The sequence below is a fragment of the Bufo bufo genome, chromosome 3, assembly GCF_905171765.1.
Source record: "Bufo bufo chromosome 3, aBufBuf1.1, whole genome shotgun sequence".
Taxonomy (NCBI): Eukaryota; Metazoa; Chordata; class Amphibia; order Anura; family Bufonidae; genus Bufo; species Bufo bufo.
In genome coordinates this window covers 657,355,348-657,932,063 of record NC_053391.1, presented here as the reverse complement: position 1 = coordinate 657,932,063, position 576,716 = coordinate 657,355,348, and the positions used below count along the sequence as shown (strand labels likewise).

The window sequence follows — 576,716 nt, the reverse complement described above, 5'->3', positions numbered from 1 at the left end:
GAATGCCATGCAATTTAACAATGTGATCAACAAACGCTTGCCCAGCGTCTTAGCATTGGGTAACCCAGGAAAGGGAATGAAATGCGCCATTTTGCTAAAATGGTCCACTACCACCAGAATCACAGTCTTCCCCGAGGAACGAGGCAGGTCCGTAATGAAGTCCATGGACAGATGCGTCCAAGGACGGGAAGCAATGGGTAACGGGAGGAGAGAGCCCGATGGCCGTGAATAAGGGACCTTGGCACGAGCGTAGGTCTCGCAGGCTGCCATAAAACCCTCAACCATCTTACGAAGAGCCGGCCACCAGAATCTCTGAGCAATGAGATCCACTGTGGCTCTACTCCCCGTGTGCCCAGCAAGGACAGTATCATGGTGCTCCTTAAAAACCTTGTGTCGTAAAGCGAGAGGCACAAACAACCTCCCAGGAGGACAAATATCAGGAGCCTCTGCCTGGGCTGCCTGAACCTCTGCCTCCAAATCAGGATAAAGAGCAGAGACGACCACCCCATCAGCCAAAATGGGACCCGGGTCTTCAAAGTTCCCCCCTCCCGGAAAACAACGTGACTGGGCATCCTCCTTCATATTTTTAACCCCAGGGCGGAACGTAACAACAAAATTAAACCTAGAAAAGAACAAAGATCATCTGGCCTGTCTCGAGTTCAGACGCTTGGCCGATTCCAAGTAGGCCAGATTCTTATGGTCGGTAAACACGGGAATAGGGTGTCTGGCTCCCTCTAACCAATGGCGCCATTCCTCAAAAGCTAATTTGATGGCCAACAACTCCCTATCTCCCACATCGTAATTTCTCTCTGCAGAGGAGAGTTTCCTTGAGAAAAAGGCACACGGTCGCCATTTGGCAGGAGAGGGACCCTGAGATAAGACCGCACCCACACCCACCTCAGAAGCATCCACTTCAACAATAAAAGGTAAGGAGACATCAGGTTGTACCAAAATGGGAGCGGAAGCAAAACACTCTTTAATACTAGAAAAGGCTTTAAGGGCATCTGCAGACCACGAGGAAAAAACCACCCCCTTTTTAGTCATACCAGTGAGTGGCTTAACAACAGATGAATAATTCAAAATGAACTTTCTGTAATAATTGGCAAAACCCAAAAACTGCATCAGCGCCTTCTGATTCTCAGTAAGCTCCCAATCAAGCACAGCTCGGACCTTCTCAGGGTCCATTCGAAAACCAGAAGCGGAGAGCAGAAAACCAAGAAATTGAATCTCCGGAACCGCAAACACACATTTTTCCAGTTCAGCGTACAATTTATTCTCCCGCAGAATCAGCAAGACCTGACATAGGTGGTCCCGATGAGTCTTGAAATCAGGAGAAAAAATCTAAATGTCATCTAGATACACCAGTACAAATTTCCCCATTAAATGATAAAAAATGCTGTTCACAAAATGTTGGAGGACGGCCGAAGCATTCATCAAACCAAAGGGCATAACCAAATTCTCGAAATGACCCTCAGGGGTATTGAAGGCCGTCTTCCATTCGTCCCCTTCCCTGACCCTGACTAGGTTGTATGCCCCTCTTAAATTCAACTTAGAAAAAACTTTAGCCCCAACAATCTGGTTAAACAGGTCCGGGATCAGAGGAAGTGGATATGGGTCACGAATCGTGATACGGTTAAGCTCCCTGAAATCCAGACAAGGTCATCAAGAAGCATTTTTTTTCTTAACAAAAAAAAAAACTGCGGCAACAGGTGACTTCGAGGGTCGGATGTGTCCCTTTTTCAGGCTCTCAGAGATATAAGTACGCATAGCGACTCTTTCAGGTTGGGAGAGATTGTATAGTCGTGATTTTGCCAGCTTGGCGCCTGGGATGAGATTAATAGGGCAGTCTCCCAGTGAGGGAGCAACTCCTGGACACCACTCTCGGAAAACACATCCGAAAATTCAGAGAGAAAAGATGGCACAATCTTGGTAGAAACCTCTGAAAGAGACGCCGTGAGGCAATTCTCTCTGCAAAACTCACTCCAACCATTTATTTGCCTTGCTTGCCAATCAATGGTGGGGTTATGTTTAGTGAGCCAGGGTAGCCCCAACACTAGAGGAGTAGGTAATCCGCTTAAGACAAAACATGATATATCCTCAACATGAGCGTCACCCACAGTCAAACGGATATTGGGAACTATGCCCTTTAACGATCTTTGAGAAAGTGGAGCGGAATCGATAGCAAAAACAGGTATATCCTTTTCCAAAGTGCACACCTGGAAACCATGCGTTGTTGCAAATTGATTATCAATAAGATTGACAGCTGCTCCACTATCTACAAAAATCTCACAAACAATGTTTTTTGCTGTCTAGCGCCACCCTGGCAGGTAGGAGAAAATGGTAACTACAAGCAAACGGCAAACCTTTAATTTCCACATCAACCTTGCCAATAGTAGCAAATGGAAAGTTTTTAGAGGGTTTCTTTTTTTTTTTTTATTACCCTCAGAAAACTCCATGAACCTCCTAGAGGGGCAAACATTAGCCAAATGATTTATACCCCCACAACACAAACAAACCCTCCTCTGAGAGCTGAATCCTCTACTATCAGAGGCAAGCAAACCCAGCTGCATGGCCTCCTCCTCAGAGGGGATTGAGACAGACTGAGACCCCTGCGCACTGAATGAGACAGCCCCACTGTCCTTGGGCTGAATATGACAGGAAAGAGTAGTTTCCTCTCTCTCTCCAAGACGCCTGTCAATACGAACAGCTAGAGACATGGCAGACTCTAAGGACGCTGGTCTCTCATGAAAAGCAAATGCATCTTTCAATCTTTCCGAAAGACCATGGCAAAATTGACTTCGGAGTGCAGCATCATTCCAACCAGTATCAGCTGCCCATCGCCGAAATTCAGAACAACATATCTCTGCGGACTGTTTACCCTGGCATAAAAGACGCAGTTTAGATTCACCCAGAGCAATACGATCCGGGTCATCATATATCTGCCCCAGGGCTACAAAAAATTCATCCACCGATCGGAGGGGCCGTGCCCCCACCGGCAGCAAAAAGGACCAAGACTGAGCGTTAACCCTGAGCAGCGAGATGATGATCCCCACCCTCTGCTCCTCATCACCAGAGGAATGGGGAAGTAGGCGAAAATTGAGTTTGCAAGCCTCTCTAAAGCGAACAAAATTCTCACTACCCCCGGAGAACGTATCCGGAAGTGAGATCTTAGGCTCGGAACAAACTCCATGAACGCCAGCAGAACCGGTCACCTGAAACTGAGACACAGTTTTACGGAGATCTGCTACCTCCAGTGAAAGACCTTGCATGTGGTCAATCAAGGCTGAAACCGGATGCATGCTTAAGACGGTTTTGGCGGTTTATAATGTCACGGGTGAAGTTGCAGATCGCTGGAACTAATAAATAAACGACTGACTGGCTTGATCCCAAACTAAGGAGCATATAGGTGAGCCCTTTAAAACCCTAAGAGCTCTCCCTGACTGCTATGCACATGCAAGGGTCTCAATGGTAGACGATTGCATGCCCAAGTACCTAAGACTGTGTGACACCTGAAAACCCTATAATGGTGAGGGGACACGACCACCAGCTCCCTGCACTTAATACGGATGGAGTCAGGGTCACCTAGAATCAAGCCAGAAAGGAAACACAATAAAGGAAAAGACTTATCTGAGCAAACAGCAGCAGCAGCCTCCAGCAGTGAACACTTCATCCAGGAAGACGATTAGTCTAAATAAGTGACACCTGGCAGAAGGAAAGGAGATGACAAAGTGAAACCAAAACAAATAACGTCATACAAGAGGTAGAGAAGAACGTCTGTCAGACCTTCTCACAGAGCTGGCGGTGACAGGAACCTTGTTAAGATCCAGCCATGCTAAATATGATTTTTTTGCCATTTTTCAAGTGGTCTTAAACTTTTGATCAGGAATGTAGTAGCAAGGAAGATTATTAGCTTCTCAGTGCATTGTAGAAAGTCCCAAATTCTCTCAGTATTAGCTGACTGCGCACTAAACCTTTCCACAGTACAGTGGAATTACAGTACAATAACAGTGCAATTGAACAGAATATATTACAATAAACATATAAATGCAGCTAAGCAATGTAAAACGGTATAAATGCACATAACTGCATAAATCACATTGCAAGAAAACCGTTCAAAGTGCAGTAAACTAGGGAGTTTATGGCTTTGCCTAGTAGCAATGGGGCAAATATCCAGAAACATCCATATTCCAAAGTACCCTTGCTCCAGGGCACTGCATTAGATCATTGGCCGAGTGGGTTTGGTGGAGGGGGATGGGAGCCGAAATGTAGGATTGTGGTGGACTTTTTAGAGTAGTGGGATAGTTTTAATTCTACAAGAAACAAGTGACCAGTGCAATGAGTGACAGAGAGCAGCGGCGGCACTAGAGCCTCTGAACAGAAAGATCATCCTGGCTGCAGTGTTCATGATGGACTAAAGTGGAGCCAGTCTGTTTAAGTTACAGAAGTCAAGAAGTAATGAAGTCAAGGATTTGTGTTTCAGCAGTGTCAGTCGTGAGCTATGAGCAGATTTGAGAATTGGAAGAATGTTTTTGAGCAACAGATATGGTTGTGGATAAAATTTAACCCCTTAATGACCACCGATGACTCGAACTATACAATCATCATGTAATATATCCCACACAGTGAGCACTGTAAAAAAAATGGCAGAATTGCCACGAATTATATACCATGAACAAAATGGAATAATAAGCTATCAAAAATGATACCATTGATACCAATAAACAAGCTACCACAGAGCTCTGTAGAATGGAAAATAAAAAAAGCTATGGGTCTTGGGATGTAGCGATGCAAAAACATGTGTGTTTTAAAAAAAAGGGGGTTTTATTGTGCAAAATTAGTCAAATAAAAAACAAACTATGTATTTAGTATCGCTGTAATTGTACTGTCCCAGAGAGTAAAGTTGTGTTATTTATGCCGCAAAGTGAATGTTGCAGAATTCATAACATAAAAACACAATGATGATATTACTAGTTTTACTCATCTCTCATCAGTGAGTTATGTGTACCCCAAAAATTGTGCCATAAAAAACTATAACTTGTCCTCCAAAAAAAAAAACCCTCATATAGCTACATCGACAGACTAAATAAAAAAAAGTTATACCTCTTAGAACGTGACAATGAAAAAAATTTCTTGTTCACTGAGGCCCCAAATGCATACAGAGGAAGGGATTAAATAAGAAAGGACAGGTTAAGTCAAGAATGTCTAGGGAAAATGTTGATGTTACAAACTAAGATGAAGTCATCAGACTTAGGCCTCATGCACACAACCGTATGAATTTTATGGCCCGCATAAAACAGATCCGCAAAAAATACGGATGACTTCCGTGTGCATTCCGTATTTTGTGGAACGGAGCAGCTGGCCCCTGATAGAACAGTAGTATTCTTTTCCGTAATGTGGACAATAATAGGACATGTTCTATTTTTTTGCGGGAACGTAAATACGGACATACGGAAACAGAATGCACACGGAGTAACTTCCGCTTTTTTTGCGGACCCATTGAAATGAATGGTTCAGTATACGGTCTGCAAAAAAACGTAATGGATACGAAAGAATATACGTTCGTGTGCATGAGCCCTTAGGTGAAGAAGTTTATGGGGGAAACAAGAGCTCAGCCCAAATTTTTGTAAAAATTACCATTAAATATTTGAAGGCAATTTTGGCAAAAAATGCAGGGAAACTTGCATCAAAAACCTCAATACGGTGTGAATTCTGAGCTACATTTTCAGTACTGGAGCTACATCCAAACAGCTGATCAGCAGAGGGGCAGGATGTTGGATCCTCACCTATGAACTAGTGATAGGCTGGCCTATTGTAAGGATAGGCCATCACTTAGTAAAAGCTGGCGCAAGGAGACATCTGGCATCAAATCTAATGAGTCTTGAAAATTTTGTAGTACTTTACACCCCCTTTAAATCACTGAGCAGTTGTGGAATATGGCTACTAGTCTATAGCACTGTAGCATTGCTAATTTTTATTATTGGGTTCACAGAGGTCTCACAGCAAACATCAAAATGGGCCCCTGATTATAATACTGGGTTCACCCAGGACTGTTCCACCTCTACCCCCTTACTGATTCTATAACCTTTAGGCCCATTCCCAATGTAGCTGCACTTTAGCTGGGGGACCTTCACAGGTCATTACTACCCAGTCCCATGGGGCATGGGTGCAACCCAGACCGGAGCCCCTGTCTCCAAGGGCCCACAGAAGCTACAAGGTCTCCTCTTTAGTATGTAACTGTATCTCATTGATGGTTAGATATAACACCTTGATGGAGTGTCTCCAAAATCCCCTGTTGGTGGCACCAATAAATTGACAGCCTTTAAAGGGGTTATCCGGGAATTGGATACTTATGGCGTATCCTCAGGATAGGTCACTAATATTAGATGGCATCCTCACCAATCAGCTGTTCGAAGAGGCCTCAGCTCTATGTGCCTAAGCACTTTTCCTAGGTCAGTGATGTCACTGTACATTGGTCATGTGACCTAGGCACAGTTCAGTCCCATTCAAGCGATACAGGAGCTCCAGTGAGCACAGAAGCCTCTTCAAACAGCTGGATAGGCTATTAATATCAATTTACCAGAGAACCCATTTAATAGTGAAATATACTTTCAGCGGTACTGACTGTGTGGATTAGATTCCAGAAATACAGCCACATAATAAACCACATCATCATGTACACAGCACATCCTTATGTATGCTAATCCCAGAATATGTATAAAAGATGCTCCATCATGCTTCATAAGGTCATCTGACACTACCCAAGACACGGCTATGATTTTATAATACACAAATGTTTAATCCTGGGATTTTCAAGATGGGATGAAGAAAACTCATTGTAAGAAGTTAATTCATATGGCCTCTTAAAACATGTACTGACATAATAAAGAGAAAAGATATCTCTTCTGCCGAGCGTGTAATGAAAACGCTTTATCTTCTTTAGAGCCAATTCATCTCTATGGAATGTTCAAAAAGTTTGAATCCCATTCAAAATTCCTTGTATCTATAAAGGGAGTCTGTCACCTCCAAAATCAGTTTCAGAGTAAGCATACCTTCATGTAGGGCAGGCGCCTTGAAACATAACTATACTTTTTGTCACGTTAGGAAGCAGTGAGCTCTGAACTCCTGCCTAAAACACTGTCCCTACCTATTGCACAATCCACTCTAGCAATGGCCCACAACTGGACGACAATCCCTACCTAGGTACGTGCAGGGGCCAAGCAGTAAAGGATCAAAAATAAGGAAGGAAAGCACGAAGACACAAAGAAATAACAAACAAAACTGGATTTGTTATAAAACCAATATCAAAGTCAGGAGAATCCAACAGTATCAAATTGAGAACCGGAGATCAGAAACCATACCAAGCCAGAAGTCCAATGTAACGAACCAACGGGTGTGTACCCACTGTGCCACTGACTGCCAATACTCTGGAGGGGCGTAACTAAGCAACACCAGGTCTTCACTACCGCCTCTGGTGGTGAGGATACACTTGAGTCATGGTAGTTGCCAGGGGAGACTCCAAAGCGTAAATCGAGTCAGTGGCAGCTGGTCCAGCAGACCAGAATATACCAACAATGGTACCAGCAGACCAGAAGATACCAACAAAGGTACCAGCAGAGAAAGACAGTGATACAGATGCAGGTACAGGTACTACAGACAGCAGTGGCGTTGCTAGGGCTGGTGTCACCCGGTGCGGTAGAAAATGGTGTCACCCCTCCCCCCCCCACCCCCTCCCCGAAGCTAATTTTTTAGCCATATATGGGGGCTATGGTGGTGCTACTGCCATAGGGGGCATCCGTTAGCTCAGCAGACCCCCCCCCCTAGCAGTCAGAGCCTGGTCTCGGGAGGGGCACTTCCAGATTATTTTCTGTCCGCCGCCACAAAACAATAGTGCTTATAGAACAGACTACACAGTGTAGCGGTATACTGTATATTGTGGGGCACAGTGTAGAGGTATACTGTATATTGTGTGGCACAGTGTAGAGGTATACTGTATATTGTGGGGCACAGTGTAGAGGTATACTGTATATTGTGTGGCACAGTGGAGAGGTATACTGTATATCGTGGGGCACAGTGTAACGGTATACTGTATATTGTGGGGCACAGTGTAGAGGTATACTGTATATTGTGTGGCACAGTGTAGCGGTATACTGTACATTGTGGGGCACAGTTTAGCAGTATACTGTACATTGTGAGGCACAGTGTATAGGTATACTGTATATTGTGTGGCACAGTGTAGAGGTATACTGTATATTGTGTGGCACAGTGTAGAGGTATACTGTATATTGTGTGGCACAGTGTAGAGGTATACTGTATATTGTGTGGCACAGTGTAGCGGTATACTGTATATTGTGGGGCACAGTGTAGAGGTATACTGTATATTGTGGAGCACAGTGTAGCGGTATACTGTATATTGTGTGGCACAGTGTAGCGGTATACTGTATATTGTGTGGCACAGTGTAGCGGTATACTGTATATTGTGTGGCACAGTGTAGCGGTATACTGTATATTGTGTGGCACAGTGTAGGCTATATGTGTATAACAAACATATTTCACATAAAAACTTAGTTACTTGGCTTGGCCCTTGGGGATCTCGGACGCCACTTCAACACTTTGGCCGGGGGCTCGGCGGAGCTGATGTGCTTTATCCTAATGAGAAAGATTTCATAATAAGGATTTGGAGAAGGGGCAGAGGGATAGCAGAGCAGAGAGAGGCTGGTGCTGCTACTAGGGGGTCATACCATGTGGGAGTAATAAAGCCCACCATAATGCCCCCTCCCCCCCCCCCCCAGTAGAAATAATTCTCCTTTTAATGTGACAGTGCAAAAAATACCCCCTTGTAATGCCCCAGTTGAGCTAATGTCCCCATAGTGCCCCCATAATGTCCCAGTATAAAATACCCCTATATAGTGCCCCCAGTGAATTCCCCCATAGTGCTCCTTTCCCCCTTCTTCCTGCTAGTGCCCCCCATAATGTACCAGTATAAAATGCCCCATATATAGTGCCCCTGTAGATGCCCCTCAGTGTCCGGCCTCTGATAGGCTGCCGGCCTAGTGTCCCCCATAATGCCCCCCAATAATGTGCCAGTAAGTGTCCCCATAGATGCCCCCCCATCATGTGCCAGTATCAAATGCCTCTCTCCTCCCCCCCACATGTCCCAGTATCATAGTGCCATCTCCCATCCCCCCAGTGTGCCAGTATGAAGTGCCTCTCTCCTCCCCCCCACATGTCCCAGTATCATAGTGCCATCTACCCCCCAATGTGCCAGTATGAAGTGCCTCTCTCCTTCCCCCCACATGTCCCAGTATCATAGTGCCATGCCATCTCCCCCCCCCAAAAGTGCCAGTATCAAGTGCCTCCCCCCCATGTCCCAGTATCATAGTGCCATTCCATCCCCCCCCCCCAAAAGTGCCAGTATAAAGTGCCTCTTTCCCCCCCCCATGTCCCAGTATCATAGTGCCATGCCATCTCCCCCCCCCCCCCATGTGCCAGTATCAAGTGCCTCCTGCTCCCCCCATGGCAGTAACAGTGGGGTATTAAAAAAATAAAAATAAACACTTCTACTTACCTCCATGTCAGCGATGCAATGCAGCCTCTTCCTGTATGTCCATATATGGAGTTAGTGCTTGTGTATTTCAGAAAAGCTTCTGCTGGGATTCGAACCCATGACCTTCTGTATCAGAGGCAAAGCATCTAACCACACGGCCATAAGAACAGCCTTACTACTGACTGAAAATATATGAGACTTCTACTGTTATAGCTGTACATCTATACACATGACAGCTGCCCTAACACACCCAGCACGGCTATATCTCTATATGACAGCTGTCCCAGCACACTCAGCTCTGCTATATCTCTATAAATGATAGCTGCCCCAGCACACCCAGCTCTGCTACATATGATACACATGACAGCTGCACCAGCACACTCAGCTCTACTATATCTCTATATATGACAGCTGCTCCAGCAAACCCAGCCTGCTACATCTATACACATGACAGCTGCCCCAACACACCCAGCACTGCTACATCTAATACACATGACAGCTGCACCAGCACACTCAGCTCTACTATATCTCTATATATGACAGCTGCTTCAGCAAACCCAGCTCTGCTACATCTATACACATAACAGCTGCCCTAACACACCCAGCACTGCTATATCTCTATATGAAAGCTGTCCCAGCACACTCAGCTCTGCTATATCTCTATATATGATAGCTGCCCTAACACACCCAGCTCTGCTACATCTAATACACATGACAGCTGCACCAGCACACTCAGCTCTACTATATCTCTATATATGACAGCTGCTCCAGCAAACCCAGCTCTGCTACATCTATACACATGACAGCTGCCCCAGCACACCCAGCTCTGCTACATATGATACACATGACAGCGGCACCAGCACACTCAGCTCTACTATATCTCTATATATGACAACTGCTCCAGCAAACCCAGCTCTGCTACATCTATACACATGACAGCTGCCCCAACACACCCAGCACTGCTACATCTAATACACATGACAGCTGCACCAGCACACTCAGCTCTACTATATCTCTATATATGACAGCTGCTCCAGCAAACCCAGCTCTGCTACATTTATACACATGACAGCTTCCCTAACACACCCAGCACTGCTATATCTCTATATGACAGCTGTCCCAGCACACTCAGCTCTGCTATATCTCTATATATGATAGCTGCCCTAACACACCCAGCTCTGCTACATCTAATACACATGACAGCTGCACCAGCACACTCAGCTCTACTATATCTCTATATATGACAGCTGCCCCAGCAAACCCAGCTCTGCTACATCTATACACATGACAGCTGCCCAAACACACCCAGCACTGCTACATCTAATACACATGACAGCTGGAGCAGCTGTCATATATAGAGATATAGTAGAGCTGAGTGTGATGGTGCAGCTGTCATGTGTATCATATGTAGCAGAGCTGGGTGTGCTGGGGCAGCTATCATTTATAGAGATATAGCAGAGCTGAGTGTGCTGGGACAGCTGTCATATAGAGATATAGCAGTGCTGGGTGTGTTAGGGCAGCCGTCATGTGTATAGATGTACAACTATAACAGTAGAAGTCTCATATATTTTCAGTCAGTAGCAAGGCTGTTCTTATGGCCGTGTGGTTAGATGCTTTGCCTCTGATACAGAAGGTCGTGGGTCCAAATCCCAGTAGAAGCTTTTCTGAAATACATAAGCACTAACTCCATATATGAACATACAGTTCAGCAAGGCTGTTCTTATGGCCGTGTGGTTAGATGCTTTGCCTCTGATACAGAAGGTCGTGGGTTCAAATCCCAGTAGAAGCTTTTCTGAAATACATAAGCACTAACTCCATATATGAACATACAGTTCAGGAAGAGGCTGCATAGCAGTGCTTTGCCTCTGATACAGAAGGTCGTGGGTTTGAATCCCAGACACATCTTTCACTCTCCTGAGGATGGCAATACAAATGGTTCGTCACCCTGCTGGTGTCACCCGGTGCGGTCCGCACCCCCCTTGCAATGCCACTGACAGTCAAGGCATAACAAAAGGCAGAAGCAGTTACCTGCCCTGCAAGTGATAGACGCTAAGCGGCCTCAGGCAGAGGAGCACACGGATGGTGGTTCCCCCTCCGGGGAAACCAGGGACCCCCTTCCGGAGGCAGACATAAAACAAGAACAGAAGTAGACATGAACGAAATAACAGAAGCAGTAAGGACTGCCAGACAGACAATAACAGGACATGAAACAGACGCAGATAAACTCTGCTAGGCTCTACAGGAATACAGACATGACAAAGGAAGCAGTAAACCCCTTCCTGACCAGCGCCATAATGGTACGGCGCAGCAGGATGTGACTTGCCGTACTGTCCCAGCAGCGGGTGGGATCCGGCAGTGTCTGATAGCCGAATCCCTTCTGTATGCGCCGGCATCGGTGAAAACACACATGCCGGCGCATTAAGCTTTAACCACCTCCGGACCGCCTAATGCAGGATCGCGTTCCGGAGGTGGCAGCGCTGCGCACAGTCACGCATATGCGTCATCTCGCGAGACTTCCTGTGAACGCGTGGAAAACAGGAACGGAAGGTAAGAGAGTTGATCTCCAGTCTGCCAGCAGCGATCGTTCGCTGGCAGGCTGGAGATGTGTTTTTTTTAACCCATAACAGGTATATAACAGCGTCTAATATACCTATATACCTGCTACCTGGTCCTCTGGTGGTCCCCTTTGTTTGGATCGACCACCAGAGGACACAGGTAGCTCAGTAAAGTAGCACCAAGCACCACTACACTACACTACACCCCCCCCGTCACTTATTAGCCCCTGATCACCCCATATAGACTCCCTGATCACCCCCCTGTCATTGATTACCCCCCTGTCATTGATTACCCCCCTGTAAAGCTCCATTCAGATGTCCGCATGATTTTTACGGATGCACTGATAGATGGATCGGATCCGCAAAAAAAGCATCCGGACGTCTGAATGAAGCCTTACAGGGGCATGATCAATGACTGTGGTTATCACCCCATATAGACTCCCTGATCACCCCCCTGTCATTGATTACCCCCCTGTAAAGCTCCATTCAGATGTCCGCATGATTTTTACGGATGCACTGATAGATGGATCGGATCCGCAAAACGCATACGGACGTCTGAATGAAGCCTTACAGGGGCGTGATCAATGACTGTGGTTATCACCCCATATAGACTCCCTGATCACCCCCCTGTCATTGATTACACCCCTGTCATTGATCAACCCCCTGTAAAGCTCCATTCAGATGTCCGCATGATTTTTACGGATGCACTGATAGATGGATCGGATCCGCAAAATGCATCCGGACGTCTGAATGAAGCCTTACAGGGGCATGATCAATGACTGTGGTTATCACCCCATATAGACTCCCTGATCACCCCCCTGTCATTGATTACCCCCCTGTAAAGCTCCATTCAGATGTCCGCATGATTTTTACGGATGCACTGATAGATGGATCGGATCCGCAAAACGCATCCGGACGTCTGAATGAAGCCTTACAGGGGCATGATCAATGACTGTGGTTATCACCCCATATAGACTCCCTGATCACCCCCCTGTCATTGATTACACCCCTGTCATTGATCAACCCCCTGTAAAGCTCCATTCAGATGTCCGCATGATTTTTACGGATGCACTGATAGATGGATCGGATCCGCAAAACGCATACGGACGTCTGAATGAAGCCTTACAGGGGCGTGATCAATGACTGTGGTTATCACCCCATATAGACTCCCTGATCACCCCCCTGTCATTGATTACACCCCTGTCATTGATCAACCCCCTGTAAAGCTCCATTCAGATGTTTGCATGATTTTTACGGATCCACTGATAGATGGATCGGATCCGCAAAACGCATACGGACGTCTGAATGAAGCCTTACAGGGGCGTGATCAATGACTGTGGTTATCACCCCATATAGACTCCCTGATCACCCCCCTGTCATTGATTACACCCCTGTCATTGATCAACCCCCTGTAAAGCTCCATTCAGATGTCCGCATGATTTTTACGGATCCACTGATAGATGGATCGGATCCGCAAAACACATACAGGCGTCTCCCTGGAGCCTTACAGGGGCGTGATCAATGACTGTGGTGATCACCCCATATAGACTCCCTGATCACCCCCCTGTCATTGATCACCCCCCTGTCATTGATCACACCCCTGTCATTGATCACACCCCTGTCATTGATCACCCCCCTGTCATTGATCACCCCCCTGTAAGGCTCCATTCAGACATTTTTTTGGCCCAAGTTAGCGGAATTATTTTTTTTTTTTCTTACAAAGTCTCATATTCCACTAACTTGTGTCAAAAAATAAAATCTCACATGAACTCACCATACCCCTCACGGAATCCAAATGCGTAAATTTTTTTTGACATTTATATTCCAGACTTCTTCTCACGCTTTAGGGCCCCTAGAATGCCAGGGCAGTATAAATACCCCACATGTGACCCCATTTCGGAAAGAAGACACCCCCAGGTATTCCGTGAGGGGCATATTGAGTCCATGAAAGATTGAAATTTTTGTCCCAAGTTAGCGGAACGGGAGACTTTGTGAGAAAAAAATTAAAAATATCAATTTCCGCTAACTTGTGCCAAAAAAAAAAAATTTCGATGAACTCGCCATTCCCCTCATTGAATACCTTGGGGTGTCTTCTTTCCAAAATGGGGTCACATGTGGGGTATTTATACTGCCCTGGCATTCTAGGGGCCCCAAAGCGTGAGAAGAAGTCTGGTATCCAAATGTCTAAAAATGCCCTCCTAAAAGGAATTTTGGCACCTTTGCGCATCTAGGCTGCAAAAAAGTGTCACACATCTGGTATCACCGTACTCAGGAGAAGTTGGGGAATGTGTTTTGGGGTGTCATTTTACATATACCCATGCTGGGTGAGAGAAATATCTTGGTCAAATGCCAACTTTGTATAAAAAAATGGGAAAAGTTGTCTTTTGCCAAGATATTTCTCTCACCCAGCAAGGGTATATGTAAAATGACACCCCAAAACACATTCCCCAACTTCTCCTGAATACGGCGATACCACATGTGTGACACTTTTTTGCAGCCTAGGTGGGCAAAGGGGCCCATATTCCAAAGAGCACCTTTAGGATTTCACAGGTCATTTACCTACTTACCACACATTTGGGCCCCTGGAAAATGCCAGGGCAGTATAACTACCCCACAAGTGACCCCATTTTGGAAAGAAGACACCCCAAGGTATTCCGTGAGGGGCATGGCGAGTTCCTAGAATTTTTTATTTTTTGTCACAAGTTAGTGGAAAATGCTGATTTTTATTTATTTTTTTTCATACAAAGTCTCATATTCCACTAACTTGTGACAAAAAATAAAAACTCCCATGAACTCACTATGCCCATCAGCGAATACCTTGGGGTCTCTTCTTTCCAAAATGGGGTCACTTGTGGGGTAGTTATACTGCCCTGGCATTCTAGGGGCCCAAATGTGTGGTAAGGAGTTTGAAATCAAATTCTGTAAAAAATGACCTGTGAAATCCGGAAGGTGCTCTTTGGAATATGGGCCCCTTTGCCCACCTAGGCTGCAAAAAAGTGTCACACATCTGGTATCTCCGTACTCAGGAGAAGTTGGGGAATGTGTTTTGGGGTGTCATTTTACATATACCCATGCTGGGTGAGAGAAATATCTTGGCAAAAGACAACTTTTCCCATTTTTTTATACAAAGTTGGCATTTGACCAAGATATTTATCTCACCCAGCATGGATATATGTAAAATGACACCCCAAAACACATTCCTCAACTTCTCCTGAATACAGAGATACCAGATGTGTGACACTTTTTTGCAGCCTAGGTGGGCAAATGGGCCCATATTCCAAAGAGCACCTTTCGGATTTCACAGGTCATTTTTTACAGAATTTGATTTCAAACTCCTTACCACACATTTGGGCCCCTAGAATGCCAGGGCAGTATAACTACCCCACAAGTGACCCCATTTTGGAAAGAAGAGACCCCAAGGTATTTCGTGATGGGCATAGTGAGTTCATAGAAGTTTTTATTTTTTGTCACAAGTTAGTGGAATATGAGACTTTGTAAGAAAAAAAAAAGAAAAAAAAAAATCATCATTTTCCGCTAACTTGTGACAAAAAATAAAAAGTTCTATGAACTCACTATGCCCATCAGCGAATACCTTAGGGTGTGTACTTTCCGAAATGGGGTCATTTGTGGGGTGTTTGTACTGTCTGGCCATTGTAGAACCTCAGGAAACATGACAGGTGCTCAGAAAGTCAGAGCTGCTTCAAAAAGCGGAAATTCACATTTTTGTACCATAGTTTTTAAATGCTATAACTTTTACCCAAAGCATTTTTTTTTTACCCAAACATTTTTTTTTATCAAAGACATGTAGAACAATAAATTTAGAGCAAAATTTCTATATGGATCTCGGTTTTTTTGCAAAATTTTACAACTGAAAGTGAAAAATGTCATTTCTTTGCAAAAAAATCGTTAAATTTCGATTAATAACAAAAAAAGTAAAAATGTCAGCAGCAATGAAATACCACCAAATAAAAGCTCTATTAGTGAGAAGAAAAGGAGGTAAAATTCATTTGGGTGGTAAGTTGCATGACCGAGCAATTAACGGTGAAAGTAGTGTAGGTCAGAAGTGTAAAAAGTGGCCAGGTCTTTCAGGGTGTTTAAGCACTGGGGGCTGAGGTGGTTAATGTGCCGCGGTCCACGCCACGTGCGATGTATGGGGAGGGAGCAGCCATCGGGTCCCCGCGCTGCTGTAACGGGAACCCGATGGCAGGGAAGGTAGCCCGATGCCTTACTTAGGCATCGTGGCTGTCTTCCCTCTTAGCCTGTGAGGTCCAGCCCCCTGGATCTCACAGGAAGCAGGCTGTAAGTTTATTACACTGGTAATACACTTACAGGGACAAAAAATAAAGTGAAAAAAAAACGTTTTACAAAAAAAATTTAAAGTTTAAACAAAAAAAAAGGTGTCCTTTTCCCAAAATAAAATATATATATTTTTTTAAATAGGGGAAAAAAAGAACAATAGACATATTAAGTATTGCCGCGTCCGTATCGACCAGCGCTATAAAAATATCACATGACCGAACACCGTCAAATAAATAAAATAAAAACTTTGTCAAAAAAGCCATTTTCTGTCACCTTACATCACTAAAAGTGCAACACCAAGCGATCAAAAAAGTGTATGCCCCCCAAAATAGTTCCAATCTAACCGTCACTTCGTCCCGCACAAAATGAGCCCCTACCTAAGACAATCGCCCAAAAAATAAAAAACGATGGCTCTCAGTCTATAGAGATACTAGAACATTATTGTTTTTGTTTCAAAAATACTTTTATTGTGTTAAATGTAAAAAAAAAAAAAAAAGTAGACATATTAGGTATTGCCACGTCCATAACAACCTGCTCTATAAAAATATCACATGACCCAACCCTTCAGGTTAACACCGTAAAAAAAATTAATAAAAACTGTATCATGAAAGCCATTTTTTGTTACCTTACATCACAAAAAGTGTAATACCAAGCGATAAAAAAGTCATATGCACCCTAAAATAGTACCAATCAAACCGTCATCTCATACCAAATAAAATGAGCCCCTACATAAGATAGTCGCCCAAAAAAAAAAAAAAAAAGGCTTTCAGAATATGGAGACACTAAAAAATAATTTTTTTCAAAAATGCTTTATTAGGTAAAACTGAAACAAACAAACAAAAAAAGTTGTCATATTTGGTATTGTCGCATCCGTAACAACCTGCTATATAAAAATACCACATGATCTAACCGATCTAAACATTGTAAATAACAAAGAAATAAAAACGGTGCCAAAACAGCTATTTTTTGTTACCTTGCCTTACAAAAAGTGTAATATAGAGCAACAAAAAATCATATGTACCCTAAAATAGTACCAACAAAACTGCCAACTTATCCCGCAGTTTCCAAAATGGGGTAATTTTTCTGGAGTTTCTACTCTAGGGGTGCTTTAGGGGGTCTTCAAATGTGACATGGCAGCTTGAAATTATACAAGTGAAATCTGCTTTCCAAAAACCATATGGCATTCCTTTCCTTCTGCGCAATGCTGTGTGCCCGTACATCAGTTTTTCGGTAAACAAAAAAAAACCAATAAATATTGAGGTTTGTTTGGCTGTTGACCCTTTCTTTGTTAGTGGGAATTTTTTTATTAAAATGGAAAATCGGCCAATAAAGTGAAATTCAGAAATTTCATCTCCATTTTCCATGAATTCTTGCGGAACACCTAAAGGGTTAACAAAGTTTGTAAAATCAGTTTTGAATACCTTGAGGGGCGTAGTTTCTAAAATGGGGCTACTTTTTTGGAGTTTCTACTCTAGGAGTGCATCAGGGGGTCTTCAAATGTGACATGGCAGCTTAAAAAAATTCTAGTGAAATCTGCTTTCTAAAAACCATATGGCATTCCTTTCCTTCTGAGCAATGCTGTGTGCCCGTACATCTTTTTACGGCCACATATGGGGTGTTTCTGTAAACTACAAAATCAGGGAAATAAATATTGAGTTTTGTTTGGCTGTTAACCCTTGCTTTGTTAATTTAAAAAAATTGATTTAAATGGAAAATCTGCCAAAAAAGTGAAATTCAGAAATTTCATCTCCATTTTCCATTTATTCTTGTGGAACACCTAAAGGGTTAACAAAGTTTGTAAAATCAGTTTTGAATACCTTAAAGGGATGTCGTTTTTAAAATGGGGTAATTTTTGGGTGGTTATTATTATGTAAGCCTCACAAAGTGACTTCAGACCTGAACTGGTCCTTAAAAAGTGGGTTTTGGAGTTTGGAAATTTTCTGAAAAATTTCAAGATTTGCTTCTAAACTTCTAAGCCTTCTAACGTCTGCAAAAAATAAAATGGCATTCACAAAATGATTCAAACATGTAGTAGACATATGAGGAATGTAAAGTAATAACTATTTTTGGAGTTATTACTATCTATTATAAAAGTAGAGAAATTTAAATTTGGTAATTTGCTAATTTGCTAATTTTTCCCACTTTTTGGTGAATTTGGTATTTTTTTTATAAATAAAAATGAAATATTTTGACTCAATTTTACCACTGTCATGATGTACAATATGTGATAAGAAAACAATCTCAGAATGGCCTGGATAAGTAAAAGCGTTTTAAAGTTATTACCACATAAAGTGACACCTGGGCAGGAAGGTGAAAACTGGCCCGGGGTTGAAAGGGTTAAGCACTGCTAGGGTAGCAAGGAACATAACAGGAACAAATAACAAAATACAGGGCAGATACAGACAGAACAGGACATGGCAAAAAAAGGAACCGCACCGTGACATCCAAAACCAGGAAGTCACGTCAAGTCCAAATGGTCAGGCAAAAGGGGATGAAGATATTACAAAGCCAAGGTCCATTAATCCAGGCAGGGTAAAGCAAGATAGTGTGGTGTACAAAAAACCCAATCACAGGCAACTGTGGCCAGCAGACTGCTCTTCCATTCATATGACCCCACCTGCGTTACGTGACCATGACATCACCCTGCTGGATGTGGCGTAACTAGAATTGACTGGGACCCACAGAAAATTTTTGTACAGGGAACCCCCAGCAATTTCTTCTCAACCCCCTCCGCCCATGCAACACTCAATCCTCTGGCTACTCAAGATCGCTCTCTCAGACGAAGCTGCTCTGTTTCCTATAGCGTCTCTGTATATAATCTCATTTTATAATATTGTTCAGGGGGCCTTGACAATAAAATCTTTCAGTCCTGGGTGGGCCCCTTCTGAGTTTGAGCCCCAAAGAAGCCGCTTCCCCTGCTTTCCCTATAGCTACGCTCCTGCCTCATTGGGCGACACTTCTGTACACCAAAGCCCGGCCTATTCACCCCTGTAACCAGGTGTCGGCAGTGCAGAAGGCGGGACTAATGGCTTGCCAGCCATGCTAGGTAGGTGACACCTTTCTTGTGAATTTGGTCTTCTAATCCTGAGAAATGCTTCTTTTTATTATTATGCAAATAAGGTTTTTGGGACTCCAGGAATGACTTCATTATTTGCATCTGGCTTTTTCTTGTATCATGGCTACCAGCTCTGAAATATCAAACAAAGCTGAGTGGTTTTATTGGCAGAGCACCAAATGGAGTGGCCGTGCTCAATTTCCACCAAAACCCTTATTTGTACAAAAATAAGCTTTTCTCAGGATTAGAAGAATGGGTATAGTTATGTTTCAGGGCACCTACTTTAGATGGTGGTATGCTTACTTTGAAACTGATGTTGGAGATGACAGACTCCATTTAAGAAAATAAATATTAAAGGAAGGGGGCAGCAACATGGCTGTAGCATGTGCAGGGCTACAGTCAGGCTTGATCTCTGGTTCTTGAGGGGGCTCAACGTACCCTCTACCACATAAGAACATATTGTCCTAAACAACACATAGCATGTCGGGTGCTGCAAGCCCAAGGGGAGCAGAGTAAAGGATGAGAGTGGTCATGTTTATGGCTGTAACAGTCAATCACAGTGGCAATTCTCACACTGATCCTCCCTAGGGCCAAGGCAGTGGTAGGAAAGAACACCTGCAGTAACCCAGTAAGGGGTATTTTTTGGTAGCATACTGTGATTGTATGCCATTTAATGTATACTGAGTATGTCCGAGCATAGATTAAGCATGGTCAAGGTTAATTATCTAGGTTCAACCTTCTTAGGAGGTCGGTAGGTGGTGGCTTGCTCCACCCCTAGTTCTAGAGTGTACTAGTTAGTCTGAGGGAGAAATTGAAAGGGGTAGGGGGCAGACTCTATGTGCTCCGCTCCTCAGGCCTCCAACTTCTAGAACCCCGAGACTCTCTGTAGGATCCTCTGCTTTTGCTACAGTAAGAGAGGAAGAAAGACAAAATTAGAGAATCTGCATGCCCAGGTTTGGAGTCAGCCAGCAAAGCACTGGAGAGGTAATATGTTAAGACACCCTACAAACCTTGGGAATTACTTGGCCGGTCATATCACTGAACCTGCAATAATTGCAAGCATTATTGATATAATACAGGTGCCAGCAAGAGTTTCTAGAGAGAGATACTTTAGCAGAGTGTAACCAGAGGTTAATTGCTCCCAATATTACCTAATTCATGCACAGATATTTGTAAAAGGATTTTGCACAGGGCAGACTGTTGTTGGATGTACTGAAACTTGTATTTTGCTTTTGAGTAAAGAAGGACATTTGTTTTGTTGAACCTGGCCTGGTTTACTTACTCCCACTATACGATATGCTGGCCATTGCACCATTTTATGCCCAACAACCCATACAACCACCAACATCAAGAGCACTTTAAACTACCATTATGTAGAAGCCCTAGCTACAGGGAGTGCCCCAATAGAAAAAAAGGTTGTGACCTCCTATTCACTGCACTCACCCTAGAGCGATGGCCTGGAGGAGACCACTGTGACACATACTCCAGCCTGGGCCACTACCACTCGATCCTCTGCTCCAGCTCTTCATAGACTCGCTGCACAACCTTTCTTTTCTTCGGGAACACCCTGATGTTTAGGCTCCTGCCTGATGGTAGTCGGGGTGCCCTTGATATTATAGGTTTGGTGGGGGTGCAAGGCAGGAGTTATAGGGTGCAATGTCTGACGAATTGTGCAGGAGTTAGTAATCAGTGCAGGAGTCTCTCTTCATTAAAGTACAGAATAGGACTTATAGTACATCCATCAGTATCAAAAGACAACTCCAAGGCAAGTCACAGTGCAGTCTCCTCCGAATAGCTGTATATAGGCAAACAGTAACAACAATGATCATAGGAGTAGTAGTACCTGAGCTTCTTCTAAATATTTTGCAATGTCTCCAAAAGGAAGCAAATTAGTATGTCTAACATCAGCTGGCATCAGAAAGAATTACTCTATTTTTTGTGAGGAAAGCTAATATAGCATAGCTTTGGTTTTTTGGGAAAAATATTAAAATTAGATTTTCTGACAAAACGGATAATAAACGTAGCTCTTTCTAATGCCAGCTGATATTAGACATGCTAATTTTCATTTCCCAGAAACCAAGAGTAGCCTTGCCTAGAGTATAATAGTCATCAAATATAGTAAGTGGTCTCCATAATAGAAATATTACCCACCAAGGGGTCCCCCTAAGGCCTCTAAAGTAGAAAAGCTGGTTCTGTCTGCTTTGCTTTGAGAAAATGCTTTTGTCCTGAGAAAGCTATTTGCAGATGTGAGGCTGGCTTAGGTGTTTTGCTATGTAAGTTTTTTTATGAAAGAAAGATAAATTGCAAGTTTTTCATATGTGGATATTTCTGTATTTACATATCAAGATAGAAAATGGCACTCACTGAGAATAGTCCAATTCTTACTTTATTGTTCCACATTGGCTTAAAAACAGATAAGCAGACGGTAGGGGTGCAGGACGCCACATAGGCACCATGAGGCGATGGCCGTTTTGCGTAATTTACGCTTCCTCTGGCCTCCTAATGTGGCGACGTCAGTACGTCACTTTTATGCACCAGCGCCGCCAAAGCAGACATGCGCATCAGCATCGCTACCTGTAACATATCAAATACATAAAAATACTACAACAATGCCTATAAAAAGACACTTAGGTCATTACGGTCATTTAGACCTAAAGGGCCCATGGCATTGGCTTTAATAATCCAACTAGCTTATTTACGCAATAATTGAGTATGTCTATCGCCCCCTGTTGGCAAAAAGGGTACTATTTCCAAACCTGAAAATGTTAAAACCCTGGGGTCGCCTCGATGTAACTCTCTGACATGTGTAATTAACCGTGGACATCCTTTACCAGATGTCACCGAGTTAAAATGTTCTGTTATTCTTTCAAATAACGGTCTAATAGTTTTGCCAATATAGAAGCGACCACAGGGACACATTATCAAGTACACCAAGAACCTTCTTCTGCATGTAATGAGATGGTTGACCCTATGCCGCAAACTTCCAAAACACACTATCCTATGCTGGTGATTATATCTACAGAATGAACAATTCCCACATTTACGGTTGCCCTTAGGTACATATTCCCTAAGCTAAGCCATGTATCTGCACTTTTTTTTTGAATATCTACTCCTAATCTTTCAAGGTGTGGCTACCACTAACGCAACTATAGGGTTGTTCTATGCCAGGCCCTTCAAGGACTCATCCTTAATCAATATATCCAAATTATGATGTATAGTCTTGTGAATGGCATCCGCCATAGGACTATATTTTAATGAGAACATAAATCTGTGTGGTGTCTTATTTCCTTTATCCTTTTTATCTTTTTTAGGAACCTTTTTCCCCAACAGCAAATCATCCTGGGAAAATTGTGAAGCTTTTGCCAATGCTTTATGGAGATCCCTAAGGGGATAACCTCTTCTCACCAGGCGTTTTGTTAGATCAATGGCCTGGGACTTGAAGTCCTCCTCCCGGACATTAATTCTCCTAAGGGTCCATTCACATGTCCGCAAATGGGTCCGCATCTGTTCCGCAATATCGGGAACAGGTGCAGACCCATTCATTCTCTTTGGGGCCGGAAGAGATGCGGAGAGGACACTATGCGTGGCCCGAAGCTTTCGGGCTTCGGCCCCGAATTTCCAGACCGCGACTCCGCAAAAAAATAGAACATGTCCTATTCTTGTCCGCAATTGCAGACAAGAATAGGCAGTTCTATGGGGGTGCCGGCCGGGTGTATTGCGGATCCGCAATTTGAGGATCCGCAATACACTACGGACGTGTGAATGGACCCTAAGCCTTATGTATTGACCATACGGTACAGCTGTTTTCACATATCGGGGGTGAAAACTATCATAATGTAATAAGGGTGGGTGCCGTGGGTTTTCTGTACCCCTTGGTAACCAATTGATTTCCTTCCACTGTCACCAAAGCATTAAGAAACTCCAACTTAAGGCCCCCAAATTTATAGTTGACTCTCATATTCATCTCATTATGTACATTAAGATGGTTAACAAACTCACTGAATTGGGATTCTGTGCCTGACCAAACAATGAATATATTGTCTATGTAATGTAAAAACCCACGGCAACCAATTCCTTATTAGATTATGATAGTTTTCACCCCCGAAATGTGAAAACAGCTGTACCGTATAGTCAATACATAAGGCTTAGGAGAATTTATGGCCGGGAGGAGGACTTCAAGTCCCAGGCCATTGATCTAACAAAACATCTGTTGAGAAGAGGCTATCCCCTTAGGGATCTCCATAAAGCAATGTCAAAAGCTTCACAATTTACCCAGGATGATTTGCTGTTGGGGAAAAAGGTTCCTAAAAAATATAAAAACGATAAAAGAAAATAGGACACCACACAGATTTATGTTCTCATTCAAATATAGTCCTATGGCGGATGCCATTCACAAGACTATACATCATAATTTGTATATATTAATTAAGGATGAGTCCTTGAAGGGCCTGGCACAGAACAAACCTATAGTTGCATTTAGACGTAGCCCCACCTTGAAAGATAGGTTGGTTAGGAGTGGATATTCCAAAAAAAGGCCAGATACATGGCTTACGGAATATGTACCTAAGGGCAACTGTAAATATGGGAATTGTTCATTCTGTAGATATAATCACAAGCATAGGATAGTATGTTTTGGAAGTTTGCAGCATAGGGTCAACCATCTCATTACATGCAGAAGCAGGTTCTTGGTGTACTTGATAATGTGTCCCTGTGGTCGCTTCTATATTGGCAAAACTATTAGACCATTATTTGAAAGAATAACAGAACATTTTAACTCGGTGACATCTGGTAAAGGATACATGTAGAAAAGAAGATAGCTTCGGCAGCATTCCGCAATATCAAAAAAGATCCTTTATTCGTACCTCCAGACACAATTGGCAACGTTTCGACTGTACACCAGTCTTTGTCAAGCCTAATGACATACATTCTGGTAGGCATACTGTATATATACCCCCCACATAAAAAACACACCCCGTTACATCATCAGTACAAATCACTGCACAATAGAATACACATGTTGATGTTACAACTCACAGTTAATGATATATCTACCGCGCTCGTGTTGTTCACCTCGGCGTTCCAATATCTGTGATGCGCAGCCGCGTCTCAATGTATTTGCATACCGGAAGTATCATGTGTTGTCATGGCTCCCGGCGGCGCACGTGTCTCCAGCCAATGTGCTGCAAGAAGCACTCACTGACGTCACAGCCTGTGCGTCCACCCATACCGGAAGTATCATGCGTTGTCATGGCTCCCGGCGGCGCACGTGTCTCCAGCCAATGTGCTGCAAGAAACACTCACTGACGTCACAGCCTGTGCGTCCACCCCATGACCCACACTCAAGTGCGCTCAGCAGTGCGTCAATGGCGTTAGTCACATGGGGTGCGTAGCCAATGAAGACACGGCGCAAACATCGCCGCCATGGCAACGATGACGCCACGGTCACCATTACTTATTATATGTGTGATCCGTATCTACAGTGAACAGGTCTATATACTACAGGACCCCTGCTCACACCGATAATCACATGACTATAGAGGGAAATCAATCTGGACCCAACATATTCACGTACATTACAGTAATTGGAAAAATACATAACATCATAGGTGTGGTACAAAATAACCACACATAACCACCATCTGGATAGTGTATCCCATATATACATCACATCTGGACCAAACTCATGGCCCTTTGACATATATACTGAAGACTGCTCCACCGGAGATGTGTCACATATATATTAAAAACATAATGTCACTATACTGAGAGAACAAAACAGTAACATCCATCAATCGATGGACGCGACATTAAACTCTAAATTCAAGCCAAAAGGTTGAAGGGACCTGAGGGTATGGATCCATTTAAGTTCCTTTTTCCTCAGGATTCCCTTCCTGTCCCCACCCCTTCTCAAGTATCCTACGCTGTCGATAACTCGAAATCTCAATTGATTAATGGAATGTTTACAGTCAATGAAGTGTTTTGCAACCGGTTTGTCGAGTGCACCTGTTCTTATTGTGCTTTTGTGTTTGTTAATTCTTTCCCTCAATTCCATCGTGGTCTCCCCCACATAGATCAAGCTACACGGGCACTGTATCATGTAAACCACGTCTGTGGATTTACATGTATAATGACCTTTAATCTTAAACCGTTTACCACTGTAGGGATGTGTAAAACCATCACCTTTCATGATGCCACCACAGTTGCAACATGAAAGGCAAGGGAAATTACCATTCCTCAGTGGTGCTAATCTTTTCTGTCTTTCGATGTCCTTCCCCCCCTATATCCGCTTTCACCAATCTATCGCGTAGGTTCGGGCTCCGTTTGTATGCCATCATTGGGGGAACTGAAAATTCAGTGACTGCAGGCAATCCTTTCTGCAGGATCTGCCATTCCTGTCATAGGATGTTGGCTATATTGCCGCTATCACCCCCAAAGATGGATACAAATGGAATACGGGGGGTCTCTTGTTTATGGGGTTTCCTTACCAAAGTGGAACTACGTTCCATAGATGTAATCCTATGCTTAGTACGGTTGATCAATTTGGTGGGATATCCTCTCCTGCTGAATTTATTACACATCTCATCTACCCTAATACCAAAGAGGGTGTCATCTGATACGATACGACGTACCCTTAGGAGTTGACTCCACGGAAGGGAGCTAACCATGTTCTGAGGGTGACTGCTGTCATACATTAACAAAGTATTCCTGTCTGTAGGTTTTTGGAAGAGATCAGTACAGATCCTTCCATTGGGCACCTGAATTCGGACGTCAAGGAACTGCAGCTCACGGGCGGAATGCATCACGGTGAACTGCAGGACCCATTAGGCTTGACAAAGACTGGTGTACAGTCGAAACGTTGCCAATTGTGTCTAGAGGTACGAATAAAGGATCTTTTTTGATATTGCGGAATGCTGCCGAAGCTATCTTCTTATAGCCTGATGGATCAAGGGTCTACGGCTAGGCTGCTGCATTGATATCGCATTATCCTGAGACCGCACAGTGCTGCCTCTACACTACTTTTTGCATCTGGTAAAGGATGTCCACGGTTAATTAAACATGTCAGAGAGCTACATCGAGGCGACCCCAGGGTTTTAACATTCTCAGGTTTGGAAATAGTACCCTTTTTGCCAACAGGGGGCGATAGACATTCTCAATTATTGCGTAAAGAAGCTAGTTGTATTATAAAAGCCAATGCCATGGGTCCTTTAGGTCTAAATGACCGTAATGACCTAAGTGTCTTTTTATAGGCATCGTTGTAGTATTGTAGCCTATTATTAGGTTCATGTTTTTATGTATTTGATATGTTACAGGTAGCGCTGCTGATGCGCATGTCTGGTCTGGCGGTGCTGATGCATAAAAGTGACGTACTGACGTCACCACATTAGGAGGCCCGAGAAAGCGTTAATTACACGAAATGGCCATCGCCTCATGGTGCCTATGTGGTGTCCTGCACCCCTACCATATGCTTATCTGTTTTTATGCCGATGTGGAGCAATAAAGGAAGAATTTGACTATTTTCGGTGAGTGCCGTCCTCTATCTTGATATATGTATACTCGTTGGATCTAACTGAGACTGAGCACCGCCGAAGTCTGTTGTAAGCCGCGGTGTCACCACTATAGGGAATGTTCCTTTGATGCCTGTGGAGGAGAGCCGTAGTAGTGCAGTCCTACTTCTTGATCTACCCATGGTGATATTTCTGTATTTGCCTGAAATGATTTGCTAAATATTTGGGTTTGTTAGCAGTAAGGATGAGCAAATTCATTCTACCATTTTGGAATAAATCCAACGTTTCCCCCTAAAAAATTTGATTTGTTTCCGACAAACCACAGAGAAAAGTCTAACATAATATTCAACTGAAAGTGAGACAAGATTACTAGAATAACTTTTAAATAGCTTCCAGCACGACCAGTATCCAGTAAAAGGTTCTCTTTGTTTGGAACTTGGACATTCCAAAGCAGTGCAGTATCTGGTTCACCAATCTCAGCTAAGTACCTTATTAAAAAATAAGAAGATTCAAATAACAATAACCTTTTACTGGATACCGGTAGTGTTGTAAGCTATTTACAAGGGATTTACCTAGCTCCATGAGTCCTGCTGGCTTCTAGGCCACAGTGGGTGGGCTGACAAATTGTTTGTAAGAGAACTAGAATATCCCAACCAGGATTATATTTCTCTCAATGAGACATACAAACTAGTTCTCTTTCCAGAAAAAAATGAGCAGTTGAATGTCTCAAGAGAACATTGCTTTGCTTGCTGACTGGCCTAGGAGGTTTACTCTTCATGGTGCTCTCCATCATTCTAGAGACCAAAAAATATGCATGATGAGCATGGTATGTCAAGCGAAACTAATCTTGGTATTTGCATATCTTTTTTCGTCTGGTCTCAGATAAGGTAGGCGTTCTTTTATTTTTTGGAAAAAAGTTAATTTGAATATCTTTTCCAGAAACCCAACGTATGCAACTTTGCTTTTCTGACAAAATGGAAAAGAGGGGGTATCTTGTCTAATGCTAGCTGAATAAAGTTTTGCATCTATTCTTCCTCAGAAAGACAGAGCAGTGTTGCCTGGCATACATTACTTATTAGTGTTGAGCGCGAATATTGGAATCGTGAATTTTAATCACGAATATCGCCACTTCGAGAATTTGCTAATATTTAGAATATGGTGCTATATATTTGTATTCGCGAATAGTGTTGAATATTCTAATCGCGAATTTATCGCAAATATATTATATTGCCGTTTTTCGCAATCAAGTAAACAATGACTGGAGATCACGAATTCTCGAATTTGCTAATTTATGACGAATATTCGTCCAAAAATTCGGTGTTGCTAATATGGTCATTTAACCTTCCTTATTTATTGTTGCTTCTCCCACAATGCTGTGCGGTTTATAGCTTCAGTCTCAGTTGTGGATAGCTGGTGTGTGGATCTCGGCGGAGTTCCTGGTGCTTCCATTGCTCCTTTGAAGTTAAGTCCTTCCTTTCCCTTTTGTATTTTGTTTGGGTTCTGTGTGTTGCATTTCCCTATTGTTTGTATAAGGCCTGAAGGAGACTCCTGTTCATCCTTCCTTTTAGAGGAACAGATAGTCTCTTCCCTGCCAATAGTACCAGGGTCCTATAGGGCAAGATAGGTATTCCTGTGTATGAATACACCTATCTCTGAGGTCTGTTCATACTGGTAGTCAAGTAAGGATTTTGGTTAGGGTTTTACTAGGAGGTGTCCATATTCCTTCCCTAGTTCTCAGGCCTGATTCCCTGTTCCCCCTTTCCTCTTATGCTCAGTGTGGTGTTTCCCTCCCAAACCAAAACGTGACATTATAAGCCGCCAAAACCGTCATTTTTGCTTGTGTGCAGCCATGGATCCTATTGCTGCACTGACAGGTCAGCTGCAAGGGCTATCTTTGGAGGTAGCTGACCTCCACACGACCGTCTTGCAGATGCAGAGACCACATGCTGCTGTCCTAGTGGTGGTGGTGGTTGTTACCAGGCCTGTCTTGAACCTAAAGTTGCCCTAAAGGACAGATTCTCTGGGGGACGTGATCATTTCATTTTGTATAGGGAGGCGTGCAAACTGTATTTTAGGCTATGTCCACACTCATCTGGGGGATTAGATACAGTGAGTCGGTGTGGTTATTTCCTTGCTTAAGGGGGATGTGCAGTCATGGGCTTTTTCTCTGCCGACCGGATCGCAGTCTCTCCGGTCAGTAGATGAATTTTTCAAAGCTTTGTCTTATCTATGATGGTCCGGATCGGACCTCTCTAGCCAAAACCAAGCTGCGCGGCCTTCGCCAGGGTGAACGTTCCTCTGAGATTTATTGCTCTGAGTTTTGGAGGTGGGCTACGGATACAGAATGGAACGATCCTGCCCTCCGTAGCCAGTTTTGTCAATGGTTATCAGAGAGGCTGAAGGACGCCTTGGCCCTTCATTAAACCCCAGTGTCTCTGGAGGCTGCTATGTCTCTGGCTATAAGCATGTATAGACACCTGAGAGAGAGATCTAGGGCCCTCCACTCTCAGGATGTACTATCACATGATGTATCGTCCTCCTCTGATACTTTGGGTGAAGCTACTCCTGGGTTTATGCCTGGGGACGAGACCATGCAATTGGGGGGAGCTACTCCTGGATCCGCTTTTAAGCATGCTGGTAATAGGAAGGGAGTGTGTTTTTTCTGTGGACAAAATTGACATTTTATCAGAGTATGTCCATGCATTCCACAGCAAAAAGATAAAAGAGGGACATTTAATTCCCATCTGACTCTTGGAGGGGTGAGAGGAGAGTCAGAAAATGTGCATTTGTCTTTTACTGGTAGTACCCGATTTCTCCTGGCTGCCTAGGTGGCGCTAGAGTCAAAAACTGTGGGGATTGAGGTTTTTATCGACAGCGGGGCCGGAGTGAACCTGATTGATGCTCAGTTCGTCCGTATGCACGGGTTGTCACCGAGTGCATTAGTAAAAAACATTTCCGTGTTTGTCATTGATTCTGCACCTCTAGCTCAGAAGTGTTTATCTCAAGTGGTGCATGACATCCGATTAAGAGTGGGTGACTTTCATCAAGAATTTATCTTGTGTTTTGTGTTGGAGGGTCTCCCTGCATCGTTGGTTTTGGGTTTACCGTGGTTAAGCAGGCACAATCCAACCATCGATTGGCAAGCTAGACAGATTCTGGATTGGGTTGATTATTGCATTGACAATTGTCTGAATACATCTTTTTCTGTTTTAACTTCTAAGACATTACCCTCTTTTATATCTGATTTTGTCTATGTGTTTTCTGAGAGTGGATGCCAGGATTTACCTCAGCATCGGGAATATGATTGTTCTATCAATCTTATTCCTGAAGCTAAGTTGCCAAAATCTAGGTTGTATAACCTTTCTGAACCTATTAGTGATGGACGAACATCGGCCAGGGCGATTCGCAAACGCGATCAAATGTTCGCGAACCACAAGTTTGCGGCCGGCCCCATTCACTTTAATGGCAGGTGAGCCTGAAAAACCTTCAGGTCAAATTTGCAGCCACCAAATACTTACTATAAGTGCACAAATCGTCCCACAACATGGACAGTGACATACCAGAGGGGAATCAATGGCAAAATTTCCCACAAAAAATATGTATTTTAATCAGGGGCCATTTTTATGCGTCTTAAAGGGAAACTCTCAAAAATGTGCCCTGCTGGAGCCTAGAAAAGTTTTATTTTAGGCCACGGGAGTACAGGCCCCAAACATTAGGCATTCACCGGACAGAAAACATCAAGTGATTATGAGGCTAGACGTATATTAGACGGTCATTGGATATCAATTTTATTGCAGGCCAGTGGACTAAAGGACCCAAAAATTATTAATTAACTGTACAGAAAAGAACAAGTAATTATGTGGCTGGAGGTATATAAGACGGTCAATGTATATCAATTTTACTGCAGGCCAGTGGACTACAGGCCCCCAAAAATTATTAATTCACCGTAAAGAAAAGATCAATTGCTTATGTGGCTGGCGGTACATCAGGCGGTCACCGAATAACAATTTTACTGTTGGCCAGTTATATTACAGGCTCCAAAAATTATGCATTCAACGTACAGAAAGATCAAGTCATTATGTGGCTGGAGGTATATTACATAGAAAATGTCCTATCTTATAAGGTTGGGATATCTCCCCATCACTGAGCACCAAAGCACATCAATAAGTGGAGTGCCAGCCATTTGATTAAGCTGGAGGTATATTAGACGGGCAATGGATATCAATTTTACTGCAGGCCAGTGGAGTACAGGCCCCAAACATTAGGCATTCCCCGGACAGAAAACATCAAGTGATTATGTGGCTGGAGGTACATTAGGCGGGCACTGTATAACAATTTTACTGTTGGCCAGTTAGATTACAGGCCCCAAAAATTATGCATTTACTGTACAGAAAAGATCAAGTCATTATGTGGCTGGAGGTATATTAGAATAATCCAAAACACCTTCCCATAAATCTAAAATATACCTTTTAATAGTCACTTAAAAATAAGCTCAGATCGGGCTCAGATCCCATGGATCAAGACAACATATATACAATAAGTATGCTATATATCTCAGAACAAAAAGTTCTCCAGGGTTACTCACGGTTTATTATTCAGTGCCCCTCAATCGAGACCCTCTGGGAGACTAGAGCCAGGATGCAGGCTTGGGATGTCAGGTGTCTCAATACTAGTTCAAAACTGGCGCCTTAAATACTGTCCTCCCATATCTCACCCCTCCCACATACACGCCCACACCATCTACTCCTCAAATTGTCTACCTTCTACTACTCCACTTGATAATGCTGTCTACCCACAGTTCATCTTATCAATATTGATACTTAGCAAAGTTCTATGCGTTCCACAGAGCGGAAATGACGCAATGTATTGGCGTCCCAGGGCGGATATGATGTAAATTCCTAGAGCCCTACAGTCCCATGCACAGACTCCGGATGCCGCTCTGGGATGCACATTGCATATCAATTTTACTGCAGGCCAGTGGATTACAGGCCCCAAACATTACGCATTCACCGGACAGAAAAAATCAAGTGATTATGTGGCTGGAGGTATGTTAGATGGTCATTGGATATCAATTTTACTGCAGGCCAGTACAAATACATGTCATATACATATGTTTAAAAGAACTAAAAATGTAAAATTGGAGTAAAACATGGCTAACGAAATCCCCCCTCTTGAAAAAACTCCCATTCAATTAAACGTGGTCGTCACAGGTGTTTAATTCCTCCGAGATCCATGCCTCATTCATTTATAGAAATATGAGGTAGTCCACACTGCGCTGAATGTCCTTTCGGACAGGACACTGGATGAGGGGCAAGCAAAGAGTTCCATGGCAAATTGTGCCAAGTCTGGCTACAGGTCAAGCCTGCACATCCAGTAGTCAAGGGGTTCCTCGGTTCTCAGAGCATCCATATTGGCCGTTAACCCGATGTAGTCGGACACCTGTCGGTCTAGGCGTTCCCTGAAGCTGGATCCGGAGGGCAGCTGTCAATGGGTTGGCTGCAAGAATAATCTCATATCCGAAGTGACCAACACATCTTCAAACTGCCCTCTTCTTGCAGGCGCGGTAGGATTGGTACCCGCAACTGTTTCTCTGTGGATGGAAATTCCTCTGCCAATGCCCGCAACAGTGGAATGCAGCATCTCTCGAAGTAAGGCCTGGAAATGCTGCATTCTGACAGCCCTCTGTGATGCTGGTAACATGTCCGCCATTTTGTATTGCCACCCAGCACTGGTCCTTGCCCTTCATGATTTTTATATGAGGGTCCCTCTTTACAAACTGGAGCATGAAGGCCCCCATTTGCACTTAATTGGAAGCGGTGGAGCAGCCTGGCTCCTGCTCATCGCCCAGGAGAATGTCATCCTCGGTCTCCATCCATGACAACACCAAAGTTTAAAGCCTGCTCTTCTTGCTCCTCCTCCTCCCCCTAGGCACATCCTTCTCTGACTCCTCTTCAGACTCCTGCTGACTTGTCTCAGATGGGGTAGCCCCCCCCCCCCCCCCGGGAATTCATTCAGCATTGCTACTTCCTCATGTTTCTGCTCCTGCTCCTTGACGGCTTGATCAATGACACGATGCAATGCACGCTCCAGAAAGAAGGCGTAAGGAATGATGTCATTGATGGTGCCCTGGCTGCGACTGACCAGTTTGGTGATCTCATCAAATGGTCGCAGAAGTCTGTATGCGTCGCACATGAGCAGCCACTGGCGCGGTGAAAAAAAGTTCCCCAGAACCTGTCCTGCCGCAGATTTCGTACAGGTAGTCGTTAGCGGTACGTTTCTGCTGGCGCAGCCTATCAAACATATACAAGGTGGAGTTCCATTGCGTCGAGCTGTCATAAATCAGACGTCTGACGCAGTGGCGTACCGCCAATATAGGCAGGGTACGCCACTGCTATGGGGCCCGCGGCACAGGGGGGCCCGGAGCGCACGGAAGCTCACTGCAGGCTCAGCTTGAAGGCCCCCCTCCCCGAACTCTCATGGACTCTGCGCGCTCCCTAGGACGCAGCCTGGCTGCGCGCTCCCTCGGCTCGTGTACCTGCACAGCACCACACATTGGGCCAATCACCATTAGGAGTGTGCAAAGATGCTGATGGCCCAGCTGATTGGCGCACCCAGCGTGGAAGAAGTTGAAAGTGACTTGTGCTGCACGCCCGCCTCGCCAGTGTCGCCAGCCAAACCGTCATCCCGCAGCCAGTCCGAACCTGTGCCACTGCCAGCCCGCCCGCACAGTAAGACCGCCCCAGCCCCCAGTCACTATCTTTTCAACCCCAACCCAGATCATTAAACAAAAAATTCCTTTACTAATAACAGTCTCTCTTACTGGCACTGGCGTAATTAGAAATGACTGGGCCCCACAGGAAACTTTTGAACGGGCCCCACAGCAAATTTTTGAATGGGTCCCCCCAGTTGTCCAGCACCTCTGACCGGCAGAGACCCTTGACTTCTTCCCTAATACCGTCCAATTATCGTCCAATAGACAGTGTCAAAATATCATACTACAGTATACATATATTTCCTTCACTTGTCTATTGGACGATAATTGGACTGTATTAGGGAAGAAGTCAAGGGTCTCTGCCGGTCAGAGGTGCTGGACAACTGGGAGGGACCATTCAAAAATTTCCTGTGGGGCCCAGTCATTTCTAATTGCGCCAGTGTCCCTAACATTTTTGGTAGGTCATGTATACATTTCTTTATTTGTAAATGGGGGTGTGACAGGGGAGGAGCCAGGGCAGAAGGTGGGATGGGCCAGGCTAGGGGGCGGGGTTAGGGGGCCCAATTCAGATTCTTGCTATGGGGCCCAATGATTTCTATGTACGCCCCTGGTCTGACGGGCAAGTGGTATCGCCGCTGAACGTCAGCAAGGCGATACATGGTCGTGTAAGATCTTCTAAAATGGCCAGAGATTTTCCTGGCCTGCCGCAAGACGTCCTGGAACCCAGGGTATTTGGCAATGAATCGCTGCACGACTAAGTTAAGGACGTGTGCCATGCACGGCATGTGTGCCATTTTGCCCTGTTTCAGCGCGCTCAACAGATTGTTGTGTCATTGGTGCGTCATTTGACGTAATTGCACGCACCTTCTCCAACTTCCAACTTAGGCTCTGGCCTGGTGCACCTGCCCAACCCCTACTACCCCTGCGGTACGGCCTGCCTCTTCCTCTGCCTGTCATTTTCAAAATGACCCTGTGCCAAAGTCCCTAGAGAAGAGCAGTATTTGTGGAAGCAGGTATATCACAGGCCTCAATCAGTATTTGGTGGAAGCCGGTATATCAAACCCCTTAATCAGTATTTTGTGGAAGCAGGTGTATCACAGCCCTCGGTCAATATTTGGTGGAAGCAGGTTTATCAATCCCCTTAATCAGTATTTTGTGGAAGCAGGTGTATCGCAGGTGTATCGCAGGCCTCAATCAGTATTTGGTGGAAGCTGGTATATCAAACCCCTTAATCAGTATTTTCCGAATGCAGGTGTATCGCAGGCCTCATTCAATATTTGGTAGAAGCAGGTATATAAATCCCTTTAATCAGTATTTTGTGGAAGCAGGTGTATCGCCGGCCTCAATCAATAATTGGTTGAAGCAGGTATATCGCACCCATCAATCAGTATTTTGTGGAAGCAGGTGTATCGCAGGCCTCAGTCAATATTTGGTGGAAGCGGCTATATCAAACCCCTTAATCAGTATTTTGTGGAAGCAGGTGTATTGCATGCCTTAATCAATATTTGTTGGAAGCAGGTATATCAATCCCCTTAATCAGTATTTTGTGGAAGCAGGTATATAGAACCCTTTAATCAATATTTGGTGGAAGCAGGTATATCGCAACCCTCAATCAGTATTTTGTGGAAGCAGGTATATAGAACCCCTTAATCAGTATTTTGTAGAAGCAGGTTTATCACACCCCTCAATTAGTATTTTGCGAAAGCAGCTATATAGAACCCCTTAATCAATATTTTGTGGAAGCAGGTATATCGCACCCCTCAATCTGTATTTTGTGGAAGCAGGTATATAAAACCCCTTAATCAGTATTTTGTGGAAGCAGATATACCGCACCCCTCAATCAGTATTTTGTGGAAGCAGGTATATAAAATACCCTTATTCAGTATTTTCTGAAAGCAGGTATATTGCACCCCTCAATCATTATTTTCTGGAAACAGGTATATAGAACCCCTTAATCTATATTTGGTGGAAGCAGGTATATAACGTACCCCTCAATCAGTAATTTATGGAAGCAGGTATGTCAAACCATTTAATCAGTATTTTGTGGAAGCAGGTATATTGAACCCCTCAATCAGTTTGTTTTGGGGCAACAGGTATATCACACCCGTTGCAAATAGTTGCTCCAATAGCCCTTGTCCCTCTATATACCTGCGGTATCGCAGCAGAGCTGCTCACAATTGTTGCACTATACAAATGCATTATAATATACTTTCTATGTTAGAAAGTATATTATAAGTATATCACACCCCTCAGTATATCACATCTATCGATAGCACACCTATACCAGTCCTTAAAAGGACTTTTGTGGCCCTATCAGCTAGCGTTTGGTGTCCCTAACAGTCTGTCCCCGCTCCACAAAGCAACCTCTCCCTACACTGGCAAAACACAGAATGTAAAATGGCTGCCAGTTCGGGTTATGCTATAAGGTGGGGGTGTGCCCATGTGCTGAAACATCTCAATTGGCTGTCCTGTCCCACCTGATGTGTGTGTCATGGGTCTAAGTTCGGTGCAATGCAAAACAATATGGCGCCGGCGGACATCGCCATATGTTTGCATGTTCAGCAAATTGCGAAACGCGCAAAGTTCGCCACGAAACGACCGCCGGGCGAACCACAGGCCATCTCTAATGGTCACTAGACCCCGATATGTTTGATCAGATATGAAAAAAGTGGGGTACCCCGGTCATAGACCTGTTTGAAAACAAAGAACAACCAAGTAGAAAAATTATGCTCCCTCTCCTTAAAAGATCAGCCGTTGTTTGTGGACGCTCTATCCGCCCCATGGCTAGAGGGCCTCCTTTATGCATTTCCACCCATCAGTTTAAAACCGAGAGTGCTGATGAAGGCGAAAAAGGAGGAAAAGGTGCAGATGATTCTGATAGCACCTTTTGGCCCAAAAGATCCTGGTTTCCCCTCCTTTCCAACCTTGCAGCGGGGGAATTCTGGGTTCTCCCATCATATCCAGGTCTACTGCATCAGGGTCCGGTATCTCATCCACATGTGTCTCAATTGCACCTAACAGCTTGGAGACTGAACAAGTTATGTTGAAACAAAAGGCTCTGTCAGATCCTTAATATTCACCCTTCTGTTGAGTAAAAAGGACACAACTTCCAAGATCTATACAAGAACATGGAAAGCCTTCTTAAAATTTGCAGGAAATAGATGGTGTTACTATCGAGACCCGGATAGTCCCTTAATACACAAATTCCTACAAGCAGGTCTAGTTAAAGGGCTCGGACCAAGCACCCTTAAAATGCAAGTTTCAGCGTTAAGTAACTTTCTAGAAACAAAACTCGCAGATCTACCCCTAATAAAACGGTCCCTAAAAGGGGCAACAAGACTATTTCCATTTGTCCATTCCAACATACCTCCTTGGGATTTGAATCTGGTGCTTGATGTTCTGACGTATATGCGCCCTTTGAACCCTTACAGGAAATTCCGCTAAAACTTTTGACGTTTAAGACCACCTTTTCATTGGCAATTACATCGGCTAGAAGAGTTGGGGAAATCCAAGCCTTTTCCTGCAGACGACTTTACCTCACGGTCTTAGAAGACAGCATTATTCTCAGGCATACTCCGATGTTTCTGCCAAAAGTTGTTTCCAAATTCCATTGACAGCAGGGGGTATCCCTACCTTCCTTCTGTCCAAATCCATCCTCAGAAATAAATAAAAAATATCATAATCTGTATGTAAGAAGATGCATACTAACTTACTTAGATGTCACCAAAGAATTCAGAAACTCGGACCATCTTCTTCTGCAGTATCAGGGTCACCATAAAGTATCTGCAGTAAGCAAGAGTACTATCGCAAGATGGATAAGAAATACCATTGAATTCTTCTACATTCAAAAGGACTCGACTCCCCCTAAAGGGATGAAGGCACTTTCTACTAGGGCAGATTCGGCCTAACGGGCAGAATATGCCTCTGCATCTGTGGATCAAATTTGCAAGGTGGACACTTGGGCAAACCCTAGTACCTTTTTCAGACATTACAAATTGGATGTGCTCCATAACTATGATTTATCTTTTGGCTGAAAAGAATTATCTGCGGTAGTCCCACTCTCTAAAAATTTTTATTTTCTGTTATTCCTCCTGGGAGTGCCGTTGTGGAGGCGCCGTGGCGTGGAAAAGGGCTAATTACTCTTACCTGTAATTGGATTTTTCCAATAGCCTCCACAATGGCACTGGAGTTTCCCAACCCATTTCTTTTGTTCTGTGACATAATTATGTGATAATGTATTTTTTGAATATTTCAATACACTTTCTTTGCATTACTAATGAGTCCTATGTCATTAACTGAAGCAGGTAAAGGAAGGGGGTCTTTTAAACTTGAGCTTCTACGTTGTTTCCTGTCCTGGGGAGGCTGGGACACCCTCCTGGGAGTGCCGTTGTGGAGGCTATTGGAAAATCCAATTACCGGTAAGAGTAATTAACCCTTTTCATCAAAAACAACAAAAATGAGGGAACCCATGAAAACTCCACCAATTAACTTTTACCTTCATCTGCTGATAAATATCTATATTTTCTCTTCCAATCTAATCTCTACAAAAGCTCAATTTCTTTAGTGATTGCTAGAGATGAGCGAATTTCTCCAAAATTCGATTCGGCTGGTTCGCCAAATAAAAAAAAAAAATTCTGTTTGATCCAAATTTATTCGTGGCAAATAGCGTAAAAAAATGGCTATTTCCTGGCTGTAGAGAGCCTTTATAGAGGTGTAGAATACTGTGCCTTGCAGTAACATGCATAGGGAGTCTGCTGGGGTAGTGAAACAATACTGTGAGTCAGTATGACATGCAGATAACAGGCGTCGCTCTTAGATTCACTTATTTGGGCAGTCATGGGGCCAAAACCCACCAAATAACTCAAGTATGAACTCAGCCTTACAGGTAGATGTTAGCGTCAAGAAGAAGCGCAGTCCTTTTACACCATCGGCAGCTGATTCCACATAGATGTCTACAGAACCTGTTCTATTAAACGCTTATACAAGTAGAGCCCCCCCCCCCCGACAGAGTGAAGAGAGTGTCACGCAGTAAGTTTGTGTTGATGTCACTGATTATTTTGCCCTTCTTCTGATCCGTCAGAACAATTACCCCCAAAAAACGGATCCTGTCTGTGGAGCATCCGCCTTCACTCAGTTAGCATTTGGTCAGTAATCCCTCAGTATTGCTAAAGCCCAAAAAAACAGGAGTGTATCCAAAACAGAGATGACACGTGAATGGAATATTTGCATGTCTTCTGTGTTTTGTACCCACTCCTGCTTTTGGCTACCAAATGGTAAGCCAATTTTGATGCAAAATAGGCACCATGTTATGCCGTTGTGCATCTCATTTTTCCTTCCTTCTGACAGATCAGAAGAAGGGTCAAATAAATGATGATGTCAGTCAGGATGAAAGGCAAAATAGTGGCCCAGTCATGAAGTGGGGAGGGTGGGAACAGCATGAGAAGTCCACAGAGTGGCCCTATGACATAGTGGTGAGGTGAAAGCAGCATGTAAAGTCCACAGAGTGGCCCTATGACATAGTGGTGAGGTGAAACTAGCATGAGGAGACCACAGAGTGGCCCAATTACAGAGTCTGGAGGTGAAACACCAAAGAAAAAAGGCCAGCACAGAAATGAATATATAATTAATCTTTATTATGGTCTCAAACCGGGACCGGAGGTAAAAATACAGATAAAATACAATACTATGATGGATGGGAGACACACAGGAAGAAAAAGACCAACACCACTGGTAATGAGCATATAAATAATATATATATATGTCAATTACACCTTGTCCCCTGAAGAAGCTAACGCGAAACGTGCGTTGGGGCTAGGTGCATGGTGGTGAGGTGAAAGCAGCACGTGCGTGGTGAGGTGAAAGCAGCATGAGGAGACCACAGAGTGGCCCAATGACAGAGTCTGGAGGTGGCAGCAGCATCAGGAGGAGGCAACAGAGTGACACAATGACAGTGTGGAGGTGGCAGCAGCATCAGGAGGCCACAGAGTGGCACAATGACAGAGTGTGGAGGTGGCAGCAGCAGCATCAGGAGACCACAGAGTGGCACAATGACAATGTGAAGGTGGCAGCAGATGCATCAGGAGGAGGCCACAGGGTGACACAATGACATTGTGGAGATGGCAGCAACAGCATCAGGATGCCACAAAGTGGCAAGGAAGACATAGTGTTGAGGTAGCAGCAGCATTAGGAGACCACAGAGTGGCAAGGTGACATAGTGTGGAGGTGGCAACAGCATCAGGAGACCACAGAGTGGCAAGGTAACATAGTGTGGGGGTGGCAGCAGAGTGGGGAGATGGGTGGCAATACCAGTACCAGCTAAGGATGGTGGGTGAAAAAAGGAGCACTTGGTATCAGATGTGTGGCATCAGGCGGGTGGCAGCATCAGAATAGTAGCTGAGGCAGGTATCCAGAAGAAACCGGTCTCTTTTGTCAAAGTGTTGGTGTGGCACTATGGATGATCTAGTCTGCTACAACAGGCATTGGTGGGTGGAAATCCTGGCTGATCCACGCCTGATTCATCTTGACAAAGGTCAGTCTCTCCACATTTTGGGTGGACAGGCGAGTTCTTCTTGGGGTAACTAGGACCCCCGCTGCACTAAACACCCGCTCTGATGCCACACTACTAGCCGGGCAGGACAGCTTTTCCATGGCAAACTCTGCCAGCTGTGGCCACAAATCCAGTTTGGCTGTACAGTAATCCAGGGGATCTTCAATGTGGAGTGGCAGGATTCTGTCCAAGTATGCCAACACCCGCTGGTTCAGGTCTTTCTCTAGGTCTACCTGCTGCTGCTGGTGAGTAGTTTCTTCACTAGGCGTGTAAAGAAAGCTGCTCATCAGCAACTCTAGACTCAAGTTGCTGCTGATGAAGCTGGAACTGCTCCTACTCCCCCACCCTGCCACAGCAGCCATGGAAGAGGAACATGAGCGCAGAGGGCCCCCCCGGTGAGACCTGAGAGAGGATGGACGATCGCACAGATAGGCAGCGGCCAAATGACTCCATAGGATGTCTCTATAGTAGTTCAGTTTGTCCTCCCTCTCAGCGGGTGTAAAAAAGGCCCCCATTTTTGACCAGTAGTGAGGGTCCAACAAGGTGGAGAGCCAAAAGTCATCCCTCTGCCTAATGGTAATAATTCGTCTGTCATTACGCAAGCAAGTGAGCATGCATCGGGCTATCTCCACTGCATACTGCCACGGTGTGGCTGGGTCCTCTGCCTCGTCTTCCTTATTGCCCTGTAGCTCCTCTGCCTGCTCCTCCTCTCCTGTCACCTGTGTAGAAAAACCACCCATTTCGCTACACATTGCTTGTGCTCCAATGTCCTCCTCCTCCAGTTCAGTCCCCACAGGGCTCATGTGGCCGTGAGATCTAGGAACCACATCTCCAGTCCCCTTACCAGCCATTGTTACCACCACCTGTTCCAGGACATGAAGCATTGGAATGACATCGTTCAACCTGTAGTCCTGGAGACTGACAAATAATGTGGCCTCCTCAAAGGGCCTGAGCAAACGGCAGGTGTCACTCATGAGCTGCCACTAGTTAACATCGAAGTTACACAGGGGACTACGCCAGTCCGCTTGGATCATCAAGAAATTGTTTATGGCCTTTCTCTGTTCGTATAGTCAGTCCAATATATATAGGGTGGAATTCCAACGGGTAGAATTCCAACGGGTGGAAACGTAGCATATCAGCCTACGTAAGGGGGATGCCGTTCTGCCGCTGCAGCTCAAGGAGGGTGTGCTTTGCAGTGTACGAGTGGCTGAAGTGCATGCAAAGTTTCTTGGCCATTTTTTTTAGTATGTCTTGCAGATGGGTGGAAGACTTCAGGAACGGCTTAACAACCAGATTGCTCATGGCTCAGGCCTCCTTGAAGAAGCTCTGACACCATTTTCTTCCCGTTGTCAGTCATCATGATTCTGATTTTGAGTTGTCGAGGAGAAAGCCAGGATTCGATTTCTTGATGATGGACACGGAGCAGTTCCTCCCTTGTGTGACTCCGTTCGCCTAGGCAAATGAGGTGCAGAACAGCGTGTCACCACCGTGCCCTGCACATGTGATATGCTGGAGGGGTACTGTGAATTATCCCTGCAGTGGAGGCTGAGGACACGGTGCAGGATGAGGAGGAAGAGGCGGACATTGTTGCAGGATCAACAGTGTGAGAACATGGAGGCGGAAGCGGCATCACCTGGCCAAGTTGCTGGTGTGGCTGTGCAGGAACCACATTCACCCAGTGGGCCGTAAAGGACATGTATTTTTCCTGACTGGAGTTACAGCTCCACGCGTCGGCGCTGCCGTGCACTTTGGCAGACACCGACAGGCTCAAGGACTGGCTCACCTTCTGTTCTACATACATGTGCAGGGCTGGTACTGCCTTTTTTCGCAAAGAAATGACGGCTTGGGACTCTCCACCGCGGCTCGGCACAAGCCATCAGTTCTCTCAAAGGTGCAGATGCCACCACTTGGAAAGGGAGGGACTGCAGCACCAGCAACTTGGACAGGAGCACATTCAGTTTCTGCGCCGTTGAATGAGTGCACGCATACTGTTGTCTCTTGGCAATCGCTTCAGTGATCGATTGCTTATAGAATGACTGACGAGGAGTAGGGGGAGGAGCAGGAGCATCAGGACCAGCAGATGATGGGAAGGACAGACAGCTCCCTTCGGCTGAGGTGGTGGAGCATTGACTGCCTGAAATCGGGTGCGTGCCGATGAATGATGCAGCGGTTGCTGCGGCAGGCTGGACCACCACATCGGAGCCACAGTTCTCCCAGGCCACTTTATAATGATGCTGCATATGTTGACGCAGGGCCGTGGTGCCAACATTGGCACCCTGGCCACGCTTTACCTTATGCCCACAGATTCTACAAATGGTCATGTTCACCTACTCCGGCTGCTAAACAAAAAACTGCCACACCGCCGAGTAGGTGATTTTACCCCCAACACTCTGGACTGACTGACTGATGCCGCCGCTGCTTCCGTGAACCCCTGTACCACTACTTTCGGGGAAGGTAGGTTCCTACGAAGCGGGTGGTCTACCCCGGGCACGTTTGTCTCCCGACCTCCCACTGCTGCCACCCTGCTGACTCCCGGCCACGCTAGCGACTTGCTGGCTCCGCCGCTGCCTCACGGGCATGCTGCCACCCTCTTCTCCTGATGATGATGAAGCCCCTAATTCACCCAGCTCCAAAGTGCGATGTGCAAAGCATCATTATCGAGTACTGTCTGCACATCACTGATGTCCTCCTCAACGGTCTCTGGGTTAGGAGCTTGACCGCTCGCAACACCAGCTCCCTTGCCACTCTCCTCATTACTACTTTCCCTCCTACTGGAGGAAGCGGCGGATGTATCCTCCACATCTTGGCTGGCCAGTAGCTGCTGACTGTCCTCTAGTATCTCGTCCTCACTGTATACTGGAGCTGAGCCCACAATACTTCTCTGGCTGAGCGAACAGAAAAGGACAGAGGCAGGTTGAGGACAGGTGAGGGCACAGGGCCTGCTCCCGGGCCATGCCAACTAAGGGTTGTTTCTTACGAACCCACCGACTCTTGGCTGGGGGTGTCTGATGTCACTTGGGACAAAGTGGATGACCGAGTCAAACATTCGAAAACCGCTGGGTTGCTGGTCAAGACACGACCGCTAGATGACACCGGGAGCTCAGGCCTCTCGCTGTGACTCCTGCTGCCATGCCCTCTTACACTGCTGCGACCTGTGCCTGCGGCAGAAACATTTAGGCCTCTTCCACTCCCCTGTGCAGGCCCTGACACTCCTCTGTCTGACATACTGTTAGATCAAATAAATAAAAACTAATTTAAAATACCCCAAAAAAGTCTGTAATTTTCTCACTTCACCACACAACGGCTAATAAGCCTTTTTTTTCCACTAATACACGCCAAAAAGGGTTTTAGAACATATAACTGCACCTCTGAGCGGCAAGTAGTAGGCCCTTATTTTTTTTTCCACTGATACACGCTACAAAAGGTGTGCACCGCTGAACGGTAAATAATATATATTTTTTTGCCACTAATACACGCCAAAAAGGGCTTTAGAACATATAATGTACGTCAAAAAGGGCTGTCATTTTCTCACTTCACCACACAACGGCTAATAAGCCCTTTCTTCCCCACTAATACAAGCCAAAAAAATGCTTTAAAATATATAACTGCAGCGCACAAGGGCAAATAAGACGTAGAAATATTTCCTTGTAATAAACCCTGTTAATGGCTGTATCAAACAGCACTTGTACCCCAATAGCAAGAACGGTTTGCTGGAATTACAGAGCTGTATAATGGTAGATTGGATCCGCAATCAGTGCAGCAAGGTGTAATAGGATTGTTCCTATTACCCAGGCTGTAACCTCCCCTATTGGACCCTGTTCTGCTTCAATACTGTGGAATGATTCCCTATCCTTTCCCTGAACTTCTATACAGCAAAATAAAAGTTTTTAAGTATTTTCTACCATTGTCCCTAGCTGACGTCTCTCCCTGCACTAAGTACACTGGAAAGTGGCTGAATCCAAAATGGCAGAGGCTATTTATAGGGCTGTGACATCAAATCCACTTTGTCAACTTCGATTCGCTCATTTCTAGTGATTGCCATTTGAGAAGGGCATGGAGCACAAATTAAGTGACCTTTCTTGACCCCTTTTTTATAGAACAAAAAAATATATATATCATGTCTCATACAACAACTTTATTTTTCTTGCTTGACATTTTCAGAGCTGATTGAACCTATTTATATCTTTGTGTACATCTGTTCTCTACAATGTATAACACTACATCAGTTGCTAAAAAGGACTGATACAAAATTGTGAAAAAAGACAAACATAAAAGAAATATATAGAAATTATAGGAATTATAAGATAAAGATAGATAAGAAACATATAGATACATAGATAGATAGATAGATAGATAGATAGATACATAGATAGATAGATAGATAGATAATAGATAGATAGATAGATAGATAGATAGATAAACAGATAGATAGATAGATAGATAGATAGATAGATAGATAGATAGATAGATAGATAGATATGAGATAGATAGATAATAGATAGATAGATAGATAGATAGATAGATAGATAGATAGATAGATAGATAGATAGACAAATCAAATACGCTCCATTTGGTTTGAAAATTGGTATATGGCACTTTTATATCTTTTTATTATCTCTCTCCTTTTTTTTTTACAAATTGTTGCTATTTTCCCTCTTTTTAATGAAATGAGAACAATAGCAAATACTGTCACCGTGACACTGACACTCATGGGGTAAATGCATGGTTGACGGTGTTAACAAATAGTGTGTGTAAAAACAAACTGTGCTGTCGCATGTGTTATGCTTTTTTATATTAGAAACCTTCCCAAATTGTCTTTTATTGGGAGCAGATAGTGTTTAACCCCTTTCAGACTTGGCAAATTTCTGTTTATTCATTTTCAGTTTTCACTCCCTGCCTTTCCAATGCTATTACTTTTATATATTTTTCATTCACATAGCTATAAGAGGGCTTGTTTTTGCTTTTTTTTCGGGACAAGCTGTTCTTTCTAATGGCACCATTTTATATTGCATATGAAGTAGTGGGAAGATGGAAAAAAAAATCCAAATGGGGTGAAATTGGAAAAAAAACACAATTACGCCACAGTTTTATGAGTTTTGTTCTTACACCACTCACTATGCAGTAAAACTGATCTGTTTTCATCATTCTCCAAGTAAATAAGATTACAGTGATACCACATTTATGTTCTGTAGTTTTTTCCTGTGTTTTTTTCTGTTACAGCGTTCACCATATGGGATAAAACTGGGGCTTTGCAAATGATCTTTATTTTTTTATTGTTTATTTATTTTTATGATGGGGAAAGGGGAGTGATTTGAATTTTTTATTATATGAAATTTCTATATTTTTAATGCTTTTTTTTTTTTCATTTTTACACTTACTATAAGTCTCTTTAGGGAACTTGAATGTACAATTGTTAGATTGCTTGTCCCATAGACTGCAATGAATTACCATTGCAGCCTATGGGACATTAAATACAATTCTATGGGACACCATAGGAACTATTGCTGTGGTAGCTTCAAATTCTTCATAGGGACCAAGGCTATCACAGCAAATGAACGGCTTCCCGAATCTCTGCATGGGGAAGCCGTTTTGGCTCCAGGAGAGCAGTGTTCTAGGAAAAAGGCTCTCAGATGCTGTGGCGCTCGGTGCCATTTTAGCACAATTTGTCCAAGTTTCAAATTTGTTTGGCAGAAGAATTTCTGAGAAATGCGTATCAAATCTGTTTAATTTACAATAAATTTGTTCATCTATACTCTTCATAGTCCAAGGTTCTGGACCAGAATGCCAACAGTGCATGATGGACTGGCCAGTTCTTAGATACTACTAGTATTGATTTGTGACCTCAGCAACAACTCTGTCTTAAGAATCAATGCAGTGTTGTGGCATACCATTTACTTCTCGCTAAAGAGAATATTTCAAAAACTGCTCTGTGGATGGGAGATAGATAGATAGATAGCATGTAAAAGGGTCAGAAGCTTATGGGTGTAGTATATGATCATTACATTGTACCTAAGAATGGTGCAGTGACTCACACTGACAAAGAGAAGCTTAGATTTAACCGGTCGTTTACTCTTATTGAGGCACAAACTTTATAGTTACACACAGAATTGCAGTACAGAGTGTAACAGTTGCACAAGTTTAAATATGAGGCACAGAGCCTGGTGGTTACACAAACAGATATAAGGCACAGACCTTGGCGGTTAAACACACTTCGATGTGAGGCACAGAGTTTGGTTGCTACACACCTAGATATAAGGCACAGAGCTTGGTGGTTACACACTTGGACGTGAAGCACAGAACCTGGTGGTTACACATCCTTAGATATGAGAAGCAGAGCTTGGAGGTTACAAGCACTTAGATATGAGGAACAGTGCTTGGGGGTTACACACTCTTAGATATAAGGTACAGAGCTAGGGGGTTACAAGCACTTAGATATGAGGAACAGTGCTTGGTGGTTACACACTCTTAGATATAAGGTACAGAGCTAGGGGGTTACAAGCACTTAGATATGAGGAACAGTGCTTGGTGGTTACACACTCTTAGATATGAGGGACAGAGCTTGGCGGTTACACACCCTTAGATATGAGGGACAGAGCTTGGTGGTTACACACTCTTAGATATAAGGTACATAGCTAGGTGGTTACAAACACTTAGATATGAGGAACAGAGCTTGGTGGTTACACACCCTTAGATATGAGGGACAGAGCTTGGTGGTTACACACTCTTAGATATAAGGTACATAGCTAGGTGGTTACAAACACTTAGATATGAGGAACAGAGCTTGGTGGTTACACACCCTTAGATATGAGGGACAGAGCTTGGTGGTTACACACTCTTAGATATGAGGGACAGAGCTTGGTGGTTACACACCCTTAGATATGAGGAACAGAGCTTGGTGGTTACACACCCTTAGATATGAGGGACAGAGCTTGGTGGTTACACACCCTTAGATATGAGGAACAGAGCTTGGTGGTTACACACCCTTAGATATGAGGAACAGAGCTTGGTGGTTACACACCCTTAAATATGAGGAACAGAGCTTGGTGGTTACACACTCTTAGATATAAGGTACATAGCTAGGTGGTTACACACTCTTAAATATAAGGTACATAGCTAGGGGGTTACAAACACTTAGACATGAGGAACAGAACTTGGTGGTTACACACCCTTAGATACATAGCTAGGTGGTTACACACTCTTAAATATAAGGTACATAGCTAGGGGGTTACAAACACTTAGACACGAGGGACATAGCTTGGTGGTTACACATCCTTAGATATGAGGAACAGAGCTTGGCAGTTACCAATAGCAACAGAAACATCTGTATATACAATTTACAAAATGTATTCACAGGTGGTGCCAACAGTAACACAATCTCTATATTCCATCTAGGGTACAACTTCAATTCTCAGTTTTAGCTCTCCAAAAGACAACCAGGGCCGCCGTTCATATTGTAAAGTTTCCATTGAATCTGTACACTAAGTTAACTGTATATGTTAACTGAAAGTTCTTCTTACAACTTCATTTCAGAGACCAGTATCACTGGGACAGAAAGGTGAAATGAAAAGACCCCTGTATTGGTGTAGAGTAGAGGAATCCATACACTGAGGCCACTTTACAGTGTGTATCGTCTCTGACATTTTCCAAATGTGAGATTGAAGGAGAGCTAACATTGTGTTATGTTTATGTCTCCTCTTTCATGTGTTAATTATAATTCCTGCACCACATTTCAGAAATGAGAGAAGGACTTTTTTAATGTTAAGCTAGCTCACCTCTCAAATCATCAGTGCATCAGCGTGCAAGTGAAAACTCATCTGCTTGGCTTAAAGGATTTTACTCAGGAGATGCCATCAATATCTAATCAGCGAAGGTCCAACACCTCGCACATCTGCTGTTTCAGAGTAGCTCTAGTGCCAAAAGTCAGCCCCGGTACTACGCAGCTCCATCCGTTATGTAATGGACAGAGCTGGTAACTGCAGCTACACTGAAGTGAATGGGAACTGAGCTGCAGTTACCAGCTCTGGCCACTGCACGGTGGTTGGCGCTGTGTAGTTTCAGTGCCAACATTTAAGGTACTGCAGTACAGCTGATTGGTAAGGTTGTGGGGTGTCAGACCCCACCAATCATATTTAAAATCCTGGCCTTTTATTTACCAAGAAATTGTACAAATAAGAATGTATTTCTTCACGCGCTCTTTTACTGAGACCTATGGCAGCTGCTTGACATTAACCCCTTCAGGACCTTGACTTTTTTTTAATCACTTTTTGATCAATTTGTTTGGGGAAGTGAAGAGACAATTTTTTTCCCCATTACAGCGTTCACCGCATAAATAGGTTCATATTTTAAATAAGTTCATATTTTTATAGTACAAGAGAGTTGTGATGTAGCAGTAGCAAATGAACTTACATTTTTTTATTTATTATTATTATTATTATTATTATGGGGAAGGGGGGTGATTAGAATTTTTATTTATCTATATATTTATTTTAACTTTTTTGTTTCACTTTTACTTCAATCCCTTTCACTTAAATAGAATTTTAGCAGCAGAAAGGCCATGTGACCAATGGATGTGAAACCACAGGCTAAGGAAGAGGTCACAACACTCATCCGAGCTCTACAGCCCCTTCTAACAGCTTATTGGTGTGGATGTCAGAAGTCAGACCATTAGAGGCATACTGGAAAACTAAAGTGGTCCTGGAAAAAATACTAAAAGTGGCCCCGTTTTGAAGTTGGGTCCAAATTTATAGTATTGCAGGTCCACCAATACTATATTGTGGCACATTATACCACCCCAACAGAGCCAAATACCACAGTCCATCACAAAATACTGCCAGCAGCATAAAATACATCTCCAAACCTCCATTGGCTGGCTATGAGAAGGGCTCAGGTGGCCCCCTGGGCATTGGCCCACCGGGATATTTCCCTGTAAGGTCTATGGCCAATCCACCCCTGCAGACCCCCCACTAATCATACACCAATGACCTATCCTAATGGATGTCATTAATATTTAAGTTCTGGGTACCCTCTTTAATCCCTCACATTGTTATTAATGTTGTCACACATATGTTATTTTTGTAAAAGTCCAGTTATGATCCTGCATAAAATTAGTAGTGACACAGGTACTGTGAACTTCAGACCCACCAAGATTACGGTTATATTCACAATTCACATATGTCTCAGAGGTTCTGTCATATATTCCATCATATTTCCTCCCAAGAAGAATAGAGCAGTGTGAAGTGCTTGGTGCAGTGGAAAGGTTGTATAACAGTCTCTCTTTGCAATATATAACTTGAGGCACACCCAGCAGTTTTAAATACAAAGCGCAGTTTCTGGCCCCAGATGAGGAGGTATGGTGGATGGAATTTTAATGGCGCTAGCCAGCACTTGTGGATATATATGTGTCCACTGTGATAGAGTGGTTATTCTGACCTAGTGATTTTTCTAGGTGATGGGTGTCTGAGCTGTAGACCCTCACCGGCAGCAGTGTCTGTAAAGGTTTAATTTTGCTTATCATTCTGCTGTCTCGGCACACTGATGCTTTCTGGAAGCTGTGTTCTGGATACAGATGATCTCTCTAGAGTGTTGATCGCATAGAAGAATAGGATTCTGTTCATAGGAGTAGGAGCTTTCACATTTGTTTCCTCTCCCTTTGCTGTCTACTCAGAGGAAACTCCCCCTCCTGGCACGAAGCAGGAACAGCTAACTCCTACCAAGAAGGGAGGAACAGGGTGGTTAGCTCTGTTCCTGCCAACCACTGCCAACTATCCCTCCTCTAGCTGGAATGAACGGCCAGTACAACAGGTCTGGGGTACTGCAAATGGACACTAGATGGATCCAAGAAATCACGATTTCCATTTATAATAGAAACCATAATGTAGAAGTAAACAGAGCATTAGACTTCAGCTCCAACTGATGGCCTCAAAGTTACAACATTCTGGCATACAAAAAAAATCCTATGTCCCTAAGAAAATGAACTGATCATCCAGCGTTAGTACGTAATGATAATTGCAAATGCTGAAGTCCTCCATTGTAACTCTGGAACTAATCTATCTATCTATCTATCTATCTATCTATCTATCTATCTATCTATCTCATATCTATCTATCTCATATCTATCTATATATATATTATCTATCCATCTATCTATCTATCTATCTATCTATCTATCTCATATCTATCTATCTATCTATCTATCTCATATCTATCTATCTATTTATCTATCTCATATCTATCTATCTCATATCTATCTATCTATATATCTATATATCTCATATCTATCTATCTCATATCTATCTATCTATCTATATATCTCATATCTATCTATCTATCTCATATCTATCTATCTATCTATCTATCTATCTATCTATCTCCTATCTATCTATCTATCTATCTATCTCATATCTATCTATCTATCTCATATCTATCTATCTATCTATCTATCTATCTATCTATTATCTATCTCATATCTATCTCATATTTATCTATCTATCTCATATCTATCTATCTATCTATCTATCTATCTATCTATTATCTCTATCTATCTATCTATCTATCTATCTATTATCTATCTATCAATCTATCATCTATCTATTCATCCATCTACAACATTCATCATTTTAGAACTATTCACTTTGCAACGAACCATGTTAATAGGCCCTTTTCAGTTTGGGGTGTAATTGCCCTTTGCAAAAGAACCCAGAGAATCTTTCCCTAGAGTCATTGATTTATTTTTCCTGTGCACACACTTTTGTCCATAATTTTGTAGCAAAAAAGTAATTCATACAGGGAGAAGAGGCAAAGTCCATGTAGATATTGTCTAGATGAGATTCGGACCCCGGATGCTACTGTTGTAGAAAGCTATGCCAAGCCCTGCACTCACAATATGTAATACAGTAGATATAATAGATCTTTCTACCAGGTCCCCATTGCCCCTCTTGCCTCTATTCTCTCGGGTGTACAGTAATTGTATTTTCAACCAGTTAAATACATTTTCTTGCTAGGGGAAAATATTTGCAAACCAGTACCAATTCCCTCCTCCCGCTTCCCTTTGCGTGTTGTTATAATGCTTCATATTAATCGCTTGTCCTATTTTCCAGTTTTTTTCTGTCTCTGTCATTTATTATTTTTCCCTGGAGATATATTTGTCAGAGCGTTGCACTTTGAAGATTCCTGTGTATTCTCGCTATTTAGTTTTTGGAGTCTGTTTGAATTTATGCTCTGGCCACATTATACAGTCATAAAGAAATGTACATCTAAATGGTTCCAGCTGATTAATATATAGGGGCCAATTGAGATTCACTTCAGAAATACAAAGCAATTCTGTCCTTAGAGGCAGGATTTACATACTACACACAAGCGACAGCACCGGAACGCAATTTATTATAAAAAATATCGGACGTCCAAGTTCTTTAACTCACAGTGGTAACATATCATCATGCTTAGCGTCAAAATTATATAATGTTTAATTTCTTATTATATTTTCATTACAATTTTCCTGATATAGAGCTCCAAATCCCATGCATAAATATATAATAATAATAATAATAATAATAATAATAATAAAAATAATTATTTAAAAATAATTATTTAAAATAATAATAATAAAATGCAGGTCTCTTAACATGTCCGTCTTAGTAATTTTTTGCCTTCCCTATTTAACAATTTGGAAGTTTTTTTTTCTTAGAGCTAATGTTGTTCCTCTGCTATTCCTCCTGGCACACCTCTAACCTCTCACATTGGTAACGCGTCATGTTTAGCACCAAAATTATATAATTTTTAATTTCTTATTATATTTTGATTACAATTTTCCTGATATAGAGCTCCAAATATAAATAATAATTAATAATAAGGACAATTATTAATAATAATAATAATAATAATAATAATAAAAAAGTAATACAGGTCTCTTAACATGTCTGTCTTACTTTGCATTCCCTATGTAACAACTGATGTTGTTCCTCTGCTATTCCTCCTAGCACACCTCTATTCTCTCTGGCCTTTTCTAAACAGTGCTGACACTGTCAATCTGTAAAAGGACATGTCCTATTGACAAGGTGAATAGTAAAACCAATTTGCCATTGTAGTGAAACATTTCCAAGAGGAATAACAGGGTACAAAGCACAAGGCAGAGTTCTAAGAGAAGGTGCCCTAGAATTGCTGTTTTATGGGGAATACAGGCAGTTACGAAAATGTGCCAGGAGCGAGGACAGGTGCTCTTAAAGTTTAATGTTCCATAAAGGCAAGAATATACAGATGCATCCCATTGTATCCAAATATGCTAATACATTCTATGGGTTATGCTGCACCTAATGAGACCGTCGCTGCAATAAACACTACTTCATCTGTACTAAAAAAAAGATCAGTTACAATTATGCAACCTCATTCTATCACTTTCTGTCACTAACACAACCCAACAGATGAATTATTCTAAAAGAGAAAAAAGGTCCTTAAAAGCAAATAGTAAAAAAAAAGGCAGAAAATACCATCATCTTGGCCTCCAAAACACCATAAAATTGTCTGAAAGATAAATCTAGAAATAAATTTCAAAGCCACTTGGAAAAAACTGATAATACAATATTTTTATTACAACATAAAACTCATGTGAACTTTATAGCGTGTAGTGGAAGCCACATAGCTCATAAGTTTTAAGTTTAGTTTTTGAGTATCTGGAGAATTGGCTGGAAAAGAAACGGCAAAGGGAACTCTTCTGGATACATCACCATTTACATGACGCGTATAGCGTCCGGCATCGCTTTATCGACTTGGCATAGGCAGAATTTTTTTTTTATAAATAGAAGGGTAAAATGTGTGCAGAATAGAATGGGTCAACAATGCCCACCTTGGTCATGAGCAGGAATATTTTCAGCCTTTTATATGTGAGGTGATGATAGAGGAAATAATTACCTGCAGTTTATTATGATGTGCTAGGTCTTTAATGTACTTCTAATGTTGATTGTGGTTTCAGTGATAGATGTTTATGACTCGGAGAGATGCAAAGTAGTTCCTCCACATCTGAAGTACTACGTCCATCATCCTGAAGTACTATGCATAATATTCTAGGTAGAAGTTTGAAGGATCTTTCCATTTTTTTGAACACTTACTTTTCTTTAGCGATGTACTGTTATCCTGTCAAAGTATTTTGAAGTGTGAAGATTCAAAGCAAAGCATAATGGCCAGGTTAACGAGGACATATTGTACATCAGAAGTTTAAACAATATTGTTATAGAACTCACCAAAGAGCAGTGGACCCTCTTAAATCCTCTCATTCTTCTCTCCTAACACCCTCACGGATGTATGGACTTTTCTGAGCATGTCCACAGGTGATTTTATATTTTTTGCTAGCTTTTCATTGTAAAAGTGACCTCCCATTCCATTCAATAATCTAGTCTCCTACCTTTGAACCCCTTTTGGCCCTTCTCTATGTATGGATATGGAGCCCAAAATTGAATTTGAAATGTGGTCTTAGATGTGGGATTTATAGATATTTACAGCAATACATCATTCAGAGTAGGTTCCCACCTCCGTTTAATTCAACATTCCTCAGCTCCAGTCCTCAGGGCCCACCTGCCGATCATGTTGTCAGGACTTCCTTAGTATTGAGCAGGTGATATAATTATCAAGACTGACCCCATTCTGTGAGATATTCTCAAATCCTGCCTGGCAGCTGGGCCCTGAGGAATGGAGTTGGGGAACACTGGTTTAATTGATTCAGAAAGCTCTTCCAGCCTGCTGGAGCTCATTGGATCTGGCCTAGCTGCATACTGCCGTTCACCACCTAGGCCCTGCTAGCAGGGATCCAGCTGGTTTCCAACATGAGTGCCAGGGTTCAGTCGGACTAAAACTGTTGCATGCACCAGTTTGAGTCTGTCCGAAAATCACTACTCATGCCTGAAAGCGGCAGGATCCCTACTGTATCTCATTATAGTCAATGAGGTCCAGCTCTTTACGGCAGTATCTGGCTAGGCCAGACCTGGTAAGCTCCAGTAGGCTGTTCTCTGTCAGAACATCCTGCCGGATGAGTTAAACAGAGGTGTGAACCTACCCTTACCAAGACTGTAGGTCTAAGGGACCTTCATGTTCTTCACCCTTAACACCTTGATGAAGGCATGGACTTTCCTGGCCATAATTCTAGGTCATGGGTCCAGGTGTAGTCACCGATTGGTGATAAGCTGGCTGCTAAAGATGTCAGGTTCAAGATGACTATAGATGCCAAGGGCAGGGTAGCCAAAGTCAAGAAGTCAATATCAGGTTCAGCAAGCCGTGTACTGGTGATAATACAATGGGAGAAGACTAGAGCAAAAGCCAGACCTCCCATGGTGACATGTTGGACCATGCCAGTTGCCATGACAATTGTATAAGCATGGAAATCAAAAAGTAAGTTTGAGAGCAGGGGTAGATTGAAGAGGTAGCCAATGTTTGATAATTATGTTTGGTTTACTTATGTTTCAGCTTGGCAACATAAGAATGAATTATCTCACAATCTCACCCGCAAGACTGGCCACAGTTTTGCTGACTAATGGTTGGGATAAGAAACTGAATATCCAAGATGCTAAGCCCTTGAGGTGCTAACATCTGCATTTCTAAACATATAACACTGAAACCAGAAGAATATCCAGAATTTTAATGAGGAGTAAGCTGTGGGCCTGCTTGCTGATGCCACACTCCTCCAGCCAGCCCTACTGATTAAATCAGGCTCTGCCTGTACTGCAATCCATGCCAGTACTGTATACTAGTGATGTGGTGCTTCCGATAGCAGATTCAGAATTGAAATCAAGGGGGTTGGAAAAAGACAGAGAATGCGGGATAGAGACAGGGGAGTCAACAAACCTCAAACCAGACCCAAAAATGTATTCAGATCCCCAAATTATTTCAGACTTCAAAGCAGAGTGGTGAATACAATTAAACCCCAAATTAATTTAAGAAGTAGACTAAACTCCCAAATAACTCTAGACTAGGAACATTTAGGAATGCAGACCCCAGCCCAGACCTTAAAATTCAATACTGACTTCTTCACTGCAGGGAATCACTCCTAACAGGATTATTACTCGCGATGTGAGGAGGAAACAGCAGTAATTGGATCAATGCATGATGCAAAGTGAGTTTAGAAAGTTCTTCAGGGTGTCTGGGGGTGGAGTGTTGGCTGGTTTCAATGCCTGAAACCTATGTTTTTCTGAATAAGAAATATTTACCGTAGGTGTAAATTGCGTTAGACTAATTTAACATCTGGATCAGAGGCTCCATTGAGGTCTCCGTCACATATTCTGTCAAAAACAGTGACAAAAATTCCTGAATGCAGGACTTTTTTCAGCTAATTGAACGAAATACAAACAAAATACATAATCAATGGAGTCCGTATGGTTTAGTTATATATGTGCTTCCATTATTTTCATTGTTCTGCTTCTATAACAGAGCAGAACAATGTAAATTGATAGTATAATGCCCTAAACCTGTGGGTACTACTATTGTAAACAGTTTGTAATATAATGCTTTTGTTATGTTCATGCAATAAAGTTTGTTCTCCAGCAGATGGGGTACAGTTGGCAGTGTTTGACTATAGGAATGGGTCTTAACATCCCACGTTTCCTCTCTTGGTAGGAGTGGGCTGATCCGTCTTCCTGCCAAGGGAAGGGCAGTGCTACATAGAGTAAGTCAAAAAAAGGGAAGAGAGGAGTGAGGGAGCATGCAAACCATCTCCTGCTCCTCCAGGACATATGGACCACATAGGCAGCTCATCTAGGAGGACAACTGTCCTAGAGAGCCTGCAGGGTCCTAGGCTACAGAGGATTTGTAAACTATGGCATATTTTTGTCAGCAAAATGATCAAGAAATCAAGCTATCAAGACTCCACTGCAAGGTGGTGGAAAATATGTTAAGACTCCATCACTGCAGTTCAGGACAGGCATAGCTTAGAAGCTTGCATTATTCAGTGGACACCTACAGCCACAGGTGACAGAGAACAGCCATAGGGAAAGGAATCACAAGATAGAAAGAAGTTCTTTGTTCTATAATTCATCAAGGCCACTACCACTCCCATCCAGTGGCGTCTCTAGCTTTCAAATTTTGGGGGGGCACACTGGGGGCCAGGACAAAAGTAGGGGGGGCAGCTATAACAATGATACATTTACACATGTATGCTTATAAATGCTGCGATACTTTACCCAATACCTAAAGCCGCAACAGGGAAGAAAAGTCCTGCTGTCTGTGGTTTAAAAAATATTATAAAATCACTCAGATTTCAACATGTCCTAGTTGCCTGTGGATGACACTTTTATAGGGAGGGGGATCTGTGGATGAGACACTGATATGGGGGGGATCTGTGGATGACACTTTTATAGGGAGGGGATCTGTGGATGACACTGCTATGGGGGGATCTGTGGATGACACATACCGTATATAGCATCTTATGCTATATGTGTCATCCACAGATCCACCCCATAGCAGTGTCATCCCCATTTCCCCCTCCATAACAGTGTCATCCACAGATCCCCCTCCCTATAACAGTGTCATCCACAGATCCCCCTCCCTATAACAGTGTAATCCACAGATCTCCCTCCCTATAACAGTGTCATCCACAGATCCCCCTCCCTATAACAGTGTCATCCACAGATCCCCCTCCCTATGACAGTGTCATCCACAGATCCCCCTCCCTATAACCGTTCCACAGATCCCCCTCCCCGCCTCTCACAGGATTGTACATTTGACATTTCTAAACTGTAATCCATATCCTGCAGTAACTAACTTTAAATCAGGATTCAGCGGCCGCTCATCTCTGCTAGTACCTTAAACCTTACACCACTCAGCTAGCTTCGGTAACAGGGCCAGGCTACAGCCTACAGGCACTGCCTGTTAGTTGTTACCGAGCGAGTGCTGATTTCTGCAGGTCAGAGGATACGGATTACAGTTTAGAAGAAATGTACACTCCTGTGAGCGGTCCAGACCAGTGGCGGATCCAGAGCCTGGTCTCGGGAGGGGCACTTCCAGATTATTTTCTGTCCGCCGCCACAGAACAAGGGTGCTTATAGAACAGACTACACAGTGTAGAGGTATACTGTATATTGTGTGGCACAGTGTAGAGGTATACTGTATATTGTGTGGCACAGTGTAGAGGTATACTGTATATTGTGGGGCACAGTGTAGAGGTATACTGTATATTGTGTGGCACAGTGTAGAGGTATACTGTATATTGTGTGGCACAGTGTAGAGGTATACTGTATATTGTGTGGCACAGTGTAGCGGTATACTGTATATTGTGTGGCACAGTGTAGAGGTATACTGTATATTGTGAGGCACAGTGTAGAGGTATACTGTATATTGTGTGGCACAGTGTAGGCTATATGTGTATAACAAACATATTTCACATGAAAACTTACAATTACTTGGCTTGACCCTTGGGGATCTCGGACACACTTCAACACTTGGCCGGGGGCTCGGCGGAGCTGATGTTGTGTTTACCCTAATGAGAAAGATTTCATAATAAGGATTTAGAGAAGGGGCAGAGGGATAGCAGAGCAGGGAGAGGCTGGTGCTGCTACTAGGGGGTCATACCATGGGGGAGTAATAAAGCCCACCATAATGCCCCCCAGTAGAAATAATTCTCCTTATAATGTGACAGTGCAAAAAATACCCCCTTGTAATGCCTCCAGTTGAGCTAATGTCCCCATAATGTGCCAGTATAAAATACCCCTATATAGTGCCCCCAGTAAATGCCCCCCTAGTGCTCCTCTCCCCCCTTCCTCCTAGTGTCCCCCATAATGTACTAGTATAAAATGCCCCATATATCGTGCCCCAGTAGATGCCCTCAGTGTCCCCCATAATTTGCAAGTATAAAATTCCCCTTCTTAGTGCCCCCCGTAGATGACTCCATAGTACTCCTCTCCCCCCTTCCCCATAGTACCCACCATAATGTGTCCCAGTATAAAATGCTACTGTACAGAGCCCCCCATATAAAATACCCCTTCTTTGTGGCCTCAATAGATGCCCCTATAGTGCCCACCAATAACATGCCAGTAATAAGTGCCCCCAATAACGGGCCAGTAATAAGTGCCCCCAATAACGTGCCAGTAATAAGTGCCCCCAATAACGTGCCAGTAATAAGTGCCCCCAATAAGAGCCCAGCACCCCATCATGTTCCAGTAACAAGAGCCCCCACAATGTTCCAGTCACAAGAGCCCCCCATCATGTGCCAGTAACAAGAGCCCCCTATCATGTGCCAGTAACAAGAGCCCCCATCATGTGCCAGTAATAAGCCCCCCATCATGTGCCAGTAATAAGCCCCCCATCATGTGCCAGTAATAAGCCCCCCCATCATGTGCCAGTAATAAGCCCCCCCAATGTGCCAGTAATAAGCCCCCCAATGTGCCAGTAATAAGCCCCCACAATGTGCCAGTAACAAGAGCCCCCTAATGTGCCTGTAATAAGCCCCCCATCATGTGCCAACAATAAGCCCCCCCAATGTGTCAGTAATAAGCCCCCCAATGTGCCAGTAACAAGAGCCCCCCTAATGTGCCTGTAATAAGCCCCCCATTATGTGACAGTAATAAGCCCCCCTAATGTGCCTATAAAACTATTGTAAAAAAAAAAACACTTATACTTACCTCCATGTCAGCGATCCCATGCAGGCCTCTTCCGGCCTGTGCCCCACGCTGTATGGCTCAGGCGGCGCGATGACGTCATTGCGCCGCCTGCACCGGCCTTTGATAGGCTGCTGGCCTAATGCCTGCAGCCTATCAGGGGAAGAGGAAGGGACACGCCTCTCCCTCCCCCGCCGCAGCACAGGCAGATGACTATGGAGATGAGCGCAATGGAAGCGCTCATCTCCCTGTTGTGCCCGGCTGCAGCCGCTCAGTTGGGGGGCACATGGGGGGGCACAGCGTGATGTAGGGGGGCCGTGGCCCCCTATGCCCCCCCCCCCCTCCTGGCGACGCCACTGCTCCCATCCTCTGTACCTGCTCTTCAAGGGCTTGCTGCAATATTGCTGGTGTAAACCTATCATTACTTTTTTTTAAGAAAAGGGTTACTTGGTTAGTTCAGTTGTATTTATTTTTTATATTTTTTTAGTGGTCTAACTTTCTTATAAGGTTGCAGCCATATATCCTGCACTAGTAGACTGCATTATAATTTTTTGCTATGGTGAGTTAGAATTCTCGTGTGATTTCAGAATATAATTATCCGGTTTATTCGCTTATTCCGATTCCATTATAAATAAAATCAGGACACGCTCACCCCGCTTTCTATCAGTCTGTTTTAATCTCTCACATCAACAAGTAGTCGAGGATGAAAATCCCAGTTCTGTCAGACATACCAAGGCTGTTTAATTTGTAAAATGTAAGGTCGCTTCCATCCAGATAGTACGTTAAGCGCATCCCATCTCCTGGTGGTGTTTTCAATATGTTAGAAAACCAAGATCAGAAAGTCTGATAGTTTGTAAAGTCCCACACTGTGTCCATTGTATAGTCTCTGAACAACAACGATAAAGAAAAGAACCTGAACTGTGGTGACATTTTTACAAAACATCTCAGTTTCTAAAGTTGCACTGTGGATATTTTTTATTTGGTACCCTGCTTCTGATGAGCTGACCTTACAAAACGGATCAGGAAGCAATAAAGCCTCCATCAATATTCAGGATTAATGCATTTAATATTGCTTTACTCCTGCTTCCGTGGTGTCCATCAAAGGGATTATGTTTCACTGCCTGCAGCTGAGCTATGTCTGCTTATATCATGGAACCAAGGACACAGTAATAAACTGTTCAAGAAAGAAAACCAAGGGTGTAGGATAAAGGTTGCCCCAGATCATAACTGTCAAGTGGCACCATTTTAAAAATGTTGTCCAGAACTATAATGAAAAGGCCTTTTTTTATATAAACAGTGCCACTCCTGTCCATTCGGTGCCTTTGGCATTACTGCTCAATCGCATTCGCTAGAAATGGGTTGTCCTACAAAGTATTCATAAGTATTCAGACCCTTTAATATGAAACTTCAAATTTAGCTCTGTGGCCTCATGTTTTTCTTGATCATATTTGAGATGTTTCTACGTCTTGATTGGAGTTACCTGTAGTAAATTCAGTTGATTGGGCATGTTTTGGAAAGATGCAGCCCTGTATAAATAAGGTCTCACAGCTGCCGAAGCATATCAGATCAAAAACCAAGTCATAAGAAGAACTGCCTGTAGAGCTCAGAGACAGTATTGTGGGGAGGCATAGATCTGGAGAAGGAGACAAACTTTTTTTTTACTGCACTGACAGTTCCCAAGAGCACAGTGGACTGCATAATTCTTAAATGGAAGAATTTTGGAACAACCAGGGCTTTTCCTAGAGCTTGCCACACCTCCGAACAAAGTACTGGGCCTTAGTAAAAGAGATGACCAAGAACCCAATGGTTAATCCAGCTGAGCTCCAAAGGTCCAGTGTGCAGATGGGAGAAACTTCCAGAAGGTCAACCATCACTGCAGCACTCCACCAATCTGGGCTTTATGGCGGAGTGGCCAGAAAGACTTTTCTTCAGTAAATGACACCTGGAGTTTGCAAAATAAACACCTAAAGGACTTTCAGACGGTGCGAAACAAGATTCTCTGGTTTGATAAAACCAAGATTGAACTTTTTGGCTTCAGTTCTAAGTATCATGTCAAGTGAAAAGAAGGCACTACTTATCACCTGCCCAATACCATCCCTACAGTGAAGCATGATGGTGGCCGCATCATGGTGGGGTGTTTTTCAGCAGCTGGGACAGGGAGACTGGTCATGGTTGAGGGAGAGCTGAAAGGAGCAAAGCACAGAGATATTCTTATTGAAAACCTGATCCAACATGCTCTGGACCTCAGACTGGGCCGAAACCACAAGACAATAACCCTAAACACACAGCCAAGACAAAACAGCAGTGGCTTAGGGACAACTCTGTGAATGTCATTGAGTGGCCCAGCCAGAGCCCTGACTTAAACCCAATAGAACATCTCTGGAGAGACCTAAAAATAACTGTCCACTGACAGCCCCCATCCAACCTAACAGAGCTTGAGAGGCTCTGTAGAGAAGAATGGCTGAAAATCCCCAAATCCAGGTGTGCAAACCTTGTGGCATTATCCTCAAGAAGACTGGAGGCTGTAATCCCTTCTAAAAGGGGTTCAACTAAGTTCTGAGTAAAGGGGTTGAATACTTACAGTCAGGTCCATAAATATTGGGACATTGACACAATTGTAAAATTTTGGGCTCTATACACCACCACAATGGATTTTAAATGAAACGAACAAGATGTGCTTTAACTGCAGACTGTCAGCTTTAATTTAAGGGTATTTACATCCAAATCAGCTGAACGGTGTAGGAATTACAACAGTTTGCATATGTGCCTCCCACTTGTTAATGGGCCAAAAGTAATGGGACAGAATATTAGTCATAAATCAAACTTTCACTTTTTAATACTTGGTTGCAAATCCTTTGCAGTCAATTACAGCCTGAAGTCTGGAACGCATAGACATCACCAGACGCTGGGTTTCATCCCTGGTGATGCTCTGCCAGGCCTCTACTGCAACTGTCTTCAGTTCCTGCTTGTTCTTGGGGTATTTTCCTTTCAGTTTTGTCTTCAGCAAGTGAAATGCATGCTCAATCGGATTCAGGTCTGGTGATTGACTTGGCCATTGCATAACATTCCACTTCTTTCCCTTAAAAAACTCTTTGGTTGCTTTTGCACATTACACACATATATACTGTGACACAGTAAAGGGAATTGTATGTGGAGGCAGGTATTTTCCTCCCAGTGTGTGCTGCCGGACTAATTAGCAGTCAGGTAAGGTCAATCACCGGACTGGATCGCAGGTGCCTTTAAAAGACAGCTGGGTTCATGCAGAGGGGATCTCTGTATTGGGATCTGAGGTTTGTGCCGGGGTGGAAGGCTGCGACCCATGTGAAGGGAAACAGGCCGACTAATGCCTGCTGATGGACTCTTGTTGGCAGAACAGGCCGCATGGTGTGAACTGACACCAATACTGCAAAGTGACTTTTTTGCTTGAAAGTGTTTTTTTGTTCTGTGAACTTTCTATTGTGTGAATAAACACTGAACTTTTGGTTTACAAACTGGTTGGTGCCTCTATACTGCATCCGCTTATCCTGTTTACCAGAGCAAATCCTCACAATTGGTGGAGGATGCGTGCAATCTCAGTGAGGCTGGTGTAAAGCCGAAATATTTTTGTTGCATTTTTTTTCGGACTCTGTTATATGTCCTGGATTAAGCCTGCTAAGTTGCAACCAGCATCATGGGACAAGATGGAGAAGATGAAGAAGCAGCTGGTGCAGGCCAACTTAAGGCAGCAACAGGCCAAGGAGCAGCAGCAGGAGAATAACAGACAACTGCTTGTGGCTAATTAGCGACAGCAAGAAACGGACCGGCGGCTGCTGCAACACGTGTTGGCCTTAGAGAAGACAGGAATATCTCAGGGAGTCCACGATGCCTGGAAAGCGGTCCACACGGCGATCCCCAAGATGGCACGGATGGATGATGTTGAAACCTACTTGGTGGTGTTCGAGAAGGTGACCGTGAGGGAGAGTCTACCCCGAGACCAGTGGGCTGAGGTCATCGCTCCGTTCCTGGCATCAACAGGTTTACTTTGATTCACCAGACGAGCAAGCGGCAGACTACTATAAGGTCAAGGGTTAGATCCTGGAGAGACTGGGGGTGAATGTGTTGGTCCGGGACCAGCGGGTGCATCAGTGGGAGTTTAACCCGGCTGAGCAAGCGAGACCCCAGTATTATAATTTGCTGCATCTCTTGCAAAAATGGCTACCGCCTGACGTACCACTGCTATTCTGGACCGTATTGCATCTGACAAACTCTGGAGGGCATTGCCACCACCCCTCCAGCGCTGGGTTGGCCAGATGTCTCCTACTAGTGCCCTGGAGATGGTGGACCTGGTTGAACAGTATGGGGCTACTGAGGAACTCCACGGGGGAACTCTGGGGAAGGGTGTAACAAAATCCAGAGAGTCCCCATCCCAGACCCGGTGGCCTGAGCTGAAAAAGACCACACGGGATGTGCCCTTTGGGGATCGGAACCCGATAATCTGCTGACAGTGTCATGAGCTCGGCAATGTATGGGCCGACTGCCCCCACCTGGTCGAGCGCATGGACGTAAACTTTGGGTATCGACAGTCATGGTATGTCAGAAGGGTCGGTGCATCAGACACTCCAGAAACTCTCAATAACGAACCTTTGTGTCAGGTGGAGGTGGGAGTTACTCTCTTGGTGGCTCTGCTGGACTCAGGGAGTCGGGTGATCCTTGTGAGGGCTTCCCTGGTGCAACCCACCGAGTTTACTGGCCAGAAAGTCAGGGTGCTCAGTATACATGGAGATTTAAAAGAGTACCCCACTGCTCTGGTGTCCCTAAGCACATGTGCAGGCAGGCAGATCCATGAGATAGCTCAGCCAGCCCAGAGCATCTGGGGTCCGTAACTGTAGCCGGGGAAATCCGGTTTTGGTTTTTTGAGCCTCCTGTTGACAGTAAGTTCCTTGCTAGGTGGCAGGGGCCCTACAAAACATCACAGAAAGTTGGAGACACAAATTACAAGGTACGTCAGCCAGGTCTGCAAAAGCCGAGGCAGGTCTACCATGTCAATTTACTAAATCCTTGGAAAGTTAGGGAGACCTGTACTGAGAACAGCCCGCGGCCGGTTTATCTAGGGGAAGAGATTCTGGTCCGTCTGCTACAGGGGAAGAGGCTGCCACAGAAAAGATTACTGACAGCCTTTTCCGCCAAACAGACTCAGGGGGCCAGGGAGTTCATTAGTCGGAACACGGATGTGTTCTCTGACCTCCCTGAACGCCCTTCTGTAACCCACCAAGATATTGTCACTGAGCCCCAGGCAAAAGTATACTTAAAGCCGTACCAGGTGGCAGTGACACGGCGACAAGCCATCTCTGAAGGAGTGATACGGGGTTGGCTGTGGCCTCTCACCACCTGGACAAAGAGAGAAAGTCACGGGTCACCATATGGCTCTGGTCACTTCCAAACTTTGTGTTCACGGTGGAGCACAGAGCAGGCCGGTTGCAGGGAAACGCGGAGGCACTGTCCCGAATGCACTGTTGATGCATGTGTTCACCCTCTCAAGGTTGAACAAAGGGAGGGGGGGGGGGGGGATGTGACACAGTAAAGGGAATTGTATGTGGAGGCAGGTATTTTCCTTCCAGTGTGTGTTATGGACTAATTAGCAGTCAGGTAAGGTCAAACACTGGACTAAATCGCAAGTGCCGGTCTGGGTTTTTGGTAACACCTAGCTGCCTTTAAAAGACAGCTGGGTTCAGAAGAAGGAATCTCTGTATTGGTGCAGCGTACTCAAGTTGTGTGTAGAAATGTGTTCCTGGGTGTAGTAGTGCAATAAACACTAACCTGAGACGGCTGACTCTCTGCATAGGCAGGTGATGGTAGGAAAATGTTCGTGACGCCAGTGCCAATTAAACGGTGGCACGCCGTTTGCTGATAGCAGGAATAACTGAGGAACCACGTGATGTTAAAACAAAACTCCAACTTTAGTAGTTTCCATATAGAGACATTAACGGAAGCACAGTTCCTTTGCATACAGTTGATTTTTCAATACGGTCGATGCAGGCAATACAGATTAAGCAAGGTGACTTCAGAGTGTGAAACACAGGACTTGCAGTACAGGAGCTTGCACTCTATTCCTGACTGATCCTGGGACATAGAAAATCTTCTCCAAGGCCCAATACCTTAACTCTGGCGTATATCCTTGGTTCTCTCTTTATAAAGTACCTCCTCTGTTATCTTGAGTACCTCTTGCTTTCCTTGACATGCCTCTGTCTCTCCCTCAGCTTCCTCAGCCTCTAGAAACTTCTGACTCAGGTGTTCCTGCTTCTGCATAGATGAACTCAGGAGGGGAACCTTCTCCTTGGATCTGGAACCCGGTTACAGGGACTGCAATACCCTCTCCTGGTCCGCAGGCTTCAGGCCTGGACTTGACTCAGACATAGTCTAAACTCCAACTGCTGTAGACTGACTTTAGACTAGACTGACCTTCCTTTCCCTGACTGGGCCTTATATAAACTAGGGCTCCCTAGCTCCCTCTAGTGACTAAGAGCTGGAATGACACCCCTAGCAGGCCTGTACATGCAAGTTTCACAGTAACAGGGAAATACATAGCATTACATTACATGACAATTTATAAAGAGGACATATACCAACTTCCCCATAATTAAGGAGGGACGACAGCACACCAAGTGACACTTTTGTAGTGACGGGCATTACAGTCCCCGTACACTACATACCCCACTGCTTTAAGCTGAGTACGACCTCGTACTCCATCAGGGCTCGCCCAACTGGAATCTCTACCTGAAACAGAAAAAAGAGACATGCAGGCATACATACATGTAATCCATCTGCATTTACATTCATATCAGGTCCAATTGGCAAAGGTGAAAGGTGGTGACAAGGGGCGTCGTTCTCTTCTCCTCAGGATAGTGAATGGAACTGGGGCGCTGACCTGGCACAGCGTAACATTATAACCAGGATAGTCCATGACAATGAATAAGTCCATAATAGAACAGCAAAATAGATAAAACAGTATAAAAGTTCTTGGAGGCTCAAAGAACAAACATGAGTCCGTACCCAGGTTATTTTCCTATTAAATCACAGAGGCTCTCGTGCGGTGGAGTCCATCTCTGGGCACATTTCCTTTTAAAAGAGCAAAAATCTCAGAGGCTCAGGTTCTTTTGAGTCTGTCTCCGGGCACGGTTCCTTAGTATCAAGTTGCACAATAAAATGACAGCAAAGACAAGTGCTGTAATACCCCTGATCAACCTGAAAAGGGGGTTAAGGGTAAAAGGTGCAACTCAGGAACAGGCACAACTTGGCGTGGGATAGCAAAAGCAGGCAGGAGGTCCTGGAAACAAACTTGGCTTTGTTGACTTTAATACTTCAGTGGTCAACACCCACCACTGAGCCGTGGATAAACTGGCAGCAGCAACAAACGACCAGGGAACATAGGACTCCTGTCCTGGAAGGGTTAACAGCATTTTTCATTGGTGAAATAAATCAAAGGCCTAGCAGGCTGATTCACAAGGGTATGTCATCATTACCCGGCTCTGCTGGCAAGTACAGCCTGTAGTAGTCCTCTACAGGAGGATGTGCCCACATAACAGTGTTAGGGGGAAGCTGCAACGTGAAGGGACCCCTAATAGGTATTGGCCCCATGGGCCTAGGGGTAAACCCTTGGGTGGACCGTACCGGTCCCGGCATGATAATTGTGGGATGAAGTGGAGTGGATACCGCCGCCGCAAGCGGTCCGGTGGGCTCTGTGCAGCAATTCACAACAACAGGGGGTCTTCTTTGGGGCACTGGCGGAGCGGTGGCAGCAGAAGGTACTCTACGGGTGGTGACAGGCACCCTTACCTCGTCCTTCTTCGGCGGCATCTGGATCCTGGCGGTCGCGATCTTGCGCAGCTCCCGCAACTTCTCCTCCAGCCGGACAATCTGCTCACCGATGCTCTCTGTGTCAGAGTCGCGGTCATCTGCTGGCGCCGCCGGCGCAGGTACAGTCACCGATGGCGCGGACTCGGCCTCTGCAGGTTCTGGTGATGCATCGGGTCTCCGACCCCTCCGGATGTTCTCAAAGGTATTTCGAAGTCCCTTTAGATTTTCCATCTCTTGCATGGTCTTCTCCCGACGAGGCAGCTCGGGGGAAGGGTAAGGGCTCACCCATTTTTCCAACACGGTTGGCTGCCAGAAGACGTTAGGCCCAATGAAGGAGCTCCGCTCCTGGAAGGCGTGATGGGCCGGCTCTGGAGAGCGTTCCGGTTCCCGCTCGCAGCCAGAGTAGTCTTCTTCTCCTGCCTCCCAGTCCTCAGGTTCTCGCTTGGGACGGGTCACGGCAGTGGCATAAGGGCCTCTCAGGCTCTCGGCAAGGGTGAACTCCACTTCCTCTCCCTCGCGGAGGCTGTGCTGATAGGAAGGGAGGTAGTCTCTCTTGACAGACCTTCTATTAACATATAAGTCTCTGCCAGTCAGGTAATCTTGTATGAACCCGTAGCCACGGGTTTTGTCAAAGGACACCACCACTCCCTTTCTCCTTTCCAGGCGGGGTTGGGTGTTGGTGTGTCTTTCATGGATTGTCTTGGTCAACTCTTCATAATAGATCTTGGTCTTTGTATTCCGCTTTATAGCGGCCTCCCGGATCTCTGCCATAAGTGACGACCACTTGAAAGAGGGTTGAAAGAAGTCTCTCCAAGAGCCATAGCAGGGCTCTGGTTCTTTCTCCCGTGGGCGGCAGGCGGGTTTCTCCGGTCCCGGAGAGTAGGCCGGTGGAGCCTCCTCTGGCTCTACACCAATAGCACTCATTTTTGAAATCTCAGGTGCGGACGTTGCAGCAACGCTCTGTTCACTTTCCAACATGCTCGATCCTTCTCCGGAGAGCGATAGGGTCGCGTCAATTAAATCAGCCAGCTCCTCCCATTGCACTGGGAGGCCGCCCCCCAGGTATTCCAGTATATGGAAGGCGGTGTCCATGCTAGCAGACATGCAAATGTCCAGATAAACAGTGGCGCCTGACCTTGAACTCCTTCCCGCTATTTCCTCAGAAAGGCGCCAATTTTTCCCGCCTTTTCGGGATGAAGATGACGCAGCAGTTATTTCAGTAGCCTCAGAGGCCATCTTTAGCAAGAAACGCTGTCTATTCACTGACAGCAAGCAGGATGGTAAAAAGTCCACAAAACCACACTCCAATGTGGCGATTTTCTTCCTCTTGGTAGCGCAACACTGCACAGCGCTTTTTAGAGGTTTTAGGAACACTTTTGGTATGTTTTTCAGTCCACAAAGTCCACTTTAAATAAACAGGCAATTTGTCACTTTGGTCACAGGGCAACTGTATAAGGCACAAAGTTCACGCTTCTTGCACTAGAAAGCGTGCGTATCCTGTTTGTGACGCCAAAAGAGAGGTGCAGCGTACTCAAGTTGTGTGTAGAAATGTGTTCCTGGGTGTAGTAGTGCAATAAACACTAACCTGAGACGGCTGACTCTCTGCATAGGCAGGTGATGGTAGGAAAATGTTCGTGACGCCAGTGCCAATTAAACGGTGGCACGCCGTTTGCTGATAGCAGGAATAACTGAGGAACCACGTGATGTTAAAACAAAACTCCAACTTTAGTAGTTTCCATATAGAGACATTAACGGAAGCACAGTTCCTTTGCATACAGTTGATTTTTCAATACGGTCGATGCAGGCAATACAGATTAAGCAAGGTGACTTCAGAGTGTGAAACACAGGACTTGCAGTACAGGAGCTTGCACTCTATTCCTGACTGATCCTGGGACATAGAAAATCTTCTCCAAGGCCCAATACCTTAACTCTGGCGTATATCCTTGGTTCTCTCTTTATAAAGTACCTCCTCTGTTATCTTGAGTACCTCTTGCTTTCCTTGACATGCCTCTGTAGTATACGGGAGTTGTAATACCCGTTACTACCAAAGGTCACTTGGTGTGCTGTCGTCCCTCCTAATTATGGGAAGTTGCTTTATGTCAGTTTTATAAAATGTAATGTAATGTGTGTATTTTCCTGTCACTGAAACTTGCACTTACAGGCCTGCTAGGGGTGTCATTCCTACTTCTAGTCCATAGAGGGAGCTAGGGAGCCCTAGTTTATATAAGGCCAGACCAGGAAGTGCAGGGGAGACGAAGTCTAGTATCTGTAACCTACAGTTGGAGTTTAGACTATGTCTGAGACAAGTCCAGGCCTGAAGCCTGCTGTTCAGGAGAAGATTCCCTCCTGAATACCCATATGCAGAAGCAGGAACATCTTAGCCTAAGGGCCTGAGGAACCATTCAGAAGCTAGGAGAGACTGAGGCAAAGATCAGAGGAGCCAGAGGTACTGAGAGAAACAGAGGAGGTACTTATCTAAGCCATAATCAAGGAGATAAAGCCAGACTTAGGTTGATGGGCCTTGGTGAAGAATTGCTACATTCCAGGATCAGACAGAGTTAGAGTGCAAGCTCCTTTGCTGCAAATCCTGTGTTCAACACTCTGTAATAACCCTGCTGTACTGTATTGCCTGCATCGACCGAATTGCAAAATCGACTGTATGCTGAGGAACTGCGTTTCCAATATTGTCTCTGCCTGCAAACTACTAAAGTTGACGTTCTGTTTAAGACTACGTTTCCTCAATTTATTCCTGCATCCGCAAACGGCGTGCCACCGTTTACTTGGCACTGGCGTCACGAACTATTCCCTACCTATACCTGCCCTTGCAGAGAGTCAGCTGTACCAGGTTAGTGTATATTGCACTACATCACCCAGAAACACCTACTACACACAACTTGAGTACGCTGCACCTCTCTTTTGGCGTCACGAACAGGATACGCACGCTTTGTAGTGCAAGAAGCGTGAACTTTGTGCCTTATACAGTTGCCCTGTGACCAAAGTGACAATTTTCCTGTTTTATTCAAGTGGACTTTGTGGACTGAAAATCGTACCCAAAGTGTACCAAAAACCTCTAAAAAGCGCTGTGCAGTGTTGCGCTGCACAGAGGAATAAAATCGCTGCATTGGAGTGTGGTTTTGTGGACTTTAAACATTCCTGCTTGCCGTCAGTGAATAGACAGCGTTTGTACCTAAAGATGGCCGCTGGGCTTGCTGAATTTACTGCTGCGTCACCTTCATCCCGAAAAGGCGGGAAAAATTGGCGCCTTTCTGAGGAAAAAGCGGGAAGAAGGTCAAGGGCAGGCGCCACGGCTTATCTGGACATTTGCATGTCTGCCAGCATGGACACCGCCCTCCATATACTGGAATACCTGGGGGGCGGCTCCCCAATGCAATGGGAGGAGCTGGCTGCTGTAATTGACGAGACCCTATCGCTCTCCTCAGAAGGATCGAGCATGTTGGATTGTGAACAGAGCGTTGCTGCAGCGTCCACACCTGTAATTGAAAAAATGACCGACACCGGTGTAGAGCCAGAAGAGGCTCCACCGGCCTACGCTCCGGGACCGGAGCAACCCGCCTGCCGCACCAGGGAGAAAGAACCCGAGCCCTACTATGGCTCATGGAGGGACTTTTTTCAGCCATCGTTCAAATGGTCTTCCCTGATGGCGGAGATTCGAGAGGCCGCTATCAAGCGAAATACCAAGACGAAGATCGTGTATGAGGAATTGACCAAGACCATTCACGAGAAACATACACACACCCAACCCCGCCTGGAAAGGAGAAAGGGAGTGGTGCTGTCGTTTGACAAACCCCGTGGCTACGGGTTTATTCAGGACTATCTTACTGGCAGAGACCTCTATGTCAATCGAAGGTCTGTCAAAAGAGACTACCTCCCTTCGTACCAGCACAGTCTCCGCGAGGGAGAGGAAGTGGAGTACACCCCTGCCGAGGGCCTGCGAGGCCCCTATGCGACTGCTGTGACCCGTCCGAAGCGAGGTCCTGAGGATTGGGAGGCAAAAGAAGAAGACCACTCTGGCTGCGAGCGAGAACCGGAACGCTCTCCAGAGCCGGCCCATCACGCCTTTCAGGAGCGGAGCTCCTTCATCGGGCCGAACGTCTTCTGGCAGCCAACCGTGTTGGAGAAATGGGTGAGCCCCTATCCTTCCCCCGAGCTGCCTCGTCGGGAGAAGACAATATCTGAGCTGGAGCAGTTGAAAGGACTTAGTGCTACCTTCCAGAACATCCGGATGGGACGGAGACCAGATGCAAGTCCAGAACCTGAAGAGGCCGAGTCTGCGTCATCGGTGACTGTACCTGCGCCGGCGGCGCCAGCAGAGAACAGCGACTCCGACACCGAGAGTATCGGTGAGCAGATCGTCCGGCTGGAGGAGAAGTTGCGGGAGCTGCGTAAGACCTACACCGCCAGGATCCAGACACCGCCGAGGAAGGATGAGGTAAGGGTGCCTGTCACCACCCGCCGACCGCCTTCTGTTGTCACCGCTCCGTCAGTGCCCCAGACCGGACCCGCGATTGCCGTGAATTGCTGCACCCAGAGCACCGGACCGCTTGCTGCGGCGGTACCAAGTATGTCACACCCTGCAGTGATTATGCCAGGGCCGGCACGGCCCACCAGAGGGTTCACCCCTAGGCCTATGGGGCCGATACCTATTAGGGGCCCCTTTACCCTGCAGCTGCCCCCTGATACAGTCATGTGGGCCCATCCTCCTGTAGAGGAATACTACAGACGATACCTGCCAGCGGAGCCAAGTGGCTATGATAGGCCACTGTGATCAGCCTGCTAGGCCTTTGATTTATTTCTTCATAAGAAGTTGATGTTAACCCTTCCAGGACAGGAGTCCTATGTTGCTGGTCCTTTGTTGCAGCTGCCAGTTTGTCCACGGCTCAGTGGTAGGTGTTGACCACTGAAATCACAAAGTCAGCAAGGCCACGTTTGTTTCCAGGACCTCCTGCCTGCTTTTGTTACCCCACACCAAGTTGTGCCTGTTCCTTTGTTGCACCTTTTACCCTTCACCCCCTTTTCAGGTTGATCAGGGGTATCACAGCACTTGTCTTTGCTGTCCGTTTGTTGTGCAACTTCATACTAAGGAACCGTGCCCGGAGACAGACTCAAAAGTACCTGAGCCTCTGAGATTCTTATTCTTTTAAAAGTATTGTGCCCAGAGATGGACTCCACCGCATGAGAGCCTCTGTGATTAATAAGAAATAACCTGGGTACGGACTCATGTTTGTTATTTGAGCCTCCAAGAACTTTTATACCGTTTTCTACTGTTTTATCATGGACTTATTCATTGTCATGGACTATCCTGGTTATAATGTTACGCTGTGCCAGGTCAGCGCCCCCGTTCCATTCACTATCCTGAGAGAAGAGAACGACGCCCCTTGTCACTACCCTGCACCTTTGCCAATTGGACCTGATGCAAATGTAAATGCAGATGAATTACATGTATGTATGCCTGCATGTCTCTATTTTCTATTTCAGGTAGAGATTCCAGTTGGAATCCATGATGGAGTACGAGGTCGTACTCAGCTTAAAGCAGTGGGGTATGTAGTATACGGGAGTTGTAATACCCGTTACTACCAAAGGTCACTTGGTGTGCTGTCGTCCCTCCTAATTATGGGAAGTTGCTTTATGTCAGTTTTATAAAATGTAATGTAATGTGTGTATTTTCCTGTCACTGAAACTTGCACTTACAGGCCTGCTAGGGGTGTCATTCCTACTTCTAGTCCATAGAGGGAGCTAGGGAGCCCTAGTTTATATAAGGCCAGACCAGGAAGTGCAGGGGAGACGGAGTCTAGTATCTGTAACCTACAGTTGGAGTTTAGACTATGTCTGAGACAAGTCCAGGCCTGAAGCCTGCTGTTCAGGAGAAGATTCCCTCCTGAATACCCATATGCAGAAGCAGGAACATCTTAGCCTAAGGGCCTGAGGAACCATTCAGAAGCTAGGAGAGACTGAGGCAAAGATCAGAGGAGCCAGAGGTACTGAGAGAAACAGAGGAGGTACTTATCTAAGCCATAATCAAGGAGATAAAGCCAGACTTAGGTTGATGGGCCTTGGTGAAGAATTGCTACATTCCAGGATCAGACAGAGTTAGAGTGCAAGCTCCTTTGCTGCAAATCCTGTGTTCAACACTCTGTAATAACCCTGCTGTACTGTATTGCCTGCATCGACCGAATTGCAAAATCGACTGTATGCTGAGGAACTGCGTTTCCAATATTGTCTCTGCCTGCAAACTACTAAAGTTGACGTTCTGTTTAAGACTACGTTTCCTCAATTTATTCCTGCATCCGCAAACGGCGTGCCACCGTTTACTTGGCACTGGCGTCACGAACTATTCCCTACCTATACCTGCCCTTGCAGAGAGTCAGCTGTACCAGGTTAGTGTATATTGCACTACATCACCCAGAAACACCTACTACACACAACTTGAGTACGCTGCACCTCTGTCTCTCCCTCAGCTTCCTCAGCCTCTAGAAACTTCTGACTCAGGTGTTCCTGCTTCTGCATAGATGAACTCAGGAGGGGAACCTTCTCCTTGGATCTGGAACCCGGTTACAGGGACTGCAATACCCTCTCCTGGTCCGCAGGCTTCAGGCCTGGACTTGACTCAGACATAGTCTAAACTCCAACTGCTGTAGACTGACTTTAGACTAGACTGACCTTCCTTTCCCTGACTGGGCCTTATATAAACTAGGGCTCCCTAGCTCCCTCTAGTGACTAAGAGCTGGAATGACACCCCTAGCAGGCCTGTACATGCAAGTTTCACAGTAACAGGGAAATACATAGCATTACATTACATGACAATTTATAAAGAGGACATATACCAACTTCCCCATAAATAAGGGGGGACGACAGCACACCAAGTGACACTTTTGTAGTGACGGGCATTACAGTCCCTGTACACTACATTGGGATCTGAGGCTTGTGCCGGGGAGGAGGGCTGAGACCCTATGTGAGGGGAAACAGGCCGACTAAAGCCTGCTGATGGACTCTTGCTGGCAGAACAGGCCGCATGGTGTGAACTGACACCAATACTTACTGCAAGGTGACTTTTTTGCTTGAAAGTATTTCTTTGTTCTGTGAACTTTCTAACATGTGAATAAACACTGAACTTTTGGTTTACAAACTGGTTGGTGCATCTATACTGCGTCCGCTTTTCCTATTTACCAGAGCGAATCCCCACAATGCATATTATTCATTCTGTAGTAATGTATACGATAAAGTGGTGGAAGGCATGTATATCTCGCCCAGATTCCTCAGTTGGGTGAGATAGATAAAATCCAGAAAGCTGCACTTATTTCATAGTTTGCTGGAGCTGTTTGTTTAGATTTCATTGGTTGGATTTTATTTGGACTGAGGTAGGATTGGCAGAGGGACATCCCAGTCCACACCGTCCCACTACAGGTATTCCCCCTAGCCTCAGGGATCCCAGGTGTAGAGTGCTGGGATCATTAGTGGGGAATAAAAGAAATCTCAGACTGTCAGTCTAAGGAAGTGAAGCCTGGAGAGCTGAAGTGAATCCTGATCTCCCCTGATGTGAACAGGACGCTGTAGGTGAGAGAGGAATCATTGCTGTATTAGTTAGAGCCTAGACAGGCAGGTTTTGTTTTATGTTGTGTTGATGCTATAACTTTACCCCACCAAGGGACTCTATAACTTGAATGCTAATGTTATAGTGAAGTGACCAAATAAAGCACAGTTTGGACTGTCTCCATGAAAATCTCTCATTGCAGACCACATTGCGAGTACAGATCCCGACAATACACATTACCCATCATGCAGGCTGGTTAGGCAGAGCAGGGGAACAATTAAATACCATAACAACATTGGACTGGAGAAGGGAAAGTAGTTCAAGAAGTGAAAGGAAGCCTGGAAGACTAACACAGAGGAGAGGGACCTGAATCTGTTAGCATCACCTTTAACCCCTCCACTGTGCTACCTAAGTCTGTGCCTGGGTAACATGCTGCACCTGCCCCTCCTCCCCGCCTACACCCCTGGAATCAGAAGAACTGTTCTCATTTAAACTTGTAATCTTTCCTGGAGAAAGCCCTAGAAGCATGAAAACAAAGGTGCAGCATAAAGCTGGACAAGATAAGTTATATATGTAGCAAGCATTATCTTGACTCCTGTCACAATTCTTTTGTATTATTATAATGTAATTTTATTGCATTAGCGTGTTAAGCCAGTCAAGCTAATGTTGGCTACATCTGTAATTAAAAAAAATACCTTCTTCAGAGCTATGGAGTATTATTTAGTGAGCACTCAGACATATGTACTGTAGGCACTTTTCTGTATTTGTTATAAGCACAGAAAACCTCTTTATTAGACTTGAAAAAATGGAAACTGGTAATATATCTCATAATGACTAACTTTTATCCATATCAGGGCCCCACCCACACCCAAGTGAGGGGGAATGTGATCTATCTCCTACTCCTCTGAGCCATGAGATCCCCAGAGGCAGCACATCTGTGAGGACCTCTACTCCAGACCCTCTACAGCAGGGTCCGAGGCCACAGAAGATTAGCAAGCTACAGCGTATTAGGCACCAGAGTGATCAAGCATCCGATCTATCAAGACTCCTCTGCAAAAGTGGTGGGAAACATGTTAAGACACCATCATGATAGACAGGACAGGCATAGCGGGAGACCTGCATCATACAGGGGACACCTGCAGTCACAGGGGCTTAGAGTAAAACTGTAGGGAAGGGAATCCAGAGTGATAGAGCGTCAGCTAGCAAGTTTCTGAATGTCATCTTTGTCACATTTTCAGGTACCATACCCCGTCATCTGGGAGGAGAAATTAGACTTTTTACAAACTGCTGCTGGATGTTATTTGTTCAACCATCTCTGCATGGTTCCTTTGATCATCATCACTTTCACTGCATCGAATCCAAGGGAGCGACGGCCTGAGGTAGGACACCGTAACAAAACTACACTATATCAGGGCCACTACCACTCCCATTCTCTACACCGGCTCCCACAGGGGCTCACTGCAGACAGATATATCATGAACAACTCCCAGCAGAGTATCACAAAATCATGTATTATGTGTGTGTATGTATATATATATATACACTCACCTAAAGAATTATTAGGAACACCTGTTCTATTTCTCATTAATGCAATTATCTAGTCAACCAATCACATGGCAGTTGCTTCGATGCATTTAGGGGGGTGGTCCTGGTCAAGACAATCTCCTGAACTCCAAACTGGATGTCAGAATGGGAAAGAAAGGTGATTTAAGCAATTTTGAGCATGGCATGGTTGTTGGTGCCAGACGGGCCGGTCTGAGTATTTCACAATCTTCTCAGTTACTGGGATTTTCACGCACAACCATTTCTAGGGTTTACAAAGAATGGTGTGAAAAGGGAAAAACATCCAGTATGCGGCAGTCCTGTGGGCAAAAATGCCTTGTGCATGCTAGAGGTCAGAGGAGAATGGGCCGACTGATTCAAGCTGATAGAAGAGCAACGTTGACTGAAATAACCACTCGTTAGAACCGAGGTATGCAGCAAAGCATTTGTGAAGCCACAACACGCACAACCTTGAGGTGGATGGGCTACAACAGCAGAAGACCCCACCGGGTACCACTCATCTCCACTACAAATAGGAAAAAGAGGCTACAATTTGCACAAGCTCACCAGAATTGGACTGTTGAAGACTGGAAAAATGTTGCCTGGTCTGATGAGTCTCGATTTCTGTTGAGATATTCAAATGGTAGAGTCCGAATTTGGCGTAAACAGAATGAGAACATGTATCCATCCTCTGATGGCTACTTCCAGCAGGATAATGCACCATGTCACAAAGCTTTAATAATTTCAAATTGGTTTCTTGAACATGACAATGAGTTCACTGTACTAAAATGGCCCCCACAGTCACCAGATCTCAACCCAATAGAGCATCTTTGGGATGTGGTGGAACGGGAGCTTCGTGCCCTGGATGTGCATCCCTCAAATCTCCATCAACTGCAAGATGCTATCCTATCAATATGGGCCAACATATCTAAAGAATGCTATCAGCACCTTGTTGAATCAATGCCACATAGAATTAAGGCAGTTCTAAAGGCAAAAGGGGGTCCAACACCGTATTAGTATGGTGTTCCTAATAATTCTTTAGGTGAGTGTATATATACACAATATTTGTGGTACTGGATGTTGTACTATTGTCATAGATATTTGACTGTCCCAGTTATTGTAGGACATTTGATCTTGTTTTTATGAGTCTGGATTTCAGCCTCTTTCCATTATTGATTTTGCTTTTGGTTTGATCCTGCGTTTTACTCTTCTATGTTCCCCTGTGTGCATTTCCCTTGCTCTAACACTATATCCTTATTTTCAATAAATCTTCTGATTAACCTTTTTCGTGACTCAGGTAGTGTCCTGAAGTTTATATTACTCCTCGGTTCCCCTTATGAACCAGCTGCGTTGTCTGCTGTTTGTCATTATGAATCCCATAACTAGAGTTCTGTCTCTGCATTCCCTTAGTGGAAATGGTTGTAATGTTTCTTATACTATAAAACTTAAACTATATGTGCTGCAATTTTCATTAAATAAAATGCCCTCGTAGTATACAGAGCTCCATGTTACATACATTTCTTTTCACCTTTTAAGCCGCAAGGCCCAGGGTTTTCATGCTGGATTGTGTGGTACTCTTTTTGTTACCCCCATGTTGTGTACCGTTAGAGGGGTATCCCATGATTAATTTACAGCAAGTCGGCTTGCTGTAGCCATGCAAATTCTTTCCCCATATACCAGCAATGCCCAATCTGTGGAATGCAGTTCGAGAATTGATGGTCAATCTCAGAAGTACGGCAGGTGCTGAAAGCAATTAACCTTAACCACATGCAGCAAAGTCCAAAGCTATAAGAGTACCTTTGCTGACTAGTCCACGCACTCACCTGGTTCTCAACCTTCTGCAGTAATTTAATTCTTTCTTCTTCCAGAGGATAATCATTAAAACATTTGCTTTTCTGGCTGCTATTCACTCTTAGGAATGCTGCTTTCCTGGAGAAAAATTCTCTTTTGGCCTACTTGGCTACAGCACACATCAAACAGGTCTTGTTTCTAGCTTGCTCATAAGCAGAATCTCAAACCAGGGGGACAGGACCAGTCTGTCTCCCAGCAACTACACTAAGAACCACCAGTTTAACTATTTCCTCCCGTACATAGTCTTTTGGGATCACCCCTATGTTGTGTACCGTTCACAGAATAAAAGTAGACATTTTAAAGTAGTGAACCTGACTATCAACCCCTTAGCAATGAATCACAACATTAACCCCCAAGTGGTTCACTGCAAATGTTAAAAATGAAAAGCATTGAGTAGTCAAGTGTCAGTGAACAGCGCTATGGCCCAAGGGTCATGCCACCACTTTCTTCTACAAGGGGTTGGAAGTTGGAGAAACCAAGTTTAGCTCCTCCTAGAACCACCACCAGTATGGCGGCATATTAATATATTTTTGGCTGTGAGACTTCTTTACATCAAGTCTCTGGGCAACTGTCTGTAATGCCTTTCCTTTTTCTCTTGGTCTCTGTACTATTTAATAATATCACATATTAAAAAATGGCCACAAAAGTTTCACAAAACCTATTCCAAGTTTTGAGAGACATAGAAAACCAAGAATTGAAAATTACTACTTATGCTTTATGACCATTTCTGTTTCCTAAGTGTTTTTATGACTTCTCAATTCTTGATTTATTTACACTACCAAAAACTAATAAAATCTACAAGGCTGCACTAGAAATTCAGGAACACGAATATAACACTCTGCAGAGTATTTAATGTGGTTTTATGATGTTCGAGCATAAACACTTTTGACGTCTTTCATTTTTTTTTCTGGGAATATAATGAAGGCTCTTGTAAGAATATAGATGGGACGCAAATAGTACATACAGTTGTTAGAATATGCTTTGGAGCCCCACAGAATGATATGTGTACCAGGAGGGCCTTCTATTAGATGGCGGTCTGTGAAGTAGCTTCTGTTATAACCCCAATAATGTACTTTCATACAATGTGCAACAACCAGACCATATGGCGCCTAGTTAAAGGGGTTGTCCTATCTGGACATTCATGCCTTGGGATATGCCATAAATATGCCATTTATGCCATATGTCATAAATGTCCACAGGTGGGACCTGCACCTATCTCAAGAATGCATTCTCACCATGAAAGGAGAGAGTGCCGCTCATGTGCAGCGTCCTCTAAATTCCCTTTTAGGTAGCTCAGCTAGAGTTAGTCTACTTTCGGAAGTCCCATAGCTATGAGATGAGACCCGCAACTATCGATATGTCATAAATATCTAAATGGGAATACCCCTTTGACAGCGGAATACACTGTGGTGTCCCAATTACAGCTCTTCGGTACTGATACCTAAATAACAATGCCCACCACCACACCATGAAAAGATAAAATACTGCCATACCGTACTTGGGTAATACCAACACAAATTAATACATACAGTATTTGCTGTTGATTATTATTGATTGATATTTTTTCCAACATGACCTGTTTTAACGATATTCTGGATTTCAGGATTTCTTTTCCCTTGTCCTTTCTCCTCCTTTCTGTGTCGCTAATGTGAAGATGGCCAGTGTTTATACCATCAGACATGGAGAATGGGGCTGGCAAATGACTTCTTCATCACATCACCAACACAGGTTGGGGGGGTTTGGGGTTGTCTGCTGTCGGAACAACATTGAGGGCTCCACTTCCAGGACCACCTCAAAATGAAACTGTCTTCTTCTAGACGACAGATGTTCTGTCTTATGAGGGGTCCATTATTGTGTCAGCATTTGGGCACAGTGGAGGATCCTTTGGGTATCTGATGGGCCAGTCTGACCCTGTACCTGACTGAAGCCCAGTGGATTCCACTTAAAGGGGTTATACAACATTATATCAGACCTCACAGAGTGGCTGACCTGTGATGGTAATCAACAGGATATGGATATCAGCACACTAAGGAGTTGAGCAGCCAGCCAGGAAGCAATAGAGACTGAACCCTGTGGCCGGGACCAGGTAAGTATGATCACCACCGTAGGTCAGCCGCTCTGTTAGGTCTGATATAATGTTGGATAACCCCTTTAAGTCAACTGAATCCTTTTGAAAATGGATCCGGCATAGCTGTCCTGGGTTCAGGGGCAGTGGTCACAGGTCTTTGTGTTGGGATGTCCTCACTGCAGTAAAAGGAGAATGGCAAGGGACTGGACAGACTCAGCACCAGAGCAGAGGTGGATTTTTGATTGCTAATTATTTATTTCCAACATGTTGACCTGTTTTAACAATATTTTGGAGAACCCCTTTAAGTAGATTATTTTTTTGTTGTTGTGCCACTTCTCCTTTTCTCCACGTCGGTGATGTGAAGTTGAAAGCTTTCAATTTGACTCATTAAACTAAGCTAGCTGTTTTTACCGGCCGAAGACAAAGGATGGGCTGACTAATGAACTGGGCCAGACAATCGGGAAGCTTTCGTCTGTGTCGTAAGAACAGCCAGAGCTCCCCTTCCAGGACCACAGGACCGGCACTGGTATCGGGACATCCACAAAATCTTTACAATTACAGCATATTATTCATTTTAAGGAATTTAGCTTTCCAAACCAACTAAAAACTCTTGTTGTCGTCGGATAACCCCATTAAACGCCGCCCTAGGAACCTGAGGAAACGCCCACTGCGCTAATGTGACTGATGAGACACGTTGGTGATTTGATAACCTGTGATTGGGGTCGTGCTAAACATCGAACACTTCACACAAGTTTTTAATGAGCATAAAAATAAAGAACAATTTTCGAACCGCTTTTTATTTTTGACATTTCAGCAGTAAAATAATCTCTAACAATACGACGTGGATGCACTGCAGTGCTAATTACCAGGTATAATCTAAAGTAAATTGAATACTTGCCAAATATTTTCTCCTCATATTGACTCTACTGACAGCAGACGTGCGGCATGTTTCATTATTTCCTTGAGATGTTGATTTCTGACCCCTGCTTCTTTGTTCTTATTTTGAGATGAATAAATCATAACCTCGGGTGGGTGGAAATGGATCCGCTGCGCTACGTAACACTAATGAAGTCCTCTGGTGTGCTCCGCTTCCTGGCCTAGTTAACCCCGTTTTTGACAGATGACTTGCAACATGTTAGGCTGAATTTCTCTTTGCAAAAATTGATGGCTTTGATGTAACCGTGTCTGAGGAAGGCGTCTTGCAATGCCGATGGTGGACCAGAATTTCCTATTGTGGTTTGACCACTATCAAAATAAAAATGCATCTGATAAAAATACGTTCAAGTGGGCAAAACTAAAAAGGAAGCAAAATGTTAGAAGAAATCAATGGGATTTGTAGCGATGGAAAGAATAGCACCGTCTGCAGCACTATTCCCATAAAAAAAGGGTCACCTGACTAGCTTTGGACTGAAGTTCCTTGGGCACACCAGAGAAAATGACCCTTAGGGCCCATCCTTTGTTCACACCCACTTTTAAGCAATTTTTGTTTCAGTTGTGCCAGAAAACCCAGGAGAAGTGGAGCGGAGGATGGCAGTTGTAGTGGCTCTGGTTGTAACAGTCAATCCTAGTAGCAGTCCTCAGACCGATGCTCCGTAGGGCCAAGGCAGTGATAGGAGGGCAAACCCTTTCTTCCCTCGGAGCACACCCTGATGATGGAGCCCCTGCCTGATAGTGGCTGAGGTATCCTTGTATAGGTTTGGTGCAGAAGCAGTGGCCAGTGTATGGTACAGGAGTCAATAACCAGGCCAGTTGTGGAAAATGAATGTCTTTCCTTACTAAAGTGCAGAATGGGAGTTGTAGTACACCCAATGGTATCAAAACACAGCTTCAAAGAATTGATCAAGGATGGGAATTGTGGTACTCTTTCCACTCTACCTTCCCAGAGTCTCTTCCTGCAGAATCTAAGGCTGGCAATATTATTCTTGCAATGGTGGCTGTAATTCCCAACTGAGGGGTTCTGGATTTAGATATGGTAGGTCAGACCATTTCCAAAGGTGAATTAATAATGTCGCTCTTACTGCAGTAAATTAGCTTTGATCACCAGAATACCTTACTGACTAAATCCAACGCTTGGTCATGCAAATTCCTGTTCTTGGTTCTTTAGGTCTTTTACTCAGTAGATAATCCTCAGAGAAGGTGATTCTCTTGAACATTAGTCCAGTCCTGAGGAGTGGAGCACAAGTCATAGCTCTCACTTCCTAACCCTAACTCTATACTCACTAGACTGAACTAGAGGCGGATCCAGGATCCACACCTAACTTCCTGCAGGGACTGAGTCAGGGAAATTAACCTTGTCTTATCCACTGGGTCCACCAGAGGATCCTCTGGTGCTCTTGTTGGACATCTGACCCTGTACCAGACTGAACACCAGTGGATCCCACTTCAAGTCATTGTAGTTCATTAAAAATAGATCTGGCATAGCTGTCATGAGTGAAGACTGCAATGGTCCCTGTGTTGGGACATCATGAATTCAGCAGGAAATGGAGAATGGCGAGGGACTGGGCAGCCAGAGCAGAGGTGGATTGTTGATGATTTATTTCCAAAATGTTGACCCATTTTTATGATATTCTGGACCCTTTAGCGTGGCTGCACACGGTGGAGATTTGTGTGCAGAAAATGTTCTAGAAATCTGCATCAAAACTACACAAAAACACACAGAAATACACACTATTTATCATGATTTTGCTGTGTTTTTTTGTGCAGATTTGATCTAACAGATGAAAAGTGTGCAATATACCCAGAAACTACAATTGACATGCTGCAGATCTCATCATTAGAGATGTCGCGAACATAAAATTTTATGTTCGCGAACGGCGAACGTGAATTTCCGCAAATGTTCGCGAACGGGCGAACCGCCGTAGACTTTATTAGGCAGGCGAATTTTAAAACCCACAGGGACTCTTTCTGGCCACAATAGTGATGGAAAAGTTGTTTTGAAGGGGACTAACACCTGGACTGTGGCATGCCGGAGGGGGATCCATGGCAAAACTCCCATGGAAAATTACGTTGACGCAGAGTGTGGTAAGTTGAATTCGCAATGCGCTCAATATAACCTGCATTAATCGCATTGCGAATTCAACTTAGATCTGAGTTCCTAATGGTTGTATTGCTAGAATTGACGAATATAACGGATATAGCACTATATTCTCAATCTTCGTTATATTCTAGCAATACAACCATTAGGAACCCAGCTCTAAGATGAATTCACAATGTGGTTAATATAACCTGTATTAATCGCATTGCGATTACAACTTAGTCAAATTTGTGACACTGCAGCTTCAGAATGAATCTAAGATGGATGCTGTCCTTGCTTTTTGATAGGAGGTGGGAGGGTCTGATAGGGAGGGTCTGCTGCTGATTGGCTGGAATGTGTCTGCTGACTGTGAGGTACAGGGTCAAAGTTTGCTCAATGATGATGTATAGTGGGCGGACCAAACATCGCATACGTTCGCCCGCCGCAGCGAACGCGAACAAGCTATGTTCGCCGGGAACTGTTCGCCGGCGAATAGTTCGGGACATCACTACTCATAATATGCACAACAGGTCAAAGAAAAAAACAAAGTGTACATGACATACACTTTGCTGGTACTGTATTATGCAGTGGTTTTTCCACAGAAAGTCCACATGGAAAAAACATGACTAATCGGCACCGTGTGGAAGCCCCCTTAAGGGTTTTTTTTTTGTTTGTTTTTTAATTCTGCAGCTTAGGTTGCTCTGTCGTGATCACTGGTCATCAGGTCCAACCCAACATGCTGTTGGACATAATGCCCAACCTCTCTCTGTCCTTCTGATCTATAGCGGTGGGGTGGTTAATTGACATGTCCTCAATATGGAAGGCATGTCAGCGTGCAAAGTGAAACAACAGTACCAGTGCAGGGAATCAGAGTCGATATGGAAGGAAATGGCAGTTTGTTTGTTTGTTTTGTTTTTTATTTGGGGCTGAAATGCAGAAATGATAGAATCCCAGAAAAAAAAAAAATATACTTTTAATGAGTTCCTGTAAGGCCTCATGCACACGACCGTTGTGTGCATCCGCGGCCGTTGTTCCATTTTTTTTCCGCGGACCCATTGACTTTCAATGGGTCCGTGGAAAAATCGGAAAATGCACCGTTTGGTTTCCGCGTCCGTGATCCGTTTTTCCAGTCCGTGAAAAAAATATGACCTGTCCTATTTTTTTCACGGACAACGGTTCACGGACCCATTCAAGTCAATGGGTCCGTGAAAAATCACGGATGTACACAAGATAGTCATCCGCGTCCGTGATCCGTGTCCGTGATCCGTGTCCGTTTTTCTTATCATTTTCAATGCAAACTTGACGTAGTTTTTTTTTTTCACTTTTCATGTCCATGGATCCTCCAAAAATCAAGGAAGACCCACGGAAGAAAAAACGGTCACAGATCACGGAAAAACGGAAATCCGTTTTGCGGACCGCAATAAAAAACGGTCGTGTGCATGAGGCCTAAAGCTCAGTATTCACAATGGTGAACCTGGTTACTACATCCGAACTCGATTTGCTCATCCCTAGTCATAGACATGAAGATCCAGGGTTTGATTTCCATATCTTTTCCTGGGAAATATTCGAGGTAAATCTGCATCATTGTTGCATATGCTTATAAAGGCTCTGTCAGCATGATCAACCCTATTAAAGGGAACCTGTCATCTCCAAAACACATTTTAAACCGACATCATTACCTTACAGTAGCCCCCAGTGTGTTCCTAATCATGTTTTTCATTCCTCCACTGGTTGTTGTATACTTTATAAAAATGCTGTTTTAATCTGTGTTTTCACTATCCTCAGAGTCAGCTTGAAGTCAAGGGAGCAGCGGCCTCCTTGCTTCAAGTCCAGCTAAGCCCGCCCCTTACCCTTCCTCCCTTCACTGTGATTGACATCCTGCTGTGAGGCTGGGATCGTGCAAGTCTCGCGCATGCGCTGTGCGCTCCTTGTCACTGCGCGATCCCGTCTCCCGCACTCAGCCGGCCGCTTTTCTCTCTCTGCGCATGCGCCAGCCTTCTCCATTATGCGCGAGTGCCTGGCGCATACGCAGATGGAGGACAGCGTCTGGCTGAGTGCGGGAGCTGGAAACGGGATCGCGCAGTGACAAGGAGTGCACTGCGCATGCGCAAGACTTGCACGATCCCATCCTCACAGCCGGATGTCCATCTCAGTGAAGGGAGGACGGGTAAGGGGCGGGCTTAGCTGGACTTGAAGCAAGAAGGCCGCTGCCCCCTTGACTTCAAGCTGACTCTGAGGATAGCGAAAACACCGATTAAAACAGCATTTTTATAAAGTATACAACAACCAGTGGAGGAATGAAAAACATGATTAGGAACACACTGGGGGCTACTGTAAGGTAATGATGTCGGTTTGAAATGTGTTTTGGAGGTGACAGGTTCCCTTTAAACCAGGAATACCGCCTGGTAGGGCTCATTATGCTGATTAAAACTATACCGTTCTTTTGTGTCTATGCTAAACAGCTGCAGAGGTATCTGCGCTTTTGTAACACCCCCTGTGCTCTGCATACACCCCCTAGCTTTGATTAACAGGGCTAAACATCAGCATGCTGAGAGCTGCAGAGCTGTGTCCCAGCATATACATATCATACATTCTACTTACAGTAGCCTTACCACATTGAGAAGAGTGGATTTCTATGCTTACAAAGCTAATGTACATATTACTGCTTTATTCACAGGAACAATATATGATTATAATGAAACCAGTAATATGTGTTAGCTTTCTAAGTATAGAAAAACATTATTTAATGTGATAAGAGATAAGTGGTCAAACTTGTATATAGAGATCCCTGGTTTAAATCTTGGGAGAGACTATCAGATTTTTTTCTTCATATATTTTTTCTCTCCCATTTAACACATAATAAAATAACTGTATTATATTGAAAATAGTGTTTTTTTTATATCTAAAAAGCTTATACATATTGCTGGTTTCTTTATAATCATACGTTGTGCCTATAAATAAACTAGTAATATATTTTAGGTTTCTAAGAATAAAAAAAAACCTATTCTCAATATAGTAATGTTATAGCCTTTTATTATGGGTTAAATGAGAGAGCGAAAAAATAAAAAATATATAAAAGTCTCTCCAGAGACTTGAACTTAGGATCTCCATACACAAGGCTTACTACTTATCACCAAGCTACAGCCTTATCACATAGAAAATAATGTTTTTTCTGTGCTTAGAAAGCTAACCGATATTACTGGTTTCATTATAATCACATAGTTTGCCTGTGAATAAAGCAGTAATATGCATTACAAGCATATAAATCCACTCTTCTCAATGTGGTAAGGCTACAGTAAGTAGTGTATATGATATGTATTTGCTAGGACACAGCTCTAGGACACAGCCCTGCCCTCAGCATGCTGATGTCTAGCCCTGTCAATCAAGGGGAGGGGGAGTGTGCAGAGCACAGGGGGTTTTACAAAGCAGCGCTCCAAGGATTCATCCTTGCTCCCTTGTGCACCATTTGCATATGAATAAAAATGCAGATATCTCTGCAGCTGTTTATTATACAGACAAAAGTAAGGTATGGTTTTAATCAGCACGATGAGCCCTACTAGGCAGTATTCCTCGGTTAATAGGGTTGATCATGCTGGCTCTTTAACTATTGGACGTTTCAACAGCAAAATTCCAGAAATAAAGTAATATGTATCACTATACAGGTTGATGTTTCTTTACGTGGCATACAGATTAAATTGTAGTCGGTACCAATAAACAGCATTATATTTTTCACCATGTGGTTAGTAAACGTTGTCTTTTATCTATGCTACATTGTGATGCAGGTTTTTTGTTACCAAGTCATACTATTCCCGGGAAAGTTTCTTGAAGAAAAGTGTAGGTTTGGTGTGGAAGGAGCACTTTCATCATAAATGGAGTGTGTTGCTGCAGATTGGGATCGCTGTCACGGCTATTTCCCTTCCATTTGTACAGATCGTAAACAACCTGCTCCTCTGTTTCATTGCTGCTAATGGGTTTCAGAAAAATTTGAAGTAGACAGACAGGGATAAGCTTTTTATGTTTTCTTTTCTACTTTCATGCTGTGTGGAAATGATCTGAGTGAGTGCAGTACCATGATACTGTAATCACGCCCATTAAAGCCAGAATAATTGAACTTGTGATGATATGGCAGCATGTAGGAGGCAAAAGCAAAAAGAGAGCCCCATATGGAAAAAAATAAAGGAGATCATTACACAGAGATAGATTAAAGGGGTTTGCCAAGTCTTTTATAGATAAGACATCTGTATCTGATCGGTGGGAGTCCAACACCTGGGACCCCCACCGATCAGCTGTTTGAGAAGGCACCAGTGCTCGCAGTAGCGCTGCAGCTTTTTCTCTGTTCACCAAACACAGCACCGTACAGTGTATAGTGGCTGTACTTGGTATTGCAGCTCCAATCACGTCAATTATTATTATTATTATTATTATTTATTATTAAAGCGCCATTCATTCCATAGCGCTGTACATATGATAAGGGGTGCACATACATAATACAGACAAGTGCACTAAGCAGGAACAAGACGAGTTACAGACTGGTACAGAAGGAGAGAGGGCCCTGCCCGTGAGGGCTTACAATCTACATAGTATGGGAGAAGGACACAGTAGGTGCGGGTTTAGTTGGTCATGGCGGTATAGAGGCAGCCGGGTCACTGGTTGTAGGCTTGTCTGAAGAGGTGGGTTTTCAGGTTTCTTTTGAAGGATTCCACTGTAGGTGAGAGTCTGATATGTTGGGGTAGCGAGTTCCAGAGAATGGGGGATGCACGGGAGACACCTTGGAGTCGATTGTGGGAAGAGGCGATAAGAGGAGAGGAGAGAAGGAGGTCTTGTGAGGATCGGAGAGTGCGTGTGGGGCTGTATCGGGAAAGTAGCTCAGAGATGTAGGGAGGGGACAGGTTATGGACGGCCTTGTCTGTATTTGTTAGTACTTTGAAGTGAATTCGCTGGGCAATGTGGAGCCAGTGAAGGGATTGGCAGAGGGGAGAGGCAGAGGAGTAATAGGGTGAGAGGTGGATTAGTCGTGCAGCAGAGTTGAGGATAGATTGGAGTGATGCGAGAGTGCTAGATGGAAGGCCACAGAGGAGAGTGTTGCAGTAGTCTAGGCGGGAGATAATGAGGGCATGTACAAGCATTTTCGCAGATTCAAAGTTAAGGAAAGCACGGATGCGGGAGATGTTTTTGAGTTAGAGGCGGCAGGTGGTGGAAAGTGCTTGGATGTGCGGTTTGAAGGAGAGGGCAGAATCCAAGGTCACTCCAAGGCAGCGGGCTTTGTTGACCGGGGAGAGTGTGCAGCCATTGATCATGATAGATAGGTCTGTTGGGGGGTTGAACAAGATGGGGGAAAGATTATGAATTCTGTCTTATCCATGTTAAGTTTAAGAAAGCGAGAGAGCATCAATGAGCTGAGCTGCGCCTAGACCATGTGACCGATGAAAGTGACATCACATGGCCTAGGATAAGCTGAGAGAAGGCCGCAGCACTACTGCTAGATACATAGACAGACATAGACAGAACTAAGCAAACATAGACAGACATATAGATAGACAGACAGACATAGATAGATAGAAAGACATAGGCAGACAGATAGATAGACATAGATAGATAGACAGACATAGACAGACATAGACAGACATAGATTAAAAAAAAAAGGTTCTGCAGCTGCTGAGGTGTAAATTATAGGCATTAATATTAAAGGTCACCTCACAGTCCTGTAATCTATAGAGATGGACATAGCCTGTGGCAGATGCCTTTAAATCTAGTGACCCGTAATATTCTCATAACTTGGAGGAATTGTTATATAAGCATTGTTTCGCACTATGAGATTGAGTGGAGCAGAACCCATCGCAGTCAATCAGATGATGGGAATGCTGACAGCAGCAGGAGAAGAGTGTGCTGATCTTGTAGGGAGCAGCGACCTATCCCTTCCTGTGATAGGACATGGGGAAGGGGGGGGGGGGGTATTCTAATTAGATCCTGGGAAGAATGACAGCGGGAGATGAGTGTGCTGATTTTGTGGGAAGCAGAGACCTGAAATCATATATTACAGAAAATAGGACTGTATATAGCTTGGCAGTGGTGTTTTTTTTTTTTGCGGGGGGTGGGGGCAGAGACAGAATAGGCTGTAGTCAATCAGGTCCATGCATTAGCAGCAGAAGATGAACATGTAGATTTTTGGGGAGGCAGTGCCCTTTCAACTTCAACACTAATTATATAAGTGAAGACACCAGGGAGGTAGTAACTAACTACAGTCCTGTTTGATCTCAATTTTTTAGCAATTCCCTTGCACATTTTGATCCATGTCTTCAAACTAATAACATTTTCTCTGTGAATGCAGGAGATAAGTCAGATCTCAGTAGGTCTATGCACCAATATTGCTACTTAGAAAATCGAAGACACACTGACGCATTTTAGGAACGGACCACCAGAACTTCCATTGTAGGGAAATGATTACTACAAGATCTTCAGAGCTCAGAAAATGCAAAGTAAACTTACAACTTGAAAAAATATTTATAAAGGGCAAATGCTTGGAAACACCATGAGATACAAGATGCCCTGGTATAAGAATGTATAATCCATTTAGGTGTCTTTCACCAATTCCTACGCATACAAGAAAAGAAATTACATTTTTCTATCGTCAACTGCCATCTAGTGGAGAAAGCGATAATAGCATCCTCCTAGAAACTTGCTAAATAAGGCCCTTTTTTTTTTTTTTTAAATCATGCATATCTATATCCGAGCAAATCTTTCCCAAGAGGCATCTGGCAAAAATATTCAAATCTTAAACTATATGAGAATTATGTGTTTGTTTTTATTGCTGCAAATTGATGTTAATTATACAAAATGCAATGTGTAGAGATTCCAGTATTTGCGTTAAATATATTTAGCGGGAAAATGATCTTGTCTCCATAACATAATCATTTGTTGCCTGCCTTGCTATATAGTTGGAAGCAGATTGTGGATTTTATACAGAGTGATGTGCGGATAATGTGCACGGCCTTAATTTCATCATTCTCTAAGTTCAGTGGAGTCTGCAATTAGCGTAAAGGCTCTCCCAATTCCCTGAAGAACAAAGGAAATGTTTTAAGCGTGTGTTTATATATATATATATATATAATTTTAGTTTTATTTTTTTGCCGAGAACGCTGTGGGTCTAGTGGATGCTGTGGCTGTCAATTACAAGCAGGGACTCACAGCAGCAGGCATTAGTGCTGATTCTTCTGAGGTGAAGTGGACTACAAATCCCATGAGCACTTGCTTCTCCCTGCAGCCAATAGCAGGGGGGCCAGGGGGAAAGGCGAAGGAAGAGGAAGAGTAGCCATCTTAGAGACAGCAGCATGGCCAGCAGAGATCTCCCCAGACAGAAGTGCACCCTGCCTCTGTGTGGACATTACAGCACAGTCCAGACAACTCCAGTATGAGAAGAGAGAGCTCAGCGGCTGCATTACCCTTACAGCACAGCCCAGACAGCTCCTGTGTTTCCATTGTGGGAAGAGAAAGTTCAGCTGCTGCATTACCACCACAGCCAAGCCTGTATGAATCTTGCTCCTGACTCCACTGGCATCCAAGCTTCTGAATGCTGCAGCCCCAGACAGGACAATTGTAAGTGCACCAACATTAGCGTGCCAACGTTTTCTGCCACGAGGCTCCAATGTTCGGACTGGGGTTTTTCTTAGACAGAATTGCAATTCTTTTTATTGCACTATCTTTATGTTCTTCACCATTGTTCACCTTTCCCAAATAAATCTGTGAATCAGTTAACTCCTTCCTGGGGTGAGTGTGTACTAAGCTGGGCAGGGGTTTCCCAAGTCGGCCCTTGGCAGACCTTCCTGCTATCCTACAGAGCTCCAAGCAGGGTTTGGGTGGAGGCACTGTGTCATAGTGAGGTGAGACCCACCATACACCCTGCCAACCAAGGGCTGCCCAAAGGGGTGTAACACTAAGAGGAAAGGTTTGTATTGCAAGCTCCCTACAGGATGTGCATATGGGCTATCATGTGGCAGCTGTCTTTTCTTTGTATACAAGTAGACAAGCATAGGTCATTGGTTATGTCAGCAATATACATAGGTGCTCATGCACATAAAAGGGGTAGGCAACTTATCATCTACCCATAGGACAGGTAGTGGTCCGACCACTCAGACCCGAATTGATCATGAAAGTGGGGGCCTATCATCCACTGTTTGAGCTGAGAGCCGGTGAGTCCAGCATGCACATTGCTGCTCCACTCGAAGTCTGTGGGACTGTTGAAGGTAAGAGAACGCTATCTTTGGCAGTCCCATAGACATTGAATGCCTGGTCGCCTCTCCATTCAAACGGGGGACATGGGACTCCCATTCTTGTTATGGGGAGTTGCTGTAGATAGATGATAGGTTGTGATTTTGGGACAATCCTTTGAATCTATTTGGGCTCCTTAAATGGTAGAGAGATGTAGACTTCTCTGGGGACCTAGAAAAACCATGCCAAGCTCCATTATTATATAGTGCTCTTAAAGGGTTTTTTCCTGAGATTTAAATACTGATGACCTATTCTCTGGATAGGTCATCAGTATCTGGTTGGTGGCCCTTTCACAGCTTTGCCTAGGTCAAGTGATGACACGTTCATCTGTCATGTGGCCTAGGTGTAGGCAAAGTGAGTGGAGCTGAGCTAGTGATACCACAGTAGGCAGGAACACGCTGACAGTGAGCTCTAACTGGTAATCTGCTCGCTTTCCCTGCCTACAAGCCGTAGGCAGCAAGACCAGAACTAGTTGACAGAACAACACAAAGACAACGTCGTACGGGAATAGGTCAGAACCGGAAGAACAAAACAGTACAAAATCACAAGACAGAGGGTGGTCACAATGCCAAGCCAAAGTCAGAACCAGACGGAGACCAAAACACGTGACAGAGAGCGGTCAAAGGCAAGCTGAGGTCAATAACAATTATATCAATCCGCAGACAGAACCAGAACCAGGAGCACAGCTGGAGAGTCTAAAGCTATCACTGGCCAAGGTGTATGGCCCGGAAGAGGTTTAAATACTGTAGAGCCCTGAGTCCCAGGATCAGAACCTGATAGATCCCTGACTCGGTCAGACACAGCACACAGGAACAGAACAGCTGAATAATCAAGCACTGCTAGTCTCCTCCAGCACACGTCCGCTGTGGAGAGAAACGGAGCATTGCATCCGATTGCATGGTGAAGCTATCGCATCACCAGGGGGCATGGCTTTCCCGTTACGGTCGCACCAAAGCTGGACATCTCACCGCTGGAGCCTGGACAAGTACGTTTGTGACAGCGTGATACCAAGCACATCTGTTATCAAATGTATGGCTCTGTGCTTGGTAAGCTGCAAGAAGGCAACTGCCTTCTCCAACAGCTGATTGGCGGAGTTCCCGGGTGTCATACCCCCACCAATCAGTATTCAAATCTCGGACAAACCTTTTTATGGCTCTGTATTATGGAATTTCTGCAGAGCATCATCCAGTGACACATAATGTGCCTACCTGTCCTGATCAGGCGCACACGCAACCTGACCGTCCATGAGGGGCACTCTGGCATGATCTGCACCTGTGACCTTGGATGTGTCTGCAAGGGGGAACTCCTGCCCAATAAATTAGGCTGCCAAAGAGTGAAGCAACCCACAAACACATTCACACAACACTTTCCCACCATCCATCAGTACAGCCGAAGGAACGCCCCAGTTACAGACGCACAACACTCACAAGGAACGCACTGTGTTCTAGCATACAACCGGCAAATTTCTAGCTCACTGGTCTTCAATAGTAACACAGCAAACCGGCACTTAGTGGGTGTGGGTACATTTAGATCAGCAAGGAATGACTGAAATGTTAGATTTAATATACAAAAAGGTTACAAAAAGATGGGAAAAAAAGGACATACAGACAAGCAAACGGTACAGAAATAAAAGTGATAAAATAATCACCTGTGAGGGATCCATGTTGGGAGAACAGAGTAAAGTTCATCAGCGCTACAACTGGGTGTAATTCCAGGGATGTGAACCATGTGTGGTTTACAGGATGACATTTTTAAAGGGTCTTAGTAGCCCCCTCTTTATACCCCTCTTAGTCATGTGACAGGAGGCCAGCTAACTACATGCAAGAATAAGTTGTATGGCATAATTCTAATCTGAGCCAAAGCTTCTTGTAGGATAATATAATCCTCAAAATTTACAGGACCCAACCAAGACATACAAAACATTCATATGAAATATTTATTTTTAAACTAATATGTAATATGGTAGGTTTCCTAAGGCCGAAAGTTCTGGCACTTGAGATGAAAGAAGCATCAAAGTTCCCTGATGATAAGAACATAAGTATTTATTACAGAACATGAATTATGACAAGGCTGCTTTTGAAGTGCATTTTCTGGTCTATTGATATGTATACACAGCACTATTCACCTGCATTGGGTGAGTTGGAAATGGACCGTCTCTGGCATGCATTTATTCAATTAGCACCTCTATATTACCTGGGAAAGCAGCCCAGTTGGGCCTTTTGTCTGCAAATGACTTTAATTGCCCCCCCCCCCCCTCCCCAAGTCTACAATATCTTGTGGCTAAGGGTACTTTCACACTTGCGGCAGGACGGATCCGACAGGCTGTTCACCATGTCGGATCCGTCGTTCCGCTATTTCGCCGTGCCGCCGGACCGCCGCCCCGTCCCCATTGACTATAATGGGGACGGGGGCGGAGCTCCGGCGCAGCACGGCGGTGCACGGCAAAAGGCCGCCGGACTAAAAGTCCTGCATGTCCGACTTTTCAATCCGGCGGCTCTCGCCGTGATGTACCGGAGCTCCGCCCCCATTATAGTCAATGGGGACGGAGCGGCGGTCCGGCGGCACGGCGAAATAGCGGAAGGACGGATCCGACATGGTGAACAGCCTGTCGGATCCGTCCTGCCGCAAGTGTGAAAGTACCCTAATAGGTTCCCATCTGTCCCAGGAAGATGATGTCAGAACTTATAACACTACCCCTCTACAGTAAAGCGTCAAAATTGCAATTTTCTACAGTAAAGTGGGAAAAACTCTTCTAACATCTCCACCAACTTACAAATCTGCCACCAGAAATGACCTGTTTTTAGCTACTGATCTGTGACCGATTTTTCAGCCGTTGATTTAAGCCATGGGAAAATACCCTAAAAGAGGCGGAAAAACATTCAAAAAAACAGCTCTGAAGCACAAACTGCTGCTCTAACAAGTGAAATAGTCTGCAGAGGAAGGGATGAGCACCATTCACAAGAGTGGGGATACACCAAAAAATTAAGACTAAAAAAGTAAATAAGATTGCTTTAGCTAAATAATTTTTCCCATTATGTCATTTACAGCAAAGACGCTTTCACTATTTGATACCTGAAATAACACTTTGTGTAATTCTTTGAAGGTGCTAATTAACCTTTTTTTATAACAAGGAAGTGATAATTATTAGTACTGTCTGAGATTTACAGACGGATGAGCTTGATTTACACAACCTTGTTACCGACACCTAAAACTTCATACTGGCAGAAGTTACCGAGTAAGTGGTGTGAAGGAGAGAAAAGCCGTGATTCACTCATATTGAAACTTTTCAGGAGGTGGACTGAGGTCTATGGGTTCTCTCTCCCTGCGTCTTTGCAGCGTGACGTAAATAGATACATTAAAAGTAGAGATGAGCGAATCGAAGTTGACGAAGTGGAATTCGATCCGAATTTCAGGAAACATTCAATTCGCACCGAATCCGAATTTCCTCACGCTTCGTGGTGACGAATCAAATTTTTTCCTAAAATGGCTGCTGCATGTGTAAGGACATGGAGCAAAGAACTCTGGGAACGAGGGATCACCCATAATGTTATGCATGCAGCCAATCAGCAGCCAGCCAGCCCTGTGATGTCACAACCCTATAAATAGCCACAGCCATCTTGGGTTCGGCCATTTTCCAGTGAACTTAGTGCAGGGATAGATGTCAGCAGGCGCTAGGGACAGTGCTAGGAAAGACTTTATTGTGCTGAAAAATACGATTTACAAGTGCAGGGAAAGATTATTCAAGGTGTAGGGAAAGGATAGGGAGGAATCATTCCACAGCATTTATGTAGAACAGGGTTCAGTAGGGGAGGTTACAGCCTGGGTAATGGGAACAATCCTATTACACCTTGCTGCACCGACTGCGGATCCAAATTGCCATTATACAGCTCTGTAATTCCAGCAAACCGTTCTTGTTATTAGGGTGCAACTGCTGTTTGATACAGCCATTAACAGGGTTTATTACAAGGAAATATTTTGAAGTCTTATTTGCCCTTGTGCGGTGCAGTTATATGTTCTAAAGCATTTTTAGGGCATTAGCAATACTGATGGATTAATGACTAAATGCTGACGTGAGTGAAGGCGGATGCTCCACAGACAGGATCCGTTTTTTGGGGGGGTTATTGTTCTGACGGATCAGAGGAAGGGCAAAATAATCAGTGACGTCAACACAAACTTGCCCAAATATTCACGAAATATCGCGAATTCGATTATTGCCCCTGCCGCTCATCACTGGTTACTATGTTCCTATTTTACTATGTAATTATAGCGGCCACTGCAGGAAAAAAGTGGTATTACATGCCAGCCATTTCAATGCGTGAGCTCCCACATATTGATGGCCTTACTGTTCAGCGTACTGATATGTAATTTCTTCTCCTCAGTTGATCATAAATGCACACTGGATCCTGCACCCAGAAGATGGAAAGGGGTGGTTTTACGTGACTGAATTCAATCATTTTATAAAGAAAAACTAGCATGGCGGCTCACTGCTTAGTGTCTTACGGTCCTGGGGTCATTGGGGTTTGATTACAACCATGGGCAGTATCTCCACGGAGTTTGCAGGTTCTGTATTTAGTATGGGTGCTTAGAAGTCTCCCACACCCTAAAACAGACTGATAGGTTTAGATTGTGAGCCCCAAAGGGGGCAGGGGCTTATGTGACTCATGACAAATTTCTGCACAGAGCTTCAGAATATGTTGGCCCTATATACACAAACCAAATGAAATGTTACATTGGGGGACATTACTAGAACTATCAGATGACTCTTAATAAATTTGCACAGTAATTTAAATCTTTTCTGTGTCATAAATATGGGATGAAATGCTAAATAGACTCTGCCCTTTGTGTTTGAAGTCCTGAGGTTCAGACCTGGGGGTATCTGCAAATGTTATTATGTATTGTCATTGTGGCAAACCCAGCCACTGTATATTGTCATTCCTGTATGTACAATGTTATTGCATATGTGTATGCCACTTTAAAGAACCAAGCGTATATATGTTTTGTGTAATATGGTTCAGGTGGGCTGTAACGTTCCTATGCTGGCTGCATGAAAACCGCCAGCATTCATGCAATTGTATTGTATGTTATGTGAGGGGACCCAGATAGCTAATTGTATTGTATTTGTGTATTCTGAGCGGCATCCACCTAATGATATGCACTCAGACTTGAGCTGTCTGGGAATGTGTTAAATGTCTATGTGTATTGTAAAGGGTGGGACATTGTATGTTTGAGTCATCAACCCAGTGTGAGGTAATTCTATCACGGACAGAGGGGAGGATTTTGTGTGGGAGTGTCTGAGTGTATTGTACGTGGTTATTGGCTGTTTTTACAAAACCCTGGGGTGGTAACTTTGTTGGAAGATGTGTATAAAATGCTTGTGTGTTAAAATAAAGAGAGTTCCTGTTTTACATTCAACATAGAGCCTCGTCTCATGTGTGGGGGATTGCTATACGCTGTATACTCCCCTGGCTATAACTACTAGCTCTTGTAAGAGCTGTTCCTGGTTCCTGTCTCTGGATTTGGGAGAGGTTCACCCACTGGAGCCTTGTCATAGGTCCAGGGTGGGTAGGAGACGGCGAGACCTCCACCAAGCTTCGGCGGTTCGTGGGGTCTGCAGTGCTGACGGGGTCAAGTGGAGTGCTTGGAGTCCTCTGGAAGCACTTGGAGCAACTATCGACGGAGGTGCCCGGTCGGGGTGCTAGGCGTTCCGTTACAGTTCTTGGGAGGGAAGGATTGTATGCTGTACCGGCCTATTTGGATCATTGCCTGCTTTTCCTGTCTACCAGCGGAGACCTTGTGGATCGTGCTACCCCTCCGCTACAATTGGTGGCAAGCAACGGGATTTCAACTACCCAGCAAAGCAACTTTCGGCAGAATTCTAGCGAATAGAAGAAAGGAAGCAGCAATTCGTGAGTTTACTCATTCGGTTGAAAACGGAACCCGGGAACACGTGGAAACTCACGAAAGGCCGGTGAATGGGCACGAATTATGCACTTTTGAAACGAAGTACTTTGAAAGAGTTACTGGAGGCAAGGGGAACAGTAGCCAGCAACAAGACAAAGGTTATATTAATCGCAGAGCTAATGGCAGGAGACAGAGCCGCGGCTGCTGCAGCACCTCCAAGGGAGGAGGAGCCAACAGAATTTGAGAAGGAATACAGGAGCAGGATGGCTCTACTTCCACCAGCGCTATATGACCAGATGGCTGACCGAGTTTTTGGAGATGTGCAGGAATACATCATGCTTCGGAGGTCGCAGATGAACCAGCAGACTGGAGAAAGAGCTACGACGCCTGTTAACATCCTGCCAGGGAAAGCTAAAATTCCCTACCAAGCTTTTAAGAGCTATTCGGAAGCGGAAGGTGAGGTAGATGACTACCTGCAGGATTTTGAACGGTTATGCCAGTTGCACAATATAAGTGTGGAGGATCGGGTACCCCTACTGGCAGGGAGACTATCTGGTCGCGCCGCAGAGGCATATCGTGCCGTACCTGACGAGGACAGTACAAACTATGCCAAAGTAAAACAGGCCATTTTAGCTAGGTATGCGATTACCTCCGAGGCCTACCGACTAAAGTTCAGAGACATTAAAAAGCTCACAAGAGACACTCACACAGAATGGGCACACCGCCTACAACGAGCGGCAAAGGGGTGGTTGGAGGCCACCCAAGTTAACACCCTGGAAGACCTGTTCCAACTCGTGGTAATGGAGCAGTTCTTTGACGGGATACCCGCGCACCTGCAGAATTGGGTGCGGGATCGGAAGCCACGCACCCTACAAGACGCAGCCAAGCTAGCAGATGAGTTCCAGGATACCAGGAGGGAACAGCGCACTCAATCGAAACCAATCTATGGATCTACCACACCAGTACCAACCGTAAACACAGCCGTTCCAGCACGCCCGGGGGTAAGCAATAACACCTACACCCCCAGGTATCAAGCTCGCCCCCCGATACGATGCCACACCTGTAACCAACAGGGACATATGCAGCGGGACTGTCCCCGCAACCGACCACGGCCCAGCTGGAACCCCCCGGTACCCAACAACCGGGCAGCGGTTCATTGTGCCCAAGCGGAACCCTACAGAGTACCCGAGGTCCTAGCTTCCACCGAGGAACCCCTGGGCACACTACATGAGGTGAACCCTATCCAAGCCGCCTCTGACAACCGCCAAGGGCACCGACAAGAGGTACAGGTGGAGGGGAGAAAGGTACAGGGGTTACGAGACTCTGGGGCTACTATAACGCTGGTCCGCAACCACCTAGTACCCAAAGGCAACCTCACGGGGGAGGGCGTGGCAGTGCGTGTAGCAGGGGGAGCGATCTACAAGATCCCCACGGCCAAAGTCCACCTGAATTGGGGAGCGGGGAATGGGAATGTGGAGGTGGGCCTGATGCAGGACTTACCCGCAGACGTTATTTTGGGCAACGACCTGGGGGAGCTGACTTCAGCTTTTGTTCCCCAGTCCATCAGCCATGAAGCTTATCCGGTTGAGACACGGCAACAGGCTCGCACCACAGCACCACCTAACCACTCTGAGTACTCCTCCGGACATCCCCAAGCCGATCCGTTAGGATCAAACTGGGTATGCCGGCTTGGTTCTGGGGGAGCATTGTGGCAAACCCAGCCACTGTATATTGTCATTCCTGTATGTACAATGTTATTGCATATGTGTATGCCACTTTAAAGAACCAAGCGTATATATGTTTTGTGTAATATGGTTCAGGTGGGCTGTAACGTTCCTATGCTGGCTGCATGAAAACCGCCAGCATTCATGCAATTGTATTGTATGTTATGTGAGGGGACCCAGATAGCTAATTGTATTGTATTTGTGTATTCTGAGCGGCATCCACCTAATGATATGCACTCAGACTTGAGCTGTCTGGGAATGTGTTAAATGTCTATGTGTATTGTAAAGGGTGGGACATTGTATGTTTGAGTCATCAACCCAGTGTGAGGTAATTCTATCACGGACAGAGGGGAGGATTTTGTGTGGGAGTGTCTGAGTGTATTGTATGTGGTTATTGGCTGTTTTTACAAAACCCTGGGGTGGTAACTTTGTTGGAAGATGTGTATAAAATGCTTGTGTGTTAAAATAAAGAGAGTTCCTGTTTTACATTCAACATAGAGCCTCGTCTCATGTGTGTGGGGATTGCTATACGCTGTATACTCCCCTGGCTATAACTACTAGCTCTTGTAAGAGCTGTTCCTGGTTCCTGTCTCTGGATTTGGGAGAGGTTCACCCACTGGAGCCTTGTCATAGGTCCAGGGTGGGTAGGAGACGGCGAGACCTCCACCAAGCTTCGGCGGTTCGTGGGGTCTGCAGTGCTGACGGGGTCAAGTGGAGTGCTTGGAGTCCTCTGGAAGCACTTGGAGCAACTATCGACGGAGGTGCCCGGTCGGGGTGCTAGGCGTTCCGTTACAGTTCTTGGGAGGGAAGGATTGTATGCTGTACCGGCCTATTTGGATCATTGCCTGCTTTTCCTGTCTACCAGCGGAGACCTTGTGGATCGTGCTACCCCTCCGCTACAGTCATGTTATGTATTTTCATGAGTTTATGTCTTTATTCCAGCCAGAGGATGAATGGTTGGCAATGGTGTCCAGGAAGAGGGCTATTCACCCTGTTCCTCCCCTCTTGGCAGGAGTTGGCTAGTCCTACTTCCTGCCAGGAAGGGGAGTTCCAGTTTTGACAGAGAAGGGAGAGGAAGCACACAGAGAATACTGCTTCTAGAAAGGATCAGTTTGACAAGACAGCAGTGTGATGAGCGAAATACAGCTTTACAGACACTGCTGCAGGTGAGGGGCTATGGCTCAGACACCCATCCCCAAGCTAACAACCAGGTCAGACAAACATCAAGCCTGTATCACAGTGTACACCTTTTATCCAAACGTGCCTGCTAGAGCCAGTCATCACACCTTCACAGAAACTGCACTTTGTACTTAATACTGCTGAATGTGCCACAAGGTAAAGTAAAGATAGACTGTTATATGTTGACTTCTGATCTGATTCTTCAAACCACCTTTCCACTGCACCGATCCCCAGGGAGCAATGGTCTGAAGGAGTACACCGTGACACATCTCATTAGGGCCACTACCACTCCTATCCTCTACACTGGCTCCTCAGGGGCTCGCTGCACACAATTTAGAAAATATATCAATATGAAAGAGTAACAGATATTGGGTTAAATGTATGCCTATGTGGTGGCCTAGCAAGAGGCTGGGCCAGATTCACACATGCAGTGTGGTGGGCTATAAAATAGAATTAATGTGGTGTATCTTTCCGTAATTTGTTCCTTTCTTCTGGATCCACTGCTGACTTTGATTAATAAAACTACATCTGAAAACTGCGGCTTCACATGCTTAGCAAGCTGAATAAAATTTAGCATGCTATGTAGGTCGTTTTGAGAAATGTGATGCAGATTTAGACATTTTTGATCATTTCTAAAAACATGCATTTTACAACACTATTAATCTATTTCCCTTGACATGTATTAGAAAGAGGGGGCTTAAAGAGGACCTGTCACCACAAATAGCAGTGCAATCTGCAGGGAACATGCTATAGAGCAGGAGGAGCTGAGCAGATTGATATGTAGTTTTGTGGGAAAAGATTGAGTATAACTTGTACTTTATCCATTTATATCTCTGCATTTTGTAACCTAAGACCACCCCTGTGAACAGCTCTGTGCACGGGGGAGGTGTTACCATTGATTGATAGCATTATCTGTATAAGGCCTCATGCACACGACCGTTGTTTTATTCCGTGTCCGTTGTTCCGTTTTTCGTGATTTTCTGCGGACCCATTGACTTTTAATGGGTCCGTTGAAAACTCGGCTAATGCACCGTTTGTCATCCGCGTCCGTGATCCGTGGTTCCAGTCTGTCAAAAAAATATAACCTGTCCTATTTTTTTCACGGAAAACGGTTCGCGGACTCATTCAAGTCAATGGGACCGCAAAAAAACACGGAGGCACACAAGATTGTCATCCACATCCGCGTCCGTTTTTTTTTTCCTATCATTTGCCTGGCAAACTTGACTTAGACTTTTTTTTACTTTCCTTCATGTCTGGTGGTCCTCCAAAAATAAAGGAAGACACACGGAAACAAAAACGGAAACGGATCACGGAACAACGAAACCCCATTTTGCGGAACGGAACACAACAACGGTCGTGTGCATGAGGCCTAAGTGTGCATACATAGATGGCTGTCAGTCGCTGATAACCCCTCCCCCAAGTACTGAGAGCTCCCAAGTACTGAGAGCTGTTCACAGGGGTGGTCTTAAGTTAGAAAAAGCAGAGATCCACTCTATTAAAGTAGACATACTGCCTGGTAGGGTTGATCATGGTTATTAAAATGATCTTTCTTTTGTCCTTAACTTGCCGCTGTGAAGATATCATTACTTTTATATTTATGCAAATCAGTTAGTTGGAGCACCAAGGGGCTGGCTGTAGCACTAGGTGCCCCGTGCAGCTGGCGCCTCCACCTACGGGTTGAATGATGTTGTCAGCGTCTGTGCACTGTGAATCTACGCTGCTCGCCAAGCCGAGTTTGTGAGCCAGTGCAAAAGCACCAGAAGGCAGTGTGAGATGTGATGTCTTGCTTTCTCAATCAAATGGGAAGAGTGAGAGGTGTTGCTTAAAGGGGTTTTCCGAGATTTTGATACTGAAGACCTAGCCCTGGATAGGTCATCAGTGTCTGATCGCTGGGGGTCTGACACCCAGGACCCCTGCTAATCAGCTGTTTGAGAAGGCAACTGCACTCCTGTGAGCGCCGCAGCCTTCTCCGTGCTTACCAAGCCCAGTGCTGTATATTGTATAGCGGCTGTGCTTGGTATCGCGCACAGCCCCATTGAAGTGAATAGGACTGACTGCGATACCAAGCACAGCTGATATAGAATATACAGCACTGGGCTTGGTAAGCTGGACAAGGCCGGAGCCATCACAGGAGCGCCGTTGCCTTCTCAAACACCTAATCGGCGAAGTTGGACTCCCACCAATGAGATACTGCTGACCTATCCAGAGGATAGGTCATCAGAGTCAAAATCTCAGAAAACCCCTTTAAATAAATAGACAGCTTATAGATGTATGTAAAAAAAATAAAAAAGTTGTTAAAGTACACTGCAGCTGTGTATTTAAAGGGGGTCTATCAACAGTTTTAACCATAGTAAAGTACTGACAGAACTATGTACGGGTTGGGGGACAAAAAACCTATTGTGTAGCTTTTATTATCAGAAATACTGTGAATATGAAGTTTTATTCTGCCAGGTTCTGCTCCTGCTGATGCACAATGCTTCAGTGCTAAGTGCTCTCTGTTCTGAGCTCCTTCATAGCCCCTCCTCTCTGTTCTGAGCTCCTTCATAGCCCCTCCTCTCTGTTCTGAGCTCCTTCATAGCCCCTCCTCTCTGTTCTGAGCTCCTTCATAGCCCCTCCTCTCTGTTCTGAGCTCCTTCATAGCCCCTCCTCTCTGTTCTGAGCTCCTTCATAGCCCCTCCTCTCTGTTCTGAGCTCCTTCATAGCCCCTCCTCTCTGCTCTGAGTGACAGCTGTAGCGGTCTCCTGTTTGGATGCCACACTGTCACTCTGAGCAGAGGGGAGGGACTGTGGCTCCAGTGCACCTGCAGGAGCACAACCCGGCAGAATAAAACATATTCACACCGCTCCCTATAATAAAAGCTCCACAAAAAGGTAAGTTTGTACTGCTCCCCACCCCCTACCCACCGTAGCATTGTCAAACCTGCTGACAGACTCCCTTTAATGCGTTAAGTGTCAAACTAACACTTGTCACATCTGTATGTACTTATGTAGAGTTATAACTCCATACCAGGCCCTCCACCTCCACCTATCATGTGACAGTTATAATCCTGGTGTTTTCTTATGTGGCCGATGGACCTTTAGGCCCATTCAGGCACAAGGCGTCTAAGATGCAGCCTATAGGGCTTGGTACACTTATAAAAATCTATAAAAATATTTCCTGGAAAGAGCGAATATAACGCATTATGTACTGAAAGGAATAAATACAAGGCTCTTGTAACAGATTCCCTCTGAAGGCCTCTATTGACTTCAGTCTGTGCCCATGGCATCTCAGTCTGAGGTCTATTCACTGCTCGGGTAATGCCACCCAATCAGCCCTGCAAGATCAGCACTGAATAATAGAAAGAATGTGCTGACGCGCTCTGAGCTCTGCTATGAACGCTCATGTGTAGAGCTGGAACATGTCCATAGGATCTCACATCTCCTGACGGCAGAGCTGTAAGAACTCAGCACCTCTTCTTTGCCAGTGTCACCTATGAAACTTTAGACCGACTGACAGCCGCCATGTGGCCCTGTAAAAGGGGAGCCCCGAGCTTAGGTTAGAGGAGTCAATCTTATATGCTATGGTCAGTATGGACCTGTACATGGCCAAGAGAAGGAGTACAACCCCCAACAGGTGTGATGGACAGAACATATATTCAGATTATAACCGAATGGGAGGCCCATTTCTATTGTCACTTTTGGGGCCCTTTTCTTCTTTCCACATTCTTTCATTACTGGAAAATCTTATCAATGTGATGCCTCCATGCCACCTTTTTTTTTTTTCGAAGAAAATTCCATGCAGATTTCAGGATGAGCAAAAATAAGAGACGACCATCATGCATCGCACATAGACCCAATCTATCTTCTTACCATTGTTTGTCACAGATGGTCTTCTATACATGGTAGTGCCGTCATAGTCATTTACAAACTATATATATTGTGTGCCACTAATTAAAGGGGTTATCCCATGACTAATGTAAAAAAAATGAATATCAGACATCGTATAGTACATGACAATCTCTTTCTAGCTAGAACCAGCCCTGTACCTCACATGGGTCCAGAGATCTCCCCTTTCATTGCTCTGATAGATTTATATCAAGCTGGAAGCTCAAGGGCGTGTCTTTTCTGCTGCAGCTCAGGGGGCGTGTCTCAGCTCTTCCTATCACAGCTCAGGGGGCGTGTCTCAGCTCTTCCTATCACAGCTCAGGAGGCGTGTCTCAGCTCTCCCTATCACAACTCAGGAGGCAAAGGATGAAGCTGAGCATGTGCGGCCATCTCAGTGTGCAGGACAAAGAAATAAGAAAAAGAACAAACTGCAGGTGGCGCTATACAGATACATTTTATTGAATAACTCAGTGGCTAGAATACATTATTAATGACATGCAAATACAAAAGAATTCAGATCCAGGTGCTGGTTCAAAAACTGTACAATATTTTTCATGGGACATCCCCTTTATGCATCTTCTGCATCTTAATGAATATGGAGTCTGTTTATTAAAGAAAGATTTACCTTCAGCGTCTGAGAATCTCTAACGATTACACTGAATTAAAGGAACACTGGCCGCAATTTATCAAAGCTGTCTAATAGTTAGGCTATCTTTGTTGCCCATAGCAACCAATCACCGTTCAGCTTTCATTTCTCCAGAACAGTTTAGGAAATGAAAGCTGGGCTCTGATTGGTTACTATGAGCAAGATAGACAGTTTTTTTTTAAATAAATTAGGCCCACTGGAGTAGATTTATCAAAACTGTCTTTGTTGCCCATAGCAACTACTTACGATGCAGCTTACATTTTACCAGAGGAATTAAAACAGATGAAAGCTGAGCTCTGATCCATTGCCATGGGCAACAACTTTTTTCTTTAAGACAGTATTGATAAATGATGTTGATTGTGTTATGTCCTACCTAGACCCTAGGGCAAGGTCTGGGTGGTGGAGTATTAAGGAAGTTTTATCTTTTGGGAGTTTTTTGAGTCCTTATGTCACGCCCCCTCTGGTCCTGCATTAGGAAAAACACAGGGGATCAGTTTCATACTTACCAACATATGTACAATGTATAAGCCCCTCCTATTTTAATCCAGTGCAGGGACTGTCTTTGGAAATTCGGGACTGTTGGCAACTATGCAGACTCCCAAAAGAGGAGGCAAATCTCCCGCACAGCTCATGGAGGGTTGGAGGCTCCTGGAAAGCATCTCTCCATGAGTTCTAACTCTATGTGGTGCCAGGATGCTTTGGTATTAGACGCAGTCCCTGTGGTCATACATGCTCTGAAGGGTTGTGACATATCATGAAAAGGGTTGGGCCTTCTGTGAAAGGGGCTAGGCCTCAAAAGGGCTTTGTCCATGCCCTGAAAAGCAGTCTCCCGGAGGCCTACTACTAAAAGTTGACAAGTGAGATTTTGAGTGAAGATTCTCATCTATCTGACACATCCTTGATGGAGAAATAATCTGGTTATTCAGTACCCCAGACCTAGGAGTATCTGCAGTGTTATAGTTTGATATGTTTTGCTTTGTTGATATATGCATGTACAGTACACCAACAGATGGGGTATGGCTGGCATTAGGAATGGGACTAACCATCCCATTCCTCCCCTCTTGGTAGCAGTCGGTTGGTCCAGCTATTTGCCAGAAGGACAAGTCCTAGCTAGACTAGGGAGGAAGAAGGAAGCACATGTGATTGCCCCTGCTCTAAGGGTCTTAGGGACAAGCTTTACCTCTACTCCAGAGAGACTGCAAGAATAGCTACAGCGTTACAGTCAGCAGTATGATCAGCAAGCCACAACTTTACAGACCATGATGAAGGCGAGGGACTATGGCTCAGACACCCATCACCTATTATACATCCAGGCCAGACCAACTCAAAGTCTGCATTAGACAGTGGACATCCATAACTAAAAGTGCCAGTACACAGCTGTTAGCCAGATGTTCAGGAGAGAGACATCAGCAAGATAGCATACCAGAGGTGCCGTTACTTTGCCAGCCATTATACCTGATCATCTAGAGAGAAATTGTACTTTGTCCAAACTACTACGGGATCTAGTACAAGTTATCTTTTGCACTTATTCTACTACTTCTGTCCTGATTCCTCAAACCACCTTTTCACTGCACTGATCCCCAGGAAGTTACGACCCGAAGGGGTACACCGTGACATAACATCTCATCAGAGCGACTACCACTCCTCTCCTTAACCACTTCTTTGGTAAGAGTTGACGACCCCTTGTTTTGAGCAGAAGCCATACAGAAACCAAGCTCTCTCTGCAGTGAGGGAAAACCTTTGAGTTTTAAAAGATCCTCAAGAAAGTGATCTATAGTCATTTATACTGTTCTCGCTCCTTCTAAATATTTCATACTGCTCGACTTTGCTGAATGTGTTTTCTTTAACAAATTAAAGTCAGTAGACAGATGCTGTAGAAGGTGAATCATTCGCTGCCAAGTTTGCCTCTACAAGTCTTTTGTTTGCTTACATGCTGCCAGCTCGTCGGCAGAGCGTTTGATCTAATGTATATTTATGCCTTCTCTAATCCTCACACTTATGGTCACACTGAAGGGCGGACTACGCCGTCACCTCAATATCTGTTCTTCTTACATATCTGTCATTTTTCTATTACCTATCCATACTTTTGAAATCAGGAGCAGTGTGGGACGTATCATATGAAAAACCTATGCAGTTGCACAGGGGCCCATTAGGTCCGGGGGGGGGATCCCGCTTTAAACCCTTGAGTCCCAGAGGATTTTTGTTTTTCTAATCCCTGTCTTCCCAGAGCCATAAGGCCTCTTGCACACGACCGTATGGCTTTTTCAGTGTTTTGCGGGCCGTTTTTAACGGGTCCGTTTTTCCATTTTTTGTTTCTGTAGTGTTTCCGGTTCCATTCCGTTTTTCCATTCCGTTTTTCTGTATGGCATATACAGTATACAGTAATTACATAGAAAAAATTGGTCTGGGCATAACATTTTCAATAGATGGTTTTGTAAAAACGGAACGGATACGGAAGACATACGGAGTACATTCCGTATGTGTTCCGTTTGTATTTTTTGCGGACCTATTGACTTGAATGGAGCCACAGAACGTGATTTTGCGGGCGATAATAGGACATTCTCTATCCTTGAATGGAACGGAAAAACAGAAATACGGAAACGGAATGCATACGGAGTACTTTTTTTTTTTTTTTGCAGAACCATTGAAATGAATGTTTCTGTATACGGACCGTATGCGGAACTCAAAAAACGGCCCATATACGGAACGCAAAAAACGTATGTGTGAACGAGCCCTAACTATGTTTATTTTTCCATTCACATAGCCATATGAGAGCTTGTAGAATGCAGGACAAGTTGTACTTTCTAATGGCACCACTTAATATTATGTACAATGTAGTAGGAGTCTGGAAAAAAAAATTCCAAATGGGGTGGAATTGGAAAAAAACGCATTCCCACCGGTTTTACGGGTTTTATCTCCTTATGCGCTAAAACTGATCTGTTACCTTCATTCTCAGGGTCAATACAACTACAGCGATATCACATAGTTTTTCTTGTGATTTAACACTGCAAAAAAATAAAAACTCTGTAAATAATTTATTTTTTATTTTCATCTCCATAATCTGATCCCCATAACTTTTTTATACGTACATCTACGGAGCTCCGTGGGGGTCTAATTTTTTGTGGGACGATCTGTAGTTTTTAATGGTACTATTTTGGAGTGTGTGTAACTTTTTTATCACATTTAGGCTACATGCACACGACCGTATGTGTTTTGCGGTCCGCAAACTGCAGATCCGCAAAAAAAAGGATGCCGTTCCGTATGGCATCCGGTTTTTTTGCGGATCCGTTTTTTTTTGCGGATCCATTGTAATAATGCCTATCCTTGTCCGCAAACTAGAAAAAAATAGGACATGCTCTATTTTTTTGGCGGGGCAACGGAACGGACATACTGATGCACAGTGTGCTGTCCGCATTTTTTGCGGACCCATTGAAATGAATGGGTCCACATCCTATCCGCAAAAAAAACCGGAATGGACACGGAAACAAACAACGTTCGTGTGCATGTAGCCTTAGGCTACTTTCATACTTGTGGTAGCCTTTTCCGGTGGGGGAACAGTTTGCTCCGGCCCCATGCCCTATAATGGGGGCAGGCCAGAGATCCAGCCACAGCATGGCAAACAAGCCGAGAGGCGGCCGGACAAAAAACGCAGCATGTTTATAGTGAATGGGGCCAGAGCCGACTTCCGGCAGCATGGTGGACTTGCGGTAGCACGGATCTGGTAGGCTGTTCCCCCGCTTGAACAGCCTGCCGGAAAAGGCTACCGCAAGAGTGAAAGTACCCTTTTTCATTTTTTTTATGAAAAATTGTGAATCAGCTATTTTTTTTTTTCGTTATGCCATTCGCTGTATGGGATAAATATTTTTAGATTTCAGACAATGTAAGTCAATGGGGACGGATCCGTTTTCACTGACACAATATGGTGCAATTGAAAACGGATCCGCCTCCCATTGACTTTCAGTGTAAGTCAAAACGGATCGGTTTGCATTATCATGAAGAGAAAAAAATATATATATTTTTTGTTCATGGTAATGCAAACTAATCAGTTCTGAACAGATAGAAGCGTTTGCATTATAGGTGCGGATCCGTCTGTGCAGATACCAGACGGATCCGCACCTAACGCAGGTGTGAAAGTAGCCTTATATAGCGCTGATATATTCTGCAGTACATCATCATCACTTGCTGTCCCCAATCTAAGTTCCTATCAGTATGTCTTCAGAGTGTGGGAGAATAGGAATACCCAGAGGAAACCCACACAAACATGGGGAGAACATACAAACTCCATGCGAATGTCATCCTTGATGACAATTTAGATTTTATTTTTCCCCCATTGCAGCATTTTATGACACTATGATGCCTATTATCTTTATTTTTATACTTTTCTATTTGTATTTGCATTTTGGGGGGAAAACTTTTTTTTTATTTTTTACATTTTTAAGTCCCTTTAGGGGACTGGAAAATGTGATCTTCAGATTGCTTCTCCCTTACACCACAATGAATTAGCATTGCAGTGTATAGCAGATTTGCTATGTTCCTATTCAGCACTGCCAACTGCAGGCTACCATAGGAACTACAGCTGTAACAGATACCAATAGTAATAGAGTGCAGGCCTATTACAGAGAACCAACAGCTTCCCCGATCTCCACGCTGGGAAGCCATCCAGGCCCAGTGAGCGCGGCACTCCTGGGGAAAACCAACTCAGATGTCATGATCACAATTGACCAACAGTGTTATCCCCGGGTCTATGCTGTTTAAAACAACAGAAACCTGGCAGCTATGGTGCCCGCTGCACTTGTGAGCGGGCCCAATCTTTAAAGATCAGGGATGTACATGTACAGCACTAGTCGGGATGGGGCAAGATTACATTTAATGGTGGCATAATAACAATAATAACAATTAAAGGGTTTCTGTCACCAGAAATACCTAAATTAAACTGGCTGACGTTAGCGATGAGCCTATTCCTAGTTTTATCCATCCCCCCGTTACTCCATAAGGCCTCATGCACACGACCGTATTTTTTCACGGTCCGCAAAACGGGGTTCCGTTGGTCCGTGATCCGTGACCGTTTTTTCATCCGTGGGTCTTCCTTGATTTTTGGAGGATCCACGGACATGAAAAAAAAGTCGTTTTGGTGTCCGCCTGGCCGTAACGGATCCATCCTGAATTACAATGCAATTCAATGGGGACGGATCCGTTTGACGTTGACACAATATGGTGCCATTTCAAACTGATCCGTCCCCCATTGACTTTCAATGTAAAGTCAGGAGTTAATATACCATAGGATCAGAGTTTTCTCCTATATTTTAACTTGAAGCGTCCCCATCACCATGGGAATGCCTCTATGTTAGAATATACCATCGGATTTGAGTTAGATCGTGAAACTCAGATCCGACAGTATATTCTAACACAGAGGCGTTCCCATGGTGATGGGGACGCTTCAAGTTAGAATATACTGAGAACTGTGTACATGACTGCCGCCTGCTGCCTGGCAGCACCCGATCTCTTACAGGGGGCTGTGATCCGCACAATTAACCCCTCAGGTGCTGCACCTGAAAGGGTTAATTGTGCATATCATAGCCCCCTATAAGAGATCAGGGGCTGCCAGGCAGCAGGGGGCAGACCCCCCTCCCTCCCCAGTATTAATTTCATTGGTGGCCAGTGCGGCCCCCCCCCTCCCTCTATTGTATTATTTTCATTGGTGGCACAGTGTGCGCCCCCCCGCCCCCCCTCCCTCTATTGTATTATTTTCATTGGTGGCACAGTGTGCGGCCCCCCCCGGCCCCCCCTCCCTCCCTCTATTGTATTATCATTGGTGGCCAGTGTGTGCCCCCCCCCCGCCCCCCCTCTATTGTATTAGTATCATTGGCGGCCAGTGTGCGGCCTGAAAATAATACAATAGAGGGAGGGGGGCGGGGGGGGCCGCACACTGGCCACCATTGAAAATAATACAATAGAGGGGGGGCGGGCGGGGGGGCCACACTGGCCACCAATGAAATATGAAATTAAAACTGGGGAGGAAGGGGGGTCTGCCCCCTGCTGCCTGGCAGCCCCTGATCTCTTATAGGGGGCTATGATATGCACAATTAACCCCTTCAGGTGCAGCACCTGAGGGGTTAATTGTGCGGATCACAGCCCCCTGTAAGAGATCGGGTGCTGCCAGGCAGCAGGGGGCAGTCATGTACACAGTTCTCAGTATATTCTAACTAGAAGCGTCCCCGAAGTGAAAACTCATCTCTGAAAAAGCTTTCATACAGACGGATCTTCAGATCCGTCTGTATGAAAGTAACCTACGGCCACGGATCAAGGACGCGGATGCCAATCTTGTGTGCATCCGTGTTCTTTCACGGACCCATTGACTTGAATGGGTCCGTGAACTGTTGTTCGTCAAAAAAATAGGACAGGTCATATTTTTTTGATGGACAGGAAACACGGATCACGGATGCGGCTGCAAAACGGTGCATTTTCCGATTTTTCCACGGACCCATTGAAAGTCAATGGGTCCGCGAAAAAAAATGGAAAACGGCACAACGGCCACGGATGCACACAACGGTCGTGTGCATGAGGCCTAAATGTGACTTTTATAATATGCAAATTAGCCTCTAGGAGCAGGGGGAGCCTGTGCCGTGCTGTTCAGTATTCAGCGCATGCGCAATAAGGAAGTCGGCAGCCAGTGAGCGTACTTACTTCACTATGCCTGCGCCGAATACTGAACGGCACAGCGCAGGCGTGAGATTTATCATGCACTCAGGGCCGGCAGGAGGATGCGAGCGCTGCCTGGCCCTGTCAATCAAGACTTGGAGGGAGGAGACAGAGGTGGGAGAACGGAGCCTCTAGGAGCAGGAGCAACGCCCCCCCTCCTCCTAGACGCTAATTTGCATATTATAAAAGTTACTTTTCTGGAGTAACGGGGCATGGATAAAACTAGGCTTAGGCTAGTTAGGTTCAGCCGTCATTAGCACATCTCTAATGTCAGCCAGTTTAACTTAGGTTAAGTGTTAAATGTTTTATGTAAACAAGAAAATGGCCACAGAAAACCGACATCTAGCCCTTTAATTCCAATGTATTTGTAATTTACATGTTCTCTGTGTAGAGCTTGTGATGGATTCCCAGATGCATGTATCCAATGTTTAATGTGAATAAAGGGGAGAGCGTCCTTACTGGCGGCTTTGATAATGTTACCATCCTTATACCCGGTGCCAAGTTGTATTCCCTGTTATTTCCACGGATCTGTCTGTTTACCTCTCGTTCTCGAGACAATTGTACATATTAGCTTAAAACAAACAGTATCTGGCATCTCATTAAATGCCCAAACGTACCACGCAGCGCATTTCGCATCCAAGTGCGACTGTTGCTAAAGAATTAATGGATGTAAAAAAGCAACAAAAAAAAAAACGCTTCCAAACCACCCGCGTTCATTTTTATCTTTTCCCATGGTTACAGAGCGGCTGCTGTTACAGGAGAAGGAGCCTGGGCATCGTAGCAGCATCGTGCCAAGGAACGGGTACTGTTTACCAGCTGATGATCAGATCTCCCTCTAGGAATAGCAGAGGTGCTGTTTTTATTATTGCAATCAACCAAATCTGCGGAAAATCAAGAGAAGTCCTCTATGGAGCTCATATGGTGTGTGTGTATATACATATATATATATATATACTGTATATATATAATGTACACAAGGATATGACAGCCACGGTGCCCCCCATAACAGTGACAGCCACGGTGCCCCCCATGACAGTGACAGCCACGGTGCCCCCCCCCATAACAGTGACAGCCACGGTGCCCCTATAACAGTGACAGCCACGGTGCCCCCCCATAACAGTGACAGCCACGGTGCCCCCCCATAACAGTGACAGCCACGGTGCCCCCCATAACAGTGACAGCCACGGTGCCCCCCATAACAGTGACAGCCACGGTGCCCCTATCACACACTCTGATCAGGGGCTTTTTGCCCAAAAAAACCTCTTAAGAGTGTTTTTCAGGATATTTTTTTTTACCAGAGTTCCAGTCCCCATGTGTAAACTTCCTGCATGGTGGGGCATCGTTTTTTTCTTTCTCTTTTTTTTTCTATTTATGATGTAGATGTTTTCTGGAATTTGTTATTCTCTTGACTTGAAATAAAGATAATAAAAAAAAAAGACTTCCTGCATGGACGGGGCCACATACACCGCTCCAATCAATGATTGGCCTCAGCGGTGACGTGTCCCAGGGCAGTACTTGGGGACACCTCAGCGCCGAAGACAGTCATTGGCTGCAGGAATTTTCCATGTGGGGACCAGAAGTCCAGTGAAGACCGGGAGCCTGAAAAGAGCAGCTGGGAGCAGGTAAGTATAGCGCTCTTCACAGATACCACTTGGGGGGATAGGGCTGCACTGCGACCCCTTCTTTTTTGAAGGGATTCCACGGGAAGGATTTAAAATGGTCACCTGTAACCTATCCCAGAATGTGAGCAGGACTGTTGCATCCTATGGGAGTGAGGCCTCTCTACACACTCCACTGCTCTACAATAGATGGTAATGAAGTGATCCTGCCTACGATATGCCATCATGGCTGAGCAGCCTGACAGGAACAATCACCTACTATGTAGTATATGCAAGTGCCAGGTCGTAGTGTGTAGTAAGGCACCGTCCGCTCGTCCCCCTAGTCAGATCTGCAAGTGGAGGCAACAGGTTATAGGACAGATTGCTGACAGCCATTTTAAACACCTTTAATATCAGTGGATGTACTGGAGGTTACGATACGCTAGCATTATGTCATCTCTGTACAATATGGACATAACACCATGCTTGATTTACTGTAACCCATGGCCATTAAGAACTGTTGCAAAATGAGTGTTTACCAGCAACAGCAGACTTACCATCCAGCACCAAAACACATTTTTACATTTTTTAAAGGGTTTATTTTTGAAGTTTCTAATCTACAAAGAAAAGAAAAAAAGACATAAAAAAGAAACCAAAAATTTACATAAGATATATTGGATGCTATCACAGTGACCCACTAGGGCAGCGGTTCTCAACCTAGGGGTCGTGACCGCTTTGGGGGTCGATCGGCCCTTTCCGGGGGTCGCCTGAGGCTTCCTATTGTGGGTCCAGGCCCTTCGCTAACAGACAGGCAAAACAAGCAATTGCTTGGGGCCCTGAGCTGGTTGGGGCCCCGAGCTGGCCCAGGGCCAAGCAGAGCCGGTGCTTGTTTTGCAGCTGAGTAACTCAGAAGATCCGATGGTATATTCTAACCCCCAGGCGTTCCCATGGTGACGGGGACGCTTGCCTGGGGGTTAGAATATACCATCGGATCTGAGTTTTACGAGCTCAGTGAGATCGTAAAAACTCAAATCCGATGGTATATTCTAACCCCCAGGCGTTCCCATGGTGACAGGGACGCTTGCCTGGGGGTTAGAATATACAGGGCCACGCCGCTCACAGCAGTATATTTATAAACTAATCAGTAATAACTTTAATCATTGCTCATTGCTGAGCTCTTTACTTGGATTATAATTTATTTGGATATGGGATATCTTACTTTGTCTTAGCTCCGGTAATAGCAGGCAGTGCGGGGGGCGGCGCTCACTCACTGACGTCACGCGCCTTCTCCTCCCACTAGGCGGCGCAGGCGCGTGACGTCAGTGAGTGAGCGCTGCCCCCCGCACTGCCTGCTATTACCGGAGCTAAGACAAAGTAAGATATCCCATATCCAAATAAATTATAATCCAAGTAAAGAGCTCAGCAATGAGCAATGATTAAAGTTAAAGTAGTTACTGATTAGTTTATAAATATACTGCTGTGAGCGTCGGGGAGGGGGATCTGTGGATGGCACTATTTAGGGGAGGGAGATCTGTGGATGGCACTATTTAGGGGAGGGAGATCTGTGGATGGCACTGTTTAGGGGGGGGGGGATCTGTGGATGTCTGTGATTAATTACTCTGCTTTAATTATGTTCAGTTTGTAGCAATAAAAATACATCCTGCATATCAGATATTTAAATTACAATTCATAACAGTAGCAAAATTAGTTATGACGTAGCAAGGAAAAAAATGTAATGGTTGGGGGTCACCACAACATGAGGAACTGTATTAAGGGGTCACGGCTTTAGAAAGGTTGAGAACCACTGCACTAGGGTGTCATGAAATCATATAATATGCGGCATCTGTATTTGCGCTCCAGCTATGTGAAGGGCCCGTATCTCCACTGCAATATTCTGTGAGGTAATGAGTGGCATCACAGTGACTTGTGGAGATGTCGAAGTGCTGTAGGATCAGAGGCCATGAATGCAGGATTTGCAGTGCGGCTGCCTGGAGGCCCATTTACTCAGCTAGAACCAACCCTGTACCTCACATGGAACCAGAGATCTCCCCATACGCTGCTCCAGTTGCTTTGCTGGCAGCTCAGAGGACATGTTCTTTCTAAGGGGGGAGTCCCTTCTGCTGTAGCTCTCTCTATATCACAGGTCAGGGAGCTTCTACTTTCTGCTACAGATCTTTACCTATAACAGCCCAGCGAGTGTGTCCTTTCTGCTGTAGCTCTCTTCCTATGACAGGTCAGAGAGTGTATACTTTCTGCTGCAGCTCTCTACCTATCACAGCTCAGGGGTGTGTACTTTCTGCTGCAGCTCTCTACCTATCACAGCTCAGGGGGGTGTACTTTCTGTTGCAGCTCTCTACCTATCACAGCTCAGGGGGGTGTACTTTCTGTTGCAGCTCTCTACCTATCACAGCTCAGGGTGTGTGTACTTTCTGCTGCAGCTCTCTACCTATCACAGCTCAGGGGGGTGTACTTTCTGTTGCAGCTCTCTATATATCACAGCTCAGGGGGGGTGTACTTTCTGTTGCAGCTCTTTACCTATCACAGCTCAGGGCGTGTGTCTATTCTGCTGCAGCTCTCTCCCTATCACAGCTCAGTATCCTTTCTGTCTCAGCTCTCTACCTATCACAGCTCAGGGGTGTGTACTTCCTGTTGCAGCTCTCTATATATCACAGCTCAGGGGGGGTGTACTTTCTGTTGCAGCTCTTTACCTATCACAGCTCAGGGCGTGTGTCTATTCTGCTGCAGCTCTCTCCCTATCACAGCTCAGTATCCTTTCTGTCTCAGCTCTCTACCTATCACAGCTCAGGGGTGTGTACTTCCTGTTGCAGCTCTCTATATATCACAGCTCAGGGGGGGTGTACTTTCTGTTGCAGCTCTTTACCTATCACAGCTCAGGGTGTGTGTCTATTCTGCTGCAGCTCTCTCCCTATCACAGCTCAGTATCCTTTCTGTCTCAGCTCTCTACCTATCACAGCTCAGGGGTGTGTACTTCCTGTTGCAGCTCTCTATATATCACAGCTCAGGGGGGGTGTACTTTCTGTTGCAGCTATTTACCTATCACAGCTCAGGGTGTGTGTCTATTCTGCTGCAGCTCTCTCCCTATCACAGCTCAGTATCCTTTCTGTCTCAGCTCTCTACCTATCACAGCTCAGGGGTGTGTACTTCCTGTTGCAGCTCTCTATATATCACAGCTCAGGGGGGGTGTACTTTCTGTTGCAGCTTTTTACCTATCACAGCTCAGGGCGTGTGTCTATTCTGCTGCAGCTCTCTCCCTATCACAGCTCAGTATCCTTTCTGTCTCAGCTCTCTACCTATCACAGCTCAGGGGTGTGTACTTCCTGTTGCAGCTCTCTATATATCACAGCTCGGGGGGGTGTACTTTCTGTTGCAGCTCTTTACCTATCACAGCTCAGGGCGTGTGTCTATTCTGCTGCAGCTCTCTCCCTATCACAGCTCAGTATCCTTTCTGTCTCAGCTCTCTACCTATCACAGCTCAGGGGTGTGTACTTCCTGTTGCAGCTCTCTATATATCACAGCTCAGGGGGGGTGTACTTTCTGTTGCAGCTCTTTACCTATCACAGCTCAGGGCGTGTGTCTATTCTGCTGCAGCTCTCTCCCTATCACAGTCAGTATCCTTTCTGTCTCAGCTCTCTACCTATCACAGCTCAGGGGTGTGTACTTCCTGTTGCAGCTCTCTATATATCACAGCTCAGGGGGGGTGTACTTTCTGTTGCAGCTCTTTACCTATCACAGCTCAGGGCGTGTGTCTATTCTGCTGCAGCTCTCTCCCTATCACAGCTCAGTATCCTTTCTGTCTCAGCTCTCTACCTATCACAGCTCAGGGGTGTGTACTTCCTGTTGCAGCTCTCTATATATCACAGCTCAGGGGGGGTGTACTTTCTGTTGCAGCTATTTACCTATCACAGCTCAGGGTGTGTGTCTATTCTGCTGCAGCTCTCTCCATATCACAGCTCAGTATCCTTTCTGTCTCAGCTCTCTACCTATCGTAGCTCAGGGGTGTGTACTTCCTGTTGCAGCTCTCTATATATCACAGCTCAGGGGGGGTGTACTTTCTGTTGCAGCTCTTTACCTATCACAGCTCAGGGCGTGTGTCTATTCTGCTGCAGCTCTCTCCCTATCACAGCTCAGTATCCTTTCTGTCTCAGCTCTCTACCTATCACAGCTCAGGGGTGTGTACTTTCTGTTGCAGCTCTCTCACTTTAGCAACTCTCTACCTTTCACAGCTCAGGGGGCCTATACTTTCTGTTGCAGCTCTCTCGCTGTAACTGCCACAGGTTCAAAACAGAAACTATGGTTGGTGGCAGTTGAATATTTAAATTAACTGAGTGCGACCACCTCAGTGAGGTGGATGGAGAGATAAGGAACAGAACAAACAGCAGGTGGAGCTATACAGATACATTTTATTGAATAACTCAGAAGCTATACTAAAAATTTTAATAACATGCAATTACAAAAGTATTCATATCCAGGTACTGGTTTTAAAAAATGTGGAAACTTTTTTGGGACACAACCCCCTTTAGTGACAGTTTAAACTTTTCTACAAATGCGACGTTTGAAGGATAGTCTTCTGGCTTTATGACTTGTTGGAGGTTTATGTCTGCTTCTATGTTTCTTACTCCGCTTGTTAGCATCAGCAGGACAAGTGTCAACTGATCAGGACTAGCAATTATTCCTGGAGTCAGAGAAGAAGGCTGCAGTCTCTATTTTTAGGTCAGGACACTGGTAGAACGCAACCACTTTTTATATTTGGTAGGACAATCGAAGGAACAGGACACTTTTTTGTTTATTGCTTGCTTCATCCAGTTGTCTTTTCTTACATATACAGGTGGATTTATTATTCTAAGAACGGAAACTACAAAAAAAAATCCTCGTACAGCTACGTTGATAGAAAAATAAAAATGTTATGACTCTTGGAATGCAGTGATGAAAAAACTAAATGTGTTTTGAAAGCTTGAACTAGCCCATGTCATAAAAGGGGTTGTTTCACTTCAGCAAATGGTATTTATCATGTAGAGAAAGTTAATACCAGTGTTGGGCGCGAATATTCGAATTGCGAATTTTAATCACGAATATCGCCACTTTGAGAATTCGCGAATATTTAGAATATAGTGCTATATAATGATATTCGAGAATAGTGTTGAATATTCTAATCGTAAATATATCGCAAATATATTACATTGCCGATTTTTGCAATCAAGTAAACAATGACTGGAGATCACGAATTCTCGAATTTGCGAATTCATAACGAATATTCGGCCAAAAAATTTGCTAAATATCGCAAATTAAAATATTGCTTATGCCGCTCATCACTAGTTAATACAAAGCACTTACTAATGTATTGTGATTTTCCATATTGTCTCCTTTGCTGGCTGGATTCATTTATCCATCACATTATACACTGCATGTTTCCATGGTTACGAGATGGAAAAAACACTAGCCTAGCCCATGTGCACTCTCATGATCCTGACCGCCAGATGTCCAGGTGCTTTTTCCTATAGTGTGCAAGCATGACCACCACTGATGGAGTGCAGGGTGGTCATAACCATGGAAACGAGCAGTGCATAATGTGATGGAAAAATTAATCAAGCAAGCAAAGGAAGCAATACGGATAATAACAATACATTAGTAAGTGCCTTGTATTAACTTTCTCTTCATGATAAATGCCGCTTGCTGAAGTGAAACAACCCCCTTTAAGAGTTGCTCTTAAACACAGTCTATTCAGTGTTAAAACGGACATGATGCCTTGTAGGGCTAGCTCAGCTGAATGTAATGATACCTTTCACTTAGTGGCCTCATTTTGGAGAAAATGAGCAGTTAAGTGCACTGAGGGTGGTCCCAAGACATTCTATGCACCTTTGATCCTCCTCTTCCAGCAAGATGACTATCCATGAACCTGTCAATCAAGTAGGAGCAGGCAAATGAAGGCTGAAAATTAAGTACAGAGATGAACAAACCTTTCAAGGGAGAGACAGATACATTACAGAGAACCCCCAGTAGACAAGGTACGTGTACACAATATTGTAGGTCAGGCCATGCCCCTCAGGGTTTCTGTGGAAGATATTCAAATTCGCTTTTCTAAGCCTATCTGATGCCAGCAGATGTTAACCATGATAATTTGTATATATTTTACCCAGAAATCAAGAGGAGAATTGTCTAGCCTACAATATTCATCATGTATATCAACTGGTCTCCATAATGGAAATAGTACAACCCCCCCCCCCCCTCACAAGGCCTTGCAACTAGAAAAGCTGCTCCTATTGGCTTTGCTCTCATACAAAAATTCAGGCTATGTGTGAATCTGAACTTTTTGAGAAATTCAGAATGAGAAGGATACCCAAACTGGTAGAATCAATTCTTAATCAAGAGAGTGGCTCAAGCCCACCCTTGGAGCACGTGAATCCCATGTACATATGGATTGTAGGTACTTTTTCTCTAGAATGAAGCAATGAATTACATTACACTCAGGCTGAGCTATCCCTACAAGGCATTGTGCCTGGTTTATCAGTGATTTTCCTGGTGACAGACTCCCTTTAATTGACTGTGACAGAGACGTTCTCTTCCTACCTCTGGGTCAGGGCCATTCCGAGCTTTAATGAACTCTCTTCCATTTTGGCGGCTTGTTTATTTCTTATTTAGCGGCTTTGTTAGATTCTATGTTAATCCATCAAAACATCTTTTCTAATTGCTGCTATTATTTCTCTAAAATCATTCTTTTAACCTTTTCAGAAAACATCATTTGATTTCTTTTAACGCTCCCTGTGAATAATACATTCAGCTGCATTAAAATCTCCACTATTGAAGGGATTAAATGAGAAAGTTAAGTTGCTACGACAAGAGCAGCATCTGCATTTTCTAAATCATACGCGAGATATTCAGCGCTATTCATAGACCGCAAAATCATTTATCCATTATGCGAATGCTGAATGCACGAGACTCTTCTATGTATATTTCATTAGTTTATAGATGTCAGTGTTTGTCAGAGCAAATTAAGGGCTTTCCTTAGTTTGCATTCAGCACTTTGAAAAACAAGCAAAAGGCTTTGTGCTGCAAATGTTACATAGGGAACATAACCCTTTTTCTACCAGAGGGCCATCTTATCTGCACACCTTCTGGTAACTGGACCATTTCTTCAGACCTGCTTCATCTGGAGCACTGGCTTTTATTCAAATGTTTGGGGTAGATAGCTCTTCAAGAGACACTGAGCCTAGAAACAAATAAGAAAGAAGAGCTACTGTATGTCCTAGCCCTTTAGCAATGCAATGATCAAACTGGGTCCCTCATTCTGGAGCTGGGTTTTTCTACATAGGACAGAAGGGGTTTGATTCATCTTCCATGACCCTTGGACCAATTCATCACCACTAAGCTGCTGACAGCAAAGCTCCTCTTGGGAGGGGAATTCTGCATAGGTTCTTTCTATCCAATAGGTTACATAACCGTTTGCCAACCAGATGACGATCTTATCTGCACACCTTCTGGTAACTGGACTATTTCTTCAGGCCTGCTTCATCTACAGCACTGGCTTTTATTCAAATGTTTGGGGGTAGATAGCCTTTAGCAATGATCAAACTGGGTCCCTCATTCTGGAGCTGGGTTTTTCCAGATAGGACAGAAGGGGTTTGATTCATCTTCCATGACCCTTGGACCAATTCATCACCCCTAAGCTGCTGACAGTGCCTTTGCAAACAGCTGATCAGCGGGGGTCCCAGGTGTCAGCCCCCCACCGATCAGATACTGATGACCTATCTTGAGGAAAGGTCATCAGTATCAAAATCCCAGAAAACCCCTTTAAGCTGCTAACAGGTCCTTGGGGGACTGAAATTCTGCATAAGTTCTCACAATACAGAAGCAAAGGGGATTGGGTCTTTCTCTGCAAGGGTGTCATGGCAGCCACATGAGTTGCTTCTCTCTATGACAGCCTAAAGAGTCAAAAAAGGTAGGGCTTGTTAAAAGGTGAGGCTTAGCTTTGCTTGAGTTCCACTGCAAATGCAGGTAGGTTACCCGTCTGAGACAGACACAAAAAAGCCTAAACCGCTTGATTTTTCAAAAAATATATTGCTCACATGATCTAAGTTTTGTAGGGGAGAAGAAAAGGGAGACAAAATAAAAGTATTCAAAAGAAATTCACAGAAGCAAGGTGTCTCTATCACCAGGGTACAAAACAACATCCTCGGAACTCATTGGGAAGGTGGGTACAGCTAAATATTATCTCGTAGATTCTGAATAGCTGCTCAGAGAAGGACATGCTCCAAAGAGCTGGATTATCAATCTTTAAGAGGTTCAGCACAGCCTCATGCAAGCAGATGTTGAGCTTCTCCAGGAACACAAAGTCTCAAGAGGTTTGGCCCACCACACATGGTCCAGACACTTTTGCCATACAGATGAGGAATAAACCTGGACACAAAAGCATGTAGCTGAGACATGGCAAAACGAAAGAAAGCGGGTAAAGAACTTATCAGACAGGGTTCTTATCCAGCCGGAGACAGACATCTTGGCTACAGTGTTAAACTTTGTGATTACCCCAATACCATCCCAGTGATGGATATTATCTCAGCACAGAAGCCTCCATCTATAACAATAAAATTGCAAAATATGAGGCTGGACAACTCTGTGTTAAAGTATCTGCAGCCTTAGCCAGCACTAAACCACCCCATCGAACCAAACAAACATCTTAATATATATACATGTGTTTATTTGCATTGTATGGTATTTTCTATTATCTGTCTGGCAATGTCATTTACACCCACTCGCCCCTAGGTGGTGCTGGCACCACATAATACATATAGCTTAGGTGTGTCTAGACAGGAAGTTAGTTGAAGTTAGGTAGTTGAAGTGAAGGAGTTAGTGAGAGGAGAAGAAGCAAGTTAATGGAGGAGAGAAACAGGCATTGTCCACCTAGTAGTGTGCTATTTCTACCCCTTGGCCATGGCCAGGCTAAGGGAGTACACCTAACATTTATCTACAGCAGCAAAGCATAAGACAGTAAGTCTAAGTCTGGATATGGGGATAGAATAGTGAGAGTAACAGCTAAACTCAGCTTATGGACCTCATTAGCACAAGTGCCTGAGAGCAACTTTCCGAGTGCCAGGACACAAATTGACAGTTAGTGCGCAGAATTGTCCCTATCCATTACACAAGCCTTCCGGGTCATAGTGGAAAAATTAAAACATTTTCAGAAGAGTATCCTGCAAATAATGAAGAAGTGTTTGCCTGCCGCGAGGGGAACGCCCTTATTGGATAACTCAAAATATCAAGTAAGCAAATATCATATCCAGTACCAGAGTGCTAGAGTTGGAACTTAAAGTAAATCTTCAGTTTGCCTGTAGAGTATCAGCAGTAGAAGAATCCCTCCATTGACAACTGCCACCACCAGATAATAGGATTACCAGTGAACTTATTACTTATGCTATGCAAAAAGCTTTCCATTGATGAACTGTACCAACTGTCCAGAGACTATTGATTCTGCAGTAAATGTTCAACTGGTTTACAACAACCGACTCCTAGTTCTTACTACTGCTACTCTCAACATTTGCACCTTACGGTGCTGGCATCACGAACCAGGGGCCAAGCAGCCACAAAAACATCTAACACCAATTACCATCAAGTGCACCTCAACTTCCATCTGGATGGTGTTCCCTGCAACCGAGATTGCCCCGGAGGATTTCGTGCTGTCTTTCCATCCACTGTACGCCGGACCAGGGAGGCATCTGCTAACCGTGAGTACATGAACTATTGCACCCACCAGCCCGCCGTGAGCCTCACGTGTTTTCCCCTGTGGTTTGGTATGCTACACAATGATAGCAAGGTTAAGTGGAACCCATGAAACTTGCGGGTATAACAACTGAGCTTTTGATAAAACTGAGAAAAGAAACAAAAAGAATGTCAAGACTGCCTGTGAAGGTGCGAAGCATGGCAGACAGTGATTTTTTTATAAAAAATTCTTTTGATTTTTTTCAGATACCCCAGCTATGTATGGAAAAACCAAGTTCTTCCTACTTGGTTTTTCCATACATAGCTGGGGTATCTGAAAAAATTCTGAAGAATTTAAAAAAAAAAATTACATCACTGTCTGATTTAAACCTAGAAACACACCGAGGCAGCAACTGGTTCACCCAAAAGACCCTACACCAAAACACAAAAAGAGCAATATTGTGTATGCAATCCACTCCTTTCATCTTCCTCTTCAATACTTTTCTAAACCTTAGCCAATATCTGGCGAGCGCTGCGCAGTGCTGTTGGTCAGTGACCCTAAAATTAATTAACCCTAATCAATGCACTGTAATCAGTCCGACAAGGCATCGATCCCTCCCTCATATGAGCTGCATTTTGAAAAGGTTTCCTATTGACAGATGATAAACGGTTTGACTTTTGCAGCAGCTCCAGTATGCAGCGAGCTTATCTAGGCTTCCTCTCTATCTTGCCTGGTAGGAGACAGCCACACACTCAGAGATGATTTATACATTTAGGATTTTTTTTTTTAGGACCAGCTCTAATTGTCAGGAACCTAAACTAGGTGCTTATGGTACAAGCTGCACAGTGTTTCATGATACCGGTAAATGGGAGGAAATTCATAGTCTATCCTCAGGACAGGACATCGGATCAGTGGGTGTCCAGCTGTTTGAAGGGTCTGCAGCACTTGCATGAACGCTGGGACCTCTTCCTTGTTTATAGTGATGAAGTATTGAAAAAAATTCAATTCGGCTGCTTTGTCGAATTTTACAAAAAAATTTAGCTTTGTGACGAATTACTTCGTCACGTAGCACATTTCTTTGTAAGTAGTGGGTGCAATGACAAGAACCGGCGATTGCGCCGCCCCCCATTATTGCATCCCTCAGATGCCGCGTTCATAGCTGATTGTGGCGTCTGACAGTAATAATAAAGTGTAGAATAAAAAAATATATAAAAATAAAATCATACTTACCTCATCCATTTGATCGCAAAGAACCGGCCGCCGCCATTTTAATTGAATATTTAGCGCAAAATCTCTGCTGGCCCGTGATGACGTTGTCATGTCGGCTGGCGTGGTGGCATCACACGTCACCGCGCACAAGATTTTGTGCCGGATCTGCAATGAAGATGGTGGCGGAAGTATTTTTTTTTTTTAGCGCCATTCTGGGAAAATCGATTCGTTACTACGAGCCACGAGGAAATTCAGCTTCACAGCGAATCGGATTTTCCCTTAAATTTGGATTGATCAGCGCTAATTGTTTACATGGGTCTTTCTACCTCCACCTAGTGATGGTGCAGTGTATTGCAGCCTTATTGCAGGTAGACGGACAGATGTAGAAGTCCCCTTAAAGCACCTGTTTGGACAAGGTGCTCTCTGAGAGTCAGATCCTGACAGTCTGATACTGACTGACCATCAATTTGCTGAAACCAGAAAACCCCTTTAAAATGCAATGGGCTTGCATCAGTTCCTCTTAAAGGGGCATACACGCTAGTGAAGTAAGCATTTCTTCACTCGTTAGGGCTTGTTCACATCACTGTTATGTATTCCGTTATGGCTTTCAGTTATAACGGAAAATAACGGAATCCATAAGACAGAAACCTTTACAGGCAGTCCGTTTTGATCGGTCATAATAGAAGTATGTGGACAAGCATAACGGATCCGTCTGGTTTCCGTTATGCTGGGCGGAAAACAAAGTTCTGTCGACAGGAAACCAGACGGATCCGTTATGCTTGCCCATATGCATCTAAAGGTTTCCGTCTTATGGATTCCGTTATTTTCCGTTATAACCATGTTATAACGGAAAGCCATAACGAAATACATAATGGTGATGTGAACGAGCCCGTATGTGCATAAAATACACTGCGCAATATAGATTTTGCTGCAGATTTCACCCATTGCAGTGCAGTTTTATTGTCTGTAAGTGCATTTTAAATTTAAACCCCATTCACTTGCATTGTACTGTATAATATATGCTGCAGTATGTGTGAACACAGCCTAAAGGATTTTTCCTACCGTTACCCAACATTATCGCTAGTGTATGTCATCACCTCCTAATCGGTGGTGGGCTACTGACCCTCAATATAAAGTGGCTTGAAATACACTGCCCGTCCAAAAAAAAAGTCGCCACCAAAAATATTTAGTTGGACCGCCTTTAGCTTTGATTACGGCACGCATTCGCTGTGGCATTGTTTCGATAAACTTCTGCAATGTCACAAGATTTATTTCCATCCAGGGTTGCATTAATTTTTCACCAAGATCTTGCATCGATGATGGTAGAGTCTGACCGCTGCGCAAAGTCTTCTCCAGCACATCCCAAAGATTCTCAATGGGGTTAAGGTCTGGACTGTGTGGTGGCCAATCCATGTGTGAAAGATAGGTTCAGGGAGCATGAGACATATCTGTCACAATTTGAGCACGATGAATCCTGGCATTGTCATCTTGGAATATGCCCGTGCCATCAGGGAAGAAAAAATCCATTGATGGAATAACCTGGTCATTCAGTATGTTCAGGTAGTCGCTGACCTCATTCCTGGAGCACATACTGTTGATGAACCTAGACCTGACCAACTGCAGCAACCCCAGATCATAGCACTGCCCCCACAGGCTAGTACAGGAGGCACTAGGCATGATGGGTGCATCCCTTCATCTGCCTCTCTTCTTACCCTGATGCGCCCATCACTCTGGAACAGGGTAAATCTGGACTCATCAGACCACATCACCTTCTTCCATTGCTCCAGAGTCCAATCTTTATGCTCCCTAGCAAATTGAAGCCTTGTTTTCTGGTTTGCCTCACTGATTAGTGGTTTTCTTACGGCTACACAGCTGTTCAGTCCCAATCCCTTGAGTTCCCTTCACATTGTGCGTGTGGCAATGCTCTTACTTTCACTATTAAACATAGCCCTGAGTTCTACTGTTGTTTTTCTTCGATTTGATTTCACCAAACGTTTAAGTGATCGCCGATCACGATCATTCAGGATTTTTTTCCCGCCACATTTCTTCCTCGAATACGATGGGTCCTCACTATATCCTTCCAGTTTTTAATAATGCGACAGTTCTTAACCCAATTTTAGTAGTTTCTGCAATCTCCTTAGATGTTTTCTCTGCTTGATGCATGCAAATGATTTGACCCTTCTCAAACAGACTAACATCTTTTCCACGACCGCTAGATGTGTCTTTCGACATGGTTGCTTAAGAAATGAGAAGCAACTCATTGCACCAGTTGGGGTTAAATAACTTATTGCCAGCTGAAAGATAATCGCCCATGCAGTAATTATCCAATAGGAGGCTCATAACTATTTGCTTAGTTAAATCCTGGCAACTTTTTTTTTTGGACAGGCAGTGTACTTTCCACTTTTGTGGCATTAGTGTCTGGGAGACAATAATTTGCTGCCACTGACATTTATTCGGGTCTAGACATGCACCATTTTACAAGCCCCACCCCTTTCCCAATCCCCACCCACTTTATGCTCCCCCCCTTCCCTGTGTGATTAGACGCCAGGACTGTGTCTGATGGCGAAGCCAGGAGCTGATTTCCAGAAGTGCTAGAAAGGCTTTCCCAGCACCCAGTAGATTAGCCAACTCTTCTGGGTGCCCCAAAGGTTTCCCCTTTTTGTGGGCGCCTCGCTGACATTCCGAGAGAGTTGGAAAACATTGACCTGTGACCTCTCCTGGCATGGTTTAGTAAATAATTGCATTCCACATGAATTGACAATTCCAGGGCATCTTTTCATATAATTCTATATTGTGCCATTCCCCTAGAATTTTATGGATAAATGTACAATCGGGTAATACCAGGTGGGGGGGGGGGGGGGGGGGGGGGGGGGGGGTCCCTGCACAGTCGGAAACTGTCCAATGAGTATTGCCAGTGTTATAGCGTGCAGGTGTGGGAATGGTAACACCAAGTTAGCAAATTATAAAAAATAAATGAATTAATGCATAGTAGGAATAATAGAGGAACAGCACAACATGCAGTTATAAGAAAGATGCTGCAGAATTGTTATGACATGGGGAATGCAAGTAGCTACTTAGGGCTAATGCACACGACCGCAAAAAACGTATCCGCAAGAAATACGGATGATGTCTGGGTGCATTCCGTATTTTGCGGAATGGAACAGCTGGCCCCTAATAGAACAGTCCTATCCTTGTCCGTAATGCGGACAATAATAGGACATGTTCTATTTTTTTGCGGGACGGAAATAAAGACATACGGAAACGGAATGCACATAGAGTAACTTCCGTTTTTTTGCGGACCCATTGAAAAAACGGAACAGACACGGAACAGACACGGAAAGAAAATACGTTCATGTGCATGAGCCCTAATACAGACATGTGAGGGGAGGTAATATGGCCTCTTTAAGAGTTCAGAATTTGACCGTTTTTCCCCTTCACTTCCCCTGCACCGTCTGGGGATAGAGCTGAAGGAACCTTGGGGCGAGGTAAATCTACTTAATTATCTAGTGATTCAGGGGCAAGAATACACATAAGGTCCTGTTCACACTTGCCGTTTCCCGTGTTTTTAATGGCAAGAACAGTGCAGTCCACAGTGCTGTTCCTGGGAATACTGGACCCACCACAGCTGTGGAAAGGGGTCACCACTGAGGACACCTCTTAGTTGGTGCTGCTGGACCCCCAAAGCATTGGACAGCATCCATAGTGATGGCAAAGATGCCATATTGGAAATCAGCTAAACGTGCTTTAACTAAGAACAAAGGTCTTCCTCAGGTTTACCACCATGTGCGCAGAGGATGACGGGTGAGCATGTTTATTCCACTGATACCGGGGCAGTTGGGGGACCTTGATAGGGACAGTACACAGTCATGTCTGCTCATATGGCGCGGACATGGCTGCATATGGCATTTTGGACAATTGTCCAACCCCTTAAAATCTTTAGGCAATTAGATTTGTCAGATAAGTACACTTAATACTATGAGTTTATTGGATAAGAAGATTAGCAAGAAAGTGCGATTTCTTTAAAAAATAAAATGACAACATCGCAGCGCGAGTCAGGAGATTAAATCAAGTCAAGAATAAATCTGTATTTATTTTCTTATGAGTAAATGAAGGAGCAGAGAACTCTGGATTAATGGAGACATCCTGCAAAGCCACCACAGATCCAGAGCAGACCGAGCCAGGAATGAAGGCGAGATCTAATTATCTATCACATGTATTTCATGCAAACAAAAGACTATAAACCGAACGTAAAGGCAACTACAAAGCAGACGCGCAAATACAACGCGGAGACAAATTCTGCTTTTGTCATTTGAACAAACAGTTAATAGGATAAATCTCTTCCCATGGGGCTATTTATCGAGCATTAGCTGCGGCTCTTTCTTTCTGGATGATTAATTAAACCAAACGCGACTGGGATTAGATATCAGAGGGAATTTGCCATTAAGCTTTAGTGTCATACCTTGGAGCAGTGTTACGTAGCTTACCTTATTCTGCACCATTGGACCCGTTTTTTTTTAAGTTAGTGGAATTTTCCATTGACTTAGAGGGACGAATAAAGCGGTTTACCAGGACTTAAAGGGGTTGTAAGGATTCAGAGACGAACCCGGACATATCCCCTTCTTCACCCAGGCAGCCCCTCTGAGATGAGCATCGGAGCATGAAATGTATCGCGTAGGACAAGGGAATCTTTGTTTACAAACTTACTCTGCTAGGTGGAGGCTTCTGCCTAGCCGTGTTCCAGGTGACGTCACCGGCACTAATGTTTTACAGTCTAGGGCGGCACTAAAGACCGCCCATTAGTGCTGGTGGTATCACCAGGCAGAAGCCTCCACCTAGCATAGCCCGGTACGTCACCGGATCTGCTGAAAAAGCCCTTGCTCTGCACTGAATCATGCCTTAAATGCTCTGATGCTCATCTCAGAGAGGCTGCCTGGGTGAAGAAGGGGATATGTCCGGGTTTAGCTCTAACACTTGATGACCCATTTTGAGAATATGTTGTAAATATCATATCGGTGCGCATCCGACTCCCAGCACCTATGCTGAGCAGCTGTTTTCATGAGCTGCAGTGATAAAACAAGGCACCTACCGTAAACTACACAATTCTGTACACTGTGTAGCAGCCGTGCCTGGTTACTGCAGTGCTGCTCCTATTTAAAGGGGTATTCTGGCTGTTTCAAGTTATCCCCTATTAGATCGGTGGGATCCCCACCGATCACAAGAATCAAGGACCCGTACCCCCTGCAGCCCCCTTTACCCTGAAATGAATGGAGTGGCCGATTGAGCTCCATTCATTTCTATGGGAATTCTGGAGTCGAAAGCCCGCCTATCCGATATTGATGACCTATAGTAAGGATAGGTCCTCACTAATTAAGTCCTGGAAAACCCCTTTAATCAATCTAGGTACCCATATACGATGCATGCCTTATTTAAAGCATGACTCCAACTTCAAACCTATAGATATTCCACTCAACCCAATGGTCAACCTGAAAAGAAAGGACAGGAATATAGGGTTGTGCTGGTGGGAACATCGCAACCCTGTATTAATGTCCTTCCTTTTCCGGTTGGTCATTGGGTATGTTATAACATTTTAAGACTCATGAACCAGTTTGGACTGCTCCATCAGTGTACCATAGCGTACTCTAGTGAGGCCCATAGGTCCAGTAGAAAACAATACCATTTGGAACTGATTCTGGAGACAATTGTATTAGGGTCTATTAAAATATTGGTTCTGGAGTTAAACCCCTTGCCTGTTGGATATTGATGACCTATCCTAAGGATAGGCCACCAATTGTTAAAACCCATTTAGGCAGTCTAGGTATGCCTACATGATGATACGTGCCTTATTCAAAGCATGACTCCAATTTTAAACCTAAAGAGGTTCCAACATTGGGCCCCATGCTTGTGTATGGTCACACCATCACAATCCTATATTCCTACCCTTCCTTTTCAGGTTGACCAATGCGTGTGTTATAACATTGTGAAACCTATAAACAGGTCTTGACTGGCCACCAGAGTACCATATTGTCCTCAAGTAGTCCCCTAAGGTCCTTCAAAAGAAAACACCATAAAGAGCTGACTCTGGAGGCAATCAATTTTCATTAGAATCTCTTCTCTTTCCCAATAACCAGTGAGCTATTAGATTTTGCCTGAAGACAAAGGGAAACCTGAAACTGTCTAAACTGGCCATGATTCAGGAGGAGGCTAACCTGAGCAGGACCTCTCTTTTATCTTGACCCCATTTCAGATGCCTACAGTATGTGCTACAGTATATACTCCTTGTCACTGATTGGGCAGGTTATATTTAAAATTCTGCTGGTTTCCTATCAGCTCTCATGTGGCTAGATTCCACATTGCCCTGGAGTCCCTTCTGGTTCAGTACACTTTGCTGTGGTCCAATGTAATGGTGTTCACTGCAATGTACAGTACAGACCAAAAGTTTGGTCACAGCTTCTCATTCAAAGAGTTTTCTTTATTTTCATGACTATGAAGGCATCAAAACTATGAATTAACACATGTGGAATTATATACATAACAAACAAGTGTGAAACAACTGAAAATATGTAATATTCTAGGTTCTTCAAAGTAGCCACCTTTTGCTTTAATTACTGCTTTGCACACTCTTGGCATTCTCTTGATGAGCTTCAAGAGGTAGTCCCCTGAAATGGTCTTCCAACAGTCTTGAAGGAGTTCCCAGAGATGCTTAGCACTTGTTGGCCCTTTTGCCTTCACTCTGCGGTCCAGCTCACCCCAAACCATCTCAAATGGGTTCAGGTCCGGTGACTGTGGAGGCCAGGTCATCTGGCGCAGCACCCCATCACTCTCCTTCATGGTCAAATAGCTCTTACTTTCAAAGTTTTCCCAATTTTTCGGCTGACTGACTGACCTTCATTTCTTAAAGTAATGATGGCCACTAGTTTTTTATTACTTAGCTGCTTTTTTCTTGCCATAATGCAAATTCTAACAGTCTATTCAGTAGGACTATCAGCTGTGTATCCACCTGACTTCTCTTCAACGCAACTGATGGTCCCAACCCTATTTATAAGGCAAGAAATCCCACTTATTAAACCTGACAGGGCACACCTGTGAAGTGAAAACCATTTCAGGGGACTACCTCTTGAAGCTCATCAAGAGAATGCCAAGAGTGTGCAAAGCAGTAATCAAAACAAAAGGTGGCTACTTTGAAGAACCTAGAATATGACATATTTTCAGTTGTTTCACACTTGTTTGTTATGTATATAATTCCATGTGTTAATTCATAGTTTTGATGCCTTCAGTGTGAATCTACTATTTTCATAGTCATGAAAATAAAGAAAACTCTTTGAATGAGAAGGTGTGTCCAAACTTTTGGTCTGTACTGTATATTATGATTCTAGCTGAGCTGATGGGTTTAGAGATGAGCGAATTTCATATTTAGAAATTTGTTCACGCTTCGTTTACTGGTAAAAGGAAATTGCGTTATGAATTCCGTTAAAACGGACCATAACGCAATTTTTTGACTGAATGCATAACGGAATGCCTTTAGAGGCATTCCGTTATTCATTCCGTCATAATAGAAGTCTATGGGCTGCAAAACGGATCCGTCCCGTTTCTGTTAGGCTACTTTTACACTAGCGTTTTAGTTTTCCGGTATTGAGATCCGTCATAGGGGCTCAATACCGGAAAAAAATGCTTCAGTTTTGTCCCCATTCATTGTCAATGGGGACAAAACTGAACTGAACAGAACAGAGTGCTCCAAAATGCATTGCGTTCCGTTTAGTTGTGTTTCCATACTGGAGAGCAAACCGCTACATGTTGTAGTTTGCTTTCCGTCCTGGGATGCGGATCAAGATGTCATGTCCCCCAATGCAAGTCAATGGGGACGGATCTGCTTTCTCTGGCAATCTGCCACAATAGAAAACTGATCCGTCCTCCATTAACTTTCAATGGAGTTAATGACGGATCTGTCTTGGCAATGTTAAATATAATACAACCGGATCCGTTCATAACAGATGCAGATGGTTGTATTATCAGTAACGGAAGCTTTTTTGTTGAACCCTGCCGGATCCAGCAAAAATGCTAGTTTGAAAGTAGCCTTATGCAGGGGAGTCCTCTAATAGACTTCTATTATAACTTTATAGGCATTCCGTCATAGAATTGAGTTATGGTCCGTGGTAACGGAATCCATAACGCAATTCACCTTTTACCAGTAAATGAAGCGTGAACGAATTTCATAAACTGATCTCAGAACTCATCTCTAGTTGGGTTAAGACAGTGACGGGATTGAGAACATATTTGGGTAGCAGTATATTTTGTTGCAGGATTATGAAAGTAGACAACATTTTTTTTAGAAATGAGGGATTTGATAGATTGTATGACATTGAAGCTGATCGCAACTCACTATAACACCTACATGGCATAGCCTAGATTATAATCCAAAAAAGTATTAAAGGGGCTTTCCACTGTTAATAAGCCTCTTCCAATGTGCGTCAATTTACAGCTTTCTATGATGTTGTTCGCTGTGCCCTCTGCTACTTCTTCTGGTATTCTACCAGCAGAATAGTGAGTACAGCTCTGAAGTATATTGCAGGTATAATTTAGGATCGGTACAGAATAAGTAATGTAATGTATGTACGCAGTGATTCCACCAGCAGAATAGTGAGTGCAGCTCTGAAGTATAATACAGTATGTAATTCAGGATCAGTATAGGATAAGTAATGTAATATAATGTATGTACACAGTGAGACCACTAGCAGAATAGTGAATGCAGCTCTGGAGTAAAATACAGGATGTAACTCAGGATCAGTACAGGATTAGAGATGTCGCGAACATAAAATTTTCCGTTTGCGAACGGCGAACGCGAATTTCCGCAAATGTTCGCGAACGGGCGAACCGCCATAGACTTCAATAGGTAGGCGAATTTTAAAACCCACAGGGACTCTTTCTGGACACAATAGTGATGGAAAAGTTGTTTCAAGGGGACTAACACCTGGACTGTGGCATGCCGGAGAGGGATTCATGGCAAAACTCCCATGGAAAATTACGTAGTTGACGCAGAGTCGGGTTTTAATCCATAAAGGGCATAAATCACCTAACATTCCTAAATTGTTTGGAATAACGTGCTTTAAAACATCCGGTATGATGTTGTATCGATCAGGTAGTGTAAGGGTTACGCTTCACAGTGACAGACCAAACTCTGACAGACCAAACTCCCCGTTTAACGCACCGCAAACAACCGCAAACAGTCCATTTGCACAACCGCAAACTCCCCATTTGCACAAGGTTGGATACCAAGCTAGCCATGTCCCGTTCCTTGTCCTCACTGACGTCATTGAAGGTCTCTTCCTCCACCCAGCCACGTACAACACCAAGGGTCCCCGAAAAGTGACAACAAGCCCCCTGGGACGCCTGCTATGATTGGTCTTCCACCTCCTCAGAGCCACCTTCCTCCTCTGACTCCTCTTCTTCAGACTCCTCTCTCTGCGTTGCCGCAGGTCCAGCAATCGACGATGACAAGGCTGCTTCTGGTGGTGATGGTGACCACAACTCTTCCTTTTCATGCTCATCTACGGCCTGAACCAGCACTCTTCGCAGGGCACGCTCCAGAAAAAACGCATATGGGATGAGGTCGACGATGTTGCCTTGGGTTTGACTGACCAGGTTTGTCACCTCCGCAAAAGGACGCATGAGCCTACAGCCATTGTGCATGAGCGTTCAGTAACGCGGCAAAAAAATACCCAGCTCCCCAGAGGCTGTCCTCTTTTTTTAAATTAAAAAAATCTGTTCTTACCAGTTTATTCTCTGTTTTGTCCCCTTTCAGGGGCCGGTGTGGTGTATGGAATAGATTTTAGGAATCGGGAGATGGAAAAAGATGCTTGATCGGTCCTCTTACTTCCAATTTAGGGCACTGCGCGTGCGCCGTGCAATGTACTGTGCTACCCTATATGAGTGGTATGTTAAGTAGTACTATTCCTATCAGTTTAATCCCTGTTACGTCTCCTATCAGGGGCCGGTGTATGGAATAGATTTTAGGAACCAGGAGATGGAAAAAGATGCTTGGTTGGTCCTCTTACTTCCAATTTAGGGCACTGCGTGTGCGCCGTGCAATGTACGGTGCCACCCGATATCAGTGGTATGTTAAGTAGTACTATTCCTATCAGTTTAATCCCTGTTACGTCCCCTATCAGGGGACGTGTATGGAATAGAGTTTAGACAACCGCAAAGAGTTGTCAATAGTTGACACACTCATGATAAATTTTATTCCTCTATGTGTCAATCTTGGTGTAGTGATGACTGTGCTCGTGCGCACGTTTGGGAGATTGCAGGCGATAGCGGTTTTTCAAAGCCTATGGTTGTGCTGAGGTAGTTCAGTGACAGTTAAGTGACCCAGAAAACAATGATTCTGCAGTGTGGGCCCATTGTTGGCCTAGAAAATTAATGTTTTTTCTATGCAAAATTATCCAGCCGATCGCTTTTGGTCTGTTCACAATGAAGCAACGACCTTATCATCTGGGGTGTGCCAACATTGCCAACACACTCATAGAGGTGATCGCTTCATTGTGATACGCAAGCCCCTTCACCACAACAAGGTAACGATCACAAAGGGGAATTGACACATGTATGTGCCTTTTTTTTTGTTTTGTTTTTGCAGCCACAGTGCAGCACCAGAGGCCAGAAAAATTAGGCATATACACATGCCTGAAAAAGTAGGTATCGTTGCAGCCGCTGCTGTAGCAGCGGCCGGAAAAATGGATGTTTTCCAGGCAGAAAGTGCACTAAAACATTGCGGCTTCAACCCTAGTTGGTGGCGGAGAAGTCACGCAAGTCATCCGGCATGCAGAGATTAAATACAGCAGCGTGTGGACCATTTTTAGCCCAAGGCACCTCATCAGGCCTTTTTTAGTCAAATGCATCCCCCACTGTCAGTCCCTTCGGGATCCATGCCTCATTCATCTTAATAAAGGTGAGGTAATCTAGACTTTGTTGACCGAGGCGACTTCTCTTCTCAGTGACAATACCTCCTTCTGCGCTGAAGGTCCTTTCTGACAGGACACTTGAAGCGGGGCAGGCCAGAAGTTCTATCGCAAATTGGGATTGCTCAGGCCACAGGTCAAGCCTGCACACCCAGTAGTCAAGGGGTTCATCACTCCTCAGAGTGTCGATATCTGCAGTTAAGGCGAGGTAGTCTGCTACCTGTCGGTCGAGTCGTTCTCTGAGGGTGGACCCCGAAGGGCTGTGGCGATGCGTAGGACTTAAAAAGCTCTGCATGTCCTCCATCAACAACACATCTGTAAAGCGTCCTGTCCTTGCCGGCGTGGTTGTGGTAGGAGGAGGATTACTTTCACCTCTTCCCCTGTTAGATTCCCGTTGTGCTATGACATCACCCTTATACGCTGTGTAAAGCATACTTTTTAACTTGTTTTGGAACTGCTGCATCCTTTCCGACTTCCGGTAATTCGGTAACATTTCAGCCACTTTCTGCTTATACCGGGGGTCTAGTAGTGTGGCCACCCAGTACAGGTCGTTCTCCTTCAGCCTTTTTATACGAGGGTCCCTCAACAGGCATGACCGCATGAAAGACCCCATTTGCACAAGGTTGGATACCGAGCTACTCATGTCCCATTCCTCGTCCTCACTGATCTCATTGAAGGTCTGTTCTTCCCCCCAGCCACGTACAACACCACGGGTACCAGATAGGTGACAATGAGCACCCTGGGATGCCTGCTGTGGTTGGTCTTCCTCCTCCTCAAAGCCACATTCCTCCTCTGACTCCTCAGACTCCTCTTCCAGCGTTGCCGTAGGTCCAGCAAGCGATGCTGATAAGTATGTTTCTGGTGGTGATGGTGACCACAACTCTTCCTCTTCACGCTCATCTAAGGCCTGATCCAGCACTCTTCGCAGGGCACGCTCCAGGAAGAAAAAAAATGGTATGATGTCGCTGATGGTGCCTTCGGTGCGACTGACTAGGTTTGTCACCTCCTCAAAAGGACGCATGAGCCTACAGGCATTGCGCATGAGCGTCCAGTAACGTGGCAAAAAAATACCCAGCTCTGCAGAGGCTGTTCGGTCATACAAATACTCGTTGACGGCTTTTTCTTGTTGGAGCAGGCGGTCGAACATTAGGAGTGTTGAATTCCAACGTGTCAGGCTGTCGCAAATCAAGCGCCTCACTGGCATGTTGTTTCGCAGCTGAATATCTGAAAAGTGTGCCATGTCCATGTAGGAACGCCTAAAAATGGCCACACACCTTCCTGACCTGCTTGAGGACGTCCTGTAAGCCTGGGTACTTATGCACAAAGCGTTGTACAATCAGATTCAACACATGTGCCATGCACGGCACATGTGTCAACTTGCCCAAATTCAATGCCGCCAACAAATTGCTTCCGTTGTCACACACCACTTTGCCGATCTCCAGTTGGTGCGGAGTCAGCCACTGATCCACCTGTGCGTTCAGGGCGGACAGGAGTGCTGGTCCGGTGTGACTCTCTGCTTTCAGGCAAGTCAACCCCAAGACGGCGTGACACTGTCGTATCCGGGATGTGGAATAGCCCCTGGGGAGCTAAGGGGGGTGCAGTTGATGTGGAGCAAGACGCAGCAGCAGAAGAGGACTCAGCCGAGGAGGTTAGCGAAGAGGATGGAGTAGGAGGAGAAGAGGAGGTGGCAGCAGGCCTGCGGTGTCACCAACTCCTCTGCAGTATGCTTTTTTGACTTTTTTGACTTTTTTGACATCTATAGGATTTTTTCAAGGTCTGAGGAAAGATCAGAGATTCCCTATCTTTCAATCTGGCAAACTCAACCCCTTTGGATGTTTTCACTTGATACCTGCATGCCAAAGGGGTTAAATAGAAAACATGACCTCACTCTGCAATACAACTAGGATATGTTCATTATGTGTATGTATGCATCACCTGTAATGCTGGATCTCCTCCCCTGGACCGCTGAATGGTTCCTATTCCAGGTTCCAGGTGCGGACACTTTGCTGATTAGAGAGGGGGTTGGACCTTGTGCTACATAAAATGGAATTGCCTGTTATTGAGGTCCTTCCTGCACGATACTCACCTGGTTTGTTTGTTCCTGCTTGGCTTCCGATTTCTCATCCGTCTCATCCTCTGGTCTTGGCGTGCTCTCCTGGTTTGACTTCGGCTTGTCCTGGCGATTCTCTGCTTGCTCCTCCAGTACCTTTTCTGCTCTCTTGGTTTTGACGCGGCTTGTTTGACCTTTGATCATGATCCGAGACTAGGTCAGAGGGAATGCCATGTAGTTTCACAATGTTATCAACAAACACTTGTGCAAGAGTTTTAGCATTAGGTAGGCCCGGCAATGCTATAAAGTGCGCCATTTTACTAAAACGATCAACTACCACCAGAATCACTTTCTTTCCTGAAGAATTAGGTAGATCAGTGATAAAATCCATGGATAAATGAGTCCATGGTCTGGACGGGATGGGCAACGGAAGTAGAGATCCGGAAGGCCGAGTATGTGTCACCTTAGCTCGTGCACAAGTGCTTCAGGCTAACACATAATCGTCAACACACTTACGCCACCAAAATCTAAGAGAAATTAGGTCAGCGGTGGATCTGCTCCCAGAGTGTCCCGTAAGAACCGTACAGTGATGTTCCTTAAACACCTTGTGACGCAATTCAGATGGAACAATCTCCCAGAGGGACAAGAATCCGAAGCGTCTACCTGAGCCTCTAACACCTTCACCTCTAGGTCGGATATCACCACCCCCTCCGACAGTATTTTCAAAATCACCACCTCCAGGAAAACTACGTGACAAGGCACCTGCCTTGACATTCTTAACCCCAGGATGATAAGTGACAATGAAATTGAATCTGGTGAAAAACAAAAAACATCTGGCCTGCCTCGGGTTCAGTCGTTTAGCCGATTCCAAGTAAGCCAGATTTTTGTGATCTGTGAACACCGTGATCGGATGAATCGCCCCTTCCAACCAATGACGCCACTCCTCAAAAGCCAACTTAATGGCCAGCAACTCTCTTTTATCCAAATTGTAATTTCTCTCTGTGGCAGAGAGTTTTTTTAAGAAAAATGCACATGGATGCCATTTACCAGGTGACGGACCATGCGATAAGACCGCTTCTAACCCTACTTTGGACGCGTCAACCTCCACAATAAAAGGTTGTGATTAGAGATGAGCAAATCGAACCTGATGAAGTGGAATTCAATACGAATTTCCGGAAAAATTTGATTCACAACGAATGCGAATTTTCTTGCGCTTCGTGGTAGCGAATCACAATTTTCCTAAAATGGCGGCTACACATGTGAGGACTGAGGACATGGGGCAAGAAACTCTGGGAAGGCGGGATCACCCAGATTGACATGCCTGCATGCAGCTAATCAGCAGCCAGCCCTGTAATGTCACAGCCCTATAAATATGGCAGCCATTTTAGATTCTGCCATTTTCCAGCGTTCAGAGTGCTGGGACAGACGTGTGAAGGCGCTAGGGACAGCAATTGGAAAAACCTCATTGTGGAAAAAAAAAAGACAGAAAAAATTATTTATAAGTGCAGGGAAAGCATAGGAATCATTTCACAGCATCTAAGTGCAGGGAGAGACGTCAGAAGGCGCTAGGGACATTGATAGGAAAGTGATTTACAAGTGCAGGGAACGATTATTTGGGATCCAAATAGTCATTAAAAAGCTCTGTCATTCCAGCTTTTTGTTATCGGGCTGCAAGTGTTTTGTTATTGGCTTATATCTTAGTATCTTATTCAGTACGACAAGAAAAAAATATTCTCAGTTCACTTCTGCAGTTATTTCTGTTGAAAGTGTATAGGGGCGTATTTCAGTAAAACAAGAAAAATATATACGCACTGCTCTGTTGCAGCTATTTCTGGTGAAAGCGTACAGGGGCGTATTTCAGTAAAACAAGAAAAATATATACGCACTGCACTGTTGCAGTTATTTCTGGTGAAAGTGTATAGGGGCGTATTTCAGAACTACAAGAAAAATATATACTCACTTCACTCTTTGATTGTTTTCTAGTCAAAGCGTATAGTGGCCTATTTCAGTCCAGCAAGAAAAATATATACGCACTGCACTGTTGCAGTTATTTCTGATAAAAGCGTATAGGGGTGTATTTCAGTCCAAGAAAAAAAAAATATATGCACTGCACTGTTGCAGTTATTTCTGGTGAAAGCGTATAGGGGCGTATTACAGTAAAAATAGAAAAATATATACGCACTGCACTGTTGCAGTTATTTCTGATGAAAGCATATAGGGGCGTATTTCTGAACTACAAAAAAATATATATGCACTTTACTTTTTGATTGTTTTCTGGTCAAAGCGTATAGTGGCCTATTTCAGTCCAACAAGAAAAATATATACGTACTGCACTTTTGCAGTTATTTCTGGTGAAAGCATATAGGGGTGCATTACAGTAAAAAAATAAAAATAAATACGCACTGCACTGTTGCAGTTATTTCTGCTGAAAGCGTATAGGGGCGTATTACAGTAAAAAAAGAAATTTATGTATGCACTGCACTGTTGCAGTTATTTCTGTTGAAAGCGTATAGGGGCGTATTTAATAAAAAAAAAAATATATATATATATATATGCACTGCACTGTTGCAGTTATTTCTGGTGAAAGCGTATAGGGGCATATTGCAGTAAAAAAAAAAATATATATATGCAGTTATTTCTGGTGAAAGCATATAGGGGCGTATTTCAGTCCAACAAGAAAAATATATACGCATTTCACTTCTGCAGTTATTTCTGTTGAAAGCGTATAGGGGTGTATTACAGTAAAAAAAAAGAAAAATATATACACACTGCACTGTTGCAGTTATTTTTGGTGAAAGCGTATAGGGCAATATTTCATTAGAAAAATAAAAATATATACACACTGCACTGTTGCAGTTATTTCTGGTAAAAGCGTATAGTGGCGTATTTCATAAAAAAAAGAAAAACATATACGCACTGCACTGTTGCAGTTATTTTTGTTAAAAGAGTATAGGGGCATATTACAGTAAAAAAAGAAAAATATATACGCACTGCACTGTTGCAGTTATTTCTGTTTAAAGCGTATAGGGGCGTATTTCATTAAAAACAGAAATATATATACGCACTTCACTGTTGCAGTTATTTCTGGTGAAACCTTATAGGGGTGTATTACAGTAAAAAAAGAAAAAATATATGCACTGCACTGTTGCAGTTATTTTTGGTGAAAGCGAATAGGGGCATATTTCAGTACTTCAAGAAATATAAATACGCACTTCTCTGTTTGAGTTTTTTCTGGTCAAAGCATATAGGAGCGTATTTCAGTACTACTAGAAAATATATTCTCAGTCCATTTCTGCAATTAATTGTGGTGAAAGCGTTTAGTGGACTATTTAAGTACAAAAAGAAAAATATATTCGTCGCTTTTAGGGGTGTTTTAATTTCCATTTAATTTGTGTAGTTTAGCTACAAGTATGTCAGGCAGAGAAGAGCCAGGCCATGCACAGATGAGTGGCAGAGGCCTGAATGTTTCGGGCGCAAGCAGAGGTCGCAGCAGAGTAAGGGGGCGTGGCAGCAGGAGTCACAGTGAGAGGCCTGAGCTCCCGGTATCATCTAGCGGTCGTGTCTTGACCAGCAACCCAGCGGTTCTTGATTGGTTAACTCAGTCATCCACGTCATCCCAAGTGACATCAGACACCCCCAGCCAACAGTCGGTGGGTTCGTCAGACACAACCCTTTATTGGCATTAGCTGGGAGCAGGCCCTGTGCCCTCACCTGTCCTCAACCTGCCTCTGTCCTTTGCTGTTCCCTCAGCCACAGAAGTATTGTATGCTGTGGGCTCAGTTCCACTATACAGCGAGGACGAGCTGCTAGAGGACAGTCAGCAGCTACTGCCCAGCCAAGATCTGGAGGAGACATCCGCCGCTTCCTCCTCTAGGCAGGCAAGTAGTGATGAGGAGAGAGGCGCAGGAGCTTGTGTTGCGAGCGGTCAGGCTCCTGACCCAGAGACCATTGAGGAGGACATCAGTGACATGCAGCCACTACTTGATGATACAGCTGATCGCACTTGTGAGCCGGATGCAGAAGGAGATAATCAGGAGATAAGGGTGGCAGCTTGCATGTGAGGTAGCGGCTGGGCCAGCTGCGTGGTAGCATGGCTGGGAGTCAGCAGGGTGGCAGCAGTTGCAGGTCGGGAGCCAAACTTGCCCAGGGTAGACCACCTGCTTCGCAGCAGCCTACCTGCCCGGGAAATAGTGGTGCAGGGGTTCGCGGAGGCAGCGGTGGTAGCAGTCAGTCAGTGCGGACTGTTGGGGGGAAAATCGCCTACTCGGCGGTGTGGCAGTTTTTTATTAAGCTGCCAGAGGAGGTTAACGTGGCCACATGTAGAATATGTGGGCAGAAGGTGAAGCGTGGGAGAACTGTGGCTCCGATGTGGTGGTCCAGCCTGCCGCAGCTACTGCTGCATCACCCAGTGGCATGCACCCGGTTTCAGCCAGTCAAGGCTCCACCACCTCAGCCGAAGGGAGCTGTCTGTCATTCCCATCTTCTCCTGGACCAGATGCTCCTGCTCCTACACCTCGTCAGTCATTCCATCAGCAATTGATCACCAAAGAGATTGCCAAGAGACAGCAGTATGCGTGCACGCATCCAACGGCGCAGAAGCTGAACGTGCTCCTAGATGCTGGTGCTGCAGTCCGTCCCTTTTCAACTGGTGGACTCTGCACCTTTCAGAGAACTGATGGCTTGTGCTGAGCCAAGGTGGATAGTCCCAAGCGGTCATTTCTTTGCGAAAAAGGAAGTACTAGCCCTGCACAAATATGTCGAACAGAAGGTGGGCCAGTCCTTGAGCCTGTCGGTGTCTGCCAAAGTGCATGGCAGCGCTAACATGTGGAGCTGTAACTACGGTCAGGGACAGTACATGTCCTTTACAGTCAACTGGGTGAATGTGGTTCCTGCACAGTCACACCAGCAACTTGGCCCGGTCACGTCGCTTCCGCATCCACGTTATAACATCCTTGGTCCTGCGACAATGTCCGCCTCTGCCTCCTCTTCCTCCACCATGTCCTCAGCCTCCACTGCAGGGACAAGATACAGTGCCCCTCCAGCATACCACATGTGCAGGGCTCGGGGGTGACACGCTGTTCTGCACCTGGTTTGCCTTGGCAAACAGAGTCACACAGGGGAGCAACTGCTCTGTGTCCTTTATCAAGAAATCAAATCCTGGCTTTCTCCGTGTCAACTGAAAATCGAAACTATGCTGACCGTCAACAGGAAGAACATGGTGTCAGCGCTACATCAAGGAAGGCTGAGCCATGCGCCCTGCATGGCACACGTGTTCAATCTGGTTGTCAATCGGTTCATGAAGTCTTCCACCCATCTGCAAGACATCCTAAAAATGGGCAGGAAACTTTGCATACCCTTTAGTCACTCGTACACCGCAAAGCACAACCTCCTTGAGCTGCCGTGGCAAAATGGCATCCCCCAACATAAGTTGATATGCGACGTTTCCACCCATTGAAATTCCAACCTCCATATGTTGGACCGACTATACGAACAGAGAAAGGCCATAAACAATTTCTTGATGATGCAAGCGGATAGAAGTACTCCACTGTGTAATTTCGATGTCAGCCAGTGACAGCTCATGCGTGACACCTGCCGTTTGCTCAGGCCCTTTGAGGAGGCCACGTTATTTGTCAGTCGCCAGGACTATGGAATGAACAACGTCATTTCACTGCTTCATGTCCTGGAACAGATGCTGGTAACTATGGCTAGTCAGGGGACTGGAGATGTGGCGCCTCGATCTCAAGGCCACATGAGCCCTGTGGGGGCTGTACTGGAAGAGGGGGAGGAGGACATTGGAGCACAGGAAATGTGTAGCCGGACACACCGTGGCAGTATGCAGTGGAGATGGAGGCAGGGAGTCCCTCCGAGTTACTTGCACAAATGGCACGATGCATGCTCACTTGCTTGTGTAGTGACAGCCGAATTGTCACCATTCGGCAGAGGGATGACTTCTGGCTCTCCACCTTGTTGGACCCTCGCTACCGGTCCAGAACGGGGGCCTTTTTTACATGCAGGGAGGACAAACTAAACTACTACTAAGACATCCTATGTAGTCAGTTGGCCGCTGCCTATCTGTGTCATCGTCCATCCTCTCGCAGGTCTGACCAGGGTGTCCTCTGCGCTCACATTCCACTGCCATGTGGGGTGGGGTAGCAGGAGCAGTACCAGCAGCAGCCTGAGTCTACAGTCGCTGATGAGTAGCTTTCTTCACCCGCATAGTGAATAAACTACTCACCAGCAGCAGCAGGAAAACCTGGAGCAGGACCTGAAGCAGCAGGTGGTGGCATACTTGGACAGCACCCTGCCACCCAACATTGAAGATCCGCTGGACTACTGGGTAGCCAAACTGAATTTGTGGCCGCAACTAGCAGAGTTTGCCCTGGAAAAGCTGTCTTGCCCGGCCAGTATAGTGTGGCATCAGAGCGGGTTTTTAGTGCGGCGGTGGCCATAGTTACCCCAAGGAGAACTTGCCTGTCCACCCAAAATGTGGAGAGACTGACCTTTGCCGAGATGATTCAGGCATGGATCAGCCAGGATTTCCAACCACCAATTTCTGATGCATCAGACAGAATCATCCATGGTGCCACACCAACACTTTGAAAAAAGAGACCGGTTTCTTCTGGCTACCTGCCTCAGCTACTATGATGCTGCAACCTGCCTGATGCCACACATCTGATGCCAAGTGCTCCTTATTTCACCCACCTTCGTCAGCGAGTACTGGTATTGCCACCCACCGCCCTACTCTATTAGAGGGTCACTTTGTGGTCTCCTGATGCAGCTGCTGCTGCCATCTCCAAACTATTTCACCTTGCCACTCTGTGGTATCCTCCTGATGCTGCTGCTGCTACTGCCATCTCCACACTATGTCACTTTGCCACTCTATGGTATCCTCCTGATGCTGTTGCTGCTACTTCCATCTCCACACTATGTCACCTTGCCACTCTGTGGTCTCCTCATGATGCTGCCATATCCACACTCTGTCACCTTGCCACTCTGTGGTCTCCTGATGCTGCAGCTGCTACTGCCATCTCCATATTATGTCACCTTGCCACTCTGTGGTCTCCTCATGCTGCTGTCAGCTCCACACTATGTCACTTTGTGGTATCCTGCTGCTACCATCTCCACACTATGTGTCACCTTGCCACTCTCTGGTATCCTCCTGATGCTGCTACTGCCATCTCCACACTATGTCACCTTGCCACTCTGTGGTAACCTCCTGATGCTGCCAACTCCACACTATGTCACCTTGCCACTCTGTGGTCTCCTCATGCTGCTGCCAACTCCACACTATGTCACCTTGGCACTCTGTGGTATCCTCCTGATGCTGCTGCTACTGCCATCTACACATTATGTCATCTTGCCACTATGTGGTCTTCTGATGCTGCTGCTGCTACTGCCATCTCCACGCTATGTCACCTTGCCAGTTTGTGGTCTCCTGATGCTGCTGCCATATCCACACTATGTCACCTTGCCACTCTGTGGCCACTTGATGCTGCTGCCACCTCCAAACTATGTCACCTTGCCACTCCGTGGTCTCCTCATGCTGCTGCCATCTCCACACTATGTCACTTTGCCACTCTGTAGTCTCCTCATGCTGCTGCCATATCCACACTCTGTCACCTTGCCAATCTGTGGTATCCTCCTGACGCTGCTGCTACTGCCATCTCCACATTATGTCACCTTGACACTCTGTGGTCTCCTCATGCTGCTGCCAACTCCACACTATGTTACTTTGCTACTCTGTGGTATCCTGCTGCTGCCATCTCCACACTATGTCATCTTGCTACTATGTGGTCTCCTGATGCTGCTACTGCCATCTCCACACTATGTGACCTTGCCACTCTGTGGTACCCTCCTGATGCTGCCAACTGCACACTATGTCACCTGGCCACTCTGTGGTCTCCTCATGCTGCTGCCAACTCCACACTATGTCACCTTGGCACTCTGTGGTATCATCCTGATGCTTTTGCTGCTGCTACTGCCATCTACACATGATGTCATCTTGCCACTATGTGGTCTCCTGATGCTGCTGCTGCTACTGCCACCTCCACACTATGTCACCTTGCCACTCTGTGGTCTCCTCGTGCTGCTGCCATATCCACACTATGTCACCTTGCCACTCTGTGGCCACCTGATGCTGCTGCCACCTCCACACTATGTCACCTTGCCACTCTGTTGTATCCTCCTGATGCTGCTGCTGCTGCTACTGCCATCTCCACACTATGTCACCTTGCCACTCTGTGGTCTCCTCATGCTGCTCCCAACTCCACAATATGTCATCTTGCCACTCTGTGGTATCCTCCTGATGCTGCTGCTGCTATTGCCATCTCGACACTATGTCACCTTGCCACTCTGTGGTATCTCCTGATGCTGTTACTGTCACCACCTCCAGACTCGGTCATTGTGCCACTCTGTGAACTCCTGATGCTCCCGCCACCTTGAGACACTGTCATTGTGCCATTCTGTGGCCTCCTCATGCTGCTTCCACCTCACCACTATCTCATAGGGCCACTCTGTGGACTTTTCATGCTGTTCCCACCCTCCCCACTTCATGACTGGACCACTACTTTGCCTTTCGGCCTGGCTGACATAATAATTTGTTTGACCTTTCTTCTGATCTGTCAGATGGAAGGAAAAATGAGACGTACAACGGATCCTGTCTGTGTGGCAGCTGTAAGGCCTGTATGGTCCCATCAGAATTGGCTTATGATTTGGTAGCCAAGCAGGAGTGGGTACAAAACACAGAAGACATGCAAATATTCCATTCACGTGTCATCTGTTTTACATCCATTCCTGTTTTTTTTGGCATTAGCAATACTGATGGATTATTGAGCAAATGCTGATCGAGTGAAGGCGTATGCTCCACAGACAGGTTCCGTTTTTTGTGGGTTATTGTTCTGACGGATCAGAGGAAGGTCAAATAAATCAGTGACGTCAACACAAACTTACTGCTGACACTCTGTCCAGGGGGGCTTTACTTATATAAGCGTGTAACAGAACAGGTTCTGTAGACATCTATGTGGAATCAGCTGGCGACGGAGGAGTGTGCTTCTTCTTGACGCTAACATCGACCTGTAAGGCTGAGTTCATACTTGAGTTATTTGGTTAGTGTTGGCCCCGTGACTGCCCAAATAAGTGAAGTGTGCAGTGATCCTAAGAGCGACGCCTGTCATGTGCTTGTCATACTGACTCACAGTATTGTTTCACTACCACAGCAGACTCCCTATGCGTGTTACTGCAAGGCACAGTGTTGAACACCCCTATAAAGGCTCTCTGCCGAATTGGACCACACTGAGACATCTGTCGCTATTTTAGTCATGTCAGTTAAGGGTCTCACCACTGTCGAATAGTTCTCAATAAATTTTCAACAATAGTTGGTGAACCCCAAAAACCGCATAAGAGCCTTCATATTTTCAGGTCGATCCCAGTCCAACACGGCACAGACTTTCTCTGGATCCATTCGAAAACCCGAAGATGACAACAGGTAGCCCAAGAACTGCACCTCCTGTACAGCAAAAACACACTTCTCCAATTTTGCTTACAATTTATTATCTCTTAGGATCTGTAACACCTGTCTAACATGATCCTGATGAGTCTCCACGTCTGGAGAATAAATTAGTATGTCATCCAAATACACGACAACAAATCTCACCACCAGGTGATGAAAAATGTCATTCATAAAATGCTGGAAAAACGTGGGAGCATTAGTCAAGCCAAAAGGCATGACCAGATTCTGAAAGTGACCCTCTGGGGTATTAAAAGCCGTCTTCTATTCATCCCCTTCCTTGATCCTGACCAGATTATATGCCCCCCTTAGGTCCAACTTGGAGAACACCTTGGCACCAACAATCTGGTTAAACAAATCAGGAATCAAAGGAAGGGGGTAAGGATCACGGACAGTAATCTTATTGAGCTCACGGAAATCCAGACATGGCCTAAGGGTTCCGTCCTTTTTTTTTAACAAAGAAAAACTCTGCTGCCACAGGAGATTTGGAAGTTCTTATGTGTCTGTGAGGAATATGGATTAATATTTACTGTCAGCCATGTCCTCACACCCCCATTTGCTGACAGATAGCGGAGGTAGTGAACTCCACAGGAGGGCCCTGCTTCAAAGCCCCTAGCCCTGATTGTCATTTAATTCACCTCTTGGCATGTTCAGTGTACATGCAAAATAAGTTTCCACCCCCAGCCATCTGAGTGTCAGTTGGCAAGGAAGAAAGCCCCAGGGGGTCCAGGCTTCAAGGAGGCCCCAGGTGGAGGAGGTCACACCTCAGTCCACCAGTTTGGAGCCAAGCTAAATCCTGCAGGAAAAACCCCAGCAGGAGGTGACAGCCCTGTCAGGATCAATGTGACCTCCCAGACATGTTGGCACCTACATTTCATAAGGAATTATGAATCGCCTGGCATTCGCAGGTGCAAACCGGATACATATTTGTGTCCCGGTGGCCATGATGTACGTGCCCATGGTCATTGTTTAATAGGGCGAGGTCAGCGAGGGGAGATATCCATATCTCCCTATAGAAACCACATAACAGTACCAGGTTTGGACTCTACTTGTAGCCGGAACCCAGGCAGGTCTGTTGGTCCCAGAACCATCTCCCTATGACCCTCTGGTCTGGAGCTATGAACCCTAAAGGGTTTTGTGGGTCATTTGCTGCCAGCCCAGGAGAGGGGGAGTGGACCCCTCCCTGAGGCCGGGAGGGGAGGGGCCGGCTACAGGTTAAAAGTCTAGTGCCAGCAAGTAGGTGGGTCTTTCTCTGAAGAAGGGTCACATCTTACAAATGTGTTTAGAGGGACCCAGGAACTCGCTGAGATCACGGCCCAAGCAGAGTGCCGTGAGCTGGCTGCAGAACGTCGCGAACAAGCACAGGCCGAGCGTGAGCACCAGCTACAAATGCTCCAGCTGAAGCTCCAATTCCAGCAGCCCTCCCCAGCCCAATGTGAGTCTCCAGAGGTCCGGATTCCCAAACTGCGGGCGGAGGACTTTCCCCTACTGGACAAAGATGGGGACCTGGACACCTTTTTGTTGGCATTTGAGACAGCCTGCCATCAGTACCAGCTGCCAGAGGACCAGTGGGTCAGCTTCCTCATGCCACGGCTCAGGGGAAAAGCCCTTGAAATCTTCGGGTACCTGCCCAGCGAGACCATCCTGAGCTATGAGGACATCAAATAGGCTCTGGCTACGCAGTTTAACTTAACCCCTGAGTCGTACCAGAAAAATCTCAGGAATTTGCACCGGGGTTCTACCCAGAGCTGGGCCGATCACATGCGGGCCTTGCTGAGAGCGGTCGACCAATGGACCACAGTATTGGAGCTCACCACCGTCCAGCAGCTGAAGGAGCTTATCGCCACAGAACAGTTCTTATGGAACTGCCCGGAGGACCTACAGCAGTACCTCCGAGACCGGAAGCCAAAGGGGGCCTCCGCAACAGCAGCCCTGGCCGATGAATACACCAACAACAGGACTTCAGAGGCCCGGAAACCTGTCGGCTGGAGAGGGGGTAAGACGCACGCTGCACCTACTACCCCTGCCCCTAGGCCCAAGTGGGCACCAGCCCCTGCTACACTTTCCACGTCGGTGGGGGAACACCGACTGTGCCACTGGTGTAAGCAGCCAGGACACTTCAAATCCATGTGTCCCCAGCGTCCATGGGACCCGTCCCAATTGCCGACCCGGAAACCGTCCACTGTGTTGTGTGTGGGTGGGGGTGGTGGGAGGTCCCTGGACAATTTGCAACCGGTCACCATGGGCCAAGCTGTGGCCATGGGACTTAGAGACACCGGCGCTGAGAAGACTCTGGTACGGCCTGAACTGGTTTCACCCCTTATTTTATTGCCCTGGAGATCCCTTACTGTCTCCGGGATTGGAGGAGTAGAACCGGCGCTGCCCGTCGCCAAGGTCTATTTGGACTGGGGCGCCGGTCGAGGAGTAAGAGAGGTGGGGGTATCCGCAAATATCCCTGCCAGTGTTTTGCTGGGGACGGACCTGGGGCGGCTTGTGTCTAAGTACGTGGCCGCTGACACCCCGAGGTCCGATTCCCCAGAATGTGATGTAATGTCCCCCCCTGATGATACTGTGAATGTATCTTTGTTTAATAGGGCGAGGTCAGCGAGGGGAGATATCCATATCTCCCCATAGAAACCACATAATGGTGCCAGGTTTGGACTTGTAGCCGGAACCCAGGCAGGTGCGTTGGTCCCAGAACCATCTTCCTGTGACCCTCTGGTCTGGAGCTATGAACCCTAAAGGGTTTTGTGGGTCATTTGCTGCCAGCCCAGAAGAGGGGGAGTGGACCCCTCCCTGAGGCCGGGAGGGGAGGGGCCGGCTACAGGTTAAAAGTCTGGTGCCAGCAAGCAGGCGGGTCTTTCTCTTAAGAAGGGTCACATCTTACAAATGTGTTTAGAGGGACCCAGGAACTCGCTGAGATCACGGCCTTTCATGTGGACTCTCTCATAGCCGTTCTTTCGGGTCCAGAAAGGTTTTACAACCTAGATTTGGGCAACTGAACTCCGGGAATAAGGTTGATAGGACAATCATATTCCCGATGTGGAGGTAAATACTGGCATCCACTTTCAGAAATTACATTGTAAAAATCAGATATAAAAGAGGGTAATGTTTTAGTGGTTAAAGCAGAAAAACACGTATTTATACAGTTATCAACGCAATAATTACCCCAATCCAGAATCTGGCTAGCTTGCCAATCGATGATTGGATTATGCTTGTGCAGTGACCAGGAACAGGTACGCTGACGCCACTTATGCAGTGGGTGGGGATAGGTGTGGATAATAGTTTGTAGTTTGTTCATGATTCCAATTGCAGCGTGCGCAGGGTACTAACCCAGGGCCCTTCCAAGGTGTTATAACGCACGTCCCAGATTAGGAATGCCAGAGTGGTGTAATGGCCTATAATGTCTCTATAGGGTGGTGATAATTGTGTCAACGGTGTCTCCTACCTGGGTATGGCTGGACTCCTGGCTCCTGGCTCACTTGCAATAAATTTGAGTGTAGTGATAGTACGAGTAATAGAGGAATTTTGCAGCAGAAATGATGTCCAGACCTTTAGATGAAGTTCAAACTTTTCTTTACTGAAGATAACCGGTATCCAAGCCGTATACAGCTTTGGTCTTTGGTCCCAGCAGGTTTTAGCAATCATTGGCAGATATAAACACTTCTGCACTTTAAATGTGAGCTTGCAGGATAATTTGTCTGCTTGGTAGCTCTGTAATTGTGGCAGGAACTAATCTTCTGCACCTTTCTGCACTTCTGCTGTATGGGGACAGACTAGCTGAGGATATTGCTTCTCCTAGGTCTCTGGACTTTACTCACAGGTAGTTTCTCAGGGAATGCTTTCTTCCTGGAACTCTGGAGATCGTCTGCTTTTTTCTCATCCAGCTGAGGCTGCAGGTCTCAGACCGTGAATTTGATCAATGTCTCAGCCGAGACAAGATCCTGGCTTTCTTCCCTATGCAGGGGGACTCCTGAAGTCTATCACACAGCCTTCCCCTAACAGGGGGGAGGCTACACTGACTCTAACTTCCTTCTCCACCCAAGCTGCAGGATGTGGGAACAGTCCACACCTCCACAGAGGGGGAGCTAAGCTGGAATAATCCATTCCAGCCTAGATAAACTAAACTAGGACTTGTACCTGGCCAATGCATTGCAGCCACCTGAAAATTACAAGGAAACAATTGTATTTAACATGGTTTTACATGCACAGTTGTGAAGGACATAAGCAAAATCATATCAGATGACAATATAAAAGCTCTTAGAAGACAGTAGCAGGGTAGAGGCGTGTAGTAACACAACTCTGGGTTGTTACACTTGCTTAACCACAGTAAACCCAGAACCAACGGAGCAGGGAGACCTTCCATCACAAAACACAAGATGAACTCCTGATGAAAGCCACCCACTCTCAATCGGATGTCATGCACCATCTGAGACAAACACTTCTGAGTTAGAGGTGAAGAATCAATGGCAAAAACAGAAATGTTTTTCTCTAATGCACTCGGTGACAACCTGTGCATAAGGACAAACTGACCATCAATCAGATTCACCCCTGCCCCACTGTTGATAAACACCTCAATCCCCACAGTCTTGGACTCTAGCACCACCTCGGCAGTCAGGAGAAATCGGGTACTACCAGTCAAAGACAAATGCACGCACTCTGACTCCCATCTTACCCCTCCAAGAGTCAGATGGGACTTAGACATCCCCTTTTCTTTTTGACGCTGAATGCATTGACATACATTGATAAAATGTCCCTTTTGTCCGCAGAAAAAACACACACCCTTCCTAGGACCAATACTTTTGAAAGCACATCCAGGAGTAGCTCCCCCTAATTGCATGGGTTCATCCCCAGACCTAAACCCAGGAGTATCTTCACCCAAATTGTCAGAGGAAGACGGTACTATATGTGATAGTACTTCCTGAGAGTGGGGTCCCCTAGATCTCTCTCTCAGGTGTCTCTCAATGCGTACAGCCAAAGACTCGGGATACTCATGAAAGGCCAAAGCGTCCTTCAGCCTCTCTGATAATCCCTGACAGAACTGACTACGGAGAGCCAGATCATTCCACTATATCTGTATCTGTAGCCCACCTCCTAAACTCAGAGCTATAGCTCTCAGCTGAACGCTCTCCCTGACGAAGGTCACGTAACTTGGTCTCGGCCAGGGAGGTCCGGTCTGGGTCATCATAAATGAGACCCAGAGCTCTGAAAAATGTATCCACCGACCGGAGAGACTGTGAACCGTTCGGCAGAGAAAAAACCCTGAGCGTTCCCTTTAAGCAACGAAATAACCACGCCAACTCTCTGACTCTCATCCCCAGGAGAGTGTGGACATAGCTTAAAATACAATTTGCATTCCTCTCTGAGCAAAATGAAATTATCACTTCCCCCAGAGAATCTGTCCAGGAGGGCCACTTTTGGTTCAGGACAGGTCTGGTAACCACCACTAGGACCAGCAGCCTGTGGTCTCTGGATCTGCGAGACGGTCGTGCAGAGGTCAGCTACCTCCAAAAACAGCCCCTGCAGCTGTTCGGCCAGTGCAGCGACAGGATCCATGGCTGTACTGACACAAGCAAAAAAATGACTGTTTGGCGGTTTATAGAGTCCCATACAGTGTTTATAGAAACCCACACCGAACGTAGGAGGGAAAGTGGTGAGGGGAAAAAGCCTGTTGACTAGGGAAAGGAGCAGGTCACCTCCTAGAGAAACCCTAATCAAAGTCCTGACTGACTGCAAGTATGAACTGACCTTGGAGGTAGGTGAGTTCATACACAGTAACCTAAAGTCCTAACTCATCCTGAAGGATCCTGGTACGTATGTCAGGACAAGAGAAAACCTGTTCCTCCCAACGGTAGGACAAACAGGAGTCTCCCTCAGGCCTAAACAGAAATGGCAGGGAATAGAACAACACAAGAAAACTCCAACAATAAACAACAGGGGAAGGAGACACTTAACTTCAAATGGCTATGGAAGCACAGGAACTCCGCCAAGATCCAAATACCAGCACTCCAAAGCAAGACTGAAGCTGAAGCTATAAAACGCACAACATGGTGGAAGAAGCCACAATAAATAGGGAAGGTGAATGACCAAATAAGCAACACCTGAGTCAAGGGGTGTGGCCATTACCAGAAACAACACAGACACAAATTGATCCACAAGGAACCTGTCAGATCAAACCACGTGTTGCCAGTCTCACTGATCTCCTGACACTTATCACAGGAACTTCCATGACATTGTCCCTTTAATACAGAGGTCTACAACAGGGTGGGTGCCTCCATAGGCTGGCCTGGGCTGGCCCGTCGAACCTATGTGGAGTGGGCAAATGGCGCATTCAGAGACCTGGGAGGCCGGGACGGCTGCACTTTATTCTTAGTTAGTGTAGTGGTAAGGTTCTACATGTGGAACGCACGCTGTCTAGTATCTGCGCAACAGAAAATTCTCCCAGGGGATTATGGATGAGGAACCTTCTGGGTCACTTGGATGGTGCGCTCTCTAGAATACGACAGACTGGAGGCAGGGAGGGCCTCTCGCCTCTGGAGGGGCTTTTCCTTTCGGGTGCCCTAGTTTTGTCATCCCCTTCCCTGGTGGTGGGCTGATGCTGACACGGTAGATTTTTTGGTTTTGTTTTGGTCAGTATATAGGATGTAGGGCTTGCAGGCATCGAAATTGGGCTTTGTTGGGTATGGGTTTGTGTATTTTGTTCATGTTCATGCCAAAGTTTTCTTGTATATATGGGGTTTGGTGTTAGGTGGGGTGGTAACACAAGGGGGGAGGAGTGTGTTCATGGGACTTTCAGAATTTTGGGATTGTGTGGATTTTGTGAACTTATGTGGATTTGCTGGACTTGGGGACACTGGGTTAAAAAAATTTAAATAAATGCCTACACTAGCCTGACCTGGTCTATGGACATTGGACATGAACTGCGAGCAAGAAAGTTGGGATCAGCTCTCAGGCTAGTTGGGGGAAGGGGGTTGGTGGGCATGTGTGTATATAGTTCAGTTCATATTTTGTATAATTAATTAAAAAAGAAAAATTTTATATATATATATATATATATATATATATATATATATATAAAAAAGAGTGCTGCCCTTTTTCTACGTCTATATATATATATATATATATATATATACAGTACAGACCAAAAGTTTGGACACACCTTCTCATTCAAAGAGTTTTCTTTATTTTCATGACTATGAAGGCATCAAAACTATGAATTAACACATGTGGAATTATATACATAACAAACAAGTGTGAAACAACTGCAAATATGTCATATTCTAGGTTCTTCAAAGTAGCCACCTTTTGCTTTGATTACTGCTTTGCACACTCTTGGCATTCTCTTGATGAGCTTCAAGAGGTAGTCCCCTGAAATGGTCTTCCAACAGTCTTGAAGGAGTTCCCAGAGATGCTTAGCACTTGTTGGCCCTTTTGCCTTCACTCTGCGGTCCAGCTCACACCAAACCATCTCGATTGGGTTCAGGTCCGGTGACTGTGGAGGCCAGGTCATCTGGCGCAGTACCCCATCACTCTCCTTCATAGTCAAATAGCCCTTACTTTCAAAGTTTTCCCAATTTTTCGGCTGACTGACTAACCTTCATTTCTTAAAGTAATGATGGCCACTAGTTTTTCTTTACTTAGCTGCTTTTTTCTTGCCATAATACAAATTCTAACAGTCTATTCAGTAGGACTATCAGCTGTGTATCCACCTGACTTCTCCTCAACGCCACTGATGGTCCCAATCCCATTTATAAGGCAAGAAATCCCACTTATTAAACCTGACAGGGCACACCTGTGAAGTGAAAACCATTTCAGGGGACTACCTCTTGAAGCTCATCAAGAGAATGCCAAGAGTGTGCAAAGCAGTAATCAAAGCAAAAGGTGGCTACTTTGAAGAACCTAGAATATGATATATTTTCAGTTGTTTCACACTTGTTTGTTATGTATATAATTCCACATGTGTTAATTCATAGTTTTGATGCCTTCAGTGTGAATCTACAATTTTCATAGTCATGAAAATAAAGAAAACTCTTTGAATGAGAAGGTGTGTCCAAACTTTTGGTCTGTACTGTATATATATATATATATATATATATATATATATATATATACACAAACCGGATTCCAAAAAAGTTGGGACACTAAACAAATTGTGAATAAAAACTGAATGCAATGATGTGGAGATGGCAAATGTCAATATTTTATTTGTAATAGAACGTAGATGACAGATCAAACGTTTAATCCGAGTAAATGTATCATTTTAAAGGAAAAATACGTTGATTCCAATTTTCATGGTGTCAACAAATCCCCAAAAAGTTGGGACAAGTAGCAATAAGAGGCTGGAAAAAGTAAATTTGAGCATAACGAAGAGCTGTAAGACTAATTAACACTAATTAGGTCAATTGGCAACATGATTGGGTATAAAAAGAGCTTCTCAGAGTGGCAGTGTCTCTCAGAAGCCAAGATGGGTAGAGGATCACCAATTCCCACAATGTTGCGCAGAAAGATAGTGGAGCAATATCAGAAAGGTGTTACCCAGCTAAAAATTGCAAAGACTTTGCATCTATCATCATCAACTGTGCATAACATCATCCGAAGATTCAGAGAATCTGGAACAATCTCTGTGCGTAAGGGTCAAGGCCGTAAAACCATACTGGATGCCCGTGATCTCCGGGCCCTTAAACGACACTGCACCACAAACAGGAATGCTACTGTAAAGGAAATCACAGAATGGGCTCAGGAATACTTCCAGAAACCATTGTCAGTGAACACAATTCACCGTGCCATCCGCCGTTGCCAGCTGAAACTCTACAGTGCAAAGAAGAAGCCATTTCTAAGCAAGATCCACAAGGCGTTTTCACTGGGCCAGGGATCATTTAAAATGGAGTGTGGCAAAATGGAAGACTGTTCTGTGGTCAGACGAGTCGCGATTCAAAGTTCTTTTTGGAAATCTGGGACGCCATGTCATCCGGACCAAAGAGGACAAGGACAACCCAAGTTGTTATCAACGCTCAGTTCAGAAGCCTGCATCTCTTATGGTATGGGGTTGCATGAGTGCGTGTGGCATGGGCAGCTTGCATGTCTGGAAAGGCACCATCAATGCAGAAAAATATATTCAGGTTCTAGAACAACATATGCTCCCATCCAGACGTCATCTCTTTCAGGGAAGACCCTGCATTTTTCAACAAGATAATGCCAGACCACATTCTGCATCAATCACAACATCATGGCTGCGTAGGAGAAGGATCCGGGTACTGAAATGGCCAGTCTGCAGTCCAGATCTTTCACCTATAGAGAACATTTGGCGCATCATAAAGAGGAAGGTGCAACAAAGAAGGCCCAAGACGATTGAACAGTTATAGGCCTGTATTAGACAAGAATGGGAGAGCATTCCTATTTCTAAACTTGAGAAACTGGTCTCCTCGGTCCCCAGACGTCTGTTGAGTGTTGTAAGAAGAAGGGGAGATGCCACACAGTGGTGAAAATGGCCTTGTCCCAACTTTTTGGGGATTTGTTGACACCATGAAATTCTGATTCAACATATTTTTCCCTTAAAATGGTACATTTTCTCAGTTTAAACTTTTGTTCCGTGATTTATGTTCTATTCTGAATAAAATATTAGAAGTTGGCACCTCCACATCATTGCATTCAGTTTTTATTCACGATTTGTATAGTGTCCCAACTTTTTTGGAATCCGGTTTGTATATATATATATATATATATATATATATATATATATATTGTGGTAATGTGAACAGGAAAGTATATGGTAAAGTCCTCAACTGGGTGAGGTAAGTAAGATCCAGAATGGTGCTGGCTTCGGCAAATATAGTTGCTGAAGCTATTTTCTTTAGTAGTTTATGGGCTGGATTTTTTGGGACTGGGGAAGGTAAGCTTGGTAGAGAGACTTCCCCAGTCCACCACATTCCAGGGCATATTTTCCCCTAGCCTGAGGGATCTCCAGATGTAGCCATCTGCGATCGTCAAGGGGAAATAAAAACCTGTCCTAGGCTGTCAGTCTGGGGGAAGTGATGTCTGGAGATAAGTCCAGGAGGCTGGCTGCTGTCCTGACTAAAGAAAAACCTGATGCCCTGTGTGACCTGTGTTTTATAGGTGAGGCAGATACTATTTGTATTAGTTAGTGCTCAGACGAGCAGGATTTGTTTTATGTTTTTGTTGCAGAAAGTGTAAAGGCTATTTATTTCTGCTGTTTGTGCAGTGGAACCTGATTTGAAGTTTATCCTGTTGTCTGCACCATAATCTGTCACCAATTGGTGGAGGATGCGGTTAATAGCAAGTTGCTAAGGGCAACGGCGTGGAAGTTTGGTGCTTTATGTCCTGGGTAAAAGCTGCTGCAGCTGTGCAAAGTCCCTTGAATACAATGGAGGAAGTGATAAAGCAGCTGGTGCAGGCTAACATAAGGCATGAACAGGCCATGGCACAGCAACAGAAGAGGCATGAAGAGGCCTTATATGCCCAACAGCAGGTTCAGGCAGAGGCCCAGGCTTGGCAGCAGGAAACAAATTGTTTGCTGATGGAACATGTTGCTGCAATAAGAGAGACTGCTATAACTCCAGCCCCACAAGAGACAAGAGCCCCTAGAGACTTTTAATGTGAGGATGGCTGTGCAGCGGGCCTTGCAAATACTGATGTCCGATGATGACATCGAGGCCTACCTGACGGTGTTTGAGCGAGTGTCAGAGAGAGAGAGACTGCCAGTAGCCGAGTGGGCAGAGGTCCTGTCTCCCTTTTTGTCCGGCGAACCACAAAAGGCCTACTATGACCTCAGGGAGCAGGATGTCCGGGACTATGCTAAATAAAAAATGGAGGTCCTTGCTCGCCTAGGCTTTACGCCGGCTGTTCGTGTCCGGAGGGTACACACGTGGAGCTACACCATGGTCCAGCCTGCCCGCTCTCAGATGTTTGACCTCCTCTATCTCTTGCGGAAGTGGCTGGAACCTGAGGCTTCTATGCCGGCCCAGATCGTGGAGAAAGTAGTGGTGGACCACTACTTCAGAGCCATCCCTGCGGAGCTACAAAGGTGGGTCAGACATGGAGAACCCAAAACTGCCGATGATCTTGTCAATCTGGTGGAAAGGTTCCTGGCGACTGAGGACTACCTCTGTGATGTCCCTGCCACACCAACGCCTCCCCCGAGTACCAGACCCGTGTCATCTGTGGGTAAGAGAGGTACGGCTGTTGGGGGTGTGTGGAAGGGTGCAAGAGAGAACAAGGCTCTATAGGTTGGGCGTGGGCCTAAAACTGAGTCCCACAGGCAGTATGGTCCCGGAGAGGTCTCCCCACCAAGGAGACCTGGGATGCTCCAGTGCTGGAGGTGCCGTGAGTGGGGACACAGTGCTGTCCATTGCCCTCTCACCTTAGAGCCCATGGAGTATGCAGGTAGCCGGAGACAATCGCTGTATGTGGTGCCAGTGTGTGCGGCCTCACCAGGACTAGAGACTGAGCCGCAGATATGTACCCTGGTGATAAATGACTGCTCCGTCAAGGCTCTGTTGGACTCCGGTAGTCTGGTCACCTTGGTGCATGCCAGCTTCGTGGCTGGGAATTATGTGCCGGACAAAAGCATAAATGTGCTGTGCATCCATGGGGATGCAAAATCATACCTGGTGGCTGGGTTAATCTGGAGACTCCGGCTGGGACTGTAACCTATGAAGTCGGGGTAGTCAAAAGACTAATGCATCATGTAATACTGGGCCGGGACATCCCATTATTTTGGAAGTTGTGGGGGAAGAAAAACTCTTCTGCAGCCAGTGAAGAAACTCCGGAAGAAGCTGTGTCTTCCCCTTTAAATAATCATTGAAGTGAGTTGCCCATTAAACACAATGGTTTAAAGGAAGTGACCATTGAAAACAATGGTGTCAATAAGGTGAAAAATGAACAAATCATGTTAACTGAAATGTCTAATGAAAATGTCGGGCCATGCGATGATGATGGTGACGACACCCCTTTCCCTTGCAGGTGTTAGCGGGGGAAGAGGAACCTTCCCCATCTGAGAAAAATGTATTGGACTTGGACATGTCCCGAGGTAACTTTGGTACAGAGCAATTGAGAGACCCCAATCTCGTGAATGCTCGAGCGAATGTTTCTTTCATAGATGGTGTACACAGGAACCAGAAGCTGACAAGAAATTTCCACATTTTGCCATGAATAAAAACTTAGTGTATCGTGTTATCAAATGCAACAACGAAATTGTGGAGCAGCTCCTGGTATCAAAACCCTATAGACATATGGTATTAGACCTATCACATAGCCACGTACTTGGGGGTCACTTAGGGACTAGCAAAACACAAGAGAGGGTATTACAAAGGTTTTACTGGCCTGGAGTGTATGAGGAAGTAAAATCATACTGCGGTTCGTGCCCCACCTGTTTGAGAGGTGCCCCAGCGTCCCACTTTCGGAGTCCCTTGGTGCCTCTTCCCATCATTGAGGTACCTTTTGAAAGAATTGCCATGGATTTGGTGGGTCCCATTGTTAAGTCAGCTAGGGGACACCAGTATATTTTGGTTGTGTTGGACTATGCCACTCGGTACACGGAAGCGGTGCCCCTGCGAAACATGGTGTCCAAAAATATAGCCCGAGAGTTATTTTACATGTTCTCCCGCACAGGGATCCCTAAGGAAATTCTCACAGACCAGGGTACACCCTTTATGTCAAAGGTCATGAAAGAGTTATGCAAATTGTTTCAAATCACCCAAATACCTATATCGGTATACCACCCCCAAACAGACAGCTTAGTTGAGAGACTCAACAAAACCCTGAAGCAGATGTTAAGGAAAGTGGTAGAAAAAGATGGACGTGACTGGGACTGCCTCCTACCCTACCTTTTGATTTTGATCAGAGAGGTACCTCAGGCTTCTACCGGGTCTCACCCTTTGAGTTGGTATATGGCTGTCACCCAAGGGGTTTATTAGATGTGGCCAAGAAAACCTGGGAGACTGAGGCTATGCCCTATAAAAGCGTCATTGAACATGTCACTCAAATGCAAGACCGGATAGCGACCGTGATTTCCCTGGATTTCAGAAAAGAGTTTCTGGTCCAGTTGGATGCGTCTGACACACGCTTGGGAGCGGTCCTGTCACATGTGATAAATGGGGAGGAGCACCCAGTGATGTACCTAAGCAGAAAACTGACCCCAGAAGGAAAAAATTACGCAATAGTGGAACAAGAGTGTCTGGCCATTAAATGGGAACTGGAGTCACTTAAATATTATCTGCTGGGTAGGAAATTTGTGTTGGTGACAGATCATGCTCCGTTAACCTGGATGAAACAAAACAGGGAGAAAAATGCAAGAGTAACCAGGTGGTTTCTTTCCCTGCAAAATTTTAATTTCAAGGTTGAGCATAGGCCAGGGAAACGCAGATGCGTTGTCCAGGAGACACTGTTTGTTGGCTAAAAATACCCAGACCTCTGGTCTGGAGAAGGGGAGGGGGGGGGATATGTGCTAATGTGAACAGGAAAGTATATGGTAAAGTCCTGGAAGAGGTGTATATCCCACCCAGGTTCCTCAACTGGGTGAGGTAAGTAAGATCCAGAATGGTGCTGGCTTCAGCAAATATAGTTGCTGAAGCTATTTTCTTTAGTAGTTTATGGGCTGGATTTTATTGGACTGGGGAATGTAGGCTTGGTAGAGGGACCTCCCCAGTCCACCCCATTCCAGGGCATGTTTTCCCCTAGCCTGAGGGACCTGTGTTTTATAGGTGAGGCAGATACTATGTGTATTAGAAAGTGCTCAGAGGAGCAGCATTTGTTTTGTTTTTGTTGCCGAAAGTGTAAAGACTATTTATTTCTGCTGTTTGTGCCACAAAAAAAGTGGAACCTGATTTGAACTTTTTCCTGCTGTCTGCACCAGAATCTGTCACCACCACCCTGCTTCAGAGAGCAATCCCTGACAATATATAGATATATATATATTTCAGAAATGTGAGCAGCACAGCATAAATGGTAGTGCAGGGGTGCCAGCAGCAGTGGAAGCGATTAAGCCTCCAAAAATCTAAAATAAAAAATTCCACAGCACTTCCCAAATGTTTATCAAAAAGTATATTTCAAATCACCAGACAGCAACGTTTTGGTCCACTCACTGGGACCTTTCTCAAGCAGTGACAGTATACAAAGCTGCTCTGTGCATTAATTAACATAATTGTGCAAAAAAAAGTGTAAATACATGATTAATTATACTCATATTTGTTTGTATATAGACATACATGATTGTGCATTTTTTAATGATTCTCATCATGATCATATAGTGTAATAATTAATACAGGTGTCTCCAAAATTCATATATATATATATATATATATATATATATATATATATACACTAATCAGCAATTATGCATTAAGAAAGTGCACATGTGCAAGATTAAAAACATTTATTAAAAACATAGAAGTGGACACTTAGCCAGTATGGATCCCGGTGTAACAGATGGTTCCCGGCGTGGTAATCAGTATAATGTGCATGCGCAAAAAAATGTGCACATTTAGAATAGCAATCAACCAACTGCGCATGCGTGAATAGCGCGCACACTTCCGTCTTCCAGACGGAGCACATCGGTGGAGCGCACATGTGACCAAAGGTCCGATCCCATGACTCTCCTCCCTATCGCTGCAATCAAGAAGCACATCCGTGGTGCGCTCATGTGATATAATAAATCACATGATCCATAGTGTTATAGAAGAGGATTAAGGGTCCATTCACACGTCCGTTTTTTCTTTCCTGATCTGTTCCGTTTTTTCTGGAACAGATCTGGACCAGATCTGGACCCATTCATTTTCAATGGGTCCTGGAAAAAAACGGACAGCACAATGTGTGCTGTCCGTTTCCGTTGTTCCGTTCCGCATGTCCGTTTAAATATAAAACATGTCCTATTCTTTTCCTGAAAAATCGGATCCTGGTACAATACAAAGTCAATGGATCCGCAAAAAACGGAAGACATACGGATGTCATTCCGTATGTCATCCGTTTTATACGGAATCCGTTCCTGGAAATTACATTTTAATTTTTATTTATTTTTTTTTTTCAAGAAATCCAAACAACTTTATTTGCTTATTGAAATTTATACGTGTTTCCGTTTTTTGCGGATCCGCAAAAAACGGATGACATACGGATGACATACGGAAACATTTTCAGGAACAACGGATCCGCAAAAAACGGACAGAAAATCGGATTATAGAAAAATACTGACGTGTGAATGTAGCCTTACAGTGATTACAAATAATAGTAGGTTGTGCTGGACATCGGGAATATAAGATTATGTAGGTTAAATTATCAAAAGACTGGGGAGAACTGCAAACAGTTCTTCTACTGTATCGTTAGCATCAAAGAAATAGTATATGGAATAAATCTAAGCAGACACACCATTAGATACTGTCCAATGTGACAAGTTTATTTCAGAGTCATATATGTGCAATACATGGAATTAACCACATACAGTCACAAAGAAAAACAGAAGTAAAAGTAAGGCTACTTTCACACTGGCGTTTTGGCTTTCCGTTTGTGAGATCCGTGCAGGGCTCTCACAAGCGGCCCTAATGCATTCTGAATGGAAAAGGATCCGTTCAGAATGCATCAGTTTGCCTCTGTTCCGTCTCCATTCCGCTCTGGAGGCGGACACCAAAACGCTGCTTGCAGTGCTTTGGTGTCCGTCTGACGAAGCTGAGCCAAACGGATCCGTTCTGACACACAATGTAAGTCAATGGGGATGGATCCGTTTTCAATGACACAATCTGGCACAATAGAAAGCGGATCCCTCCTCCATTGACTTTCAATGGTGTTCAAGATGGATCCATCTTCGCTATGTCAAAGATAATACAAATGGATCCGTTTTGAACGGATGCATGCGGTTGTATTATCCGAACGGATCCGTCTGTGCAGATCCATGATGGATCAGCACCAAACGCGAGTGTGAAAGTAGCCTAAGCCGGTGATAAGTGGAGTCATCCACATCTAGTCACACCATCGGTGTGTGTCCAGTGTTTCAGAGGGTAGCAACAGCCATTCCTCATCTGGCCAGATGTAGAACATAGCTGTGCAAACACCACTTCCACTTAATTTTCACCTATATTATGCATATAAAGTGAATGTTCATGTGACCAGTGTATCACACCATATTCGCACCACAGCAGACTCCACAGGTCCAAGTCATCACTGGATCATGTATCAAAAAGAATATTATTAATAACGTAGATATTGTATAACAGATATAACAGTTTGTTGTGTTCTCACCTCGTCTAAAGTAAAAAAAAAATTTGCCAAATAAATCACGCAGTCCACTAATGTCAAGCACAACATATTGTAAAGACACCTCTATTAGAATTAGTAATTGATGTTGTACAGGGGTCCATGTTGGTTGTACATTCATGTGTCCACGTACATTATTCATTCTGCAAGAGATTGAAAAAATGTTCGTCTATGTGTCCCACCACTTTAAACATGTGTTGAGGTGGTGGAGATACATAGACAACGTTTTTTTCAATTGGACTGACACTGAGTCGGGCCTTTTGGAATTTTTTGCTTTTCTGAACACGATTGACGACGGCATAAAATTTACTATACACTATTCTAAGAAAGAGATTGCGTTTTTAGATACAAACGTTAGTTTGGTGGATAATCAAATTGTGACAAGTGTATACACTAAACCTACTGACAGAAACACTTTACTTCAATTTAACAGCGCTCATCCTCGATCCATGATAAAATCATTGCCATATAGTCAATTCCTCAGGGCTAAACGCATAGTGAGTAACGAAGAAGAATTACAAGATACACTTTTGAATATGAAGGAATCTTTTAAAGAAAGTGAATATCCAAATATGATTTTGGATAAACATCTAGAACAGGTTAATAAATCTGATAGAGAACAGCTATTTGAACCAAAGATATCCTGCAATAAAAAACAAACAAAATAGGATTCCATTAGTGACTATATATACTACGTATATATAAATTTTTATTTAACTTGTGATTCAACTTACATTATCTATGTGTTATTGTGGCGAAACCAACCTCGCCACTGGGTTTTGGAGGGGTCTGGCTGCTAGCCTCTTGCCCCAGGATTATGGGCCCTCTCATCAGCCAGGCCTCATTTGTTCACAAAGGACTTGGACTAACTTGAACTCTCACCCCCACGAATTAGACCAGGGTTCAAGTTAGTCCATTACGTTTGGTAATTGTATTTTGTGGATTGCGTCTCAGACAATGCTCATTGTGTTAGTTAATTGCGTCTCAGACAATGCGTGTGTTAGTTAATTGCGTCTCAGACAAATGCTCATTGTATTTTGTTTATTGCGTTACAGATAGAGGGAAGGGGATTTTGTGTACAATTGCTGGGAAGGTTGAATACTGTAGGTACATGTGATTGGCTGTTTTTACAAAACCCTGTGGGTGGTAACATTGTTGGGAGATGTGTATAAAATGCTTGTGTGTTAAAATAAAGGGAGTTCCTGTTTTAACCCTCAAGGTGAAGTGTCGTCTCATTCTTGGGGGGAGGATTTATGGTATGCTGTTCCAGTTTGACTGCTAGGAGTGAAAACCTATTCGTATGGTTCCTATTCAACTGTCTACAGCATTCAGAGGCTTGAAGAGGATTTATATGCTGCTTCGGTTCGGTGATTGTGGTGTCTGCCAGAGTGCTTGGAAACCTCAGGAAAACGCTAGGAGCATCGTCAACGGAGGTACCCAGTCGGGGTGCCAGGTGATCCGTTACAGTTATGGTGTCCATGCCCATTATTATATATGGGTGAAACCACTTTAGATTTTAAAACACGCTTCAACCAACACAGATACACTATACGTAAAAAACGCATGGATTTGCAGTATCTAAACATTTTTCAGAACATGGTCATACAGAGCGGGACATTAAATTTATGCTAATCGGCCATATCCCTGTTTCTCGCAAAGGGGGAAATAGGACTATGACTTGAAAAAGACGGGAGATTGAAGGGATTGTGAAACTTAACACATTAAAACCAAATGGTTTGAACGTTGATTTCAAACCTTGGAGTTGTACATAATTGCATTTCTCCGCTTTCTCTTTTTTTGTTCTGTCTATTTTTCTATAGTTCTATAGATTGACTTTGTCTTTTTTCTATCTCTTGCAGAATAAATAATGTACGTGGACACATCAATGTACAACCAACATGGACCCCTGTACAACATCAATTACTAATTCTAATAGAGGTGTATTTACAATGTGTTGTGCTTAACATTAGTGGACTGCATGATTTATTGGGCATACTTGCCTTTTTTTTCCCTTTAGACAGGGTGAGAATACAACAAACTGTTTCTATATATTGTAGGAAGGCGCAAGGATCCGTCATTGACGGAAGGTATGTGTCACCGAGGTTCCTGGCCTCGGTGAGGTAAGAGCCGGTAGTTTTTCGAGTGTTAGCGGCAGCTAGTGCTGACTGACACTGTCGTTAGTGTGGCTGTAAAGCCGATCCGGGCCAGCTCTTACTGGTAGTAGCCAAAGTGCTGGGTGGGTGGCTTCTCCCCACGTTCCAGGCCGGGTCTTTACTGGCCTTTATTAAACCCGGCCAGCACTCTCAGCTGAGTGTGGTTTTCTCCTCTCTGACAGTGGAGCTCTGTCAGTCTCTATGTGTTTGGGAACTGAGAACTTTCCTGGGAGTGAAAAGAAGCCACATCTCACTGAGAGACGCTGCCTGCTGTGGACTGCGGGTGGAAAAACTGCTGACCAGGTGAAGGCTTTTGTTCTGTGAACTTTTGGAGTGAACAAACACCAAGACTGCAAACCGTTACTTTTTGTTTTTCCTTATGTGTGAATAAAACACTGAACTATTTAAGTTAAAGACGTTGTGATTGCCTCTGTACTGCGTCCGCTAGCCTGTCCACCAGAGCAAAACCCCACAATATATACACATTCACAGTAGGTAGACTATATCTGCATTATTAATAATATTTTTTTTGATACATGATCCAGTGATGACTTGGACCTGTGGAGTCTGCTGTGGTGCGAATATGGTGTGATACACTGGTCACATGAACATTCACTTTCTATACATAATATAGGTGAAAATTAAGTGGAAGTGGGGTTTGCACAGCTATGTTCTACATCTGGCCAGATGAAGAGTGGCTGTTGCTACCCTCTAAAACATGGACACACACCACTGGTGTGACTAGATGTGGATGACTCCACTTATCACCGGCTTACTTTTACTTCTGTTTTTCTTTGTGACTGTATGTGGTTAATTCCATGTATTGCACATATATGACTCTGAAATAAACTTGTCACATTGGACAGTATCTAATGGTGTGTCTGCTTAGATTTATTCCATATACTATTTATTTGATGCTAACGATACAGTAGAAGAACTGTTTGCAGTTCTCCCCAGTCTTTGGATAATTTAACCTACATAATCTTATATGCCCGATGTCCAACACAACCTACTATTATTTGTAATTGATGTAAATCCTCTGCTATAACACTATGGATCATGTGATTTATTATATGACATGAGCGCACCACGGATGTGCTTCTTGATTGCAGCGATAGGGAGCAGAGTCATGTGATCGGACCTTTGGTCACGTGTGCGCTCTACAGATGCGCTCCATCTGGAAGACGAAGTGTGTGCGATATTCACACATGCGCAGTTGGTTGATTGCTATGCTAAATGTGCGCATTTTTTCACGCGAGCGCACTATACTGATTACCACACCGGGAACCATCTGTTACACCGGGATCCATACTGGCTAAGTGTCCACTTCAACGTTTTTAATTATATGTTTTTAATCTTGCACATGTGCACTTTCCTAATGCATAATTGCTGATTAGTATATATACAGTTGCAAGAAAAAGTATGTGAAACCTTTGGAATGATATGGATTTCTGCACAAATTGGTCATAAAATGTCATCTGATCTTCATCTAAGTCACAACAATAGACAATCACAGTCTGCTTAAACTAATAACACACAAAGAATTAAATGTTACCATGTTTTTATTGAACACACCATGTAAACATTTACAGTGCAGGTGAAAAAAGTATGTGAACCCTTGGATTTAATAACTGGTTGAACCTCCTTTGGCAGCAATAACTTCTACCAAACGTTTCCTGTAGTTGCAGATCAGACGTGCACAACGGTCAGGAGTAATTCTTGACCATTCCTCTTTACAGAACTGTTTCAGTTCAGCAATATTCTTGGGATGTCCGGTGTGAATCGCTTTCTTCAGGTCATGCCACAGCATCTCTATTGGGTTGAGGTCAGGAGTCTGACTGGGCCACTCCAGAAGTCGTATTTTCTTCTGTTCAAGCCATTCTGTTGTTGATTTGCTTCTATGCTTTTGGTCGTTGTCCTGTTGCAACACCCATCTTCTGTTGAGCTTCAGCTGGTGGACAGATGGCCTTAAGTTGTCCTGCAAAATGTCTTGATAAACTTGAGGATTCATTTTTCCTTCGATGATAGCAATCCGTGACGCAGCAAAGCAGCCCCAAACCATGATGCCCCCACCACCATACTTCACAGTTGGGATGAGGTTTTGATGTTGGTGTGCTGTGCCTGTTTTTCTCCACACATAGTGTTGTGTGTTTCTTCCAAACAACTCAACTTTGGTTTCATCTGTCCACAGAATATTTTGCCAGTACTGCTGTGGAACATCCAGGTGCTCTTGTGCAAACTGTAAACGTGCACCAATGTTTTTTTTTGGACAGCAGTGGCTTCCTCTGTGGTATCCATTCTTGTTTAGTGTTTTACATATCGTAGATTCGCTAACAGGGATGTTAGCATATGCCAGAGACTTTTGTAAGTCTTTAGCTGACACTCTAGGATTCTTCTTCACCTCATTGAGTAGTCTGCACTGTGCTCTTGCAGTCATCTTTACAGGACGGCCACTCCTAGGGAGAGTAGCAGCAGTGCTGAACTTTCTCCATTTATAGACAATTTGTCTTACCGTGGACTGATGAACAGCAAGGATTTTGGAGATACTGTTATAACCCTTTCCAGCTTTATGCAAGTCAACAATTCTTAATCGTAGGTCTTCTGAGAGCTCTTTTGTGTGAGGCATCATTCACATCAGGCAATGCTTCTTGTGAAAAGCAAACCTAGAACTGGTGTGTGTTTTTTATAGGGCAGGGCAGCTGTAACCAACACCTCCAATCTCATCTCATTGATTGGACTCCAGTTGGCTGACACCTCACTCCAATTAGCTCTTGGAGATGTCATTAGTCTAGGGGTTCGCATACTTTTTCCACCTGCACTGTGAATGTGTGTTCAATAAAAACATGGTAACATTTAATTCTTTAAGTGTTATTAGTTTAAGCAGACTGTGATTGTCTATTGTTGTGACTTAGATGAAGATCAGATCACATTTTATGACCAATTTGTGCAGAAATCCATATCATTCCAAAGGGTTCACATACTTTTTCTTGCAACTGTATATATGAATTTTGGAGACACCTATATGAATTATTACACTATATGATAATCATGAGAATTAATAAAAAATGCACAATCATGTATGTCTATATACAATCAAATATGAGTATAATTAATCATGTATGTAACACTTTTTTTGCACAATTATGTTAATTCATGAGCTATATTGAGAACCCTATTATATGTACAGAGCACCTTTCTATACTGTCACTGCTTGAGAAAGGTCCCAGTGAGTGGACCGAAACGTTGCTGTCTGGCGATTTTAAATATAATTTTTGTTTGATACACGTTTGGGAAGTGCTGCAGAATTTTTTCATGTATATATTACATAAAGCTGAGTGTATGTGTGTATGTCCACCAAAAGGAATCTGCACCGTCGCATTTACAATCACAAGATTTGGCACACAGGTACATCAGGTGTCCGGAAAGGTTTTAGACCGGGTCTCAGCTCTCTAGCATGTACTGAGATATTCCCAAAAAATGCATTAGCCAATACAAGCCTGGTCAAATGACCCTTATCAGCCAATAGAAGCTCGCAGGCCCTTAGTCTCCACATTTTTCTTCACTGCTGTAGGTCTGTAGCTTTAAAAAATGAAAGTTAAAAATAAACTTCTGTCAGCTCCAGGGGTGGGAGGGTCGGTGACTTTCTCCCTGCAGCTCACGCTCAGACAGCACAGTGCTGCTGTCTGAAAGTGAGCTGTTCAAAAGGACGTCCCTGTGTCCATCCAGGCCCTGCGCCGGATAGAGGACAGGGAGTCTGAAAGCCAGACTGTCTGGCCTAAAACCGGAACTCTGGCCACCCTAGGGGCAGGCTGCTGTGGAGATTAGTTAAGGGGACGGTACGCTATTGTCACGGCCTATGGTGTGCTTACTGACATTTTCCTTTACTTGGTTGCCCGTGACTACGTTTGGTGTTGTATGCATGTGGTGGCAGTGTCTCGGCCTTCTGGCTGATCCCCAGGACATGGTTGCCACGCATGCCGTTGCCCGCGGCAACAGGTGAAGTCTGTGTTTATGTGTGTACTTCCCCTTTAAGTGGCCTTCTTCCCTTGCCTTGTGTTGGAAGGGTTAACTTCCTTCCTAGTATGTGTGCACTGGGTGTGTCTGTGTGTGGGTGTGGCTACATAGGCTATAAAGCCTCAGTTTAGATCAGTAGTCTGAGGGGTACTTCAGCCATGGCTAGCTGGAGTCATCCTCCTGTGATATACCATCTGCCAGTGGGGGCCACCCTTGTGATCATAGCCTATGTTACATGGTGTTATGAAGGTGTGTGTTTGGTCTCTTTATTTATTGCAGCTTATGGTTTCCTGGGTTCCCGTGTGATGTGTGGTGTGTGCTGTGTCCCTTGTGTTGTTGTGGACAGCAGCACTTGCACGTGGGTTCCATGTTGTGTGTCTGTGGCAGGTAGGTGTGGTTCTTGTTTCACTTACCTGCCATTGCCATATGTCTGTTTATGTTTCCCCTTTCTTTATAGCTTGGCCAGTGAGACTCCTGTTCGTCCGTATCCTGGAGGAACAGGTAGTCTTACCCTTCTCCTAGTCCAGGGCCACCCTGAGGGCGAGTAGGAATATTAGGTTCCGGAGTATGAGCCCTCCCACCATCAGGGTCGGCTCATACGGCTAGGAGACAGGGTCAGAATTAGGGATTGATAGGAGGTGACCTGATTCCTGTCCTGGCCTTGCATCGACCATCAATCTTCTGGCATCGCACGGCTGAGGGTTTTCCCCATCCTCAGCCGTGACAGCTATGGAGGTCAGTGTTAAGGGGCAGATTGCTGTAGAGGCCACTGTTAATGGGGTGTTGTGGAAATCACTGGTAAGGAGATGAGGTACTGTGGAGGTCACTAATCAAGGGGCGGCCACTGTGGAGGTCACTGTTAAAGGGGCAGGCTGCTGTGGAGGTCACTGTTAAGGGAGCGGGATGAGAATTGAGGATACATTTTAACGGAGAGAATTATTAACAATTTAATTTGAGGAAGAAAGAAGGTAAGACTTAAAGTAGATTACCTTTATAAGTCAATAGAAGCGGGAGGGCTGAACCTTCCATATTTTAAGGGTTATTTTATAGCTGCACAGTTATGGCTTTTTGTGAATGGAAGAATAGCCCAATATGTAGGACCCTGGTGAATAGATCTCCTCATAATAATATGTTTACTCTATTGGAATCCAGACAGCTATCTAACATAGAGGCTAGTAAATTGTTTAGTAAGCCTTAGTGTACTATCAGAGGCTGGATGGGGGTAAAGGGCTCTTTGGGATGTACTCCATTATGGCACAATTATTATTTACAGGTTTTAGATTAATTGGTAGGGGATCACTATTGGCAAAAAAAATAATATTCTTTATGTTGCACAGGTAGTGAGGAATGGGGAAATACTTTCATTTTTTGACCTAACACAAAGAGAGAATATGAGTAATTTATCTTGGTTTAGGTATTTTCAGTTACGCTCGGCACTGCACAGTATTAAAGATAATTTTTTGTTAGAGGTAGATGTTTCTACACCTTTAAATCAACTAATGGGGAGTGTAGGTCACAAGGTTAAGATTGCTCAACTTTTTAAATTGTTAGTTAAAACACTATTTAATAATATATGTTCTCCTGGACAGAGGGTTTGGGGAGCTGAATGTTCAACTATACAAGTAGATGATTGGGAGAATATATTGTCTAACCTTAGACTAGTGTCTCACAACTTTAATCACGTTTTAATTCAATTTAATACTTTGCATAGAGTTTATGTTACGCCAGTATGGCTTAATAAATGTGGCTTAAGGAATACATCCAATTGCCCATTTTGTGATGTTCCAGGAGCTGACTTTATCCATATGTTTTGGTTTTGTATAGAACTAAAAGAATACTGGTTAGAGATTGATGACTTTATTACCCAAAAACTGATTCCTCTTATGATGGAGTGTTGGATATTGGGTGATATTTCCAGGGTTAATTGTTACAAACATAAAAATATTCTTTTGGTAAAGGTAATGTTTTTGGCAAGACTCCTGATTACACGGGTTTGGTTTTCACAGGATATTCCAAATGTGACTAAATGGCTCAACTTGGTCAACAAGATCAAAAGATATGAAAAAGTACTTTATAAACAAAGGAATATAGAGTGGATTAAGGTATAAGGGGATTGGAAATTCTAAATTTCTTTCCTTAACTTCCCCCTTTCCTAGAGAGACGCACTGCAATGGGAGGGTATTATGAGGTTGGGATAAAAAGAAACAAAGTAATAATGTTTTGGATATGTACTTGTATGGAAATATTGTTTGTTTCATAATAAATAAAAAAATAAAATAAAAAAGGGAGCGGGCTGAGGTGGAGGTCACTGTTAAGGGAGCGGGATGCTGTGGAGGTCACTGTTAAGGGGGAAGGGAACAGTGGAGGTCACAGTTAAGGAGACGGTCCACTATGGAGGTCAGTGTTAAGGGAGCGGGATGCTGTGGAGGTCACTGTTAAAGAGGCGGGCACTGTGGAGGTCTCTGTTAAGGGAGATGGATGCTGTGGAGGTCACTGTTAAGGGGGAAGGGAACAGTGGAGGTCACAGTTAAGGAGACAGTCCACTATGGAGGTCAGTGTTAAGGGGCGGGTGCTGTAGAGGTCACTGTTAAGGGGGCGGGGTGTTGTGAAAGTCACATTTTAAGAGAACGGAGCTCTGTGGAGGTCACTGTTAAGGGGGCGGATTATTGTGAAAATCACTGTTAACCAGATGGGGTATTGTGGAGGTCACTAATAAAGGGGCAGCCGCTGTGGAGGTCACTGTTAAAGGGGCGGGGTACAATAGATGTCACTGTTATAGTGGATACTGTCAATATCTTTTAAAGACACAAACAAACCTTAAATGAAATAGATTAAATATACCCGTGCGAAGCCGGGTCCTTCTGCTAATTATATATATATATATATTGTGGGGGTTTGCTCTGGTAGGCAGATGGTAGCGGTGGCAGTATAGAGGCTCAGGAGACAGGCTTTGTGTTCAAACCGTGCTCTTTTATTCACTCCAGTGCATCACATCAAAACTGTGCAATTCACACAACAGCAATGTCCATAAACCCCACCTCCCACAAAGGATCCCCAAACGCTGCAGGTGTCTTGGTGCCTGTTCACACAGTCTCTCACATCCGTGATCAGTAGTACACCTTGTCATGGGGCGGGTTTGTCCAAGTTCGTGCAAGTTAGACAGGCCAAGTGTAGGCCTGGACAAGGGATTGGCTCCGGCCACAGGATCCCTTTCTTTTGGTCCTTCGCTGAGCCTGCAGCAATTGGGCAGTTCTTGTTAGACGAGCAGACTACAGCGCTCAGCCCGACCGTGCGATCAGCCTCCCATACAGCTTCCTGCAGTGAGACAGGAGACCACACTTCATCAGCCGCCCCACAGTCAGTGAGCCTCAAACCTATATCCACAGCCCTGGGTATAGCAGGCAGACCACACCCAGCAAGCATAGTGAAGGATTAACTCCTTCCCTACCCAACTAAGGCCAGAGATAACCAACCTGCCAGGATCAGTGTAGACTGACACCTACAACTGAAACCCGTCCACCCTGCTCTTACTCCACCAGGGCCACGACCCCTGGTGGTACATATCTTCCATCCACTACCACTCCAGACATTCTCTTACAGTATATATATATATATATATATATATATATATATATACACTGTATAGTGTTATTATTGTTAAGGTTATATAGGTGGTTTATTCAGCAACTGGGCCAGTTAGTTTTCTGTGATTATTTGTATATATTTGGTGTAGGGTGTGTGGGGATCTGCTCTGGTAGACAGGCTTGCGGACACAGTATAGAGGCAACGACCACGTCTTTAACTTAAACAGTTAAGTGTTTATTCACACATAAGGATAAGCAAAACAAAAAGTCAGTTTCAAGAAAAACAATAACCTTGAGTCTGGTGTTTGTTCACACCATGCAGCAATGCAGAAGTCCTTGGACATAGCAGAAACAAGCTGCTCTCACGCCAACAAGGAAGCAGGCCTTTACCCAGGCCCAAACTCCCAGGTCCCAACACAGAGACTGACAGAGCTTCAATGTCAGAGAGGAGTCAATTCCCACCACCTGACAGTGCTGCCTGTGTTTTATAGCCCAAACCAAGACCCGGCCTGGAACGTGGGGAGCAGCCACCCACCCTGCACTTTGGCTGCTCCCAGTAAGAGCCGGCCCGGATCGGCTTTACAGCCATACTAAATAGCAAAACCATGTCAGCCAGCACTAGCTGCCGCTGACACATGAAATTGCCGGCTCTTACCTCACCGAGGCCAGGAATCTCGGTGACACATATCTTCCTTTAATGACGGACCCTTGCGCCTTCCTACAGGTGGTAGTATGTATATAATATGATGGAGTAGGTATTGTGTATGTATAATTGTATATAATTGGTGTACAGTGGGTGTATATATGTATAGTTGGTGTATGTACATAGTACAATATTAATATTGGAATGAGTGGCTGGACCAATGTTAGTTTTATTTACTGTTTGGTTGTGTTTGATATTTTATGTTGTTTATGTTTGTTACATTGTGTTATTGTTATGTTTTATAATTTTATAATAAAAGAAATGCAGGATGTAACTCAGGATCAGTACAGGATAAGTAATGTAATGTATGTACACAGTGACTGCACCAGCAGAATAGTGAGTGCAGCTCTGGAGTATAATACAGGATGTAACGCAGGATCAGTACAGGATAAGTAATGTAATGTATGTACACAGTGACTGCACCAGCAGAATAGTGAGTGCAGCTCTGGAGTATAATACAGGATGTAACTCAGGATCAGTACAGGATAAGTAATGTAATGTATGTACACAGTGACTGCACCAGCAGAATAGTGAGTGCAGCTCTGGAGTATAATACAGGCTGTAACTCAAGATCAGCACAACATAAGTAATGTAAGGTGTTTACAATGACACTCCACTTTTCTATACAATGAAATAGTGGGAGACACAAGCCCAATATGCACTGGAGTGAAATATGCTACATTTACTATGAGGTGCATGTGTCTCAATACATTTAGCATATCTTCTGGCAGTCTATGTACGCTAGAAAATCTAATTAAGGCCACCAGTGAGCTGTGTAGATTTTCAGTATAATTTAAATAAGTTTCTGGTGTAAATTATAGAAACTTTATCAGACAGGGGGTGGACCAATTTTTTATTAAATTTTTTTGAAAAGTCACAAAAATTTTAAAATTTTTAATGCAAATTGTGGCTTGCATGAAAAATGTGTGACTTTTCCAGGCATAAATGGAATATTAAATTATCCCCCGTCTTCGTGCTCGAAATATACAATACATATCTCAAAGAGAGGTAAAAACCAAAGACAAAAAACTATTGTGACAAAAATGCATGTAAAATCACGACACCGTAAAAAAAACAACAGTGCGCAATTCTGGTATATTAAGTGTGCATTACTACAGTATTTCCTTTAGGTGGCACTATTACAGTTACTATCGCTAGGGCATTATGATGTAACATTCATTTTATACCACAAACATTATAATTTATTTCGCTTATATAACAGCAGCATATTCCGCAGTGCTTTACTGAGATTGTTACCACCGCAGTCCATGTATCTAATGGGGTTTTCCTAAAACATAAACTAGGGCCAAATTTACCTACCAGTAAACATGTTGAATTGGGCAACTTTTTTTCTGACTTAAACTGGTGCTAGGTTTCTCCAGAGCACTTACAGTGAGAGGTAGGTAAGTAGCACCATATGTACTTACAGGGTGGCAACATTGTTTGTAGAGAAAGATCAGGAGGCAATCTGTTGGTGCCTACATTATGTAAAGGGAGAGACAGAGACATCATTGATTGGGAGAAACAAGGAGACAGTATTATTAGTACTTAAAGGGGTTATCCAAAACTAAACTTTTTTAACAGACCTCTTCAGAGTGGCAGGACTCGCGGTGGTGTTCATACTTACCTTGTCCCTGCTGCAGCATTCTGGCTGTGTTGCTCCCCGGCCACCAGTGCAGGTCCTAGGTCTCTGCAAATCAACATCCTGTTGATGGGCCTCACGTGACCGCTGCAGCCAATCACTGGCCTCAGCAGACACCTGTCACCCGTGCTGCACGTGACCCAGTGACATACCACATGGTTGAAAGGACACCACTGTGGCCAGTGATTGGCTGCAGCGGTCACATGACCTCAACCAGATGTTGATTTCCAGAAACCCAACACCTGCAGAGGAGGATGTGGAGAGATGTAGCCAGAATCCAGCTGCGGGAGCCAGGTAAGTATGAACCGCAACATGGGTCTAGCTACTCTGAAGAGGTCTGTTACAAAAGTTTAGTCTTGTATAACCCCTTTAATACAATCATGTGCAGATTAGTACTATTTCTGCCTAAATATCTTACATTTATAAGCTTATTAATATAAATTTACATGTCTAAGTATTTGATTGGAGGGGTCTGTCCAATTAGACCCCCACTGTTCATGAGAATGGGGGTCTAATGACTAGTGATGAGCGGCAGGGGCAATATTCGAATTTGCGATATTTCGTGAATATTTTGTAGACTATTTTCTTCATTGCGAAAATCGGCAATGTAATATTCGTGTAATGCGCGCACAATACAGGCGTGGGTCACTTTTGCTACATTTTTCAAGCTGCTAGAAGTTTCCTGAGACTGGAGAAAATGGTTGGCACGGCAGAACATTACAATAGCTTTATATGCAGATAGAGCGCTCCAATATATTCACGATTGCGCAAATCAGCACTAATAATACGAATATTTTAAGGCAATAAGTGAAACTTCACATTTTAGCAGGTCTGACTACATATTACTGATTGGCGCACTATGTATTGTTGTGACATCCCAGCACTATGTCTGTAGCATGTATGTATGGACAGCAGAACCTATCAGCTACACTATATCAGGATCTAACCTACACTGACTATCTCCCACTGACAGGGATGGACTGGGACAATAAAGTGGCCCTGGACTTCAGCCAGACCGGCCCACTTTATTTTTCCCAAACACACTCAAAAAAGGGGTTATGTCTCTTCAGCAAGTGGCATTTATCTTGTAGAGAAAGTTAATACAAGGCACTTACTAATGTATTGTGATTGTCCATATTGCTTCCTTTGCTGGCGGGAGTCATTTTTCCATCACATTATGCACTGCTCGTTTCCATGGTTTTGACCACCCTGTAATCCAGCAGCGGTGGTCATGCTTGCACACTATAGGAGTAGCCGGGATTGTGGGAGTGCACATAGTTTGGTGCTTTTTTCGACCACCAATGCTGGATTACAGGGAGGTCGTAACCATGATGACGAGCCATGTATAATGTGCTGGGAGACATTTTGTCTCTATGGCACTATCTGCCCTAATAGTGATACAGTGCCCACATAGAGCACGATAGTGCCCTCCTATTCACAGAAAAATAGCGCATTTGTACCCATATAGTACCTACCTAGGTGCATAGAAAGTGCCATACTTTGGCTCTATGTCGGCACTGTATGACTGTGGCCAAAGTACTGTAGGTTTTCACTTTAGGTAGGTACTGTATGGCACCATAAGCAAGAAATACACCATTTATCTGTGCATAACATGGCGCTATCTGAGCACTGTATGACCGTGGGAAGACCTGGGCATACTATGCTCAGATAAGTTGTGTATTTAGTGTCTACAGTGCCCACAAAGTGCCATATCATACCTACCTAGAGCTAAAACGTGGGCAGAAAGTGCCATACTTTGCCTATAATTATACTCTGTCTACACAAGTATGGCGCTTTCCGAGTATGGGTTCTATATGGCACTATGTGGGCACGACAGGCACTAAATGCGCCATTTATCTGTGGATAGTATGGCACTATCTGCCCACAATCATACAGTGCCCACATAGAACCAAATATCGCCGTACCCACACTATTATATGGCAGTGCCCAGAGCGCCATATGTTGACTATGTGGGCAGATAGTGCCCTACTATGCCCAGATAAATAGTGCCCTTAGTGACTGCAGTGCCACACTGTACCCACCTAGAGCCAATCTGTGCACAGAAAGTGCCATACTTTGTCCACAGTGACAAAGTGCCCTTTCTGTGCACAGTCTGGCTCCAGGTAGGTATTCTACTACACGTGGGGGCACAGCGCTCATCTCTTTAGTAAAGAGTCTTTACTACCTTACATTCAGCTCCCGCCTCCAGCCTCCAGTAACAAGTGCGGGCGGCAGCGCTCACTCACTGACGTCACGCGCCTGCGCCGCCTAGTGGGAGGAGCAGGCGTGTGACGTCAGTGAGTGAGCGCCGCCCCCACACTGCCTGCTGTTACTGGAGCTTTACCCCCCTGATGGCGGCCCTGGCCGGCCCATAATTCGATCGGCCCACCGGGATTCTCCCGGTACTCCCGATGGCCAGTCCATCGCTGCCCACTGACTATCTGTATTATATATATAAGCTATCTAACTAACTATCTAATGTAATGAGTGGAAAGCACAGAGCGCAGCAATGACACTGCTCTCTCTCTCAGGTCTCCAAAATACTGCACACAAGGGCTACTGGGGAGGTTCTTATATAGTAAGGGGTAGGCAACTTTTCTATTGGTTGCTAGGGATGTTGCTAAGCTCAGACAAAGACATTGCAGCCTTCTCATTGGCCCACAAGCTAGAAGCAGGGAGGGATCATGGGTTCAGATGAAAAAAATCTAGAATATTCAAAAATAAGAATATATATCACTATATTCTAAATATTCGCGAATTCTCGAAGTGCCAATATTCGCGATTCGAATATTCGCACCCAACACTACTAATGACCCATATGAATGGCTGTCTGCTTTCACTCGATTCAACTCTATGGGACAGTTGAAGATACTGTGCACTATACTTGGCTTTGTCCAGCAGTCTCATAGAGAATGAACTGAACACCAGTAGACATGCTCGGCCTGCCTCTCCATCCATATGGAGAGATGGAATCCATGTCCAGCAGTCAGACCACCTCCCCACACCATTCAGATACTTATCTTCTAAAAAGAGAGTACCACCTAAAATTATCACCTAAAAGATAGTAGGGGTCTGTCAGCAGAGTCGCCTCAACAATAAGCCACCTTTAACCAGCTACAGACCAATCATAGACTAAGCAGTCCACATTTATCTCTGCAAGGACTTTTCTGAACGTTGTTACAGAGATGCATGCAGCTGCAGAAGCGGGGAGCCTGTTGACAGTAAGCCAGGCTCCCCTGAACTGCATGAATAATGCTCAATAAGCACTTAGAAAGTGACCATAACCCTTCCTGCACCGATTCAAATGATCATTTTGTGGGTTGTAACGAGGGGCCGGCGACGCGCGCTTCCTTCGCAGCACTGCCGGCACCCTGCGCAAGCAGAGGGACAAGGACGTAGCCTGCGTCCTTGTCTCCATGACAGCAGGCAAGCTGCAGGAGAGTCGAGCGCCGATAATGATGATCGGTGCTCGGCTGAGTTGGGCTGCTGTGAGTCACATGACGCCGGCCACGTCATGTGACTCACCAGCCAGGACTATTTAAACAGGCAGCCTTCTGGCCACAGGTTGCCTGTGAATAAGGTCTTTTTATTTACCAAGTTCTCTGTATTGTTTTGCATTGTACCTTGACCTCGGCTCTGTTTCCTTGACCCCGCTTCTGCTGTTTCCTCTGAATTGACTTGACCTTCTGGCATTCGGACCTCGGCTGTGTTTATTGTGATTTGGTTATTCCTTTGTATTGATGTTACCTCCTGGTACTGACCTCGGCTTGTTTTGACCTTGCTTACTCTTTTATATGTATATTTCGTCCTGTATTTTGACTGCTGCTTATATTTGCATTGTTTCTGTATTTACCCCTTAGTGCCTGCCTGTCACTTTGTTTATTATTTTCTCCAGTTTCATTGTCCCCTTTAAGGCCCAGCACGTACTCAGTTTAGGGAACGTCGTCCAGTTGTACATCGTCGCCTAGGGCCGACAAGTAGGCAGGGACAGAGGTGTAGGTTAAGCTCAGGGCTGTGCTCTCCCCTTCCGTGACATGGGTGTCAGATAGCTGCAGGAGCTGCTGGGTCTTAGCAGACCCAGATCAGCTCCGCAGTGCATGTCAGGAGGCTGTACTCCCCCTGTAACTGGGGCTAATAAGTCATCCCCAGTTGCAGTAGAAATCAGCATACAAAAATGAAATGTTAAAAGGACTTCGAAAAGACTTGTATGACCGCATGTGGAGTGGCACAAAGTGAAAAAAATAAATAGAAAAAAATAAAGACAAAACACAATAAAAAAAAAGTTAAAAAAGAATGCCACCACTAGCCCACACTGCAGATTCAAGCTCTACACCCAGGATCATAAATATAGATGAGCGAGTCGAAGCTGACGAAGTGGAATTCGATCCGAATTTCAGGAATTATTCGATTTGCACCGAATCCGAATTTACTCACGCTTCGTGGTAACGAATCGCATTTTTTCCTAAAATGGCTGCTGCACATGTTAGGACATAGAGCAAGGAATGCTGGGAACGAGGGATCACCCACAATGCCATGCATGCAGCCAATCAGCAGCCAGCTAGCCCTGTGATGTCGCAGCCTTATAAATAGCCTCAGCCATCTTGGATTCAGTCATTTTCTAGTGTACTTAGTGCAGGGAGAGACGTTAGCAGGCGCTAGGGACAGTGGTAGGAAAGGCTTGAAAACTTATATTTTGCTCAACAGAAGTTCAGGGAAAGAGCATTAGAAGTGTAGGGAAAGGATAGGGAGGAATTATTGCACAGTATTGAAGCAGAACAGGGTTCAATAGGGGTGTTTACACAGCCTGGCTAATAGGAACAATCCTATTATACCTTGCTGCACTGACTGGGGATCCAAATTGCCATTATACTGCTGCTCATTTCAGGTTTGCAATACCTCTGTAATTCCAGCTCACCATTCTTGTTATTGGGGTCTTATTAGCCCTCGTGCAGTGCAGTTATATATATGCTCTAAAGCCTTTTTTATCGTGTATTAGTGCAGGGGGAGGGGGTTTATTAGCCCTTGTGTGTTGAAGTGATAAAATGACAGCCCTTTTTGGCATGCATTAGTGGCAAAAAAAAAATTTTATTGCCGTTCACGGCCGCAGTTATATGTTCTAAAGCATTTTTTGGCGTGTATTAGTGGGGAAAATGAAAAAGGTCTTATTAGCCGTTGTGTGGTGAAGTGAGAAAATGACAGCCCTTTTTGGCATGTATTAGTGGCAAAAAAAAGTATTATTTGCCGTTCACGGCCGCAGTTATATGTTCTAAAGCCTTTTTTGTCGTGTTTTAGTGGGGGGGAGGGGCTTATTAGCCGTTGTGCAGTGAAGTGAGAAAATTAAAGACCTTTTTGGTGTGTATTAGTGGCAAAAAAATATATTAATTGGAAATATATTAGTTCCATTGGACGGCAGCCATTTACGGGGTGTATTAATAGGATAGATACGTACGTCCTATTAGCTGTTCTGCGGTGAATTGTGATTGTTATATTTATTTTTGGGGGTGTATTAATAGGAAAAAGAATACGTCTTAGGCGGTCTGCAGTGAACCTTCATTGTTATACAGCCATTGTTGGGGTGTATTAATGGGAAAATAAAGTACGTGTTATTAGCCGTTCTGCGGTGAATTTGCATTGTCATACAGCCATTGTTAGTGTTTATTAATAGGAAAAATAAGTACTTCTTATTAGCCGTTCTGCTGTAAATTTACATTGTCATAAAGTGGTGACTTTTTTTGTGATGCTGCCTTTTTTGGAAAAATTGGTCGGTGAATGTAGACTTTCTTCTGAAGGGACTGAGTAATTGCATCGATTAGCCATTCAGTGGTGACAATTTTTTGTGAAACAGCCTTTTTTGGGAAAATTGATGGGTGATTGTAGAGTATCTTCAGTAGGGACTAACAATTCGTCGATTAGCCATTCAGTGGTTAAATTTGTTTGTGATGCAGCCTTTTTTGGGAAAATTGGTCGGTGAATGTAGAAGTTTTTTCTGTAGGGACTGAGTAATTGCGTCAATTAGCCATTCAGTGTTGAAATTTTTTTGTGATACAGCCTTCTTTTGGGAAAATTGGTCGGTAGCTGTAACTATGGTCAAGGACAATATATGTCCTTTACAGCCCACTGGGTAAATGTGGTTCCTGCCCAGCCACACCAGTAACTTGGCCAGGTGAAGCCGCTTCCGCCTCCCCGTTCTCCAGCATACCACATGTGGAAGTCGGGAAGAACATGGTGTCGGTGCTGCGTCAAGGAGGGCTGAGCCATGCGTCCTGCATGGCGCGCGTGTTCAATATGGTTGTAAAGCGGTTCCTGAAGTCTTCCACCCATCTGCAAGACATCCTAAAAATGGCCAGGAAACTTTGCATGCACTTCAGCCACTCGTACACCGCCAAGCACACCTTCCTTGAGCTGCAGCAGCAGAATGGCATCCCCCAACATAGGCTGATATGCGACGTTTTCACCCGTTGGAATTCCACCCTCCATATGTTGTACCGACTATAAGAACAGAGAAAGGCAATAAACAATTTCTTTATGATCCAAGCGGACAGAGGTACTCCCCTGTGTAACTTCGATGTTAGCCGACATCTGCCGTTTGCTCATGCCCTTTGAGGAGGACACTTTATTTGTCAGTCGCCAGGAATAATGGGAGGAACAACGTCATTCCACTGATTCATATCCTGGAAAAGATGCTGGTAAATCTGGCTGGTCAGGGGACTGGAGACGTGGCGACGATATCTCACGGCCACATAAGCCCGGTGGGGGCTGAACTGGAGGAGGAGGAGGAGGAGGACATTGGAGCACAAGCAATGTGTAGCAAAATGGGTGGTTTTTCTACAAAGGTGACAGAAGAGGAGGAGCAGGAGCAGCCAGAGTAGCAAGAGGGAGATGAGGAAGACGAGGCAGATGACCCAGGCACACCGTGGCAGTATGCAGTGGAGATGGAGACAGGGAGTCCCTCCGAGTCACTTGCGCAAATGGCCCGATACATGCTCACTTGCTTGCATAGTGACAGCCGAATTGTCACCATTTGCCAGAGGGATGACTACTGGCTCTCCACCATGTTAGACCCTCGCTACTGGTCCAAAATGGGGGCCTTTTTTACACCTGCTGAGAAGGAGGACAAACTGAACTACTATAGAGACACCCTATGTAGTCAGTTATCCACTGCCTATCTGCGCAATCGTCCATCCTCTCGCAGGTCTGACCAGGCGGGGGCCTCTGCGCTCATGTTCCACTGCCATGGCCGCTGGAGGGGGGGTGGTAGGAGCAGTACCAGCTCCATCAGCAACAGCCGGAGTCTAGAGTCGCTGATGAGCAGCTTTCTTCACCCGCATAGTGAAGAAACGACTCACCAATAGCTAGACATAGAGCAGAACCTGAGCCAGCAGGTGGTGGCATACTTGTAATGCACCCTGCCATCCGTCATCGAAGGTCCGCTGGACTACTGGGCAGCTAAACTGAATTTGTGGCCGCAACTGGCCGAGTTTGGAAAAGCTGTCCCTGGGCAATAGTGTGGCCAAATTAGAAAAGGACAAAAGAGTTTTTACCACTCAGAGGGCGCCACCTGAGTAAGAAATTAAACTGGTGGTGAACTAAAAATCTGAACTAAAAAGAGCCCTTTCTTCACCATCACCCCATGTTGAATAAAGCACTTTGGAAATTCAAGATCTCCAGACTTTGGATTGCTGTTTTTCCAGGAAAATCTTCCAAGCGAACCAGGCGCAGGAGGTAGCTGAAGAGGGTGTTATTTGCTTATCCCTCTTCTCTCCTCCTGGGTGAAGTAAGTAAAATCTGACTTTCACCAGATTTTTAGTTCACCACCAGTTTAATTTCTTACTCAGGTGGCGCCCTCTGAGTGGTAAAAACTCTTTTGTCCTTTTCTAATTTGTACACTGTCCTTTCCGCCTGGTTTCTCCAGCCGGAAATTTTACCACTGGCAGCCTCTGTGTTCTTATCTTACAGTGTCTTCTTCCTCTTTTCTCCACCACTCCAACCTTTGGCGCCTTGCTATATTAGTCCAGAGCTACCCATCACGGCAGCAGAGTGACTAACCCTCTCTTTTTTCCCTACGTCTCTGACCTACAATAGTGTGGCATCAGAGCGGGTGTTTAGTGCGGAGGGGGCCATAGTTACCCAAAGGTGAACTCGCCTGTCCACCCAAAATGTGGAGAGACTGACCAGATGTCAAGATGAAGTAGGCGTGGATCAGCCAGGATTTCCACCCTCCAATGCCTGATGCATCATATTAGATCATCCATGCTGCATCTTGACAAAAGAGACCGGTTTCTTCTGGATACCTGCCTCAGCTACTAGTCTGATGCTGCCACCCGCCTGATGCCACACATCTTATGCCAAGTGCTCCTTCTTACACCCACCATCGTCAGTGGGTGCTGTTATTGCCACCCACCTCCCCACTCTGTCACGGGGTCACTCTGTGGTCTCGTCATGCTGCTGCCACCTCCACACTATGTCACTTTGACACTGTGTGGTCTCCTGATGCTGCTGCAACCTCCACACTGTCACCTTGCCACTCTGTGGCCTCCTCATGCTCCTGCTGCCACCTGCACACTCTGTCATTGTGCCACTCTGTGGCCTCCTCATGCTGCTGCCGCTGCTACCTCAACAGTTTGTCACCTTGCCACTCTGTGGCCTCCTCAAGCTGCTTCCACCTCAGCACTGTCATAGGGACACTCTATGGACTTCTCAAGCTGTTCTCCCACCCTCACCACTCCATGACTGGGCCACTATTTTGCCTTTTTGGCCTGGATGACATCACCATTTATTTGACCCTTCTTCTGATCTGTCAGAAGGAAGGAAAAATGAGACGCACAACGGATCCTGTTTGTGTAGCAGCTGTAAGGCCTGTATGGTCCCCTCAGAATTGGCTTATGATTTGGTAGCCAAAAGCAGGAGTTGGTACAAAACACAGAAGACATGCAAATATTCCATTCAAGTGTCATCTCTGTTTTGGATCCACTCCTGTTTTTTTTGGCTTTAGCAATACTGATGGATTACTGACCAAATGCTGACCAAGTGAAGGCAGATGCTCAACAGACAGAATCTGTTTTTTGGGGGTTATTGTTCTGATGTATCAGGGGAAGGGCAAAATAATCAGTAAAGTCAACACAAACTTACTGCTGACACCCCCTCCACTCTGTCAGGGGACTCTACTTGTATAAGGATTTAATAGAACAGGTTCCGTAGACATCTATGTAAAATCAGCTGAAGATGGTGTAAAAGAAGTGCGCTTTATCTTGACACTAACATCGACCTGTAAGGCTGAGTTCACACTTGAGTTATTTGGTCAGTTTTGGCCCCGTGACTGCCCAAATAAGTGAAGTGTGCAGTGATTCTAAGAGCAACGCCTGTCATGTGCATGTCATACTGACTCACAGTATTATTTCACTACCACAGCAGACTCCCTATGCGTGTTACTGCAAGGCACAATGTTCTACACCCCTATAAAGGCTCTCTGCAGCCAGGAAATAGCTGTTTTTAACGCGATTCGCCGAGAATAAATTCGGATTGAATCATTTCGGAAAATTTGGCGAACTGGCCGAATCAAATTTTTTAAAAACTCGCTCATCTCTAATCATAAACTATATATCTCTCAAGACAACCATAATACAAAGTAGACATAATTTAAATAAGTATTTTAGTTGCATGTTGTGCTATTAAAAATAAATTTAAAAAATTGCGAAAAGCAGACTATTTTTCCTTTTTTTTCAATTTCGCAGGTATAAAAACTAAAAATTAAATAAAATAAAAATTACATAAAATAAAGCCTCATGTATCACAAATAAAGCAAAATTTTATTAAATAACCAAACCCCAAAAAATCAGAATGCACTAAATAAAATAGGTAATGGGTTGTGAAAGGGGGTAAATGGCCTGGTCTCTAGCTGGTTAAAAGGAATGTGTGATCAGAAAATGACCTATTGTTTAAATCATGCTATGTTAAACATTTTTATGTCTGTCTCTGTGGGGAGAGCCGGCAGTAAGATGGTTGTCTCTGGTAGAATAACCGGCAGTTAGATGGCGGTCTCTGAGGGGATGACCCACAGTAAGGTGCTTGTCTGTGAGCGGATAACCAGCAGTAAGATGTCTGTCTCTCAGTCTCTAGTGAATATAAATCACAGCAAAGGTTTTCTTGATAAATTTAGATTTCTTTTTTTTTCCAGAAACATAAGTCATGCGGCAGTGCGTAAATGTTTTCGTCTCACAGGCCTTCATCAGACACTGTGCCGCAGTTAGAAAGTTTAGAAAATGATGTAGTAGTACACCAAGGGAAAGTGGCACTTCTCTACAGGCATGATACAGTGCCACTTTCCCTTGGTGTACTACGACATCGTTTTTCTAAACTTCCTAACTGCGGCACAGTGTCTGATGAAGGCCAGTGAGCTGAAAACGTTTACACACTGCCACATGACTTATGTGTCTGAAAAATAAAAGAAATCTAAATTTATCAAGAATACTTTTGCTGTGATTTATATTCACTAGTGATTGGGGTGGGAACCCTATACACAGCACAAAAGACGGGTAGCGACAAAGATTGTCATTGTCTCTCAGTCTCTGTCTGTATCAGATCCAAACTACATTCTAAGTTGACTAAAGGAGTCCACATTTAAAATATTGTGCTACAATTACCACAGTGGGTGTCACGGATGATGTTGCAGATAGCTGGAAGTTATGGATAAACATCCGACTGGCTTGATCCCAAACTAAGGAGCATAAAGGTGACCCCTATAAAACCCAAAGAGCTCACCTTGACTGCTAAGCACATACAAGGGTCTCAGATGTAGACGATTGCATGCCCTCGTACCTAGACTGTGTAAACCCTATAATAGTGAAGGGACACGACCACCGGCTCCCTGCACTTAATACGGAGGGAGTCAGGGTCACCTAGAATCAAGCCAGCAAGAAAACACAATACATGAAAGGACTTATCTGAACAAGCAGCAGCAGAAAACTCCAGCAGTGAAAACTTCAATCCAGGAAGTAGTATAAACCGCAAAGTGAGGCAGTATGGGAGGGAATATAAAGGGAGGCAACTAGTGTAAATAGGTGACAGCTGGGAAAAGGAAAGGAGATGACAAAGTGAAACCAAAACAAAGAACATCATGCAAGAGGTACAGAAGAACGTCTGCCAGACCTTCTCAGAGAGCTGGCGGTGACAGTGTGGTATAGATGTGCAGTGTCCAGACCGCAGGGGCGCACATGAGTGTGGTGGGATGGATGGGTGCAGTAGTTGTACTCACAGATCTGAAGCTCCCTTGGCCAGCATACAATGACGGGAAGGATGCACCGGTTCTTGATATCCTCCCGCCTGATGGCCGTCTAGGTGCCCTTGATGTTGACAGTTTTACATTGCAAGGCAGGATCCCTGTTGTCGTGACGCTAGCACTTTGTGGTGCAAATGTAGTGCAGCTGATATTACACAGATATGCAGTATCCTCAGATGTTACAGTTCTCACAACTGCACAAGTAATCATAGGCCAAAAGGTGTCTTTTAAAGTAGATGAAGGAAACTTTCATACTCTTCAGTTTACTGACTTGTACCTTAGAGTCAAATAAGTCCTTTGTACAACTGGTCACCTCTACAGGTATTTCTCTACACCTCTCTAGCATCTGGTCTCCTTTAGAGATGTTATGGCTCTATACTGGGTGGATCCAGGTCCAGGATGATCTAAAATGTCATCTTCACATCTTGGCATGTGTCCTGGTTGTTCTGTCTCTCTCAGACTAGCTTAGACTGGAAAGAACTGGCTTAGACTCTCTCCATACATTTTTGTACTTTGCACTATAATGCGACTCCAACAGGTAGCTAATTCATGGCAAAAAATGGTGGGCGGCTGAGGCAATGTACCCCTTCCACTAGCAGTAAGGCCTGTTGCTGTATAAATGGGATTGCACTTACTGTCTGTGCCTAGCGCCAGTCCTTTAAACTGGCCCTAAAAACTCTCTATATTCTATGCTACTTTCTGTCTCAGAGGATGGTGGTAGTTATTGGGATGTAAGTATGAGGATTCCTTACAGCCGACCTTAGTTCTGCACAGGCACATGCAGATGCTTCCTCTCTCTAAGGGCTCATGCACACGACTGTTGCCTGCTTTGCGGTCCGAAAATTTGCGGAACGGAAGGGCCGGACCCTAATAGAACAGTCCGATCCGTATCCACAATATGGACAATAATAAGATGTTCTATTTTTTTAGGAGAATGGCCATGCAGACATACGTCATTTTCTTTGTTTTGCCCCACTGAAGTGAATGGTTCCTCATACAGGCCGCAATAAAAACATAACGGACATGGAAAAAAAGTTTGTGTGCATGAGCCGTTAGGCTGCTAGAACTTAAAGGGGTTGTCCGAGTAATTTTTTTGTTCTTTGTATGTTTCTAACTAATCAAATGTCAGGGGTTTACAATTAACTTACTTCATCTGCAGTGGCTCCTTTCTCAGATTTCACTGAGGGTCATATGACCTGTGATGTCAGCTTCTCTCTCTGCTCTCATGATGTCACGTACACAAGCCTGAGAGAGCAGTTCTGTGTCTGTGCACGAGTCGTCACTGTGCTGGTCACACACCCTGCACTGCCGTCTGCTGCTGTCTGCCCTGTGTCTTCCTCCCACTGGATTCTTCAGGAAACTTTAACCCCTTCTACCATCAGCAGCACAGACTCAGGACTGGAGGCTTTGCTGAGCAGCTGCAGGCAGTGAAGAGACACAGGATCCTCATCCTGCAGACACAGAGCTGACAGACTGGAGGAGTTCTGCAGAGCATTACACAAGAAAAGGTAGGGGGAAGATCCTGAAGTTTCATTGTACAGCTGGGGCTTGTAGTCCTATACATACAACATGCTGCTGAGTATCCCAGCAGTCAGACATTACACTCAGGGCAGCACTTTTAATCGCTCTCTTTGCAGGGCAGGGGAAGGGGCACAAATATTCATGAGGAAAACCTCAGAGATTGTTGTTATTGCATGTAAACAAAGACCAGAAGAAAACCAGGGAAATTAGGAAATATAATTTTTTTGCCTAAAACTTGCTTAGCTTATGTATATATTGCTGACCATGAGATTTACAGTGCTTTTTTTTTTTTATAATTCGGACAACCCCTTTAACTTCTAAGCTCCTGACCCAGAGGAGAAGAGCCTGCCTCCTCCCACTTAGCAGGGCACAATAACTACACAGTTCTCCCATTTTGGTCACATAGAAAAAGTGCATTAACAATGGACATTAACCCATTATGTAGCAAATTAACTATTTGCAGTGACCCTCGGGGTACTGCACTTCTACCACTAGAGTGGTTGGGCTTGGGCCCTTTGAAAAGTTATGATAAAACTTCAAAAAATTCCAGATTAGTTTTAATATTTTTTCCTCAGCTCTACTGTGATGCTTTAATATTTTTGCAATTGTACTGGAACACATTTATTCCCTTACAGTCATAAATCCCTAAACCATTGGAGAGAAGTAGAGAAGGCTGCACAGAAACATAAAAGGAATATCTGAGAAGAACATTATTAACATGCAAAGTCTATTCATCCCAACCAGAGATCAATCTCAGCATACAGAAATACCACACTGCTGAAATGACATTATAATTTGGGTGCTATGAAATTCTTCTATTGCGGGATTAGTCCTAGATTGCTTTGTGGTGCATCACACTACGAATTTAGAAAGACTATAAAATAGCGCCGTCAATACGTGTTATTCAATTACCAGTAAATAAGACGAGCCAGAAAAGCTGACAAAAACATTCTTGGCAAATAGAGTTATATAATACATTTAACCAATTGCATGTGTGTAAATTAAGCTCCGTGCGCTGCCCAAGATGTACTCCAACTAAACAACCGTCCTGAAGTAATGAATTATTAAAATTATTACATTTCTTTCAGATCTTTTTATAACACATTGAGGTTGATCTTTCGATGGATGGATACATTGCATTTAGAAAGTCTTCAGACACTTTAGACATTTTTGTCACATTTTGTTATATTATTGTCTTGTACTAAAATAAAATTTTAAAACAAAAAATCGAATTTTCAACATCAATCTGCTCTCAATACCCATTCTGACAAAGAATTTTAGTAATTTTTGCAAATGTAATCAAAAATTAAAACTAACATTTTGCATAGACATAAGTATTCAGAGCCTTTTCTATGACACTTGTCATTGAGCTTTTGGGGCTTCCCATTTCTTGTGATAATTTTTTAAATGCTTCTTCACCTTGTCTGGAGTCACCTGTGGTAAATTCAGTTGATTGGACATGATTCGGAAAGACACAGCCCTATTTATATAAGATCTCACAGCTGACAATGCATTTTAGAGCAAAAACCAAGTCATGAAGAGAAAAGAACTGCCTGTAGAGCTCAGATACAGGATTATGTGGAGACACTGATCTGGAGAAAGGGACAAAAAATGTCTGCTCCACTGAAAGTTCTCAAGAGCAAAGTGGTCTCCAGAATTCTTAAATGGAAGATGTTTGAAACAACCAGGACTCCTTCCTAGAGCTGGCCGCACCTCCGAACTAAGTAAGGGCCTTGGTAAGAGACTTGACCAAGATCCTAACGCTCACTGTGGCTGAGCTCTAAAGATTCTGTGTGCAGATGGGAGAAACTTCCAGCAGGTCAACCATCACTGCAGCACTCTATAAATCTGTGCTTTAAGGCAGAATGGCCAGAAAAAAGCCTCCAAACATCTCTGGAGAGACCTGAAAATGGCTGTCCACCTACAGTCCCCATCTCACCTGATAGAGCTCGAGAGGATCTGCAGAGAAAAATGCCTGAAAATCCGCAAATCCAGGTGTGTAAGCCTCGTGACATCATACCCAAGAAGCATCGAAGCTGTAATCACTGCCAAAGGGGCTTCAACTAAGTCCTGAGTAAAGTGTCTGAATTATTATGACAATGCAAGACTTTATTTTCTCTTTTTCAATAAATTAGCAAAAGTTTCTAACATTCTGTTTTCAATTTGTCATTATGGGGCAACAGAGATAGATGGATAGATGGAGGGATAGATGGAGGGATAGATAGATAGATAGATAGATAGATAGATAGATAGATAGATAGATAGATAGATAGATAGATAGATAGATAGATAGTTCTCCAATGCAAAATCTGCCCCCACATCATGTGCAATTTATAATACTGGTGACTTTGGGCTCCCTCAGGGTGAAGGATTGGAAATGACAGTTACATCTGCCCCCGATAATCATGAATGTCTAATCAGTAAGGATCCCATCTCTTGGACCCTGCCCATGAGGATAACAGGGCAGGGGTGTAGCTAGGCTGGTGTTATTGAGAAATGTGTCCTGGCTGTCTAGTCAAAATGCTAGGGCAGCAATGTGAACCTTTTGCCCTGGTTTTAGTAAAGCCTAGCTATGGCTCTAAACATGGGGCACTAACCCCAATTCGGCAAGCCACAACAGTTGATGCCAACATTACATAGGATGAGCCCAAAAAGTGTTTTATTGGTTGTTTCCAGAACTTTTATAAACTTCATTAAAGATAGTTGAGCATATTGACAGCCCCTCTGTTTGGTGCCTTCTTATATGGAGCTGCCACTCGCCCCTTGGCCTGAAGAAAAGGAGTTTGGGGACCCCTGTTCTTCTGATGAAGGTCCCAGGAGCTTGTTACAATTTCCAATTACAGTCAGGTCCATAAATATTGGGACATCGACACAATTCTAACATTTTTGGCTCTATACACCACCACAATGGTTTTGAAATGAAACAAACAAGATGTGCTTTAACTGCAGACTGTCAGCTTTAATTTGAGGGTATTTACATCCCAATCAGGTGAACAGTGTAGGAATTACAACAGTTTGCATATGTGCCTCCCACTTGTTAAGGGACCAAAAGTAATGGGACAATTGGCTTCTCAGCTGTTCTATGGCCAGGTGTGTGTTATTCCCACATTATCCCAATTACAATGAGCAGATAAAAGGTCCAGAGTTTATTTCAAGTGTGCTATTTGCATTTGGAATCTGTTGCTGTCAACTCTCAAACTCTCAAGATGAGATCCAAAGAGCTGTTACTATCAGTGAAGCAAGCCATCATTAGGCTAATAAAACAAAACAAACCCATCAGAGAGATAGCAAAAACATTAGGCGTGGCCAAGACAACTGTTTGGAACATTCTTAAAAAGAAGGAACGCACCAGTGAGCTCAGCAACACCAAAAGACCCGGAAGACCACGGAAAACAACTGTAGTGGATGACCAAAGAATTATTTCCCTGGTGAACAAAACACCCTTCACAACAGTTGGCCAGATCAAGAACACTCTCCAGGAGTTAGGTGTATGTGTGTCAAAGTCAATAATCAAGAGACGACTTCACCAGAGTGAAAACAGAGGGTTCACCACAAGATGTAAACCATTGGTGAGCCTCAAAAATAGGATGGCCAGATTAGAGTTTGCCAAACGACATCTAAAAAAGCCTTCACAGTTCTGGAACAACATCTTATGGACAGATGAGACCAAGATCAACTTGTAACAGAGTGATGGGAAGAGAAGAGTATGGAGAAGGAAAGGAACTGCTCATGATCCTAAGCATACCACCTCATCAGTGAAGCATGGTGGTGGTAGTGTCATGGCGTGGGCATGTATGGCTGCCAATGGAATTGATTCTCCTGTATTTATTGATGATGTGACTGCTGACAAAAGCAGCAGGATGAATTCTGAAGTGTTTCGGGCAATATTATCTGCTCATATTCAGCCAAATGCTTCAGAACTCATTGGACGGTGCTTCACAGTGCAGATGGACAATGACCCAAAGCATACTGCAAAAGCAGCCAAATTGTTTTTTAAGGGAAAGAAGTGGAATGTTATGAAATGGCCAAGTCAATCACCGGACCTGAATCCGATTGAGCATGCATTTCACTTGCTGAAGACAAAACTGAAGGGAAAATGCCCCAAGAACAAGCAGGAACTTAAGGCAGTTGCAGTAGAGGCCTGGCAGAGCATCACCAGGGATGAAACCCAGCGTCTGGTGATGTCTATGCGTTCCAGACTTCAGGCTGTAATTGACTGCAAAGGATTTGCAACCAAGTATTAAAAAGTGAAAGTTTGATTTATAATGATTATTATTATGTCCCATTATTTTTGTTCCCTTAACAAGTGGGAGGCACATATGCAAACTGTTGTAATTCCTGCACCTCGTTCACCTGATTTGGATGTAAATACCCTCAAATTAAAGCCGACAATCTGCAGGTAAAGCACATCTTGTTAGTTTCATTTAAAATGCATTGTGGTGCCAAAAATGTTAGAATTGTGTCGATGTCCCAATATTTATGGACCTGACTGTATTTGTTTGTTAATTGTACATTACCATATTTAGAAATGGAAGAAGACCGACCATGAATGGGCACCCTCTGTTCAGGGCCCAATAGCTGCCTTACGAACCATCTCTATGCCTTTGTTCACAAAATATACGGTAAATGTTTGAAACCAAACTGAGGAAAGGAAACTAAAAATGCTGAACTGTTTATGTAAATATGTGTTCGGCATTAAGCATATCCCATATGTCGCATCACTTCTGTCAGATGAACGGTTCTGGAATAAAATATTTCAGAAATAAATAAACTTTCTAAAACAAAAACAAAACAAGTATTTCCACATCCCCTCAACCTGTTACAGCTTTTACATAGAAAATAACAATTTAGCGCTTGTCCAGGTCTATTCCATAACGTATTCCTATTTAGTATCGTTAGTAGTTTTCAAGTACTTTCATATTGATAGTCCAATCTTCAGGATAGACCATCAACATTAGAGGGGTCCTCCGAGAGAGACAGTAAATCCCTTTTGATATTGCCAAGCAGGGTGCAGGGATTAAAAAAAACAACAAAAAACAGACTAACTTGTCGCTGAACTTCCTTCTTTGCTTCTAGTCCCAGCTGGACTAGAAGCATGACGTGCCGTCTAGATGCATATCACCGCTTCCAGCCAAAAGTCATGTGCAGTCGGGGCCCCTGACCGCTGCTACCGCTGAGGCCATTGATTTGCAGCATTGATGTGTGTGTAGATAGCATGTCCCTTCCAGGAGAGACCGGGAGCGGATCTAAAGGGAGCACAGTGCTGGAACCAGAGCGCAATTGACAGGTCCAACTTATGTCCAAACCAATCCACCAACTCTGATACTGGCTTTCACACTAGCGTTTTTCTTTTCCGGCATAGAGTTCCGTCCTAGGGGCTCTATACCGGAAAAAAACTGATCAGTTTTATCCCCATGCATTCTGAATGGAGAATAATCCGTTCAGGATGCATCAGGATGTCTTCAGTTCAGTCTTTTTGCCTTTTCAGGACGGAGATAATACCGCAGCATGCTACGGTTTTATCTCCGGCCCAAAAAAACGGAACACTTGCCTGAATGCCGCATCCGGCATTTATTTCCATAGGAACGTATTAGTGTCGGATCCAGCATTCAAAATACCGGAATGCCGGATCCGTCCTTCCGTTCTGCACATGCGGAGACCGAAAAAATGTGTAAAAAATAAATGCCGGATCCGTTTTTCCGGATGACACCGGAAAGACGGATCCGGCATTTCAATGTATTTGTAAGATGGATTAGTCTTACAAATGCCATCAGTTGGCATACGTTTTGCCGGATCTGGATCACTCTGCCGCAAGTGTGAAAGTATCCTTAACCAGTAAGAAGCAATCAAAATAGACAATAGGGAGTGGAGTGGGGGGGGGGGGCATCAAAGGCCATCCATTTCAGATTGGTAGCAGTCCACCAGGCGATGCATCTCCTTCCAGGCACAGTGCCATACTTTTTGTAGTGGTGGTTTCTTGTATTGCAGTGGTGGTTTCTTGTATTGCAGTGGTGGTTTCTTGTATTGGACTCTCACTGATCTGATCATGATGGTCTAATGATAGGGTATTAACTGTGTAATCCCCAGAAATAAAACCATTATATTTATGTCTTAAAAATCAGATATCTGTACTTCTTTTTCATATACTTGTGTCCCAGGCTGCCAGCTATGTTATATGGCCAAAAAAATGTGACCTCCCCTCCTAATTATTGAATTCAGGTGTTTTAGCAACGCCCATTGCAAACAGATGCATAAAATCAAGCACATAGCCATGTCATCTCAATAGACAAATATCGTTAGTAATATGGGTCATACTGAAGAGCTCAGTGGCTTTAAATATGCCACCTTTGCCACTAGTCATCTTGCCACATCTAATATATAAATCTGAGTATGTGTGTGTGTGTGTCCGCTAGCAAAATTTGGCACACAGGTACATCAGGTGCTGTAGGTCAGCTTTAAAGGGACAGGGCGCTGTGGATGACACTGTTAAGAGAGCGTAGTAGGGTGACCACTCCGACCACTCTCAAAAGCCAGAATTTTAAACCCCGCCCTGGCTCCGATTAGGCCACGCCTCTGACCCACTCACCCACACACACACACACACACTCCACAGCCGGCAGAGATTTAAAAAATTAAGGTAAAATCAACCTCAGGTCAGGTTCAGAGGTTAGAGAGATGAGTAATTTCTCCCTGCAGCTCACATTCAGACAGCACAGTGCTGCTGTCTGAGAGTGAGCCTGTTCAAAAGGACATCCTTGCGTCCATCCAGGCCTTGCGCCGGACTGAGGACAGAGAGTCTGAAAGCTAGACTGTCCAGCCTAAAACTGGACCTCTGGCCACCCTAGAGCGGTGTGCTGTAGAGGTCACTGTTAAGGAGGCGGGTTATTGTGGCAATTCGGTTAAGGAGATAGGGGACTGTGGAGGTCACTTAAAAATGGGAGGTCGCTATGGAGGTCATTGTTAAAGAGGCGGGCGCTGTGGAGATCACTGCTAAAGGGGTGGGATGCTGTGGAGGTCACTGTTAAAGGGGCGGGCACTGTGGAGGTTACTGTTAAGGGGGCAAGGGACTGTGGAGGTCACTATTAAAGGGGCAGTCGCTGTGGGGGTCACAGTTAAGGGAGCGGGATGCTGTGGCAGTCACTGTTATAGGGGCGGGAGCTGTGGAGGTCTCTGTTAAGGGGGCAGGGAATGGTGGAGGTCACAGTTAAGGGGATGGTCTGCTATGGAGGTCAGTATTAAGGGGTGGGGTGCTGTATAGGTCACTGTTAAGGGGGTGGGGTGTTGTTGAAATCACTGTTAAGAGACAGGGTACTGTGGAGATCACTGTTAAAGGGGTGGGCGCTGTGGAGGTTACTGTCAAGGAGGCAGGGGACTGTGGAGTTCACTATTAAAGGGACAGCTGCTGTGGAGGTCACTGTTAAAGGGGCAGGTGCTGTTGTGGATGTTATTGTTAAAGGAGCAGGCCACTTTGGAGGTCACTGTTAAAATGGCGGGCACTGTGCAGGTCACTGTTAAGGGGGCAGTGGACTGTTGAGGCCACTATAAAAGGGGCAGGATGCTGTAGAGGTTACTGTTAAGGCAGCAGGGTACTGTGAGGTCACTGTTAAGGGAACGGGGTACTGTGGAAGTAACTGTTAAAGGGGCAGGATGCTGAAGAGGTCACTGTGATGAAGAACATTGTGGATATCTTTTAACCTCACACACAAACATTAAATGAAATATACCCGTACGAAGCCGGGTCCTTCTGCTAGTTCAACTATAAATGCTAAAATTGTAAAGGGCTTAGGAGTAACGACGGTTTAACCAAGAAGGGGGTACATCACACAAACTCACAAAGAGGAGTACCAAAATGCTTGGGTGTAAAAATGATCTATCCTTTGTTGCATCCTTCACTGCAGAGCTTCAAAAAATGGCTTTCTGGTTGAGCAGCTGCAAATAAAGCTAAGATCACCATGCACAATGCCAAGTGTCGGCACTGGACTCCGGAGAAGAGGTAATGTGTTCTCTGGACTCAAAAAGCCTTATCTAATATTCAGCTTCCCATCGCATAACTATAGAATTAAATGGTAAAATTCTGTCTCAGGGGAACGTAGACACTTATTGTATAGGATTATAAATTGAATATATTAATATAAGTTGAATACACAGTATGCAGTAGACTATTGAGCCCCACCTAGTGGTGGCTGCACTCAGCCAGAACTTTATTATTTTACTGTCCGTGCATAGGATTTGGAGCTCTGTATCAATAAAATGGCACAGAATTAATCAGCAGAGAATTTTGGACCTAAAAACAATGGGACAAATTTACTAAGACAAGCGTTTCATAAAGAGACCACCGAATTAAGATGCACCAAATCATTTAAGGTGCACATGCTTCTTAAAGGGGTCGTGCCATTAAGACACCTTATCCTCTATCCACAGGATAGGGGATGCATCTGATCAGCGGGGATACGACCACTGGGGCCCCCACCAATAAAAAGAATGGAGGTTCATCATCCACGTTTGAATGGAGCAGCAGACAAGTATACAAGCCCCTCACTCCATTCAACTCTATGAGATTGATGAAGATATCCGAGTACAAGCACTCAGCTATCTCCAGCAGCCCCATAGAGCTGAAAGGAGCGGCATGCGTGACCACTGCTCCATTCAAACCGGGTAGTATGACAGGCAGGGACCTCCGCCAATCAGATACTTATCCCCTATCCTGATTGTGTTAATGGGACAACCCTTAAAAAATTTGGCACATCTTCCATCTGTCCGTGCATCAGAAATTCATATCGACACCAGTTATGAGCTGGCATAGATTTATGCTATAATTTCACGTGGCCCTAACCCTTTGCTAAGCCTCGGCCCCTTTCCTTGACATTTTTAAAAAGTGTTATAGCGAGCCCTTTCGACATCTCCATCTGTAATGTTACATGGAATGTGCAATCACTTACTGTAAAGAAGAATGCATTGAGGCCCCATGTCTGATCTCCAGAAACTGACATAAAATTTATGTTCCATCCCAAATTAACTTTAGAATTAATGAGCCGCAGAGCAATTAAAAATAACAAGTAAGGACAATGGTTCGTAGCAGTTCCTATAACATGAACTTTTGCTAATCATTTGTTTAAAAAAAATACTTTTGTAGAATTATCAGAGCAGGACAGCCATTGGGCTATGCGACCCTGAGGTTCTTCTGCTTCAAATATACAAAGCGGTGATAATGAGATGATTATTTGGAAACCGGGGTTAAAGGGTTATCCCATGAAAAGCCCAGGAATGCATGATCTCTGGGGCCCTACAGATCACTAGAACATGGGTTCCAAGCAGTAGCGATGTTGACCACTCTGCAGACCACACAATTGCATGGCAGCAGCATCTATTTCAACTGCACCCATGTCCTCAGGAGACAGATATAGTTGAATTCAATGGTGAAGCAGGCCGCGGCAGGACAACATGCTAAGGAGAAGCCAGATTGTGTAATGAGGTGCTTTTGCATTGATCCACTGCATGACAGTGGTACACTGCTAAAGGGGGTTCCGAATGTGTTTTGCTATATATTATTACATTGTCATGTAAAAAACAGTAAAGAGTTAAAAGGTCTTTATTGTCAACATAAGGTGGGACCGGCGCGATCCTCCTCATAGGGAGTGATAAGATCTCAGTCTAGACAGAAGTCTGCTGCTAGAGAGTGTAGAGCGCAGTCTAGAAGTCAGTCTAGATAACTGATGCAGGAAGACTGACATTAGACCTAGGGGTACTACAGTTGGTTTATAATGTAATGCTTTGTAATATTCATGTTGGCACCTTTCATGCTATACACCTTGTTCACTAGCAGGTGGGGTATGGTATGTCACTTCAGCAAATAGCATTTATTATTTAGAGAAAGCTAATACAAGGCCCTTACTAATGTATTGTGATTGTCCATATGTAATGTCCCAGAGTGCCATTACCACTCCTTTAGACACCTGGCTACCATTTCCTATGTGCTAACGTATAATATCTAATGTATTTTATGTCATCGCCTAATAATGTGCATATTTATTCCATATTTATTACACTATGTTCAAGTGTAATTACCTGGTCCACCAGCAGATGGCGGCAACATTGGCAGTATTAGTTTACTGGAGAGGAACCTCCTTGCTTCCTTCCAGCCCTCTGTAGCTAGAGCGAGGAGTTTAGTTAGTCAGTGAGAGAGTGTCTATTCTACCCTCTTAAGGGAGAGGTTGTGTGTCGGCTAGCAGACCACTGCCTGCTCTACTAGGCCCAGAGGCCCTGCCTCTGAAGCCTACATGGTTGCTTGTCCCCTCCTGGGCTTGCATTGCCTTCATCCAAGCTGAGCCGAAGCTTGAGGTAATCATTGCCAGGACAAGAAGTTCCTAGGATCCTATAGTAAGAGACAGACTACAGACTACAGCTAACTTGAGTTCCAGCAGATGAGGAAGAGTTTCCTATTTATCCAGCCAAGCATAGCAGAGCTGAGAGAGCTACCGTATAGCAGAGCTGAGGTTGTTGCAGAGAAGTATTTGCCTGCCAAAGTTAAGCCAATACCTGCTGTTGACCAAAATATTGTTTGGAAGCTGTTTGGATTACCAATTTATGTCAAGTAAAAGCAACTGTTCAACGTTACTATAAAGTCTGGACTCCGTTTATTCTACTCATCCACCATCCAAGTTCACCTACCCCTTTTGCACTGCTTCGGACCACTTCACGTCCGGGATCCACGGATATCCAGGTAGGAACACCGTGACACATGTACATAACATCTACAGAGACTGTAGGCCACCCTGCACCACTCTGACAATCCTACCTCTGGGTACCAACATTACCATCTACAAAGGGAGCCTTGAGCTTCCGCTGCTTAACCGCAGCTGGTGCCACGTTTACTTGCTCTATTAGGCCTCTTTCACACGGGCGTTGCGGGAAAAGGTCCGGGTGCATTAAGGGAACACCCGCGATTTTTCCGCGCGAGTGCAAAACATTGTAATGCGTTTTGCTCTCGCGTGAGAAAAATCGCGCATGTTTGGTACCCAAACCCCAAATTCTTCACAGAAGTTCGGGCTTGGGATCGATGTTCTGTAGATTGTATTATTTTCCCTTATAACATGGTTATAAGGGAAAATAATAGCTTTCTGAATACAGAATGCTTAGTAGGTGATCAATTGAGGGTTAAAAATAAATAAAAAAATTAACTCACCTTCTCCTCTTGTTCGCGTAGTTCCCGGTCTCTTCTTTACTTCTTTAATGATGATCTGTGGGCTAAAGGACCTTTGGTGACGTCAGATCACATGCTCCAATCACATGGTCCACCACCGTGGTGATGGACCATGTGATTGGAGCATGTGATCTGACGTCACCACAGGTCCTAGCCGGTAGTTCATCATTAAAGAAGTAAAGAAGAGACCGGGAACTACGCGAACAAGAGGAGAAGGTGAGTTAATTTTTTATATTTTTTTTTAACCCTCAATTGATCACCTACTAAGCATTCTGTATTCAGAATGCTATTATTTTCCCTTATAACCATGTTATAAGGGAAAATAATACGGTGAATAGACTGTCACCTAGCAACCATGCGTGAAAATCGCACCGCATCCGCACTTGCTTGCGGATGCTTGCGATTTTCACGCAACCCCATTCACTTCTATGGGGCCTGCGTTGCGTGAAAAACAATATAGAGCATGCTGCGATTTTCACGCAACGCACAAGTGATGCGTGAAAATCACCGCTCATGTGAACAGCCCCATAGAAGTGAATGGGTCGGTATTCAGTGCGGGTGCAATGCGTTCACCTCACGCATCGCATCCGCGCGGAATACTCGCCCGTGTGAAAGGGGCCTAAGAGGGACATATTTCGTAGAAACCTCCAATGCCATTTGCTGAAGTGAGACAACCCCTTTAAGTACTCCAACTTATTTAAAAAAATCGATACAATCTTTTGGCAACCAGTTTAAAAAATCCATTAAATGTATACTTTTTTTTTCAACATGAATGCCTATAGGCAACGGATGGCCATCCGACAGAAGCGCTCATCTCAGATATAAGTTTTGCGACATGGAATCCCACAGAATGCAATCTTGTGCCACTCATCTCAGGTTAGAGTACGTCGTTTCAAGACAAAATTTAAGGGAGGACACATCTGTAAGTCAACCGCTGCAGTCAAGCAAAAGTTTAAGACCAGACTTCTACTTTCTTCTTGACTTTAACTCCAATCCATAGCTTTTGTGTGTCAATAAGAAAAAAAATCATCGATTGTCTCTAATTTTAACATTAAAGATGAGCGAATTTCCGCTTAGGAAATTTGTTCACGCTTTGTTTGTTGGTAAAAGGTGAATTGCGATATGGATTCCGTTACCACGGACCATAACGCAGTTCTATGACGGAATGTATAACGGAATGCCTTTAGAGGCATTCCGTTATGCATTCCGTCATAATAGAAGTCTATGGGCTGCAAAACAGATCCATCCCGCTTCCGTTATGCAGGGGAGGACTCCACAACGGAAACGGGACAGATGCGTTTTGCAGCCCATAGACTTCTATTATGCCTCTAAAGGCATTCCATTATGTATTCCGTCATAGAATTGCGTTAGGGTCCGTGGTAACGGAATCCATAACGCAATTCACCTTTTACCAGCAAACGAAGTGTGAACGAATTAGAAAATATGAAATTCGCTCATCTCTATTTAACATCAACGGAAGAAAATGTGGATCAGTAAGTAGACAAACTGAATGCCAGTAATAAAATGGCCTGAGCTGTAATCAATGAGATACACAAGGTCTCCCTGAGATGAGGATGAATTGCTTCTTTGAAGAACACCAGTGGAGAACACAGAAGGTCTATCTGAATCAATGACCACGTTTAGGAGACAAAAAAAATCAAATTGACTCATTTTGGACCTTCGGTAATTGACAGCTGAAACCTAAACAACAGTGAAATGGGGAAGGGTGGGCAGGCAGTTTGCAGTGAGGTCTCATTATGGCTTTAATCAGAGCGTGATTGCGCAAATTGCTCATTTACCAGCGCAATCGATACCGTAGATGTGTAATTTGACATTGTGGGAGAAATTCAAATATTGCGGGACGTTAATTTTTTTTTTATTTGGGGCTGCCTGTGCCAAATGAAAGGAGAGTGGAGTCATTATACGTTTGGCAACGGGAGAATGTCAATTTATATTTCTATGTTTTTGCCCTTTTTCGGATGAGACGGTAAATTCTTAGAGGGCGGAACAGAAGGAATTGTTTACGTGAAATCTAAAATTAAATTTTTTTGCTGTTTGAATGGCTTTTACAATCAAAAGGTAGAAAACGATGGGAGAAGTGTTCAAGGCGATGGAATCTGCTAATCGCAAAAATTGTACACAGGAAAGAGTATAAGGCTACCTGCACATTATGCAAGGGTTTTCCATTCGGATTCTCGTGCGGAAAAAAACGCTGCATAATACAGTCCCAGCGAAGTGTATGAGATTTCACAGATCTTATGTGCACTTTGCATTTCTGTTACGTGTGGAAATTGATCTGCCGTGTGGATTCCGAAATCCGCAGCGTGTGAATTCTTTGTCAGGTTCTTTTGTGCAGATTTCACCCTTTTCAATGCAAGGGGGAGATCTGCAGCAAGACTGCAACATATCCGCACCAAAACCCGCAAGTAACATATTAGGTTTTTGGTGCTTATTTGGTGCAAAAGTGCAGAGTAATCTGTACAGGAGTTTGTGTGGATTTTCTGTTTATAAACCTACAGCCGAGGGCGGGTAGCCTAAAGGAGACATATAATACCCTAAGGGCTCATGCCCACAAACATGTGCCGGCCGTTCCATGTATTGGGGAGCGCAATTTGAGGTCCCCAATGCACGGGCAACATCCGTGCTGTTTCTGCAGATGACTGCAGACCGATTAAACTTCAATGGGTTCGTGATCCATCCGTTTTTTGCGGTGCGGAGGCACGGAGAGAAAGCCCACAGAAGCACTCCGTAGTGCTTCCGTGGGGTTCTGTGCCTCCATTCCACACCGCACTTTTTTCGGATTGTGAACCCATTCAAGTGAATGGGTCCAAATCTATGATGCAGCGCACAAATGGCCGGGACCCGTATATTGCAGACCTGCTGTTTACGGGCCACAATACGGGCACGGCGGACACACGTTCATGTGCATGAGCCCTAAAGATGAGTTTGTAGACACTGATTGTGGCATACAAAGGAAGGGACTGGCCGGGGAACCCAATAAAGGGAATGCCTGTGACACATCTTGTGCATACTTTGTGTGGACAGAAAGCCCAGGGTCCAATGAAGAAACCCAACAGTGTCCAGCAATAATCCCTGTTGTTACTACATACTATAATTAGGTATGTAAGTAAAATATAATATAAAGGATAATAGATATAACACACTATATTACAGCAGAAAAAGAAATGTAAAAATTCCTACAGGGAGTGCAGAATTATTAGGCAAGTTGTATTTTTGAGGATTAATTTTATTATTGAACAACAACCATGTTCTCAATGAACCCAAAAAACTCATTAATATCAAAGCTGAATATTTTTGGAAGTAGTTTTTAGTTTGTTTTTAGTTTTAGCTATTTTAGGGGGATATCTGTGTGTGCAGGTGACTATTACTGTGCATAATTATTAGGCAACTTAACAAAAAACAAATATATACCCATTTCAATTATTTATTTTTACCAGTGAAACCAATATAACATCTCAACATTCACAAATATACATTTCTGACATTCAAAAACAAAACAAAAACAAATCAGTGACCAATATAGCCACCTTTCTTTGCAAGGACACTCAAAAGCCTGCCATCCATGGATTCTGTCAGTGTTTTGATCTGTTCACCATCAACATTGCGTGCAGCAGCAACCACAGCCTCCCAGACACTGTTCAGAGAGGTGTACTGTTTTCCCTCCTTGTAAATCTCACATTTGATGATGGACCACAGGTTCTCAATGGGGTTCAGATCAGGTGAACAAGGAGGCCATGTCATTAGATTTTCTTCTTTTATACCCTTTCTTGCCAGCCACGCTGTGGAGTACTTGGACGCGTGTGATGGAGCATTGTCCTGCATGAAAATCATGTTTTTCTTGAAGGATGCAGACTTCTTCCTGTACCACTGCTTGAAGAAGGTGTCTTCCAGAAACTGGCAGTAGGACTGGGAGTTGAGCTTGACTCCATCCTTAACCCGAAAAAGGCCCCACAAGCTCATCTTTGATGATACCAGCCCAAACCAGTACTCCACCTCCACCTTGCTGGCGTCTGAGTCGGACTGGAGCTCTCTGCCCTTTACCAATCCAGCCACGGGCCCATCCATCTGGCCCATCAAGACTCACTCTCATTTCATCAGTCCATAAAACCTTAGAAAAATCAGTCTTGAGATATTTCTTGGCCCAGTCTTGACGTTTCAGCTTGTGTGTCTTGTTCAGTGGTGGTCGTCTTTCAGCCTTTCTTACCTTGGCAATGTCTCTGAGTATTGCACACCTTGTGCTTTTGGGCACTCCAGTGATGTTGCAGCTCTGAAATATGGCCAAACTGGTGGCAAGTGGCATCTTGGCAGCTGCACGCTTGACTTTTCTCAGTTCATGGGCAGTTATTTTGCGCCTTGGTTTTTCCACACGCTTCTTGCGACCCTGTTGACTATTTTGAATGAAACGCTTGATTGTTCGATGATCACGCTTCAGAAGCTTTGCAATTTTAAGAGTGCTGCATCCCTCTGCAAGATATCTCACTATTTTTGACTTTTCTGAGCCTGTCAAGTCCTTCTTTTGACCCATTTTGCCAAAGGGAAGGAAGTTGCCTAATAATTATGCACACCTAATATAGGGTGTTGATGTCATTAGACCACACCCCTTCTCATTACAGAGATGCACATCACCTAATATGCTTAATTGGTAGTAGGCTTTCGAGCCTATACAGCTTGGAGTAAGACAACATGCATAAAGAGGATGATGTGGTCAAAATACTCATTTGCCTAATAATTCTGCACACAGTGTATATGGGATTAAAGAAACACACACACATATCCAATATTTCCAATAAGTAGTTTCCTGTAGCTGCCACGGCTTCTAACAGTAAATATGGCTGGTGGTAGTTGAAGGATAGAACTGAGCATGTGTGACCACCTCAGAGATGATGGACAAAGAAATATGGAAAAGAACAAACAGCAGGTGGCGTTATACAGATGGATGACCACATGACCACTAAGGTATTTACCTCCCTGACTGCTTCCTTAATGATCCGGCAGAGCACTCACATACAGCGCTCTGCTGGATCAGTGAGAGAGGTGTGCCTCTCTCCCTGCCTGACATCAATCTGTATAATCGGTGTAGGCAGGAGGGTGCGCGATCTTACAGAGGAACACAGACATCTATATGCTGAAACGTCCTAAAGTACAGTGAAAGAAGATGAAAGCTCTGATCACTGGAAGCTAAAAGACTGTTGATGATGTCACTAGCAGGAGGGACCAGAACAGGAAAAGAATTGTCACGGAAGCGTGCACAGTCCTGAGCTCAACCCACACCTCTGTCCCTGCCTACTTGTCGGCCCTAGGCGACGGTGTACAACTGGACGACGTACCCTAAACTGAGTACGTGCTGGGCCTTAAAGGGGACAATGAAACTGGAGAAAATAATAAACAAAGTGACAGGCAGGCACGGATGGGTAAATACACAAACTATGCAAATATAAGCAGCAGTCAAAATACAGAAAGAGACATATAAAAGAGTAAGCAAGGTCAAAACAAGCCGAGGTCAGTACCAGGAGGTCACGTCACAAGTGAATAACCAAATCACAACAAACACAAGTCGAGGTCCGAATGCCAGGAGGTCACGTCAATTCAGAGGAAATAGCAGAAGCGAGGTCAAGGAAACAGAGGCGAGGTCAAGGTACAATGCAAACCAATACAGAGGACTTTGTAAATGAAAAGACCTTATTCACAGGCAACCTGTGGCCAGCAGGCTGCCTGTTTAAATAGTCCTGGCTGGTGAGTCACATGATGTGACGTACCCCAAAAATACGTTTCTTTCTAAGCGAAAAATAATAGATTCTCCCTAAGGACTTCCAGCACTTGTCTGATATGGATGACATGGGATTCCCAACTAGGTGAGATCAGGATATCATCCAGGTACACAATCATAAATTTGCCAATAGACTGCCTGAAAAGGTCATTAACGAAATTTTGAAATACCACCGGCGCATTACAGAGACCCAATGGCATGACTAAATATTCAAAGTGACCCTCAGGAGTGTTAAAGGCTGTCGACCACTCGTCTCCTTCACTAATACGAATCAAGTTGTAAGCTCCTCTTAAATCCAGCTTAGAAAACCAACAAGCCCCAAGCACCTGATTGAACAAGTCTGGAATCAACGGTAAGGAATATTGATTCTTAAAGAGGTTGTCCGGTCCCAAAATCAAAATACTTTTTATGTGCTCCTAACACCCCTCACCATCCATACATATGCCCCCAATACCGGTTTTTCATGTCCGAGCTTTCCTTCTCCCCTGGAAGACATCACATTATCCTGGCAGATCTGTTTACTTTCTTCCCTTCTTGTTTTGTTGAAAACATAACTTTATTGATACACAAACCTGGCTGCACTGAACAGTGATAAGTCACAGGCTGGCCACGCCCCCCCCCCCCCCCCCCCACTCTGCTCTGTCTGCAGCAGCTACACCATCTACAACTCCTGTGTCTTTCTACACCCAGACATGAATCTACTTTTCACTCAGTATCTAAATCCCATCACTGACCGTCCACAGGCTCTGCCCTCACATGTGTATCTAATCCTGCCCTGTGTGATACAGCCTGCTGAGCGGTGTATCTAATCCATCACTGACTGTCCACAGGCTCTGCCCTCACATGTGTATCTAATCCTATCCTGTGTGATACAGCCTGCTGAGCGGTGTATCTAATCCCATCACTGACCGTCCACAGGCTCTGCCCTCACATCTGTATCTAATCCTATCCTGTGTGATACAGCCTGCTGAGCGGTGTATCTAAACCCATCACTGACCGTCCACAGGCTCTTCCCTCACCATCTCCAGAGTGTGCACACAACCGTATCCATTTTGCGATCCACATTTTTTGCAGTCCCACTGAGTTCCATGGATTTGAGAATAGGACATGTTCTGTCTTTACTGGAACTGACATATGGATGTAAAAAACACACTGATGAAGTCCCTGTGCTTTCCACATCCGTATGTCAGTTCTGCAAAATATAGAACATGTCCTATTCTGGTCCTCAGAATGCAGATCTAAAACCCATAGAACTCAATGCAAAAAAATGTGAATTGCACATGGACAGTAACCTTATTTAGTGGATCCGCGACTTGCAGACCGCAAAACAGATATGGTTCTGTGCACAAGCCCTATCACTTATACTCAGCGCCCATAACAGTGACATCCACAGTGCCCCCATAACAGTGACGTCCACAGTGCCCCCATAACAGTGACGTCCACAGTGCCCCCATAACAGTGACGTCCACAGTGCCCCCATAACAGTGACGTCAACAGTGCCCCCATAACAGTGATATCCACAGTGCCCCATAACAGTGACATCCACAGTGCGTCCATAACAATGACATCCACATTGCCCCCATAACAGTGACATCCACAGTGCCCCCATAACAGTGACATCCACAGTGCCCCCATAACAGTGACATCCACAGTGCCCCCATAACAGTGACATCTACAGTGCCCCCATAAAAGTGTGACGTCCACAGTTCCCCCATAACAGTGACGTCCACAGCCTAGTGCGCTGTGAAGACTGCCGGCTGCCGCTTTCTCCAGCAGGAGGCGGTGACATCACTAGTGACAATCCGTCTCCTGCTGGAGAAAGGAAGCGAAGACAGGAAGATAAGAAGACTGACTTCGGCCGGAAGCCAAGAAAAGCCATCTGGAGGGAGCACATGACCGGGAGCAGATCTCAGGAATGGCTGCACTGTGGAAGGTAAGTATGTGATCATTAATCTTTCCTCCACAGGTTAGATTTTTAAGGGGAAAAAAAGGTTAAGCCCGAGAGCCCTGAGAGTCAGTAGGCAGGGAAAATGCCCATTCCTGTGGGTCACCTTGTAATAGAGATCTCACGATCCCAAGCTTCTGCTGATCATAACCAGAAGAATAGGGGCATAAGCGGAAATACAGCTTACAGCTCTCCTTAAATGCAAGGAAGCATTTGCGGTCACCAGAAAACCGTCCGGCAACTTAACATGGGGTTCAATGTGCTGTGCAGATATAGTAGGTGCAGGTAGGGTCTGAACTGACTCCTGTTGCTGTAATCTTTCCCCCAATTCCTGTACTATTTGTGCGAGGTGATGGACCTGATCAGTGAGCACTCGTATCAGGTCCATAATGGAGTAAGGCCTGTGAATCGGTCACGGAGAGGGGAGAGCATGCACAGCCCTGAGCTCAACCCACACCTCTGTCCCTGCCTACTTGCACGGTCCGCCCTAGGCAACGGTGTACAACTGGACGACGTTCCCTAAACTGAGTACGTGCTGGGCCTTAAAAGGGAACAATGAAACTGGATAAAATAATAAACAAAGTGACAGGCAGGCACGGATGGGTAAATACACAAACAATGCAAATATAAGCAGCGGTCAAAATACAGGACGAAAGAAACATATAAAAGAGTAAGCAAGGTCAAAACAAGCCAAAGTTTTGACTTTTGGCAAAGTCTACTCTGGCCTTTCTATTTTTGAGGCAGATTAATGGTTTGCACCTTGTGGTGAACCCTCTGTATTTGCTTTCATGAAGTCTTCTCTTTATGGTAGACTTAGATATTGATACACTTACTTCCTGCAAAGTGTTCTTCATTTGGGTGGATGTTATTAAGGGGTTTTTCTTCACCATGGAAAAAATTCAGCGGTCATCCACCAATGTTGTCTTCCATAGACGTCCAGGCCTTTTTGAATCTCAAGCTCACCAGAGCTTTACCAGAATGTACCATTTGGCCACTCCTAACATTTCCGCTATCTTTCTGATGGATTTCTTCTTTTTTTCCACCTGATGGTCTGTTTTACTTCTCTTGAGAGCTCCTTAGACCACATGTTGTGGATTTATAGCAACAGCTTCCAAATGCAAATACCACACCTGGAATCAACTCCAGACCTTTTACCTGCTTAATTGGTGATGGATTAACGAGGGAAAAGCCCATGCAGCCCATTAAATAACTTTTGAGATAATTGTCCAATTACCTTTGGTCCCTTGAAAAACAGGCAGCTACATATTAAAGAGCTGTAATTCCTAAACCTTTCCTCCAATTAGGATATGAATACCCTCAAATAAAAACTGAGAGTATGCACTTTAAAAAGGGACCTTTCATCTGGCAAAAAATTCTGAAATAAGTATCATGATATGTACAGCAGCGCCCAGGGATCTCACTGCACTTACTATTATTCCTGGGCGCCGCTCCGTTCTCCTGCTATGTCCTCCGGTATCTTCGGGGACTTGGTTATACTGGGCGGAGACTTCAGGGACTTGGTTATACTGGGCTGAGACTGCCCTTGTTCTCCTGGGCGTCTCCTTCTCCCAGGCTGTAGTGCTGGCCAATCGGAGCGCAAAGCTCACAGCCTGGGAGGGTTTTTTTTTGGGAGAAGGAGACGCCCAGGAGAACAAGGGCAGTCTCAGCCCAGTATAACCGTCCCCAAAGATACCAGAGGACATAGCGGGAGAACGGAGCGGCGCCTAGGGATAATAGTAAGTGCAGTGAGATCCCTGGGCGCCGCTGTACATATCATGATACTTAGTTCAGAATTTTTTGCCAGATGAAAGGTCCTCTTTAAGCCCATATCGATTATATAACTGTATCTTGAATATGTTTAGGCAAACAGCTAAAATCCCAAAACCTGTGTCACTGTCCCAATATTTCTGGACCTAACTGTAATAATGTGTGTGTGTGTGTGTGTGTGTGTGTGTGTGTGTGTGTGTGTGTGTGATGTATATGTAGAGGAGCTGTTTGTTAGGTGTACATGGCAGTGCTATGTGAATATATGTCAGCTGTGTAGATGTGTTTGTCAGGTGTGTATGCAGCAGTGCTGTGTGTGTCAGTTACTGAACTTGACCCCTCCACTTCATTAAACCACCAGGGAAGGTTTAATAAGTAGAAATTGTTTATTTATTATTTATACTAATTAAGTTGAAAATATTGTTTTTCTAATTTTCTGCAGAAAAGCCTAGGGGGATGAGGGGGAGAGACATAGCTACACACTACACTGCTCTACAATAGATGTGATCCTACCTATAATACGCCATCATGGCTGAGCAGCCTGACAACTCACCAATATGTAGTATATGCAAGAGCCAGAGGGTAATGTGTAGTGAAGCTCTGCCTCCTCAACCCTCTAGACAGCTCTGCAAGTGGCTGCAACTAGTCCTGGTTACATTTTAGGACAAGTTGCCAGTGTGGTCATTTTAAATAATTCCTAGAGACCCCCTTTAAGTTACAACTCTGTTCTTCTGATTCTTTCTGCCATCCTATTGGCCATAAAGACCTCTGTGAGGAGATTGAGAAAATTTCGTTTAGGTGATATTTTTGTTCTTATTTCCCCTCATAGTTGATAAAGTTCCTCTTCGAATGCTGTGCAGTGGCCACATACAGCCATGAACTCAACTGAGATATCAGAAAATATCTTAAAATGCTGTAAAATATCTTATTGGCATCCTTCAGTTCCCACGTACACGCTTATAGACACTCTGAATATGTTCAGAAACCTCCTCAGTCTGCAATATCTAACACAATGGGGAGGGGGGGGTGCTCAGATATGGAAAAGTTGCATTTTGACACCAGTGCTGGTTTCCATCAAAATTTGTGGCTTTTTAGCTTTTTCTGACACTCTTGCCACTTTTCCAAAAATTGCTCCTCTTAAAGGGGTTGTGCCGCTAATATAAATATCCCACCCAACTGATATCACTGTTATATCAATTTACCCAGATACCATCATTTATCAAAACTGCCTCATTCTAAAGTAGCCTACCATTGCACTGTTTTGATAGTCAGTTGCTGTAGGTTACGTCCTGCATTGGAGCCTTGTAATATAGGACATGGATGTGTCATTGGTAAGAACAATGGGCGTGATCAGTGTCACAAGATCTGGACACGTCTCAAAAACCAAACCAAATTTGAGTTTCCTCTTATCCCCCATGCTTAAAGGGGTTGTCTTGGTTCAGAGCTGAACCCGGATATATCCCCGTTTTCACCCAGGCAGTCCCCCTGATATGAGCATCAGAGCATTTCATGCTACAATGCTCTCCTTTGCCCTGCGCTGAATTGCACAGGACAAAGGCTTTTTCTGGAGATCCGGTGATGTACCAGGGCTCTCCATGGGGAAAGCTAGGCAGAGGCTTCCACCTAGCAGTGAGCCCGGTGATGTCACCAGCATTAATGGGCGGACTGTAGCACTGACCTAGCCTGTAAAACGGATAGGGCAGCGCTAAAGGCCGTCCAACAAGGACAAGGGAGAGCATCAGAGCATGAAATGCTCCGATGCTCATAGAAGAGGGCTTGCCTGGATGAGATGGGAAAAATGTCCAGGTTCAACTCTGAGCCTGGACAACCCCATTAAATCCTACTTACTGGTTTATCATATGTCTTCTGTCCCATCAAGCCTTTGGGCAGAGGCATGATGGGACAGCAGACACATGGTCAATCAGGAAGTAGGATTCAAGCAGGGGGGGTAAGAGGAAAGTCAAATTTGAATAAAATAAGCAAATCGAGGAAGAATGAGAAGTAGTTCATGGCACAAACCCTTTTATAAATTGGCAGGGTTTTTATCTAGAATGGCATGTGAAATGTCGACCTTTAGTAAATGCCCCCTAATAACTGAAGAAATACAGGAAAGGAAAGCAAGAGGGAGGAGGAAGGTGATGATGTGGCCTCTTAAACTATTCGTGAGACTACTGCTGTGAGAGGGTCAGGGGAGGTAAATATAAATTTACAAAAATGATGGCGTTATACACATTTTTGGCAGCACTAAGCTTAAAACACATCTACAGCTGTCTAAGGAGGGACAAGGATTTTGTAAAGACAGGTACTGCCTTTCACGTCTACAGTACTTACAGTACGTTAGTAACTGGATCCTAAGAAAAACGCTTTATATAAGGATTTTTGCAGCTGGAGTTCCTCATAATTATTAACACCTATGCAGTACACTACTGGGTCTGTTGTTCCACTTGTTTATAGCCCAGCTATATCCTCAGCCAGGACAGAAGGTGGTTCGTTAATAAGAAGAAATAAAAACTCATCTCAGGAAATAAGGGAGACGTCAATATCTTATTTTATCTAAAAACATAAAAGTAAGGAAAAAGTATATTGTGCAATGTAATGAAACACATAGTTTACATGACTCCGGTCTCTCGGCTGCCATTATAAATGGATCGGTTGTATATTCTGCCGACACAGAGGAGTAGCCTGAAAATCTGACTGCTTTGTGGCCGCCACGGGTGACTCTAGAGAACAAGAGCCTTGTAAAATTATGACCGCCAGTTTTTACGTTCCTTATTTTGATCCCGTGTGATTAGATTGTGTCTTGAATAATCAAGTTTATTAGTATTGTTATCATTACTACTATTATTATTATTGTTACTATTATTTATAATAAATGGATTGTCCATAAGATAAAATATCAGAATAAAGATTACTTCTGGAAAATCTGCTGCCATTTCCAACCCACTGCACAGGAGCTACTGCCGGTCTGTGCTGTTGTCTTGCAGTGATGATGGGACTACCCTCATGTGAGCCCCACAGCTGTGCCATACAGGTAGCTACAATGTCATCACTGAGGGCTGCACCGGACCAGGAGTAATAATTTTTTAAATATTTTAGCACATCCTCTGTATGCAACGTAATTTTTTAAACCTCACAGACAATCTGTGGTGTAAAGAGCTCAGTGAATTTCTCCCCCCCCCCCCCCTAGATATTCCACCATCACCTGTTAGCGGTATTATTGTAAAGTGGAAGGAACCACAGCAACTCAGCCATGGAGTGGAGACCAGGTAAAGTTACAGAGTGGTGTCTGGCAGATGTCATCTCCAGCAGGCTACTCCATGACAGAACAGCCTTCCAATGCTACCAAGGGGAGGAGGAATAGGATGGCTAGCCCTGTTCTTGCCAACTATACCACATCTGCTGGAGTACCTGGCATAACATAACATAAAACACAAGAAACATAAAACACAAGAAAACATAAAACACAAGAAAACACAAGAAAACATGGTGACCATATGCTTATACCCTCAGGTCTGAGGTATTGCAGATCCCTTCTCTAATTTGGTGCAGAGCCACATGGGAACCATTGCAGCCGCAACGCAACACCTGCTGGCGGTGAGACCCAGCAGCCCAACAACCGCCACAAGTCAGTTCATGAAATTTCTTTCCCCCTACATATTCCACCATCACCTATTAGCGGTATTATTGTAAAGTGTCAGAGTCAGATGGACGAAAAACCACTGAGGGCAGCGGTGTTCGTCTGGCCTATTCTCTGCATATATGAGGGGTTGCGGCTGGATCTCCACTGGTCCCCATTATAGTGAATGTGGTGCACTGCGGACGGAATTCCATCAGCGCCTGGCCGGGATGAATTCAGTAGGCTGCATAGCGCAGATGTGAAACAGGCCCCACATCACCAAGCACAATGCCAAGCATCGGATGGAGTGGTGCAAAGGACACCATCACTGATCTCTGGAGCAGTGGAAATGTTTCTGTGTAGTCATGAATCACACTTTTCTATCTGGTAGACATGTGGATGAGTCTGGGTTTGGTGAATGCCAAGAGAACGTTACCTGTCTGACTGCATTGTGCCAACCGTAAAGTTAGGTGCAAAAGGGATAATGCTATGGGGGTGTTTTCAGGGGTGGTCCAGGTATTAGTTCCAGTAAAGGGAAATCTTAATGCCTCATACTCTTTGGACAATCAAATGCTACTACTTTGTAGAAACAGTTTGGGGGAGGCCATTTTCTCTTTCAGCATGTCTGTGCCCTAGTGCACAGAGTGAGGTCCATAAGGGCATGGTTGGGAGAGTTTGGTGTAGAAGAACTTGACTGGCCCTCATTGAGCAAATTCTCCCTTTGCATGTTCTGATGTCTTCACAGCTATTTTAAAGGGGTTGGCCACTTTATTTCAACGGTATACCTATGAACACTGTCTATTATATAGCTCTTACCAGTACAACTTTATTTCATCTTTTGGGCCATTTCTTCTGGTTCCTGCTTGACCAGCCCTCCCATCCATAAAATGGCTCAAGATTGAGGGGCATATGGCCAAATATGCCATTGTGCCTCCTCTTTCAAAACACAGTGCACTTGACTCCTGACGTCTAGGACCTGCAGATGGCAGGCACGCTGTGTTTCAATGGATGAGGCATGATGACATGTTTGGACATTAGGATAATTCATAGCTGTACAGCTAAAATAAGTGTCCAACCCTTTTAATGACCTTCTGCATTGGATGAGAGTGAAAGCTTTCATGTCGCAACCAGTTTGGTGCTTACAAACCAGGTTCAGAGTCTAATTCATCCTCCCAGTCTTCACTTTTCACAATTAACCACCTAAAGTGACTCTCCATCTTTTATTATCATGTTTTTCTTAGGTGTAAAATTCTGTGCTGGTTCATTGAATACACAACTCAAAATCGTGGAGACATACATTAACCTACAGCGCCTCTAGCCATGGGGAACATATACCTCAAAGCCACAATGCCTTTTGTGACCAAAAATAATAATTAAAATAAAAAAAAAAATACAGTAAAACCTCTCCAGAAGACTTCCTGTTCAAGAAGAACACCACTCTCCCCCACAATCTGTGTCCAAAGTCCTAGTCTCAATGCAGTGACCCCATGGTATCAAAATAAGGGGTGGACTGGCCATAGACCCTACAGGAAAATTTTCTGGTGGGCCGATGACCAACTCATGGCTGTCGGCTGGGTACATAACATTAATTAATGCTAGGAGCATCAGGTATTTATGGCCCTAGCCAGCATCCACAGGTGCCCTCTTGAATTCCTGTCCTCAGGATGGTGATACAGTCGGATACTGTAGTGAAGGCAGCAGTATTTTATTGTCCACTGTGGTATTTGGTTCTGCTGGGGCGGTATTTTGTGCTGCTCTACAGTCCTACTTGTATTACCCCTCCTTCTAGCAATTTGGACCCGCCTACAACATGGGGACACTTTTAGTTTTTTTTTTCCAGGGCCACTTTAATTTCTCAGTCTGCCCATGATCAAAATAGGCAGAGTACAATAATGGAGACAAATGTAAAACCTATTTTTTATGTGATTAAACAAAAAATATAGAATTAAGATTTTTATTAATTTCACATAGTAAAAGTAAAGTTGTTTTCACTTCAGTAACCTGAAAGAAAATTCTAGCCACCTACCAGCAAATGCATAAATCTATATATTCTTTTCAATTCTAGGATGAGTTTTCTCCAGGTTTTACATACACACTATTACCTGATTATTACAATACCATGCTACTGCTATGGGGCCCATAGTGGAACAGGTAACCAGGACTGAACTGATTCTCCTTCTCATAGTCATAGGCATTGCTACAGTCACCGCTAGGGGGAGGTCACTGCATAGAGATTTATACAGAGCCCATTAAGTTGATTTGTATCAGTAGCAATCTACGGTATATGCACTAAGCTCCCCCTAGTGGAGGTTGATGGCTTTCATAATTATATCATTTTATGCTGTAAGGGTTGGTAACAATGAATTTGAAGATTATGTGAAAAACTGGAATACCGAACTATTAAAAAAACTACTCGAATATGGAGAAAAAGTTATGGATCGCACATCCACATGCCATGTTGCTTCTCTCAGCACAATTTATAAACAGCTCTATTGAGGTTCTTCGTAGAGGTTTTGATCAAAATGCATAGGCCTACTCACCACATCAAGATAACAGTCTCTTTTTACTTAGTGCAAAATATAACTTGTGGCACTTCCAGCAATAGTAGGTACAAAGTGCAGGTTCGATCACTTTATGATGAGGTATGGTGGCTGGTTAGTTGAAAATTAAATGCCACTAGCTGGCACTTGTGGATATAGGTGTCCTCAATATGATACAGGTTGGGTGTTTGACTGGCCTGAAAAAGGTCTAGGTGATGGGGTGTCTGAGCTGTAGTCTTTCCCCTGCAGCAGGGTCTGTAAAGCTATGGTTTTGCTGATCACTCTGCTCTCTTGACACACTGAGGCTTTTTTGGAAGCAGTGTTCTCAATTTTGATACTCTTCCTGGAGTGAAGGTCTCACAGGAGAACTGGTTATGGTCCCTTGGAGTAGTAGTTATGGCATGTGTTTCCTATCTTCTCTATTTTCTGTACTCAACCTCCTTCTCCTGGCAGGAAGGAACAGCTCACTGCTACTAAGGGGAGGAGAGCGGAGGAATAGGGTGGCTAGCCCTGTGCTTGCCAACCATACCACATCTGCTGGAGTACCTAACATAATACATAAGACAACAAAACTTGACAACCAATTGCAGATACCCCCAGTCTGTGGTACTTCAGATCCCTACTCTAATTTGCGATGGGAACCATCGCAGCCGCAACACTAAATCTGCAGGCGGTGAGACCCATCAGCCCAACAACACCCCTGCTATCAATCTAAATCCCCACAGTACTGGGCCCCACCAACCCACAGGCACAGGATCAGAATATCAGAAAACTAAAATGGACATTTACTTAAATTTAAAAAATGTACCAGAGATCTGAGAAAGGGGTAAAGCACATTCTAAAGTTTGCTATATGGCACTCTCCTGGCCAGGGTTAGACTGGCCCACCATAGTACCAGAGGATCCTCCAGTGGGCCCAGGCTTTAATACCATAGTGGATCCCAAAGGTCCAGGAAAAAAAAAATGAATTGGCTGCCTTTGGTGACAATCACTTGCCACTAGGGTCTACTAAAGTTTGCAATGTGGCCCACTCCTGGCCATGGTGGTGCAGGCCCACCAGGGTACCAGAGGATGCTCTGTTGGGTCCAGGCTCTAATAGCATAGTGTGTCTCAAAGGTCCAGGAATAAATAAAAAAAACTAATTGGCTGCTTTTGGTGATAATCACTTACCACAAGGGTCTACTGTATTTCTAAGGTTTGCAATATGGCACACTCCTGGCCATGGTTGTACTGGCTCACAAAATACCAGAGGATCCTCTGTTGAGTCCAGGCTCTAATACCATAGTGTGCCTCAAAGGTCCAGAAAAATTACTTGCCACTAGGATCTATTTCTTTGAATAAAAACCTATTAGACATTATTGATGATATAGGGGTTGGCCCCCAAGTATAATTTCCTTTGGTGGGCCCAAGGAACTCCAGTCCAAGATTGCCCTTGGCTTTACATCTGGAGCCAGGGCGTTGATCTGAAAGGGTAGGAGAGGTTTCATAATAGTCTGAGATGGAGCTCTAAAGGCCAGCAAAACAAGAGCTCTGTGATATTACACAGCAACGCCAACTCTTTAATTTCTTATGACAACCGTATAAAACCTGGCCCAGTTAAAATTTTGCAATCAGCTAAGCCGGAGTATGTTACAGAATAGGTTTATATCCAAGGACTTTCTTTGTCCTTTTTTTAAAGGGTTTTGCAGACTTCCTGCTCTTGGGAACCATCACACAAAAGACGTCACTTGTAAATGCAAACATGTGGAGATAATAAAAGGAGTAAACAATCAGATTGCTGGGAGATTTTATCACAAGACCAGCGAAATACCAGGGGGTAGTGGTGGGAGAGGTTTACTGGTATTTTGCTTTTGTCGCTGCAGCAGACGTGCCATTCAAGTACAGCGGGTTTATACCTACATGCCGAGGAGTCGCCGACATTATCTGCATGAAAAGGGAAGAGTCACCGGGACTGTTCTACAGGAATATGATATATAAGAGCTCTACGGCGAAGACTTTATCATTAATGCGTGTGTTTACAGTTTTATGACAGACATTGGTGGCATATCCCTTGGAGAAGATACAACAGCTTTAAAGGCAATGTGCAGTTTTGGGGGAGTGTTGGCAAACCCCCCGCTGGAGGTGACCTGCTTCCTGACGCTAGCGCTCTGCTCCTACTTCTCCTTTCAGATCGCCGGACGTAAACTTCCGTTTTAACACCGATGCAGCCAATGGCCGGCTGGAGCGGTGGCCTGCTCCTCTTGAGTCATGTGAAATAATTACATGATGCAGGTGGAGCAGGTAACCGCTGCAGCCAATGACTGGCTGCAGCAGTGTCAAAAAGGAAGTTAACATCTTGGGAGTGCAGTGGAGCAGCTTAGGCCAGGGAGAGAAGGAGTGCGGAGCCAGAGTCGGGAAGCAGGTAGGTAAGCTTTCCTTCACAGGTTTGCCCAAGAGAAAAAAAAAGGGGGGGAAGGGTGGTTGCCAAACCTCACCCCCCCCCCCCCCCCCCCCAAAAAAAAAGTGGCAGTGAGTCAAGAGGACACTTTAGTCTACCCCCAAACAATCTTCCCTGCCCCATGATGGCATACTTCCAGAGTCACAATGCTTCCATGCCAGAAACCCAGTCACCCCCCATGACAGACACAAGGACCATTATGGCAGTCACAATGCCTCATGACAGCCACAGTGCCTTCCATGTTAGCCACAATTGCCATGTTTCTGCTTTCTGTAAAGACAAGGTACACCCATGACCTAAAAGTCATATCTTCCGTGCTAGTGTTAAATCACCAGCCAAAGAAAAATAAGTCATGTGCCCAGGCCTAACAACAGTCTTTTTTCTACAACAATGATAACATCATGGGGAGAATTTAAGATCAGCGCTTCTTATGCCAGTCTTAATTTTTTAAAAAGATGCGTCAAATAACGCCTCTCGGGAGCTGAAATCTAGATTTCTGGTGTAAGTAATGTTAAATTTGTAGGGGTGCATAGACTCTACCCCATCCTGTTCCCTCTTTTAGAAAAGTGGTGCGTCGGCCAGGGGCATAGCTAAAGGCTCATGGTCCCTGGTGCAAGAGCGCACCTTGGGCCCCCCTTCCCTCAGTGCTTCGTGGCAAGGGGCATCGGTGAACCTAGCCTTTCTGCTGCCTGAGGCAAAAATTTAAACGGCACCTACCCCTTCCCCCATGCCAAATTCTTAACTTAACCCCTTCCCTCCTGCCCTACTGTCAAAGAAATACTTGGAAAACATTACATTACAGCGCTACAAAACATACAGGGTAATACAGCACCACATACCTCCTACATCCAGTGATGTCTCTTTTCTCATCTTTTCCATTCACACCAGACCGCCATGATGACTTCTTTCAGCCTTCTCCTGTCTCTGCAGAGTTTGACAAACAGACATCTTAGTTTCCTACTTTTCCATCATCCTCCCACCTTCTGAACACCCCATCCTGCCACCCCCCAATACTGTGCCCGTGCAACGGGACTACCTGCAGGGACCTGGGGGTATCCTTTGCCCCTTAGGAGGTTTTTACGATATATGCCGAAAACTGAAGGAGAGCGCACTGCACATGCACAGCAAGCTCGGGTGAACGCTCGGCTATTTTTGTCAGTCCCATGGAAATAAATGGAGGGTGGCTTTCTGCTCGCTTCAGGGCTCCCTTTATGTAGATAGTTGTGGGTCCCAGAGGTGGGACCTGCACCTATCTGACATTGGTGGCGTATCCTAGTGATGTGCAATCAATGTCTAAGATAAGAGAACTTCTTTTAATGCCTGCTCCACTGGCTTGAGATGCGCCACAATTATTAAAGGGGATGTGCATGAAAAATATTCTTTATTTTTCAAACTAGCATCTGGATCTGAATTCTTTTGCAACTGCATGTAATTAAAAATGTATTATAGCTACGGGGTTATTAAATAAAATCTATCTGTATAGCGCCACCTGCTCTTTGCTCTTTTTCTTATTTCTTGTCTACATCACTGAGCTGGTCGCAAGCGCTCAGTTTAAATCTTCAACTGTCACCAGCCTTATCTTCCGTTAGAAGCGGGGGCAGTCACAGGGAGACAGTTGCAGCAGAAAGCACACGCCCCTGAGCTGCCAGCCTAAGGCTACTTTCACATCTGCGTTTTCAATTCCGCTATTGAGATCCGTCATAGGATCTCAATAGCGGAATAAAACGCTTAGGTTTTGTCCCCGTTCATTGTCAATGGGGACAAAACTGAACTGAACGAAACGGAGTGCACCAAAATGCCTTCCCTTCCGTTTGGTTGCATCCCCATCGCGGACAGAAAAAAACGCTGCAAGACGGACTCTGACACACAATGTAAGTCAATGGGGGACGGATCCGTTTTCTCTGACACAGTCTGGCACAATAGAAAACGGATGCGTCCCCCACTGACATTCAATGGTGTTCAAGATCAAGACGGATCCGTCATACCTGTAGAAGACATAATACAACCGTTCATGACGGATGCATGCGGCTGTATTATTGCAATGGAAGCGTTTTTGCAGATCTGCAAGAACGCTAATGTGAAAGTAGCCTAAAATAAATCTTGCTGAATAATTGGAACAATGAATGAGGAGATCTCGGCATCCATTTGTTAGAAAGAGACTGTCATGTACTATATGATGTCTGATTTTCATTTTTTATATAAATCATGGCCTAGCCCCTTTAAGGGGCACTATTTGTGGCACTTCTCTGCAGGTCCATGCGCCAGCACTGAAATCCACTTCAAAGGCTCTGGCGTAGGTTTCAGATATAATTTACACCAGTTTCCTGGGATAAATTATAATGCATGTGCTTGGCCCACTTTTTGGAGAACTCGTTGGGACACAAAACTTCTGAAAAGTTGCACATTTTTGCGCAAGACGGGCATGCACCAAAATTTACACCTTTCTGATGTCAAGCCATGGTATATTAGAAAGTTACAAACGATTTCATTGCACGTTGATTCAGCATTGTCCACCTAAAACCGGAAACCCCCTTTAAGCCGCTTACAGAAGCTATGCGAACAGGGGTGCGCCTCCAATGAGGCCAGGTGAGGCGGGGACCTAGAGACAAGCGGGGGCAGTGGCAGGGCCATGAGAAATGAGCGCTTCCATTGCTTTTAACAGAAGGGCCGGAGGGGGGACGCCCTTTCAATTTTCGCCTCAGGCAGCAGAAAGGCTAGGCCCCTGTATCTGCAGATTTGCTATAGAAAAAAACACACAGCATATAAAGATATTCGCTCTATATACTTAGTTCATTTTTGTAGAACACAAACTTGTTCCTGTTGTTCTGCAGGAGGGAACTTCACAATAATTTGCTCATCACATAAACCAGATTCTGCCTGTGACATCTGTATTTACTTTTAACTCCTTATATAGTTTTTTTTTTAGTTTTTTGGGCTTTTTTTTTAGGTCGCGGCGTTCTCAGAATGCCATTCCCAGTACTGCAGTGACAAGCTTGGCCTGTGACATAAGTAAGGCAGCTGAGTCTATGCACAGCCTATCCGCCATGACCGCTGTATACATCCAGCTATGGTTATAGAAAAGATGATGAAATACGCCACTAGTTTATTTTCCCAAAAGAATATGGGAAAGTGTAGCGGCTGCCATCTGGCCAATCCCGTATAGAACTGGAAATATTTGAGTATTTCCTGTCTCTGTGGTCCTATTCCCTTAGGACTGCAATCCTTCCACATTCTTGTGAACAGCACATGGGGGAGGACCGTGCATCCAAAGTCACATCTGGGCGGCATACAGCAGAAAAAGGAGAAATAGATTTGTGTGGAAGTGTATCTAAAAACGACGGTAAAGATATTTATCAGTAATGGCATCATTTGCTCCAAAAAAAATATTAGCATTACAAATCAAAAGTGGTGATTTGTTTCACCTCATATATCACAAGGCGCACGCTACTTTAAAAATGTGACTTTTTGAAATATAAACTCGATTATTCGCCTATTTCTCTCGTTTTGCGACATTTTACCGCCAATAGCACTAAAATGCAAATTTTTTTAACTGAGATGCGCCATTTCAGCCAATCCTGCCAGACCGCACTTGCGACTTTTGATGCATATTTGCGACATTTCCACCGGTAAATTGCGACTTTTTTCTCGGACTCGGGACGTTTTTGTTATTGTATTTTTTTTGGGGGGGATGTCAATTTATTGACAGGACGCTGTTATTTAGCTCATTTAGATTAGATAAAGATAAATGCCTCCTGTTTTAATACTTACCGACCACTTGTTCCCACGACGAGTTGTTTTTCCTTTTCATAAAGTTGCATCTTTCTGCCATAAATGCAACTTTTTACACAAAACACCACCACAGAAGCCGGCCTAATTGTCCGCAACAATTGGAGCCATTTCTGCCGATAAAAGGATGATAAATGAGGCGCAATATGCGCCAACTTGATAGCCTTGCCCACATTGCCCTTTATAACTAATTTCTGGCGTGATGCATTCTTTATGGTGAAAATTCTGGCGAAAACTGCTAATATATCTGTGGCATAAATCAAAACACCATTTTTTTGGGCACATTTTAGGATATAATTCTGGCACAACATGCTTAGTAAATATTTATTTATTTTATATAGCGCTACTATATTCCGCAGCGCTTTACAGACATTATCAGCCAACTGTCCCCAATGGGGTTTGCAATCTAAGGTCCCTATCAGTATGTCTTTGGAGTGTGGGAAGAAACTGGAGTACCTGGAGGAAACCCATGCAAACATGGGGAGAACATACAAACTCCATGCAGATGTTGCCCTTGGTTGGATTTGAACCTAGGACCCCAGTGCTGCAAGGCAACAGTGCTAACCACTGAGCCACCGTGCTGCCCCAAATATGCCCCAATATATTATACAGTTTCATATATTCGCATACTTTGAAACATTTAGGGGGTCATTTATTGTCCTCAAATACACCTATATTAGGCGTATGTTATCTGCAATCTTTTCCCCACTCATACCAGGTCTAAAAAAGTGGGTTTGGCATGGGCAGGGAAGGCGACAGACCGGTGTAGAAAATAGTCTGTTTTTGGTGTAGAAAATGGTCTAAATGTAAGCCAGCAAGGTAGGCTGGCTTACATTTAGACTGGCGCAGGATGCGCCAAAGTTATGTAGAGGTCGGCGCCTCTTCATAACTTCGGTGGATCCACTGGCAGATATGGGGGTTATTAAGACCAGTGTCTAAGACGTCAGTCTTAATAAATGACCCCCCTTAGTTTATAGCTGCAATGAATCTAAAATAATAAATAAAGCAACTTTGCAAATATTCTTAATTAGCTAATCTACTGTTTTGTGTATACAGTTCCTATACAGACCTATATGTCTCCATAATTACAGACTACAAACAAGTCCTGTCATGTAGTGACGTGTTACTCCTTTCCCTCTTTCTGTTTTTCTGGATAAACTACAGATAGCAGAAGTGGAGGCAGATGGAAGGGAGTAAGGTTGGACACCAGTCGTAGAAGGATGGACACCAGTCATAGAAGGCTATACACCAGTCATAGAAGGCTGGACACCAGTCGTAGAAGGCTGGACACCAGTTGTAGAAGGCTGGACACCAGTTGTACATGTAGAAGGCTATACACCAGTCGTAGAAGGCTGGACACCAGTCATAGAAGGTCATACACCAGTCGTACATGTAGAAGGCTATACACCAGTCGTAGAAGGATGGACACCAGTCATAGAAGGCTATACACCAGTCATAGAAGGCTGGACACCAGTCGTAGAAGGCTGGACACCAGTTGTAGAAGGCTGGACTCCAGTTGTACATGTAGAAGGCTATACACCAGTCGTAGAAGGCTGGACACCAGTCATAGAAGGTCATACACCAGTCGTACATGTAGAAGGCTATACACCAGTCGTAGAAGGCTGGACACCAGTTGTAGAAGGCTGGACACCAGTCATAGAAGGCAGGACACCAGTCGTAGAAGGCTGGACACCAGTTGTAGAAGGCTGGACACCAGTTGTACATGTAGAAGGCTATACACCAGTCGTAGAAGGCTGGACACCAGTCGTAGAAGGTCATACACCAGTCGTACATGTAGAAGGCTATACACCAGTCGTAGAAGGCTGGACACCAGTCGTAGAAGGCTGGACACCAGTCGTAGAAGGCTGGACACCAGTCGTAGAAGGCTGGACACCAGTCATAGAAGGCTATACACCAGTCGTAAAAAAGGCTGGACACCAGTTGTACACATTTTTTTGCAGTCCGCGAAATAAATATATAGGTTTGACCAGGAGCTGCGTACACAAAACAGTTGAATATTTTTCAATCAAGACTATTTACAAGGTTGCTTCATTGGTTTTTCATTGGTTTTTGAAGTAATAAAAATAGTCTAAACACAGAGAAGCATACACCCTAATTATTGTATAGTGCCCAAATAATTAACCATACAACAGCCAGATGAACAGAGCCACACAATGCCCCAATAAAAGCGTTATGCCATGTACAGAGGAATTTAAGTAGCTTACAAAATCTTTTAGCATCCCTCCCCCCAAAGACAAAAAGTTGCCTCCCTGCTGGTTAACAGGAGGATTGGAAGGGTGGTGATAATACCGCTGGTGGCCTAGGCTAGTTAAGGGGTTAATGGTAACAAATCTGGTGGTCTGTGGTAGGAAATAGGTTAACATCCCTAGTCCTCTGTGGCAATTAAAGGGTTAATGTCAGCATCCACTGTGCCATATGCAAGTGAATGAGGCTAATGTCTGCATCCCTGGCAATGTAGAGGTTCATGTGATCACATTCCGCATCCTCTTTCCACTCTGACTATACAGATCAGTGCAGGGATACATAGGACCGTGGCACTATTCTCTTTAATTAGCATGAGGCAGGGTTAATTTACTGATGGATCTTTGGCGGTATACCTGTATGTGGTATGGACACCAATCGTTTCACAGGGATGTCCTGTGCCGTGATCAGCTGAGCAATCCCTCACCTCTGTTGTCTTGTATGCCATAAACAGCAGAGATGACAGATTTACCTTATCTTCACCATAGGAGTAAACTCTGCTGTAGCTCCACTACTGTAATTGCCCAGTTAGGCTACAGGCACATCACTGTATCCGCTTGGCAGTCCGCAAACCAAGCCACAATATATGGAGACCTTTCAGTCACATCAATAAAAATGGACAAGAATAGGATATGTTGTGGGACAGACATACGGACTGACAGCTAGAGATGAGCAAATTAAAAAAAATTCGATTTGACTTCATCGCAGAATTTCACGGAACGCACAAAAAACTTTAAAACGTATACGCTCTTGAATAAATTACTTCACAGCCTGATAGAACGTTAAAACAAAAACAAAATATATTTTATTGAAGAACCAATTGTATAAAACGTGCTAATCCACCCTTCTCAGTGTTCGAGAGGCTTGCAGGGATAGAGCGTGTACAGAGGGACTTTAAATATATGTACACGCTCCGATTCCTGTCAATGTATAGGGATTTGATGGTTGGCACAGTATTGTTTAGGCCAGGATATCATCTGTAGGCGAAGTCTCAAAGCCACCAGTGCATTAGTTGAGGGTTAAGCCATACATTCCCCAGCTTTTACCCCCAGTGTGTCCTGATCAACCACCACTTAGGTACACCTGGGAGGAAGGGAGCAAGTGCTGGCATGAATCACCCAGAAAGACTCAGCTCACTGCTCAGTCTGTTAAATGCCCTGTCTCTTGTATCACTACAAATGATAGTATCACGTTTGCCCAACGCATTTCTGCGTGGTGATATCACACCACACTTCCTCAGGAGCGAGTTGTATATACACGTGGGGCAGGTTGCTGCTTAATACCGCACTGTTGTGTGCGGGCAGCGGCGCTATGATGGCCGTACACGGCCCGCCGAAACGCCGGGTAGATAAAGTCAAAGACCCTCCCCCCAGGGCGTGCGCGCCAGTGCAGTCAGCCAATCGGGGAGGTAGGTGTGTCTAACTAATAACTGGAAAAAAGTCACAAAAAATGTCAAAAAAAAATATCAACATAAAAACATGATTTAAACAATGTTATTTTCTAATGACACTTTCCCTTTTAAATTATTTGTAAGCAATAACTTTAGGTGCTGCAGTCTACTGTATATGCTCTACTATAATTGCTCTAAGACTATGATAAGCCAAGCAGTATATAAAATTATTCAGAAAAGTTACTGTAATTCCCCAAAACTTCCTTTTTGCAGTTAAAGTCACTACTAGAGATGAGCGAATTCTTAAAAAATTCAATTCGGCTGGTTCGCCAATTTAAAAATTCTGTTCGATCGCATTAAAAATGGCTATTTCCTGGCCACAGAGAGCCTTTATAGTGGTGTAGAATACTGTGCCTGCAGTAACACACATAGGGAGTCTGCTGTGGTAGTGAAATAATACTGTGAGTCAGTATGACATGCAGATGACAGGCGTCGCTCTTAGAATCACTGCACACTTCACTTATTAGGGCAGTCACGGGGCCAACACTGACCAAATAACTGAAGTATCAACTCAGCCTTACAGGTCTATGTTAGCGTCAAGAAGAAGCGCACTCCTTTTACACCATCGGCAGCTGATTCCACATAGATGTCTACAGAACCTGTTCTATTAAACACTTATACAAGTAGAGCCCCCCCCCACAGAGTGGAGAGGGTGTCAGCAGTAAGTTTGTGTTGACGTCACAAATTATTTTGCCCTTCCTCTGATCCGTCAGAACAATCACCCCCAAAAAACTGATCCTGTCTGTGGAGCATCTGCCTTAACTCGGTCAGCATTTGGTCAGTAATCCATCAGTATTGCTAAAGCTAAAAAACACAGGAGTGGATCCAAAACAGAGATGACACGTGAATGGAATATTTGCATGCCTTCTGTGTTTTGTACCCACTCCTGCTTTTGGCTACCAAATCATAAGCTAATTCTGATGGGAACATACAGGCCTTACAGCTGCTACACAGACAGGATCCATTGTGCGTCTTAAATAAATGATGATGTCAACCAGGCCGAAAGGCAAAATAGTGGCCCAGTCATGAAGTGGGGAGGGTGGGAACAGCATGAGAAGTCCACAGAGTGGCCCAATGACAGAGTCTGGAGGTGGCAGCAGCATCAGGAGGCCACAGAGTGGCCCATTGACATAGTGAGATACTGTTAGATAAAATAATTAAATTAATACACCCCAAAAAAGACTGTAATACAATGTAACTGCACCGCAGAACGGCAAATAAGACATACTTTTTTTTTTACACTTATACACCCCCAAAAAAGCTGTAGTACTAAGTAACTGCACCGCAGAACGGTTAATATGATGTACGTATATTTCGAACAACAGAATAAAGTGGTCTCAGAAGGCAGAAAATGTTCAAAACCCCAAATGCTGTTGCGCATTTCTAACTGGGGGAGCAAATCCTGCACATATGATCCGTTGCTAACAGCAATTCCCAGCAAAAATGCATACAATGGAGGATGCCCGCAGCGGACCACATGTACCGCAAAGACATCCTACATAGGATAGCCAAATGTGTGGATGTGATTGGCTATATAAAACAGAAATTTACAATAAATGGTGCACTACAATGGTAGATGCAATTGACAATATATGGCTAAACACTCACACTGATATTAAAATTAGACTTTTGCCAAAATATTCTTATATCAAGAACATACTCGAGCCCGCGCACCCCGTCAAGGTATCGCAAAGTGGCACGGGACCTAACGCTAACCTACCTGTGCCGTATGGGCAATTACAGGAGCATAAGGTCCGACACACAGCGAACAACTCCCAGTTACCTCCCATTGTATGTGTGATTTCACGTTGGAGGTAACTGGGAGTTACCCTATACCAATACTAACAATGACCTTATACCAAGTTCAGAACTCATACCATGTTCAACAATGACAACATACCAAATCTGACATCGATCCCATAACGAGTCTACAAATCTACAAATAACTCCATACCAAGTCTAACAATGATCCCGTATTAAGTCTAACAAGGACCACATACCAAGTCTATCAATGATCCCATATCAAGTCTATCAATGACAACATACCAAGTATATAAATGACTACATACCACATCTAACAATGACCACATACCAAGTCTGTCAATGACCCCATACTAGGTCTATCAATGACTACATACCAAGTCTACCAATGATCCCATATCAAGTATAACAATGGCCACATACCAAGTCTAACAATGATCCCATACCAAGTTTATCAATCACCACATACCAAATCTAACAATGATCCCATACCAAGTCTGACAATGATCCCATACCAAGTCTAACAATGACCCCATGCCAAGTATAACAATAAGTACATACCAAATCTAACAATGCCCCCATACCAAGGCTGCAATGACCCCATGCCAAGTATAACAATGAGTACATACCAAATCTAACAATGCCCCCATACCAAGTCTAACATTGACCCCATATGAAGTCTAACATTGACCCCATACCAAGTCTAAAAATAGCCCCATACCAAGCCTGTCAATGACCCTATGCCAAGTCTAATAATGACCTCATACTAAGTCTAACAATGACCCCATACAAAATTTATCAATGACCCCATACCAAGTCTATCGATGGCCCTACACTAAGTCTAATAATGACCTATACCAAGTCTAACACTGACCTCATACCAAGTCCAACAATGATGGCCATAGTAGTTTTTACCCAGCTTCCCCATTAAGACATATAAAAAATGAATCAAATTTTTAACACCTTAGCAGAAGAGGACACCCCCATAAATTTATACTGCCTGACTCTTAGGTGAGAATACTCCTTTGCCATGCCTTTAAGTAGCAGTGAATATAGATGCCAAATCTAATTAGGAGATCTTTCAATTTCCATTGTCACCAATGGAAAAAATAAAGCTTTAAATATCACGATACATTGTACAATTTGCCAACAAAGAATTTAACATCTGTAACTGGGTTTCTTAGTGCCAAAAGTTGTGTCATCTGCGATAAAAAAAAAATATTTCTTGCCTTCTTCACACCCACATTTCTGGAAATAATATCATGCTTGGCTTGGCCCACGCTACCTCCATGTGGTGGTCTCATTTCAACACGGAGCAAAGTAGATGTCATCTAAATATGATACATACATACCTAGCTTGCCCCCGTCAGTTGCTGTTAGCATTCAAGACAAAGAAAAACACCATAAAAAGAAAGGAAATTATTTTTTAAAGCAATATAGGTTTGTAAATAATAAAAAAAATCTATAATTTATCAATCTCAATTAATGAACTTCTATTTATTCTGCAGTTTTATTGTGCATAGATGCTTATCTTTGGCAGAGGATCAGCACATTCCCACCCTGCAAGCAATGAGAAGATCTCAAAGAGTAGATGAAAGACAGATGCATCTGCAATGGGCTTCTCAGCACTTGTTTGTGCTCCAGATAATTTATGATGTGTTACATTTTTTTGGATTGTATACCGGAGTTGGAAAACTTTTAATGTTTCATCCTCAGATCTTGTTAGCTCTATCAGGTCTGTGCTCAGATCAAATGAAATAAGAATTCTTGGTTCATGAAGAGGATTTATCCTTTCTCATAGGGTTGGAATAATAACCTGTAAACCTTGAAAAAAAAGGATCTTTTTTGAAATTATCAAAACGGTGGAAATTTAACCATACATGTGTCAAATTTGTAATAAATGAGCATAGATGTCAGACAATAAGGACCTCACATGACATAGAATAAACTGTCACATTTGCATAATGTTCTCTATATAATGAAACAGGTGTTGGCCTATTCTATCACCTGAACAGATTTGACTTGGTGCTACAGGGTATTATCTAAGAAGTACACCTGGTGTTCCCCCTTTAATCCCTATACAAGGATCTGAACTTCACTGCAGAAGAACCACCAGGCTGTTACCACTTGGAGTAGACTCTGTTCAAGTGACTGCTGACCCATGGGGGTTAGGAGACAAAGGGATAAAACAACATTCGTAGTCAGGAACAGGCTGAAGTCAGGTAGAGTAAAAGCAATGCGATAAACAGGCTGAGGTCAGGGCAGAAAGCTCAGGGTCAGAACAGAGAAGAGCCGAAGGTCAGGCACATGGAACTGGCAAACCAGCATGGCATACCTTAGCAATAAATTAGTGAACTAGAACCTATTGCTTAGGCACATTCCCATAGGCGAAGGTGCCTAATGTACCACAGGGTAACTAGTCATTGGCTGGGGAAGATTAGGGTGCATGCTAGCCATTTAAGAGTCAGAGGGAGTGATGCCCTATGCATGCCTTATGGCCAGAGAGAGGCATTGCTAGCACAAAGCAGACCTCTGCCTGTGTGGAAGGAGCTTCTCTATTCCAATGGTCAGGAACACTGGGCAGGAAGAGGATGACGCTGTCAAGACTGAGCTGCTAGAACCCTGCAGCTATGGAGTAAGTGAGCAAGGCAGTGGCTGTGCCAATCAACAGGAGAGGAGCAGTGGTGGACAGAGGCCATTGCCCTAACACTTAATTAGAAAAACCCATCTACAAAGAATGTCTAATCTGACCTGCCATTGACTCACCAGTTGATATTTAGACTTCATAAGTGCTATATTAAAGGTGTTGTCTCATCACAGACAATGGTGGCATATCGCTAGGATATGCCCCCATTGTCTTATAGGTTCGGGTCCCACTGATGAGACCCACACCTATATTAAGAACAGAGCTCGAAAGTGTTGGAGGGCGCGCTGTGCTTGCACAGCCGCCCTCCATTCATTTTTGATGGGGGCGCCAAAAAAAGCCGAGCAGTGGCTCAGCTATTTCCGCCGGGCCCATAAAAGTGAATGGGAGTGGTGGCCGGTCATGCGAAGTGCACTCCCATTCACTTCTATGAGGAGCGTGCTTGGTGGTGGCCAGACCGGAGTCCACCAGCCACCACCTTGTGGGGCTCCGTTCCTGATATAGGTGTCCCAATATGTGTCCCGAGATGTTTTTCTAGGAATGACTGGTTTAAATAGTTTTCTAGAAATGACTGTGTTTAAGGCATATACACTGGGAAAAGCTCCTGTCATATATGTCAAATGTATCGATAGGGCTCCATTCACCCAACTGATCCAAAAAGTATATCTTTTTGGCCTTCCTCTTGGTTGTATGCATCAGTCTACCTAGCAGCAGAATGTGCTTTCCTATAAAAAGGGCAAATAAATAAAAAAACATACACAGTTCAAGATACTAGGGGTCATTTACTAAAGACTGGTGACTAACACGTTGGTCTTAGTAGCCCCCCCCCTTCGCTCGGAAGAAAGATTTAGAGTTGTATCTTCTGCTGTTCGTGCGCTGAAATTGACAGTAGAGTATTTCTGGTGTAATGAATGTAATGTGCACCATGTTGTTAAATGAGTAGGGTCGTGGAGATCCTGCCTGTGGCCTGTCTCCTCCTGCCCACGCGACATCCCCTTTTAGAAAATGTGGCAAGAGCATCTGAAAAAGTTATAAATTTTGACCTCCATTGTGTAATATTGTGTAATTCATTTGTGTGAATATTCATTCATGTCTTTGACAGAGTATCCTCATCTCAGCATTTTCTTTTGGTCACTTATGCAGTCAGGCAGAGTCTCCTACTAAACACTGGTCTCTATCTGCAGAACACTAGGGGTTCTAATTGCTCTCCTTATATACAGTTTCTAACTAAACTAGAACCTTCAAGTTGAAGAGGTGGAGTGTAGAAGCACAGTCTAAACAGCAACATTTCTACAATTTCAGTCTGTCATAGACTCGTCTACAGTTCCAATAATATGGGAACGATTAAGCAGTCTTTCCAGACATAATCAAGTCTTCAGACATAAATAATAGAGCTAAACCAGACAAAGGTCAGTGTGTCTGCATTTCTTCCTCTAAAACTTTTAATAGTCCCTTATAATAACTGTGGAAGATTTCTAACTTCTCAGTGCATAGATGGAAAGTCCCAAAGTCTCTCAGTATCAGCTGGCTGTGAATTAACCTTTTCTACAGTGCAGAGAAGATATAGTGCAATGACAGTGCAAATGAAGAGGATATATTACAATAAACATAAAATGTAGTACAACAATATAAAGCAGTACAAGTGCAAACAACGGCATAAATCATAGTGCAGGTTAACCCCTCCAATTGCAATAAAGTCAGAAGTTGATGGCTTTGCCAAGTAGCAAGAAGGGCAGATATTTCCGCTCGAGCATCGCTATGCTCGGCACATTCGAGTGCTGTATATTCGGCCGAATATTCCGGGTGCTCGAGTACAATTTAATACAATGAAAGTCAATGGGAGACCCGAGCATCAAACCAGGCATCCCCTGCTCTGAAGAAGAGAGAGTGTCTGGTTCACAAAAAAAGGTTAGAAATTGATGGAAACCCCATCAAAATGGTTTGGAACCAGCATCAACCCATTAGGGACATACCGCTATGCCCTGTTTCCCGAGTCCTTAAGGACTCAGGATGTACCGGTACGTCCTAAGTTTAAAAAAGATTGCGGCGCGTCGGGGGTTAATTGTGACAGGATGCCTGCTGAAATCATTCAGCGGGCATCCTGTCACAACGCCAGGGGGGTCATGTGACCCCCCGTATCGGCGATCACCGCAAACCGCAGGTCAATTCAGACCTGCGGTTTGCGGCTTTACCTGCGGTTTGCGGCGGCGATCGGGCGTGCCATTGGGTCCCCATGCGGCTGTGGGGGGGACCCGATGGCATGGAAGGCAGCGCGATGTCTAAGGAAGGCATCGCGCTGCCTTCCGGTGAAGAGCCTGTGAGATCCAGCCCCCTGGATCTCACAGGCCCCCGGAAGCTGTATGAGTAATACACAATGTATTACTCATACAGCCAATGCATTCCAATACAAATAAGTATTGGAATGCATTGTAAAGGATTAGACCCCCAAAAGTTCAAGTCCCAAAGTGGGACAAAAAAGAAAGTGAAAAAAAAAGTTGAAAAAATAAAGTTTTCCCCCCCAAAAATTAAAAGTTTCAAGTAAAAATAAACAAAAACGTCTCTTTCCCCAAATAAAGTAAAAAAAAATGACCTAACCCCTCAGATGAACACCGTAAACAAATAAAATAAAAACTGTGCTAAATAAACCATTTTTTTGTCACCTTACATCACAAAAAGTACAACAGCAAGCGATCAAAAAGGCGTTTGCCCACCAAAATAGTACCAATCTAACCGTCACCTCATCCCGCAAAAAATGAGCTCCTACCTGAGACAATCGCCCAAAAATGAAAAAAACTATGGCTCAGAATATGGAGACACTAAAACATCATTTTTTTTGTTTTAAAAAAGCTGTTATTGTGTAAAACTTACATAAATAAAAAAAAAGTATACATATTTGGTATCGCCGCGTTTGTATCGACCGGCTCTATAAAAATATCACATGACCTAACCCCTCAGATGAACACCGTAAAAAATAAAAACTGTGCTAAATAAACAATTTTTTGTCACCTTACATCACAAAAAGTGTAATAGCAAGCAAACAAAAAGTCATATGCACCCCAAAATAGTGCCAATCAAACCGTCATCTTATCCCGCAAAAAATGAGACCCTACCTAAGATAATCGCCCAAAAACTGAAAAAACTATGGCTCTCAGACTATGGAAACACTAAAACATGATATTTTTTTTGTTTCAAAAATGAAATTATTGTGTAAAACTTACATAAATAAAAAAAAAGTATACATATTCGGTATCGCCGCGTCCGTATCGACCGGCTCTATAAAAATATCACATGACCTAACCCCTCAGATGAACACCGTAAAAACTTTAAAATAAAAACTATGCTAAATAAAAAAAAATTGTCACCTTACATCACAAAAAGTGTAATAGCAAGCGATCAAAAAGTCACACGCAACCCCAAAATAGTGCCAATAAAACCGTCATCTCATCCCGGAAAAATCATACCCTACCCAAGGTAATCGCCCAAAAACTGAAAAAATTATGGCTCTCAGACTATGGAAACACTAAAACATGATTTTTTTTGCTTAAAAAAAGAAATCATTGTGTAAAACTTACATTAATAAAAAAAGTATACATATTAGGTATTGCCGCATCCGTGACAACCTGGTCTATAAAAATATCACATGATCTAACCTGTCAGATGAATGTTGTAGATAACAAAAAATAAAAACGGTGCCAAAACAGCTATTTCTTGTTATCTTGCCTCACAAAAAGTGTAATATAGAGCAACCAAAAATCATATGTACCCTAAACTACTACCAACAATACTGCCACCCTATCCCGTAGTTTTTAAAATGGAGCCACTTTTTTGGAGTTTCTACTCTAGGGGTGCATCAGGGGGCTTCAAATGGGACATGGTGTCAAAAAAACCAGTCCAGCAAAATCTGCCTTCCAAAAACCGTATGGCATTCCTTTCCCTCTGCGCCCTGCCGTGTACCGATACAGCTGTTTACGACCACATATGGGGTGTTTCTGTAAACTACAGAATCAAAGCCATAAATATTGAGTTTGGTTTGGCTGTTAACCCTTGCTTTGTTACTGGGAAGAATTGATTAAAATGGAAAATTTGTAATTCTGAAATTTCTTCTCCATTTGCCAATAACTCTTGTGGAATACCTAAAGGGTTAACGACATTTGTAAAATCTGTTTTGAATACCTTGAGGGGTGTAGTTTCTTAGATGGGGTCACTTTTATGGAGTTTCTACTCTAGGGGTGCATCAGGGGGGCTTCAAATGGGACATGGTGTCAAAAAAAAATCAGTCCAGCAAAATCTGCCTTCCAAAAACCGTATGGCATTCCTTTCCTTCTGCGCCCTGCCGTGTGCCCGTACAGCGGTTTACGACCACATATGGGGTGTTTCTGTAAACTACAGAATCAGGGCCATAAATATTGAGTTTTATTTGGCTGTTAACCCTTGCTTTGTAACTGGAAAACAATTATTAAAATGGAAAATCTGCCAAAAAAGTGAAATTTTGAAATTGTATCTCTATTTTCCATTAATTCTTGTGTAACACCTAAAGGGTTAACAAAGTTTGTAAAATTAGTTTTGAATACCTTGAGGGGTGTAGTTTATAGAATGGGTCATTTTTGGGGGGTTTCTAATATATAAGCCTCGCAAAGTGGTCCCTAAAAATTGGGTTTTTGAAAATTTCTGAAAAATTTTAAGATTTGTTTCTAAACTTCTAAGCCTTGTAACATCCCCAAAAAATAAAATATCATTCCCAAAATGATCCAAACATGAAGTAGACATATGAGGAATGTAAAGTAATAACTATTTTTGGAGGTATTACTATGTATTATAGAAGTAGAGAAATTGAAACTTGGAAATTTGAAATTTTTTACAAATATTTGGTAAATTTGGTATTTTTTTATAAATAAAAATGATTTTTTTTTTACTTCATTTTACCAGTGTCATGAAGTACAATATGTGACAAAAAAAAAATCTCAGAATGGCCTGGATAAGTCAAAGCTTTTTAAAGTTGTCAGCACTTAAAGTGACACTGGTCAGATTTGCAAAAAATGGCCAAGTCCATAAGATGAAATGGGGCCGAGTCCTTAAGGGGTTAAGAGGATGGCTGGATGCGTCTTGGACTCCTATTATCTACGACATACAATAGACAACCACACAAAGGCTACATGCCAAAAGCCAGGTATATGCAAGCCATCAATCTGTCCATGAGACAGATGACAGGCTTAGTCAGCATACCTTACAATGGCAGCCTTGTGCACTATGAGACATTCCAAATCAGCTATCATCTCACTGAGAGCCAGTAAGCCTCAAAGTTACGTCAGAACTTTTGGATGGCTTGGGTGGACCTGTGCACCTAGATCAATATCATTAGGGAGACAAAAAGTTTTCTGATTGTCCTAACATAATATTCTATAACCTTTCTATACAGTTTTGTCATGAAAAAACTTTTTTGCATAAACATGGGCATATGGGAAAGACATGCAAATGAGCATAATCTGCCTTGTTTTTCAGCTGAAAAACCATTTGCATGAAAAATTTGCGATCTACACTACTCATGAACAGCGCCATCTATTGGTTTCATAGTCTTATGACAAGACGATTACTCTTGTCATAAGACTATGAAACCAATAGATGGAGCTGTTCATGAATCATGAACAGCGCCATCTATTGGTTTTATAGTCTTATGAAAAGATTATTAGTGTAGCCTTTTGCATGGAAAATTTGCGATAAAAATTTGCGATTAGAATATTCACGATCTACACTACTCATGAACAGCGCCATGTATTGGTTTCATAGTCTTATGACAAGACGATTACTCTTGTCATAAGACTTTTAAACCAATAGATGGCGCTGTTCATCTTGTTGGGGCACTAGTAAGTGGGGCACACTGCTCAACAGTGTCCACACACCGTGTAGCACTCAGCCTATAATAGTCTACGCTAACACTGAGGTGTATATCGGATTGCTGCTATCATTCACACATTTCTAGCACTTTATCTGCGGTAATATAAGCTTGTTAGGACAATTGTATCTGAGGACAATTGCCCTGCTTGTAATGACTCATGAACAGCGCCATCTATTGGTTTCATAGACTTATGACAAGACAATGAATCCAATAGATGGCGCTGTTCATGAGTAGTGTAGATCGCAAATTTTCCATGCAAATGGTTTTTCAGCTTAAAAACAAGGCAGATCCCTGTTCATTTGCATGTCTTTCTAATCGCAAATTTTCAATGCAAAAGGCTACACTAATAATCTTGTCATAAGACTATGAAACCAATAGATAGTGCTGTTCATGACTCATGAACAGCGCCATCTATTGGTTTCATAGTCTTATGACAAGAGTAATCGTCTTGTCATAAGACTATGAAACCAATAGATGGCGCTGTTCATGAGTAGTGTTGATCGTGAATTTTTGCATTTCTTTCCCATATTCCCATGTTTATGCAAATGAGTTTTTACATGACAAAACTGTATAGAAAGGTTATTGAATGTTATGTTGGGACAATCAGAAAACTTTTTGTCTCCCTAATGATATTGATCTAGGTGCGCAGGTCCACCCAAGCCATCCAACAGATGTGAAGTAACTTTGAGGCTTACTGGCTCTCAGTCAGATGAGAGCTGGTTTGGAATCTCTCATAGTGCACAAGGCTGTCATCTGTCTCATGGATAGATTGATGGCTTGCATATTCCTGGCTTTTGGCATGTAGCCTTTGCGTGGTTGTCTATTGTATGTCATTGATAATAGGAGTCCAAGATGCATCCAGCTATCCTCTTAATGCTGTTTCCAAACCATTTTGTATGGGGTTTCCATCAATTTCTAACCTTTTTTTTGTGAACCAGACACTCTCTTCTCTTCCGAGCAGGGGGTGCCTGGGGTTCTCCCATTGACTTCCATTGTGCACGGGTGCTCGGTAGAGCACACGGGCATTCCGATGTGTTCGGCCAGAACACACGAGCACTTTGGTGCTCTATCAACACTAGTAATGAGGCCAGTTTGGTTCTTTTTGATAAGAGAGGCATATATAGATTCTATAGAGGGTGATGTCATGCTATCCAGCAGAACCCAAACTTATCTTCTAGGAGGTATAGGACCCAGATATGGATTTTGCACTATGCTTCATATAAATGAGGCATACAGTACTTCATGATATGAGGAGAATGGCTTAAGTATAAAAAACACATCGAGACAAATATAAAAACATAAAAGCCATTAGAAGATGCAGACATCAGATTGTCTCTCCAATCAGCATTCCTTAACATATTACTTTCATTTCAGTTTAAGTGATTATTATGGGTTCATAAAAAGTTTACAGAAGAAATTTTTCTCCCTCCCTAAATTTTACTCATCAAATATTTTTTTTATAATCTCTTTGCCGAAGACAATAATGTAATCAAATAAATGCTAATGCAAGGAGAGAAATCACACAGCTCAGCCATAGTTATTTAATTACAGAATATTATACGTGTGTGATGATTCCGACTAAATTATACCGCTAGATTAAATGAAAATTGCACCATTATATTTTTCTATGGTAAGTAGTGCATATCTGCTGGAGGGAATGGAAAAGACACCAATTACTAATAACGGTACGTACAGATATGCATAATGTTATAGTGTACTCTGTAATTGTCAGAGACCCCTGAGAAGGGCTAACCTTACAATGGAGAATCACCAGTGCAGTACTTATAAACACCCCCTCCATATTATATCATTGACCAGATGTTCACACTATGTACAAATAATTATCCCTAATACTTGCCTACTCTCCTGGTAACTTCACCAAAGATTCCCTGAAGAGCATACAAGTATCTAACTAAATATTCACCTATGGTCAGACCCCTTCATCCCTGCTGCCTAAATAGCCCTGCTTATTGGGTATCTAGCTCCTCCGCATTGGGCCTTCAGCTCTGCAACAATGGGCCTCCAGCTCTGCTACATTTACTCTCAAACTCTGCTACATTTACCCTCCAGTCTGCTACATGAGACCTGCAGCTCTGGTACATCTGCCCTCCAGTCTGCTACATGAGACCTCCAGCTCTGGTACATCAGCCCTCCAGCACTGAAACCTCTGATCTCCATCTCCTCTAAATCAGTCATCCAGCTCTGCTACACTGACCATCCTGCACTGCTATACCTGCTGTCCAGCTCTGCTAGACTGGTCGTGCTGCTCTGCTATACTGGATGTACTACATTCATGAGTTCAGCTCTGTCCAACACTATATTTTGTTTACTCCAGTACTTCCAACAGCTCTCCAAACCAGCAGTGATAAACCTGACTGATCTGCTATACCAGAGGTGCCTACTGCATGATCTGCTCTATCCGATAAGTGGCTTAGCAGATCTACAGGGGAGAATGTAACTTTGTTATTTTAGGGGGTCTGGGGTAGGTACTTATGTAAAGGATCTTGCCTCAGGATTTTTATTTGCTTGGAAGGTTTGATCTTCGATCTGTGTTTAGCAGATCTGGTTCTGAACTAGCTCAGAATCTCCTTGATCTCAAAGATAGGCAAGTCTGAATTCAGCTCCAACATTGTCAGACATAAAATACTGCCAAATCAATAAACCAGGTAAACCAAGTAAAGTTAATCCTAGTGCAGACAAGAACTGAAGAAGCTTCCCATATCAACTAGCTTTCCATGTAGATTAAATCAGTGATCTGATTGCTATAGGCCGCTGATTTGCTCCTACGTGTTGTTTTCATACATGTGACCTAGAAATATATATTTTTTTGGTACAGTTAATAAAGCTCTTTGCTTTGGACGGCCCCTACTAGTAGAAAAGTCCCTTGACCGTAAGCTGATCACCAATGATCAGTCTGTTAGGAGACCTTGGAGTAACTGTTCAGTTTCCCTGCAGCGCCACCACAGGAGGGATTGAGCATTAAACAACGCTCATTCACATCAATGGATTGTCTGTACAACAGGGGTCAAGACAGGTCCTCCAGAGTGAAGGACGCTCTTTGTAACCATTTTCCTCTCTGGTCAAGAGATCCTGAACAGAGGTTTTATAAAAAATACATCATATAGTACATGACAATCTCTTCATAACAAACCTAGAACGAGCTCTGTACCTGACATGGATCCAGAGATCTCCCCATTCATTAGTTAGATTCTTTCCAGGCTGACAATTCAGGGGGCATGTCCTTTCTGCTGCTCTCTACCTATAAGAGCTCAGTGGGCATGTTGTTTCTGTTGAAGCCTATCACAGCGCGGGAGGGTTTATCCTTCCTGCTGCAGCTCTCTGCTAATCACATGTCCTGTCTGTTGCAGCCTATCACAGTTCCGGAGGGTGTGTCCTTCCTGCTGCAGCTCTCGCTCTGTCACAGCTCGGGGGGTGTCTTTTCTGCTGCATTATATTCCCTGTCACAGTTACGCACACATGTCCTTTCTGGTGCAGCTCTCTCTCTATCACAGCACAGGGGGTGTTTCTTTTCTGCTGCGGCTCTCTATCACAGCTCAGGAAGCATGTCCTCTATGCTGCAGCTCTCTATCGATCACAGCTCAGGGGATGCACCCTTTCTGCTGCATCTCTCTTTCTGGCACAGCTTCTAAGAGACAGTAGGGCTGTTGGTAGTTGACGGGTGGAACCGCACATGAGCGTCTATCTCTGCGAGGTGGTCAGAGTAATAAATATAGCCGAAGGTTGAAGTGGTGATCCTTTTAAAACTTAACTTTTAATTGATATCAAGATAGAAAAAAGTCCCTAAATATAAACAAAATAATTACAAATGAGTGCAAAAATTACACATAAAAAAATTGGTACACGGCGGCACCTGAGAGTATAACCGGTTGTCCTATCGTAACCCAGGTGTCATCCGGTCGTTGTGGATGTTCAGAAGATGTTCGTCGTACTGAAAAGAAATTCTTAGTGGTAGGTACCGGACATGGATGATGGAGGGCTCTAAGTCCCTATTTCACCCTAGGATAGGGATACTGATTTGTCCCTGGTGTCCTAACCACGGAGCACTCGTCCTAAAAAGAACGACCCAGTTCGGAACCTTACCTTTAGGCTGGTTTCACAGTCACTGCGCCTGCGCCGAATACAGAAGCGCACGGCGCAGGTGCTGGAATTCGAGAGGGAGCGAGGTTGGCTGTCAATCAAGAGGAGCGGGGCGGGCGGCAGACATGGTGAGTAGACGGAGCCTCTAGGTGCTGAAAAGACGCCCCCATAGCACCTAGAGGCTCATTTGCATATCAATAAAAGTATGGTTTTAAGCTAAAGGTGATACAAGAGCACTGTTAGGTAGTGCAGACACTAGCAGATCGCTAGTGTCAGTCAGTGAAAAATCTCAAAATCTGGTGGTAGAAACCCTTTAACTAACCTTAATCCACTTGTTCGCGCAGCCCGGCTTCTCTTCTGTCTTCTTCTTTGAGGAATAGGACCTTTGATGACGTCACTGAGCTCATCACATGGTCCATCACATGATCCATCACCATGGTGATGGAAAATGTGATGGACCATGTAATGAGCGCAGTGACGTCATCAAAGGTCCTTTTCCTGTGCACAGCAAAGATGAAGACAGAAGAGATGCCGGCTGCGCGAGCAAGTGGATTAAGGTGAGTTAAATTATTTTTTATTTTTTTTAACCCCTCCAACTCAATTGTACTATGCATTCTGTATTAAGAATGCTATTATTTTCCCTTATAATGATGTTACTGTTTAAGGGAAAATAATAATGATCGGGTCTCCACCCGATCGTCTTATAGCAACCGTGTGTGAAAATCGCACCGCTTCCGCACTTGCTTACGGATGCTTGCGATTTTCACGCAGAATTACCCACGCGTTGCGTGAAAAATGCAGAATATAGAACATGCTGCGATTTTCATGCAACGCACAAGTGATGCGTGAAAACCAACGCTCATGGGCACAGCCCCATAGAAATGAATGGGTCCGGATTCAGTGCGAGTGCAATGCGTTCACCTCACGCATTGCACCCGCGCGGAAATCTCGCCCGTGTGAAAGAGGCCTTACACTACTTGGCCCTGTTGTGCTCTAGTGCAGCTAATCCCTACATGCATGTTTCATGTACAAATCATCAGGGGAACTGTTGTGCAGTCGAGCAGGGCACGAATCACCTGGAATGTTACTCCAAGTTGATTCTAACATTCACACTGAAGATATTCAGGTATAACAGAGTGAGTGGAGGACACTTACAAATAATGAGCCCCTGGTGTGGGATCCATTGTGTATCAGGGCTGAAACAGGCCTAAAGAGATAGGGCCATATATCAAGACATGGAGGTCTTCTGATGTGCAGGTCCCTGTAAGACAGCACCGCGGTATGTCCTGAGGTTATAGTACAGCCAGTGGTCAGAGTAATACTGAAAGAACAAACAGCAGGTGGCGCTATACAGATACTTTTCATTGAATTACTCAGTGGCTTTACTACATTTTTAATTATATGCAATTATAGAAATGCTTAGATCCAGGTCCTGGTTTAAAACAGGTAGAGTATATTTTTAGGGACAACCGCTTAAAGACATAATGACAGAGAAAAATCTACATTTTAGAACATTTGCAATTTAATTTAATTTTTTTTTTAAAAAACATGCGACACATGTGGGGCTTTGGCCGAGCAGCAGGGTTTCCTGATATAAAATAAATCTGATATGAGTGAGTGTAAATGATCCTGCACTGAGGTGTACTTGAACATCAGGTTCAGAAGTTGAAGCTATAAACTCGCTGCATGACGACTCTTAATGCGGCTCTTTAGTCATAGTTCATTTCTATCAGCTGTAATTTGCGTTATCAGGAGCAGGTTTTACATCTCAGGATCGCTTGATTGAGACTTGCGCGAGTAATGCCATTTGTCATATTCAGGTTGTGAACCCAAAAGTGACTTCTACCTTGCTATGTACCGTAATTGCTTCTATAGTCATTATACACTTACAAAGTTTAAAGGACCCTCGTAATAAAACTTTGAATGACCTAAGGCCCCTTTTTGAAATTCATATTTATTTTTTAAAGAGCCCAGTCATTTTTTTAACAAATTTTAGAAGGAACGCTGCATTGGCTTTCATTATTCAAAAGAGAATACTGTATATTGTGTATATGGTTGTATACGGTTGCTTCAATCTGTACAGAGCAGTAGTAGGGTCATCGAACAGGTCCAGAAGCCCTCTACTGTACCGTGTATGCCTCTGATTTTGTATACATTAGGCCTCATGCAGACGACCGTATTTTGTTTCCGTGTCCGATCTGTTTTTTTTGCGGATAGGATGCGGTCCCATTCATTTCATTGCTGTCCGCATCAGTATGTCCGTTCCGTTGCTCCGTAAAAAAAATAGTGCATGTCCTATTTTTTTCTAGTTTGCGGACAAGGACAGGCATTATTACAATGGATCCTCAAAAAAAACGGATCCACAAAAAAAACGGATGCCATATGGAACATCATCCGTTTTTTTGGGCGGACCACAAAGCACATACGGTCGTGTGCATGTAAAAATAAATTGACCTGATCTCTGTGCACATGGAGACAGGTTGTAAGGTGTGGACACCCCCTTACGAAATAAGTGAGACTGTTGCTGTCCTATTTGACGCTTGTGTGAGATACGGTATATGTTTCTGATGTGTATTGTATTGTATTTAGCATAAGAGGTATATTTACGTTGCTATGCTGTCAACTAGCAGCCAAACTGTATTAGTAACTGTAATTGCATTGTAGGACCTTTTGGTCAAATAACCTCCTGTGAAGGTCCTCAAGACAGTATAGTGTTGTGCTTTGCTGTTGAGGTCACTGACTGTAAAGCTTGTATTATACTGGCTAATGGTCGGACAGATCATCGTTAACGAGTGTTCGCAGGAACTCTCATTAGCAGTGATCTGGCAGTGTTATACTGCCACCGATTACCCGATGAATGAGCAAATGCTTGTTCATTGGGTAATTGCATTGTAGGACCTTTTGGTCACATAACCTCATGTGAAGGTCCTCAAGACATTATAGTGTTGTGCTTTGCTGTTTGTTAAGGTCACTGACTGTAAAGATTTTATTACACTGGTCAGCCACTTAATCATTAACGAGCATTTGCAGGAACGCTCTTTAGTAATGATCTGGCAATGTTATACTGCCACCGATTACCCGAAGAATGAGCAAATGTTTGTTCATTGGGTAATTGCATTATAGGACCTTTTGGTCACATAACCTCCTGTGAATGTCCTCAAGACACTATATTGTTGTGCTTTGCTGTTGAGGTCACTGACTATAAAGATTGTATTACACTGGCCAATGGTCAGCCACTTCATCATTAACAAGCATTTGCAGGAACGCTCTTTAGTAATGATCTGGCAATGTTATACTGCCGCCGATTACCCGAAGAATGAGCAAATGCTTGTTTATTGGGTAATTGCATTGTAGGACCTTTTGGTCACATAGCCTCCTGTGAAGGTCCTCGAGACACTATAGTGATGTGCATTGCTGTTGAGGTCATTGACTGTAAAGATTGTATTACACTGGCCAATGGTCAGTCACTTCATCATTAACGAGCTTTTGCAGGAACGCTCTTTAGTAATGATCTGGCAATGTTATACTGCCGCCGATTACCCTAAGAATGAGCAAATGCTCATTCATTGGGTAATTGGAATCTTTCAACAGGTTTAAAAATCATTGTTTACCTGCAGCAGATTGTGCTGTCTAATCACGATCTGCTGCCGGCAAACAATGATTCAGTATGGGGATGAATGATGGATTTAGCGATCACTCGTCCTCATACAGTGGGGGAGATCGTGCCATTTAATCGCAGTGGTCTCCACCGCTAACGAGCAGATGATTGCCGGGAAGGAATGGCTGCCTCCCAACAATCGTCTGCTGGATCGTTTCACCTAATACAGCCTTTAGATATGGTGGTTCTACTGTAAACAAGAATAATTGAGCATGTGATCTGTAGATATTCCATGAATGAAGTAAAGGCGTGATGAGAGGATATATCAGTCCCTCCAGCTGATTAGCTCCAGGATGCTGTAATATGGAGTAATTGCTCTGGGAGTCCCATGCTGACTCCATATATGGCTATAGAGTCATCCCTGGGGGTGTCCTCAAACACTGTGTGCTCTGACAGTTTATCAGAATACATGATAAGGGGTGCAAACTTTTGCCAGTCATGCTGATTGGTATAGTTCTGGGGAACACTGGGATATGGGTTTGTGAGGTCTTTTTCATATTTTTGATTTGCCCTTTCATTGACATTTATTGGAACAAACATGGAAAGTAGCACACACAGGTTATACAATTTATTAAGTACCATACTATAACTGAATGTAGACTTACAGGATTTCCCCCACTAGAGGATCCACCATATAGGGCATAAATTCAGCACAGTATCATATATGCAGTATATTGGAAGTTGTGCTTCTAATAGACAGTACCTCAGAAACGTGGTGTCCAGTGGAGCACGTTGCATTGTTTTTCAGTACAGTTCATGTGAATTCATATGTATGTTATACCATGGTATGAACCTTCCGCCATATACAGTACTGTTCAAGGTTATACAGAGCTAAAAAGGTTGGAAAGTTCCAGTAGAAAACAACCCCATTTGAGTTGGTTTTGGACTCGATCACTTGCCCCGGGGTCTGTTTCTTATGGGTTGATTCTGTACTGTTATGTGATATGTACAGTATTCAACAATTTCTCAGAAGGAACGTAAGGAAGATTCCAAATAGAGCAGAAGGCGGTGCATTCAGCAGGCAGTGCAATTCTTTCCTCATGCCCCACCCATATCCACAACCTATGACAAATGCATGTCGAATAGTGATATAACCCCTTCAACAGACCCTGAAATTATTAGATGAGACCCAATGGACAAATGCAGAGTCTACAGACCACACACTAGATACCCTAAATAAAGATATAGACTCAGATCAGAACCCCCTATATACAGAGCCCAGACCAGACTCCCTTCATACAGACCCCAGATGAGATATGTGTACACAACCCATAGATCCCCTGTGTACAGACCCCACACCTGCCATGTGTACAGACCCCAGATTGCCCTTAAATCAGACCCTAGATTAGATGAATCCTGCGTACAGACCCCAGATCAGAGCAGCCCTGTGTACAGAGCCCAGATGGCCTTTATTCCGACCCTAGATTAGAGAAATCCAGTGTACCGACCCCAAACTTGCCCTTTATACAGACCCCAGATCAGAGCAGCTCTGTGTACAGACCCCAGATGAGACCTATGCACACTCCAGATCAGATAAGCCCTGTGTACATACCCCAGACCAGACCTTACACAGACTCCAAACCAGCCCATTATACATACTCTAGACCAGCCATGTGTCCAGACCCCAGATGGCCCTTTATTTAGACCCCAGATTAGATGAGTCCTGTGTAGGGACCCCAGACCAGACTTTACACAGACACCACACCAGCCCATTATGCTGACTCCAAACCAGCCATGTGTACAGTATACAGTCCCCAGATCAGATGAGCCCTTTTAACAGACCCCAGACTAGCCCTTTATACAGACCCCAGATCAGAAGTTATTCACACTCCCGACCAGCCCTATATGCAGACCTCAGACCAGATTCCTGGATTCAGACCTCAGACCTGTCCGTTATATAGACCACAGATCATACGTACAGATACACACCTTTCTCCATTCCAGCAGTCGTCTTCACTCCTGGACATCAATGCAGACAATTTCCTAACAATTTTCTTTTCTCAGTAAAAATCAAGGATTGTTATTATTTTTCCCCAGATAGCATGCAGGGTTGTCAACCTGAATTGTTCTTCTTTTCTAGATAAGCCAAAGACTATTAAATAGAACATGTAGGAACACCTATAATTTAAATAAATACTGTAGAAGTAATCCATGAATAATGTCAATGTAGATAAAACTTAACTTTTACTATTAGAATCAATAAAAAAGATGGCCGTTAAGAGAAACAAAAATAGCACGATGCACGGCGGCACCCATAAATCGGTGAATATAGAAAACCGTTTGTCCTACCACACCCCAGGTATATTCCAATGTTCATCGATTGTCCAACAGGTAACAGGCAAAACTATCCCTGAACAGTATGGTAGTGATGTGAACGTATAGACAGGGTTGGGATGTACTGTCCCTGATAATGCCCTAAACAGGGGGTGCTAAATCTGGCCCTGAGAACCTAGCCACAGAGCACCCGCTCTGACCAAGGGCGACCCCATCCGGAACCTTACTCTAGATAAACAAGCCATAGGTAGCCCTATCCTTCTCTTTCCCTAGGACTCGGCATACACGAAATAGTACAAAGATAAGTACTCTGAAGTGGAAACGTAGCTGCAATAAACTGACTCGGTCCACTTGTATCCATGAATCAAGACAGAACTACAACTAGGATGAAGATATATAGTTACAATCTGCCCGCAGGATACATCAGGCCTCTGTGAATGGAGGAGTGGGACATGGACCCGCTGCCACCCTCCTTCCTATAGAACTATATCTTCACCCTAGTTGTAGTTCTGTCTTGATTCATGGATACAAGTGTAGCTATGGGCTACCTAGGGCTTGTTTATCTAGGGTAAGGTTCCGGATGGGGTCGCCCTTGGTCAGAGCGGGTGCTCTGTGGCTAGGTTCTCAGGGCCAGATTTAGCACCCCCTGTTTAGGGCATTATCAGGGATAGTATATCCCAACCCTGTCTATACGTTCACATCACTACCATACTGTTCAGGGATAGTTTTGCCTGTTACCTGTTGGACAATCGATGAACGTTGTAACATACCTGGGGTGTGGTAGGACAAACGGTTTTCTATGTTCACCGATTTATGGGTGCCGCCGTGCACCATCATTCTTACCACATTTCTTCTTTTTTTATATATATATATATATTTTTGTTTATCTTAAAGGGCTTCTGTCACCCCACAAAAATCTTCTTTTTTTTTTTTGGATAGTTATATTCCTTATAGCGCGATATAGGAGAATATAATCGTCTTACTTACTTTCATGCGGCCGTTTCTTTAGAAAACGAAGTTTTATAATATGTAAATCCGGTCTCTACCAGCAAGTAGGGCGTCTACTTGCTGGTAGCCGCAGCAGAAAACCGCCCCCTCGCCGTGTTGATTGACAGGGCCAGCCGGGATCTCCTCCTCCGGCCGGCCCTGTCAGTATTTCAAAAATCGCACGCCTCTGTTCATTCGGCGCAGGCGCTCTGAGATGAGGAGGCTCGTCTCCTCAGAACTCCCTCAGTGCGCCTGCGCCGATGACATCACCGAAAGAGAAGACGCCATCGGCGCAGGCGCACTGAGGGAGTGCTGAGGAGACGAGCCTCCTCATCTCAGAGCGCCTGCGCCGAATGACCAGAGGCGCGCGATTTTTGAAATACTGACAGGGCCGGCCGGAGAAGGAGATCCCGGCTGGCCCTGTCAATCAACACGGCGAGGGGGCGGTTTTCTGCTGCGGCTACCAGCAAGTAGACGCCCTACTTGCTGGTAGAGCCCTGATTTACATATTATAAAACTTCGTTTTCTAAAGAAACGGCCGCATGAAAGTAAGTAAGACCATTATATTCTCCTATATCGCGCTATAAGGAATGTAACTATCCAAAAAAAAAATAATGTTTTTTGTGGGGTGACAGAAACCCTTTAAGGGCCATCTTTTTTTTTTTTTTTATTCTAATAGTAAAAGTTATGTTTTATCTCCATTGACATTATTCATGGATTACTTCTACAGAATATCTTTTCTAGATAACTTATTTAAAAATCACAGACAGCCAACATTTTTTAAGGACAAATTGGAAACACATTGAATAAGTAATACAGGTCTACAGCTCAATATACTGATATGAATTCATTAGTATTATTGTTTATTTTTATTTTCCGCACTTATATAGCGCTACTATATTCCGCAGCGCTTTACAGACATTAGCATCCAACTGTCCCCAATGGGGCTCACAATCTAAGGTCCCTATCAGTATGTCTTTGGAGTGTGGGAGGAAACCGGAGAACCCGGAGGAAACCCAAGGAGAACATACAAACTCCATGCAGATGTTGTCCTTGGTCGGATTCGAACCTAACCACTGAACCACCGTGCTGCCCGCCATTAGTCTTTAGTGTGAGCCAATCACAATCATCTGCTGAGGTACCATCATCCTCAAAACAATCGCGGACACATCTACGGTATTTGTTTCTTCATGAAGACTGTAAAAAAAAGTGCCTTATTTTTTACAGACTGTCCAAGAATTTCTTTCTGGAATTTCTGGATGGTTGGCAACCCTGACTGCATATGTCTTTTGACAGGCTAAAATAGTAAACCCCTATGAGGTAATGCAGTCAAAGGTCCTGCCATTCCCCGAGCCACCTACAGATGGCACTCTAGAGACAAACTTCTCAAGTTTCCTATTCTTTAACAAAAAGTTTCTGATTTGCAGCTCTCTTTCCTAATGTTGTAAGTTTCCCATGTAATAAGTGCAGCCGCAGCTCATTGTGATGTCATCAACATTTTCCCAGCTTCGAGGATCCTTGCAATCTCCTTCATATTTAGCTTCTATTTCACTGCAGCTAAGGAGGAATCCAGAACAAAAGGGGCATGCAGCTTATTTTCTGTGAAGTTTATCTAGGAATGTAAGGTGACCTGAGTGTGACCTTGCTTGGAGTCCCTCTGTAGCAGGAGAACAGGGGGTGGGGGATCTATTGGAATCAGAGTTTAACTTGTATTGGCTTTAGCAGGATTGATCAGCCTGGAAGCTTTGTGCAGAAGGGAGGGGATAGAAGCTAAGAAAGAGTCTGATCTGCCGGAAATGTCTGAAAAGTAGAGTTTCCTCTGTGCAGCAGCAGCAGCCTTCTGTCCTGATCATAGGGACAATGCAGCAGGGTGACACTGACCGCAGATCTCCTCCAGCACTGCTGCTGTGCATGCTCTGATTCTCCTCTGTGCTGGGAGAAGGCATCACAACTTCTCAAAAAAAAAAAAAAAAACTTTGCAAGAAGAAAGATTTCTTCTCTTTAAGGATCTAAGGATTATTCTTTACAATGGGACTCCCCACTCTGGAGTTCAGTGATTCTTACTTGGATAGCCCAGACTTCAGGGAAAGGCTCAAGTGTCATGAGATTGAGCTGGAGAGGACCAATAAGTTTATTAAGGAGTTAATTAAAGACGGGAACATGCTGGTGGGAGCCTTGAGAAGTAAGTACCCTGAGCTGACGTGTTGCAGCAAGCCATTTGCTGTGTCTTGTAGACTTTGCATTTCAGAAAAAGTTCTTCGCTTGGGTGTCTGCAGAATGGGGCATCGCTCCTTGGGTGCAAACAAGTTCAGTTTCATATTTGTCTGCTCTGTGTTTCTTGTGGAGCTCCTGCAGAATCTCTTGAAATCTAAAGCTAGTCATAGACGTGAAGGTTGTGCCTGAGTTTTAGAGATTGAACGTTTGCCGGGGAAAAGGCAAACAAATATTTCCCATGATAGGAATATGGGAAATTTTGGGGACACATTTTTGGGTCATACCCGACCAGTAGGTGATCTCTGTGCCAGGGTGTACCTCATACAGTTTATCGCCACTTTTCCAGGTCTTGAGATTGATAAATGCATCCAATTGTTTCTTCACGTTGCCCCATTTGTGCTTTTATGATTGTGAAATTTATGGATGTGGAGCAAGAAATGTTTTTATTGATAAGTGAGAAGTTATGGGGCACATTTTTTGGGTCATAACCGAGCAGTATGTCAGTAGGTATTCACTACATCAGGTTATGCATTGTGCAGTTCACGTCCACTTTGCCATGTCTTTCCCATTCCAGGTCTTGAGAATTATGACAGATGATAAATGTGCCCAATTGTGTCTTCACATTGCTCCATTTGTGCGTTTATGATTGGGAAATTTATGAAGGTGGAACAAGAACATTTTTGATTGATATGTGAGAGGTTGTTGGGCAGATTTTTTGGGTCCTACCTAAGCAGTATGTCACGTTCTACCTTGTGCAGTTCACGGGCACTTTTAAACGTCTTCCCCATTCCAGGTCAAGATTGATGAACGTGCCCCATTGTGTCTTCACGTTACCCAACTTGTGCATTTCTGATTTTAAAATCTATGGGTGTTGGGTGAGAAATTTTTGGATTGATAAGTGATGTACCGTCAATGATAATGATGATAATTTCCAGTAATTATTAGGCCTCTTTCACATGTCTGTGTCTGTGATGACATCCATGACATGATGGTTAGTGGTTCATCTATGAAGAATCCATGTTTGGTCTGTGGGTCCACTTTTTGCTCTCCATGTGTCATCCGTGTTCCACGTACACTGCTAGACTTAAGATTGGTTTTTGGTCCTAAAAACCCATGGACCAAACATGGATGGTATCCATGCTGTGTCCGTGGTTCATCCGTGGTTCATCTGTGAAGATGTCTGTGAAGAATCCGTGTTTGGTCTGTGGGTCCGCTTTTTGCTCTCCATGTGTCATCCGTGTTCCACGTACACTGCTAGACTTAAGATTGTTTTTTTCGTCCGTAAAAACCATGGACCAAACATGGATGGTATCCATGCTGTGTCCGTGGTTTTCATGGACCGATAGATGATAATGTTCATGAGGGATCTGTAGTCACAGACAAAATAGGCATGATTCTGTGTCACTGCCAACCATGGTCCGTGGAAAACCACTGATATGTGAGTACACACATTAAAGATAATGGATACGTAACCGGTCCGTGGAGACCTGAGACAGCAAAGAGACCAAATGGTGACCCTCATGTCTAGTTCATAAATCTGTCACTTTTCAGCAACAGAAATCTGTCACAATTATTATAATCATATCTGCTGTAAATATGTCTTCAGCCTCATGTTTCATGGGAGGTTCTGAAGATTGAGGTAATGTTGGTTAATGTGGTTCTTCACGTGGCTGTGTTACCATATTTCAGATATTTGTATTGGCACCAGCAGGTCATGAAAAAATATGAAGCCGTTTACATTGGTCAATATAAGGATCTGGATTTGACTGATATTTATGCGTGATTTAGGCCTCATGCACACGACCGTTCCGTTTTTTGCAGTCCGCAAACCGCGGATCCGCAAAAAACGGAAGCCGCCCATGTGCCTTCCACAATCTGCGTAATGGAACGGGCCGCCCATTGTAGAAATGCCTATTCTTGTCTGCAAAACGGACAAGAATAGGACATGTTCTATTTTTTTGGCGGGGCCACGGAACGGAGGAACGGATGCGGACAGCACACGGAGTGCTGTCCGCATCTTTTGCGGCCCCAAACTGCGGCTCGGATGCGGACCCAAAAAACTGTCATGTGCATGAGGCCTAATTGAAGAAGAAAATAAGGCTACTTTCACACTCGCGTTTGGTGCGGATCCGTCATGGATCTGCACAGACGGATCCGTTCAGATAATACAACCGTCTGCATCCGTTTGTATTATCTTTAACATAGCCAAGACGGATCCGTTTTCTATTGTGCCAGATTGTGTCATAGAAAACTGATCCGTCCCCGTTGACTTACATTGTGTGTCAGAACGGATCCGTTTGGCTCAGTTTCGTCAGACGGACAACAAAACGCTGCAAGCAGAGTTTTAGTGTCCGCCTCCAAAGCGGAATGGAGACGGAACGGAGGCAAGCTGATGGATTCTGAGCGGATACTTATCCATTCAGAATGCATTAGGGCAAAACTGATCCATTTTGGACCGCGTGTGAGAGCCCATGACTGATCTCACAAACGGACAGCCAAAACGCCAGTGTGAAAGTAGCCTAAGTCTGAAGTTTAGGAAAAGGGATAGGGCACCACCATTGATTGGCTCAGCAGTTGGACCTCACCGATCAAGCATTTATGGCCTATCAAACCTATGAAATGTGCGGCCGATTCAGCGTTCCTAGAATTTATTGACAGAAAATAGACGAAACCTATTTTAGAGATGATTTTGTGAGTCAGCGTATCTCCTATGGAAACCGGACCCACACCTCCTCGTTAGTTCTTATCGAAGTCCCCCCAACTCCGCTAGATGTCTGTATCTAAATTGCTACTGTCATATTGGCTTTTTCCAAGTGTTTTAGGCCGAGTTCACACGCAAATTGCGGGCCGCAATGCACGATCGCCGGCCGTAGGTCAGCCGCATCGGATCGCGGACCCATTCACTTTAATGGGTCCGCGATCCGCCCGTTCCGCAAAAAGATAGGACATGTTCTATCTTTTTGCGGAACGACAGAAGTACGGGACGCAACCCCACGGAAGCACTCCGTAGTGCTTCCGAGGGGTGCCGTTCCGTGCGGCCGTTCCGCAATTCCGGATTTGCGGAACCATTGAAGTGAATGGGTCCGCATCCGTCATGCGAAATGCACGCGGAACTGTGGCCGTGTATTGCAGCCCGCAATACGGCCACGGATCACACACGTTCGTGTGAACTAGGCCTTATACTGATGGCCTATCCTCAGGATAGTGATAACAGTGTTGAGGGCAGCACTCACTACCGTGAGGGCAGCACTCACAAAAACCGGAATGCCTCAGCCCATCATGACCTCAGATCCACTTTGGTCATCCGAATAAGAAAAGAAGATTGACGGCAGCATCTCCAAAAAACTTAATTTATTCACGTGTGCAAAAGGGATAGCTCGTTCTGCAAATCGCGAGGGATAGCTGTGTCATGATCTTTCGGCCATAGAACCGAATGCTGAAATGTTTTGGCCATGGTGACTACACGTGTCGGACAATTGCAATGTGGCTATGGTTGAAGTATTACTGTATCGAGCACTACGGCCAAAATGTCAGGATGCAGCTTTCGAAAATGGCAGGGGACCAAAAAAGTAGTCACTAACTAAAGCGCCATTCACAGTTTTATTTCCCGTCGGCTAAATTCCGAAAATCTGATTGGTTGTCTGCACAGTATTGTCTTCAAATACTGGCAGTGTTGCCCATGGCAACCAGATTCTAGCGGAACAAGGTGACCTGATTGGCTGCCGCGGGCAGCAGCTCTGCTGTTTGTCTTCACAACTTTATTTATAACAAACTGATGAACACATTTGAGGAATATATTGCATTGTTCGCCTGTTTATGGCCAGATATCTGTGTCTGTGGCCCGGAAGGTGTGGGTAGTGATTACCCCTCCAGGAAACAGAAGCTTTATAATGTAATCTGATACAGCCGGTCTGAGGAATTACAGCCCTGAGGCGCTGTCTCCCAGGATGGGGCTGACATTCCTGCCAATATTGGGAAAGTTTATTTTCTTTAGGCCTGAGTTATACAGGCAGTTTTTAGTTACATGCTTTAAAGTGAACGAAATAAAAATCCCACTGTAAGTTCTAAACCATTGTGACGCAATTTAAAAATGAGGTTCATTTTCAATATGTCACATCATTAGGTCAGTATAGAGGTTACGGGAGAAAAATAACTCTAAAGTTAATAATTATGGCTACAACTGACGGTACAGATCTGACGGAAAAAATAGTCACAACATGCTGCGAGAATATCTGTGTAAACATATTGCCCCGCAGAGCCTTTACGGAAGCTTACAGAGGCCAGGCATACTCAGGAGCCGTATTATGCCCCTGCACTATGCCATGACCGTAGATCTGTAATATGGCTCCCACAGAATTCTATGGACCCATAATAGACTCCCTTGCAATCTAAAATGGGTTTGCAAAAATCTTTAAAGGGATGTCCAGTGTGTAAAAAAGATTCAAAATGCCTTATAATATTTCTCCTCGATCACCCATATCTCTGTTCTGTGACATCACTGTATTTATTATCCCTGTACTGTGACATCACTGTGATTATTATCCCTGTACTGTGACATCACAGTGTTTATTATCTCTGTACTGTGACATCACTGTGTTTATTATCTCTGTACTGTGACATCACTGTGTTTATTATCCCTGTACTGTGACATCACTGTGTTTATTATCCATGTACTGTGACATCACTGTGTTTATTATCTCTGTATTGTGACATCACTGTGTTTATTATCCCTGTACTGTGACATCACTATGTGCATTATCTCTGTACTGTGACATCACTGTATTTATTATCCCTGTACTGTGACATCACTGTGTTTATTATCTCTGTACTGTGACATCACTGTGATTATTATCCCTGTACTGTGACATCACTGTGTTTATTATTCCTGCACTGTGACATCACTGTGTTTATTATCCCTGTACTGTGACATCACTGTGTTTATTATCTCTGTACTGTGACATCACTGCGTTTATTATCCCTGTACTGTGACATCACTATGTGCATTATCTCTGTATTGTGACATCACTGTGTTTATTATCCCTGTACTGTGACATCACTGTGTTTATTATCTCTATACTGTGACATCACTGTGTTTACTATCTGTGTGTCATGACATCATACCTCCCAACTTTGTAAATGAACAAAGAGGGACACATTTTCCGCACTGGGCCACACCTCTAACTCCGCCTAAAACATAACTATACACCTAATCCCACCCAGTCTACTTAATGCCCCCACATAGTAATTATTCCCCCTTCAAGCCACTGCACAGTATGCCCACATTGTGTCTTCACAGAATTATGCCCAGCTGTGCCCCCAGTAATATATCCAGTTATGTGCCCCCAGTAAACCAGTAAAATGCCCAGCTGTGCCCACAATAATATGCCCACATTGTGCCCCCAGTAATAAGCCCAGCTGTGCCCCAAGTAATAAGCCCAGCTGTGCCCCCCAGTAATATGCCCTCATTGTGCCCACCAATAATATGCCCACATTGTGCCCCCAGTAATATGCCCTCATTGTGCCCACCAATAATATGCCCACATTGTGCCCCCAGTAATATGTCCACATTGTGCCCCCAGTAATATGTCCACATTGTGCCCCCCAGTAATATGCCCACATTGTGCCCCCCAGTAATATGCCCACATTGTGCCCCCCAGTAATATGCCCACATTGTGCCCCTCAAAGAAAGTAAAAAATAAAATAAACACCACATACTTAGCTTGTTCCTAGCAGCAGCAGCAGGACATCGGCGAAGAAGGCGGAGCCGAGGCTGACTACCGGCCGGCCCCGCCCCTTGCACAGAACAGAGGTGCGGAGAGCCGGCAGGAGGGAAGGATGATAAAGCAGGGAGCTGATGCCGGCTCTCTGCTTCATCATACAGGCAACTAGCTCTGCTTCCTATAGACGTAGAGACAGCTGCAAGAAAGCGGGACATACCACCCCCATACCGGGACAGCGGGACAGCCCCTGAAATCCGGGACTGTCCCGCCAGATCTGGGACGGTTGGGAGGTATGTGACATCACTGTGTTTATTATCTTTGTACTGTGACATCACTGTGAAAATCTGCCTGTAGTGTAAAATCACCATGTCCTCTTATATGGGACGATGCTGGCCAATAAACGAGTGCTGATTGAAGATAGGCACACATTTAAAGGAGTTGTCCAGGATTCAGATTTTGATGGCCTATCCTCAGGAAAGGTCACCAGTGTCCGAATGGTGGGGGCCAGGCTCCCAGCACACCCGCACATCAGCTGTTTGAAGAGGCTGTGCTTAAGTGAGCCCAATGGACTCTTCCAAGACCAGTGATGTCATGGTCATCAGTTACATGACCTAGGCACAGTTTAGTCCAATTCATGTGAATGGGCCTGAACTGCAATACCAAGCACAGCCGCTATACAATGTACAGTGTTATGCCTTGTATGCTATGAGAAGGCCTCTTCAAACAGAGGATCGGCTGAGGTGCCAGGTGTTGGTCCCCCACCGATCAGTCCTGGAAAACCCCTTTAACTGGCCTTTCACACGGCCCAATGCAAACTGAAAGGGGCATGAATGATCGTTACTTTAATCATTTAAGTGTTTTGCTTATTTGCTGGGTGATCATCAGCACCTATACATAGACCAATTATTGGGAACTAAGCGTTCGTAGGAAAATTTGCTTCCTATATTTGCCCAGATTCATGGCAGTTGTTGAAGGGCCCTTAAAGGGGTTGTCCAACCCCAATTAAAAATTAATGAATGCATGGAAACTGCACCCCACAAGGATAAAAACACTCCATTCCTCCATTCCAGTGATGTGCTTCCTGTCCCCAGTGGATCAGAAGTGATGACATCCGGTCCATGTTCATGTCCACCACTGCGGCCATTCAGTGGTAATGTGTCCCCGAGCTGTATGTGACTGTTCAGTCTCTGTGTAGGATATTATCGTATTGTGACACAGTGAGAGGTTTGGTCTGGGAAAACAGGTATTTTGCTCCCAGCATGTGCTGCTGGGCTGATTTACAGCCAGTGGAGGTCAAATACCGGACCGGATTTTAAGTGCCGGTCCAGGTTTTGGCAGCACCTGGCTGTACTTAAATAGGCAGCTGGGCTCAGAAGCGAGGTCTCTGTGTTGGGATCTGGGAGCCTTGTGTCTGGATGAAGGCTTGCTACCTGTTTGGCGTGAAAACAGGTTGGTGCTGCTATGGTCAAGGACTATTTGAGGCAGAATTGCCGCATGGTGTGAATTACCACCAACACCGCAAGGTGACTTTCTACCCACGGCAGATCTGTCTCCGATAGTCTGCTGGTGGTGTCAGGAGCATGGCCATGTAAGGGCTGACTGTCTGCATCGGGTTGAGCACATGGACACTAACTATGGCTACCATCAGTCGCTATATGCCAGAAGGCTGTGTGTGCAACAGGTACTCCAGAGTCTCTAGTTCATTTGTGCCAGGTGGAAGTGGGAGACACTCCGGCGGAGGCTCTGCTGGACTCAGGGAGTCTGGTGACCCTAGTAAGGGCTACACTGATGCAGTCCCCTGAGTATACTGGCCGGAAAGTCGGGGTGATGTGCATCCACAGAGACTTAAAAGACTACCCCACCCTGCTGGTGTCTCTAACTACGGTGGCCAGTAGATGGACCCACGAGGTGGCTGTCACCACAAATCTACATTATGAACTCATAATAGGGAGAGACTTCCCGGGCTTCCCGGCACTGTGGCCTGCTATGAGAGTGACTGATACCCATGAGACAGGGGTAATCCTAGCAGAGTGGCCCAGCTCAGGGGGGAGACCAGAACCTTGGGAACCTGAGACCGAAGGGCCAGCGGTAGGGGTGACCGCCACTTCGGTGGAAGAGGGGGAGACAACCCCGCTAAGTGTGATGGTGGGAGACGTGGAGGACTTGCCGCCGGGTCCTGAATTGGCAGACCTCAATATCTCCGGGGATAATTTTGGTACCGCCCAACGTCGGGACCCAACCCTATCCCGCGCCTGGTAAAATGTGTTAATAGTAGATGGTGAACCACAACAACCTGGGGCAGAGTCAGTGTTTCCCCGTTTTGTGGTTCATCAGGATATGTTGTATCGGGTAAACCAAATATGTGGTGAGCCTATTGAACAGTTGGTGGTCCTTAAGGCTTATCGCACTTGTGTTAGATCTAGCCCACCAACACGTTCTCGGGGGTCACCTGGGGCTGCAGAAAACTGAGGATCGCATTCTACAGCGGATTTTCCGATCCGGTTTTGGCAGCACCTGGCTGTCCTTAAATAGGCAGCTGGGCTCAGAAGCCAGGTCTCTGTGTTGGGATCTGGGAGCCTTGTGTCTGGATGAAGGCTTGCTACCTGTTTGGCATGAAAACAGGTTGGTGCTGCTATGATCAAGGACTCTTTGGGGCAGAATTGCCGCATGGTGTGAATTACCACTAACACCGCAAGGTGACTTTTTGTTTCATTATGACTGCTTGTTTTGTCACTTGCCTAACGTGTGAATAAAACACTGAACTGTTTGATCCAAAGAACTTGTTGCCTCTATACTGCGTTCGCTAATCCTGTCTACCAGAGCAAAACCCCACAGTATGCATTGTCCAGGTTCTGTGACATCAGTGTGCTCATTATTCTCATACTGTGACATCACTGTGCTCATTATTCCTATACTGTGACATCACTGTGTTTATTATCCCTGTACTGTGACATCACTGTGTTTATTATCTCTGTACTGTAACATCACTGTGTTTATTATCTCTGTACTGTGACATCACTGTGTTTATTATCCCTGCACTGTGACATCACTGTGGTTATTATCCCTGTACTGTGACATCACAGTGTTTATTATCCCTGTACTGTGACATCACAGTGTTTATTATCTCTGTACTGTGACATCACTGTGTTTATTATCCCTGTACTGTGACATCACTGTGCACCTTATTCCCATACTGTGACATCACTGTGCACCTTATTCCCATACTGTGACATCACTGTGTGCCTTATTCCTGTCCTGTGATTGCATCAGTGGCTGCTGTAAATTTTTTACATTATTTATATGATCCTCATCGTCATATGGGACACTGAACTCCTCACCCTGTGGCCTCCTGTGGGAACTGGAAATTAATTGAGGACAGGGGTCAACACTGCTTTGAGGACCTGCAGCTTGTGATATATGTGAACTGGGATTTGTATTTCTGTTTTCCTCTGGGAAAGGAAGTGAAGGGTTAACCTTATCGCAGCGCACCCACAAGTACTATAAGCGCCATATGTATGGTTCCCATTTACATTATTTAGGCTTGTCGTTTTTCCTTTAATCACTGTTTTACTTTCATGGCCTTCTGCTTGCAATAATGAGATCCTTTTTCCTTCTCTCCGATGTGTTTGTAGTTTTATGCTTACACACAATACCAATTAAGGGCTCATGCACACGACCGTTTGTATTTTGCGGTCTGCAAAACACGGATCCGCAAAAAATATGGATGACGTCTGTCTGCATTCCGTATTTTGCTGGCCCCTACTAAAACAGTACTATCCTTGTCCGTAATGTGGACAATAATAGGACATGTTCAATTTTTTTGCACAACGGACATGCGAACATACGGAAACAGAATGCACATTGAGTAACTTCTGTTTTGGTTTTTTTTTGCGGACCCATTAAAATGAATGGTTCTGCATATGGTCTGCAAAAAAAAAAAAAAAATGGAACGGATACGGATAGAGAATACGTTTGTGTGCATGAGGCCAAAGTCTGACTGTGGAGTCCTGGTTATATACACCGTCTTGGTCCCGTTATGGTCCACAATTCGATTATTTTGCTTTCACACTAGATCACTGGCCCGGGTTCATACATGGATGATAGTCAGGAGTGCACCATCCATGTGAAGAGGCGAAAAGGCCTCTCCCTGCAGGGGCAGCACTTCGGCCGATACAGTGTTTTCGCGTTAAGCCCTGTCTTGTAGAGTTGTCCAGGATTAAGACAAATTTTTTGTATTGTCCAAAAGTGCCCACAATGATATGAATTAAAATTCTAATTTACATGTGCTCCTTTCATAATCAGAGAGGCAGCTCAGTCCATCCATGGCCTCCTCTCACACATTGTGCATAATAGTTGGGATACTAAGCACCAGATCTATGAGAAAAAGTGGCCTAGGTCACATGGAGGCTGTTGAGCAGGATAGCGAGACCATTCAAGGGCTGAACCATTGATAGGCCATCCATATTTTATCTGGGGAGGGATCAGACTTCTGGCACCACCATCAATCAGCTGGATGAAAGGACCTGGATTGTTTTGCCCCCCCCTCCCCTTTATTGTTTTCCCATGTGCCTGGTGCTGCATGTAAGTCTCATCTACTTTAACGTGACTTCAGTGCAGTATCAGGCACAGCTACGACCACTTGTGGTGGTGCTGTGTAGAAAAGAAGATATAGAAGATAGGTACAGAAGATACAGTACTTACTGGAGCACCTTCCTTCAGCTGATTGGTGGTGCTGGGGGTTGAATCACTTAGAAGAAGTGTCTGACTGCTGGGACCACCACTGACCACAGTAATGAGGGTCCCATGTGCCCTCTTTGAATGGAGGACTGGGTGAGTATGTGCACCTACACTTCATTCAAGGACTTTAGGACCATAGGTCTGGTGACGTGCTCAGGCAGTGTTCCAGGTTACTCGTGAACAATAGTGATCGAACCCCCACCAGTGGATAGGGGATAGCTTGTTCTAAGCAGTATACCACTTTAAGGTCCAGTAAAGGATCTTTATTCTAGAACAACCCCTTTAAAGAACTTCTGTTGCCTATGAGACTGTATACAACAGTTCCCTTGTGCCTAAAAGGCTGGCATGGCATGAAGGCACCCAACAGATGTACCCACTTTCCTTATTTGACCACTGTGCAGATGGTGGGGAACGCCGGAAGCTCAGCCGACTTTCGAAGACCTTTCTGGATATGACTTGAGTGTAATGTGTAATCCAAGCTATATGAGGACACGTGACACTTGAATTTCACATCCACAGCAGAAACCAAGATTTTCTGCAGTGTAAGGCCTCATGCACTCAACCTATGTATTTTGAAGTCCGCAAATTGTGGATTCACAAAATATGGATACCATCCATGTTGTATCCAAATTTTTACTGATCCATTGACTTCAATGGGCTCGTAGTCCGCATTTTGCGGCCAAGTATAGGACACTTTTTCTTTCGCGAAACAGACATTTGGCAGAAATGAATGTGGACAGCACACAGTGTGCTGTCCACATTTCCGGAGCGCGGCCCTGAACTTCCAGTCCGCGGCTCCGGAAAAAAATAGAGCATGTCCTATTCTTGTCCAAAATAGCGGACAAGAATAGGCAGTTCTATGGGGGTGCCGGCCGGGTGTATTGCGGATCCGCAATACATTACGGACGTGTGAATGGACCCTTAGCAGAATGTCATTTCCAGGCTTCATTGCAGGACGCAGTCATTTTCTGTCAGGGTTTTTTTTTTTTTGTTGCTTGTCTTCTCAGTGAATCCTGGATTATATCTGGTTATACAAATGTAATCCCCATTTATGTTTCCTGGTGAAAGTATATTAAAATAAATGTAAATCACAGTCTGGATTGTTTTTCCTGGCTACGTACAGACCATTGTAGTCCAGATCTTCCAATAATTGGGTTATGGCTGCAAACCTCACAGTCCCATTTTAGAACGATGCTCTTTATTGCAAAGTAGAAGTGATTATCTAGGTCATAACTCCGGGGCAGCGCCTTGTGTCCCCTGACAAAGCTTTTTTTGTACATCATGCACGCTGCCACGTAGGCTGAATGGCTGCTTTAGTAAGTAGCTGCACAACCTCCATGTGCTGATGTACAGGCTCTGTCAGACTCCATCTGTACAGAAATAGTCTCCCCTAGTCCATTAGCATCCATGTGAATAAAGCAGTGGCATAACTACAAATGACTGGGTCCCACAGAAATTTTTGAACGATCCCCTTTCCCTAAGCAACTTCTTCACAACCCCCAATTCACGTGCAACCCCCACTCCTGTGGTTAGTCAAGACAAGGCCAGGCAGCTGCTCCATCTGTTTCCTACAGTGTCTCTGTATATAATGTTAAGGTATGATACTGTTGAGGGGGCTCTGACAATAAAATATTTTTGTGTTCCTCCTGAGGGGGCCCCTTGTGGGTCTGGGCCCCAAAGCAGCCACTTCCCCTGCTTCCCCTACAGCTATGCCCCTGGATTAAAGATATTTTCCCAGAGAGGGAAGATTTCTATGGAAGAATATCTCTGCACATAGGGCATACTTACCAACATTTTTGTTGGTGAATTCGGGATATTTAAGCCCCACCCTAAACCACTTATGAGTGGGGTTTACATAAGGTTTGTGCATTTTCGAACCAAGATAAGTTGAATTTGCAAAGGATTGTGTCTGAGAATTTGGTGCAATCCTGGCGAATTTGGTATTGTTGGTAACTATGCATAGGGTGCCTATTGGTTTTCAGAATTAGAAAGGAAGAATTACATTTGAAAGCATAAGAAAGTACATTAAATGGTTTATGAAAACCCTGTTATAGCTAACAGCTGGCAAGTAAACCCTGAGGGGAATTTATCATTCATCTTGTGCCTAAATTAATTAAAATCTAAGTTTTTTGGGTTGCTGTTCGTAGAAGTCCTGGTGACTATTTGCACTAGTAACTGTTGTGTGTTTTTACTTTGACGTTATTTAGAGATTATATTGCTGGGCCATTAGGAAAGTCATATTGACTATTGCTTCTTGGACTTTGGAGTGAAAGCTCCTGGGATAAAGGTCATACCCATGCCTACAATGTCATTAAAATATATATAAAAATAAAGCCCTGGAAACCAATCACTTTTGTTTGGAATACATTTTTTTCAGAAATTGGCCACGGCCTTTATTAATTAATAATTAACATTCATAACTCAATATAACATATGTATTTAAACTCTGATAAAACATTAAACGAGCTCAGCCATAAGCTCAAGCTCAAATTGAAGATTTATAAAAAAAAAACTCATACCCCGACAAACTGTAAAAGACATCAATAAAGGGAGGGCGGGCAGATGAGGTTATAAACCCAGCTGCCGCCGAAACCCGTATATTTATGCCCCTCAGCCCAAATGCCCTAACCAATGACAGCCTTGTCACCAGGGCAAACGAAAAAGTAACAAACAACACTTGCCATTGGTCAAACTTTGACCAATAAAATAAAGGTTGCCACAACAGGGCAAAATTGCCCAAGTGGTGGCAACCCCAATCAAATGCCTGTTGCCATCCCAGGCAAACTGCCTAGAGATGGCAACACAGTCCCACCAAAACCCATCAGGGGAACAACATAGGGGTGACCTTAATCCCACATGGATCCCTCCATTCCCGGCAATTGCCCTATCTAAAGGTACCTCTGATCCCCCGATGAACGAGTTTGTCCATCAAATGAAAGCATCATTAATAGATCCTGCTAGATAGATCTAAATAGGGATCTGCTGCCCGGAAACAATAGACTTTGCCACAATTCTGTATACTATATATATACACTGCTCAAAAAAATAAAGGGAACACAAAAATAACACATCCTAGATCTGAGTTAATTAAAAATTCTTCTGAAATAATTTGTTCTTTACATAGTTGAATGTGCTGACAACAAAATCACACAAAAATTTAAAAATGGAAATCAAATTTTTAACCCATGGAGGTCTGGATTTGGAGTCACACTCAAAATTAAAGTGGAAAAACACACTACAGGCTGATCCAACTTTGATGTAATGTCCTTAAAACAAGTCAAAATGAGGCTCAGTAGTGTGTGTGGCCTCCACGTGCCTGTATGACCTCCCTACAACGCCTGTGCATGCTCCTGATGAGGTGGCGGACGGTCTCCTGAGGGATCTCCTCGCAGACCTGGACTAAAGCATCTGCCAACTCCTGGACAGTCTGTGGTGCAACGTGACGTTGGTGGATAGAGCGAGACATGATGTCCCAGATGTGCTCAATTGGATTCAGGTCTGGGGAACGGGCGGGCCAGTCCATAGCATCAATGCCTTCGTCTTGCAGGAACTGCTGACACACTCCAGCCACATGAGGTCTAGCATTGTCGTGCATTAGGAGGAACCCAGGGCCAACCGCACCGGCATATGGTCTCACAAGGGGTCTGTGGATCTCATCTCGGTACCTAATGGCAGTCAGGCTACCTCTGGCGAGCACATGGAGGGCTGTGCGGCCCTCCAAAGAAATGCCACCCCACACCATTACTGACCCAATGCCAAACCGGTCATGCTGGAGGATGTTGCAGGCAGCAGAACGTTCTCCACGGCGTCTCCAGACTCTGTCACGTCTGTCACATGTGCTCAGTGTGAACCTGCTTTCATCTGTGAAGAGCACAGGGCGCCAGTGGCGAATTTGCCAATCTTGGTGTTCTCTGGCAAATGCCAAACGTCCTGCACGGTGTTGGGCTGTAAGCACAACCCCTACCTGTGGACGTCGGGCCCTCATATCACCCTCATGGAGTCTGTTTCTGACCGTTTGAGCAGACACATGCACATTTGTGGCCTGCTGGAGGTCATTTTGCAGGGCTCTGGCAGTGCTCCTCCTGTTCCTCCTTGCACAAAGGCAGAGATAGTGGTCCTGCTGCTGGGTTGTTGCCCTCCTACGGCCTCCTCCACGTCTCCTGATGTACTGGCCTGTCTCCTGGTAGTGCCTCCATGCTCTGGACACTACGCTGACAGACACAGCAAACCTTCTTGCCACAGCTCGCATTGATGTGCCATCCTGGATAAGCTGCACTACCTGAGCCACTTGTGTGGGTTGTAGACTCCGTCTCATGCTACCACTAGAGTGAAAGCACCGCCAGCATACAAAAGTGACCAAAACATCAGCCAGGAAGCATAGGAACTGAGAAGTGGTCTGTGGTCACCACCTGCAGAACCACTCCTTTATTGGGGGTGTCTTGATAATTGCCTATAATTTCCACCTGCTGTCTATCCCATTTGCACAACAGCATGTGAAATTGATTGTCACTCAGTGTTGCTTCCTAAGTGGACAGTTTGATTTCACAGAAGTGTGATTGACTTGGAGTTACATTGTGTTGTTTAAGTGTTCCCTTTATTTTTTTGAGCAGTGTATATATAGTATACAGAATTGTGGTAAAATCTATTGTTTCCGGGCAGCAGATCCATATATATATATATATATATATATATATATATATATATATATAAAATTAATTACAAGGGGGTTGGAGAGAAGGAGTAGCTGAAGGCCAGCAAGGGAATGTTCTATAATGTAGAGCTGTGCAGAGCCACTGTCATACTGAGTAGATTTCTGACTAGATCTTAATGCGCTCCTCCTTACTTCTTGCATGTGCCCTTCAGGCCTAGAAGAATGCATACATGAGTCACAAGATAAAATGAAAAAAAAAAAATAATGTGGCCAAGGCAATTATCAGGTTTCTCCAAGCTACAGGATCAGATTTCCATTGCTTGCCTGTACGTTTGAAGACTGTTAAGATCAATGTGTTACTTCATAGAAGAGAACCTTGTATGTGTGAAATGTAGAATTCTAGTTATGGTTAGGGCTGCAGTAAAGGATTATTTTAGAAATCGAGTATTCTAAAAATAATTTTTTTTATTAATAGACTGTTTTCCTTTATGAAAGCTCATCAGACCCCCTGTCATCAGTCCCCAACACCCTTCATTTCCCCCTGTGTGATCAGCCCAAGTGCTTCAGTTCCAACCAGTGCCACCTCTCCGTTCCCCCAGTGCCATCATTCCACTCCCCCAGTGCCTTCAGCTCTCCCCCACCCCAGAGCCAGCAGCTCCCCCCCTTGTGCCAGCAGCTTTCCCCCCTTGTGCCAGCAGCTCCCCCCCTTGTGCCAGCAGCTCCTCTCCCTTGTGCCAGCAGCTTTCCCCCCTTGTGCCTGCAGCTCCCCCACTTGTGCCAGCAGCTCCCCCCCCCTTGTGCCAGCAGCTCCCCCCCCTTGTGCCAGCAGCTCCCCCCCTTGTATCAGCAGCTCTCCCCCCTTGTGCCAGCAGCTCCCCCCCTTGTGCCAGCAGCTCTCCCCCCTTGTATCAGCAGCTCTCCCCCCTTGTGCCAGCAGCTCCCCCCCCCCCTTGTGCCAGCAGCTCTTCCCCCTTGTGTCATCATCTCACCCCCCTTGTGCCAGCAGCTCTCCCCCCTTGTGAAATCATCTCACCCCCTGCTCCTCCTGACACCCGGAGTGCACAGCGTCATTGGTTGCTACGCCATCGTTCCGCGCTGCTCTGCGTCTGACGTCACACAGCTCGTCAGGTCACGGCGTGCATACGTCAGGGGGTCAGTGCAGCGCGGGACCATGGATGTGCTGTGAAGTGTCCGGAGGCCCCCTGCTGGAAAGGTGAGTATACCGGGCCAGCGGGAGACCACGGAGCGGGAGTAATAGCAAGCGCTTCACTCTCGCTCCGTGGTCACGTGACACAAACGAAATTTTTTAGCATCGAGGATTTTTTTGTGTCGAATTACTCGATTCAATCGCGTAATCGTTTCAGCCCTAGTTATAGTGATGGAGAGAATATGAAAGTGAAAAACATTGTATGTTCTCACGTATACTTGTACACTCTTAGGGCTCATTCACACAACGCATCCATTCTGCAATTTTGCGGAACGGATGAGAACCCATTCCTTTCAATGGGGCCGCAAAAGATGCGGATAGCACATGGGCGGTATCCATGTTTTGCGGATCCGTAATTTGCGGGCTGCAAAACACATATAGTCGTCCGAATGAGCCCTTATACGGATACACACAGTCATATACATACACATAATATTTACATAGTTGCACACCGTACATACTCATATCCATACACTTACACATACTCAGGCGAGGGTCGTCTCACTTCAGCAAGTGGTATTTAGTATGTAGAGCAAGTCAATACAAGGCACTTACTAATGTATTGTGATTGTCCATATTGTCTCCTTGGCTGGCTGGATTCATTTTTCTATCACATTATACACTGCTCATATCCAGGGGCTGTGACCACCCTGCAATCCAGCATCGGTGGTCGTGCTTGCACACTATAGGAAAAAGCTTCGGGCCTCTCTGGTAGCCGGGACCATAGGAGCGCACATAGGCTAGTGCTTTTTCCTGTAGTGTGCAAGCATGACCACCGATGCTGGATTGCAGGGTGGTCGTAACCATGGAAACCAGAAGAGGATGGAAAAATTAGTCCAGCCAGCAAAGGAGGCAATATGGACAATCACAATACATTAGTAAGAGCCTTGCATTAACTTCCGCTACACGATAAATGCCTCTTGCTGAAGTGAGACATTCCCTTTAAGAGTTTCTCTTACATATTCTGTCAAATCTGCTGGGAAATGACGGACACCATGGTGGAAACCCAACTGAATCCATTATAATCAATGGGATCCATTGGGCGCAGATGATGTCCGTCATGTGGTGGATCCGGGAATTGCCATCATTTTCATTTTTCTGTTCCTATGAACCTAAAAACACCTTTGGATACACAAGCCCACACCTGAACTCATACTAATACACACATTTGCACACATACATATGCATATGTAGATACTTACTACTATACAATGTATGCTCATGCAAATTACATACATATTTTAATTTTTAATTTTCATTTTTCTCACTCACTCCGCAGCTCTTTACAGACATTAGCATCACTTGCTGTCCCCAATAAAGGTCATATCCATCCATATACTGTACATACTTCTGAACATATGCATATACTGTACATATGTATATTTATATGTACTGTACACACATTCGTGTTTGGGCTCTGTTCACCTCTTGTCGGTGATATACAGAGCCTCAGGAGTAATCTCTTACATTAATAGATTGTAAGCTCTTGCGAGCAGGGCCCTGGCTCCTAGTGTCCCGGTTGTATATTTGCCAGTTACGTTGTGATGTTTTTTGTTTTGCACATGAACCCTCTGAATTGTAAAGCGCTGCGGAATATGGTGGCGCTATATAAATAAATATGATTATTATTAATGTGTACCATAGGCTGTCAAAGAAAGTCTGTGCGGACATACCTTTCTGTTCCACTGTTATAAATTCAGGTGTCTATATATATTGTGGGGATTCGCTCTGGTAGTTCGGATTAGCGGATGCAGTATAGAGGCAAAGTACACTGTTCTTGAATCAAACAGCGGTGTTTATTCACACATTGGTGTATAACAAAATGCAGATAAAGTGTATCACAAAACGCAGGCGGCTTGGTGTTTGTTCACACACAAGGAAAGTCCATAAATAACAAAAGTCACCTTTTCTCCTGGGTGTTAATTCACACCCTGTTAGCCGTTCAGCCTCATCAAGCCCGGCTCAAACCTCAAATCCAAGCACAGCCCTCAGTTCACAGCACACAGACTCTTGAGTTCCATTGTCAGAGGGAGTTAAACACCACACACCTGGCAGTGCTGGCTGGTTTTTATGCCTGGCAAAACCCGGCCTGGAACATGGGGAGTAGTAACCCACCCAGCACTTTGACTACTCCCAGTAAGAGCCGTCCTGGATCAGTTATGACAGCCATGCTAAATCTCACGGTGTCAAATAGCAATAGCTGCTGCTGGCACATAAAATACCGGCTCTTACTTCACCGATGCCAGGAACCTTAGTGACACATACCTTCCATCCACGATGATTCCAGATACCTTCTTACAAAATATATATATATATATATATATTTTTTTTTTTTAACCCTTGCAATTCTCCATTTTTGCATTTTCATTTCTGACTCCCCGCCTTCCCATAGTCCTAACTTTTTTATTTTTCCGTTCACATAGCCTTATGAGGGCTTATTTTTTGCGGGACAAGTTGTACTTTCTAATGCCACCATTTACAGTTGTGTTACCTTCATTCTCCGGGTACCACGATACCACACTTCTATAACTTTTCTTGCATTTTACTACTGAAAAAAATTAAAAGCCTTGAGAAGAAAAAAAAATTATTTACCATATTCTGACCCCTATAACTTTTTTTGTAGTTATGTCTACTGTTCGGATCTGTACTTTTCAGTGATACCATTTTGAAGTGTGTGTGACTGTAAGTGGAGACGGTCACCTCTGCGTCCAATAATTGGCTGCAGGTGATGTCATACTGGATGTTTACTGCGAGGGAGCCCAAGGGAGCATCACAGACTGGGAGAAGAAGGAGCGGGGAGCCAGTGACTGGAAGCAGGTCACTAAGCTTCCCTTTATAGATCTGGCCAAGTGGGGGGGAGGGGGGTGTTGCCACTTGGCTCCCTCGCTGTAAACATCTAGTATTGCATCACCTGCAGCCAATTATTGGACGCAGAGGTGACCGGCTCCCCTTACATCATGACAAATGGTCACATGATGCAAGGGGATCCGATCTCCTTCATGGCCAGTAATTGGCTTCAGCCATGTCAAATCAGATGTTCACCGGGAGGGAGCTCAGGGGAGCATCACAGACTGGGAGAAGAAGGAGGAGGGAGTAAGCTTCCGTATACAGGTTTGCCTAAGTGGGGACTGGTTGCCAAAGCTCACTCATTCTTGCACAACCCCTTTAAGTCAGCCATGCACATTAGTCTGATCAAAACAGACCAAAACGTTCATTCTTTAGGTGAAATTTAGCAAGTAGCAATTGTTTTAGTGATCGATGGCCCACCGTCAGAAAAAAAGTTGGCCGTGTGTAATTTTCTTTACTGATTTTGCAGGAAGGAACGTTACCAGAAAAATCGTTCTTGCTGTGATTGAACTTGTGGCCAGTTTGAACATCTGTAATGGCCCAATATGGACAAAAATGTGTAAGGTTGTGTCATTGTGAGGATCGTTCCTTCAGTGGTTAATCCTACTTCTATCTCATGTGTATCCCCACCTTGACTCGCACATACTTATACACGCACTTGAACACATACATGTTCATCTGAGGAAATTCACTATTAAGGCTCAGCATGATGGCTCAGTGGTTAGTACTCATACATTTCACTATTTTACTCTGCATGATGGTTTTACGTGTTTCCTCAGTTTATTTTAGTTTCCTCTAGTGTCACACTCGGAATATATGTGGTGTGTATATGACTGAAATGGGAAGATCTGTTGAATATCACAGAACCAAAAGACTGAGCAGAGAAACGTCATAGACTTGTTTGGCATCCATTGACCCAGAATGTTTGATCCTCTGGCCAGATGAAAGGAATTTTACTGTATAAGTGTTTTATCAGTAACAAGGATTTCTCTGTTGCTTTCTGTTCACCTGGTTACTAACTCTGGGCAGTTTCTGTGCAACTTACTTGCGTTTAAATCAGGATTTGGGTATCGCCTATCTTGGCCTGTTTGATGAGGTTGCTGATTGCTGAGCCTTTATATACCCAGGCCTTTCTCTAGTCAGGTTGCCATGTAATGCATTTTTGCTCTGTGCATTTCCTTCTAGTTGTTTTTGTATTTTGTTCTCTGTTCTAGGATGTCATTCCACAATGATCTTGTTCTAGTCTAGTGGAATTTCTGTGTGTTGTGGGATCCGTAGTGCCACGGTCTTTCTTGTTGTAATGCGTAATCGTGATTTGTTTGTATTGCTGGGTTGAATTTAGTATTGCTCTGTTTCTGTTTACTGTCATTCATGTACCTGTATGCCAGACATCTGCTGGATCATCTCCTCCATCCATGACCCTCAGCATTCCCTTCCTGTCATTCACTAGTGAGATCATTTTAGTGCTTTGTTTTCTGCCAGTGATGATACGTGATTCATATATGAAGTATCATAGGCCAGCGTTTTTATGCCTGAGAACATGGGGAGTAGTAACCTACCCAGCACTTTGACTACTCCCAGTAAGAGCCGTCATTGTATAATTTCCCCTGCACTGCTGGAAGATGTCCCTAATTTATGACGAGGTGCAATTTATACCAGCTCGGAGCTGGCTTAGATTTCAGTCTATTTATGCCAGAAAACTGACGTAAAAGAAGATAAATATGCCGTGCCCGCTGGCCCCACCCAACCTAATCACGTGCCCTTCGCATGAAAGTGGCCAGGGCAACGTAGAAATACCACTAGCGCATGAATTTAGGTGAAGTGGCATTTAAAAAGTCACAACCATGAGGCTTGCGACTTTTTTACACCAGAACTTGTCTGGTGGGAATGATAATTACCCCCCTTTGTTTTTGGCTCCATTTATAATTTGCTGAATCATATCTCTTTATGACAGTCATTTGTTTTATTTCATAGAAATACATTTGTATGCGCAGTTCTTTTACTGTACAGTTTACAAGTCAAAGGGACGTCCAGATGTCACCAGTTTATCATGGATGCTAAATATCGTTTGCTTCCTATTAAATATTTATTTTTTACCTGAGAAGTTTGCCAGGCAAAGGCTTTATATTACTGTACCTGTACACACTGTAGTCAAGTTTAATTGGATAATATAGCATCAATTTGTCAATTTCTTAATCTATTTTTATAGCCTAGAGCTCAATTTAGACTTAAATGATAAAATTCTGGTTGCCTGCAGTCACCACTAGAGGGAGCTTAGGAGCTTATATGTTGCATTTAGTAATACAAAGTATTCCATAGACCCCTAAGCTCCCCCTAGTGGTGCCTTCAGGATGATAGAATTTTATTTTTGGACTTTAGGTCTATACAGCGGATTTAAAACTCTTTGCCAGGAAAACAGAGCTCTCACCACTGTTAATGATATCTATAAATAAGACGGGACTGCAGTTATAAGGATTTTCCCACAGTGAACACTGATGTCATACCAATCCTGATGACAAAATACCAGCTCTGCCTGGTCCAAAAAAAAAATTCAGGCACACAGGCAGTTAAGGAGATCCCCAGCGATAGTACCACACCAGTCAAGGAGATCCCCAGCAGTAGTACCCCACCAGTCAAGGAGATCCCCAGTTGTAGCATCCCACCAGTCAAGAAGATCTCTAGCGGTAGTACCCCACCAGGCAAGGAGATCACCAGCAGTAGTACCCCACCAGGCAAGGAGATCCCCAGCGGTAGTACCCCACCAGTCAAGGAGATCCCAAGCTGTAGTACCTCACCAGTCAAGGAGATCCCCAGCGGTAGTACCCCACCAGTCAAGGAGATCCCCAGCGATAGTACCCCACCACTCAAGGAGATCCCCAGCGGTAGTACCCTATCAGTCAAGGAGATCCCCAGCGGCAGTACCCCACCAGTCAGGGAGATCTCTAGCGGTAGTACCCCACCAAGCAAGGAGATCCCCAGCAGTAGTACCCCACCAGTCATGGAGATCCCCAGCGGTAGTACCCCACCAGTCAAGGAGATCCCAGCTGTATTACCCCACCAGTCAAGGAGATCCCCAGCTGTAGTACCCCACCAGTTAAGGAGATCTCCAGCTGTAGTACCCCACCAGTCAACATTTTAAATCTCATAAGCAGCAACCTTATAGTTCTGCTCTGTCTGCAGTGAAAACCAGAATAGAAAAACCTTGATACTTTGGTAAGACAGCTAAACATAAGTGCCACTGTGTGGGTAAAAGCTGGAGCATATGCCAATTCCTTCTTGCAACCAATGGGTACCCATACAAATCAGAATGTTAACATTTTAAACTGGTAATACCCCTTCAAGGGGGAGTCTAACATCTGTGTTATGAGGAAATAAAAAAAAAAATTCTAATCATTTACTGACTAAAAGGCCAGCTTTATTATTTATAGGTGAAACTTTTTTTCAAAGTATTCTCAGAACTCTGTTACAACCCAATGTGTTTAAAGTGGGGGCGCTGTTTCCTTGATGTCTGTGGCAAGTAATGGCCATAAATGTGGTGAACAGTGGTACTGCAAGGGACAGAATGTAAATTGACTCTTTTTTTTGCATTTGGAAGAATAAAATTGACTTTATCGCATACTATCACTTTGATAAGAGTTTATACATTACACTATAAATATCTGGGGAATCCGGTTTAGTCTTGCCTTTGGACGGTGGTGGATGGGACGAATGTATTATAAAGTGCATGGTAAACTCTGCAGTAAATAGCCTCTGGTTGAGGAGTCGTGTAATGTACAAACTCAGCCTCAGAATAACAAGTACGTCTGGTTGAAAACACAGAGATTGTCAGTCATACCCAATTATACCAGAGAGTTTCGGCAAGCTCCGCTGTAAAATGCTTGATACTGTTTTGATTTCAGTTGCTCCTCGGGGAAGATTAGTGAAATTGTGTTCATGGCTCAAAAATCATGAAAGAAATTGAAGAGTCGACCATGCATGTCTGCCGTGGGCTTGTTAAAAGTCTTCCCTGTTCTAGTATGAGGGTCGGCTGAGAGCTACCATTCAGCGGTATGACTGGGAAGACTCGGCTATTAAACTGGTATGGGTATAATGTCTTTCTCAGGTTAGGAGTCAATCTGAAATTAGGCAACTGAACCTGAGGGTACAGCAAGTCAACCCTAGAGGGTCCATTTTAGGATACTCAAGTCTTATTGCGAAACTACAGACACGCTGGGAGTTGTACTTGAACAGCCGTGAAAGAGCAGAACCAAATTTTAAGTCCAAAGAGAGCGACTGCTTAAGGGTCTCTTTATGCTGCCATGCAGGGCCATAATGAGCACCCACCGACAGTACACAGTAATACGTCGAGCAGTGCTCGTCTAAAGAGTCTTTGGGCGCTGATGGAAACAGTGTGAGGGATGAGTGATCGTTACTATGATCATTCATCCCTTTACACTTTACATAATTGGGGAGGTGGGCTGCTGACCGGTGAACATTAAAAAGATCTGGTCAGCCAACAAACAAGCGTTCCCTCCATTGTTTCCCAGTCGTAGCTTTAAACAAAAAGGTGGAGGACAGAAGACATCTGGGAAACTGACCAGAAAGGATATGTTTCTTATTTTTTATATTTTGCAAATCCTCAAAAAGGGCGGGGAAATGAACGGAGGGCGCACTGTACATGCGCAGCCGCCCTCCAATCATTTCTATGGGGCCGCCGAAAATAGCCGAGCCTATTTCCGTCTGCCCCATAGAAATGAATGGAAGCAGGGGCCGCTCTTCCATTCACTTCTGTGGGAGCAGCGGGGAGCAGCACTTGGTGGTGGACGGAACTTGGGAAATCCGGGGTCCTCCAGCCACAGCTCTCCCCGCTCCATTCTCATTGTAGGTGTGGGACCCGCACTTATCAGACAATGGGGGCATATCCTAGCGATATGCCCCCATTGTCTGTGATGGGAATACCCCTTTAATTTAAAGGGGTATTCCCATCTGGGACATTGATATCATATCACTAGTATATGCCATCAATGTCAGATACAGTAGGTGCGGACCTCACCTCTGGGACCTGCTCCTATTTCCAGAACAGGACCCCTGAAGTGAACAGAGAGCAGCCACACATGCCCAGCCACCCTCCGTTCACCGCTATGGGAGTTTTGAAAATAGCTGAACCTGACTCGGATATTTCCAGCATTAACATAGCAGTGAATGGAGATGTGGACGCGCTTGCACAGTGCACTCTCCATTCGCCACTATGGGACTTCAGAAAATAACCAAGCTTGGCTTTTGTCGTAACTACCCATAGCGATGAATGGAGAGCGCACCGGCCATGTACCGTATGCTCTCCTTCACTTCCGGAGCGCCGTTCTGGAGATAAGAGCAGGTCCCAGAATTGGGACCCTCACCTATCTGACATTGATGGCACATCCTAGCGATTTGCCATCAATGTCCTAGATGGGCCAACCCCTTTAAACACCCTAATATGATGGTCATGAAGAAGGTGACCCAACATTTATTAATCTTTACAACCCTTTAAAACAAGAGCACCTCTGGCTCTGGAGGACCTGTCCTGCCTGCATTTCACAGACAGTTGACAGATTTGAATGGACATTGTGTAATGCTTAATTTTACCTGTGGTGGCGCTGCAGGGAAATTAAACACTTACTCCAGGTTTCCCCACAGATAACAGATAATCGCTGGAGGTCTCAGCAGGTGGACACTTCATGATCAGCCCATTGTTAACGTTAAGAGACCCTTCTAGCATGTAGGGATTGTCTAAGGCGGAGAACCCTTCTTAAGACGTCCACATCAATAACAATGTTGGGGTGTTTGTATTGCTAACTAGTGACTTTTGTGTTAAGTGGAGCGCATAATTGTACATCTCAGAACAGTCGTGGGATAGTTGCACTGTTTAGAGGAGCATCATAGTTGTGTTCCACCAAGTTAATGAAGACGCCAAGCACTTGTGGAAGATGGAAGTCATAAGATGTGTGTCCTCTTCCCGATGGTTTGTTTTTTCCCATAAACAGCGCCAGTCTTGCCTATGTTCGGTATTGTAGTTCCGTCTCAATGACTTCATTTGAGATGATTTGCTGTAGCAGACAAGTGGGGTGCTGTTTCTTGAAAGAAAATCACTTTTAGTCCATGACAAGCCCTTTAATAATGAGAAGACCACCCTTTTTATCGTAGAAATAGAAACAAAATGTACAATTTTGTTAGCCATGGAAAAAAAAAACATCAGTTCTCTGATATGTGGACCCCTGTGATGGTGACACAGGGGACTTTAAATATTGGGGTGGCCATGGGGTGGGTGGCCATCTATGACATCCATATTACTTTCTTGAGACAACCCCCTTTAAGAAGTATTGGCCTACACCATCAGAACGTAAAATCCCACCAGAAAACTTGTAAACTACCTCCGCTCTCTTTTTGTCTCTCTAGAACATTTCTCATCTTCTATAGTTAAGGCTTGAGTTAAAGTGACTTTGTCTGGGAGTTGACCTTGAGACTTCTGCCGGTTCACAAGCTTTAGACTCAATAATTTACCAATGTGCTTAGTTAATCACCATGAAAGAATCCTATTAAGACATCCTTTCCACCCGAATCATTTTATTACTGTGTTGAATGTAAGGCAGAGACGTGTTCCTGCTCCAGACTGGCTCACGTATTATATGCGCTTCTCAGACCAGGACAGTGTCTCGTCAGTGGTAGACACTCTGCGCTGTCAATATCCTGAAAATAATCCTCTTTTGATCCATTTTGGAAGTCTGATGATTTGCTCACATTTTTTTTTTTCCCCCTTAGTAATGGACATATACTGAGTTGGGCAGACTGACGCATTTTGACCCCATGCATACTGCCATATTAGGATTCTGTTTTGTGCAGGGCCTTAAAGGGGTTGGCCCACGGGTGCACCTAGCAAAATTTGAAATTAAGCCCCCCTCCCCAATTTCGAATTCTCAACCTAACCCTTTCCTCAAGCCTTACTGTTAAAGGCGTACTTGGAAAACATTACGTATAGTGCTACAAAACATACTGGTTAATATAGCGGTACAGTTGAATATGGAGAGATGAACGCTTCCACAATTAAAGCACTCATTGCCCAAGGCCTTTTTGCTGCCCCCCTCTTGCCCCACCTGGTGCTGCCTGAGGAAATCTCCTCACCTCGCCTCATTGGCGGTGCGCCCCTGGGTTGGCCCATCTCAGAGACAGATGGCATATTGCTGGGATATGCCAGATAGGAGCCGGCTCCAGAAGTGGGACCTGCCCCTATCTCCAGAACCTTGGAATTTAAAGGGAACCTGTCAGCTCAAAAACGCATATAAAACCGCCAGCATTACCTCATAGTAGCCCCCAGTCTGTTAATAATCATATGTTTGATCCGGTAGTCTGATGCTCCATAGGTTCAAAAAACGATGTTTTTTTTAAGCGCCATCAGCGCTATCTTGACGGTCAGCTTGAAGTCAAGGGGGCAGCGGCTTCCTTGCTTCAAGTCAAGGTAAGCACGCCCCCTAACCGTGCTTACCTTGACTTGAAGCAAGGAAGCCACTGCCCCCTTGACTTCAAGCTGACCGTCAAGATAGCGCTGATGGCGCTTAAAAAAAACATCGTTTTTTGAACCTATGGAGCATCAGACTACCGGATCAAACATATGATTATTAACAGACTGGGGGCTACTATGAGGTAATGCTGGCGTTTTAAATGCGTTTTTAAGGGTGACAGGTTCCCTTTAACAAGGGAATATAGCAAGTCAGATATCCATCTGTAGACAGCTGTTTCAGGGTACTTGCCCCTCATCAGTACGGAGTAGGATACTGGCTGGCTGGGTGTGATGTGTTGAAAGTGGCTTAGGCAGAGTGCTGAATCTCCTGATGGACACTTGGCTATATTCCCTTGTCATATCCTCAGGCTTGATAGAAAGTCAGATTTTGACTCATAAGGAGCCACTTCCAAGATGTGGTGCTAGTGAGATGGTTCTCTTCCTTGGGAGGTACCTCTTTGCATATTTGTTTTCAGGGAGCATTGCCAGTAAGTCTCCATACAGGGCTGGTCTCTTTACAGCCACAAAATACATTCTACATTTTTCAAACCAGCACCTGGATCAGAATACTTTTGTAATTGCATCATGTATTTAAAAATCTATTATAGCCACTGAGCTATTCGATAAAATGTGTCTCTACAGCGCCACCTGCTGTTTGTTCTTTTCGTTATTTCTTGTCCATCTTACTGAGGTGGTCGCACATGCTCAGTTTAAAGTTTTAACCGCCACCAGCCATATCTACTGTTAAAAGCTGTGGCAGTTATAGAGAAAGAGCCACAGCAAAAAGGACACGTCCCCTGAGCTGCCAGGCTAAAGAGAATGTAGCAGAACAACTAGTGCAATGAATGGGGAGATCTCTGGTTTGATGCGAGCTATAGGGCTGGTTATAGCTTTATATGATGTCTGATTTATTTATTTTTTATTTATTTTTTACATAGGTCATGGCATAACCCCTTAAAGGAGATTCAGCACCCTGCCTAAATTGTTTAACCCTATAATGGTCACAGTCTGGTTAAGTAGAAGCCCTAGTATGCTATGGCCACAGTACAGTCACATTTAGCTGATAAAACCAGCTTAGACATGTTTTACTGATATAAAGGATGTTCTCTCTTATAGACAGACGCGTATATAGCTATATAACATTCCTCGGAAAAACATTCTTGCGAGACTGTCGCCATTAAATTCAGTCTTGGCAGCCATTTGTATTCCATTGCAGTATCACTATACAAAGCAGCGAGTCTATACACCCGTATATCTTGCCCTCTGGGACTGAGAAGGCCGGATCCTCGCTTGAATATGTACGATAAGTTTTTATTTGGCGGTATTATTCTTGGAGTTTCCCCCCGAATGTTATGATCCATTGTTTATTTAGGTCGTTCCTGGAGAGCTGAAGCAACGCATTTGTATTCATGAGATATATTTATGTGCTTTTACATGGGATTTATAGACAGGGAGTTTTATGTCACCGTATCTATCGCTGACGGCGGCAGTCACAATTTCCGCACGAGCCCCTTATTTTTTAATGACAGATTATCCTTGGCACGTTCATGCGAGTCCATTATTCTTCGACTGACACGTTGTAACGTAGAGATTCACTACAGGGAACACATTGATCAGCGGTAATGTCTGCTTCTGATAGGGCCGCGTTTACCGGTGACTGAACTGTGTCCTAATATCTGTCCTCGTTCCGTCCCTTGTCAGGTTTATCGGCCGTGTCAGTCTTTATTTTGAATCCTTTCTCCTGCTAAGTGGTCAGTGCGACATCTCTCCGCTAATTCATGGGAATCATTTTGACGGCCAATGCGTCCTGTGGTTTCGGGGCGAAGTAGAGAAATTACCTTAAAATGCCATTTTACCAATTATAGCAGAGCTGATAATAATAATGTATGTTCTGCCACGTCGTATGATACAGATGTAGCAGAGCCGACTGTGTATTGGACTGTTTCTTCTTTTTCTTATAGTGTGCCCCCTATGGGTACGTCTACGTGGGATGTATTTTGCGTCAGAAAATCTGCCTAAATTAAGAAGCAATGGATTTAAGATCCGAACCGCAGGTCGTTATGTACCGAAACTTTCCACAGCTTGTGGATGAGATTTTTTAAAATCTTATCGACTAATCTATTGCTGTCATATACACGGTGTTCCTGCCCATCTGCTCCACACGTGGAAACCACATCAAGAATGAACGTGTTAATTTTTTTCAACTAAGGTGCTGAATCTTATTAAAATAAATAGGACTAAGTTTGGGACCATTTTCGGCACCTGATTTCGGGCGCAGAATCCGTTTAGAAAACAACTCCATGTGAAAAAACAATTAAAGGGGTTATCCTGTACCTGCCCTGAATCCAGAGAACTTCACATTCATTGCTCCAATTGCTCTGCTAGATTCTCTTTAGGCTGGCAACTCGGGGGCGTGTCCATTATCAGAGGGCATGCCCTTTCTGATGCAGCTCTCTCCTTATCACAGCACAGGGGCGTGTCCATTATCAGGGGGCATGCCCTTTCTGATGCAGCTCTCTCCTTATCACAGCTCAGGGGCGTGTCCTATCTCAGGGGGCATGCCCTTTCTGATGCAGCTCTCTCCTTATCACAGCTCAGGGGCGTGTCCATTATCAGGGGGCATGCCCTTTCTGATGCAGCTCTCTCCTTATCACAGCTCAGGAGTGTGTCCTATCTCAGGGGGCATGCCCTTTCTGATGCAGCTCTCTACTTATCACAGCTCAGGGGCGTGTCCATTATCAGGGGGCATGCCCTTTCTGATGCAGCTCTCTCCTTATCACAGCTCAGGGGCGTGTCCATTATCAGGGGGCATGCCCTTTCTGATGCAGCTCTCTCCTTATCACAGCTCAGGGGCATGTCCATTATCCGAGGGCATGCCCTTTCTGATGCAGCTCTCTCCTTATCACAGCTCAGGGGCGTGTCTTATCTCAGGGGGCATGCCCTTTCTGATGCAGCTCTCTCCTTATCACAGCTCAGGGGCGTGTCCATTATCAGAGGGCATGCCCTTTCTGATGCAGCTCTCTCCTTATCACAGCTCAGGGGTGTGTCCTATTTAAGGGGGCATGCCCTTTCTGATGCAGCTCTCTCCTTATCACAGCTCAGGGGCGTGTCCATTATCAGAGGGCATGCCCTTTCTAATGCAGCTCTCTCCTTATCACAGCTCAGGGGTGTGTCCTATGTCAAGGGGCATGTCCTTTCTGATTTTTCCCTATTCACATGACCGCATCCATATGGATGGGCCAGAAATGATAAAACATGCCGTATGATTGTCCGTTTTGCGGACAAAAATAGGCATTTTTTTTTATGGGGCCCGCACATAGACCACATACGTATTTTGAAAATTCACATTTTGCGGACCACAAAATGGATACAATCTTGTGAATAGGCCTCGACTGTCACAGCATTTATCAGTAGATACAGATGGTGGCAGTTGAAAGATGGAACTGAGCATGTGCGGCCACCTCAACCAAATGGACATATAACACATTTTTAGTATTCAGATACAGGTGCTGGTTAAAATGTAGAATATTTTGCAAGGAAAAAAATATTGAGTTGTTTTAACAGCATTCCTATGGTATACAACAGATGATCACTTCATGATGACAAACACAGCTCTGTGTACATTTGAGATTTTAGCTAAGGTGAGACTATACTGATTTTACATAGGACTGCAGTGAATTCTACTACATTATCTTAATTCCTGGAGTTATTTCTATAATCTGTGCAGTCACAAAGAATGAAATTACACACACAGCTCTACTACACCTGTAAATGACCCAGGCAAAGCAATGGCAATCATCATTTGGATAAAGGGAAGACACAATGGCTGGCAGTCCTCCCAGAATGAGATTTGAGAGCATGGTATACTCCAATTATTTCATAGATTACTAGAGCTGGAATGTTACGAGTCCTTTGTGTTTTAAAGATCAAAAAACTACCTGGAAGTAGAAGTCCAAGAATTGCATCCTTGTGGGAGGTATAGTCGGTGACTACCATTACTGATCTGTATGTCTATTGCATTCAGTTCTGACAGGTGTGCAGCTATGAAATGTATCTGATGAACCAGGAAGCTCAGGATAAGCGTTGCTATCTACTATGACCACCTACTGAATACTTTGTTGGACCACTGTGTCCTCATGAACTGTAATGTCTGGCATTGTACTGCACGTTGAGAGGTTGAGATCTGACGTGATCCATGATTATCTACAGTCGTGGCCAAAAGTTTTGAGAATGACACAAATATTAGTTTTCACAAAGTTTGCTGCTAAACTGCTTTTAGATCTTTGTTTCAGTTGTTTCTGTGATGTAGTGAAATATAATTACACGCACTTCATACGTTTCAAAGGCTTTTATCGACAATTACATGACATTTATGGAAAGAGTCAGTATTTGCAGTGTTGGCCCTTCTTTTTCAGGACCTCTGCAATCTGACTGGGCATGCTCTCAATCAACTTCTGGGCCAATTCCTGACTGATAGCAACCCATTCTTTCATAATCACTGCTTGGAGTTTGTCAGAATTAGTGGGTTTTTGTTTGTCCACCCGCCTCTTGAGGATTGACCACAAGTTCTCAATGGGATTAAGATCTGGGGAGTTTCCAGGCCATGGACCCAAAATGTCAACGTTTTGGTCCCCGAGCCACTTAGTTATCACTTTTGCCTTATGGCACAGTGCTCCATTGTGCTGGAAAATGCATTGTTCTTCACCAAAATGTTGTTGGATTGTTGGAAGAAGTTGCTGTTGGAGGGTGTTTTGGTACCATTCTTTATTCATGGCTGTGTTTTGGGGCAAAATTTTGAGTGAGCCCACTCCCTTGGATGAGAAGCAACCCCACACATGAATGGTCTCAGGATGCTTGACTGTTGGCATGACACAGGACTGATGGTAGCGCTCACCTTTTCTTCTCCGGACAAGCCTTTTTCCAGATGCCTCAAACAATCGGAAAGAGGCTTCATCGGAGAATATGACTTTGCCCCAGTCCTCAGCAGTCCATTCACCAAAGCAGAAGATCAATCTGTCCCTGATGTTTTTTTTGGAGAGAAGTGGCTTCTTTGCTGCCCTTCTTGACACCAGGCCATCTTCCAAAAGTCTTCGCCTCACTGTGCGTGCAGATGTGCTCACACCTGCCTGCTGCCATTCCTGAGCAAGCTCTGCACTGGTGGCACTCCGATCCCGCAGCTGAATCCTCCTTAGGAGACGATCCTGGCGCTTGCTGGACTTTCTTGGATGCCCTGAAGTCTTCTTAAAAAGAATTGAACCTCTTTCCTTGAAGTTCTTGATGATCCTATAAATTGTTGATTGAGGTGCAATCTTAGTAGCCACAATATCCTTGCCTGTGAAGCCATTTTTATGCAACGCAATGATGGCTGCACGCGTCTCTTTGCAGGTCACCATGGTTAACAATGGAAGAACAATGATTTCAAGCATCACCCTCCTTTTAACATGTCAAGTCTGCCATTTTAACCCAATCAGCCTGACATAATGATCTCCAGCCTTGTGCTCGTCAACATTCTCACCTGAGTTAACAAGACGATTACTGAAATGATCTCAGCAGGTCCTTTAATGACAGCAATGAAATGCAGTGGAAAGTTTTTTTTGGGTTTAAGTTAATTTTCATGGCAAAGAAGGACTATGCAATTCATCTGATCACTCTTCATAACATTCTGGAGTATATGCAAATTGCTATTATAAAAACTTAAGCAGCAACTTTTCCAATTTCCAATATTTATGTAATTCTCAAAACTTTTGGCCACGACTGTATATTACGGTTCTGTTTCCTAATATTTTGCCACCCTCTGAAAACTTTAACATCTACCGTTCTCCAACTGTTCAAAAAGGGGTCAAAGCTTTCTCCACAATCCTCCCACTTTCACAAGATCACATTGTAATGTCGTACTGCATGTTGAGAGGCTGAGATATGATGTTATCCGTTATTTAAATGATCTATTATGTTTCTGTTTCCTAGTCCACCCTCTGAAAACTTTAACATCTAGTGCTCTCCGCTTTTGACAAGAGCAGTAGTCAAGTCTTCTCCCACAATCTTCCCACATTCACTAGATCAGATTGTAAGCCCATAAGGCTGTGTTCACATGTGTGGCATCCATGACAAAATGGCATGACGTGCTGTCTCGTCCAAGAAAATGCTGGACACTAGCATGGAAAGTCAACAGACCCCCATATAGTCAGTGGGATCCATGGGGGGCCATTGGTGGCAGCCATGTCAGGAATTCCATTGTCCTATGACAGAAAACAAGTGTCCAGTTAAATTTTTTTGTGTTCACCTTCCCAGGGATCTAACTTCAGCAATATCTGAGGAATATCAATGTTACTATCCTACTACTTACAGTCACCTGAACACCACCTGTAGATGCGTGTTGTACCATGCTGGTTTCGGTTTGCAGTGATCTTCCAGCCAAGGCCAGACTTGGCATTTCAGGAGCCCCAAGAAAAGTTAAACCTGGGGCCCCTGTCGCCTTACAAATATCAGCCCTGTAGCACCGCCAGGTTCCATCCCAGAGCACTGCTAAGCTTCTTCACATCACACCTCTATTATGATAACCCCCACACACAGTATAATGCCTCCTTATGTGCCCCCCAATGCAATATGGTGCTCCTTGTGTGCCCCTGTAACGCCCTAGAGCACCTTAAAGTGACCCCTGGTAGTATCCAGTCCGTTGCACCCCCAACTCATTATAGTCCCCCTAATGTTCCCCCAACACAATATGGTGCCCCTTATGTGTCCCTAACGCATTATAGTCCCCTCTTATGTACCCCCCAAAAAATGTGTTGTCCCTTATTTGCCCCCAACACATTATAGGTCCCCATTATGTGTCCCCGACAAAATGTGGTACCCCCTTTATGTGTCACCCAACACAATATAGTGCCACCGTATGTTGCCCCAACACAATATGATGCCCCATATGTGCCCTCAAACACAGTTTGGTGCTTCTTTTGCGTGCCCCCAACACATTATAGTCCCGTTATGTGTCCCCAACACAATATGGTGCCACCTTATGTGCCCCCCCCAACACAATATGGTGCCCCTTATGCGCCACTCAACACAATAGTGGGTCACCTGATGTGCCCCACAAAACAATATGGTGCCCCCTTTAGCGTCTCGGAAATGAATACTCATCTAGCCTGCCCACGTTTCCATGCCAAACGTTGCAGATCTCTTGGGCACAATGACACCACTTTGTTGCTCCTGCCAGCCCCACACCGCCAGGGTGAATAGAGGAATCCCCTCCGAGATAACCTGGCTGACAAAGGACCTTCTTATCCCTGGGGCCCCACACCATCACGTGGTCTGTGAAGTGGTCAAATCCTCCAGAACTGTGGCACAAAGAAAGTTTTGGACCAGAAGCGGTCTCAATGATAGTCCCACAACAAGCTGGATGACTGTGACATGATTTCATATCCGATCAACTCCTCCTGAACCCCCATACATTTTGTTGCGTGCTGCGACACGTAAGAGCTCAGATCTAATGTCATGCGGCAGAAGAAAACAGTCCGCCATCTTCTTCACTTTCTCCTTCACCGTATAATGGAATGACATGTTGCTTATAATAAAGGCGCTGAACTTCCCATCTCGGAGACACCTGTAATTAGCTTTTACTGAACCAGAATAGAAAGCAGCAATTACTCGCAGACTGATTTCCCAGCATGCCCCTCTGCCTTCGCTTCTGAGTTCCTTTTTTTTTTTGTGTGTAATCCTATATTTTTGCATGGACATGAACTAAAGGGAACTCATTTTATGAATCGCATGCAGCAGTATGCTGTCCCGCAGGATGACGCTATTCATGCCCGAATCCCGGCAGTATTTTGCAGCTGGTGCCTGAGAAAATGTTCTTGCTTCTTTGACTCTTCAGCACCCAAATGAACAAGTCCTATATCTCACCCATGTGAGTGAAAGGGTAAGATATTGGGGTCATCTGCATCTTTTGAATGGGTTTTGATTCAAAAGTGGCAATTCACATTATTCTTTATTGTAGGCGGAAATCACAGACGACTCATTCAAAGGGATATCCTCAACACAGACATTTATAGCATATCCAAAGATGTATTTACTTAGGCCATAAACATCTGATAGCTCTAGGTCTCGCCTCTGGTTCTCAGATCCATCTCCAGACCTCAAGTTCCTGGTAGGCGACCACCATTTACATGGCAGACGTCATTACAGAGGTGGGATCCGCACCCACCAGACTTCTATAGAATATGCTTTGGTTATGCCATAAAGGTCTAACAAGGGGTACCCCTTTAACATGAGTTCTGCTCCTGTGAACTCTGGCAAACCTCTACAGTGGAAACTGAGTATTACGTGCGCCCATTTAAAGGGGTTGTCCGGGTTCAGAGCTGAACACGGACATACCCCATTTTCTCCCAGGCAGCCCCCCTGATTTTATGCTTCGATGCTCTCCTTTGCCCTGCACTGAATCGCGCAGGGCAAAGGCTTTTTTGGAGATCCAGTGACGTACCAGGCTCTTCATAGGGTAAGCTAGGTGGAGGCTTCCGCCTAGCAGTGTTGCCAGTGACATCACCAGCACTGATGGGCGGGCTTTAGAGGTACCCTAGCCTATAAAACGGCTAGGACAGCGCTAAAGCCCGCCCCTTCAGTGCCGATGCAGTCACTGGCAACACTGTTAGGCGGAAGCCTCCTCCTAGCAGTGTGAAAATATAAACAAACAAGCCCCTGCCCTGCACAATCCAGCACAGGGCAAAGGAGAGCACTAAACGGGCACCAGCCACTCGGTGCACCCTAGCTCCTCTACTGTCCCACTGACAGGGCCTGGCATCTAAATCAGAGCACAAGAGCTAGGGTGCACCAAGTTCCTAGGGCACGTCCTTGGTGCACGTAACCCCTAATTTGCATATGTTTTTAAAACATGTATGTCTCCTAAAGGCAGCAATGGATCAGGAGAGAGGAAGGTAGGCTCTTCATTAGCTGGGGAAGCCCTACCAGGCACTGTGCCAGAGTTGATCCTGATCAGTGATGGCCAGTTCGCCGTGACCGCATTTCATTTCAGACTGGCTCGCGCACAGGCACAGGTAAGGACTTACCTGTGCATCGCCGGACTTGTCAGTTAAGATGGCAGCTCGCATGTGTTCGCAGGCGAACACGGCAAACTGGCCATCACTGATCCTGATAACAGATGCCTAACCATCTAATACATGGATGGATTGGGTCTAGGAGAGCCATTGCTTGTTGGTAATCCTTGAAGTGGGTCCCTAAGCAGGCAAGCCTAAAATCCATATCCCTTAAAAGGGTTATCCCGTGATTAATGTAAAAAATGATAATCAGACATCATATAGTACATGACTATCTCTTTCTAACAAAGCTAGAACCAGCCCTGTACCTCACGTGGGTCCTGAGATCTCCCCATTCATTGCTCTGCTAGATTTATATCAAGCTGGAAGCTCAAGGGGAGTGTCTTTTCTGCTGCAACTCAGGGGGCGTGTCCATGCTCTCCCTATCACAGCTCAGTGGGCGTGTCTCAGCTCTTCCTATCATAGCTCAGGAGGCATGTCCATGATCTCCCTATCACAGCTCAGGAGACAGTTGAAGGATGAAACTGAGCATGTGCGGCCTTCTCAGTGAGCAGGACAAAGAAATAAGAAAAATAACAAACAGCAGGTGGCGCTGTACAGATACATTGTATTGAATAACTCAGTGGCTATACATAATTTTTAAATACATGTAGTTACAAAAGTGTTCAGATCCAGGTCTTGGCTTGAAAACTGTACAATATTTTTCGTGGGACAACCCCTTTAATAGGCCGTAGATAGAGAAGGTTTGTTGAGGTGAGACAATCCCTTTAAAAACTCATATGAGGAACGAGAGCTTGTAGTGAAACCACCCTCATTATTATGCGTGTCAGATAATATTTCGGCCCAGGAAATGTCCCCCCCCCCCCTTTATCATGTTTGCGCGTTGTGTAATGTTTGACTCCGGTTGTCATTTTCTGCACTGTTGAATAAAACCAGCTCATTTCTGGAAAGTCTAATTTTTAACGAGTGTGGCTTATGAGTAACATGGCGATGCGAGAGGTTAATAGCTTGTGTGGTCACGCCGTTCCGCTCCGAGTCAGCTGTGTGCATGCTGCTTCTAACGTGCAGTTTTGCATTACAAGATGCTTAGCTTCAGGGCTCCAGCATAGATGGAAATTATAAAAGTGCATACCTAAGGCTTATAAGCATGTGTGTCCAAGTGTAGTACAAGTAGAGCAAGACCACCCCCATGTCCGCTCCCAGATGAATGCTCCTTCCTTGGTATCTTCTGCTAATGACTGAATCTGTATGTGCCACCGGCTAAAACAAACACAATGCTATAAAACCAGTAACCCTTTCCTTCTGTCACATTCCTCTAACATGGTCCGCAGTGCTCCTCGATGCTTCCTTCTAACATATGTCCCAAATTTATTCACAGATTAATTAAAGCCAAACTCCAGAGCTGGTTTTAGAAGGATGAAAAATTGAGGAGTTGCTCATGGCCTCCATATCTTTTGGGCCTCCTGAGAATAGGGTCCCCAGGAGCAACTTGTATTTACCATTGTCACCTTCATTGCTCTAGACCACCAGGCACCTTTAGTACCCTAGACCACTAAGCATTTTGAAAGGATGAGGAAAAACTCTCTAAAATGGTGAGAAGGTTATCTTTGGTTGTTGCCCAGTGCCCCATGTTCTGTCAAACTGACCATATCATTCAAAACAACCTCCCCTGAACCATCCCCGAATCTAACCTCTCTTTTCATTAATGATTACCATTTACATCAAATACTATGACTAGCCATACCACCAGTCCCATTTCAACTGAGGAGGACCATCCACTAATATGAGATGGACTCTATGATTCTTTCCTAGGTAGACCTTTTTGGTAAGTGTCCTTGGTTGCATTTTTTTCCTTAAGCTTCAACGTGAAAAAGATCGCCTCTTTGAGAAGACCATCTACCAATCTAGACCAAATTTTGAAACAAAGAAAAAACCTATGGATAAAATCTGAAAAAATAAAGCTATAGGGCTCGTTCACATGACCGTGTGAAGCCCGTGCCCGTGATGTGGGCCGCAAATTGCGGTCTGCTAAGCACAGGCACCTGCCGTGTGGCAGCCACATAGAGATCGCGGCCCCATTCACTTGAATGGGTTCGCGATCCCTCCGTTCCGCAAAAAGATAGAGCAAGCTCTATCTTTTTGCGGTGCGGAGGCACGAAACGGAACCTCAGAAAGCACTCCGTAGTGCTTCCGCAGTGTTCCGTGATGCGGAATGGCCACGGAACGGGACCCGTGTATTGCGGATCCGCAAATGCGGTCCGCAATACGGGCACGGGCTTCACACGGTCGCGTGAATGAGCCCATAATGTGTTAAAACATGACTAATAGGCCTCATGCACACGACCGTATTTTGTTTCCTTGTCCGTTCCGGGTTTTTTTTTGCTGATAGGATGCAGACCCGTTTATTTCAATAGGTCCGCAAAAAATGCGGACAGCACACCATGTGCTGTCCGCATCAGTATGTCCGTTCCGTAGCCCCGCAAAAAAAAATTGTGCATGTCCTATTTTTTTCTAGTTTGTGGAGAAGGATAGGCATTATTACAATGGATCCGCAAAAATAACGGATCCGCAAAAAAAAAACAACGGATGCCTTACGGACGTCATCTATTTTTCGGACCGCAAAACACATACGGTCGTGTGCATGAGGCCATAACAGCATAATGCAGTGTCCAAAAAAATTCCACCCTACAGTGCACACAAGGATGCCACCACAATGCCCAAAATAAGTGCTATATAGTGCCTAAATAATAATGCCGCCTAATGCACTAATAATACCCCAGAGTGTCCCAGTGGTTAGCCCTGTTTCCCTATAGCAGAGTAACATCTGCCTGGAATTTGTATGTTCTCCTGATGTTTGTTTGGGTTTCCTCCAGGTCCTCTGGTTTTCTTTCACACTCCAAAAACAATAGGTTGAAGAGGACCTTTCATGGCTCCAGACATTATGAAATAAGTAGGGGGTTGTGCAGGCATGTAAGATCACTTACTAGCTTATCTGTCCGGCACTCCGTTCCCCCGCTGTGACCCCCTTTTACTTTTCCCGCCTGCTATGGTAATAAATATCATCGGTACAGGGAGGAGGAGACTGTCCTGTTTCTCAATGGGCGTCTCCTCCTCCCTGACTCCCGGCACGGTCCCATCACAGCGCAGAGCGTCACAGCCTGGGAGAGAAAAAAAAACTCACCTTCTCCCTGGCTGTGACGCTCTGCGCTGTGATTGGATGGCGGCACATCCAGGGAGCCGCACTGGCCCTACTTATTTCATAATGTCTGGACCCATGAAAGGTCCTCTTTAAAGCGGTTTTCAGGGAGGAGCACAATATCGGTATCTGATCGTTGGGGTCCGATTCCCGTCACTGATCAGCTGTTTCTTCACAACATACCAAACACAGCACCATACATTGTATAGTGGCCATGCTAGGTATTGCAGTCCAGGCCGATTCACATGAATGGGACTGAGCTGCACATAGGCCATGTGACTAATGACCATGACGCCACCAACCTAGGATCAAACAGCTTATAGGCGGGGGGTGCTGGGAGTCAGACCTCCGCCGACATGATCCTAATCCGGAACCCCCACCAACCTGATGACCTGCAGTATCTTAAATCGCGCCCAAACCGATCTGATGATTTGTCCATAGGTCATCAATATCCTTCTTCAGGAGAACCCCTTTCATTTGGAATTTCTAATTGTGAGCCCCACTGGGGACAGGTACTAATGTGAATGATGATGATTTGTGTATTGCGCCACAAAATATGGTGGCATTATAAAAATTATTTAAAATAGTTATAATAATATTATCCCCATATGCTGTCTAAATGACAATGTCCAGGTAAGGCCTCTTTCACACGACCGTATGGCTTTTTCAGTGTTTTGCGGTCCGTTTTTCACAGATCCGTTGTTCCGTTTTTTCTTTCCGTTGTGTCTCTGTTTCCGTTCCGTTTTTCCGTATGGCATATACAGCATACAGTAATTACATAGAAAAAATTGGGCTGGGCATAACATTTTCAATAGATGGTTCCGCAAAAAAACGTAACGGATACGGAAGACATACGGATGCATTTCCGTATGTGTTCCTTTTTTTTGCGGACCCATTGACTTGAATGGAGCCACGGAACGTGATTTGCGGGCAATAATAGGGCATGTTCTATCCTTCAACGGAACGGAAATATGGAAACGGAATGCATACGGAGTACATACCGTTTTTTGTTTTTTTTTGAGGAACCATTGAAATGAATGGTTCCGTATACGGAACGCAAAAAAAGGCCCGTAAACGGGAAAAAAAAAAAACGGTCGTGTGAAAGAGGCCTAACAGTGCTCATTCTCAGAGACTTGTAGTTGCTGTGACACAAAGTGAAGAGGCCTTGGGGTCCTTTCGGTGGTAGTTGCCTTTTTTCCTATAATCTAGTCCTGTGCAAATAGTTGGGGGAGATTTATCAAACTGGTATAAAGTAGAACTGGTTTAGTCGCCCATAGCAACCAATCAGATTCCACCTTTCATTATTTACAGCTCCTTTGGAAAATGAAAGGAGGAATCTGATTGGTTGCTATGGGCGACTAAGCCAGTTCTACTTTTCACCAGTTTGATAAATCTTCCCCCCCCTTCCCCTTATTTTCCACAGCTGCAGCATCACTGACACCTTAAAAAAAAATAATAAATCCCCTGTAATGGATTCTCGGAACGCCGGCGATGAATATCAGAGTAATATTTATGCGGCGGGCTGGCGCCTAATTGAGCTAAGAGACATTTTAATGTTTCTTAACTTGAGGAGGAAATTAGGATTGTAAATCCAGTCCAGGGAGGCTCACAACAGAACGGCATTATCTTACTGCAAGACTGCGACACCGTTCGCCGCACTTGTTATAAACTGCCGTCCCAATCAGTCCGCTAGGAAATGTCAATTCTATTAAATGCATGGCGGGAAGCGGGGTGGCGGGGGTTAATCTCAGCCCTGAAGTGGCCGCCGTATAGGATGATCTGGTTGTCTGCATTGTATCACGGTGCTGGTAATGTATGGAGGCTGCAGATACGGGATGCGAGGCCGTATAATCTCCTTCCATTATTAATGGCGTCCTGCTGCTGCCTGATTTTACTCTCTGTATTTGCATCTCTACTCAGAAATGTTTTCGGCACACGGGGGTCCTGCCGCTACCTTCTGGGTAATAATCCTGCCAGCGGGTTTGATGCGCTGCCCCCTGTGACTGCTCAGTGGGTGTAATACAGAAGAGATGTTTTCCTGCATTATTACAAAAAAACATTGCAAGCAAATCGGCTGGATTGGGCGATTACTTATTACAATAAAGTTTTTGCAAAATGCAAAAAAAAAAGTACTAAGTCTTCACCTTCACAGGGTCATTGAAGGATTACCTCCACCTGTCTATGGGTTCTCTCTGGTATTTCAGCACAGCTCCTCTAAAGTGAATATGACTGAGCTGCAGTACCACACACAGCCACTGGACAGGTGTGGCACTGTTTTTTTTTTTTTTTTTAAAAGCAGCCATATTTTTCTACCTCTGGAAAATCCCTTTAAAAAGGAGTTTCCAGCCTGTAGATATTAATGACCAATCCTCAGGCTAGGTTATTGATATCAGATTAGTGGAGGACCAACATCCTGACCTCCAGCGATCAGCTGTTTTCTTAAAGAAGCACTTCCACAAAATGTTTTATTCTCTTTTAGAAAGGAAGTAAACTCACCTCATCCACCGGTTTCTTAAGGGGGTTTTCCAGTCTCATTCTCTGACCTGTTAGAAAGTTGCATGATGTAATTTGTAGTGACGGTCATCTTCTTACCAGTGACTGTATTTGTGAGTTATAACCTCCCTTCTGATCCTCAGCTGTGTCATGCAACCAGCACTCTGATCTCCAAATCACAGCATCCTATATGTGGACAGTAAGCCAGTTTCTCTATCTATTCCTATGGGAGCCTCAATGTCAGTCTCATAGGGAAGAATAGAGAAGTCACTGACTTCCTGTCTTGTGTCACTTGGAGATCAGAGTGCTGGTCACATGACACAGCTGAGGATCAGAAGGGAGGTTATAACTCACAAATACAGTCACTACAGTTTACATCATGCAACTAACAGGTCAGAGAATGAGACTGGAAAACCCCCTTAAAGGGTTTCTACCACCACATTTTGACCTAATTAGCTGTCTGACACTAGCGATCTGCTAGTGTCTGCTGTACCTAACCATGCTATTGTAATCCCTTTCTCTGCTGCGGTTAACCTAAAAAAGAAACTTTTATTGCTATGCAAATGAGCCTCCATCGCGGCCGAATTCTCGCACCTGCGCCGCGTGCTTCTGTATTCGGCGCAGGCACAGTGACTGTCGGACCGCTCCCTGAGCCGGCATCTCCACTGCGCCTGCGCCGAATACAGACGCACACGAGCAGGCGCGAGAATTCGGCCGCGATGAATGCGATGGAGGCTGTCAATCTAGAGGAGAGGGGCGGGCTGGAGGGACGAGCTGGGCGGCAGACATGGTGAGTGGACGGAGCCTCTAGGTGCTGAAAAGACGCCCCCATAGCACCTAGAGGCTCATTTGCATAGCAATAAAAGTTTCTTTTTTAGGGTAACCGCTGCAGAGAAAGGGATTACAATAGCATGGTTAGGTAGAGCAGACACTAGCAGATCGCTAGTGTCTGACAGCTAAATAGGTCAAAATCTGGTGGTAGAAACCCTTTAAGAAACCCGTGGATGAGGTGAGGTTTTTTTTAACCCCTGCATGGCTTTTGGTATACTCGTTTTTAACGGCCGTTAGACAGGTGCACTCCTATTTAAAAGGGTCCTATTGATTTCAATGGGGTCCTATTTTTGATGGCTTTGGTTCACGGGCCTTTAACCCCTTAAGGACCGGGCTCATTTTCACCTTAAGGACCAGGCCATTTTTTGGAAATCTGACCAGTGTCACTTTAAGTGCTCATAACTTTAAAACGCTTTGACTTACCCAGGCCGTTCTGAGATTGTTTTTTCGTCACATATTGTACTTCATGTCACTGCTAAAATTGGGTCAAAAAATTTAATTTTTTTGCATAAAAAAATACAATTTTTACCATAAATTTTGAAAAATTAGCAAATTTCAAACTTTCAGTTTCTCTACTTCTGTAATACATAGTAATACCCCCAAAAATTATGATGATTTTACATTCCCCATATGTCTACTTCATGTTTGAATTGTTTTGGGAATGATATTTTATTTTTTGGGGATGTTACAAGGCTTAGAAGTTTAGAAGCAAATTTTGAAATTTTCAGAAATCTTCAAAATCCCACTTTTTATGGACCAGTTCAGGTTTGAAGTCACTTTGTGAGGCTTAGATAATAGAAACCTCCCTCAAGGTATTCAAAACTGTTTTTTCAAACTTTATTAACCCTTTAGGTCTTCCACAAGAGTTAATGGCAGATGGAGAAACAATTTTGAAATTTCTATTTTTTGGAAAATTTTCCAATATAATCAATTTTTTCCAGGAGTAAAACAAGGGTTAACTGCCAAACAACACTCAAAATGGGTTGCCCTGATTCTGTAGTTTGCAAAAACACCCCATATGTGGTCGTAAACTACTGTTTGGCCGAACGGTAGCACATAGAAGGAGGGGAACACCATATGGGTTTTGGAAGGCAGATTTGGCAGGACTGGTTTTGTTTATACCATGTCCCATTTGAAGCCCCCTGTTGCACCCCTAGAATAGAAATTTCAAAAAAGTGACTCCATCTAAGAAAGTACACCCCTCAAGGTATTCAAAACTGGGTTTACAAACTTTGTTAACCCTTTAGGTGTTCCACAAGAGTTAATGGCAGATGGAGAAACAATTTTGAAATTTCTATTTTTTGGAAAAGTTTCCAATATAATACATTTTTTCCAGGAGTAAAACAAGGGTTAACTGCCAAACAACACTCAAAATGGGTTGCCCTGAATCTGTAGTTTGCAAAAACACCCCATATGTGGTCGTAAACTACTGTTTGGCCGAACGGTAGCACATAGAAGGAGGGGAACGCCATATGGGTTTTGGAAGGCAGATTTGGCAGGACTGGTTTTGTTTATACCATGTCCCATTTGAAGCCCCCTGTTGCACCCCTAGAATAGAAATTTCAAAAAAGTGACTCCATCTAAGAAAGTACACCCCTCAAGGTATTCAAAACTGGGTTTACAAACTTTGTTAACCCTTTAGGTGTTCCACAAGAGTTAATGGCAGATGGAGAAACAATTTTGAAATTTCTATTTTTTGGAAAAGTTTCCAATATAATCAATTTTTTCCAGGAGTAAAACAAGGGTTAACTGCCAAACAACACTCAAAATGGGTTGCCCTGATTCTGTAGTTTGCAAAAACACCCCATATGTGGTCGTAAACTACTGTTTGGCCGAACGGTAGCACATAGAAGGAGGGGAACGCCATATGGGTTTTGGAAGGCAGATTTGGCAGGACTGGTTTTGTTTATACCATGTCCCATTTGAAGCCCCCTGTTGCACCCCTAGAATAGAAATTTCAAAAAAGTGACTCCATCTAAGAAAGTACACCCCTCAAGGTATTCAAAACTGGGTTTACAAACTTTGTTAACCCTTTAGGTGTTCCACAAGAGTTAATGGCAGATGGAGAAACAATTTTGAAATTTCTATTTTTTGGAAAAGTTTCCAATATAATCAATTTTTTCCAGGAGTAAAACAAGGGTTAACTGCCAAACAACACTCAAAATGGGTTGCCCTGATTCTGTAGTTTGCAAAAACACCCCATATGTGGTCGTAAACTACTGTTTGGCCGAACGGTAGCACATAGAAGGAGGGGAACGCCATATGGGTTTTGGAAGGCAGATTTGGCAGGACTGGTTTTGTTTATACCATGTCCCATTTGAAGCCCCCTGTTGCACCCCTAGAATAGAAATTTCAAAAAAGTGACTCCATCTAAGAAAGTACACCCCTCAAGGTATTCAAAACTGGGTTTACAAACTTTGTTAACCCTTTAGGTGTTCCACAAGAGTTAATGGCAGATGGAGAAACAATTTTGAAATTTCTATTTTTTGGAAAAGTTTCCAATATAATACATTTTTTCCAGGAGTAAAACAAGGGTTAACTGCCAAACAACACTCAAAATGGGTTGCCCTGATTCTGTAGTTTGCAAAAACACCCCATATGTGGTCGTAAACTACTGTTTGGCTAAACGGCAGGACATAGAAGAAGGGGAATGTCATATGGTTTTTGGAAGGCAGATTTTGCTGGACTGGTTTATTGACACCATGTACCCTTTCAAGCCCCCTGATGCACCCCTAGAGTAGAAACTCCATAAAAGTGACCCCATCTAGGAAACTATGGGATAAGGTGGTTGTTGTTTTGGGACTATTTTAGGGGTAAATTAGATTTTTGGTTGCTCTATATTACTCTTTTTGAGGCAATGTAACAAAAAAATTAAATTCTAAAATTGTTTCTACATTCGCTATTTAGTTTTGTGGAACACCTAAAGGGTTAACGTAGTTTGTAAAGTAACTTTTGAATACCTTGAGGGGTGTAGTTTCTTAGATGGGGTCACTTTTTTGGAGTTTCTAGTCTAGGCTACATCAGGGGGGGCTTCTAATGGGACATGGTGTCAAAAAAAAAACTGTCCATCAAAATCTGCCTTCCAGAAACCATATGGAGTTCCCTTCGTTCTATGCCCTGCCGTGCGGCTATATAGCCATTTACGACCACATATGGGGTGTTTCTGCAAACTACAGAATCAGGGCCATAAATATTGAGTTTTGTTTGGCTGTTAACCCTAGCTTTATTACCGGCAAAAAGGATTCAAATGGAAATTTTGCCCAAAAATGGGTGTTTTGGCACCGTTTTTATTTTATATTTTTAACACCGTTCATCCGAGGCGTTTGGGCAAAAGTTATTTTTATAGCGACGACTTTTACGCACGCGACGATGCCCAATATGTATGGCTCTCAGACTTTGGAGATACTAAGCAGGCATCCTAAAAACTGCGGCCCTCCAGATGTTGTAAAACTACAATTCCCACCATGCCCTGCTGATGGCTGTAGGTTGTCTGGGCATGCTGGGAGTTATAGTTTTACAACATCTGGAGGGCCGCAGTTTGAGGATGCCTGCACTAAAACTAATATTTTTTTGGGGAAAAAAAAATGTTTCCGTGTCTCCAAAGTCTGAGAGCCATAGTTTTTTATGTTCTCTAGTGGACTGTTGGGGATTATAAAAATTTAGTACTCCATGGAAGTGTGATACTCCCTGAAGCAATCGATAATGCAGAGGCCCGGATGATCGGGGCACGTGTCACACTGAGTGGTGGTGTCCTTCCGTATCCCCCTCTTGTGACACACTCTGCACTTTTTTTGGGTTCGTCCCTTCTTTCCAGTATGGGGGACCACACCTGGAAAGTGTTGGCCAGGGACGATCCGGGCGCCTCCAATTCCCGAGGTACTCCGGCCTGCTCTTTCCCGGTCCGAAAAGATCAGGGCCTTGAGGACTGCCTCATAGAATTGGAGGAATGTCCCTGTGCTGCCAGCGCTTCGGGATAGTACAAAAGAGTTGTACATGGCAACCTGTACCAAGTAGACCGCAACTTTTTTGTACCATGCCCGGGTTTTGCGCATGGCGTTATATGGCTTGAGGACTTGATCAGAGAGATCAACTCCTCCCATATACCGATTGTAGTCGACGATACAATCGGGCTTGAGGACCGTTGCCGCGGTACCTCGCACAGGGACTGGGGTGGTGCTGTTACTGTGGATTGTGGACAGCATAAGGACATCCCTCTTGTCCTTATACCTGACCAGCAACAGGTTTCCACTGGTAAGGGCACAGGTCTCACCCCTGGGGATAGGTACCTGGAGGGGGTAGGCAGGGAGGCCGCGTTGATTTTTCCGCACGGTCCCACAAGCGAACGTGGATCTGGCGGCAAGGGACCTGAACAAGGGGATACTGGTATAAAAGTTGTCCACGTACAAGTGGTAACCGTTATCCAGCAGTGGGTACATAAGGTCCCACACGAGTTTCCCGGTAACACCCAGAGTGGGGGGACATTCTGGGGGTTGAATACGGGAATCTCGCCCCTCGTACACACGAAATTTGTAAGTGTACCCTGAGGTACTCTCACAAATTTTGTATAGCTTCACGCCATACCTCGCCCGCTTTGTGGGAATGTATTGGCGGAAACTGAGTCTCCCCTTGAACGCAACGAGAGACTCATCAACCGCGACCTCCCTTCCAGGTACGTAGGCCTCCATGAATTTGGCCCCAAAGTGATCGATGACCGGCCGTATCTTATACAGCCGGTCATAGGCAGGATCACCTCGGGGTGGACATGCTGCATTATCGGAATAATGCAGACATTTCCGGACGGCCTCAAACCGGGAGCGTGTCATGACCATACTGTACAGTGGGGTCTGGTATAGGACGTCCCCACTCCAGTATTGCCTGACACTGGGTTTTTGGACTAGACCCATATGCAGCACGAGGCCCCAAAATGTCCTCATCTCGGCTGCACTGACCGGCGTCCAGCCACCGGGTCTAGCCAAAAATGAGCCTGGGTTTTGAGCGACAAACTGTTGGGCGTACAGATTCGTCTGCTCCACCATCAGATTCACCAGTGGGTTACTGAAAAAAAAACTAAAATAGTCAATTTCAGTAAACCCCACTGTGGGAATCTGGATTCCAGGATTGCCAGCAAAATCCGGAATCTCAGGCTCAAAGTCCACTGGGGGACACCAACTAAGTTCATCGGCAGGGGGCTCCGGTGGACTTATTTGGTGGGCCGGGAAACCAGTACGAACCCCAGGGCGGCTCGTACTAGGGTGGGCCACAGGATCCCTAGCATGTGGGGCCCCTGGCTCCGCCTGGCGGCGTCTCCGCCGCCTCGGTGGCTCATCATCATCCGATGATGATGAGGAGGATGCGGATGACAAAAGGAACGTGGGGTCATCCTCATCCTCACTGGGGCTCTCAGAGTCGGAGGCAATCTGGGCGTATGCCTCCTCGGCCGAGAACATCCGGCGGGCCATGGGTGTGTGTGCGTGTAAGTGTGCGTGTGTGGAAACCTTTATTATATGTGCGTGTGTGTGGGGGCAACGGGTGTTCACGTACTAAAAAAGGCAAAAAAAGAAAGGGCAAGTGTTAGGAAAAAAAAGTTCAAATTTGCTGATCAGCGGTACAACGCTGATCAGCGGTCGGTGGGGTGGTGCGGTGGTGGGGTGGGCGATGCGCTAACAGTGGACGGACGCTAAAAAGTGCCGGCCAGTCAGCGCACGCAGAAAAAAAAAAAAAAGTGGTGGTGAGGGGAAGGGGGGCTGGTGGGGGGTGGGGGGGCTGGTGGGGGGTGGGGGGGCTGGTGGGGGAAGGGGGGCTGGTGGGGGGTGGGGGGCTGGTGGGGGTGGGGGGGGGTGCGGGGCTGGTGGGGGGGTCTGGGGTCTGATGGATCAAAAAAAGTTTTGAAATAAAAGAACTTTTTTTTTTTTTCTAACTTTTCCCTTCTTTCCCTGCCTAACGGTGCCTCTCCCTCACTGACCCTAACCTACCTGGGTGGCGATGGGTGCAGGAGGGTGATGGATGGCGATTAGGGAGACGCAGGAGCGGGTGCCGAACGGTGCTGCACGGTCAGGGTGCTGGACAGGAAGAGGAGGGGAGAGAGGAGCGCAGGAAGTTTGAATCTCGCGCCTCTCTCCCCTGCTCCAATCAGCACCCTGGACAGCGGCGTTCAGCACCAGGGCCAGCAACGCCTCTCCAAATCCTCGGACTGCGATAGGTGGTGTATAATTACGCCACCGATCGCAGTCTTTTTCCGGTTCATCGGGTCACAGGACACCCGAATGGACCGGAAACGCAGAAAACCGCAGGTCTGAATTGACCTGCGGTTTTCTGCGATCGTCGATACGGGGGGGTCAAATGACCCCCCCCTGCATTGTTACGGGATGCCGGCTGAATGATTTCAGCCGGCATCCCGTTCCGATTAACCCCCGCGGCGCCGGAATGCCGATTTTAAGTCAGGACGTACCGGTACGTCCTGTGTCCTTAAGGACTCGGGAAATAGGGCGTACCGGTACGTCCTATGTCCTTAAGGGGTTAAAAAATGGCCATGTGAATAGCATCATTGGCTTCAGTTGGTTCTAAAATGACCTTGTAACGTGTGAATGTAGCTTAAGTATGTATCCATAAGATATGCCATCATCTGCAGATCGGTGGGCGGTGCAACTAAGACCCCCATCTTGTACTGCCATATGTTGCCTCTAGTCTTCCTTAGGAGCAAAGATAGGACACAACACATAATTTACGTAATATGCAAAGAAGAGGCACAGTATAGGCCCACATGGATTTTGGCTCAATCTTTCTATTTCTATAAGCTTGTAATGTGGAATTCAACAGAAGATATAGGCTCCGGCCTATGGGCTCTCACTCCAGGGCCGTACCTTCATTTGCCTTATAGCTGCAGTGTTCTTATAAGGCCTCTTGCACACAAACGTTGTGCGGCCGTTCCGTGCATCATTGGGGACTGTGCATCATTGGGGACTGCATCATTGGGGACAGCGGCCGGGACGGATCGAGACCCATTCAACTTGAATGGGTCCGTGATCCGTCCGAACCGCAAAAAAATATTCAAATTTTTTGCTGTGCGGAGGCACGGACAGAGATACCACGGAGGCACTCCGTAGTGCTTCCGCGGGGTTCCGATCCGTGCTTCCGTTCCCCATCTCCGTGATTGCGAACCCATTCAAGTGAATGGGTCCGCATCCGTGATGCGGAGTGCACACAGGCCGGTGCCCGTGTATTGTGGACCCGCCGTATGCTGGCCGCAGTACGGCCACGGGCACTCAACGTTCATGTGCAAGAGGCCTCAGGACGATGGGGGATAAGGAATCCATCATGTTGACAAGTGCTTTCCGCACTCACAGAGACGTCTCCTCGACTGATGCCACTTTTTAATCGCTTTTTTTGCTCTTCTCATTTACATTCGGAGACGCTCGTGTGTTTGCCAAGTGCGGCTGAATGAAACTCGCTCCATCAATTAAGTCTTGTTATGGTTGTTACTGTCGGTGACTCATCGTTAGTTGCGATCAGGTTCAGCGAGGGAGGAATGTTGGCACAGACACCGACTCATAGACCGGTTCAGCTGACTAGTACTTACTCCCTGAACTTTGACCCCCCACCCCGGTTTGGCTTTTACTTACTGCATTCGTATTTTATACAATTGTGTTTCTAGCTTCTTTTTTTTTACATATATAGAGAAAATAGTCCATAATTATTGTTTTTATCCTTAGTTTATTCCAATAATTGTATTCTTTTTGCCAATAAATGCAAATTGAATGGACCATAATTGTAAGGCTATGTTCATCATGCTGGAGCCCTGTGTGCATAGTGCACCCTTGCTCCTCGCACTTTCTACGACAGCCCCCCCCCCTCTACTTCTTAAGGCTGGGGTCACACCTGAGCGTTTTACAGCGCGTTCCTACGCGCTGTAAAACGCTCAACAGGCAAGAACCAATGTTTCCCTATGGGAAGGGTTCTCACCTGGGCGTTTTACAGCGCGTACGATCGCGCTGTAAAACGCCCGACGCTCAAACAAGTTCTTGAGCTTCTTTGGGGCGTCTTGTCGCGCGTTCCCGTACATAGACTTCAGCGGGAACGCGCGACAATGGACAATGGGTCTGTACACGCGCATACAATCGCGCATACAGATCGCTCCATCCCGAACGCTCAGGTCTGAACCCAGCCTTATTCCTGCAAAGTCATCTCCCTTGACCATGTCAATCAAAAAGGAGAGGGAGGGGCTGGCAAAGAAAGCAGTAGGAGCAAGGGTGCACAGAGTGACTTGGCCCCGCCCTCAGTGCACTTAACTGCTCAGTTGCATATGGATTAAGGATTTATGCACACGAACGTATATTCTTTCCATGTCCGTTCTGTTTTTTTTGCGGACAGTATACAGAACCAATCATTTCAATGGGTCTGCAAAAAAAAAGACGGAAGTTACTCCATGGGCGTTCTGTTTCCGCATGTCCGTATTTCCATTCCGCAAAATAATAGAACATGTCCTGTTATTGTCCACATTATGGACAAGGATCGTACTGTTCTATTAGGGGCCAGCTGCTCCATTACGCTAAATATGGAATGCATACGGACATTATCCATTATCCGTTTTTTGCAGATCGCAAAATACATACGGTCGTGTGCATGAGGCCTAAAACTGTTTTTTTCTCCAAAAAGAAGCAACAGATCTCGAGGTGCCATTAGTCTCGGCTGAGCTAGCAAGGCCTTGTGCCTGGTTTATCAGTGAATTTCCTGGAGACACCCTCCTGTTTGAGATTTGAGCAGGAGCTGGATCACGAATACAATTTAAGTACTACAGTGAAGACTGACACAAAGGGATTACAGCAAGGGAGGAGGGAGAGGATATTCTGTCTGTGAACTTTTAGCTCTGTTAAAGGTCTGCTTTCCTTTTCAAAAACAGCGCCGCTTTACTCTGTGGTCTGCTTCTGGTACTGCAGCTTAGCCCCATTCACTTGAACATGGCCGAGCTGCAGTACCAGAAACAGCCTATAGACAAGGGTGGTGCTTTTTTTTATTTTTTATTATTTTATTCTGACCTACCCCCCATGACTAGGTAACATGCAATTGGACTGTAAGGCTATGCTCACAGTTGCGTTCTCTATTTCCTTAGTCTGTACCGAAAATAAATGCGTTTTCGGGATATAGTGGTACACACTATATAGACACTATAGGGATATAGCGGTACATGGTCATGTCTGGCAATGCCGAATACAGTGAGCTCTGGTAGTCTGATCCTCTGTCGGATCAGGCTACCGGATTCCCAATGGTACTGTGAATGTAAGGTTACAGTTACAGGTCCGGACAAAAAATGTTGCATGCAACAATTATTGTCAGGCCGAAGCCCAAAGTTTTTGCCGGATAGTGGCCGGATCACCGCTGGACACTACTATAGTCTATGGAGATCCGGTGGTGAACTGTAGAATCCAGTTCTCTGCTGGATCTGCTGCCGCAGGGGTTGTCATCCATCTCCTGTTCATGTAAGGTCAAGAACTTCTGCTTGACTGGTGATCTGACGGGGCCTCGATATAATAAGCCCCATAGATGTGCAGCCTCTTGTAAAAATAAAGCAATAATAAAAAAAAAAACACAAACTACTATCTGCAAGGATTGCAATCATGGCTGAGCTAAATGACTGGGACTGTGTTTTTCCCTTCGGGTATTGTACAGATTACTGGCGCCGCTCCCAGTTTTTCTGTTGTCAGAAGCGAATGCTGCAAGTGGCGCGTTGTTTACATGAGACTTCAGCAAAGTTGTAGAACCAGGACTGAGTTATAGAAGAAGCAGTCCCATGGCGAGGGTTTGGTGTACTGTACCCGGCAGATGGCGGTCCTCAGCTTATAGTGGGAAACGCTTGGTCTGGGGGTTGGTAAAGCCGTAGGTCCATTATACCGTGCCTTTGACGTACATTGGCTCTACTCTCATCACCAGTGTAATAGGTCTACAATGTTTTTGTATAAAAAATATTTTTTTTATTCTCTTGCTGTGTGTAAACCATCATCAAGCTGCTGTGTGGAAACCATCATCCAGCTGCTGTGTGGAAACCATCATCAAGCTGCTGTGTGGAAACCAGCATCCAGCTGCTGTGTGGAAACCATCATCCAGCTGCTGTGTGTAAACCATCATCAAGCTGCTGTGTGAAAAAACCATCATCCAGCTGCTGTGTGGAAACCATCATCAAGCTGCTGTGTGGAAACCAGCATCCAGCTGCTGTGTGGAAACCATCATCCAGCTGCTGTGTGTAAACCATCATCAAGCTGCTGTGTGAAAAAACCATCATCCAGCTGCTGTGTGGAAACCAGCATCCAGCTGCTGTGTGGAAACCAGCATCCAGCTGCTGTGTGGAAACCATCATCCAGCTGCTGTGTGTAAACCATCATCAAGCTGCTGTGTGAAAAAACCATCATCCAGCTGCTGTGTGGAAACCAGCATCCAGCTTCTGTGTGGAAACCAGCATCCAGCTGCTGTGTGGAAACCATCATCCAGCTGCTGTTGATAGATCTTCTTTTTGATTATGAGCGGTGCATCTGAGGTGGGGTTCATTTATTTTACATCGTCCTTCTGGTGGTTTCTGTAGATTAGCAGGAGGTCTCCTCCAGGTGTGATGTCAGACATCTGCCGTGTGCTTTGAGCCAATTAAATACTGGCCGTTCTTTGATAGGTCCTTCGCAGGCCTCATCATAAATTAGGCGTGTCCTCCGGCAGTCCATGCACCTAGATTGAAACCTACTCGTACTGAAGTTGATTTCAGTCATTATTTACACATGGGAACCGGTGTAAATGTTAGTGAATTTGCTGAGACCGATGGCCCAGACTCCGCCGCGCCCCCATCTCGACTCGGCCCCTCGCCGAAAGTTGCAAAGGGGAGTCTTGTCCTTTGTCCTTTCTCTATTCCTGAGGGCAGATGTGCTTTCCACTTTAGCCCCCCACCCCCAGCTCAAGGGGCATGCCCTTTCTGCTGCAGCTCTCTCTCCTTACTAACAGTAGATACAGCTGGTTGAAGGGTGGAATTTAGCATGTGCGACCACCACAACAATGTTACTGGGGTGGACAGAGAACTAAGCAAAGGAACAAACAGCAGGTGGCACTGCACGGATACATTTTATTGAATAATTCCGTAGCTACTCACTAACAGTGGTATTCAGAATTTAAAACCTAACACCGGCCCAGGGCAGGTGTTAGGTTTTAGATTCTGAATACCACTGTTAGTGCTAGCGAATTACTCTACAGTAGCATTCGGCTATATGGATCAATGTACTGTACACTAATCAGTGAGTGTCTCCTAAGGAAGGCAGTGCGGGGAAGTGCACCCCCGCCTGTATCCTTGTAGGCACTTTATTATACCACAGCTCTCATAGGGTATCAGATAGTTTTAACCCTTTAAGCTTGCTCACATTTTCCAATTATTTTAAACAAATGTATTAAAGGTTAAGTTTTAGTGTCTGGGACAAGAGTGGTTATATATATATATAATCTATATCAAAAAACGGAACAGCACCTCCTGAGACAAATCGCAGGTGCAAGCTACCCGGCATAATACAGCAAACAAAAAACAGTAGCAGCACACCACTATATGCGCTAAGACTAAGTAAACAGGTGAATGTGTGAACAGGGTCAAATACATGACGCCATATATATATATATAAAAAACCTTCCCAGAAAGGGTCCCCCTGCTTTTGGCGCTGTACTCAAAATGTTAATTTCATGCAATTGCAAAAGTCTTCAGACCCAAATGCTGGTTTGAAAAATTTAGATATTTTTTTTTTTGGAGACATCCCTTTAACAAATCTCATCCACTTGCTGCTGAGAGTATCCACACCAAATCGGTGAATTTATATTGTGGATGTCTGTAGTGCGGAGGCTGGAAAACAATACACACACACAATAATATTATTATGCAAACAAACCATAATAATACCGCACCCAGATAGAAATGTCAGATTGCTGCAAAACTCGGCATGTAGTTATGTCTCGGGCAGATGTCAATGATTACAGGTGTGGTCTGATTAGACACTGGGTCTTGCTACAAGAGGGCGTAAAAAAGTGCTTCCCCACTGCCTATAAAAATCAGAGCCTACTTTTGGGTGGTGTACCTCTTTGTGAGAGATCCTTGCCAGCTAGACATGCCTTGAAGACATTTTGCCCAGTAGACAGACTTTGAGAGGGGGCGCATCATTGGACTAAGAGAAGCCCTCCATTTAGGTCAGGGATGCTCAACCTGCGGCCCTCCAGCTGTTGCAAAACTACAACTCCCAGCATGCACGAACAGCATACAGCTATCAGCCTACAGCGGGGCATTGTGGGAGTTGTAGTTTTACAACAGCTGGAGGGCAGCAGGTTGAGCATGTCTACTTTAGGTCATTCTGTCCCAGCTGTTAGGAGATGTTGGGAGCAGTGGTTATGTGAGGGCACGCTTACACAGCGATTTGTAGGTGCTAGGAAGAAGGCAATTTGGTGTTGTGGCACCCATTACATGTCCTGCCATTGACAGCCAGCCTCCGACGCCTTTCTTTGCAGTGGCTTTATAAAGGAGAAACCTGGACTTCTACAGACTGGAACTGCATCGACAAATCCAAGTTCTGTATGGGATCCTTCCATAAGATGGCTATCCTTGTAATACATCTACATGCTGGGTCCTCCAGAGCAAAAGAGGCTTTTTTTTACTGACTGTTACAGACATATGCAACGGGCACCTCCCACCAGGGCCCTACTATAATGTGCGTCCCAGGTGTAGCAATTGCCGAGTGGTTTGTTGCAGCCTAAAATGTCTCTTATTGTGTGTCACGGTGCTCCTACTTGGATACTGCTGGACCCCAGGCTTTGGCTCTGAAGAAATAAATAGGGGGAATAACTGAGGGATTTGAAATAAAGATTGAGTCCAGACCTTGTATGTAGTTGAACAGCAGCTTTACTTGAATAAACGTTAATCAGAAACAGTCTTCAAGCTTTGTCTTGGTCCCAGCAGGCTTTAGCATGAAACTGGCAGGCAAACTCCACCCTGCTATATCTGTTTCTCTCTGGCTCTGCTGTACTGACAGGCTGGCTGTATAACTCAGCTTCTTCTGTACGCTGCACTTCACTTTGTAGTCTGACTCTAGGTTATGCCAGAGAACTTTCCTCCTGGCTCCTGAGGCTTTAAACTTTGGCCTTCATGGCCAGGGGGGGTTAGAATGCAATGGAAGGTTCCATTCCATCTAGATACAGCTCTGCTGTGTTTGCTGCCACCTGCTGGTGAACCAGGCACATTACATGTGAACATAACAGTTACATAACAAAATAGGAATGCACATTGAGGAGGACCTGGAAATAAATACACAAGATGACATGAGGTTAGATCAGTAAAGACAGTATCAGGGTGCAGAAGTGGTAACACCACTCTGGGGTGTTACACATACACCCCTTAAAGGGACTGTCCCACGAAAAAATATCCTGTAGTTTTCAAACCAACACCTGGATCTGAATACTTTAGTAATTGCATGTAATTAAAAATTTAGTATAGCCACTGAGTTATTAAGAAAAAAGTATATGCATAGCGCCACCTGCTGTTGATTATTTTTCTTACCTCTCTGTCCGCCTTGCTCAAGTGGTCACACATGCTCAGTTCCATATTTCAACTGCCTCCAGAGCTGTGATAAGGAGAGAGCTGCATGTGAGAATGTCTGATTTTAATTTTTTTACATCAATTACGGGAGAAGCCCTTTAAAGGGACGGCATTTACAACAAAGGTTCCCGAAAGGTATTGAACTATATTGCAGCCTGTATTATCCTGTCTTCAGGGGGCGCTGTGATTAGGTTAATGATATACATTGTAACATCTTTCTGATATTTAGATCTTGCGGTGTCATTCTACATTCCTGCAATTATTGCTTTTCATCCAGAGCAGGACGGGAACGTCAAGAGTCCTTAAAATCACAGATACCAAGAAGGAAAAGCAAAACTTCCTGCTCGCGTCTGTTTGTTTTTGCAGTTTATTAGGAAATATCTGTATTACGTTTGAAGATTAGTTGAGCAGCTGCGAGGCATGTGTTACTATATAGTGTGCGGCGTTGTTAAGTGGATTGCGGGAAAAAAAACTAAAATAAAAACCCCTCTCTTTACGAGTGACACGTATGGGATTACTGGTTGGCTTCGGCTCCTGGTTTTAGCATCATTATGTAGAATTTAGAGTCGTCCAAGATTTTTGTATTGATGGCCTATCCTCAGGATAAGCCATCAATAAATAATTGGAGGGGGTCCGACACCCAGAACCCCCACTAAACAGCTGCTTTGGAGTAGCTCTGGGGTTGGAACGTCAAACGTCTATCCACTGTGCAGTGGCCTCCGCTGGTTACTGCAGCGCCGCTCCTATTGACGTGAATTGAATTTAGACTGGACCTACTGCCGGTAGCTTCATCACAGATTGAGGAAATTAATCATTTATAATCATATTTATTGTATGGCGCTATCAGCACTTTTTTTTACTTTGTAACTTTTTGTCCAATTTAGGGCCTTAATTGCACTGATATTGTTGTGGTATCAATTTTTATTGTATTTTAATCATGAATATCGCACTTTAATAAGTTTGCACTGATGGTAAATGTATTAACTCACAGTACACAGGTAGATTAATTAGGTCTTAATTGCATACCAATTTATAGTCATTATATAAGATAAGTCTCTCCCCTTTTACTTAAATGCTCTGGCATGTCTTAGGCTGAGTTCACACGGGCGTTGCGGGAAAAGTTGCGGGAACATGCACGATTTTTCTGCGCGAGTGCGCAGAAGTTCGGGCTTGGGATCGGTGTTCTGTAGATTGTATTATTTTCCCTTATAACATGGTTATAAGGGAAAATAATAGCATTCTGATTACAGAATGCATAGTAAAATAGCGCTGGAGGGGTTAAAAAAACAAAAAAATAATTAAACTCACCTTAGTCCACTTGATCGCGCAGGCAGCATCTCTTCTGTCTCCTTCTTTGCTGTGTGCAGGAAAATAACCTGTGGTGACGTCACTCCGGTCGTCACATGGTCCATCACATGATCCATCACCATGGTAAAAGATCATGTGATGGATCATGTGATGACCAGAGTGACGTCACCACAGGTCCTTTTCCTGCAATCAGCAAAGAAGGAGACAGAAGAGATGCCGGCTGCGCGATCAAGGGGACTAAGGTGAGTTTAATTATTATTAATTTTTTTTAACCCCTCCAGCGCTATTGTACTATGCAGTCTGTATTCAGAATGCTATTATTTTCCCTTATAACCATGTTATGAGGGAAAATAATAATGATCGGGTCCCCATCCCGATCGTCTCCTAGCAACCGTGCGTGAAAAGCGCACCGCATCCGCACTTGCTTGCGGATGCTTGTGATTTTCACGCAACCCTATTCATTTCTATGGGGCCTGCGTTACGTGAAAAACGCACAAAGAGGAGCATGCTGCGATTTTTACGCAACGCACAAGTGATGCGTGAAAATCACCGCTCGTGTGCACAGCCCCATAGAAATGAATGGGTCGGCATTCAGTGCGGGTGCAATGCGTTCAACTCACGCATCGCATCCGCGCGGAATACTCGCTCGTGTGAAAGGGGCCTTAGGCTATTTTCACACCTGCGTTCGGTCCGGATCCTTCTGGTATCTGCACAGACGGATCCGCGCCTATAATGCAAACGCTTGTATCCGTTCAGAACGGATCCGTTTGCATTACCATGAACAAAAAAAAAGTCTAAGTCAAAACGGATCCGTCCTGACTTACATTGAAAGTCAATGGGGGACAGATCCGTTTTCAATTGCACCATATTGCGTCAGTGAAAACGGATCCGTCCCCCATTGAGTCAGGACGGATCAGTTTGGCTCCGCATCGTCAGGCGGACACCAAAACGCTGTCAAACTGATGCATTCTGAGCAGATCCTTATCCATTCAGAATGCATTGCGGCTGAACTGATCCGTTTTGGGCCGCTTCTGAGAGCCCTGAAACGGATTTCACAAGAGGACCCAGAAAAGCCAGTGTGAAAGTAGCCTAACCCGCAGTACTTTAATTTCCACAGTCTGGAGTTCCGGCGCTGGCGATGTTAATCCCCGTGATCATGTGGTGATTGCCCTCTCGGGCAAGGGCGGAAGCAGATATGATAGGCCATGCGCCGCTAATATGACTGTGATGAAACAAATATCACATGACGTTCAATATAGCTAACTATTGGCTGCTCCGTCCTTTAATTAGATCCCTCACCCTTTTTTAAACCACTCCTCCCGTGGAAGCGAGACCGCGATACGCGCCTCGAGGAGCTTTTCACCACCAGCCCCATCACCCTTTGGTATGATTTTGTTAGATTTTAATACGTACTGCAAAGTTTGCATTGTTGAGAGTCACTGAATAGCTGAGGAGTAGCATAGTTTAAATGTAGTACTTTTTAGAGGCGTTGGTCGCCCTTAATTAATTAGTATTCTTATCTCTGCTATCCTTAACGGGTCACCATTCTATGAATAGGCAGCTTTATCAGTTTAACTCTGGCATATGGCACAAGTCACTTTATTGTATGTGATAGTTTGGGGGTTGTTATAGTGGTGAACACATTGTTTTGTGTATTGCCGACTAAGGCTACTTTCCCACTGGCGTTTCTGGGTCCGCTTGTGAGATCCGTTTGAGGGCTCTCACAAGCGGCCCAAAACGGATCAGTTCATCCCCAATGCATTCTGAATGGATAAGGATCTGTTCAGAATGCATCAGTTTGGCTGCGTTTCGCCTCCGTTGCGTTTTTTAGAAGGTCACTAAAACGCAGCTTGCAGCGTTTTGGTGACCGTCTGACGATGCGGAGCCTAACGGATCCTGACACAATATGGTGCAATTGAAAACTGATCCGTCCCCCATTGACTTTCAATGTAAGTCAGGACGGATCCGTTCTGACTTAGACTTTTTTTCTAATGAATAATGCAAACGGATCCGTTATTAACGGATACAAGCGTTTGCATTATCGGTTCAGATACAAGACGGATCCGCACAAAACGCGAGTGTGAAAGTAGCCTAATATCAATATACATTAATCATGATGTTATCATTATTTTTAATCATGTTTAAATAAAGAGTATTTTTATGGTTTAAGGAAATCCATTGCACTCATTTCTTTAGTATTAGTACATTTGTATTAAAGGGGTTGTCCGAGTTATGAAAAAAATATATATAGCACTGAAAATCTGATGGGCAGCAATGTATAACTAAGCTAAGCAAGTTTTATGCAAAAAAGATATATATTTCCTCATTTCCCTGGTTCTTTTCTGGCCCTTTGTTTACATGCAATAAAAACAATCTCTGCCCCTCCCCCTGCTCTGCTAAGGGAGTGGATGCAAGAGCTGCCCTGAGTGACATGTCTGCCTGCTGGGAGACTCTGCAGCATGTTGTATGTGTAGGACTACAAGTCCCAGCTGTATAATGACACTGCTAAGGGAGTGGATACAAGAGCTGCCCTGAGTGACATGTCTGCCTGCTGGGAGACTCAGCAGCATGTTGTATGTGTAGGACTACAAGTCCCAGCTGTATAATGACACTGCTAAGGGAGTGGATACAAGAGCTGCCCTGAGTGACATATCTGCCTGCTGGGAGACTCAGCAGCATGTTGTATGTGTAGGACTACAAGTCCCAGCTGTATAATGACACTGCTAAGGGAGTGGATACAAGAGCTGCCCTGAGTGCTGGGAGAATGAACAGCAACTTGTAAGTGTAGAACTACAAGTCCCAGCTGTGGGACTGCTAATACACACAGGATCTTCCCCCTACCTTCTTGTACAATGCTCTCTCTAGTCTGTCAGCTCCTGTGCCCAGAATTGTCAATGCCTGCAGTTACCCAGTCTGTGCAGCTGAAAGGGGTTAAAAATCCTAGGAAAGAGCAGACGGCAGTGAAGGGGGCGTGGCCAGCACAGTGACGTCTCGTTTACAGGCTTGTAAACGACCTTTATCAGAGCAGGGAGAGAAGCTGACATCACAGGTCATGTGACCCTCAGTCAAATCTGAGAAACTAGGCACTGGAGATAAAGTGAGTTAATTGTAAAGTTGTTATATTTGCCTAGTTAGAAACATAGAAAGAACAAAAAAATTACTCGGACAACCCATTTAAGTAATCTTTGAACGATACTTTATATAAAGCTGTCATCTACGTATTTGACATAGTAGAGAGTGACTACGAGTGTGAAGTAGGTAGACAGTCTAGTAAATTTAATTAGAACCGTGTAATACTTCATTTCACCTGTGGTGGCACTGCAGGAATATTGAACACTTGCTTCCGGATTCCTCCACCGATCACAACTGATTGCATCCATCTGTAGGACACATCTAGACATCTTCACAGACCCTTCCAGCAAAAAAACGATTGTTCAAAATGGACAACCCCTTTCGCTAATCTATTAGTCACTGATGAAAATCATGGTTGACTGTGATTTGAACTTATTGCTGGGACATCCTCCAAGCAATTTGTATTTGCTTTTTTATGGTACGTGATTGGTTTATAAATGTACCGAATTATTAGAGAACCCGCATTTGTTTTTCACTTGCCACTTGTTGGAGAAACTTCAGCTGGTTTTTCTCTACAAACACCCAATTTGCCAGCAGCTGGCTCCCTAAATTCCCCAATGACAGGTCTATGAGGCCAGAGGTTTCATCTGTTGCGTTCAATACGTAATAATCTGATGATGGATCACCAGGACAAATATTTTATTTCCACTGACTGAATTTAATTGATATTTTGCATGAACGATGGAGGGAAACTTGGATTTGTTGGCTAAACAAAGATAATCTTGGCTTTGTGTTGTTGATTGCTTTGCTCATAAGACTTTTTCACTTTCCTGGTCTCTTTCCATCGAAAAAACCACAGCTGAAGATTCTAAATTCTGGGAATGAAGACCAAATAATAGCACTTAGGAACCGGGCTAATACGGTGTGGATGGAAGGCATGTCAAGAAGATTCATTGGTAGAGGTTGCAAACATGTTGCAGGACTGTCAGGAATCATCCCTGTGTTGTATGAGGTGGTGCTTTCGAAGGAACGGAGGGAGAAGATAGAACAACCTTCACCTGCATTGTATCTGTTATTACAGTTCTGCTCAATTCAAGTCAACTGCAACTGAGCTGTAATACCAGCCACAAGCAGAGGTGGCGCTGCATCTTCTAATGAGTTGTGACTCCAGTGGTATGTTGTATGTCATCAATAAGTAAATCTAAAGAACCCGTTAATACATCGGTTGAATAAAATAGTCCAATTGTCTCTAAGGTTGTTTGGTCAGTTATTTCCATCAGTGATTGGGAGCCAAAACCCGGCGCGGGTCAAAAACACAGAACAAGTGCAGATCTTTCCCTTATACCTTATCTCTGTATAGTATGCTCCTGGTTTTGACTCACAATCACTGATGGAAATCACTGATCAAACACTGACTGTGTGAAAGCAGCCTAATTGAGTGACTTCTTACCGGGGAGACCACCCTCCGCTGTCTGCTTTTACCTTACGCCGAGTAATCAATCTTTCTTATGTCAAAGGGATTGTCTCATGACGTTATAGAAGAGGAACTGAGCAGATTGATTCATAGTTTTATTCAAAATCATTTACTACATTGTTGTGTTTTTTTTCGTTTAAATTCCGCTTCTATGCTTAAAGGGGTTGTTCACTTATGGGGAACTTTTCTACAGACCCCCCCTTCCCCCCCACACACACTTCCTCCCAGTGTGGCTGGACCCATGGTGGTAATCATACTTACCTGCTGGGTTTCAGCTCCATTGCTGCTCTGCCAGCTTTGCGGGTCTTTGGTCTCCCCGCATCAACATCTCCTTTGACGCCGGCTCATGTGACTGCTGCAGCCAATGACTGTTAAAAAAAAAAAAAAAACTGCTGAAAAAAGTTTTTACAAATATTAAAAAGTTGAAATAAAAGAAAATTTTTTTTACAATTTCTCATGTGAAAAGTTTCATTTTCGGTCACATTGTCTCCCCAAAAGAATGAATAAAAAATGATCAAAACATAGCATGTATCCCAAAATGGTATTAATAAAAACTGTAGCTCTTCCCTTAAAAAAAACTAAAAAAAAAACTCACACAGCTCCATAGGCAGAAAAAAAATTTGTACCGTAATCTGCTTTCTCATTTTATTTTTTTTCTTCCCAAAAATTGCCAGTGACAATCCGGACGTGGCCTAATTGAATATAGAAAAGAAGATGGCTTCGGCAGCATTCCGCAATATCAAAACGATCCTTTATTCGTACCTCCAGACACAATTGGCAACGTTTCGACTGTACACCAGTCTTTGTCAAGCCTAATGACATACATTCTGGTAGGCATATATATACCCCCCACATAAAAGACACACCCCGTTACATCATCAGTACAAATCACTGCACAATAGTATACACATGTTGATATTACAACTCACAGTTAATGATATGTCCACCCCGCTCGTGTTGTTCACCTCGGCGTTCCAATATCTGTAATGCGCAGCCGCATCTCAATGTATTTGCATATCGGAAGTGTCATACGTTGCCATGACTCCCGGCGGCGCACGTGTCTCCAGCCAATGTGCTGCAGGACGCACTCACTGACGTCACAGCTTGTGCGTCCACCCCATGACCCACACTCAAGTGCGCACAACAGTGCGTCAATAGCGTTAGTCACGTGGGGTACGTAGCCAATGAAGACCCGGCGCGAACATCGGCGCCATGGCAACGATGACGCCACGGTCACCACTACTTATTACATGTGTGATCTGTATCTAAAGTGGCCGGGTCTATATATTACAGAACCTCCGCTCACAGCGATAATCACATGACTATAGAGGGAAATTAATCCTGACCCCACATATACACGCACATAACAGCTAATGGAAAAATGCATAACTTCATAAGTGTGGTGCACAATAATCACACATAACCATCATCTGGATGGTGTATCCCATATATACATCACATATGGACCATCAACATGGTCCTTTGACATATAGACTAAAGACTGTTGCACCAGGGATGTGCCACATATATATTTAAAAACATGATGTCACTATACTGAGAGGACAAAACAGTGACAATCATCAATCGATGGATGCGACATTAAACTCTAAATTCAGGCCAAAAGGTTGGAGGGACCTGAGGGTATGGATCCATTTAAGTTCCTTCTTCCTCAGGATTCCCTTCCTGTCCCCACCCCTTCTCAAGTATCCTACACTGTCAATAACTCGAAATCTCAATTGATTAATGGAATGTTTACAGTCAATGAAGTGTTTTGCAACCGGTTTGTCAAGTGCACCTGTTCTAATTGTGCTTTTGTGTTTGTTAATTCTTTCCCTCAATTCCATCGTGGTCTCCCCCACATAGATCAAACTGCATGGGCACTGTATCATGTACACCACATCCGTGGATTTACATGTAAAATGACCTTTGATCTTAAACCGTTTACCACTGTAGGGATGTGTAAAACCATCACCTTTCATGATGCCACCGCAGTTGCAACATGAAAGGCAAGGGAAATTACCATTCCTCAGTGGTGCTAGCCTTTTCTGTCTTTCGATGTCCTTCCCCCCTATATCCGCCTTCACCAATCTATCGCGTAGGTTAGGGCTCCGTTTGTATGCCATCATTGGGGGAACTGAAAATTCAGTGACTGTAGGCAATCCTTTCTGTAGGATCCGCCATTCCTGTCGTAGGATGTTGGCTATATTGCCGCTATCACCCCCATAGATGGATACAAATGGAATGCGGGGGGTCTCCTGTTTTTGGGATTTCCTTACCAGAGTGGCACTACGTTCCATGGATGTAATCCTATGCTTAGTACGGTTGATCAATTTGATGGGATATCCTCTCCTGCTGAACTTATTACACATCTCATCTACCCTAATACCAAAGAGGGTGTCATCCGATACGATACGGCGTACCCTAAGTAGCTGACTCCACGGGAGGGAGCTCACCATGTTCTGAGGGTGACTACTGTCATACATTAACAAGGTATTCCTGTCTGTAGGTTTTTGGAAGAGATCAGTACAGATCCTTCCATTGTGCACCTGAATTCGGACGTCAAGGAACTGCAGCTCACGGGCAGAATGCATCACGGTGAACTGCAGGTCCCGGACCCCAGAATTCAGGTGCGCATGAAACTCATCCAGTTCAGGCACGGTGCCAGTCCAAATCAAGAAAATGTCGTCGATGTAGCGCCACCAGCACAGGACTCTCTCAAAAAATATGGAGCGATACACCAGCCGATCCTCGACCTCCGCCATGAAGATGTTTGCGTAGGTGGGGGCCACATTGGACCCCATCGCCACACCCCGCTTTTGCTGGTAGAAGGTGTCACCGAAGAGAAAGTAATTCCTCCTCAGGACAACCTCCAAGAGGGCGAGGATCAGCCGGCGCGCCCCAAGAGAGAGCCCCGTGCCGGCCAGGGCCACATCGACGACATTTAAACCATAGGAGTGATCAATGGATGTATACAGGGATACAACATCAAAACTCACAAGTAAAAATTCCGCCGGCAAGTCAAGTGAATTCAGTTTAGTCAAGAAATGGCCAGTATCCCTGACATAGGAGGGGGCCGTGGTCGCGTGGATCCGCAATACCTTGTCCAGAAAGATGGATACAGGATTGAAGATGGAGCCCCTGCCCGACACTATGGGTCGGCCAGGGGGATCCACAAGGCTCTTGTGGATCTTTGGTAAGACATATATCACAGGGGTGATTGGATGGCTTACACGCAAAAAGCTGTTTAATTCATCATCAATGATTCCCTGGCTGAGAGCCTCATCCAATAGCACCCCTATGACACCTGCTATGTCCCACCTTGGATCCTTACTCAACATCTCATAGACATTGTCATCCCTTACCTGCCTTGTGATCTCATCAGTATATTTACATGTGTCCATCACGACCTTCTACCAGCAAAAGCGGGGTGTGGCGATGGGGTCCAATGTGGCCCCCACCTACGCAAACATCTTCATGGCGGAGGTCGAGGATCGGCTGGTGTATCGCTCCATATTTTTTGAGAGAGTCCTGTGCTGGTGGCGCTACATCGACGACATTTTCTTGATTTGGACTGGCACCGTGCCTGAACTGGATGAGTTTCATGCGCACCTGAATTCTGGGGTCCGGGACCTGCAGTTCACCGTGATGCATTCTGCCCGTGAGCTGCAGTTCCTTGACGTCCGAATTCAGGTGCACAATGGAAGGATCTGTACTGATCTCTTCCAAAAACCTACAGACAGGAATACCTTGTTAATGTATGACAGTAGTCACCCTCAGAACATGGTGAGCTCCCTCCCGTGGAGTCAGCTACTTAGGGTACGCCGTATCGTATCGGATGACACCCTCTTTGGTATTAGGGTAGATGAGATGTGTAATAAGTTCAGCAGGAGAGGATATCCCATCAAATTGATCAACCGTACTAAGCATAGGATTACATCCATGGAACGTAGTGCCACTCTGGTAAGGAAATCCCAAAAACAGGAGACCCCCCGCATTCCATTTGTATCCATCTATGGGGGTGATAGCGGCAATATAGCCAACATCCTACGACAGGAATGGCGGATCCTACAGAAAGGATTGCCTACAGTCACTGAATTTTCAGTTCCCCCAATGATGGCATACAAACGGAGCCCTAACCTACGCGATAGATTGGTGAAGGCGGATATAGGGGGGAAGGACATCGAAAGACAGAAAAGGCTAGCACCACTGAGGAATGGTAATTTCCCTTGCCTTTCATGTTGCAACTGCGGTGGCATCATGAAAGGTGATGGTTTTACACATCCCTACAGTGGTAAACGGTTTAAGATCAAAGGTCATTTTACATGTAAATCCACGGATGTGGTGTACATGATACAGTGCCCATGCAGTTTGATCTATGTGGGGGAGACCACGATGGAATTGAGGGAAAGAATTAACAAACACAAAAGCACAATTAGAACAGGTGCACTTGACAAACCGGTTGCAAAACACTTCATTGACTGTAAACATTCCATTAATCAATTGAGATTTCGAGTTATTGACAGTGTAGGATACTTGAGAAGGGGTGGGGACAGGAAGGGAATCCTGAGGAAGAAGGAACTTAAATGGATCCATACCCTCAGGTCCCTCCAACCTTTTGGCCTGAATTTAGAGTTTAATGTCGCATCCATCGATTGATGATTGTCACTGTTTTGTCCTCTCAGTATAGTGACATCATGTTTTTAAATATATATGTGGCACATCCCTGGTGCAACAGTCTTTAGTCTATATGTCAAAGGACCATGTTGATGGTCCATATGTGATGTATATATGGGATACACCATCCAGATGATGGTTATGTGTGATTATTGTGCACCACACTTATGAAGTTATGCATTTTTCCATTAGCTGTTATGTGCGTGTATATGTGGGGTCAGGATTAATTTCCCTCTATAGTCATGTGATTATCGCTGTGAGCGGAGGTTCTGTAATATATAGACCCGGCCACTTTAGATACAGATCACACATGTAATAAGTAGTGGTGACCGTGGCGTCATCGTTGCCATGGCGCCGATGTTCGCGCCGGGTCTTCATTGGCTACGTACCCCACGTGACTAACGCTATTGACGCACTGTTGTGCGCACTTGAGTGTGGGTCATGGGGTGGACGCACAAGCTGTGACGTCAGTGAGTGCGTCCTGCAGCACATTGGCTGGAGACACGTGCGCCGCCGGGAGTCATGGCAACGTATGACACTTCCGATATGCAAATACATTGAGATGCGGCTGCGCATTACAGATATTGGAACGCCGAGGTGAACAACACGAGCGGGGTGGACATATCATTAACTGTGAGTTGTAATATCAACATGTGTATACTATTGTGCAGTGATTTGTACTGATGATGTAACGGGGTGTGTCTTTTATGTGGGGGGGTATATATATGCCTACCAGAATGTATGTCATTAGGCTTGACAAAGACTGGTGTACAGTCGAAACGTTGCCAATTGTGTCTGGAGGTACGAATAAAGGATCGTTTTGATATTGCGGAATGCTGCCGAAGCCATCTTCTTTTCTATATGTGTTTTTCATGGCCTGATGGATCAAGGGCCTACGGCTAGGCTGTTGCATTGACATAGACGCATTATCTGGATACCGCATAGTGCTGCCTCTACACTACTTCTTGCATCTTTATCTGATCCGAGAGGCGTGCACTAGGGAGCTGGACGCAGTGGTGATTTTCATCATGGAGGGTCCCCCAGGTCCAAGTAAGAATATGGATACCTCGCAAAGACACATGTATGTATATACTGATGAGGACATACAGCGGCTTATCAATGTAGATGGATGTGATGTGGCCTTTTTGAGTTCCCCCTCCGTTGATATCCTGAAACGCAAAGCGGAGCAAGATCTCAAAAGATTAAACACTATGGAACTTCATCTAATCACTTTAAGAGAATATTATAAGCAACAAAGGATACCGAGGGGACTTAGATCTAACCTTCGCCCCAATTTATTCCCTACCAATGGTGATTTTTGTAAAGCCTTTGAAGCAATCAACAACCAATACTCTTTTGAATTAATGTTATTAAACATAGACTTTTTACAGAAAGAGGTTGACAACCTGAAGAAAACCACAGCCGAGTTGGATACCCAGATTCGGGACCTTGTGAGTATTGAGGATTATACAGTATACAAAGAAAAGACCACTCAACACATTGCCCGACACAAGTTGGAAGTGGAACACATCAAGAGAGATAAGTGGCATAGGGACTTAGAGGATTACCAATCTGGTAAAATATATAACTGGCAGGCATCTCAACCACAAAGGTTTAATAGGCGTAGACGCGGCAAACGCTTTGATCAAGGTAAATTCGGCTTTAGTACTGGTGAATCCGATTCTGCTGATGAATCAGGTGCGTCCAATTTTTTAGGCCCAAGCAGGAAAAGAGGGGAGGGCGATACAGAAGGGGTGGTAGGAAACACCACCGATCCAACAAGGACCCTTCCCCCAATACCAACAGAGGCCTGCACCCACATTCAGGGGAGAGTAACGAGACGCGGACAGCGGAAATGATGAATCTGGTAGTGAACATCTCCTCTTTTCAGCTTGATAAAGCACAAATTAGTGTACTAAGCCGTGGCTTGACATTCTGCCCTACAACCTCACGGGACTGGTTCGAATTTGAGCTCGACTTACAAAAGTTTTTTAGACGCTTGAGATTAAAAGCTTTCTTTTCAGCTAGAAATACTGATGTATCTGCCAGTCAGTCTGATGTATCCACTGTTGTATCCACTGATACTTTGATGTGTAGGAATTTCGAATTACGCAATAAAAGTCATTTTATTCCACCACAAAACAACCATGTGGTGGAAACATATATCAGTTTCGTCAGAAAACGTATCGATCAATTGAGGGTGGAGGGTACCCACCAGTTCAGACACAACCTATCTCATGATGAGAGACGGGCTGTTCTTGAGCTGGAACATAACAAACAATTGACGATTAAACCAGCTGACAAGGGGGGTGCCGTGGTCGTGATGGACACATGTAAATATACTGATGAGATCACAAGGCAGGTAAGGGATGACAATGTCTATGAGATGTTGAGTAAGGATCCAAGGTGGGACATAGCAGGTGTCATAGGGGTGCTATTGGATGAGGCTCTCAGCCAGGGAATCATTGATGATGAATTAAACAGCTTTTTGCGTGTAAGCCATCCAATCACCCCTGTGATATATGTCTTACCAAAGATCCACAAGAGCCTTGTGGATCCCCTGGCCGACCCATAGTGTCGGGCAGGGGCTCCATCTTCAATCCTGTATCCATCTTTCTGGACAAGGTATTGCGGATCCACGCGACCACGGCCCCCTCCTATGTCAGGGATACTGGCCATTTCTTGACTAAACTGAATTCACTTGACTTGCCGGCGGAATTTTTACTTGTGAGTTTTGATGTTGTATCCCTGTATACATCCATTGATCACTCCTATGGTTTAAATGTCGTCGATGTGGCCCTGGCCGGCACGGGGCTCTCTCTTGGGGCGCGCCGGCTGATCCTCGCCCTCTTGGAGGTTGTCCTGAGGAGGAATTACTTTCTCTTCGGTGACACCTTCTACCAGCAAAAGCGGGGTGTGGCGATGGGGTCCAATGTGGCCCCCACCTACGCAAACATCTTCATGGCGGAGGTCGAGGATCGGCTGGTGTATCGCTCCATATTTTTTGAGAGAGTCCTGTGCTGGTGGCGCTACATCGACGACATTTTCTTGATTTGGACTGGCACCGTGCCTGAACTGGATGAGTTTCATGCGCACCTGAATTCTGGGGTCCGGGACCTGCAGTTCACCGTGATGCATTCTGCCCGTGAGCTGCAGTTCCTTGACGTCCGAATTCAGGTGCACAATGGAAGGATCTGTACTGATCTCTTCCAAAAACCTACAGACAGGAATACCTTGTTAATGTATGACAGTAGTCACCCTCAGAACATGGTGAGCTCCCTCCCGTGGAGTCAGCTACTTAGGGTACGCCGTATCGTATCGGATGACACCCTCTTTGGTATTAGGGTAGATGAGATGTGTAATAAGTTCAGCAGGAGAGGATATCCCATCAAATTGATCAACCGTACTAAGCATAGGATTACATCCATGGAACGTAGTGCCACTCTGGTAAGGAAATCCCAAAAACAGGAGACCCCCCGCATTCCATTTGTATCCATCTATGGGGGTGATAGCGGCAATATAGCCAACATCCTACGACAGGAATGGCGGATCCTACAGAAAGGATTGCCTACAGTCACTGAATTTTCAGTTCCCCCAATGATGGCATACAAACGAGCCCTAACCTACGCGATAGATTGGTGAAGGCGGATATAGGGGGGAAGGACATCGAAAGACAGAAAAGGCTAGCACCACTGAGGAATGGTAATTTCCCTTGCCTTTCATGTTGCAACTGCGGTGGCATCATGAAAGGTGATGGTTTTACACATCCCTACAGTGGTAAACGGTTTAAGATCAAAGGTCATTTTACATGTAAATCCACGGATGTGGTGTACATGATACAGTGCCCATGCAGTTTGATCTATGTGGGGGAGACCACGATGGAATTGAGGGAAAGAATTAACAAACACAAAAGCACAATTAGAACAGGTGCACTTGACAAACCGGTTGCAAAACACTTCATTGACTGTAAACATTCCATTAATCAATTGAGATTTCGAGTTATTGACAGTGTAGGATACTTGAGAAGGGGTGGGGACAGGAAGGGAATCCTGAGGAAGAAGGAACTTAAATGGATCCATACCCTCAGGTCCCTCCAACCTTTTGGCCTGAATTTAGAGTTTAATGTCGCATCCATCGATTGATGATTGTCACTGTTTTGTCCTCTCAGTATAGTGACATCATGTTTTTAAATATATATGTGGCACATCCCTGGTGCAACAGTCTTTAGTCTATATGTCAAAGGACCATGTTGATGGTCCATATGTGATGTATATATGGGATACACCATCCAGATGATGGTTATGTGTGATTATTGTGCACCACACTTATGAAGTTATGCATTTTTCCATTAGCTGTTATGTGCGTGTATATGTGGGGTCAGGATTAATTTCCCTCTATAGTCATGTGATTATCGCTGTGAGCGGAGGTTCTGTAATATATAGACCCGGCCACTTTAGATACAGATCACACATGTAATAAGTAGTGGTGACCGTGGCGTCATCGTTGCCATGGCGCCGATGTTCGCGCCGGGTCTTCATTGGCTACGTACCCCACGTGACTAACGCTATTGACGCACTGTTGTGCGCACTTGAGTGTGGGTCATGGGGTGGACGCACAAGCTGTGACGTCAGTGAGTGCGTCCTGCAGCACATTGGCTGGAGACACGTGCGCCGCCGGGAGTCATGGCAACGTATGACACTTCCGATATGCAAATACATTGAGATGCGGCTGCGCATTACAGATATTGGAACGCCGAGGTGAACAACACGAGCGGGGTGGACATATCATTAACTGTGAGTTGTAATATCAACATGTGTATACTATTGTGCAGTGATTTGTACTGATGATGTAACGGGGTGTGTCTTTTATGTGGGGGGTATATATATGCCTACCAGAATGTATGTCATTAGGCTTGACAAAGACTGGTGTACAGTCGAAACGTTGCCAATTGTGTCTGGAGGTACGAATAAAGGATCGTTTTGATATTGCGGAATGCTGCCGAAGCCATCTTCTTTTCTATATGTGTTTTTTCATGGCCTGATGGATCAAGGGCCTACGGCTAGGCTGTTGCATTGACATAGACGCATTATCTGGATACCGCATAGTGCTGCCTCTACACTACTTCTTGTGGCCTAATTGAAGTCTATGGGTCCGCAAAAATGTGGAATGTAATCAGTTTTTTTGTGGACATGCTAAATTGTATGCAAAAGATGGATCCACATTTTTGCAGACAGCAAAAAACATACTGCAGTCTGAATGAGCCCTAAAGGTAACATGTCATTAGTACCTCCACTATGTTTTGATCTCCCATAGTGATGGGCTCTCCTTCACTTCAGGGACCCTGTTCTTTGGATAGGAGTGGGTCCCAGATAAGCCATCAATGACCTACATAGACCAACCCCTTAAAACAATAGGGGAGATTTATCAAAACTGGTGTAGAGGAAAACTGGCTTAGTTGCCCATAGCAACCAATCCGATTGCACCTTTCATTTTCCAAAGGATCTCTGGTTGGTTGCTATGAGCAACTTAACCAGTTTTCCTTTGCACCAGTTTTGATAAATCTCCTCTAGGTCATTTTCTGTAGACACATTCCCTCCTAGTCCTCATTTAGACCCAACAGTTCGTTATTTAGGGATATCTCATAGAGAGAATGCCTGATGCATTGACAGTAATCGCCAATACTAAGAAAAATCCTTGAAACATGACCTGTTGGGGGTTATTTAAGGAGTGTTGTCAGAAAATTTAGGTTGTCAACCTGTAGTGAATGGCAGGAGAACCCCTTTTTTGTTGAAGACCTCTTTCTGCATCTTCCATGGTTTCAGGTGGCCCGTGTTATAGGGGTTCTGGCCTTAGGAAGAGCACTCTGATTGGCACTGTGATGGGATAGGCTTTGGGCTTTGTTGTAAGTCAAGGTGGTTGACTCTGTCACGCGAACTCTGTGAAAAACCTTCCGATATATAGACAGCGCGTTACATGTTTATATCCTCTTTCCGATGAAAAATGCATTCATTTACTTCCACACCCAAAACCTCTTAAACCGGATCAATTACCTCAATATGCTTCTCACCTCTTGACATCTCCCTTCGCTTAACTCAGTGATGGTTCAATGTGTATTAGTCTACAGCTACACAGCAATTTATGACCATGCGACATTAAGATCACAAACATTGCGCTGCTGGACTCACCTTGGATTTCTGCCAAATGTTATGACATGGTAACTTGCACGTCGCAACGCGATCATCATTGGTTGTGATGTAGCAGGAATTTCTTCACTGTGGTGGCATCACTACCCTACATTTCTTCTGGGGGTCCTGCTGTTGAGACCCAACAGTAATTCAAGGAATGATGATGTAGTTCAGACAACTTTTTTTGTTGCTGCCAAATAAATAATAAGCAACGTTTTGGGTACATGGACTTTAGAGGTAGAAAGCACAGCGCATACAAATACAGATATACATAGGGGCAGTACAGATACACAGTAGATTCATATTAGAAACATACAATATCTAGATGCCTTCTTGTGAGAACGTTTGGGACCACTTGGTTAGCTACACAGCCACCACATAAGATGAAGGAGTTGAAGGGGCCAAAAGGTTGGTGCCCCATCAGAACCTAGACTAGAAAACATATCATGTAGTGTAAGCACAAGCCGGATGAGCCCAACCCAAGTCGTATTGAATGTGTGGTAATGAGAAGTTATTGGATTATCGGTAGGAGATAAGAAGACACGTGTGTATGTTGACCTCCTAAAAACAAAAATTCAATAAACATGAAACATAAAAAGGGAAAGGCAGTGTAAAACATGTGCTAAGCCACTGGTAAATCCAATTGTCAATAAGCCATGTAACACCTGCATATTAACAGTACAACCCAGAATATAAAGGGAAGGTAAAGAAAAGTTTGGGTGTCGGGGAGGGCAGGTGCCCAAACATGTCAGGAATGTCTGGTGAGGGAAACCAAGGTAGTATCAAGAGATGGAGATGAGGACATAGGACATGGCTAATGTAGCCTCTGTGCCATAAAAGACTATACCAACACTAAAAAGTATAGGTGAGTAACTTACCTATGCAGGACTGTTATCTGGGGATATAAATTGCCCTGGTGTACATAGGATTAGAGGCTGCGGGGCATTTAAATTCTAGAAGGGGTGGAAGGACTGGGAGGAATACCCACCAGTGTGACGCGTCCTCGTGGCAATGACTTCATGACGCTTCCAACTGTTATCCTCAAACTAGGGATACTGGGTATGTCATGTGTATGTGTGTGGTGACATATCAAAAAAAGTTTCTAAAAAATTTAGTATTAAGGAAGTACTAGTGACAAGTGATTGGTTCCAAAGTCAGCTAAAAATGGAGTTGCATTCTGCTGGGCCTTTTAAGCCTGTGTCTGAGCTTGGGCCCACCAAAGGATCCTCTGATACTCCAACACAAGTCCTGGTGAGGAACTATCCTGATGGAGATCATCTTGGGAATTGTGTGGGATTTAAAGTGTGGGATAAAATATAAAAGTTATTTGCCTCTTTAATTCATGTAGATAGCATCCAAGATGGGGTACCAGGAGAGTGAGGGAGTCTGACACCTCCAAAATCGATTAAGCATACCACCTTGTAGGTGGCCACAAACTATGGGTTTCTTGTGAAAATCCAGTTTTCTAATCTCCTTATTTTTATGCAAATAAGGATTTCAGTGCACCATGGGCGGAGACAGTCCTTTTGGTGCGACAGTAATATCACCCAACATGTTTGTTTCACAGACTCTGAGATTTCAGAGGTGGTAGTGATGATGCGAAGCAAGCCAGGTGCACTGAACGGGGGGCAGCCTTGTCCATGGTTCACTGTAAAGCTTATGCCTATAAAAATAAAAAGAAGCATTTCTCAGAATTAGAGCAGCAGATTTCCACAAGAAAAGTATGGCTATGTTTTTGGGGGACTTAACCTGCATGGTGTTATGCTTACTTCGAAACTGGTTTTGGAGATGACAGACTCCCTTTATGCTCCAGTATTCCAAGGACTGGACTTGCTGAACATTTTATAGGTCAGGGACAGTGGTATGACTACTGTTCTATAAATTAGTTGATTCCATTGGAAATGTAGTAATCATTCATATCCAGGACGCTATAAAACTGTCTGTGGGGGAGTTAAAAACGACCTTTAGGATATCCTTATGTCTGACCGGGTCTGCTCACAGGGTAATTGTGTGAAGTTGCAAGTCAGAAATGCAGACACTAGACTTATCAATAGATATAAAACACATGTGGAAAATATTAGAATTTTTGCTACTGTGCTTAAACTTTCTCAAGAGGTCTACTGAGCCGTTCTGATCTATCTTCTCAGTTTGCCACATACTCCATCATACTAGAAGAACTTAGAGGTATTTAAATAGTTGTCCTCCAAAAGAAGAGAACTGGTCCTTTGATGGTACCCTGTATACTTATTTAGCATATTAACCTGCTCCCAGGGTCCATCCCTGTCTTCACTGCCTTCTGGCCCTTCAGGAATGGACAGATTCATATGCTCTGCTGTAGCCAGCGGTGACATGTTCCCAAACCAGCATGTGATGTATTGCTTGGGGACACATCGCTGCTGCAGCCAGTCATTGGTTGCAGCGGCACACAGGACCCCATCCATCCCAAGTTTACATGCAGGGACCAAAACACAGTGAAGATAACGCTGGATCCAAGGAGCTGGAACCAAGTGATAGGTTAGGGAGCAGGTAAGTATGCTTCCCTTCACAGGTCTTGTGCGGGGGATTTAAAATAGAAGGAAATCCCAGATGACTCCTTTAATCGCTATCCATGGTATCCTTTCTTTATTAAAGAGGCTGAGCATGCGCAGATCTTCCCTGCTCTGTGCGTATAGTGGGCCTCTTCCAATGGCAGACTGCAGTAAGTGCATTGTGGGTGGCTGCCCAGGGCACAAGGCCGCCCAAAAGACCCATTAATATTCCTGAGATATTCCTGCTCAGTTGCACCCCGTGACTCCCGTCTCTATGTTCACTATCGTAGACCACAGGAAATTTGCACTATCGATATTTAGCTTCTTGCTGTTGACAACCCCTGTCCTTACGCCCCTCACCAGGACCCCCCTTTATGAGAGCCTGTAGGGAAAACGTATGACCACAGCTATTCATCGTAGGTCATGGTAGCTGGACCCACAGTGATCTTCTGACCACTTCATAAAGGGTTGTCATCATAACACAACTCCATAAAGGAACAACATGCTCAAAAATATCCCAGCCCTTCCTCCCTTCATCTCTTACTTTCCCTCAGGGCTCATTCATAGTTATGTCCCGAACTATTCGCCGGCGAACATAGCTTGTTCGCGTTCGCTGTGGCGGGCGAACATATGCGATGTTCGGACCGCCCCCTATACATCGTCATTGAGCAAACTTTGACCCTGTACCTCACAGTCAGCAGACACATTCCAGCCAATCAGCATCATACCCTCCCTCCCAGACCCTCCCACCTCTTATCAAAAAGCAAGGACAGCAGCCATCTTAGATTCATTCTGAAGCTGCAGTGTCACAAATTTGACTAAGTTGTAATCGCAATGCGATTAATACAGGTTATATTAACCACATTGCGAATTCAACTTAGAGCTGGGTTCCTAATGGTTGTTGTATTGCTAGAATATAATGAAGATTGAGAATATAGTGCTATATCCGTTATATTCGTCAATTCTAGCAATACAACCATTAGGATCTCAGATCTAAGTTGTAATCGCAATGCGATTAATACAGGTTATATTAATCAATTCAACTTACCACACTCTGCGTCAACTACGTAATTTTCCATGGGAGTTTCGCCATGGATCCCCCTCCGGCATGCCACAGTCCAGGTGTTAGTCCCCTTGAAACAACTTTTCCATCACTATTGTGGCCAGAAAGAGTCCCTGTGGGTTTTAAAATTCTCCTGTCTATTGAAGTCTATGGCGGTTCACCCGTTCACGAACATCCGCGGAAGGTCGCATTCGAAAATTTTATGTTCGCGACATCTCTACTCATTCATACGACCGTATAAATGACTCCGCATCCTTACCGAGGACCCATTCATTTCAACGGGGCCGCAAAAGATGCGGACAGCACACCGTGTGCTGCGCGCATCCGTTGTTCCGCAAATAGGGCAGGTCCTATTCTTGTCCACAATCGCAGACAAGAATAGGTATTTCTATAATGGTCCGCCCCCGTTCCGTTCTGAAAATTGCGGAACGCGCCACACGGGCGGCATCCATGTTTTGCAGATCCACAATTTGCACACCACAAAACACGGCGGGGTCATGTGAATGCAATCTTAAGGCTACTTTCACACTGGCGTTTCTGGGTCCGCTTGTGAGATCCGTTTCAGGGCTCTCACAAGTGGCCCGAAACGGATCAGTTCAGCCCCAATGCATTCTGAACGGATAAGGATCTGTTCAGAATGCACCGGTCTGGCTGCGTTTGTTCTCCGTTGCGTTTTTGAGGCGGTCACTAAAACTCAGCTTGCAGCGTTTTGGTGACCGCCTGACGATACGGATCCGTCCTGACTTAGGCCTATTGCACACGACCGTATGGCTTTTTCAGTGTTTTGCGATCCGTTTTTCACGGATCCGTTGTTCCGTTTTTTGTTTCCGTTGTGTTTCCGTTTCCGTTCCGTTTTTCCGTTCCGTTTTTCCGTATGGCAAATACAGTATACAGTAATTTCATAGCAAAAATTGGGCTGGGCATAACATTTTCAATAGATGGATCCGCAAAAAACGGAACGGATACGGAAGACATACGGATGCACTTCCGTATGCATTCCGTTTTTTTTGCGGACCCATAGACTTTAATGGAGCCACAGAACGTGATTTGCGGCCAAATATAGGACATGTTCTATGTTAAAACGGAACGGAAAAACGGAAACGGAATGCATACGGAACACATTCCGGTTTTTTTGCGGACCCATTGAAATCAATGGTTCCGTATACGGACCGTATACGGACCGCAAAAAACGGCCAGTAAACGGGAAAAAAAAAACGGCCGTGTGAAAGAGGCCTTACAATGTAAGTCAATGGGGACGGATCCGTTTTTTACTGACACAATGTGGTGCAATTGAAAGCGGATCCGTCCCCCATTGACTTTCAATGTAAGTCAGGACGGATTCGTTCTTTTTTTTGAATGAATAATGCAAACGGATCCGTTCTGAACGGATACAAGCGTTTGCATTATGGGTGCGGATCCGTCTATGCAGATACAAGATGGATCCGCACCGAACGCCGGTGTGAAAGTAGCCTTAGTCCTATTTTTCTCATATTACCGTTAAAATTAAGAAATATATAAAGAAATCTTCCCGTGCCCCTAGAAGATCATTAGTGTCCCCCACTCCTCCTCCTTCCCACTGTAAGACAAGTGGCTGCAGCAGGAGCATCCCTCCTCGGCACTTTTTGCCCTAGGTCAAACATGTTAACCCACCCTCCCCTGGCTGAGATGCCTCCTTCAGTGAGTCTTTAGACAGGGTAGAGCCGATTACCACGAGGTTAACCCCTTTCTTCTCTACAGGATTTCTGCTTGCGTCACTCACGATCCTGCAGAAAGTGCTGCCAACTCGCCAGGAAGCAGGGCGGCAATATAGCGCGTTTACTTCTAGCATTCATTTCTAGGCTTCGTGTTTAATAACACTGCCTCTCATTCTTTCTATCTAAGGTGGTTTTAACCTTTCTGAAGTGAGCGCCTTTTACATGTGTTAACTCGCTGCGGTATATACGGCGCTTCCTTCTTGTCTCTTTGTCTCCGTTAATGAACCCTACAATGAGAGTAAACATAACAAGCTTAAAACCGCTCCGTGGAATTGGATTGCGCCGTTACATGCCCCTCTTTCCATTCAGCAAATAGAACCCTTTTTTTCTTTGCATGTTACACAACAAAGGATTGAAAGTCGCCGGCCGTAGCGCAACCACGGATGATCAGGCGAGGAGCAGTTCCCCGGAACATTTCCTTCCTTCCATTCATTCATTCAGCTTGTAGCGTCTTGTTTAACCGTTTTAACTCAAGGCTTTAATGGTGTTTTTTTTTTAAAGTTTTTGTAACTTTTTGAATTGCTGATTGTTCCGTCTCCTTCCTAAATCCTCTTTTCTCATCACTTCTATGTAAACACCGGGCGATAAGTCTTCTTTTTACAGGCCTGTATTTGCACAAGCTGACTCCAGTTCATGTGAATCGTTTGCTGTTGACCCCGGAAAGTGAAAGTTTTGACTTTGCGATTTTTGATATATATATATTTTTTTTTTTTCGTTAAACATATTATACAAAGAAAATAAGTCTTTAATGTAATGTTTAATAAACACGGCGTTATCTGCAGAGCATCTCGCCGTGACGTGACACATGTTCCTTCTCCCACGAAAAGTTTGCTCACTCCCTAACTCATTGTGAGCATTGCCAAGAAGGGAAGAATAAGGCGCGCAGTTTTTTTTTTTCCCATGACCCTTAGACTCGCTCCATTCCAAGGACTTTAAGTTTGGAAAGGCCTCGATAACAGCTTCTAGTTTTCGAATTCCCTTCGTAACATAACCCAGTACGACAGCAATTAGATCTTAACCCCCCTAACCCCCTCCAAGAAGGGTTCCTGGCAAAGCTACTGGGGCCACAGTTTCATAATGATAACCGGTCTGGTCTTCACACAACATAATATTGCTACTGTGTAAGATTTTTCTGTGTTTTAATGTCAGCCATATAAATTTGATCTGCCAGGAATCGCCTTTTCAATAGCTTTCGGAACAATCATTACAAATTGCGGTAGGATTCTGGGAGCACAAGCCAAGGGAATTGGATCAAGTGCAGATGATATCCCATTGAATTATTTATTTTAATTTATTTCACTAGCTGAAGGCATCTGTGTTGGTCCCATGTTCCTATGTGCCCGCATTCCTGAGATAAATGATGTTCTAATATATGCAAATGAGCCTCTAGGTGCAACGAGGGCGTTGCCATTACACCTAGAGGCTCTGCTCTCTCTGCAACTGCTGCCTCCTCTCCACTCTGATTGACAGAACCATTCATGATGAAGTTTACACTACCTGACCCTGTCAAAGTGCAGAGGGCGCAGCAGTTGCGCAGAGAGCAGAGCCTCTAGGTGTAACGGTAACGCCCCCGTTGCTCCTAGAGGCTCATTTGCATATATTAAGACTTCCTTTTTCTCAGCAATGCGGACACATACAAACATGGGACCAACACAGATGCCTTCAGCTGCCAAGCGCACATGTAACAGGTCAGCCAGTGTCATAGGTACAAAACTGCTGACAGATGCCGTTCAATAACATATAAAACAAGCAATAAACTACGTACATCAATTATTAATTAACTATCACTAGAAACATGGGCAGATGTTAAGCAATTAAAATAAGTAATCCAGGGGGACATGATCTTCACTTGTAGTCAGGGAATTATAATATACTTTATGGCTGTGTCGTAGCTGAGGACGTTTGTGAAATAGCAAGCAGGCAGGGGCATAGCTGGGGGCTGGCTGTGTATTTGCCATGGGTACCAGGGTGGGGGGGAGCGCCAACAACCACTCATGAGACAAACTGTTTTTAAACAAACATGTTCAAGTCACATTATTCTGACCAGTCCCTACTTTCAATGTCGGCAGGGTGTAGCTCATGAAGGAAGTCCCTTGTGCTGAGCAGGCTCGGTGGGTATATAAGGTGGGTGATAGGCTGTCTGCACACATGTCCCTCGCTACTGCCATGGATAAAATGGACGATTTGTCAGAGTTGCAGAAAGGGATGATTATTGGCTTTTGGGTCAATATTTCTGAAACTGTGCAGTTTGTGACCTGTTCTCGTGCTGCTGTGGTGAAAGAGTATCTTGAGTGGACAAATGCGACCATTGTGAATAAGCAACGCGGAAACTGCGAAGTACCACTTGCCATTGATGTGAGAGGTGAACGAAGGTGTCCGAGGGTGGACGGACATGCTTTAGAAAACAATTTTATATATTATATATATTATATATCTATTATATATTTTTTGTTACCCCCATTTCCTCATAGATTGTAAGCTCTTGCGTTCAGGGCCTTTACTCCTAGTGTTTCAATTGTATACTAGCCTGTAACTCTGTGATGCCTATTTTGGTTTTACTTTCTGAATTGTAAAGCGCTAAGGAATATAGTGGCACTATATATAAAGATTATTAGTAATATACTGTATCTAATAATGAGGATCCCTGGTTTGCAGACCGAAATACGGATACAATCTTGTGCATGAGGCCTCAGCTTGAGGGGCCATCTAACTAGACATTTTAGAGGAACGTTGTGTTTGTCAGACAGTTGCTGTAAGCCAGTCAGCAGTGAAGATGATTTCTGGTACTTAGATATTGATGGCTCTTTCCAGTATGTAGTTTCTGGCCACCACACCAGTGATGGCCAGTTCGTATTGTTCACCCGGGAAACACATGCGGGCTGCCATCTTTTCTCACAAGTCCGGCGAGGCACAGGTAAGCCCTTACCTGTGCCTGCGCTGCAAGCCGGTCTGAAACAAATGCGGTAAGCGGGAGCAGGCAGTTCCGAGAACAGCCCGATGGAGGCCCCCGGCGGCTGTTCTCGGAACTCGGAACTGCCTGCTCCCGGTGACCGCATTTGATTTCAGACCGGCATCACACATTTCATTGAGAGCTGGCGCGGCCGAACAGGGGACAGAACCTTGTGCCTCCGGCTCAGACCACTATAAAGTTTTGGTGCTGATGGTGACCCAAAACAACTGATTGATGTGGTGCCTGGTGTTAGACCCCCACAACCTGATAATGATAACCTATCCTGGCGATAGGTCATCAATATTCTACTCCAGGAAAACCCATTTAAGGACTTCAAAATCTCCTTAAAGGGGTTATCCCATGAATAATGTAAAAAATTAAAATCAGACATCGTATAGTACATGACAACCTCTTTATAACAAAGCTAGAACGAGCCCTGTACCTCACATGGATCCAGAGATCTCACCATTTATTGCTCTGCTAGATTTATATAAAGCTGGCAGCTCAAGGCGAGTGTCTTTTCTGCTGCAACTAAGGGGGCGTGTCTCAGCTCTCCCTATCACAGCTCAGGAGGCAGTTGGAGGATGAAACTGAGCATGTGCGGCCTTCTCAGTGAGCAGGACAAAGAAATAAGTGAAAAACAAACAGCAGGTGGTGCTATACAGATAGATTTTTTTATTGAATAACTCAGTGGCTCTGCTAAATTTTTATTGACATGCAATTACAAAAGTATTCAGATCCAGGTGCTGGTTTGAAAACTGTAGAAAATGTCTTTGGGACAAATCCTTTAAATGATAAAAATATTGTGGCATGGAAGCAAAACCCTTGACTGGCTGCAATTCACAATACAACCACATAGCCACATATAGCATAAACATCTTGTGACAGAATGATGCAAAATAGTTTTTAGTTTTTTTCTTAAAATGCTGGTTACCTCACAGCACATACAGTGAGGAACAGAAGTATTTGAACACCCTGCGATTTTGCAAGTTCTCCCACTTAGAAATCATGGAGGGGTCTGAAATTCACATTGTAGGTGCATTCCCACTCTGGGAGACAGAATAAAATAAAAAAATTCAGGAAATAACATTGTATGATTTTTAAAGAATTTATTTGTCTTGCACTGCTGATGTATTTAAACACCTGAGAAACAGCAAGAATTCTGCCTCTCAAAGACCTGTTACTGTGCCTTTAAAAAGTCCACCTCTACTCCACTCATTAATCTAACTTTAGTAGCACCTGTCTGAGCTCTTTAAAGACACCTGTCCACCTCACAGTCAGTCAGACGCCAACTACTACCATGGGCAAGACCAAAGAGCTGTCAAAAGACACCAGAGACAAAATTGTGGACCTCCACAAGGCTGGAAAGGGCTACGGGGCAATTGCCAAGCAGCTTGGTGAACATAGATCAACTGTTGGAGCAATTGTTAGAAAATGGAAGAGGCTTAACACGACTGTCAATCTACCTCAGACTGGGGCTCCATGCAAGATCTCACCTCGTGGGGTATCATTGATGATAAGAAAGGTGAGGAATTAGCCCAGAACTACAAGGAAGGAGCTGGTCAATGACATGAAGAGAGCTGGGACCACAGTTTCAAAGGTCACTGTCGGTAGAACACTACGCCGTCATGGTTTCAAATCATGCATTGCACGGAAGGTTCCCCTGCTCAAGTCATCACATGTCCAGGCCCGTCTGAAGTTTGCCAATGACCATCTGGATGATCCAGACGAGCCATGGGAGATAGTCATGTGGTCAGATGAGACCAAAGTAGAACTTTTTGATCTAAACTTCACTCGTCGTGTTTGGAGGAAAAAGAAGGATGAGTTGCATCCCAAGAACACCATCCCTCCTGTGAAGTATGGGGGTGGTAACATCATGCTTTGGGGGTGCTTTTCTGCGAAGAGGACAGGACGACTGCACTGTATTAAGGAGAGGATGAATGGGGCCATTTATTGTGAGATTGTTGAGCAACAACCTCCTTCCCTCAGTCAGAGCATTGAAGAAGGGTCGTGGCTGGGTCTTCCAACATGTCTACGACCCGAAGCACACAGCCAGGATAACCAAGGAGTGGCTCTGTAAGAAGCATATCAAGGTTCTGGAGTGGCCTAGCCAGTCTCCAGACCTAAATCCAATAGAACATCTTTGGAGGGAGCTGAAACTCCGTGTTGCTCAGCGACAGCCCCGAAACCTGACAGATCTTGAGGAGATCTGTGTGGAGGAGTGGGCCAAAATCCCTGTTGCAGTGTGTGCAAACCTGGTCAAGAACTACAGGAAACGTTTGACCTCTGTAATTGCAAACAAAGGCTTCTGTACCAAATATTAACACTGATTTTCTCAGGTGTTCAAATACTTATGTTCAGCAGTGCAAGACAAATACATTTTAAAAAAATCATACAATGTGATTTCCTGATATTTTTTTTTTGTAAATTCTGTCTCTCAGAGTGGGAATGCACCTACAATGTGAATTTCAGACCCCTCCATGATTTCTAAGTGGGAGAACTTGCAAAATCGCAGGGTGTTCAAATACTTCTGTTCCTCACTGTATATGTTGAGGAAAGGTAAGGAAAGACACCTATATAGTTTATGTTGCCACTGCAGAATCAGTGCCCATGTGGCAGATTAGTGCTGTAGGTGATTGAAGTCGCCACGTATCATAGACCACAAGGGTAAATATGGTCCATGGTCTGTATGCATAAAGATAAGAAGGTCTTCTACCTAGCTAGGAGGTCTTCCTTCCTGACTGTGAGGGAGGAGAATACCAGCCCATTGCAATGTGTGGTTGCTGCTGGAGGATCGGGAGAGGGTGCACATTCATAGCATTAGGCCCTGCGCTGAGAATCGGCCACTGCCCCTGTGTATTAAAGGGGCATCAATTCATAAAGTTAATTCGCTGTTATCCTGATGCCTTCTATGTTTAGAAGTTACTTCTCGGAGATCTAAAACTTTCCTGACCTTGCAAGTGACTGTATCTGTGTTCATCCGTGTGAACACTCCGCATCCTCATTTACCATTTATGCCGTTTAAAGTTCATGGTTTATCAGCTTAATCGGATAACTGGCTCTATGTTCACAATCTGCTGTGCAGGCAAAGCTGTCCCAGCGTGCCATGTTCTGCTTCAAAGCAAATTGAGTGCAGTAAGTGAAGCAGCTGGTGGAGACCACAGCTGTACAAGAAGGGGCGATGCTAGGGATGGCACAACGTGTCCCCGGTTTTGCCATATCTTAGATGCAGGTGGTGGAAATGTTATAGGAGGTATTCATTTTCTATTTCAGATAAAAATTGATGATGGGAAGTCGATATCTGAGATAAATTTGCATTGAAGTCCTATATCACTATGGAATTAGTTGGTGTTTCCATTATATACCCCAGACAGATGATCGTGGACGATTCTAATTCATCTTTAAATTTTAGTATTTATTTCCCCAATAATTTACTTCTCCGAGGACCATATTGGTGTGATGCCGACAACCTGTAGCTGCCAAAGTCTATTCCTGGTGGTTACCAGCATTGGAGAACGTAATTCATAGCATTAGGCCCTACGCTGAGAACCGGACACTGCCCCTGTGTATTAAAGGGGCATCAATTCATAAAGTTCATTCACTGCTATCCTGATGTCTTGTATGTTTAGAAGTTACTTCTCGGAGTTCTAAAACTCTCCGAACCTTGTACTCTGGATAAAGGCTGGTTATCCAGGGTCTATGGCAGAGTATCCCCGTCTCAGCGTCTTCTTCTGGTCACTCAGTAGTCTGGCAGAGTCTCCTCTTCTGCTAAGCACTGTTCCCTAACTGCAGAACACTACGGCCTCTGACTGCTCTCCTTATATACAGTTTCTAGCTGAACTAGAACCTTCTAGTGGGAGGGATGGAGTGGAGAAACTCAGCACAAACAGATACAATGTTACACTTTCCATCTCTCATAGACTTGCATTAGAACTTCAATGATACTCAATGGCAATGACACAGCCGTTTTTACAGACAAAAACAGGTTTTCAGACATACCGTATTTTTCGCCCTATAAGATGCACCTGCCCATAAGATGCACCTAGGTTTTAGAGGGTGAAAATAGGGCAAAAAAATATTTTGAACAAAAGGTGTGTTAATTTTTTTAAATAAAATAACAGACCAATATTTTAATATTAATAAGGGGGTGACTTTATTGTTGGGGGGGTCACTTTATTGGGGGGGTGACTTTATTAGGGCGGTCACTTTATTAGTGCGGTCACTTTATTGTGGAAAAAGTGCATCTTATAGGGCGAAAAATATGGTAATAACATAGCAGCACCTGGCATCAAAAAGTTCAGTCTGTCTGTTTTTGGTGGTAAACAAGTCTGGCTTGTTCTGGCCGCTAGTGTTCTGCAGTTAGGGAATAGTGCTTAGAAGAGGAGACTCTGCCAGACTACTGACTGACCAGAAGAAGACGCTGAGACCGGGATACTCTGCCACAGACCCTGGGCCACCAGTCTTTGTCCAGAGTACCAGCCTTCTGAGAAAGAGAGGGACAGCTAGCTCAGGCCTTTCCCCAAGCCTCAAACTCTTCATATGCCAGGGAGGACATTGGAGAAGCCAGCCCTATGCCTCGCCTGTATTGTTTTGCGTCTGGATTCTTCCAGTAAAGAAGTTCACTGGTTTACTGCAGACCCCGACTCTCTGGACTTATTTCTCATTGAGGTGCACCACAACTTACCATCCCTTCCAGAGAGCAGCAACACGTGGTGACACATCGATAGTGTCCGGTGGACCCAGCGTAGCTTTGGCTCCACCCAAAACCTGGCCACTGCATTGACCTTAGACTATTAACCGGATTTAAACTAAGCTGCCTGACCTGATCTCTGTCGACCCTGTGCTGTTCACGCTGACCTTTGGAATTTTTACCGAATTGTATGAACTCTGCCTGCCCTGAACTTGCCCTGTTCCTCACTACAGTTTTGCCTGATCCCTTGGTGTCTCATGATCCCTGTGGGTCAGCACTCTACTGTACAGAGACTACCCCAGGAGTTGGCAGCCTAGTGGTTCCCCTGCAACAGAGTCCAGATCCCTATATAGGGGTTAAAGGGTGAAGACTGGGGAGGTGGGGTAGCGGGTCCTTAGATAATGCCTTTTGGAGTAACCCTCAAGCCAAATCTATTCAGTGACACAGGGGACCCACGTCTGATTCTGTTACGGTTGTCAGTTTGTAGTATTTTAAAGGGCCACAGTTCAGCTAATCCAGTTTACAGTGTTATGTCAGCAACAATGTTGGCTTCAGTGCCCCACAATACTAGAGACACACAGTAACAGTGCTCCACAGTATTAACAATCTCAGTGCCCCCAGAGCGGTGACAACCACGGTGCCCTACTGCAGTGATAGACACAATGCTCCTCATGCCTGCTAGCCACAGAGACATCCATGAAAGCCAGCTACCAAGCTGTCAGCCAAGTGTCAGCCAGTGAGCACCCCAAAATATCTCCAGATGTTTCCATCCTTAGCTCTAATTTGGGCAAGAACTCTAATTTCTCATGAAACTAATTCAATACAGTTTTGTGAGATGCTGGCAAAACCCTTGACAGCCTGAAATTCACATCACAACCTCTGGGTGATCACATATAGGATAAACAACTCCCAATAGGGGATCACAAATCAGGTTGGGCATTGGTCAGAAATTCTGTCCTAATTAATTTCATAATATAGGTCGAAGTACCATTTTTCTGATACAGAACTCCCATAAGTCCTATAACAACATGGAGTTAAATAGATTTTCTGAGAACCTCAAACATTTATGTAAAAGCAGAGAGTGCTATAACCAAAGAAGCCTTAATTGCCTGTCTGATCCTCTGCTGCTCCAATGCTCCCCACCGTTCTTTGTTTCTGGTGCTGCAGCGATAATATCCTTGACTTCCCTTCATGACTGCTGAGGCCATTAATTGGTAGCAGTGATAATGTAGGGTAGTTATGGATATCATCACTTCAGCACTGGATTCAAAGACAGATGAGGAGAACCAAGCTGGCAGCATTTAAATGACGGGGGATCAGATAGGTGAGCAAGGCATACACACTACAGGAGAGAGGACCCTTCCCATAAGAGCTTACACTCTACAGGAGAGAGGGCCCTGTCCATAAGAGCTTATACTCTATAGGAGAGAGGTCCCTGTACATAAGAGTTTACACTCTACAAGAGAGAGATCCCTGCCCATAACAGCTTACACCCTACGAGAGAGAGGTCCCTGCCCATAAGAGCTTACACTCTACAAGGAGAGAGGTCCCTGTACATAAGAGCTTACATTCTACAGGAGAGAGGTCCTACAAATAAGAGCTTGCACTCTACAGGAGAGAGGTCCCTGCCCATAAGAGTTTACACTCTACAGGAGAGAGATCCCTGTACATAAGAGCTTACACTCTACAGGAGAGAGATCCCTGTACATAAGAGCTTACACTCTACAGGAGAGAGATCCCTGTACATAAGAACTTACACTCTACAGGAGAGAGGTCCCTGTACATAAGAGCTTACACTGTACAGGAGAGAGATCCCTGTACATTAGAGCTTACACTCTACAGGAGAGAGATCCCTGCCCATAAGAGCTTACACTCTACAGGAGAGAGATCCCTGTACATTAGAGCTTACACTCTACAGGAGAGAGATCCCTGCCCATAAGAGCTTACACTCTACAGGAGAGAGATCCCTGTACATAAGAGCTTACACTCTACAGGAGAGAGATCCCTGTACATAAGAGCTTATACTCTACAGGACAGAGGTCCCTGTACATAAGAGCTTACACTCTACAGGAGAGAGGACCCTGTCCATAAGAGCTTACACTCTACAGGAGAGAGATCCCTGTACATAAGAGCTTACACTCTACAGGAGAGAGATCCCTGCCCATAAGAGCTTACACTCTACAGGAGAGAGGTCCCTGTACATAAGAGCTTACACTCTACAGGAGAGAGGTCCCTGTACATAAGAGCTTACACTCTACAGGAGAGAGATCCCTGCCCATAAGAGCTTACACTCTACAGGAGAGAGGTCCTGCAAATAACAGCTTACACTTTACAGGAGAGAGATCCCTGTACATAAGAGCTTACACTCTACAGGAGAGAGGTCCCTGCCCATAAGAGCTTACACTCTACAGGAGAGAGATCCCTGCCCATAAGAGCTTACACTCTACAGGAGAGAGGTCCCTGTACACAAGAGCTTACACTCTACAGGAGAGAGGTCCTGCAAATAACAGCTTACAATAAGTCATTCTACCCACTTCCTTCCTGTAGCCCAGGGGTTCACAACCTGCGGCCCTGGATTCAGTCCTCGATACCATTATGTGTGGCCCCTAAACACCCGGTCACACACATGCCTCTCTGTGTTTAGTGACTTCTCATATATATTTTCCAAGTATTCTCCCATTGGATGGGATTCCTGGAAGTGTAATTATTCATTCATTCTATAAACCATTCGTATGTCATAAAAGTTCGAGTCGGTAATACCCCTTTAAGCTTTATTTTTAGCCCTTTGTTCAGTCTGATAGTGTAGCCCCCGTACTAGAAAAGGTTGTGCACCACTCTGTCCAGCATGGACCATAAGGCTGGGTTCACACCTGAGGGTATTCGATAAGCGCTTTTTAGAGGCGTTTTTGAGGCATATTTTGGGGCGTTTTTGTATTTTGGAAACGCGCGTAGTACGCGCGTTTGTGTGATTAACCACAGAGGCATCCAATAAAAAACTGCCACAATACGCGTGACAATACGCCCCAAAAAGCTCCTGTACTTCTTGGGGCGTAGGGCGTTTCACAGCGCGTTCGTACGCGCTGTAAAACGCACAGGTGAGACCCATGCCCATAGGGAAACATTGGTTTTTGCCTGTTGAGCGTTTTACAGCGCGTAGGAACGCGCTGTAAAACGCTCAGGTGTGAACCCAGCCTAAATGTATGACAGGGAGAGCTTTGTGTTCTGATTGGGTAATCAGCAGTTTGTCTTTGGTAATCGTGGATACCTGGGCTATTGTTTACTAGAGAGAATGGGAACCCTAAAACCACATACAGTAATATTTAGAGGTATCTGGCAGTATTATTTAGGAACGGAATTGCGGTATTATGTGGACTCATTATGGGAGTAATAAATAAAAACTACGCATTTTTGTGCATTGTAAGGCAGTATGATGTAAGCATGAATTCTAGGAAAACTGTCTAAAAATGGCAATGAAGGGACACATCACTTTGCTTGATTTTTATAAAACCAGATTACACAGAGTGCATTTTTTATTAATTTTCAATAATCTGACACCTCAAATATGGACCCAAATATGGCAAACTATCAGAATTTTTATTGTAGTAATTACAAACTACAAGGCCAAACATCTCATTTTATGAATAGGTATGCCCCATATTTCTCAGAATTTAGAAAAAAGACTTTCATTTTTGTTCTAGTTCTAAAGCGGTAACATATGGTCGGAAAGAAAGAGCATATGGAATATGACACCGAAGTCACGGAGAGTAATGCAAAATGTTCCTGTTCCTTGTGATCGTTTGCTTTTATGTCCGTGTGGATTTGCCCACCCATGCCCTAAACATGTTAAGCTTCTGCCTGACTTATTCCATGCCTCTCCTTGGGGGTCTTCAACTTGAAATGAAATTTGCAGGCTTAAATGGTAAATTACAACACAAAATATATATATATATTTTTTTTACCTCTTTATGCTGTTGCGGTTATTGCTGTACTGTAACGTTTGCATTTAGGTTATTTGTATGCTAGGTCTTCATGGTGACTTCACATATCTTTGCAGCCCATTGAAAGGCGTCAGGCCTTATTCAGAGAATCAATAACTAGGAAAGCAGTTTTGTGGTAACTGCAATTGAAATTCCCTCCCCAGTGGGAATCCTAACATAAGTGTCTCATTTCTGGTGACCAAATGTTCTAAGTTAAAATGGCTACAGATAAATGCCAACAAACATTTGGCCTCTTCTACCCAGATCCTCCAAGTGTACTAATCTAATTTCTTTGTTTGATACTGCCAAAAAATTTACAACAAATTTTTACAGGTTTTTTTTTCGATTTAGCTGGAATTGAGCAAATTCAGAAAAGCAGTTTACTAGAGCTTAGCCTGTCCTCTGGTCTATTCATTGAGTTGTTGGATATGACAACATGAAATGTTCTGTTTGATGTGTGGTACTCAACATTGGCATGTCAGGGGCAAATAAAGGTTGCTGGACCAAGTCAATGGAAATGGTTAGCGTAAATTGAGTTGTTATGACTTCTGCTGTCAAGCATTTTTGGGGCATCTATGACCCAGGATTTGTGGGTTCATATGTGGTCAAGCATTTATGTGTTTGTGGCCGGGCATTAATGGGATCATCTGTGGCCAAGCATGTATGGATTCATCTATGACCAGAAATGTATGCATTCATATGTGGTCAAGCATTAATGGGTTCATCTGTGACCAAGTTCTTATGGGTTCAGTGGCATAACTAGAAATGACGGGCCCCACAGCAAATTTTTGAATGGGGCCCCCACCCAGCAACTTCTTCGCAACCTTCATTCCTGTGGCTGGCCACTCCGTCAATTTCCTACAGTGTCACTGTATATAATGTCATTGTATAAAACTGTTGAGGGGGCCCTGACAATAAAATCTTTTAGCCCTCCTCCTGGGTGGGTCCCTTCTGAGTTGGGGCCCCGAAGCATCCGCGTCCCCTGCTTCCCCTATAGCTACGCCCCTGTATGGGTTCATATGTGGCCAAGTACTTGTGCGATAATCTGAGTTGAAGCACATAGTGCCCTTTTGTGGCCAGGCATTTATGGGATTATCTGCCTCCAGGTATTATTGTGATCATCTAAATAGGTTGAAGCACTTATATGACCTATGCATGTGGCTCTGCATTTATGGGATCATCTGTAGCCAGGCATTTATAAAGTCATATGTGGTCAAGCATTTATGGGGGTTTTTTTTGTGGCCAAGAATGTATGGGTTCCTCTGTGGCAAGCCATTTATGAAACTATCTGTTGCCAGGTATTTATGAAATAATCTGGGTTGAAGCAGTTAAAGGGCCATCTGTGTCCAAGCCTTCCTGGGTTCATCTGTGGCCAGACATTTAGAGGTGGATGTTTGTGGCCAAGCATGTATGGGTTCTTCTATGGCCAGGCATTTCTGGGATAATCTGGGTGTAAACACATATAAGGCCCTCTGTTCCCAGGCATTTATGGGAAAATCTGGGCCTAAACACTTATAGGGCTTTCTGTGAACAGAAATTTAAGGGATCACCATTCTCCAGGTATTTATGGGATCCTCTGGTTCAAAGCACTTATAGGGCCGTCTGGGTCCAAGCATTCATGGGTTCATCTGTGGCCAAGAAATTTATAGAGCCACTGGTGGCCAGACATTTATGGGATCATCTGAATTGAAGCACATATAAGGCCCTCTGTGGCCAGACATTTATACAATCATCTGTGGCCATGCATTTCATCTTTGGCCTGGCACTTAAAGGAGTATTCCCATCTCAGACAATGGGGGCATATCGCTAGGATATGCCCCCATTGTCTCATAGGTGCGGGTCCCACCGCTTTGACCCGCACCTACAATGAGAACGGAGCGGGGAGAGCTGTGGATGGAGGACTCCAGATTTCCGGGGGTCCGTCCACCACCAAGCGCTGCTCCCATAGAAGTGAATGGTAGAGCACCGCACACGTGCGGCCCCTGCTCCCATTCATTTCTATGGGGCAAACGGAAATAGCCGAGCTAGCGCTTGGCTATTTTTGGCGGCCCCTTTAGAGATGAATGGAGGGCGGCTGCGCATGCGCAGTGCGCCCTCCGTTCATTTCCCCACTCCGTTCTCATTGTAGGTGCAGGTCCCAGCGGTGGGAGCCGCACCTATCAGACAATGGGGGGCATATCCTAGCGATATGACCCCATTGTCTGAGATGGGACAACCCCTTTAAGGAATAATCTTGGTCGAAGCACTTACAGGACCTTCTCTGGCCAAGTATTTATTGGATCAGAATAAATCCTTGCTAAACCAAAAATAACAATAAACAATACCATATGTGGCATCACTTTTAGGCCAAATAATTACATGCACAAACCCCCAGATGAAGACATGCCGAAATGCGTGCCACCATAGGCGCCATCTTGGAGTGTGGGACACAGCATGGGTAATGGTCTGTTCTTGAATTATATCTGACTTTACTTGTGCAGGTGTTTGCAGATAATTGTATCGGGTTCGGTATTTCTTTGGCTCTTAGCACTTTATGACTAGCCTCTATGTATACAGCTAACACTGCCATCCCTATTTAAGTCCCTCTCCCTCCAATGATGTCGGTTTTCTCTGCAAAATGTTTTTATTCTGATATCTAATAAAGGATATGAGTTATTGTAGTTGTCTAGTAATTTCTGTAGGTTTGTGTATTTATTGGATCAGCCGTTATAGAGACAAGAGTGACCGGGCACATGTTGGGTCCTACCTGAAGTTGGCATGAAGACTATGTGGACTATCTTAGGAACTTTTGTGTTCAAAAGTGCATCATGTTAAAAAATATACACTGCTCAAAAAAATAAAGGGAACACTTAAACAACACAATGTAACTCCAAGTCAATCACACTTTTGTGAAATCAAACTGTCCACTTAGGAAGCAACACTCAGTGACAATCAATTTCACATGCTGTTGTGCAACTGGGATAGACAACAGGTGGAAATTATAGGCAATTAGCAAGACACCCCCAATAAAGGAATGGTTTTGCAGGTGGTGACCACAGACCACTTCTCAGTTCCTATGCTTCCTGGCTGATGTTTTGGTCACTTTTGAATGCTGGCGGTGCTTTCACTCTAGTGGTAGCATGAGACGGAGTCTACAACCCACACAAGTGGCTCAGGTAGTGCAGCTTATCCAGGATGGCACATCAATGCGAACTGTGGCAAGAAGGTTTGCTGTGTCTGTCAGCGTAGTGTCCAGAGCATGGAGGCGCTACCAGGAAACAGGCCAGTACATCAGGAGCCGTGGAGGAGGCCGTAGGAGGGCAACAACCCAGCAGCAGGACCGCTACCTCCGCCTTGCAAGGAGGAACAGGAGAAGGACTGCCAGAGCCCTGCAAAATGACCTCCAGCAGGCCACAAATGTGCATGTGTCTGCTCAAACGGTCAGAAACAGACTCCATGAGGGTGATATGAGGGCCCGACGTCCACAGGTGGGGGTTGTGCTTACAGCCCAACACCGTGCAGGACATTTGGCATTTGCCAGAGAACACCAAGATTCGCCACTGGCGCTCTTTGCTCTTCACAGATGAAAGCAGGTTCACACTGAGCACATGTGACAGACGCGACAGAGTCTTGAGACGCCGTGGAGAACGTTCTGCTGCCTGCAACATCCTCCAGCATGACCGGTTTGGCATTGGGTCAGTAATGGTGTGGGGTGGCATTTCTTTGGAGGGCCGCACAGCCCTCCATGTGCCTGCCAGAGGTAGCCTGACTGCCATTAGGTACCGAGATGAGATCCTCAGACCCCTTGTGAGACCATATGCTGGTGCTGTTGGCCCTGGGTTCCTCCTAATGCAAGACAATGCTAGACCTCATGTGGCTGGAGTGTGTCAGCAGTTCCTGCAAGACGAAGGCATTGATGCTATGGACTGGCCCGCCCGTTCCCCAGACCTGAATCCAATTGAGCACATCTGGGACATCATGTCTCGCTCTATCCACCAACGTCACGTTGCACCACAGACTGTCCAGGAGTTGGCAGATGCTTTAGTCCAGGTCTGGGAGGAGTTCCCTCAGGAGACCGTCCGCCACCTCATCAGGAGCATGCACAGGCGTTGTAGGGAGGTCATACAGGCACATGTAGGCCACACATACTACTGAGCCTCATTTTGACTTGTTTTAAGGACATTACATCAAAGTTGGATCAGCCTGTAGTGTGTTTTTCCACTTTAATTTTGAGTGTGACTCCAAATCCAGACCTCCATGGGTTGAAAAATTTGATTTCCATTTTTTTATTTTTGTGTGATTTTGTTGTCAGCACATTCAACTATGTAAAGAACAAAGTATTTCAGAAGAATATTTAATTAACTCAGATCAAGGATGTGTTATTTTTGTGTTCCCTTTATTTTTTTGAGCAGTGTATATACATGGTTTCATACCAAAATTGCCAAAAAAAAAGCCTTATTGCCAAACATAGCCATTGAGAGAATAAGGGGCACATTTATTAAAATGCTGGTCCTAATAAAGCCCTAAACTGGTGGTGGATCCGCCGCAGTTATGAAGAGGTGCAGGCCTCTCCATAACTTAGGCACCTCTAGCTCCAGTTCTAAATGTAAGACAGCTTCCGAGCCTTCTTACATTCAGACCTTTTTCTACACCTAAAACGGGCTTAGAAAATGATGAATGAGACGGGTCTGCTGGCCCGTCCCCTTCCCTGAGCCGGAAATATGCCTAAGGCTACTTTTACACCGGCGTTTTTGCTGGATCTGTCATGGATCAGCAACAACGCTTCAGTCACAATAATATAACCGCCTGCATCCATTCTGAACGGATCCGGTTGTATTATCTCTAAAATAGCCATGATGGATCCGTCTCTAAAACCATTATAAGTTATTGGGAATGGATCCGTTTTCTTTTGTGTCCGAGAAAACAGATCTGTCCCTATTGACTACACTGTGAGTCATGACTAATCCGTCTTGCTCCTCACCACATTGAGGACAGAAAATGTTGCTTGCAGCGTTATCTGTCCGCGATGGGGATGCAACCAAATGGAACGGAATGCATTCTGGTGCACCCCATTTCGTTCAGTTCAGTTTTGTCCCCATTGACAATGAATGTGGACAAAACGTAAGCGTTTTTCCCTCGCTATTGAGATCCTATTGCAGCGACCAGGTCCGCAGGGGCAATATGTGTGAGTTATGGTGGTCCAATGGTGGTAGTAGCAGTTAGGGTGCAGGGCAGTGAATGGAAGGACGGCACCATTTCCTTCGGGCATACTCCGTTGTCCAGGGACTCCCGCCAGTTGGTGGTGTGGTTTTTAAGGTGCCGTGGAGGCAGGGTCCCTGGTGTTCGTGACGCCAGCACCGTAAGGTGCACATAGGTGATAAGTTCGCACAATAAGGAGACCAGTTCTCTTTACAAATTCCCAGTACTTTACTGAAGCTGATCAGAAGGCCATCAATGTGTTCAAAAGTCATTTACAGCAAGGCGGCTTCTACAATGGTTCAGGTTAGTTCCCAGAAGTTGCATAAGGGGTAGTTTTATTCTATAGCAATCAATCTTTCTCCCTTGTTTCTCCAGGCTGGAGGGATGGACTATATCTGCTGTACTGTATAGTCATATACCTCTGTATCCTCTCTAGGAATACTATCTCCTGACAGGCGGCCTTTCTGTCTTTGGTTATGGTAGGCAGCTTGTAGCTTAGAATCTCTCCAGCAAATTCAAAGGAGACTAGAGCCTGAAAAACAATAATTACCTTCCTTTGCCAATATTCTCACTCCCTCTCTGGTTTGCCTGGATCTTCTATAATCTTTCCCATCTATGGGCTGGTACATGGAACTAATTTTGGAGTTTAGATAACTCTCCAAAATGGCTGCTGAGGTGCAGCTTTTCCCACAGACATCCCACTGTCCTTCTTCTTCTCCTCTCAGAGAGCAGAGCGGAGTCATCCCCGGGAGGTTTGTTAGAACCTCCCCCTCTCTATGCAACTTTATGGGAACTCAGACACAATCACAGTATTAAGCAGTGTGTTTCAGGACACTGCACTATGACAGATCTCAATAGTGCAAAGGGAAAGCGCAGGTGTGAAAGTAGCCTAATTTAGCATAGTAACGACCCACTAAGTTTTCCACTGAGTTCTGGAACACAAAAATCTGAACTGTGACTGGTTTCTTGGGCATACAGTTTTTGGGTGTACTTCCCGTTCAAAGGCTAAGCACTCACTTGACACTCTTTTCTAGTTTTGGCATTCTATTTCCATTCTACTGCAGGCTCATGTCCTTTGAATGCATACTTTTAGGAAATGTTCACATCTGCTGGAGGTGGTGCGTTGGATCCAGCTGAGCCCCAGGGCTTGTTCACCTCTATGGTGACTTTTCCATTAAGAGCAAAAAGACAAAAATGGATTGAATGTTGGCTACAAGCACCTTAGGTTTCTATCCACCATCCATTGACTTTAACAGGGGTCAGCAACCTTTGGCACTCCAGCTGCTGTGAAACTACAACTACTCCCAGCATCCTTACTTGTTCAGCTTTTCTTGTATGCATTCTGGGAGTTGTAGCTGGATCTCCGGACTATAATGTAAACTCCGTTATGTCATGTATCTGTTATTTTTTCTGACAGTCCCATAGTCAAGACTTTTTCCCAAAAAGTATCAGAAACCTAATAGAACAGACACCGAGCATAACTGATGCCCAAATCACCTATTTGAACAAATGGGGATTTTAAAAAAAATGCACGTTCTTTCCATTTTTCTTTTCTTCTGATGGAAAAAAAAATCATGGAAAACTCAGCGCAGATGTGAACAAGCCCTTATCTTGCAGACGAGCCGGATATTTTTTTCGTTAGAACTGATTTTGTTCTATTTATTTGAATTAGAATTTTGCTTGTACATTCCGAGAGGTCACCCCGGTAAGAAGAGTCACTGGAAGACTTGCGTCCCGTGATTTACACATGTGCTGTCTTTGGCTCTGGCCAGATTAGAGCACTTTGGAGTATAAACCACATTTGACTATTATTTATCCCCAGACATCTGCTATTTAGAAGACGTTTGCCTGATGTAGGTCTTAGAAAATGTTTTTTTCTTCTGGTCCTCCTCTTCCTCGAGGGAGAGAAATGCATTGTTTCTCTGCCAGCAGACCTTGTTCAGAGTCCTGGGTGTAGAGGCGCACCCCAAATGTATAAGATCACTGTGCCTAAAGTAACTCCTTCCTGGTACCAAGATCTTTTTTTTTTTTTTTCGGTACTAAAGTTATTCTGCTTCTTCTGTTGTTTTTGACTCTCCGGTATAGAATTGTGTCTAATGCACAAATCACATCCAGAGCTGCATGCAAAAAAACTTCTGGCTGCGGAATGTCACATATTACTACAACCCCCTGTGGGGGCATTACATACCACATAGGACTCTATGTGAGGGATTATTTTTTTATGCAGGGAAGGACAAGAGTCTATTGCAATGCATCCAAGTGATGCAGGTGCTTGATGAGCTGCTGCCCACCCACCAAAAGAGAAGAAAGTCCTTCAAGTACAGTCAGGTCCATAAATATTGGGACATCAACACAATTCTAACATTTTTGGCTCTATACACCACCACAATGGATTTGAAATGAAATGAACAAGATGTGCTATAACTGCAGACTGTCAGCTTTAATTTGAGGGTATTTACATCCAAATCAGGTGAACGGTGCAGGAATTACAACAGTTTACATATGTGCCTCCCACTTGTTAAGGGAACAAAAGTAATGGAACAGAATAATAATCACAAATCAAACTTTCACTTTTTAATACTTGGTTGCAAATCCTTTGCAGTCAATTACAGCCTGAAGTCTGGAACGCATAGACATCACCAGACGCTGGGTTTCATCCCTGGTGATGCTCTGCCAGGCCTCTACTCCAACTGTCTTCAGTTCCTGCTTGTTCTTGGGGCATTTTCCCTTCAGTTTTGTCTTCAGCAAGTGAAATACATGCTCAATCGGATTCAGGTCAGATGATTGACTTGGCCATTGCAGAATATTCTACTTCTTTCCCTTAAAAAACTCTTTGGTTGCTTTTGCAGTATGCTTTGGGTCAGTGTCCATCTGCACTGTGAAGCGCCGTTCATTGAGTTCTGAAGCATTTGGCTGAATATGAGCAGATAATATTGCCCGAAACACTTCAGAATTCATCTTGCTGCTTTTGTCAGCAGTCACATCATCAATAAATACAAGAGAACCAGTTCCATTGGCAGCCATACATGCCCACGCCATGACACTACCACCACCATGCTTCACTGATGAGGTGGTATGCTTAGGATCATGAGCAGTTCCTTTCCTTCTCCATACTCTTAGAAATGTGAAGGCTTTTTTAGATGTCGTTTGGCAAACTCTAATCTGGCCTTCCTGTTTTTGAGGCTCACCAATGGTCTACATCTTGTGGTGAACCCTCTGTATTCACTCTGGTGAAGTCTTTTCTTGATTGTTTTCTTTGACACACATACACCTGTTCTTGATCTGGCCAACTGTTGTCACAGTGTTTTCTTCACCAGGGAAATAATTCTTCGGTCATCTACCACAGTTGTTTTTCGTGGTCTTCCAGGTGTTTTGGTGTTGCTGAGCTCACTGATGCGTTCCTTCTTTTTAAGAATGTTCCAAACAGTTGTTTTTGCCACTCCTAATGTTTTTGCTATCTCTCTGATGGGTTTGTTGTGTTTTTTCAGCCTAATGATGGCTTGCTTCACTGATAGTGACAGCTCTTTGGATCTCATCTTGAGAGTTGACAGCAACAGACTCCAAATGCAAATAGCAGATTTGAAATGAACTCTGGACCTTTTATCTGCTCATTGTAGTTGGGATAAGGAGGGAATAACACACACCTGGCCATGGAACAGCGGAGAAGCCAATTGTCCCATTACTTTTGGTCCCTTAACAAGTGGGAGGCACATATGCAAACTGTTGTAATTCCTACACCGTTCACCTGATTTGGATGTAAATACCCTCAAATTAGAAAGCTGACTGTCTGAAGTTGAAGCACATCTTGTTAGTTTCATTTCAAATCCATTGTGGTGGTGTATAGAGCCAAAAATGTTAGAAATGTGTAGATGTCCCAATATTTATGGACCTGACTGTATGTCAGTAAATGTAAAATTTGTGAGACAACCCCTTTAAAGGGGTAATCCGCTTATGTTGTTATCCCCTATACACAGGTGATACAACCAGGGTATTCCCCACTGCTGGAAGCCCCAACGATTATGAGACTGGGCCTCCATACTACGTGGGGCCCCCCAAAATTAATGGAGTGGTTGGTCAGGCATGCGCAGCTGATGCAGTAATTTCTATGGGAGTTATGGAAATAGCTGAGGGCCGTATTCTAGAGCTTCCAAAAAAAAAATGAATAGGGAGGCTGCGAACATGCCCAATGCCTCTCCGTTCATTTTGGTGGGCTCCATAGGGTAGGGGGGGGGGAGCCCGTCACCATGTTTTCACCGAGCTAATAGTCATCCCCTAACCTGTGGATACAGGATAATTTAACATAACCAGAATACCCCTTTAAAGAGTGTCACTCAGTGCTGACAAATTCCAAGGGACAACCAACTGATTTTTTTTAGGCACCTGGTGGTCCGGAAATTTTTACAAATCTGGAAAGCTTTCAAGTTCCCAACACAATCTCAGTCTCAGTCTTGTAGCAGGTAGAGAATAAAGCCGCCTGGTGCAAGTCCATCATATATATGAAACCTCAGTGCTGACGCGTTTTGGAGAGGACATTCAAGCATCTTTACAGTGTCCATCCAGAGGGCAGTTTCTCAGCGATCTTCACCTTTAAGTGGTGGATGATGAATCATAAATCCGGTAGCAGGATAAGAATGGAAAACCTTGTACTTGGTTTTCTGTGTAATTACTATGATTACAGAGAGGTATAGCGGGTGCGTTAGGATTTCAATATGTATGGCATAAATATGGCTTAGTGGACGGCTGACTAATGGGTTTAGATAAAATTTCGCCATGTCCATGATATAAAAAAGTATAATTTTATCATCCATCCTTAAAACCAGATGAAATTTAGCCCAGACTGCTGACTGTGTTTAATATGTAACTACATGTTTGCATTGGACAAAGATCAGAATGGTGGATTAGCGACCTTGGTTAGCTACAAAATTGGTTTCATGTTCCTTCAGATTTTATTTCATTGGTTTAACTTTGCAATTTATCTACTAGACCTGCAATGTATTACATTATTTATCCAGACACTCTATGCCTTATGTGTGCTGGCACGGGATGATATTCATCTGAAAGCTTCAAGTGCTGTTTATGTGGATACTTTATACTGATTACTATCTCTCCGCTGTATATACCAGTTTTCTGGACTGATTGTATACTATGGCACCATTTATCTGGGTGCTGTATGCACTGTTTATCTGGGCAGGGTATACTTTATTCTTCTAGACGACATAAAATCTGTTCATTGGCCTGTGCGTCTCAGTGTATATAGTATATTACCGTACATTCACGTTTTGATTAGAGGGTGCGGCCTGCTTCATATGTGGATTTGATTAAGGCAGAGCTAAAGAGGATGACATTTGCAGTTTGCCCTTACTTCGTTTAAGGGGGTTTTTATATACGGTATTGCTGTCTTAGTCACATCAGTATCTGATCGGCAGGAGTCTGACACCCCCCACCACCGACGATCAGCTGTTCAGCAGTAGCTCCAGCACCAGAAGTTGGCACCAAGACTACAGAGCGCCGTCCATACTGTAATGAAAATGAATAGGAGCAGTGCTGACAAGCTCGTCCACTGCACAATCGAAGGTGCTGAGCAGTTCCGCATACTTGCCATCATTTCAGTTTGTAAAATTGGGACAACTAAGACCCGCCCCCTAGGAACGCCCCAACTCCACTGGGGCAGGTTTGTGTTAGCCCCACCTATTTTTGCCTCGTGGTAACACAAATTTGCAGAGGTTGTCTCTGAAAAGCAGGGACAGTCCCGTCAAATTCGGGACAGTTGGCGACTATGAGTTCTGACGCGATGCCAACTTCTGGCACCGTAGCTGGACTGAAACAACAGATTGTGGTGGGGGTGGGGTGTCAGGCCCTCACTGGTGAGATATGGATGACTTGTCCTGTGGACAGGGCACCGAAATAAAAGGAGAATACGACCCCTTTAAAGGTGCTCTTGACATTTTTTTCTAAACATTGGAAGTTATAAACATTGGCCCGCATTTAATACTACGAAAGTCTACTTTTACACTTGCGTAGTTAATTCCGGTATTGAGATCCGGCAGAGGACATCATTACCAGGATTAAACTGATCCATTTTGATTTTCAGCCCATGCATCCATTCCATTAGGATTGTGTGAAATCAAAACGAAAAAAAAAAAAAAAAACGTATCCGTCACTAAATACATACATTGATCTTTCACCATTGACTTACATTGCTTTCAGGGCCGGATCCGTTTTTTTTCCTCCTGTTTTTATCACCGGACACAAAAACAGCTTGCCGCAGTTTTGTGTCCGGTCACAAAACGGAATGCTGCCGGAACGGAAGGCATCCTGATGCATCCTGGATGGATCTCTTTCCATTCAGAATGCTTGAGGACTAAAAGGAACCATATTTTTCCAGATGGAAGTGTGAGTGAGTGAGTGCACCTGGGTTTTGCCCTAAATTGCACCAACACTGTCATAAATTGCACCAAAATTTGCCACAGTTTGGAACTTCTACATTTAGAGGAATGCTCTAAGCCTATGCAGACAAGGGACGTGGCTTAACAGAAAAGGAGTGTCATGGGCTTAAGGTGCAACTCCGCAAACTAAGCCAACCAATAGTTGGTATAAAGTTAGACAAAAAGTATCTGCAACACATTTATCATCCAGCCTTAGCCCCTGTGATAAATCTGGTGCAGGTCTAGACCATCGGTCTAAGGTTATGCCGTCTATAGGTTTAGACAGCCCCCAAGTTGCTTTTTTGATCCCGATGATTTCCAAAAATCTGAAGACTCCCATATACTGTACATCTACTAATACTGTCTGAATCCACTCTATCCGCAGTGTCCCACTCAGTGATATGCGCCGGCACTTTAAACTTTATCATTTGCCAATGTAATGTATTTCTGTATTTATCTGCATATCCCAATAACAGGCTGGTAGGGTGTTATTCCAACCCTTTACCCCTAGGTGGTGCTATCATCACTTAGACAGATCAGAAAGGAAGTAGTTAGTCAGTGAGTGTGTGTCTGAGAGGAGTTAGGAGAGGAGCAGTCCAGACCTACTCCATCATGTAGCTGCCATGTTAGGGTACTTTCACACTTGCGGCAGAGGATTCCGGATTTTTTGCGGTCTGAGCATGCGCAGACCGCAATGCCGGATCCGTTTTGCATTAATGCATTTCAATGGGAAAAAATTCCGGATCTGGCATACCGGCAAGTGTTCCGGACTTTTGGGGCGGCGATAAAACCGCAGCATCCTGCGATATTATCTCTGTCCTGAAAAGTAAAAAAGACTGAACTGAAGACATCCTGATGCATCCTGAACGGATTGCTCTCCATTCAGAATGCATGAGGATAAAACTGATCAGTTCTTTTCCGGTATTGAGCCCCGAGGACGGAACTCTATGCCGGAAAAGAAAAAGGCTAGTGTGAAAGTAGCCTTTTAGCCCCTTTGCTCTGGCCAGGTCAAGGGAGCACTAAGTACAGTATCACAGCAGCACAGCACAGACCAGTGAGTCTACGTCTGGATATGGAGAAAGTCTAGTGAAGGTAAGAGCTACCTTAGCCAATGGACTTCACAAGCAACAGTGACCGGGAAAAGCCTAAAAGTACCTGGACACAACCGGATGATTATTGCGCAGAATTATCCTTTACCACATGCCTCTATGGACATAGTGGACCGTGATTCTTCAGTGAGCATCCTGCACAAAGAATGGAGCAGAAGACTTTGTGGATTGCTACTGACCAGTACCTGAGTGCTAGAGTGTGGGCAAAGTATAGCTAAGTCTAGAGTAAAGGAAAACTCCTCAACTTACAATTACCAAGCCTGTTATAAGAAATACAGCTGGACCAATACTTGGATTATTGCCTTGCCGTATACATGAACCGTACTGACTATTCTGAGACAAGTGATTTAGTAAAAGTTCAACTGTTTTACTACAACTGATTCCTCATCTTTTCACCCACCCCCTCACGGTGCTGGCGTCACAAACACAGGGTCCCAGCCGCCAAAGCACCCTACACACCATTACCATCAAGGGCACCTCAGCTACCATCTGGCTGGTGATCCCTGTACTAGTGAGTGCCCCGGAGGATTTAGTGCTGTCTTCCCCTTCACTGCACGCCGGCCCAGGGAGGCTCTGCTAACCGTGAGTACAGACTACTACTACCCCCATCGGCCCACCGTAGCCTCACGTGTTGCCCCTGCGGTCAGGTCCGCTGCATATCTTTTTGTTATGCCGAGAGATAGCCGCCACCAGAGGTGTCTGGCAGCGGCACTCTCTTCTCTGCCCGTTGAATCTCATACACACTCGACCAAACAAAAAATATATGTATGTAGGGGAATTGGAAGATATAGCCTTCATACGAACACTAGTTCACTAGTTCCCCATAATTGACCCAGTGAGCTAAAAAAAAAACTATCTAGTCTATGTTTATACCACCTATAAATTAACATAGGTTTACTCCAAAAATGCAGCAGGATTTTGCCACATTTTTGGCACTCAGAGCCACAATCTATGATATGCCCCTCTTCTAGTGAAGCCACGCCCATTTCCAATGAAGCCACACCCCTTGTTGGACGAAGTGTAAAAAGCTTAGAAAAAGGTGTAAAACAGTAAATGTGATGCAAAGTATAACACTCCATTTTTTTCCTGCAAATTGCACCAAAAAGACTGGCACATTTCCTTGAGTATATCTGCCCCAATATGGCTGCGCTTGTCTGGATTTTGGCTTCAACTCCTCTGAAAGACTTGTGTGCCTAGTTGCCAACTGTCCGGAATTCATCAGGGCTGTCCCTGATTTTCAGAGACAGTCCCAGTAAATTTGCTCCCGGGTGGAAAATGGGTGAGGCCACTGTAAACCCCGCCCCATAAGTGGTTATTCAGGTAGTTCCCGGGGACGGGGCTTATATGTCCTGAAATGTTGGTAAGTATGCCTACAAAGGATCCAGAGGAGGTTTTTGCAGGCAAACAGTGGGTGAAAAGATGCCAGGAGATGTACACCGTAACAGAATATATGAAAAATGGCCGAAAAACACAGGAAGAAGTGAGCGGCTGACTACATCACAGCCTGGCTACAGTGAGCTAGATGGGACAAACTTTAGCAAGCAAACACACAGCAAAACCAGCAATGAAACAGTGAAGAAAACCATGAGGCATGACGGCATCTTTCATGCAGCCCCTAAAATCGTTGGTGGGCAGCACATCGCCCCATATAACAGGAACGTGCTGCCGACAAGTGATGAATTGTGTTGGGTTTATCCCCGATCATCGTCCTGTGCGTTTGCCAATATAAATAGGTCCTTAGTCGTTTGCCGCTCCCCATACTGTATATACTCATAAATACTCATTTTTGCCACTATTAAAGCCATTTGTAGATATTGATGGGGATGGTGATTAGAATTTACAGAACTTTATGAGAACAAGAAACATTATCTGAACCTCTCGGTAGTGCGGACTCAGGCTTTGGGCCTTTAATTTTAGCCAGCCATATCTCTGCATAGAATTAAAGGGGTTTTCCATAATTATTAGGGTTTTTAACAGACGTGCTGACATTGTTGCTTACCTCATATATATCTTTCCTGTGCTTTTTTTTTTTAAAGTTGGACCCAATCCCTCGGGTTTGTTTCCATATGTAGCACTTTTTATTCCGGCATCCAACTAAACCCATGATGCACTTCTCCTTCCTCTACCACAGCTCTAGCACCGCCCCTAACAACGCCCATCTAGTTTATAGCTCCTCCCACTGAGCTAGACACAGCTACCTAGCTACATAGACACTCCCCTATTAATGCCCCTTACAACACCTAACTAGTTTTTAGCTCCTCCCACCCAGCTAGTTACATAGACACTCCCCTATCACTGCCCCGCCCATGGATATGACATCACAGGAAATAAGAAAGAGCTGCATGGACATGGTCAGGTGACCACAGCCCAGAACGGGAGACAGGAGCAATAAAGGGAAAAGAAATACATTACAAAATTACAGCGACCTCCATAAATGATTATTTTAAAAGACGTTGATGTCAACTAGAATATTCCTTTAAGGTATTCAAAAAAGTTTTTCACCCTAATTTTTCACCCATTGACGACATCTTGGTGAGGGCCCATAGGTTATTTTTTTTGTACTTTTTTGACCTAAGCAATGGCAGTATAATTTTTTTAGATATCCTTTAATAATATTTTATAGCTGTTTTACATTAAAAAAGGAATATAAAAAAAAGGAAAAAAAGGATTTCAGCCCTTTACTCTGAATCTTTTGCTGTTCCGACCAGTGTGGTCATACTTAACATTTATATTAATTTAATCACCCGGGGGATAGCTGCAGGATTTAGGAGATTGATATTACTGTACTTTAGATGTTTTCTTGGTTCTTGATTGCTTGGATTCTGCGGTAACCTTCTCTTCTTTAATTGTATTTGCAATTTCAGGGGAGATGAATCGGTAAAGGAAAGGTCAGTGTCTTAATGATAAAGTGAGAGCACAAAAAATGCACAAATACAAGACAAGTAGTAGATGTGTAGGATAATCATGGTAAAAAATAACTAATGCTATAAAAATATAAAAGAAAAGAATAGAAACCACTTACAGGGCAGCCTTCATGATGCATAGAAGTTTGTCCATGGTCATCCATCCTCCACACTTGGGGGGCACCCTCCTCCATGCACTTTGTGCTCATCAGTCTACAACTTTCGGCTTGTGATGGACTTTTGTGTGTTATGGGTTTGAGGGCCCTGCTGCTTCCCGGAAAACCCCTTTAACAGAAAACAAGGTGATTAAACAAAGGGTACTTTCACACTTGCGTTAAACTTTTCCGGTATTGAGTTCCGTCCTAGGGGCTTAATACCGGAAAAAAACTGATCAGTTTTATCCTAATGCATTCTGAATGGAGAGCAATCCGTTCAGGATGCATCAGGATGTCTTCAGTTCAGTCAATGTACGGTTTTTGGACGGAGAAAATACAGCAGCATGCTGCGGTATTCTCTCCGTCCAAAATTCCGGAACACTTGCCGGATCCGGCATTATTTTCCATTGAAATGCATTAATGCCGGATGATCCAGCCCCTAATTTCCAGAAAAACGGATCCGGTTTTGCGGTATGTGCAGACCTTTAAAAAAGTGAAAAAGATAAATACCGGATCCGGTATTGCAATGCATTTGTGAGACGGATCCGCATCCGTTTCCGTCTGCATACAGATTGCCAGATCCGGCAGGCAGTTTCGGCGCCCGAACTGCCTGCCGGAATCCAACAACGCAAGTGTGAAAGTTCCCTAAGGGTACTTTCACACTAGCGTTTTTCTTTTCCGGCATAGAGTTACGTCCTAGGGGCTCAAATCCGGAAAAGAACTGATCAGTTTTATCCTAATGCATTCTGAATGGAGAGTAATCCGTTCAGGATGCATCAGGATGTCTTCAGTTCAGTCTTTTTGACTGATCAGGCAAAAGATAAAACCGCAGCATGCTACGGTTTTAGGGTACTTTCACACTTGCGGCAGAGTGATCCGGCAAGCAGTTCCGTCACCGGAACTGCCTGCCGGATCCGGCAAAACGTATATGCCAACTGATGGCATTTGTAAGACTGATCAGGATCCTGATCAGTCTTAAAAATTGCCTGATCAGTCAGAAAAATGCATTGAAATGCCGGATCCGTTTTTCCGGTGTCATCCAGCAAAACGGATCCGTCATTTATTTTCTTTACCTTTTTTTCGGTCTGCGCAACGGATCCGGAATTCCAGTATTTTGAATGCCGTATCTGGCACTAATACATTACTATGGAAAAAAATGCTGGATCCGGCATTCAGGAAAGTCTTCAGTTTTTTTGTCCGCAGATAAAACCGTAGCATGCTACAGTTTTATCTTTTGCCTGATCAGTCAAAAAGTCTGAACTGAAGACATCCTGATGCATCCTGAACGGATTACTCTCCATTCAGAATGCATTAGGATAAAACTGATCAGAGCCCTTTTGATGGAACTCAGTGCCGGAAAAGAAAAACGCTAGTGTGAAAGTACCCTAAGCCTAACCTCCGGAGAAAGCCGCAAATCTTCGATTTTAATACTGTGCATTAACCTAGTAATAGGATAAACACTTGAATGGAACAGCCACCATGTAATACTATATTTCCCATGCGTCAGCCTCTGCAGGTCAACTGTATTGGTGACCATATGTTCCCCTGGCAAAATCACATCTCGAAAGCTCTCCCGTCTCAGATGAACGAGACAGCCTCTTTAAAGAAACTGTCCAGGATTAGAAAAACATGGCTGCTTTTTTCCAAAAACAGCGCCACTCCTGTCCACAGGTCACGGGTGGTATTGCAGCTTTGCCCCTTTCACTTCAGTGAAGCTAAGATACAGTTCCAGACACAACCTGTAGACAGGGGCGCCATTGTTTTTTGTTAGAAAGCAGCTACGTTTTTCAAGTTCTGGAATCTCCTTTTAAGTCTGTACTTGGTCTCCAGACAACTAAATATAGGGTAGCTTCCCTGACCAGGACGGGTTCACATCACCGTTATGAATTCCGTAATTGTTTTCCGTTATAACATGGTTGAAATGGAAAATAACGGCATTCATAAGACACAATTCAAAACGGAAACCTTTAGAGGCATTCAGTTTTGATCCGTCATAACAGAAGTCTATGGGCAGCATAACGGATCCGTCTGCCGACAGGACTTTGTTTTCCGTCTCACATAACCAAAACCAGACGGATCCGTTATGCTTTCCCATAGACTTCTGCTATGACGGATCAAAACTGAATGCCTCTAAAGGTTTCCGTTTTGAATTCCATCTTAAAAGTTCTATTATTTTCCATTATCACCATCTTAAAACTATAATGAAATGCATAACGGTGATGTGAACAAGCCCTTAAGGGGCATCTGTCAGCAGTTTTGTACCTATGACACTGGCTGACCTGTTACATGTGCTCTTGGCAGCTGAAGACATCTGTGTTGGTCCCATGTTCATATTTGTCCGCATTGCTGAGAAAATGTGCATTTTAATATATGCAAATGAGACTCTAGGAGCAACAGGGGCGTTGCCATTACACCTAGAGGCTCTGCTCTCCCTGCAAATGCCATGCCCTCTGCCTTTTGATTGACAGGACCAGGCAGTGTAAATGTCATCATGAATGGTTCTGTCAGTCAGAGTATAGAGGGTGCGGAAGTTGCAGAGAGAGCAGAGCCCCAGAGAAAGTGAACGGAGCAGTGGTTGCGCTTGCGCTGTGTGCTCTCTTTACACGCCCCATTCTAAGGATAGGTGCGGATCCCAGAGGTGGGACCCGCACCTATCAGACTTGGGGGCATATCCAAACGATATTTCCCCAATGTACGTGATGATACAATCCCTTTAAAGGGGTTATCCCATGACTAATGTAAAAAAAAAATGAGAATCAGGCATCATATAGTACATGACTATCTCCTTCTAACAAAGCTGGAACCAGCCCTGTACCTCACATGGATCCAGAGATCTCCACATTCATTGCTCTGCTAGATTTATATCAAGCTGGCAGCTCAGGGGGGCGTGTCCTTTCTGCTGCAGCTCAGGGGGGCGTGTCCATGCTCTCCCTATCACAGCTCAGGGGGCAGTTGAAGGATGAAACTGAGCATGTGCGACCATCTCAGTGAGCAGGTCAAAGAAATAAGGAAACAACAAACAGTAGGTGGCGCTATACAGAGAAATTTTATTGAATAACTTAGTGGCTAGGCTAAATTTTTAATGACATGCAATTATAAAAATATTCAGATCCAGGTGCTGGTTTGAAAAGTGTATAATATATTTTGTGGGACAACCCCTTTAACCACCTCAGCCCCCAGTGCTTAAACACCCTGAAAGACCAGGCCACTTTTTACACTTCTGACCTACACTACTTTCACCGTTTATTGCTCGGTCATGCAACTTACCACCCAAATGAATTTTACCTCCTTTTCTTCTCACTAATAGAGCTTTCATTTGGTGGTATTTCATTGCTGCTGACATTTTTACTTTTTTTGTTATTAATCGAAATTTAACGATTTTTTTGCAAAAAAATGACATTTTTCCCTTTCAGTTGTAAAATTTTGCAAAAAAAAACGAGATCCATATAGAAATTTTGCTCTAAATTTATTGTTCTACATGTCTTTGATAAAAAAAAAATGTTTGGGTAAAAAAAAAAAATGGTTTGGGTAAAAGTTATAGCGTTTACAAACTATGGTACAAAAATGTGAATTTCCGCTTTTTGAAGCAGCTCTGACTTTCTGAGCACCTGTCATGTTTCCTGAGGTTCTACAATGGCCAGACAGTACAAACACCCCACAAATGACCCCATTTCGGAAAGTAGACACCCTAAGGTATTCGCTGATGGGCATAGTGAGTTCATAGAACTTTTTATTTTTTGTCACAAGTTAGCGGAAAATGATGATTTTTTTTTTTTTTTTTCTTACAAAGTCTCATATTCCACTAACTTGTGACAAAAAATAAAAAGTTCTATGAACTCACTATGCCCATCAGCGAATACCTTGGGGTCTCTTCTTTCCAAAATGGGGTCACTTGTGGGGTAGTTATACTGCCCTGGCATTCTAGGGGCCCAAATGTGTGGTAAGGAGTTTGAAATCAAATTCTGTAAAAAATGACCTGTGAAATCCGAAAGGTGCTCTTTGGAATATGGGCCCCTTTGCCCACCTAGGCTGCAAAAAAGTGTCACACATCTGGTATCTCCGTACTCAGGAGAAGGTGGGGAATGTGTTTTGGGGTGTCTTTTTACATATACCCATGCTGGGTGAGAGAAATATCTTGGTCAAATGCCAACTTTGTATAAAAAAATGGGAAAAGTTGTCTTTTGCCAAGATATTTATCTCACCCAGCATGGGTATATGTAAAATGACACCCCAAAACACATTCCCCAACTTCTCCTGAGTACGGAGATACCAGATGTGTGACACTTTTTTGCAGCCTAGGTGGGCAAAGGGGCCCATATTCCAAAGAGCACCTTTCGGATTTCACAGGTCATTTTTTACAGAATTTGATTTCAAACTCCTTACCACACATTTGGGCCCCTAGAATGCCAGGGCAGTATAACTACCCCACAAGTGACCCCATTTTGGAAAGAAGACACCCCAAGGTATTCCGTGAGGGGCATGGCAAGTTCCTAGAATTTTTTAGTTTTTGTCACAAGTTAGTGGAAAATGATGATTTTTTTTTTTTTTTTTCATACAAAGTCTCATATTCCACTAACTTGTGACAAAAAATAAAAACTTCCATGAACTCACTATGCCCATCAGCGAATACCTTGGGGTCTCTTCTTTCCAAAATGGGGTCACTTGTGGGGTAGTTATACTGCCCTGGCATTCTAGGGGCCCAAATGTGTGGTAAGGAGTTTGAAATCAAATTCTGTAAAAAATGACCAGTGAAATCCGAAAGGTGCTCTTTGGAATATGGGCCCCTTTGCCCACCTAGGCTGCAAAAAAGTGTCACACATGTGGTATCTCCGTATTCAGGAGAAGGTGGGGAATGTGTTTTGGGGTGTCTTTTTACATATACCCATGCTGGGTGAGATAAATATCTTGGTCAAATGCCAACTTTGTATAAAAAAAATGGGGTCACATGTGGGGTATTTATACTGCCCTGGCATTCTAGGGGCCCTAAAGCGTGAGAAGAAGTCTGGAATATAAATGTCTAAAAAATTTTACGCATTTGGATTCCGTGAGGGGTATGGTGAGTTCATGTGAGATTTTATTTTTTTAGTGGAATATGAGACTTTGTAAGAAAAAAAAAAAATAATTCCGCTAACTTGGGCCAAAAAAATGTCTGAATGGAGCCTTACAGGGGGGTGATCAATGACAGGGGTGGTGATCAATGACAGGGGGGTGATCAGGGAGTCTATATGGGGTGATAACCACAGTCATTGATCATGCCCCTGTAAGGCTTCATTCAGACGTCCGTATGCGTTTTGCGGATCCGATCCATCTATCAGTGCATCCGTAAAAATCATGCGGACATCTGAATGGAGCTTTACAGGGGGGTAATCAATGACAGGGGGGGTGATCAGGGAGTCTATATGGGGTGATCACCACAGTCATTGATCACGCCCGTGTAAGGCTTCATTCAGACGTCCGGATGCGTTTTGCGGATCCGATCCATCTATCAGTGCATCCGTAAAAATCATGCGGACATCTGAATGGAGCTTTACAGGGGGGTAATCAATGACAGGGGGGTAATCAATGACAGGGGGGTGATCAGGGAGTCTATATGGGGTGATCACCACAGTCATTGATCATGCCCCTGTAAGGCTTCATTCAGACGTCCGTATGCGTTTTGCGGATCCGATCCATCTATCAGTGGATCCGTAAAAATCATGCGGACGTCTGAATGGAGCTTTACAGGGGGTTGATCAATGACAGGGGGGTAATCAATGACAGGGGGGTAATCAATGACAGGGGGGTGATCAGGGAGTCTATATGGGGTGATCAGGGGTGATCAGGGGCTAATAAGGGGTTAATAAGTGACGGGGGGGGGGTGTAGTGTAGTGTAGTGGTGCTTGGTGCTACTTTACTGAGCTACCTGTGTCCTCTGGTGGTCGATCCAAACAAAGGGGACCACCAGAGGACCAGGTAGCAGGTATATTAGACGCTGTTATCAAAACAGCGTCTAATATACCTGTTAGGGGTTAAAAAAAACACATCTCCAGCCTGCCAGCGAACGATCGCCGCTGGCAGGCTGGAGATCAACTCTCTTACCTTCCGTTCCTGTGTGCGCGCGTTCACAGGAAATCTCGCGTCTCGCGAGAGGACGCTCCGGCGCGTCCACCCAGAAGAGCAGGGCCGCCGCAAAGACGCAATCCTGCGTACGGCGGTCCTGAGGAGGTTAATGCTAAAATTCTGGCTCTAGAAATGACCTCACTTCACCCTAGTTACGTTTTGATGACTCTTTTTGTGAAAATTGGTTAAGTTGGCTGATCCAGGAAACTGGCATTGTAATTTCCTCAAGGTCACGCTCTTCAAAGGTGGATTCCACGACTGAATTCTGCCAGAATCTGCTCTCATTCTGTGTTTTCTGCCCCCTTCACATTCTCCATCCAGCTCAGCCCTCACAATCCAGGGTGGCTTTGCCTAAAGCGCCGTCGTTGCCCCCAAGCAAGCTCCATAATTGGTGCAGGGAGGTTCTCCAAGATGTTGCCTGCACCAGTGGTGGCCATTGTAGCCCGGGCAGATGAAATAATACGACCTGTTTGAAGTTTTACAGCTTCTTAGCATCTTACAAACACAGGTTTGGCTGCATGTTAGGGTCCATTCACACATCCGTATGCGTTTTGCGGATCTGCAAATTGCGGATCCACAAAACACGGATGCCGGCAATGTGCGTTCCGCATTTTGCGGACCGCACATCGCCGACACTCTCATAGAAAATGCCTTTTTCTTGTCCGCAATTGCGGACAAGAATAGGACATGTTCTATTTTTTTGCGTAACGGAAGTGCACATTCCGGCCCCGTTGAAAATGAATGGGTCCGCACCTGTTCCGCAAAATTGCGGAACGGATGCGGAACCCATTTTGCGGACGTGTGAATGGACCCTTGGTCAGGACTCATGCACACAAACGTATTTTCTTTCAGTGTCCATTCTGGGGTTTTTTTCCGGGCCGTATGCGGAACCATTCACTTCAATGGGTCCGCAAAAAAAACGGAAGTTACTCCGTGTGCATTCCGTTTCCGTATGTCCGTATTTCCGTTCTGCAAAAGAATAGAACATGTCCTATTATTGTCCGCATTATGGACAAGGATAGGACTGTTCTATTCCACAAAATACGGAATGCACACGGACGTCATCCGTATTTTTTGCAGATCCGTTTTTTGCATGAGCCCTCACAGCCCGGCAGATAACAGAGAGCAATATCTAGAAACAGAGATGAAACCGACCGGGGACTCCTCCTCCGCTCATTGAGATGATACAGGGGGCATCGCCGCTTTTCTCCACAGCTGGGATGACTAAGGTGTTGCAGACCTTCTCAGCGTGGCTTTACGGTTTCTTCGTCGTTTCGTAGGTCGAGTTTCACGCTGGCTCCTCTTGGCAGGAAAAAGCGACCTCAGGGTATATTTTGGAATGTCTGTTAGATAAGCTATTAAAATCAATCACGTATCATTGGAAGCAGATGTTGCTTTGGCTCGAGGACTGGTCTTTAAGGGTTCTTTTAGATTTCCAGGGAACGTTTAAATATGTAAAATGCGTCTCGGGCTTTATATTTATAGACTATGGGAAATGCGGGTGAACGAACGTTAATTCTGTGGAGTTGCCATAACCTACTGCGGGTGACGCCCCCTATTAAACGTTGCTTCCATCTAATGTATACTGAGCCTCAGGAAGTCTGTGCCTCCATAATGCCTCTCTTGCCTGCATGAGGCCTTATTCTGTGCTCTCCTGACGTGTCTGGCTTGTATGCCCTGTGGAATAACAGCGCTGCAGCTTCCTGTCTCAGTATTTTCCATGTTACTGTTCCTCTGTTATTCCTCTTGGAAATGCACGACTAAGTTTACGACCATTTCCCTTGCTAACAGAGCGTGTCTCTGTATAGTCTGCCCCTGGCCAGTCAGTTCTTGACGCTGTAGGCACATGACCCCATTGAGAAGCCCGACATTGTATTGCAGAATCCTGGAAATTCATTCATAAAATTCCAGTAGGAATAATAAAGGAATGGCACAAACATAGAGTGATAAGAATAGATGCTCCAGAATTTTTATTACATGGGGGTTGGAAGTAGTTACCAAAAAACGGACATGTCAGGAGAGGGGACAGGTCCTCTTTAATACTGCCCTGTATAGACCATAGACTCCAGCTGTTGTAGAACTACACGCAGTGAATAAAGATGAATGGCGGCACTCACCTACATGGCTGAGCACCACTTGTTGCTGCTTCTTAGGCCCCTTTCACACGGGCGAGTATTCCGCGCGGATGCGATGCGTGAGTTGAACGCATTGCACCCGCACTGAATCCGGACCCATTCATTTCTATGGGGCTGTGCACACGAGCGGTGATTTTCACGCATCACTTGTGCGTTGCGTGAAAATCGCAGCATGCTCCTCTTTGTGCGTTTTTCACGTAAAAGGCCCCATAGAAATGAATGGGGTTGTGTGAAAATCGCAAGCATCCGCAAGCAAGTGCGGATGCGGTGCGATTTTCACACACGGTTGCTAGGAGACGATCGGGATGGAGACCCGATCATTATTATTTCCCCTTATAACATGGTTATAAGGGAAAATAATAGCATTCTGAATACAGAATGCATAGTACAATAGCGCTGGAGGGGTTAAAAAAAATTAAAAAAAAATTTAACTCACCTTAGTCCACTAGATCGCGCAGCCGGCATCTCTTCTGTCTTCTTTGCTGATTGCAGGAAAAGGACCTGTGGTGACGCACTCCGGTCATCACATGGTCCATCACCATGGTAAAAGATCATGTGACGTACCATGTGATGACCGGAGTGACGTCCCCAAAGGTCCTTTTCCTGCACACAGCAAAGAAGACAGAAGAGAAGCCGGGCTGCGCGATCAAGTGGACTAAGGTGAGTTAAATTTTTTGTAATTTTTTTTAACCCCTCCAGCGCTGTTTTACTTTGCATTCTGTATTCAGAATGCTATTATTTTCCCTTATAACCATGTTATAAGGGAAAACAATACAATCTACAGAACACCGATCCCAAGCCCGAACTTCTGTGAAGAAGTTCGGGTTTGGGTACCAAACATGCCGATTTTTCTCACGCGCGTGCAAAACGCATTACAATGTTTTGCACTCGCACTGAAAAATCTCGCATGTTACCGCAACGCACCCGCACATTTTCCCGCAACGCCCGTGTGAAAGGGGCCTTAGTGATCACCCTAATACATTTGTATCTCAGATCCAGATCCAGGAACTCTGGGATTTGTAGTGCCACCGCTATTCTGTCTGAATTTGAAATGGTTGTTGTGGAACCACAATTCCCAGCATGCGCCATTCATTTTTATGAGCGTTCATGCTGGGAGTTGTAGTTTCACCACAGCTGGCGTGCAGGAGGATTGTTATTTCTTCAAAGCTGTCTTCCAATTTTGAACATTTATTTCAAATCCCACCTCCGAGACCCTCACCTGACAGGAGAATCGGGGTCCGGTGACCACCTGCGTACAGTAGATGGCTTTTCCAATAACTCCCATTGACTTCAATGGAAAGTGCCACAAGCGAGCGCGGCCACCACACCATGGAACTCAATGGAGAACGCAGCAGCCGATCAGCGAAGTAGTGCTTTGACTGGATTCCCGCTCACCAGTAGGCAATGGTCCCACCTATCAGGTATTTATGGTATCCCGCAGACGGGAATACGCCTTTAATACCCTTAAAGAGGACCGGACACATTTCTTCCCGTACAGTTATTACATTTTCTATGCTCAGGTCTTTCACGTAGATTACAGCTGTTTTCCTTGTAGTCCAAAATCTCAGAAGGGATTTAATTGCACGGGAAGTCTTGGACAGTGCGTCGGATATTCAAGTGCTCTTTGGGGATCTAATTATTATAATCAATGACCATTTAGCTCAGCGGGTCTCAAATGGCTGGAAGAAGCTTTGAGGGAAAATGACCTTTAAATAAAGCCCGATGATAAAAAATGATACTCCTGCGCCGGGAGGTATTTTCAAGTAAATGGATGATAATTCTCCACCTGAAACGGCCGACGGCTCCACAATGGACCGGCTAAACTTAGATTTTGATTGATAGGCGGCAATTACTGGTTTGAACCGCTGACCCTTATTAACGGTGCGGCGGTATAATCCGTTGCGTCATATGGCAGAGATGTATGAACAATGCAATTTATCGACAGCGTGGCCATAAAAAGAGCCTGGTGACCCCCATAGGGTTAATGGCCTGTCAGTGGTCCTCAACATGAATGGGGGGCCTGGCTGTAAATTGCCTAAAACGTTCTCATATTGACAGCATTTAAAGGGTTATTCCTTTCTCGGCGCAACAAATGGTTATCTGATTTCTCAATATATTTTATGCGTTTTTCATGATCCCTGTTTGCTGTCGACCACTCCCGATAGATAGAAATCTGTCTAAGAGCTCTGATAACTGTACTGTAATGAGCCGTGCCCCTGTGTGTCCATCACAGGACCAGGAGACAGATTTGTATCCGCACAGAGCAATGAAAGAGGGTTGCCTTTCAATGACAGCAAGCAGAGATCTCGAAAACCAAGAGAAATTGGGTAAAGTATATTAGAAAATGGAATGAATTTTAAAGGGCTCATCCCATGAAATGAAAATCAGACATCATATAGTACATGACAATCTCCTTCTAACAAAGCTAGAACCAGCCCTGTACCTCACATGGATCCAGAGATCTCCCCAGTCATTGCTCTGCTAGATTTATATCAAGCTGGCAGCTCAAGGGGAGTGTCCTTTCTGCTGCAGCTCAGGGGGCGTGTCTCAGCTCTTCCTATTACAGCTCAGGAGGCGTGCCCGTGTTCTCCCTATCACAGCTCAGGAGGCAGTTGAAGGATGAAACTGACCTTCTCAGTGAGCAGGACAAATAAATAAGAAAAAAACTAACAGCAGGTGGCGCTATACAGATACATTTTATTGAATAACTCAGTGGCTATGCTACATTTTTAATTACATGCAATTACAAAAGTATTCAGGTGCTGGTTTGAAAACTGTACAATATTTGTTGTGAGACAACCCCTTTAATTTATATATTGGTGGAAGCCGGAATACAAAGTAAAGTAAAGTAAAAATTCTAAGATTAAGACGAATAAGACATAATATCAAACATTAATATGGACATTATTCAGTCCCCTTTTCTATGGACTTGAAGGTGATGCATGTGCCTCATCAGGGTTATGACAGAGCTGTGTCCGTGACCATCACATCACCAACTAATATTTTTATTAACTGTCAGCAAGCAGAGATCCTAATCTATTAACAAGCGTTCTGTTTTTACGGATGCTAAAAGGGGTATTTTAGTTGTAACAAGTTAACCATTTATCCGCTGGATAAAGGGATAACTGTTAGATTGGTTGGGGTTCGACCACCGTGACCGCCCATAATCACGAAAGCGGAGCAGCGGTCAGCATCCACGTTGCGGTTCCATTCATCTTTTTAGGACTGCCCAGTACAGCGCTCAGCTATCTCCTACAGTCCCATACAGTTTAAATAGAGCCAATTGCACATGATTAATCGCCACTTTGATGGCGCTCCTTTTAAATGAGGGGCAGGGAACTCCCTTTATAGTCATTGGTGGGAGTCTCAAAGGTTGGACTCCCCCCACCAATCTAAGAGTTTTCCTCTATATACAGTAGTGCATAGCACATAATTAACAGGAATACCCCCTTTAACTGCTACATTCTTCACTGCCACTGCTAGTCTTTTGACTACTACTGCTGGTGATCATCTGACTACTGCTGCTGTGAATATTTGATCATCTGACTATTGCTGTTGACAATTATGTGATCATTTGACTACTGCTGCTGGCTATCATGAGATCATTTGACTACAGGTGTATTAGAATTAACACACATGCTTTATGAGACGTGTTATCTAAACTAAATGCATTAAGAAAACACCTTTAATTCCTTTTCAATGACTTTTGTTTTAAGATAACGTGATGAGTTAAGAAATGTGAGTTAAAAGTTTGTGTGTTAACCCTGCTACATCTGTACTTCTGGTGATCATGTGATTATTTGACTACTCCTGGTGATGATGTAATCTTTTGACTACTTCTGATGGTGATCATGTGATTCTTTGACTACTCATGGTGATCATGTGATTCTTTGACTACTGCTGCTGCAATCATGTGATTATTTGATTTGCTGCTGGCGATCATGTAATCTTTTGACTACTGCTAGCAATCATGTGATTATTTGACTACTGCTGCCGGCGATCATGTGATCTTTTGACTACTGCTGCTGGCAATGATGTCATCATATGACTACTGTAACATTATCATGGCTTTTTTCCTCTGGGGCTGCAATGACTCTCTACCATGATTTCAGTTACATGTGACATGGCCAATTAACACTTTTTCTGCTGTTTATTTCAGATCTTTCCATAGCCGTGCAGAAGTTTTCCCATTCCTTGCAAGATTTTCAGTTTGAATGTATCGGTGATGCCGAAACAGATGATGAGATTAACATTGGTGAGTGCTGCTTCTTATAATAATATATTATGTACAAAGAGTCATAAAAGGTAGAATATATGATGGAGGACATGTGTAAGGACCATATAACCAATCACAGCACTGATTGCTTTGCCCAATATTAATAGAAAGCTGTAGTGACTGGTCTCCAGTTTTCCTTTCTTAAAGGGATTGTACAGAAGTAGTAAAATATGCCAGCACCAAATCTACCCACTGGTTCTGTATGGTATTGTACAGTATCTCAGACCCATTCACTTCAATGCAGACACAACCTATGGGCAGGTGTGGCGCTGTTTTTGGAACAAAACTGCCATGTTTTTTTAATTCTAGACAATCCCCATTATTCTTTTGCAGGCCATGTATGGTGCGGATGTTGTGTCTTTAAAGATGGCACCCGCTCAGGAACTCAGCCAGTGCCATAGGTGGCAGGTGCCTGCTGTTTTACACAGCTGATATTCACCAGGCATGTCCATGATCAACTCCGATCACAGAAATTTAACCACTCAAATGTGACCACAGCATCTGAACAGTCATTTAGAAGGAGGGTGCTCCTATTGACAACTGGATGCCCCCCCCCCCCCCCCCCCCATCCTTTCCGTTGCAAGGAGATTTCAGGAGTCATTCAGTAAAGTTACTATGGCAGTTGGGAGTTTTGTGAAGGCTCCCAGGCTGCCATTGCAAAGTTCCTATTAAGCCCTGCCTCAATAAATAGTAAACTACAGCAGCCTATAGTAGAAAGGAGCCTTTAGATGGGACAATTCAGCAGGCGTTCCTTCCCTGCAATTGCCTGCCCATCAGTGGAGGAAACCATTATATTTACAAGCAGCGATCTCCTCCACAGTATGGGGAGGAGTGATCGCTAATGCCATCGTTCGTTCCCATACAGACTCATTGTTTGCCGCTTAGCCTCATTAAAGTGAAACCACAGCGATTAGATGCTGATGATCTATTCGAAAGATAGATCATCAGTAATGAAAAGGTACAGGAACCCCTTTAAGTACCCCTGGGTGGCTGTCCATAGACTTCAGGAAGCGAGCATACCCTACAGGCCATTAGAGGCACTGCTGGCAAGAAGCAGGCCATGGAAAGGAAGGCCGGCAGGTCTGGGCCACTGGAGCCTGGGAGCGGAGGGGCAGGCACTGGCCATTGATAACACACCCTCTTCTATCCATTAAATTAAGTGGCCTATCCTAAAAAAAAAAAAGCCATCAATATTAAAGTCCAGAAAACCCCTATGAGGGTGGATTCACACCCAGGTTCTACTGGTGTCTATCAGCATTTTTTTTTTGCCGTTTATTGCACAGACTTTTTTATGAATTTTTCTACTGAGTTTTTACATTGTTTTTGGTCCCTTGGAGTCTTTTTAAAATCGCTGCATTTTCTTGGTGTTTTTTTTTTTTTTTTTGGCAGTTTCCTTTAGACATTTCTATTAAACAAAAAAGGATGGGAAAAATGCAAATAACACATTGTGTGACTAAAAAAATGCAGACCCTCCAAAAAAACCTGCATGAATTTCATGATGTTTTTTACGAGCCAAAAAACAAAAACTGTGGCAGCTCCCTAACACCACATCTTGCATTGCTGGGCCTATGGTTTCCTTCTGTGCCTCTTGAAGGCACATGGGGAGGTCTTGTGATCCTTTAAGTTTACTGTGATCCGGAGATTTGTCAGGTCAAGCAGGGGACACATCTGAACAGTATTAGTGACAGTACGGAAGCCGGGGCGGATCATCCGCTCCGTGGATTTGGTCCCAATGGTATAATGATGGTGGTGAGAGTGGAAACTGTGGTCTGCCTCGTTTGTGTGGCTCCTGTAACAATAGGAGTCCTGTGAAAGTGTTCTTCACGTGTCACTTATTAGATACAATGTAGCAGCACAATATACCGCAGATGATGCACATTACAGGATTACTGCAGGACCAGATGCCTTCAAGGTTTGTTATGTAAGTGAATACTGTATCGAGGGGGGCGTTACCTTTGTGATACGATGTCTGATTCTCTTTCTTGTACTCGGAATCTGCTTTAAAAACTTGCAAAATGTGCACAAAAAGTTTTTTTTGTTTTGTTTACAAAATAAGAGTATATCATTGTGCAATCTCAACCTCAAGAGCACAAATGTAGCGCAGGACGCGAGCCTGACCACCACTGTTCAAATGGGGGACACAGGGCACAGTGGTCGCTAGAGGTCACAGCAGTGGGACCCCCATTGATCACTTATGACCTATCCTGTGAATGGTAGATCTCCTAGTGATGGGACCTCCAGTGATCAGGACTCATCACCTCTCCTGTCTGCATCTGACAGTTCTGACATGCCTGTTTTAATGAATACTTGGATTCTTCTCTGTAGCTCTCTGTTGTGCCATTCCTCTGCTATTCCTCCTATAAATGTATGAATTAATTACCACTCCTCTTGTCCGTGTGGTATGTCCGGACACAGTCTGACTGCGTCAGCACTCACTGGACCGCATTGAGCGTGTAGGGGCGCTCCCCATTCACAAGGGAATTAGTAACACCCGGTTTGTCAGTGTGTTCATACTTTCCCTGAGGAATAAAAGAGTTCTAAGAAAAGAACTAAAGAATTGTTACAGTATATTATGAGGAGTACAAGTAAGTACTAAAACAGACATGTCAGAAGAGCTGGCAGAACCTCGTTATGGACCGCATAACTGATATCCCCAGCTCGGTGACCATATTAATAAATCTGTTATGTTCATGTTCTCAGCTTCTCCTATAGAAATCCCTTTGGGCCCCTTCAAATAGCAGAATTTGCCATCAGAATTTTGCAGCGGACACCACACTAAAATTCCAGCGGCGGCCGTGTGGTGTCTGCCTCCCATTGGCTGCTCTGTAGTTCATGGGCTGGCGGCATAAAGCCGCGACCACGTTAAGACAGGGCACCTTTGGGGCCATTTTTTAATTATTGCATTTAATTTAGTTTGGACAACTTTTTTTTTTTCAATTGGTCCTTATTAAAAATTCTTAGCAGTTTGTATTGTGCAGCCTTCAGTTTCTGCCTCTGCAGGATGTTGCAGAGAATCCTTCAGAGAGTCGCTCTGATGTCACGATCTGTAGCCTTTGGGGATCATTTACTAACAAATATACGCCACTTATTGGTATATATCTGTCGCATATTGCGGCACAAAGGTTATTTGCAATGCAATCTGCGACTTCTTCCCCTTTTTTCCGCCACTAAACTCCAGGTCTTAAAAAGGAGGCCTGACGTGGGTGGGGAAAAGGGCGGGCTGGCAGGCCGTTTCATTTATCATTTTCTATGCCTGTTTTAGGGTCCAACTGCAAAAAATAGGGGGGGTCAGTCAGCACATCCCAATGCGCAGGTGCACGCCACCATGGCTAGAAACATGGAGAAAAACCCCTCAATGCAACAGCACTCTGCAAACACAAATAACGTACAATAATGCCATTGTTATAGAAAATATTCTGGTGCTAATGCTACGCTTATTTTGTAAATTTGAGATACTTGGCAAATACATTTTGTACAAAATAATTTGGGCCCGTCTGCCGGCGTCAAGGCGATCTCTATAAGACTGGAACCTAACACTAAATACTACCTGTTATGTGTCATACTGGTCACCATAAAATTCAGGGAGTGCAGGTTCCACATGCATGCTGGGTCCACAAATTGTGGATCTGCAAAACACGGACACTGGCCATGTGCGTTCCACATTTTGCGGACCGCACATGGCCGGCACTCTGATAGAAATACCTATTTTTGTCCGTGGCTGCGGACAAGAATAGAACATGCTCTATATTTTTTTGCGGGGCAGCAGAACGGAACTAAGGATGCGGACAGCAGACTGTGTGCTCTCCGCATCTTTTGCAGCCCCATTGAAATTAATGGGTCTGCACTCGTTCCGCAAAATTGCAGAAGGGATGCGGAACCATTCATACGGGCATGTGAATGGACCCTTAGGCGTAGAAAATGTCTAAATCTACTGCAACAAGAGAGCTGGTGTCGATTTAGGCTTATGTCCTGGATAACTGCTTTAACCTGGTGTATATATATATATATATATATATATATATTGTGTTTTTGAATGCTTTTGCTTTTTTTTTTTGCTGACCCTTTAGATAAAAAAAACTCCAACTTCAGATGTTGCATGGAAATTTCTGGGAAATATTAAACTCGGGACATGAGTGATTTTTAGTGGTTCTCTGTTTTTTCACCATTGAAGTGTGTTTTTTGGCTCAATGGGAGTTTTTTTTCCCCCCCAAACTGCAACATGCTCTGGGTCTTCCATTTTTCCCTCATTGCCTGGCATATATCTGCCTTGTTGTTGTTTTTTTTTTTTTTTGCAGCAATTTTTTTCTTGGCGTTTATGCATGGTATTTAATGGTGCTTTTTCCCCATACAGTCTCCAAATGAAGTAACATCACAAGGGGCACACAATAAAGGCAGGTACTGAAGCAAACTGTGAGCAAGTCAGGCACTGCTAGGCGGAAGCCTCCCAATGATGTCACCGGCACTGATGGGCGATCTTTAGCGTTGCCCTAGCTGTTTTATAGGCCATGGAAGCGCTAAAGCCCGCCAATTAGTGGCGGTGATATCACCAGGCTCATTGCTAGGCGGAAGCCTCCACCTACCTATCCATGAAGAGACTGATACGTCAACGGATCTGATTCAGCGCAGGGCAAAGGAGTGCATTGGAGCATGAAATGCTCCGATGCTCATGTCAGAGGGGTTTCCTGGGTGAAAACGGGGATATGTCTGGGTTCAACCCATTTAACACAATTTTGTATTAAACGAGGCATGGACTCGCGGGGCAGGGATGTAATATCACCACTTTACAAAGCGTTGGTGCGGCCTCATCTGGAATATGCAATTCAATTCTGGGCACCAGTCCATATAAAGAATTCCCTGGAGCTGGAGAGAGTCCAAAAGAGAGCGACTAAACTGATAAGGGGCCTGGAGGGTCTTAGTTATGAGGAAAGATTAAAAGAATTACATTTATTTAGTCTAGAGAAGAGATGTCTAAGGGGGGACATGATTACAAAAAATATGGTGAAAAGCTGTTCCATGTAAAATGCCCTCAAAAGACAAGGGGGTACGGCCTCCGACTGGAGAAGAAAAAGTTCAGTCTCCAGAGGCATCACGTTTTATTTACTGTAAGAACTGTAAATCTGTGAAATAGTCACCTTAGGACGTGGTCACAAAAGAAACAGGTGGTAGTTTTAAAAAAAAAAACGGCTTAGATGAATTCTTAAAATTGAATAGCATTTATGTTTATGAAAATGTATAGAAGGCTGGGTCTCCCTTTCTTTTTCAAAAATTCACATCATCACCCATTCTTTTGTTGAACTTGAAGGACTTGTGTCTTGTTTCAACTGTATTAACTGTGTAACAATGTGTATGAAGAAGCACTAAAAGGGGTTGTCTGAGATTCTGATATTTTTTACCTATCCCCAGGATAGGTCATCAATGTGAGATCGGAAGGAGTCCAACACTCAGGATCCTGCTGGTCAGCTGTTTGAGGATAGGCCACCAATGTTCAAAATCTACCCATTATATGAAAGTCAAATGAACCCACAATCTTGGAAGGATCAGCCAGCAATCTAATGTGCTTTCCAACAGTTCCCAGCTCCAGATGTCAGGGGAAAAAAAGATTAAAATTTAACCTGCCCAGTCCTTTCTTCCTACAGGAGATAAGCCGGTGCCAGAGGTGTTTGGTAGCTGCCTATCTGCCTATTCCCCTCTCCTCATTGAAGTGAGCATGTACTATCAGCTGAGTGTAGACCATCAACAGAAATGTACAATATGACCAGCAGAGATACCGATGGAGAAATCACTGAAACTCTAAGTCAGGTTAGACCGGGTTCTGCCCAGATAAACAAGTCATGCCTCGACAAGTCGGAGACATTAAATACAACTTTTTACAAGCTCATCGAAAACATTGAGCAAATGCAAAACAACAGTGTCCTTAAAAGAGTCTAATCTAGAAGTGATCTAGAGGTGTAAGACTTCTGGATTATACTGGAAACACAAGTTTTGCTACCCTGAAGATCTCAAATCTCATCAGCCCAAGGTATAAGTATAGAACGTTATGATATAATAAGACATTATGATCGGTAGGGTACAGTTTTTGGGACCCCCACCGATCCGGGAAAAAAGGGATGGAAATCCTTTTGGTATATCTCTTGCACTGCAACGCTGCTGGCTACCAAAAGTGCAGGGAACTCCAACTCAGTCCATTCATGTCAAAGCCATATTGCTACTACCACATTACCTAAGCATTCTTCTTCTTGGAGTGTCCCCTTGGTATATTCTCCTGAACGTGTGACTGATTGTTGGCCATTATCCTTCTGGCTCTTGTTTGGGTGACCACATTAAAGCAGTTTTTGTATAGAAAAAAATAGTCTTTTGTTTCTTACATTTTTATTTTTCATTGCTATGAGGTGGTAAACGAGTCATCTTCTGCCCTGTAGATTATGTTGGCAGCACATCCTATGATTACATGGGGAGATACACAGTCGACAAGCTCTTTGCTCATTTGTTGGCTGGTTGTGGCCCCGTTCCCTTAGGGTGATAATCGGGAGTGATCTCTTGTTTAAGCGTTCATTGGCCCATGCATAAGGGCTTTAACCACTTCCCATCTGGGCCCTTTGCCCCCTTCCTGACCAGGCCAAATTTTGCAAAACGGACATATCTCACTTTATGTGGTAATAACTTTGGAACGCCTTTATTTATCTAAGTCATTCAGAGATTGTTTTCTCGTGACACATTGTACTTCATGATAGTCATAAATTTGAGTCAAAATATTTCACCTTTATTTATGAAAAAATCCCAAATTTACCCAAAAATTTAAAAAAAATCGCAATTTTCTAAATTTCAATTTCTCTGCTTTTAAAACAGAAAGTGATACCTCATAAAATATTTATTATTTAACATTCCCCATATGTCTACTTTATGTTGGCATCATTTTGGAAATGTCATTTTATTTTTTTAGGACGTTAGAAGGCTTAGAAGTTTAGAAGCAATTCTTCAAATTTTTAAGAAAATTGCCAAAACCCACTTTATAAGGACCAGTTCAGGTCTGAAGTCACTTTGTGGGGCCTACATAGTGGATACCCCCATAAATGACCCCATTGTAGAAACTACACCCCTCAAGGTATTCAAAACCGATTTTACAAACTTTGTTAACCCTTTAGGCGTTCCACAAGAATTAAAGGAAAATGGAGATCAAATTTTTAAATTTCACTTTTTTGGCAGATTTTCCATTTTAATCAATTTTTTTCTCTAACACATCGATGGTTAACAGCCAAACAAAACTCAATATTTATTACTCAGATTCTGCGGTTTACAGAAACACCCCACATGTGGTCGTAAACTGCTGTATGGGCACACGGCAGGGCGCAGAAGAAAAGGAACTCCACATGGTTTTTAGATGCCATGTCCCATTTGAAGCCCCCTGATGCACCCTTACAGTAGAAACTCCCAAGAAGTGACCCCATTTTGGAAACTAGGGGATAAGGTGCCAGTTTTATTAGTACTATTTTTGGGTACATATGATTTTTTGATCATTCAATATAACACTTTATGGGGCAAGGTGACCAAAAAATTGGTTGTTTTAGCACAGTTTCTATTTATTTATTTTTACAGCGTTCACCTTAGGGGTTCAGTCAAGTGACATTTTTATAGAGCAGATTGTTACGGACGTGGCGATACCTAATATGTATACTTTTTCTCATTTATTAAAGTTTTACACAATAATAGCATTTTTGAAACCAAAAAATTATGTTTTAATGTGTCCATGTTCTGAGAGCTATAGTTTTTTTATTTTTTGAGAGATTTTCTTATGTAGGGGCTCATTTTTTGCGGGATGAGGTGACGGTTTTATTGGTACCATTTTGTGGGACATACGCGTTTTTGATCACTTGGTGTTGCACCTTTTGTGATGCAAGGTGACAAAAATTGCTTGTTTTGACACAGTTTTTTTTATTTATTTTTTACGGTGTTCATCTGAGGGGTTAGGTCATGTGATATTTTTATAGAGCTGGTTTTTACGGACGCGGCAATACTAAATATGTTTTTTTTTTACACTTTTCGTCCCCCATAAGGTCATACAAGACCTCTGGGGGACATTTGCTTCACTTTTTCTTTTTTTTTTTCACAGTTGATTTCTCCTGTAACTGGGGCTGAGATAGTAGCCCCAGTTACAGGACAAATGCACCCCTATAGAGGCTGTACAGCAGCAATCCTGCGCTGTACAGCCTCAGTGCAGGGCTGATCGAGGTCTCTGAGAGACCTCACACAGCTCCTGCACACTCCGGTCACGGCGGTCACATGACCGCCGGGCCGGAACAGGAAGCGCACAGCGCTTCCTGCTCTGCACACACAGCGCTCGGTGAGCGCTGTGTCTGCAGCGATCGTGAAGGCAGGGACACCTGGGCACTGTCCCTGCCTTGTCTTAGGGTTGCCCTGCTGTCACTGACAGCGGGCAACCCGATCAGCAGCTGCACGATTAGCGTGCAGCTGCAGTTTCTGACAGGACGTTTTAAAACGTGCTGTCAGAAATAGACGTCCACCCATAGGACGTTTATATCCTATGGGCGGACGTGAGGCGGTTAAGGTAGTTATCCCATGATCAATCTAAAAAATGATAACTAGATATTATATAGTACACGACAAGACCTTTCTAATAAAGCTAGAACCATCCCTGTACCTCAGGTGGATCCAGAGATCTCCACGTTCATTGTTCCAGTTGCTGTGCTCAGTTCTCTTTAGGCTGGCAGCTCAGGGGGCGTGTCGTTTCACCTGCAGCTCTCTCTCTATTACAGCTCAGGGGGCGTGTCCATTCTTGGGCGGCGTGTCCTTTCCGCTGCAGCTCTCTCCCTGTAACTGTCACAGCTCCTAACAATAAATATGTCAGGTGGCAGTTAAAGGATAGAACTAAGCATGTGTGACCACCTCAGTAGGTGGATGTGTACATTGCTAAAGTATACAGATTAAAACTGGAGGAGGAGGAGCCATTATAATGAAGTAAAGAGAGTAGATCACAACTGGAGCATTTCTGTAACAGAAAGTAAATTACAAAAGTAACTAGTTTATCATGATGGATAATATTAAAATAACATTTAAAGGTGGCACAACCCCTTTGAATCAGGGCTATCTTTACTTGTAGGTATTGTAAGCCTTTGCCTATAGTCGGCCATGGAGCACAGGCCCCTGCCGACGGAAAAATTTACATGCAGTATATTATTTAGCTATCTCTGCATCTGGGACAGAAAAACGAGATTCATCGCTTAAGAGGACTTGCTGTTTACCATGACAGCCTTTGAGGACGGTGGTGTGAGGTCAGTGGAACACCTGTAGCTGGATGTCTGGCTCGTAGCCCAATGTTATCCAGGCACCTTCTGATGGTTTGCCACCCAATAACTGGCATGTCGATGAGCAGGAGGCATCACACAATCATCGCTCATGACTAGATATCATTTTTGAGGTTTCATGTGGCTAAAAAAAACTTTGCTTTCAGTCTGGTTTTATGCCCCTCTTACATGGCACAGATTGGAGCTAGGTGCTTGAAAATTCGATCATTTGGAGATCAACACCTGCTGCCGCCTCAATTTGCATGACCTTAAAGCTTGTCCTTTTTAGTGTAATTTCAATATTGAGTATCTAATCCATCTATCTGTCTGTCTATCTATCTTATTCTGGTAGTATGTGTGTGTAGATTCAGATTATTTAGTGGTAATGGGAGGTGGACACCCAAGGAGGGGGATGGGGAAGGCCACCTATGCAGTTGGATGCACCCCTTTATAATCATGTTTTGCTCCTGCACCCAAAGTTATAGTAGTGCGGAATTTTTTATTTTCAAACATAAAAAAATGTAGGGAAAGGGAGACTTTGGAGTGGGATGAGGCTCTTCATGGAGAACTTCTCCATTTGGTTTCCTCACAGCAATGGACAGGAAGCACTAGATTGTGGAGACACATTTGACAGCAAGCATTGCTGCACATCAGCCCACACATACCTGTTATATAATGCCATTTTTAAGTAGATTTCCATATTATTAACTTTACAAATGTGTTTGATACTCTCCCATGAGCCACCTTACCATCCAGTTTCACGATTCCCACAGAAGGGAAATATCATGTATCAACTCTCTCCAGAGAGCGGCAGAAATGCTGCGGCAGCCGTTCTTCATACTGATGTATTTTGCAGACGACAATATGTAAAATTTATAAAATGGTAATGGATTTATATTGTCTTTGTACTCTTTCTAATAACACTGCAAGATACCTAAGCTCTGAAGATTCCATACATTTCCCCAGCAGATTCTTCCTGTAAAATTATTTTCCTTTCATTGCGCTGAATAAAGAAGTGGCCCCTGTGGAATCCGGGTACAGTCTATCTCTACTCAAAACCTGAAGCTGAGATATGAGGTGCTGTTTATTTGGGGTCCTGATGCTCTACTGTCATTACAACTGACTGTGACATGGCGGGAACACAACCTGTGGGGAAAAAGGAATGTCATAATTGCAACAAGCAGAATATGGTGCTATGATCCAGTATAGTACACTATCTCACTACTCTGGCACCCCTGACACACTTAAAGTAGAACCAAGGTCCATGGAGAAAAAGATTACCTCTTTTTACACTGTCTTCCTGAACTTGTTGTTGAAGCGAGCCCCTGTGGGAGCCGATGTAGAGGATGGGAGTCATAATGGCCCTGATGTAGTGTAGTTGTGCCACAGGGTCCGATCTAGACTGTCGCTCCCCAGGGTCCGTTGCAGTAAAAGTTGTAGCACTAAAGAATAAGGCCAGAGTTGAATGTAACAAAGTCATTTTTTACTAAGTGCAATGTAGAAATACATACATGTCACCGCCAGACATCTGAGAAGCTCTGACAGACGTTCTTCAGAACCTCCTGCTTGAGGTTCTTTTGTTTTGCTTTCGTTTTGTCATCTCGTTTCCCTCTCTCAGCTGTCATCTAGTTGCACTGATTGCATCCCTTTAAATCCCCTCCCATACTGCATCACTTTGCGGTTTATACAACTTCCTGGAGTGTGCTGATGCTAGAAGCTGTTACTGCTGCATCCACAAGATAAGGCTGTTTCTTTATTTCTGTTTTCCTGTGGGCTTGATCCTAGGTGACCCTGACTCCCTCCGTATTAAGTGTAGGGAGCCGGTGGTCGTGTCCCCTCACTATTATAGGGTGTTCAGGTGTCATACAGTCGAGGAATGAGGGTATGCAATTTTCTACCATTGAGATTTTTGCATAGGCTGAGCAGTAAGGGAGAGAGCTAGGGTTGTTACAGGGCTTACCCTTTTGTTCTTTAGTTTTGGATCAAGTCAGTCGGATCTTCATTTGTGTCTTCTAGTTTTCTGTAACACCATCCGTGACAGTACAGTAGCAGCAGGCTTTTGTGCAGTTCTCCTCTGGCACCAGCAAGAATATTGAATCAGGTTGGTTGGTGGCAATTTAGCACTTTGTTTGGTGATGGGTGTCCTTAGCTGTATTCCCTCACTTCACAGCAGTATCTGAAGAAGCTGAATATAGCAGCTCACTCTGGAGTCTGTATCTGCTCAAGACTTTAATTGAGACAATTTTGTAATGGTTCTTTCTAGAAATCAGGAGTAGGAGCAATGCAGACTATGTCCTCTCCACTCTGCAGCTACACAGGACCCCCCTCTCGACAGGAAGCAGGACCAGCCCACTCCTACCAAAGAGGAGAGGAACGGGGTGGTTAATCCTGGTCCTGCCAACCTTTGCCATACCTTCCTTGGTGGTATTGATAGCCAGGAAACAAATATTAAAATACAATGCATAACAATAAACAATTGTAGTACCCCCAGGTCCGGGTCGGAGGTACCAGATAGTGGGACAGTGTAGTATACTGAATAATGGCATAGTAGAATTGTTTTAATAGTTTACTGCATATTACAGTGGAAGTGGAACCACTGCAATACTTTAGAATCAGCACAAGTTCATATATCGCTGGTATAATAGTGTCAGTGTGCAACATGAATTGTGTCATCGGGACACAAGTGTGACCAAGGATCACAGAGGAGCCCTAACCTTAAAGGTGTTGTATGAGAAGAATAAGGGGATTCAGGTTGAGCTGCCATACCAGACACAGCTCATGGACAACTGTGGAGCTGCTTCTGGTAAAAAATAAAAACCACTGAGGTCTCCAAACCTAGATCAAAAATCCAAAATGAATTCAGACCTCAGACCAGAGCTGCACAGGCTGCCAGGGCATGCTGTGAGTTCTAGTTTTGCAATGGCTGCTTGACTTGGCCTCGGGTTGGGTATCGCTACTAGTGATGGACGAACATCGGTCGGGACAGTTCGCGAACGTGATCAAATGTTTGCGAACCGCAAGTTCGCGGCGGGCCCCATTCACTTTAATAGCAGGCGAACCTGAAAAACCTTCAGGTCATATTTGCAGCCAGCAAACACTTACTAGAAGTGCACAAATAGTCCCACAACATGGACAGTGATATACCAGAGGGGGATCGTTGGCAAAAATTCCCACAAAAAATATGTATTTTAATCAGGGGCCATTTTTATGCGTCTTAAAGGGAAACTCTCAAAAATGTGCCCTGCTGGAGCCTAGAAATGTTTTATTTCCTATCGGTTTGATGTATACAAATGTGCAGCACTCCAGGTTTTGTATCCTGCAGAGTCTATTTTAAAAAAATGCATAAGTCAATTTTATTTCTACCATGGAACTGTATGGTGAACGCACGCTACTGTACGGCATCAGTCGGAGGCATCTGTTAACGCACACATTTTTGGTATGCATTAAATGGATGACAAAAATAGGATGTGAACCCAGTCCTAGTGTCAGAATAAGCACCAGCACACAGCGGAGCAGCGTGGCGGAGAGGGGAGGCCGCCATGTACTGACAGAGCGCTACCTGGTCCTGGTGGTCAGGGATGAGGACTGTGCTTCCCAAGGATCATTTTCTACTGGGAAATACAGGGCACAGTATAATACACTAGCATCTATATAATATAAAGATATTAGCCCTACCCCCGAATGATAATACAATTAGGGGGTCATTTATTATATAGAAATACGTCTATGTTAGGCGTATTTCTGACTCAGATTGTGGCGCAAAGGTCCTTAGCACCGCAAACTGCATATTCTTCCCGCTCATGCCAGGTCTAAAAAAGGATGGCATGGGCAGGGAAAGGGATATAGTTATGGCCATCCAGTTATTGGATACCACCGCCATACATTGACCGGATAACACCTCTGTACAGTGACCAGATAACACTGCCATACCGTGACCGGATAAAAGGGTATTAGAGGGCACAGTACAGGGAATGACTAGGGGCACTGCACAGGGTGTGGTAAGAGGGCACAATGCAGGGTATAAGGGGGCACAGTACAGGGTGAGGGGCACAGTCACATGACCCTGTGACATTAGAAGGTCCTTAAGGTGAATGCGGTTCATACGCCACCATAATGAGAGGCAGAGGAGTGAGACAGGGGTGTGATTATGTGGTTAGAGATAAAAAATGTAACTGTCGGCCATTACAGGCCCCAAAAATTAGGCAATAGGCATTCACCTGACAGCAAAGAACTTTGGATTCTGTGGCTGGAGGGTCATTAAACAAATGCTCTACTACCCAAATGCACTATATAGAAAGTATATTATTGGTATATAGCACCCCTGCTTTAATCAGTTTTTTTGGGGGGCAGCTGGTTAATCACAACAGTAGAAATTATTTGTTCCAATAGCGTTTGTCGCTCTATCTAGCTGCAGTATCGCAGTAGAACCGGACATAAATGCTGCACAATACAAATGCACTATAATATATTTTCCATGTTAGAAAGTATATTATAAGTATATCACACCTCTTAGTAAGTCACACCTATCGATAGCACACCTATACCAGTCCTTAAAAGGACTTTTGTGGCCCTATTAGCTAGCGTTTGGTGTCCCTAACAGCCTGTCCCTGCTCCACACAGAAACCTCTCCCTACACTGGCAAAAGACTGAATGTAAAATGGCGGCCAGATCAGGTTTATTTATAAGGTAGGGGTATGTACATGTGCTGAAAAGTCTCCATTGGCTGTCCTGTACCGCCTGATGGATGTGTCATGGGTCAAAGTTCTTCACAATGTAAAAGAATATAGCGGGCGTGAATATCTCCATATGTACGCCCGTTCGGCAAACAGCGAACGAGCACAGTTCACCGCCAAACGACCGCCGGGCGAACCACAAGGCCATCTCTAATCACTACCCTAAACATATAGAGATCCTCCCAAAAATTCAGACTTTGGTCTAGACAACGACATTTACTTACCTTTCCTTGGGTCCCCCTAGTGCCATGCACCAACACACTACTTTCTGAGGCTGGTGGACCAAGCACCCAGTGCAATCTTGCCCGTAGGTGAAAGGACCTTGGAACGTAGGAGATGTAAGAGAAGCAGGTGCTGTGCATTGGATTTGAATCACACAGCCTAAGACCCATCGGACCCTCATAGCTCCCCCTGTGTTAGTGCACCCCTGAGTGGAAGGACATGCCAATAGTTTCCTATTCAGCTAATCATAAGATGGAGTTGACCAGGAGAAGCTTTCTACAACTGTGTTTGTTTTAGAAGATTGCAGACAGACAAATGTGCAATTGTTTTGTCTCTTTTAAGCCCCCCGTCATCGCTTTCTAGTTTTAGCACCCCTTTAATAGCCTTCTGTATGGGTTTTCCGGAGCAAGTCTCTTTTTAGTTGTTATGTTCCTCTGAAGTTCTTTTATCAGTCGGTCAATACATGTACTTAACTCCTGTTTCCTTTCTTTCAGCTCAATCCTTAAAAGAGTTTGCTCGCCTACTCATTACCGTGGAGGAAGAAAGAAGGAGACTGGTAAGAAGCATTTTTTTGCTTCACAGTAAATGGGTAATCATCTGGGATGTTAATGAACAGAAATGTATAGAAATGTTCAGCGACTCATGTTGGGTCCGATTTTTTTATATTTGAGCCACAGGATTCGCATTCCTCTATTCGTAGAGTAAGTTCATGGCTTCCTCGTCCCAGTCACATTAAGTCATGTATTACTAGGTAAGAGTGTGGAGCATTCTTCTTTCCATCACTCTGTAGAATTAATTCAAGGGGTTGACATTGTTAGAAGGACACTGTCCCGGGGATTTGATGACCAAGATGGGTTTGACTTTTCTGACCCTTATCGCTGGGGGCAGGGTCAACCTTGGCATGCAACCATGAAATTACCGGTGATTATTGAAGGTGGGGCCACTGGCTCTGATGGCTTGGCACTCCCATTCTTGTACTTGGTGCACCAGGTAGACTGAGAAGCACCATGGCCATCTTAAGTTGCAGAAGAAGGCTCCGGAACCTGGAAAATCTACAGCTCAAAAGGTGAAATGGAGGGCACCCGGAAAGAGTATTCTCCATTCCACAGCTAATGAGAATTTATTTTTATCTACAACCTTTAAAAAGTCACTGTACTTTCCCACTATTTAATTTTTAATAATTTTTCAATTTAATAGAGAATGGTGTAACTAGCATATTTCTAAATCACTTTATTTGAAAAATATGCCAGCATCCATCTGAAAAAAATCTGTAAAGTCATGGCCACTAGGGGTCTCATTTCCACCTGATTTGGAGTCGACTGCCTGTTGTCAGGCAAAATCTGTCCCTAGTAACACAGACACAGAAGAAGGTTCACGAGAAATGCGGGCGTTTCATTGCTAGCCGAGATCCTGAGCCTGATAAAACAACTTCTTTATACAGATTATAGGCTTCTCCTATGTGTCTGTAAGTGTGATTTCCCCCTCTTTTTTGTTCTGTGAGCTCCAGAGATGGAAACAAACAAATAGTGGGAAGAAAGAGAAAGAACGTCACAACAGTACAGTGCTAGCAAACTTCTATAGAAGGGAGACGCCAGCTGCTTCTGAGTGAAATGTATCTAGCTGTGCAACTAAAACAGTGAATAATATGGCTGAAAAAACATTAGGGAAGCCCAAACATAACTGTTCCTTCACAGGAATGATTGTACAAAGAAACACAATTATTATGAAAACTCGGCTACACTTTAACAATTTGTCTTTAGGTGCTATTTTACCTTTGTGAGAATATTAAAGTCTATGGCTATTTTGGTTGTTTTTCTAGTCTTGTGAATTATGCAATAGATACTGAAATTTACTTAAATTGTCTTATCTAAATGTATTAGGTAGACTGCCAAGCTTGTTTTCATTTGAGACAAATTGGTTGCTAGGGATTTACTGCCTAACAACTATAGTTTTTATATGGGATTTTCAGACAACTGAATCCTGACTCTAAGAACTGTTTGCCAGGACTCATGGAAGGTGATTATCAATCATGATGGGTGCTGTAATTATGCAGCTCATGGTATTGACACAAAGGCATTATTGTTGATGTTTTTGTTGTGGTTTTCTCTATCTTTTGAGTCTGTCTTCTAAATTTTTTGTCAACCAGAATTTTAACATTGTAGGACTTTATGCCTTAAAGGGAACCTGTCATGTGGATATTTGATTATAATCTAACTAATTATATACAATCATTAACTACTAAAAAGTGCCTAAGATGTATTCACTTACTGGTGTGACAGATGGTTACCTCATAATATACACACAAAGATGCCGCATGCCGCATGCTAATGAGTGGATTTGAGTCCAGCGTGATGTCATTGAGTCCAGCGTTTATTTAATTCAGAGCTATAGCCACTCCCCTGCCCACCTGCTGCTGATTCATATGGGAAAAAAACTGTCACTCAGCAGCAGGTAGGCGGGGAGAGTCAGGAGCTCATGAATATTCATGACTCATCATTATCAGCTGGAGCTTTTCAATACAAGATGTTGGCAGATTGATTGGGTCAATTAAAGAAAGTGACCCAGCATTGTGCTAAGAGAATCAGTCTTTTATTTGTGTTGCCCTTAGTTAGGACACCATAAAACTGGTGACAGGTTCCCTTTAAATACTGTACTTGTGATTACTAGATGGGTTAAGATTAAGGAGCCAATGTTTTTTTGTCCGTCCAGGCTCGGCCATGCAGACCTGTCTCTGACTTTTCATTTTGAGATCTTTTTTTTTCTTCAGTAATGACAATGAACATTTTGTGATCTATATTGCCTTCTTTGAGATAATAACTTCTGTCACAGAGTATTTACTGAAAGTCAGACTAGTAGATCTGAGAAACTGGCCATGGTGTTCTGGCTGTCTGCCCAGTGTGTTGCCTCCAGGGTGTCCCTATTCCAGAAGATCAGATAAAGAGCAATTTAGCTGGGTCATTTGTTATCCATTTTAATTGGTAAAAATATAACTCAAAAAACATCTGAATATAAAGCAGAAACATTTGTTGGGAGTTTGACCTATCTGTAACATTGCCAGTTGTTCACTAGACTGCAGAACTGGACCTCACCTATAGCAGTCAACTTTCCTAGGTACTAAAGGTGTTTCCCGGTACTCTCAATGCTCCCAGGTCTTATAGTAGGCCCGAACTACATACCAACTGGAAGACTGCAATAATAATTCAAAAGCAATAATGCAAAAAAAAAAAAAAATGTGTAGAAGTAGAAACTCACCAGTAGATGACAGGAACCAAATGGTGATGGCAAACTGGTGATCGAGATGTCAGGTAATGAGGCAGACAGATGATGAGGGCAGGTAATGAAGCAGACAGTTTAAGATAACCAATGATAACAAAGAGACAATTAAGCCTGTATTACACTGCAAGTGTTTGGGCAGTACGAGCGCAGATGGATGATGGATAATGCAAACTGAATGTGGGAACAATTGCTTGCACAGAATAGAAAAAACAGGGTAAAAAAGCACTGGCATATCTGGTGGCCGGGTCTGTGGGAGTGTGCATAGGCACGCATGCGCATAGGCACCTGGTATCTGCGATGCAGCGGTGGATACCAGCAGTGTATATGGAAGAATGAATCAAGCCAGCAAAGGCAGCAATATGGACAATCACAATACATTAGTACCGTAAGTGCCTTGTATTAACTTTATCTACATGATAAATGCCATTTGCGGAAGGGACACAACCCCTTGAATGGTAGAATGGCTCTTCCAGAAGAGCTCAGGGAATATCTTTGGATGCCACCATTTCAACAATCCAATACTGCCGATTTTTACCCTTAAATTTCCAGTCAACTATATATCTTAGTAATACGTTGTTGAATAGGAACTTTGAGGCCTAGCAGCTAAACACAAATTTGAGACCACCATGCACAATGTCAGGTGTCATCTGGAGTAGAGGGAATTGTTGGAGGAGGGATATTGGTCTGAGGACATTTTTTGAATGATTTGGTGCAAGCCCCTTAGTTCCACTTACAGCATGCAGTCATATTCTGGAGTTTACTATGTGTTAACAGTTTGGAGCACTTGTAGGAACTTTAGTGGCCTTCTCCTGATCCCATCTCTGTGGGCATATTTACAACCAAAGCACACACAGTAGCTGGGCCTGGGTCTGAGGGCTGAATAGGTCACTCAGGTGTAAAAACCTTGTTTGTTTTGTTAGAAGAAATACAGTGGTGGCTTCCTTCTATATAGCTCTACTGTCAATCGCCTTGAACTTGGCTAGGTGGTAGACTATTTAAAGGGTCATCCCTTGGCTGCAGATTTAAGGGCTAACATTTTTTTGGGCTCCTGTTCTTGTGCATTGTGATCCTGATCTAAGTAGAAATAATTAAAGGGGTTAACATTGTCAAATTATACATCTTTGTCAACCTACCTTAGCTAGTTGACCATATCATTCCAAAACCATAAGAATACAGAGAGAATTAAGAGAATAATTGGATGGGCCAGAGCATGAGTCAGCAGGGTAGTCAGGATATAGCCTGGGGTTAGAATCAGGAGTAGAACCACAAGTAGAGGGCAAAGGAGGAGCAATAACCAAGAACAAGGCCAATGTCAAGGTCAAGACTAAGGCCCCTTTCACACGGGCGAGTATTCCGCGCGGATGCGATGCGTGAGGTGAACGTATTGCACCCCCACTGAATACCGACCCATTCATTTCTATGGGGCTGTTCAGATGAGCGGTGATTTTCACGCATCGCTTATGCGTTGCGTGAAAATCGCAGAATGCTCTATATTCTGCGTTTTTCACGCAACGCAGGCCCCATAGAAGTGAGTGGGGTTGCGTGAAAATCGCAAGCATCCGCAAGCAAGTGCGGATGCGGTGCGATTTTCACGCACGGTTGCTAGGAGACGATCGGGATGGAGACCCGATCATTATTATTTTCCCTTATAACATCGTTATAAGGGAAAATAATAGCTTTCTGAATACAGAATGCATAGTAAACTAGCGCTGGAGGGGTTAAAAAAAATAAAAAATAATTTAACTCACCTTAGTCCACTTGATCGCGGCCCTGCATCTCCTTCTGTCTCCTTTGTTGAATAGGACCTGTGGTGAGCATTAATTCCAGGAACAGGACTTTTGATGACGTCACTCCGGTCATCACATGGTACGTCACATGATCTTTTACCATGGTGAATCACCATGGTAAAAGATCATGTGACGTACCATGTGATGACCGGAGTGACGTCATCAAAGGTCCTGTTCCTGGAATTAATGCTCACCACAGGTCCTATTCAACAAAGGAGACAGAAGGAGATGCAGGGCCGCGATCAAGTGGACTAAGGTGAGTTAAATTATTTTTTATTTTTTTTAACCCCTCCAGCGCTAGTTTACTATGCATTCTGTATTCAGAAAGCTATTATTTTCCCTTATAACGATGTTATAAGGGGAAATAATACAATCTTACAGAACACCGATCCCAAGCCCGAACTTCTGTAAAGAAGTTCGGGTTTGGGTACCAAACATGCGCGATTTTTCTCACGCGAGTGCAAAACGCATTACAATGTTTTGCACTCGCGCGGAAAAATCGCGGGTGTTCCCGCAACGCCCGGGTGAAAGAGGCCTAAAGGGAATCCCAATGACAGAGTCATTCTGAAAAGTTTGCCTTCCAGATTCTCCAAATATTTTGGGATTAGGCCCCATTGGAATGTTGATGGTGGCCATTTTGGCTGTTTTCCAACTTCAATGGAAACTAATATGGCTATGAAATAACCAAAAATAACTTTTATAACCTCAAAAAACTCCTCTTGATTAGATCTATACTAAAGCCTATTGTTCTCTCGTTGACCTAAATATAGAGTAGACATTATGCTTCTATTGAAAATAACAACTTTGTTGCTTCACTTTTCTAGTAAATAACCTCTGGCCGTAATTGCAAAACTAATGTATTCCCGCTTCTTCACAGCTTCATCTTCGGTTAAGGTTAAATTGCACATTTCCTTATAGCAGATACTTTTTGTGATAAATTGACTTCCCTTTTAGTATTCTTTATCACTTCCTTTAATCATTGTTTAGCTGAAGTGCTACCTGACCTCAGCATATGATGAACCTTCAGTGTCGCATCTTCACACTGCTCAAGAACGGATAACTTGTTTACTACGATGTGATATGTGTCATACCTCTACCATGTGGAGATGTTCATCACACTATATACCGGGGGGAGATCAGAAGATTTCTTAGCAAAATAGACATATGCAAGGAATTTAACTCTTGACTCTAGATCTGAAAACGCCATAGAAATGTGCAAATCTTAAAATACCATGTGTATTACATTGTTTTATAATCCAGATACAGCATCAAAAATGTCAATGGAATATATTAGTAGCAGCACCTTGATCATCAGTTGATCTAGGTTTCATTGACCCCACCAGAAGACATGATACTGGGGGCCACCCTCGATCTATAGAGAAAATGTACAAATACACCTTAAAGGGAACCTATCATCAACTTTATGTTGACCTGACTGAGGGCAGCATATACTAGTGACAGAAATTCTGATGTCAGCGATGTGTCACTCATGAGCTAAAAGTAAGTGGTTGCTGAGAACCAGCATCATAATCATTGCAGCCTGGGCCTAGAAAAGAGTCAAATCTACCTGAGAAGAGTCATGGTTAGTCATAATCTCCTGCTCTCTCAACCATCTGCTGATGATTGACAGTTCTCTCCTAAAGAGAAAGACAGAAAACGAGGTGGGAAGGGAGCAGGTGGGAAGGGAGAGCAGGAGATTATGAATAACCAGGACTCTTCTCAGGTGGCCATGACTCTTTTCCAGGCCCAGTCTGCAATGATTGTGATGTTGGTTCTCGGCAACCACTTACTTTTTACTTATAAATGACAGACCGCTGAAATCAACTCGACTGTCTCTACTTTATTCTGCCATAAGTATGGATAGCACAAAGTTGATGACAGGTTCCCTTTAAATTGCATCAAAATTGTTGTTGTTATCATTGTACACACAGGACATATCCCTAATAGGTTGTTTGTGATCCTGGTTGGAAGCGATTGACTTAGGAGTCCTTGTTGTATTAGTTTACCAAAGTTTGGACCCACCATAGGATCCTTGGTGGGTCAATCCAACCCTGAGCTCACAGAACGGAAGGTTTGAGCTGCGCCTAAGGGGTATGGTGTTGTTGTTCTAATTTCCATCTATGACGGCACAGTCAAGATGAACAGGGTAAATGCAGAAGAAATATAATTTCAGAAGACTGCCGAGGACCTCTTTGTTCTACAGGAGAGTTTTTCGTAAGACACCACTTTATTCCTAAAATACTTCATCTGACTCAGCCATTTGGTAAATTAAAACCTGTGTTGAGAAGCTCCACCACAATCCAGGTATTGGACATCTTCAGTACACAATCTGAACCAAGAAGTCCTCACATGCATGAGCTCTCGGCTCTCCTCACTCCCCACTGCTAAAAGCCATAGAAAAAATAAGTCAATCAGGGGCAGGAGAGCCAAGCTCTCATAATTATGAGGACTCTCCCGTGTGCATTGTGTATTGAGAGGACTCCAGTGCTCAGCTTGCAAAACGACTAGGCCAATTCAAGAACATGGCCCAACATTTTTCTAAGGGTAACTAACACCATTGTATGCTGCCCTCAGATAGGGCAGCATAAACTGGTGACAGGTTCTCTTTCAAGGTTTTTTTTGTGGGATTTTAATATTGAAGACCTATCCTCAGGATAGGTCATTAATATCAGATTGGTGGTGGTCCGACACCCAGCACCCCCGTCGATCAGCTGTTTAAAGAGATGACCGCGCTCCGTGTGAGCACAGCCTTCCCTTCATTGTTTACATGCTTGCTGTCGACATCGCAGTGTCGAGCAGGTGTAATTACAAGCTATCCCATTCACTTCTGTGGGAAGGCTCTGTAGTATACACTTGAATAGGAAGGAGCCATCCCATAGAAGTGAATAGAACAGCTTCTTGTGATTACATCTGCTCACCACTGCGATGTCGAAGGCGAACAGGTAAACCACGAAAGGAAGGCAGCGCTCACACGGAGCTTGGCCTTCTCTTCAACCAGATGATCAGCGGAGGTGCTAGGTGTCAGACTCCCTCCAATCTGATATTGATGACCTATTCTGAGGATAGGTCATCAATGTTAAAATCCCGGAAAACCCCTTTTGAGTACCCTACAAGTAGAAATCAAGTGTGAAGAGGTTTGGAGACATTGAATACCGCTTCACAAGACCATAAGGTCCAGTCCAGGAACTTGGAAAGTATGAGAACCACAATGCTCTACCTATGGAGACTTTATAATCATTCCGTACTGATTATTTGGATGCGCCAGCTAAGGGATCTCCATTCATGCAGTCTTCTGACATAACATTGAGATTGTTTAATGATTGGTGTGTGCTGCAAAAGTATTAAACCCCTAAAAATCAACCGATTTTTAAAAGATTACTTTACTTTGAGCAAATAAAATCTTGAGTCACAAAATGACTTTCTGTAGGTCAGGTTCACAACACTTCTAGGCCCTGCTGCGTTCTCCATTACATTTGTTCTCTGGAATACCTGAAAACTATGACCACGATGGGAGCGTTCATTTAAATGAAGCAAACAGAATCCACAGGATTGATCTTTGGACCTGCTTAACATTTGTTTTTGGCTTTTTTTTTTTGCCGGACGGAATAGCGCAGTCTTCCACGCTATTCTATCCGCCAAAATGACTGAAACAAACGGAAAGCAGATCAGAGCCCAAAGATGAATCCCTTGAACTTCTTTTGACCTCTGACAGAAAGCCCAGCTGGGGGCTAAACAGGGTGTGAACCCTGCTTTATATGTAACACCCCGGAGTGGTGTTTCCACTCCTACACCCTGCTACTGTGTTTATTGGGCTAACAAAACGTCATCTTACGTATTTCTGTCCAGGTCCTATACACTGTGCATTCCTAATATTTTTGCAACTGTTGTGTTCATATAATATGCCTGGTTCACCAGCAGTTGGCAGCAAATATGGCAGAGCTATCTTAGATAGAATGGAACTTACCATTTCATTCTAACCCCCCTCTGGAGAGAAGTGGGCTAGCCCTACTTCCTGCAGGAAGGATGAGGACCAGTTAGTTCCAGTCTAGTCTTCCCTAGACAGGGGAAGGGTGGGCAGGGGCACGTCTCTGCTGGAGACAGCAGAGCACCCTAAGCTCTGCTGGCCATGGAGGCAGAAGCCTAAAGCCTCAGGAGCCAGCAGTAAAGTTCCTTGGCCGAACATAGGTCCCACTACAGAGAGAAGTGCAGCATAAAGAAGGAGCCAAGTTACCAAGTCAGCTTGTCAGTACAGCAGAGTGAGAGAAGGATAGAGCAGAGTTGAGTTTGTCTGCCGGTTTATTGCTAAAGATGCTGGAACCAAGACAAAGCCTGTAAGCTGTTGGAAGAAACGTTTATTCAAAGTAAAGCTGCTGTTGAACTTCATCTCAAGGTGTGGACTCAAGTTATTCTTTCCAATCCATCAATTATTCCCCCTATTTATTGCTTCGGAGCCAAAGCCTTTGGTCCAGCGGTATCCAGGTAGGAGCACCGTGACACATAAAGAGACATTTAGGCCACAGTACACCACTCTGCATTCCTACACCTGCGATGCGTTATAGGAGGGCCCTGGGGGGGAAGGGAGGCGCCTGTTGCATATACATCGGTCATATCCAGAGCTGCATTTAAAATTCTGCTTCTGCTTGACTCATCCCTTACCACTTACAAAGGGATAAGTCCTGGAGTTGTCTGACCCTTGTCATCCTCTTTACCAGGGGTGCCCAATCTGCGGCCCTCCAGCTGTTGCAAAACTACAACTCCGAGTCCTAGCATGCCCTGACAGTCTACAGCTATCAGCCTACAGCAGGGCATGCTGGGAGTTGTAGTTTTCCAACAGCTGGAGGGCCGCAGGTTGAGCATCCCTGCTCTTTACAATCTAAATTGTAAACCTAAAACCGGGTTTTGGTTGTGACTGGAGAAGAAGACATTGTATAATTCAGTATTATCCAAGTCCTCTGTGCTCTTCATAGATTGTCTGAGATCTCACTCCAGCATTGTGAACTTTCTTCAGACTCCATGCAGAGAACAATTACTCCTATTCTTTACTTCTCAACAACTCATTTACAGCTATTTCAATGCCACTAATATTAACTAAGAACTTTCCGTTACCCGCTAGATGCCCAGGGTGCCCGCTAGCATTGCATGTGATGTGTCCTCTGGGCTAACAGTTGGAGTGCACGCTGTGTCCATGGTGAGCTTATTAGGGATGTGGGTGAACGGCGGCCATCACTTGTCCTGTCAGTGTTATTGACGACCTTGTAATTTCGCTCTTCTTCCAGTTATTAAACTTGAAGACGCATTAAGGGCAGAACTGCTGGGAGCGCTAAGAGTTCGCTGAGCTGTGGGATGCCACATTTATATAATGTGATGGAAAGCAAGGGGGCAATATTGTTTTTAATCAGGTCAGAAGAAAGAAGCCGTCTGGGGTTATGCAGATTGTACGCATTCTGTGACAACTGATATTAGCATCCATTGTTCAGTAAATGACGGGGTGTTACTGTAATCAGTTGAACAGCCCATTTAAAGGAGTTTTCTGGGTCTTTAATATTGATGACCTATCTCCAGGATAACAGATCGGCGGGGGGCGGACTCCCAGCACCCCTTCCAATCAGCTGTTTGAGGAGGCCGCCATGGCGTTCCAGTGAGCGCTGCGACCTACCAAGCACAGCGCCGTACATTTTATAGTGGCCGTGCTTGGTATTGCAGCACAGACCCATTGACTTGAATGCTACTGAGCTGCGTCTAGGTCGCCGTGTGACCGACGAACGTGACGTCACTGGCTTAGGAAGAGTCTGCAGCATTCACCAGACCATCACAATCTCTGCAAACAGTCAGGAGTCGGACACCCACTGATCTGATATTGATGAAGTATCCTGAAGATAGATTAGCGAAGTCTATAGGTCTGTTAAAATCACGGACACAACACGGATGGTATCCGTGCTGTGTCCGTTTTTCACTGAAGACTGATAGGGCAGGCTTTGGAGATAAATTTTCAGCTGAGCAACGTCCGTGGATTACGGATGACACACAGAGGGAAAAAAAAATGGACACACGGATCATTCACGGACATCTTCACGGATGATACATGGACGCTTTTTTTTTTACAGAAGTCCAACTGACACCGAAATGTGAACGAGGCCTTAGGGCTCATACACACGACCATTGGATATTTTGCCTCATGCACATGAACGTTGTTTGTTTCCGTGTCTGTTCCGTTTTTTTTGTGGAAAGGATGCAGATCCCTTCATTTCAATTGGTCCGCAAAAATGCGAACAGCACACTGTGTGCTATCCGCATCCGTATGTCCGTTCCGTAGCCCCGCAAAAAAAATATAACATGTCCTATTCTTGTCCGTTTTAGGCATTGTTACATTGGATCCGCCCAAAAAAAAAATGGATGGCATATGGATGTCATCTGTTTTTTTTTTTTTTTTTGCGGATCCGCAAAACACATACGGTCGTGTGCATGTAGCCTTAGTTTAATCTTTGTCTTGATACAGAGAAGCTTCAAACTACTAAATACTGAATAAGATTCCCATAAAGGGTTAAACAAATGGAGCTGGGGGAGGGGGATATATTGTGCCTAGCATTCAGCTGAAAAGGACATTTGGGAGGATCATTGTGAGGAGAGAGCGTTGCCTGTCAGTACACACCCCTTGTAATGGTAGAGAAGAACTTGCAGCTTACAATACAGTACTTCTCCCAGAAGTCCTTTTCAGCTGGATGCCAGGCATAGTCTGCAGCAGGATGGAAAGCGTCATACCTTACTTTTTTAACATGAGAGCATTCGCATATTCTCAAAGCGACCCTAAAAAATTCACATTAACCGGGACAGAACACGTATCTGGTGTCCGCTTCTTTATCTTTTCAGCTGCAGATCTGCCAATTCTCAGGCTCCTCTTCCGTCATCCAAGATGGCCTCTAGGAGGGCCTGGTCGTCCAAGATGCTTCCTGCTTGTCCAGCTCGGCTCTTGGATTGGCCAGCACTGCTAGGGTTACCACCCGTACAGGATTGACCCGGACAGTCCGGGTTTGTAATACTGTGCCCGGGTACAAGCCTTTCTCAGACCCGGACACAAGATTCATTTCAAACTGCAGTGCAGACTGTCTGACTCTGACTGGCTCACGGTCCTGACAGCTGGCAGTGAGTGAGAGGCGGTGAGCTGTGAGCGGCTCGCACTCTGGGACCGGCTAAAACCTGAAGAGGACGAGGCCGCCGGTCAGGATGGATTGGAAGCCGGAGAGCTGTGGGCTGCGGGTGGTCAGGAGCAGGAGCACAAAGACGCTGCTGAAGGAGAGCAGCAAACCCTCACCCCCACAGCATGGCGGCCGCATCGGGACTGAGCCGCTCTAACTCCCAGATCAGGATAACAATGAGACGAGCCGCGGGCCTGCGCTCCTCCCATCCCCGGCTCTTCTGCTGCGCTCCTCCCATCCCCGGCTCTTCTGCTGCGCTCCTCCCATCTCCGGCTCTTCTGCTGCGCTCCTCCCGTCTCCGGCTCTTCTGCTGCGCTCCTCCCATCCCCGCCTCTTCTGCTGCGCTCCTTCCATCCCCGGCTCTTCTGCTGCGCTCCTCCCGTCCCCGGCTCTTCTGCTGCGCTCCTCCCATCTCCGGCTCTTCTGCTGCGCTCCTCCCATCCCCGGCTCTTCTGCTGCGCTCCTCCCATCCCCGGCTCTTCTGCTGCGCTCCTCCCATCTCCGGCTCTTCTGCTGCGCTCCTCCCATCTCCGGCTCTTCTGCTGCGCTCCTCCCGTCCCCGGCTCTTCTGCTGCGCTCCTATCCTATCACGACACCCCCCCTCTCCCCCGGTCTCAGTTACCGGGCCCAGGAAAGCTGCCGGACTCTCACACAACACTCTACAGTCAGTGTGCCGGCCCCGAGTGACCGTTCCCGGGGGATGAGGGCCACATTACTATAACTTGGGGTCACTAATGGGTGCATTACTCTTACTGGGGGCATTATTCTTACTGGGGGGCACTAATAGGGGGCATTATTCATTCTAGGGCAATTATTCTTACTAGGGCACACTAATGGGGGCATTACTATTACTGAGGGGGCAATACTATTACTGGGTGCATTACTAGTAATAGGGGCGCTAATGAGGGCTTTGATATTCCTGGGGAGCCACAGTATGACAGCGACGTCACACCCTGTGTTAAGCCACGCCCACCACAACCACACACCCTTTGGGGTTTGGCTTAACTTGCCCGGTATTTTTTGTTGGGAAAGGTGGCAAACACTGCTCACATGAGAAGCGCTATCGGAGGGCAGCAGGGACATCTAAATGCACACCAGGTGGTCTGAACAGCGGTGCGGCCATCTTGGAAGGCAGAAGAGGAGCTGGGAATTGGCGGGTCTGCAGCTGAAAACATGGGAACCCGGTAGGCTACTTTCACACATGCGTTTACATTTGCCAGTATTGAGATCCGTCACAGGGTCTCAATACCGGAGAAAAAATGCTTCCGTTGTGTCCCCATTCATTGTCAATGGGGACAAAACGGAACTGAACAGAACGCAGTGCTTCAAAATGCATTGCGTTCCATTTGGTCGCGTCTTCATCGCTGCATGCTGCGGTTTTCTTTCCGTCATGGGATGCGGAGCAAGACGGATCCGGCATGACCTACAATTCAAGTCAATGGGGACGGATCCGTTTTCTCTGACACAGTACAAAACGGATCTGTAGAGTCGGATGCAGACGGTTGTATTGTCATGATGAAAGCGTTTTTGCTGATCCATGCAAGTGTGAAAGTAACCTAAGTGTATTTCTTGCTCCCCAATTTATGCAAATTTTCTTTCTTGAAACTGGGGGGGGGGGGGGGGGTCGCTTTAAGGCCTCATGCACGCGACCATATTTTGTGTCCGTGTCCAATCCGTAATTTTTGTGGATTGCACATTCTCCCGTTCATTTTCTGTGGGCCCTCACTTGAATGGGTCTGCAATTCCGGAGATGCGGAACGGAGTCACGGAGCGGAACACCGGAAGCACGACGGAGTGCTTCCGTGGTGTTTCTTTCCGTTGTTACGCACCGCAAATAAATATGACATGTCATATTTTTGGCGGCGCGGAAAGACCACGGACCCATTCAAGTTGACTGGGTCATGCCCGCTGCACGGATGTTGCCCGTGAATTGGGATCCCCAAGTCACAGAACGGCCTTGTGCATGAGGCCTAAGAGTGAGAAAAATACAGATTGCTCACAGAAGGTGTCCGAATTTTGTGGATCTGTGGTTTGCGGACCACAATATGGTCGTGTCTATGAGGTCTAAAGGTCTGGTCCAGGTGTGGGAGAAATAAAACTGCTTTTTTCCAGAAACAGCGCCACTCCGGTCAATGGCTGTGACTGGTATAGCAACTCAGTCCGTCCCCTTGAACACAGCTCATGCCGTCGCTTTATATTACGAGGCACTGACCCTCTTCTACGTGAATAAACATATAATCCCTCCGTTACCACGCGCCTTTGTAATCCAGGAACAATCAGGCCCAGCATCCTACATCCCTAGTGAGAAGTGTAAGAAATTGTAAGAGGAGCGCTCTCTGACCCATTGGGTCTGCCTATTCCTGGAGTGGCGGCGTAGATTACATTGCCCTTGTCCTGACTCCTTAAGTCTTCCCGCTGCCTCTTCCAAGACTGAAGCTGGAAACCTTGTAATAGGACTTATCAGCCGTACGGCGAGAAGCTGCCTCCATTGATCAGTCAATGATATCTTTGCGCGTCTTGAGTCAGAACATCTGCACTCGAATAAATAACCAGTCCTTCAACCTTCAGCGGAGTCCTGACATCGTCTCTCCACGCTCAGCAATTTCCTCAGCTCAGATAGAGTAGCTTTGTAATGCCGGAAATTTGCGGCTCTCAGATAGAGGGGAGCGAGAAATAAATGAGAGGTCAGCAAGGGCCCGAGCCGAGCCAGTACACAACGTTCTAGCAGTACTGGCTTCTACTTGTAAGAGATTAGGAAAAAAAGGTTTTGTTTTTTTTTGGAAACAGCGTCCCTCTTGTTTAGTGGCTGTGGCTGGTATTGCAGCTTAGTTCATTTGCACAGAGAATACTTAATTTCCTACAGTCTATGTCTCTTTAAAAGGAACCTGTCACCGGGATTTTGGGTATAGAGCTGAGGACATGGGTTGCTAGATGGCCGCTAGCACATCCGCAATACCCAGTCCCCATAGCTCTGTGTGCTTTTATTGTGTAAAAAAACCCGATTTGATACATACGCAAATTAACCTGAGATGAGTCCTGTACATGAGATGAGTCAGGGCTCGGATGCGGACCCATTCACTTCAATGGGGCCACAAAAGATACAGACAGCACTCCGTGTGCTTTCCGCATCCGTTGCTCCGTTCCTTGGTCCGCAAAAAAATAGAATCTGTCCTATTCTTGTACGTTTTGCGGTCAAGAATAGGCAGATATTAATGTCTGTCCGCACCGTTCTGCAAATTGCGGAAACGCACACGGACGCCATCTGTGTTTTGCAGATCTGCAATTTGCGGACCACAAAACACACAACAGTCTTGTGCATGAGGCCAATGTGTTTTGTGGTCCACAAATTGCAGATCCGCAAAAGAAAAACGGATGACATCCGTATGCCATCCTTTTTTTTTTTTTGCAGATCCATTGTAACAATGCCTAAAACCGACAAGAATAGGAGACGTTCTACTGTTTTTTGCGGGGCTACGGAACGGACATAATGATGCGGACAGCACACGCTACAACAGATGCAAAATGTGCATTAGGCCGAGTGTGTGACCTGTGCCCATGCTGCGGCCCGCAAAATGCACGATCGCCGGCCGTAGGTCAGCCGCATCAGATCGCGGACCCATTCACTTTAATGGGTCCGCGATCCGCCCGTTCCGCAAAAAGATAGGACATGTTCTATCTTTTTGCGGAACGGAAGTACAGGACGCAACCCCACGGAAGCACTCCGTAGTGCTTCCGAGGGGCCCCGTTCTGTGCGGCCGTTCCGCAATTCCGGATTTGCGGACCCATTGAAGTGAATGGGTCCGCATCCGTGATGCGGAATGCACACGGAACTGTGGCCGTGTATTGCGGGCCACAATACGGCAACGGATCACACACGTTCGTGTGAACTTGGCCTTATACTGATGCTCAGGATCCATTTTTTAACAGAATCCGTTTTTTTGTTTGTTTTTGTTTTCTGTTCTTCTGACGGATCAGAAGAATGGAAAATAAAACGGTGATGTGAACCCGGCCTAAACTGCATGCAGATCCACAACATTCAAAGAGAAAAACCACAATAGTTTCTGCCTCGGAACAATCAGAGGATTTTGCAGAGGCGAAATCTGCCATGTGAACGGGACCTTAGAACACGTGTACTCGATGACCTTGTAGCCTGGTGAAGGTTATGCCTAATAAATACTCATTTCCTGTTATCTCGCATGTTGACTGCACAAGATGAATTTCTGGACGCAGTATTAGGCCTCTTGCACACAACTGTGGTTTGGTTCCGCATCCGAGCCACCTTTTTTGCGGCTCGGGTGCAGACCCATTCACTTGAATGGGGCCGCAAAAGAGGCTGACAGCTGTCCACATCCATTGCTCCGTTCAGTGGGCACGTTGTCCGTTTTGCAGCCAAGAATAGGCATTTCTACAATGGGCCGCCTGTTCGGTTCCGCAAATTGCGGAAGGCACACGGGCGGCATCCGTGTTTTTCAGACCGCAAAACACAGCCCGTTTGTGTGCAAGAGGCCTTAGGCCCCTTTCACACGAGTGAGTTTTCCACACTGGTGCAATGCGTGAGTTGAACGCATTGCACCCGCACTGAATCCGGACCCATTCATTTCTATGGGGCTGTGTACACGAGCGGTGATTTTCACGCAGCACTTGTGCGTTGCGTGAAAATCGCAGCATGTTCTATATTCTGTTTTTCACGCAACGCAGGCCTCATAGAAGTGAATGGGGCTGCATGAAAATCGCAAACATCCGCAAGCAAGTGCGGATGCGGTGCGATTTCAACGCGCGGTTGCTAGGAGACGATCGGGATGGAGACCCGATCATTATTATTTTCCCTTATAACATGGTTATAAAGGAAAATAATAGCATTCTGAATACAGACTGCATAGTACAATAGGGCTGGAGGGGTTAAAAAAAATAAAATAATAATAATATAACTCACCTTAATCCACTTGATCGCGCAGCCGGCATCTCTTCTGTCTTCTTCTTTGCTGTGCACAGGAATAGGACCTTTGATGACGTCACTACGCTCATCACATGGTCCGTCACATGATCCATCGCCATGGTAAAAGATTATGTGATGGACCATGTTATGAGCGCAGTGATGTCATCAAAGGTCCTTTTCCTGTGCACAGCAAAGAAGAAGACAGAAGAGAAGCCGGGCTGCGCGATTAAGTGGATTAAGGTGAGTTATATAATTTTTTTATTTTTTTTAACCCCTCCAGCGCTATTGTACTAAGCATTCTGTATTAAGAATGCTATTATTTTCCCTTATGACCATGTTATAAAGGGAAATAATACAATCTTCACAACACCTAACCCAAAACCGAACTTCTGTGAAGAAGTCCGGGTTCGGGTCTGGGTACCAAACATGCCGATTTTTCTCACGCGCGTGCAAAACGCATCCGGCCCCAATCCGCAACGCCCGTGTGAAAGGGGCCTTACTGTCGAGACTGGTTGACAGCTACAGGACGGTGAATTCTGTCTTGTGAACTAAGGTCTATAGGACAGGAAGCCGATGCTCCGGGAGGCTACATATGGAACTTATTGTTGGTCATTTTTGTGGCAGTGATTGAGAGCTAGAAAAAACCATGGGAAAGTTTACATGGGGGGGGGGGGGGGGGGGGAAGTGACGTGGAGAAAAGAGTGACAATTCTTCATCCACATGTAGAATGAAAAGCAAATAAAACAAATCAAATTAGGACGAAATAACATCAAGTAGCTGAGAAACCACCAGTGGGTTAAGTGTTACATATGGAGTAATATTACCTACATGTCTGCAGAAAAGTAATCATTGTTCGGCCTCTTGCAAGCAAATGTTTTTTTTTTTCCGTTTCCGTTCCGTTTTTGCAGATTCCATTTGCGGCCCGTATGCGGAACCATTCATTTCAATGGGTCCGCAAAAAGAACGGAAGGTGCTCCGTATGCATTCCGTTTCCGTATTTCCGTTCCGTTCAAAGATAGAACATGTCCTATTATTGCCCGCAAATCCGTGGCTCCATTCAAGTCAATGGTTCCGCAAAAAAAAACAGAATGCATACGGAAATGCATCCATATGTCTTCCATATCCGTTCCGTTTTTGGGGAACCATCTATTGAAAATTTTATGCCCAGCCGGATCACAAACGGAAACCAAATGGAAAAATGGAACGGCAAAATGTAATGGAAGCGGAAACACTACTGAAACAAAGAAATGGATCCGTTAAAAACGGACCGCAAAATACTGAAAAAGCCATACGGTCGTGTGCAAGAGGCCTAAGGCTACATTCACACGACCGTATGTTTTTTGCAGTCCGCAAATTGCGGACATGCAAAAAAAAACTGACAACGTTCCTTATGGCATCCGTTTTTTGCGGATCCATTGTAACAATGCCTATCCTTGTCCGCCAAACGGACAAGAATAGGACATGTTCTATTTTTTAGCGGGGCCACGGAACGGACATACTGATGCGGACAGCATTTTTTGCAAACCCTTTGAAATGAATGGGTCCGCATCCTATCCGCAAAATTGATTTTATTAAGGCCTTTGTAATCTTCAAACGATATAGCTGACCCCTCAGATTTGTATTTTTTAAATGCCCTTCTTTTGTCTTTTATTGCCCTTTTTACAGTAGCAGTAAGACATGGGGGGTTAATTTTAGCCGTTTATACTTGTTACCCAAAGGAATACATTTCTTAGAGCAATCACTCAGTGTGGATTTGAAGCTCTCCCATTTATCCTCAGTATTATTATGTGACAGTAGCTTCTCCCAGTCTATGCCCCGAAATGCTGCCCTCAACCCAGGGAAATTAGCCTTTTTTAAATTCAGCATCTTTGCTCTTCCTGACAGAGTTTACTTCTTATAGTTTAGGGGAAATATAATTATATTGTGGTCACTATTACCTAGTGTTTCTCGAACAGTAACATCCAACAGAGCATCGCCCCTAGTGGGAGCTTCTACAAACTGGCCCATAAAGTGGTCCTGCAGCAAGTTGAGGAATCGTCTCCCCTTTGCGGTTGAGGCAGAACCATGACCCCAGTCAATGTCTGGGAAGTTGAAATCTTCCATTATGACCACTGTACCAGCCTGTGCCGCCCACTCTATTAGGTTATACTAGGGTTGGGCGATATCAAAAATATTCCCGCGATTAATGCCCATTTAGAAGAAAGAAACACTTGGGGCCACAAGGAGACGTTATACTGTATGGGGGCAGCCACAAGGAGACAATATACTGTATGGGGCAGCCACAAGGAGACATTATACTGTATGGGGCCACAAGGAGACATTATACTGTATGGGGGCCACAAGGAGACGTTATACTGTATGGGGGCAGCCAGAAGGAGACATTATACTGTATGGGGGCAGCCAGAAGGAGACGTTATACTGTATGGGGGCAGCCACAAAGAGACATTATACTGTATGGGGCAGCCACAAGGAGACGTTATACTGTATGGGGGCAGCCACAAGGAGACATTATACTGTATAGGGGCAGCCACAAGGAGACGTTATACTGTATGGGGGCAGCCACAAGGAGACGTTATACTGTATGGGGGCAGCCACAAGGAGACGTTATACTGTATGGGGGCAGCCACAAGGAGACATTATACTGTATGGGGGCAGCCACAAGGAGATGTTATACTGTATGGGGCAGCCACAAGGAGATGTTATACTGTATGGGGGCCACAAGGAGACGTTATACTGTATGGGGGCCACAAGGAGACTTATACTGTATGGGGCAGCCACAAGGAGACGTTATACTGTATGGGGGCCACAAGGAGACATTATACTGTATGGGGCAGCCACAAGGAGACGTTATACTGTATGGGGGCAGCCACAAGGAGACATTATACTGTATGGGGGCCACAAGGAGACGTTATACTGTATGGGGGCCACAAGGAGACGTTATACTGTATGGGGGCCACAAGGAGACATTATACTGTATGGGGCAGCCACAAGGAGACGTTATACTGTATGGGGGCAGCCACAAGGAGACAATTTACTGTATGGGGGCCACAAAGAGACATTATACTGTATGGGGCAGCCACAAGGAGACACTATACTGTATGGGGAAGCCACAAGGAGACGTTATACTGTATGGGGGCCACAAGGAGACATTATACTGTATGGGGGCCACAAGGAGACATTATACTGTATGGGGCAGCCACAAGGAGACATTATACTGTATGGGGGCAGCCACAAGGAGATGTTATATTGTATGGGGCAGCCACAAGGAGACATTATACTGTATGGGGGCAGCCACAAGGAGACGTTATACTGTATGGGGCCACAAGGAGACATTATACTGTATGGGGCCACAAGGAGACGTTATACGGTATGGGGCAGCCACAAGGAGACATTATACTGTATGGGGCAGCCACAAGGAGACGTTATACTGTATGGGGCCACAAGGAGACATTATACTGTATGGGGCAGCCACAAGGAGACGTTATACTGTATGGGGCAGCCACAAGGAGACGTTATACTGTATGGGGCAGCCACAAGGAGACATTATACTGTATGGGGGCAGCCACAAGGAGATGTTATACTGTATGGGGCAGCCACAAGGAGATGTTATACTGTATGGGGGCCACAAGGAGACGTTATACTGTATGGGGGCCACAAGGAGACTTATACTGTATGGGGGCAGCCACAAGGAGACGTTATACTGTATGGGGCAGCCACAAGGAGACGTTATACTGTATGGGGCAGCCACAAGGAGACGTTATACTGTATGGGGCAGCCACAAGGAGACGTTATACTGTATGGGGCAGCCACAAAGAGATGTTATACTGTATGGTGAAGCAACAAGGAGACGTTATACTGTATGGGGGCAGCCACAAGGAGACGTTATACTGTATGGGGCAGCCACAAGGAGACGTTATACTGTATGGGGCAGCCACAAGGAGACGTTATACTGTATGGGGCAGCCACAAAGAGACGTTATACTGTATGGTGCAGCCACAAGGAGACGTTATACTGTATGGGGCAGCCACAAGGAGACACTATACTGTATGGGGGCCACGAGGAGACATTATACTGTATGGGGCAGCCACAAGGAGACGTTATACTGTATGGGGCAGCCACAAAAAGATGTTATACTGTATGGGGAAGCCACAAGGAGACGTTATACTGTATGGGGGCAGCGACAAAGAGATGTTATACTGTATGGGGGAAGCAACAAGGAGATGTCATACTGTATGGTGCAGCCACAAGGAGACGTTATACTGTATGGGGGCCACGTGGAGACATTATACTGTATGGGGGCCACAAGGAGACGTTATACTGTATGGGGGCCACAAGGAGACGTTATACTGTATGGGGGCCACAAGGAGACATTATACTGTATGGGGCAGCCACAAGGAGACGTTATACTGTATGGGGGCCACAAGGAGACACTATACTGTATGGGGGCCTCAAGGAGACGTTATACTGTATGGGGGTCACAAGGAGACACTATACTGTCTGGGGGCCACAAGGATACATTATACTGTATGGGGTCAGCCACAAAGAGAAACTATACTGTATGGGGGCCACAAGGAGACACTAAACTGTATGGGGGTCACAACAAGACACTAAACTGTATGGGGGCCACAAGGAGACGTTATACTGTATGGGGGCCAAAAGGAGACGTTATACTGTATGGGGGCAGCCACAAGGAGACGTTATACTGTATGGGGCAGCCACAAGGAGACGTTATACTGTATGGGGGGCAGCCACAAGGAGACACTATACTGTATGAGGGCCACGAGGAGACATTATACTGTATGGGGGCCACAAGGAGACCTTATACTGTATGGGGGCCACAAGGAGACGTTATACTGTATGGGGGCACAAGGAGACACTATACTGTATGGGGGCCACAAGGAGACGTTATACTGTATGGGGGTCACAAGGAGACACTATACTGTATGGGGGCCACAAGGAGACACTATACTGTATGGGGGCCACAAGGAGACACTATACTGTATGGGGGCAGCCACAAAGAGAAACTATACTGTATGGGGGCCACAAGGAGACACTAAACTGTATGGGGGTCACAAGGAGACACTAAACTGTATGGGGGTCACAAGGAGACGTTATACTGTATGGGGGCAGCCAATCAGCCACAAGGAGACGTTAATTGTTATACTTTTATATGTCATATTTTTCACCATTTCGGGTGTCTGTAACTAGTCAGTTGACTTCTAGTAACACTTTCAGGGGCCAATGGAAAAACAAAAACTATTCCAACATTGATTTTTGTGTTTTATATTTTGTGCTATTCAGCATGTGACATAACTAAGGTATTATGGGGCTGTACGATCACATCAATGCCAAATAGGTATATGTTCTTTATTTATTTATTTTTTACTACCTTTGTATCTCATGTGTTTTTATGTCGCCCTTGATGGACCCTTATGTGACCAATCAGAGCGCTGCTTTCAATGTTTACTCTGCTGAGATACAAATGTAAAACGGCCTATGATTGACTGCTGCCATCAATGCCGTGTTCACAAGCTGCTGTGTACTATTACAGGGTTAATTCTGTACCAGAACGAGTGGTTTATGGTAATCTCGTGTATCATCTCCTACTAGAGGGTGTATTGCAGGCTGTAAGCAGAAGCGTTGGTGGCGCTCTTGTCCTGTCCTGTCCTGCTCAGCCTCGCCTGTCATCTGATTCAGACGTCGGTGGGTGGCGACTGCATTATGGGAGCCTGCTTGGAGGAGCCGGGGGCAGCAATTGGTTGGTACGGAATCATGCTGGGGGGGGGGGCAGATTTTGAAGCGGTCAGTGCACATGACCGCTTCTATGACATCACAAAATACCGCGGTTATTAGAAAACAGCGATATCGCCATATAGCTGTTTCCTAATATCGCGGTATACCGCCAACACCGGTATATTGCCCAACCCTAGGTTATACAGTTGAGCTTCTATCTCCTCTGAGATGTTAACGGGTCTATAGATTACACCAATTATTATTTTTTCAGTTTTTATATCCCTTTGAACTTCCACCCATAAGGTTTCCACATCCTCACCTTCCTCACCCACAATTGCCTCTTTCACACTTGTCTTCAGATCACTCCTCACATACAGGAACACACCACCACCTTTTCTATTGACCCGGTCTTTCCTAAATAGTGTAAAACCCTCAATATTAACAGCCCAGTCATGTGAAGAGGCCAACCATGTCTCAGCCACACCAACTACATCTATGTGTTCTTCTAGTACCATAGCCTCCAGCTCCCCCATTTTTCTAGCTAGAATTCTGGCATTTGTGAAAATACTTTTTTAATTACTATTATCTGTAAAGTGAATATCTGGGATTTTTGGGTTACCTTGGTTGATGTTTGTATGTAACAGGTTCTTGTTACCAGCAGCTCTATTTTTCTTCGGTGTACAGTTCTGCCCAGTCTTCTCCCTACTTTCTTCACTAACCCCAGCCCCCACTAAATCCCCACTGTCCCCTCCTATATCCCACTCTCTATCTACACTATCTGCCCCCTTATTAGTATGACCCCCCCCCCCCACCCTCCCCCAGATCCTAGTTTAAAAGCTCATCCAGCCGTCTAACCATTTTTCCCCCTGAGGATAGACCATCAATATCAAAGTCCTGGAAAACCCCTTTGGGCACTTTAGCCACAATTGCTATCTGTAATATTAGAAAGTCCATTAATACATCAGACCCTATCAAATTTTGCAAATATCCTTGCAGTTTAGTTTCCATTGTTACTTTTAATGCGACTTTTCATCCATGATGGCTTCGAATTTCACTCTATGGGATCACAATGGTTATGGTGCCTACCTGAGATTACATTCAGTAATAGCATTGATATCTGAATCCGAGATCTCCCCCTGGAGGACTATGGTTTTCAGACCACAGCTGTCAATCACACTTTAGCCCCACCCACACGGAGCTGATCAGCACTATAAACACTGGAGACAACACAGCAACATTTTTGTCCTGGTACCCAAGAGGGGACAATTATGGTTGACTGCATGTAAAAGAAAGGACAATCTGTACTAATACTGTATTATTATTATTATTATGGTCTGAGTGTGTACCGTACAGTAGAGATGAAGAAAACTGGAGTTTTAGTTGGAAAGTCTTCATTTTTAGAATTAAATTATTTTTTGCTACAATGTGTTACAAAGATCCCCATGTGCTTTTCATAATGATCATTACATGTTTTAGGATTTTACACCCCCCTCTTCTCTTCTCTTCTCCGCCCGCCTTTTTGTATATACTTTTTGCTTAATAATCCGTGAGAAGAAATTTCTAGAAAAATTCTCAACTGAGTTTCTATAAACACTACCGTGCAATAGATATTTCTATATGGCATTGTTTGGATGTCAGGCCGGTTTCTCATGTATGTTTATGTATGATTATGTATGTTCTATAGAAGAGAGCGAAACTTCAAAGCCAACGCTTCAAATGTCTTAAGAACGTACTGCGGAACTGTTATGCTCAATGTCCATTAACCTAAGTGATATTTAATTGACTTCTTAGTTGAGAGGGTTAGGCTCATATCCTGGCTCACATAGCTTTGTTACAGTGTGTCAGTGCCTGCAATCCTCTGTAAGACTGCTTTTACGCAAAGGTTTTTAATGGGTTTTTTTTTGCAGCTGGTGTTTTTGTTCATTAGGTCTCTTTTGTTTCTTTGATTTCTTTTCAAAAATGTAGCATCCTGTAGCTCTTAGGCCTCTTTCGGGCGTTGCGGGAAAAGGTGCGGGTGCGTTGCGGGAACATGCACGATTTTTCCGCGCGAGTGCAAAACATTGTAATGCGTTTTGCACTCGCGTGAGAAAAATGGCGCATGTTTGGTACCCAAACCCGAACTTCTTCACAGAAGTTCGGGCTTGGGATGGGTGTTCTGTAGATTGTATTATTTTCCCTTATAACATGGTTATAAGGGAAAATAATAGCATTCTGAGTACAGAATTCATAGTAAAATAGCGCTGGAGGGGTTAAAAAAAATTATTTAACTCACCTTAATCCACTTGATCGCGCAGCCTGGCATCTCTTGTGTCTCCTTCTTTGCTGATTGCAGGAAAAGGACCTGTGGTGACGTCACTCCGGTCATCACATGGTCCATCACATGATCCATCACCATGGTAAAAGATCATGTGACGGACCATGTGATGACCGGAGTGACGTCACATCAGGTCCTTTTCCTGCAATCAGCAAAGAAGGAGACAGAAGAGATGCCGGCTGCGCGAGCTAGTGGATTAAGATGAGTTTAATTTATTTTTATTTTTTTAACCCCTCCAGCCCTATTTTACTATGCATTCTGTACAGGGAGTGCAGAATTATTAGGCAAGTTGTATTTTTGAGGATTCATTTTATTATTGAACAACAACCATGTTCTCAATGAACCCAAAAAACTCATTAATATCAAAGCTGAATATTTTTGGAAGTAGTTTTTAGTTTGTTTTTAGTTTTAGCTATTTTAGGGGGATATCTGTGTGTGCAGGTGACTAATGTGCATAATTATTAGGCAACTTAACAAAAAAAAAATATATACCCATTTCAATTATTTATTTTTACCAGTGAAACCAATATAACATCTCAACATTCACAAATATACATTTCTGACATTCAAAAACAAAACAAAAACAAATCAGTGACCAATATAGCCACCTTTCTTTGCAAGGACACTCAAAAGCCTGCCATCCATGGATTCTGTCAGTGTTTTGATCTGTTCACCATCAACATTGCCTGCAGCAGCAACCACAGCCTCCCAGACACTGTTCAGAGAGGTGTACTGTTTTCCCTCCTTGTAAATCTCACATTTGATGATGGACCACAGGTTCTCAATGGGGTTCAGATCAGGTGAACAAGGAGGCCATGTCATTAGATTTTCTTCTTTTATACCCTTTCTTGCCAGCCACGCTGTGGAGTACTTGGACACGTGTGATGGAGCATCCATCTGGCCCATCAAGACTCACTCTCATTTCATCAGTCCATAAAACCTTAGAAAAATCAGTCTTGAGATATTTCTTGGCCCAGTCTTGACGTTTCAGCTTGTGTGTCTTGTTCAGTGGTGGTCGTCTTTCAGCCTTTCTTACCTTGGCCATGTCTCTGAGTATTGCACACCTTGTGCTTTTGGGCACTCCAGTGATGTTGCAGCTCTGAAATATGGCCAAACTGGTGGCAAGTGGCATCTTGGCAGCTGCATGCTTGACTTTTCTCAGTTCATGGGCAGTTATTTTGCGCCTTGGTTTTTCCACACGCTTCTTGCGACCCTGTTGACTATTTTGAATGAAACGCTTGATTGTTCGATGATCACGCTTCAGAAGCTTTGCAATTTTAAGAGTGCTGCATCCCTCTGCAAGATATCTCACTATTTTTGACTTTTCTGAGCCTGTCAAGTCCTTCTTTTGACCCATTTTGCCAAAGGAAAGGAAGTTGCCTAATAATTATGCACACCTGATATAGGGTGTTGATGTCATTAGACCACACCCCTTCTCATTACAGAGATGCACATCACCTAATATGCTTAATTGGTAGTAGGCTTTCGAGCCTATACAGCTTGGAGTAAGACAACATGCATAAAGAGGATGATGTGGTCAAAATACTCATTTACCTAATAATTCTGCACGCAGTGTATTCAGAATGCTATTATTTTCCCTTATAACCATGTTATAAGGGAAAATAATAATGATCGGGTCCCCATCCCGATCGTCTCCTAGCAACCGTGTGTGAAAATTGCACCGTATCCGCACTTGCTTGCGGATGCTTGCAATTTTCACGCAACCCCATTCATTTCTATGGGCCCTGCGTTAGGTGAAAAACGCACAAAGAGGAGCATGCTGCGATTTTCACGCAACGCACAAGTGATGCGTGAAAATAACCGCTCGTGTGCACAGCCTCATAGAAATTAATGGGTCGGGATTCAGTGCGGGTGCAATGCGTTCAACTCACGCATCGCATCCACGCGGAATACTCGCCCGTGTGAAAGGGGCCTTTTTAAATTGCTTTGATATGACCTTCTCTATATAATTAAGAGGCATGAAAAAAACACTATTGGTAACATACATTGAAAGTGCAGTTCGATGCATGATATTAATTGCTATAGATATTTTCAGGAAAAGATTCAGTAAAACTTATTCAATATTTATTTTATTCTGCTCTTTGTGTGCTTAGGAGTCCAGCAGGTGGTCCTCATGAGTGATTAGGAGCCCAGTGGGCGGTCCTTATTAGTGCGTAGGAGACCAGCAGGCAACCCTTATGAGTCCTTAGGATTCCAGTGAGTAGGTCCTTAGTGATCGACAGTAAACTTATGTAACTGCTATGTAACTGTTATGTATTGTATTTCATGCACTGTGCCTGGTTGTCCAGCTGGTGGCAGTGTATCTGGCAGAGAATACCTTTTGATGGAATGGAACTTACCATTCCATTCTTCACCTTTTGAGCAGAAGTGGGCTAGTCCTACTTCCTACCAGGGGGAAGGTTGCAGGAAACTTGAATAGAGTCGAGAGTTAAAGCAAGAGAGTGAAGCAGCATGGTGCAGTGAGGGAGCGTTTTCCCCTCACTGTTGCAGGAGCTTTGGGAAAGTAGCTCACAGAGCAGCACACTCCTGATATATAAAAGGACTTAGTACCTCTGAGAGGGAAAATGGTGCCAAATATACCCTATTTAGAAAAGCAGGTTACAGGATACTTCACTCTCATAAGAAACAGCAACTGAAGCTGATAGGAACCAGACTGAAGCCAAAGATTAGCACAGCAGAGAGAGATAAAGCAAAGTATTCAAGTTTACCTGCCAGTTTACCCTTAGTCTGTTGGAGCCAAGAGAAAGATCAAGTATTGTTTGGATGACACAAGTTTAATCAAGTAAAAAAACATTGAACTTTCCCAAGTATGGACTCTACTTACTCCACCAATTACAACTCCTTTGTTGCTACGGAGCCTAACCTCGGGGAGGAACAGCATCCAGGTAGGAGCACCGTGACACAAACTATTAAAGCTTCATCACCACTTGGCATTTCTCAACACTGGGACTCGATCATCCCTGGGAGCAGCCTGCTGCAGAACCTTTGGAATATGAAAAAGCAGGATACATGTGCTGGCACAGTGTAAAGCAACTGAAGCTGATAGGAACCAGACTGAATCCAGAGATTAGCACAACAGAGAGAGATAAAGCAAAGTATTGAAGTTTACCTGCCAGTTTACCCTTAGTCTGCTGGAGCCAATAGAAAGATCAAGAATTGTTTGGATGACACAAGTTTATTCAAGTAAAAAAAACGTTGAACTTTCCCAAGTCTGGACTCTACTTACTCCACCAATTACAACTCCTTTGTTGCTACGGAGCCTAACCCCGGGGAGCGACAGTATTCATGTAGGAGCACCGTGACACAAAAGCTTCATCACCACTTGGCATTCCTCAACACTGGGACTCGAGCACCCCTGGGAGCAGCCCACTGCAGAACCTTTGGAATCTGAAAAAGCATGATACATGTGCTGGCACAGTGTGAAACAACTGAAGCTGATAGGAACCAGACTGAATCCAGAGATTAGCACAGCAGAGAGAGATAAAGTAAAGTATTCAAGTTTACCTGCCAGTTTACCCTTAGTCTGCTGGAGCCAATAGAAAGATCAAGAATTGTTTGGATGACACAAGTTTATTCAAGTAAAAAAAACGTTGAACTTTCCCAAGTCTGGACTCTACTTACTCCACCAATTACAACTCCTTTGTTGCTACGGAGCCTAACCCCAGGGAGTGACAGTATCCAGGTAGGAGCACCGTGACACAAACTATTAAAGCTGCATTACCACTTGGCATTCCTCAACACTGGGACTCGAGCACCACTGGGTGGCAGCCTGCTGCAGAACCTTTGGAATATGAAAAAGCATGATACATGTGCTGGCACTGTGTGTTTTTAAACACACTGTATGATAACACCATCAATGTGCGTTTTACCCACAGCTGTGTATGTCAAATTTACTATTGCAGTCATTGCGTTCAGGAGCTTGAAGGGGAGGGGGATCCTTAGACGTGCAAAAATTCATAAAAAAAGAATTAAAAAGAAAAAAGAATAATTGATTTGAACACAAGTAGAATTTTTTGAAAAATTTGACGAATCGAACATGAAACGGATTTAAAGGAGTTTGCTCACCTCTAATTGAAAGCCCCTTCTAGACTGCATACAAGATACTGTAGCTACTGCCTACTGGACTCCTAAGCATAAAAAGAGGGATGGCTAAAATAGAAGTTTTACTGAATCTTATCACGTTACGTTATGGCTACGTTATGAACTTCATATTCGCTTGTGTTTACTCCCACAATTGAAAAAACATACAGATAGGTAAGTCCACATTGGCCCCAGTGGGTGTGTGAGAGTGAAATTAGATTGTGATCCCCAGTAGGGACAGGAACTCATGTGAGTGATGACAATCTCTGTACATCGCTATGGAATATGTTGGCGCTGCGTAAGCTACAGGAAATAAAGCCGTTTTTCACAATGACATAGAGTTTTTGGTTGCGGCCGTTCTAGTTCTCCGTTTCTCTGTATATAGAAGTACATCATCTACCGTGTATTTCTCACGAGGTCTGATTACATTGTTCTTTGAAATATAGGAACATCTTGCAGCTTTTACGAGGTGTAAGAAACCTTTTAAGTTCAGCACATAGATTTTTCCCTGGAAGAAAACATGATTTCCAGCATCGCAAAGCAAACGTGTTTTCTGTGCACTAAACAGATAAAAAAAAATATAAATAAGTATGCCGTTATGATGGATGAGGAGGCGGCAGGTGTGAGAGAGTTACAGATACGTCCTCTGCCGTACGAAACATCTGCCATTGTCATATGTTTCTACTTTTCCTTAAAGGGGTTTTACTTTAAAATAATCCTTTATGAAAGTCGCTGTAATTTTGTAATATATCTATTTTACCTTTTATTGCTCCTATCTCCCATTCTGGGCTGTGGTCACATGACCGTGTCCATGTAGCTCTTTCCTATTTCCTGTGCTGTCATGCCTATGGGCGGAACAGTGATAGGGGAGTGTCTATGTAACTAGCTGGATGGGAGGAGCCATAAACTAGCTGGGCGTGGTTAGGGGCGGTGCTGGACATGTGGCAGAGAAAGGAGAAGTGCATCATGGGTTGGGTTGGATACAACAACAGGAAGTGCTACCTACAGGATTGGCTTTCATGGTGAAAACAGGTCAGGAGAGTCCAAATTGTATAAAAGAGCATGGGGAAGATGTACATGAGGTAAGCAACTACACGAGCAGAGCTGCTAAAATTCATAGTAATCCCCACAGAGAAAGACTGTGTCTCCTCCCCATTGCTCCGATGGTCACTATTAGCATACTGAGCGAGAAATTTGCGGGGGGCCATAACGGCGCGCAGAAGCGCTATTTTAAAAACCCAGGCAGGGTGGCAGCATCAGCGGGAGGTACCCCACAGATACAGTTTTTATCTCACTTACTAAAAACCCATGAAAGGTCCTCTTTAAGATCGGCCCTTTAGTAAAAAATTTAATGAGATTTCCCTTCTCCATGGTGGCCACGTACCTTCACTGTGTCACTCTTGTTTATGTGTAAGGATTGAATAAGGTAGTGTGACTCTCGGGCCATTTCTCCCTTTTTTGCTAATATTGTTAGGCTCCGCAGAGGCGGAGCCTTGTTCAGGTTCACTCCCCACCCATGAGGAACAGGTTGGGACATCACAGCCGGAAAGACCTCTCTATAGTGTGTAAGGGGGAGAGTTAGTTGTGGGAAAAGAAAGAAGGCAGATAATACTTTAGTAGTGACATTATATATTCACCCCTGTTTTCCAAGTAGGCTACACCCCATAGCATTTCCATAGTAGCAGTTTCCACTTACCAGCCATTGCAGAACATCTGTAGGGAACAACATCGTCAATAGAGGCAATGCATAGACTCTTCTGGTCCCTTTGGTGGGAGAGGACCTGGCAGTGATTTATTTCCATGAGACTGTCATAGAGGCTACCTGCAGCTGTCACTCCAGAAGCACTCACTACATACAGATTTATACAGCTTCCATTGAAGAGGACCCGTCGCCTCTCCTGACATGTCTGTTTCAGCAACTACTTGAATTCCCCAAGTAATAACATTTCTGGAGCATCTATTATGACATTATGAGGTCCTTTCCTCTATTATTCATGCTAGAAGCTATAAATGAATTGCAATGTTTGCAGTGAAGGTCCAGCTGGGTGTTACCAGTTGAAGGTGTGTCCCTGCACAGTCTTACACTATCCAATCAGTGCCTCCAGGGACAGACTGTGCAGGGACACCCCCCCCCCCCCCCCCAAGTGGAAACAGCCCATCTGAACTTTCATTGCAAATTGCTAGTAATTCATTCATAAGTTCTAATGGGAATAATAGAGACATGGTATAACATAGAGTCATAGGAATAGATGCTCCATAATTGATGATACATGGGGAGTGCAATTAGCTGCTAAAACAGGAGAAGGGAGGGCTCCTCTTTAAAGCGGTTTATTCCCTATCCATATGCAGTTAACTTACCCTAGTGATGATGGATGCTGCCAGAATGATGTAATTTATTGTCTGAAAAATTCCCGTTTACATACTTCAAGACCTACAGTAACTGTGGAATGGCAGGCATTATTAACCAGTTCAAGACTGGGTCATTTACCCCCTTCCTGACCAGGAGCATTTTCATATATATTTTTTTTTCAGTACATGCTTCTTTGAAAGCCATAACTTTTTTTCTTTCTATCTGGTTATGTAAATAAGTTTTGTGCCTTTTCAGTGATAAATAGGGAATTATTTTTGTTAGTTTTATTGTAGTATTTTTGTGTTTTTATATTTTATACCTGGGAAAGCATAAAAAAGGCGAAGTCTGTTCTTTACATTTTTCATTCATTTTCGCAATAGCACAACGTGCAACTAAAATACTATTTTTCAAATGATGTTCCCTTTCCAAACGCTTGGAATATATGGGTTATGGTGGCTGAGGGCTAGAAGCTGCAGTTTGTACCTCGTGGTAGCTTTTATACGTGTTTGTCGTTACACCTAGAGGCTCTGCTCTCTCTGCAACTGTGGCACCCTCTGCACTTTGATTGACAGGGCCAGGCAGACATGATGACATTTTCCCTGACTGGCCCTGTCAATCAAAGTGGAGAGGATGCGGCAGTTGCAGAGAGAGCAGAGCCTCTAGGTGTAACGGTAACGCCCCCGTTGCTCCTAGAGGCTCATTTGCATATAATAAAACATCACTTTTCTCAGCAATGCGGACACATATGAACATGGGACCAACACAGATGCCTTCAGCTGCCAAGCGCACATGTAACAGGTCAGCCAGTTTCATAGGTACAAAACTGCTGACAGATGCCCTTTAAGAAAGATAAAGTCCAGACATTCTCCGTGATGTCTGTCTATCCTGCCTATGGGCTTGCTACATGCATGTAATATTCTTAAACTAAAGTAAAAACAATGACTATGACTCATTGTCTTTATCTTTTTTTTTCTAAATCTGATAATATCACGAGGCACGAGCCACGTGATGCCTCTTCCACATCACCGCCTAGTAGTAAGTTGATATAAACATAATTGTTAGGTCGATTTCAAGTTAAATACTACCTTGACTTTTATTGTTAACATACAGTTAGAGCAGGTAAGCGTGACGGTAGGACACAGTCCATGGCAAACAATGCAATTACTCATTATATGTGACTCAGCGCTGTGTGACTACTCATGGGCCCAGTTCACATTGGTCACTAAGTCAAAACAAGTGGTCATTTTGGTTAACTATTTTGTTACTTCTTATAGTGCTTGAAAAGGCATTATATTGTTATTCCTCTTCTTATACTTTATTCTTCTCCAGGTTTCTGCAGTTAATACAGTCTGTCAACGTACAGACTCCTTACAAAGTGTGTTTCGAAGCTCTCCGCCCTGAGAGGCGTGTTATGTATTTTTGTAGTCTATCAGATGTCTAGTTTTAATATTTTTTTTTATAATTTCCGTTCAAAACTAAAAAATAATTCCTATAGAAATGAATGGCAGAATTCTGCGGGTAATACAGTCCGGAATACTTAATGTACAGACTGAGTTCAAACTACGTTTCGAAGCTCTCAGCGCTGAAAGGTGTGCTGGGAATTTTTCGAAGTCAATGGGATTTGCTGTTTTTAATACATTGACATTTAAAAAAAATAAAAATAATAAAAAACAACCATAGAAACAAATAGCATAAATCTGCCCTTAATACAGCCCAAAGTCCTGACTGTGTTTCGAGGCTCTCGGTGATGAGAGGCGTGGTAGGCATTTTTGGAGTCAATCAGATTTCTAGTTTTTAATAAATTTATGTTAAAAAAAAAAAAAATGTTAGGAGGATGTAATTTTATCTGCCATGGATGATGTCACAGTGTAACTACCACCCGGTCTCACAGACGCAGCACACTCGCACTTCTCTCTCACCCTCACACACACTTTCAGCTCTTTTCAAGCACTAAGTACCTACATCCTTCAGGAAATGCCAGTCTAGCTTATAAATACTGCAGCTGTTGCCCATAAAAAAACGGGTAAAAAAAAAAGCTGAAAAACCACACCATGAGTATCATTGCTATCATTACATGGAGATGTAATGGCATAAGAAATCACTACAACATTTCAGGACTTACCTTAGTCCACGTAGAGAAGCCCCCTGGTGCCCAATGGAATCCATAGCTTCCCAAGATGGTGACTGTGTCCTCTACTGCACAGGCTCTAAAAATGTTTGGAAAAGTTGCAAATATAGTACGTCCACAGCGTTTCTATGTCTCCTGTTCCTGCCATGCCATGTTCAGCATCTGTGCAGTAGAGGACATGACCACGTCTTAGAAATCTATGGACACCTCAGCTTGTTTAGCCCTTCGAGGACCATAAGATTACAGTCATCAATATAAAAATAATTCTATTTTTTTCCCTTTTAAGAATGTATTTGAACAGTAAATAAAGCTAGATCCATTTGTTGATAGGAACTAATATTTTGACCCAAACCAAAAAAAAAAAAGTATTTTAAGTTCTTAATCAGATGATACAGGCAATTAAAAACATGGGACAAATACGTCCCTTGGTCGGTCCTCAAAGGGTTAGGGGAAACTTCTCCACGTGTAAGTTCTGAAGTAATGTGGTGGTTTCTTATGCCTTTACATGTCAGTGTATAGCATTTCTGAAATGTGCCCGCACAGCCATCGCTGCATCTCCTCGTTGCGCGGTAGAAAATGGTTGGGGCTACAGCCAATAGCAGGCCACGATGGGAACGAGCCTCCATAGCGTCACCCGCCATGCTAGGGAGGCTTGTTCCCGTCACGGCTGCCTTCCCCGTCGCCGGATGTTTTATCATCAACGTGACGGGCAGATGCAGCGGGAGCGGACCCGGATGCTGGGGAGCGAGGTAAGTGCAATCTGTGTGTCCGGGCATTTGGGGAGGCATTTTAAGGGTTGGATAACCCCTTTAAAGGGTTGAATATTGACTTGCAGGGTGTCTACTTAAAGGTTGCCCTCGAATGTCAATTGTCTTCCTTCTGAAGAGAGCTATTTCCCATACCTGAACTATTTCGAACAGGAGACCTATAGACACTCTACCAGTAGGAGAATCAGTTACCCTTTCTGTGGTTATGTACAGGTTCTTGTACTGGTCGTCCAAAGAATGTCATTTTTTATGGCTTGACTTTCTTACACTGAGTCTATTATAAGTCTTGTAAGAATTTTTGCAGCCTTGAGCTGATGGGATTTCCTCTGCCTACACATCAGAAGGTAGGGGAAGTGTCATAGTCATAGTCTAAGGATGAAGCCATCAGCACTCTCTCTGCACCATCTGACAGGATTCAGTAAAAATGAGAGCGTTTCCTGCATGGTCCGAAAGTGTTCTGCGGTGTATTACATATGCAGGCGAATATAGGAGCAGAAGACTGCGGACATCTGTTCTCTTTATCACATTTGTTAGTATCTTTTTCCTTCTCAAAGTTGCATTGAATTCACCTTTGAATTACATAAATGATGCGCCCCCATTGTATAAATCCATAATGTAGCTCCCATATCTTGCAATGAGCACATAACGTGCATGCAGAAAATTGTATTTTTTCCCCATAATGAGAAAGTGAAAACAGAATGTTCAAAATCTTTGCTAATTTATTGAAAAGCAAAAACTAGAACTTTGCATTGACATAAGTATTCAGACCCTTTGCTCAGGACTTGGATGAAGCTCCTTTGGCAGTGATTACAGCCTCCAGTCTTCTTGGGGATGATGCCACATGGTTTGCACACCTGGATTTGGGGATTTTCCACCACTCTCCTCTGCAAATCCTCTCAAGCTCAGTCAGGTTAGATGGGGGTTGTCAGGGGACAACCATTTTCAGGTAACTGCAGAAATGTTTCATTGGGTTCAAGTTAGGACTCTGGCTGGACCACTCAAGGACATTCACAGTTGTCCCTAAACCACTCCTGTGTTGTCTTGGTTGTGTGCTTGGAGTTATTGTCTTATTGGAAGGAAAATCTTTAGTTCAGTCTGAGGTTCAGAGCAACTGGATCAGGTTTTCACTAAGCATATCTCTGTTCTTTGCTCCATTCAGCTTTGCCTCAACCCTGACCAGTCTCCCTGTCCCAGCCGCTGAAAACACCCCACATTATGATGCTGCCACCACCATGCTTCACTGTAGGTATGATATTGGGCAGGTGATGAGCATGGCCTGGTTTCCTCCAGGCATGATGCTTAGAATTGAGGCCAAAAAGTTAAATCTTGGTTTCATCAGACCAGAGAAACTTGTTTCTCACAGTCTGAGAGTCCTTGAGGTGTTTTTTTTTTTTTTTTTTGCAACCCCAAGGGGACTTTCCTGTGTTTTTTACTGAGGAGAAGCTTCTTTCTGGCCACTCTACCTTAAATCCCAGATTGGTAGAGTGCTGCAGTAATGGTGGACCTTTTGGAAGTTTCTCCCATCTGCACATAGGATGTTTGGGGCTCAGCCAGAGTGACCATTAGGTTCTTGGTCACCTCTCTTCTCAACTCCATTTTCCACTGATTACTTAGTTTGGTGGGGCAGACAGATCTAAAAAGAGACCTAGCTGTTCTAAACTTCTTCCATTTAACAATTTATGGAGGCCACAGTGCTCTTGGGAACTTTCAATGCAGCAGAAATTTTTGTCCCCTTCTCCAGATCTGTACCTCCACACAATCCTGTCTCTGAGCTTTACAGCCAGTTTTTTCCTCATTATGGCTTGTTTTTTTTGCTCTGATATGCATTGTCAGCTGTGAGATCTTATATAGACGAGGGTTGGGGGATGTTTTTCCAAATCATGTCTAATCATCTGAATTTATCACAGGTGGAATCTCAAAGATGATCAAGAGAAAAGGGAGGCCCCCAGCGTAAAATTTCAAGTGTCATAGCAAAGGATCTGAATAGTTATGGCCAACTTTTCTACAGTTCTATTTTCACTTTCTCATTATGGGGTATTGAGTGCAGATTGTTGGGGAAAATGTTTGTTTATTTATTTTTTATTTTACCACAAAGCCGCAACATAAAATATGAAAAAAGTGAAAGGGTCTAAACACTTTCCAAGTGCATTGTACTGAACCCGTTTTTATTCTGAACCCAATTTCTTTACAGTTTAATATAGATTACAGAAACAAAATGTGGCATTCTCCTTCCTATGCTAGATTATGGAGGAAAAGGTGTAAAGCACCATCAATAGTAACAGCACTCTTCCTTAAAGGGGTCAGTATCTGACAGCCTGCACCCTGACTATAAGCTGCTTCAGAGTAGTTATGGCAGTGAAAGTTAAAGCCAAACTACACAGCTTTGTCCAGTGTTGTGGACAGAGCTGGTAACTGCAGCACCGCTCGCATTCACTTCAGTAGCCACTATACAATATACGGCGCTGTGCTTGGTAAGCAAGGAGAAGGCCGCAAGGCTCACAATGTTGAAGAAAGGGGGTTGAGCGGCACTCCTGGTGCAGGGTGGGCGGTGCTCTGTGGTAAGGGTACATCCAAATTTATATAAAGAAACCACGGCACTCTGTAATTGAATTATAAGTTGCTTGTTTTATTTCATTTCATATCTTTTTTTGTTTTTTGTTTTTGTAAATCCATCCAAGAAAATAGCCACTGGCCAACGTTTCGGTCTAGTCTTAGACCTTGTTCACGGCCTAATATATAAATGCAAGGCTCACAATAGCGCCATTGTCTTCTCAAAACTGCTGATTAGCAGGGGTCCCAGGTGTCGGACCCCCACCGATCAGACAATGATGACTTATACTGAGTATAGGTTATCGGTATCAAAATCATGGAAAACCCTTTTAACCCTTAAATAGTGCTACAGTTGTTTACCATTGGCTGGTGGCTGAGTTTTGCACCAAGTTGGGTTTTGTAGAACAGCAGGGGTTCTGAATACTGCGGCCATAATAGTATTTGTGGAATTGGCCTAATGCTATATTGTCTCCCACTTGCTCCCCTTTTCAAATCGTGACCTAGTTGTTCCAAGTCATGGCTCTAATACTTTTTCTCAGCCCGCGGTACAGAATAACGTAATTAGAATGGTTTCAATGAGCAGAGAGCACAAAAACTCTTCTGAGCTTCTGAGACGTTGCATCTTGGGCTGCACAACCTTCGGAAGCAGATGACGCACATGTTTTATGTATTTTTGTCCTCCTTTAAGATCTTGCTAAAAATACCTGCCACAATCTGGTAGAGCAGAGTTTTCATACATTACAGTATGTACAGTACTATATATATATATATATATATATATATATATATTTGTGTAAGGGGCTTACGGTAGTACAGTGAAGAGCCCTGGGAAAGCAGGGAATGAGTGCAGTCGGTTGTGGTGTGCCGAAACCGAGGATGAGGTAGGCCTGAGAAAGAAGAGGGCCTACCCAAGGAAAAGATATGGAAGAAATGAGTTGTAAATGAGTGGAGTGGTGGGAGGGTCAAAAGCTCAGACCTCAATGATGCAGGAGCCAGGTAAGGGGAGTGCCCTAAATAGGCTGGAGGCGGACCTCAGCCCCTCCCACAAATCCAGGCAATCTGCCTTAATACTTGTGTAGGGGCTTACGGTAGTACAGTGAAGAGCCCTGGGAAAGCAGGGAATGAGTGCAGTCGGTTGTGGTGTGCCGAAACCGAGGATGAGGTAGGCCTGAGAAAGAAGAGGGCAAAATGGAAATAACCAGTTTATTGTAGCCAATTGATGTATCAATAGCTTAACCCGACATGTTTTGGAAAGCCACTCTTAACTCTTGTGTTGGATTGGGAATGTATTGCGCGTAAGCGGATGACTCCCAGCGCCCCAATCCCCTGATGACATGAGTGAGGATGTTGGCACTGGAGGCCGTGGACGTGGCTCCAATGCGAAAGGAGTGCCCTGAGTAGTTGGCTGCGTTGAGGCCTAGTTGTGTGAGGGATGACCCGGCATGGGTCATGAAGGTGTTGGTGGTGAGTACCGAACCATGTAGTTGAAGTAGCGGTTGAGAGGGTAGAACTTGTGACGCTGATTGTGAGCATCCAGGACCCTGACTGGACACCATCTGTTGTGCGTGGGGTAATATGAAATGTTGACGGGTAAGTGCTGACTATTCTTGGAGTGAGGTAAGGACAGGATGTAGTGAACCATGTGTTTTGACAAGTGGGAGACAAGAAGACAAGGTGAGGTTCGGGTCGTGGAGGCTGTAGTGAATTTCCCGGAACTCAGGAATCTGTAGAAGGCCAAGTAAATTGCCGTTTTGATGATGGAGTTGGTATCTGTTTCAAGAGGCGTGGCGTCCAGTAAGTCGGATAATGCTTTGAAGATATGATTGATTATGGGTAGCCTCTGGGCTGGACGTGCGGGTTCCGTTTCCTGAATACCTCTGAGTATGGATTTGATCTGGTGCGAGGACATGAAGCTGATGTTATCGGGGTGTATGATTAGCATATGATGTTGAAATGCCAGTGAGATATAGTTTGATGGTGTTGTATGACATGAGTTTGAGGTGGCAAAAAGAAGCCAACCCCGGAAGAGACGTCATGACAAAAGGGGTGCGTGATGTTGTGTTCCAACAGGACCTGTTGAATAGTGTGAACGCTCTGTCGTATGTTCTATGTGTATTGTCTGACAGTGATAAGCGGGACAAAGACTGGCTATGCCGCATGATGCCTTCTAATCCAGAATGAGCTGTTTGAAATGATGGAGTGATGGAGGCCGTGGGTGACGCTGATGGGAGAGCTTGATGAAATGCCTGAAATTTGACGCGAGACAGACTGTCAGCTGCCGTATTGCCCACCCCCGGGACATGGAAACAATGTAAGAAGAAATTATTGCAAGTGGCCAACCAAGGAAGTCTCTGCAGAAACCTCACGATTGTGAGAGATTTGGAACGATCCTGTTGATGAACTGGCAGGTCGTATGGTTTGTCTGAATAGCACCGGACCGACATGTTTGCCCATGAATGACCCCACGCTACGGCAGCCGCCACGATGGGGTAGATCCTGAAAAGCGCTGAGGCAGTGGAGAATCCCTCCAACCCCGGACCGCAGGAGGCCAGCTGCCCCACAGCCAATCGTTCCCAAAAAAGGCCGCGAAGCCTGTGGTAGATGCCACATCTGACCAGATAGAGGGGGAAGAGTCCGACGGCTGAGGGAGAAACAAGCTCCCGCCATTCCAGGTGGACAGAAATCTCCCCCACATGCCCAGACCTGCCTGCAGCGTGGGCATCCAGGGACAACCCGTGCGAGTCGTGTAGGAAAAAGGGGAGAGGTGCAGGAGCCGTGATATAAATGAGCGACCCTGAGGTGGATGCGCATGGCAAAGATCAGGGAGCCCATCAGGGACTGCAGTTCTTTGCGGTTGCCGGTGCTGAGTTGAAGGTAGTTGTCTATGTGGGCGAGAATGTCCTGGATCTTCCCGGGTGGCAAACTGGCTTGCATTGAGGCTGAATCCAACTGGGTACCCAGGAAAGGTGATGACCGTGTCTGGCCCTTCTGTCTTCTTGGTGGCGATGGGTACCCCAGGTTCCTCCTCCGGTATTATGTGTGCCGGGCTGACTTCTTGGTCCTCCAGGCTAACGGTCGACGTGATCACTGGCATTCCGGCCGGTGACGCTGCCGGTGGTGGCCCTGCCAAGGAGAGGGTCGCGGTGACCGATTCCAGCCTCTCCAACCTGGCGTTGACTTTAGACATGGATGACATTTAGGGAGGACAGCATGGTATGTATATCCCCTGTGCTGGACTGGCTAGATCCTTCCCCTGCCTCCCTGTTATCGATTGGCGTGCGCAGCAGCCGGAAAAGCTCTGCTTCCCTCGCCGTGGCGGGGAAGGGAACATGCCGTCACCTTAACTCCGTCGTTATGCGCGGGATTGTCCAGGATCTGATGGGTGCTGGACTGGCTAGACCGTCTCCCTGGGTAGCAGTGACGGATCTAGCAGGGGTGCCAGGTAGGGAGAAGTTCTCTATCCCTTCCAGAGACATAGTAAAACAAAACAGTTGATTAGCTTGGGGAAACACAGGATCGTGCTGGCAAGCTAGCTAGGCCGGACGGCGAAAAATTATACTTGCATGGTGACAGATGAGGCCCTGCTAATTTGCCAAGCGGCTTGAGAGGCTCTACCTATGATTTGGCGCGAGGGGATAATGAGGCCACTCGTGGTAGTGGCAAGAGCGTTGGCCTCTCGGTGACTGTAAGACAGGACTAGGGGAAGGGAGTGACAGGTGAGGCCCTCTCTATGCAACACGCGAGGCGGCTTACTAACGAGGTGGCGCGTTGGGCAGGTGCCTCTGTACGTTTGAGGCGGGGTGTCGGCCTCGCGGGACCACTAACTGCCGGCGAAGCCAAGAAGGGGGGTACCTAGTGGGATGATAGTGCCCCTAAAGCCAGCACGCTGACCCTAACGGGACCATCCGAAATGTAAGGAAGATTTTGGTAAATGAGCAGGCGAACGTACCTGGTAGCAAGAGAAAATTCTCCGGATACACGGTAGTGTAAAATACAGTATAGGTTGACCTCCTAAAAAAAAAAGGGGAGGGTAGACATAACATAGTGTGATGAAATGTGCAAATGCGTATGGTACATATACATGACCCGGAGGATCATGACGGTTGTTCATGAAATGACAGCTTGCGCCTGGTGTGAAAAGAGACCAGCGCGTGCCGCGTGGCCATGCCCAGGTGGAATATGCGTGCTTGCAATTTAATGGAACGTTTTTGGTCTGTGTCCCTGCAATTCCCTCCTATTTATTTATTATGATGCAATTTTATTTTTATTTTTTTCAATGACCCGACGATAACTCCTCCCTCCTGAGCTTTTATTATTATTATTTTTCCTTTGTTGGGGCTGCTGGGGTGATATTTGACTTGGAGGGGCGTGCTGGAAGCCCTCCTGACGTCCTACGGCGGCCCCCCGCATCAGATGTGGCGCGCACGGCCGCCGGGACACCGCGCACGCGCCGACGGAATCGCCGCGCATGCGCAGAACCCCGGCCGCGCATGCGCAAACCAGGCACCAGGACGCGGCCGGGCGCCATCGGCCGCGCGGCAGGAGGAGCGGTAAACAGGCAGGAGGCGGTTGGGAGGGGATGTCTGTGCAGCGGTCAGCCCAGAGGAGGTTGAAATGAATAGGGGGTGCCAGTTGCACCGCCGCTGGCCCCTGTAGCTGCGCACGTGAATACACGGGGGGGGGGGGGGAGGCCATGAACGTTTGCTGGTGAAGTTAAGTGAATCATGGAGATCATGTTTGGAAGTTTATGTGATTGGTTGTGAAGAGTAACATTTTGGAGCATATGAATGAAAAGCCATTTATTTTGATCCCATTCGACCGGAGTCCCCCCACGGCCGCCGGGACACCGCGCATGCGCCGACAAAATCGCCGCGCATGCGCAGAACCCCGGCCGCGCATGCGCAGACCAGGCACCATGACGCGGCCGGGCGCCATCGGCCGCGTGGCAGGAGGAGCGGCAAAACAGGCAGGAGGCGGTGGGGAGGGGATGTCTGTGCAGCGGTAAGCCCAGTGGAGGTTGAAATGAATGGGGGGTGTGCCGGGTGTACCGCAGCTGGCCCCTGTGCTGTGTACATGAATACGAGGAGGGGGGGGGGGGGAGGAGGGCATGAATGTTGGATGTTGAGGGGTGAAATGAAATAACCAGAAATGGGGAATGGGGCTGGAACCATCAGGGAGCTGACCGGAGTGACGGTCCTGTGGGGAGACGCCAGAATAGGCATGAGCAATGAGCTGCCGGTGATTGCTGCGAGAAGCCGTGACATGGGTGCCGCGTGTGTGATATAAACAACAGAAATGGGGGATTGATCCAGGCACCATTGGCCGCCTGCTGCAGAGCTGTTGACCGGAATGGTGGTACGGTTTGTGAACAAATGCGCATGAACAGGTGTGACGGAAATGAATACTGGTGACTTTGTATGAAAACCGTGACATTGGTGCGCATTGATGAAATGAAATGAACCGGTACAGGGGCAACCGTGAGGCCCTGCCTGTACCGTATGAATGACTCATACGCATTTGTGCACCTGCAGCCGTGCACATGAACATGAGGAGGGGGGGGGGGCATGAATGTGGATGATTGTGGGGTGATATGGACTGAAAAAGAAATGGGGAACGAGCCTGGAACCCCAGGGGTGCTGACCGCAGTGTTGTTTCTGTGGGATTGCTTGAACAAGACATGACAAAATGAGATGCTGGTGACTGTGGGAAAGCCGTGACATTAGCGCAGCGTCTATGAAATGAAAATGAAACAGAAATGGGGGATTAGGCCAGAAACCATGCCGCATGCTGCAGAGGTGTTGACCGGAATCGTAGTACGGTGTGGACAAATTGCGCATGAACAAGGCGTGACAGAAATGAATACTGGTGACTTGTATGAGAAAAACCGTGACATTGGTGCAGCGTATGATGAAATGAAATGGTACAGGGGGCAACCGTGAGGCCCCGGCTGTACCGTATGGATGACTCAGAAAACCACTGCCTGCATGCCGCAGGGGTGTTGACCGGAGTGGTGATACGGTGCAAATAAATTTATGTATGAACAAGACATGACAGAAATGAAATGCTGGTGACCTGGGCGAGAAAGCTGTGACATTAGTGCAGCGTTTGGTGAAATGAAATGAACAGAAATGGGGGATTGCCCAGGAACGACTGCATGCCTGCCGCAGGGGTGCCGACCGGAATAGTGGTACGGTGTAGACAAATTTGTGTATGAACAAGGCGTGACAGAAATTAAATACTGGTGACTTGTACGAGAAAACAGTGACATTGGTGCAGCGTATGATGAAATGAAATGAACCGGTACAGGGGGCAACCGTGAGGCCCCGGCTGCAACGTATGGATGACTCGCAGTTTAACGGGCAAACGTGACCCACAGTGAACCTGAGTAAAGCCGGAAAAATAGAACCGAAATGCTCCAAATCCAGAACTGATGGCAACGAAAAACTCCCAGAAAATCAGCGACTCGCAGGCAACTCTCCAGACACTCCACAAGCGACCTCCTCTCTCAAAAGCTCAGACCTCAATGATGCAGGAGCCAGGTAAGGGGAGTGCCCTAAATAGGCTGGAGGCGGACCTCAGCCCCTCCCACAAATCCAGGCAATCTGCCTTAATACATATTAGATAGATAGATAGAAAGATACCTGTATTTTTCGCCCCATAAGACGCACTCACTGTGTCTTATGGAAGCCCTCATTAGTACCCAGGGGCCCGGAAAGCAGTGAATACAGCGCTCCCAGGGCTCTGTAATTATAATTTCCTGGTCCTCTGCCATCACCTGTGCTGTGACTGCTCACAGCGTGTGGACGCTCGGGTCACAGCACGGCAGGAAGAAGGGAAAGAGCTGGATCCTGGGAGCCCGCGGCATCCGGAGCAGGAGAGGTAAGTTAATTTTTTTTTTATTGCATTTGCTCTGAGGCATGGGAGTTGAACTGAGGCATGGAGTCTGATCTTAGGCATGGGTGCTGATCTGAGGCGTTGGGGTCTCATCTGAGGCTTGGGGGTCTCATCTGAGGTCTTATTTGTATTGGGCTCTTATCTGAGGTCTGATTGGGGTCATTCACATTGGGGCCTGATCTGAGGTCTTATTGGGATCTTATTAACATTGGGGGTCTGATCTGAGGTCTGAGTGAGGGTCTTATTAACATAGGTCCTCCTCTAAAACCTAGGTGCGTGTTATGGGCCGGTGCGTCTTATACGGAGAAAAAATATGGTAGATAGATGGATATGAGATAAATAGATAGATATGAGAGATAGATATATGTAGATCCATCCACTCATGACCCATCTGTTCACTCCTCTCCAACCCCAACACTCATAGACAGGTCACAGGACCCAACAGTAGATGGAGCTGTTTAGATCGTCAGTGGTGCAGACCCCTGCCGATCCGATATTGACAGCCTATCCTGAGCAAAGTTCATTATTGACAAAATCCTGGACAACACCTTTCTTAAGGCCATAAATCTATCCCTTTTACCTAGAAAAAAAAAGTCCAGGGGCTGAGTGGTTAACTGGACGAAGGCTCTTCTCTGGTTCTTCATATGTTAATATGTTCTGTAATTGAGAGGTTTCATTAGGCGCCGTGTTATCCAATATCTACATAGCGGCACAAACCTGGATTAATACGGTGCGCAGGCATTTCACACCGTCTTGTCGGGTCTACACAGCCTGCAATTAAGTGTCTGCTGAAAATAATTCAATGAAGTATTTAAGGTTTCACAAGAGAAGGAAACGGGCTGGAAAATATTCTTCCTGCCATATAAAAGCATTCCTAGTAATGATCTGTGAATGATTTATGAGAAATCCCTTGTGGCAGTTTATTAGAACCACTTGAAATATCAAAAAGCCCAGTGACAGGAAGTGTAATGTGCTGCGAGGTTGAGAAAACAGCACAATAGTAATGGACGAGAGGCACCGGCTTATTAATTGGTTTAATCTACTATGAAAACCTTGATTGACTATTTAAGTAGCAGTCTCTTTAACGCTGCCGCCATGAGCGTGCCCGCCTGGAGGCTCAAGATGCCCTTGCTATATGGGGAATCTGAGGTGACCTGTGTAGTAATATCTCACCCTGGAAGCAAGGACTGGAGTCTTCTTCTCTTTCAAAAAGATATAAAAAGATATAAACATATTAAAAAAAATATGTGGAATGGCCACTAAATGGTTAAAACAAAACCCAAAAACTATCGTAAAACTCACCTCCCTGATCCCCCAGTGTCGTCATTTTGATGGTGCCCGCCTGGAGGCTCGAGATGCCCTTGTTCTATAGGGAATCTGAGGAGACATGAACTGTAATACCATACCTTCAAAGCAAGGACTGGAGTCTTCTTCTCTTTCAAAAAGATATAAAAATATTTTAAAAAATGTGTCGAATGGCCACTAAATAGTTAAAACAAACCCAAAAAGTATTGTAAAACTCAACTCCCTGATCCCCTCAGTGCTGCCATTTTGATGGTGCCCGGGTCCCCCCTGGGTTCCACCTCCTGATCCTGTCTTGATACAGCTGGGAATGCCGCTTGGCCATTCACTGGTTTCGGTGATGACCCGCCTCAGCCCATGATGGTTGACTTTTACCAGACAGGAAGTCAAGTGGGACCAGGGCACAGTCGGAAAGACAGTGGTGAGAGCTAGTTTGTTTTTATTTAATTTTTTTAACCATTTCATCAATCCCAAAAATGTTTTCTTCTTCATGAATACACCTTCAAGTCTTCTCAGTTGATATAAGTAATTGGACTTACACTTTTATTACTCTATATCTAGAGGGCATCTGTCAGCAGTTTTGTACCTATGACACTCGCTGACCTGTTCCATGTGCACTTGGCAGCTGAAGGCATCTGTGTTGGTCCCATGTTCATATGTGCCCGCATTGCTGAGAAAAATGAAGTTTTAATACATGCAAATGAGCCTCTAGGAGCAATGGGGGCGTTGTTGTTACACCTAGAGGCTCTGCTCTCTCTTCAACTGCTGCTCCCTCTGCACTTTGATTGACAGGGCCAGGCAGTGGAAACATCATCATGCCTCCCTGAACCTGTCAGTCAAAGTGCAGAGGGGGAGGCAGTTGCAGAGAGAGCAGAGACTCTAGGTGTAATGGCAACGCCCCCGTTGCTCCAAGAGGCTCATATGCACATTAAAACATAATTTTTCTCAGCTTTTTTTCGGTGCGTCTTGCTAGACAGGTTAGACATTTTTCTCTAACTTTGCATCATTTTGTTAGTTTACTTTGGCGCCTAATCACTAAGCCAGGCCCCGTTTAGTTTAAGCCACACCTTTGTTTAATGAGGTACAAACAGTGTCTGAAACATTGTATAAAGAAAGTGCAGACCACATGCATCCTTTTTTTTTTTTTTGGTGCAAATTAAGCCAGGATTTTGACTCATTTCAGGGATCTGCTGTGTCCACAGTACCACCCACAGGATGGTGGTTTGATGCAGAAGGTAAATATTGATGACCTACACTTTAGGGAGTTTTCTGATATATTTATATTGATGACCTATCCTTAGGATAGGTCATCAATATCAGATCGGCGGGGGTCCGACACCCACCACTCCCACAGATCAACTGGTTGAAAAGAAGACTGCGCGCCGTGCTAGCGCAGCCTCCCCTTCATTGTTTACCTGGTCGGCATGAGCAGGTGTAATTATAAGAAGCCGTTCCATTCACTTCAATGGGACGGCTCTGTAGTATACACTTGATAGGAACGAGACGTCCCATAGAAGTGAATGGGGTGGTTTCTTGTAATTATACCTGCTCACCGCCGAGATGTCGACGGCGAGCAGGTAAACAATGAAGGGAAGGCTGCGCTGGCAGGACACGCAACCTTGCCTTCAACAAGCTGATCGAAAAGGGTGCAGATAGGTCATCAATAAAAAATATCTCGGAAAACTCCTTTAAAGGGGTTTTCCAGGAGTACAATATCCTGAAGATAGGTCATCAATATCAGGTCAGGTTGGGGGTTCATTCTCAGCACCGCGCCAATCAGCTTTCCAGTGAGCACTGTTGCCTCTTTGCAGGCTAGTGATGTCACATTCATCAGTCACATGACCTGTGTGCAGCTTAGTCCCATTCAGTTTCATGGGCCAGGAATGCAATACCAAGCACAGACGCTATACAGTGTACAACACTGTGCATGGTATGCTGTGAGGAGGCCACAGCGCTCACTGCTGCCTCTTCAAAGGTGATTGGCCAGGATGCCAGGCGTTGGACCCCCACCCGATCAGATATTACTGACCTGTGCTGAGGATAGTTCATCACTATTCTACTGCCTGAAAGCCCCTTTAAGAAGTAAATAGACAAAACATATAAACACACAACATAAAAAATTAAAATAAAAAAAATTGTGTATGATGTATTTCATTTGGAGTCTGAGCCCAATCGTCTGACTGTGTTTTCAGATGCACTAATTTCCCTTATTTGAAGACACCATTTAGCGGTGACATCATTTTCTTATATTGTGGTGTACGTGTGTTTTTTAAAAATTTTTATCTCTTTTTACTGATGTCAGATGTCGGTTTTAGCAATATTTGTGAGGTTATAAACCAGGGTTTTATTGTAAAGTGTGGCCTTTAAAAGAAAAAGATCAAGGATTACTATGAGCAGCGAGCTGCCATATCTTCCTGATGTGACCGGTTTGATTTGTAGATGTTATAAACAGTGAGACGCCTTGTTCTCTGTATTGATTTTACAACTTCTGTGTGTGAAGGTGACGTGTTTTAAGGGAAATTATATTATTCTGGAACCCTGTTTGGACAAACCTCTGCTCGACCGGCTGAAATTAATCATTCAAATTAAAAAAGTCTGAAGAATATTGTTTGGGGGGCGTCACTTTAGGGAGTGTAATGAAAAGTTAAATATAAAGTGGGGTTTGAAAGTTTGTGAACCCTTCAGAATTTTTTATATTTCTGCATAAATTTGACCTAAAACTACATCACATTTTCACACAAAAGATAACCAAATCCAACAAATAAGACAAAAATATTAGGCTTGGTCATTTATTTAGTGAGGAAAATCATCCAATACCATGTGTCTGTGAGTGGTAAAAGTATGTGAACCTTTAGGAATAGCAGATAATTTGAAACTGAAATTAGAGTCAGGTGTTTTCAATCAGTGGGATGAAAATGAGGTGTGAGTAGGTGACCTGTTTTATTTAAAGAACAAGGATCTATCAGAGATCAAAGTGTGATCTTCACAACACATTTGTGGAAGGGTATCATGGCACGAACAAAGGAGATTTATGAGGATCTCAGAAGAAGAGTTGTTGATGCTCATCAAGCTGGAAATGGTTATAAAAAAAACTATCTCTAAAGAGTTTGGACTTTGCCAATTCCAGGTTATACGGGTTGTATAAAATGGAGGAAATTTAAGACCATTATTACCCTCCCCAAGAGCAAGGCATGTAATAGTCCATGAGGTCAATGAACAACAACGTGCATGGTATGATTGCAAGGAGAAAGCTGCTGCTCTCCATATCCGGTAGATTTGCAAGTTTTCTACCCAATAAAGAGGCATAAGGGGAATTATACATTTCCCCTTACAGTCCTGGATCAAGTCAATGTCTTGATCTTAACACAATAGAAATGTTGTGGAAGGACCTAAAGCAAGCAGTTCATGGGAGGAAAACCACCAACAGAGTTGAAGCTGTTTTGTACAGAGGAATGGGCTAAAATTCCTCCAAGCCAATGTGCAGGACAATTACCAGATATGTTTAATTGCAGTTTTTAGTGCACAAGTAGGTCAAACCAGATGCTGAAAGCAAAGGTTCACATACATTTGACATTTACAGACACATGATATTGGATCATTGTCCTCAATAAATAAATGACCAAGTCTAATATTTTTGACTCTGGTGTAGTGTTAGCTCAAATTTATGCAGAAACGTAAAACATTCTGAAGGGTTCACAAACATTCAAGCACCACTGTTTCTAAAAAAAGGTAATAAAATATTTTTGGCTTTTTTTTTCTCTCTCAAATTTCTGGTGTTTAGTAAAGCTATACCAGACATGACCTATAGTCAATACTGGTGCTGTTTCTGGGAGGTAAAAAAGCAGACAACCTCTGTAATAGAAATATACAGTGCAATTGGAGAAATGTATGAATCCCTGTTTTCTGGGATATAAAAGGCACACACAATTTTTGAACAAAATTGTATGACTTTTTGTGATTTTACACTGCTCTTGTCACTTTTGAAATGTTATCTAGGAAAGCAGGTTTATGCCTTTACAATGTATTTTTTACCCTATAAGACGCACCTAGGTCTTAGAGGAGAAAAATAAGAATTTTTTTTTAATTAGACCTCATATCAGACCCCCAATGTTAACCAGACCTCAGCTCAGAGTTCCAATCAGACATCAGATCAGACCCCCAATGTTAATCAGACCTCAGATCAGACCCCCAATGTTAATCAGACCTCAGATCAGACAAAAAAATAAATAAATCAATTCACCTCTGCTATTTTGGACTCCGCTGCCGCTCCTGAGATCCAGCGCTCTTCCTGCCAGCGTGGCACAGTGTGAGATCACAGAGCGTGCCTACGTCCTCACACTGTGTGCAGGTCACAGCACAGCGTGTGGTGCCGGCAGAAGAAGACCAGGGAGCAGTGAGAACAGCCAGCACAGGGAGCACTCATTAGTATTCACACTATAAGACGCACAGATATTCCCCCAACACACACACTTTTGGGGGGAAAGTGAGTCTTATAGGGTGAAAAATATGGTAATTGGGACTTTTTAAGTGACATTTGTAGACATATTTAAAGATGCACCAAATGTATGTAGCAGACGTATGACTTTTGATAAATTCAGAGGAAACTATATCAACACAGACTTTGACTTCCGAAATTTAATTGGACAAAATTGCTACATTTTTAAATTGGTTCTCCGGCCTACAGATATTGATTACCTATCCTCTAACTAGGTCATCAGCATCAGATCAATCATGGTCCAACACCTGACACCCTTTCTGGTGGTGCTGGTAACTATGCTATCTTTGGAGCAAGTGAATGGGAGCTGGGCTTCAGTACCTCGGTGCCTAAAACTACACAGTGTACAGAGCTTTCTGCTGCCCCTCCATACACTGTCAGTTTCCACCGCAGCAGTGTAAAAAAGGTGATCGGTGGGGGTGCTGGGAGTTGGACCACCACCAATATTATATTGATGAGCTATCCTGATAATAGGTCATCAATATCTCTAGCCCCAAGTACCCCTTTAATGTTCTAAATAATAATATTTAGGAAGATAGGTCATCAATATCTGTAGCCAGGAGAGCTCCTTTAATGTTTTAAATAATAATATATTATAATTTTTTTTTTAAATCATCATTTTCAATTATTTGCGCTTTAAAACAAAATGTGTTATCATTTTTGTAGTTTCCCGACCGCTAACCTTTGCTTTTGATCTTCGGTTCCCAGCATGCTCAGTTGGCTTTAACCAGATGAAAAAGCATGCTGGGAATCGTCTTTTTAAGTGAATGCTGAAATTCTACAGGTGGGGTCGGTTTTTCTCTTGCTACCTACAGCAATAACAAAAATAATCTTTAAAGGAATTCTTATAATTTGTGTCAGGGAGGCATTTCCATTTCCATGATTCACTTTTTATTCTCAGCATGTAAATAAAGGCCAACTCTGAGAAACGATGAAATGGCGGCTCCCACTTAGCAGAGGCTAAGATTGTAAAATTTGTGTCACTTTTTATTGCCCTTTTTATTACCGTTAAAGTCCTTTTTGGAATTTCCAATATTCTTGTTTTCATTGTTTGCATTCCACTTTAGTTGTGCATGCCGTCCCATAGAAAGCATTATTGTATCGCTGAGAATAAATCTACTATAGAACTGCGGATTATATTTTTTTATTTGACTTTTTATGCTGTTTGGAGATTTTTATTCTGTGTTTATTCTCTTTTAAGCAAAAAGGATTTTTTAAATTAATTACCTGCAGATTTGGGGGGAAGGGGGGGGGGGGTTGCAAAGAGACTGTATACGTGTGGTAAACCATTCTCCTAAATTATGGTATTATCTTTCTATTTCTCATTTTCTATCTTATCTTATTGTCTATCTTTCTATGGCTAGTGACACACGTTGTGGTGTCCATGTGTGGATGAGTAAAGCTGAGGTGTATCTATGTTATCTATCTATCCCACATCTGTCTACTGTATCTATTATCTATTATCTATCTATGTATCTCATATCTATATATCTTATGTCTATCTATCTATCTATCTACAGTTGCAAGAAAAAGTATGTGAACCCTTTGGAATTATATGGATTTCTGCACAAATTGGTCATAAAATGTGATCTGATCTTCATCTAAGTCACAACAATAGACAATCAGAGTCTGCTTAAACTAATAACACACAAAGGATTAAATGTTACCATGTTTTTATTGAACACACCATGTAAACATTCACAGTGCAGGTGGAAAAAGTATGTGAACCCTTGGATTTAATAACTGGTTAAACCTCCTTTGGCAGCAATAACTTCAATCAAACATTTCCTGTAGTTGCAGATCAGACGTGCACAATGGTCAGGAGTAATTCTTGACCATTCCTCTTTACAGAACTGTTTCAGTTCCGCAATATTCTTGAGATGTCTGGTGTGAATCGCTTTCTTGAGGTCATGCCACAGCATCTCAATCGGGCTGAGGTCAGGACTCTGACTGGGCCACTCCAGAAGTTGTATTTTCTTCTGTTTAAGCTATTCTGTTGTTGATTTACTTCTATGCTTTGGGTCGTTGTCCTGTTGCAACACCCATCTTCTGTTGAGCTTTAGCTGGTGGACAGATGGCCTTAAGTTCTTTTGCAAAATGTCTTGATAAACTTGGGAATTCATTTTTCCTTCGATGATAGCAATCCGTCCAGGCCCTGACGCAGCAAAGCAGCCCCAAACCATGATGCCCCCACCACCATACTTCACAGTTGGGATGAGGTTTTGATGTTGGTGTGCTGTGCCTCTTTTTCTCCACACATAGTGCTGTGTGTTTCTTCCAAACAACTCAACTTTGGTCTCATCTGTCCACAGAATATTTGGCCAGTACTGCTGTGGAACATCCAGGTGCTCTTGTGCAAACTGTAAACGTGCAGCAATGTTTTTTTTGGACAGCAGTGGCTTCCTCTGTGGTATCCTCCCATGAAATCCATTCTTGTTTAGTGTTTTACGTATCGTAGATTCGCTAACAAGGATGTTAGCATATGCCAGAGACTTTTGTAAGTCTTTAGCTGACACTCTAGAATTCTTCTTCACCTCATTGAGCAGTCTACGCTGTGCTCTTGCAGTCATCTTTACAGGACGGCCACTCCTAGGGAGAGTAGCAGCAGTGCTGCACGTTCTCCATTTATAGACAATTTGTCTTATCGTGGACTGATGAACAGCAAGGCTTTTGGAGATACTTTTATAACCCTTTCCAGCTTTATGCAAGTCAACAATTCTTAATCATAGGTCTTCTGAGAGCTCTTTTGTGCGAGGCATCATTCACATCAGGCAGTGCTTCTTGTGAAAAGCAAAACCAGAACTGGTGTGTGTTTTTTATAGGGCAGGGCAGCTGTAACCAACACCTCCAATCTCATCTCATTGATTGGACTCCAGTTGGCTGTAACCTCACTCCAATTAGCTCTTGGAGATGTCATTAGTCTAGGGGTTCACATACTTTTTCCACCTGCTCTGTGAATGTTTACATGGTGTGTTCAATAAAAACATGGTAACATTTAATTATTTGTGTGTTATTAGTTTAAGCAGACTGTGATTGTCTATTGTTGTGACTTAGATGAAGATTAGATCACATTTTATGACCAATTTGTGCAGAAATCCATATCATTCCAAAGGGTTCACATACTTTTTCTTGCAACTGTATCTATCTATCTATCTATCTATCTATCTATCTATCTATTTTATGTCTATTTATCTATTTACCTACCTAGTTCATTTGAGAGGTTTGATCCAGATGGTTGGAGAGTGCAGTATTTTTGGGGAGCATTTACACAGCACTTTTTTCTCAGACCACGCCCCCTTTTCCCATTGTTCCCTGTTCCCTTTTGCGTCACACATCACCCCCTCAATGTGTGTTTCAGCTCCGGGGCTGAGTCTGTTTTGCCAGGAGGTTTATGCACCAGAAGGTCTAGCTTTTTTTCAGAAACCTCCCTGATGTTATGGGAGGGTTGACACATATGATCCATTTATCTTTCTATTTTTCTAGTATCTCTCTCACATCTATCTATCTATCTATCTATCTATCTATCTATCTATCTATCTATCTATCTATCTGTCTGTCTGTCTGTCTGTCTGTCTATCTGTCTGTCTGTCTGTCTGTCTATCTATCTATCTATCTATCTTTTCATCTATCTCATATCTATCTAATATCCTATCTATCTATCTACTTATCTATCACGTAGTGATGTGGGAGGGAACACCACACCGACAACAGGAGGGAAGGGAAAAGGAACTAGGCCTCAAAGCTAAGGAAAGGGAAACGGACACACCCTATGGAAATCCTAATCCTAGTCCTGACTCCTATCCATATGAACGGACCTTGAGGGTAGGAATGTTCATACACTGAAACCTAAGACCCTGGAAACCCTGAATTGCCCTGGAGTAGTGTCTGGGCTTGAGACGGCCTGTTCCTTCCCATATGAAAGAACCAGCGTCTCCCTGAGGCCTAGTAACAAAAGACAGAGGGGAAACAACAAAATATAAAAGGGAAGTAACACTTAACTTCTGAAGTAAATGGAGGAGCAGGAACTCAGAAGAGAACCACACGCCAGCACTTCCAATACCAAACTGAAGCTATCAACCGCATAGCATGATGGGTGAAGCCAGACTAAATACGGGAGTTGGAATGACCACTAAACTACACCTGAGAAAAGAGGTGTGGTCATTACCAGCAACAACACTGAAAACAAGTGAAACCAAAGAGGCTGTCAGATCACATCACGTGCAGCCAGTCTCTTAGATCTTCTGACACCTGTTACGTTAGAGACCGTGACACTATATATCCATTCATCTATCTATCTCATATCTATCTATCTAAACTAATGTAGCCAAACGGGTATATACCAGGGACTCATTCCGTTCTTTATATCCACTTCTCAACATTAACCTGCTCTATCTACCATTTATTGTACATTTGTTTTGGACTTATACCACCTTTTATGTGCTGGTTCCTCAGTGTTGTCACCATCCATTTTGTTTCTGACCGTCCTCCTCCTTTCCTATAAACTTTTTCATTGCCTTTTGTTAGTAAGGTTACATACACATCTGCGTTAGAGCACTTGGTTACTCTATTCCGGCAGAGGAGCAGAATACCGGAATAGCCAGACACCGCCGGGGCCTACCAGATCCCTGTTATCTATAATGGGATCCATTGGGTTTCCAGCAAGAATGTCGGCTTTCTGCCAGAAAAGAAACAATACATGCCGTATATGGACAATTCCGGTATTCTGCTCTTCTGCCAGAACAAAATACCGTAATGTTGACGTAGTCTAATATAAGCCTGAGATAGTAAATTTAATATAAGATGAAGCTCTCATCTAGTCATTGGTTTGGAGAGTTCTGTTTGACTTTTACTTCGAATTATGTGGCCAATTATGCTATTCCGTCCTTTTTTTATTTTGTGTTACATCGGTTCCGACAGAGGCCAAAAAGTCACTCCTGACATTATTATACACTTTGTTATGTTTAGTGTGGGGCCCGGTGCTTGACACAAGAAACCAGCAAACATGAAATGTGCCATGTCTGTGCCATCTACTGCCCCCTCCGACTTTGCACTAGGCATAGCACAGGGTATCCGTTTTTCGCAGAGTGTTTCTTTAACATGAGGAATGAGAATTTCGGACAGTTTAGCAAATGTTTATTAGACAGAGATCGAGATGGAGCATGGTGTTCACTTTGCTGCCTTCTATGGTCTTAGCAATTTATAGTCCTGAAGCGATAAAATCAAACCGCAGTAATTAAAGAACGCTGTGTTAACACTCCACGGATATTGTGAGTGGCCAGTGCCCTAATGTTGACACAAAGGTCATCTTCTTGAAGAGCTCATCTTGGCTATTTTTGGTGTTATGTTCCATCGTGTTGATTTGAACTCTTTTTGACCATACATAGGGGTTTTCTTCGGTTTGGGTCACAAAGGCTTCCTAATGGAGTTTTCATGTTTTCTGTGATGGCATCCATCCGTTTTTTTACTGTTTGTCCTCCTCCTCTTTTCCTTTTAAACTCTTTCATTGTCTTTTTCAAGAAGAGGGGTCTCTCATAATGAATCAAATAGAAGATGAAGTTCTAGTCTGGCCGTTGGTTTGGAAGGTTAGGCTTGAATTGACCACTTGTTTCAGTTCCTGAGACATCCTGCTATGGGCTCATGCACATGGCCATATGACCCGCATTTAAGCACCCACAGTAGTCTACTAGGGTTGCCACCTTTCCCAACAAAAAATACTGTGGCTCCCTAGGAATATTAAAGCCCCCATTAGTAATAATAATGCACCCAGTAATAGTAATGCCTCCTCAGTAATAGTATTCCCCCATTAGTGTGCCTCAGTAGGAGTAATGGCCCTATTAGTGCACCCCAGAATGAATAATGCCCCTATTAGTGCCCCCAGTAAGAATAATGCCCCCAGTAAGAGTAATGCCCCCATTAGTGCCACTCATTAAGAATAATGTCCCCATTAGTGACCCCAAGTTATAGTAATGTGGCCCTCATTCCCCTGGAACCGTCACTCGGGGCCGGCACACTGACTGCAGAGTGTTGTGTGAGAGTCCGGCAGCTTTCCTGGGCCCGGTAACGGAGATCAGGGGAGAGGGTAGGTGTCTTGATAGGAAAGGAGCGCAGCAGAAGAGCCGGGGACGGGAGGAGCGCAGGCCCGCGGCTCGTCTCATTGTTATCCAGCCTGATCTGGGGGTGAGAGCAGCTCAGCCCCGGCGCAGCCGCCATGCTGTGGGGCGAGGGTTTGCTGCTCTCCTTCAGCAGCGTCTTCGTGCTCCTGCTCCTGACCACCCGCAGCCCCCAGCTCTCTGGCTTCCATTCCATCCTGACCGGCGGCCTCGTCCTCTTCAGGTTCGATCCGTTCCCGGAGTGCCGGCAGCTCACCGCCTCTCACTCACCGCCAGCTGTCAGGACCGTGAGCGAGCAAGTCAGACAGTCCACACTGCAGTTTGAAATTAATCCTGTGTCCGGGTCTGAGAAAGGCTTGTACCCGGGCACAGGATTACAAACCCGGACTGTCCGGGTCAATCCCGTACGGGTGGCAACCCTATAGTCTACAGGGGCGGACTGGGAACTTAAAGTGGCAAAGCCGATCAGCACTCGCTCAATGCACGCTTCACTGGAAAAGGAGCCACCTCCACAGTCAATATGTACCTGTTGATTAAAGCATGTTTGCCGAAAAGCGTCCTGGTTGTAGGACATATTAGGATATATTCTGGAATAAACTGAATTTGCAAAAAAACAGCTGCTGGGATTCCTTCCCGGGCATTGCGGGTAAAGGTGCGGGTGCGTTGCGGGAAAATTTTCCGCACGAGTAGCGAAACATTGTAATGCGTTTTGCACTCGCGTGAGAAAAATCGGCATGTTTGCTATCCAAACCCGAACTTCTTCACAGAAGTACGGGTTTGGGTTAGGTGCTGGGTAGATTGTATTATATAGATTGTATTATTTTCCCTTATAACATGGTTATAAGGGAAAATAATAGCATTCTGAATACAGAATGCATAGTAAAATAGGGCTGGAGGGGTTAATTTTTTTTTTTTAATAATTAAACTCACCTTAATCCACTTGCTCGCGCAGCCCGGCTTCTCTTCTGTCTTCTTTTTTGCTGTGTGCAGGAAAGGGACCTGTGGTGACGTCACTCCGGTCATCACATGGTCCGTTACATGATCTTTTACCATGGTGATGGATCATGTGACGGACCATGTGATGACCGGAGTGACGTCACCACAGGTCCTTTTCCTGCACACAGCAAAAAAGAAGACAGAAGAGAAGCCGGGCTGCGCGAGCAAGTGGATTTTTTAACCCCTCCAGTCCTATTTTACTATGCATTCTGTATTCAGAATGCTATTATTTTCCCTTATAACCATGTTATAAGGGAAAATAATAATGATCGGGTCCCCATCCCGATAGTCTCCTAGCAACCGTGAGTGAAAATCGCACCGCATCCGCACTTACCTGCGGATGCTTGCGATTTTCATGCAACCCCATTAATTTCTATGGGCCTGCGTTACGTGAAAAACGCACAAAGAGGAGCATGCTGCGATTTTGGCGCAACGCACAAGTGATGCGTGAAAATCACTGCTCGTGTGCACAGCCCCATAGAAATGAATGGGTCAGGATTCAGTGCGGGTGCAATGCGTTCAACTCACGCATCGCATCCGCGCGGAATACTCGCCCATGTGAAAGGGGCCTAAATGTCCTCCATATGTCTCTGATTTTATTCTGTGGTATACAGAGACATTTTGTGACAGATTAATATGGACTCCAACAAAACAAAATCATTATTTGTTCCATCAGATGCCACAGGAGGCAATAGCTCTGTAATACAGTGCCTTGTGGAGGTAGCACTATATGGTGACACATGGAGTATGGAGTCTTGTGGACTTGATGCCTGAATATGAGAATCTAAAATGACCAAGCTTCCTGCTCTATGGTCACATTTCCCAGGCAAGCCAACCATGACTTTTTTTTACATTCAAGTGGGGGAAAAGTAAAGGTCAATGCCCCTCTCGGAGTTCATTAATATTGTGTTTAGTGATAAATTGCTTAACTTCTGCCTTTTCTCCATGGGATAGTTCATAAAAGCCAGGAAATGCCTTTTTTTCCTGAAGAATTCCAGCGCATGATTGGAATATTATAGACCGGTCACACATTCTCCACTAAAAAACTCTGGTGCTTCTATTTCTCTCGACGGCCCATCCACAAATCTGTAAACCCGGCAATAAAATTTACTGTACAGCTTGAAAAAAAATCTATATTTGGAATCAATATTTTGTATATGAAACATGAGTGCGACTTACTGTATACGCCAAGCGAGATTTGTGATGCCGAAAGGGGTTGTTATTGGGAGAAAGGTGATAAAATATATTTGGGCTTCACAACAAAATAATGCCGATAGTAAATCCATTTTGGTTTATGAAATACGTTTTTATGATCATTTTCATGATTTATTTTATTTTTAGAAACGGCTAAATAGAATTGTTAACGGTTTGACAGAAAAGGACGCAGCTATTCATTACTATAGAGTAGAGGGTATGCAAATCGGCTCTCTTCCCAAAATTTCTGAGGAAAATTGCCGGACCTATAAGACTCCTCACGCTGATTAGGAACTCTCCATAAGGAGATATGGTATCCCCCAATTACCATTGGGTGTTACGGTCATGTACATTGAACTCTTCACTAAGAAAAGCATCCATAGCACCCTATTTCCAGTAGCCCTCTAGGCCCAGTAGTCAGGTTCCACATCATCCCAGTTTATGACATATATCGATTAGAAATTCCACTGTCAAAGGACTTCATGGCATCTGAGTGTAATAAGATGTTTTGAGAGGCGACGTCATGCAAGATTTTAGCAAATATGTCGCGAATTCCTCCAAAGTGGATTACACAACCTTTCATTCCCTCTGGCATGCCCTGAATTCCTGGGAGATACTGCCTTGTGGTGGATAGGGTGCCCTTGATATTAGGTGGATAGGCAGCAGGGTGCAAGGCAGGAGAGCAAGCGGAGGGAAATTGGATGGTGGAGGCAATGACCAGGCCCGCTTGGTTAGAATACATAAAGTCTCTCTTTACTGAATAGATGATGGAGGTTGTAGTGCAAATACGAGCAGTAGGCACAATTCTGAGGTATCTCACAGACTATACTTTTCCAAAGGATGTGTATAGGGATGGTTAGGGTGGTAGTCCTCCCTGTGTCTCTTTCTATATGCCATGTAATCTTCCCAAATTAACCAAAGGCATGCAATCACTCTCAATATTTATCTGCAGTTCCCAATTGTAGAGTGCAGTCCTAGATCGGATGGCCAGTCCGTCTCAGAAGTGTTGCGGGTGCCAGAGACAATTAACCCTTTTCCACATGCAGTAAAGTCTATTTTCATAAATGTGTGTTTACCTCACTATCTCAGTCCAGCACATTGGTCCTCAACGTTCTGGAAGTATTTAGTATTTCTTCACTCAGGGGATAATTCTTAGTTCTCCACTCTCAGGAATGGTGTTTTCCTGGATTAGGCTTCTGTTTTGGCCTACTTTTCAGCAGCACAGGTCTTGTCTTTTGCCTGTTCATCAGCAGACTCTCATCTAATTAACTAGGGGATGATGGAACCAGCCGACTACTCTGCAAGTGTAACTAACGACTAACAATTCCTTCCTACTCATATTATGGGATGCATAGTGAACAGATTATCTCAGTAAACATTTTAGCAGGTTTTGGAATGTGAACCATGGCATTAACACTTTAGCAGTAAACCTGGTATTAAAGGGGTTGTCCGAGTTATTTTTTTGTTCTTTCTTTGTTCCTAACTAAACAAATGTAACAGCTTTCCAATTAACTCACTTTATCTCCGGTGGCTGGTTTCTCAGATTTGACTGAGGGTCACATGACCTGTGATGTCAGCTTCTCTCCCTGCTCTGATAATGTTTGTTTACAAGCCGGTAAACGAGACGTCACTGTGCTGGCCACGCCCCCTTCACTGCCGGGCCGTCTGCTCTCTCCTAGCATTCTTAACCCCTTCAGCTGCACAGACTGTGTAGCTGCAGCGGTGAGGAGACAATGCTGGGCACAGGAGCTGACAGACTAGAGACAGCATTGCACAAGAAGGTAGGGGGAAGATCCTGTGTGTATTAGCAGTGTCATTATACAGCTGGGACCTGTAGTTCTACACTTACAAGTTGCTGTAGATTCTCCCAGCACTCAGGGCAGCTCTTGTATCCACTCCCTTAGCAGTGTCATTGTACAGCTGGGACTTGTAGTCCTACACATACAACATGCTGCTGATTCTCCCAGCAGGAAGACATGTCACTCAGGGCAGCTCTTGTATCCACTTCCTTAGCAGTGTCATTATACAGCTGGGACTTGTAGTTCTACACATACAAGTTGCTGTTGATTCTCCCAGCACTCAGGGCAGCTCTTGTATCCACTTCCTTAGCAGTGTCATTATACAGCTGGGACTTGTAGTTCTACACATACAACATGCTGCAGAGTCTCCCAGCAGGCAGACATGTCACTCAGGGCAGCTCTTGTATCCACTCCCTTAGCAGAGCAGGGGGAGGGGCAGAGATTGTTGTTATTGCATGTAAACAAAGGGCCAGAAGAGAGCCAGGGATATGAGGAAATATATATATTTTATTTGCCTGAAACTTGCTTAGCTCAGTTATATATTGCTGCCCATCAGAATTTTCAGTGCTATATATTTTTTTTTTTCATAATTTGGACAACCCCTTTAACACTTTAGCAGTGACTGCGGCACATGTGATTAAAAATGTAGTATCACTACTGGGTTATTCAATAAAATGTATCTAGATAGCGCCACCTGCTGTTTGTTCTTTTTTGTTTCTCTGTCCCCCTCACTGAGGTGGTCGCAAATGCTCAGTTCCATCGTTGCACCAATCCATATTTTCTGGTAGAAGCTATGACAGTTCCAGAGAGAAAGAGCAGCAACAGAAAGGTACACCACCCCTGAGAAATGTCACATCCCCTGAGCTGAGATACAGCGAGAGCTGTAGCAGAAAGGACACACACCCCTGAGCTGTGATAGGGAGAGAGCCGCAGCAGAAAGGACATGCCACCAGGGCTGTGATAGGGAGAGAGCTGCAGCAGAAAGGACACGTCCCTTTGGAAGGAGACGCCCCCTCAGCTGCCAGCTTGAAATAAATCAAGCAAAGCAATTGGAGCAATGAAAGGAGAGATCTCTGGATCCATGTGAGGTACAGGGCTGGTTATACCTTTGTTAGAAAGAGATTGTCATGTCCTGTATGTAATGTTTTCATTTTTTCACATCAATTATGGGATTTTTTAAAGGGATTTTCCATGATCAGCCAAAAATCTAATTAGTGGCAGGTGAGTGGAGGGATATTTATGAGGTGAGTCATGGGTCATTTTTTATTTTAGGGCATTTTGTGCAAAATTTTACTGGTCTTGGAAAACCCTTTTATTGTCAGCAGTTTGCAAAATTCCCTACAGAACTAGCAAATTTCTACTATGTGATGTGTAAGCAATCCATTTTCACTTTTTTTTTACTTTTTAATTTTAAGTTGTTATTATTATTTTACAGATCCAGAATGCCAATGACGTTTTAATATCCCCCCTGGAGAAGTTCCGTAAGGAACAGATTGGTGCAGCAAAGGTAGGTAGTTGGACGCTACTTAAATTGTCAGAATGTCATGGCCATATATAAATGGTGGTGTTATCTTACACCTTAGGCTGGGTTCACACCTGCGATCTAGTTTCCTATAACAGAGCAGAACAACAAAATAAAAGAAAAGTTCCCGATCCGGCACATAACTGAGTCAATTGGTCTGGCCTATAGAATTCACTATGACCATAAGAAGGAATATTCTGATCCTTGTATGACCAGGTTGGAGCTCTGCACTATCTACAGTAGACAAATAAGGACTGTATCGATATGAAATCATTCATCATCCATTCAAATTAATAGCAAAATGGGATATTGACACCTGCGGAGTGTTCTATGCAGGACTCTCCATGGTTGTAGAGAGTCATGGCCTTTTGGGCACTGGTTTAGGCTTCACACACATATACTGTATCTGGAGGGGGGGGGGGGACATGTCATAGACTTCTCAACATTCAAGAAAGGTCAAACCATGGTCTGGTAGATCATACAGGGAAAAAAAAGTTTGAAAAAGACATGATTAGAGATCTTAAGTTACTGTGCCTTCCTATGGGCAAATAGTTTGAACTTTGCTGTGGGCACATGGTTTTCGGCCGCCTGGAAACCTGGTGGTTTGAGTTCCCTTATGGCCCAGGGCTGGACATACTACCTGTTCAGTCACACAAGGGCCCAGATGGGAGGAGACAGGAGGTGCAGCTACTGATATCTAGGTGTGGCTCCCATGTATTGAGGTGTGGCTACCTCTCATGCCTGCCTACCAAGGGGCAACACTGGGCAAAATAAATCTGGTGAATGATTGGTATCTATGAGGGCATGTTGGTTGTGCTTGTGTGGCATATATGTTATGCGTGAGAGGTACATAACTAGCAAGCAGCGGCCGGTAGGAGATGGGTAGGTCGGAGAGGATAGAAGTCGTGGCCGCCGCAATGATGGTGGTAGTGTTGAATGTGTCCAGCAAGCAATTGGTGCATGTGTGATGTGTCCAACATGCAAGTGTTGTATGATGTGGGCACTATGTGTGTGCACCATCTGTCCAGCATATGAGTGGTTTATGAAGAGGCCTACATGCACATATTTGAACGTTGATGCTCTATAGCAGTGATGGCTAACCTCCGGCACTCTAGCTGGAGTGAAACTACGACTCCCAGCATGCTTCATTCATTTCTGTGGAGTTCTGAGAAACAGCCAAGCAAGTGTACATCTTAGGAGTCGTAGTTTTACCATAGATGGAGTGCCGGAGGTTAGCCGTCACAGGCCCATAGTGTGGTTTTGCCCACATATGAGTGCATGGTTTTGGGAACTAATGAGGACACATCATTTGTACTGCTAGTCCCTTGGGGGGAAACAAGATTTGTAACAACTGGACGATGTAAAATCATAAAATATATAATAGTCCTAACCACAGATATTTCACACAACCGTCTTCAGCAAGTTCATTAAAGGGGTTGTATCAAGAAACATATTCAACTTTTTTCAAACCAGCATCTGGATCTGAATACTTTTGTAATTGCATATGTTTAAAAAAATTGTACAGCGGTTGAGCTATTTAATAAAATCTACCTTTATAGCACCACCTGCTGTTTGTTCTTTTTCGGATCTCTCTGTCCACCTTGCTGAAGTGGCCGCACATGCTCAGCTCCATGCTTCAACGTCCATCAGCTGGATCTACTGTGCAATCCACATTTTTCTCACTCGCACTACTAGAAATGACTATTCTTGAATAGTCCACAATACAGACAAGAATAGGATGTGTTCAATAATTTGCGGAAATGGACGCACGGATGCGGACCTTACAGGGTGCATGAGGCCTTACAGGGAGAGAGCTGTAGCAGAAAGGAACATCCCTTGAAAAAGAACATGCCCTTGAGCTGTCAGCTTGAATTAAATCTAGCAGATCTCTGGATCCATGTGAGGTACAGGGCTGGTTTTAGCTTAGAAAGAGATTGCCATGTATTGTTTATGGGATAACCCCTTTAAGGTCACCATTTTAAGTCTCTCAGTCATTAAATGGTTAAGGCGTGACTGGCAGAGAGTCAACAACTATGAGGATCACCTAAGGTGATGTGTGCCGTTCCATCACCGGGCAGCACTGGGCCGTGTCATGAAGCTAATGCAGCAGAAGAGATTTATAAAGGTCCTCGCACTATCTGGAAATAGGCATAGGGGCTGTTTAGATTTTTCCCATCGTAACTCAGGTCCCTTCTGTAACGTTACTTAATGTTGCAGCGAGACACAATTCCTTCATGATATGATTGTGAACTTAGTGATAAGAGGTTTAATCATTCTGCTCATCTCTGGGGGACTGTAACGCCGGGCAGCCATGCAGTAAATGTATATCTGAGAGTAACTTAAAAATATCGTTTTTCCATTCTGGTATAATTTGATGGAATGATATTTTGATCCCGAACCGCTATCTGTGAGAAGAGCCAACAGGCGGGAATAATATAATAGATGTTCTCCGGTGCGCTAGTAAATCATCCTTCTGTGATTTCTCAATTTGACCTTTTCACATTTCAGCAATTAATAGCCTTAAAGGGAACCTGTCATCAACTTTATGCTGACCGTTCTGAGGGCAGTATAAATTAGTGACAGAAATGCTGATGTCAGCGGTGTGCCACACATCAGCTAAAAGTAAGTGGTTGCCGAGAACCAGCATCATAATCATTGCAGCACAGGCCTTGAAAAGAGTCAAATCTACCTGAGAAGAGTCCTGGTTATTCATGAATTCCTGCTCTCCCTGCCCACCTGCTGATGACTGACAGTCTTCTACCTAGACTTCTCCCTTTCTCTCTAGGAGAGAACTGCCAGCATTTCTGTCACTACTTTATACTGCCCTCAGTACGGTCAGCATAAAGTTGATGACAGGTTCCCTTTAAAGGGTCTCCAAAAGACGTTGTCCACCGTTGGGGACTCTTCTGTCAACCCCATCATGTTGTACTTGTATAAAGTGTTGGACTAGGGTAGGGCTGAAGCTATTGATTATTTTAGTAATCAGGTATTCTACCGATTAATCCAACGATTAATTGAGTACTTTAATAAGAAAAAGTTAATTAAAAGAACTTTTTCTATAAAAACTCATCAGCTCCCCTGCCATCAGTTCCTCCCCCAGTGCCATTAGTTCCTCCCCAGTGTCATTAGTTCCCCCCTCCAGTGCCATCAGTCCCCCCTCCAGTGCCATCAGTTCCCCTTCAATGCCATCAGTTCCCCCTTCAATGCAATTAGTTCCTTCAACAGTGCAATCAGTTCCCCCTCCAATGTCACCAGCTCCTCCCCAAATGTGTCACAGTTAAGGTAAAGGAGTAAACACCACACCGACAACCAGGGGGGAAAGGAAAAGCCACTAGGCCTCAACGCTAGGGAAGGGAAAGTGTCGCCACCTAAAGAACCCTACTCCTGGCCCTGACTCCTAACTGTATGGGCACCCCTTGAAAGTAGAAATGCCCATACACAGGAACCTGGAAGCCCTGGAGACCCTGAGGAGCCCTAAAGATATTGGCAGGGCTGAGACAACCCGTTCCTTCCAAGATGAAGGAACAAGCGTCTCCCTGAGGCCTAGTAACCACAACCAAGTGGAAATGACAAAATACAAACAAGCGAGACACTTAGCTTCTGTTGTAGAAGGATGAGCAGGAACTCAGGGAGAACCACACTCCAGCTCTTTCCAAAATCAAATGAAGCAATCTACCACAAAGTCAGAAGGGTGGGGACAGACTATAAAGGGTAGAAGTGATGAACACTGAGAAACAGCTGAGACAAAGGAAGTGGTCATTAACCCTATCAACACTGAATCAAGAGAAATCAAGGAGGCTGTTATATTCCTCCACACTCAGCCAGTCTACTTGATCTCCTGACATCAGTCACCTGAGGGACCGTGACACAATGTCACCAGCTCCCTCCAGTGCCACCAGCTTCCCCATGTCATAAGTTGTTACCTCTCCCAGTGCCATCAGTTCCCCCTCCAATGCCACCAACTCCTCCTAAAATGCCACCAGCTCCCCCCAGTGCCACCAGCTGCCCTCACTGCCATCAGTTCCCCCACTCCCCCTCCTAGCCAACAGTGCCCAGTTGGAGCGCCAGTGAACTTAAATACTTACCTTTCCTGTAGGGGTGCTGCCGACACTCCAGAGATCTTCCATCCTCTTCTTCATGCACTGCACTGAGACCTGACATCACACAGCATCAGTTTCAGAGAAGAAGACCGGCACTTCGCAGATGTAGATCACAATGTAGATTTATTTAGTCACATATTCAAGTGGCATAGTGACGCGTTTCAGCACAAGTGTGCTTTCATCAGACTGCAATGAAACATCTTACACTCCAGCTATTTATACATAAATGAAACACTAAGGAACTGACATCATCAGAGGAACTCCGCCTCCCTCATTAAATAAAAATTCGCATATCAAATATATCGCAATGAGAAATTCGCAATGAAAAATTCGCAATAGAAAATTCGCAAAAAAAAAATCGCAAAAACACATCCACTCTGTACTGGCGAAGATTTTCAGTCAAATATAGTCCATTTTGGCAGTGATTAATCACGCTAGAAAGAAAGAAATATATTGATCGGATTGCATAAGGCCGAATGCCTTATAGGAAGCAGGACACATTGTACTCACGATTGAGGCCCCTGGGCTCCATTGTCTGCAGACGATGGATCCAGTAAGCCTCTCTCTTCAATAACAATTTATTTCTATCACCCCCTCGACGGGGTAATGATACACCTTAAATGATCTGATACCTCAACTGCGAGATATTATGTTTTTTATCATGAAAATGAAGGGGTATTGGAAGTACTAAATTCTGTTTGCGGATAGTAGATTTGTGTTTACTTAGTCTGTCCTTCATTCTCATCGAGGTTTCCCCCACATATAATAATCCACATGGACATTTAAGAATGTAAACCACAAATCTACTATCACAGGTGAACGTGCCCCTTATTGGAATATTTTCACCTGAGTGAGGATGAGAAAAACATGAACCCTTTATAACGCTGGAACAATTGACACAATTTAAACAAGGAAAAGTGCCCCGTCTAGGTGTAGATAAAAAACTCTGTCCTCTTTCTATTTTATTACTTCCCACGTCTGCCCGGACTATCTTATCCCTAATATTTTCTGCCCGTTTATAGCATATCATGGGTGGCCTCTGGAACTCTCCTATCCGTGGATAGGACTTGGATAATATGTGCCAATGTTGATTAACAATAGTCCTCAGGCGCTGGGACCAAGGATAGTATTTAATCACTAAGGGGATCCTTGTTTCTTTCTTAGTTCTATCCGGTGGTGTAGTCTCATCTTTATTACGCTGTATTTTCAATAGATCAGGGGGGTAGCCTCGCTCTCTAAATTTATTAGTCATATCGTCTAATCTTGTTTGACACATATCCCTATCACTAACGATCCGTCTAAGGCTACTTTCACACCTGCGTTCAGGTGTCCGCTCGTGAGCTCCGTTTGAAGAGTCTCACAAGCGGCCCCGAACGCAGCCGTCCAGCCCTAATGCATTCTCAGTGGAGGCGGATCCGCTCAGAATGCATCCGCCTGCCAGCGCTCAGCCTCCGCTCCGCTCAGTCAGCGGACACCTGAACGCTGCTTGCAGCGTTCGGGTGTCCGCCTGGCCGTGCGGAGGCGAGCGGATCCGTCCAGACTTACAATGGAAGTCAATGGGGACGGATCCGCTTGAAGATGACACTATATGGCTCAATCTTCAAACGGATCCGTCCCCCATTGACTTTCAATGTAAAGTCTGATCCGCTCAGGCTACTTTCACACTTAGAAATTTTTCTAAGTTATAATGCAGACGCATCCGTTCTGAATGGATGCAAACGTCTGCATTATAGGAGCGGATCCGTCTGATGAAACATCAGACGGACCCGCTCCGAACGCTAGTGTGAAAGTAGCCTAACCCTCTGGTATTGTGAATATGGGATAGATTCCTTGATGGTTGCTGGGTGACTACTTAACAAGGACAGCAAACTATTCCTATCAGTTGATTTCACAAATAAATCCGTCTGTATCTTACCTTCTTTGTCCCTAGTCACCCAGGTATCCAAAAAGGAAATTTTATCAGAACTATGGTGTACAGTGAATTTCAGTTCATCCCAGATGGAATTTAAATATGTGGTAAATTCCATAAGGGATTGGACGTCGCCTCGCCATACGCAAAAAATATCGTCGATGAATCGACGCCAGAATATACAATGTTGATGATATAGAGGGCTAGAGTAAACGAATTGACACTCAAAAGAAGCCATATATGTATTTGCGTATGGCGGCGCGACGTTCGATCCCATCGCGGTCCCACGGCACTGCTGGTAAAAAGAATCTTGAAGCAAAAAATTATTTTGCTCAAGAACTATTTTTAAATGTTCCAGAAAAAATTCCTTTTCTGCCTTTTTGTATGTACTTGTGCCTAAGAGACCCGCGACTGCATTGATTCCTTTTTCATGAATAATAGATGTATAAAGACTGCACACTTGTGCTGAAACGCGTCACTATGCCACTTGAATATGTGACTAAATAAATCTACATTGTGATCTACATCTGCGAAGTGCCGGTCTTCTTCTCTGAAACGTTTGTTTGGACGCCATTCCACGGACACGTGCACCGCTAATTCAAAGAAGGTAGTGCCGCCCTGCTTTTTACTAGAATCTATACAGCATCAGGTCATAGTGCGTGCTTACGTGCACTGTGTCCTGAAGATGTGTGTACGTCAGGATCCAGTGCAGCGCGGTGCGGGCAGACGGGTGACCATGGAGCGTGAGTAATAGCAAGCTCTTCACTTACACTCCATAGTGTACATAGTCTTCACTTACACTCACATGGCACTAACAAATAGTCCATGCAAAAAATTTGCATTGAGGATTTTTTTGTGTTGAGTTAATCGATTAATTTGAGTAATCGTTTCACCCCTAGATTGGGGTTCCTTGGGCTCGCCAGAGGAAATTATTCTTGGGGCCCAACTAAGGTTGCCACCTGACCGGAATTTCACCGGCAAGGCCGGTATTTTACTCAGCCTGCCGGTGCCGGTATATTTTTTTGTACTGGCAATGATAATGGCAGGTAATTTTATTATTGACACCGGAATGAGACAGGGGAGGAGTCCTCTGCATTGTATAAGCTTGCCGCTTTGCGCGCACCCGCTGCACCCTTCAGACAGGATGAGGATCGCATGAAGACGGCACAGCAGGCTGTAGGAGGAAGCTGGCTGAGGCAGACGGCAGCGGAGCGCTCCCGTGCCCTGAGCCCTCTGCTCTGGACATAGAAGGAGGAAGACTGTATTTTTTTTATAGGTATGTGAATGTTAAACTGATCAGTGCCTTGCTTTAGTGGCACTGGCAAATTGCAGACAATGAAAGGCAGGCTCTTCCCCAAAAGCAAATTATTACCACAACTTGGTGCTGAAGTGACTTACTGGTGGGCACTAATGGTGGTATTACTATTACTAGAGGCACTAATGGGGGCATTACTATTACTGGGGGTCAATAATAGAGGCATTACTATTACTAGGGGGCACTAATGAGGGCATTACCGTTACTGGTGGGCACTAATGGGAGCATTACTATTACTGGGGGGCACTAATGGGGGAATTACTATTACAGGGCACTAATGGGGCTCTACTATTACTGGAAGCACTAATGAGGACATACTAGTACTAGGGGTAATAATGGGGGCATTACTATTACTGGGGAGCACTAATGGGGGCATCACTATTACTGGGGGCACTAATGGTGGCATTATTAATTCTGGGGGGCGCTATTGGAGGCATTATCAATTCTGGGGGGCACTAATGGGGGCATTATCCATTCTTGGGGGCACTAACAGAGACATTAATATTACTGGGGGGCACTAATGGGGGCACTATTAATACTGGGGGCCACATTATGACACAGTGACTTAATAACCCGTTTTAAGCTACACCCCCACAACCACACCCCCTTTGGGGTGTGGCTTAACTTGGACGGTATTTTTTGTTGGGAAACGTTGCAACCCTAGGCCCAATCCGTGTATTATCAATAAATTCTAATAGATTTTGATTTAAATAAATAGTCCCTAGTGGTATGTGACTCTCCTCAAAGGCAGCTCCAAATGGGTTTATTTTTACTGGACCTTTGGGGTCGACTGTGGTATCAGAGCCTGGGCCCACGAGAGGATTCTCTGGTACTCTGGTGGGCCAGTCCGACGCTGCCTGTAGATAAAATCTCTGTTCCCTATTGCTCCATTTCAGGTCCCTGGCTCTCTTCAATGGTCTTCCGATCCACCTCCTGTAAGCTTCTAGACAGATGGGGTCACGTGTGCTGCTGCAGCCAATAAGTAGCCTCAGCGGTGACGTGTCCTCAAGCAGCTAGTGACCCAGCAACAACGTTCCACCAAGAATGGAGAGGTGGCTGCTAGAGATGACCGAAGTTCTTAAAACTTCGATTCGGCTGTTTCGCTGAATTTCACAAAGAAATTTGCTTTGTGACGAAATACTTCGTCATGAAACGCATTTCTTTGTGAGTAGTGGGCAATGGCGATGGTGCTGCCTCCCCTCATTGAACCCCTCAGATGCCTCATTCATGACATCGTAGCATCTGATATGACCTTTGAGGCCTGTTAGGGGTTAATTGGTTTAAAAAAGAAAATTAAAATACTCACCTTATCTATTTGCTCTTGTAGAGTCCGCCGTGGCCATCTTGATTGAAGATCCAGCACAAAATCATGTGCGGTGCGTCATGACTAGTATTGGGCGAGCATGCTCAGCCGAACACCATTTGGACTCGAGCGCGATGCTCGAGTCTCCTCCCTGCACATTTGTTGGCTGCGTATTATTGTCAGTCTGTAAAATTGGCGTACTACTCGGACAACATCGTTCCCAGCAGTGACCTGGGAGTCCAAGATGCATCCAGACATCCTCCCCATGCTGTTCCTGACCATTTCGGTGGTGTTTCCATCAATTTCTGACCTTTTCCAGTGAACCAGACACTTTCCCCTCTTCAGAGCAGGGGGTGCCTGGTTTAATGCTTTGGTTCTCCCATTGTGCTTTAGTGCTCTGTAGAGCACCCGAGCATCCCGAGGTGTTCTACTCGAGCACCAGAGCACCCGAGGACTTTGGTGCTTGATCAACATTAGTTATGACGTCATCACGCTGGCCGAAAAAGTGATGTCATACGTCACCGCACATGAGATTTCATGTGGGATCTTCAATCAAGATGGCCAGAGAGGACTCTTTGTGCACAAATGGATGAGGTGAATTTTTTTTTGACCGCTATTTTAGGGAAAATTAATTTGTTACCACGAAGCACAAGGAAATTCGGCTTCATAGTGAATCGAATTTTTCCTGAAATTTGGATCAAAGTGCACTTTGTGAACTTCAATTCACTCAGCACTAGTGGTTACGCTTGCATGTCTCTCTCCTTTTGCTTCTATGGAATAGCCAAAAATAGTCAAGTGAGTGCCCCCTTATTTTCAAATGCCTATGGAAGAAGTCTTGAAAGTGGTGAGGGATTGAATCACAAAGAAAATTGGAAGGTTGTCATGTGTGACATGGAGTCCTGCAGTTGTCAGCGAGCCATAGGTTTCCTGTGGATGGTATACTGAAAACAGGATGTAAGAAGTGTCCGCCACAATGAATGTGCAGACATCCCGGGAACTCCAGAGGGATGGGACTGGTAGGACTGGTTGCCTTATTTGGTCAGTGTAGTGTATGGTCCACAGCTGGTTGTATGGATGAGCTCATCCCTGCGTGGGCCAAAATCCTGTGATCCTTTCTATCTGTCCAGTCTGTTAAACATTATTCTGTTCCAGTGTCCTTTGACCTCCACTAGTGTTCTCCAGCACATCAAAAGAAGCACAGACACCATAGAAATAACTGAGACGAAATTAGGTTTTCTGTTTGAATGATACTTTCTAGCTTTTTCTGAGTAATTTGTATTTTGTAATGTTTACCTAATGATACAATAAATAAATGAAGAGACAGAAATCGCTTCTATTAAAGCCATCATACATTTAAGGTGTAGGAAACCCCACCTATGAGCCAGAATGGTGAACACCGAACGGTCTCCCTCAGGGAAAATACACAGCCAGAGGTGGCTTCTCCTTCGAGGCTGATCACCAAGGCCTGGAGAAGGTGGTTTCCTGTGAAAAAAAAGTTGTCTTTGTGCCACAGCTCGTTACATTTCAGGGGACGATTGTGTAATTCCATCCCACCAGGTCATTGTACTGGATGGTAAAACGAGTGATGTTTGGTGTGAAAAACTAGACCAAGCAGCGGTGCCCTTAATAGGGTAGGTTCAATCTCCTTAATGTAAAATGAAAAGTTAAATACGGGAACCGCGCTATATTATTAACAGTTTATGAAAGTGGTTAGAAAAAGGAACCATAAACATGAAGAACCAAGTTCCTATTCAGCTGTAAGAAGTGTCAATTGCAGGTCCGTACTTCACATGTAATAAACCTGCTATCCACCTCCAGCCTGTCGTTAGTTCTCGCTTTGAGCCACCAGCCGCTCACTCCAAACCGGATCAGGATTACATATTCCAAAGTTTTCACATGCATAAATGATTGCCCGACCCGGGTTTCGCTATTAGCTTCGTCAGGGGCTGCGGTGTTACACCGGCTGGTGGCTCAAAGCGAGAACTAACGACAGGCTGGAGGTGGATAGCAGGTTTATTACATGTGAAGTACGGACCTGCAATTGACACTTCTTACAGCTGAATAGGAACTTGGTTCTTCATGTTTATGGTTCCTTTTTCCAACCACTTTCATAAACTGTTAATAATATAGCGCGGTTCCCGTATTTAACTTTTCATTGTACTGGATGATTATTATTATTATTTATTATTAAAGCACCATTTATTCCATAGCGCTGTACATATGAAAAGGGGTATACATACAGTACAGACCAAAAGTTTGGACACACCTTCTCATTCAAAGAGTTTTCTTTATTTTCATAACTATGAAAATTGTAGATTTACACTGAAGGCATCAAAACTATGAATTAACACATGTGGAATTATATACATAACAAACAAGTGTGAAACAACTGAAAATATGTCATATTCTAGGTTCTTCAAAGTAGCCACCTTTTGCTTTGATTACTGCTTTGCACACTCTTGGCATTCTCTTGATGAGCTTCAAGTTGCGTTGAGGAGAAGTCAGGTGGATACACAGCTGATAGTCCTAATGAATAGACTGTTAGAATTTGTATTATGGCAAGAAAAAAGCAGCTAAGTAAAGAAAAACGAGTGCCCATCATTACTTTAAGAAATGAAGGTCAGTCAGTCAGCCGAAAAAATTGGGAATACTTTGAAAGTAAGGGCTATTTGACCATGAAGGAGAGTGATGGGGTGCTGCGCCAGATGACCTGGCCTCCACAGTCACCGGACCTGAACCCAATCGAGATGGTTTGGGGTGAGCTGGACCGCAGAGTGAAGGCAAAAGGGCCAACAAGTGCTAAGCATCTCTGGGAACTCCTTCAAGACTGTTGGAAGACCATTTCAGGGGACTACCTCTTGAAGCTCATCAAGAGAATGCCAAGAGTGTGCAAAGCAGTAATCAAAGCAAAAGGTGGCTACTTTGAAGAACCTAGAATATGACATATTTTCAGTTGTTTCACACTTGTTTGTTATGTATATAATTCCACATGTGTTAATTCATAGTTTTGATGCCTTCATAGTCATGAAAATAAAGAAAACTCTTTGAATGAGAAGGTGTGTCCAAACTTTTGGTCTGTACTGTACATAATACGAGTTACAGACTGGTACAGAAGGAGAGAGGGCCCTGCCCGTGAGGGCTTACAATCTACATGGTATGGGAGAAGGACATGGTAGGTGAGGGTGAAGTTGGTCGTGGCGGTATAGAGGCAGCAGGGTCACTGGTTGTAGGCTTGTCTGAAGAGGTGGGTTTTTAGGTTTCTTTTAAAGGATTCCATGCGATGATGTCTCCTCCTGGGCGTGTGCCTGAGGCAGCCAATCAAAGATGGAGAGTTGTTGTGCTGCCAAGTTCAGCAGGTCCTGGTGGGGGAGGACAGCACAAGGATTTATGCAGTTAAATCCATTTAAAAATACAATTTTTAAGGGTTTCCTGAGATTGTGTTATTGATGACATATTCTCAGAATACATCATCAATATCAGATCGGTGGAGATCCCACACCCAGAACCCTGCAGATCCGCTGTTTGAGGAGTGTGAAAATTGTATGATTTTAAGGATTTTATTTTTTTAAATAGAGACAATGACATTGAAAATTAAAACAAAAATTCTAAAGAAAATCTGTTTAAACAATAGGTAATTCTCTCTGTATCTGCTGTTCCTGTCTCAGATAAATATACTCTTAAAACATCTACCTAGTTTAGGCAAATAATCCTAAGCAGCCATTGTTAGCAACTATGAAGCTGTCATTCTGTCACAGGGTCACCTAGGCTTAATTATTCCTCCTTTCTCTTCTCTTGGAGGCCACTCCTGTTAGGATTTCCACCAATTAAGGCTACGTTAAGGCTACGTCTACACGACAACATTTGTCGCGCGACAATAAGTCGCGCGACAGATAGGGCACAACTGCACTGCAACATTTGAAGCACAACATTTTGTCAAAGTCTATGTTTTTTTTTTTAACGGCCAGTGAATAGCAACCATCCAAAAATAGGACATGCCGTAGTTTTATTCCGGCCAGCTCCGGTGGCACGCGTGCACTAGCGGCCGCACGGATCCGGCAGGCTGTTCACCCGCTGGAAAAGCCTGCCGGAGAAGGCTGCCGCTAGTGTGAAAGTAGCCTTAGAGGAGCATTAACTATACTGGGGGCCACTAAGAGGAGCAATATATAGTATTTACTAGGGGCCATTAAAGGGGTTCTCCAGGAATTAAAAAAATGAAAATACTTAAATATTATTTTATAATAAATATATTCACAACTACCTTTCATTACTTAGAATGGCTTGTTTTGTCTAGGGAGCAATCATTAGGATAAATAAAATGGCTGCCGTCCTACGAGTACACACAAAACCTGTCCTAATCACACAGGAGGGAAAGTTACTTCACCACAATGAGCCATAGTGCTGCCTCATCTGCCTCTCTGCTCTACTTGTCTGGATTCATAATCCTGAATAGAGGTGAATGTCTGTGGCAATGGAGAAGATGAGGAGACAAGAGAGGAGGGTGAGGTGTGGATAATGAGCAGCAGCACTTGTTTACAGTCTCCATTAGCACAGTCTGTCCTGTCTGTCCTCTCTGTACTTCATGTCTCCTCATGAACTAAATTCCCCAGACATTCAGCTAAAGTTCTTATCTGTATTCAGGATCATAATCCCTGACAAGTAGAGAGGAGGAGGAGGATGATGCAGCTCTTTAACTCAGTGTTGTAAAGTAACTTGTCCTCATGTGTGATCAGGACAGGTTTTGTGTGAACTAATAGGAGAAATAAAATGGCCGCTGTCCTAACGATTGCTCCCAAGACAAAACGAGCCATTATAAATTATGAAAGGTATTTGAGAATATATTTATAATAAAGTAATATATAAGAATTTTCATTTTCTTTATTCCCGGAGAACCCCTTTAAGGGTGGCATTTGATGTCCAGGAGGCATTATGGGGGACATTAGGTATACTGAGGGCACTGCAGGGGTTGGGTTTGTTAAAAAAAAAAAGGCAATGAACTAAATGTGTTTTAATGGCCGCTGTTAATGGTTGTTAAAGGGATTCTGTCACCTGTATTTTGCCTATATAAGCTGCGGACATGTGCTGCTAGATTGCTGCTAGCACATCTGCAATATACATTCCCCATAGCTCTGAGTGCTTTTATTTAAGCAAAAAAACTATTTTATATATATGTAAATGAGGCAAGTAAGGAGCCCAAGGGGCTGTTACTAACGTTTCTGGAGCCCAGCCACGCCGGCTGTGAAGGAACCCAGCACCGCCCCGCATCCTCCGAATCTCCTCCTTGCTCCCCAAGGTCACCAAGTTAGAGCTGCGTAATCTCGCGCATGCGCGAGTACGCGGCATGTCAGTGCCTCTCCTGAATAACGGAAACGGGAAGGATCCATTATGCAGGCCATAGATTTCTATTATGACGGAATGAATAACGGAATGCCACTAAAGGCATTCCGTTATGCATGCCATCATAGAATTGCGTTATGGTCCGTGGTAACGGAATCCATAGTGCAATTCAGTAAATACCACAACACGAAGCGAAAACGATTTTCAAAATATGAAATCCGCTCATCCCTACTCAGCACCCCCTAGATTTACAGATGATTTTTCATTGGGAAATTTAGACCACCATCACCAGACTACAGACACAGGCTATGGCACCTGGAGGGCAGCTGCTAGAGACTTGTGGGGTCATTTATCCAACTGGCATAAAGTAGAACTGGCTTAGTTGCCCATAGCAACAATCAGATTCCACCTTTCATTTTCCAAAGGAGCTGTGAAAAATGAAAGGTGGAATCGGATTGGTTGCTATGGGCAACTAAGCCAGTTCTACTTTACACCAGTTTGATAAATGACCCAGTTGGTTTCCCTGCAGCTGCTCTTCCTTATTAGGGTACTTTCACGCTAGCGTTTTTCTTTTCCGGCATAGAGTTCCGTCCTAGGGGCTCTATACCGGAAAATAACTGATCAGGCATATCCCCATGCATTCTGAATGGAGAGAAATCTGTTCAGGATGCATCAGGATGTCTTCAGTTCAGTCATTTTGACTGATCAGGCAAAAGATAAAACCGTAGCATGCTACGCTTTTATCTCTGGCGAAAAAAAACTGAAGACTTGCCTGAATGCCGGATCCGGCATTTTTCCCCATAGGAATGTATTAGTGCCGGATCCGGCATTCAAAATACCGGAATGCCGGATCCGTCCTTCCGGCCTGCGCATGCACAGACCGGTAAAAATGTGAAAAAAGATACAAGACGGATCCGTCTGTCCGCATGACAAGTCCGTCTCACAAATGCTTTCAGTCACATCCAGATCGGCGGATCTGGCAGGCAGTTCCGACGACGGATCACACTGCCGCAAGTGTGAAAGTAGCCTTACTTGAATTTACTGATCTACAGTTGTTGCAGGGTTCCTGTATGTGAACTCAGTTTACGTTTAAAAAGTTTATTAGAGCCAATAGATGTTGACAGGCGCCACCTGGTGGAGGGAGGGGAAATACTTTTACATTGGGTACACTTGTCACTGCCAATGGAATTTATCATCCCCAAATTGACTATTGTTTAAATCAATTTGTTATGTTATAAGTAGGTTTAACAAGTTTTGGGGGGTTTATTGATTTTTTCCCCTTAATTTTCCATGTCACAGTTTTTTTTTTTTTTTTTTTTTTTTTTATTCCAAAATCCTGACTTTTTACACCGACCTCTAAAGTGTAATCATAATCTGTTACAGGGCCGACGCTATTCCGCTTACCTTGCCGGGCGGCCTGGAGCCTGTTTCTTCCTAGCTGGTCCGGCTGCTCAGTGTGCTCTGTCCCTCGTTTGCCAACAAGGCCTCCTCCTCCTCTGCCCATAGGATGATAATAGGGCATCACTTAATAAAATCTGGACAAATTAACAATGGGAAAATAAGGCATAAAGCTTGAAGGGAACCCATTACATTCAGCATACAGTCTAATCTGGAGCAGTTATAGAGCAGGAGGAGCTGAGCAGATTGATCTCTAGTTTTAAGGGAAAAGATTCAATAAAACTTGTAATTATTCATTAAAATTCCTGCTCAATCCAGAGTCCAGTGGATGGTCTTTTCAGTGCTTAGTTTTTTGGGTCATTGTTTTTTGTTTTTTTTGGGTGAGTAGCGTTTTTAGTTACACAACATTTTACTTTTTCCAAAAGAAAAGTCTATAGACATCTGTAGACATCTGTGTTGGTCCCATGTTCATATGTGTCCACATTACTGAGAAAAATGATGTTTTAATATGTGTAAATGAGCCTCTAGGAGCAACGGGGGCGTTACCATTACACCTAGAGGCTGTGCTCTCTCTGCAACTGCCGCGCCCTCTGCACTTTGATTGACAGGGACAGGAGTGATGAGGTTTTCACTGCCTTATCCTGTCATATGTGTGCCATAATGTGCACCTTTTTAACACCGCAATAGTGGCAAAAAAGGGCTTAAAGGGGTTATCCTGGAAACTATATTTATGACTTCTCTTCAGGATAGGTCATCAGCATCAAATCTGCGGGGGTGCGACACCTGGGACCCCTGCCGAACAGCTTTTACCAGAGAACATAAATTATAAATGAATTTAATTGATAGCATGCATAAAAGACAATCCGTACATAAAGAATGGGTGCAGGGAAAGGTGGCATCCCCAAGAGTTAAAAACACACAAGGGCAGCGATTCAATGTGACATCCACATTAGATAATAATAAAGTGCAAGTGCATAGTGCCAAATAATCAAACATATAACCACAGAATCAGTTACCCATGTCTGCTTCCTCAGGGATGGCACCAGCTTCGACGCGCATTTCGGCGAACCTTCTGTAACACCCCAGAGTTGTGTTACTACATGCCTCTATCCCGCTACTATCTTCTAAGAGGCTTTATACTGTCATCAGATATAATTTACATTATGTCTTCCATATATGTGCATATAAATCTATGTTAAATGCAATCGTTCATGAAATTTGCCTGGTTACCAGTTGGTGGCAGCAACACATTGGTAGGTACAAGTTTAGTGTTTAGTATATCTGAGCTAGAATGGATTATTCCAGCTTAGCTCCCCCTCTGTGGAGAGGTGCGCTGGTCCCACATCCTGCAGTCTGGGAGGAGAAGGAAGTTAGAGGGTAGGGTAGCCTCCCCCCTGCTAGGGGAAGGCTGTGTGTTAGTGTCCAGGAGAACCCCTTCTTAGGGAAGATAGCAAGGACCTAGTCTCGGCTGAGACTAGGCCATGTACCCAGCTTGAGCACCTTCAGCTCAGCTGGATGAGAAAAACAGAAAACTACAGACAACCTCCAGAGCTCCAGGAAGAAAACATCCCCTGAGAATCCATCTGTGAGATAAGTCCAGTGCCTAGAAGAAGACTATTCCTCCTCAGCTAGTCTGTCCCCATACAGCAGAAGGTACCAGATAAGTGTAGAAGCTAACCCTGCCAAAATTACAGAGCTACCAAGCAGATGTTTTATCCTGCAAGTTCCACATTTAAAGCAGAAGTACTCATTCCTGCCAATGATTGCCAAAACTTGCTGGGACCAAGAGACCAAAGCTTGAATGCTAGTTATTTCAAGTACACACTGCAATTGGCGTCACGAACAAATACAGAATATTATCCATCTGACCCTGCCACTGCATTAAAGTGGCGTCTGCGAACCCGTTCCTGGTCACTGCGCTTCTCCCCCAGACGAAGGTTCGCCGAAACGCGCATCAGGGCTGGCGCCATCCCTGAGGAAGCAGACATGGGTAACTGATTCTGTGGTTATATGTTTGATTATTTGGCACTATGCACTTGCACTTTATTATTATCTAATGTGGATGTCTCGTTGAATCGCTGCCCTTGTGTGTTTTTTCCTCTTGGGGATGCCACCTTTCCCTGCACCCAATCTATGTACGGATTGTCTTTTATGTATGCTATCAATAAATTCATTTATAATTTATGCGGCCTGGTAGATTTTTGATAGGTATTTTCAGTTTGTGTCATGGTCTTACCTGCTTGCTGCTCTCCTTCGTTTGACATGTGCTGGCGGCCATCTTGGTTTCTGGGTTTCTTGTAGCCTTCCACCCTGCGGCTCCTCCTTCCCCTGGGAGGAGCTGGATGCCTAGCTCATATATATAGGAGGTCTGTGGCTTCAGTTCCTTGCTTGGTCCTCTTGTGTTCACATGCTTCTAAGACTGCTGCTGCTTCTGGTTCCTGATCCTGGCTTCGTCTGACTACCCTTCTGGTTCCTGACCTCTGGCTTCGCAAAGACTCTGCTCGGTTTCACCATCCGTTTGGACTTTTGCTTTACAGCTTTATTTTCAATAAAGCCTTCTTATTTTCACTTATCTCTTGTTGTACGTCTGGTTCATGGTTCCATGACATTAGGACCAAGCCATGAATTCTGACGGTACAGGGCCATCCTCGCTACCCACGCTGGTTGCCAGACTTGATCAGCAGGATCACCTGTTGGGTCGGTTCGCTGTGGCGTTGCAAACCCTGCTTGAACGCACGGCTCATTTCGCTCCCGTTGCCGATGGGTCGGTTGTCGCTCCTGGGCTCGCTCCTACTGCCGCTCCGGTTGTTGCGCCAGAGTCTACCCCGACACCTGTTGTTGCGCCTGCGGTGTTTCGGGGTATGACCGGTTCTGCCCCTCTTCCACAGCGCTTTGGGGGAGAGCCAACTCAGTGCCGAGGTTTCCTTAACCAGGTGGGCATTTATTTCGAGTTGCTGCCACATGCCTTTCCTACTGAGAGATCAAAGGTGGGCTTCTTGATCTCGCTGCTCTCGGACAAGGCCTTGGCCTGGGCCAGCCCTTTATGGGAGAACAACAATCCGGTGGTTGCTGAGTTTTCCGGTTTTGTTGCTTCTCTTCGGAAGGTATTCGATGTGCCGGCTCGTGCTGCCTCTGCTGCGAAGCTCCTTATGTCCATCAGACAGGGTTCACGATCCGTAGCTGAATACGCCATTGAGTTTCGTACCCTGGCAGCAGAGGTGGGCTGGAATAATGAGGCTCTGGTCGCTGCTTTCTCTCATGGTCTCTCGGATGCCTTGAAGGATGAGGTTGCAGCTAAGGACCTACCAGTTGAGCTCGAGTCTCTTATTTCTTTCCTGATTTTGATTGACACCAGACTCAGGGAGAGACCTTCCTTTAAGGAGAACCTGCGGAGGTCTTCTAACAGATTGGTGCCTACGTTTGCTGTCCCACCCGTGCCTCCCTCTCCTCCCACGCCTCCTGGGGATGACTTGTCTGGGGGTGAACCCATGCAGCTGGGGTTTGCTCGCCTGTCCGAGGGGGAGAGGGCACTCCGGAGACGTGAGGGCCGATGCATGTACTGTGGTCTCGGTGGGCATTTTCGGTTGGCATGTCCGAACCGTCCGGGAAACGCTCGTACCCTGAGATCCTGTCGGGGGCAGATCTTGGGTGGAGTCTCCTCATCCCCGGTTTCCCGTGTTGACAAACCACTGATCACTGTTGTCCTCTCCTGGGTCGGGGGCTCGGTGACGACCCAGGCGTTGGTGGACTCTGGTGCTGGTGGTTTGTTCATTGATAGTGTGTTCGCTGCCGCCAATTCCATTCCTCTGCAGGCTCGAGGTTCCCCACTGGCTCTTGAAGCGATAGACGGCAGACCCCTTCTGCCGCCACACGTGACTCATGAGACCCTTCCAGTGGGGATAGCCATTGGTGCCGTTCACAGAGAGTCGGTCTGCCTCCAGGTTATTTCGTCTCCACACTACTCGGTGGTCTTGGGGTACCCCTGGCTCCAGAAGCATAATCCGACTTTCGATTGGAGATCGGTCGAGATCCTCTCGTGGTCACCGCAGTGTGGGGCTAGTTGCATCCATGGGTCTGTCAAGTTGCTGTGTACTTCCTCGGACTCTCTGTTGCCTCCTGAATATGAGGAGTACCGGGATGTATTCGATAAGGTGCGCGCGGTTGCCCTACCTCCGCACCGCCCATATGATTGTGCCATAGAGTTACAATCTGGTGCCGTTCCTCCTCGTGGCAAAGTCTATCCACTGTCGGTAGCGGAGAATGAGGCCATGGAGGAGTACGTGAGGGAGGCGCTTTCACGCGGACACATTCGCAAATCTTCGTCCCCGGCAGGGGCTGGATTTTTCTTTGTGAAAAAGAAGGGCGGTGAGTTGAGGCCTTGCATCGATTACAGGGGTCTCAATCGCATCACGATCAAGAACGCTTACCCGATACCCTTGATTTCCGAGCTGTTCGATCGCCTTAAAGGGGCCACGGTCTTTACCAAACTCGACCTGAGGGCGGCATATAACCTGGTAAGGATCAAGGCGGGCGATGAGTGGAAGACCGCGTTTAACACCAGGACCGGTCATTACGAATCCTTGGTTATGCCCTTTGGGTTGTGCAATGCGCCCGCAGTCTTTCAGGAATTCATCAACGATGTTTTCCGTGACCTGTTGCAGCAGTGTGTGGTAGTCTATTTGGATGATATCTTGGTATATTCTGAATCCATGGAGGCCCACATTCTGGATGTCAGACGAGTGTTGCAACGGTTACGAGAGAACAAGCTGTTCGGTAAGCTTGAGAAATGCAAATTTCACCGATCCCAGGTAACCTTAGGTTACATCATTTCCGCTGAGGGGTTCTCCATGGATCCTGAGAAGGTTTCGGCTGTCTTACAGTGGCCCCAGCCCAGTGGTCTTCGTTCCCTGCAGCGCTTTTTGGGCTTCGCCAATTATTATCGGAAGTTCATCAGGGACTTTTCCATGCTGGCCAAGCCTCTCACGGATCTGACCAGGAAGGGCAGTAATTCCCAGGTCTGGCCGCTCGAGGCCATCCGAGCTTTTGAGGCCCTAAAGTCCGCCTTTGTGTCGGCTCCGATTCTGTCGCATCCCAACCCTGGGTTGCCCTTTGTCCTCGAGGTGGACGCGTCTGAGACGGGAGTAGGCGCCCTTCTGTCTCAGCGTAGAACACCAGAGGGTCCTCTGCTTCCTTGTGGGTTTTACTCCCGGAAACTGTCTTCCGCGGAGTGCAACTATCTGATTGGTGACAGGGAGTTATTGGCCATCGTGCAGGCCCTTAAAGAATGGAGGCACTTGCTCGAGGGTTCGGTGGTTCCGGTTCTCATCCTGACGGACCACAAGAATCTGACCTACCTTTCTGAGGCCAATAGATTGACACCACGTCAGGCCAGATGGGCTCTGTTCTTGTCACGTTTTAATTACGCGGTCTCCTACCTACCCGGTTCCAAGAACATCAGGGCGGATGCCTTATCACGGCAGTACTCCGAGCTGTCCAGGGAGGAGTCGATTCCGACTTCGGTCATACCTCCGAATCAGATCCTGGCCGCCATTCGCACCAGCCTGACCTCTCCCCTGGGTGAGCAGATTTTGGCGGCTCAATCTGGTGCTCCCTCTGGGAGACCCAACGGCAGATGTTTTGTGCCTGAGGAGTTGCGCACTCGGTTGTTGCGAACCTACCATAACTCCAAGACCGCGGGGCATCCTGGAAAGAATCAGCTGTCCTGGGCTGTTTCACGTCTGTTCTGGTGGCCTTCCCTACGTTCCGACATCGCCGCATATGTAGCGGCATGCTCCGTTTGTGCCCAGAGTAAGTCCCCTCGGCACCTTCCGTTGGGCCTTCTGCAACCCATAGCCACCGGGGAGCGTCCATGGTCACACCTGGGGATGGATTTCATTGTGGACCTCCCTGCATCCCGAGGCCATACGGTCATTCTCATGATTGTGGATCGGTTTTCCAAAATGTGCCACTGTGTTCCTCTCAAGAAGTTACCCTCTGCACAAGAGTTGGCCACGATTTTTGCCAGGGAGGTCTTCCGGTTGCACGGTTTGCCTAAGGAGATTGTGTCGGATCGGGGGAGTCAGTTTGTGTCCAGGTTCTGGCGCGCCTTTTGCTCCCAGTTGGGGATTCATCTCTCCTTCTCCTCGGCCTACCACCCTCAGTCCAATGGGGCCGCAGAACGATCCAATCAGGCCTTGGAGCAATTCCTTCGTTGCTATGTCTCCGATCACCAAGACAATTGGGTTGACCTCCTGCCTTGGGCTGAGTTTGCCAGGAACACGGCGGTGAACTCTTCCTCTGGGACGTCTCCCTTCATGGCCAATTATGGGTTCCAACCTGCCGTGTTACCGGAGGTATTCTCTCCCCAGGATATTCCGGCTGTGGAGGATCACCTTTCCGTCCTACGTGCTTCTTGGGTACAGATCCAGAAGTCCCTTGAGGTCTCTGCGCAGCGCCAGAGACTCCAGGCTGATCGCAGACGAGCGCCTGCTCCTTCCTACCAGGTCGGAGACCGTGTATGGTTGTCCACCCGCAACCTCAACCTTCGAGTGCCCACTCCCAAGCTGGCGCCTCGCTTTGTTGGTCCCTTCCGAGTGCTTCGCAGGGTAAACCCGGTAGCCTATGCCCTTGCGCTTCCTCCTGGCATGCGGATCTCCAACGTGTTTCATGTCTCCCTGTTGAAGCCACTGGTGTGTAATCGTTTCACTTCCTCGGTTCCTCGGCCTCGTCCGGTCCAAGTGGGCAATCGTGAGGAATATGAGGTGAGCAATATCCTGGACTCACGCCTGGTCCGCGGTCGGTTGCAGTTTTTGGTCCATTGGCGTGGTTATGGTCCAGAGGAGCGTTCCTGGGTTCCCTCCGCAGATGTCCATGCTCCTGCCTTGCTCCGAGCCTTCCACGCACGCTTCCCTCAGAAACCGTTTTGTGCTCCGCGGAGGAGGGGCCCTTGAGGGGGAGGTACTGTCATGGTCTTACCTGCTTGCTGCTCTCCTTCGTTTGACATGTGCTGGCGGCCATCTTGGTTTCTGGGTTTCTTGTAGCCTTCCACCCTGCGGCTCCTCCTTCCCCTGGGAGGAGCTGGATGCCTAGCTCATATATATAGGAGGTCTGTGGCTTCAGTTCCTTGCTTGGTCCTCTTGTGTTCACATGCTTCTAAGACTGCTGCTGCTTCTGGTTCCTGATCCTGGCTTCGTCTGACTACCCTTCTGGTTCCTGACCTCTGGCTTCGCAAAGACTCTGCTCGGTTTCACCATCCGTTTGGACTTTTGCTTTACAGCTTTATTTTCAATAAAGCCTTCTTATTTTCACTTATCTCTTGTTGTACGTCTGGTTCATGGTTCCATGACAGTTTGATATATCATAGGCATATATGTAACTGTTTGCATGGCGTTTACATGTGTAAGCTCAACGTTTTATATTGTCATTGGCTTTAATTATCCTTGGTGATTGCTTTTAGAAGAGGCCTCTTTCTAGGCCAGTGACATCACCATGCATCAGTGACATGGCCTAGTTGCAGCTCAGCCCCATTCAAGTCAGTCGGGCTCAGCTGCAATACCAAGCACTACCACTATATGATGTATGGCGCCGTCCTTGGAAAACTGGCGGGAGCCTGCATCTCTCACCAGAGCTCCAGTGAGCACAACGGCTCCCTGAAACAGCTGATGATCGCGGGGAGGCGGGGACACCGCTGATGTCATAATGATGACCTATCCTGAGGATAAAGTGATTATCTTTTCCAGGATAACTCCTTTAATAAATGTCCCTCACTGTCTCTCTTTGTCATGCTCTGCCCCTCAGGCCCTGCACTAGACACAGCACAATGGGGCAGATTTATCAAACTGGTGTAAAGTAGAGCTGGTTTAGTTGCCCATAGCAACCAATCAGATTGATCCTTTCATTTTCTACAGAAGCTCTATATAATGAAAGGAGGAATTTGATTGGTTGCCATGGGCAACTAAGCCAGTTTTGCTTGACACCAGTTTGGATGAATCTCCCCCAGTATGTCGGTTATGCCCGGAGAGTCCCTTTAAATGTGGAGCAGCCCAGCTAATAATGTTGACGAGCCTTATGACAGATTTGTGCTGTTTTTTTCCAAGTCCTTTTAATTTATTCATATATCTGTATATAGTGGTTTAATTATTTCACTTATTCTCCTGGCTCACTTTGTGGAATTGTCTCTGACCCCCCCTGGAATCGTCTCTGTTCAGCTTCCTAATCCCCGTAAGATCTGAATCTAAAGCCGCTAATAATATGCAGCCATGATCATTCATTACCGTGAATCCCCCTGCCTGGCGTTAGTTCAGATTAATAAATAATCCGATACGTATTAAATGTAATGAAGCTGGGGCTAGCCTGTTATCAGTGTCCGGACAGCACCCCCCCCTCCTCCTCATCGGCTTCTTTCCTTGCATTAGATCTTGCGCTGCAGGAAGGAATAGAATAAGTTAAGCAGTAAGATTTGAAGGAAATATCAGTAATGAATATTACCACGTACTCAACCAGCTGATAATGGCTCCTGACGCTCCCTCCTAAGAAAATGGCCGCCCTCACCTTAGGGAACGGCCACAAGCAGCGGATCTGGCTGAATTTCAACCCTCCCTACCACCTCCGCCACTTTCCTCCCCCTCGCAAAAGCCACCCAAAATGGCCGGCGGCGTTGCTGCAGGATTGTCCACCGGTCTTCTAAAGCAAAGAGGAACTTTACCCCAAAGTCCACCTATAAGGCCTCTTTCACACGAGCGATATGGATTGTGTCAGGATCTGCTCAGGAAAAAACTGTTTTTTCTCCGATTGCGTTCAGTCTTTACGTTTTTTTTTCTGCCCAGTTTTTTCACACAAGCCCCATTCACTTCGATAGGGGCCCGGGCTGCGTGATAAACGCACATTATAGAACATGCTGCGATTTTTCCTGAACGCAGAGATTAGGCAAGAAAAATAACGCTCATAGGCCGTTGTGGTCCGCATCCGAGCCGCATTTTTTGCAGCTCTGGTGCGGACCTATTTAATGGGGCTGCAAAAGATGTGGACAGCACTCCGTGTGCTGTCCGCATCCGTTGCTCTGTTCCGTGGCCCCACAAAAAAAATATAGCATGTCCTATTCTTGTCCGTTTTGCGGACAAGAATAGGCATTTCTACAATGGGCCGCCCGTTCCGTTCCACAAATTGTGGAAGGCACACGGGAGGCTTCCGTTTTTTGCGGATCCGTGGTTTGCGGACCGCAAAAAATGGAACGGTCGTGTGCATGTAGCCATATGCACGGACCCATGCAGGGACTTAACTACCATAGCAGCAGACCATGCGACTGCTATGGGGCCCAGGGCAAGAGGGGGCCCAGTTGAGATTGTCTCCTCTTCTACTGGAGGTGAAAACTTGGTCAGGACTCTACCCTCTAAAGTCTAAAGGAACAGCTTTTCGCAAATGAGGCAGTGGAAAAAATGGCCCAAGGGTCATTGAAAGGGGTTTAGGCCTGGTTTGATCCTTGCTATGAGGCCCTTTATTCTCTATGTACGCCACTGGATCCATTAACGACTAGCACATTAATTTCTCTAGCTGCCCTGCTACACTACGATACTTGGTCGCGCAACACTTATTGACCCTAAAATCGCTGTGTAGCCGTGCCCTCAAATATGCAGCACAGAAGTCTCTCATTGTACTCTGGGCTTCATCTTGTCTGTATACATGATACCATCATCTGGTAAACACACAACACGCATGCTCATTGCACACACGTCTCTTATCTCTTATATATATAAAAATGAGTTTCTGTCTGTCTGGATGTCTGTCTGTTCTTTATGCGCAACCAAACGACTGGACCAATCTTCACCAAATTTGCCACACAGGTACATCAGGTGTCCGGGAAGGTTTTAGACCGGGTCTCAGCTCTCTAGGACGTACCGTTCCTGAGATATTCCCAAAAAATTACCTGCAGTAGCCAATACAAGCCCCCAACTGCCACGCACACAGTCACATGTTCCTTATCAGCCAATAGAAACTCACAGGTTCTTAGTCTCCACATACACACAGTTTTATTCCAGGTTTCCATAACAACCCAGCCTTTTTTCTTAACTGCTGTAGGTCAGCTTTTGGCTAGGGCTACAGGACGACAATAAGTCGCACTACATATAGGGCACAACTACGCTGCTACATGCATCCATCTTGGATGGATTTTTTGCGACTGTCGTGTCACAGTCGCAGCATGTCACATGTCGCAGTGCGACACCATAGCCTATCATTATAAAAATTGTTGAGACAAAATGTCGCGTGACACATGTCGTTGTGTAGCCCTAGCATTAAAGGGGCAGGGCGCTGTGGAGGTCACTGTTAAAGAGTCGGGCACTGTGGATGTCACTGTTAAAGGGGCGGGCACTGTGGAGGTCACTGTTAAAAGGGCGGGCACTGTGGAGGTCACTGTTAAAGGGGCAGGAGCTGTGGAGGTCACTGTTAAAGGGGCAGGCACTGTGGAGGTCACTGTTAAAGGGTGAGCACTGTGAAGGTCACTGTTAAAGGGGCAGGAGCTGTGGAGGTCACTGTTAAAGAGGCGGGCACTGTGGATGTTACTGTTAAAGGGGCGGACACTTTGGAGGTCACTGTTAAGGGGGCAGGGGCCACTATTAAAGGGGGCAACTGCTGTGGAGGTCACTGTTAAGGCAGCAGGGTACTGTGGAGGTCACTGTTAAGGGGGCAGGCCCCTGAGGAAGTCACTGGCAAGGGAGTAGGGTTCTGTGAAACTCACTGTTAAAGGGGCGGACTGCTGTGAAGGTCAAAGTTAAGGGGATGGGCTGCTGTGGAGGTCCAATTTTAAAGTGGCGGGGCACTGTTGGGTGTCAGTGTTAAGGGGTGGGGAACTGTGGAGTTCACTGTTAAAGGGGCGGGGTGCTGTAGAGGTCACTGTTATAGTGAATACTGTCGATATCTTTTAACGACACACAGAAACATTAAATGAAATAGATGAAATATACCCGTGCGAAGCCGGGTACTTCAGCTAGTATGAATATAAATGTTACACACACTACTTATATGGACATTGTACACACACATATATACAGTACACACATAAAGATAACATATGCATAGTATTACTTTTTTTCACTTATACTGTATATAGCGCTGACATATTCCACAGCGCTTTATAGACATCATCATTCGCTGTCCCCAGGGGAGTCTGGAGTGTGGGTGGAAATGAGAGGGAGAATGGACAAACTCCATGCAGATGTTGTCCTTGGTCAGATTTGAACCCCAGCGCTGCAAGGCTACAGTGCTGACCACTGAGCCACCGAGCTGCAGTAAGCTGGACCTCAGCTTTTGTCTCTTATAAGCCTGCGCTTACTACATATAAAGGAAGACATTTCAGTGTAGAGATAAATATTTAAGAAAGCTAATGACATGGTGAACATCCTGTGTGGTGACAGGAGCGGTGTCTCCGAGGTCCTGAGAATGTTTATTTGACATTACAGTATATATTGGCTGTTCATGTATGCTTCCGGCACGATCATATGGGGTTACAAAGCCCACAGGACAGCCGCGAAATGTGTCTGTTATCCATATATCTATATTCTATCTATCTATCTCTTATCTATCTATCTAAAATAGAAAAATGGCAGCACAATAATAAAAATAAAAATAGAAAATAAACGTAGGTGCACGCCTAAAGAGACTAGACTATTGCCCAACAAGTAAAAAATGCTGCCTGTTTGCATTTTTTATCTATCTATCTATCTATCTATCTATCTATCTATCTATCTATCGATCTATCGCTCTATCGCTCTATCGATCTATCGATCTATCGCTCTATCGATCTATCTTATATCTATCTATCATCTATCTCACATCGATCTATCTATTATCTCCTATCTATCATTATTTATTATTATAACATTAACCCCTTCAGGACCCTGCCATTTTTCACCTTCAGGACCAGGCAATTTTTTGCAAATCTGACATGTGTCACTTAATGTGGTGATAACTTAAAAACGCTTTTACTTATCAAGACCATTCTGATATAGTTTTCTCGTCACATATTGTACTTCATGACAGTGGTAACTTTGAGTCAAAATATTTCATTTTTTTAAATAAAAAAAAATACCACATTTACCAAGAATTACCAGGACATTTCTCTGCTTTTAAAACAGATAGTGATACCTCCTCAAATAGTTATTACTTTACATTTCCCATATGTCTACTTCATGTTTGGATCATTTTGTAAATTACATTTTCTTTTTTTGGGACGTTAGAAGTTTAGAAGCAAATCTTGAAATTTTTCAGAAAATTTCCAAAACCCAATTTTTAAGGACCAATTCAGGTCTGAAGTCACTTTGTTGGGCTTACATAATATAAACCACCTATAAATGGCCCCATTTTAGAAACTACACCCCTCAAGGTATTCAAAACTGATTTTACAAACTTTGTTAACCCTTTAGGTGTTCCACAAGAATTAATGGAAAATGTAGATTGAAGTTTACAGAAACACCCCACATGTGATCGTAAACTGCTGTACAGGCACACGGCAGGGCACAGAAGGAAAGGAGCGCCATGTGGTTTTTGGAGGGCGGATTTCACTGGGATAATTTTAAGTTGTCAAGTCACATTTGAAGACCCCTAGAGTAGAAGATGCACCCCTAGAGTAGAAACTCCAAAAAAGTGACCATTTTGGAAACTACGGGATAAGGTGGCAGTTTTGTTGGTGCTATTTTAGGGTACATATGATTTTTGATTGCTCTATATTACACTTTTTGTGAGGTAAGGTAACAATAAACACAGTTTTTAGTTTCTGTTTTTTACAATGTTTACAATGTTCATCTGACAGGTTAGATCATGTGGTATTTTTATAGAGAAGGTTGTTATGGACGCGACAATACCAAATATGATTACTGGTTGTTTGTTTCAGTTTTACATAATAACGCATTTTTGAAAATATTTTTTTTTTTTGTGTCTCAATATTCTGAAAGCCATATTTATTTTTTATTTTTTGGGAGATTATCTTATGTAGGGGCTCATTTTTTGAGGGATGAGATGACGGTTTCATTGGTACTATTCTGGGGTGCGTATGACTTTTTAATCGCTTGGTATTACACTTTTTGTAATGTAAGTTGACAAAGTTTTTTTTGTTTTTTTTTACAGTGTTCACCTGAGGGGTTAGGTCATGTGATATTTTATAGTATTTTATGTGCTTTATTTTGGAAAATGTATAAAAAAAATTTACTTGAAACTTTCTTTTTTTTTATTATGATAAACACTTTTTTTTTAATGTCTGTGAAGGTACTCATTTATCCAGGTCATGGCATAGCTAAAAACTTTTTTTTAACTTTTTATTTTTGTCCAACTATGGGACTTCAACTTCTGGGGGTCTGATCCCTTCTGCAATGTATTACAATACATCCTGTATTGTAATACATTGCATGTCATCTTGTATGCTGACAGTCTGCCTGTGAGACCCAGCCTAAGGGCTAGATCTCACAGGCTTCTGTAGAAGGCAAGCTATGGAAGGCATCGGGCTTGCCTTCTCTGCCATCGGGTCCCCGCCACTGTACCGTGGCACCCATACCCACCGCAAACCCTCTGGATGCCACGGTCAGCTTTGACCGCGGCATACAAGGGGTTAATGCGCCGCATCAGTGTTGCCGATGCCGGCGTATGCAGCAGGGGCCCAGCTGTCAGTGACTGCCGGGTCCATGCCGCTGATTGGGTGGGCGCAGCTCCTGCACCCGCCCGATCAGCCTAATGTACATGTACGGCGGGGGTCCTTAAGGGGTTAATTCCATGGTCCTGTACATATAGGAAAGGGATGTACAACAAAAACTAAATAAAACAAAATGATAAAAAATAAAACAAAACAAGTACAATAGCCTAGAACAAACTTTTAAAGGAGAGCGGATCCTGTCTGCGAGGGCTCACAATCCACAAGGGTTGGGCGAAAAATACAGTATGTGAGAGTAGAAGCTGCTCATGTGGCAGTACAGTGGCAGCAGGGTTAGGGTCCATTCACACGTCCGCAATTTTGTTCCGCATTTTGCGGAACGGAATTGCGGACCCAATTATTTCTATGGGGCAGCAGATCCGGAATTGCGGATCCTCACTTCCGGGTCCGCAATTCCGATCCCCAAAAAAATAGAACATGTGGACAAGAATAGGCATTTTCTATTAAGTGCCGGCGATGTGTGGTCCGCAAAATACGGAACGCACATCGCCGATGTCCGTTTTTTTTGTGGATCCACGAATCCGTGGATCCGCAAAACACACACAGATGTGTGAATGGACCCTTAGGGTGCATTCACACAACCATGTCTGTTTTGTAGCCGTGTGTACGAATGTCAATGAGTGTGCAATCCACATTTTGCATCAAAAGATGTCCCCGTTATCCCCCTTACAATAATGCTGCCCCAACACAGTAGTGCTCCCTCATATATCAGTGAAGAATCCACTGTGGTATAAATAAAATTAAAAAAATAAACAGTAATGATGAACGGAGCACATCCCACTCGCCCCAGCAGGCATGAGGCTCCTGCAGAGTAGGTGAGCCTACAGGCCAAGGAAAGACCAGGGAATGAGCCTCGGCGGAGCGATAATATTACTGCATAGCGCCTGCTGGGGAATGAGGCCTGGGCCGTAATGAATGTCTGTCACACATACACACTATGTGTTTACTGGAGGGGCTCCCCTACTACCACTGCAGGCCCTGTACCAGCCGCAGCTGCTATGGCAGTAGTTACAACTCTGTATCTACATGTCTATCTATCTATCTATCTATCTATCTATCTATCTATCTATCTATCTATCTATCTCCTATCTATCTATCTATCTATTATCTATCTATCTATCTATCTATCTATCTATCTATCTATCTATCTATCTATCTATCTATCATCTATCTATCTATTATCTATCTATCTATTTATTTATTATCTATCTATCTCATCTGTACATCACTTACATGTCACAGGGTGAAAGTAGAGTGGTGGTGGTGGGGAGGGAATACAACCATTGTGGTTGGCAATGAGATTTTCTAGTCTGGAAACCTGAGGAACAAGGGGATAGTAGTGTTGGGTGAGCATGCTCTGCCGAACACTAATTTTACTCGGCATATCGCAATGTTCGGCCGACCACCTTGTGTGCTCGAGCGCAATGCTCGAGTCTCCTCCCTGCATGTTTGTTGGCTTCTACGCAGCCAATAAAGTTGCAGGGAGCTACTGGCACTCACTGTAATGCCAAAGTCATGTTGGCTACTGGCATTACAGTGATTGGCTGGTCCGAACGCGTCATCGAGTGCTATATAGTACCAGATGACACGTTCAGCTCAGTCTTAGTCAAGGAGAGCTGTGCTAAAGAAGGGAAAGATAGTGTAGGGAGTGAAATAGTAATATTTTACTGAAAAAACTTGGACTATAGTTGTATCTGGCTGCAATATACTGTATATTATTAGAGCAGCGTACAGATGTCTGTACCCCGAAAGCGCAAATATCCAGCCACCCACCCACAGATCATAGCATTAAATGTTCACCTTTCCAAATTACTGGCCCTGGAAATGTTGCCATTTAGGCTTGTGGACACTGAGGCTTTCCGCAGGCTGATGGCGGTGACCGTCCCACGTTACTCTGTCCCCAGCCGCCAATATTTTTCACGGTGTGCCGCCCCCACCTTACACCAGCATGTGTCCCGTAACATCACCCGTGCCCTGACCAATGCAGTTATTGGGAAGGTCCACTTAACGACTGACACATGGACAAGTGCTTTTGGCCAGGGATGCTACATTTCCCTGACTGCACACTGGGTGAACGTTGTGGAGGCCGGGAGCGAGTCGTACCCTGGGATGGCACAGGTGTTACCAACGCCAAGGATTGCGGGCCCTACTTCCATCAGGGTTTCCGCCACCACCTACGTTAGTGGCTCCAACCCCCCCTTCTCCTCCTCTGCCTCCTCCTCCACTTCCACCTCTGAATTAACATCTTGCAGCACCAGTCAGACATCAGTCGGTAGCTGGAAGCAGTGTAGCACTGCAGTGGAGAAGCAGCAACAGGCCGAGCTGAAACTGATCTGCTTAGGTGACAAACAGCACACCGCCGCAGAGCTGTGGCAAAGGATAAGAGACCAGACTGAGCTGTGGTTCTCGCCACTCAACCTAGAACCAGGCATGGTTGTGTCTGATAATGGGCGTAACTTGGTGGCGGCTTTGGAGCTCGGCAAGCTCACACACATACCATGCTTAGCCCACGTGTTCAACCTAGTGGTTCAGCGGTCTCTCAAAACCTACCCTAATTTTCCTGAGCCACTGGTGAAGGTGCGCCGCGTGTGTGCCCATTTCCGCAAGTCAGTTGCAATTGCCAGCTCACCGACTGTTGTGCGACGTGAGCACGCACTGGAACTCGACGTCAAAATGTTGGCCAGGCTTTGTGAGCAGCAGAGGGCAGTAGTGGAATACCAGCTGCAACATGGTCGTCGCCTTTCCAGTCAGCTTCCGCTCTTCACAAGCGACGAGTGGGCATGGATGTCTGACCTCTGTGAGGTTTTACGCAACTTTGAGGAATCAACACAGATGGTGAGTGGTGATAGCGCTATTATCAACATAAGCATCCTACTTCTGTATCTACTCAAACGCTCGCTGCTCACAATGAAGGCGGATGCTTTGCATGTGGAAGAGGTGGAAATGGGGAAAGACAATACAAAGGGTGATAGCCAGACCATCCTCAGTTCGTCTTCTCAGCGCAAATTGGAGGAGGAGGAGCAGGAGACGGTTGCCTCCACTACAGTTGGTAGTACCCTTAGAAGTTTTATTCCATCTGTTCAGCGTGGATGGGTAGAAGAGGAGGAAGGGGATGATGAGATTGAGAGTCATCCTCCTGATGAGAACAGCGAAGTCTTGTCTGTTGGGACTCTGGCACACATGGCTGACTTTATAATAGGCTGCCTTTCCCGTGACCGTTGCGTTGTACACATTTTGGCCAACACCGATTACTGGTCGATCACCCTTCTCGAGTGCAGAGTATGTAGTTCCTTGGCCAACCAAGGAGGGGATACGAGGGGAACACAGCAGCTCCAACAGAGGTAGGGCAACACTCTCCAAGGCCTGGGACAGTTTTATGCCAACACACTCAACCTGATGCACGTCCTAGTGTCACAAGGAGGGAAACATTTTGGAAGATGGTGGAGTACGTAGCAGACCGTGTCAGCGTCCTCAGTGATCCCTCTGTGCCTTACAACTATCGGGTGAAAGCTGGATACGTGGCACGAACTGGCGCTCTACGCCTTGGAGGTGCTGGCCAGCCGCCAGCGTTTTGTCAGAGCGTGTATTTAGTGCTGCTGGGGGCATAATAACTGATAAGCGCATCCGCCTGTCAACTGAAAATGCTGACCGATTGATTCTTATAAAAATGAACAAGGTCTACACTCACCTAAAGAATTATTAGGAACACCATACTAATACGGTGTTGGACCCCCTTTTGCCTTCAGAACTGCCTTAATTCTACGTGGCATTGATTCAACAAGGTGCTGATAGCATTCTTTAGAAATGTTGGCCCATATTGATAGGATAGCATCTTGCAGTTGATGGAGATTTGAGGGATGCACATCCAGGGCACGAAGCTCCCGTTCCACCACATCCCAAAGATGCTCTATTGGGTTGAGATCTGGTGACTGTGGGGGCCATTTTAGTACAGTGAACTCATTGTCATGTTCAAGAAACCAATTTGAAATGATTCGAGCTTTGTGACATGGTGCACTATCCTGCTGGAAGTAGCCATCAGAGGATGGATACATGTTCTCATTCTGTTTGCGCCAAATTCGGACTCTACCATTTGAATGTCTCAACAGAAATCGAGACTCATCAGACCAGGCAACATTTTTCCAGTCTTCAACAGTCCAATTTTGGTGAGCTCATGCAAATTGTAGCCTCTTTTTCCTATTTGTAGTGGAGATGAGTGGTACCCGGTGGGGTCTTCTGCTGTTGTAGCCCATCCGCCTCAAGGTTGTGCGTGTTGTGGCTTCACAAATGCTTTGCTGCATATCTTGGTTGTAACGAGTGGTTATTTCAGTCAACGTTGCTCTTCTATCAGCTTGAATCAGTCGGCCCATTCTCCTCTGACCTCTAGCATCCACAAGGCATTTTTGCCCACAGGACTGCCGCATACTGGATGTTTTTCCCTTTTCACACCATTCTTTGTAAACCCTAGAAATGGTTGTGGGTGAAAATCCCAGTAACTGAGCAGATTGTGAAATACTCAGACCAGCCCATCTGGCACCAACAACCATGCCACGCTCAAAATTGCTTAAATCACCTTTCTTTCTCTTTCTGACATTCAGTTTGGAGTTCAGGAGATTGTCTTGACCAGGACCACACCCCTAAATGCATTAAAGCAACTGCCATGTGATTGGTTGACTAGATAATTGCATTAATGAGAAATAGAACAGGTGTTCCTAATAATTCTTTAGGTGAGTGTAGATTGCCCCTGACTTCTCTACTCCACCAGAGGAAACCGGCTGAACATAAAGGCACTCTAAATGTGGCTTTTATGGTGTATTGAATAAACTGTATTCCCATGCACCCCTTCCACCACTAAAAAGGGTATATGGTTCAATCTCCCTTTTCTCATCCTCCTCCTCCTCCATCATATTAACATGCTTATTAGGCTGCCCTCGCTCCTAATGTTTTACAGGGTCAGCTCACCTGCAGGCTCTCACCCATAATGTTTTAGAGGGTCAACAGCAGACCCTCGCCCATAATGTTTTAGAGGGTCACCAGTAGGCCCTCGCCGATAATGTTTTTGAGGGTCACCAGCAGGCCCTCACCCATAATGTTTTAGTGGGTCACCAGCAGGTCCTTGTTCATAATGTTTTTGAGGGTCACCAGCAGGCCCTCGCACCTAATGTTTTAAAGGGTCATCTTAGCAGCAGACCCTCACCCCTAATGTTTTAGATGGTCAGCTTAGCAGCAGACCCTCACCCCTGATGTTTTAGATGGTCAGATCAGCAGCAGACCCTCACCCCTATTATTATAGATGGTCAGCTCAGCAGCAGACCCTCACCCCTAATGTTTTAGATGGTCAGTTCATCAATAGATCCTCACCCCTATTATTATAGATGGTCAGCTCAGCAGCAGACCCTCACCCCTATTAATATAGATGGTCAGCTCAGCAGCAGACCCTCACCTCTAATGTTTTAGATGGTCAGATCAGCAGCAGGCCCTCGCCCCTAATGTTTTAGAGGGTCAGCTCAGCAGCAGGCCCTCGCCCCTACTGTTTTGAGGGTCAGCTCAGCAGGCCCTTGCTCCAAATGTTTTTGAGGGTCATCGATCATCATTTTTCAAGGGTGTGAAGGATGCCCTCCTTTATGTGTAGAAAAAGGGTGTATTGTAGTGCCGGTTCCTTGTAATTTTTGGCAGTCCTGTCACTTAGTGCATAGGCTTTATGAGTGTAGGAGTCCCACTACCTGAACAATTGTACCACAATGTGAATGAGGCCCTCCTTTATGTGATATACAGGTTTTATCGGAGTGCCTCTTCCTTGTAATTTTTGGTAGTACTTTATATACAAGAAAGAATGTCTCCTAACAATTTTTCCTCCAAAATCGATTTTATCTTTGGTTTTGTGCGTATTATTGTCAGTCTGTAAAAGTGGCGTACTACTCTGACAACATCGTTCCCAGCAGCGACCTGGGAGTCCAAGATGCATCCAGACATCCTCCCCATGCTGTTCCCAAACCATTTCGGTGGTGTTTCCATCAATTTCTGACCTTTTCCTATGAACCAGACACCCTCCCCTCTTCAGAGCAGGGGGTGCCTGGTTTAATGCTCGGATTCTTCCATTGACTTCCATTGTGCTCGGGTGCTCGGTAGATCACCTGAGCATCCCGAGGTGTTCTACTCGAGCACCCGAGCACTTTGGTGCTTGACCAACACTAGTGGCTAGTAATCTGCCAAACAGGAGTCTGGCAAGTCTGAGGTATAATGCCTGTGGGATCTCTCTTTTCTCCTATCAAACCAGTTTTTATATTATAATTTTTTTTATTTTTTTATTTAAAAGGAGAACAGAGCTCACTTACAGTTAACGGTATTACACACTGAATAAACACGTTCATAATGGCCGCTTTATACGATGTTGTGATGATTAATAGGTGACATCAGAAGACCTGGAAGACTGGGGGAAGATTAGATTTCATCAGCAGAAGGAGGAATCAAAAAAGTCTATTGTTTTCAGATTGAGTAAAATAACAGAAGTAATTTGCGGTGGAAGCAAATCTACAAGTGGAATGTTTGGACGAGCATAACTCGCCTTTTCCCGCTAGTAAACAGGTTTTATGGCTGAAATTGAAACAGCAGGTGCTTGAATCATCTGAGAAAACGGCATTTACTGTAGTTATCAAACATCAAACTTCTTTTCCATTTCTCTGAAGTTCTTAAAGGGGGCTTCTGTTTTTAGAAATAAGCGGAAAAAGACGTCTTGAACTGGTTAAGAGAGAAATTGGGGTGGTTGCCCTTAGCAACCACATTGTTGTTTTCATTTTCCTCTGAAGACTGTAATCTAATTGGTTTCTATGGGAAATTAGACTGCTTGTGATGTTCACTAGTTTTGATAAATCTGCCCCAAGTGTCAGAAGATCGGGACTTTTATTGATGGCTCCCCTACATGGATCCTTGCTAGAATAAGTTTGGGGAATTGCCTAGCAACAGCTTCAACTTCATGGGTGACTACATTGAATCTCCATCTTTTTAGGCAGGCGTGTTACCTTCTTTATAACAGACTGTAGATGTATTCCCCTGCAATACCTGGGTATTTTCAGAAAAAGTTCACCTTCTGGAATGCAGCTTTCTCAAGGCAATGTTATGTATAGTCCATCCTGATTTTATTTATTTTTTCTTAATGTAGATTACGGTATATGGCTCATTCTTATTATTTGAAATTGGGAAAGATTTAATTTTGATTTAATTTTTTATTTAATTTTGAAGTTCTTATTTTGGGGCAAAAAGTCAGAAACAGGAAAACAAAATGTAACATTCTATTTTAAGATGCTTTGTTCAATAAATATTATTGACACCTAAAATTATTTCTCTAATTCTCCCATGCATATTGAGGCCCATTGAGACAGGGGTGCAGTTAGCCTTTCTGCTGCCTGAGGCGAAAACTGAAATGAGGCCCCCCCCCCCAGTGCCAAATTCTCAACCTAACCCCTTTCCTCCAGCCTTACTGTTAAAGGCATACTTGGAAAACATTACGTATAGTGCTACAAAACATACTGGTTAATATAGTGATACAGTTGAATATGGAGAGATGAATGCTTCCACAATGAAAGCGCTCATTTCCCAAGGCCTTTCTGCTGCCCGCTACTTGTCCCTACCTGGTGCTGCCTGAGGCAGTTGCCTCACCTCGCCTCATTGGCAGTGCACCCCTGCGTAGAAACATTGGAGTCCAGATCTTGGGATGTGATATTGTGATGAATGATTAGTATGGAGGTGCCTTTTCCCCTTCACCTACTATCCTGGAGCATCGTCTATCTGTGCCATCGGGCTTTCCAATTGCATGATGGTAGACAAATATTGTCTAAATATGGGTGATGTACTGGATAGAAGGTAGGGATATCGGATAGGCTCAGCATCATTCTCCAGTGATTGAGCAAACAATGACATAAAATGACATGAGCTGTATACATTGGTATATTCAACCTCTACAAGAATACTCCGTGGTATAAAAAGAGGTCATTATCCCTTTAAGTATCCTCCATTACATCATGCTGCTCAGTAAATTGGAGGCTGGAAAAGACATTGGGCTGAGATGATGGAATAAGGAGCATGAAATCAATTACTGCACAAACTTTCTTATAAGGAAAATATGTCATCGCGCTGCACATTCCAGAGTTCTCGTCTGTCTTCTTTTGGGAAGCAGATTAAAGACTGGATGCCACGATGCTGAGATACTGCTCAACAGATTCAGGACCTAGCACTGATGGATGCCCACGATACCTGGTGCAAATAATCAGAGGGTAAACTTTCACATGGGCGTTTTTCATTCAGGTTTTGAGATTCGGCACAGGATCTTGAAACCTGAATAAAATGCTTCAGTTTCATTTAATATATCAGGATTCATCAGTTTCGTCTGGATACCATTGTATTAAATGGAAACTGAACAAACCGGATCCAGCATTAAAATTATAGTAATTCAATGGGTGCTCAATACGTTTTTTGTTACCAAAAAAAGAATGGATCCGGCACCATTGACTTAAATTGATTGCCATTCCGTATCCGGTTTGTTCAGTCTCCTGCAGCTTGCAGCGGTTTTGTGTCCGGTCAAAAAACTGAACATAGAGGAATGGAATGCATCGTGATATTGTTTGTTCTGTTTTGTCCCGGCAACGTCCGACAGCGGCAAACGGTCACTTTTGAGAAATATTCGTGAAGCCAGTTGCAGTGAAGCAACAATGGGACCAGGTCCCTTTAAGAAATAGTGTTGTTGGTGGTACCCAGGTGTAGGAATGGCCAAGTAATATAGGGTGGCCTACAATGTCCCTTACTGTTTTGTATGTGTCACAGTGCTCCTACCTGGATACGCTGGACCCCAGACGTTGTCTTCCGAGGCAGCAAATAAGGGGTAGTTGAATTGGGGGGATGAAAGAAATGACTTGAGTCCAGTCCTTCTGATGAAGTTCAATAGCACCTTTACTTGAATAAACGGTCATCAAAAAGTCTTCAAACTTTGTCTTGGTCCCAGCAGGCTTTAGCATTAAACTCTGGCAGGCAAACTCAACCCTGCTACATCTGTTGCTCTCTGATTCTGCTGTGCTGACAGGCTTGCTGTATAGCTTAGTTTCTTCTTTATGCTGCAACTTCTCTCTTTGTAGTCTGCCTCTTAATTAGGCCAGGGAAATTTTCTCCTGGCTCCTGAGGCTCCAAACTGTGGCCTCCATATCCAGCAGAGCTGAAGGTGCTCTGGCTGGCTTGGCTTTGCTTGGTCTGGGCACATCCAGCAGAGACGTGCCCAGCACTTGCTTCCTTCCCCAAACTGGGGGTAAGCTAGACTTCAACTAAAATTGGACCCACCCTTCCTGCAGGAAGTGGGACTCGCCCACTCCTCCACAGAGGGGAACTAGAATGGAATGGGAAGCTCCATTCTATGTACCTGTAGCTGCTGGTGACCCAGGCACATTACACGTGAACATAAACGGTTACAAAATAGGAAATGCACAGTTTTTGGACCTGAAATAAATACACATGATGACATGAGGTTAACCAGTAAAGACAGTAGCGGGGTGCAGAAGTGGTATTGCCACTCTGGGGCGTTACATCCCCATTGACAATGAATGGGGACAAAACACAGACGCCTTCAGCTGCCAAGTGCACATGTTTCATAGGTACAAATCTGATGACAGATGCCCTATAAGCCCTTGGTGACCACTAGTGTTGGGCGAGCATGCTCGGCCGAATATCATGTGTGCTCGAGTCAGTGTATTAAAATCTAATTTAGCCTCTATTTATGAAAAGTTTCTGGCGGGATTTGAACTCACAACCTTTTACATTCAGCCAAGAATGTTAATCACTACACTATAGAGCTGCATGGCCAGTTACTTAAAAAAAAAAAAATGAGACTTCTGCTGTATAGGAATACTTACTAGTAGTAAGTATTCCTATACAGCAGAAGTCTCAAACTTTTGCATTTTATTTTTTAAGTAACTATCAATGCAGCTCTATAGTGTAGTGATTAGCATTCTGGGCTGTAATGTAGAAGGTTGTAAGTTCGAATCCTGTCAGAAACTTTTCAGAAATAGAGGCTAAATTAAATTTATATATTTAATATTTTTTTTATAATTTAAAAAAATTTGTAATTACTAAATATATATATATATATATATAGAAAGATAAAATCATACTTCGTGTATATATATATATATATATATATATTATAATATATTATATATTCTAAATATATAATAATATATGTAAATTTATTTAGGGTAACAACTTATATATAAGTTGAAATTTAATTTAGCCTCTATTTCTAAAAGGATTCAAACTCACAACCTTCTACATTACAGCCCATAATGTTAACCACTACACTATAGAGCTGCATGGCCAGTTACTTTAAAAAAATAAAAAAATTAAAATATGAGACTTCTGCTGTATAGGAATACTTGCTACTAGTTTTTTAAAGTAACTAGCCATGCAGCTCTATAGTGTAGTGGTTAACATTCTTGGCTGTAATGTATAAGGTTGTGAGTTAGAAACCTTTCAGAAATAGAGGCTAAATTAGATTTAAATACAATGGGTGTCCCCAAGCACTGACTCCATATATGGACATAGCTATATATGGAGTCAGAGCAGGAACTCCTAAGCTGAACTAGAGTCCCAACACCCTCCCCTCTTCAGAGCAGGGGGTGCTTGGGTTCTCCCATTGACTTTCATTGTGCTCGGGTGCTCGACCAACACTAGTGACCACCCATACAGTATTTCATTATAAAAGTCACGGCTCTTGGAATGTGACGATGAAAAAAAAATTGCTTGGTCATTAGGGCTAAGGAGTTACAGAAAACTGGACATTTCGATTACAGATTTTCCCCAAATATAAAAATTACCAGTATTTGTATTGTGTTGCAAAAGAGTTTCTGTTTTATAATTTTCGCATATTTGCACCTTAACGCTGTTTTCACAACAAAGTTTGTAATATCAGTTTTAAGTAATTTGAGGGTGTAGTTTCTAAAATGGGGTAATTTATGGGTAATTTCCATTACCCCTTTACAACTGAATTGGTGCTTAAAAAATGGTTTTGGAAATTTTGTTGAAAATTTGAAAAATTGCTTCTAAAATTCTAAGCCTTCTAACGTCCTAAAAAAATTAAATTACATTTTCAAAATGATGTCAACATAAAGTAAACATAAGGGGAATAATGACTGATAACTATCTTATGAGGCATTACTATCTGTCTTAAAAGTAGAGAAATTTAAATTTAGAAAATTTTTCCAAATTTTCTGTAAATTTGGGATTTTTTTTATAAATAAAGGTGAAATATATCGACTCAAATTCACCACTGTCATGAAGTAAAATGTGTCATGAGAAAACAGTCTCAGAATGGTTTGGATAAGTAAAAGCGTTCCAAAGTTATTACCACATAAAGTGACACATGTCAGATTTACAAAAAATGGCCTGGGCAGGAAGGTCAAAACTGGCCCGGGGTAGAAGGGGTTAAATGGGTTTTCCAGTGACTTTTTAATTATAATTTTTATTTTTTTTTGTTGTTTTTTTTATTTTTTTATTTCTGCATAAGCTGGGGGCAGCCATGTTCTGCTCTGTAACCAGCAGTCACATAGGCATAGGTAACGTAAGTCTGAAAATCGGTAGGGGGAGATTTATTTATTATATGTGGAGGGAAAAGGTCTCACAAGAGTCACAAGAGCGCAGGGCATAAGCATATTTACCATTACTTACTACAGTTGTCTGGCACAAGTAATGTCTGAATTCTGTGTCAGCTGCTAATGGATTTCAGATTCTGGGGAAATAAACTAGGCAAATTGCAACAGAATTATTAAGTGGTGTGGGCCTCTTCATAAATTTGTTGCATAACTTGCCATCGCACTCAAGATCAGGACTGACTTTACAAACACCAGTCTTAATAATCTCCCACAGTGACATCTAATAGGAGAGTGTACTGAATATGCTCAGTGACTAGGGCAAGGATCACTCTGCAGGGAGTAGGTGAGCGCTGTCCACCATCGACTTTCTGACAGTTTCCCTTTAATACCTGATTGATCTCCATTAAATTCAATGGGAGTTGCTAAATCACACTTTTATGGCTTCATTAATTGATCCTGTTGAGCTTCAAGTCCTGGCTTGAGTGACCTCCTATATCACCAATTGTTTTGTTTTCTTCTACTTAAAACCAGAAATCCCACTATGTCTTGTGGTCTTCTGATTGATTTGGACACGTTGGGAGTTGTAATTCTGTGATGGGCAGAGGATCTCATACCTTTGGCCTCATGTCTACTCATAATTGGATTTTTTTTTGCCAAAAGCTAGGCATCTAAATTACCATAATCCACAGCCAAATAGGACTAAACCTACATTATCCTCACTTGTCCTTCTAGGTATCGTGAAAGTGTAACATATACAAGCCTCTAATTATTTAGTCATCCAGTAGGTCTTACTCTTGGAACCATAAATCCCAGAATGTCCTGTAGACCATTCACTGGCAAGGGCATAAAGATTCATTGGATGTGCTGAAGCCCACGTAGCTACAATGGAGAACCTTACGAGATGTTGTCTCATATTTCCCCTCGTATGTTGGCTTCAGTGGTCCTTGAGGAAAACACGCTAGTCTTGTTAGTCTGTAATGACTATTGCATGCCGGATCCTAATGTTTTTGACTTTCATGTTTCTAGGAAGGAAAGAAGAAGTTTGACAAAGAGAGTGAGAAATATTATTCAATATTGGAGAAACACTTGAATTTGTCATCGAAGAAGAAAGAGGCACATTTACAAGAGGTACATTGTTCTCTACTTTCTCCTTGTCTTGGCAAAGACTTCAAATGCTTGTTTCCTAGGTTTGATCATGTGTCTGTGCCTACAACCTCATTGTGTATTTGAGATGTGGAAAAATGCTATATGGCCTGATGGGAGTGCAAGAGATGTGTGGTTAATGTGTCTTGCTTATATGGTTCTTTGCCATCAAGTAATAATTACAAGGTCGATGAGTGGCTAAGAAGACGATGGCTGCTCGCTGGGAAAGGGATGAAAAATACATTATATTATAGAGCAGTATAATGACACAAGTGAGTATAAAATATTGAATGCTTCCATTAGACGGACTTACGTTTCTAAATTGATCCACTTTTGCAGTTAGTTTGCAATATTTTTTTGCGATTTTCTAAAGCCTTGAAAAATAGAAGGTAAACAGAAACTTAAGTTTAAAGGAGTAAGCTATTGATAGCTTATAAGACCATCAATATCTGATCAGTGGGAGTTCTGCGGTAGCTACGGCACTGGAAGTTGGTGCCAGAACTACACAGCTCCGTCCATTATGTAGTAGCTGGAGCTGCTGACTACAGCACTGCTGGGAGCAGCGGTGCATTAAAGGGGTTGTCTCATCATGGTCAATGGGGGCATATCGCTAGGATATCCCCCATTGTCTTATAGAAAACGTAGCCCGGCAAGGTGGTGGCTGGAGGACCTATAGAAAACGAATGGAGGGCTGCTGTGCATTCGCAGTGCGCCTCCTTCACTTTCGGGGATCCGCACCTATAAGACAACGGGGGCATATCCTAGCAATATGCCCCCATTGTCCATGATGAGACAACCCCTTTAACTGGTTCTATCCACTACACAGTGGATGGAGCTGTGCACTTTCAGCACCAGGTCGACTCAGTCACTGCTGTTCGATTGGGGGGATATCAGACCTTCACTTATCAGATATTGATGGCCTATCCTGATGAGAGGCTATTAATATTAAAGTAATGGAGAACCTTTCTAAGGAGACAATCTGATTTAATGAATTTTTCTGATCTCAAATATCGATGACCTATCCTTAGTATAGTTCATCAGTATCAGATCAGTGAGGGCCTGACTTCCAGCACACCCATCGATCAGCTGATAGAAGGACCCGTGGCACACGAGAAGTAGCACAACTCCGTACACAGTTTAGTGCTCAGGAAATGTACTCCAAGCTCCATTCCATTCAAGCGACCACCACCAATGTGATATTGATGACCTATCTTGTTCCTAAGTATAGGACATCAGTATTTAAGTTCCAAAAAGCCTCTTTAAAATGGTTGTCATATGAAGTAAACCCATGAAATATGCCATCATAGGGCATACAGATGTCATAAAGAAAGTCACCTGCACCGGCCACCCAACACTTTACAGTCATGGGCGCCATCTTGCAATTTTGCATCAAAACATTATGTTTAGGTTTGTGGCTAAACATCCTCAGATCCTCAGGTGCATAACACCTAAAATAATAATTGAGGATGTGCATGGTTCATGTCTATGTCTGTATGCACATATCTTCACATATTGGCTCAGTGGTTAGAGCTAGTGCTTTGCAGCGCTGGGGTCCTAGGTTTGAATCCGACCAAGGACAACATCTGCATGGAGTTTGTATGTTCTCCCCGTGTCTGTGTGGGTTTCCTCCGGGTACTCCGGTTTCCTCCCACACTCCAAAGACATACTGATAGGGAACTTAGATTGTGAGCCCCATTGGGGACAGCCCGAAGCTAATGTCTGTAAAACATTGTGGAATATAGCAGCACTATATAAGTGCATAAAATAAATAAATAATAATATTCACCAGAAATATAAAGGCCAAACTCTCAATGATCTACATGCCACTTTCATCACCACTTTCAGTCAATTCGACAAATGTAATGATAAAGTCCAAGGAGTGATTACATGTACAACTGCTCATCTTCTCACTTCTTTAGTAGAAACAAAAAGACCCTTTGTCTATACTGTATATGACAAAAGGAACACATATCCTCTCTCACTGATAAGGGAGGAGTGGGTGATGGCATGAGCAAAAGATCCTGCCTACTTTAGATGCAGGCTTTAAATGCCAGAATTATATTATTTGTTGGTGGTGTTGTAACCCCTCCTGTATGCCACTGTACTTGGAGAGTCAATTGCCTTTAATATATTTATAGAAGAGGCTTTTTCCCATCAGGGTAAGTCTGCGGTCATAAAATATAAATCCTAGACTAAATGAACCATAAAATAAGTATGTACAAATAATGTAGCAAGTGCGGTTACTTTAATATTTGTATTTTTTATTATTTGTTTGGTGACGAATCTTATACTTGTCATCACAAAGCTTTACTTTGTATGACCTTAGGACCATACGTAGAGTATGGGCAAGCGGTGGGATTTAGCTGAAATAACAGGCATGAATAAGCTGCTAAGTAGTTTGGCTCCTGTTTTCCAAACCTATGTGTAATCTCCAAATATGGCCACCTGCCCAGCAAAGTGTAGCCGTTGGTTGTTCTGTGACATGTATGCCAAATATACAATGATTTATGCTTCGTTTTTCAGACACTGGTCCAAGCCACATGAGCAGATAGACTAATTATATCGCAATAATGGATATAATTTTCACCTTTATACAATACAAGACAGTAAAGCATCTTAAACGGAACTATTTATTACACCGCAAAACAATGATTTTGCTACTGAAAGAAAAACATGGGATTTATACTAAAATGAGCTCGCTGATTCCAAATAGGAACTCGGAATTTGCCTGACACGTCTAGATTTTAAGTTATACATGCAAAGCCTATTCAGTTTTAATATTAATGCATTATATTGGAAATATTCTAATGGACATGTCCAGATCTGTTCGGACGCACTCAGGCTGATGTCAGCAGTAAGTATATAAGGCAAGCTGGACAGATTTTGATAAAATGATCTGTTATAGTGCTATCAGTTTGGAAACTTAAGATGGATAAATGCAAATGTGCTAACGATCCAGACAATTTCTGCTCCATATGTGGCAAATACACTACTTATGATCAGCGCAAGAATCTGATAAAGCGAGTGCGTCTTGCTTACAAGTATTACTTTGATTGTAAAATTGGAGATGGGCTGGGCACCTTATGGGTGAGCAGAAAAATCACCATTTAGACTGTTACTTTTGCATGACTAAAATCGCCGGATATTCAAAGAGAAACAAGTCACAAATTGTGTATCCTGACTGTGAGTCTGCTCTTAAACCAGTACCACACGATGTAGAGAATCCAGTGCCTGCCCCTCCAACAGCAGGAACGGCAATTGAAACAGACGGTTCTGATCCTGATGAAGAAGAAGATGTTGATTGTCACAATGTATTTCCTGATCCAGAACAACTGGAGGGTCAGCTGCACTTGCTGAGCCAATCAGATTTAGATGATCTGGTAAGAGATCTGTCATTATCTAAAGAAAAGTCAAAACTGCTAGCTTCTAGACTTCAGGAATGGAATTTGCTACAATGAGGCACCACAACTTCACACTTTCGTCATCGACACACCAAGTTAGCTGCATACTATGCAATGGAAAGCGATGTCTGTTTCTGTACTGATGTAAATGGTCTTATGATGGAGTTAGATGGTACACATGTTCCTAATGAATAGAGGCTGTTCATAGACTCTAGCAAAACAAGTTTGAAAGGTGTCTTGTTGCACAATAGTAACGAAAAACCATCTGTTACATTGGCTCATGCAGTTGGAATGAAAGAGACCCATGCTTCTATGGAGTTAATTTTGAAAATGATCAAATACTCAGAATGTAAATAGAAAATTTGTGCTGACCTGAAAGTGGTAGCACTGCTGCTTGGCCTACAGTTAGGGTACACAAAGCATATGTGTTTATTGTGCCTATGGAACAGTCGTGATGACAACAATCATTACAAAATGAGACAGTGGCCTCTCAGAGTCGAGCACACAGTTGGTCAGTACAATGTACAACACAAATCACAGGTCGATCCACTTCAAGTTTATCTTCCACCACTTCACATTAAAATTGGTTTAATGAAAAATTTTGTAATTGCACTTGATCGTGATGGAAATGGTTTCCAGTATTTGAAGGAGAAGTTTAGCACACTGAAAACTGATGCTAAAATAAAGGTCTGAATTTTTATTGGCCCCAAAATCAACAAACTATTGCATGATGACACATTCAGAGCAAAACTCAACCCTCTGGAACTTGCAGCTTGGGATGCATTTGTGCTAGTAGGGCAGAACTTCCTTGGGAAAACTATGCTGGATTAGTAGACAAGATGCTTTCAGCATATAAACAACTTGGCTGCCAAATGTCATTGAAAGTGCATTTCTTACATTTCCATCTTGACTTTTTCCCACCCAATTTGGGAAACGTAAGTGACGAACATGGAGAGCGGTTCCATAAAGATATTTCTACAATGGAGAACAGGTATCAAGGCCGCTGGAATCCCAACATGATGGGGGACTACTGCCGGTTTTTGCAACGGGAAAATATGACCGTTCACAAACGCAAAAGCAGATGCCTTAAGCACTTTTAACAGTACTGGGCCTTGCTCAAGTAAGACTTTTAAACTTGAAACTTTTTAAAATGTTATTCCATTACATTTTCATACACTGTTTACTACGCAAAATTTTATGTAGATCAGGTAATTGTTGGAGTAAAACTCGTTCTGTTCAAAATTATTTAATGCTTTCCAAGTGCTTAATTCATTTAGGTATACTTATGCATAGCAAAATTTTGTGACGTGTTAGAACAATTCTGACTTCGGATTTGTAATCCGTGCACTCGATTTAGTATAGGACAAATGTTTTTTGCCCAGTAGCAGACGAAAAGTGTTTTTTTGTTGTGTGGTGAAGGTCCAGATTACTGCTTTGAATTTTTTCAGCCTATGTCTTTACAGGGGTTAGAGCTTTGTTCATACAGCCATATAAAAATTCCTTCTGCCTGGATATGCCACTAGGGGGAGCTCACTAAAAACAGAGTCATAAAGTTCTTAAACGGCTGTCAGCAGATTTGTACGTATGACACTGGCTGACCTGTTACATGTGCGCTTGGCAGCTGAAGGCATCTGTGTTGGTCCCATGTTTATATGTGCCCACATTGCTGCGAAAAATTATGTTTTAATATATGCAAATGAGCCTCTAGGAGCAACAGGGGCGTTGCTGTTATACCTAGAAGCTCTATTTTCTTACCAACGGCCGCACCCTTTCCACTTTGATTGGCAGGGCAAGGTGTGATGATATTTACATTTCCTGGTCCTATCAATCAAGGTGCAGAGGGTGTAGCAGGTGCAGAGAGAGCAGAGCCTCTAGGTGTAATGGCAACTCCCCCATTGCTCCTAGAGTCTCATTTGCATATATAAAAACATAATTTTTCTTAGCAATACAGGCACATATGAACATGGGGACAACACAGATGCCTTTAGCTGCCAAGCGCACATGTAACAGGTCAGCCAGTGTCATAGGTACAAAACTTCTGACAGACCCTTTAAGTGTAATTATCCTCCCTTTGGTGGTCAGCCTATACTTATTTTGTGGAGTGGGAGAAACCTGGGGGAAACCCACCAAACATGGGGAGAACATACACTGTACAAACTCCAAGCTGGTGTGGTCCTTGTCCATGTTTGATTTGAACCTAGGACCCCAGTGCTGCCATAGGACCATATTGCCATAGAAAAGCCATGGTCAAATAATATTAGATCGGATCTCCTGAATCTAGCTTCTGGGAGTCTTACTGCATTAGGTTGGTGATGAAAAACTGGAGTATCATCTCTACACAAAAGCTGTCTAAGAATATGGCAAATTTGTCAAACAGATAAATTTGGCAAAAAGTACGTCAACACAGACTCAAAACGGAAAAAATTCCCCTCAAGATAAATCTCCCATACTGTGCCTCTCGTTGTGTTCCTACTGGAAGAGGAATCAACATGGCTTTTCAGAGCCTAGTGGCAAGACTGCTTGATTGTGCCTTAGCTCCTGTCTATAACGCCCATCCTTAGACCAGCAGATCGTGCTCAGAGTTGTTATTTTATACATCCATGGGACACTGGTTAGCTCCCATGCAAGATAACCGGATATGTTTCATGTAGATGTTGCTCTTCTGGCCACCAAGAACTAATCTCGTGTTTACCTCTGTGGAATCATTTGGGTCTGCTCGCTATGAAAAGCATGTAGTTTGTTTGCATAACAACATTTCTGGAGGAAATTCACCAACATCAATGTCAGTAGATGAAGGGAGAACATATACTTAGAAGTAACATTTGTCACTTGTATAAACAGTAAACCGCATGCGCCACATGTTCAGATAACCCGACTTCTGTAAACAGTCTTCGAAAATGAATCTGTGGAAGCAAATTGGTGGCGTGGCGTGAGGAATCAGTAGTTGGCACTGGTATCCTGCGGTAGAGTCTGAGTTCCAATTAGACAGCCTGCAGTACTTTAGCTGTTGCAAAATCACAACTCCCAACATGCACATTGTTAAAGGGGTTATCCGATGTCTAAAATATCCCCCCCAATACCCGGGCCCCTTGTATGGATTATACTTACCTGCTCCATGGCACCCTTGTCACTGAAGATCTCTGCACGGCCGCCGCTGGATCAAAACATCCGTCAACAGGGGAAGGGGGGGGGGGGGGGGCAGCCAATAGCAGGGACGAGTCCTCTTGAGGCTGGTCACCATAGAGGTCTGTTATTGGCTGCTCCCCCCGACGCTTAAAGCACCTGGCAAGAGATGGGCCAAATCACAAATTGTATCTCCTTTAAGCACAAAATTGGACCTTGTGAGATGGAAGTTTTGGCCAGGCCTGTGGAATTTGGAGTCTGTTTTTTGGTGGATTCGGCTTCATAATATAATATTGTATAATTTATTAAACGCACGGCTTGTTTCATATTTCCTTTAGAAAAGTTTAGACATCTTAGTCATATAAATACAAACTATGCCCTGTCAATCTAAGTTGAAGGTTAAAGGGGTTGTCTCATCATGGACAATGCGCAGTGCGCCCTCCTTCTCTTGCGGGGCTCCATTCTCAATATAGGTGCGGGTCCCAGCGGTGAAATCCACACCTATAAGACAATGGGGGCATATCCTAGAGATATGCCCCCATTGTCCATGATGAGACAACCCCTTTAAGTTAGGGTGCCAAAAAATATAAGAGGTGTAAGTTTGGCTTACTGACTCCACAAATCTGGTATTGGCACCTTTGAATTCAGAGGGTCTAGCTGATGTAGGGTGTATGTGCTGGTCCACCGGGGTGATGACACAAAAATTGTGAACACACATGTGTGGGAGATGTTGGGCTTGGAAATACAGTGACAGGAGATCATGAGCTGATTTGTAATATATCTCTACAGGGATCAAAGCTTGCAGATCCCTGGGAGATGCAAAGGGCTTGGCAGCTAAAGGCATCTGTGTTCTCCCCATGTTCATATGTGCCTGTATTGCTAAGAAAAATTATGTTTTTATATATGCACATGAGCCTCTAAGAGCAATGGGGGGGCGTTTCCATTACACCTAGAGTCTCTGCTCTCTCTGCACCTGCTACACCCTCTGCACCTTGATTGATAGGACCAGGCAATGTAAATATCATCACACCTTGCCCTGTCAATCAAAGTGGAAAGGGCGCGGCCATTGGTAAGAAAACAGAGCTTCTAGGTATAACAGCAATGCCCCTTTTGCTCCTAGAGGCTCATTTGCATATATTAAAACATCATTTTTCTCAGCAATGTGAGCACAAATGAACATGGGACCAACACAAATGCCTTCAGCTGCCAAGCGCACATGTAACAGGCCAGCCAGGGACAAATCTACTGACAGATGCCATTTAAGAACTTTATGACTCTGTTTTCAGTGAGCTCCCCCTAGTGGCAGATCCAGGCAGAGGGAATTATATATCCTAAGGATCCGTCCAGAACTGTCCTGTTTTACAATTCTTTTATCTTCAGAAGACACAGTTGTTCATGAAACTTATTTTATTTAGTTCAGTTTCTATTGTCTGAAGTTCCTGAAATATTGTGTGCCGTGTACTGGACTAGCTGAATCTGAAAGAATTGAACTGATTAGACATAGTCATTCCCACCTCTACTGGCTCAGCAGTATGTTCCCTACATCGTATTTGTATGTCCTCAAAATAATAGCCCTCAACTATTGACCTGACCACAATATTGTTGATCATGTTCATCAGAGCGTGAAGTGCAGAATTGGACATTTCCTGTAAATCCCTTGTCTCTACTTTATCTTAGGCAGACACCTTAATTGATCGAGAACACCAGAACTTCTACGATGCGTCTCTGGAGTACATCTTCAAAGTGCAAGAGGTTCAGGAGAAGAAGAAATTCGAGTTTGTTGAGCCGGTTGGTCTAATTGTCCTCAGATTTCTCTTTCTTGTTTCTTCTCCCATTCTCTTTATTTTCCCGTTAAGTGGTTGCTTTTTATTGCACTTTGTTGTTTTGCATTATTTATGCATTTTATTAAGCAAAGAACCGCAGAGATCGGTCATAAAAAAAGATTTTAAACACTTTACACAATTTCTAATCTGTAAAAGTCTTGCAAGCCACAGTAATTTAATGACTTTCCTCCTCATTGAATAGGATGAGTCATACATTTAATGAAGAAGCATCTCTTCCTTCCTATGATGTGGTTGGTTTCTGCATATATATGGATTGCATAAGTAATGAGTAGAAAAGAATGTCAACGCTGTAGGTAGAAAAAAGATGTCTCCTGACTTTCCTTGGTGCCAAAACCACCATGACCCATCCACTAGCTTGGAGCTTTTTAATCACTCTTTTTACTAGAATGGAGTGGTATGACCCTTCACCCTGATCACCACCACAACATTTGGTAACACTGTGGTGATCATGAAAAGTGCAAGCTTGATAACACTACCCATGGATAGGCAGCATAAGACCCTCACGATCCACTCCTGATCCACATCTCCTCAATTAAAACCACAGCAGGGACCTAAAACCACATACCACACTACTCAGGCTGCTGCTGTCATTTTAAATGTTCAATGCTGCATCGGAAGAATTCTCTGGACAGAAATGACTAGTAGGGGGGAACTGTCCCTCTTACTGGGGGCCCTCTTCCAAACAGTTATTTGGAGTGAGGCAGCCATAGAGCCCATGCTTGTTTTCTATGTAGAAGATCACATGTATAGTACAGTAGGGCAGATTTGCTAATGGTCAAAAATTGGTCTATGCGCCATAATTTTGTCAGTGCATCGCAAAATTTGTTCAGTGCCAAAAAAATGTGTCCGAGCGCTAAAAAACTGTCCAGTTTAATTTAACCCACCTATATGTTTTGGTGAAGGCCATGGAGCATGGAGTAGCATTTAGGCTATGCCCCTTTCCCTGTGAAATCACAACCATTTCTTCTCGCCCCCTTGTCCAATGAGGTATAAAATGCTTAGAAAAAAAGATTTAGTAAATGTGATGCAAAGCATGCATGCCAGTTTTTTGGTGCAAAATGTGCCAAACAACTGGCGCATTTTCAATAGTAAATCTGCCATATAGTGTCCATATAGTCCTCCAGGTTCAATACACTGTGCTGGCGGCACTCAGCTTTACCAGATAAGCAATAATTTACAGTATCTAGCTCTTTTAGCTAAACTTTCCCGAAAATTGGATAGAGAATAGTGTTGATCGAGTATGCTCTGCCGAACACCATTTTGACTCAAGCATCGCGGTGTTCGGCTGAACACCGCGTGTGCTCGAGCCAGTGTATTTAAATCTAATTTAGCCTCTATTTCTGAAAAGTTTCTGCCGGGATTTGAACTCACAACCTTCTACATTAGAGGCAAGAACCTTAATCATTTAGCTATACAGTAGAATTATCATTTTATATTTAACTGTAGGTTAATAGTGTAGCTGTATAGCGTAGTGGTTACGTTTATTGGCTCTATTGTAGAAGGTTGTGAGTTCAAATCCCAACAGAAACATTACAGAAATAGAAGCTAAATTAAATTTATATATTTTATATTTTTTTAGTAATTGTAAAAAATGTATGGCACAAAATAAATGTGTAATTACAAAAATATATATATATATATATATATATATATATATATATAAAGATAGACAGATAGATAGATGAAATCATACTTCTGATATACAGTGCCTTGCAAAAGTATTCACCCCCCTTGACTTTTTTTGTATTTTGGTGCCTCACAACCTGGAATTAACATGGATTGTTTGAGGATTTGCATAATTTAATTTACAGAACATGCCCACAACTTTGAAGATGTTTTTTTTTTTTATTGTGAAGCAAACAACAAATAGGACAAAATAACAGAAAAAGTCAATGTGCATAACTATTCACCCCTTCCCCCTAAAGTCAATACTTTGTAGAGCCAGCTTTTGCGGCAATCACAGCTCCAAGTCGCTTTGGATAAGTCTCTATGAGCTTGCCACATGTTACCACTGGGATTTTTGCCCATTCCTCCTTGCAAAACTGCTCCAGCTCCTTTAGGTTGGATGGTTTGCGCTTGTGAACAGCAATCTTTAAGTCTGACCACAGATTTTCTATTGGATTGAGATCTGGGCTTTGACTAGGTCACTCCAACACATTTACATGTTTCCCCTTAAACCACTCAAGTGTTGCTTTAGCAGTATGTTTGGGGTCATTGTCCTGCTGGAAGGTAAACCTCCGTCCTTGCCTCAAATCACTCACAGAGTCGGAAAGGTTTTGCTCAAGAATATCCCTGTATTTAGCACAATCTATCTTTCCCTTGACTCTGACCAGTTTCCCAGTCCCGGCTGCTGAAAAACATCCCCCCAGCATGATGCTGCCACCACCATGTCTCCCTGTGGTGATGGTGTTCTTTGGGTGATGTGATGTGTTGGGTTTGCGCCAGACATAGCGTTTTCTTTGATGGCCGAAAAGTTTAATTTTAGTCTCATCAGACCAGAGCACCTTCCTCCATACATTTTGGGAGTCTCCCACATGCCTTTTCGCAAACTAACAATGTGCCTTTTTGTCTTTAGCCAAAAGTAATGGCTTTCTTCTGGCCACTCTGCCACAAAGCCCTACTCTCTGGAGCGTACGGCTTATTGTCGTCCTATGTACAGATACTCCAGTCTCTGCTGTGGAACTCTGCAGCTCCTCCAGGGTTACCTTAGGTCTCTGTGCTGCCTCTCGGATTAATGCCCTCCTTGCCCGGTCTGTGAGTTTTGGTGGGCGGTCGTCTCTTGGCAGGTTTGCTGTTGTGCCATGTTCTTTCCATTTGGTTATAATAGATTTGATGGTGCTCCTGAGGATCATCAAAGATTTGAATATTTTTAATAACCTAACCTACTTTTCAACAACATTGTCCCTTACTTGTTTGGAGAGTTCCTTGGTCTTCATGGCAGTGTTTGGTTAGTGATTCCTCTTGCTTAGGTGTTGCAGCCTTTGTGGCCTTTCCAAAAAGGTGTGTATATGTAATGACAGATCATCGGTTCACTAATTATGTGACTTCTGAAGGTAATTTTTTACACCAGAGCTTTTTATGGGCTTCCTAACAAAGGGGTCGAATACATACGCACGTGCCAATTTTCTGTTTTCTATTTCTAAACAATAGTTTTATTTATATATTTTTCTTATTTCACTTCACCAACTTAGACTATTGTGTTCTGATCCATCACATAAAATTCAGATAAACAAAACATTGACTTTAAGGCTGTAATGTAACAAAATACGAAAAAAGTCAAGGGGGATGAATACTTTTGCAAGGCACTGTACATGAGTGCATAATATGTGGTAAACTACTACTGATGTTTTTAGCCATCATATATTTACATATATTATAATAAATTATATATTCTAAATATATAATAATATATGTAAATATGTTATGGCTAAAAACTTATATATATACAGTATATATGTATAAATTTAGCCTCACATGAACTAAAGCCATTCACCCGTTTTCTGGTACAGAGGTTGCAATTTGTTGCATGAACAGCATTACACACAAAATTATTTTTTGTTTTTTTTTATGTCCTCTGCTCATGAATGGACATAGCAGTAGCAAGTGGGACCTTCTTGAGCCAGCGCATTTACAATAATGTTACTCCAGAAATCTGGCATCAATTATAGCTGAAATCTACATCAACCCATAGCTGGAGTAGATTTCATAAGATGCAACAAATTTACCTCTTAATAAATTTGGCTCATCTTCCACAACTCACTTTTGACAAAGACAGGCATATGAAATGGCAGTGTTCAGTAAATGTGCACTACTACCATAAAGCTTACAAAGGGCTGGTGGAATACGACTGAAGGTCCATCCACAACATAAGGGCAGCAACAATTTAGAGGTTTTTAAAATTCATCAGATTCTCAGAACTCTCCTCCAAGACCCTTATAGGGAGTTGATGGAAAAATAGATTTTATGTTCCTTTAAAAAAAAAAATTAAGATATAAAAACTAAACAGAATCCACATTTCAGAGTTTTCTCTCAACATTATCTCTATGGTGCAGACAGAGCTTTTCATAGAACTGAAACGGTAATCAGAATGAACTTGTGTTGGAGAAGTGAAATTGTTCTACGTGGTGAAGGACAAACGAGGCATACCTCACTTTTCAGCTTTATATTTCTTACATCTGTCGATGAAGCATTGTGCCGGAGCCCACACTTGGCAAGTTCTGCACAACATCGCCATGCATGAAATATTGATTTTTCTGCTGCGCCTCCGTACACTGCCTTTTAATCCACAGTAATCAGAGCGGTAGGGGTTTCTTTGTTGGTATGTGGAGGGGATTAAAGGGCATTGCATGCAAAAAGTAGACTCAGCAAATGAAAGGCATGGATGGCTCAGCTATATTCACACTGGCTGAACACTACTAGTTTATGGAATTTTTTTGTTTGCGTTCATAAAGAGCGATTAGTACAGTGAAGATGAGGCGTTGTAATTATGAGGAAGAGCTTGAACAACTGCTCACCTTGTCATCTCAATAAAACCTTATTAGTGTAACAGTAAGTGGAGGTAGTGTTTTCTAGGGTCCCTAAAAATGGTTGCCAGTTTGCTATCATCTAAATCAGATGATAGAACCTGGTCTTGAAGCAAGATTGAGTTTATTGCCCATGTACAAGACCATATAAAAGTGTGTGGAGGGTGCTACTAGCCTAAGGAAAGTTACAGCGAAGATGACACCACCTACAAGAAATCAGCCAGGGTGATATCACCTGCTGTAGGTTATTCCAAGATGATGCCATCTGCTAAAAGTTAGTTCAAGATGGTACTCCCTGCTGGAACTTTTTTTTTCAAGATATTACCACCTGCTGGAAGTAAGTCCAAGATAATACTAGCTGCTGGAAATTCTTCCAAGACATTATTATTTGCTGGAAGTAAGTCCCAAAATGGTACCACTTGCTAACCATGATAGCAGCACCTGTTGGATGTTAGTCCAAGATAATACCATCTGCTGGATTATAGTCCAAGATGGTACTACCTAATGGAAGTCAGTTCAAGACAGTATCACTTTTTAGAAGTTAGTCCAAGATGGTAGCACTTGCTGGAAGTTAGTGCAAAGTGATATCAACTGCTGAGAGCTACTCTAAGATGACAGCACCTGCTAGAAGTTAGTTCAAGATGGTACCACTTGCTAACCAGAATGGCAGCACTTGTTGGACGTTAGTCCAGGATAATACCACCTGCTGAAGTACCGTATAGTTCAAGATGGTATCACCTACTGGAAGTTAGTCCAAGATGGAACTACCTGCTGGAAGTTATTCCAAGATACTACCACCTACTGAAAGCAAGGTGAAGGTAAACAGGGCCCTCCAGTTGGAAGAAAGAGATAGGTAACCCAATTCTTTTGGTGATAGACAAATATCTGCAGGCATTCCAGGCATTGTGCTTCTGTGCTTGTCAATGAATATCACGAAGCAGAGTTCCAGGTCAGAATCATGTTCCCAGGGATATATAAATCCAATCCACAATTATTTTTAATGAAAGACTGGTTCGTGTATGTTCTTCCTTCAGGAAGCCTTAGTGATGATACAAGTGTATATTTTGTTGGGACATATAAATTCAGGTATTTAATGTAAACCTTTTGCAGGGTTGCATTCGCCTCCAAAGGCTTCTGTGGTGGTCCCATATTCTACCACAATAATGGGCTCTAGTCAGAACTGCGGTGCATACATATAAATAAGGAGATGTGTTCATGACGACTACATGGATTGTTTCACAGAAAAAAAAAATTCCCTTGGGTGGCGATTACAGTGAAAGAAACAATTCTGTAGCAGCAGATACCACAGACAGTAGTGGATATCTGCACCATGAAGCATCAGAAGTGACCACATCCTACCAGTTCCACACTATGGATAGTCATGAAAGATTTAGCTATTGTCCATGGGTTATTAGACAGTACAGCACTGAACGGCTCCTGTGTCAGATATACAAAATATTACTAATCAGGTTTCAAAGCACGGCTGGCAGGTCTTTGATAGAACGCTTAGTATCACCTCAGGCACTTTGGATTAGTGTAAAGAAGAAAATTGCATCTTGAGGAAGAGATTTTAACACTTGTCAATTCTGGATTCTTAGGCAGCGGATTTAGACAAATTTTCTGTTTGAGATTTCAGACTGTATGCCATGTTGTGTTCATTTATTAGATTAGTGTAATTTGGTTTAATTTGTTAATGATTATTATTAATAATAAAGTTTTTTTTTTCTGAGACTTTAATATTGATGTCCCATCCTTAGCATTCGTCATCAGTATTAGATTGGTCTGACTCCCGACACCCCACCCGATCAGCACTTCAGAACCAAGCACAGCTCCATACGCTGTGAAGTGGCCATGCCTGGTTACTGCATCTCTCTCCCATTTAGGGTGCATTCACACGTCCGCATAATGGGTCCGCACCCGTTCTGCAATTTTGCGGTAGGGGTGCGGACCCATTCATTTCAGTGGGGCCGCAAAAGATGCGGACAGCACACTGTGTGCTGTCCGCATCCGCACTTCCATTCCGCGGCCCTGCAAAAAAATAGAGCATATCCTATTCTTGCCTGCAGCCACAAGAATAGACATTTCTATCATAGTGTCGGCCGTGTGCGGTCCGCAAAATGCAGACCGCAAAACAGTTGTGGATGTGTGAATGGACCCTTACTTGTACGTGAATGAGCTGCAGTAACCAGGCACATATGGAGCGGTGGCTCTGCAATCAGCTGATCACCAGGAGTGTTGGGAGTCAGACCCCTTCCGATCACATATTGATAATCTTTCATATGGATAGGTCATCAATATAAAAGTGCTGGAAACCCCTTAAATTTTTTTTTTTTTAAGGATAATATTAATAGAGTTAGGCACGGGCGTATCTTTAGAAAGAACTTAAAAGGACAGGGCCTCCTGGTGAAGGGCCATGCCACGGCCCCTAATCCATCCTTTTTAGGAGAAGACTTTGTGACTTTCTAGTAGGTTCTCTTTCTTTTTATGACATTTTCTCAAAAAGGTGTCCTCACTTGATTGGCTGTGTCTAGAATTGCAGTTTAAACTCCACTCATTGAAACTCTGTTGAGCTGCTATACCAGCCACACACACAGGAGCGGTGCTGTTTTGAGTACTGCAGTGAAGGTCCCACACTGATCCGGCACAGAGCTGAATTTATAAGAGCGTTGCTCTATTGGGTACTGCAAGCAAGGGACCCTGATGATCTATGGAGCCAAACCCCCACTGAGTTCAAGTTCATGGTCTGTCCTTAGCAAAGGTCTTCAATGTTTAAACGTGGGTACTGAAAGCAAAGGATCCTGATGATCCATGAAGTCAAACCCTCACTGAGCTAATGCTGATGGCCTATCCTTAGCATAGGTCTTCAATTTTTAAACTTGAAATTTAATCCAACATGGTACCACCTCTTGAAGGTTAGTCGAAATGGTCCACCTCCTAGAAGTTAGGCAGAATGTTACCACCTTCTGAAAGTTAAGCATAATGGTCCACCTCCTGGAAGTTTGGCAGAATGGTCCACCTCTTGGAAGTTAGTCGGAATGGTACCACCTCCTGGAAGTTAAGCAGAATGGTATCACCTCCTGGAAGTTAAGCAGAATGGTACCACCTTCTGGAAGGTAAGCAGAATGGTACCACCTTCTGGAAGGTAAGCAGAATGGTATCACCTTCTGGAAGTTAAGCAGAATGGTACCACCTTCTGGAAGGTAAGCAGAATGGTACCACCTTCTGGAAGTTAAGCAGAATGGTACCACCTTCTGGAAGGTAAGCAGAATGGTACCACCTTCTGGAAGGTAAGCAGAATGGTACCACCTTCTGGAAGTTAGTCAGAATGGTATCACCTCCTGAAAAAACTACCTGCTGGAAATAATCCAAGATAGTAGCACCTACTGAAAGTTAGTAGAAGAAGGTAACACCTACTGAAAGTATAGTGCCTACAACTCATTCCTTTTCTTTTAAAGGAACACTACAACTAGAAATTAATGATACAAGTGAACAGGAGATCATCTTGCCCATACTGTTTATCAGCATTTAGCATTTTCTGCTTGTTCCTTAAACAAATAGTTTTGTAGAAATCCTCCAGAGAACACAGTCTTGTGGACATCTCCTGCTGATCTGTTTCCAGGCTGAGGGACAGGGCTTATCGAAGGGGTAGGGCGTAATGAGTTTTATGTCCTATTACAGATAGTAGAGTTGGGAGAAGGGGATCTCCTGCTGCGGACAGTCTTCTTATAGCCAGACGCAAGATTGCGAGAAGGAGGGGGAACATGGCTGATCTTCTGGGGCACAGAAACAATTTCTTTATACTGTATATTTCCCAGCTGTAATTGTAATCTGAGTCAAAGTAAGATCAAAGATGAGATTAAGGGATGAAGTTCTGGAATATTTCTTCTGTGCATTTTTCTTTTTCTGTGTTCCTTTAACAGTCTGTCCTACAGTCTTACATACAGGATCAGATGTTCAGAATTCATATTCATATTTCAGCAATGCTCTAGTTTCTTCCCTTTCAATTTCTTCTTGTAGATAGCAGATTTTAGCGACTCCTCATCCGGTACTAACATCCAGGTTATAGAATTGTGACAGTTATTGTATTGGAAATGGTTGTACTCCCACATCTGCATTTGCCCTTCACCATAGCCGCCCATCATCTAGATTCTGCATATAGTAGGCAGTCAGGCAGCTGCATTGACTCTAAAGGACGAGGTTGAGATTGCCCATTTATCTGAACCTAAACTGCAATTTCCCGTCTGTCTGCATAAAGCGCTTATATTATCTTAAGTTCACACCTATGAAGGGATTGTGACTGATTTTTATTCTGGTTGTTTTTCGGTGTAAATTATGAGCAGCGGATGCAGGAGCAGTAGGGCAGAGAATGAGAGAAAGGGGAGAGTTCTGCTTGATGGAGCCGGGGGAATTAGTGCCTTGAAAAATGGTATCATGCAGTGTGAAATAGAGATGATGGGAGTTATTAAAAAAATTAATATATATATATATATATATATATATACACAAGTGAAAGTGAAAATTAGAATATCGTGCAAAGTCTATTTATTTCAGTAATGCAACTTAAAAGGTGAAACTAATATATGAGATAGACTCATAAGGGCTCTTTCACACTTGTGTTGTTCTGTTCCGGCATAGAGTTCCGTCGTCGGGGCTCTATGCCGGAAGAATCCTGATCAGGATTATCCCCATGCATTCTGAATGGAGAGAAATCCGTTCAGGATGCATCAGGATGTCTTCAGTTCCGGAACGGAACGTTTTTTGGCCGGAGAAAATACCGCAGCATGCTGCGCTTTTTGCTCCGGTCAAAAATCCTGAACACTTGCCGCAAGGCCGGATCCGGAATTAATGCCCATTGAAAGGCATTAATCCGGATCCGGCCTTAAGCTAAACGTTGTTTCGGTGCATTACCGGATCCGACGTTTAGCTTTTTCTGAATGGTTACCATGGCTGCCAGGACACTAAAGTCCTGTTTGCCATGGTAAAGTGTAGTGGGGAGCGGGGGAGCAGTATACTTACCATCCGTGCGGCTCCCAGGGCGCTTCAGAGAGACGTCAGGGCGCCCCACGCGCATGGGTGACGTGATCACATGGATCACGTCATCCATGCGCATGGGGCGCTCTGACGTCATTCTGGAGCGCCCTGGGAGCCGCACAGACTGTAAGTATACTGCTCCCCACTACTACTATGGCAGCCAGGACTTTAATAGCGTCCTGGCTGCCATAGTAACACTGAACGCATTTTGAAGACGGATCCGTCTTCAAATGCTTTCAGTTCACTTGCGTTGTTACGGATCCGGCGGGCACCTCCGGCAAATGGAGTACACGACGGATCCGGACAACGCAAGTGTGAAAGAGCCCTTACATGCAAAGCGAGATATTTCAAGCCTTTATTTGTTATAATTTGGATGATAATGGCTTACAGCTTATGAAACCCCAAAGTCCCAATTTTGAGGTACCCTTTGCTCAGGGGGTATGGATTAATTAGCTGAGTAGAGTGTGACACTTTGAGCCTAGAATATTGAACCTTTTCACAAAATTCTAATTTTAAGCTGCATTAATGCAATTCCTTCTAATTTGCATTACTGAAATAAATGGACTTTTGCACGATATTCTAATTTTTCAAGTTTTATATATATATATATATATATACAGTACAGACCAAAAGTTTGGACACACCTTCTCATTCAAAGAGATTTCTTTATTTTCATGACTATGAAAATTGTAGATTCACACTGAAGGCATCAAAACTATGAATTAACACATGTGGAATTATATACATAACAAACAAGTGTGAAACAACTGAAAATATGTCATATTCTAGGTTCTTAAAAGTAGCCACCTTTTGCTTTGATTACTGCTTTGCACACTCTTGGCATTCTTTTGATGAGCTTCAAGAGGTAGTCCCCTGAAATGGTTTTCACTTCACAGGTGTGCCCTGTCAGGTTTAATAAGTGGGATTTCTTGCCTTATAAATGGGGTTGGGACCATCAGTTGTGTTGAGGAGAAGTCAGGTGGATACACAGCTGATAGTCCTACTGAATAGACTGTTAGAATTTGTATTATGGCAAGAAAAAAGCAGCTAAGTAAAGAAAAACGAGTGCCTATCATTACTTTAAGAAATGAAGGTCAGTCAGTCAGCCAAAAAATTGGGAAAACTTTGTAAGTAAGGGCTATTTGACCATGAAGGGGAGTGATGGGGTGCTGCGCCAGATGACCTGGCCTCCACAGTCACCGGACCTGAACCCAATCGAGATGGTTTGGGGTGAGCTGGACCGCAGAGTGAAGGCAAAAGGGCCAACAAGTGCTAAGCATCTCTGGGAACTCCTTCAAGACTGTTGGAAGACCATTTCAGGTGACTACCTCTTGAAGCTCATCAAGAGAATGTCAAGAGTGTGCAAAGCAGTAATCAAAGCAAAAGGTGGCTACTTTGAAGAACCTAGAATATGACATATTTTCAGTTGTTTCACACTTGTTTGCTATGTATATAATTCCACATGTGTTAATTCATAGTTTTGATGCCTTCATAGTCATGAAAATAAAGAAAACTCTTTGAATGAGAAGGTGTGTCCAAACTTTTGGTCTGTACTGTATATATATATATATATATATATACATTTTTTTGTAGACTTTCTACATTTTATGACTTTGTCATAAACAAACAAAAAGTGTGTCAGGTTAAATGTATACTTTGTTATATTTTCTAGATTTCAAACAGTTGACAATCCAGCATCCAGCATTTTAGTCTTGTTCATATCACCCGTCAGAGGTTTTAGTCTGATGGCGGGTGATGCGGCTGGTGGATCAGGTCGTCCTATTAAAAGGGTTTATCCCATGATGAATGCAAAAAATGAAAATCGGACATCATATAATAGATGACACTGTTCTTCACAAAGCTAGAACCAGCCCTGTACCTCACATGGATCCAGAGATCTCCTCATTCATTGCTCTGCTAGATTTATATCAAGCTGACGGCTCAGGGAATGTGTCCTTTCTGCTGCAGCTCAGGGGGTGTGTCCATGCTCTCCCTATAACAGCTCAGGAGACGTGTCCATGCTCTACCTATCACAGCTCAGGAGATGTGTCCATGCTCTACCTATCACAGCTAAGGAGGAGTGTCCATGCTCTACCTATCACAGCTCAGACGGCAGTTGAAGGACTGAAATGAGCATATGCGTCCACTTAAGTGAGGCGGAAAGAGACATATAGAAAAGAACAAACAGCAGGTGGCGCTATACAGATACATTTTATTGAATAACTCAGTGGCTATGCTAAACTTTTAATGACATGCAATTGAAAAAAGTGTTCAGATCCAGGTGCTGGTTTAAAAACTTCAAAATATTTTTTTGTGGGACAACCCTTTTAATGTCCGAAACCTCTCATGTAAAACTTTTAGGCTGGCCCTATACATTAGATCTGTACAGCTGTCAGCTATCCCTTCCCAACACACCTATTTGGCCGAGCATGCATGTGTTTCTGAATGGGGAGAGTTAAAGGGGTTGTCCGGGCTTTTTAATATTGATGACCTATCTTCAGGATAGGTCATCAATATCAGATCGGCGGGAGTCCGACACCCCGCACCCTCGACAATCAGCTGTATGGGGAGACGGCACGCGCAGTGTGCACGTGCCGTCTCCCTTCTATCTGCCTGCTGTCCATTGTATGTCTATGGGATAGCAGCAGCAGACAGGAAGAGAGAAGGGAGACGGCACGTGCACACTGCGCGTGCCGTCTCCCCGTACAGCTGATTGTCGAGGGTGCGGGGTGTCGGACTCCCGCCGATCTGATATTGATGACCTATCCTGAGGATAGGTCATCAATATTAAAAAGCCCGGACAACCCTTTTAAGTAAGTGGCTTATTGCCTTTGAGAACAAAAGATCAGTCATATTGAAATCCAGCAGCCCAGTCCTTCTACCCCCGGACAAGGGAGATTTGGGGGAACCTCGATCACATCCGATGGTCGGCAGGTTCGGCTGTCATCAATGTGTGGGATCAGTTCTAGGTTTCATCTTACACAGTAGAGGATTCCATGTGGTTTTAACATCTCATAGACATAATAGCCTGATATTCACCGCGTCAGACACTGGTATACGAAGGGGGAGACGCCTGGAAAAGGTTAATATTTGGGGAGGGGGGCACAATGGAAGGATTGTCTCTGTCATCTGGATCTCAACAATTAACCCTTTACCATCCACGTCCCGTCTGTCTGTGTAGTGGGTGCAGCAGGCAGCTGCTGTTATTTGAAGTCAGTGGGATGGATCGTTCTCATCTGTTTTGTGCTGAGCGGATGCTGGGAGTTGTAATACAACTGGGGCAGTCCCCTAAAAATGAAATCGTGACATTCTTCTGTAATGCCGCATTTTCACGGCTCATCATATCCTGCATTGTTCTATCATGTCAGCGTCAGGGATGGCAATTTTTAAACCGATGTAGCAGAGCTTAGTTTGTTGTTTATTTTATTGGAGCGGCGTTGTGCCTCTGTGGGAGCTGTTATAGTCGCCATATTGGTTGTCACTCAGCTTTCCCAGGAACAGATATAACTGATAAATGAATCTATAAACTGCACCTCATATAAGTAAGTCCTAAAGGACGTGCATTTAGTGGTGACTTTTTAGAGTTCATTTCTACATTGAGTGTGACAGATTACAGGCCAAGGTTTTTATACTTGTGTCCCTGTGTCCTGCACTTTGGCAGCACAGTGTAAAAGGAAGTCTATAAGCAGTTTTTACTGTGTCTGATGGTAGGCCAATCCTGCCAAAATCAGTGAGTTCGGCTGACATCTAATGTGTAGGGCCAGTTTAAAGGGACTCTGCCAGAAGTTTTGAGCAAGTTAAGCTGCTGACAGCAGTAGTAGGGGCTGGGGAGAGCAGGAAAAACATACATTTTGTGGAACTTTAATTATCAGGAGTAGTGTGAACATGAGGTTTTATGTGGCAGCTGTGGCATGCAACTAGGAGACCACTACAGCGGTCACTCAGAGCATAGGGGAGAGGCTGTGAAGCCACTAAATAGAGCGAGCACTTCACAGTGAAGCTCCGCCTCCTGGGCACTCTCAAGGGGAAAATCTGGCAGAATAAAACTTCATATGCACTCTACTCGTGATAATAAATTTCCCAATAAAGGTATGTTTGTGATGCTTTCCCCAAGCCCATACTTATTACTGTCAGCAGCTTAGCATAGTAAAAACTGCTGGCAAACTCCCTTTAAGCTGGGCCTACGCATTACATGTCAACCGAACGCACCGATTTTGGCAGAATTTGCTGAACATTGATGGCAAAGAGAAGGCTTGGAAATTCTGTAATTCAACGTGCCCTGTTCTTTTGTTTTAAGGGAGACAAACCACCCACCAGAGATGTCTCCCCACACCATTTCACAACACATGCATGCTCAACTAATCCAAGCATACATGTGTATAGGAGGAGCAGATGTGTATGGCTGACTTTATGTAATAGACCAATGATCAACATCTATCAAATATTTTATTTGCCCTTGCATTGAGCTAAATGGGCACCTCCAACAACAGGGGAACGTACGGATGTGATGGGTCTGCCAGGGCAGGAGACGCTTTTAAAGGGGCACCTCTTTGTTCTGGCACATATGGGGGAGTCCCTATGACATCCAACGAGGGCTGGATTCTAATGGTTCCTATTAACTCTATGTTCCCTGTGATATCACTGCTCGTGCACTGGAATAAGAAGTTTTATTAAGGGGACTCAAGTGAAAAACGCTTCTCACAGGTAACTTGTAACCTCATCCTGTGATTACACAAGCCAAGAATACACTTCTTTCACGTTTTTAGAACACACTAAGGGCGCTTTTCTACCGTGCCGTTCCTTTAAGGAGCCGATTTCTCCTGCAACTGATAATTTCCTCCTGGAGTTTCGCTCTGATGAATCATGATTGTTCCTCAGACCTCTCTTGACTCTCCGGACCTGCAGTATGTGATTGCTGAACTCAGTGAACCCCCTTCCCTAGCTACAAATTCCCATCTTAAAACCAATTATTCATATTTCATGTCGGGAACATTTGCTGTTTCTGACTTTCCAGCCATTTATTTCTAGCAAATTACTTCCAGACAATTCATAGAAGTGATTTAGATGGTTTTACGGCATATTCCATGTTTTACAGGTTACTGTATAGATTGTGAGCTCTTGTCCTCCCGATGGAGTACACAGTATGCGGTAAAGATTTGTGTCCTTTATCTTTTACAGGCTGGGAGGAGCATAGTTATCACATGACCGTGCATCTGGCAATTGAAAATAACTTAAGGGGGTGGAGTCTGTTGTGGGAATTAAAGGTTAACTATTATGCAAAACAAAAATTGCATTCTGACATAGGCATCTTCAGATGTGTATCAGACTTAGTGCAGCCAGAAATGTTGTGTACTTTGGGTCTACTGCTTTTTTTTTTCTGCTGCGCTAATCTCCCACTTTATGCAGTCTCATATACTAGCTGAAGCAGAGAAACTATCACATGATCGACCCACTTCTCCTTTCACAGCATGAGTCTCACATACACTGAGAGATTCTGCTGCTGCATCCCCCTCCTCCCTGTCTATTATTTACAGTTTTACACCAGATGGTTCTGCTGCTGCATCTCCCTCCTCCCTGTCTATTATTTACTGTTTTACACTAGATGGTTCTGCTGCTGCATCTCCCTCCCCGTCTATTATTTTGATGGTTCTGCAGCTGCATCCCCCTCCTCCCTGTCTTTTATTTACAGTTTTACACTAGATGGTTCTGCTGCTGCATCTCGCTCCTCCCTGTCTATTATTTACTGTTTTACACCAGATGGTTCTGCTGCTGCATCTCCCTCCCTGTCTATTATTTTGATGGTTCTGCTGCTGCATCCCCCTCCTCTCTGTCTATTATTTACTGTTTTACACCAGATGGTTCTGCTGCTGCATCTCGCTCCTCCCTGTCTATTATTTACTGTTTTACACTAGATGGTTCTGCTGCTGCATCTCCCTCCCCGTCTATTATTTTGATGGTTCTGCAGCTGCATCCCCCTCCTCCCTGTCTTTTATTTACAGTTTTACACTAGATGGTTCTGCTGCTGCATCCCTCTCCTCCCTGTCAATTATTTCCAGTTTTACACTAGATGGTTCTGCTGCTGCATCTCCCTCCTCCCTGTCTATTATTTACTGTTTTACACCAGATGGTTCTGCTGCTGCATCTCCCTCCCTGTCTATTATTTTGATGGTTCTGCTGCTGCATCCCCCTCCTCTCTGTCTATTATTTACTGTTTTACACCAGATGGTTCTGCTGCTGCATCTCGCTCCTCCCTGTCTATTATTTACTGTTTTACACTAGATGGTTCTGCTGCTGCATCTCCCTCCCCGTCTATTATTTTGATGGTTCTGCAGCTGCATCCCCCTCCTCCCTGTCTTTTATTTACAGTTTTACACTAGATGGTTCTGCTGCTGCATCCCTCTCCTCCCTGTCAATTATTTCCAGTTTTACACTAGATGGTTCTGCTGCTGCATCTCCCTCCTCCCTGTTTTTTATTTACTGTTTTACACCAGATGGTTCTGCTGCTTAATCTCCCTTCTCCCTGTCTATTATTGACTGTTTTACATTAGATGGTTCTGCTGCTGCATCTCCCTCCCCGTCTATTATTTTGATGGTTCTGCAGCTGCATCCCCCTCCTCCCTGTCTAACATTTACTGTTTTACACTAGATGGTTCTGCTGCTGCATCCCCCTCCTCCCTATTATTTACTGTTTTACACCAGATGGTTCTGCTGCTGCATCTCCCTCCCCGTCTATTATTTTGATGGTTCTCCTGCTGAATCCCCCTCTTCTCTGTCTTTTATTTACTGATTAACACGATGGATTTGAAGGTGAAAGTTTGTGAAAATGCACAGAGCACCTACACTAGGGAAAGGTAAAATACTGCCTGACATTGAAGAAGCTGCCTCTTTTACCTAATATATTATAAAGTTTTATGTAGTCAGATGCATTGTAGGTTTTACACAAGCTGAAGCAGAGAGAATGTAACATGCTCCCCCTCCTCCCCCTTACCCACACTATGCGTTTCACAGACAGAGATATTCTCCTGCTGAATCCCCCTCCTCCCTGTCATTTAGTTACTGTTTTACACTAGATAAATTTGAAGGTGAAAGTTTGTGACGATGCACAGAACACCTACAACCAAACCGCATTTGCGGATCCGCAATACACGAGCACCGTTCCGTGTGCATTCCACATCACGGATGCAGACCCATTCACTTCAATGGGTCCGCAAATCCGGAGATGCGGAATGGTGTGGAACGGAAGCACGGAACGGAACACTACGGAAGCACTGCGATCGGTGCCCGTGCATTGCGGACCGCAATTTGCGGTCCACAGCACGGGCTTTACACGGTCGTGTGAATGAGCCCTAAGTCTCACAGATACTGAGAGATGCTCCTGATGCTTCTTCCTCCTTCTCCCTATTATTTACTGTTTTACACTAGATGGCTTTGAAAGAAATAAAGTTTGTGAACATGCACCAAGCGCCTACAGCCAGGGAAAGAGGAAATACAGGCTGTTGGACATTGAGGAAGCTGCCTCTTTTTCCTAGTATATTATAAAGTTTTATGTAGTCGTGTGTACTACTTATTCAGTAAAAAAAAAAAAAATTATTCTAGGTTTTACACAGGCTGAAACAGAGAGACTGTAACATGTTCCGTTCTTTTCCTTCCCCTTTCACGAGTCTCACAGACACTGCTGCATTCCCCTCTTCCCTGTCTATTCTTTACTGTTTTACACTGGATGGATTTTGTAGTGCCTGAGGAGATTTCTGAACATTTGCAGAGAGTCTACAGGCAGGGAAAGGAGAACTAGAGGCTGTCGTTACCTTCTAATATTTACTTCTCCCCCCTCCTTCCTCTTACATACGGAGAGAGATTCTGCAGCTGCCTCCCTCTTCTCCATATTCTTTACTGTTTTACACTAGATACACTTTATAGCGGCTGAAAACATTTCTCAGCATTTACAAAAAGCCTATAGGTAGGGAAAGGAGAACTACACGCTGCCACTTCGCATTAATATATTACAGACTTTCATGTATTCACGTGTGATACTTCTTTATGAAAAAATAAAATAAATCTTTAACAATAGGTTTGTGTTAAGTTATAAAAAGATAAAGGATCAGGTAAAAAAAAAAAATAAGGGAAAGATTTCTGAGAAGCGAAGTCGTCATCATGGAGCCGGATGGAACAATTTGTCAGATGTGTGTGTTTTCCCCGGAGCGCTGGTCTCTTTCCTTCAGTCATCCGTCATGTAGCCTCTGAAACCCCCAGTTTATCCAGGTCCTTCTGTGGAGAAATTACAGCGCGCTCTGATTTTATAACCTTGCATAATTTAATGCTATCAGCGGAATGAAGTCCTTGCTTTCAAAGACTACGTCAAGGTCAGCGCTGAGCAGCGACAGTGCGGCACCCTGACATTCCCTTATGCAGCAAAGCACTACCTACCCGGTCACCATGCACAGTATCCAGTGTCATTATGTATCATATTGGTGACTTACCTGTATAGTGTCAGAGGGACTGTTATAGGTGTGCACTGAATACGGTATTAAATAAATTCCTGTACTGTGGCCGGATTATTAAGTATAATGGATTATCGGACTGTCAGATCAGTGTAAAAAATGTAACTTTAAAAGACGGGTGCACCGCCAATGAGGCCAGGTGAGGCGGGTGCACCGCCAATGAGGCCAGGTGAGGCGATCCCCTCAGGCAGCACCAGGTAGGGGCAGGAGGGGGCAGCGGGAGGGCCATGGGCAGAAGGGAAGGGGTTAGGTTAAGAAATTGGCATTGCTGTATCAGTTTTCGCCTCAGGCAGCAGAAAGGCTAGGTGCAACCCTGCTAAAAGAGAGCAAACGGCATGCTCTCTATTCACGGTGGGGCCCTGTACTTGAGATAAAAGTGGGACCCAAACCTATCTGATATTTCTGTAACATCCTGTCGTTGTCCCATAATGTCCCTGATGGATATCAATAGTGATGAGCGAATCGAAGTCCAGGAAGTTGGCTCCGATCTGAATTTCAGGATAAATTTGATTCGCAGCGAAGCCGAATTTCTTCATCAATTGAATCAATTTAACCTGAAATTGTGTAAAAAAAAATTTAAAAAATACTTGCCCGATCCATTTGCTCATGACAGGCTGCCCACCGCCAACTTGATCTCCACCGAAAACCCGTGTGCTGTGACTTATGACGTCATCTCAGCTCGCACCAGACCTTCAAGCAAGATGGCGGCGGACGGCCCCAATGGATTAGGTAAGTATTTTTATTTTTTTTACATTTTACACTGTATTATTCCTATCAGATGCCGTGATCAACTAAGATGGTGGCATCTGAGGGGTACAATCATGGGGGGGGGGGGGGGGCGCAATCGCCGCTCCCTGTCATTGCACCCACTACTTACAAAGAAATGCACTTCGAGATGAAGTAATTTGTCACGAAGCGGATCTTTTTGTAAAATGCGGCGAAGCAATCAAATTGAATCTTACAAAACTTTGCTCAACTCTAGATATCAAAATGCTGTGGGAAGACCTGAAGAAGGGTCTGCACACAAGGCACCCCTGAAATAGTGATGACGTGAAACACATTTGCAGGGAGGAATGGTGAAAGTTAAAGGCCGTGTACACTTTCAGGGGCAATTTTTTTTTTTTTATGATTGCAATTTACTCATTTTGGGATAAAAATCATTTTTTTGGATTTGGTATTTATTAAAAATATTCAGCCGTTCTGTCACAAAGAGTTAACCGTTTGTCTAGCTGTGTGAATCATACTTTCACTTTGTGCCGGTCATCTAATAACTCATCTTTAAATTACTAGTAGCTCAAAAATACTTATATCAGTAAAGAATTGAGCTATAATGAGTGTTTATAAGGTCAGAGATCAGAAATAAGAAGCCGTCAGCTGAGCTGCCTGACGGAACAGATCCTGGTACTAAAGAATGTCAAAGCTGTACAAACAAAGGGGCTCAAAACACCAATTGAAAAAATGATTTATAGCTCAAAATGAGTACAATGCAATAATAAAAAACAATTGCCCCCAAGGGTGTACATAGCCTTTAAGTGCACCGAGGGCAGACCAAAGCCACTCTGTGCACCCTTGCTCCTTCTGCTTCCTTCTTGATTGGCAGGGCAGGTTTCTGCATATTCTAAGCATGAGGTCAACACACAAAGGATTTTATTTTTTTATTTTTTAAGATCATCTTCTCGTTCTGCCTGGTATATAAATCGCTGTCATATTGTTATATAGCCTGTGCTAATGTCTGAGTAGTTCTGGAATTCTCTTCCTGAACTAGGAGGCTCAGGATGAACATAACTTTAGGACTCTCGGAAATATGAGGAGAAAGGGATCTTACATGACTAAGGTCTGTAATAATAATAATAATAATATTAATAATCAATGGTCTATAATAAACCATGGATCTCAATGAGGCGTGACTCAGCGCAATGATTTAGGCAGCTGAAACCGATCCTGTAATGAGGATAACAGGTCACCTAAAAACGTCCAAATATCTGATGACTAAACCTTCAAGTGTGTGCCTTAACGTGAGGGTTCAGGAGGAATTTAGAATGAGTCATTGGTGGGGGGTCCATGAGCTGACTAACCAGCAATGTCTATTATAATCATCACAGTTACCAGAATCACTTAAAGGGGTTGTCTGGGTTCAGAGCTGAACCCGGACATACCGCCATTTTCACCCCGGCAGTCCCCTGACTTGAGCATCGGAGCAGTTCATGCTCCGATGCTCCCCTTTGCGTGCTTGATTTAGCGCAGGGCAAAGGCATTTTCAGGAGTTCCGGTGACATACTGGGCTCTCCATGGGGCTGCCAGGAAGCCTGGTGACATCACCGGCACTGATGGGCAGACTTTAGCGCTGCCCTAGCCAGTAAAACGGCTAGAGCAGCGCTAAAGCACGCCAATTAGAGCCGGTGACATCACCGAACACACTGCAGTGTGTTGTTGTAAACAAAAGAGCCCGTGCCCTGCGCAATCTAGCGCAGGGCAAGGGAGCGCATCGGACCATGAGATGCTAGCATCAGGGGGGCTGCCTGGATAAAAATAAGGGTATGTCCGGGTTCAGCTCTGAACCCGGACAACCCAATTAAAATATTACTTCTGTAGGACTGTGGGAGATTTAAAGGGGTTTCCCATTTGGGCTAAGTCCCCGCCTCGGGGGCCGGCATCTTCACTTCCCGCAGGCAGCTGCAGCTGTCCCCGCGTCAACATCTGGTATGCTGCGAGTCATGTGGCCACCCCGCCATGCATCACGTGAGCCTTAGACATGATACATAGGGAACACATCACTGCTGCAGCCAGCCATTGGCTGCAGTGTCGTCATGACCAGTCGTTGATGCAGGGAGACCTGAGAGCTACTGGGGAGCAAAAGAGCTGTAATCCAGTGGCGGGGACCAGGTAAGTGTGATCCCCTTTGCATGGGTTCCCCCCCTCCCTGGGGATGAACAACCCTTTTAAAGCAACACTGCAGGCAAAACTTGTGATTGTAATATGCCTAGTGAAGGGCGGAGCATGACAAAGAGATTCGAAGAACATGAAGGCGAGAACCCCTGTGTCATGCTCCACCCCCTCATACCCTGTACTAGCTATAACACGATGGATCAGTGTCTCTTTAAATTCCCTGCCACTGTTCTATTTCTAGAAGTCAGGCATCATTCCCAGACATTGTGCCAGCGTCTCAGCACTGCAGTGACAGAATGCAGTCTTAGACAGGTATTATGCAGTAACTTGAAGGAAAAAAAACAGTAAAGGCTACTTCACACTCATCAGTTTTAGGCATATATTTAAAGGGAACCTGTCACCATGAAAATGCAATCTGCAGCATGTTATAGAGCAGGAGGAGCTGAGCAGATTGATGTATAGTTTTATCGGAAATGATTCAGTAAAACTTCTAATTTATGCATTCATATGTCCCTGCTCATTCCGGGCTGTGAAGTCCAGGAGGCGGAGCTATCAGTGATTGGCAGCCTTCCCTCTAGGTCTGTGTATACAGAGAGAGCTGTCAATCACTGATAGGACCGCCTCCTGGACTTCAAAGCCCAGAACGAGCAGGAATTTACATGAATGCAGCTCAGACACCACGTTCATCATGACAGGCTCCCTTTAACATGCTTTTTTTCCCAGGCATTTCTCCCCCACCATTCCACTTTTGGCACTTTCCGATTCCCCAACGTTTTCTACTGCTTGCAGGAAACGTGACTGCTCAGCCAATCATTGGCCACGGCAGTGTCCCTTCATGTCCTTTATCAGGGGGTGTGTCCTTTCATGCCCTTTCTCGGGGGAGTCCTTTCATGTCCTTTCTAATGGGATATGCCCTGTATAAGTAAGCTTCTAACAGAAGATCTCTTTGATGACAGTTGAAGGATTGAACTGAGTGTGTGCGTCCACCTTACAGAGGGGGACAGAGAGACGAGAGAAAGAGCAAACAGCAGGTGGCGCTGTGCAGATACATTTTATTGACAGTAACTATGATACATTTTTAATTACATGCAATTGCAAAAGTATTCAGATCCAGTTGCTGGTGTGAAACATTTTGTATATTTTTCTCGAGACAACCCCTGCCTTAGGAAATGATTACTTATACATTTAACCTAGAATAGTCATCTTCATATCAGTAAGCGTAAATGGGACTTTGATACACATTCCACATTCGGACCCCCTAAGCGTGCAAAACTGTCCAGAAATTCCTGGACAGTACATAAAAAGATAGACTTTTCCCTTTTTTTTTTTTATGTCGGGGGGGGGGGGGGGGGGGGGGTCTGGTGTTACTTGAGTAGGGAAAAATTCAGGTTGGGAATTCTGGCGCCCCCTCAGGTTGATAGGGAGAATTACCTTTGTGCATTAACCTAACTAGACAATGTGGATCTGTTTCAGTAGCACAGAGCAAAGTTTCTCTGCTATTCCTATTCATGTTTGCAAAAAATTCATATAACTTCAGCCACCACTAGAGGGCAGAAGGCTGTAAACCCCTCTTTTCTTAGGACTCTTAAGTTGTAAACATTCCTCTGTTATTCCTGCTGGAAATGAATAACCGATAACTGGGTGTTAACAGTTGTGGCCGTCACTGTCCAGTCAGTGCTGACAGTTCCAGACTCCGTATGGACAGTCCCTTTTGACAGGGAAATGGTAACATTTTTAGGAGGAATAGCAGAGGAATGGCACAAGGCAGAAAAGATGCTCCAGGGTTATTATAATATAGGGAATACTACTTGAACCTATACAGGGTTAACTGGGACCTGCCATGATCCCGAGAACAAGACTGTTCTAGTTTTGTCGATGAAACAATCACAGCTCCATGACACAATTAATAATTTCATCCCGAGGACGTTGCAGAAGTCTTCACGCCTCCAGTTCACGTCTTCTGCCGCAGTTCTCGGCTTGTTCCTCGGCGATGTAATTAGGTCTTTGTTGAGAAATACTTTTCTATAATTGGTTTTGGTTATGCTTTACCTTTACGTTTTAATTTCTCCCTTCTAATTGTCAACATTTATCAGTAAGAAAAGCCGTTTTTTGACACGGCACTTGTGTATGTAGATGTGTAGTTATACGATGACAGGTAATGAATTGCTGGAAAGTAATTGAACCCATTGAAATAGCTGCACACAGTCTAATCCAACCCTGGTGTGACAGTGCCCTCTAGTGGTCAGAAGCTGGAAGCGCATGATGCTTTTTATTCCTAGACATCACCTTTCAGACATCATTTTGAAAAATAAATTGTCATAAAAGTGACAATCCCATTCAATAAAATACACACTCTTTATGTGAATGCCTAACCCTTGGTGACACTAGACGGAATGGGGGTAAATATAAAGCTAGGCACCAGCTGAATGTGCAGCACATCACATGGTGCAAGGAGAGATAAGCAGCCGCCAGACACCGCAGGTACCAATGTGTCTCCAGTCTGTAGTTCTCCTGGCGGCATCTCTCAGGCAATTACCCCCCAGCCCCCATAGAGACCCAACTATATCAATGTTAACCCACCAGCTATATAATAAATATAGGGCATGTTATTTTTCGGTCTAACATTTGTTGCTGATTATTTTAATAATCAAGTATTGTGGCTGTTTTTGGAGTTCAGCTTCATTGAAGGGAATGGAGATCAGCTGCACAATACCACTCACAACCTGTGAACAGGGGTGGCTCTGTTACTGGAAGAAAACAGCCATGTTTTTCTAATTCTGCACAACCCTATAATACGGCTTTGTAGAAGCATGTGCCTGAGCTGTAAACCCCTTCATAAATAATAAATCTGACTTCCATCTGTCACCACTAGGGGGAACTAAGGAGCTTACTGCATACTGTATTATTAATGAGACACATTTACTAAAGACTGGAGTTTCATACTACAGTCTTAGGCCTCCTGCACACGGCCGTTTTTCCCCCCCGTTTACTAGCCGTTTTTTGCGTTCCGTATACGGTCCGTATACGGAACCATTCATTTCAAAGGTACTGCATCCGTATGTCTTCCGTTTCCGTTCTGTTTTTTGCTGAACCATCTATTGAAAATGTTATGCCCAGCCCAATTTTATCTATGTAATTACTGTATACTGTATAGGCCATACGGAAAAACGGAACGGAAAAACGGAACAGAAACGGAAACACAACGGAAACAAAAAACGGAACAACGGATCCGTGAAAAATGGACCGCAAAACACTGAAAAAGCCATACGGTCGTGTGCAATAGGCCTTAGTGCAAAGGCCGCCAGATTAAGCTATGGCCAATTTATTATGAGACATTTCTCATACATTTCTTGCATCTTGTGCTACCCGTGCTGCCATAGATTTCTGGTGTAAATTATTGTAAATATGCCGGGACAAGGTGACCACACGCTCTTCTTCTAAGCTCCACCCACATAAAATAATGTGAGCAGAGAAAAATATTTAAAGTTACCATTTTTGGGCGCATTTCACAAAAAAATTTCAACTTTTGCACATCAGAAAAGCAGCTTACCACTTTGGTGTACAATCAGTATGCAGTCAGCTCCCCCTAGTGGTGACTGCAGATAGCCAGAAATGTTATCATTTACAGTTTATCAGACTGTACAAGGGAGCACAGAATATACAAATTCTGAGAGCAGGAGTCCGCCCTTCTGGGAACCCCATAACCCGTGATTGCTCCAAAGTGGACGAAACCTTTCAATCCCCTTCGTCAGGATTTCTAATATGTGCGATACAAATGCACCCTGTGAAAACCAAGCAGATCCTGAAGATTTACATGTCAGCGGCTTTACCGGCAGAGGAGAGGAGTGTGAACAACAAAAATAATTGAGATTAGATGTAGCAGAGCTGAACTTGTGATTGAAACATTACTCTATGGCAGGGATCAGCAACCTCCGGCACTCCAGCTGAAACTACAACTCCCAGAATCCTCCTTTCACTTCTAAGGGAGTTACAAGAGCAGCCAAGTAAGCGTGCATGCTGGGAGTTGTAGTTTTACAGTAGCTGGAGTGCCGATCCCATGTGCCCCATTTTCTGCTTTAAAAAAGCTAGAAATTTTTGCATTCCAAAAATGTGCAACTTTTTGCCATTTTTTACTTTTCTTGCCATTTTTTCTAAATGGTCTCAGTTTATTGAGAGGGGCTTGGGCTTCGCTACCTTAAAAATTTACCATAATTTATACCAAAAATTGGCGTCAATTTTGGCACAAATAGATGACAATTTGCTGTTCTGGTGCGCAGACAACCCACCGATGCTCCAAATTTATTAAGAGGCGAACATTTTACGCCTACGTCTTTTTAGATTAAGGCCGGATTATGAAACGTCGGTTTTAATAAATGGAATGTTTACCTACAGTCCTATCATATGGTAACTAGAAGATTTATGTTGAATGACCAACTCGGCTCTGCTACATCGGTCAGGGGAATCTTGCGTATAAGGCTTATTATCATGGCAGGACTGGAAGGATTTCTATAATATATCATATAATATACTCTCCGCCATGTGCTTCGAGCAGGTCAGGTTTGGCATAGTGTTGTTTTTCGCGGCTGTGTGAAGCTTTCACCGTCGTTGACCTTCCGTACCTTTTTTACATATAATAGGGACCCTAAGGACCCGCTCTGTGATGTGTATGTTGGAAATTAGATTGCCGGTGAACACAAGTATCGCTCGCCCTGCCCGAACATTTTCCGCGCTGGAGTTGCACGTGTTTCAGATCTGGAGCGTGCGGCCCCGACATCGCCTTAGGAGATTGCGCTCGCCCCATGTGAAGACTCCGGTAATAAACTAGGTTGTGCGCCCTAGTAAGAGGTTAAACAAACTCCCTCCTAATCTGTCCTGTTGGGAAATGTGGGGGATAATAGCATCGCTTCTGGTTGATGGATTTTAGAGTCCGCGGATAATCAATGCAGTGTAAGGCTGTAGTCTGTGTTCTGCTGCCATCTAGTGGAGGATCAGAGGCTTAATGAGGTGAGATAGGAGCCAAGTGCATCGCATGGACGGCCTGTCATCAAACTAAAAATCTGCATCACCTAGAAATGAACGAAAATCTGTTCATGGAACTGGAAAAGAAACCCGCACCATGAACGCATACAGGGACAGGCCAGTACGTACGCTAGCTCTGATTTATTTGTCATGACCCTTTTAGATAGGACATTGAGGGGGTCGTGCCAAATAATAGAGTCAGTGCTAGTGTATGCAGCAGCCTTGGCCTGTCGCTATCTATATATTTTTTTTGAGCATGTAGTGAATTTTCACAAAGCTAGTTTCAAATGTACAGTAGTTGTGATACAGCTGCATTTTAAAGGGCATCTGTCAGCAGTTCTGTACCTATGACACTGGCTGACCTTTTACATGTGCGCTTGGCAGCTGAAGGCATCTGTGTTGGTCCCATGTTCATATGTGCCCGCATTGCTGAGGAAAAAATGATGTTTTTATATATGCAAATGAGCCTCTAGGAGCAACGGGGGCGTTACCATTACACCTAGAGGCTCTGCTCTCTCTGCAACTGCTGTGTCCTCTGCACTTTGATTGACAGGACCAGGCAAGGAAAACGTCATCACGCCTCCCTGATTCTGTCAATCAAAGTGGAGAGGGTGCAGCAGTTGCAGAGCCTCTAGGAGTAATGGCAACACCCCCGTTGCTCCTAGAGGCTAATTTGCATATATTAAAAACATCATTTTTCTCAGCAATGCGGGCACATATGAACATGGGGCCAACACTGATGTCTTCAGCTGCCAAGTGCACATGTAACAGGTCAGCCAGTTTCATAGGTACAAAACTGCTGACAGATGCTCTTTAATGTCCATATTACAGCTGTAAGGAACCCCCTGATTCCACTGAATGTAACTCTGGGAGTTCTCTATAGATAAAGTGAAGCTGGGTCCCTGATTGGAGAGTGGAAAGCTTCTGCTAAGGCTATGTTCACATGGCATTTTTGTTATGTGAACATCCATAGGCCCCATATACCAGGTGGAGGCCAATAGAGTGTTCTTTTGGCCTTCTTTAGGTTTTTATGTGTCGACATTCCTGTTTTTTTTTTTCATGTGTATGATAGGACAGACCTAATTTTTTTTTTTTTTTTTTTAGAGGCGCTGTCACCGCACCTGACATGGCCTGCATTCCCCATGTAATAACAATTCCGGAGCATCTATTCTTATGACTCTATGTTGTGTCATTATTAATGAATGACCAGCAGTCCGTAATAAAGGCCCATCTGGGTGCTTCAGTGTCAGAAACCATCAGTGCTCCCAGTGTCAGAGGGTGCAATGACACACCCAGCTGAAGGTGTGTCCTTGCACCCTCTGACACTGGCAGCACTGATTGGGCTAGTGTGGTGGAGCCTAACTGGGATCATGTCTGCTCACTGAGAAATGCAGCGCTAAGCTGTGTATGTGTAAATCCAGTCTCTGTGTCTGTCTCTCTTCCATTCTCCAGCAGCCCCTCCCTTCTTTTCCGCTCTCAGTAGAGTTCTATGTAATCTGACTGATCCTTCAGTGAGCAGGCAGCCCGATTTCATCGAAGACAGACTTGAGCAGTGAATTGAGAATGAAGTTCCTTTTACTCGGACCTACTGAACAGGCAGTCTTCGAGAATGAATCATCTGTTCCCAATAATTGCCTGGTCACTCGTCCCCATACAGATTAATTGTTTGTGGCCAGCAGATTGCAGTTTACATAGGACCATGCGTTGGCTTGTTCATCGGGTTATTGGCAGCATCTTTACGCAGGTCGGTTATTGGGAAGGAGCATTTGTTTCCGAAGGGCAGTCTATCTAAAAGGGCGTTTAGTGAAGGAGGACAGAAGAGGAGAAGGAAGCATCTTTCTCTGATAAGATATAGTACAAAGTTTCTTAGATTATATTTACAGTATACATTATATTTCTTATATATATATATAAATATTATATTTCTTATGTTCGACACTCTCCTTCTCGCTGAAACACTCCTTCCCCTTCTCCTCTTGACAAATGCATGTTGTTCTCCAGAGCAGCACCGCGACGACTCCCAGATAACCAATATGTCCTCCACCGGCTGAAGACTCCAGATATTTATGGCTCACAATTACAGGCCTAACAAAATCTTCTAATTTACCCACTGAGCGCTAGAAGTCATTTATCTGAGGATATCTACTGAGGTGAAATGTTGAATTATAATCCTCGTTTTTCTTTGAAATTGAATTCATGCATTAAAGGACAGTTTCCTTGTTTAATAAATAGCCTGGACCTCGTCCTTATGGTGAAGTCATATTTAACTGATCCTTGAAGGAGCGTGCCTTTAAAACGAATGATGCGCCATTAATTGCAGGTGGTTGCTTATCTGAGGTAAATCTGCAGCTCATGGTGTTGACTTTTCTAGGACTGGATTATTCATGGCTTGTTTTTTTTTCTCGCTTACCTCCGCAGCTTTTGGCGTTCCTCCAGGGCCTCTTTACCTTCTACCATGAGGGATATGAGCTGGCAAGAGAATTTACACCCTATAAGGAGCAGCTACAGTTCAATTTACAAAACGTAAGCAGCAGCTCGGCTTATTACTGAGCCGCATGAGTAATTGAATTCTTGTCATTTATCTGGAAGCACATAATTTGTCCTTAGAAGGGTTGTCCCATTAATACAGCTTATTCAATGAATAGAGGATGTGTCTCATCGGCAAGAGTCCATCCGCTGTGGCCCCTGCTGATCATGAGAATAATGGTGTGTTCTCTCTGGTTCAATGGATTGGCAGACACCATGTGTGTCCGCCGATCCATTCAACTCTATGGGACTGCAGGAGATAGCCGAATACAAGAGTTCGGCCACCTGTGGCAGCCCCATGGTGGTGAATGGAGTAGCAATGCTCATGCGTCTCCACCACTCCATTCAAATAGGGGAACATTGGCCCCTATTTATGTGATTGAGAGGTTGGACCCCAGCCAATCGAACATTTATTCTTTATCCTGGAATAACTACATTAAAGGGATATTCCAAGATGTTGATATTGATGGCCTAGCCCCTAGGCAGACAGCCTTCAAGGTAGACCATCTTCTAGGTAGACCATCTTCAAGGCAGATCATCTTTAAGGCAGACCATTTTTAAGGCAGACTATCTTCAAGGTAGACCATCAAATTCAGACTGGTGTAGATCTGAGGCTCCTCATCCCACTGATCAGCTGTTACCTTTTAGTGCCAGAAGTTGGGTCTGGAACTACACAGCTCTGTCCATTGTGGACTGGATGGCCCTGGTTACTGCGGTAGTACAGTAACCAGCTCTACTTCATGATGGTCGGAGCTATGTATCTTCCAGGGCCGACTTCCAGAGCTATAAGGTAACAGCTGATCAGTGGGGGTGTGGGGTATTGGACCCACATCAATCTGATATTGATGGCCTACCCTGATACAACGCTATCAATATAATAATCCACGACAGCCTCATAATTCCTAACCAACCATCCAACATGGCTCCTCCCAAACATTGTGGGGAGGGGTGCAGTATTGGTCTCCCACACATCTGATATTAATGGCCTGTCCTGAGATGACTATGCTTTGCTTAGTGCAGGAACTGAAGGGCCCTTGCCTGACCCTATGTTTCTTTCTTTGAACTTTGTGTCATCCCCACCCCTCAGGTTCTTTGCTAAGCATAACACAGCACATCCCTGTTGCCTGCATTCCTTTAACACTTTGTTTGATGGTCAGGGTTTATCAGCCTCATTGGTCCTGATGTCCGTCACTAAGAGCCTCTATAGCAGATTCCACCATATTTGATGGGAATGCTGCACTATTTTTCTTGTTGGTCAACCCACCAGACCCCATGGTAAGTTGTAAACCTTCAAGAAAACCTACTTTCTTTTACAGACCCGCAATAACTTTGAAAGCACCCGGCAGGAGATGGACCGTTTAATGCAGAGGATGAAGTCTGCAGACCAGGACTATCGACCGCCCAGCCAGTGGACAATGGAGGGTTATTTATATGTCCAGGAGAAGAGTAAGTCTTCATCTCTGTTATCACATTTATGTCTCTCGTCTCTCAAACATTGTGCTTGTGGTTTACAGTAATCCTGTTTGACCTGTGATATCCGAGAAAATGTGTCCTCTGAGGAGCTGACCCATGTATTTCACGAATAATTATCCTTCTTTGAAATTGTAATGCGGAGATGCTAAGCATTCCTGAATCTTCATTGTGTCGGTTCCCTTGGCCTCTGCTGCGTCGTTCTGAATTGCTCTTTGTCTCGTTAACATGTTTACGAATGTGAGCTTCTAGAAAACAGTGTGCTCCAGGCAAAACATGCTCACTGTGTCATGCCTAGTACAGGGCCCGAGGGGGTGGAACATGACACAGGAATTCAAAGAACACCAATGAGACAATCCAGGGGTCATGCTCTGTCCCCTCAGGCTCTGCTATAGCGGTTATGGCAGCCATATTATTTGACACCAAGCATTCTCAGAAAGAATTAATAATTAGAATACGGACGTAGTAAAGTTAACACACATGCTTTATGAGACGTGTAAGGCTACTTTCACATTAGCGTTTTTTGCGGATTCCTCATGGATCTGCAAAAACGCATCCGTTACAATAATACAACCGCATGCATCCGTCATGAACGGATCCGGTTGTATTATGTCTTCTATAGCCATGACAGATCTGTCATGAACATCATTGAAAGTCAATGGGGGACGGATCCGTTTTCTATTGTGTCAGAGAAAACGGATCCGTCCCCATTGACTTACATTGTGTGCCAGGACGGATCCGTCTTGCTCCGCACCACATTGCAGACAAGCAGCGTTTTGGTGTCCGCCTCCAGAGCAGAATGGAGACTGAACGGAGGCAACCTGATGCATTCTGAGTGGATCCTTTTCCATTCAGAATGCATTAGGGCAAAACTGATCCGTTTTGGATCGCGTCTGAGAGCCCTGAACGGATCTCACCAACGGAAAGCCAAAGCGCTAGTGTGAAAGTAGGCTTATCTAAACTAAATGGGTTAAGCAAACACCTTCAATTGCTTTTCAATGGCTTTTGTTTCAAGATAACGCGATGAGTTAGGAAATTTGAGTTGAGTTTGTGTGTTAACCCTGCTACATCTGTAGGTTGGTACTGAAAAATATTAAAGGGGTCATCCCATGACTAATGTAAAATTTTTATATCAGACATCATATAGTATAGGACAATCTCTTTCTAGCAAAGCTAGAACCAGCCCTGTACCTCACATGAATGTAGAGATCTCCCCATCCCTATCGCAGCTCAGGAGGCAGTTGAAGGATGAAACTGAGCATGTGCGGCCTTCTCAGTGAGCAGGACAAAGAAATAAGATAAAAAAAACAGCAGGTGGCGCTATACAGATAAATTTTATTGAATAACTCAGTGGCTGTATTAAATTTTTAATGACATGCAATTACAAAAGTATTCAGAGACGGGTGCTGGTTTGAAAAATGTGCAATATTTTTCTTGGGACAACCCTTTAAAGTATCAACAAAATATTATTTTAAAGGAGTCTACCTCAAAGTTACACTCTAAGTAGCACAAAACCAAAATGTGAAACTATCCTTCATGTTCCCATCAAAGCCATTAAATAAGGGAGAATTTAGGGGGAGATTTATCAAAACTGGTGTAAAGGAAAGCTTGCTTAGTTGCCCACAGCAACCAATCAGATTCCAACTTTTATTTTTCAGAGCTGTTTTGCAAAATGAAAGGTGGAATCTGACTGGTTGCTATGGACAAATAAGACAGTTCTACTTTACACCAGTTTGATAAATCTTTCCCTTAATTTTTTACAGTTCTCATAAAGGCTATGTTTGAATTGAAGCCAGCGTGAATTTGGCTTCCACTAACTCTCCATGATCAACTGTTATCACTGGGAAAATTGTGCCAATTCAAATGCATGAATGGAACAAGTCTGGTAGAATGGGAGCTGCACTCACTAAACCCTCTTCATCCTGACGCAGTACCCCAAGAACAGGGTCAATGCATAGAAATAACTAATGTACAGTTAAATTGTTAAGCTAAATGATCTAAATTTATTGTATTTCTTTACCTTATAACATTGTATGGATAGTTTAGGGTCAACAACCTTGGATGATCCTCTTATGTTGCCAGGAGGTGGACTTGGGTCCACCTCCTGATTAGTTAGTCAGTCTAAGCTTAGCTGCACTACAGTGAAGAGCTATATGTGCAAGCTCTTCAGAGCTAAGCCAGAGCTCAGATAACCTTCATCTCTGAGACATCTGCAGCCAAGGAAACAACTTTATCATCAAAAGTGCTTCAAAGAAAAGGAAATGAGAAGGTCCAGAATCTACAAGGCCGTGTACTGGGGTCTTTCAGCAAGATATTGTGCACAGTTATGATAGAGAGACCTTTCTTCCTGCTAAAGGGTCAGAAATGCATGGTCAGAGAAGTATGATAAAGCAGCAGATGACCGAGGACTAGGTGCACAGCCCAGCCAAGCCTCTTGGAGCCGAGTCGGCACAGTGGCAGTGGCCAGTATCAGGTGTGGGGCAGACGGAATGGGACTGTCCTGCCAATGGAGTGCTAAGACTGAATGGCTGTGCTGTTCCCATTCCTCCTGTCTGCAAAAGTGTGATGACATAGCTTGGGGTGGTTAGAAATACTGAGATGATTGCCTAAAGAGTTCAGTAAAATTGAGTCTTGCTATTCTTCCTTTCAGGCCGCATTGTCACAAACATCTACAGTATGTACCAATCTTAAATCCTAAGCTACATGTGTGACAGTGATTGCACAGAAGCTTGAGGATGGCTCATATTGACTGCCACCATCCACCACTAATGGCCACGATTGGAGAATACTCTGATCCTGGCCATCTAAGCCCTTAAGCATCGCAATCAATGCTGATGATTGTGCAGACGAAGGAGGGGTGTCCCATTGTCATGTCCTTTTTTCCTAACTTGGTACCCAAGCCTAGTTTTACACTAGCGTTAGGCCCCCTGCACACGGCCGTTTTTTTTCCCCGTTTACTGGCCGTTTTTTGCGTTCCGTATACGGTCCTTATACGGAACCATTCATTTCAATGGGTCCGCAAAAAAAACGGAATGTCCTCCGTATGCATTCCGTTTCCGTATTTCCGTTTTTCCGTTCCGTTCTAACATAGAACATGTCCTATTATTGCCCGCAAATCACGTTCCGTGGCTCCATTCAAGTCAATGGGTCAGCAAAAAAAACGGAACACATACGGAAATGCACCCGTATGTCTTCCGTTTCTGTTCCGTTTTTTGCTGAACCATCTATTGAAAATGTTACGCCCAGCCCAATTTTATCTATGTAATTACTGTATACTGTACATGCCATACGGAAAAACGGAATGGAAAAACGGAACAAAAACGGAAACACAACGGAAACAAAAAACGGAACAACGGATCCGTGAAAAACGGACCGCAACGCAAAACACTGAAAAAGCCATACGGTTGTGTGCAATAGGCCTTAGGGAGATCCCTACCGGAACAGTCTGCCGGGTCGCTCTGGAACTGGCATTGCCAGAAGCTATATGAGCAGCGGTTTTAGTCCGTCCGATTCTCTGCATATTTGCCGGGTTGCAGCCGCTTCTCCACCGGTTCCCATTATAGTTAATGGGGTCAGACAGCATTCATGTAGTTTCCGGTATTGTCAAATTCAGAGAGACCCAGCTGGAACAGCCTGCCGAATCTCCTGAGCGCTCGTGTGAAACTAGCCCCACACCTTTTTTGAGCTGTATAATAAATGTATGCCCTGTCTTTATTTATTAACTTAAATTTATTAATTTAACTGAAACCCCATAAAAAGGCAAAAAAAAGGGAATAGCTTTTTATATGTATTCCCTCATGCTAAAAAGTTAATGTAAATGAAATGCTACTAGTATGTTTGCATGACAATGATTCCCTAAAAAATATACAACTCATCCTGCTGAGGTATTCCAGGATTTAAATAAGAAGATTGAGCAGCTCTCACCTGCTGCACCTGTGGTGAGCACGGTACCAGCCTGGACACGGCGGTAACAGCAAATCAACAATTCCAGGATTTGGTTCCTTTTTAATTAGCCCCCCTATTGTGTGGTAGCTAAAGAAAGAATTGTAATCAAGTGCTCTCCCATGATCTGGTCTGGCACCCTGGCTCCGTTCATTCATCTTCTAATTCTTGGCTTGTTTACTTCTGGCCAGGGTAGGGATGTGCAGCTTGGGGAAACATCCCTGACAAGGCCAGTCATTGGCTGCAGGAGCACAAGTCACCATATCCAGAAGTAAATTAGATGGGAGTGAAATTAAAAAGAGACCATGGAAACCATTTTGAAGAGGTTTTCAGAATACTGATAGGCCATCGATATTAGATCAGTGGTGGTCCAACTCTTGGGACCTCTACCAATCAGCTGTTTTAATGGGATCTGCTAAGCAGTCCTTTCCTGGACTATTTCTGGTGTATCAAATCGAGACAGGAAGTGAAGAGCAGCAGGGATCAGTATTGTTGGGACAGCAGCTGTGGGGGAAGAGTGAGTATTGGGTTCTTTTATGTTTTTAGGTCCTCTGAACTACTTCTGGAAGCCCCGTTAATGGTATATAAGATACGTTATAAAACTAATCTGCACAGAATGTTCAACAAAACACAAAATGATTTTCAAAAGCAGAGATTCACTTTAATACAATTGAGTAACTGAAGTTCTGAACCATCGATAATTGGGATTCTGATTGATGTTGGCCCCAGTTTTCGATCCTTTCTACGGTATCTTTTTTACTCTTACACAATATGCTTTGTAGGCTCTGGGGATTAGACAATATCAGTGGTGGCTTTAGCCTGTTCTTTGGTGCTTTTTGTATATCTCATTTACATTTACAAGCGATGCAATTACTATGTTTGGCGCCTCGGTTAATAGCTTACACCATGTTTGTGACTGCACGCATTGCTGGATTCTAAGCCTCGCCGTGAAACAGCTGTAACATTATTTCAATTAAAAATTAATCTTTCTCCGACATAAATGTTCTGAACCATACCCTAAAAGCCAGAGGATATAAAGGGAATCACACTTCACAGCTGCTTTCCTTGTGCTGAGCTGCCCAACCCCAGTGGTTATAGGATTCATAGACATCATAGACTTCTTTCATATACATGTGGGGCTTGTGTGCTAGAGCTGTTGCAGATAGATTCTGGCTTTAAGTCCAATATTGTTGCTCGCTATATCAAAGAGCTAGCTGAAACCATCACCATGGGTTTTGCAAAAACAGACGATGCAACAGCACTCTCCAAACATATATAATAACGTAAATATCATCGTAACTAACTGTAGAAGATGTACTAATGCCAATGCTGCGTTATAAATGTGAGATTCTTGGCAAATACATTTTGTACAAAACTATTTGTGCCTGTCCGCCAACGACAAGGCGATCTCTTCAGGACAGGAACCTAACACTAAATACTACATCTATTGGTACCATATTAGCCTCCATTAAATTGATGGAATGCAGGTTCCACATGCATGCTGAGCCCACTCTGTATTCCACCTCTCCTGATGCCAATACGGCCTCCAATAAATACAGCCTTATACTTGCAATAATTAAAATCAGCCTATAGGGAGGACAGGTTATTCAGGAGTGCATCACCAAGGGTTTTCATCCATGCAGTTCATGTAGTAGGGGGCTGGGTGCTCAATATTAGGTCTGGGATTGGGTGCTGAATACACAAAGTAATAGAGTTGGATGCTGTCTGTCAGCAATGGGGAGTCTTGCTGTGACTTCCCACTGAGAAGGTGTAGGTGGCTTTGCTCTGTTCATTGTATAATAGAGGTTGTCCAGCCTTTGCTATCTCAGAATAGGCCATCACTTGCTAATCAGCACCGGTCCGATAGGTTGTATCTCCGGAACTGGTACTAAACAGCTCCATCAGCCTTGTAGTGGTGGGAGCTCATTACTATAGTGCTGCTCCCACTGAAGTCAATGGGAGAAGCGTTTCAGTGGCAACCTCTGTCCACTAGACAGTTGACGGAGCTGTGTAGTTTCGGCACCAACTTCCATCGGTGGAGCTACAACCAAAAAACCTATTGACGGGTTCGAGGTATCAGACCCCCACCGTTTAGCTACTGATGGCCTAAGACTTAGTAAAGGCTGGACAACCCCTTTAATGAAAGAGGGTAGTGTTATTGTAACTACTTTAAGGGGCTGCTGTAACTTTTTGGATTTTTCTGACTATCGAAGAAGTAGAAAGGGACAGCTGTGACTAATAGAGAAGTTAGTCAGTGTGCATTGACTACTGAGAAATAGTCCATTTCTATTTTCACTACTTTTTTGATTACTTGGGGAGTAGAAGAGGGAACACTGTTTCTACTGGAAATATTTGAGGCTGCTGTAACTTTTGGGGAAGTGGGGGGCTGTTCTAATGAGCAAGTGGAAAAGGACTGCTGTGATAATCGGGGAAGTGGAGGGGACCTGCTATGACTGCTGGACAGGTTAGGGGGTCTGCTGTGACTACCGGAGATGAGGGGGTTCTGTTGTGAGTATTAGGTTATTAGAGTCATGCTGTGACTACTGGAGAAGTTGGTGCCTTCTAGTGTGCCTGTAGAAGAAGTGGAAAAAAGAGTGATGGAGACATCATTTTTCTACCTGAAAAGAAGGGAGGGGCAGTTCTGTAACTATTGTGGTACCCTATTCTAACTCTTGGGGTGGGGAGCAAGACCTGGCTCGCACATCCTCGTTTCATATCTTCCAGGTTGTGAATCTATATCTACAAGGTGTTGGCTCTCACACTAGACCTGGCTAGGATTTGTCCAGGCCTTCCTTATGACTATACTCACAAAAATTAGGTTTAGGGGACACTTTTCACAACTGACATTTTTTTTTTCATGTGGCCATTACACAAGCTACATAGTCATGTGCAGTGCACATTCGTAAAAGGTTTGCAATGCATCATTTTTAGAAGGACCTCGTGGCTCCTTACAGCAGCCAGAGCTGTCATACACTGTAGAAGGGTGAGATCTCGCAATGTAAGATGTGACATTTCTATTATTACCAAATAAGACGGCTCTGAAGGAAATGTCACACGCCTGTCATCCTTGCAGGGACTTATATCTTGATACCTATGTATTGTATGTTACTGCTGCCCTTTATTAAAATGATTTATTTCCAATACCTTAATATATAGGTCTTACTGGGTGTATGGGAATGGGCCATGGTAGTCCTGTGAACGTGATGCACGCCCAACAGAAAAGGTATATGACTGTAAAGGAGCGGTCATCTCCTGACAACACCTTCCAAGAATGTATACACAGAGGTTTTGGCAGCACTACTGATCCCATCATGGGGAAAACCATTAAAGGTGGTGGTGCACGCAGATGGGGATCCTGGCTAATGGTCCCAACGTCTAGGAAAATGTTAAGTGTGGAAAATCAGGTGGTGATTTATTCACAAATCAGCATGGTAAAAGCTTTGTGAATGAATCACCGCCGGATTTTCCACACTGGCGAGTGCTGCAGATTTTTTTTGCATTTTCCAAGAATGTAGCCATCTGGAAATTGGACCAAAACGGGTCCGTTTTTTTCTAATCCCTAGCGATCAGATCATCTGGTCGGGTGAAGCTCACAGTGTTACGTGGTTATATTAAATCTATTGAGGTAGGAAATGCTCTTTCCATTGGCCCCATGTTCTGGCTTATGAAGGAGAGTCCTAAGAGTAATACCCATAAGCCACTGTGCCTCAACCAGGGTAGTTAGATACGGGTAAATGGCCATTTATCTGTTGGCATCTTGAAATGAATAGGTCTGCATCCGACCCGCAAAATTAAGAAACAGATGCAGACAGAAATATACGGCTGTGTGAATGGGCCCTTGGGCTAATAGAGACTTTACTGCAGTGAGAGGGACATTGCTAAAACACCATTCACTCTTGGACATAGTGTGGCCCAGATAGTCTGTGCCCTCCTATCATTTCCCTGGCCTTAGGGAGCATTGGTGTGAGGACTACCATTGTGAATAATTATTGCAGCCAGAGCCACTACCCAGGGGCGGATTAAGTGCATGATAGGCCCGGGGCTGTCTACCAAACTACCAAAAATACCCCAAATTGGGTCCTAAACTGAAAAATTTTGTCACCAAATTTAAAATACATATAATTGTAATAAAAAAGACATGGAGGAGAATACAGCACCACATACCTCTTACATCCAGGGACATCTCCTGTCATGTAGACCTTCTCTTTCCTCTTCTCCTCCATTTGACCCAGACCACCATGGCAAATTCTTTCAGCCACATCTCGTCTCTACAGTTTGTAACACAGACACGTTAGATTTCTCAATTTTTCCATCAACCTCCTCATCCTGGTGTCCCCACAGCGTCATCCTGCCACCCCCAATACTGTGCCCGTTGTGCTTCCCAATGCCCCAGAAACTATACTGCTGAAAAAATAGTGACCCTAATAGACATAATTGGGGTAATTTATCAAACTGGTGAAAAGTAGTACTGGATTTCCAAAAGAGCTGTCAAATATGAAAGGTGGAATCTGATTGGCTGCTATGGGCAACTAAGCCAGTTCTACTTTACACCAGTTTGATAAATTACCCCAAATGTTCCTATAGTGTCCACAGCAGCTATAATGTCCCTTAGGCTGGGTTCACACGAGCGTGTCCGGATTAGGTCCGGATGCGTCCCGGTGTGTTGCGGCAAAACCGCGCGAGTAGGAATGCAATTGTAGTCAGTTTTGACTGCAATTGCGTTCCGATGTTCAGTTTTTATCGCGCGGGTGCAATGTGTTCTGCACGCGCGTGATATAAAACCGACACTGGTACCCAGACCCGAACTTCTTCACAGAAGTTCAGGTTTGGGTTAGTTGTAGTGTAGATTGTATTATTTTCCCTTATAACATGGTTATAAGGGAAAATAATAGCATTCTGAATACAGAATGCATAGTACAATAGGGCTGGAGGGGTTTAAAAAAATAAACTCATTAACTCACCTTCTCCTCTTGATCTCGAAGTTCCCGGTCTCTTCTTTACTTGAGTTGTGGGCTAAAGGACCTTTGAGTTGAGTTTACTGATGAGTTGTGGGCTAAAAGACCTTTGGTGACGTCAGATCACATGCTCCAATCACATGGTACATCACCACGGTGATGTACCATGTGATTGGAGCATGTGATCTGACGTCACCAAAGGTCTTTTAGCCCACAACTCATCAGTAAACTCAACTCAAAGGTCCTTTAGCCCACAACTCAAGTAAAGAAGAGACCGGGAACTTCGAGATCAAGAGGAGAAGGTGAGTTAATGAGTTTATTTTTTTAAACCCCTCCAGCCCTATTGTACTATGCATTCTGTATTCAGAATGCTATTATTTTCCCTTATAACCATGTTATAAGGGAAAGTAATACAGTTTATAGACTGTCACCTAGCAACCATGCGTGAAAATCGCACCGCATCCGCACTTGCTTGCGGATGCTTGCGATTTTCACGCAACTCCATTCACTTCTATGGGGCCCGTGTTGCGTGAAAAACGCAGAATATAGAGCATGCTGCGATTTTCACGCAACGCATAAGTGATGCGTGAAAATCATCGCTCATCTGAACAGCCCCATAGAAATAAATGGGTCCAGATTCAGTGCGGGTGCAATGCGTTCACCTACCGCATTGCACCCGCGCGGAAATCTCGCCCGTGTGAACGCAGCCTTAGAGTGCCCCCAGTAATAATAACACACTATATTGTGCTCCAGGCAATAATCCCTGTATAGTGTCCCCAGAAATAATATAATTGCCCCTACAGTGCCTCCCCAATAGCAACACCCCCATATAGTAATTTCCACCACACTACCCCCACATAGTAATCCCCCCATAGTAATTTGCCCCCACACAGTATTTTCCCCCAAACTGCCCCCATATAGTAGTTTGCCCCCCACACAGTAATTTGCTCTACACTGCCCCCACATAGTAATTTCCACCACACTGCCCCCACATAGTAATTTCCACCACACTGCCCCCACATAGTAATTTCCACCACACTGCCCCCACATAGTAATTTCCACCACACTGCCCCCACATAGTAATTTCCACCACACTGCCCCCACATAGTAATTTTCCCACACTGCCCCCACACAATAGTTTTCCCCACATAGTAATTTGCCCCCACATAGAAATTACCCCACACTGTCCCCACATGGCAATTTCCCCCACACTGCCCCACATAGTAATTTGCCCCCACACTGCCCCATATAGTAATTTGTCCCCACACTGCCCCCACATAGTAATTTGCCCCCACACTGCCCCATATAGTAATTTGTCCCCACACTGCCCCCACATAGTAATTTGTCCCCACACTGCCCCATATAGTAATTTGCCCCCACACTTCCCCATATAGTAATTTGCCCCCACACTGCCCCATATAGTAATTTGCCCCCACACTGCCCCATATAGTAATTTTCCCCCACACTGCCCCATATAGTAATTTGTCCCCACACTGCCCCCACATAGCAATTTGCCCCCACACTGCCCCCACATAGCAATTTGCCCCCACACAGCCCCCACATAGCAATTTGCCCCCACACTGCCCTCACATAGCAATTTGCCCCCACACTGCCCTCACATAGCAATTTGCCCCCACATAGCAATTTGCCCCCACACAGCCCCCACATAGCAATTTGCCCCCACACAGCCCCCACATAGCAATTTGCCCCCACACTGCCCCCACATAGCAATTTGCCCCCACACTGCCCTCACATTGCAATTTGCCCCCACACTGCCCCATATAGTAATTTGCCCCCACACTTCCCCATATAGTAATTTGCCCCCACACTGCCCCATATAGTAATTTGCCCCCACACTGCCCCATATAGTAATTTGCCCCCACACTGCCCCATATAGTAATTTGTCCCCACACTGCCCCCACATAGCAATTTGCCCCCACACTGCCCCCACATAGCAATTTGCCCCCACACAGCCCCCACATAGCAATTTGCCCCCACACTGCCCTCACATAGCAATTTGCCCCCACACTGCCCCATATAGTAATTTGCCCCCACACTGCCCCATATAGTAATTTGTCCCCACACTGCCCCCACATAGCAATTTGCCCCCACACTGCCCCCACATAGCAATTTGCCCCCACACAGCCCCCACATAGCAATTTGCCCCAACACTGCCCTCACATAGCAATTTGCCCCCACACAGCCCCCACATAGCAATTTGCCCCCACACAGCCCCCATATAGCAATTTGCCCCCACACTGCCCCCACATAGAAATTTGCCCCCACACAGCCCCCACATAGCAATTTTCCCCCACACTGCCCCCACATAGCAATTTGCCCCCACACTGCCCTCACATTGCAATTTGCCCCCACACTGCCCCCACATAGCAATTTGCCCCCACACAGCCCCCACATAGCAATTTGCCCCCACACTGCCCTCACATTGCAATTTGCCCCCACACTGCCCTCACATAGCAATTTGCCCCCACACCGCCCTCACATAGCAATTTTCCCCCACACCGCCCCCACATAGCAATTTGCCCCCACATAGCAATTTGCCCCCACACAGCCCCCACATAGCAATTTGCCCCCACACTGCCCCCACATAGCAATTTGCCCCCACACAGCCCCCACATAGCAATTTTCCCCCACACTGCCCCCACATAGCAATTTGCCCCCACACTGCCCTCACATTGCAATTTTCCCCCACACTGCCCCCACATAGCAATTTGCCCCCACACAGCCCCCACATAGCAATTTGCCCCCACACTGCCCTCACATAGCAATTTGCCCCCACACTGCCCCCACATAGCAATTTGCCCCCACATAGCAATTTTCCCCCACACTGCCCCCACATAGCAATTTGCCCCCACACTGCCCCCACATAGCAATTTCCCCCCACACAGCCCCCACATAGCAATTTGCCCCCACACTGCCCTCAATTGCAATTTGCCCCCACATAGTAATTAGCCCCCACATAGTATTCCCTCCCATAATAATTTGGCCCCATACAGCCCCCACATCCCCCCCCCAATGTACTCGATTTAACTTCCCTAATATGTCCTCCTGTGTGCCCCCCCCCCCCCCCAAAGTACACACATGAAATAAAAAAATAAAAAAATGAAAAGATAAATACTCACCTACTGTATGTCCAGGGCCAGGCGCTTGCTCGCAGAGTCAGGCACGTCACAGTGCTGCGTCCCGGCACAGGCGCGCGATGACATCATCACGCACTCCTGCGCCGGGATTTCTCTACCGCATAGGCCTTAGGCCTTCAAGGCCTGAAGCCTATGGCGAAGATCGCGGACGGGACAGGGAGCTATGCGCTCCCGTGCCCCGCAGCAGTATGTGGGCGTTCGGGTCAGCGTTGGGCCCCCCAGCGGTGCTGGGCCCGGGGCTGCCGACCCGAACATCCGTATTGTAATCCGCCACTACCACTCCCATCCTCCACTCCGCTGATCATATTCTGATTTTTAGAGGTTTCTCGAAGCTTGCATGCTTGCAGGATCAGACTACACAGGATTTGTTTGTAGTCTGTTACCATGGCGATAGGTCCATTTTTTTTTAAAACTTCTAATCAAAAGTTGAATCTTTTTTTTTTAGTTCAGATGTGTTGGAGCAATGCGAGAACATGGCAGTAACATAAACATAGCCTTTAAAATTTCCAGTTACTTCTTGTTGTTGAATACTTTTGTGATAAATACCCTGTTTGCACACGTTACCACGAGTTAAACTTTAAACGTGTCTTTTTTGGGTTAGGTTATGGCTTATTTTCCAGTATCGGTCTATGGAGGATACTTATGGTCTGCTCATACAGGATGTGTTTTGTGTTGCATTGGAATCAATATGTTCATAGACACCTGTAACCTGCAAAACACCTCTAATCCAACTGCTGTTCCAGCTAATGAGCCCCAATGGGGGAAGCAGCTGTTCCTGTCTGTTGTGTTCTTCATGTATTGTCCCACTTGTGTCTTAGAAACGGGGCCGATGCTGCTCTCAGTTCCAGTTCCATATATCTCTAATTAAGAGAACAGCTCATTATGACAGGGGGAAAGGGAAGTCTGTTTGTTGAGCTGAGCGTCAGTGAAAGGTCAGGCTCTTTGGACGTTCTCCAAAACTCAATTTATTCATCATGGCTTAAATACTAGTGACTCTCTGGTTCTAATAAAACTCAGGATTTTATCATAGTGGGTTTGTCTATACAGTTCCAAAAAGTTTGTTTAGAAAATTATTTTAGCTTTGACATAAAATATAATACATACTATATAGTAAATATATTATCTAATAAAGGGATTATCTTGCGCTTTCAAAAAGGGTCTACTTTTTTTTTTTTTTTTTTTTTTTTTAGAAACAGCCCCACTCTTGTATATGACCGGTATGTGGTATTACAGTACCATTTGAATGAGCTGCAGTACCAGACACAGCCACAAGGGATGTTTATGGGGGGAGGGGAAGAAGCCATGTTTTCTAATATCAAACAACTCTTTTAGGCTCCATTCACACGTCCGCAAATTGGTCCCCATTCATTCTCTATGTGGACGGAATGGATGCGGACAGCAGACAGTGTGCTGTCTGCATCCGCATTTGCGGAGCGCGGCCCCGATCTTCGGGTCCGCAGCTCCGTAAAAGATAGAACATGTCCTATTCTTGTCCGCAGCTGCGGACAAGAATAGGCATTTCTATAGGGTGTGCCGGGCGGGTGTGTTGCGGATCCGCAATTTGCGGGTACGCAACACACCACGGACGTGTGAATGGAGCCTTAATTTAAAAAAAAATTACATTTCTAATTAACTGTTTACATTTTTTTAAAGGGCCGCTCGGATTCACATGGACGCGGCATTACTGTACTTATGACAAAAGCAGCAAAACCTTTACAATGAGTGTTTCTGAAACCAAATCTGGTGGAAAAGTGGTAAGCAATTTTTGGAGATAATTTTATTATGTTTGTGATAATAGTTAAAGGGAATTTTTTCCAGTACATGTGCCCTCCTTCCAGGAACCCCCTTTATTAACCAGAATGGAAAACCACCAAGCAGTCATACTGTTTCAATGGTGAGCGCAGGAATAGCAGAAAATAGAGATCTCTGATACTGTTTATTGTTAGAGAAGCAATAGAATCAAACAGGTTGAAGTTCTACCTGTCCACAAGGCTATCCTTAGATACAACGTTGTCCTTAGCAATACCTACTGTTGATGCCCCCTTATAATGTAGTATATAACACAGTAATGCCCAAATTACTGCACCATTAGATGCACCTGATCATAAGACGCACCTAGGTTTTAGAGGAGAAAATTAAGAAAAATATATATTTTTCATTAGATCTCAGATCAGACCCCATTCCTCATCAGACCCCCACCAGTTAACTATTTCCTCCATACACAGTCTTACAAGGCACTTTCTAATGTATTGTGATTGTCCATATTGCCTCATTTGCTGGCTAGATTCATTTTTCCATCATATTATACACTGCTTGTATCCAGGGTTTATGACCACCCTGCAGTCCAGCAGAGGTGGACACACTTGAACTGTAGGAAAAAGCGCCGGCCTATGAACACTCCTATACTCCTGGCCACCAGAGAGCCTTTTTTCAAAAGTGTGCAAGCACGGCCACCGCTGCTGGATTGTAGGGTGGTCATAACCCCTGGGTTCCAGCAATGTATACTGTGATTGGAAAATGGATCCAGCCAGCAAAGGAGGCAATATGGACAATCACAATATATTAACTTTCTGCACATGATAAATGCCATTTGCTGAAGTGAGACAATCCCTTTAACCCTTTAACAGTGATGGGTCACTGCAAGTCTTTCCCTTGAGAACAAAAGCATTGGGCATGTTGAAATCCAACAGCCCAATTAGTCTTTCTACTATTAGGGGAAGTTCAGGCCGCCACCATGCACATTAGATGGTTAGCAAGTTCCGCTGAGATCGTCGGGTTTAAGCAACAATTGTCTAATGGGTATGGCCACCTTTAGGCTTGTAATTTGGATGTTTTGAAAAATATATGTGGAGAACCTCTTTGAAGCTCTAGTGGTTTATTTCCCTCATTACTTTCCTAATAGTAATGATATGCTTTCCTAATATAATAATTGCGGACATAAAGTTTCCCGTGATACGTACTATCTATAATTCCCATATCTTCTAGTAACACCAAGTAACATTAAACAAACTAATTGTTCAGCGATATTATCAGTAAAGAGAAGTACACCGAAATATTGATCCCATAAATCGCAGCCGCATGAGCAGAAAATGTGTGCAGGGTAAAATCTGCCTAGTTGGATATACAGGGCCAGGTTATTGGCAGTTGCCTAGGGCCCTCCTCCACCACAATGTTCCACCCAACCACTACCAGCATCAAGAAGTGGGAGTTTAATGGGGATCTGCTGGCTCTTGTGACATGGCTGTTTTACACAAAATAGCAATTTTGGTTCTGAACTTTATATTGTGCCATCTTTCTGTTATTCCCCCTGGAAATGTATAAATAAATTGATAATTGGTGTTACCATTCTCTTTGTCAATGGGGTGTGTACCTAAATGTTATAACACTGTGATGTCCGTGTCATATCCACTCAGACTTTAAAGACTATGGACACCTTCAGGGCATTTTTGTGACTGCATTTTACTCATTTTGGGTTAAAAATCATTATTATTAAATATTTCCGGCTGTTTTTGAGTTATAAGGGTTAAAAATCAGTCTGATGGCTTATGGCTTATGTGAATCCTTACCTCTCATCTCCTGAATTAATAAACAATTATTAGAGCTAAAATGTTATTAAACTAATAAGACTATGGCTTAAATGAGTGTTTATGAGCCCAGGAGATCAGAGAGACTACAATTGGAGCCGTCAGCCGATGGGACTTAGAAGAGATAGTGTGAAAACAGAGTGAACTTTAATCCCTGTATCTCAAATACTGCAGAATTTTTTTTTATAAAGACCAATTGAAAAAACTTTAGCCCAAAATGAATAAAATATAATCATAAAAAAATATTTCCCAGAAGGTGTCCACAGCCTTTAAATAACAAAAAGTCCCCAAAAAATGTTGCCTTACAAAAGACATAGGGGTAGACTGAGAAACAAAAAAAAATGGTGAACATTTGTTGGTCCTGATTTAGTTTTGGTGGTAATGTGATGTGTGTACTTTCCATTCACTTGTTTTGCTTCTCTTTTAGAATGGTCTCATCTCCAACAGCCCCGAGATGTTTAAGCTGAAAATGTGCATCAGGCGCAAAACCGACTCTATAGACAAGCGCTTTTGCTTCGACATAGAAGTCATAGAAAGGTTAGTCAAAGAACTGTAATAGACTTCTTATCAAATTGTATGACTTTCTTAAAGGGATATTCTGGTTTTGAGCACCGTCTGTTCAGTCTGGACCACCAAGGTGTTCACAATATAGAGCAGGAAGGTTAAATTTGTGGTCCTCTACCTATTGCGAAGCTACAACTTCCATCATGCCCAGACAGACTACAGCTATCAGGGCATGACAGGAGTTGTAGTTTTGCAACAGCATCCCTGATATATAGGCATACAACATTTGGGGCCCAGTCCTATTTGGTCCTATTTGATATTTAGGACATCCTATTTAGCACACCTTTTTCCAGAAGGGCTGCATTTTTGGCTATGTAGGTGGACATGGCCCCAGGGGTCATGGTAAAGAGCTTGGGGAGGGGGTACAGTACCATGATGTAAGATGTCTAATAGCCTCCCACAAAAACAGCACTCCCGGTCTATGCAGGGCAAGCGCTAAGCAGTATATAGTGATCTTCAGATTCTACGTTTACATTATTATAGTAAAAAGTGCCTTTTTTTTAATGTTTTTGCAGTCCTTCATATTGTCTTTTAACACTTTGGGAATCTGGGACCTCATTGTAGTTCAGGCGTCAATGAGGCTGTGGGCAAAAACTGAAAATCCACCATGGAACCACCCAGGAACCTGTACAGGAAATAACTTCCAGGAGATGAGCAGGCCAACATATAGTTTTATGAGAAAATATTCAAAACTAACCTCCTGCTTATTCTGGGCAGCCCTGCTCACTGACTGACAGCCTTCCATCTATCAGCATAGATACAGAAATAGCTGTCAATCACTGAGAGGACCGCCCACTGGACTCCTGAGCATAGAAAGAGCAGGGATTTAAATGAATAAAGTAGACGTTCTACTGAATCTTTTCCTATAAAACTATATATCAATCTGCTCAGCTCACCCTTCTCTATGACCTGCTGCCTGCAGATTACATGGTCAATGTGGCAGGATCATTTTAATTTTAGAACAATTTCCAGGCTGTACAGAAACAGTATCAGATCTGTTGAGAACTTGATTTAAAGGCTATGTGCACCTCCGTAGACAATTTTTGTTTATGATTACATTTGACAAATTTTTGGCTAATAAATCATATTTTCGATTGGGCTTTATTAAAAATATTGAGCCATTCTGTCACAAAGGCTTCACAGTTTTTCTAACTGTGTGACTGGTACTTTCACTTTCACTTTGTGCTGGGTCATCTAGTTATCCCTAAACTACTAAGAGGCCATAAACACTTATTTAAGCCACATTCTTATCAGTAAGATAGAACTGAGCTATAATGAGTGTTTAGGAGTTTAGAGATCAGGAGCCTGTCAGCTCCCCAACTGACTGAAAAGAGAGAAAATCCACAGGCTGCTACAACAGCATCTCAGCTCTGTACATAAAAAAGGGAGCCATATTTTTAATAAAGACCAATTGAAAAAAAGTACAATGAGTACAATGCAATAATAAAAAAAAATGTCCCCAAAGGTGTACATAGCCTTTAAAGGGTGGTTCAAGAGAATTTTTTTTTTTTTTACTAATAAGATCACTGGTGTCAGTACTGCCCACTAGCTCATAAGGATAAGGTGTGTATTGTGACTGCACTAACTATCACTGTCCAGAATCCAACCGTCATGCCCCACTACTGTGTGTACTAACCACAGGTATATGTGCAGTTCTTCATACTATACACAGGATATTTCCCATATAAACAAGCCAATCAGGCACCTACTAGGACTGGTGGCACCGGAGAGGAAGAAGAAGTTCCTCTTGTATAGTCCTATGTACTATATGTGGCGTCCTCTGTATGGAGCGCAAGCTTTGAGAACGAGAAGTGTGCTCATTGCCGGGGCACACTTCAAGCATTATCCAGAATTGCAACTGACATCACCAGTACCATGGATTTTTGCTTATACAAAAGGACGCCACATACACAGGACTATACAAGAGGACGCCACATACATAGGACTATACAAGAGAAAGCCACATACATAGCACTATACGAGAGGACACCACATACATAGGACTATAGAAAAGGAAGCCACATACATAGGACTATACAAGAGGACACCACATACATAGGACTATACAAGAGGAAGCCACATACATAGGACTATACAAGAGGACGCCACATACCTGTACATAGGACTATACAAGAGGACACCACATACATAGGACTATACAAGAGGAAGCCACATACATAGGACTATACAAGAGGACGCCACATACCTGTACATAGGACTATACAAGAGGACACCACATACATAGGACTATACAAGAAGACGCCACATATCTGTACATAGGATTATACAAGAGGACACCACATACATAGGATTATACAAGAGGACACCACATACATAGGACTATACAAGAAGACGCCACATATCTGTACATAGGACTATACAAGAGGACGCCACATACATAGGACTATACAAGAGGACGCCACATACATAGGACTATACAAGAGAAAGCCACATACATAGGACTATACAAGAGGACACTATATACATAGGACTATACAAGAGGATGTCACATATCTGTACATAGGATTATACAAGAGGACACCACATACATAGGATTATACAAGAGGACACCACATACATAGGACTATACAAGAAGACGCCACATATCTGTACATAGGACTATACAAGAGGACGCCACATACATAGGACTATACAAGAGGACGCCACATACATAGGACTATACAAGAGAAAGCCACATACATAGGACTATACAAGAGGACACTATATACATAGGACTATACAAGAGGACGCCACATACATAGGACTATACAAGAGGATGTCACATACATAGCACTATACGAGAGGACACCACATACATAGCACTATGCGAGAGGACACCACATACATAGCACTATGCGAGAGGACACCACATACATAGCACTATACAAGAGGATGTCACATACATAGGACTATACAAGAGGACACCACATACATAGGACTATACAAGAGGACACCACATACATAGGACTATACAAGAGGACGCCACATACATAGGACTATACAAGAGAAAGCTACTTACATAGGACTATACAAGAAGACGCCACATACATAGGACTATACAAGAGGACGCCACATACATAGGACTATACAAGAGGACGCCACATACATAGGACTATACAAGAGGACGCCACATACATAGGACTATACAAGAGAAAGCTACTTACATAGGACTATACAAGAAGACGCCACATACATAGGACTATACAAGAGGACGCCACATACATAGGACTATACAAGAGGACGCCACATACATAGGACTATACAAGAGGACACCACATACATAGGATTATACAAGAGGACGCCACATACCTGTACATAGGACTATACAAGAGGACACCACATACATAGGACTATACAAGAGGAAGCCACATACATAGCACTATACGAGAGGACACCACATACATAGGACTATACAAGAGGACACCACATACATAGGACTATACAAGAGGACACCACATACATAGGACTATACAAGAGGACACCACATACATAGGACTATACAAGAGGACACCACATACATAGGACTATACAAGAGGATGTCACATACATAGGACTATACAAGAGGACACCACATACATAGGACTATACAAGAGGAAGCCACATACATAGGACTATACAAGAGGACGCCACATACCTGTACATAGGACTATACAAGAGGACACCACATACATAGGACTATACAAGAAGACGCCACATATCTGTACATAGGATTATACAAGAGGACACCACATACATAGGATTATACAAGAGGACACCACATACATAGGACTATACAAGAAGACGCCACATATCTGTACATAGGACTATACAAGAGGACGCCACATACATAGGACTATACAAGAGGACGCCACATACATAGGACTATACAAGAGAAAGCCACATACATAGGACTATACAAGAGGACACTATATACATAGGACTATACAAGAGGACGCCACATACATAGGACTATACAAGAGGATGTCACATACATAGCACTATACGAGAGGACACCACATACATAGCACTATGCGAGAGGACACCACATACATAGCACTATGCGAGAGGACACCACATACATAGCACTATACAAGAGGATGTCACATACATAGGACTATACAAGAGGACACCACATACATAGGACTATACAAGAGGACACCACATACATAGGACTATACAAGAGGACGCCACATACATAGGACTATACAAGAGAAAGCTACTTACATAGGACTATACAAGAAGACGCCACATACATAGGACTATACAAGAGGACGCCACATACATAGGACTATACAAGAGGACGCCACATACATAGGACTATACAAGAGGACACCACATACATAGGATTATACAAGAGGACGCCACATACCTGTACATAGGACTATACAAGAGGACACCACATACATAGGACTATACAAGAGGAAGCCACATACATAGCACTATACAAGAGGACGCCACATACATAGCACTATACAAGAGGACGCCACATACATAGCACTATACAAGAGGAAGCCACATACATAGCACTATACGAGAGGACACCACATACATAGGACTATACAAGAGGACACCACATACATAGGACTATACAAGAGGACACCACATACATAGGACTATACAAGAGGACGCCACATACATAGGACTATACAAGAGAAAGCTACTTACATAGGACTATACAAGAAGACGCCACATACATAGGACTATACAAGAGGACGCCACATACATAGGACTATACAAGAGGACGCCACATACATAGGACTATACAAGAGGACACTATATACATAGGACTATACAAGAGGACGCCACATACATAGGACTATACAAGAGGACGCCACATACATAGCACTATACAAGAGGATGTCATATACATAGGACTATACAAGAGGACGCCACATACATAGCACTATACAAGAGGATGTCATATACATAGGACTATACAAGAGGACGCCACATACATAGCACTATACAAGAGGATGTCATATACATAGGACTATGCAAGAGGACGCCACATACATAGCACTATACGAGAGGACACCACATACATAGGACTATACAAGAGGACGCTACATACATAGCACTATACAAGAGGATGTCACATACATAGGATTGTACAAGAGGATGTCACATACATAGGACTATACAAGAGGATGCCACATACATAGGACTTTTTTATAACTTTTGTCTGTTTGTAGCATTGCATCTTTTAAACCTCAAGCGTTTTTAGTAGTTTTTTTTATTTTTTATTGTTAATGATTTTTTGCAGACAAGGTATTATAACACTTCAGGCATTATCTGAGGCGAATAGAAAACAATGGCTGGAAGCAATGGATGGAAAAGAACCGGTAAGATACGTGTTGATATTTTTCTTACCTGTAAAACTAGAAATACAGTCCTTTATTCATCTTCTCCTGGGAAATCTGGTTCAGTTCAGTGCGGCCTAGTCATATCTGTCTTCGGGAATACTGGTTGACAATCTATATTATTGGTAGAAAGTAGCAAAGTTCTTAAAAATTCGATTCGACTGCTTCGCCAAATTTTACAAAACAAAATTAAAATTAAATTTTTTTGTAAGTAGCAGGCGCAGTGCCGGCAGTCCCATAGGAATGAATGGAGGGTGGCCGTGCATGTGCGGTCTGCTCTCCGTCACTTTGCGGGCTCCGTTCTAGAGATAGGTGCAGGTCCCAGAGGTGGGACCTGCACCTATCAGTCATTGGTGGCATATCCTAGCGAGATGCCACCAGTGTGTCAGATGGGCCTGTAAGCGTGCTTGTCTGTTTGGTTTGAGTGAATTGTCTGCATATTTTCCTGATTTACTTGTACTTTATATTCTAATGATATTTACTATTTAAATCTGTCTGTCCATTGAGTTGTCAGTAGTCATTACATAACTCATTATGTTCTCATTTTAGATTTACACACTTCCGGCCATCATTAGTAAAAAGGAAGAAAGTAAGTGCTTGCACATTTTGCTTATGTGGTTGCAGAATTATGATCAGATCGAACATTAGGAGTAACATAGTTTGTAAGGCTAACAAAAAGGCATCCATCCAGTTCGGCCTGTTATCCTGAAAAGTTGATCCAGAGGAAGGCAAAAAATCCTGTGAGGTAGAAGCCAATTTTCCTCATTTTAGGGAAAAAAATATCCTTCCCGACTCCAATCAGGCATCAGAATAACTCTCTGGATCAACGACCCCTCTCTAGTAGCTATAGCCTGTAATATTATTACCCTCCAGAAATACATCCAGGCCCCTCCTGAATTCCTTTATTGTACTCACCATCACCACCTCCTCAGGCAGAGAGTTCCATAGTCTCACTGCTCTTACCGTAAAGAATCCTCTTCTATGTTGGCAAACTAAGGCTACTTTCACGCTTGCATTTCACTTTTCCAGTATTGAGATCCGTCATAGAGGCAGTTTTGTCAATGGGGACTAAACGTAACTTAACAGAATGAAATACTCCGAAAAGCATTCTGTTCCGTTTGGTTGCATTCTCATACTGGAGAGAAGATCACAGCAGGCTGCAGTTTTCTTTCTGTTATGGGATGCAGAGCAAGACAGACCCATCATGACACACAATGCTAGTCAATGGGGACGGATCCGTTTTCTCTGACACAATAGAAAACTGATCCGTCCCCCGTTGACTTTCCGTCATGGTGTTCATAACGGATCCGTCTTGGCTATGTTAAAGATAATACAACCGGATCTGTTCATAACGGATGCAGACGGTTGTATTATCAGTAACGGAAGCCTTTTTGCTGAACCCTGCCGGATCCAGCAAAAACGCTAGTGTGAAAGTAGACAAAATCACCCCAATCAGATATGGATTTTGAAAGCTTCTGCATTATAATGGTTGTCCCATCTGAATACAGACGCCACATTGATCGGCTGATCAGCCACTATTTTACTCTGCGGTGGCCTCTGCAGGAGAAATGTAGTATTACATTCAATTAAATGGGTAACCAATGTAGTACATGACCACACCAAGCCCTCTTACAGAAATAGAAAGTAAGAGAGTGTGCGTTACGTTGAGGAAACTGGTTGTGAATTCTATATGCATGAACAGGGCATATGGTTAAAGGTTGTCCCCTATAAATATTAAGACCACCATAAGGAGAAACTAAAAAACGAAGGAACTCCAAAGCCCTGGCTGATCTTCAGTCTACTTACGGTTTAAAACGATGGCTGCATGGGGAAAATGTAGATGTGACAGTAAATGTGATGCTGAAATGTTTCTGTGGACCAGACATGTTGGACAGGTCTATAGAGATCCATGCACTTCTCCTTTCCATAGAGTGTCCTAATGGACTAACTGTCTGCAAAGACACATTCTCCTCAGCCAAGATGGGGCCCCAGTGTAAGGCGGTGTAAGTTTTTGTACTACATGTACTTTGTCGTCTTAGTTGCAGCCTTTGTAACATCTACTTGTTGGACTTCTTGCTTTTTTTCAGTGTTTTTAACTGAAGCTGGCTTCAACTTTGTGAAAAAATGCATCCAGTCTGTAGAGATGCGAGGTGAGGTCTCAGTTTTTCTCTCTAACAAGTGTTAATTAGTAAATCAATGAAATATTACGACCAAACTTTACTCAAAGACAAAAGTTCAGTTCACCCAAAAAATTGTTATCCCTGATATCCATGTTTCTTTTATGTCAAAATCAGAATGGTCCTGGAAGCTGAGATGTGAGGAGCTGTTTGGTGAGATCCTCACACTGTCGAGCTGTTTTTCCAGTCCTGTACTTTTTGGAGGAAACATTGTGCTCATCGGCCATTTTAGCGAATCTGTAGTCAATAGGTCTAAATTATTTCAGTGCTGAGGAAGTGCTCAAAAAAAAAAAAAAATCCTCGGTAACCACAATGGTACCTCCATAGATGCCAACATTTAGGAATTGTTTTTTGGGAGAACTTCCTCTTAACAATCAGACCCTCAAATATGGCCTAACAGCCAAAGAAGCTCCTTTTAGAGAACCAGAGCGCTCCCACAGTGTGAGAACACCACCATAAACACTGGCAGAGTGCCCCATAAATATCTCATCTTCATGATCTTCATTTTTAAAGGCACTTACCTGTTCACCATCGCTCCGTTCCAGCACCAAGGGTCCCGTCCCCACTGTTTCCAGTCTCCTTTGGACCAGAAGTGTGACGTCCCAGCCATCTACGTGCACCACTGCAGCCATTCACTGACCTCAATGGTGATATGTCCCCAAGCAGCATGTGACTGCTGATGCCAATGAATGGCAGTAATGATGCACATGAATAAGGGCGGAACATCACACTTCCGGGTCACAAGGGATCAGAAGCAGCAGGGACCCTTGGCACAGGAACCAGTTTCAGGGCCATAGCTACAATTGCGGTGGGGGTGGACCACCCCTTTAATAGGACTTTGGTCAAAAGTGATAGGTGGTAAATGACACATGGAGTCTCTATTGGGTGTTCTTGTAATATCCGTGTCATGCTCCGCCCCCTCAGACCCCGTCCTAAGCACAACACAATGTATCAGTTTTGCTAATTGTATCGACTATTAACTATGTCTATCCATAGTGTAGGCACGAGGGTATGTTGACTTCATCATCTCTTTTGTTTCTGCTTATCCAGGTATCACTATTTTGGGACTATACAGAATTGGCGGTGTCAATTCCAAAGTTCAGAAGCTGATGAATACAGTGTTTTGTAGGTATCTTCTATGATGTACTATAACGCTATTGGTCTGTGCCCGCCAGGGTCCCTCTGCTTCTGGCAGGCATTGCTGCCAGGATACTCACCACAATGCTGCACCACCTCCGGCAGTCTCTTCCTTCCTGGCACGGATGCTGGAGCACTGATAAGACTGTGTGGCCTGTTGCTTACAGCCTGCAGCCTCTTCTTCTAGACTACCTGCATGTGTTCCCTAGAGCCTCTTAAAGGGCCAGCACACTGGCTCATCTGTCCCCAGTGTATGGCAGCCATCCTTTGAGTATCTAAGGCACCTTGCCCAACTTGGATTGTCCCCTTCATCTACAGTAAATGGGGCTGTCTGGGACTAGAGCAGCCTAGCGCACAGTACTCCTCTGATCGCCAGGACAGCTTCATTTGGAAAATAAGTTGTTCAGTCAGGACAGGGGGGAGTTCCACCCAAAATTTTCTACTCAAAGATTTCCACTAATAGAAAGCACTGAAGTTTCTCTATGGTGCCAAAGGGGTTTTGATTTTCATTTCTAGCTATTTGCTATCTATTTTATACTATTGCAACACAGGAAGATGATAACAGATGTCTATGTCCTTATGAGCCTGTGGAAAGTCTGCTGATAACTCCCTATAGGCACTCTTAATAACTCAGAAACAGCTGAGTACAGTACGAGGAGGCTTCACACAAGCAATTGACTTCTTTTAGCTCAATAAAATGTGTGGTCTGCAATTTTTGCTGAATGCTTCATTGAAAGCTTCCTGAAGGTTACTGGTTGGTTTCTAACTTGTAGCACCCATTCTTGCCAATACTGTCCACGGACACAAAGGGAAGAGGGACCCCATCTTTAATAGAACAAGACTCACTATAATTCAGTTTTAAGTGACATCAATCCTTAAAATACATTTACTGTACTGTACAGTGGTCCGTCAAGATACAATATTAATTGGTTCCAAGAGGACCATTGTATGTTGAAACCATTGTAAGTTGAGTAATCGTTTCCAAGGCCCCAAAATGTCATCCAAGATAAGAGATGAAGAAATGAAGATTTAAGAAAAATAAGCAGATAACTAAGACAGATAAAACAAGTCCTTACATATAATAGTCAGGAATAGCTGCTAACTAGCAACTAATACAGATATTTTACCAGGAAAGTGGCCTTGATTGGTTGGATATGAGTCTGAGACATTGTATGTTGAGTCTGGTTTCAACTTACAATGGGTCAGAAAAGACCATTGTATGTTGAAAATATTGTACCCTGAGGCCATTGTATCTTGAGGGACCACTGTACAGTGGTCTGTCAAGATACAATGGCCTCAGGGTACAATATTTTAAACATGCAGTGGTATTTTCTGACCCATCATAAGTTGAAACTAGACTCAACATATAATGTCTCAGAATGAGATCTAACCAATAAAGGCCACTTCTCTGCTAGTTTGCAGCTAATCTTGACTTAATGAGTATTGTTTAATCTGTCTTAGTTATCTGCATATTTTTCTTATTTTCTCTTATCTTGGGGCTTTGGAATATTTTGGGGCTTTGGAACCGATTAGTAAAGTTATAAATGATTTCAACATACAATGGTCGTCCTGGAACCAACTAAGGTTGTAAATTGAGGGACCACTATAATTAGTGAGATGGACATCTACTCATAAAAGTCTCTCTTGTACATCTCTCTTCTACCCTAGACCATAAAGAAAGGGGTAATTAGCATAGACCACAAGGGTATATAATACTTCTTCTTCTACTCTAGGCCATCAAGGAATCATGGTAGCCCTCTCTTCTACCCTAGGCCGCAAATAAAGAGGGGAATACCCTAGAATACATATATTCTTCCTCTTCTACCCTTGACCACAAAGAACTCATGTTAACTCCCTCTTATACCCTAAACTCTAAAGACCTAGACCACAAAGGAATATAATACTAGCTTCTTCTAATACACTAGACCACCAGGGAATCATTTTAACCACCCTAGACCAGAAAAGAGGGGGATTTTACCCGAGACCACCAGGGAATCAGATATTAACCTCTCTACTACCCTTGACAAACACTGATGACACTAACCACTCCAATAAACTAGACCACCAGGAGAGTCTTAAAATAGGTCTGAAATATTTTCATTAACTTCTGGGTGGTCCTATAGTCAGATAATAAAGTATATAATTGATATTTGACACCTTCTATTCTGGGGAAGACAGTAATAAGCATAGTAAACACAATGACCTTGGTTATCCCAGTTACAGGTTTGTAGCTATCCCCAGAAAATATGGTCTATTCACAGGAACTACTTTCCACTGACAGTACACATCTTATTAACTAAAGCTAAAATAGTCTCATAACAGTACAGAGCTGAAAAGACTGCAAAATAATGTTAGGGACAAGATGACATTGTCAGATCACAGAATAAAAACCTCTTGCTGCCGGATATGGATTTGTAAGTGAGGCTCTTGTGAATACTTACTGTTCAGAAATAGCCTTAATGGAAACTTGTAGTAGTGAGATTCTCTTTTAAACAGATTTGACAGTAAAAAAAAAAAAAATTTGGAGATTCTCGGAATGATTTGGAGGTCTTTCAAACTCTGTAGTGGTAGTGAATATTTTTCAGCTGCCCTGTTTGTTATACAAAATGTGAACAGGTTGTCTATGGTAGGGAAGGGGATAATGATACCATCCCTGGTGGTTAAGGTTAGAGAAGGGGTTAATGCAAGCCTCTCCATGGTCAAGGCAGAGAATGAGTTTATTTCAGCATCCCTCATGATCTGGGTCAGAGAAGAAGTTTGTCAGCAACCCTGGTGGCTAGGGCAGAGAAGGAGTTTATGTCAGCATCCCTGGTTGTCTAGGGCAGAGAAGGAGTTTATGTCAGCAACCCTGGTTGTCTAGGGCAGAGAAGGAGTTTGTCAGCAACCCTGGTGGCTAGGGCAGAATAGACGTTAATCATTTTTGGTGCCTAGTTTATATTCAACTTCCCAGACTCCAAAGGTGTCTCCTTTCTCACTGAAAGCAAACTGTGACATACTTATCGTGTTCAGCTTCATCTTGGAAGAATAAAGACATCTCTATGGCTATGATTAAGCCTCCACGGGGTATTTTGAAGTGATGTGTCTTTACTGGAAGAGCTCTCTGAAAAATGGCAGATATAAATTTTCGCTTGACATTGGCCTCCTGTCCATCACTGGGAAAGTCAAATATATACTGGCCTGGAGGCAATCATAGCTAGAGGCCAAATTGGCTCTGAAGAATAGAGAAACCATGGGTCAATATTTTCCCTACAGAAATATATGAACTCCCATAAGAGTGAACTGATTGTATGTATGATATGTGTACCATATATGATATGGCAGTAATCCAGTATTACCAGTAATTTGGAAATATATTTTCATTTTTAGCACCTAAAGCCCCTCCTGATATGGATATCGATTTAGAGTTATGGGACAATAAGACCATAACAAGCGCTCTAAAAAACTACCTCAGGTGAGTGACATATACAGTATATCAATATGTTCAATTTCCACAGCAAAAGCCATAAACCATAATTTTTTTTATATTGAATTCTCAGAGTAGACCATCAATATCAGATTGATGGTGGTCTGACGCCCCGCACCCCCGTCGACCAGCTGTTTAGTTGTAGCTCTGGAAGTTGGCGCTGGAAATACACAGCTCCATCTATACTGTGGTGGCTGTAGCTCTTTAACTTCAATGAGAGCAGCACTGCAATTACCAGCTCTGTCCACCACACAATGGACAGAGCTGTGTAGTTACAGCGACTGCTTCCACTGCTAGAGTTCCTCCAGTCAAGCTGATCGTAGGGAGTGCTTTTTGACCCCTGCCGATCTGATATTGATGGCCTTTTCTGCCCTAAGGATACGATACCTGTATAAAACTACTGGACAACCCCTTTAAGATGCAACAACATAACCCAAAGTTTTGGTGCAAACATTTGACACACTGAAAGCCAACCAACAGACACTATAACATTAGAAAAAACTGTCTACCAGAACCAAATTTATCATCCAATATTAGCCACCTCTTATACAGTCTTATACAGTTTGTTTGAATATTAGACAGAACTAGTAAATCTACCTCAATTCATTATATATTTTAAAGACACTCCATTTTCCAATACAGAGCTTCAAATGTCCTGTATAGACCTATAGTTAAATGGTCACACAGTGTTGCCTAAATCAATATTACAGACAAATATAAGTGACTTTATAATTCTGAAAGAAAAAGAAATGCCCATTTCTCCAAAAAAAGAAATTCCTCCTTCTCCACTTATCAGGCTCTTTCGTTCCCCCTTCCTAAGTAACATTGACTTTGCATTATATGCTAAATACGATCAAAATACAGCTGCCCAGAGACATCTATGGAGAGGGTAGGGGAAGGAACAGTGAGCTCTCCAGTGAGAGGGAGAGACACAGACATGCCTCAGCAGGTAATAGTAGGTGTTTTAGTCTCATCCATACTGTTCAGTACTCCTCTGTAATATTTTCCATACTTCTTTGTACATGAAAGATAGTGATAAGGGAGCAGGATCTTCTCTTTTCTATGTGCTGTGTATGGGAGACATCATAGCAGCCAGTCTCCATCTGCAGCTCACAACTGAATTGTGGGAAAACATGCTAAAAATGACTGATGTCATATAATGGGCAAATATTGTGTTATTACTCATGTACATACACACATGGCAGCCTCAGTATAGGCTATCGATATTTGATTGACGGATGTCCAGCACCCTGCAACCCCATTTGTGCTCAGAACTACACAGCTCCATTTAAAGTGTACTGTACACAGAGATGGTAAGTGAAGCATTGCTTCCACCAAAGTAGACGGGAACATCTCTGCAGTTATCAGCTTTATCCACTACACAACAGACAGAGCTGTGTAGTCTAGCCCCCGGAGCTACTCTGAAACAGCTAATCTGTGGGGTTTCAGACCCTCCCACCGATGAGATATTGATCACCTATCCATTGGCCATCAGTATTAAAATCCTGGAAAACCCCTTTAAAACGATAACCATTTCTTGATCACCATTCCGTGTCTAAGCTGGAGTCCCTTCCCACATAGATTTGAATGATGCAATTCTGCCTTCCTGCTGCCACCACTAGGAGGAGCTACTGTGCATACAGTAGCTCCCATTGAACTAAATAATACATTTATATGCTGTAAGTTCCTGATCTCCCCCTAGTGGCAGGTGCAGGCAGCCAGAGTTTCTTAGTATTTGACTGTATGTCTATGCAGGAGATTATTTTAACTGTAATTATTTTATATGTGCTGTAGAATTGCTGACACTTAGAGTATTTTAACTGAAATATGATTTATGTACTTCCAGATGTCTGACTGAGCCCCTCATGACCTATAAATTACACAAGGATTTTATTCTCGCTGTCAGTGAGTACATCTGCTTATTTTATTTATTATCTAGAGAGGTTTTATGGTTGTCGGAAGGAGAGCCAGGAGATTTTTAAGGGATTGTGCAAGAATGGGGAGGGAGGAGGGTTGGCAAATGCCGCCTGCATCCAATCACTGTCCGCACCAGTGACCAGATCCCCTTGTGTCATGTGCCAAAATGCACCAAATTCCAACGAACGCCATTGTTAAACTGGTATATGAAATACCAGCCTCCATAACTCTCCCGCTATAAATAGAATGTAGCTGTCGTGTGAGTTCCCGCGGTGCATTGCTCTCAGGTAACAGGAAACCGTGACAATCCTGAATTTAGCTTTAGACATGAACAGAGCCGTAAAATGGATCAATACAAAATAAGTCAAGGGAACCATTTACTATACAAAGTCACTCAGTGCTCTGTTATTTCCTCTACAGAATCGGATGACCAGAATTACAGAGTACAAGCAGTACATGCCTTAGTCCATAAGCTCCCGGAGAAGAACCGAGAGATGTTGGACATCTTAATTAAGCACCTTGTCAAGTAATGATACTCGTCTTATGAAACATCTTGTATTTCGAACGGTTTTTCTTTCACTTTTTGTACTTACGGTTCAACATGAATTCACATTTAGAATGTGAAATGCTGTATTTTGCTAGTAATCCTTCCAGTTTGTTAATATTATCTATATTTTTTCACCATGCAGGGTATCTCTGCACAGTCAACAGAATCTTATGACTGTCTCCAACCTTGGCGTGATCTTTGGTCCTACACTGATGAGAGCCCAGGAGGAAACCGTAGCAGCAATGATGAATATCAAGTTTCAGAATATCGTCGTTGAGATACTGATAGAACATTATGAGAAGGTATTATTATATATATCATGTTGTTAATAACTAATTAACCACTGGTTTCAATTGTCATGAAGCTCTGGCTAAATTGGAATCTTAATCTTGAATTTCACCCTTGGATGATTCACTTGGGGTTCTCCAGGTGATTGTCCTCCTTGCCTGCCCCAAGACTGCAAATTAGGGGACCTTAAGACACTTGCCCAAAAAATGTACAGTCTTTGCAGGGTCCACCACTGTCTACAGATGTCCGGTGAACCATGCAAATTCTACTAAGGTACCCTGAAAGACTACCTCTGCGCTTATTGCAGTACAGGTGGATGGTTAGAGCTCCTGATGATATAAAATATACAAGTGTATTTGCAGCTTTTAAGAAGCTTGAAAGTAATGTATGTAACTCAGGACTGAATATGGATCAGGTCTCTGCCCTGGAAAGAAAAATGCACAGGTGACATTCCTAAGATGACTAAATAAGTGGAACCAACTTTCTCAATGTCTTTAAAGTGTCCCTAGAATCCTCCTTGATGAGAAACTCAAAGAGATTGAAATTTTAGGGACCCTTTGGAAAATGGCAAGGTAAACCCAAAAAGAAAAGAAAGCTCATGATGGCTTATGTAGAGTCCATATATTTTTAAGAATTGGAGCACACCCCATCAGAGGGTAATAGTAAACTTGGAGTAAAGAGGACCTGCCAGCTCTCCTCACATGTCTGTCAGGCGCATGCACAGTTGCCAGCAGCAGAACTTCTGCACTTGCACCGCTAGTTCGAGCAGCACCGCAGGCGCGAGACTGTCAGTCAATTAGGCGCCCCTTGAGCAGCGGGGACAGCTCCTCACTGCGTAAGAACTCTGTTCGATGAACAAAACGATTCGTACAAATCAATTTGCTCATTATTAGTTGCAGGTCCTTTGATGCTACCAACGCAGTGTCAAGCAAAAATGACTTCAAATATTAGCCTCATGATAAATTATCTTCCTATGGTTTCAAAAAGGTGCCTGGCTTGTGTAGTAAAAAGGCGAAAATCTCTCCAGCCGTAAATGGGTTAAACCAAATAAAACTTGTTAAAACTCCAAACAAAGAAACTTTTGATTAAAGAACATTGAAAACTCTCAGCCCATTGACCGCGCACACTGAGACTCACAGCAGGCGTCCACTTTCTACTTGAAGAAATTAGTTTTGTGACGAAAAATTGCATTTTACCGAAGAAAACAAGCCGCGGACCCATGCTGTCCCTATCATAAAAATAAGTAAATGACCGCAAACCTTAGAACTGGAGCATTTACCATGTCCATCAAGAAACAAAGTATCTCGGTTCAGCTAATTCCACATGCAGAGAATTGTACTTATACTTAGTAGAATATTTACATGATGATACTGCTTTTTTATGTAAAGATGTTATAAAAGACCCTCGTCCTTATTATGTTGTTTGTGTTTGGACCATGAACCTACAGGAAGATGGAGAGGAGGAACAAGAAGAGAGAAAGTTGGGGTGGTATATTTTAATTACATTGGGTCTATTATTATAACTTCTGCATAAATCAGCAGAAGATGTAAGGCTTACGTCCACATCTGCAGAATACCAGAATGCATCGATATTTTTCCAGCAGAAATCTGACATTCATGCTGGAAACCCAACAGATCCCACTTTAGTGAACTGGGATTCGGCGGGCCCTGGTGGTGTCTGGCTATGCCGGGTACAGCAATTCTGATATTATGCTCCTCTGCATCCGGAATGCCGTATGCAGATGTGGGCATAGCCTAACTCTATAGGAAACTATAAACGTCTCTTTTCCATGCCTTCGGTCTCCCTGTAAAGATTCACAACTCTCTTCACTGAGCAGAAAATTCTAGACGGGGAGGTGGGGGATGCAGCTGCAGTTTCATGATTTTCAATGTCTGTTAGACTGTGTGCTTTTAGAGGGAGAAGGAGTAGCAAGAAACATAATGTGCTCGTCTGAGAGCGCACAGCTCTTGATTCATACCACTGTGAACTTTCCTTCTCAGCAAGTATAGTAGGAATACCCCTTTAAATATTAACATGCCGTTCAATGTTTCTGTGACTGATGGCGTTACAGCAGGATTTTTGGTAGTCATGTTATTTATCAGGTCTATTGTGGGTAAAATTTGTTCTTATTTTTTGACAGATATTTCACACGGCACCAGATCCAAATGTACCGCTTCCTCAGGCACAACCACGATCAGTTTCTAGACGGACCAGAGCAATCTGCCTTTCTACAGGTCCCAGGAAGCCAAAGGGGAGGTATACCCCATGTCTGGCCGATCATGACAGTGAGTATTCCCTTACTTGGTGCAACGTCTTACTTCTCATTCACCCAAGCCACACACCACGCTGGGCTTGAGTGAATCCAGTGGTGGATCCTATTGGTTTCAAGATATCACATAAATGACAACATTTTTATTAAAGTGACCTTCTAGTCCTGACCTAAAATTTGACAATATATGACCCATGTATTGTCAGCATACTTGGTGCACTCCATTTCTCCAGTGCTGTCTCCATTCCTCCATTCTAGTCCCTGCCAAATTCCTTTCAAGATGGCTGCCACTATCTCACAATTCCCAATGTAGAGTACTGTAGGAAAGTCTAAGACATGCCACTCTTCCTTTGCCTGGATGGACCAGCACTGTGTCCACTCAAGGGAAGAGGAATGAGGGGCACGTCTTAGACTTTCCTACAGCATTCTGCATGGAGAAGTCTGAGATGCTGGAGGCAGCATGTCAGAAACTGTATAGTCAAATTTTAGATTTGGACTGGAGGGTCTAAGAAGAAGGCCTTAAGAAGAAGACAGAATAAGGGTGTAAGAAGAAGACATAAATGCAATTGGATGTGTGCATAGTGGTAAGGCTTGATTATAATATGTATTATAATATTATTTTTCGGACACTGGGGTTGTCTAGTTTAGAAAGTCCATCATTACATATTGTTATTGGGGAATTCTGTTGATAGTGGGGTCCTCCATTCAGGACCCTTACTAATTAGCCAGGATCAGCTACAAATATTCCCTCTTGCTCTGGAGGACTGGGCACATCTATAAATTACATGGCCACTCAATGATTTCAGGGGGACGCTGTGTAATGCTTGATTTCCCCCGTGGTGGTGCTGCAGAGAAATTGAACACTTGGTGATGGGTTTACTCACAGATCATAGCTGGTTGCCAGGAGTCTCATAAATTTTTGGAGGGACATGATTTGGATAGAATACATTAAAATCAGCGAACACATCATAACTGAGTGTTGTCATAGGAAAACTGATTTTCACAATTTACCTGTGACTTCAGCCAGGGAATAAGGTTCTCAAAGGAGTTCTATGATCTTAAATGGTTTGGACATTGTTTTTATTTTTTCTTCTCAGGTGATTCTTACAGCAGCAGTCCAACTAGCACCCCTATGGGTAGCATAGAGTCTTTGTCTTCACATTCCTCCGAGCAAAACGTCAACTCAAGGTGTGCATCATCCCCACAAAGAGACAAAAAAGGAGGAGGAATTCCCTGGGTCACCTCTACACCATCGTCTAATGGCCAGAAGAATTCTAGTCTGTGGACCACAAGCCCTGAGTCCAGTTCCAAAGAGGACACTTCCAAAACAGACGTGGAATCAGACTGTCAGAGTGTATCTTCTGTTACAAGCAGGGGAAATATTTCTCCTCCAATTGACCTGACCAAGAAAGGACATTATGAGCTTTCTGGGCTCAAACGCTCCGCTGCATCTTCTCTCCGTTCCTTACCTTCCACAGAAGGTAGAGTCATACCAGTAACTAAAGTCTCTTTTCCTGGTTCCTAAGGTTGAGATATTGATACTTTAGCTCATGTGGAATGTTTTTGACCATGTGCTATCCCCATGTAATCGTTTTGACATTTTTGAAGAGCCATATTGGGAACTGTCATATTAAAGGGGAATTCCACTAAATTAATCTTCTAACAAGTCTAATGCTCAATTAGTAAATGTCCATGAGCCCCGACTCAGAATAAATGGCCATTGTTGTTCTATCATAGTATAAGATGGACATTTCCAACACCAGAAACTTCCAAGCAACGCCAAATGAATTCAGATCTACATCACTTAAGTGTTCTGGCATGTCTATGTTAGAAGATAAATCTAGATAAGATTCCCTCAATGCCAATAGTTATTTGTCAGCAAAGCCATAAAGGAGTCATTTTATAAACACAAGCCCTTTCCATATGCCCCATTTGAAGGTCCTAATCTGGTGCACTTATGCAGTCATGTAATAAATTTCCCCTGCTGCATCCGAAATGTCTGTCTAGAGAAGGATTCCCCTGGCAAGCTTAGCCTGGAGTTGAATCAGCCGACAACCAGGCCAGCTTTAGTATGAAAGTGGTTGTCCCTGATGAGACAATCAGATCCCATTAAATGTTTCATGGTAAATCACTACTCTTATAAAGCTTATATTTTCCATCTTAATTCACAACAGGTATGAAAAGTCGAAGCCCGTCTACTCAAAGCCTTACATCGGTGGACCTTAAAGACATCACAAAGGCTTATCCTGATTTACCTCCAAAGGGAATAAGGAGGAGACTGGACACTGGTTCCAGTAATGGATACCAGAGACCAGGATCAGTGTAAGTTCTGTATATAGTACACATAGTGTTATGGTCCTTCAGGCTTCTCAGTGATGTTGCTGGTCTTTTTCTTCCTCACTTACTTTCAGTTCTTCTAATCACCTTCTCCGGTATGCTTAGTCTACTAATGTACACTGCGTGCAGAAGCCTCCAATGCATGCCATTGTATAGGCATAGAATAATGCCTTATTCACCTGTCAGTTTTCGGTCAGTGGTTTCCGTCAGTGATTGTGAGACAAAACCAGGTGCGGCTCTAAACACAGAACAGGTGCAGATCTTTCCCTTATACCTTATCTCTGTGGAGGCTCCAATCCTGGTTTTGGTTCACAATTTCTGATGGAAATCACTGACCAAAACACTGACATGTGAATGAGGCTTTAGAGTAACATATATATAAATATATACTGTGTGTTATACATTTTTTAGACTGGATGCCTCTGTATTGGATAGCGTGGTCATAACCACCGACACATACCTGCCTGATGTATGACAAAACACAGAATGTTACACATATGCTCTTCGGCCTCTTTCAGACGAGCGTTGCAGGAAAATGTGCGGGTGCGCTGCGGGAACATGCACGATTTTTCCGCGCGAGTGCAAAACATTGTAATGCGTTTTGCACTCGCGTGAGAAAAATCGGCATGTTTGGTACCCAAACCCGAACTTCTTCACAGAAGTTCGGGCTTGGGATCGGTGTTCTGTAGATTGTATTATTTTCCCTTATAACATGGTTATAAAAGAAAATAATAGCATTCTGAATACAGAATGCATAGTACAATAGCGCTGGAGGGGTTAAAAAAATAATAATAATAATTTAACTCACCTTAATCCACTTGATCGCGCAGTCGGCATCTCCTTCTGTCTCCTTCTTTGCTGTGTGCAGGAACAGGACCTGTGGTGACGCCACTCCGGTCATCACATGATCTTTTACCATGGTGATGGATCATGTGATGGACCATGTGATGACCGGAGTGACGTCACCACAGGTCCTGTTCCTGCACACAGCAAAGAAAGAAGTCAGAAGAGATGCCGGCTGTGCGAGAAAGTTGATTAAGGTGAGTTAAATATTTATTTATTTTTTTAACCCCTCCAGCGCTATTGTACTATGCATTCTGTATTCAGAATGCTATTATTTTCCCTTATAACCATGTTATAAGGGAAAATAATAATGATCGGGTCTCCATCCCGATCGTCTCCTTCCAACCATGCGTGAAAATCGCACCGCATCCGCACTTGCTTGCGGATGCTTGCGATTTTCACGCAACCCCATTCACTTCTATGGGGCCTGCGTTGCGTGAAAAACGCAGAATATAGAGCATGCTGCGATTTTCACGCAACGCACAAGTGATGCGTGAAAATCACCGCTCATGTGAACAGCCCCATAGAAATTAATGGGTCGGGATTCAGTGCGGGTGCAATGCGTTCAACTCACGCATCGCATCCGCGCGGAATACTCGCCCGTGTGAAAGGGGCCTTCCTTTGCTCTTGGGTCAACATATCCCAAGCTGTGTAGTGTCAGATGACAAGTAGAGATGAGCGAATCGAAGTCAGGTGAATTGACTTTGATCCGAATTTCAGGAAAAATTTGATTTACCACAAAGCCGAATTTCCTCGCACTTTGTGGTAATAAATAAATTTTTCCCAAAATGACGGTAAAAACATAACACAAACATTCTCACCTCATCCATTTCCTCACAGAGAGGCTGTAGTGGCCATCTTGATTGAAGAAACAGCATAAAATCTCATCGTGTCACCGCGTGAGGTTTTGCGCAGTTTCAAGATGGCCACGACAGCCTCTCTGCGAGCAAATGGATAAGGTAAGTATGTATTTTTTTTTACCCTGATTAACCCTGAAAGGCCTCAATTTTAATGTCAGATGCCACGATCAACAATGAATGTGGCATCTAAGCGATTCAATGACATGGGGACGGCGCGATCGCCGAATCCCATCATTGAGCCTGCTACATACAATGGAATGTGATTTGTAAAGGATCAAATTTCTTTGTTAAATGATGACAGGCCTTGAAAAAAAAACTCTTTTGCGCTACTGTGTCACCAGATGTCTACCTTGTCCATGTGCAGCCACCCAGTGGTCGTGATGTGTCTTGCAGCCTGGCAAGGATGTTTCTAGCATGAAGTCTTTGATTCGTAAGAATCTCTAACCAAATAAAGCTGAAGTAACCAAATAAAGCTGATGTAACCAAATAAAGCTTGGTTCTGTATGTAGACAGAACCAAGCTAGTTAGCATTCCGTATTCTTTCTAGTTCTGCTCAGGCTCACTAATTGATTGACATCCTGGTGGCCATGTGCCGGGACATGTTAAAATTCAATCTCAATGATAAATGTCTTCTTTTCGTAGGGTGGCAGCTAAGGCTCAGCTTTTCGAGAATGCTGGATCAATGAAACAGACCACTCCCGGGCGGTAAGGTTCCGATCCAATATGAATTTGGTTAAAATACGGGTTAATTTGAAAGAAAAGCATTATTTTCAGGTCACATATTACAACGTTTTACAGTTTTATGTACAGATAGTACATTCCCATTAGGCCTCATGCACACAACCGTTTTTGTGGTCCGCATCCGAGCCGCATTTTTTGCGGCTCGGGTGCGGACCCATTCATTCATAAATGGGGCCGCAAAAGATGCGGACAGCACTCCGTGTGCTGTCTGCATCCGTTGCACCGTTCCGTGGCCCCGCAAAAAAAAATATAGCATGTCCTATTCTTGTCCGTTTTGTGGACACGGGCGGCTTCCGTTTTTTGCGGATCCGTGGTTTGGGGACCGCAAAAAACGGCACGGTCGTGTGCATGAGGCCTTAGTTAGTTAAAAGCCTTGAATTCTCCATCAGCTTGTATGCCAGACACCATTTCATGCCTATGATAGGGGTAGACTGAATCTGCAGACATCTTCAGGAGCAGGAAATGCCCTTGTGTCTCCATGGGTGACCACCATGGAGCGTAGGCCACTAGCGGTGTCACTGAGGCCTCATCCAGGCTGTTTCTATCCAACTGAAGGCTAATGATAGAAGCTGCACATGGAAAGCTTTTGATTTCAGTATTAAAAGAAAAACTTTAAAGCTGCATTTTCACCACAATAAAATAAAATCAGCTTGTGCTTCCATTTCCTGGTCATTTGTCCATTTTTAATGCCTGTTTTGCATCTGTTTTTAGCGGCTGTTAAAAATTGACATAAAAAATAGATGAATTTCATAGGCTTTTTTTTTTTTATTCCAACCCCTGCAATGCCCTCAGTATACATAATACCCCCCATAGTGTAGACTGGATGCTGCAGGACCTGCGCTCCCAGCGTGATCATGTGACATCAGGTCCTGCGGCCTCCAACAAGGAGCGAGTGTCCCTATGCTTTCAAGTGGATGAGTTCAGTTTTTTTTTATTTTGTATTTTAACCCCTGAAAGGCAATTTTTTTTAACATAATACACCCTTTTTTAATGGCCGTTAGATTAGCTAATGAAATGGGACAGCCAGCCCCCTTCATCACTTTAGCTCACAGGCAGGGTTAGGCCTCCTGCAATACACGGGTGCCGTTCCGTGGGCATTCCGCATCACGGATGCGGACCCATTCTCCTGAATGGGTCCGCAAATCCGGAGATGCGAAACGGTGCGGAATGGAAGCACTACGGAGTGCTTCCGTGGGGTTTCGTCCCGTACTTCCATTCCGCAAAAAGATAGAACATATCCTATATTTTTGCGGAACGGCTGGATCGAGGACCCATTAAAGTGAATGGGTCCGCGATCGGCTGCGGCTGCCCCACGGTCAGTGTTTGTGCATTGCGGCCCCCAGCACGACCAGGGGGGCACACGTTCGTGTGCAGGAGTCCCTAGAATGAGGGTTGAATAGGCAGCTGCCTAAGGCACCAATGCGGAGGGGGGCAAATTATGGAATACAAAAGCAGCTAAAAATACAACCAGCATTTCAGTTTCTAACAGGACGTTATGTCTGAGCTGCTGATAATGCTGTGGACATCGGGGGAGGGATGATAAGTGACAGGAGATATTTATTGAGCGATTGTCCCTCCTAAAGAGACAGAGGAGGGGAATGCATTTCTAAACATGTAAAAATGAAAATCAGTCTCTTTCTAATAAACTTAGAACCAGCCCTGTACCTCACATGGATCCAGACATCTCCACATTCATTGCTCCAATTGCTCTGCTAGATTTATTTTGAGCTGGCAGCTCAGGGGTGTGTCCTTTCTTCAGGGGTGTGTCCTTTCTTCAGGGGTTTGTCCTTTCTTCAGGGGTTTGTCCTTTCTTCAGGGGTGTGTCCTTTCTCAGGGGTGTGACCTTTCTCAGGGGTGTGTCCTTTCTGCCACGGCTGGTGGCAGTTGAAGAATGGAACTGAGCATGGGCAGTATGTCAACCTCAATGAGCTGGACAGAGGACAGCAGGTGGCGCTATACGGATAGATTTCAGTGAATATCTCGGTGGCTATACTAAATGTTTTATTATATGCAATCATAAAAGTATTTAGCTCCATGTTGCTGGTGTGAAAAATATAGACTATTATTCACGGGACAATCCCTTTAAGAGCAGTGTGTGTGAAAGTCACTGAAAGGGTTAATAAGAGCCTCTGACTATTTGTGAAAAGGAAATGACCCTCACTAGGAAAATACAATTATACATGTGCCTGACCGCAGTAAGTCAGTAAGTCATGGGAAATATGCCCAAGTAGTCCAAATATTCCAGAAATATTAGTAATGTCCGCTGGGAGTAATTACCCCGCACCCTGACACCTGACAACGGAGAGACATGGAGGAGGAGGAGGAAGTTATTATTCTCCCCCTGGGGTCAGCTCTATGTAATGTCTGCAGCATGGGGGGAAAGCAGCCTATGCTATATTAGAGGTTTCAGACCATTAACCAGCTGAGACTTGTAGTTCTACAGGGAGACAAGTAACCCAATTCCTGTCTTCTCTCATTTTCCAGCACAGCCTAGTGTCCTCTGTTATCAACCAGCTGAATTTAGGGAGGGATTGACCGCAGTGTTCAGTGGAAATCCCAAAAATCCCTACTTGATGAAACCCTAAATTGCACCGTAGGCCACCTTAAAGGGGTTTAAAGGGGTTTTCCATGAATACCAGACTGGTTGGGGCCTCACTCCGGGCACCCCTGTGGCCTCTTCTTCAGGCCTGTGATGTCACGTTCATCTGTCACATGTCCTTTGTGCAGCATAGACCAATTCAAGTGAATGGGACTGAGCTGCAGTACCAAGAACGACCACTATACAACGTACGGCGCTGTGCTCCTTATACAGTGAAGAGGCCGCAGCGCTCATCTGAGGGGTGTCGGAAGTCAGACCCCCGCCAACCTTGATATTCATGACCTATTCTCAGGGTAAAGTTATCAATATAGATAGGCCCCCGAAAACGCCTTTAAAACTCTATTGTTCCTTTCTTGCTCCTAAAGGGGAAATTCATTCAACATGATCTTCTGATATGTCACAGACATCTGTGAGAAGGTCGAATCGGTGACGTCTGTGACCACTACTGATTTACAGATTCCGAGGGTGTTTTTTAGTGATCTAACCCCTTTGGTACTGCTCAGAGACTTCTGCTTGTAGACGTCACACCTCTTGCTGGTTGACTCCATAAATAAATACCTCTTGGGTGAAACAGCTCCAGTGTTAGGCCTCATGCACACGACCGCAGTTTTTGCGTCTTGGATGTGGACCCATTCACTTCAATGTTGCTCCGCAAAAAAAAAATATAACCTGTCCTATTCTTGTCGGACAAGAATAGGCAGTTATATCAATGGCTGTCCGTGCCGTTCCGCAAATTGCGGAACGCACACGGACGCCATCCGTGCTTTGCGGATCCGCAATTTGCGGACCGCAAAAACACACAACGGTCGTGTGCATGTAGCCTTATAGAATTGGATAAGAATAGAAAACTGGTGTGTTTTTATGAGCAGCCGCCCAGCCTTCCTTCCTAGCGTGCAGTAACTAGAATACAGTCTGACTATCTCTGTAGCGCCACCTTGTGGCCTTCTGTTGCTTTTTTATCACAGTAAAATTCCTCCCGACGGTGAATGAAGTTTTTGCATTACTATATATTATTAGCCAAAATCTTCTGGCAGCCTATCTGTCTACAATTTACTACTTTCATTTGCCACCTTTGACGCCTGGAAACCTCCTCCAGTCTAATGGGACTAATGTAGTTCTCACCACCGTCCCACGGACTGCTGTAGCAGTATTTTTTGTGTGTGGCACTTGTGTTTATTTCAAGGAGGGTAATATAAAATGAAGGCCTATGGGACAAAACCACCGGGCCCAGGGCATGCTGTGATATAAGAAGAAAAAATTTGACCCCAAAAACACACACACCTAAAAAGGTGAAAAAAGGCCACTACAAAAAAAAAAGCCTGTTTGTCCTGCATCAGGCCTCTTTCACATTATCGTATGGCTATTTTTAGTGTTTTGCGGTCCGTTTTTCACGGATCCGTTGTTCCGTTTTTTTGTTTCCGTTGTGTTTCCGTTCCGTTTTTCCGTATGGCATATACAGTACACGGTAATTATATAGAAAAAATTGGGCTGGGCATAACACTTTCAATAGATGGTTCCGAAAAAACGGAACGGATACGGAAGACATACGGATGCATTTCCGCATGTGTTCCGTTTTATTTGCGGACCCATTGACTTGAATGGAGCCACGGAACGTGATTTGCGGGCAATAATAGGACATGTTCTATCTTTCAATGGAACGAAAAACGGAAATACGGAAACGGAATGCATACGGAGTATATTCCTTTTTTTTTTTTTTGCGGAACCATTGAATTGAATGGTTCCGTATACGGACCGTATACGCAAGGCAAAAAACGACCCGCAAAACGAAAAAAAATAAAACGGTAGTGTGAAAGAGGCCTTAGGGATGAGCGGGTTCGGGAAATGTTTTTTACAGTACAAATAGATTTACGAAGTTATTACGCGAAGGCTCCTGCTCCGTACAGTATTAGAACGAAGCTTTATGCGAATCAACTTCGGATGTTTCATCCGAAGTTGATTCGCTCATCCATATTCTGCATTTAATATTTCCCTTACAACATCTGGAGCTGCAAAAGAAACCTGACTGATCGCCATAAACCCCCTCAAAAATACCAGAGCAAAAAGTTGTGTGACAAAAGGAGGAACTCCGGAAAGCTGCTCCTACTGCAAAGTGTCTGCAGGTATTGGGACAGAGATGGTCCGTTATTTAGGAGACATGTTTTACCCTGGCAGGGAGCTCAAACTGGACTTCCCCTTTAAGATGCCACCCAACTTGTATTTCGGGGGTCAGTAGCTCCTGTGAAACTACAACTTGCAGCATGCTCCATTCACTCCTACAGGCATTCCGACAAAAGTCGTGCAAGTGTCCATGCTGGGAGTTGTAGTTTCACAATGGCTGGAGTGCCGGAGGTCGGTGACATTACCAAACCCAGGAAATTCTGCTTTCTGTAATCTACATAGAACACAACCCCAGTGTACAGCGCCCCCTATCGCAGCAGAGGTTATTCTTTTTTTATGATTTCTTGTAAAAGTAATGTTTTTTTTTTTTTTTGCTTCTTTGTAGCCAAGCCAAAGCGATGTACTCTTGTAAAGCGGAGCACAGTCATGAACTGTCTTTCCCCCAGGGGGCGATATTTAGTAATGGTAAGTCTGTGCTTTGTATTAGGCCTCTTGCACACGAACATTTTATTTTCCGTTTACGTTCCGTTTTTTTGCATTCTGTATACGAACCGCATACGCAACCATTCATTTCAATGGATCCGTAAAAAAAAATGGAAAGTACTCCGTATGCCTTTCGATTCCGTATTTCCGTTCCGTTCAAAGATAGAACATATCCTATTATTGTCCGCATAACGGACAAGGATGGTACTGTTCTATTAGGCTACATTCACACGACCGTATGTGTTTTGCGGTCCGCAAATTGCGGATACCGGCCGTGTGAATGTAGCCGGCCCTATGATAGAAATGCCTATTCTTGTCCGATTGCGGACAAGGATAGGACATGCTCTATCCTTTTTGCGGGACTGCAGAACAGATTTACGGATGCGGACAGCACATTGTGTGCTGTCCGCATCTTTTGCGGCCCTATTGAAATGAATTGGTCCGCACCCGTACCGCGAAATTGCGGAACGGATGCAGAGCCAAAAATACGGTCGTGTGAATGTAGCCTTGAGGGGCCAGATGTTCAGTTCTGCAAAGAACTGAATGCACATGGACGTCATCCGTATTTTTTGCGGATCCGTTTTTTGCGGACCGCAAAATACTGTAAAAGCCATACGGTCGTGTGCAAGAGGCCTTAGGCCCCTTGCAGACGAGCGTGTCCGGATTAGGTACGGATGCGTCCCGGTTATAACATGGTTATAAGGGGAAATAATAGCATTCTGAATACAGAATGCATAGTACAATAGGGCTGGAGGGGTTAAAAAAAAATTCCAAATAATTTAACTCACCTTAATCCACTTGTTCGCGCAGCCCGGCATCTCTTCTGTCTTCATCTGTGAGCAATAGGACCTTTGATGATGTCACTGCGTTCATCACATGGTCCATCACATGATCCATCACCATGGTGACGGACCATGTGATGAGCGTAGTGACGTCATCAAAGGTCCTATTGCTCACAGGTAAAGACAGAAGAGAAGCCGGGCTGCGCGAACAAGTACATTAAGGTGAGTTAAATTTTATTTTTATTTTTTTTAACCCCTCCATCACTATTTTACTATGCATTCTGTATTCAGAATGCTATTATTTCCCCTTATAACCATGTTATAAGGGAAAATAATAATGATCGGGTCTCCATCCCGATCGTCTCCTAGCAACCGTGCGTGAAAATCGCACCGCATCCGCACTTGCTTGCGGATGCTTGCGATTTTCACGCAACCCTATTCATCTCTATGGGGCCTGCGTTACGTGAAAAACGCACAAAGAGGAGCATGCTGCGATTTTCACGCAACGCACAAGTGATGCGTGAAAATCACCGCTCGTGTGCACAGCCCCATAGAAATGAATGGGTCGGGATTCAGTGCGGGTGCAATGCGTTCACCTCACGCATCGCATCCGCGCGGAATACGCGCCCGTGTGAAAGGGGCCTTACATGGATTATATATTGTCTATGTCTTCACAAATAAAGCTTATTTCTAGCAAAAAAATAAAAAGTTCAGCAAATTTTTAACCCCTTAGTGACCACCCTGTTTTGGGCCTGTTAATGCAAAAAAAAATTATCGTCGCCTTCCAAAAGCTATAACATTTTTATTTTTCCGTCAATGTAGCCGTATGAGGGCTTGTTTTTTGCAGAACAAGTGGTAGTTTTTCATGGGGCCATTTTGGGGTACACATAACTTACTTTTATTAACTCTTTCTGGGGGGATGGGAAAAAACTGCAATACTGCCACTGAGTTTTTGCGTTATAAATCTTGCTATGTTCATTTTTCTGCATAAATAACATGATATCTGTACTCTCTGGGTCAGTACTATTACATTGATACCAAATACATATTTTTTTTTTTTACATTTTACTACTTTTGTACGATAAAAACCCTTTTTTGTTTAAATGAAGAAAATGTTTTTGTATCGCCATTGTCTTGCTTAGGCCCCTTTCACACGGGCGAGATTTCCGCGCGGATGCGATGCGTGAGGTGAACGCATTGCACCTGCACTGAATCCGGACCCATTCATTTCTATGGGGCTGTGCACATGAGCGGTGATTTTCACGCATCACTTGTGCGTTGCGTATAAATCGCAGCATGTTCTATATTCTGCGTTTTTCACACAACCTCAGGCCCCATAGAAATGAATGGGGCTGCGTGAAAATAGCAAGCATCCGCAAGCAAATGCGGATACGGTGCGATTTTCACGCACGGTTGCTAGGAGACGATCGGGATGGGGACCCGATCTTTATTATTTTCCCTTATAACATGGTTATAATAAGGGAAAATAATAGCATTCTTAATAAAGAATGCTAAGTAAAATAGTGATGGAGGGGTTAAAAAAATAAATAAATATTTAACTCACCTAAATCCACTTGTTCGCGCAGCCGACTTCTCTTCTGTCTTCTTCTTTGAGGAAAAGGACCTGTGGTGACGTCACTGGGCTCGTCACATGGTCTGTCACATGATCCAATGGTGATGGGTCATGTGATGGACCATGCGATGAGCGCAGTGACATCACCACAGGTCCTTTTCTTCAAAGAAGAAGACAGAAGAGATGCAAGTGGATTAAGGTGAGTTAAATTATTATTATTTTTTTAACCCCTCCATTACTATTTTATTTTGCATTCTGTATTAAGAATGCTATTATTTTCCCTTATAACCATGTTATAAGGGAAAAAAATCTACACAACACCGAACCCAAACCCGAACTTCTGTGAAGAAGTCCGGGTTCGGATTTGGGTACCAAACATGCCGATTTTTCTCATGCGCGTGCAAAACACATTAAAATGTTTTGCACTCACGCGGAAAAGTCGCCCATGTGAAAGAGCCAAGAGCCATATCCGGCCCAAATCCGTGACGCCCATGTGAAAGAGGCCTTACTCATTTATTCCCCCCACCGATTCAGCGCCATCGCTCTGGTAGTTCATGATGACATGCCCATATACACCCACATGACTGATGCTACCAATCACTGGCCTCAGAGGTAGACGGAACAAGACTGCTGAGGCCAGCGTGGCGGTATACAGGCATGTCACTGCTGCAGCCAAGTAAACAGAAACCGCCACAAAGGACCAGAGCAGAGGCCATGGGAATAGCCCTCATCTGTAAACACAAGTCTGAATGTCGGTGTCTCCATTCACTAACAGCTTGCAGAGATTTTGAAACTGACGATGCATCTTGAAGTGCTTATAACTTGACATATACAGTATATTCAGTAGCGTTCTTTCATCCTCCCAGTGTACAGGTCTGTGGAACCCGGCTGGCTGAAGGCAACCTATGAAGGCAAGACTGGATTGGTTCCAGAGAATTACGTTGTCTACCTCTGATGACGCTTGTTTGGACAGCGCTATCTTCATGGTATCCATGGTGACAAATGAGAAGACGCTGACTGTATCTAATATGGGTACAGTGGTTTAACCGGCATTGAAGGTCTCTGTTGGCTTGTGACTTGAAGACTTTTTTGAGAGATTGTCCACTGCTTGACTTGAGGCCTACTATGAAGAATTTGGAATTGCAGTCGAATGAGTATAATATATATAAATCTATGTATTTGATGTTATGTACGTGTCCAGAAATGATCAAAACCTTGAGATATTTGGTACTCAGTTGAAGGAGGACGTGCACTGACCACCGGTACCCGACCCACCAGTGTATGCAGAGGGGGTAACTTGAAGGCAAAATCTGTAAACCTACCATGTGCCAAAATCTTGAAGGCAAAGTCTAAAAACCTACCATGTGCCATTGATATTACTGGTGTCTTGTTTTGGGGCCCTCCAGGGTGCTCGCGCTCATGTGCCGCCTCTGCCCCCCTGTATCCACACTGGTGTGAGGTCAGATGATTGAACTAAGTGCGCCTCCTCTCTTCTTAGCAATAACTGACATGTATGGTGACTATATTTTATTTAATCTTCACTTTTGTTGTAACTATTATTCTAAGATTGTATGTACTGTACCTGCAGACCACTATTGTTGCCCTCCATGAAGGCGTAAGGTATTATTGAGATTTTCTACATACTTCAAGACATCTGAGACCACTGCACTGGCATACCACCACTTATACTGAAGATGCCATCATGGAAAGTAGAGCGATATTCCTCTAAATACAGTTTCAGGGGCAGTAGTGACATCTTCGGGAAGTAGAGTGATGTCACTCTTCACTAGTGAATTGATTGGCTGAATTCTGTTGACTACTGAAGCACTGTCAAATCTCTGTCCAAATTTGCGATACATTTTCTGGGAAATTTGAGGGTCACGGTAGGCAGAAGTAAAGCCAGCAATGGTAAAATTGGAGAAAATAGCAAGAATGGTAAGACTCTTCTCTGCCAGGGAAATTTCATAGGTTTTCGTCATAGGGAACTCAATATCTGTTTGTCAAAAAAATCCCAATTTTCATCACTAAAAAAATAAAAAATAAAATTATTTTTGCTTTTTTTTTGGCAGACCCCCCCCTTCCCCCCCCAACCAGACTGCTTACTGCCACTGGGCCCCTCTCCTTCGCTGCTCGCCTCATCTGCCTCGCTTCGGTCCATTACTGTAAGCCTTGATGCCACTGATTGGCTGCAGCGGTGACTTGTTCCTCTTCCGTCATGTCGCCAATTGACCTGACGCAAACGAAGCAGGTCACTGCTGCGGCCAGTCATTGGCTGTAGTAGTGGCGTCTAAGGGGATGGTGACAACGGGGGACTCAATTGAGGCAGGCGAGGCTGGGGAACAATGGAGCCGAGTCCCACCCATGGGGAGCAGGTAAGTAAGCTTCCTTTTACAGGTTTGGCCAGGAAGGAAGGAAGGAAGGAAGGGGGGGGGGGCAACCCCTTTAATGGCTGCACTGCATTACAGGAGATGTAGCGGTTTCCTCTATTTATTGTGTGTCAACCAAACCCTTATATCTATTTATTTGCCAGTTTTCTTACAGTATGATCACACACAAGAGATTTTTTATTTTATTTTTTGCCGTTAAAAATCGGTTCCACGCCCCTGAATGAGGTTTTCTCATGTGGATTTCTGCCAGCCCTATTCAGATGAAAGGGATGGTCGCATAAAAATCTGCAAGATGGGAATATACCCCAGTGTGTCCTGCATCTGCTGTATTCCAGTTGCTTTCACCATTTGCAATGTGCGTCAAACCTAGAACCATTGATGTAAAAAGTTCAATCAGATATATTTTTCTCCATGGCCATAAACCTCACCATGGCTGCCTACCCTGCGTATCAAGCACGCCCCTATTGTGGAAGCCTTCATGCACTTTGCACGATGTCGCCCCCTGCAGGTTAGGAGGTGTAACATGAAAAAAAATGCAGAGGACAAAAAAATGAACTGCTGACTGACCGTAAAGGGCCTTTTTTTTGTTTTTGTTTTTCCCCCCCGCAAAAACAGCACCACTCTTTGAGCTATGGCTGGTATCGCAAGCCATTCATATTTCCATGAATGGGAATGAGCTGCACAACCAGACGTTGCCCGGGGTCTACAGTGGTGCTGTTTTTCTGAAAAATGCCTTTTTTTGTTTTCTAATCCTGAACCCCTTTAAATTCTCCAAATTTCCATTATCTCATTTATTTTATCTAGAAAACTCAGCTGTTATCTATGTAAATAACTGCACCTAAAACCACACTGTATATGTACTCCAGTGTATAAAATGTAATGTAAAATGTAATGAATAAACCATATTTATAAGAAAAAACGATGCCTGAAAGGCCATGTGTATGAATTCATTTCATGCATCGCACTTGGAGTTTATCAAGCTCTTAAAGGGGTATTCCAAGTTGTGGCAAGTTATCCCCTTATCCACAGCATATTAGATTAGTAGGGTTCCTACCGCTGATCACAGGAGCAGGGATCCCATAAACCCACAGGGCTCCACAAAATTAACGTAGCGCCAGGTCAGGCATGCGCATTGCCCGCTCCATTCATCTCTACCCGAGTTCTGGAAATAGCTGAGTACTGAACCCCAATGTCTCCAAAACTCCCAAAGAGATGAATGGAGCTGCAGTGTCCATGCCCGACCTGCCTCTCTGCTCATTTAAGGGGGTCCCGTTGGTAGGACCCCACCAATCTAAGTTATCCCCTATACTGTGGTTAGGGGATAACTTGCCACAACCAGGATACCCCTTTTAGGAAATGTTACCTTGGTTGGTGCTGGATATGGTAAGAAGGTTTTTACATCTGCACAATGATTTGCAGCAAATTAGATTAAAAGGGTTCCTTCTGATTTTGATATTGATGACCTATCCTCAGTGTACAGTAGGCGTTCAATACCTGATCATCAGGGTTCCCCACGATCAGCTGTTTGAAGAGGCTCTAACACTCCGGTAAGTGGCCTCTCTGTAGGCCAGTGACTTCACATTCATAGGGCCCATGTCCTAGGTGCAACTTAGTCCCACTAAATGGGTTTAGGCTGCAATACCAAGCACAGCCACTATACAATATACGGCGCTGTGCTTGGTGAGCTGCAAGGAGGCCGCAAATAGCTAATCAGTGGGGGTCATGGAGGTCAGACCTCCACCAATCAGATATTGATAATCTATCCTGAGGATGGGTCATCAATATCAAAATAGCAGACAACCCCTAATGTGTAGCTATCATTAAAACTACACTGAATAAACATGTTAAATAGAAGGTGGGGAGAGGAGGGGGATGCAGCTGCAGTCTCTATCCATCAAATAATATAAGAGGGAGAGGAGGAGACAAGTGATTGGCAAAGAACACACAGCACCGTTCTTATAGCCCCCCACCCACTATAGAGATAGAAAATGTACAGAAACCATGAGAAAGACCCAAAATCTGCAGGTTACACAAATAATTTCTGGCATCTTGCATAACTTCTGACTCCTCCACTTTGGGCTTTGGCTGAGAGCTCGGCGAGCGAAATGCAGAATGCTGAGTGAAATCAGGTAACGCGATTAACGCCAATTATAAAAGTTACTGCAGGAAGGAGCATTGTCAGCAGTCTGAATAGGCCCCTAGTGTGAGGTCCCAGCCATTAGCCTTAGGCCTCATGCACACGACCGTTGTTTGGGTCCGCATCCGAGCTGCCGTTTTGGCAGACCGCAAAAAACGGCACGGTCGTGTGCATGAGGCCTTAGTTATATCTGCCCTCATTCTGAGCTGGGATTGTTCCAATTGGGGCAGACCTTTCAGATGGACAAAAAGCTCCTTTTTCATGATACTATGGTGGAAGCACAAGGAAAGTTCTTTGACTTCCTGATGAGATGTGGCATGATCCTGATGAGATGTGTCACTACGTCTTACTGCGGACAGGACCAGCACCTTGAATTCTAATTCCGTTATTTCATATGGTTGAATCATGGATTTGATTGAATGAAATTCAGCAAATTCACAGAATAATTCCCTTCCAGCCCATGTCATTAATGAGCCTTCTGCTCCTATCAGTCATCGAGAACATCTTGTGCCTACAGAAAATTCCATGTAAATGTCTGCCAGGATGGCGGCTTTATATATTACGTAATAGTGTACAAGGTGATCGGAGAGAAACGCATTGTGTAACAGTAGAAGGGACAGCGAAATCTCCACTTTCAGTAAACCCCTTACTAACAGTGCAGTAAAGACAGCACAAACAACATTGCAAAAAAACTTTATTCTCAATGTTACTCCCTCCACACCTCAAAAATGAGCAGATTCCTGGGAGGTGTTTTCTTCTTTGTTCATTTTTGCCCCCCACCCAAATGCATATTGTGAAAATCTACCAGGGACTGACACATTTCTGGATTAGAAAATTGAGTGTTGCTTTTGGTATGACCGCCTTTGCCAACACTGTATGTTAAAGCAGTCTTTAACAATTTTAAGGGTATGTTCACATGTCCAGGATACACTGCACATTTACCCTCATGGAATTGTGGGCAAAAAATCTGCAGTGCATTAAAGGGGTATCCCATCACAATGATCACTGTTAAATCTGTTAATGATTTGACAGTGATCATTTTTGTAAATACATTTTATTACCCAATTCCCACCCTTTTTGAGAAATAAGTCCCCTCTTACCTGATTGTTGTCTTTCTTCTCCCCTGGTTTCGGCCACCTCCCTACAGAAGAGACTACAAACTGTAAAGATTTTTGTCTGAAAAGCGTGGATGTGATTTTGCAAAATCTCATCCACTTTGCTGCTCCCTTAAAGGGGTATTCCCATCATCAGTTTTCATACTTACCTTCGTCCAGCGCGACGTTCACTTCCTCGATTCGGCTGGGCTTGATTGACGTCTTCTCCCGGCCCGGCCACGCTTGCGCAGATGACTGAAGTTTTTCTCCAGGCCGGGCAATGTCCTGAACGATGACTTCTTCCTGGCCAGTATAGTACAGAGCCGTGAACGCGCACGCCGGCTCTGTACTATACAGGCCAGGAATAAGTCACCATGGTGCATGCGCAGCAAAAAACTTCAGTCTTCTGCGCAAGCTGGGAGAAGACGTCAATCAAGCCCAGCCGAATCGAGGAAGTGAACGTCGCGCTGGACGAAGGTAAGTATGAAAACTGATGATGGGAATACCCCTTTAAGGGAGCAGCAAAGTGGATGAGATTTTGCAAAATCACATCCACGCTTTTCAGACAAAAATCTTTACAGTTTGTAGTCTCTTCTGTAGAGATCTTTCTCACATCTTTCAGACTTGCCCACTACTAGGACTTCCGTAGTCTCTATTATACATCTTCTTAGGTCTTCTGAAAGTTGTTTGGATTGAGGCATGTGCAGCACCTCAGAATAGAGTACTTGCAAACTGTTCTTGTCATGCAATGTTATTTAATATGTTAATGACTTGTAATGTACCAGCATATTTCTGTATGGATCAGTCGGGGTTAACAATCCTGGCTCGGCCTCTGTAGGAGGCTGGGAACTAGACTTAGATCCGCCACTAGCTCATTCAGTAGTTTAGTGTGCTAGTAGAGAAAGTGAGAGGAAGCTACATGTGCTCACTCCTCAGAGAACTAGTAAGACTGGCGTTTTAGACGCTGGTCTTAATAACCCATATATCTGGCGGTGGATCACCGAAGTTTTGAAGAGGCGCTGGTCTCTACATAACTTTGGCGTTTTCAGAGCCAGTCTAAATGTAAGACAGCTTCCTTGCTGGCTTACATTTAGACCAGTTTCTATGCCTAAAACAAGCGTAGAAAATTATGAATGAAACAGGACTGCCGGCCGCCCCCTTTCTCACCCACGCCCTTTTTTGGATCTGGCAAGCTGGTTGGAAATAACCTTTGCGCCACAATCTGCACCAGAAATACAGGCGTATTTATGGATAGTAAATGACCCCTTAACCTCTTTAGGACACATGACGTACCGGTACGGAATGTTGTCTTGGTACTTAAGGACACATGACGTACCGGTACGTCATGTATAGTTCCGATCACCGGCGGGCGGTGATCGGAACCCGGTGCCTGCTCAAATCATTGAGCAGGCACCTTGGCTAGATGCGCCGGGGGGTCCTGTGACCCCCCATGTCGGCGATCGCAGCAAACCGCAGGTCAATTCAGACCTGCGGTTTGCTGCGTTTCAGGGTTATTCGGGTCTCTGAGGACCCAATAACCCGGAACAGGATGGTGATCGGTGGTGTGATAATACACCACCGATCACCATCCTGCAATCCTGAGAGGTGATGGTGACATCACCTCTCAGGATCACCTCTGATTGGTAGGTGGGCGGACGGCGGGAGGTTCAAATCCTAGCAGCGCTCCTCTCCTCCTCCTTTTGTGTCTGGGTAGCAGAGGAGAGAGGAGCGCTGCCTGCACGTGTCGGATCTCAGGCAGCTTCACCCCATCTGTGCCCCAGCACCCATCCATGCCCCAGCACCCGATCTGTGCCCCAGCACTCCCCATCTGTTCAATCAGGTACATAGGGAAAGGCTAGGGAAACGTTGGGTTAGGCATGGATAATAAAGGGAAAGTTAGTGTAAGTAAAAAAAAAAAAAAGTTTCTGATTGCATCACCCTAAATCAGGTGTCTGGGGTCCACAGCACAGCTGTGTGACCCTAGACCCCCCCAGTGCTTCCACTTTCCTCCCCTCCCCCCCTCAACCTTTTTTGGGCGCAAGCAGTTTGTTGTTGTTTTTTTGTGCGTACGCTGACTGTGGCCGGCACTCTTAGCGTCCGGCCACTGTTAGCGCATCGCACACCCCACCGCTGATCAACTTCGGACGGTTGATCAGCGGTTTTGAATTTAAAAAAATCCCATTTTTTTAGTTAGTCTTTATTTTTTCTGTTAGTTTTAGGGATAAGTACGCGAACACCCGTGCCCCCACACACACGCACACTGAATAAAGATTTACACGCACGCACACACACACGCAGACACACACTCCCCTATGGCCCGCCGGATGTTCTCGGCCGAGGAGGCATACGCCCAGCTTGCCTCCGAGTCCGAGAGTCCCAGTGAGGATGAGGATGACCCCACTTTCCTGTTGTCATCCGCGTCCTCCTCATCATCTAGCGATGATGATGAGCCCCCAAGGCGGCAGAGACGCCGGCAGGCGGAGCAAGGGGACCGCCATGATAGGGACCCTGTGGCCCACCCTGGTACGAGCAGCTCTGGGGCTCGTACTAGTTTTCCGGCCCACCAGTTAAATCCACCGGAGCCCCCTGCCGGTGAACTTGTCTGGTATACCCAAGAGCGATTTGAGCCTGTGATTCCTGATTTTGTAGGCCAACCAGGAATCCAGATTTCCACAGTGGGCTTCACTGAATATGACTTTTTTAGTCATTTTTTCAGTGACCAACTGGTAAATCTAATGGTGGAGCAGACTAACCTGCCAAATTTATACAGGCCTATGTACCTGCAAGGGAGGTCGCGGTTGATGAGTCTCTCATTGCGTTCAAGGGGAGACTCATTTTCCGCCAGTATGTTCCCTCAAAGCGGGCGAGGTATGGCGTGAAGCTGTACAAACTTTGTGAGAGTACCTCAGGGTACACTTACAAGTTTCGTGTGTACGAGGGGCAAGATTCCCGTATTCAACCCCCAGAATGTCCCCCCACTCTGGGTGTTAGCGGGAAACTTGTGTGGGACCTTATGCACCCACTGCTAGATAAGGGTTACCACCTGTACGTGGTTAACTTTTATACTAGTATCCCCTTGTTCCAGTCCCTCGCCGCCAGATCCACGTCCGCTTGTGGGACCTTGCGGAAAAATCAACGCGGCCTCCCTGCCCACCCCCTCCAGGTACCTATCCCCAGGGGTGAGACCCGTGCCCTTACCAGTGGAAACCTGTTTGTCACGGGGTTCCGAAGGTGCACTCGGTCCCCCATTGCCCGCAGACCTGTTGCTTAGCTTTGGGAATGAGGATTTGTGCTTGACCTCATTCCCAGGGCGGCTTTGCTAGCTGGGTGGCTCCCTGCTCCTAGTCTGCCTTGAGCGCCGAGCTGATCACTCGGTGCTCGACTGGTTGGCCTGTCGGTCATGTGACGCTGGCCACGTCACATGACCCTCACTCCCCACTATAAATACAGGCAGCCTGCTGGCCACAGGTTGCCTGTTAATTTCTAGGTTCCTGGCTATTTGTTGGACTACTGAATACTTACCTGATCCTGTTCCCTGACGATCCTCTGCCTGCTCCTCCTGTACTGCGCATCCATCCTGGTATTGTGACCTCGGCTCCCACCTGACTACTCTCTTAGGACTCCTCTTGTACTTCGCTACTCTCCTGGTATTTGACCCCGGCTTCTCCTGACCATTCTTTGCTTAATCCGTTGTACTGCATAGCTCTCTTGGTTCTGACCCGGTCCGTTCATGTTCCGTATTTTGTCTTGTCTGTCTTCCCTGCACATATCCTAAGTTAGGGATTGCCGTCCAGTTGTCCCCTGTCATCAGGACTCGTGAGGCAAGTAGGCAGGGCCAGGGGTGAGGGTGGAGCGCAGTGGTCACTACCCTTCCCCCTGTGTGTGTGTGTGGACGTGACCGTTACAGATTAACAGGCCCAACAACCACTGTATCATGAATCCTCTTATTACCCTGACTGACCATGTCTCTAACTTGACACAGATGGTGCAGGAGCTAGGAGGGAAACTCCGTTCTTTTGAGTTAGGGCAAGGTTCTTCCACTCCTCTGCCCCCCAGTCCACATGTTGAACCCCAGATCAAGCTCCCAGAACCCTTTTCTGGAGACCGGAGGAGGTTTTTCTCCTTTAAGGAGAGTTGCAAACTCTACTTCCGTTTGCGCCCCGTGTCCTCCGGTCCCGAGAGCCAACGCGTGGGGATTATTATTTCTCTACTACAGGGTGATCCCCAGGACTGGGCATTCTCGTTACCTCCTGGGGCCAGTTGTCTGACTTCCGTGGAGGTTTTTTTTCAGGCCCTGGGTACCCTCTATGACGAACCAGACAGGGCCCTGGTAGCCGAGACGGCTCTTAGGGCACTGGTTCAGGGCCATCTCCCTGCGGAGGAGTATTG

General features: G+C 44.3%; 1 protein-coding gene across 1 annotated transcript; it reads left to right on the top strand.

Annotated features, from left to right (window-relative positions):
* Nucleotides 1-246,753: 246,753 nt before the first annotated feature.
* ARHGAP42 (Rho GTPase activating protein 42) lies at nt 246,754-569,992 on the top strand. The gene is made up of 24 exons (XM_040426303.1): nt 246,754-247,372; nt 365,076-365,171; nt 379,941-380,002; nt 440,807-440,878; nt 482,596-482,697; nt 490,914-491,024; nt 519,456-519,560; nt 520,880-521,009; nt 534,742-534,842; nt 537,100-537,209; nt 542,479-542,557; nt 543,125-543,164; nt 544,663-544,725; nt 545,803-545,877; nt 549,256-549,340; nt 551,199-551,257; nt 551,690-551,795; nt 551,959-552,118; nt 554,245-554,389; nt 555,471-555,854; nt 556,548-556,695; nt 559,056-559,118; nt 564,257-564,336; nt 567,576-569,992. Exons 1-24 carry the CDS (start codon nt 247,219-247,221, stop codon nt 567,662-567,664), a joined length of 2,619 nt encoding a protein of 872 aa, XP_040282237.1. The 5' UTR covers nt 246,754-247,218; the 3' UTR covers nt 567,665-569,992.
* The last annotated feature ends 6,724 nt before the right edge of the window (nt 569,993-576,716 follow it).

What these genes read in the sequence shown, in the direction of transcription:
- ARHGAP42 (XM_040426303.1), top strand. Translation starts at nt 247,219, where the DNA reads ATGGGACTCCCCACTCTGGAGTTCAGTGATTCTTACTTGGATAGCCCA. An exon ending in AAGAGGCACATTTACAAGAG is followed by an intron (nt 482,698 to 490,913) that starts GTACATTGTTCT and finishes ACTTTATCTTAG; the next exon opens with GCAGACACCTTAATTGATCG. An exon ending in GCTGATGAATACAGTGTTTT is followed by an intron (nt 545,878 to 549,255) that starts GTAGGTATCTTC and finishes TTTCATTTTTAG; the next exon opens with CACCTAAAGCCCCTCCTGAT.